At 35.5% G+C, this 576,716-nt stretch overlaps 38 protein-coding genes across 62 annotated transcripts; 21 read left to right on the plus strand and 17 right to left on the minus strand.

The window, feature by feature from the left end:
- The first annotated feature begins 820 nt into the window (after positions 1 to 820).
- On the plus strand, positions 821 to 3,060 carry LOC143920675 (cyclin-dependent kinase 20-like). The gene is made up of 5 exons (XM_077443607.1): positions 821 to 1,185; positions 1,262 to 1,450; positions 2,129 to 2,365; positions 2,438 to 2,665; positions 2,869 to 3,060. The coding sequence occupies exons 1-5, from the start codon at positions 988 to 990 to the stop codon at positions 3,004 to 3,006; spliced, it is 990 nt and encodes a 329-aa protein (XP_077299733.1). The 5' UTR covers positions 821 to 987; the 3' UTR covers positions 3,007 to 3,060.
- Ada2b (Transcriptional adapter 2B) lies at positions 3,050 to 10,385 on the minus strand. Of its 6 annotated transcripts, none has more exons than XM_077443606.1 (10): positions 9,550 to 10,385; positions 9,353 to 9,450; positions 7,718 to 7,777; positions 7,494 to 7,635; positions 7,136 to 7,423; positions 5,951 to 6,104; positions 5,665 to 5,875; positions 4,203 to 4,277; positions 3,968 to 4,124; positions 3,050 to 3,872 (listed from the first exon to the last, which is right to left on the minus strand). In XM_077443606.1, exons 1-9 carry the CDS (start codon positions 9,554 to 9,556, stop codon positions 3,978 to 3,980), a joined length of 1,182 nt encoding a protein of 393 aa, XP_077299732.1. In that variant the 5' UTR covers positions 9,557 to 10,385; the 3' UTR covers positions 3,050 to 3,872; positions 3,968 to 3,977. The 6 variants fall into 6 exon arrangements, with proteins under 6 accessions (XP_077299732.1, XP_077299728.1, XP_077299731.1 ...); XM_077443602.1 differs by having other exon boundaries at positions 4,203 to 4,282; positions 9,550 to 9,760; XM_077443605.1 differs by having other exon boundaries at positions 5,626 to 5,875; positions 9,550 to 9,760.
- A 1,484-nt stretch (positions 10,386 to 11,869) lies between these two features.
- Positions 11,870 to 16,201, plus strand: tw (Protein O-mannosyl-transferase 2). The gene is made up of 14 exons (XM_077444409.1): positions 11,870 to 12,031; positions 12,236 to 12,319; positions 12,397 to 12,481; positions 12,554 to 12,658; positions 12,736 to 12,844; positions 12,921 to 13,009; positions 13,090 to 13,385; positions 14,013 to 14,205; positions 14,275 to 14,475; positions 14,548 to 14,788; positions 14,865 to 15,013; positions 15,087 to 15,243; positions 15,313 to 15,453; positions 15,532 to 16,201. The coding sequence occupies exons 1-14, from the start codon at positions 11,979 to 11,981 to the stop codon at positions 15,747 to 15,749; spliced, it is 2,121 nt and encodes a 706-aa protein (XP_077300535.1). The 5' UTR covers positions 11,870 to 11,978; the 3' UTR covers positions 15,750 to 16,201.
- A 143-nt stretch (positions 16,202 to 16,344) lies between these two features.
- On the plus strand, positions 16,345 to 25,417 carry LOC143920676 (post-GPI attachment to proteins factor 6). 4 transcript variants are annotated; one of them, XM_077443610.1, is made up of 5 exons: positions 16,345 to 16,576; positions 19,676 to 19,985; positions 20,061 to 20,312; positions 21,340 to 22,521; positions 23,825 to 25,417. In XM_077443610.1, the coding sequence occupies exons 2-5, from the start codon at positions 19,718 to 19,720 to the stop codon at positions 24,481 to 24,483; spliced, it is 2,361 nt and encodes a 786-aa protein (XP_077299736.1). In that variant the 5' UTR covers positions 16,345 to 16,576; positions 19,676 to 19,717; the 3' UTR covers positions 24,484 to 25,417. The 4 variants fall into 4 exon arrangements, with proteins under 4 accessions (XP_077299736.1, XP_077299734.1, XP_077299737.1 ...); XM_077443608.1 differs by lacking the exon at positions 16,345 to 16,576 and adding an exon at positions 18,493 to 18,592; XM_077443611.1 differs by lacking the exon at positions 16,345 to 16,576 and adding an exon at positions 19,381 to 19,552.
- A 6-nt stretch (positions 25,418 to 25,423) lies between these two features.
- On the minus strand, positions 25,424 to 26,299 carry Saysd1 (SAYSVFN motif domain containing 1). Its single transcript, XM_077443612.1, has 2 exons — positions 26,040 to 26,299; positions 25,424 to 25,961 (listed from the first exon to the last, which is right to left on the minus strand). Exons 1-2 carry the CDS (start codon positions 26,169 to 26,171, stop codon positions 25,608 to 25,610), a joined length of 486 nt encoding a protein of 161 aa, XP_077299738.1. The 5' UTR covers positions 26,172 to 26,299; the 3' UTR covers positions 25,424 to 25,607.
- Positions 26,300 to 36,628: 10,329 nt separating this feature from the next.
- On the plus strand, positions 36,629 to 39,884 carry Syx17 (syntaxin 17). Its single transcript, XM_077443613.1, has 3 exons — positions 36,629 to 37,974; positions 38,239 to 38,434; positions 38,602 to 39,884. Exons 1-3 carry the CDS (start codon positions 37,855 to 37,857, stop codon positions 39,180 to 39,182), a joined length of 897 nt encoding a protein of 298 aa, XP_077299739.1. The 5' UTR covers positions 36,629 to 37,854; the 3' UTR covers positions 39,183 to 39,884.
- A 586-nt stretch (positions 39,885 to 40,470) lies between these two features.
- Positions 40,471 to 45,258, plus strand: icln (chloride nucleotide-sensitive channel icln). Of its 3 annotated transcripts, XR_013261365.1 has the most exons (7): positions 40,471 to 41,542; positions 43,314 to 43,447; positions 43,526 to 43,726; positions 43,809 to 43,885; positions 43,952 to 44,018; positions 44,095 to 44,371; positions 44,479 to 45,258. XR_013261365.1 is itself a non-coding variant. In XM_077443730.1 (6 exons), exons 1-6 carry the CDS (start codon positions 41,400 to 41,402, stop codon positions 44,133 to 44,135), a joined length of 663 nt encoding a protein of 220 aa, XP_077299856.1. In that variant the 5' UTR covers positions 40,471 to 41,399; the 3' UTR covers positions 44,136 to 44,454. The 3 variants fall into 3 exon arrangements, 2 of the variants coding, with proteins under 2 accessions (XP_077299856.1, XP_077299857.1); XM_077443730.1 differs by lacking the exon at positions 44,479 to 45,258 and having other exon boundaries at positions 44,095 to 44,454; XM_077443731.1 differs by lacking the exon at positions 44,479 to 45,258 and having other exon boundaries at positions 43,529 to 43,726; positions 44,095 to 44,427.
- LOC143920777 (uncharacterized) lies at positions 44,930 to 49,381 on the minus strand. The gene is made up of 2 exons (XM_077443729.1): positions 49,231 to 49,381; positions 44,930 to 48,904 (listed from the first exon to the last, which is right to left on the minus strand). Exon 2 carries the CDS (start codon positions 48,898 to 48,900, stop codon positions 45,349 to 45,351), a length of 3,552 nt encoding a protein of 1,183 aa, XP_077299855.1. The 5' UTR covers positions 48,901 to 48,904; positions 49,231 to 49,381; the 3' UTR covers positions 44,930 to 45,348.
- A 3,183-nt stretch (positions 49,382 to 52,564) lies between these two features.
- On the minus strand, positions 52,565 to 57,314 carry LOC143920681 (uncharacterized). The gene is made up of 2 exons (XM_077443615.1): positions 57,208 to 57,314; positions 52,565 to 56,575 (listed from the first exon to the last, which is right to left on the minus strand). The coding sequence occupies exon 2, from the start codon at positions 56,569 to 56,571 to the stop codon at positions 53,011 to 53,013; it is 3,561 nt and encodes a 1,186-aa protein (XP_077299741.1). The 5' UTR covers positions 56,572 to 56,575; positions 57,208 to 57,314; the 3' UTR covers positions 52,565 to 53,010.
- Positions 57,315 to 60,977: 3,663 nt separating this feature from the next.
- Positions 60,978 to 169,547, minus strand: lobo (coiled-coil domain-containing protein lost boys). Of its 3 annotated transcripts, XM_077443617.1 has the most exons (16): positions 168,515 to 169,525; positions 167,746 to 168,129; positions 167,551 to 167,676; positions 66,118 to 66,309; positions 64,723 to 64,881; positions 64,441 to 64,659; positions 62,992 to 63,172; positions 62,776 to 62,923; positions 62,587 to 62,696; positions 62,360 to 62,507; positions 62,235 to 62,286; positions 61,955 to 62,167; positions 61,663 to 61,884; positions 61,404 to 61,586; positions 61,241 to 61,332; positions 60,978 to 61,161 (listed from the first exon to the last, which is right to left on the minus strand). In XM_077443617.1, exons 2-16 carry the CDS (start codon positions 168,076 to 168,078, stop codon positions 61,050 to 61,052), a joined length of 2,490 nt encoding a protein of 829 aa, XP_077299743.1. In that variant the 5' UTR covers positions 168,079 to 168,129; positions 168,515 to 169,525; the 3' UTR covers positions 60,978 to 61,049. The 3 variants fall into 3 exon arrangements, with proteins under 3 accessions (XP_077299743.1, XP_077299744.1, XP_077299745.1); XM_077443618.1 differs by having other exon boundaries at positions 167,746 to 169,547; XM_077443619.1 differs by lacking the exon at positions 66,118 to 66,309 and having other exon boundaries at positions 167,746 to 168,623.
- LOC143920687 (protein distal antenna-like) lies at positions 145,285 to 167,456 on the plus strand. Of its 2 annotated transcripts, XM_077443626.1 has the most exons (4): positions 145,285 to 145,754; positions 146,111 to 146,262; positions 154,979 to 155,073; positions 163,755 to 167,455. In XM_077443626.1, coding segments are annotated over exons 3-4 (1,719 nt in total). In that variant the 5' UTR covers positions 145,285 to 145,754; positions 146,111 to 146,262; positions 154,979 to 155,071; the 3' UTR covers positions 165,472 to 167,455. The 2 variants fall into 2 exon arrangements, with proteins under 2 accessions (XP_077299752.1, XP_077299751.1); XM_077443625.1 differs by lacking the exon at positions 154,979 to 155,073 and having other exon boundaries at positions 145,364 to 145,754; positions 163,755 to 167,456.
- Positions 169,548 to 170,588: 1,041 nt separating the features above from the next.
- Positions 170,589 to 172,503, plus strand: elm (calcineurin like EF-hand protein 1 elm). Its single transcript, XM_077443633.1, has 4 exons — positions 170,589 to 170,743; positions 171,107 to 171,370; positions 171,450 to 171,543; positions 171,621 to 172,503. The coding sequence occupies exons 1-4, from the start codon at positions 170,677 to 170,679 to the stop codon at positions 171,763 to 171,765; spliced, it is 570 nt and encodes a 189-aa protein (XP_077299759.1). The 5' UTR covers positions 170,589 to 170,676; the 3' UTR covers positions 171,766 to 172,503.
- On the minus strand, positions 172,169 to 178,091 carry Sec23 (transport protein Sec23). Of its 4 annotated transcripts, none has more exons than XM_077443621.1 (11): positions 177,614 to 178,091; positions 177,213 to 177,468; positions 176,544 to 177,135; positions 176,330 to 176,472; positions 175,169 to 175,581; positions 174,692 to 174,843; positions 174,438 to 174,612; positions 174,206 to 174,361; positions 174,066 to 174,131; positions 173,782 to 173,802; positions 172,169 to 172,933 (listed from the first exon to the last, which is right to left on the minus strand). In XM_077443621.1, exons 1-11 carry the CDS (start codon positions 177,890 to 177,892, stop codon positions 172,844 to 172,846), a joined length of 2,343 nt encoding a protein of 780 aa, XP_077299747.1. In that variant the 5' UTR covers positions 177,893 to 178,091; the 3' UTR covers positions 172,169 to 172,843. The 4 variants fall into 4 exon arrangements, with proteins under 4 accessions (XP_077299747.1, XP_077299748.1, XP_077299746.1 ...); XM_077443623.1 differs by lacking the exons at positions 172,169 to 172,933; positions 173,782 to 173,802 and adding exons at positions 173,028 to 173,031; positions 173,152 to 173,159 and having other exon boundaries at positions 177,614 to 178,085; XM_077443622.1 differs by lacking the exon at positions 173,782 to 173,802 and having other exon boundaries at positions 177,614 to 178,085.
- Positions 178,092 to 180,186: 2,095 nt separating this feature from the next.
- MTA1-like (metastasis associated 1-like) lies at positions 180,187 to 234,822 on the plus strand. 2 transcript variants are annotated; one of them, XR_013261364.1, is made up of 18 exons: positions 180,200 to 180,386; positions 204,718 to 204,879; positions 219,319 to 219,426; positions 229,022 to 229,236; positions 229,322 to 229,439; positions 229,516 to 229,718; positions 229,792 to 229,980; positions 230,061 to 230,194; positions 230,324 to 230,436; positions 230,514 to 230,614; positions 230,694 to 230,873; positions 231,522 to 231,747; positions 231,821 to 232,042; positions 232,119 to 232,250; positions 232,594 to 232,820; positions 233,968 to 234,083; positions 234,163 to 234,362; positions 234,574 to 234,822. XR_013261364.1 is itself a non-coding variant. In XM_077443616.1 (17 exons), exons 1-17 carry the CDS (start codon positions 180,359 to 180,361, stop codon positions 234,296 to 234,298), a joined length of 2,610 nt encoding a protein of 869 aa, XP_077299742.1. In that variant the 5' UTR covers positions 180,187 to 180,358; the 3' UTR covers positions 234,299 to 234,822. The 2 variants fall into 2 exon arrangements, 1 of the variants encoding a protein (XP_077299742.1); XM_077443616.1 differs by having other exon boundaries at positions 180,187 to 180,386; positions 234,163 to 234,822.
- Positions 234,823 to 239,403: 4,581 nt separating this feature from the next.
- Positions 239,404 to 243,773, minus strand: H (transcriptional corepressor hairless). Its single transcript, XM_077445056.1, has 5 exons — positions 243,756 to 243,773; positions 243,343 to 243,605; positions 243,079 to 243,249; positions 239,661 to 240,944; positions 239,404 to 239,574 (listed from the first exon to the last, which is right to left on the minus strand). The coding sequence occupies exons 2-5, from the start codon at positions 243,479 to 243,481 to the stop codon at positions 239,546 to 239,548; spliced, it is 1,623 nt and encodes a 540-aa protein (XP_077301182.1). The 5' UTR covers positions 243,482 to 243,605; positions 243,756 to 243,773; the 3' UTR covers positions 239,404 to 239,545.
- Positions 243,774 to 251,339: 7,566 nt separating this feature from the next.
- On the plus strand, positions 251,340 to 257,640 carry LOC143921709 (eukaryotic initiation factor 4A-III-like). The gene is made up of 4 exons (XM_077445059.1): positions 251,340 to 251,944; positions 256,434 to 256,656; positions 256,727 to 256,981; positions 257,057 to 257,640. The coding sequence occupies exons 1-4, from the start codon at positions 251,449 to 251,451 to the stop codon at positions 257,307 to 257,309; spliced, it is 1,227 nt and encodes a 408-aa protein (XP_077301185.1). The 5' UTR covers positions 251,340 to 251,448; the 3' UTR covers positions 257,310 to 257,640.
- Sf3b2 (splicing factor 3b subunit 2) lies at positions 257,574 to 264,850 on the minus strand. Its single transcript, XM_077445057.1, has 14 exons — positions 264,640 to 264,850; positions 262,983 to 263,844; positions 262,782 to 262,912; positions 262,408 to 262,580; positions 262,133 to 262,328; positions 261,848 to 262,057; positions 261,533 to 261,735; positions 260,792 to 260,942; positions 260,511 to 260,714; positions 260,341 to 260,419; positions 260,090 to 260,261; positions 259,863 to 259,987; positions 257,916 to 258,118; positions 257,574 to 257,841 (listed from the first exon to the last, which is right to left on the minus strand). Exons 1-14 carry the CDS (start codon positions 264,658 to 264,660, stop codon positions 257,773 to 257,775), a joined length of 2,799 nt encoding a protein of 932 aa, XP_077301183.1. The 5' UTR covers positions 264,661 to 264,850; the 3' UTR covers positions 257,574 to 257,772.
- A 3,566-nt stretch (positions 264,851 to 268,416) lies between these two features.
- Positions 268,417 to 275,423, plus strand: LOC143920689 (uncharacterized). 2 transcript variants are annotated; one of them, XM_077443627.1, is made up of 3 exons: positions 268,417 to 268,528; positions 268,679 to 269,996; positions 275,158 to 275,423. In XM_077443627.1, exons 1-2 carry the CDS (start codon positions 268,503 to 268,505, stop codon positions 269,988 to 269,990), a joined length of 1,338 nt encoding a protein of 445 aa, XP_077299753.1. In that variant the 5' UTR covers positions 268,417 to 268,502; the 3' UTR covers positions 269,991 to 269,996; positions 275,158 to 275,423. The 2 variants fall into 2 exon arrangements, with proteins under 2 accessions (XP_077299753.1, XP_077299754.1); XM_077443628.1 differs by having other exon boundaries at positions 268,440 to 268,528; positions 268,682 to 269,996.
- A 3,363-nt stretch (positions 275,424 to 278,786) lies between these two features.
- On the plus strand, positions 278,787 to 283,346 carry LOC143920691 (uncharacterized). The gene is made up of 2 exons (XM_077443630.1): positions 278,787 to 278,866; positions 281,388 to 283,346. Exons 1-2 carry the CDS (start codon positions 278,832 to 278,834, stop codon positions 282,652 to 282,654), a joined length of 1,302 nt encoding a protein of 433 aa, XP_077299756.1. The 5' UTR covers positions 278,787 to 278,831; the 3' UTR covers positions 282,655 to 283,346.
- Positions 283,347 to 285,151: 1,805 nt separating this feature from the next.
- On the plus strand, positions 285,152 to 286,508 carry LOC143920693 (protein mono-ADP-ribosyltransferase PARP14-like). The gene is made up of 2 exons (XM_077443632.1): positions 285,152 to 285,235; positions 285,366 to 286,508. The coding sequence occupies exons 1-2, from the start codon at positions 285,207 to 285,209 to the stop codon at positions 286,027 to 286,029; spliced, it is 693 nt and encodes a 230-aa protein (XP_077299758.1). The 5' UTR covers positions 285,152 to 285,206; the 3' UTR covers positions 286,030 to 286,508.
- Positions 286,509 to 298,433: 11,925 nt separating this feature from the next.
- LOC143920718 (protein mono-ADP-ribosyltransferase PARP12-like) lies at positions 298,434 to 304,039 on the plus strand. Its single transcript, XM_077443661.1, has 2 exons — positions 298,434 to 298,562; positions 301,492 to 304,039. The coding sequence occupies exons 1-2, from the start codon at positions 298,540 to 298,542 to the stop codon at positions 302,459 to 302,461; spliced, it is 993 nt and encodes a 330-aa protein (XP_077299787.1). The 5' UTR covers positions 298,434 to 298,539; the 3' UTR covers positions 302,462 to 304,039.
- A 14,799-nt stretch (positions 304,040 to 318,838) lies between these two features.
- LOC143920692 (uncharacterized) lies at positions 318,839 to 323,144 on the plus strand. Its single transcript, XM_077443631.1, has 2 exons — positions 318,839 to 318,966; positions 320,353 to 323,144. Exons 1-2 carry the CDS (start codon positions 318,950 to 318,952, stop codon positions 321,578 to 321,580), a joined length of 1,245 nt encoding a protein of 414 aa, XP_077299757.1. The 5' UTR covers positions 318,839 to 318,949; the 3' UTR covers positions 321,581 to 323,144.
- Positions 323,145 to 324,390: 1,246 nt separating this feature from the next.
- On the minus strand, positions 324,391 to 328,109 carry PolI (DNA polymerase iota). The gene has a single exon (XM_077443624.1). It carries the CDS (start codon positions 326,311 to 326,313, stop codon positions 324,391 to 324,393), a length of 1,923 nt encoding a protein of 640 aa, XP_077299750.1. The 5' UTR covers positions 326,314 to 328,109.
- Positions 326,028 to 344,825, plus strand: Atg2 (Autophagy-related 2). Its single transcript, XM_077443614.1, has 38 exons — positions 326,028 to 328,115; positions 330,442 to 330,610; positions 330,846 to 330,989; positions 331,064 to 331,166; positions 331,240 to 331,447; positions 331,520 to 331,821; positions 331,937 to 332,091; positions 332,165 to 332,353; positions 332,577 to 332,665; positions 332,751 to 332,938; positions 333,015 to 333,190; positions 333,306 to 333,462; positions 334,206 to 334,406; positions 334,488 to 334,671; positions 334,754 to 334,851; positions 334,924 to 335,207; positions 335,291 to 335,414; positions 335,523 to 335,716; positions 335,793 to 335,992; positions 336,118 to 336,268; positions 336,347 to 336,537; positions 336,683 to 336,870; positions 336,960 to 337,182; positions 337,259 to 337,493; positions 337,575 to 337,679; positions 337,750 to 338,072; positions 338,143 to 338,351; positions 338,434 to 338,616; positions 338,693 to 338,921; positions 339,054 to 339,221; positions 339,303 to 339,465; positions 339,686 to 339,937; positions 340,012 to 340,210; positions 340,286 to 340,432; positions 340,825 to 340,952; positions 341,041 to 341,195; positions 342,983 to 343,129; positions 343,291 to 344,825. The coding sequence occupies exons 1-38, from the start codon at positions 327,948 to 327,950 to the stop codon at positions 343,570 to 343,572; spliced, it is 7,011 nt and encodes a 2,336-aa protein (XP_077299740.1). The 5' UTR covers positions 326,028 to 327,947; the 3' UTR covers positions 343,573 to 344,825.
- On the minus strand, positions 344,621 to 346,836 carry mRpS5 (mitochondrial ribosomal protein S5). The gene is made up of 7 exons (XM_077443629.1): positions 346,589 to 346,836; positions 346,297 to 346,516; positions 346,086 to 346,219; positions 345,894 to 345,988; positions 345,685 to 345,820; positions 345,402 to 345,601; positions 344,621 to 345,321 (listed from the first exon to the last, which is right to left on the minus strand). The coding sequence occupies exons 1-7, from the start codon at positions 346,758 to 346,760 to the stop codon at positions 344,974 to 344,976; spliced, it is 1,305 nt and encodes a 434-aa protein (XP_077299755.1). The 5' UTR covers positions 346,761 to 346,836; the 3' UTR covers positions 344,621 to 344,973.
- A 3,510-nt stretch (positions 346,837 to 350,346) lies between these two features.
- On the plus strand, positions 350,347 to 356,623 carry LOC143920696 (zinc finger protein-like 1). The gene is made up of 6 exons (XM_077443634.1): positions 350,347 to 350,820; positions 352,845 to 352,956; positions 353,042 to 353,235; positions 353,318 to 353,618; positions 353,966 to 354,092; positions 355,778 to 356,623. The coding sequence occupies exons 1-6, from the start codon at positions 350,719 to 350,721 to the stop codon at positions 355,962 to 355,964; spliced, it is 1,023 nt and encodes a 340-aa protein (XP_077299760.1). The 5' UTR covers positions 350,347 to 350,718; the 3' UTR covers positions 355,965 to 356,623.
- Positions 356,624 to 360,677: 4,054 nt separating this feature from the next.
- On the minus strand, positions 360,678 to 367,167 carry LOC143920697 (CLIP domain-containing serine protease B8-like). 2 transcript variants are annotated; one of them, XM_077443635.1, is made up of 8 exons: positions 366,908 to 367,167; positions 366,546 to 366,793; positions 364,812 to 365,654; positions 363,268 to 363,376; positions 363,008 to 363,189; positions 362,815 to 362,919; positions 361,659 to 361,811; positions 360,678 to 361,467 (listed from the first exon to the last, which is right to left on the minus strand). In XM_077443635.1, exons 2-8 carry the CDS (start codon positions 366,634 to 366,636, stop codon positions 361,301 to 361,303), a joined length of 1,650 nt encoding a protein of 549 aa, XP_077299761.1. In that variant the 5' UTR covers positions 366,637 to 366,793; positions 366,908 to 367,167; the 3' UTR covers positions 360,678 to 361,300. The 2 variants fall into 2 exon arrangements, with proteins under 2 accessions (XP_077299761.1, XP_077299762.1); XM_077443636.1 differs by having other exon boundaries at positions 366,918 to 367,090.
- An 8,161-nt stretch (positions 367,168 to 375,328) lies between these two features.
- LOC143920698 (uncharacterized) lies at positions 375,329 to 378,760 on the minus strand. The gene is made up of 3 exons (XM_077443637.1): positions 378,699 to 378,760; positions 377,545 to 377,776; positions 375,329 to 377,468 (listed from the first exon to the last, which is right to left on the minus strand). The coding sequence occupies exons 1-3, from the start codon at positions 378,758 to 378,760 to the stop codon at positions 377,148 to 377,150; spliced, it is 615 nt and encodes a 204-aa protein (XP_077299763.1). The 3' UTR covers positions 375,329 to 377,147.
- Positions 378,761 to 380,938: 2,178 nt separating this feature from the next.
- On the plus strand, positions 380,939 to 384,350 carry LOC143920876 (protein mono-ADP-ribosyltransferase TIPARP-like). Its single transcript, XM_077443881.1, has 3 exons — positions 380,939 to 381,377; positions 381,481 to 381,618; positions 382,476 to 384,350. The coding sequence occupies exons 2-3, from the start codon at positions 381,593 to 381,595 to the stop codon at positions 383,731 to 383,733; spliced, it is 1,284 nt and encodes a 427-aa protein (XP_077300007.1). The 5' UTR covers positions 380,939 to 381,377; positions 381,481 to 381,592; the 3' UTR covers positions 383,734 to 384,350.
- Positions 384,351 to 410,498: 26,148 nt separating this feature from the next.
- Positions 410,499 to 455,602, plus strand: LOC143920699 (zinc transporter ZIP1-like). Of its 2 annotated transcripts, none has more exons than XM_077443638.1 (4): positions 410,499 to 410,794; positions 416,551 to 416,919; positions 453,528 to 454,328; positions 454,658 to 455,602. In XM_077443638.1, exons 2-4 carry the CDS (start codon positions 416,616 to 416,618, stop codon positions 454,720 to 454,722), a joined length of 1,170 nt encoding a protein of 389 aa, XP_077299764.1. In that variant the 5' UTR covers positions 410,499 to 410,794; positions 416,551 to 416,615; the 3' UTR covers positions 454,723 to 455,602. The 2 variants fall into 2 exon arrangements, with proteins under 2 accessions (XP_077299764.1, XP_077299765.1); XM_077443639.1 differs by having other exon boundaries at positions 410,524 to 410,794; positions 416,548 to 416,919; positions 454,658 to 455,426.
- A 5,396-nt stretch (positions 455,603 to 460,998) lies between these two features.
- Positions 460,999 to 495,011, minus strand: Snap25 (Synaptosomal-associated protein 25kDa). 3 transcript variants are annotated; one of them, XM_077443651.1, is made up of 8 exons: positions 494,861 to 495,011; positions 476,328 to 476,430; positions 476,149 to 476,190; positions 467,969 to 468,017; positions 465,291 to 465,408; positions 465,039 to 465,167; positions 464,817 to 464,961; positions 460,999 to 461,697 (listed from the first exon to the last, which is right to left on the minus strand). In XM_077443651.1, the coding sequence occupies exons 2-8, from the start codon at positions 476,427 to 476,429 to the stop codon at positions 461,635 to 461,637; spliced, it is 648 nt and encodes a 215-aa protein (XP_077299777.1). In that variant the 5' UTR covers position 476,430; positions 494,861 to 495,011; the 3' UTR covers positions 460,999 to 461,634. The 3 variants fall into 3 exon arrangements, with proteins under 3 accessions (XP_077299777.1, XP_077299778.1, XP_077299779.1); XM_077443652.1 differs by lacking the exon at positions 467,969 to 468,017 and adding an exon at positions 470,886 to 470,934 and having other exon boundaries at positions 461,426 to 461,697; XM_077443653.1 differs by lacking the exon at positions 467,969 to 468,017 and adding an exon at positions 469,564 to 469,612 and having other exon boundaries at positions 461,528 to 461,697.
- Positions 494,727 to 497,029, plus strand: LOC143920711 (uncharacterized). Its single transcript, XM_077443654.1, has 2 exons — positions 494,727 to 495,668; positions 496,616 to 497,029. Exons 1-2 carry the CDS (start codon positions 495,183 to 495,185, stop codon positions 496,712 to 496,714), a joined length of 585 nt encoding a protein of 194 aa, XP_077299780.1. The 5' UTR covers positions 494,727 to 495,182; the 3' UTR covers positions 496,715 to 497,029.
- Positions 497,030 to 499,321: 2,292 nt separating this feature from the next.
- Positions 499,322 to 500,352, minus strand: LOC143921285 (putative alpha-ketoglutarate-dependent hypophosphite dioxygenase). Its single transcript, XM_077444523.1, has 4 exons — positions 500,318 to 500,352; positions 500,047 to 500,250; positions 499,708 to 499,881; positions 499,322 to 499,629 (listed from the first exon to the last, which is right to left on the minus strand). The coding sequence occupies exons 2-4, from the start codon at positions 500,245 to 500,247 to the stop codon at positions 499,477 to 499,479; spliced, it is 528 nt and encodes a 175-aa protein (XP_077300649.1). The 5' UTR covers positions 500,248 to 500,250; positions 500,318 to 500,352; the 3' UTR covers positions 499,322 to 499,476.
- Positions 500,353 to 502,106: 1,754 nt separating this feature from the next.
- On the minus strand, positions 502,107 to 503,847 carry LOC143920700 (uncharacterized). The gene is made up of 3 exons (XM_077443640.1): positions 503,358 to 503,847; positions 503,095 to 503,270; positions 502,107 to 503,007 (listed from the first exon to the last, which is right to left on the minus strand). The coding sequence occupies exons 1-3, from the start codon at positions 503,643 to 503,645 to the stop codon at positions 502,590 to 502,592; spliced, it is 882 nt and encodes a 293-aa protein (XP_077299766.1). The 5' UTR covers positions 503,646 to 503,847; the 3' UTR covers positions 502,107 to 502,589.
- A 3,093-nt stretch (positions 503,848 to 506,940) lies between these two features.
- On the minus strand, positions 506,941 to 511,878 carry Wdr37 (WD repeat domain 37). 2 transcript variants are annotated; one of them, XM_077443977.1, is made up of 10 exons: positions 511,590 to 511,871; positions 511,218 to 511,432; positions 511,016 to 511,132; positions 510,737 to 510,925; positions 510,473 to 510,645; positions 510,154 to 510,397; positions 509,932 to 510,070; positions 509,759 to 509,828; positions 509,465 to 509,641; positions 506,941 to 509,363 (listed from the first exon to the last, which is right to left on the minus strand). In XM_077443977.1, the coding sequence occupies exons 2-10, from the start codon at positions 511,396 to 511,398 to the stop codon at positions 509,238 to 509,240; spliced, it is 1,416 nt and encodes a 471-aa protein (XP_077300103.1). In that variant the 5' UTR covers positions 511,399 to 511,432; positions 511,590 to 511,871; the 3' UTR covers positions 506,941 to 509,237. The 2 variants fall into 2 exon arrangements, with proteins under 2 accessions (XP_077300103.1, XP_077300102.1); XM_077443976.1 differs by having other exon boundaries at positions 511,218 to 511,878.
- Positions 511,879 to 513,412: 1,534 nt separating this feature from the next.
- On the plus strand, positions 513,413 to 516,156 carry LOC143920701 (CCA tRNA nucleotidyltransferase 1, mitochondrial). The gene is made up of 7 exons (XM_077443641.1): positions 513,413 to 513,682; positions 513,820 to 514,007; positions 514,085 to 514,368; positions 514,453 to 514,579; positions 515,143 to 515,336; positions 515,422 to 515,638; positions 515,710 to 516,156. The coding sequence occupies exons 1-7, from the start codon at positions 513,557 to 513,559 to the stop codon at positions 516,059 to 516,061; spliced, it is 1,488 nt and encodes a 495-aa protein (XP_077299767.1). The 5' UTR covers positions 513,413 to 513,556; the 3' UTR covers positions 516,062 to 516,156.
- LOC143920703 (abscission/NoCut checkpoint regulator) lies at positions 516,055 to 518,375 on the minus strand. 2 transcript variants are annotated; one of them, XM_077443643.1, is made up of 7 exons: positions 518,285 to 518,374; positions 518,063 to 518,164; positions 517,794 to 517,880; positions 517,624 to 517,709; positions 517,181 to 517,409; positions 516,395 to 516,622; positions 516,060 to 516,329 (listed from the first exon to the last, which is right to left on the minus strand). In XM_077443643.1, the coding sequence occupies exons 2-7, from the start codon at positions 518,108 to 518,110 to the stop codon at positions 516,237 to 516,239; spliced, it is 771 nt and encodes a 256-aa protein (XP_077299769.1). In that variant the 5' UTR covers positions 518,111 to 518,164; positions 518,285 to 518,374; the 3' UTR covers positions 516,060 to 516,236. The 2 variants fall into 2 exon arrangements, with proteins under 2 accessions (XP_077299768.1, XP_077299769.1); XM_077443642.1 differs by lacking the exon at positions 518,063 to 518,164 and having other exon boundaries at positions 516,055 to 516,329; positions 518,285 to 518,375.
- Positions 518,376 to 521,657: 3,282 nt separating this feature from the next.
- Positions 521,658 to 526,518, plus strand: Psn (presenilin). The gene is made up of 9 exons (XM_077443644.1): positions 521,658 to 522,143; positions 523,985 to 524,229; positions 524,310 to 524,519; positions 524,613 to 524,833; positions 524,918 to 525,016; positions 525,095 to 525,145; positions 525,280 to 525,468; positions 525,558 to 525,670; positions 525,835 to 526,518. Exons 1-9 carry the CDS (start codon positions 521,904 to 521,906, stop codon positions 525,988 to 525,990), a joined length of 1,524 nt encoding a protein of 507 aa, XP_077299770.1. The 5' UTR covers positions 521,658 to 521,903; the 3' UTR covers positions 525,991 to 526,518.
- Positions 526,519 to 576,716: the final 50,198 nt, after the last annotated feature.

Below are 576,716 nucleotides of genomic sequence, written 5' to 3' on the forward strand. Positions count from 1 at the left end.
TAGGAAGGTCGATTGACATTTTTCGAAAATGCCAACGTGTTTAGTGAAATTGTGTTACAATTACTCAAGAAAACATAAAAAGGCGGATGGCATCACATAGCATATGTAAGAAATAATATATAATGTCTTCAATTATAGTAGTATTTTAACATATAATAAAATATCGGCGCGATGTAGTGTTATATGCACTGATGGAACAGCGGTCGACAACCTCTGCCACTGTTGGCACTGAAGGAAATTCAGAAATTGACTTTAAGTTTAAAACTACAAACAATGAACTAAATATTAAAGTGTCAGCTTTAAAATTGATCCTTGTGGAAGTTACTAATGTTTAAATATTGTAATAGTTAATGATGGTTTTATTATAGTAACATACATTTGTAGTTTAATATAGTGTGTATAGCTAAATATTTTTTTCTTAATATGGCTTTATTAGTTTGGTTTACTGTCACGAGGAGTGTCCAATAAAATAAAGTTATAAATAAAATAAAACTTCAGTGCATGTACATATGTACATAAACTGGTTGCTGACCACTGCGTTTTTTGCGTTCCTTCCTTTTTTTTACCACTTCCCCGCTAGTTAAACCCCCCACACCCCTCAGATAGTGACGACAAGATCTCCAACGAAATTTGTATGTAATAGCATATCTAGGTTATCTACATCTATGAAGAGGATTCAAGAAAATGAATTTATTTTTTAATAAATGTGCGTCTATGATTATTTAATCTTCGTTTTAAATAATTGAAGTATTTATAAATATGTTTTTGGAAAAAAATGTCCTGGTTTTGAATTTGGAAAAAATGATTACTTTACTTATAGCAATTCATCATTGAATTTAAACGACAGAATCATTTACAGAAAGTTTCATTATGAACTGTACAAGTAGCATTGTAACTGTTACTATGGCTACGCCAAAAAGCCAAGCACAACACTGACAAGTTCAAGACCACCAAACGAGCTTCTGATGAAGCTCACAATCCTCAAACATGGACAAGGACATAGACCGGTATTCAATTACAGGCAGGATCGGCGAAGGTGCCCACGGGCTGGTGCTCAAAGCCATCCACCTGCCCACCGGAAGAAAGGTCGCACTGAAAAAGCTGCTGTTGAAATCTTTGGACGACGGTATCCCATTGAACGTCATGCGTGAAATTAAAACCCTTCAACACATCAATTGTAAATATGTCAGTCAATAATAAATTCACGTTACTTTCAAAATCAACATGTCAGTGCTCACTTTGTAACGTTTCCATTATTCAGGTGATACAGCTCTACGATGTGTTCCCACGCGGTATGAGTTTCATACTAGTCATGGAGTACATGTGCTCCGGGCTGTGGGAAATGATACGGGATACTGAAAACTGTCTGTCAGAAGCACAAATCAAATCGTACACACAAATGCTGCTGAAAGGAGTGCACTATTTACACGCACACAATATCATGCACCGAGTAAATATATTTTCCAATCTATGTAATACATTTCAGCATACAATAAGAGTCCATTAGCTGACTTACTTCGTATAATTTTTCATTATATGTATATTGACTGATTCAGATACAATACTTACAGTTTAGTTCGCAGCAATATGGAGTATGCTTCAGTCATATGGTCTCCTTATTACCAAACTCATATATATAGATCGTTTAGAGACAATTTAGAATCGTTTTCTGCGCCATTTATCCCATATGACTGGTCTTGTGAGATTATTACCAACTTATAATGACACTCTTATTTCAAGATCGTAAGTTTTTCTCATCACAAAAAGGCTTCTGATTTATTACTTTTAATATATTTTTGTAATTTTTCTTTTTTGTCTTCTTCATATTACCATGTGGTGCTCACTGTATACTTGGAATATAATATTTTCATTCAAATTTGTATCATTTTTGTCTCACTGTACTGCTTTGTTTTATATTTCATTCTGCATATGTGCCAATTTAAATAAAAAATAAAATAAAATCCATTTCTTCAAACAGTGAATGGATTTTTCATTCCAATTATAATAATTTCATATAACAAAGCAATTTAGGTACATATGTATGTACTAAGAGCGGGCCTCCCTTACCTGTCAACTTTCAACATCTTTGAAACATTTCGTTTAAACACCCACATTTATTCCAAACCAGGATATCAAACCGGCCAACTTACTGATTAACTCCAAAGGCATACTGAAAATTGCCGATCTTGGCCTGGCCAGATTGTTCTGGAACGAAGGTGGAAGACCGTACTCGCATCAGGTCGCCACAAGATGGTACAGAGCACCGGAGCTACTATACGGAGCCCGTTACTACGACCAATCGGTCGACCTTTGGGCAGTAGGATGTGTCGTGGCCGAGCTGATAAACACTAAACCACTATTCCAAGTACGCACCCACAAATTATAAGCAGCATTGTATTTGATCATTATTACTATTTATATATATATTTAATTTCAGGGTGAATCGGATATTGAACAGCTGGCTATAGTTTTATGCACGCTCGGCACACCGACTAAAGAGAGCTGGCCGGACTTGACAACATTGCCTGATTACAATAAGATAACTTTCCCCGAATCAGTGGCAATACCTTGGAAAGAGTTGCTCCCTATATCCAACGACGAAGCTGTTGACTTCGTTAGAAGCTTCCTATTTTACGATTCGTCAAAACGGATATTGCCGGCAGATGTGAGTGCTTTTATACGTCGATTATAAGAGTCAATATTGTAAAGGCCAAGCCTTGATCAGTAAAGAATGATTTATTTGCAACTACGTATGTACATTATGTTTGGACTCAAGTCATTTGGTCTATCCGACAAAATCCAAGCCAAATTTTCGTGAATTAATTAGCAAATATACAAGAATATTAGTGATTTAATGTGAAATTTCAGGCCCTATCTCATGTGTGGTTCCGTGTTCAACCACTTCCAGCTCTGTTAGCTGACATGCCGAAGCCGTCCGAGACACATCGCACTCTGATGAAGCAACAGTCGAATTCCAGCAATCAAATGCGAACAATATTATCATAAATATGTCAAATTTGATTGTTAATGTGTCAAAAAAAAAACAAAGTTTGGAATTTCTACATTGTATATGTATATTTTGATCTCACAATATAAACAAGGTACATGTATTTGTTTAACCGATTAACATCTATAAACGTTATCGGTGTTTTAAAATAGACGGTTTTATTAAAAGCATTGTACAATTTCAGGAATAATTTTGTACAATTACAGGCCTATACGGAAACAGTGCAAATTCAATTCAATATAAAAACAAATATAAAAAAATTATGCGACTTATACTACTACAGCTTAATAATAATAAATATGTCCACCCAGCTAGAACACTTGAGCTTGCGATACAACACCAAAATATTATCAGATCAAACCATCGAAAATAAAAAGAAACTAACGTCCGATATATATATATACTATGCAAACCGGTTCAAAACATTCTAACACTACATATTATGTTTAAGTTTAACATCAATAGTCACATCAAACCACCCTGTACTGTGTCAAATAATAAAAAAAAAAAATGCATATCTTCAGGCAAGTCAGGTATCGCTAGAATCTAAGAGATTTGAGCAAAGCTTTTTCATTTATAGATCTTCGGCGGGTAAATATTGCAACAGGTCAAAGCAACTGTCTTCGTCCAAGATCGACGTGACCTCCTCTTGTCAGCTGCTATTGATCCAGCCGTTTGCCTGTAAATATTTAGTGATGACGGCTTCGATGGTGGTCGACGAGTTGCACTCGATCGCTTCGCTCTTGAGATACATGGAATCGGGCGTCGATGATTGCGAATGAGCTTTGGAGCCATTGTTGCCTCGCAACAGAACTGTTTTCATCGTGATATACTGAAGAGGCGGCAGGTTCAGCGAGTTACAAAGCTGAAGAGAGAACAAAACAACACGTTAATGATACACATCAACACTTCCAACCATATAATATAAATATATATGCTATTAAAATGAATTGGGCATACTTCGACTTCGTTAGAAGTGAGCAGGTGAGCATTGGCGTTGCATGAGCTGTTGGTGTTGTTGCTGTTGCAGCATGAGCGCCTTCTGCAGCATCCACATACGGTACTTGCGTCCCGTGTGGACCTTGGGCTTGTGGAACTTGAGGCGCCTTCGCTTTCTCTACAGTCAAAATAAAAACACATGAAATAATACCAACAACTTACGAACACACAAGACACTTTTCACAAAATATAATACCTTTTTCTTTGACTTGGCTGATGAGTTGGACTGAGATCTCGTTGACTGGGCGTCTGTTGGGGTGTGCATCCACTGCTACCCTACCACAATTGTCAAACGTTACCATAAAATTCGAAAGAATACATTTTCATCAATTAAAAATTCAATATCACCACTAAACAAATCAAAAAAAAAAACCTTAAAACCCAATTAAAGCGACCAGCTGAAGCTTCAAAGCGACCACCACACAAAATGAGGTGAAAATATGAATGAAACCTAACGTGAGATGTTTTACGAGAACCGACACAAAAAAAAAACATGCCACTATTCATGCATATGATTTACATTGAAAATAACCAATATAAAAAATTTTGAAATAACTATGTATACAAGAAGAATTTAGAATATAGAGAGAATAAGAATGTTAACGAATTTTTAAAACAATTTCGAAACCGTAACATGAATCATGTTTGGTACTGAACCTGATCGTGGATACGAACCAATTGTTTAGATCTTCACAGGTGGAGCCGATTAGGTACCGATTGTAGAAATCACTACCTACTATTTGTAGATATTTATGTATAATGTGGTCAGATCATAATTATATAGATCGGCAAATGTTGCCCAACGAAACATCATAAATTTTCAAAGAATCATCAGCGAGCATCTCATCTCAAAAATAACAGTTTTCGTATTTAATATTTTGAAAAACCTACTTACTACTTGGGTAGTTTGTCATTACGAGCGATAAATTGTCCAACTAATTGCTCTATCTTTATGAGCTCCATTGAGTCGTTAAAAGTCATCGATAAAATGGCACAAAACTGAAAATCTTTTCCGAGCATCTTTGACTTAACATATGAATTACATATTATACTATACAAGCCAACATTGCTCAGCAAAATCAAACAATTCCGGATTTCGTCTGGCGTGTGGAGAGTCGATAAACTGAGAGCCGTGAGTCAGTTTATTTAATACGAGTCATATTGCATACTGAGACAAACACTCTCCTGGTGTCGTTCGAAGATTTTATACAGCAACCCTTCAACTCAGGGCTCCGAACCAATCCGAAACCTGGTATGATTCTAAGTTAGAGTATCTTGTGAGATGATATACCGAATCGAGTGCAACATACAGATAGATAAATATAATTGATAGTCCCTACATTTGTCTACAGTTTAATCATACCTTATTTCAAGTCTAACTATCAAACATATATTTGTACGGCTTAAAAATTCAATGAAAAAATAAAACGAGGTGATTATGAATTTTATAATTAACAATCATGAAATGAATTGCATTCATCGGAATTGCCTTTTGTTCTAATATGAATATTCTAAACAAAAAAAAATGAGGCCTCTCATCATCGATCATTTGGCCAAGTCCGACGAATGCGGATGCATGAAAAGTGAGGGGGTGAAAAGAAGCGTGCAAGCGCGTATACCGCCATGCGAGCGAGGACAGCAGCAGCGCGAGCGTTCACCGGATGAGAGTTCGTCGCTCCGGCGTTGGCTGCGGCGTGCCTCTCAAAATGGGAGCACTCCTCGGAAGAGGTGATGCCGTTGCGTCGATACCGCACCAGCTCGGACAGGCGGAGTCGGAGTTCGCGTTCGCGCCACAGCGAAGACGCCACCGCCGTGTGCTCGGCCTGCGACGAGAAGCGGGTGAGCGGCCGCAACTTGTCCAGGAAATCTCTGCAAAACGAAAACGTGATAAGGCCCACAAGAAATAGACGCGAGGCGATCGAATGTGAGGCACAACACACTCACTTTTTCTCCTTGGCCATTTTGGTCAGAGGTTTTCCTCGATTCTTAACATTATTGTAGAATACTGATACTAATTGGTAATCACGCACGAGACGTTTTCTCCTCGTCCGCTCGCGTAAGCGTCTCGTGTATATATCTACTTGCGACAACTTCAGGGCTGAAAGTTCAATGAAAACAATTGTTAATAAAAATTATCACAATTTCGAGTGAATATTTGTCGAAAATCAAACATACAAGACGGGACATATACTCTTCATACATGCGCCTTACTTAGGGTTGCCAACGGGTCTCTTTTTAAGAGAACACGTTCTCTTTATTTAACACAATTCTTTTTTTGTTCTATCTTTTTTATATTACACCCAATATGTACTCTTTTTCAATTTTGACAATAATTTCACGCAGTCCGTGCTATATTTTCTCTCACAAGATATGACGGAGTGGAGAGGCTTTTGCAATACCTGGCCAAAATGCCAACGTAGAAAGAATATTTTCCATGATCAGCGAACAGTGGACTAAAGAAAGAAATAAGTTGAAAATTTCAACTGTCCAGGGTATTTTAAGTGTAGTATCATGTTTAGAATTTTATAAAGAAATAAAAGAAAATAAGAAACTTTTACATCAAATTAGCAGGGTATAGATAAATATAGCAACAGAGGTGATAAAATTGAGATTGAGAATAAAAATGATTAAATTCAACAATTCATTTATAAGCGCGCTTTTCAACTTCCTAACTACGTATGTATATTCCGGTTATTATGAAAATGAAATAAGTCATATAATATTTCCTTTGAGATAATCGGACTTTTGTGTAAATTTGTTTTAAAAATTATTCTGATACTAAATAAAACTATATTTACATATACATTATGATTATTAGCCTTATATGTAGATATAATCTTTCCTGTACTGGTGAAATTATACAATTACCTTGTAAAATAATGGTATTTTTGGTACCTTAAATGACTTCAATAATAACCCACACAGTTATAAAGAAAATTGTTAGATAAACATTTTTTTGTTAAACGTTCTCTTTTTTTACACACCTCTTTTTGTCCAATGACACTTGGCAACCCTAGCCTTACTCTAAATCCAGTACATTATAAACTACAATATATCGACGGAGCTATTGTGTTCTATAGAGCTATGTATATGGGGCGTCGCCCAAATTGATTGAAAATTTTTCCGTACCAATATCGAGATCGTCGTCATCGGGGTTTAGAGCTAGTGATGAAATAATTTGTTCAGCCTCGTGGTCGTGCTCCCTTTCGAAGTCGTCCCGTTTCGGCATGTATCCTAACTGGGCGGCTTCTTCGGTAGTCGTCGCCAAAGGCGGTAGCCTCGCCACAGCTTCCGGACCGAGGGGTCCTTCATCTCGAGCGGGACAAACGGCCGGCTTGATCGGAGGCTCCACGCCGCCCCAAGTCGCCCGACCGATACTGCCCTCCAAGAATCGAGATATATATTCATCTTTGGCTTCTGTAATACCAAAAAATTAAATAAAAATCACCGTACAAACAAAAATCGATTAAAAAGAATAACAACACACCTTCAGGAGTCCGCGTTTCGATGTGTTTGGATATGTCTTCCCAGTTTCCGAACCCGAATTGTTCTATTGCGTCCAACAGGCGGACTTCTTCTTTGGCCGTCCAGCTTCCGCGCCCTTGAAATATGCCCACGGCACCGGAATCCTAGAATTTAAGAACGGCCGTCAGATACTTGTAAAAGTAAACGAGAGGTAATTCTCTCTTGTCGATATATTTTCTCACGTACCATTATGTAGTATGGATGATCATTCCGGTGGGGGCCGATCTCCGCGCCGGCCGAAAAACACTAAAATAAAAAACAACGTTTATAATAATTGTAAGATTTAATACGAAAAACAAAAAAAGCTCACAGTGGAAACAAAAATCGGGTTAATTTCGCAACACAACAAGTATTAATAATTCATGTTAATTATTTTAGCGATTCATTTCGGTTAGAGTTGTTATCAAAACATTACTGTTATACAACAATGTTATTTCTTTTTTTTTTTAGGATTCATCATAGTGGGTTAGAAGGTTGAGTTAGCTTATTAGGATGGAATGGATCTGAAAAATTTTTAAACTGTGGCCGAATTGAATCTGTGACATAAACCCTTAACCCCTTGAATGCTGAACAACGCCTATCGGCGTTTTGCCGACAAGTTCATGTGCCGATATGCGTTGTACATTGAGCATGTATAAAATAAACAAGAATACTACCTGCTAAGCCTTTCCAGGTAGCATTGAAAAAAAATCCATTGAACACGAGTCGTGTAATCCGCGTCATTCATTTGTCAACGCTTATAAAGTCTCGTTTACACTGGAATTTCTGAATTTATAACCATAGCAGAATTACCCGATGGATATCCCTAACTGCCGAGTTGCTATTGGAGCATCAGGTTCATTCGTCTCATTAATAATATTTATTTGTGCGTTCATTTAAGCTTTGAAGGACGGAACGTCGAGATCGAACGAGTGTCCCGAACTGGGGTAGATTAAGACCCTAGTATTTTTTAATCAAAATGTAGCTTTTTAATCATTTTATACATCAACATAAAAAAGTTTTTGTGCTATAGCATGTTTTTGACTATTTTTGTATTAAAAAATAACGACAAGCATCGACATGCAAACGCACATAAGCAAGGCCAACAGGCGACCGCATGACTCAATAGCCACGCGCCAAAAACGACGAAAATAATAGCTTACGAAAATATAGCCGTCTCTTTCTCTCGCATTGATTCATCGATCAACAAGAATACGCAAGCGAACAGTCAAAAATATGACGCTACCGCCTTTAAATCATACTTTGGAAGGTAAAAATGTATTTTTTACAATGTACCCCTATTCTAAATCATACAAAATCTATTAAAATAAATGTCTTGTAGTTCATTCCAGGAATACAAGAAACATAGGGTGTATATAGCTTTGAAAACCATATAGTTATTACGAAAAACCATAAAAATTGGGACACTTGCATACCCCACTTCGGTGAGGGAGGGTTAATGTTAGAATTTTACCATGTTCTGATTTGTTTCGTTCCAAATACAAATATTTACTTGCATTTTGTTTTCAATAAAATTGCGATTCGTACAATTCAGGTTCCGATAGAACGATCAAATAGCTGTCAAACAAAACAGCCGAATAGCGTACGCGAATACGCATCGTAGAGTGGGTGGGGGGTCGGTGTCAAGCGAAAACGAACTTTACGGCCGAGGTGCGTAAGGCGCATATTGGCGAAGCAGGGTGGGCACATGTCGAGATCGATTTTGACAGGTGTGACCTTGGCCCCGGTTTGTTTACGCGCGCAAGATGGCGGCCACAGCTGATGGGTGGGAGGGGTGGGGTGGAGTGGGGTGAGGTGGGGAGAGGGGAGGGTAGACGGTACCGGAAGACAGACGTCCATGTCGGGGCAGTCGGCGCAGCGCACGCGCAGCCCGGCCACCTCCTCCTGGCAGTAGGCGCACCACTGCCGCCCGTACACCTCTGAAACAACAACACACCCGTCAGCTGCTACTCGCCGTTCAGCGTCAGCATTTCAGGAGACACGTGTGTTCGAGCCGCGAGTCGCCCTTCGAGCCCTACCTGTCATTGCGGTCGCCGTCGTGTCTTCGTCGCGGGAAGCCCGTCTGCCAACAGCCGACAGCCGACAGCCAATGGCGGCCGCTAATTGCCGCTCGTCACTCGGCACTCGCCGCTCCTCGCTCGTCGACCGAAGCTTCCCCCACTCCGGCCACTACTGCCGACCGCTGTGAACTCCGGCTACACCCACACGCCTGTACGCCTGGACGCGTTCGCTTCAATTCGCATTGCTGCCACACCACGCTTCGCAAAAGCTAGACTTACTCCCCGCGCCTACCATACGTACAAATGTGTGCAACGCACACGGCAATTCGATTATTAGCAATGGTATAGTCGGGCCAGGTCGCCGCCCTGGCACTTTGATTGATATAAATAGTGTTTATCGAGTACAATTAAAAAATATTTCAACTAAAATTTTGTATTCCAAATATTTTGGGCAGACTCCATAGATGTATAATACATAGATCCGCCCTCACGGTTTATACTGATCTCCTTTTTGGCGCATGCACACTTTTCTCTCAGTAGGTTAGTAGCTTCTAAGTAGGAAAGGTCGATTGCGGAGATCTTGTCGATAGATATGCGGAGATCTTGTAGGAATCTCGTCATCGAAACATTCGAACATATTCCACAACAACAAAACACATTCCTCGCAGAACTCGCATACGTAAACAACACGTGCACTTCTTGGAATCAATCGCCAAACGTTCTAGTAAGTTCCACCCCTACAAGTCGAGTGGAACAAAACCGGTCGAAGAACACCTGCAGCCATTAAACTACATCGAGCGGAACGGTGCCAATCGTTGTAGCAAATTCCACCCCAATTGACAAAAACACATTCCTCGCACACGCATAAACACCAGCTGCAACGAGTCACGTGATGCCCAAAAACAATATAAAAGGAGGTCCACTCACAACAACAACCACAAAACAACCACAGTCGACCCAAAGCAGCAAGCGTCGACACACAGCAGCAGACCAGTCGACACACAGCAGCAGACCAGAGACCTTCTGAACATAGCCGAACGCCGAGCCAGCAACACACTGCCGCATCCAGAGACCTTCTGAACATAGCCGAACGCCGAGCCAGCAACACTCTACCGCATCCAGAGACCTTCTGAACATAGCCGAATGCCGAGCCAGCAACACACTGCCATATCCAGAGACATCTGAACATAGCCGGATCCAGAGCAACGACACATTGCAGATCCAGCGGCCCGCACGACACCAAGTCAATAGCCAATAGCCGCTTCAAGAAAACTTCCCCAAATATTCTAATACACTTGTACAATATTTAGGCAAACAATAAAACAACTTAAAACAAGCACAACAGTGTTTCGTTAGGCTGGGATACGGTCAACACTACCTACCCCGCCTACAATCTCTTCATTTTTTCGTCACTAACTGAGGAGTGCGGGTGGTTTAACTAGCGGGGGGAAGTGAAAAAAACGCCGACCGCTGCGTCGTAGAGAAAAAACTTTTTTCCCAAAAACCCAACTTCCCCCCGCTAGTTAAACCCCCCGCACCCCTCAATTAGTGGCGACAAGATCTCCAATGAAATTTGTATGTAATGCCATATCTAGTCTATTCTAGATCTATGGCAGACTCTCGTTCTAACACTCGATGGCCACAATCGAATAGTAATCTGAGCATATTCAAAACTTAAAGGACGTTTAATGAATTTTTTGCCTGTTTTTATGTGGATCAAATTACAATGTAACGTCAATACTGCGTATACTTCAGTTTTAGTCATCTAATTTGTTTTTACCGAAGTACAATTAAGTAACTTCTGTATTTCAACGATTACTCCATAATACGTATTTTCCACCTCTGCAAAATGAGTTATAGATCGTTGCAAGAGAAGTTTAGTTTTGGGTGTGCGCTTTCGTAATTTTATAAACTTTTGAAAAATCCTATACTATAATTCTCATTCAAACAACGTACATTCCTGACGCGAACCCATATTAATTATAACATTGCAAGGATAATTTATAAAAAAAATAATTCCATTTAATACAATTACTGACAATTAAATGTAAGAGAAATATCGAAATCAATTATAGAGTTCACCATTACAACCCTCAAGTTTTTGGGCCCCAACGACTACCTAGACTACACGCATCGACTATTTCTAATGAGATTTGTTCTCACTAAACATTGATTTTATCTTTACCTATATTACATAGGTTTTAAAAGTTCATTCCTTTCTCTCATTTCTGAAGCGGTTTAATAACAATATATAAATAAATATTCCCCTCTATTCTAGTCTAATTTGAATTTTATTTGTTTGATAGAAAAGTGTGGCAGGCAGTATTGAAACGTCACTGAACTTTGTTGAGGTTAGGGTACCGTTATGTTGTGACGTTTGCCCGTGCAGAATTCCTCGTCTTAAATTGTTAGAAATCATCAATAAAAACTCGTAATAAAATCACAAAATGACACAGACTAAACATAAAAAGCCTTCAGAACCCCCAAAGGATTCCGATACGTGAGTTAAACTAATCCAATATCTTAAAATTTCTATTTTGAAAGTTCATCATTCATACGAAATACAAGTTTTGTTCTAGATTTAAATTGACTAAATTATATATGTATGCTCTTTGTCAATCCTTCAAATAGAAGACATATTTTTATTGAAGTGTAATAAATTCTTTTTAAATGCGTCCATCAAACTTTCTCTTTTTGATTTCAGAATATGGTGGGTAGTATTTGCCGGTGTTTTATTGGCAACAACTGCTACTCGATTTTACAATGTCACTTTACCTGATCATGTTTGGTATATACATATTTAAATATTCAATTAAAGTATACTATTTAATTTAAATATTTAATAATTGATTATTTTGTTCATAGTTGGGATGAAACTCATTTCGGCAAAATGGCAAGTTGGTACATCAACAGAACTTTTTTTTTTGACGTGCATCCGCCACTCGGAAAAGTACGTTAAACAAAACATTAACTATCAATTTCTAAATAAACTGGATTATGAATTTTTGGTTTGTTTTTACAGATGCTAATTGCTCTATCGGGAAAACTTACCGGCTATAATGGAACATTTCCTTTCGATAAACCGGGTGATAAATTCGAAGGTGCAAAGTACGAAGGAATGCGAATAGTAAATTTTTCTCATTCTCATTTTAATAATATAGTTTTAATATATAAATATTATATTACATTTGTTGTAATTTTCAGTTTTGCACTGCATTGGGTGCTCTAATTGTACCATTCACATTTTTAACTTCATGGGAATTGACGAAATCATTGATTTCGTCTACCCTTGGAACTCTCTTCATATTGTGTGGTAATTGTATACATAATTTTTATCTAATTTTTATTTCTCTAGATATATCAAATATTTTAATACGATTTCTTTTTAGATGTTGGATTTTTAACACTGAACAGATACATATTATTAGATCCGATTTTACTATTTTTCATGTCTGGCTCTATGCTTGGAATGGTTAAGGTATATTACATTCAATTCTTTAATATATGTACATTTTCAATTTGCTTAGAAACTTTTTCTTTTATGTTATATAAAAAAAGGTGACATCATATACGGAACGTAGAGAAAATCCATTTTCGCCCAAATTCATATTTTGGCAAATGTTCCTCGGCTCAATGCTATCATGTACAATGTCTGTTAAATTTGTTGGACTCTTCATGGTACTCTTAGCTGGCTTGCGAACTATAGTCGACTTATGGGACATTTTAGGAGATTTGAAAAAACCTGTAACCGAAACTATAAAACATCTTTTGATCAGATGCATGACGTTAATTATATGGCCTATATTACTTTACATTGCATTTTTTTGGATACATTTAACAGTCTTGAATAGAAGGTAATTCTTTCGGTGCTACTTTAGTATGCGGTCTACCTTTGAATCGCAGTCGACTATTTTTTTTATTTGTATCGTAGCAACAACGTAGTGTTTATTACAATTTTTGTTTTTTTTTCTGCCGCCCCATAATGTTGTTGAAGCATTTCTATCAAAATATCGTCAGCAGATAAATATCTCTTAACCAAATCTTAAATGAATAGGGCCAATCTTAACTTAACCTATCCTAACCCTTAAATAAATAGGTGTTGGCTGCTAAGATATGTTTTTTTTTTTGTGAAAATATTGATGAAACCAACACCTATTTATTTAAGGGTCAGAATAGGTTAGGTTAGGTTAGTTAAGTTAAGGTTGGCCCTATTAATTTAAGATTAGGTTGTTAGGGTCGGTGTATTATTCAGTCTCAGTGTCACACGCGAGAACTGAGACAGTGACACCGTATATTAAAGTAAAAACGTGAAGGTAGATCGCATACTAAAGTAGATATGTGAAGGTAGACCGCATACTAAAGTAGCACCAATATTTCATTAGTATTTTAATCTGTATACTTGCATCAATAGATACAGTTTTTTTTTTTATGAATTCACTATATAAATATTTATTTATCCGCATATACATAATAATGTTCAGTGGAAACGGTGATGGATTTTACTCATCGGGCTTTCAATCTCAACTGATCGGAAACTCTCTGCATAATGCATCACTACCAAGACACGTAGCATACGGGGCTGTCATTACACTGAAGAATCACAAAACTGGCGGTGGATATCTTCACTCTCATCATCATTTATATCCGGAAAATGTCGGCGCAAGACAGCAACAGGTATCATTTGAAACAGATTCATAAATAACCATACGAGAATACAGAATACTAAATACTTTCATTGAATAGATTACGACGTACACTCACAAAGATGAAAATAATAAATGGATAGTTAAACCTTATAATAAAGAAAAGGTTGACGGAATCGTCTTATTGAGACACGGAGATCTTGTAAGATTAGAACACAAACCAACCGGCCGTAATTTACATTCTCATCGGGAGCCGGCACCACTTACAAAAAAGCATCTGCAAGTTACTGGATACGGAGAAGTATAGTTTTCTTTTATTATTCATAAGGTATATCTCTTGTAAGAAGCTTTATATTTTTATTTCAATTTGTAGAAAGGCATTGGCGATGCTAATGACGTATGGCGTGTTCAAATCATTGGCGGACAAGACGGTGATGAGGTATTAACAGTTACGAGTAGATTCCGATTCGTACATTATCTTCAAGCTTGCACTCTGACGTCTGCTGGTCGACAGTTGCCTCGATGGGCTTACGAACAGCAAGAAGTATCTTGCAATCCCAATTTGAGAGACAAAAATGCGCTGTGGAACGTCGAGGACAATGAATTTGACGGATGTTAGTCTATACACGTACTATTATTATTGGTATTAGTGAAATGATTTGTAAAATGTACGTGTGAATTTTTATTTAGTACCCAAGGTGAACTTTGAAGTGTATGCGCCGTCTTTCTTAGAAAGATTTTTGGAATCGCATGCGGTTATGTTCCAAGGAAACGCTGGGCTCAAACCCAAAGAAGGAGAAGTCACATCGCAGCCGTGGCAATGGCCTTTAAATTACAAAGTGTGTGTAATGTATTCGTCTGTTATATTCAATTATTTACTTGATATGTTAACGCGTTTGTTATTTTCAACAGGGACAATTCTTCTCTGGAAGTACTCATAGAATATATTTACTCGGTAATCCGATCATATGGTGGATGAATTTAGCTTTCCTCGGTTTGTTTTTTATCATTTTCGTCGTGAATGCAATCCGAACTCAGAGAGGATACTTGGATGATGTAGATATAAAAAGTATGATAGTTTTTTTTAATATTTCGAATATAATAAAAACAGTGTTTTATATATAAAATGTATCTTTAGGCAAGCAGATTGTATTGCTGAATGCAGCTATTTGGCTCAGCGTAGGATGGATGTTACATTACGTTCCATTTTGGGCTATGGGAAGGGTTTTGTACTTTCATCACTATTTTCCAGCTCTCGTATTCAGTTCAATGCTGACAGGTTTGCTTTTAATATAATTACATATGTTGATATGAACAATTTTCATTGGTTTATAATGCATTTTTTTATTTTTTTTAGGTGTATTGATTGATTATCTTTTGTGCAGTTTGCACAACTATCTAAACGATGAATTAAGGAAGACGCTATATCAATTCGTACTCGGTGTTATAACCTCGACTATAATCTACAGTTTTTATATATTCGCACCTCTTGCCTACGGAATGGACGGTCCAATGGGCAGCGAGACCAATTCGACGATGCACACATTAAAATGGCTCGATTCTTGGGAGTTTTAACGATTTGCGATTCGTTAAGTTATATGCTATTTATTTGGATTCGGATTGCAATTTTTAGCCGTCAAAAATCAATTTAATTATAGGTATTTACGTAAATGCAAATCTTTATGTACATATTTGTCCACATTTTACATGATCTTTGATACGTATTACATATCATATCATTAAGATAGATGTTATGTCTGAATGCTTACAATTACGATGAGAATTATTTATGTATTTATACTCGTATGTTAAATTTGATAAATATTTGTTGTCAATAATTATTTATAATTGACCTTTATATATATGACTTATGAATGTGCCTATATTAAAATAGTAATATATTTAAATATTATGTTGTTAAATTATTAATGATTTTTATATGTGTACTTATTAATTTTAAGATATTGATTCCGTCCACATAAAGACTGTAATTTTGTATATCTTTTTTAATATAAAATATTGAATTTAATCGTATCTTTATTTATGTGCATGTAAAAACCTGTGGCTTGCATTCGTCACAGACATTCTTTGTTTATTTCACTGCTTATCCCACTCGTATGCATGGGTAATTTTCCAATTTATCCACCATCCCACCGGACAATGGAGATCTGACATAATTGAACGAGTTCAGCGTACCGGTTCATTTGTGCGCAACGCATTCTATTTTTTGGCGTTAAAGTGTTAACAGTGGCTAGTTAACATTATCTCGCTTTACACTACGTTGCTGACCATGAGGGTCAAATTGCAAATTTTTTCTATTGTCCATATCGTATTCCGTTTTTCCATTATTGATTCGACACTGTGTGCGTTGATACATAATTGAAATTCTACATATAATATTAGTAAGTTATTATTATTTTTTATTATATTTATGTTTACATGCTTCATTAAAAATATGTAAACCCACAATTTTGTTTTTGGAAATGCTATGAGTATGTAAATTCATTTTACAGTAATCAATGACTTGTTAACCTATTGATAAACCTGATTCACTATCTTTGTTTTGAACTATTATATGCAAATAACTTCAAAATACATACACTTCACAAAATCATTTGTTTTAATTATAGTTTTATCATCAAAGTTGAGGCCACTCAAATTTTTCTAACTGAGAAATAATTTCTTTTCTATATTTGCAACTTATATTTTTAATTTTTTCTGAAAATTCCATAGTATTATTAATGCTACCAATTACATATATGTACAGGGCCGCCGAGAGGAATCCCGGACCCGCGAAAAATAATTCCATACCCTATGACAAACCAAAAAAAATCTCAGATATATTTTTAATATGCGTAGTAAAAATCTATATGTTAAAATGGTATTTTTTTAAATAATCGAATAAGAAAGTATGATATAGCAAGTACGATTTCACATGGACACAAAGAATGCGCGGATTAAAAAATAATAAACATTTAGCATTAAATAAGTATTTGTATTTTTATATAGAATAATATAAAATATCAATATCGATCAGTCGAACGTCCCAACACGGGGCCCTTTAAGTAGTCCGGGTCCTGGAACTTTAACCCCAACTTCCCCCCCTCTCGGCCGCCCTGTATATGTACATATTATTTGTTTTAACAATGGAATGCAAACAATGAACACAGCCAACAATAGAGGTGGTCATGTGTAGGTATACATACATATCTACGTTTGTATGTATCAATCAATACAGTCTCTTATAAAATTTAAAGAAGAAGAGTAGGCGATAAATTGATGAAAAGCACTATTAAATAGATTAATTTCTATATTCACAAGAAAATTTCAATGATAAATCAAAAAGGTGAATGAACGAGAAGTACAGATAAATCTCAAAGCGCATATTTATCTACATATTTATGTATATAAAAACGAATGCAAGTCAGTGGGTCCACAGTTTTTAGCGAATGATCACCAAATTTGGTATACTAACTTAAGGTAAACGATTTTTAAAAAGATTCGGAGCCCTTTATAAAGGGTTCTAAATTGTGTTTAGACTAAGGTGACCATTTTTTTCCAAATTCAAAACCAGGACATTTTTTCTAAAAACGTATTTCTAAATACTTCAGTTATTTAAAACGAAGATTAAATAATTATGGATGCACATTTATGAAAAAATGAATTAATTTTCCTGAATGCTCTTATAAAATGATTATAAAGTGATTAGCAAACATTTTAAGGTTTCAACATTCAATTTCGTTTTATCAGTGGACTATACATATATTGTTCGGTAAACGGACTACTAGTCAAATGTGAACCGGTCGCTCTAGATCGGTCACACGTGATCACCCGTCACACTAAAACTGGTCACACCCTAAAATCGGTCAACCAGTTTTCTCGTGACCGATTTTAGGGTGTGACCAGTTTTAGTATGACGGGTGATCATGTGTGACCGATCTAGAGCGACCGGTTGTCCTGTGTCCGATTTACATATGACTAGTAGTCCATTTACCTTATAAAGTTTGTTTATTTTTTAACTTTCATTCGCCTTTACGAAGTCGGCTAACGCTGGCAAACTACATATTTATGTAAGAATAATAAATTATAAAACGTACAAATGTTGTTATATTATTTTTATAATACAATACAAAATTATTAAATTTATAAAAAATGAATGGGGGGGGGTCAATTTTGATCAAAAAAACTAAAATGCTCGCAGTTCGAATTTGCACAAACCAGTCTGAAAACAATTATGAATTAAACTAGTAAATTATTTATTTAGTTTAGTTTAATGTTGAAAATATTGATATAAAATAATAATGGCCGTATTAGAAATGTAGGCCAAACCAGCAATCGTTTAACTGTCAAATTTGACAGAATGGTCCAGTCCGTGGCCTGGATCGCTCGTTCGCAGCGATCTTCGCATCCACAGTCAGGTACTTCGTCTGTTATCTTATCAAACGATTAATATTGGTATTAATTTATCACCATTTGCTATTTTTCGATAACACAATCATCCATTTGTGTAATTTTGCACGCCCTTTTGTGTTAATGATTTTTTTTTAAATTATAACAATATCTTCGCTCGTGGCATTGTTTGTTGTTTTTTTTCAATCTGAGATTAATATTTGCCTTTGTTAATGTTCGTGTTTCAATACTATTGTCCAATTGGTGACGATTTTCCAAATCGACTCCAATTTAGGGAATTATTGATTTATTGCTTATCTACAAGCAATTTTGTACGTTGTACATTTTCTATGTAAAGCAATTTCGTGAGTGTATTTTAATTCAATTAACCCACATATGTATGTATGTATACGGTATTTTTTTAATGTACTCAAAAACACATTAAGATGTTTTTTTTTCATTATTTATGTAAAACACACATTAATGCCACTCAGATGAGCTATTGACCATCACCATTTTCTTTAACTTCCACTTTGACGATATCCATCAATTCCTGGATGTATCACAGTCAACACAACTTACAATTTTTCTTTCAAATTAACTCCAGAGTCAATAACGTATTTTTTTTTCTTTTTTTCATACATGTACATATATGGATTATGCTGAAGAATTTAATGAGCATAAAATGAATAAATAGCAATACGTATTATGCAGTTTGCTTTTATGTGGCTAGCAAACGTTAAGTATTCATTTCCAAATTATAATTGTCTAATCGTTTTCGCCTCACCCTATATGAGTGATAAAATTTCAACACATCATTACGGAGCGGAAGTGTGTTTTTTTAATCTCATATTTAATTTTTTCAGTGAAATCATTCACAACATAATAACACCATACATATATAATTTTTTACATCAATGTATCTTTTGTGATAAACTTGTAGTTTATTCACACACATTGCAAACATCACAGTATTATAATTAAGTTCAGTAAATAATATACCGCGTCACCATAGCTAAATATTAATTAGTTCCATATACGTTAGCTAATTAGTTCCATATATACGGCTTGCTCGTATGTTAAATCATATACATATATATATATCGTTTCAGATCTGTCCTAAATGATGTAACTTTAGCGAACCACTCGTTAAAATGATCAATTTGCTCAAATTAGCAACTGTGCTAATCGCCGCGGTGCAAGTTTCGCACTCCAAGTTCATCGAACGGGACGACAGTTGGATACCAAGACTGACGAAGAGCGATCTTCAAGACTATCAGCTCGTTTCGCGCATCCCTCTCACTAGTTTATTCAAATTCACTTTCTACCGCGACGTTTCCATTCTGTACTACAATGTGCCCGAAGACGTCGAGGAAGCTCAATTCACGTTCAAAGCTCACGAAGATAAAATAAGCGTTTTAGGTATTAGCATGAATCACTAAGAATCATTAAGTTTGTACTGTCGGCTTCAAAATAATCTTTTTATGTATATTTCAGGTGGTACATGTGAACCGAACGATATCGATATACACCTCAAAGCTGGCGGCTTTCCCGTCGTCAGTCCTCAGAATATTTCGTTTCCTGAAGACTTTGTTGATAATAGTCGAAGGAATAAAATACTTTCGCTCAAAATTGAATCGGACAGTAGCAATAACAGTATCGTTATATCCAATCCAGCTCCCGGAGAATGGTTTGCGTTGGCGTTTGTCAGCTGGACTGATCCTAAATCTGATAAAATCGAACAGCAAGGTTTGTATATTCAAATTTAGGGCTCTCAAATTAAACAGACAAGTAATAGGATTACATATATACAGAAGCAGGCCCGGCCCGAGGGTATATGGCGCCCCTAGGCAGATTGATTTCAGCCCCCGCCCCCCTCCCTTAAAATTTTTAAACAAATAATTTCATGAAAGTTCTTGAAATTTTATGTTGAAGAAAAATATATCAAGACAAAAACAAAAAATTTAATTTAAAATTTTTATTCAAAATAGGTTTTATGTATAAAATACGAATAACTATGGTAATGAAGACATTAATTTGTATTCAACAATGAATTGAAGAATTTTATAGCGTGACATTCTTCTTTCGAAGATGATTTGTTAAGATATTTAATTTCGTGGAGCAAATCCATCCCTGATATATATGTATATATACATACATATGTTTCAGCGGTATTTTATATAAAATACAATTCCAAATTATCATTTCTACCGATGAAAATTATGCTGTTTTACAAGTTTTATTCGTGAGTCGTTGATATTTTACAGTCAACTTCCTGCGTTCCCCGTAAATTATAATATTTTACAATCAGTATTGTTACTTCGAGTAGAAAAATTAAGTTTAATATAGAATTTTTTATAAGTTCAAAGAAAGCCAAATTATTATTTTTTTTATTTTGTCAATTTAATAATCAAAATAAGAAAAATGGGGGCGCCCTAGGCACGTGCCTAGTCTCCTGTACCTTTGAGCCGGCCCTGTACAGAAGAGTTCAAATAGGTTTCGAATGTAAAGGTCAAATGTTAATAAAAATACTTGTTACGTATGTACATTCCAATAAGTGAAATAAATTTAAGTTCTTGTGAGGGGAGCCGACTTCTTCCATGTCAGCTCGGTTCTATATATACTCTCGATCGAATAAATGTCTCCTTGTAGGATTTTAATGTTGCCAAATTCTTATTTGTGGAAATATTGTAAACATTGAATAAGTAGGGGAAATGTATACTTTATATGTTTGTACAAAATTTCCAAATACGATTTATATATGTCTATTTTATAGGTATTGCTATAGTTTGTGACACCGTACTCTACACGGATTTAAGAGTTAAAAAGGCAAATGTGACAATTATCACTTCTGACGAAGAAGTAGAGATACCTTTGAAGAACGTCACCACCACAATTAGCGATGTGTACAAATTCTTCATAGATTACGAAGTCAGCAAGTATTCGCTGAATTTGACTGTGATACCGCAATGTGATTCATGCAATTGGGCAACCGTCTCAATCCAAGCAAAGTCGTTGCCTCAAATCGACAACAGCTTAAGATCGTGTAAAATAGCTTTGAACGAATCGTCCGCTGACATCCGGTTCGCTTTGAAGTTCGACTCGTATCCAAAAGAATGGCATTACATCCGAGTGACGTACGGTCCCGAGGAAATGCCCCCCAATGTATCAAATCTGCAACACTGCGAGCTAATCAATAAGAAATTCGAAGCCATATATCCATTAGCACTGTCGGATAACGTATACGAGCTGGTGAGGGACTCAAAGTCTGAATACTTCACATTTGAATACAATTTGCCCCCGTACGCCGACGACTACTCACCGGCTCTGGTGAATATATCATCCGAAGAGGTGACTAGTTTGAAGTTTAAGGTGTTTCCCGTTCAGGATATTGGGGGTACGCTCAGTGTCGGAGTTACGTTGAAACTCGACTGGAAGTACTACATCGGGTACCAACGGGAGAAGTTGAACAACGGCACCGAATATCTGTTCTCGGAAAAGGATCAGTTCTTCGATGTCGTGGTGTGCTTGAGTCAACACCGTAAACGCACTCCACTCGTCAACGGAACGTGCGAATTGAATGGAAAAGTCACACCAGCTGCTATCATAGTCAACAGTACGGATTCGTCGTCTGTTTCGAATATAATCCACATTCCTTATCCGGAGATCGGAACTTGGTATATGACGTTAGCTTTGTTTTGCGATTCGCATCGTGTCTGCCCATGTGCCATTCAAAATAAGAATAAAACTAATTATATAGTGCGGTCTGATGGAGAGGTCAATATTCCGGCTGGAACGGAATTGAGGCAGGGCTCAAAACGTTGTAATGCTAGCGTGGTCTTTTCCGTTTCGTCATCGCCGTGCATGGGAGGAAAGTGTGGCCGTAATGGAAATTGCAACTATTACATGTCTGGAGGTTTTATATATTCGACGTGCAGCTGTAGAAAAGGATATGCAGGTTTGAATTTTTTTCTTGAAATTTATAAATTTGGATTTGTTAAAATTTGGAATGTGATCAATTAAAAATTACATCAGAAAACAGTAGAAAAAATTCGCATGTGGTCAACCCATGACTTTATCTATGTATTTGAGGAATATACGAAGGATAAAATACAAAATTCGATAATCAAACATTCATACACGATCACACATACCAGCTATGACAACATTTTCGATACAAATTGAGCGCATATGTAGGGAAATTTACACAAGACAAAAGTTCTACTACCGGTTGTCGGCTTTTGTTAAAAAAAATTTTATTACTTAAAATCACTATAAATATCAAGAAGATAAAAATAATTTAAAAGATCGAAATAAAATAATGAAATACGAATTTACGAAGGTTTACGAATTCTGACCAATATCCCTATCAACTCTAAGTTAGTACATAAAGAATACAAATATAAATTCTCAGCTCAATTCGTTCAGGGGTGTGGAAAGAATCGTGGTCACAACATTTTTGACTTTTCTAAGACGAAAAAATCCCACTTCCGGTTTATTAAATTTAGTGATTTTTTTTTCATTTTCATCACATTAATACAATAATAATGCATGAATTTTTTCGTGAAGGGCTCACATGTGTAAGGGGTCGAAAAAATTAGTGGAAGAAAAATCGAACAAGAGTTAACTGCCACTTCCGGTTGACGGATGCTTACCAAATTTTATACATCACTTTTTTATTAAGCTTAAACTTCTAGATATTAAATTTCAGTTCAATAAACCAAAATGTTTCTGAGGAAAAAATAAAAAACCTCGATTCTTTAGAGTAAAAGTACTAATTCCGGTTCAGGTAAAAATATTAGGGTATAAAATTTATAATTTCTATTAAATGTATAAAAAATTCAGTCCGATTGATTTAGCGGTTTGGGAGATAATTGAATGCAGAAACTTAAAAAAAAGAAGACACCTATAAGTACCATTTCCGGTCAACTTAAAAATTTACGTCGTATCGATAAGAATTTTAGTAACCGATATGAAGGTTCAGTTCGATAGGACTAACAGTGTGCAAAATCTCCCCAAAATACACACACACACTTTTTCTAGATCATAAAAATGTGATCAGTGATCGATTCTGAGTTCGAATCGATTTATGATCACAAAACTTCATCTATTGTTACTGCATACATAGATAAAGTAAAAATACTGCATACATATGTATGTACTCACCGTGTGTATAAATTACTCCAAAATATTATAATTATATTTTAAAATCAGAAACCTCCATGTGTATTAAATTATAATACAATCTGTGCTAATTTCAGGTTGGGATTGTTCAGATGCGTCGAATGTATCATCTCCGGGCGAAGTTCTGATGTCTACATTATTCCTGACGCTGAGCAACCTGCTATTCATACCGTCCATTTACTTCGCCATTCGCCGACAGTATTACACAGAAGCTTCCGTTTACTTTTTCACCATGTTCTTCTCGACGTTCTACCATGCCTGCGATGTTTCCGACATCAACTACAGCATGTGCATAGTCCGGCTGGGAGTGCTGCAGTACTGCGACTTCTTCTGCGGCTTGCTATCGTTCTGGGTGACGCTCGTGGCGATGGCCGCCCTCGGCGACAGGACTATTTCCATGTTGCACATGGTCGGAGCCATCATAATAGCCTTCGGCACCGAACTCAACAAACAAGCTCTGTTAGTTTTCCTGATTCCGGTTGTGATCGGAGTAGTCATTGTAGTGACAGCTTGGGGTATCCGTTGCAGGCGCACTAAGAAGTTATTCCCGGCGAGGGCTTATCTCGTGATGTACGCACCGATGGGTTTACTGATGGCCGCTATCGGCTTAATATGCTTCGCTTTCTTGCAGACCAACGCTAATTACCACATTGTACATTCCATTTGGCATATGGTGATCGCTTTGAGCATCTTGTGCTTCTTGCCGAACAGGGCTATCTTTTTCCCTAAGAGCTAGTATTCAGTTGTCAGTACTAACTAAACGAAATTTAGTCAAATTCGAGCACAGAATAAATTATATACCTATACATTTATTAAAAGAAAAAAAAACATTCCACTTCTACATACATACACGAGATAAATGCAAAATTTACTATATATTCTTCTAGATGTTTTGTAACTAAACTACATGTTTTTTGGATTGAATGTTTCATTAAAAATAAAATGTGTGTTTAGTCGATGTTAAATGTTCTATTTAACCGTTTTTGCCTTCTCTGACGATTGTTTGTGATTTCGTAAACAAAAAAAAAACAAAAAAATTATATAATCAGTATATAATATTGTATTTTGAAAATATGCTTGTGATTTGCTCGCTTCGAAATGATAAAACGTGTCATCGGTTGGTGATGACTGAAAAATAATAAATAATTTACATCGGTGTACATAAACGTGCGGACGAGCATACCTAGTGCTTTTATTAATGTTATTAATATTAAATAAATAAGATAATTATACACACATTAGGATTTTTTTACAACTGTGATGAATAAATTTAGGATGTAGTATTAACTATTAATAATTTTTTTATAGCCATTAATAATAATTTGTAACGCAATTCATATTATTTTTATGGTTTAGTTGTTAAGATCGATAATATCGACATGACATGAATAAGACACGTGTTTTGAAACAATAATTAGGTGCCATAATTGATGTATAATATGTCGGTTGGGCCTAGACTGCTGATAGTATTCAAAGCTAGAACTGTCCGTCCTAGTGTCCTGTTCGTCGTGTTCCCTTTCAACGAGCTTTACACGACTCGTTCTATTATGATTGTATTTCTATATGTAATCTTCTGAATGTACTTGTAAATAATACATATACTATATTTTAATGTTAAGTCCATGTATACTTCACAGCACATCCAAAGAATATTAAAAAAAAAAGATATTTCTTTTAAAATTTGTTTTATTTAAAATAGTATAAGATTTTTTATGTATATATTACATTTTAAATTAATTTAATACATAATAACAAATTAACATACGTATACATGTATTTTATACAATGTAATCAAATCGACGATAAATTTTACGGCATTAGTTTGATTACTGGAAAGTAATAGCAAATATTGCATCACATCTACGTGACACTTCCTGGACCGAATCTCAACTCTTTTTCGAACTGCTCAGCCGTAAGTTGTCCGTCGATGGTTTTACAATCTTTATTGAAAACACTATAGGCCGAAACCTCGCCGTACCGTCTGGTGCGGGTTCTCGTATTGGCATATATGAACACCAGAGCCGACAAAACGAAAAACACAGCACCCCATTGAAAGTGTACGAATACCATAAAGACGACCACCCAAAATGTGAAACACATGATGATGAATTTATTGTCGTTCAAAATGTCTTTGAAGGAGATGTCTTCAGTGTCGAAGTCGGCGGGCTGATTGCTATCGCCTTCGGTTATGATTAATTGCGCGTCGGGCATTAACTGTAAAGATACATGAGGTTAGTCACACGATGATGGTGGATGTTGGTTGTTAGTGATTGGCGGTGGACTAGGACTAACCGGCTCCGTGTCGGCCTGGTTGATGTTGAGGCTGACCATGCTGATGATTTTGCGTTTGGTGGCGTTTATCAAGGCTTCTCGTCGTCTCCTGGCGCGATATTCGGCCAACTGCGCTTCCATGCTCATCGACATGACTGCATTGAAGGTGAGGCAGCCGAAGCAGCAACCACCTCGCAAACGACGGATCACCTTCGCCTACTGTCACTTGCCGACTGACAGCTGACACGTATTGCAGTGTTTACATCGTAAGCAAAACATCTAAGTGTGATCATAGACAAAAATTAAATAAATGCACAATTTGGTTCCACGCTCAATTGATACATTTAAATGCATACACGTGAGATTATTATAAAATTAAGACTTATTTGATACGATATAATTGAAAATAATGACCGTTATGTCAAATAACGAGTGCTACCAATAAACGAATCCAAAAGTTACATTTCGTTACAATAAAATTCATTGAAATAATTCAAAATCTTCTGCACACCTACGCTGAAAGATGCTTATGGTGAGGTTGGAAGTTGACTGCGCTGTGGGCTGCTGTGAAGGCTGCGTAGTTCAGATCACGTCGGGGTCACCAATGTAGGCGGGGTAGGTAGTGTTGACCGTATCCCAGCCTAACGAAACACTGTTGTGCTTGTTTTAAGATGTTTTATTGTTTGCCTAAATATTTTACAAGTGTATTAGAATATTTGAGGAAGTTTTCTCGAAGCGGCTATTGGCTGTTGACTTGATGTCGTGATGGCCGCTGGATCTGCAATGTGTCGTTGCTCTGGATCCGGCTATGTTCAGATGTCTCTGGATATGGCAGTGTGTTGCTGGCTCGGCATTCGGCTATGTTCAGAAGGTCTCTGGATATGGCAGTGTGTTGCTGGCTCGGCATTCGGCTATGTTCAGATGTCTCTGGATATGGCAGTGTGTTGCTGGCTCGGCATTCGGCTGAGTTGCAAGCGTTCTTCCATTGTAGGGTAGTGTAGTGGTAGCTGTTCAGATGCTGGATGTCGACTGGACCGCTGCTGTGTGTCGACTCTTGTTGCTGTGGGTCGACTGAAGTTGTTTGGGGTGGACCTCTTTTTATATTGTTTTTGGGGATCCACGTGACCTGTGTTTGGCGATTGATTCCGAGAAGTGCACGTGGTGTTTACGTGTGCAAGTTATGCGAGGAATGTGATTTGTTGTTTAGGGTGGACGTGTAGGAATCTCGTCGTCGTCATCGTCATCGAAACATTCGAGAATATTCCGCAACAACAAACTACATTCCCGAAAACCAGACGTCGTACACCTGCAGTCATTATATTAAACTCAAGCGGAACGCCCCTACCAGTCGAGTGGAACCAAAACGGTCGAAACACGCCGCCACCATTAAACCACATCGAGCGGAACGGCGCCAATCATTCCAGAAAATTCTACGCCTCGACAAAAGTGCATTCCTCGTTCACGCATCAACAACCACATGCGCTTACGCATCAACAACCACTTCCATCAATCGTTCCAGAAAATTCTACGCCTCGACAAAAGTGCATTCCTTTCTTACGCATCAACAAACCACCACCATCGGTCAGGCGATTCCAGAAACACTATAAAAGGAGGTACAACCCAAACAACGCCAGTCGACCCACAGCAGCAAGCGTCGACATACAGCTCCTGACCAGCCACCACTACACTACGCGGACTTGGAAGATCAACCAGCCGGACGAGCCAGCAACACACTGCCGTATCCAGAGACTTGCTGAACATAGCCGAATGCCGAGCCAGCAACACTCTACCATATCCAGCGACTTGCGGAACATAGCCGAACAACGAGCCAGCAACACACTGCCGTATCCAGAGACTTGCTGAACATAGCTGAATGCCGAGCCAGCGACACTCTACCATATCCAGAGACCGCTGAACGACATACTTTTGCCCACAAATACCATACCTTTGTACAACCATAGGCAAACAATAAAACTTTATAAAACTAGCACAACAGTGTTTCGTTAGGCCGGGATACGGTCAACACATCGCTACCCCGCCTACAGACGTTTCTCGAATGTTTGGCGTCGTTCCACTCGATTTAGCTTAATGGATGCAGGTGTTCTTCGACTTGAGATGACGTCAATGGTTGAGCGTGAGAAATGTATTCTCCGTCGCAATAGATTTCGATAGTTTCGATTTGCTTTGACGAGACTCCTACATGCTTATTGTCATTCGAAAGCCTAAAGATGAAATTGTCATTTCAAATATTACCAAAACATTAAATTGTAAATACATTTTTGGCTTTGTTCACGGTCACCACCAGTTATTTAACGTTTACGTTGACTATTTGGTTTGTCTATATGTATATGTATAGACAGGGCTATTTTTGGAAAAGAAGGTGCCGGAACTTACTTCTTGTCAAGCTTTTTATTGGAAAAGATTATATTCAAATTATATTATATAGAATATTCGTTTGAAACATAAAAAAATACTGAGACAAAAAGGTGCATGAACGCCGTTCCACCGCGTTACAAGAAAAAAAAAAGCCTGTATATGTAATTGAATATTGTGGTTCAGTGATTATTTCACACATGTTACTACAATCTCGCTCGTGGAACATCTGGCACCTATCGAAAATTATCCAGGCGAACTATCATATTAACTAGAATTCGAGTGCCAGATATTCTGTGGGTCTACCTCACGGGACCGAAAGTGAAATGGTCGAAAAAGCAAATATCGGAAGGCAAAGATCAAAAATCGAAAGATCTTAAGTTGAAAGATCAAAAAAAGGGTGCATGGTAAACGGTACTATGTATATATAATATGGTTCCCGGAAAGGTTGCTCGAAAGCGGTACCCGCACGGGAAAATTTGGCTATTGTCGAAACCCACTATGGACAATTCGCCACTACGATCCGCCCAGAAACCGGTTTGAATTCTCGCCCGTCCCCACAAATTCTCGTACGCGCAAGTAGAAAATTTGAGTGAAATACTATTGTCCCAAACGCCCATCCCCACCTATGGCCATATACACACCATTGAAAGTTCAACTGAAATACTTTTCGCACTCGCCGAAATTTTTCCCTAAGGCATACATATATGAACACGTGAATTTTTGTTTGTTTTCTCGTCACTAGTTTGTGTGGTTTATTTTTATGGTAGGATACTATAATATTAACATATGTACTTACTACTTTTTTATATTTTTTATTCGATTTTACATTTTAGTTGATTTTCAATTTTGTATTTTAAACAACAATTAGCGGTGAAATTAATATCAGCCAAATATCATCGTATCCTGTCCAGTGGCTCGGCATTTGGGGTGTCTGGAAGTAACCAGACTGATTAAAATATATTACATTGGAATTCGATTATTTTTGTTAATATATTACATATATTTGAATAAAAATGGTCAATAACTGCAGTGTTCCCCCACCTCGCATTTAAAAGCTGTATTTTTTTTGTGCAACTAAACACCGTACCTGGCAATACTGAACCGACTCTCTACTCGTGCGGGTAATCCCTGAAACTCATAACTCCATTAGTCATCGCCTCGTCGGATCCAATTTCGATACTGGATATCGATCGGTTATTGATCGTGCATTCGTTATAAAATTCCAACATACATATGCATTTGTTTACAATTCAACAAGAATATTTCAACGCCACAGCATGTAGATATTTTAAATACTGGACGTGAAATATATTTACTCGAATGTTTTAAAATAAACAATTAGAACAAGGATTTTATTTCATTCATTAATAATACTAGTGATAGTTACGGCAGCGGTTTCCAAACTTTATGCTAATACGCCTCCCTAAAAAAAATTTTTTCCGCGCCTCCCTACCTTTTTTTTTAATAGATATAATAATATAGACACGTTTTAGATAATAAACCTTTATTAAAAAAAATACTAAACACTACAATAGCCAATAATAAAAAGGTTTTGCTATAACAAATTTATACGAAAACGTTGATATGTAGTGAATACCTTACAACTTATGTACAGGTGTATTAGCTACAGAAGGCGCGTGCACAGTACTCATACAAATGCATTTTTCATATACAGGCTGTTATTTATATATTTTATTTCAACCGATCGTGTAATATTTTTAAGATCTATGATATAATTTGGGTGGCATATTTATTTAATATTTTAATACGTACCACGAATAAAATGATAAATAGCATTTTTTTAAATTATAAGTAAAACAAACGTACGTATGCAAAAATTAATACGAATTAAAAAATGAGAAAAAAATATAGGATATAAATTATATTAAACAGGAAATAAGTGATTTTAAAAGTGTTCGAATTTTGATAATAATGCAGTCCTTTTCATTATTATGTATAGACATTCTTCTTTGTCGGCTAGTATTAAGGCCCGACCGTTACAAATATAATAAAATAAATTCGCAAAGAAAGCGCTACACTTTGTTGTTTATTTGCTCACTTCAAATTTGTTTACTGTTGGGTGCCTAGACCATCAAAATATTTTTTCATTATTTTGCATAGAATTGTTTGTCGGCTTCAGAATTTTGTAGCTAAGTCAGAACTTGTCATAAATAATAATAAAATAAACTTACAAAAAAAATATTGCGGCGATCTTTGGATAATGCCGCAGTACATTTACACCCAGAAAGTCTACCCGAACCGGAAGTGTTTCTAATCTAAATAAATACATTGTTCATTTTATAATCTTATTTTTGAAACACACAAGTAAGCCTGAACGTCGGCGGACGAAAATACTAAAAATAATGGAAACATTGGAACAATCATTGTTATGGTTTTTGATAGACTTTGGACATTTTGATAGATTTTGAACCAAATTTTGCTTCGAAAATTTGCAAATAATAAAATGTATACAAATTTATAATTTTAAAAGCATCACCCGAGTTTATTATCATTTGCCAATAGCCCTTAAATATACTATGTACTTCAACTTTGGTTATTTCACACTATGGTAGTGTGAAAAAGCACATTCATATTTCAATTAAAATAAAGTTTGTGTTTGCATCCTTCTGTCTGTTCTGTGTCTTGTCAAAGATCTGTGTCGTGTCAAAGATCAAAGTGTCGTGTCAAAGATCAAAGTGTCGTGTCAAAGATCAAAGTGTCGTGTCAAAGATCAAAGTGTCGTGTCAAAGATCTGTCTTGAGATAAGCTTTTGCAAACAAAAAAAAATGGGCCACCGTACGATGAACGATTATCGGTCATAGCAGGTATAAAAAAAATGCACCACTGAGAAATCAACAAGAAAAAACAAAAATAATCGAATTCCAATGTAATATATTTTAATCAGTCTGGTTACTTCCAGACACCCCAAATGCCGAGCCACTGGACAGGATACGATGATATTTGGCTGATATTAATTTCACCGCTAATTGTTGTTTAAAATACAAAATTGAAAATCAACTAGAATGTAAAATCGAATAAAAATATAAAAAAGTAGTAAGTACATATGTTAATATTATAGTATCCTACCATAAAAATAAACCACACAAACTAGTGACGAGAAAACAAACAAAAATTCACGCGTTCATATATGTATGCCTTAGGGAAAAATTTCGGCGAGTGCGAAAAGTATTTCAGTTGAACTTTCAATGGTGTTGTAGGCGGGGTACGATGTGTTGACCGTATCCCGGCCTAACGAAACACTGTTGTGTGGTTCAAAGATGGGGTCACCAATGTAGGCGGGGTAGCGATGTGTTGACAGCGCTGTTGGATGATCAGAAGGTTGCGTAGATCACGTCGGATTAGTACCAATGTAGGCGGGTTACATGTGTGTTGACCGTATCCCGGCCTAACGAAACACTGTTGTGCTAGTTTTATAAAGTTTTATTGTTTGCCTATGGTTGTACAAAGGTATGGTATTTGTGGGCAAAAGTATGTCGTTCAGCGGTCTCTGGATATGGTGTCTGATATGAGTGTCGCTGGCTCAGCATTCAGCTATGTACGGAAGGTCTCTGGATACGGCAGTGTGTTGCTGGCTCGTCCGGCTGGTTGATCTTCCAAGTCCGCGTAGTGTAGTGGTGGCTGGTCAGGAGCTGTATGTTGACTGGTCTGCTGCTGTGTGTCGACGCTTGCTGCTGTGGGTCGACTGGTCTGGTGCTGTGTGTCGACGCTTGCTGTTGTGGGTCGACTGGCGTTGTTTGCGTTGTACCTCCTTTTATAGTGTTTCTGGAATGCTTGGTGGAAGTGGTTATTGACGCGTACGAAAGGAATTTTGTTTTCGTCGAGGCGTCGAATTTTCTGGAATGCTTGATGGAAGTGGTTATTGACGCGTACGAGAGGAATTTTGTTTTCGTCGAGGCGTCGAATTTTCTGGAATGACTGGCGCCGTTCCGCTCGATGTGGTTTAATGGTGGCGGCGTGTTTCGACCGTTTTGGTTCCACTCGACTGGTAGGGGCGTTCCGCTTGAGTTTAATATAATGACTGCAGGTGTACGACGTCTGGTTTTCGGGAATGTAGTTTGTTGTTGCGGAATATTCTCGAAGGTTTCGATGACGATGACGACGACGAGATTCCTACATGGCTTTCCGGTGAGTGTTAACGATGTGTGTGATTTTGTGGGAATCTTGATGTGTTGGAGTCTATTGACTCGATGGCGTCGTTGTTCGTCCGGTTGTGCTGGAGAAAGTTGTCTCAACAGCGGGTCTTGTGTTGCATGCCGGTCCAAGTCTTGTTCTCTACCAGGTTGCTTATTTTGGGCGAGCTGCGTTGGTAGTGAAGGTTTGTGATGGCTTGGATGGTGCTGTTGTGCAGGCTGCTGTGTTCTGCGTGGAGTCATTCGCGTGACTGTTTTGCTGGTTGTGCTGGAGTTAGTTGTCTCGGCAGCGGGTCTTGCGTGAAGAACGTTGGTTGACGAAGTGCGTTGAGTGCTAGTCTTCGTTGGTTGTGCTGGAGTTAGTTGTCTCGACAGCGGATCTTGCGTGAAGAACGTTGGTTGACGAAGTGCGTTGAGTGCTGGTCTTCGTTGGTTGTGCTGGAGTTAGTTGTCTCGGCAGCGGGTCTTGCGTGAAGAACGTTGGTTGACGAAGTGCGTTGAGTGCTGGTCTTCGTTGGTTGTGCTGGAGTTAGTTGTCTCGACAGCGGATCTTGCGTGAAGAACGTTGGTTGACGAAGTGCGTTGAGTGCTGGTCTTCGTTGGTTGTGCTGGAGTTAGTTGTCTCGACAGCGGATCTTGCGTGAAGAACGTTGGTTGACGAAGTGCGTTGAGTGCTGGTCTTCGTTGGTTGTGCTGGAGTTAGTTGTCTCGGCAGCGGGTCTTGCGTGAAGAACGTTGGTTTACGAAGTGCGTTGAGTGCTGGTCTTCGTTGGTTGTGCTGGAGTTAGTTGTCTCGACAGCGGATCTTGCGTGAAGAACGTTGGTTGACGAAGTGCGTTGAGTGCTGGTCTTCGTTGGTTGTGCTGGAGTTAGTTGTCTCGACAGCGGATCTTGCGTGAAGAACGTTGGTTGACGAAGTGCGTTGAGTGCTGGTCTTCGTTGGTTGTGCTGGAGTTAGTTGTCTCGACAGCGGATCTTGCGTGAAGAACGTTGGTTGACGAAGTGCGTTGAGTGCTGGTCTTCGTTGGTTGTGCTGGAGTTAGTTGTCTCGGCAGCGGGTCTTGCGTGAAGAACGTTGGTTTACGAAGTGCGTTGAGTGCTGGTCTTCGTTGGTTGTGCTGGAGTTAGTTGTCTCGACAGCGGATCTTATGTGGAGACTGTTGGTTAGCGAAGTGCGTTGAGTGCTGGTCTTCGTTGGTTGTGCTGGAGTCGGTTGTCTCGACAGCGGGTCTCGTTTTGCGTACCAGTCCGAGTTGTTCTTTTCTACCATGTTGCTTATTCTGTCTAGGCTACGTTGATAGTGAAGGTTGGTGGTCTGGACGATGTTGTTGTGCAGGCGTTGTGCTGATTGTGCTGGAGTTAGTTGTCTCGACAGCGGCTGTGTTGTGTTGGAGCTAGTTGGCTCAGTGGCGATTTGTTTCGCCGGTTGTGCTGGAGTGTGTTGACTCAACAGCGGGTTGTGTTGGTAGCTGGTCCATATGTACTTTCACACCATGTTACTGTTGCTTTGTAGGCTGCGCTGTGGGCTGCTATGTAGGCTGCGATGTGGGCTGCTATGTAGGCTGCGATGTGGGCTGCTATGTAGGCTGCGATGTGGGCTGCTATGTAGGCTGCGCTGTTGACTGCTGTCGTGGCGGCTGTTGGTTGTTGTGGAGGCTGCACTGTGGGCTGCCGTGTTGACTGCGCTGTTGACAGCTATGAAGGCTGCGATGTAGGCTGCTATGTAGGCTGCGCTGTGGGCTGCGATGTTGACTGCGCTGTTGACTGCTATGAAGGCTGCGTAGTTCAAAGATGGGGTCACCAATGTAGGCGGGGTAATATGTATGCCTTAGGGAAAAATTTCGGCGAGTGCGAAAAGTATTTCAGTTGAACTTTCAATGGTGTTGTAGGCGGGGTACGATGTGTTGACCGTATCCCGGCCTAACGAAACACTGTTGTGTGGTTCAAAGATGGGGTCACCAATGTAGGCGGGGTAGCGATGTGTTGACAGCGCTGTTGGATGATCAGAAGGTTGCGTAGATCACGTCGGATTAGTACCAATGTAGGCGGGTTACATGTGTGTTGACCGTATCCCGGCCTAACGAAACACTGTTGTGCTAGTTTTATAAAGTTTTATTGTTTGCCTATGGTTGTACAAAGGTATGGTATTTGTGGGCAAAAGTATGTCGTTCAGCGGTCTCTGGATATGGTGTCTGATATGAGTGTCGCTGGCTCAGCATTCAGCTATGTACGGAAGGTCTCTGGATACGGCAGTGTGTTGCTGGCTCGTCCGGCTGGTTGATCTTCCAAGTCCGCGTAGTGTAGTGGTGGCTGGTCAGGAGCTGTATGTTGACTGGTCTGCTGCTGTGTGTCGACGCTTGCTGCTGTGGGTCGACTGGTCTGGTGCTGTGTGTCGATGCTTGCTGTTGTGGGTCGACTGGCGTTGTTTGCGTTGTACCTCCTTTTATAGTGTTTCTGGAATGCTTGGTGGAAGTGGTTATTGACGCGTACGAAAGGAATTTTGTTTTCGTCGAGGCGTCGAATTTTCTGGAATGCTTGATGGAAGTGGTTATTGACGCGTACGAGAGGAATTTTGTTTTCGTCGAGGCGTCGAATTTTCTGGAATGACTGGCGCCGTTCCGCTCGATGTGGTTTAATGGTGGCGGCGTGTTTCGACCGTTTTGGTTCCACTCGACTGGTAGGGGCGTTCCGCTTGAGTTTAATATAATGACTGCAGGTGTACGACGTCTGGTTTTCGGGAATGTAGTTTGTTGTTGCGGAATATTCTCGAAGGTTTCGATGACGATGACGACGACGAGATTCCTACAGTGTGTATATGGCGATAGGTGGGGATGGGCGTTTGGGACAATAGTATTTCACTCAAATTTTCTACTTGCGCGTACGAGAATTTGTGGGGACGGGCGAGAATTCAAACCGGTTTCTGGGCGGATCGTAGTGGCGAATTGTCCATAGTGGGTTTCGACAATAGCCAAATTTTCCCGTGCGGGTACCGCTTTCGAGCAACCTTTCCGGTCACCATATAATATATATCAGTGGCATGCGGTGAAATTATCTCTCTTTTTGTCACACAGCCTTGTTTACTGTGCGCGTGCAGGATACGGGAGGAAAAGCCTGTTCGTCTTGTTCCTGTTGTATCCTGCTCGCGCAAATTAAGTGAAGATGTATGACGGGGGGGAGAAAGAGTTTTACCGCACGCCACTGATATATATATATATATATATATATATATATATATATATATATATATATATATATATATATATATATATATATATATATATATTTTATTTTATTTTATTTTACATATATACCAGGAAGGCCTTACAGGAAAATCCCAATGCGCCTTCCTGGCCAATTACAAATACAAATGCAGCATTTTTTATTATAATTCGTTGAATTGCGAGACACTGAAAAAACTCGCAAATTAACGAGACATCTATGAATTGTACATAAATTCTTATTGTACATCCATCAAATTTCAAATAGTGGTGACATAGTAGGTAGGAAGGATTTTTAGCCAATTTTTTTTTCCGGGAACCGTTTCAACAATGAAATCAGAGAAAATTGGCAAACTCTGATAGGAAACGATCAACCTGGAGTCACAAATCCAGGTCTGACCAACAGCATACTCTGAAAAATTCATTTTCATTCAGGGATAGAACCCGGCACCTTCTTGACGTTAAGCAGAAGCTTAACGTCCGAGCTATGCTGCTGGCTATATATATATATATATATATATATATATATATATATATATATATATATATATATATATATATATATATATATATATATATATATATATATATATATATATATATATATATATATATATACTAACCGTTTTCCATATGTATGCATGATAAACGAATATTTTCGACTTTTTCACGGTCACCCCAATCTTCAACGTGTTGGTCTGTAATTTTAACTTTTCTACTCAATACCAATAATTGATGGCAATATATGAATTTTATACCAGTTATCTTAAATTCATTGTGGCGGCTCGCTTATACGACATGGTCGAGTTTGGTTGCCTTCCTGCGAGTGGGGACCAACCCGGCTGGGTTCGGAGAGCTACTACTCACTCTGTCTTCAGCTGTCATATAATAAACACGTGCATTAACATGCCAGTCGTCTCATTCGTTCATCCTCCATACTGGTGACCCCCGACATCGAGCCACGCAGCCTCGATCAATTTCAACATGCCGCTCATCCCTGCCTCGCCGAGCCAGGCGGGAAGCTACCCACCGCGCCCCCATCGCCATCAACACGCGTCGCGGCCCGCGGGTGACAATAAACGAGCAGACACGGCTACCTACCTACCTACCTACCTACCGACGTCCAGCCACAACGTCGACGACAGGTGCTCTTAAAAAATGGGGGAGCTAATGAGACGACGATCTTGACAGCTGGATGTGGAGTCATGCGCGATCCACTACACATAGAACGGTCATCCAGCACCACAAGACATACACCACCTCAGCACCATCATCATCATCATCATCATCATCATCATCATCATCATCATCAAGGCCCCGTCTGTCCCCACGAGCGTCGTCACGCCGAGACGGGCGGTAGCGCTACAACACCTCCACGAGCCACAACGACTCACAGTCCAGCTCGGAGTATCATCAACCACATCGATGCCCCTGCCGCCCCCGCCGCCCCACCAACCGACATCAGCCTCGGAAGAGCGGCGCCGCCGCAGCATCGCATCGCATCGGCGCGACCATCGGACCAGCCACCGTCCTGCTCGCGACGTCACCGCCCTCGAATCTACTGACCATTCAGGGCGGTACACCTATGTACACAGCGGATGACCCACGTCAACATTTTTTTTTTTCTCCCCACGTAATAATTTTTTCTCTTTGTGTAACAATATTTTTTTTTCTTTTGTAAAATTTGTTTCTTTGTAATTTTGGTATCGCTGATGCTGGGGGGGGGGAGTGATGTGGCGGCTCGCTTATACGACATGGTCGAGTTTGGTTGCCTTCCTGCGAGTGGGGACCAACCCGGCTGGGTTCGGAGAGCTACTACTCACTCTGTCTTCAGCTGTCATATAATAAACACGTGCATTAACATGCCAGTCGTCTCATTCGTTCATCCTCCATATCATTATGATTATAAATCTAAGTATCAAACGACAGTATTGTTTTCCCCTATAGCGTTTTCCGTTACTCAAAGTTTGACTATGTTTGGTAGACATGGCCGACGAAGTTTTATGCTACGGCAACTGTCAGCTGTCAGTTGTGAAATGAATGCCGTCGTAGTAGGTGGGAGGCCTTGCTAGTTATTTAGAATATTATAAGATGGCCCTTTCACGGCGATTGTCGTTGCGACGCGCCGACATATCATTGAATAACTTCAATTGCGTAGCCGTTCCTCATCTGGTGGGCGTTCTTCACACACACAGAGACAACATTCGCAGGGTCAGTCCACAATCCATTTTCACTTGTTCAGAACCATTGCCAACTATTTTTTTGTTCGACTGTGACGTCACTGCTCGTAAAATAACTTTGTTGCGTAGAGCACCCGCTCGTGTCAATACACTCACTAATAAACGTTTCTCTATTTTTTTTTTTTTCAGCAATTCACTACTATTTTTTTTTGTTCCTCAAAAATTATGTACCTTAAAAAATATTTTCATATTTTCGAAGCTTCATAAAAAGTTTAACTTATTTTTAAATAAACAGTTTCAGGCAACTGGTGAATTTGATAGAATTAAAAATGAACAGATCAACGCCACTAGAACAGTCATACAATTGAAACATTTGCTCGAAGAAATGGACTTGCTGAGACAGCAAATAATAGAAGGAGATCTTAACAGGTTCGATCAGATGACTGAAAAATCAAGAAACCTCACCAATCAAGCTATCAAGGAATATATGTGTAACGTATATTGAGTTCATTTTTATATTTATTCATTAAAATTGTCACTCGTATAAATTTGCATGTGAAAACAACACGTCATATACATACAATGCATTTATTTATTCAGGTGTTTTTCTCTTGTAATGTCAACAACAACAGTAATAATAATATATCGTATTTTTCAGCAATTACGCATTGTAACGACAATACTATATCGTCTAGTCTATCGAGTGGATATTCCTCAAATTCCCCGACAACGTTCAACGAAGCCAACGATCCCAATCAAACTTATTCACAAAACGTTAACGAGGACATAAATTTACAAATAGATGAAATGCAGCTAACGCAAGAACAAATCCAACAACAAGAAGACTGTTTAAAAAGTTGGGAAGTATTGCAAGGGGAAGTGCAAGAGTTGCATGAACTTTTTGTTAAATTCGAAGAAGTCATTCACGTCCAGGCTGAACCAGTGAACATTGTCGAAGAAAATGTCGAAACAGCCTCTTTGAACGTCAAAAGCGGTGTGTCTCTCTTGGAAAGGGCAGAACGATTCAAGACTGCTTGGTATCCAATTGCTGGAGCGGTTATCGGTGGTTGTGTTGCAGGTCCCATTGGGCTAGTTACTGGTCTCAAAATTGGAGGTCTCGCTCTGATTAGCGGCACAGCCTTAGGCTTTACCAGTGGGAAATTTCTTAAAAAGAAAAAGGAATCGAATTCTGCTCTCTCTACCAATGTAACGGAATTGTCTGATAAAAAAAATATATGATTGTGCTATAATATTAAAGGCTTTTTGTATTAACTGCTATTAAACTCTTTTAAATGTTATTCATGAGAGAAATGGTTTTGTCATGTTTATATTTTGTACATAAATACATATATAGATCTCAAAAATTCGTTCAATATGATTGAATTATTTTCTGAATAAATAATATTACTACTTATAGGGCGTGATAAGTTGAAGTGACACTGGATCTTAGACTTAAACTTTAAAAATCATATCAAATTTTTCAAGAAACATATCATTGTGTGCCAATCGAGATTTTAAGTATAATGTAATACAATTAGTACGATTTTGTACAATATATGTATGTATAGATGAAAGCTTTGTAAATTTATGATAATGTATCGGCTGCCTTATTACACAATATCGATTTCTTTAGTCAATAACAACCCTTCATACACGTTTGAAGGGTTTAATTTTACAATATATGGAGTAATAATACTGAATAATATTATAATTGATTACAATTTCATTAAAATTATATGTAAATTTTGCAGAAATGAAGGTGCTGTGAAATTGTGATAATTTATTTGTATATATTTGAATGTGCGAAAAAATCGTATATATTTTTATTTATTGAATTTTTATACCCAAAGCAATCACTAAGTGAAGTATTGTATGTCTGTTTTTAAGTTCCATTTTATGTAAACATTGTAAGAAAACTAATTTAATAAACTAATCTTAAAAAGCTAATAGATATTTTTATTTGACAATTTTTAATGTTTACCTAAAATACTAGTCAATGTAGACTTTGAAGCATGAAAATTAATCATCGTTTAAAAGAAGCTCAAAAATGTTTTGGATAAAATTAATCGAACAGACGAAATTTTTAAAGAGACGCTATTTACAGTTTTTATGATTTGTGTATTTAATTACTAACTTAATACTATCATATGAATACGCTTCGGCGTGACAGTGATATTTTCTAGGAAATAAGGTTTGGCTATTGTCAATCTACAAAACTAGAGAGCAAAAAAAAGTTTAACAATAGAAAGTGAAAATAGTGAATTCATTTTGCACGCTGAGCGACAATCTCTTCATACGAACAAATTAATTTATTTATTTTACATACATATATACCAGAAAGGCCTAAAAGGTCAAAGTCGCTGAATTACGAGATACTGAAAACCTCGAAATTAACGAGACATCTATGAATTTTAAACTTGTACATGAATCATATTTCAATTAGTGGTGACATGGTAGATAAGATGGTGTAAGACAGGGAAGGTATGTTGACCGTATCCCGGTCTAACGAAACACGTGTTGTGTAGTTTGAAAGAGGATCGTTTATTTGCGTTCAATTGGGTACAATGGTTATTGTATGTACGAAGAGGTTTCTTCGGAGATGTGATCTAGTTGAACTCTAGAGGCTCACTCTGCCGGTGGAGGTTGCTGCGTTGCTTTATAAACGTTTTGGGTTGAAGTGTGTCGTGTGCACATCTTTTGTTCTTGGTACTCGCGCTGCCCTAGTTATGCTGCGAGCGTGGTTTTATGGGTTCATACGCCTGGACGTAGTTCGTGGTTTTTATGGGTTCAGTGTGTTCTTCCTTTGTTTCCCAGATACGTGTATAGAAACACGTGTCGACCTTTTGACGAGGCGAGCGTGTGCCATGCGTTAATGACTTTCCTGGATATGTGTCGCAGTGACCTGATGAGATCATTTCAGTTGTACTATATGCCTACAATGGCTTTTAATTTATTTAATGGAGGAACCGTTTCAACAATAAAATCAGAATAATCGTAAGTGAACCATAAAGGAGGTTTGTAAAAATTGGCTGATAGGAAACGATCGAATTGGACTCACAAATATCCAAGTCTGATCAGCAATATTACAGATAATATATTCAGAATAAATATTGTACAATTGGTGGTGCGTAGTCATCGGCGATAAAATCGATACGTTACAAAAGTTCATAGGATTTTAGTGGCCAACAGCTGCAGAAGTTCCTCCATGCACGAATCTGGGATATTGATATGAAATGTACACATTCTATTTGCAACTGAGCCCGAGTAAATTGAGTACAATTCAATACGCGCAATTGCACAATTATTCGGTAATTGACTCGAGTTGAAATAAAGGAAAGAGGGTGTCGATAATGGCTAAATAAAACGTTGTTAGGTGTGAATCTCAGTGAGGGAAAAGAAGAAGAAGAAGAAGAAGAGTGGTCTCACGTCGAGTCGGCAAGTGGTGTTGATTTGACAATGGTGTCGGCTGCAGGAGTGATAGTGGGGGGCGACGGCGGGGGCGGATTGCCGACGGCGGGGGTCCTTCTGGAGCAACCGCTCACCACGGCTTACCTCAACCAGACCTCGCTGGGCCAGGGCACTCTCTACATCACCGACAAGTCAGTCGCACAGACAGACACACCCCACCCACCCACCTACCCACTCGCCACTCGCCACTAAAACACTCCAAATTCAACTCAAACGCATCCAAATACCCGTCGAAGCCTGTTCGGATACTATGCTAGCGTTTCTGACACGACTCGTTCCAATCTCGACACGCATTTCGACGACAGAGCTTTTCCTATAATCGAGTTAAACTAACCTCAAAACCTCGTAGACATTTATTGCGTACAAAATTGAAAAATTCATAACGACTGTAGATTGGATATTGTTAGCTAGCCCTTTTTCAAGGATCAGGTCAGACATATATCGAATCATTTCAACCACATTTTGTTCTCATATAAGTAAACGATATTAAATAATTGCCCCTACGTATATTCCTTAATTGGTAAACGGACTACTAGTCATATGTGAACCGATCGCTCTAGATCGGTCACACGTGATCACCCGTCACACCTGAAAATTGGTCACGAAAAAACTGGTCACACCCAAATATTCGACCAATTTTTAATTTTTGGGTGTGACCAATTTTCGGATGTGACCAGTTATAGTGTGACCGATCTAGAGCGACGGGTTGTCCTGTGACCAGTTCACATTTGACTAGTAATCACCGAACCCCTTAATTATTCTACTACTTTTTCTATATGGAGAAAAATTCTCCACTTTAAAGATATATGTGAATAAAAAACATTCGATCTTCAATGAAAATTTTAAATGAAAAAAGTTTAATTTGAACTGAAAAAGGTTTCATTTGAAATAATAATGGCGGAGGATCCATTTACTTATATTGATGACCAAAATGAGCAATATAGCAAAGTATGAAAACGATCGGATTTTTTCGGAAACTTTTTACTGAATTGTAATCGTAAGTGAAACGTAAAGGAGGTTTGTAAAAAAGGGTTAACTTGTAATGAATAATGGTCAATTTGAAATGAATAAGGGTAAACATGTAATGAAAATGGGGCAATTTGGAATGAAGAACCTATATATAAGAGCTACTCTTATCTGATAAGGAATACATGTCCAACTTTGTAATAAACATTATATCCTGTAAATATATGTATATGAATAAATAAATAAAAAAAAATATATATATATATAAGAAAAAAAGGCAAAAATTTAGCTCATAACACACTGACCCATGTATGATTATTATCATACTAGTAGTATGATTATTGTTACTATTAATGATACTGTAGGACATGGGAAGGTGTGTTGACCATATCTCGGCCTATAGAAACACTATTGTGTTTGTAAGAGGATCGTTTCATTTATGTTCAGTTTATACAAGATTATTGTATGCACGAAGGAGCTAGTTGCTCAGCTTCGTAGAAGTGAGCTGGCTGAACTCCGGGGGTTCACTCTCGCGTCTGGAGCTGGTGCGTCAGTTTATGTATTGTAGTTCGATGCGTGCCATGTGCAGATGTCTTTGTCTTCATGTCACGTGTTGCCGCTGTATGATGACACATAATTCAAGTACACGTGCATGGTACTTGAATTAGTCGCAGTATTTCAGATACATCTAAATGTCGTTAATTTTGTATCCGAGTGATGACATCAGCGTCTGGACGTCGTTCGTTAACCGAGAGATAAAATCTTTCTTTTGGAATAGTCCAATGGGTCGTTGCCCTCGAGTAGCGAAGATAATTCCAGGCGAGATTAGTTCTGAATGTTTGTACACGAATGATAGCATCACTGGCTTTGATTCGGAATAGCATAAACTGTACTACATTCCTACAATACTAATAATGAAATATTGTACATTTTCAGAGTATTGACATGGTACGAGGATACCAAAAAACTAGGTTTTTCTTTGGAATACCCGAACATCTCACTGCATGCGATCCGACGTGAACCCATTCCGTCACTTTACATGATGATAGATTGTAAATTAGAATTACCTGGTGAGTTCATATTATTCACATTCATTCAAACCCTATATTAAATCTACATACATAACTATTGTATATATATATTTGTAGAAGGATTAGCACCACCTGAACAATCGCCCGCTGAGAGAGACGACTCTGGCGAGGAATCTGATGAAAACCCAGATGAAGACCAACCACTCACGGAACTCATGTTCGCCCCCACCGATCAAGACATGCTCTCCAACATGTTCTCAGCTATGAACGAGTGTCAAGCGTTGCATCCAGATCCCAACGATAGTTTTTCCGATGACGGTATTTAATATATATATATTTATTTCTTTATTGTAAAACACAATTATGTACTTTCGAAATGTAATAATATTCCTTTTTATAGATGACGATATATATGAAGATGCTTCAGGAGTGGTGGACGATGAAGATATAGTACCTAATTTACAACAACCAATGGAGGTATATTCATAATCGACAGCATCATAATTTTATTATGTATTTTTGCATTAAAATAATCTTTTATAGGCTGAAGGTCCCGTAGAAGATATGGAGACTGTCAATATAGATAATAATGGTCATCCTGCAAACAATGGTAATTTTACTATTTATCTTATATGCATATGTATGTACATAAATATAATTGTCATTATTTGATGTTTGCTTTCCAGGTAATATGGAATATGACGCGGAGCAGTTTGCCGACGATTGAGGAGAGACCAGCTCGGATCGACTTCTCATTAACGCCAAAGTGTCGGCAAATTTTACTTTAGTGTTAATTTTATTTCTCTCCACCGAAAAATCTCATTCAGATCTATTTTTCCACTGTTTAACTTGCTGCATCTTCTTTTGAATGAATGTTGTTGTTGAACAACTTCCTTTTCTTTCATTCGACACCCCTAATATTAAGGTCTACGCAGTGCGTACGTTTTACGCTCAAATAGTCATGTAATTATTTTTTTATAACTAGTATTTTTCTTATTATATTTTATATTAACATTCCTAATAAACGGTAGTTTGATTTATTCCTCATCCATACGTGTGATACTTTTCAGTGATGCTTCTTCAGACATCCATAGAGTGGGAAGTCGAAAAGGATCCCTCCGACAGTATTTGCTGTAATAATTGAATGCGCTCGCAAATGGACTCCAGCTTTATAATAACTGTAATAATTTAATCAAAATGTTGAACCTTCAACCGTTTCCCCGCGGCCGTCTTCTATGGAAACTTTGGGCGACAAGTCTTTAGCGTGGCTGTCTTCCAAAGAAATTTTGAACTTTGCACGGGATTTTGAGGCTTATATGCGCCTATTTCAACTGTTTTAAGCTTCAAAATTGGTTGAATATATTACTGAGAGTTGAATACCATCTATTCAATTTGCTTAAAATGAATATATACCAGTCAAAATTAGTTTTCTGTGGAACCATACTGAAACCTCGTTTATGGGACGTCACGTCTCAATTGTATGAAGAATGATTATTTAACAATTAAGCCAAAACTACGAAATATATTATGTATTTTATTGTTTAAAATAATACTTTGTGTTAATTAACATATCTGGTTACTAGAGTAAATATTAAAATTTGTATTTAAGGTCGAAAACTCTATTGCCAAATTCGCGAAAAAGGTGCCGCGTACAGGGCTTGTTCGCTATATTTATTGCCGCGGGCAAAAGGTTAATCAAATACTGAATGAATTGAATTGAAGAAGACTGATATTAATATTAAAATAAAAAGCAATACTTTTTTTAGTAACAAATATTACATATGTATTTAAAAATATCATCTGATGAAACTTAATAATAGGTTAAAAAATAATATATCACAAGCGTATGTAAAAAAAAAATAATTTCACTTGAACAAAAAGCAGAATATGTAAGTAGTAGTAATATAAATGCTATTATTAATATTAAAAATTAAATCAATTCAATCCCTGAAGAAGGATGATGGCATTTCGTGGCTTTGACCATAAATCATCTTCACTGTCGTATTATCATAAGCTGAAATTTCTTTCAACAAACGACAGCGCATAGCTACGGTCTCCGTATGATCACGATCGACATACATCGGTATCAGACCCAAAACCAAAATCATAAACGGCCTGGTCTTATTCTCGTTCAGCAGCAGTTGTTTAATGAAATGGAGTCTACAGTTTTGATGCTGGTTGAGAATTTCAGACAACACGTCCGAAAAAAGCGCCAACACCTCGCTGCCGTACGTATCGATGAAAAATTCAAACAGTCGCACAACACTCCCTGCAAACTTCTGTAAGAATGCAATCATCTCCGGACTGTCAACAATCTGCTGGTCGTCTAGTGGCTTTTCCAAAAACTCCATGAAAGACATGACAAGCAAATAGTGCAACATTAGATCAGGAATGGCTCCGAACGGAAGCACCGACTTTATCATCTCATACAAGCTTTTCAAAAGAACCAACGGATTGACCGTAAATTTACACCGCAACGCCTCCGTACAGAAAGCCTTCAGGAAATTCTTAATACTCGCTCTGTATTTATAGTTAGTTTCATGGAGAGTGTCCCAGTGCTGGTTAATGTACGATGCGGTGATGGTGCAAAATTCCGTCACGTGTTTACTTTGAGTCTCCGGCGACTTTGCCAGTAGCAAATAGGATACGCAGAAATTCGACAGGGCACCGACGACTGATTTACTGGTCTGGTCTATCAAATTCAAATACTCCTTGATGAGGATCTCGCAGAATTCTTCGCTCATATGTTCCATGTTTCTTGATATGGCGTATACTAGATTTGCTTGAAAGTTGTCAACGTCAAGCTTTAGCTTCTCGAGTACTTTTAGGACGTTCCAAGACATTTGACAATAATCCGACAAGAATTGATGTTTAATGGAGTCGATTTCGTACAAATAATGAAACAGATTCTTGTCGCATTCTTTAAAGCTTTCGTAAAAGTTTTTCAGCATATTAAATGCGATCGAACACATTTCTAAATCCATTTCTTTTGTGAATATCTTGTATGTACGTTGACATAATACGTCCCGAATTGAGCTGTTCTTTTCAATTTTCCACATTTCATCAAAAATAGACAAAACTTCACGTTTTGGCAGCAAAAAATGAGATAGTCTAATCGAATGCTTCTTGATTGAAACGGGCTTCTTAGCTAATTCTTTGACAAAAGCACACGTTTCAGCTCCGGACTTTCTGTAGCATAACGACAACATGGAAGGTAGCCCAAATTTTAAATAATCTTCTTTGATAAATAATGAAACAGTTTCAAAAGATATTGGTGGATTAACATATTTGAATTTCTGTATAAGCTCTTGCGTTCGCTTATATTCAACCTGACCTTCCTGTGACATCACTATCTTCGTCATAGATGGCACGTAATCCTTCAAAAATTCATCGTAATTATCAAGTAACAGCGACAGGTTTATAATCAAGCCTGCGAATTTATCAGACCGTTCAGTCTCATAATTGGCAATATCCCTCTCCAAACGTTCTTTGATAGTGCGTCCTAAAGAGTCGTTCATGTACGCTCGAATTCGACGATAATCCCTGATATAACTGTGAATCCCGTATGTAGTAGAGGTGTGTTCCATCACTGTATCAATATTGTCAAAAATTACTTTGGAGTTGTGAGTTAGGGCATTTCTGAAAATGTGCTCGTTGAAAACGTGTTTGAATATGTCTTCAATAAACATCGCTTTGGTTTCGGCGTGATTGGATAAGATTCTCAAAATGCGATGGTAGCGTTTTTCGTCTGATGTTTTGGACCACAATTTAACCACCTCCAAAAGCCAAGGATGATCGTTTATAGATCTGACGGTGATACCTTTATCGTTCGTCTTTAGATACGAGTTGAGGACCAGTTCAATTTTTGTCACAAGCTCATCAGTCATCGGTTGATTCAATATTAACAACTTGTACCTTTCCATGAATACATTCAGTATTTTGGTTTCCAACTCGGGATGTTTGGTGAGTAAGTTTAATTTATTCAAATTGTATTCCATCATCAAATCAATCACGGATTCATATTCGATATTATTGATTATTCTGTAATGAATCGATTCTTCCAATATGGTTGCGAGGAAATATTGACGGTGATACTTTTTGATTTCACCGTTGAACATTATGACTTTCATCATTTCGTCAATGACCTCCCAATGCTCTGCCGATAGTGTATGTAAAGGGAACGTCGTCTGAAGATGTTCGACGAACCGGTATCGTAAGTGTTCTTGATCGTTCCTGTGCCGTTTAGCGACATACTTCAAAACATTAAGCAAGGCAACAGTATCGTTGTGTGCTTTGCAGCAATCAATCATCGAGGTTAATAATTTAATCCTCTTGTCGATGTTCGGAGTACTGTTATTAAGTTCTATAAGACGTTTAATTGCAAAATCTATGTTCATATACTTCAAATACCTCTCCTCTTGTTCTCCCTTACGCGACATCATCTTTTTCGCCCATTCTTCTCTCTGGCCTGCCGGTAAATATATAATAAAATTCTCGGGAAAATAATGAGTATCGAGTATGTTTTCATTTTTGTATACTTTCTTATATAATTTAATCAAATAATTACATGCATACTCGGGTTTGAAATGCTTGAATATATACTCTAGCGAGTATCTGTAGTTAAAGTTTTTGCTATCGGGGGGGAACGTATTTATTATGAACTGATCACGCTCTTCGCCTTTGAGCACTTTCATCAATGCTTCACGATTCAACGATCGGCTAATTTTGTCTGCATTTTCGATTACCAACTGCTTATCGCATTCTAATAAGATTAAAGTTAATCTGTATCCGAAATTGATACGCGTCGGAAAATTTCCTTTCAATTTGAAAATTTCAACGAGTTCGCCGATGTAATCTCTAGCAATGAGTTCGCAAACTGAGCTGTATTCAATAGAAAGATATTTATTGCAGTCGACTTGAAAAAAATTTTTTACATATTCCACTATCAATTTTGGATATTTGTTGTAAAGTTTTTTCATCTGACACTCTGGTATTTTCAAATTATCCGCGTTTAGTTGACCTTTAATGAACGCTTCAGAACAGACAGACAACAGCTTTACTGCTATCGTATTATTGTATTCTTCAGAAATTTTTACATAAAACTTTTCAGCCAATTCCGTATCTTTCAAGTGAATTCCCAAATTTGTGATTAGTTTGCATCTTGTTACATACGATACATGTGGAATGAGTTCAGAAAAGAAGTAATCAGGATTTACTATGTCCTTGTTGATGGTTCCTTCGAAGAACCACTTACATCTAAGTGCCTTTCTGATAACAATTTCATCTTCCGATTTGAGGAGGTTGCATACTATAGATGAGTTTTTGAAACGATCTGCCAGTGCTGCCAAAAATATCTGATCCAATTGAGATTTTGTCGATAGAGAAGCGATATAGTCGGGTGTGAACTCTTCAGCGGTGACCTTCGCTACGAGTTGATTGAGGTTTCTATGCCGCTCCTTCATACAATCACCTTTCAACGATTTTTCAATCATTCTTCTGAAACACAATTGTTATCAGCGATTATAATAAAATAGATTACATATAAAAAAAATCATATTATCTTGGATAACAAGATTCGATGCTGATAGTACGTGACATGTACAATATATATTTTTCATTAAATGTTCTTTCGAAAGTATCTCAAAATGTATCTAAAGCAGTAAAGTATATAAAAACATCAGTTAGAAAATATGGAATGCTTTTATTCAAACATAATCTAGGACCAAAATCTGACTTCTCATAAACATAACTAGTGATGAGTCATACTTGTGCAATATAATTAAATATGGTAATAGAACTGGGAAAATAACACACATACATACCTATGTTTACGAAAAAGTATCCTAAAAGTATGAAGTTACTGAATTCACAGAAAAAAGCCTTGTAATAAAAAAAATAGAGATGTTCCAAGAGAACTAACGCTTTGCCGGTCTGCGCAGACTAACTTTGACAAATGATGTCATGAACAGGTGTACCACTAATTGCATGCCGGGAAAAAACTGAAATTGAAATCAGATTATTATCACTTGATTTCGAGAATAGATATTTATTGCTGCTATGAAATGTAAAAAAATAATAGCTTGTCATTTTTAATCTTTTCAAACAAGTAGAACACAATAGTGTAAATATGCAGTCGTTTTCTTATAGACACTTATTTTCGTTGGTTTTGACAATGTTTTAATAATAAAATTATGAGATTTTTATGTGCTTTGATCTTTTTCTTAAATTTTTTAAACTAAAAATTGTGTTTAGACCAGGACATTTTTTCTATAAACGTATTTCTAAATACCTCAGTTATTTAAAACGAAGATTAATGAATCATGGACGCGCATTTATGAAAAAATGAAATCATTTCATGTGTTTCAACATTCAATTTCGTTATTTCGAAGTAAAAAATCATTCGATTGGTGTATTTGTTCCTGATAAATGGAAAAAACTTTTGTAGGAGATATCATGTTCGCCGAAGCCTTTGTATATTTATCCATCTATTAGATAAAAAAAAGTGTACTGATTTTAGGACAGGACAGATACTCAAAAAACCAGTACTGTCCTGGTAAAATCAGTACGAATGGTCATCTTAGTTTAGAGTTTAGATCCAAAAAATGTAACGTGGACCAAGTTCATTGGAATTGTTTAACGTAAATCAAATAAATGCACTTGTATTCATTTTTGAGAAATGAAAAGTAAACTTTGGATTAGGTTCTATTATTTTTATTTAATTTCAAATCTGTACATAATTTTTGAAATGTAAACTTCTACTTATAAATAAAGATAGGCGTTTGATGAATGCATTCGAAACATTTACCAACGTAGTTTACACCGATTTGCCACAGCACACTTACCAACTGTACCTTTTCCTTTAGTATTTATAAAGCCCATTAATTTCAACAAACGTGTGATTTTGGTGGATGCAATATTTACTTTAGTATTGTTAGTTGGATATACTTTTCAGAGGATGGTTCTGAGAATTTTATTTATCTTAGTTTCAAAATATCTTTAGATCAGCACACAATATTTTATAGCGTACTGGATTATTATAAGGGCCTTGTGCTACCTTTTTAAATATAAAAATCTTCAAAATATTACAGATAGAATAATCTAAATGAAATTATACCGATTCAATTTGTGTTGGTGAAACTGTGCCCTCTGGGCAACTGCACGAACGTGGATGGACATTTGGTAATGTCAATTTTGACAGATCGAATTCGTTGTCTCATGATTGGGGACGAGTTTTTCAGACCACTGATGTTAATGCATTTTATGATTCACATTGTATATTATGTTTTCTGAAAAAACTTTCATCTGATAATACAAGATCTTCTCCAAAATGGTTTAATACAAATGTCATAAACATAATTGATCGGAAACATTATTTTCTTAAGCTATGGAAGAGGTATCGAAACTTTGTTGATTTTGGTATTTTTTGCAACCTGCGCACAACTTGATAAGATGGCGTCAAGTTTCTGACAGCATCCCGTCACTGTTGTATTTTTATATTGACAATTGTGAAAAAAAGATGTATATAAATAAAAAAATATATGTAAAACCGAAAGAAGTATTCTATTGTTTTACCCGTTGGGTTTAAATGACTGGTCCAAGAAAGCAGAAACAAGTAAAATTACAGTAAATACATTCTTTCATATCAGACTATCGATGAATTTTTCTCCAAACACCTTTGTAACTGAATGTCAAAAAGAATTCTTTCCACAGAACCTAATAGAAAAAAAATACACGAGTTCAATCTGCAAAATTTCAAATCCTTCGTAGTAACTGGAAACAGGTTTTCAAGAGCTCCAGCTCAGTTGAGAAACAATTGAAGGATCTGAAAGATTTTTCTAGTAATATCTTTATTAAAATATGTAATCACACATGTGGAATTTTACATTAAATATAAATTTCGTTTCAAATTATTAAACTCTGCCTTAATTATAAATATTACATATAAACTTGTTTGAAACTATATACTTATTATTGCTCCAAATTCAAAAAAATTGTAGACGCAAAGGCAAGTTAAGTTGGATTAGGTTATAAGTTAATATATAAATTTGTTCTAACATTTTGTAAAACCATATTTTGGCACCATCCGGTGAAACTTATCAATATTTGAGTAAATAAATAATGTATAATGTAATATGTAAAAATGTACATAAATCACAAACATATGCAGAAATGTGAATTCAACTTCAATAAAAAGCAAAAAAACATAAAGAAATGCCATTATAATGGTGTAAAAAAATTCAATTTCTGCCAAAGGACAATACTGTATCATAGTTTTGACGGTACATCATCTTCACTGTTATATCATCATGGGATGAAATTTCCTTTAATAAAATATCAAACATAGCCGCAGTTTCAGCATCGTCACGATAAACGTAAGTCGGCATTAAATTCAAAACTAAAATCATAAATGGTCTAGTTTTATTCTCGGTCAGCATCATTTGCTTGATGAAATAAAGATTGAGTTCAATATTTCTTCCGTGGTGGTCGAGAACTTCGGCCAGTATGGTCGAAAAGAGCCCCAACACCTCACTGCCATACGTACTAATGAAAAATTCAAACAGTCGCACCACACCACCTGCAAACTTCTGCAAGAATTCTATGGTCTCGGGACAGTTTACGACAAGTTTATCTTCGAACGGCTTCTCCAAAGACTCCACGTAAGACATAACGAGCAAATAATGCAACATGATATCAGGAATTGCTTCAAACGGAAGCACAGATTTTATCATTTCATACAAGCTTTTCAAAAGAACCAACGGATTCACTGTAAATTTGCATCGCACTGCCTCCTTACAAAAAGCTTTCAAGGAATTCTTAATACTCGCTCGGTATTTAAACTGAGTTTCGTGGTCGGTATTCCAGTGTTGCTTTATGATGTGGTGATGGTGCAAAATTCCGCCACATGCTTACTTTGAGCCTCCAGCGACTTTGCCTGTAGCAAATAGGATACATAAAAAATCTAAAGAGGACCTATGACCAATCTATTAGTCTGGTCCATTAAAAATAACTCTTCATGCGACACCTGATGGAAAAAATCACACGAGTGCAATCTGCAAAATTTCAAATCCTTGTATGTAGTAACAAGTCATCAAGCTCAATTGAGAGACGATTGAAGGATAAGGAGAATATTATAAAATAAACAACGATTTTTCTAGTAACATATGTTTATTAAAAATATGTGATCACACAAATGAAATTGTGCATTAATTATAAATTTCTTTTCAAATGATTTAACTATAAATAGGTATATATAAAATTTCTTGTTTGAAACCATTATTTTTTTTATTGCTCCAAATTCAAAAAAATTGTAGACGCTAAAGCAAGGCAAATTTAATAAGGTTAATACAGAATGCTACAGCAAAATCTAGCACTTGTTTTTTTAACTCTTCTAATACCTATATTTTTAATATAATCGAATTATAATATCCACCGTAATCCAATTTAAGGCACCATCCGTGAAACTTAACAATGTACATAAAAAATATATATTTTGTAAGCTTAAGCAAAAATGTGAATTCAACTTCGATAAAAAGCAGAAAATACCTAAAATACATTATAAAAAATAAATGCCATTATAATTAATTATAATACTGTAAAATCATTCAATTTATGAAAAAAGACAATGCTGTTTCATAGTTCTGACCGTACACCATCTTCACCGTCATATCATCATGGGACGAAATTTCCTTTAACAGAATATCATAAATAGCTGCAGTTTCTGCATCGTTACGATCGATTTGAGTTGGCATCAGACCCAAAACCAAAATCATAAATGATCTAGTTTTATTCTCGGTCAGCATCATTTGCTTGATGAAATAAAGATTAAGCTTAATATTCCTTCCGTGATGGTCAAGAACTTCGGCCAGTATAGTCGAAAAGAGCCCCAACACCTCGCTGCCATATGTACTAATGAAAAATTCAAACAGTCTCACCACCCCACCTGCAAACTTCTGCAGGAATTCAATGGTCTCCGGACAGTTTACGACAAGCTTATCTTCGAACGGCTTCTCCAAAGACTCCACGAAAGACATAACGAGCAAATAATGCAACATTATATCAGGAATGACTTCAAACGGCAGCACCGATTTAATCATCTCATGCAAACTTTTCAAAAGAGCCAACGGATTCACCGTAAATTTACATCTCACTGCCACCGTACAGAAAGCCTTCAAGAAATTCCTAATACTCGTTCTGTATTTAAACTGAGTTTCGTGGACGGTATTCCAGTGTTGCTTTATGTACGATGCGGTGATGGTGCAAAATTCCGCCACATGCTTACTTTGAGCCTCCAGCGATTTTGCCTGTAGCAAATAGAATACGCAAAAAGTCGAAAGAGCACCGACGACAGATTTATCAGTCTGGTCCATCAAATTCAAATATTCCTTGGTGAGAATCTCGCACAATTCTTCGCTCATATGTTCTATGTTTCTAGATATGCCATATACTAAATTACTTTGCATGAAATCAACGTCAAGTATTCGCTTCTCCAGTGACTTCAAAGTATTCCAAGAGACTTGGCAGTAATCCGACAAAAACTGAGGTTTTACGGAATCAACTGCATGCAAGTAATGGAAGAGATTTTTATCGCATTCTTGAAAGCTTTCGTAAAAGATTTTCAGCATGTCAAATGCGACAGAACACATCTCTAGATTCGTCTCTTTTGTGAAAATCTTGAATGTACGTTGACATAATACATCCCTAATTGAGCTGTTCTTTTCAATTTTCCACATTTCTTCAAATATAGACAAAACTTCACGCTTTGGGAGCAAAAAATGCGATAATCGAATTGAATGCTTCTTGACTGAAACGGGCTTCCTAGCTAATTCTTTCACAAAAGCACACGTTTCAATTCCAGACTTTCTATAGCACAACGACAACAGGGAAGGTAGCCCAAATTTGAAATAGTCTTCCTTGACAAATATTAAAACAGTTTCAAAAGATATGGGTGGATTAACATATTTAAATGTCTCTATCAGCTCTTGCGTTCTCTTATATTCAACCTGACCCTCGTCTGACAGTACTATCTTCGCCATTGATGGTACATAATCCTTTAAATATTCGTCGTAATTATCAAGTAGCAGCGACAGGTTTATAATCAAGCCTGCGAATTTATCTGACCGTTCCGTCTCATAATTGGCAATATCCCTCTCCAAACGTTCTTTGATAGTGCGTCCTAAAGTATCGTTCATGTATGCTCGAATTCGACGATATTCCCTGATATAATTTTGAATCCCATGTGTAATAGGGGTGTATTCCATCACTGTATCAATATTGTCAAAAATCACTTTGGAGTTGTGAGTTAAAGCATTTCTGAAAATGTGCTGGTCGAAAGCGTATTTGAATATATCTTCTATAAACATTGCTTTCGTTTCGGCGTGACTGGATAAAATTCTCAAAATGTAATGGAAACGTTTATTCTTCGACGTTTCCGACCATAATTTAACTACCTCCAAAAGCCAAGGATGATCGTTTATAGATCTGACGGTGTTACTTTTATCATTCTTCTTTAGATAAGATTCGAGGACTAGTTCAATTTTTAACACAACATCATCAGTCATTGGTTGATTCAATATTAAGAACTTATACTTTTCCATGAATACATTCAGTATTCTAGTTTCCAACTCGGGATTGTCGGTGAGTAAGTTCAATTTATTTAAATTATATTCCATCATCACATCGATCACAGATTCAAATTCGATATTGTTGATTATTCTGTAATGAATCGATTGTTCCAAAATGGTTGCGAGGAAATATTGACGGTGATACTTTTTGATTTCATCGTTGAACATTATGACTTTCATCATTTCGTCAATGACTTCCCAATGCTCTGTCGATAGTGTATGTAAAGGGAATGTCGTCTGAAGATGATCGACGAACCGGTATCGTAAGTTTTCTTGATCATTCCTGTGCCGTTTAGCGACATACTTCAAAACATTAAGCAGAGCAACAGTATCGTTGTGTGCTTTGCAGCAATCAATCATCGAGGTTAATAGTGTAATCCTCTTGTCGATGTTCGGAGTACTGTTATTAAGTTCTATGAAACGTTTAATAGCAAAATCTGTATTCATATACTTCAAATATCTCTCCTCTTGTTCTTTTTTGCGAGATATCATCTTCTTCGCCCATTCTTCTTTTAAGTCTACCGGTAAATGTATGACAAATTTCTCCGGGAAATCTTCAGTATCAAGAATGCTTTCATTTTTGTATGCTTTCTTGTATAATTTAATCAAATAACTGCACGCATACTCTGGTTTGAAATGCTTGAAAATATACTCTAATCCATATTTGTACTGTAATGTATCTCTCTTGGAAGGGAAAACATTTATTATGAATTGATCGCGCTCTTCGCCTTTCAGGACTTTAAGTAACGCTTCGATATTCAACGATCGGCTAATTTTCTCTGCATTTTCGATTACCAATTTCTTATCGCATTCCAATAAAATCAATGTCAATCTATATCCAAAGTTGAAGCTTGTCGGAAAATATCCCCTGGATTTGAAGATTTCGACAATTTCGGCAATGTAATCTCTAGCGATGAGTTCAAAAACTGAACCATAATCGACGGGAAGAAAACTCTGGGAATCAGCCCGGAAAATTGTTTTTACATATTCTACAATCAATTTTGGGTATTTGCGGTAAAGTTGCTTCAATTGATTCTCTGGGATATCTAAATTATTCACGCATAGTTGAGTTTTAATGAACTCTTCAGAACAAACGGACAACAGCTTAACTGCTATCGTATTGCTGTATTCTTCAGAAATCCTGACATAAAACCTCTCGGCCAATTCCGTATCTTTCAAATGAATTCCCAAATTTGTGATTATTTTACATCTTGTAGCATACGTTACATATGGAATAAGTTCAGTGAAGAAGTAATCAGGATTTACTATGTCCTTGTTGATGGTTCCTTCGAAGAACCACTTACATCTAAGAATCTTACTGACAACAATTTCATCTTCCGATTTGAGGAGGTTGCATACTATAGATGAATTTTTGAAACGATCTGCCAGTGCTGCCAAAAATATCTGATCCAATTGAGATTTCGTCGATAGAGAAGCGATATAGTCGGGTGTGAACTCTTCAGCGGTGACCTTCGCTATGAGTTGATTGAGGTTTCTATGCCGCTCCTTCATACAATCACCTTTCAACAATTTTTCAATCATAGTTCTGAAACACAATTATTATACAATAAATTATATAATTAAACATCAGGTTTTGAAATTATCTTTAATTTTATACAACTATCAACTGATAGTCGGAATGTATATATTTTATATATGTATATATTTTATATTCAAAATTCAGATTACCTAAACACAACCTGCTTTAGATCGTCGACTTTAGAGAGTCTTTAATTAATATTAGGTATTAGATGTATTATGAGCATTTGTAAGAATTGTAAATAGGTTTTTGAGCTCTATTTCCTATTATGCTTACATTAACATTAGAATAATATAATACTATGATTACTAACAAAATTAAATTAAAATTGTAAAATAGAAAATGATCAGTAGATCAGTAACTATTAAAATAGATATAAGATGTATTGTCAACATAATTTAGTCACAATAAAAAACATTTAAAAATCAATTTTTTTTCAAAAGTAGCGAAAAATCTGAGCATTACTACAAAATGCTAACATGATTAATTTATGAACTGTCAAATCAAGTTTACAATATATATTTGACCTGTCATTATTTTTTGACGATGAGTCATACCTGTGCAATAATTGAATATATGTAGCAGACAAAACTTGGATAAGAACAAAGTGTAAAAAAGTGTTAGAGTATTGTATTTACAGAATAATAGAGATTTTCCAGAGTATAGATGATTTCACCGGCCGGCACAAACTAAAACAGCTTGACTTTGACAAATGACTGCTGTCATGCAGGGCTGCCACAACAAACGTGTCAACCACTAAAGGGTAACAATTGTTTGGAGAAATACTGTGTACAGTCGTTTAAAATTACAAAATAAACCCTGCTACCTTCTTAAGTACAAAGTATGCCCTCAATGACACTCTTCTTTATTCATATTTAACAAAAATATATTAATCACCTTAAATATATACATTACCTCATATTAAGCATTTCATTAGATGATAAACCAGTAGAAGTAATAAATAATTATTTATATTTCTTCTTCTTGTTAATACTATAGGGCGGGTTAAAGGTTTGGACCGTTCCCCGGCCTATGAAAATTCAGTTGTATTTTGAAGAGGATCTTTATTACTCGATTAATACAGGTGTATTTGTATGTACAGCGAAGTAGGTAGGGGATTCGCTGGAACGAGCCAGGTCGAGTTCCTGAAGCTCACTGGCATCTGAGGACGATGCGCTGGTTTATAAAGTTGTTGCTTGAGTAACGTGTAGCTGGGCTGGTGAGATCGCGTTCTGGAAGATTCTGTGGCGGCTCGCTATACGACATGGTCGAGTTTGGTCACCTTCCTGCGAGTGGGAATCAACTCGGCTGGGTTCGGAGAGCGGCTACTCACTCTGCCTTCAGCTGTCATAAATAAAACACGTGCAATAACATGCCAGTTGTCTCATTCGGTCATCCCCCATAACTGGTGACCCCCGACATCGAGCCACGCAGCCTCGATTAATTCAGCATGCCGCTGCTCATCCCTGCCTCGCCGAGCCAGGCGGGAAAGCTACCCGCCGCGCTGCCATCGCCATCGACACAGCACGTCGCGGCCCGCGGGTGACAATAAACGAGCAGACACGGCTACCTACCTACCTACCGACTGGAGTCCAGCCACAACGTCGATGACAGGTGCTTAAAAAATGGGGGAGCGAATGAGACGACGATCTTGACAGCTGGATGTGGAGTCATGCGCGATCCAGTACACATAGAACGGTCATCCAGCACCACCAAGACATACACCACCTCAGCACCATCATCATCATCAAGGCCCCGTCCGTCCCCACGAGCGTCGTCACGCCGAGACGGGCGGCAGCGCTACAACACCTCCACGAGCCACAACGACTCACGGTCCAGCTCGGAGTATCATCAACCACATCGATGCCCCTGCCGCCCCCGCCGCCCCACCAACCGATATCAGCCTCGGAAGAGCGGCGCCGGCGCAGCATCGCATCGGCGCGACTATCGGACGAGCCACCGTCCTGCTCGCGACGTCACCGCCCTCGAATGTACCGACCATTCAGGGCGGTACACCTACACAGCGGATGTCCCACGTCAACAATTTTTTTTCTCCTCACTCAACATTTTTTTTCTCTTTCTTTGTGTAACAATAATTGTTTTCCTTTTGTAAAATTTGTTTCTTTTGTAATTTTTGTATCGCTGATGCTGGGGGGGGGAGTGATGTGGCGGCTCGCTATACGACATGGTCGAGTTTGGTCACTTTCCTGCGAGTGGGAACCAACTCGGCTGGGTTCGGAGAGCGGCTACTCACTCTGCCTTCAGCTGCCATAAATAAAACACGTGCATTAACATGCCAGTCGTCTCATTCGGTCATCCCCCATAATTCCAACGGGGTCGAGGTCTTCCTTTGTGTTCTATGTTTGATGCTTAGTTGCGTAGCTTCTTGGGTTTCCCCATGTACTAGTGATTGCATATCTGGAGCGAGTCGAATCGCCTTTATGAGTAAGTTGGACGAAGTATTTCGGCCACTGCTGACTTTCGTGTACGAGAACAGGACGCGATGGTGTCATTTGTACAGATTAAGTTCAATGAGGGAAATATCATCGACTTAGTTTCGTATGGTACAAGTCGTGCTATATCCCTACTATCGGACGTTGGCGACCACCTCGTCGATTATTTGAAGATATCCGCATCGGTCTTCAGCGGCTCGGAACACCTCTTCGGTATATCGGTCCACATGCGCATGTTTCGAAGCCAAGATAACTTTTTCCTGCCAATCCATTTTTTTCCTTCTATTTTCCCCCATGGTTATCAAACGGTGAAATTCGTATTTTGGACCCCGTATCATGTGTCCGAGGTACTCCATCTTTCTCCGCTTGATGACAGAAACAAGTTCCCTGCCTCTCCCCATCATGCCGAGGACAGCTTCGTTTGATATCTTTTTGGTCCACGGAATCTTCAGCATACGCCTATAGACCCACATCTCAAAAGCTTCGATGCGGCTGATCATCTTGGTCTATAGAGTCCACGTCTCACATCCGTGTAGTAATACTGTCCAGACGTAGCTCTTTGCGAATCTCAACCGCGTATGAAGATAGAGATGCTTGTTTGTAAGCGCCGCCTTCATTTTTATGAATGTTGTTCTAGCCATCTCGATGCGGATTCTTAGATCTGCATCTGGGTCCATCTCTTCATTCAGCCAGGTACCCAGATATTTGAATCTTTTTACTCTTTCTATCACCTCTCCATACAACGTTAGATCACCGGTGTCTGTTTGCATTCTATCTACTATCATAAATTTTGTCTTCTTTAGATTTATGCGCAGACCTCTTCGATTGCTTTCTTAATGTTTATATTTATATTTAGGCCAAATAATTGACATGTCCGGTAGAAAAGATGAAGAGATAAAGAGACGTGTGAAATTGGGATGGAGTGCATTTGGGCGAGTGAATGTTGTTTTTAAATCAAAAATGCGACTCTGCCTGAAGAAAAAGATCTTCGATCAATGCGTTTTGCCAATGATGACGTATGGATGTGAAACTTGGACATTGAACGCCAAGATGGTACACAAAGTCCAATGCGCTCCGCTACAAATCTTTGCAAATGATGCGGCTGCATGCTCATTTCGCTACATGTGACTGCATGCTCATTTCATACTTTTGCCTTTTTAAATTTGCCAGAAAGATCCATCTCAATTTTAATAATTGCCAATCATTAATGCACATCGAAATGTCATCTGCGCAACCCAATGAATATCTCGTCTTTCGTACATGCTTAAATTCAAGCAGTCGAGAATTTCAGTCGAGTGATTTGTAGCAAACCCAGTCCAATGCACTCAAAGAAGTATGGAGTGCTGTATGCTCCGCATAACGAGGAAAGACAGGAAGCAGAACACGTGGGTGAGAAGTATGACAAGGGTAGTGGACATAGTGGATAGAGTAAAGAGACTAATATGGAAATGAGCGGGCCACGTGACTAGAAGAATGGACGAAAGGTGGAAAAAAGAAGTGCTTGAATGGTACCCGAGAGAATGCAAAAGGGTAAAAAGAAGACCGCGGGAAAGATGGGTAGACGAAATTAGGGAAATGTGTGGGGCGAGATGTATGAGAGTTGCGCAAAACAGAGACGATTGAAAGCGTATATATTGTTGGAGAGGCCTGAATAATATATTATCCAAAAATCAGTAGATTTCTATAAAGCTAGAGAGCAAATTAAAAAGGTTGACTATATAAATTAACAATGTTGAACCCATTTTTTTGTCCAAAAAGAAACCGACCGCCTATCCTTGTAATGACTAAAGCCCGGACCCTGGGGGGGCCGTTTATTGTTCAAATGTTGTAAATGCATTGTTAAAGGTTTGGCGAACCTTTTTTACAAAGCATTTACAACAATTGAACAATAAACGGCACGCTTCCGGTCCTACCTCTAGTAATGACATTTGACAAATGTATATTAAAACCATTTTGGACGACCAATTTTTCTTTATTTACTGTTTCTATTAATTTATAGTATGTACATATACATATATGAACGATGTTTAATCTTTATTTTCCAACAATGCCATCAAATTTTCATAACGACTCGCAGAAAGATTTTGTTGTCTTCCCAATTGACTTTCAATTGCTTCAATTTTGAACAAAAGCTCATTGCTGAAACATTAAATTTAATCAGTCATCAATTTCACCTAAAACATAAATATGTATGTACACACCGCACAGTTTGAAATACCTGTTTTCAAAATACTTCGTTTCCATTTCTGGTGTAAGAAAATACTTATTACTCAAATACCATATTTTCTCTTCTTTTAATTGTGAGACATACTAAAATTAAAAATTTTATATAATAAAAATTTGAAATAATAACAAAAATAAGCTTCTTCCTGTAAATTTACCATTTGATACGTTTCTTGTAATCTATTTTGCCTTGCAATCTGCATCTTTTTAAAATCTTCAATACATGATAACTTTGCAGACTCATTCAAAGTATCAATACCATCTTGTACTAAATAAGGTGTTCCAGGCCACATTCCAGATTCACTCATTTCTCTCTCAAACATTTGTTTCTCTTGTGTTTCCTTTTATTTTATTAATATTAAAATTAATAATATTTTACTGACTATTATAAAAATGCATTATATTAATTATTGTAACCTTTTTATTTAAGCTATCTTTAGCTTTTTCATTCCTTTCCGTGTTGAACAAAGGGACCGAAAGTGAAGGACTATCCAATTCTTCGAGACGATTAGCTAAATATGATTTCAATTTGTTTTCGAATTTCACCACGTGTGTTTCAGTCTTTAGCATATCATCTCTACATTTGCAAAGCAATTCGTACAACTCTAATTCGTTAAGAGTCTTCGCATCCGAGTTTACCTGATAATGTTTTATTCGTTTACTATTAAGCTAACAACATTGAACATTTACACATTTAATAATTTGTAACCTCATAAATTTGAATTGAATCAGGATTATACTTTAAAAACTCTCCCATATCAGTCACATATGGTATATTAAAGGTCTTGGTGGATTTTAAAAACGAATTATCTCCATAATGATAAACCAATTTAACTTTACTCTCATTTATAATGAAATGCTTCTCACACACGTCTTCCAATGCAGAAATATTAGTGTTTCGTTCGAATGTTTCAAGCACAGACTAAAAATAAATTAAAAAACATTTGGAATAATTATATAAGTATTTACTTAATAAAACTGTTACTTACTTGCAATCCACCACCAGAATTTACGTCATATTTTATTTCTCGCAAACATAACCTTAAAATTTAGTTTAATTATGAATCGTTAATATTTTCATTATAATACGAAACTATATCATTATTAATATAACCTGTCCGATCTATCATTATAATATTCGGTAATTGAAGAAGGAGATGTTACAACTTTTAGCAAATTATCAGGATGAGACTCTTGGAAGAATTCTATAATTCTATTCGTTTTTAAAGTATCCGTGTTGTCATTTATTTCATACTGATGTACTGTAATTAATTACAAAATAATATATTATATCATATTGTATCATAAACGATCAGCTAAAGATAAATAATCAAATCAAACATTTCAGATAATCTTCTCTTCCCCTTTTGAATACTTCAGTTACGAAATTTGTAGTTTGATCGAATAATCTCTTCATTAAATAATCAGAACGGTGTTCATACCATTCATACCTGTCATAAAAAAAAATTAAACAATTTCATCATGTATGTATATAATATAATAGAAACATTATACAAATTAGTTGAGCACCAATTTAGCGGAATGGTATAATCGTAATCTTCATATTCGACTAATTTTTTGATCAAACCATCACTTCTCGAATACGGTGCATGTTTTTCTAAAATGGCCTTTTTGTACTGAATAGTTTTTTTTCCGCTTGGATATCTTTGTTCAAAATCTACTTCAACAAAAAAACATTTGTATGTACGTATTTTATAAACTAAATAGATTTTCACAGTTACCCACCTGATATTGATATATCTAACTTTTCTACCCAACTCGAGGGCATGTCGAGATGTTTTTCTGCTACATAATTTTCTGCTGCTTCTTCTGATAGTTCTATCGGCTCTTCGCAAAGTAGACGCTCCCAATAATCAGGATTGGTTAAAACAAAATTTGTAGGACTTTTCAAATTTGCCAAATTTACCTATAATTTATTTTATATTAAAAACGAATTTTAAAAGCGCCTTTTTGAGATATAAACACTATATTTACAAACTATTGCGTATGGCTAGAAGGGTGTTTCCATCGATTATTTTATCTTTCCAGACATTAAAGATACGATTTGATATATTCATACAGTACGATAACCTTTACTAGCTTCCTAGAGATTGCAAAACCATATGGATATAAAAATCACTGAGCTTTAGTTGATCAATATTTCAATATTTTCATACAAACATTAAGTAGTGAAATGCAATTCGAGATCATATCGAAACAACCTAAACTGCGTTTGGTAAAAGATCAACCAAAGTTATGATCAACCAAAGAACTAAGATCAACCAAAGAACAAAGTTATGATCAAAGTTATGAACAAAGTTATGGAAAAAGTTATGAACAAAGTTATGAATAAAGTTATGAACAAAGTTATGATCAACCAAAGAACAATGTTATGATCAACCAAAGTTTGTTATAATCAACCAAAGAACTGTTGCAAAAGTTTTTTTTTTGTAATAAAGCTATGACATTTGGTAAAGAATTTCTACGAGCAATAAATCGTCACGATAAGTTGTACCAGTTGGGAGATGAAGCACATTGTCTGTGGGCCGTATAAATAAGTGGCAAGCAAGCATACTTACATTGCATTACATATTATATATGTATGTACATATGTTCCTATACATAAAAATCTCTATGAGGCCCTTTTCAAAGAAAAGCTGAAGCTTCCGCGAACGAGTTCTATAATTTTAATTTTAATTATGAATAGATTTTCAACAAACTTCATCGAAATTTTATAAATTTCTTATACAAACTCACATATATTAAAATATTCATCAAGTAACGAAAACCCTAAGGGACTAAGCTCAACTATGTTCTGGGGAAATAAAATATAGAGTGGAAAAAGAAAAAGTTATAGGCGTTTGAACAATTAAAATCTGACATAGCGAGATGGTGGCGAAAAGGGTTATAAAGTAAGAATACGCTAAAACGAACAAACTGGACGAACAGTCTGAACGATCAATTCAGACGATAGACGTCAGGAAGAAATACGAGGGAGTATTTCCAAACTTGTCTATTACGATTTTTTTCACCATCATAATTGCGGACGTCATTTCCAATTACATTGATGACCAAACCGAGAAAAATGGCAAAGTATGAAAACGATCGGATAAGAGCCAAAATTTTTTTTGACTAGTGATCGTAAGTGAAAGTACGAAGAGGTTACTAATTAGTAAAAATGGCATGGATACTCACGTAATAATTTTCATGATTGTACACACTTTCCACATTTAAGTATTCCGAATGTGCGATATCATATTTAAAACCACTCGATGGTTCTATGTAAAATGGATATTTTTCGACTTCGTTAAGATCAACATCGTTTCTATTGGAAAATCTAGATTTGGCGAGCACCAACACCCACGAATGCACTCTCCAACCGTGAAGATTGTCCGAGGGTGGTTTCTCCAATTCCTGCTAATAAAGATCAATCAATAATCTAATGATTTAATAAATAATCATTATAACAGACACGACCTCTATCAACTTCATAGCTTCTGCTTGTACGCGACTTTGTTCTTCCGTCAACCGTTTCTTACGCATTTCTTCTCTTTGGAGAAGATGCTTGCTGCTGAAGTCACACGCTGGTTTCACTTTATATTTTGTTTCTCTCAGCTCCTCTTCTGTTTTAATCAACTGTCACAATGTAATAAGAAAAATATTACCAAACAGTAAACGAAACAATCAAAAACTCTCATATGGAGTTTATTAAAAGGTATAATTAATCGTGTCCGGACATTTCATAGCATGATCATTTCATCGCGGTGACTTTTTGACTACTCACAGACAGATTTCATGCAAATATTTATTATCCACATTAATAATCTTTAATTTTTGTGTTGACTGTACTTTTTGAAATGTACATTTATTGATTTATTGTCATCGAACATGTACATTCGTCTTTACAGATCGCTCCACAGCGATTAATGTACTAATACAGATACAATACAATAGATACAAGCATTTTTATACAATGCGAATTCATACAAACACCTACAGTGACATCTATAGCATTTTTATAATCAAATTGGCGACCCTAACGACGCTGAACAACTTGAGATTAGCAAGAAAGATAAGAAGGGAGATGCCAATTTACAGGAAACAGGAAATTTATACAATGTGAATTCATACAAATATCCACAGTGACACATATAGAGAAATTTTATAATCAAATCACAAAACCTCAAGACACTGAATAACTTGAGATTGTCAAGAGATATAGGAAAGGAGATGCTAATTTTATAGGAACCGTTTCAATGAAAATCAGAAAAATTGGCAAACTCTGATAAGAAACGACCGAGCTGGAGTCACAAACCAAGGTCTAGCCAGCAGCGGGACTCTAGTGGGACTCAAACCCATGACCAATCTGGTCAAAAGCATAATAATAAGTTAATTGACCTATTTTCATTTCAAATTGACCATTTTTCATTTCAAATTGATCCTTTTTTATTTAAAATTAAACCTTTTTCATTTCAAATTAAACCTTTTTCATTTCAAATTGACATTGAAAAGGGGTCAATTTTAATTGAATAAGAGTCAATTTTAAATGAAAAACGATCAATTTGGAATGAAAAACCTATATCTTAACCACTAGTCCACGCCGCTGGTTGAAATATTGAAACCGTTATTCAAATATTTGGAGCAATGATTTTTTGAATCACACATACATACATTACTCTTTTTTAAAAATAATAATTGAAAACTTTCTAGCTGTCTTCTATCAAAAAAAAAAAAAATTATATATTCTGTTCGAAAATTGTTATTGCCGTATAGGATGTATAATTAAAAAATAGTTGCATGAAATCTGTCGACGAGTTGTCCCGGCGATGAAATGTCCTAGATGCATAATTAATATGTATGTAGATAGCTCACTTGAATTTCTTCTTGAGAAGGACAAACTGTTCTGATTTGTAAGCCAAGAGTGAGATCCCTTGTGGCTCGTCCTACGACGACATAAGCGTCGTATCCTACTCCAATGAGGAGAGACACCAGCAATGTGGAAAATTCAAAGCAGTTTCCTTTGCGTCGTTTCAGCACCGTGTGTGGAGATAGGATTCTTTCTGGCTGAAAATTTTTTTAAATTATTTTAAGCTTCAAAGATTGTCAAAGATCTGGAGTGAACTATTAATACTAAATGGTTGAGCCATGAAATTTTATCATTTCTTAGTCACGTTCGGTATATCTAAGCACGTACATGTACTTATGAAACCACCTGTACATAATACTCCCGAGCTATGATTCATAACTTATGAACTTCTTCGTATATATGTACATACATATATCATAATCGTATAAAATTTCACCGTCTAGAAAATTTGATTCTATTTGTCCTCAACTTATGAGTTTGTATACGGCTCTTGTATATGAGGTCCATACATTCCTTTGTTACAAGTTTTGTTTTATTTGAAGTACTAGCTGAACCCGGCATGCGTTGGAATGCCACAATAACCCATGCAATTCCCGTTCCCGTTCCCGTTCCCAACGCAGGCAGCAAACACATTTGAACACATTATTGCGTTGCAATGACACTCATTCTAGTTTTTCCCGTTTCCGTTCCCGTTTTTGGGCGATTTTTTTTCACAGTAATCTTCCCGGACATGCATACAACAAATCCTGAAAGTTCCATCGTAATCGGTTCAGTGGTTTAGCATTTTACTCAGTATCTGTGTGTCTACTATTTTGGAGATGATTCGAATGGTTCGGTGATTATTCCGCACAAAGCTATCTCGCACACGTCACTAAAATCTCCATCATGGAACATCTGACACCTGAACATTCCATCCAACTATCATACTAACGAGATCTACAGTGTCAGATATTCCGTATTCGTGATTTTTTGGCAAAGATTGTCGTGTGCGTGATCGCAATGTGCGAAATAATCCATTTACCAGTTCGGACATCGCTAATTTTAATCAGACTGAAATTTTATTTCAACTTAATGAAATTCTATTAGGTTCACATTACATTTTGAAAATGGTACCTCTCTGTCCTTTTATATATCGTATCTTTATAATTTTTCTTTGGATTTTTTAATCTCCTACGCCACTCAAGGATCAATTAATTTGGATTATACTGAACGGGTAGATGATAAAACACTCAATTTGAACTATTTAAGTGTTCTTTACCTTGAAATTTCTTAATCCTTTAATCAAACCGAGCATTTGCCCGGGAACATATCACATATTAACCACTCGGGGAGGTTGGGTATCGATAATAAAATGTGTGAAAGACAATTTTCTCTCAACTTTCGCTCGACTTGAGTCCATCCCCAAAGAACCCTAAATGCGGTTGCCGTCCACAATTAATAAAGGTTAGCCAAAAATATCGCAGGGGCACCCTTGGGGTCCGATGTAAACTGATAATCTCTCCCTTATCGGCAGATTAAGTCCTCCAAAAAGGTCATCATAAACCAGCGCTTTCCAAACGGTCTTGCAAAATCGTTCACCTTCTCCATTAAGTAGATATAACGGGTTAAGAGGGTTAAAAATAAGACCCGAGTTTTTTTTAGCCATCTATATGAGTATTACGCTTAAAAAATCTAGTATATAAAAATAGCTCGTTTTAGTACATAATTAGTATGATCCAAAATCAAAAATACCTACATACCTAAACTTTATTATTAGCAAGTACCTATTTATCTCACTCTTTTAGAATATTTTATCATGTGAATTTATGGAACTATCTACATATCGTTGTATAATTTGATCATGTTTAAATATTTTGGTCATTTCGAATTCTTCGCCTCTTCAAAATTTTATTTAATCTTGACTTATAAGCTTTCTGTATGCATACATAATAATATAAACTCCTGAAAATTTTCCCAGATAGTTAAAAAGTAATTCCTATAACAAAATATTGGAATTCTTTAACCTGTAGTTTGCACCACTGATTTTTATTTTTATTTTATTTCATAGAACATGAAAACTCGCCTTTACAGATCGCTCCAAAGCGACGAGTGCACTTAAACATATTATGTAAATGCAGTCAATCAATCAATACAATATATGTACATATAAGCATTTTATACAGACATCCACAGTGACATTTATGGAGAAGTTTTTGCAGAATTTTATAATCAAATTGGCGAGCCTCAAGACGCTGAATAATTTGAGATTAGCAAGAGAGATAGAAAAGGAGATGCCAATTTTACAGGAACCGTTTCAACGAAAGTCAGAAAAATTTGCAAACTCTTATAAGAAACGATCGATCTGGAGTCACAAACCAAGGTCTGGCCAGCAATGGGACTCTAGTGGGAATCGAACTTATTAATGAATTTATTTACGGTTTCACCACTCCAGTATAAAGATTAAGAGACAATTATTTGTTTCCTTTTGTACTAGCCTCCATACTGGTGAATTATAGAGGAAATACAAGCAGGAGACAATTAATAGGATAGAGGTACAATACAACAACTGCTACCAGGCTCTCTTCGGGCTACCAAGCTATTTGTAGAGGGCACGTGCCTCAGTTTGAGGCCATTCTCAGAATGAGAGCGGCCTCCCTACGTCGTCGTGTGTTTGTATCGTCAAACTGTTTTCATTTCCGCTTATCTCTGTATATTCGGTGGAAGGAGCTACTAAGAGAAGGAACTACTTCACCAACCACCATAAATTGACTTTCAATTGAGTAAATAATTAATAAATATTATTATTTATTTAATATTACTATTATATGTACATATATTACTATTCTTATTATATTATATTTATTTATTTTATCATTCATCATATACATATTAAATTAGATATATTTTAAAGATATTTGAAAAAACACATTATTTTTAGTCGCTGAACCCGGCATGCGTTGCAATGCCAGAATAAGGCATGCAATTTCCGTTCCCGTTCCCGTTTTAAGTGATGGTTGGAGCTCAACTAACGTCTCTTAAACGCCGTGTCGTCATAACCCAACTGGTAACGTGGTAACCGACGAACACATTTCCTTGACTACACAATGGCGCTTCAAACTTTCGCGTCGTTAAAATCGTAATTACGAATATTATTATCAAGAGGTTTTTTCCCGTTTTTTTTTCACAGTAAGCTTCTCGGACATGCATACAACAAATCTTGAAAGTTCCATCGTAATCAGTTGAGTGCTTTAGGAGCCTATACGAGACAGACAGACATTCAATTTTATATACCTACATATATATAAATATGCCATCACCCATGCAATGATATGTCATCGGGGGGTCTACGTGACGAGACAGAATGTTAAATGACAGAAAACGCAAATATCGGAAGGCAAAGATCGAAAATCGAAAGATCTTGTCGAAAGATCAAAAAAAAATGGTGCATGGTAAACGGTACATACTCACTTAATTTGCGCGAGCAGGATACAACAGGAACAAGAGGAACATGCTTTTCCTCCCGTATTCTGCGCACGCACGTTAGTACGGGAGGAAAAGCCTGTTCCTCTTGTTCCTGTTGTATCCTGCTCGCGCAAATTAAGTGAGTATGTGCGTGAGTATGTACCGTTTACCATGCACCATTTTTTTTTTTTTGATCTTTCGACTTAAGATCTTTCGATTTTCGATCTTTGCCTTCCGATATTTGCGTTTTCTGTCATTTAACATTCTGTCTCGTCACGGAGACCGGTCATATGGTACAACAATAGTTCACAGTATAAAATGCGAGCGACAAACTAGTTAACAGCTCTATTGATAAAATAATTCTTCGTTTGATAAAAGATTATTATCGGAAAAGAAGTCGAAAGATTTGTAAGATCTTGTATCTAGTGTCGAGACATGGTCGCGTTAAGATGTTAAAACCGTCATCTTTTAACGTCTTACTATATACATAAGTACATGTCCTTTTGTCTTTCACTTCAGTTCAGACCATTCTTTTCCATTTAGAATCGGTCCTCTTCTGCATACCTCCCCCCATTCTTCGTATTTGGTCTATAGCTATACCCACCCTCGATTTGAACCCTTTCGCTCGTTCTTTTTTTTTTGTTCCTCCCCTGGCTGTCCGTTAGGGTGGATCGATGTGGGCGTATTCCCAGGTGCGGCAGGATCCGCAATTAGGCGAAGGCTTGCAGCTTCGGAGGTGTGCTGGATTTGGGCTATTTGTCAACGGCGGGTCAACGATGGCAGCACACCGCCTCAGGCAGGGATCGATCGCCCCTCCCTGGTTCGGCCCTCCACGTGGCCCTCTTGGGACCAACCCTTGGTCGCGTTCTTTGATCGCGTCCGGCGGTTTTCACTGGGGTGACGTCACACCCACCCACCACCCATCTCGTCCGCGGCATCTTACCCTCTGCTATAGGTACGTACTCGTATATACCCACACGGCACACACAGGGTGCCTATACCATGTCTCCTAAACTAAACAATTGATTTTTCGAAAACTACCTAAAGGGCTGTGATTTCTATCAAAATATACATATAAAAAGTCTTTAAAAAGTGAATATTATTCAGTGGCGGATATAGGAATTTTGTTAGGTGGGGACCATTTCTAACCATTTCACAATATTTTTTTCCAAAATATGACGTATATTCAGTTATTTGTTTATTTACATATATACTACAAAGGCCTTACAGGTAAATCTCAATGCGCCTTCCTGGCCAATTACGAATACAAATGCAGCATTTTTATTACAAGTCGTTGAATTGCGAGACACTGAAAAACTCGCAAATTAACGAGACATCTATGAATTGTACATAAATTTTATTGTACATCAATCAAACTTCAAATAGTGGTGACATAGTAGGTAGGAAAGATTTTTAGCCAATTTTTTTTCCGGGAACCGTTTCAACAATGAAATCAGAGAAAATTGGCAAACTCTGATAGGAAACGATCAACCTGGAGTCACAAATCCAGGTCTGACCAACAGCATACTCTGAAAAATTCATTTTCATTCAGGGATTGAACCCGGCACCTTCTTGACGCTAAGCAGAAGCTTAACGACCGAGCTATGCTGCTGGCTTATATTATTAATTATATTATTAATTGCTACTACTCCACTTAATTGCACGAGCATTTGAGTTTTTTTATATAATCTGTCAATGTGTGTGTGTGTGCTTGTGTAGTGCCGGTTTTTTTGGGGGGGGGCTGGGTTGGGCGGCGCCCGAGGGCGCCAAATAAGTTAGAGCGCCGCATGATGCGCCAAAGGCGCTTTAAAATTAAAAATTAGAGCGCCAAAAGCAATACAAAATTTTAGATTATAGCGCCAAAGGCGAAAGTTTTTTCTAAAGGTTGTTTAAAAAAAATTGCCCGAGGGCATCATTGGGTGTAAGGCCGGCACTGTGCTTATGTACACATATATGTACATATGTAAATGTATGTTTACTTGAGGTGTGCGTGCATTAGCACGGCACATATCTGGTATTAATTCTTAAAGCATGTACGCTTTATGTGTTCATGCGCTGTTGTTTATTTTGTACTTGGTTATGTACAGTGTGGTATTTTTTTATATAGAGCAGTGATGTGCGGATTTTCTTGTGCGATATTGCTGAAGAACCGTCTCGTTCTCCGACGAAAGAGTCTCTTAGACTGTATTCGTTGGGGGGGTGGTGGCCTCATGTTGAGGGATTTAAGGGTCAATTCCTTGACCTTTAAAGTGAGCTTTAATATATTATTAATTTATTATCATAGAAGCTTATTATATAATTTCAACTAAATTATAAAAATACAAATACATAAAATATTTTCAACTTTAATTACTCGGAAATAATTGTGATTGTGAATTTTATTATATTATTATTTTATTGTTTTTATTATTTTCATTATATTATTATTTTTGTGTTTTTTCTAATTATCTTACTTAATTTGTTACTTATTTGCTTAATTTGAATATATTTATTAATATTAGTTTATTGTTGTTACAATTATAATGTAGGTTATTATTTTTATTATTATTAATACTATTATCTTATCACTATCACTGGTACTATTTTCTTGCTATTTTTTTAATTTTAATGTTTAAATATTTCTTTTTCTCTCACCTATGAATATGCGAAAATTTTTAAAACGGTTTATCTTATAATAATTATTTTTTGTTATCAATTTTGTAATTAATAAACCTGTAAATTTTCCTAACAAAATAAATAAATAAATCGACATTATACAGTAAAAGCGGAAATTCCCAGTGTAGTTGAAGGATTGTGGATCAGCTGCAGTGATTATTCACATGTAAATATTTTATACCTGAAGGGCAGAGTGGTCTGCTCACACCCCCGATTCAATAATGTTACTTTTTGGACAAACAAGGCGCGTTTGAATTGCGTTTTTAAACGCCGAATGCGAATTTTAATTATTATGAATATGTATAATATTATGTAGTCCTCTAGGGTGGTGGCGATTGACCTCGTGCCACCACCGTGAATCCGCTAGTGATATTATTCCTATTGTATGTACTGCCTGGTTTATTTTATTAACAAAATATACTGTCGATTATCCGTGCATGGATTCAATATTTTATTAATTAAAAAACATTTTTTAAATAACATGAAAGCATGTGGAAATGAAGGACTGGCCTTATTAAAAATATTTTTATCACATTTAATGTGAATCGAGGAGCTATTTCATCAATGAAACAACGTTATCGTACTGATCTTTTTAACCCCTGCCAACGGAAATAGCGACGATTACGGTTCCTGAACTTCGCTTAACCGAATGAACGCAGTGCCAGCCTTACATCCAATGGCGCCCTTGGGCAATTTTTTCTAAACACCCTTATAATTAAATTATAAAAAACTGAACTACCATGCTCATTTTTCCCGGTCTTGTGACCTTGCTACGTTTCAGGCAGTGTCAGCAAAAGCATAGAAACCCAAATGTTTGGATATAATTCTTGTAAATTGCGCTGTTTTATACAATTTAATACAATGAGTGGATTAATTTTACCTTGAACTTTATTTGAAAGAAAGGCTTTTAAATCAATAAGTTCCCTGCTAATAATATCAGATTTTGAATTCGCGGTGATCTTAATTTGAAGATCGGCTTTTTCCAGTAGACTGTTTGAATAGAATTTGCCGAGTACAAATATAAGACCTTTGGTGCTCTAATTTTAATTTTAAAGCCTTTCGAGCGGCGCCCTAACTTATTTGGCGCCCTCGGGCACTGCCCAACCCAGTCCCCCCCTAAAACTGGCACTGAATGAATGATATCAATATGGACAAGGATTTGAATTTATTATGATTGAATTGTTGACTCGTAATCATATCTATATAATTTTGTCCACTGCTCATCCCGCACTACACAGTTTGAGTAAAAATGAGAGATACAGATTAAACGAAATGCCCACCCACCTACATAAATGGGTATGTAGTAAATAAGAGCAAAAGTCACCGCCGAGTCTCATCCGACCATACATGTGTATGTACATAGCGTGTGCACACACATTGGAGCCGGTGTGTGTCCGCATCGCCAATTAAGCGCAGTGGCGTATCGTCGCTCCAAGAAATTAATTAATCGCGACGGCAGTGCAGCCCTGGCGGAGCGAGAGGGGAGGTGAGGCGGCGAAGGGGGTCAGCGCAGAGGGGGGGCGTGAGGGGGTGTGCGGGGGTAGCGGGGGGTAGGGAGGGGGAGTCGCGCGAAAAGGCGGCGGTGGGTGAATAATTATCGGAGGGGGTGGCGCAGATGGGCGCACACAGCTTCAGCCCCAGCCACACACGAGACTCGAAGCGCACACAGAGACCCGACCCGACACGAAACGCACACAGGCGCACGACCTAACGTGGCGTGCCATCTCGACGGAAACCGGACACACGCACACACCCGCGCGCCGAACCTACACACTATATCTATTATGTATACGCTCATCTTCCTATGTACTCCTATGTACTCCTACCGAGTGGGGATTCTTCGATGTACGTAAGCGCAAACTACGACGAAGGCGCTTCGAGAAAGACCTCGTATGTAAATGTGCGGGAATTATGCCTAATCAATTCGTTTAACGCTGTCATGATGCAGCTTCACCTTTTGATTAACGTTTTGTAAATTTGTTTCTAAATTAAGCGCGCTCATTTTAGAATAACTAAGACAGAAAAATTGATTTTGTATTCGATATCGATCAATGGTTACATTTTCGTGGTTTAAAATAATGTGTGTGTGATGTTACTATACAATTTTTCCAAACTACTGACCGTATCGAGCTGAAAATTTATATTTATATACTTCATGTACATATTTCCTCAGAATTTTTATAATAAGGTATAGTTAGAATATGTAAATCGAAAGAAATAGCTTTCTTTAAAACAATATTTTTTATTTTATTTCGATCTTCATACTTATGTAGGTATTATCTTTATAGCGATAATAAATTAATGGCGTAGTCAGTGGCGGATCAAAGGGGGGTGCCATGGGTGCCCCCCTTGGGACGAATTTAATTTTATATATATTGTAAATTTTTCATATTTAAATATTTATTTATTTAATAGTTTTGGACCATTGTGGCATTACAGGAAGAACCTAATGCGCCACAATGGCCTACAATTGAAAAATATATAAAAACAAGTAAACTGTAAATAAAGGAAAAAAGCAAAAGCAGAAAACATGGTAAAATAAAATAATAAAAAAAAAGTAACAAAAGGAAATAATACATCATTCAGAGAGGAAAAAAAAAATAACAAAAGTGTAAAAATCAAAAATAAAATCTATAAATCCCATTCTTTGTTTACACTGAACAAAATTAAAATAGTATATAAAAATGTACAATATATATTATTTATAACGGATTTATATTTTTATACTTTTTACTTACTCTAATCTTATTTTTACGTAATTATAATATAATGTGTATGTTTTCTCAATCATAAGATATATACATTTTTTCATTCTCTTCACGTAAACATTAATAACTGTGTTTTATATTATGTGTACATGTTTTCCTAATTATTGTGTGATATTTGTATGTATATTTGACCACAGTAGCATATTGGAGGAATTTGTAAGACTATAGTTTGATAAAATATAAATATAATATACAAGAAATAGTTGATAGAATATGTTGAGTTTTTGTCTGTATATAATTAAATTAAAATAAAACCGAGACATGATAATACATTTCTTTCACATTCTTTTCATTTATTAACACCTTTTTCCTGAATGGGGTTATACGCCATAATATTTTTCTTCACCTTAACCCTAAAAGTACTGATAGAGTTGGAAAATAAATCAGGGCAATCATCTGTACAATCGTCAAGACAGCATATCCATCCAATCTAATATATAATTTCAAAAGAGACTTTGTATGTATATATGTATGTTTCTTTGGTTTGGCGTAAAATAATTATATTAACATTTATCAATAGAATGAGTTAGGTTAGGACATGAATCCCAATGAAAGTATGAATGAAATCACAGGGTATAAATGAAACACATTCCAAAAGCATTATAAAATATATATGCAAACAATTATTTAAAAGAGACGAAGCCCTAAACACCCATTTATAATCCGTTTAATAAACACTTGTCGAACTGTGAGTCAAACTGGAAAACAACCGTTTGCGAACCGCTGAGCGGTAACAGAATCCCTTTACGAACCATAACTTTTATTGAGATACTTAACTGTTCATACATATAAATTAGACTGAACTGCCACGATAACACCTCCACTGCGAATTATAACGATATTATTTATCAATCTGCTTATTTCAATTCATAATTAAATTTACAATTAACATCACATTTGATTATTACTAGTTAATATATAATCAGGACCTTTTAAATAACGCAAATTAAAAACATTGAAACTAGCAGATATCAATTACTACATACATTTATCAATTTCGGGAATGATATATGTACATACAAAGCATTTCATAAGTGAATATGGATATATAATATATCAATGAGACGATGCTAAATAATAAGTTCGTAATTCCGACCCTTATGTAACCATTAGCATAACGATTTGTCTTGCAACATTAAATCGACCGAATTTTCCAACAAATTTTCTATCCGTAAACTTTTTCTAGCATTGCTTATCTGTCAACTGATTGAGACTTCGTTCAAAAAATATAATAGTATACATATTTTAAATATTTTCATAGAGAATATCATTGAATAATGGACCAAATGATTTAACTCAAAGACAATGTTGTCAATGTGATAAAATCAATTTTGTTCGGCAAAAGATTCTGTCGGCTGTAGCATCGCTGGCTACGAAAAATTTCGTAACGAGCAAATTATTGGCTAATAAACCACTATGTGAAATGATGCGCTTTAAATTTCGTTGTTTTACAGTATTTTGAATACAGAAAAGTCTAAATAAAAATTTTCAGAGATGGAAAATGAAAAAATTCCGGGGGGCTCATAATTACGGATAAAGATATACACATACATAGCTTCATAGCACATGTAAACATACAAGATGAATATAAAAAGTGATAAATACTAATCTATCTTACAATAATTATTGCAATTTATCTAGCAATTAATTATTTCATTACAATTTACATATCTAGCATTGCTTAAACTCACAATTTATTAATTACGCACATCAATGCTGCACAGTTATCTTATTAGCAATTCATCAAAACTATCGAAAAATGTAAATATGAATTTCCTTTTTTTTATCAAACCTCCAACTATCTGCGTAAATAGACTAAAGTGAAAAAAATGCATATTAGCGTAAATTCTTGTAAATGATAATTTGATATCATCGACGACCCGATATGAACTTGACACCAGTGCCTCGTCATATCATATATATAATAGTTTAATATAAACATCATGCAAAATACGATAGAATCGAAGTCCATTAACAGAAAGGCAGAATTTGCTGTATCACTTTATTTTTTTTCGTATGACACTCGTGGAATGATAAAAATGCAACGAGCATACGCCAAAGGTCTTCCCACATTGCGTGTTTGAAATTCTAATACTCAAATATTCGTATATAAAAACAGCCCAAAGCCGAAAGATTCAATTTGTGAGGACTAAAAATCAATGACGCTCTCGCTTTGTATTACAGATCGTTTAGCAACAAATTGACTCATCATTATTATTGATTCAGAATGAAAATGTCTCATATAAAAATATATGTACATGTGTTAATTGAGTGAGAATGAAGTATTTGATAAAATATGATTAAATATCGTTTTATCTCAAGAAGGCGTATTTTAAAAATCCACACACTGAGAAAAGTTTTAATCAACTAAATCATGGCTCGGTCTTTAATTATTCAACTCTGACTTTGTCAAATATATTTTTTTAATAATTTAAAAAAAAATTGAAAATACATAGGCAGACAGACAGACGGGTGGACGGGTGATGAAATTGAAAAGTTTCATCTGAAGATGTATTAAATAATTTAGCGATCTGGTACATTTGCCGAGCGTCAGATGGCTCGACTCGGTGTCGTATGCATAATTCTGGGGCAGTACGGGTGCGGGGACTCCGGGGCCCCCGTGGGGGCCCTGGGGGTTCTCGCCTCGCCTCGGTGCATCCAATGTGAACCGGTGGTGCATTCGCTGGTAAATGGCGCCGTCACTCCTGGACTCAACCGGCAGAACAGGAAAACTATAATATTCCCGTTTGTTATAAAAAGCTTACATACACACGACCGCTTAAGTACAAATTTTAAGAAAATAAAGAACAAAGCAATGACAGTGGTAATAATGACAAAGCGTATAAAGAAGTCATGCTGGAGAACCCTGGTATATGTTCTATCTTTCGTCGTAAGAAAGTTTTACTTCTCGTTTGAATCGCTCTCGTTGAATCTTAGCAAAATGTCCCTTTGCCGTGACCTTGTATAGGTTATTAAAACTACTTACAATAATATTTTATGGCCCGTTACTGAATCTCAAAGCAACCGCTAAGTGCTGTCCCTTTTTTTGTTTAAAGAAATATATGCCTATTCCCTATATGCTCATTGTTTTCGTTCTTACATAGAAATTTTAAAATCATAACTAGAGACCGGAATCTGAAGGGGCTGTTTATTGTACAAAGATTGTAAATGCATTGTTAAAGGTTTGCTGAACCTTTTTTACAAAGGATTTACAACAATGGAACAATAGGCGGCACGTTTCCGGCCCCTTCAGATTCCGACCTCTAATCATAACCAGAGATCACGATCATCACTATTGTCCTACAAAGCAAGAGGGCAAAAAACCTAATATATAAGGGAAGGCGGCCAGGTTGTTAGACGGCTAAAAAATGGTTCAATGTTGTCAATTTCTATTGTCAACCATTTATTTTTTTGCTCTCCTACTTTCTCGGACAATGGAGAGGTCTATTGTTATTTTATGGCAGAAACCTGACCGCCACTCTTTACCTTAATAAACCTTGTAAAAAAGTTTGACAATCGTGAAAAAATTTTTGTGCGAAAAGCAGCTTTGTCCGCCTATATCTGTTCATAATTGATAGCTTTGAGAAAAAAAAATTTAACAACCTAATTTTTAAACCTAATTTTTTTTAAATTCCTGTTTTCGGTTTTTAGAAAATGGTCAAAAAGCCGGTTTTTCGGTTTCAGTTTTACCCGACTTGGAAGCCCTGGTATGTACCTTATCTGTTGAAATGGAGTAGGCCTTCGTATTTATGTACATACATACATATATGGAAACGGTACCTAAACATTTTCAAATATGTACCCTCTTTTCCCATTTTAGTATCTAATTTGATAAACATATGCAATTCCTATATACATATGTATATTTTGAGTATATTTAATTTGAAGTTATAAAGATTGTATTTAGCCCGCAAATCGCAAATTGAATACTGCTGGTCTTTAAAACTAACGAAGTGTATTTCGAATTATCAATAAAAAGAGACACTAAAGTTTCAGACGCGTCTCTTAAAGACACTAAAAGTTCATCCACCCATTCATAAAGTTACATAAATATAAATAACAGTTTGGTAAATTATGAATACTTGGTTCTGATTAACATATGTATTTTCTGTTATAATAATTCTGCACACATGTGCATGTGTAAAAAGTTTGAGAAGCTCATAGCGTGGTTTTATGAATGAAGCGAATATGACCTACGAGTTTCGTACAAATACACAACCCTTTATGTACATATGTACAACAATCGTGTGAAGATAAATACACACTCGGGAAACTATCGGTTAGTTATGAATGACGATTGTAACCCAATTATGGATTCCCAACACGTTAACTGCTCCATAAAATTTACGTTGTGAAATGAATCGATCGTTCACGTAAATTTCATTCAACGCTTGAATTCACACGAACAAACTTTCGAAGCACTCTGACGATTCCATTTTAAACTAAATGCTGTCGTTGTTTCATTAGCATGTTGTCAATATTAACTACATACATATGTTTGTAAGTGCACGCACTCGTTCACTCGATAAAAAGTGAACACCAATTAAAAAATGCACATTGTTGTTGTGACGTCTGTAAGAACAATCATCAATGTGAAGTGTAAATAAATAAGCTTTTAGTATATTATTGATAGAAATGTACATAGTACATATGTATATGTATATCAGTGTTAAAAAATTCGAATGAAAAAAATTATTGCAAATTTTGCGGCCAGACTGCGGCACCATTCGATGTTTCGGTGTAACTTTTGATAGTTAGAAGAAAAACAAAATACATGTATTAAATCTTCAGGTATTTTTGTTTGAACGGATCTATGTATTTAGAAGAATTGTAATTGATTTTAGTCCGATTCAATATATGTATGTAAAAACAAATATGTATCGATAAAAAAGAGGACACCTATGTATAAGGGGAGTTTCCAGTCAACTTAAAAATTTGAAAAAAAATGTACGTAGCATCGATAAAAATTTCAGTAACCGATACTAAGTTTCGCTTCAATAGGACGAACGGTTTTAAAAAATCTCCAAAATACACTGACATACAGACACACACACATTTTTTCTAGATCATGAAAACGTGATCAGTGATCGATTCTGAATTTGAATCAGTCAGCCAAAATCTCGCGTTCTAATTTTCGCATGATTACAAAACTTCATCTAATGTTACAAGCAAAATCAATGAATAGACATGGTGAAGAAAAATCATGATAATGTACAGCCATTCACCATCCACTACTAGATGAAAGCCTCTCCAACACGCTTCCACTCGTCTCAGTTTTGCGCAACCCTTAACCATCTCACCCCACACATTTTCCCAATGTCATCTACCCATCTGCCTTGCAGTCTTTCTTTTACCCTTTTAAATTATCTCGGGTACTATTCTAGCACTTATTTTGTCCATTCTTCTGGCCCTTGTCATACTTCTCATCCACGTATTCCGCTTGCTGTCATTCCTCGTTACGCTAAGCATACGGCGTTCCATACTTATTTGAGTGCATTAGACTTGTCTAGCATCTTGGTGTTGTCCAATGTCCAAGCTTCACATAAAAACGTCAACAATGTTTTCGAAAAACATATTAAGCGAAATGCTTTTTCTTCGGGCGAAGTGGCATTTTTGATTTAAAATCGGAATTCATTCATCAAAATGCATTCCATCTTAATTTCATACGTCTTTTTAGTTCTTCGCCTTTATGTACTACCGGACATGTTTATTATTATGTACATATAGTGATATTAATTTACAAAATTATTCAAATTAAAGACATAGGTAAGAGGAGGGGAGGACTGCGCAGAAGAGTACCTTCTTAGAAAATTATCGTATTTCAATTTTGGCCCTCGGCCAAGAAGGGTGAACTGAGCATTTAGTAGGTATGTAACACCTTTTCATAGTTGAATTTTAGATTTTTAAGGCCAAAGTCGACCTTATCAAAAGAATTATCTTACTTACATTATCACTTTCATATAATATTATATATCTTTCGAATCATTCTGCACATGGTACCTGTGTATGTATATATTGGGTCGAAGGATACACATCTACCCACCTACATCATCAGCATGACGTAGGTAGGATCGTCTTCACAAAGACTGTTCGAATGCTAGCCGAAGCGCCGATAATGGGCGAACTGCCGTTCTAATTTGGCGGCACGCTAGGGGTTAATCATGCCCGTGATCGATATTGAGGGGCTGAGCGGCTCCGGCGCACATCCTCGGGGCAAATCCCGGCGTGCAGCGACGCCCCTTCCAGGATCTCGCATTAATCGGGATTAATAGGCGCGGAGGGGGGTCGCAGGGGGGCGGAGAGGGTGAGGATCGGAAGAGGAGGGTGGGTTCGGCGGCGCCGCCTGGTCACGTTCGGCGCCGCGGAGAGGCCTCCGCTCGGAGGGGCGCTGCTCAGTGGCGTGTGTCGCGGGGGGGTCCAGGGGCGAGGGGGGACAGGGGTGGAAAGAGGGGGGTCAGGCGGCGAAGGGGGCGCGAGCCATGGGGGCGCGACCGCCGCCGCCCCCCCGAAACCCACCCGCGACCCGCGAGCCGGCCGCTTCTCCGCGCCCCCCTAAACTGCACCCAACCGAGGACGAAACCTCTCCCATTGGCCGCCTCTATCCACTACCGAGAACATAGACAAAGCCAAACTATTCGCCCTGGTCATCGAAAACATCCCCCGTACTCCTCCAGGTCGTAAATATCAATTAGCAGTGGATTCAAAACCAAATCTCTACTCTCACTATATTTTTTAACACTTTTTGGAATGTATTGCATTTGAAATAAATTAAAACATCCATAGCAGTCGACGAAAACTTTTTAAATTAAAATTATATCATCACAAATAAAAATGAAAAAAATTAACGTCGTGTCGATAAGAATTTCAGTAACCGATACTAAGTTTCGGTTCGATAGGACTAACGGTGTTCAAAAAATCCCCAAAATACACGGACACACAGACACACACACAGACACACAAACACACATTTTTTCTAGATCATGAAAACGTGATCAGTAATCGATTCTGAGTTCGAATCAGTCAAAATCTCGAGTTGGAATTTTCGCATGATCACAAAACTTCATCTATTGTTACTACGTAAATAGATAAAGTAAGAAATGTTAAGAGATCACTTTCGTCATACAATACCCATTAAGTAAGTGTAGCGTCTTGTATCGGGGATTTGGTGACTATTTTGAAATTTTGATAATTATTCAAAAATAAATATTGTCATTTATGAACCTTTTTTGTTTCTTTGGAGGGGGATTGCTTATTAAGAATTTTAAAAATAAAAATAATTTTGAAATTTAAGGCATGCGCCGCACACAAAAAAAAAATTGGGCAGGTCAGGAGGATGCATGTTATTTGATAAAATGCCATGAATCTTAATCAAATCGATTATCCGTTAGTAAAAGTTTAGGCCAACTGAAACTGCAACAAACTTAAACATGTCAAACAGAAGCTTCGTCCAAAATGAAAAAAAGTTTTTATACATATAAAGCAACCACAAACTGGCCAACTTTTGCCCCCTCCCCCCCTTGAAAAAAGCTGAAATGATGTCCCTGATTATATATTCTTGCTATGATTTTCTTCAGAATCGTAGCCCTTCAAATAATACCGGAATTTGTCCCCTCTCACCTCCCCCCCCCCCCCCTCCTCCAATTCTTCAGCCCTGAACTTCGTTTAATATTTAGCAGGGCTGTGAAGTTGTTCAAAAAAAGGACCAGTTTCCATCATTTCCAGGTATTTTTTTTTATTCAATCAATCAAGCACACTCGTCTTAACAGATTTGTTCCATTGCAACAAGTGTGCTATACAGATTAAGAATTATTAATTATATATTTACATTTAACACGACATCTATAGTCAAACATTATACAGAAGTATTGTGAGTACTATATATGTACATACATATTTATGTAGGTAGAAAGGAAATAAAATACAAACGGTTATCTGCGGACAAATATTGACAAAGAATCTAAGGACAAATTTGCAGCATTTATACAAATCAGCGAAAATCAAAATGCTCAATAACTCCAATTTTTGTGAGAAAGTTAGGACAGGGATGCCACTTTGTTGGAACCGTTTCAATCAAATCAGATAAATTGGCGAACTCTAATAGGAAACGATTGACCTTGGAGTCACATATCCAAAGTCTGACCAGCAACACACTCCAGGGATAGAACCCGTGACCACAAATTGGAAGCATTACATGCTAATCATTGGTATATACTGCTGGTTAAATTTACATTAGCACATTTGTAATTTCACCAACCAATGCAATGAATGTGATAATTTTCGAATTTCTGGAGTAATATGTAGAGAGTGCTATGTATGTTTGTAAATCCTGAACTCATTATTTTTAATATATGAACCTATTGATATATGAAAATATTCGTATTTGACGTATCAATTTGTCAAATATCGGCCTTTTCAATTTGACGTATGTAAGCATGAGAAAAATACAAAGATTGAAACACTGTCTCTCAGACCTGAACACATATTGCTATTATTGAGTCACTCTTGTCGCAAATATGATCCCTGCACATTCGTTATGGATTAAATATTCAAATATATTATTATTTAAATAGTACAAAATTAGAATTGGATTTAACGACCCCGCCTGTACAACCCTAATTTCCAGGTTTATACTGTTTTGATCTTACGTAGGCATATTTTAAAAATTATGATTAGCAAGTTTAAAATTTATAGAAAATAAACACGCGTACATTGGATTGGTAATCAAAAATTGTAAATATTTTATATAGTCAATCTATGGAAACTTTTTTTTGAGAGGAAAATATCGAACCTTGACAAAAATGCGCCTTCATAATATATGAATAAATACTTATGCATATAGACTTACGTAATTTCACGGTTAAGGCTAATTTTCGAATTTTGAAATCTGCAACATCCATTATTGACGGTATATTCTCACACATTCAATTTCTTATATCTACAATACGCACAAACATTGAATCGTTAAAAAGTTATTAAAATACTATTTAAAAAGATTTTTACTACTAAAATTGTATTCTACCTCTAAATTAAAAAATTAGACTATGCGACTTTTACCGTGAGACTTACATATAGATACATACATATGTATGTACATATGTATATATTTATTGTCAGGCGTGAAGGTCAACTCTCATGTGTAAAAACCAGCAGACACGTAACAAAATAATAATATTACATCAACGTCACCAGCGTATTTTCGGCATACGACTAGCTCACCACAGAAGGGGTGGTGGGGAGTACCTCAAGTAGCTAGCGGGGTCCTGAAGACCCGCATTTATCATTTACGGCAAATATTCAACGAGGGCAGGCAGGTCCTCGCGGTCCGCGCGTACAAAGGCGTCAGGCCGCCGAGCGTCCCCTTAACCGACGGTGGAAAGAGGAGACTAGGGGGAGGTGGGAGACCAGATGAGGATGAGGGAGGACGGATACCACCCTCGCGCGGGCCTCCTCCCCCTCCCGACGTCCCCTTCACTACCCCCCAACCGCGCTTCCCCCCTCGGTCGCCTGAACAGTCCCTCCAACCCCCCTGCCCCCTACCCCGCACACCCCCGCAGCCCCCGAGGCCGCGAGGGACACCCATTGTCTTCGGCGGTCCGCCGTTCTCAACCTTCGACCCTCGGTCTTGCTGCCATCGACAGCCTGATCTAAGTGCGCCCCCATATCGCTTGGCTATATTATTACGCGGCGTTTAGCCGCACATGCTGCTCTCTCTCTCTCCATACTATACAGTATACATGTATACACATATCTACGTGTATGTATACCGTCACTCCATTATCCGTAAGCGATCCGGTTGAGGTCCGTTCCTACGTAAGTTGGACAGGCGAACGGACGTGCTCAAACGCCAAGATCCCAAGTCTCCCAATATTGGTCTCCCTCAGAGAAAACCCCCCACCCCGCCCCCCTCTCTCACACTCTCGTTGGTAGTTAAATTTCAGCGAAATGAAGAATGTGACTTAATTAAATTGTAGCTATGGTTCAATTTCATTTATAAAGTCTTAAATAGCTACCTACAGGTCAATTTTCGTGCTTCAATTGTCTTATAACGTTCATTTATAAAGAAGGTATTAGTATTAAATTGGATAATATAATTAAGCTATTTTAAATATCACGTCTTTACAAAGCGAGGCTGAATATAAAATCATAGACCAGCAGCATAAACTAGTGGTTAGCATGTAATGCTTTCGAACAAAGTAGTCACGGGTTTGATCCCACTGGTTGCTGCTGGCCAGACTTTAATATGTGACTCCAGATAGATCGTTTCCTATCAGAGTTTGCCAATTTATCCGATTTAATTGAAACGGTTCCAACAAATTGGCATCCCTGTCCTGTCTCTCTCGCAAAAATTCGAGTTATTGATCATCTTGATTTTCGCTGATTTGTATAAATGCTGCAAATTAGTTCATAGATGCTTTGTGGATGTTAATCGTTTGTATTTGCCTTGTATAGTACTTATAATATTTCTGCACAATGACCATATATGTATGTCGTGCTTAATATAAATATATAATTAATAATTCTTAATCTGCATAGCACGCTCGTTACATATTTTAAGATGATTTAATAAAAAAAATACCTGGAAATTATGGAAACTGGTCCTTTTTGAACAACTTCACAGCCCTGCTATTTTTACTAAACATTACACGATGTTCAGGGCTGACGAAATGGAGGAGGGGGGGGGGAAGAGGGGAAAAATTCCGGTATTATTTAAAGGCCTACTTCTAGATTCTGAAGAAAATCATAGCAAGAATAAAAAGTTGACAAAAGTTGGCCAGTTTGTGGTTCCTACAAATTGGCATTCTCTGTCCTATTTCAGGTATTCAGCTATACATATGTATATATTCTATTTGGATTTGCCTTGTATAATGCTTACAATGCTTCTGTACAATGTTTGACTATAGATGTCGTGTTTAATGTAAAATATATAATGATTATGTATTCATAATCTATATCATATATTTCTGGTATAGGATGTGACTTAATTTTGAAAAGCTATCAGAGAACAATGAAACCACATCGTGGATTTATGTTTTCTTCTAAAAATTTATATTTATCATGGTGCCATTAAAGGTTGCTCCAAAGCTACACCTAAAGCCAAATATGTACATATGTACTATGTATACATATATACATACTAATAATATATTATTTATTTGTATGTGGTAAATTTGATGAGGAACCGTTTCAACAATGAAATTAAATAATTTGGCAAACTCTGATAGGACACGAGGGATCGACTTAAGAGTCACAAACAACCAAGTCTGAAATATTATACTTAATTACTAAACGATTTAACTTACATACATACGTATCAATATTTCGAATTTGAATGATATGTATTAAATTCGTATCGTTTTAAATTTAGCATTGTAAAACTTCACACGAAAGTTTGAATATAATATATTCAAAGCATCTTGCAGAGTGGACATCTTGAAACGTACATATATATATTACAAACATATATATGTATGTATAATATTAGATAAGACTTTTACTCGAACAGTTTCTTTCGTAACACTTTCGAACGGGGAGGAAACTTCTGTCGAAGAAACTTTTCTAAATGAACTCGTCATATGTACATATGTATGTATACACGTTGCATAGATACATAAAACGATTTATGTATACACGTACATATAAACGTAAAATTTATGTCTTTCGGCGAGACGCAACCTGGTGAATGAAAGTGTAAAACTTTTCAACTGAAAGAATGCGATAGATTACCTTACTTATTGTTCGTGAGAAATTACTCAATGGCTCAATTCATTTGAATGAGTCATAACAAATTGAATGCTGAAACTTTTATCAGCAAATTTATATATACATAAGTCTACTAGGCTACTGGGATTAATGAAGCAAGTCGTATTCTCTACTAGTATTGGAACCAAATCAAATCCGAATGAAGGATTTATTTTTGATTGTAGATGATTTTTTTTTTGTTTTTGAAAAAGAACTGACGATGAAAATCATCAGACCGACCATTGTTAGATCCAGCCGCAGCACTCGTCGCCGGTCAAGCGTGCATCTGGACGGCCGGCGTTCAAGATGTATTGACGCGGGGTGCGAGGGGAAAGGGGTGGATTTGTGGGGCGAAATGGCCGGGGGGTCGCGGGGGCGCAGGGGCGGCTGTCACCATTAGTTACGGGGGCGGAGGCGGCGGTCGCCAGGTAGCGGCCCCGCCCCTCCCCCCCGGGGGCGCTCACATACCACACATAAAGAACTAATCGGCACCCGAGGCCTCCGGATCGAGCTACGGTTTTAGCCGGATCGCCTCCTCAGGGACCCTGGAAGGCCGGCCCTCTAATACCTTCCCGAATATTCCAAAGACACGACCCTCCACTGGATATAGCCGGACGAGCGCCAATTATTTTCCATAGCGCGTCCAATGGCGGGCGAACGCCAATTAAAACTTTTAAGAATCGTGACATATATACATACATACATGTAAGCATATTCAATTTGGATCTACTCCGAAACATCTACACAACTGTACATACATATGTGATACTGCAAGTATGGACTTAAAGGGCCCACCCCCCCTCCACGGAAGAGATGCGCACGCTAGGAATATGTACTGATCGTTGCTTTCGCGCAACTTTTCCGAAGAGTGGGGGTGGGCCTTTATAAATGGAACGACCTCTAAATACCCATGTATTATATCTAAAGAGCGGACCCAGAGCGCGCCGTTCATTGTTCAATTCTTGTAAATGCATTGTTAAAGATTCGCCGAAGCTTTTGTTTTTTGGACTCTAGCTTTGTAAATGGAGCCAAACCACCCGGACTCGTGGAAAAAGGAAAAAAAATTATATCTAAAGAGCGGACCAACTTTGCGCCGTTATTTGTTCATTATATTGTTTTTGATTCAGGTTCCGATTCTGATGAAGATTTCGATTCCGACTTAAGTTAGCTAGCTTTAGTTAGTTAGTTAGCTTTGTAGTACAAACCTAGAGAGCAAAACAAAAGGTTCACCATAAAAATTAACAATGCACGGCGAACAACGATAACTATTGGTAGGACCGGAAGCGTGCCGTTCTTTATTTATTGTTCGACGTGGAGTGTTAATTTTTATGATGAACTTTTTTTTGCACTCTAGCTTTGTAGTTTGCTCTATTTCCTGAAAAATAGACCCAAAATGCCCTGTTTCCTGGAAAAATCACGCTTCCGGTCCTACCTCTAATGATAACAATCAACGGCGCAAAGTAAATTTATATCAGGGCTGTGGATTCAGATCAAATTTTTTTTAAATCGAGATCAAAAATTTGCCTATTGCCAAGCTATATGAACTGAAGTGTAACAGGCATATATGTATGTACACTTTATTGCACATCTGTTAGCAATATAAAAAAGAACACGCGATTCCTATTGTTCAGTTAAGACGTTATAATTATAACTAATAGGAATCAAGATTTAGAGTTCAACTATGTAATGCCAAGAAGACTGAAATATAATTACGTGCGTACCATGAAGGGTTACAATTAGGGATCCCATATATTTGAATATATTCGAATATCGAATATCGAATAGTAGCTTTAAATTATTTATTTTAAGTTTTAAAAATTCGAGATATTATTAAAAGTTTAAGAGAATCATTATCCGGAACATCGAATAGAACTAAATGTGCTATAGATTGAAACTAAAAAAATATGTTCGTATAAAAAGTATTCGAATATTCGGGTTTGGGATCCCTAGTTATGTATTAAGTTTAAAAACATATATAGTGCACACAATTGGTTCAATTTTCCTCGATACGTACAATGTACATGCACATGTATCTTACAAAAATAAAAATAAGACTGCAAGAATGCGTGATAAGCACTAAACTGTCCAATAACCGTGTTCGAACGAATGGAGTGGTAAAACGGCAGTAGGTAGAAATGCGCAATCGGTGGCTTTCGAAATGGCACAATAAAGTTATAGTAAGTCATAAATTATGAGATGTGTCTATTATACGAACGACGTGCAATATCTTTGTGATCAAAAATCACCGTGATCATTACCAGCTTGAAATAATCTATGACACAATACGTACATAAATAGACATAAATATCATTACCATAATTTATTCGAATAAAAAATGTCGTATAGTAAATACATATAGTAAATATACATATGTAACATATAGTAAATATAAATATACACATAAAACATATAGTAAATACCTCTACATATATAAGACTATTTCGATGAAAAATTAACATTAAATAATTTGGTTTTAACCAAAAGAGTAAACTTAAAAGAGAAAATATCTACTTAAATCAATGTTTTCTTCCGTATATTAAAATGTATTTGTATGCCGTGGACTGTCTTCTGTCTGAATTTGCCGCTTTATCTTACTTACATAATTGAAGCGTGCAGCCGAATAAAGATATATGCATGTTATAATTTTTATCATGTTATGTACAAGACAGCCAAATAACAAAATTACAAATGCAATCTGTGATGAACGATAAAAGAATAACATATATTTTTGTTCCAATTGCAATATATAATAATATTAATTACTGACGACACATATCTTGATTCCACTGAGAAATTCATCCCAAATCTCGAAGCATTTTGAACTCATTTCACTTACTTATATTTGAGACAAACTGTAAAAGCAGATCGGTAGAGGATGATACGTGTATTTTTAATCAATATAAAAAACACTCCGAAAAATTGTAACATACATACATAAATACATATTCAGCGGGAAAAAATGTTTTTTTTTTCAAAACCAAAAGTAGACGTAAGAAACGATGTTTCAGGAACATTGATTATGATCTGGAGACTGAAAAAACTGGCGTTTAAAATACGCGTCACAAAGTTTTAGATTTTTTTTCTTCCTTTAGTAATTTAATAAAACATTCGAGGTATTTTAATGTAAATTTTTTCCATTTATATGATGAGGTGAATAAAAAAAATAAACTACTAGGTCGATCCGACGTAGCGTGAGACTTACGAGAACTGAGCATGCTGTCGCATTCGTGTGATGTGTTCTAACATTGTAAGGACGTAAAATTATTCCTTTATTTTTTAATTATTTCTTATTTAACATAACGTATTTAACTATATAATATTATTATATAATTCAATGTAAGGTATTTAATAATATTACTTGTAAGCTGTCCATAACATGACGTTGACAATTACTTTTATCGTCTATAAAATATAAACTTCCATTAATATAAAATATATACGTATTCCATAAATAAATTAATAATATCGACAACGTATTTTATATTAAAATTTTATTAATGTAAATATTTCAAAATACGAAACACGAACTCAAAACAAACAAAAATAAAAGTCAAATTCTACCGCACGAACACGAACACGTTAACACGCACGAACAATGTTGTATTCCTTGACCAAAATGCAATGCGAAATTGAAACGAAATGTAACTGGCCATCGCTTGTCGAGTGGCGGGGGGGGAGGGGGTGAATGCGACAGCATCTACACTTTACGTCTTATGTTAATTCAGTTTGACTATACAACTGAGTTGAAATTTTAAAAAACCTTCAAATATTTTTTTTAGAATTTTTAAATTATATATTTTTTATTAATTTTTATATACCTATACATATATGTAGGGGTTACCATATTCCGAAATTTGCTGTTTTCGATGTACCCTATTTATTATACATATGTACATTCATTCCGCCAATTATACATACATACATAAAAAGACTATAGACTTTTATGAAATTTAAATGTCTATAATGCTGTTACGAAAGTGGAAACAAAAAATGGATGTTTGTGAAAGTCCGCAAACTCTATTTTATTTTATTTTATTTCATTTTACATATATTAATTAAATTATTTATTTCATAACAGGAAGGGCTGATAGGTAGGCCTCCTAGATAATTAATTACAAACATTGCAACATTTTTATGTTGCGATGTTTGTGAGGCTGAAGAACAAGAAATTAACAATTAATTAATCCATTGAGACATCTCTGGATTTCGACTTGTACATACATTTTTACATATTTTACATAAATATAATTTCTAATTTGACCGTTTCAACAATTAAATCAAATAAATTGGCAAACTCTGATAGGAAACGATCGACTTGGAGCACAGATATCCAAGTCTGACCAGCAGCATGAAAAATAAGCACGGGATCGAACCCAGAAACTCCCGGTGCCAAACGATTCGATTTCTTTATAATGTGTGGAAGTCTATTTGGCATAAATACATATGAACATACGAGCTTATCACCCAACACTGCCTCTGGTTTTCTTATTTCATTCAATCGCCGTAGGGCTTCGGTTCGGCGATTATTGGTCACAAAGCGCTCGCCCAAAAGTCACTAAAATCTCTATAACCTATCTATCTCTATATATTAAAGCGTGGTCTAGTGGTGAGTGTTGAATTCTTTCGTGCATTATGTCATGGGTTCGATTCCCACTAGAGTCGTTGTTGGCCAGACCTTGGCTTGTCGAGGTCGATGATTTCTTATCAGAATTTGCCAATTTTTCTGATTTTCATTGAAACGGTTCCTGTAAAATTGGCTTTTCCTTTACATGTGAATGTAATTGGCCAGAAAGGCGCATTGGGATTTACCTGTCAGACCTTCCTGGTATAATATAAATAAAAAAATAACGGAATATCTGGCAGCCGATAGCTAACTAACGATAACTATCATACTAACCATAACTCGAGTGCTAATATTCCGTATTCGCGATTTTCATGGCAAAAATTGTCTCTTGGGCGATCGCAATATGACAGATAGTTATTAGTCACCTTTCGATCGCCTATTTTATCGAGGTAAGCCAGTTATCAATAGAATTTTTGTTATTAATCCACAAGAATAGTCGAAATATGATTTTTCTTGAAAGTGGAATTTTATTTAATTCTCATATAAAGACAACTTAATATATTATCCCTATTAATTCAATTCAGATTCGTGTAAATACGAGTAAATACTAGTACGAGCTTTTAGCTCGCAATTTTCCTGATTTAAAATTCAACACACTTCCAATAAAACCTTTTAAAAGAAAACAAAAAATAGTGTGGCCAGAGCACTATCCCAATAAACATGTTTTAATAGAAAATACTCTATATAAAATAGTATTAACAGTAGTAAAAAATCCCAAATGAAAATACGTACTTTTGACTTTTAATTTGAACTGGACAACTACTTAGAGATATTTGAAAGCTGAAAAGTACTACAAATGAAAGATAAAATACCCGACTATAAATTCCAATATTCATTTTGAACAGGAAATTGACAGATTTTGAGACATCGACCGAACAACACCAAGATATAGAAAAATCGCGCGATTTAAAAAACACATACATATCTCCGAATCTCGAGCCAATCGACATTTTTTTATTACCAGATTCGTGTTTACTGGGAATAGATCTATAAGAAAAGTCATATCTAGTCTCTGAACCAAAAAAAAAATCATTCGTCATTTGTCGAACAGTGTAATCCAATCAGCAGTTTCACTTATAGCGTGTGTCAACCGATTAAGTCGAGAATTTATTTAGAGTGGGTCTTCTTTATGCAATACATACATACATATGTCCAACGGCGACCTTCAATAAATCGAAACTCCACCTCTCAGCGACCCAGGAGTGAGAGGGCTCAAACAAAGAAAGTTGGAGAGCGATCGAGTCGAAGATCACTATCCATCTCGTGCCATTCGGCGGACTTGTTCATTTAATATAGATATATAAGTAGGTATAGTAAATATATAATTTGGCGTTCTTGTGGACACGCCGCCCCCAGGCGACGTCTGACTTGCCAGCACGCCAACGACGTCCCTGTTGCGGGGGAGCCTTTTCGGGAGGAAACAGGGTTGGGAGGGGGGTAAGGCTGTTAGGGGAGGGTCGGTAGGGGTTGTCGTCACGTGTAAGGCGGCGCGGCTTTCGGCGCTCATCAGCCGCGGGGTCGCGCAAAATAAGATGGCCTGATCCGCCGCCCACACGTGCCCACCCGCCCCCACCCACTCGGGATTCCTTTGTTTCGGCTGCTCCCGACCACCCCCGGCCCACCCCCACCCGGCCGGCCGCGGGATAAATTATGTACGCGTCTGCAACAAATTAGGGCCGCTGGACGGACGGACGACGCCCGCCTGCACCCTCCCCCTTTAACACCCCGTTTCCACCCCCGACGACCCTCCGCTCCCCACGATCCTCGCTCCCCTCGCAAGACGACACTCCCGGCTCTGGACCTGACCCTTCGATGCGGGGAAGAAGGGGGCGCGACGAGCGAAAAAACGCGACCGAAATCGCGTGACTGCCGCCCACCCCCTCCCACTCAACCCCCCCCCCCCTCCTCATTCCCGACTGCCTCCCCCTCACCAGCCCGCCCCATCCTTTCCGATCGAAGCGATCCAGGGTCGTATCGGTAGGATTTTCTAGTTTGAAAAGTTCCTCGCTTGTGCATGCTTAATTAAATACCGCACAATGGAATTAATAATGTGCGCTGAAGATTGCGCAAATTCACATCATATTTTAAGGTGTACCATTCGCCGCCGGTGTAAGTTTCGGAAAAAACGTATTTGTTCTCAACTTTTATCATTTATATTATATGAAATATTAGCCCACTTTAGAGGGCAATGAAGTCAACCAATAAAGCCCTCTACACAAGGCCACCCCAATGAATACAGTTGTCGAATACAGTACAGATCTTTTCGTCGAAGAAAGAGACGATTGTTCAACAATATAGCACTAGTCAACCGCACATCATTGTTCTATTAAAACAGACCGCAATTTACCTACCAGTATAAACATACATAACAAATAAATGAAAATTTAAAAGAAAAAAAGGAAAAGAAAAAAATATATGAGCATATCAAATATCAAAGATTTTAGCTGCTGGAGTTTATTTATTACCTAATTACTAGTCTTTGGCGTTGGTTGGATGCTTGCGAAATAACAATAGACCGCTCCATTAGCTTACAAGAGAGCAAAAAAGCATGGTTGATAATGGTAATTGACAACAGTGAACCATTTTTATTAATATTTTATTTTATTTCAGTCGATCTTGAATATGTACATACTTGCCTTTACAGATCGCTCCAAAGTGATTGGACCTCAAGACGCTGAATAAATTGAGATTTGCAAGACAGATTGATTGATTGTAAAGGAAATACCAATTTACAGGAATCGTTTTCAATGAAAGGATAAAAGGAAAGTTTGGCCAACAGCTACTAGCGGGAATCGAACCGTGAACACTCCACTCGAAAGCATAATATGCTAACCACTAGTCCACGCTGCTGATTTTGTGCAAAAAGCATCGTCCCAACGACAATCTTTGCTAATTACATTACAATAGTAATGAAAGTAATCGGCATTGAAGTTGCAAAAATGGTAATTCCGTCAAAATTGATCGACGAATACAAGACAAGTTACGTGTCTTGATTTCAACAAACCGTTAAAATTGTTCGCTAAATGATGGTTAAATAATTAAATGATTAAATGGTTGCTTTATTGCTAACTACCGAGAGGTCCTGGTTTCGATCCCTGGTTTGACTTCGATTGAGAAAATATATATTCTACATATATTTCTGCAGTACTTCTGGTCGGATTTGGATATTTTTCACTCCAAATCGATCGTTTCCTATCAGAGTTTGCCAATAAATCTGATTTCAATGTTGAAACGGTTCCTCGATAAATTGGCAATCAATCTACCTACTATTTGACACTACTATGTTTTTGAATATAATTTCAAATTTAAAATAAATTGATTTCAATATATTTTTAGATGAATTTCAGAATAAAAAAAATTAACATTCAATACTACTTCGAAAATAAATTCAAAAATTTTATTCAATATATTCCTATAATAGAGAAGATTATTAATTATGAATTCCGTTTTCGTCACATTTCTTATGTACATACATATATTTTATTGGCGGCGCATTTTTATAATTTTTGATACTGAATTTATTATAAATATATGTAATACAGATTTTGTTTAATTAGAGGCGAAAATAGATATCTTTAGTGTAAATATTTAAATATGCTTTATTGGAATGTCAATATACGCATTCGTGATTTTGTCGACGTTTGAGTATACGGCGGCAAGTTGTGTGTCAACACAATGTCGATAAGACTACAAAGGGTTAACACACACATACATACATATTAATGATGATTGCCTTTCAGATAAATAAAATTTAAATTATATCTTAAGGTGACCACACAACTGAACAGAAAATTGGTGACCAGAAAAAAAAACATGAGTATTTTAAAAAAATTTGCGGGTTATGGTTTTATAAGTTCTCGTGTCACTATGTGAACTTTTCGCTGAGTTCAACAGTCATGTGTTCAGTTGTCGTGCCTTCAATAGTCATGTGTTCTTTTGTCATGCGTTAAGTTATCATGAAACCTTAACAAGTGGGCTTAACACACTCGGGAGCAAAATATTTCAGCTTGAAATTTTTAATTTAATAATCATAACTAATAGTCAAACTATTAGTTTTAACTAATAGTCAAATTGCGTATTCTATGACCATGTTATAATACAAATTCATTCCACACGTATTTTTTCCGAAATCTGGATGCAGTACATATGTATAGGTACAAACAATGAACTATTATTAAATAAACTGGAAAATAATTAAATTATTTGGTAAAAACTGTTTTAAAAGAGCTTTTTGTCCATCACCTTTTCAATTTCATTTATCAATGCTAAATATTAATTAAATCAGTTAATATATCAGTTTGGGCGGTAAATACTTCAATTGGATTCATCAAAATGTCCACCCTATAAAATTATAAAAGCACTCACTTTTCTTTCGGGTTTAGAAAATTATTATGCACAAAATTTCATATTCACTTGTATTTATATTTTATTTTTTATAATTATGTATAATTTTTGTAACATTTGGCCATTGAAGTAACATATGTATACTGTAACATATAATGCCTAATTAAAAATTGTCAAATTACAACTGTTTATCGTTTATGTATCATCATCACTTACAAACCGATCGTTTATGTATCATCATCAATTCATCACTTACAATCTTTCACCATTCATTTGCTGGATGAAGGCCTCTCCAACAGACTTTCATTCGTTTCAGTTTTGCGCGCCTCTCATCTATCTCACCTCACAGATTTTTCTAATTTCATCTACCTTGGGGTCTTCCTTTTACCCTTTTACATTCTCTCAGGTATCATTCCAGCACTTCCCTTGTCCACCTTCCATCAATTTTCTAGCCACATGATCCACCCACTGCCATTTCAATCTCTGCACTCTCTCCACTATGTCAAATCCAAATGTACTGACTTTCTTTTATATTTATTGACCATTTATGTTAAGTAACTGCTTAATACATAAATTCACCCCATCCAAAAGTTTGATTTAATAAAAATAGAATATATAAAAACTTCGAATATATATGTATATATACATATATATGACTGAATTGCTAGCACCAATATCAACTCGTCTATTATATATAGATCTAGCAATATGTGTACCCTTGACTTTACATTTATGTAATTATCTCAAAATCAATAATGTCGAGCCCTATTCATTAATATTCTGAGCTACCGGTAATTTATTAACCTATATACGTACAAAATACAAATATTCTATATACATACATACATACATAGGTACATATATATAATATAATATCATGCGAAATTCGAGCCCGTCATCTATCAACCCCTGCCTTTCAACATGGCCAGATTGAAACGTGCGAGCTTTCAATGTCAACTATCGTCTGTAAACGGGTGAATTGTTTCATATGTTTGTGACCTCTCGACGATTTCATTCATGTTCAGTTGAAACGACACGTGCATATCGTACGGTGACCATCCGTTCAGGTGACATTTCCGGAACAGGCCTTGTCGGATGTTTAACTTGTCGTGTCCATGCATATATGTACATACATATGTTTGTATGTATGTATATGTTTATGTTAATTATGCAATACTCGTTGCTATGCAGTTTTTACGGCCTCGTAAGAGAACATATAATTTCATCGCGAGCGGTTTTATTAACGAATTTTATTAGTGGTCAAGATCTCGCACTAGCAAGTCAGTAATAAACACGTACCCACACATATAATGAAAGACCGCAAAAGAAAAGGAAAAATAACGCATTCCAACGATTGTCAAATAAGATCTGCAAATTTTTTTAAAAGACGCGAAATATGTATGTAATTAAATTCGCCTCATACCCATTATAATTAATTGAATTCTTGATTTGTATGAAATTTATACAAATACACTATGAATCTATTTTATTTATACCTATTTAATCAACAATTATTAAAAAAATTGGGTTACATGAAAATTTAATTTAATTCCTTTAATTTTTTGAATATCACTATTATTTTCAGTACTAATAATTTTGTATGTTAGCAATAAAAGTCGATCTTACTACAATCATTCAGGTTGGAGTCGTAGTCGGAGTCGAATCATAACAAGAAGGCGGAGACTTCACAAAATCACAACCCTGATTTTAGCATAAATTTGGCGAATATAATATTCAGTTTTAGCATATGTTTCTTTTAAACATCATTTTAAAAATAAAGCTTAATATTTTGTAACAAAATTTGTGTAAATCTATATTATATGAAAATTACATCAGACAAATTAAAATATTTATCATCTACATATCTTTAATAATAGATTATTTATTTCTTAAAAACAGAAACATAGAATATTTTTACAGAACATCAAAAAAGTTTCTACATATTTACATATTCCGTATTTATCTATTACCAGTGGTTTTACTGGGCTTCGCTCGGTATTTGTAATATAAACCGCTTAAACATGGCCAATCTAATAGAAAACATTTTATTAAATTTATGTGAATCATTTTATTTTATTTGAACATTTATTTGTTTTTTTTAGTAAATTTAACGTCACGGATTCTATGAACCAAAACTTACATACATACATATAAAGTCTCTTTCGAAATTATATATTAGCTATGTATGTGTATTAACCCCGACCATATGTGCCACTACAGGTTGACCGAGGTGACATATATGAACAAATTTTTATACATAAGTACCAAATACCGTCATTACACATAATGATTATACATATGAGTTGAAAGCTCTGTGCGACAACCCTTGCCACTAAACTCTTACACTGCGGAAGTCGCTATAGCAACTCCGTCATATGTAGAAGTTCCTCTTCCTAATTGAGCCTCAATATTGCTGCTGCTTCACTCAATTGATCCAAAAAGTCGAATGACCAGACATTAAATCGTCATCATCATCGCAAATATTCCATCAATGACAGCCAAAATGCAAAAATGTTGAGATTATTGATGCGAATTAACAATTATTGCCAAACACTTAAAAGATTGTAAGCAAGCTATTGAACAAACCTTTCACTACCTAATACGATACTATTCAAAACTCACTGCATATAAACATTAGAAATATATTTTTTAAACCGAAACACGTGCTCATAAAGTTCTCCACCACTGAACTATGCCTCATATCACTTCACTTTATATGCAACAGAAAATTATTTTAGAATACGCAAACGTGTTCTGTTTTCGCCAATTATAGCGAAAGCTAACATTCTTTTAAATACTCCTACATGCACATCCATAGGCCTTTTGAAACCATTTAGCTGATCAGACGGACATTGACACATTTAGTGTTACTTTTGGTCGGTTGATAGGATCCATTCAGAATATTGTGTTTCCTTAATCTTTTCTTTATTCTTTTATTGTTAATTTTATATTATAAGATTTCATTATATGTTTTTATTATGTAATTTACTTAAATGTGTTTTTACCTGAATAAATAAAAAAATAAATATCACCAAACCGACATCCACCCTTTCTATACAATACAGAAGCCTTTTAAAAAGTCAGAAAAACTCACATTTTCAGTCGGAAATTTTCACAGGCGTGGAAAATTTTCTTTCGAATACTTTCGTGTATGTACATACATATGTATGAATATACAATAGATCGCGAGAAAATTAAACGAGCATATGCACCCCCTACCGTTCATAATGCACACGTACTCGTTTATCAGATATGCACGTGTTCGTCCACGTGTAATCAATCGGTACCGGAAGTGGGTGGGTGGGTGGGGAGGGGGTGAGTCGCGCGCACGTACGCAATATTTCATTCATGCGACCACACGCACATTGTGTATAGAAATGATATTATCTCATCTGGCCGCACTCGTTTCACCCTGACCTACATCATGAGCGAAACTTTTAATCGGGCGAGGGGGGAGGGGCGCAGGGGCGCAGCCGCCGAGGGGGCGCTCCGCCCCCGCCTGTGCCGACTGCCGGTTACTATTCGGTGTAACGTAAAAACTCCCCCTGCCCGCTCCCACCCCCATCGCCCCCTGCTTTCATTCATAACTTTTAAAAGTTATGCCGTTTTACAGACGGCGCGTCGAGTTGCCTCTGTGTATGTGCTTTTGTGTGTGTGTATGCGCGCGCAAATTTGATGTGTTTGTGTGATTATATCAGTGTATGATCAGTCGATTATCCCTGTTGTGTGTTTGACATCTTTGGTGACATGTTTAGCATGGAAAGGTTGTTTGAAATGAGATGTTTTAATCCAACATTCGATTGATTTTGATTTTTAAATGCTTTTTATTATTACTAAATTATGTTCACAATACATCTTATATATATATATATATATATATATATATATATATATATATATATATATATATATATATATATATATATATATATATATATATATATATATATATATATATATATATATATTTTAATAGCTACTGATCTACTGATCATTTTCTATACCCTTCAGGTATAAACACAGATTACCTAAACACAATCTGACTTTAGAGAGTCTTTAATTAATATTATGTATTATATGTATTATGAACATTTAAAAGAATCGTAAATAGGCTTTTGAGCTCTTTTTCCTATTATGCTGTACATTAAGAGGGGTGTACACCCGAAACCTTAATTTTGTTACCGTTCCTTTCTTCAATATATATATTGAGTGTATGTATGTATATATTGAGTGAATGCGACAGTTGCGCTTCGACCAGATAAAACGTATTTCAAATTGACAAAATCGAGGTTTCGTATTCTCCTATTTTCTCCTCCAAAACTGGACCAATTTTTAAAAAAATTTCATCATCGGTATGAGAAAGATACTTTCTGTGCATCTATCGGCGTATTTTTTTTTTAATCGACCGTTAAATAAGCACGCTAGACTCGTTTCGTGGGTGTAAAAAAGAGGCGATTTTATAGATGTTTGGTGGCTCCTAGCTCCTATAAAAAATAATTAATCAAAAAAATAAAACGATAGATGCACCTCAATGGTGGATATCCATAGTATATTAAAAAATAATTTCTCTAGTGCCATAATTGAGGAAGGGATAAGTATAGTACGTTTGTATGGACAAGGCGCTGCTGTCCGGCCCTCTTAACATTAGAATAATAAAATACAGTACTGAGATCATTTAGATTGCTTTCAATGGAGATATTTTGCCAAAATATGTGCCAAAAATCCACAAGACAACATTCGATCTGCTATTAATCTATTTATACCAGCCACTCACCATCAAGTCTATTGTCAAGTTTGCATGATACGATATATGGTAATTGGATTATTAGTCACATCACGATCGCCCAAAAGACAATTTTTGCCATGAAAATAGCGAATACGGAATATATGGCACTCGAGTTCTCTTTAGTATGATAATAATGGTATGAAGTATATAGTATGATGAACTTTTCGGCTGCTAGATGATCCGTTACAGAGATTTTAGTGACTTTTTGACGAGCGATTATCACTGAACCACGATATATTGGATCAATTATCCTTGAAGGTGTGTGGTGTGTAGCCGGTATTATGTATGTACATATAATGCAAAATTAAATAGAAATAATTCACTAACCACCTATTAGAATATCTAAGCAGTCATTTTCAAAAAAAATATGGAGTCCAAGGAACTTATGATCATAGTCGAGACGATCTACTTATAGTAGACCCAGTAGACTCTAGAGAGGTTTGTTCTATGGAAAGTGTCACTATCTCTACTGTACGTAAGGTACATACATTTTGAAAACAAAAATTTGCTAACGCGTGTGACACACTCCATTTATCATTCAGACCTGAGTGACGAGATGTCACGTGGCTTCGCGTTTTCGAGGAACTAGTGTGGTGTGTCCTTAAGCAGATACTATTCATAATTTGTCATTTTGATTAATATTAATATACATAAGAATTCCACAAAAATGCCAAAAAATAAACGACTAAATCAGAAATAAATATTAAAGAGCATTCATTCATCCCAACATCAATAAAGCACAACATTTACTACTAGGCATGTACATACATATATTTGATGAGTTGAAATGACTCAATCAATTGGAACTAAGCAAATGCAATAAGTAGAAGAGAACAAAGAAAATCCTAATTCAGATAACTCTTTATCATACGATTTTGCTAAAGATAGTGTTATCGTTAGAGCCCGGATAACCGTTTATTGTTCAAATGTTGTAAATGCATTGTTAAAGGTTTGTCGAACCTTTTTTTACAAAGCATTTACAACAATTGAACAATGAACGGCACCTTGGCTATCCGTACTCTAGTTATCGTTTTATGTACATACATACACACCAATGGCATGCCGTTCATGGATGCTGTGGATGCGGCGCATCCCTTAAAATTTACTTTATTTTCATACCGTATATTTGCTGAATTTTTTTTATAATTGTTTTATTTATCTTTAATTTATTTTTGATTACGTGATTATGATATATACGATCTTATGTCTGGTCCAAAATTGACGTAAACGAGCATCCCCGTTGAAAGGCCGTAGCCGTCTGCGCGATTGGTGCTTGTTTCCCATCAAGCTCGTATCGCTATGGATGCTGAAGTTCTCGACAAATCTTTTGCGCATGCGCACAAGTGAGCTGTCACTCTTGCTTATGCGCATGAGTGAGAAAACTGCAGTCGTCTCGCTAGCGCGGCAATTGCTCTGGAAGCAAAATCTCTTTTTGCGTATGTATGGACTTAATTTGCTTTTTATATATGGACATTTCGCTTGATTCGTTGATTGATATTACGTACGTTACTTTCTAAGTTATTTACTTTTATTATTTTAATGTAATTTATTAAGTCCTAAATAATTATTTATCATGGCCCTAAATATGGATAGCCAAAGTCACGATGCAAGTTGATTTATCGCCGTTGTTAATAATAATTGCAATTGTTTAATTAAAAAAAGGACATTTGCTTCTCTGGCATATAATGAAAAAAATATTATTGTTTTGAGTCCAAAACCCACACCAATATTGAATATTCACTCAAAAACGAAAACATATCAAAGACACTTATAATAATAAATATATAGATGACAAAGTTTCGAAGAATAAAATAAAATTTAAAAAAATAAATTGATCGGTTTTTGGATAGCATTCCCTGGTTGAAAAGTCACCGCATAAATTACGCGTACAAACTAATTGTATAATAAAAATTATACAATTAATTTGCACTAACATATAGCAGCATTCTATCTGCATATTATGCAATGCAAACCTTCAATCGGTTGTTGTTTTTATAATATAATACGTTTGTATGTATATGAAAATATGAAAATGAGCACGATTTTATAAAACAACCTGTTGACTGTCAGCTGATTCTCATATTGTGCAAACGTGTCTGGGTGTCTGTCTGTGGCCGAGTTTGCTTTATGTGAACCTCCCCCACCCCACCCTACTTATACCTATAACTTTTTTATTGCTCTTACTACCGTAACAAATATTACAGGAACCATGTTCACCATTTTATTCGCCAACAAGGCCGATAAACAATACGTTTAACCCTCCTTTGTTTTACATTCGCTGTTTACTGCCCGTGAAAATTTTCCTATATATCACATAAATATTATACATCGCATTTTTTTTCTTTTATTATAATTTATTTTTGAAAATTTATATAAAAATTACTCAACGATAAGAAATATAAACGTCGAAAAAACGTTCTCAGCAGAGAAAAACTTCGAAAACCTCTACGATGCGGTAGCTCTTTGATAAAAGCCTCATAGTCCCCGGAGGCTGCGTTTCCTAATTTATGAACCACTGGTATTATATAATATTATATAACGACTCTCTTTGCCATCCACAAACTGAGACTTTTGCACAATATTCAATTTTACATCGAAAAACTAGAACACCTTATTAATTTTAAATACTTTCTCGTGGAAAAACTTTGATTATTAATAATGTATTTATTAAAAACGTAATTTTTTAATAAAATTTACATATTTATTATATTACTAGTGGTGTACCAGATAATATATCATCGCCACACACTTGGAATAAAAAAATTAATATTTTACAGCGCAATATTTTATATATAATTTTTTTTCCATACTTTTCCTTTTGTCATTCATTTTGACAACTGACTTTATATTGTTACATTTATTTATACATACATACATATGTATGTTTATTTTAAAAAAATATAAATTTATGTATTTTGGACATACACTACCGTCCATATGTTTAAGACCAAACCTATAACTCGATTTCTAATGTCCATTAAAATAATTTAGCGTAAAATAGTTCAAAGAAATGGGTATCATTTGTTTCCCTACACCCTTGGATTTAATTTGAGCAAAAAAAAGCAGGGATTATCCCATTGGTTTGTTGTTTTTTTTATATAAGGGTTCAAAATGGGCTCAAAGACACCGCGTGACGAATCGACACATGTTGCAATTCGACAACTCTACTATACGCAGTTTATGTTGCGAACTTTTTTTGTTATTTTATCCTGCTGATATGACATCGAAACAGTTCAAAATAATAAACCCTAAATGAATTTGGTTCAGTTTAATCTGACCAGTCAGACTTTGAAGTCGTATTAGCGAAAAATTTATAATACATAAAGAGGACAAAAATTTTTGAAGAAATATGGGAAAAAATAAAAATCTCACCATGGAAACTCGAGGAGCCATTATTGCTCTTTACAAACAGCAAAAAACCCAACGATATATCGCCGAAAATCTGAATATTTCGAAGACTGCAGTACAACAGACGATAAAAAAATTCCAAAATTCTAACAACATTATGGATTTATCAAAATCAGGACGTCCCAGAATCACAACACAAGCATTGGATCAACAAATTATATTATTGAGCAAGCGAAATAGAAGGATAACGGCACCAAAAATCGCCTCTGACATAGAAAAGACAGCCTTCAAAAAAGTATCGGTCACCACGGTTAAACGTCGGCTGATGGAAGTGAAGCTGGGAGGGCGCATAGCAGTAAGAAAACCATTATTAAGAAGAAATAATAAAGCGAAAAGACTAGCTTGGGCTCTTCAGCATCGTAATTGGTCAATTGAAGATTGGTCAAAAGTGATTTGGTCCGATGAATCGAAGTTTGAATTGTTCGGTTCGAAAAGACGAGTTTACGTCCGGCGCACTCCCCAAGAAAAAATGATGCCAGACTGTGTGCTGCCAACAATCAAGCATGGTGGTGGATCCATAATGATATGGGGATGTTTCTCAAGAGCTGGAGTTGGGAATTTAATCAAAATTGATGGAATTTAAAAAAAACAAGGGTATTTGAAAATTTTAAAAGAACAAGTTTTGCCGTGCGGCCGGAACTTATGTGGGCATGATTTTATATTCCAACAAGATAATGACCCAAAACATAAATCAAAGCTATGCATGGACTTCTTACAACAAGAAGAAGAAAAAAATAATTTAAAAATCATGAACTGGCCTCCTCAATCCCCCGATTTAAACCCAATAGAACTTTTGTGGGACGAATTGGACAGACGAACCAGAATCCATCGCTCAACATCCATAAATAAGTTTTGGAATCATCTACAGGAAAGTTGGAAGTCCATACCTCACATCACACTTCAAAATTTAATAAATAGAATGCCGAGACTATGTGCAGCAGTGATTAAAAGTAAGGGTGGGTTTTTTGACGAAAGTTCAGTTTGACGTTTTTATTTTTTTATAATTTTATGTTTATTAATTGTTGTAATATCTTTATTTATTTTAATAAATGCGTATTTTTTGAACATAACTCAGTTTATATTTTTTAAATTGGTCCAAAATTGTGTAAAATATGCTCCAAAAACACTTTGGTCTTAAACATATGGACGGTAGTGTATAAAAACTGTTGTAAGTTTTATTATGAAAATAAAACAAAAAAATTATTTAATGGAGAGGTTGGAAAGGATAGTTACTAGAAACATATTGCTTTTGGAAAAATGGCGCGACTCTTGGAAAATTTTCACATTTCAATATTGGTCCTTAGCCAAAAATGGCACTTTTTAAACTTGTTTAGTACAACTGATATACATACAATTGCAATATTATATGTATATATTTGTACTGAAACGATTACAATATTATATATTTTTATCCATTTCGTAAATGGACAAAAACAAGGACACAACACCGCCCCAACTCTAAAGGTACATAAGTAGATATAACTTACCTATGTAAATGATAAAATTCGATTAAAAAAGTCTCGTCCGTAGAAACAAACACGTAATTCGTTTGCAATCTGCGAATTGAATATAGCGGAGCGAAAAAGTTGCCTCGAAACGGGGTTAAAAGAGATTAATGAACCCGGGAGCGAGAGATAACTTTGGGAAGTTAACGAAATTACTTGTTAATTATACCTTTTTGCGACACGAATAGGCCTAACGTGTTTTAAAACAAAGTCAACGCTTTAGCGCGGCTTAAAAGTTTGACATATCAAGATCCGTTTACAATTCCATTTAAGGTGCTCTCGCTATCGAACCGATGGATGATAAAAGTATACACTCCGGCCCTAATTTAATTTAGAACTTCAACATATGAAATGTAACCAGTGCTGACATCCAGAGAGTTTCCCGAAACCTTTTATTCGGTCTATAAAATGTCCTTTAATCATTTATATATACCGTATATACATACATACATACATAAATTTGAGATAAATTAAACCCAATGAGCATCATCTGTAAAACAAAATCAGATTTCCATGGATATTTTGATACTACATAGTGTAAAATGGGAACATGGTAAAAAGTATCCACTGTTTAAATGCATTATTGGGTGAAAATTAGAGACCCGGATTAGGCTAAAGTGCCTGAACAAATGATACGCTGGGTTTATTACAGAACGGGGTAAGTGCGGGTAGACCTACGTCCCTAGACAATACATACACCAACAGATCGGGGATGCACGGTAGATCAATTATTCTGGAGTGAACGGTGGATCCGTGTGGACCTCCTGAATCGTTGAATAAATGCTGTGAAGCGACTTGAACCCACCCCTATGCAACACTAGTGTGATAATGTGAGAGTTTTTTGTCGGATACCCATTGTTACAGAAAACGGATGACACCTCTGCTCCAATTGAAAAAAAAAATGAGAGCACACCTACGAGTATACATATACATATAATATATGTACATATGTACGTTCGCGAGTATTATATCAGAGAAGTATATACAATTGTAGCCGACGGCAACAATATGAAATAATAGATTCGCCGAAAGGATAATGCGAGTCTGCACGCAAAGTTCACATAAAATTTGCTGGTTGTTTTGTATCTGGTTCAAGGTCACCAGTGCATTTGTTTCTGTTGAACCCGGTCAAAAAGTTTCCACCCGACCGACTTCGCATACTTTTAACATCTCCACTTGACGACCGGGGAGGGGTTGGAACGGGGCTCTTTTCAAACGACTGAAAGGAATCTTCTATTTATCTTTCGTATTCAACGAGATGAGTATCAAAATACTTGGCGATTGTCAACTTTTACTCGGGCAAAAGATCAACCGTCAAATTAGGGTTTTCAGGTTCCATGCAAGTCAAACCAGGACAAACCCCCCCCCCCTCCTCCAAAAAAAATCAGATCTTTGACTTTTCTATAGATGTATGTATTTTTAATCGAAGTGATAATATTTAGATTTTATAATTGATTTCTATAATTGATTTTTTTAATTCGCACTCTAAGCTTCAAATAGCTTTAGAGTGCGTTCTATTGCATGTAGTAGGATCTATGAGAGTAGATTTTTATATTCAATATTAGCAAAATCACAGAACTGTCTTTCTGTTCCGACGGTGTAAATTGCAAAATAACTAAATATTTTAAAAATTATTTGATCAATGTCACACGATAATTGGTCAGCTGCGGTTTGTAATGTATTATGTAAAATGTGAGCGGGGCATCTAATTCCTCCAATGACTGCTCCAATTTTTATTTTCAATTTATTGTACACATTATTACTTCCATTTCTTTTTCGCCCACCAAAATTAGCATTAGCATTGTCACCCCCAAATCCAATGCCATTTTTTTAAATGTATTTTCATATCCTTTGTCGTTTGTATACAAAAATTGACGACCATATCTGAATTTTCCCTCGTTTAACTCCCCAATTTTAACAATTTTGCATTATAAAATATTGAATTACAAGCGGAAATATTTTTTGATTTCTATGGTTACTATGTATATGTAGAATCTATGCTAATACTATAAAATGAGCAACTTTGAAGTTCATTACGAATGAGATCAACTGAATGAGGTGCGAAAGCTTGATTAATCAAAGAAGTTGTTTTTGTTTTGGCCGAACTATATTGTGTGGCAATTTTAAAATCGTTAAACAATTTTGGTATTAATTTGTTAAGGCAGTCTGTAATCTAAAGTCTACAGTTCATTGTTGAATATTGCTGCAGTGTGTACCAGACTGTCTGGTTCAGATATAGACTTTTTGTTTATAGTTTATGTTACATATTTTTTAATTCTGAGTTAAAAACTTCTGTAGGAATTTAAAAAGTAGTAAACCGGGACATTTGGGCATCCCGAGATGTCTTTTTCGGGAGCCCGGGACGAGACTTAAAACTGGTGACAATCCTGATTAATCGGGACGCCTGACAACCCTGTTTACGAGGGATCAATTTTGTTCTAATTAATTTCATTTTTTTACTCTGCAAGAATGCCGTCAATACCTGGTAATGATTTTTTTTTTAGTTTAAGTTTGGACCACTGTGGCATTATAGGAGTCCCTTAAGTGCCACAATGGTCGAAAAAATACAGAGAGATGAGGAACATAAAAATATATACATATGTAAATACACAGACGAAAAATACATTTATACATAATCATAAAAAACATTATAATAATAGCATATTAAGTAAAAATATCAAATAATAAAATAAAGAGTAGGGAATGTCTCGCATTGTTTTGTTTATGATTAAATACAATGAAGAGATGTAGTTTCAGGTGACGAGGAAAATTTTTGACGATTGAATGACTGATTTTTGACAGCTTCAATTTTCCACTCTGCAATCAAAAACTGAAGGCCTTGAAATTAAATTTGAAAATTCTAATTTCAAGTCCTTAAATAGTCTAGTCCTTATTAAAGGCGGCTGAAAGGTTAAGGCTGAAAATGGCAGCAACTCAAATTAATACTAATATTTTCCAAATACAATAAAATCTCGTGTATTGAATTTCTAAAAACCTACAGTAAAATTCCACAATAACAAATGCCAAAATTTTCATTATAACAAACTATTTTTACGATCGCGAAAAAAATCACGTCAACATCAACTGCTAGGGTACCTATTCATTTTCCAAACTATGTACATATGTACATATGTATGTCATTTTGGTCGTGAAAATAATTAGTTTTATTGGAAATTTCGCTAAATAGTCAAATTTGAATGTACTAAATTTGAATAAATGAAGTATATCTATACAGCTATACATCATTTATTGTAATTAGTAACAAAGCCAACCGATATCTATGTAAGATTGTTTAATTAAAAATAAATGCATTAAGTCCTTTATTACTAACGAATCAATCTAGTATAAAATATGTATATACATATAATATTTATGTATTTAAATGTAATGTTAATTTTTTTTCTCGATACTTATGTATACAAACGATTTTGCCGAAATATTTTATGTCCACTATTTTAAGCCTAAAAATTCCAATAAAATGAATCTCGAAGAAAACTCATCTACGGTGTGAAATTATCCAATTTAACCACCATATAAACTAGCACACTGTCACGTAAGTAACAAACGTCGGGAAACTCAACAGATACTAAATACTAACCTAACATATCATATGTAAAATTCGAACAAATTCGATTAGGAGGCATTATTCAATTTAATGAATCTAGTACCTACATATGTATATAATTGAACCGTTATCTATTCGTAAAAAAATTGAATCTGTTCAGAAAATTATATATGACTCTTGCCACTGTTCAAAAAACTATCAATGTAAGTTACAACAGTACAGTAAATTTAGAGGTCGTAAATTGAACACTGTAATTTGCAAAAGATAACAAAGGAGTGCTGAATTTTGATAAAAGGAAAGATCAAATAAGCGTCGAAACAAGAACACTGATAGCAACAACACACTACTAAACAAAGCTCGGAAGCGATGTCGGAAAAGTTTCCGACGATAATTATCGGACAGCCGGTTTTCCGCAATTCATTATCATAATAAAAAAGTTATCGTTTCAATTGGTCTGTTTAAAAGTTTACGCGGTGTCGGTTATGTGGCACGCCGCTACAGACCACTCCACCTAAACACTTTATTGTATTTTAATAGACCATTTCTTATGAATGAATGAAATGTTGCAACCACCATCCCCCCCCCCTTCTCCCCCACCCTACCACCACCATTCACTCAGCTCTGTTGAACCTTTTTCCATACATGTACATAATTTTTATATCAATATGCCATTCCTATCGTCTACCTCTATATTCTATGTACATACAAACATGCATATATAAATTGGATGCACGCACAATATATAACACAAAGGGAGTAACATTTCCAAGGAGTAAAAATTCCACACTAAATAAACCGTACATCTATAGTTTTAGACTTTGAAATTGTATTGAATATTGTTATTATGTATTTGAATATTATTAAAGTTTAATTCAATAAAATGTAATTTTGGATTTGCGAGGTTTACAAGTTAGTGTAATTTGCGGTTCTCGAAACTAAATATTATCCTAAATATAAGATTTCAAAACAACCTCGTTAACATTTTACATTTTAGGTCAATGTCTTAATTTCTATTGTGAAATATGGTTGATGTAATACGAAGCAATTTTTATATTTCTGAATGAACAATGAGGACAATCTTATATACAAAACCGAAACGGCGTCTGTAAATCGTTTCTGATTGGCTATCATCAAGGTCGTTTCTGATTGGCTGGATTGGTAAAAAAATGTTTGTGATTGGTCGGTCGTTAAATAATAATATAATTTTTTTTCGATTCAAATAAATTTAATAAATCTTTTCATGGTTCGATGGTATTCTCAGTAGGTACTAGACTGCATTTCCATTTACCGAATGAAGCTGGTCAGCACCACTAGTTACTATAATATATAAAATCAAATAGAGCAAAAGATTTGCTGATTTTATCTGGATAATTGGGACCGTTCCATACAAAATCGTTTACCCTTCCCATTATTTTCAATGTCAATGTGAATGTTATACATTTTTATTTTCAAATTAGGTCGTATTGACTTATGTAGTATTGGAATCGCATCTACAATATACATATGTACGTAGACCATTCTATTTGATGCAATAATGAAAGTTTGCGAAACAAAGCCTAGTTTTTGACCGGCCGCGTGCTTCGGCTCTGACAAAGGAATAGTTTTCGCGGGCGCCTTCCAGTCGCGAGGGGGTAGTCTTGATGGATTCTGGGGTAAGTCTAAAGGCGAGGGAAGTGGGGGGGGTGGGTTTTATGGGAGGGTCAATCGCGTTATTAAATAGTATTGTGGGAGGAAGTAAAGGTGTCGGAGGCCGGGTATGTAGATGATGTCCGGAGATATGTAGATGGCCTCACCTAAGGGAGTGTCCTGGGCGCGCGGGTCGTTCTAGGGGGTGGTGGGTGGTCGATGGTGGTGGAGGGGGTTGGCTATCGATGGCTCGCGCGGCGCACTATCGATCCCACCCCCTCCCCGCGGCCAGCAGACGCCTACTCCTACCACACAAAGCCTTAGATAGACGGATAGACGGAGTTATAATACGGGCGACCCTAAGCAAATAAGGGGGTGGCGGGCGGGGCCGCGGCCGGCGGTCCCGCGCCCCCCTCCCCCCTCCCCCCCCCGCCGCTCCACCCCGCCCTCCCCCGCGCCGGCGCCCCGCGGCCGGCCTAACTGCTTTAATTGCCGCCCTTATCTGGCCGGTCCGGCCGCGGGGCCGCGCCCGCCCTCACCCTCCCGCCCACCCCTGCGCGCCCCACTGTCTTATCTTCCCCCGCGCGCGCACACGCACGCACGCACACACACAGCCGCGACACACACCCAAATAAATAACATTGTAATTGAACGCCGGGCGGAGGCCGCGGACGGCGGCGTCACGCGCTAGAGATGCTCTTGGACCCGAGGGGGGCGAGGGGGCCGGGAGAGAGGGGGGGGCAGGTCGGCGGAAATAGGAGTTTGGGGGGGTTGGAAACCTACCCCTCCCTCCCGGCCGCCGAGCCTCCCACCAGGTGGCGTCCGAAACACTCCCCTTAAACACCCACTGCAAAAAAAGCAGACAAATTTTCTTTCCAATTTCCATCGTTAGACGCTCTCGACGCGATCGCTTCGAAAACTCTTTTCAAATAGCCGTTGAAAACGCTTTTCTGATAACGCACGCACAATGAAACTCGCTAGGCTTTCAATTATTCTAACCTTATTTAAACTGAATAGAGCCTTTGTTAAAACTTTAAAATTCTAATCAACCATCATATACATATACATACATATGTATGTACATCTAAGCCCGCATAGTAACACCGGGTCACCTCAATACGTCACCATACATACATAGTTGCATAAGCCAAAATTTATATATAATATTAAAGCCGTGTAAAGCAATAATTATAAAATAGAATTTGTACATATGTACATATATTAGTCTATTCACACGGTGTTTTTTAGAAGATTTATCAAAACAGAAGAGTTTTACACTAATTTCGCTTGTAAACCAAAAAAAAAATTAAGATCATACTAATGTCACATTTTTAGCGCCTACAAAATTCCTTTATTTAAAAGTCAGACCCAAAAACAAAACATATAATTTTATTAAAAATATATATATTTACAATAAAATAATACGAAAAAGGTTTCACATCCCTGACCATTGATAACTCGAGCCACTTAATACAGGTGATTGTACGGTTCCGAGTGATGTTTATATCATAAAAAGCGATACCCGGACTTTTTACTCGTATCGTTTACAAGCCGGAAAAAAATTTTCGAGATCATCACTCATTTTTCACCTAACGAATTGTCATTAATTAGTATCGCCTAGTTATAATTATTTTAATGGATATCGTTTTAAATTTTATGCTCGGAAATGGAGGCTCAGAGTCAGAGCCTCCTCTTTATCCCCGTTTAATAATCATACCGAATTTGTGTTGAATTTATTAACTGAACTCGTCCCGAGCACGCACCCCCTTCCCGACACGTTTGGGTTTGTCTGATTCTTCATTATTATTCATTTTCGTACAAGATGTCGCCATTTCATCCGTCCGTGCCCGATTCAATTAACTCAATTTCAATCTATGACGCGTTTTTCTTCTGCAACCTTATTAATTATAATCTGCGCCACTTAAAGTTTGCACAGCGTAACCAAGATACTCTCATTAACATAATGCAACAACTTTTCGCCGTTTTAAATTGAATTCTTATTCATTTGCTCCTCACAATACTCGAACTTGTGGAATACATATACATAAATATGATCCTTTATGCTGCATACATATGTATGTACATATATGAATTTGAATACATATAGTAAAATCCTGAAATATCACTTTTCTTGAATACGAACAGGCAAAAAACAGACAAAATTCACACAGAATTAAAATATACAGATATTTCAGACGAGATCTGGGTCTACAGATAGTACGATTATCGATCGTAAAGATCCCTATCATAGCTAGCGATTTTGCTACGCTAAATCGAAACATAAATCACTCAACTGGTTCGGCAATTTGTTGCGGATAATCTTTGCCACACAAAATATTCCGAGATTATATTGAAAAAGAAAGTAAAATACAGTCTTCAGTTAGCAGATGTTTACAAAAATCCACAAAAATGTTTTTACAATTATTTTAAAGAACTATATATTAGTTTGTCACTTGATTGTTTAGTGTGTAGACAAAGCCTACGGTAGATTAATCGTTTCAATGATCTCTACTTCATATTGCTTCTTCTGTGAGCAAATTGGGCACAATAATCCAATCATACATATATATGTACATATATAGGTAATACATAAAAGATTTATTAGATGTTTAGACATAAACATGCATATGGTTAGACCAATTGACTCTATTTAATATATAATAATCTATTAATGAATTAAAAAATAAATAGAAAAAAGTAAAAAAAGCTTCGAATATTAATCTTATGTGAGATGAGATTGAATGGGAGTGAAAAAAGTAGCTTTACCACTGTTTTAATGAGTTGCAAAGGGGTGGTAGAAAGAGGCGTATTGGTAGCTAGCTCTCATCGCTCCGATCTGACACAAAATTCTGATGTAAATTAAAATAAGTTCGTTAATGATTAAACTCCTCTAGCTTCATGTCGGATTCATTAACTTACTTTAATATTAGCTAACCCCTGTATGTCGGTAAGATATCAAAGCAACCTGAAGAGTGGTTCAAAATCAGATCACAATTTTTTGGCGAGCAGAAATTTCACTGAACTAACAGAGTGAAGCTAATAATAAAAAGCCCGATTAGTATGTGAAAGGCTACGTATGATAGACAAATTAACTGTTAAGTTGTTAATTTATAATAAAAATAGAGACTATATTTAACATTTTTTTATATTAAATTAGTAGTCGAAACTCAACAAACTGTTTTTATCCTGTGACAATCCTCTTGACACGAGTTCCAAATGCGTATCGAAACGTCAAAGGCCAAGCTAATTTTGTCGAACTTTTTAAAACTAGGCAGAAGCGTTACAGAAAAGTTACAACTCAAATTACCTTTATTAGATTAAATGGTTGAATATTTTTAGTCTATCACCCATGTATGTACATATGTAATTGATCACAAACGAAGTCTACGATTGATCGGCTTCGATGATTAGTTTCATCGTCTATGATCTATCGAAGATAACACGAGTTGAAATAAATATTGAGACCTCATAGGAGACAAAGGATCTCGTTTCCACACACCCAGTAGTACATAGAGTAGCACTGGCCAACGCTCTTGAACACTTTATCCTTGTTGATCGTTTATTACTTTGGTCCTTCGTTTGGGCACAAGGTGTCGCCGGAGACTCCTCGTCCCCTATCCTTCCCCCCCGATCAATAATCGAGCCTTCGAGGAAAATCAAGATCACCAACGAAAACAAAGAGGCTCTCCTGATAGTCGGCCGACTCCTGCTGATCGCCGCTTACCCTCGACCCAGTACCTACCCTACCCATGGTATGTCGTGCTAGAACACACACACACACACACACACAAGCCTATGTATGTGTGTTATTAGTTATTCCGTGGGCGTCGGGGGGGTGAAGGGGGTTCGGTTCGAGGAGGAGGATGAGGGGGTGGTGGGCATCCGCGGCTTACGGTGGCGCAAGAGAAGGCTCATTACCCAAATGCCCATCGGGCGAGGGGGTGGCAGGGGGTGGAGAGGGGGGGGGCGGCAGCCCATCTGGACACGTGAGGGAGAAACCCGAAGCCCCGCGGGGGGTGCGGTCGGCGGGGCTCTTTACATTAACCACGCGGCGGGGGCGCCGCCCCTGCCGCCCCCCGCGGCCGCCTTCCTTCACGACACGCGGCGCCGCCGAGCCTCGTCCGACGCCACTATTATTACACCCTCTCGACCTAAACTACCCCCGTCCGTGCTCGCGTGTTTCGCACTTTTTCGCGATCCCCCGCAAAACTGCACACGAGGCTAGAAATTGATTGAATTTCGCACACAAAGAGCGCCTCCTTTTTCACATTCGATATTACATATCCATATATGTGAGACCTTGAACCCATCTGATAATAAGTTCAAGTTTTCGCTTGCTCTCTTTCGATGGCAAAAGTCGATAGAACAAAGACAAAAGCCACAACATTGAAAGCTAATATTGGCTACGTACATATTTACCACTTTTTCTATTAATAAATGGGCTACTCGAAAGTTTTTTGTATCAAAAGCATCATATGTTGAAGATTCTTTGTTAAATATATGTATGTAATTGTAAAATCTAACCTATCAAGCAATGTAGCTAAACTTATGTATATTAAATTGTTTATGTACATATATAATATAACAGGCGTACAAATTCAATTGTTGATTCTTGAAATTTGAAAGTGGAGGAAGTTCAATTTTCAATTCCAAAAACACAAATTCTTATCATTTAGCAGAATAAATGTATTACAGGCCACCAATAGTTTTAAATATTATTAAAGGCAAATCATTATATTTAATGTTTGCGCGATATTTTCCAAAATTAAGAAAAGTGAACTTATGTCACTTCCAAATATAACGGCCCATTTAGTTTTTCAAAGAGTTTTCACATAGCACAGTACGCCTCCTGATAAAATTGGCACAAGAATGAGTCGCGAATAAAAGTCATGTGTATTGTTATTGCTATCAATCTATGCCATTTTATCGAAACATTGAGTTTACAATGAAAATAAATACAATAAATAAATAAAGGTATTTATTTATTTATTCTATTATACAAAATCGTTTATCGATTGTATAGTAATACATCTAAGCATTATAAACTTAGTAAGAGTCCGAATTGATTGTTCGACATCAATCGAAAAGCCTCATCTCATTTTGTATAATATAAATATTCAATAAAATATAACAATTAGTCAACACTTTTGGGGACAAACAAATCTGGAATCGATTCTGACTGACAAACCAGCCAAAATCTCAAGGTCTTTTATCAGCATATGATCCACAAACTTACCGTACCGTCTAGTATTGTATTATATTACACAGCGATTCAGGGTTAAGTCGTCAAATGCACCCCTAAATAAAACCATACATACATACGATATGTATGTCAGTCGAGCAACTTTTATTGTTTGTTCGACCGCACTAAATCTGTTAACCTTTCAGTTACCACGAACGTCTATAAACGTTCAGATTGGAGCACCTGGCAACGCTTGAAAATCTTTTGTTTATCCACTTGATAAACGAGCGTAGCTAGCGATGCTCAAACTGTGGGACGTACATACGACCCACGACCGTACAACCCCTTCACGCACACACACACACACACACACACACACACCCTATAATATATTACAATACAGGCGAGCCTTTTTCCAATTACGGCCTGAAACCTCTTATCCAGCGAACCCCGAGTGTAAGGTTGAACGGTTTACGAAACTTTACGATGTTTGAAAGCTTCTTGCCTTTTGAGACACTCAAAAAAATATTGAATGTACTTCCTAATATCATTTTTATCGTGTATTCCTATCGAGGAACATACACAAACGGCACTTGGGAGAATATTCTAAATTATAACCATGTGAAATAAGCAACACACAGCTCCCATAAAACAACCCTCTGATAAAATAACCTAAGACAAATCAGAATTTGCCATTTCGACCAGTATGAATATATATATATATATATGTATGTAATAGAATTGCACCAATTAAAAAAGCTCATAATACCATTATGAATATTATGATTAAACGTTTGCATGTTATTTAAACAAATCTGTTATTATGATACAAAAAAAAAAGTACTTCATGATTCTTAGCATCAAATTGATGATAAGGAAATCAATCAATTCAATTTAGTACCACCAGATTTGGTATAATATTTCATGGTAATCTAAATTAGGCCAAAGACGGATTTTGGAAGGGGCCCAAGTTATTTAAAAAACTTTTCAACTTTCAACTGTCCGATCAATGCCGGACATCATTGGTAATATATATATAAAAAATTGAATGTCTTTTTATTATTTGTCTATCTGTCTCGTATAGGCTCCTAAATCACTCAACCGATGGAACTTTCAGAATTTGTTGTATGCATATCCGGGAAGCTTACTGTGTAAAAAAACCTCTTAATAATTATATTCGTAATTACGATTTTACCGACGCAAAAGTTTGAAGCGCCATTGTGTAGTCAAAGAAATGTTTTCATTGGTAACCACGTTACCAGTTTGGTTCATGATGACACGGCTTTGAAGAAACGTTATTTGAGCCCTCAACCATCACTTAAAATGGGAACGGGAACGGGAATTGCACGCCTTATTGTGGCATAGCAACGCATGCCGGTTTCAGATAGTCATTAATAAATATTCATAGCAAAGTTATCATTTTATCGACCACAATAAAAGTAAAAGACTATTTTTTAAGAATTAAATTATGTACAGACTGTAGAAACTAAAATGATTTACAAGCTGTATGTAGCTTATTTAAATGTATGAATGTAGATGTAAAGCCTAACAACACAGCTACATCAACTATATATGTATGTATGTATGTAATCTTCCTTCTTCTGACATTCGTCCTCTTTGCGGTTGAGCATGGAGTCTATGAAAATCCTTGTAAATAGTCTTTAAGTAATATGAAGGCTCCGAAGTTAGCAAATGTATCTTACAATATATATGTTTAATATTTACAACATGTCTAGAATTAGACAATAAAGACATACCCACGCGTGGTATTTACCATATAGCAGGGTTCAAGTTCGTCGGTAGACCGCATACGACAAAAATATCTGAATGTAATGATTACGGGCCATTAGGAGAAAGTCCCTTCGTTATTTCGGGCCTGCGATACAGTTGAAATATGTGTATTGAAAACGTCGTCATTTCTACGTTAATTTCCGTCCTTATCTTGCGGCCGACTAGGGCGAAATCACTATAAACGTAAATTTAAAAACATTAAAGTGTTCCTATATCAAACGGGGGAGGAAAACTCGGCCAAAAAGCGCAATAACCTTTCATTCAAATCTTATGGAGTATTCATGAGATTTTCCTTTCATTCAGTTATTTCCAGTTTTCTTTCGAACTTTCTCCCCTCACACACACACATATATTACATTTACATATATTCGTATACGTACGCGCATAAAATGCCCTCCTCTCGAGCTTTTAACTTCGTTACGAACCAATTCGTAATAAAAGTGTTGAAACAAAACTTATCTACTTATCCTAACCATAAAACGGTTTGCAAATTAAATTGGCACGCGTTTTTAACGAGCGGTTATACACTGAAAAACTGGTCTACTTATTATATTATAATTCACTGAAGGATGAAAGCTCCACCAACACTAACACTCGTCCATCTACAGAACTCATTTTCCTCACATCGTCCACCCATCTCACTTGGGAGTTTTTACATCCTCTTGGGTACCATTCGCTTCTTCACCTTTCTGTCATTCTTCTAACAAATTTCATTACAGACTCTTCTATACATAGCCCCACTATATCAGTTACTCTAATCTTTAATCATACCCCACGTCCATGTGTTTTGCATACTGTATTTGCTCGTTATATCAAGCATACAACGTTATATATGTATTTCTCTGAGTGCATTGAACTTTAAACAACATTTTCTAAGTTGCTGGGTATTTTTTATTTTTATTACAAGGCTCTTTATTGGCTTAACTTCGCAATCGATTCGGTATCTTTTCCTACAGTCTTCCGATCGTTTTGAAAGTTTACCATTTTGCGCGGTTTAGTCATTTAAATCGTTTCTGATAGTTCGATGGTGAAAAATGATCGTAATAAACATTTATGATTTTGCGTTATTTTTGGACATGGTGACGTTTGATAGCTAGTGGGCTTATACGTTTGGCTTTAAGCCACCCACTCGTCTTGTCAGATTTTAAACGCCTATAACTTTATCGTTTTCACACTATATCTTATAAAATTTGCATTATAGGCTCTATATATTGTTATCACTCATATATATTTTTACTTCACTAATAGGTTATATAATGAATGTTAAAATGTTTATTTTATAATTCTGATATACATATGTACATCAGAAATGACGTGTTGCGGCCAAATTTTAAACGCTCATTTTGACAGTTCGGACTGATCTAGTCTTCCTGGCTTGATTTTATACATTTTACTGCGATATTTTACAAACCTTTTATCATACTAGATTTTATAGGCCATTTTAATGGGGTTTGCTACGAATCACTGCAAACGACGAGGCTGCATTTCGGTATTTGACGTCTCGACGAAATTCGTAACTGTTTTAACTTAACCATGTACGAAAGACGAGATATTCATAGGGTTACGCAGATGACATTTCGATGTGCAATTATTAATTTCGATAGGCAATTATTAAAATTGAGTTGGATCTTTCTGGCAAGTTGAAAAAGACAAAAATCGAGAAAAAATTATGAAATGAGCATGCAGCCGCGTAGTTTGCAGCGATTTTAAAGTCATCCCGTTTCGTTTTTGTAATCTCACATGTCGAAGATTATTTATGGTTACAAGTATGTTAAATATAAAAAGGTGCAAATTAAACGACAAAGATGCGCGTAAAAATTGAGATCTGATATCGCAGGTAGTTCGGTATTGACCATTAAAAGCTTTTAGACAGTTTTTATGTTGTAACTTAAACCAAAAAAAAAAACTGTATCCACCGAAAAGGAAAGCATTGCAAAATATTATATGCAAGTGAATACCCACTTTTGTTTTCGTACTAGAAGAACAACTAACTTCGAGAAAGTTTAGAGCAAAACAAAAGCCAGGTAGGTATACGCCGCAATATGCAAAGTCGAAAAGCTATCAAATCAAACAATTGGAAAACTGTATTTATAATCATACATGTGCGTTATTACATCTGAAAATATGATAATTAGAAATAATAATTCAAACATATTATTTAACTGGCCGCGTAATTGGTCAAATCGGCGAGCGAGAGCTTTAGCGAGAGCGAGCGAGACGGCGCCATACAGAGTCGATGCGCGAAGAGTGCGAGTGCGAGCGAGACGCGCGATTCGTCACGCGAAAACAAAAGAAGCGTTATGATTTTATGAAATTCAAACGTTTCAAACTGTCGCGCGAGCGAAGCGTTCTCAAAACTCGAACGCATCGGAACCCCCCCGCGCGACGGAAAAAAGTCAAACGCACCCAAACTTTGCGAACGCCGTTTCTAATAAATTGGCGGAATTAGCGGGATGCTGGTCGCGATGAGTCACCAGCGACGACCCCTCTCGCGAGAAGAGAGTCACTTCGCGGCGAGTTGTAGGCGGGGAGGAGGGAGTATTGATTGGTGAGTTTGGCGCATTCCCAGCGGTGGTGGCTGCAGTCGAGGCCTCAGCACCGACGCACCGCCGACCATACCCTGGCCACTTCGCCGCGCGCGCTTACGTAATCGCGATTTTCCCACCGAAAATCCGACACGAACGACCCTCACCCCCTCGCCCCCTCATCCGCCACACACCCCCCCTTCTGCCACCCCTCCCCTCCCGCGCCGCCTAACCCCTAGTCCGACGTTGCTGCCCCTCGCGACCCTCGTCGTGGAAATTCGCGAGGAAAAACAGGAAAATTCGGTCGGCTTCAAAATGTACGAGCAGTATCTAGACATACCCCCATGCCACGTACTAGGAGAAAATATTCAACGGCGACACAAAGAATAAAAATTTCCACTAAACTCCAAATTCCGATTGCATAAAATCAACGAATTACGTTTGAATAAATATGCAAACATATTGGGCGATATCCAGAATCCAATTGGAATTTCTTCATCGCTAATCAGAATCCGAATACATATACATACATACATTAGTGTTCATAATTTAGCATACTTATCGAATTGAGACGAATCTTCATGCCCGTCTGGCCACAATTTCAGTCGATTCGTTGTGGCTTGTGACAAGTTCATTTCTTATTGGAAATTCGATAAATCTACCACATATCGTTGAGATCAATGATGAACTTTTTCAAGGTAATTTCTCGATAGTTTAATTTCAATGGAACGCAAATATTTGCCACTTTGCCTAAAGAAGATTTTCGATCAGCATGTTTGCCAATGATGATGTATGGATGCTATAAGCTTAAACACAAAGTCCAATGCACTCAAATAATTATGGAACACTGCATTCTCAGCCTAACGAGGAGAAACAGGAAATGGAATACGTGGGTGAAAAATATGACAAGGGTAGTCGTAAGATATTGAAATGTCAATAGTCAGGTAATATTTATGGTATATGCATTAACTTAATAGAACAATGGACGAAAGGTGGACAAAACGAGTACTCGAATTGTACCCGAGGTAATGTAAAAACATACAAGGAAGGTCAACGGGAAATGGGTGGATGAAATACAAAAAGATGAGCGGCTCAAAACAGAAGCGTGATAATGATGATTGGTTACCAGAAAAAATATTTTCATTTTTAATTTGTCATCGTGAAGTACATAAGTAATATATAACGTATCAGACAACATTTCATTTGAATTGAAACAGTTCGAAATTTACACTTTAAAAATTTATCAAGTTCCATAAATCTATCAAGTAGACATTTCACAATACCGTCTATTCAATAATAGCTTTATGGATAGCTTTGGTTTTCCCCAGACCCCCTTTACAAATTGTGATTTACAACAGTATTGTCGTAAATACATCGGCTTATGAAGTTATGAATTTAATATTCATTTTAATGCTTAGAAAGTTTCTTCCAACAAAAAGACATAAAATACATGAAAATAGTTAAAAATTTGGAAACTGTGATTGTACACATTCACCGCGGGCGGTGGAAACGCGTGACCGTGAAAGTCTTTGCCTAGGGAAGATCGTGCGATTATGCTACAAAAACATTAGCGCGGGCATGCTCAATTCCGGGAAGGACTTGCTTGGACCACGCACGCAAAAAAAGTCAAAAAAAAAAAGCAGACACCCCCTCAACGGCGCTCGTCATAATATATGGACACCATAAACGCCACAAACCGTTTCTATACATAGTTCACGGCTCAATCATAAACGACCGCGTCGAAGTCTCCCAAGTCCCAATCGACTGATCGGGTCACTAATTTGATTACTTAGTAAATACTTAATTAATAAGTACAAATCGTCAATCTTCATTATTTTAAATGGAAACTTCATGCCGTGCTTTTGTTACAATGAAAACAGTTTTACATTCGTCGATATTAGGGCTGCCAGGCGTTCCGGTATTCCGGGTTTGTCCCGGTTTCAAGCCTACCGTCCCGGCGTCCCGAAGGGGCCTTTCGTGACAGCCAAATGTCCCGGTTTTCGATAGCTGCTTATTGACCTTTCATTGTTCAGAAATACCAACCTCCCGCAGTTATGAAAATGTAAAAAAATGCACGAATCTCAATCTCAACGTAGATCCACATCCATGGTTAAAAAAAAGCAAGAAAAGCGAGATTGAGAAAATCATTTTTTTTTCAATCTTCTTTGGCAATATGTAATTAATTTCATTTAATATTAAAAACACTAAATAAACAATAATAAAACACTAAAGAATAGGAAATGTCCCGGTTTGGATATCAATAAATCTGGCAGCCCTAGCCGATGTTCAAGTTCGTTCGTAAATAAAAAAAAGGATAACTTGCGGCTTTTTACCACTTCCTTGCAATACGCACTCAATTGCAGTGAAGTATGACCTGTTTTGTTCCCGATTTCAGTTTCTTTTGTAATGCACACCAGTCAGAGAAAGCTTCGCAAAAATTGAGATCCAGAACTTCTCAACGTATGATATTTCATTTCTAAATCGATTACCAATGAAGTAATATACAAGCGCACCATCTTGTGGCATATTGAATCAATTTCAGAATACATTTTTAATCAACTGTCAGGATTTTAACACTGAATGCCAAAATGTACCATGAATAGGGAATGGAAATTGAGAAGAGACACGAAAAGAAATCACATTTTTTATATATAAAGTATGACCATAATTGAAAGACTGGAGCGAGTGGTCAAATTAAAATGGCAATATAGCTAAAGAATAAACTAAAAATTGACTAGAAATGTGTTCCAAGAGAGATAACACGTGAGATAGTGGACGAAATAAAGCTACATGGATGACAAAAGAAAAATGGTGAAGCCTTCATCCAGTATTAAATAGTGAATTACTGCAATCGATGATAATGATTCAGTTATTAATTAAAATTAATTAAAAGCTTTATGTCTAACGTTCAAAATCCCATGTAGTATGTATTATACTTTTCACATAACTAATCTTTTACTGAATACATTGAATCTAATCAACATAAATTGCCATTTCCGGTTGACGGATACTTACCAAATTTTATACATAGCTTTGTATTAAGCTTAATATTCTATATATGATACCAAATATAGATATGATACCGAATAATATATATGAAATGATATAAGGGCTTCTGAGAAAAACAAAAAAAACCTCGATTCTCTAGAGTAAAAGTACTACTTCCGGTTTAGGAAAAAATATTTTTAAAATATTGGGGTATAAAATTTATAATTTATATTAAATGTAAAAAAAAATCAGTCCGATTCAGTTACCCATTTGGGAGATAATTGAATTCAAAAGAAGACACCTAGGTATAAGGCGAGGTAACATTTCTGGTCAACTTAAAAACGCTGAAAAAAAAATTACGCCGTATCGATAAGAATTTTAGTAACTGATACTAAGTTTCAATTCGATAGGACAAACGTTCCAAAAAATCCCCAAATACAATGACACACACACACATTTTTTCTAGATCATGAAAACGTGATCACTGAACAGTGATCGATTCTGACTTCGAATCAGTCAAAATCTGGAGTTCGAATTTTCGCATGATCACAAAACTTCATCTTTTGTTACTACGTACATAGACAAAGTAAAAAAGCTATTAGAATTTAATTGATGTCCTGTTTAAATTGTTTCATTCTATTCAGTACATATAGTACGCATATGCCCCAGATTACATAAGTATCCTCATTGGGAATCGGTTATACTCAAAATCGAGCATGCATTACTAAAAATGCACCGTAAAAATTCGAGTGCATCTTTCATAACTACATATGTATAACATAATTACATAACATTCACTGAACCGACAAAGCGACGAAATTCAAACCACATTGTGAAAGTTCCAAAGTCAAGTTGGTATTTCGACATAATATAAGACAATAAATATAACACGGGATTCAATGAAGTGCTGAAAGAGTCCTAGCGAGGATTTTTGTAAAAGCGCACTTATTATATATATATACATATACATGCATTTATGCATACATATATTGTTTCGAGGTATGTGTATGAATGGACCGGGCAATTTCTGGACAACAATTACCATTGTCTCGTGCGCGACCCTTTTTTTTTGTGCTCGCAGATGAACAAAACGGTCGCGCCTAAATTTACCAAAGTCTTAAAACTGCTTTGGAAATTCACAGAAAAGTAAATTGGCCACGGTCAATATAGACTTTTACAGTTCGAAAGCCGATCGGGGATGTACGTTATTTACTTTTATACAATACAACAATAGGTGGGTCGCGAAGATGTACTACGGTTCTTATAAAAACGAACACAAAAATTACTACATACATAGTTACATACTTCCAAACAAACAACTTGGAGTGTAAAAATCTAAAGTTGACAAAACATTTTCTATATTCGCATTTCTCGGTGCCCGGTTCTTCCGTCGCCGAAATTTTCGACTCGATTTTTTCATGTCCGTTTTTATCCGATCACCTCCGGTTTAATAAGTTATTATCAAAATGGCATACTATAATATAGTTTTTATGCGATTCTATTTCTAGCCAAATGCAATAAATACGTAAATCGATCGTTGATCTAGTGTTTATTTTACTGATCGTTCGGTGAAAATTTTAACGATTTTCTGAACAGTTTATAGTACTGCATTCTCTGCAGTACTTACATATATTTATTTATTTATATAAGTTTAGCTATTAGCTAATTTAAATATATATACATTTTTACTCTAATATACATATGTATGTATATACAAATATTATAGTAAATATGTATATATATTTAAATTAGCTATATAGTCTATAAGATAATTGCATTAACAAACTATATGATTTGTGGTCCTTATTTGTATTAGAATGTCCCAAATGCCAAAGAGAAATCCTAATTCTCGCATTTCATATAATACATTCATGATGATAAATCAGAGCCTTCCATTCCATTCCTACAATCTTCCATATCTTCCGTCCATTATTCCATTTGTTACTCTTTTTTTAATTCTCTTGTTTATCATTTTATAAATCATTTAAATCATTACTGTTAATGTTCCCTTTCTGGGCATTTCGTGATCTTAGAAAGAAATTTTTCTGTAATCAAATTGTGAATTATCAATCGGTTATCTACAAACTCGAAAAGTAAATTTACCTGTAAATCCATAAAGCTCGAAATACTTCAAATATATGTATTAAGGATATGTATCTACATACTTAAAAAACTGCAAAGCTACATATAACAATTTTTATTAGAAATGCTAAAGCGTTCTTATTAAAGTTATTATGTATCGGAAAAATAGTTTTAAAATCGGGGTCGTATTTTTTAACGACTCCACAGTTTTATTTAGCACTTTCTTTACTGTGCTAAATCTAATCCGTTATCCATTGTACTGGACTCCAAGCGTCCAGCTAAAAATGTGTATTTAAAGTTAAAATAATGCAAAATCGGCACGGTTTATTATTTTAATTAGTTATAAAAATTAATTTTATCGTGTATTGAACGTCAAATAATATAAATTAAGTGCAAGAAATGAAATAATAAAGGCTGGAGCATAGCCATCATTCCAAGGTGGATATTATTCTGACCCCTATCTCGCACGTGTAAAAGGAGCTGCCCGCGAAAATAATTATTTCTGTTGATATTCTGTCATTTTTTTATATAATAATGACATAATTCGAATCATAGCAGTTTTGATGAAGAATACCCAAAATACGAAGAGCCGGAATTCAGTACATTTGGAGAAATAAAATGAAATATAAATCCTGGTCACTCGCTATCCATCACAGTGTGGCAAGTGTTAAAATCAAATGGGTACTCAGAAAACAAAAGTTCTATAGTGCCTAGTCTGCTGCACCTTTGAGCCGGCCCTGGTTTTCAGGATGACTTCATAAAAAAGTATCATTATCATTTCCTCTGCCTGAATTCCAGAAGACAATGAAAGTCTATTGGAAGAATGCGTACAAAGAGTTCATCAAATCATCACATTGTAGCAACTTCGCTCACAATTTTACACCCAATCCGTCAATAGCGTGTTTTTTAGGGCAGGAAAGAATCGATATCGTTTATTTTTTTTGGTACTGACTCCAAAAACCCAACACACCTACACAGAGAGCACGCAGATAAACCGCGCCGCGCCATTTTAATTATACAGCGCACATTGCAATGGGCGAAACGAAACGGCCGCGAGTCACAAACGCATTATCGAAAAGGTAGACCCGAGTTGGAAATAAAAAAAGTCCCTCAAGCCGATCGAATGAAGTCCGGTGACGAAGAGACGTATGCGACTCGCGGTCCGGCGCCAGATAACACTGCCCCTGTCCCCCGCACATAGTGCCACACAACGTATATATTATACATGAATACACACCTACAATATATATATACCTGGCATACCTGGCGCGAGCTCGCAACTAATTTACGCGGACCCGTCAAACGCGACGGACGATTCTCGGAAGCGGACCGACAGGTAAAGAAGACCCGCGAACAACACCACTTCGGCCACCGAGGCCATTTTTCGCGAGCCGGAGGTCGAACAAGGAGGACGTCACTGTGAGTAACGATTTAACACTTTACACACCGGTACAATGTGCTCTTCTAGCTTCCCCACCAACTTATAAGTTCTGAGCCTACATATGTAATCCGCTTAATCTTTACTTCGACACAAATATAATGACTAATGTCTTGTTCATTGGGGTCTCTTTAAAAATACATATGTACATATACCGTATATAATAGTCCATCTATTTGTTTGTTTACTTTTGATAACGTTATTAAATACATACAATACCATGTAAAAACATTTTCGCCCTAGGGCTTAGGTGGGTCTCGAACCTGTGAACCTCTTACTGATAACTCGCACGCTTTACAGATGAGTTAATCAGTAAAGCGTGACAAGCTAAACAATTTCAAATAAATTTTTTTGTTCACATGAATATAAATGTTGACATTTCATTCTAATAATGCACCCGATGGTATTTCATTCGACTTTTACGAAATTTACCAAAATCGAGGTATTGAAAATAGTTGAAGCCATCAAATCGACGTGTACCTTTTGGACACTGAGTTACTTTTGTCGACTCTATTACTTTAGCACATAAGATCGGATTGGCTTCTGAAATACTGTAAAATTTTTAAGAAACTAGAAATAATACATTTTGTTGAATATGATTCACTTTGTTACCATACGTCAATGTTTATAAAAGTATAAACAAGCATGTGAAAAGTGAATACACAAGTGACGTCACGCAGATTGGACTTGGTACTGTCGCTTTTTGAAAACCGGATTAGTATAGAATGCATGTGACTAAAAAGCAATTTTCTCATAATAAAACCACAAAAAAAAATCTTTATTCTAAATAAACATCAATCTAAAAATACTTGAATTTATCTCTCTTTTAATACTTAATTACGCTTTCTAAGCAAACAGTAAACTTGACTTTCAGTAAGTAATATTATAACTAATCGGTAAATTAGTATGTGGATAGCAATCACTAGTGATTAGTAATCAGTAATCACTAGAGGTAGGATAGTCACAGTGCTATCCATTGTTCGGCAAACCTTTAACAATGCATTTACAACCTTTGAACAATACACGGCCCCATCAGGCTCCGGTGATTACTAATCACTGATTGCAATATACGTCATTTTTCGCCTTAAAACAATAGACAAAATTTGAATTGACGCGCGTTATAAAGGCATGTTGTTTTCGCGCGACTTGTATGCGCACAAAAAATCGACCTTACGATGTAGTATAGAGAAATCGCTTAAAAAAAATAAAACATCACCCAAGTCTACTTACAATAATACAATACGACGTTTAAAGAAAAAAAAAAGCATTGAACACATTTTTGTTATTATCACTAGTCACCGGAGCCTGAGGGGGCCGTGTATTGTTCAAAGGTTGTAAATGCATTGTTAAAGGTTTTTATCACTGAACGAAATAACATACAGAAAATTATCATCGATAGTTTTACCGGCACTATTTGCATTAAGACTCAATAAAGAAAACAAGATCTGTTTCAATTGTTCATTGGAAATTACTATTGAACACAAACTGAATATACAAATAACAGACCATCATATGTATGTATGTAAATAAGTGAATTCAGATTTATTTAGTAGATGCATACTTTTATTTACATAAAATAATATTTTGCAATTATATAACTGGAGCATTTAAATTTACAATAAACAAAGTTTAAATATCATTCATAAAATACAACACAGTCCTAAAGACTGCTCAACCTGTTGATCAAAACGTGATTTTAAATTGCTCGGCGTTTACTTCGATAGTGTATTCTTAATTTTTATTTTATAACCGTTTATCTTTCATCATATCCTTCTTTGTACCGGGATGTACTATTGTCAATTTATATTAATAGAAATTAAGAGACAATAGCGAAGCATTCAGCGCACTGAGACGCCGATATCTGCTAATAAGGAGACTTTTCCGTCAATCTTTTTTTATTGCTCTCTTTGTTTGTAGGACAATAGTAAACTAATTGACAATTGTGAACCACTTTTTGTGGGTTAAAGCACCCTGGCCGCCGAAGTCTGGCCCCAACGCCGATCTTTGAAAATAAGATCATACCAATTAACAATGAAGATACACCCATGACAGCTGGGAACCACGTGTGCATCCCGTGCCACACTTTAGAAGAGTGCCACCCTTTGTGTAAGGGCGAAATCACACAGCGGCGAATGTGGCACGTGGCTTTTTTTAGATAGCTTTAAACATTTAGAAAAACTGTGACATTCATGGCACGCATGCACGGCACACGTCCTTTCAAAACGACACTTTCGACCTATGTCGTTGAAATTGTATGGTAGTATTTATCCTTGCTTGACAGTGATCTATACCAAAACCACCCTTTGGACAATTTTCGGTAAAATTGTATCCTAGTATAACGAGTATGGGATACACCGGTTGAAAGTGTCGTTTTGAAAGGACGTGTGTCATGCCATACATGCGTGCCATGAACGTCACATTTTTTCTATATTTTTTTTATTTTTACATTTTATACCAGGAAGGCCTTACAGGTAGGTAAACCCCAATGCGCCTTCCTGGCCAATTAAAAACAATACAGCATTTTTATTTATTATACAAGTCGCTAAATTACGAGACACTGACTTAAACTCGCAGTTTAACGAGACATCGAGGAACCGTTTCAAAAATGAAATCAGAGAAAATCGGCTAACTCTGATAGGAAACGATCGACCAGGGTCACAAATATCCAGGTCTGACCAGTAGCACTACAGATATACTCAGAAAAATTATTTTTAATCGAGGTCAGCTCATGGGATCGAACCCGGCGCCTCTCGATGCTAAGCAGAAGTTTAACGACCGAGCTATGCTGCTGGCTAATATATATATATGTTTAAAACTATCTAAAAAAAACCCACGTGCCACATGCACCGCTGGGTGATTTCGCCCTTATACTTTTTATCAGCTTGCAGTCTAAGCTAATCTAAAACAATAGGAAACGGCAATTGACATAATGCAAACTCGATGCTGTACATACAATTGGCGCATCCCCATACGACACGTGTCATTTTGAGCGCATTACAACCGGAAACGGTCCGTTTTGACGGCAATTAAGTAGTGTTGTGTGTGGCCATAGTCGAATTGGGCGTGTGCGTCTGCAACAGCAGATGCTGGCTCCTTCGTCCAACGTTGACCTCCACCGCCGACCATCTGTCCTCGCGAAGTGGTGCGTGGCGTGCGGTGAGGTCTCCCCCGTTTGGTTTTTTCGGTTTTTGTGTAATATTATGCATGTGTGTGTGTGTTTGGGTATTAGTATTGAACCGACCTTCGCGAATTCGAACGGTTCGGTTCGCGTGTCGTTTTGGGTTCGCGGCTCGCGGTTTGCCCGCGGCCGCTTTCACCGACGCGACGCGACGATGAATCGCCCAAGGGCCGACCGACTGGCGGCAATACTCGCGATAAACGGACCAAACACCCTCAAACTGTCCGTCTGCTCTCTCTACTTATGACCAATCATCTAACGACTAATCCAAGCCTTCGTGTATTTATTATACGTAATTATCCGGTAGATTCCAACGTGGGGCGGAAACAATTGGTATCATCAACACGCATATTAGTATCTCGGGAATTAGCTTTCGTAGTGTGGAAATTGGAAGATCAGTGCCCGTGGACCAGTGGGTTTCCAGCACCGGTCTCCGTGACGAGCCAGAATGTTAAATTACAGAAAACGCAAATATCGGAAGGCAAAGATCGAAGATCGTAAGTCGAAAGATCAAAAAAAAAAAATGGTGCATGGTAAACGGTACATACTCACTTAATTTGCGCGAGCAGGATACAACAGGAACAAGAGGAACAGGCTTTTCCTCCCGTATTAATGTGCGCGCGCAGAATACGGGAGGAAAAGCCTGTCCCTCTTGTTCCTGTTGTACCCTGCTCGCGCAAATTAAGTGAGTATGTACCGTTTACCATGCACCCTTTTTTTTGATCTTTCGATTTTCGATCTTTGCCTTCCGATATTTGCGTTTTCTGTAATATAACATTCTGACTCGTCACGTAGACCCGTCCAGCACTCATCGTCCAAACAGCCCTATAAGAATCGTCCCCAATCGTCCATCGTCCAATCAAGTTATAAGAAATTGAGACGAAGGAAACGGAAAAGTAATTAAATTAAATGGCTCTAAGACTTTTGCGGTAATTTTGTCACAATTTCTCTACGATGAAAAATTGAAAACGACTCATTATATACTTTATTTCAACTCAAAAAGCTTACAGAAAGACCGTCATTTAAGTATTTATGTAATTAGCATACAAATTTTGAACAAAATTATTATTTATATACTACGTAGTTGTTTTACCAGGCTTCGCTCGGTAATACTTAAATATATATATATATATAAACAGCTTAAACATGGCGAGTCTAATAGTAAATATTCATTTGTATTTTTTATTAAATTTATTTGAACCGAAAAAAATATAATCTTCAACCAATTGAATTGTCGTCATAGAAAATTTGTTTTGTTTACGAAGTTCCCAACCAATTATGCCTTATGTATATATGTATATGTATATGTATGTATGTACTGATGTACGTATATAAACGAGGCAAGACTATCTCCCCTAAACTCTTTAATATATGTAGTACTTTGGGACGTGCTTAGAAATTCAAAATATGTAGAACAATCTAAGGATAAAATTCAACTGTCACTCTTGAGTCATCTCTGGTTCGCGGAAGATGCAAAATAATCCAAAAGGTTATCGCGGAATGCTTTCATTTCTAAAAATATTCTAATTATTATGCACACTAGGTCGGTGTATGATGGGGCGGATTGCAGTTCACTTCCTCGACGTGACCTTGGCCTTAGATAATAATTAGAAATAATGTAGTATCTAAACACAAATTCAGCTGCGTAACTAGCGCCGACAAAGATTAACATTTATTTACATAATAATACGCATCGTCTACCTACTACTGACATTTCTTATCTGTCACTGAATAATAATATGTACATATATCAATATATAACGTGTATCGATTTTATTTGAAATAATCACGGCTGATAAAAGTAACTGGAGTGCATTTTGAACTTCTTTAAACTCGATTAAACTAAAATGTAATCTTTTCTCATTCATTCTTTAGACACTAATAAAATAATTTCAAAAAATGATTCACAATAATTTAAATGCATACATTACTTGTATAAAATGCTTTCCTCGCTGTAAATAGAGCAAACTCTATCGATGTAAATGCAATCACAGTGTCGTTCAAACAGATCATAACTCAAAATTGATATTAAAAGCCACGGTCAATTCCTTTATAACGCGGTGGGTCGATTTTGTAAGAAAATACATTTACTTGCTTTTAATTTTTTTCTTTCATTCTTTTATTGAACTGATTAAGTTTTAATAAGGCGATTTACTCAAATATTTTCTTCAGACATTCAGTATACATATCTAGTATTTTTCACCACGAAATTTTCAAAACAGCAAGTTTTAGAAAATCGAATCAATTCTACAAATATGAAATAAGGAAAAAATTGCAAGCAGTACAACATCGAATAAAGTGCATCTAGCTTGTTTCCCAATTGCAATTACAGACGCACTCAATAAACTACAAATAACGACTCTAGAAGAGTGCTTCTGACCGTCGAAAATTTGAGAAGCGGTGGTATGGTCGGGACAGTTGGCAAGCCGTGTCGAAATAACGGCTAGCGTCGCGTCCAATGCGTTCCTGAAAAATGCAACCGCGCATTGCATTCGACGCGATAATAACCACCGACACACACACACACACACACACACACCTCAAATGCACCGCTCTCTTGCTGCTGCTGCATAATGACACTATCTCAACGACGGATGCACTCACATCTCTTTGTTTCCCGTTTCGACCATTTGTCGATACCAATGTCACAAATGCACCCAACACCAAATTCGATAAGGATCAAATCTCACACATTTGATATTCTACATGCATACACATGAGAAAGTGCTAATTTCATGAGATCGTCAAAAAAGTGCTCAGTTCGTGAGCAATGCAAGCCTAGTGCTTTCTTCAAAAATTGCCCAGTGTATAGTATTATTATAAAAAAAACATTGACTGTCAATTTGTATTTTAATTAACCATTTTTTCTTTCAATATTTTGCTACGCATTTTTCAAATATCAGATCTGTATTATTGACTCACTGTTATTAGTTCAATATTCATGCATAATTAGCCAGCAGTATGGCTCGGTGGTTGCGTTTATGTTTAGCACCGAGAGGTTGCCGGGTTCGATCCCGTGCTAATATTTAATACTGCTGATCAGACTTGGATTTGTGACTCGATCGTTTCTTATCGGAGTTTGCCAATTTATTTGATTTCATTGTTGAAATGGTTCCTCCATGAAATTGGCAAAAATCATCATACCCGCTATGTCACAAATCGGTCTCCGTGACTTGACAGAATTTTAAATGACAGAAAACGCAAATATCGGAAGGCAAAGATCGAAAATCGAAAGATCTTAAGTCGAAAGATCAAAAAAAAAGGTGCATGGTAAACGGTACATACTCACTTAATTTGCGCGAGCAGGATACAACAGGAACAAGAGGAACAGGCTTTTCCTCCCGTATTAATGTGCGCGCGCAGATCTTTGCCTTCCGATATTTGCGTTTTCTGTCATTTAACATTCTGTCAAGTCACGATAGGAGGGCGCGCAGGTTTGTCGATTTCGTGAAATCGGCAAACATTTTGACAATTTCATAAAAACGAATTGGGTGTAAAATATACCTACATCCGCGATATGCATTTGCATCAAGTCGCAGCGTGCATATAAAGAAGAGGCAGCGAAATCGTCAAGTCACTGTTCTAATGTGCGTCGTTAAAAGCGACACATTATTTATCGGGTTTTATGGTGTGCCAATTAGCGAACCGGTTCGCGAGAATGATCCACTCCTCTCTGTCTCCCCTTCGTTTCGTATCTACCTTCTTGTTTTGAGGTTCAATTGCTCATAAAATAATTTTTGACTGTGCCCGCCCTTCCTTGGCTTGGCGGCTTTGAATGTCGCCGAAACTAGAGCCTCCTCGGAACAAAGGAAATTCGGTCGCGAAAATACATATCATAGGAGGCGTAATTACATACTTACTGGGCAAAAATTAAGCGAAGTAGAGTGCGAGAATAGGAAAGAATGCTATATGTATACGTAGTTTCAAGACCTTGCATGAATCACTTTACAAGTGATTGTCATATAAGAAGTATCAATATAATGGGTCATCATTTTCAAATAATTTTCCTTTTTATTAGACAATTGCAACTACATATGTATGTATATTAGTCGACAATTTCCCGGCAGATAATCGACAATGCGCGATGAGAGTTAGTCAGCGTCTGTCACATTATGCGACCGAACGGTTAATTTGTGGATTCAAGTGTGTCGGTTTGACCTCCGAGATGTGCATAGCAATTGCGTGGAGGCTCGCGACGCATCCCAACCTGATTACTTAATGCACCAGATAATCAGGATGCACCAGACATCGCTTTCCAGCGGACCCATCGTCAATTTCGACCAGGTCTGCGAACCTCCAATTGAAACAATACTCGTGTCACTACATCTCCCTACACAATAACAAAATCGAGCTATCGAAAAACAAAGTAAATGGAAACAATTTAAACGTCCACTTTATAAAGTAAATGTGCATTTAAAAGAGCAATTTAAAAAAACATTGTAAAAGTTTCTGTACAAAATGTGTGTGCATTTCTAAATGACGGATACAGATTGCATTAGAAACTTAGCTGTGATATTTATTACTTAAAAATAAATATTTGCTACTTAAAAAGCGGATGATTGCTACTCAAATGTGTATTACAATGACCAAAATTCGAACCGACAATTATCTCTACTGGATTCCTTCTTTTTTACTCTTCGGCTTGCGACCTTCGACACCTACGACCTTGGCTTCGACTTTACGACCTGACATCGTCATTCAGTTGACCTGACAGTTGGCAGTTGTCAATAGCGGAAGACTGCAACGTTGCCACTTTTTATAGTATCTACTCAAATGCTAAAATCTGCTTTTTAGAATGATAGTTTCATATTTTTTAATGGTCACTTTATAATGCCAAAATATTTTATTCGATCCACAATACGAAATTGTTTAATGCACCGAAAATAATGCAAAATTTTAATGCACAAACATTTTTTTTTAAGATACAAAGCATTTTTCTCAATGTACAGTAGTAAATAGAGTGGGCTTGAAGACGCGCACGGTCGAGGTGAAACCTATCAGTTGAATCTAGTGTAATTTTCGTAAAGTTTTTGCTGCGAATCACGCCCATTCGAGATAAAATAAATGCGAAATAAAATCAACGTTAAAAGCAATTATCGCATTATTTAATTCGCGATGCGGGTTTGGCGTTATTTACGGCCAGCTTTTAAATGAACGTTTCACTTTATTCGATTCAAAGGGAGAGTTGAACACTGACCCGGCGCAAGCTTGTCCTTATTTGAGAAGGGATTCATTCATTTTATTTGCCGCGAGTCCTTCGGGAGCTGCGATACATAAAATATATACGACCACTTAATAAAAGTGGATTTATTGTCGACGAAGAAAGGGAGTCGTCAAAAGAATAATAATTCGGCGCGTTAAAGGTTAAACGTAATGAAAACATCGTCGACCCGGCACTTTGTGGCGACAGGTGGATCATGAACTGTGAATTGCGGATAAACTAGCAATTTTTATTTTTATATTCAGGTCATAATAACAGCAAAAGCGTTCGCGCTATATTAATCGACGAAATGCCCGGCTTAGTCCGAGCTCCAAAATTTTTTAATTAATTCTCATCATTTCATCAATACCATCATATGACCAAATTCCGAGAGAGAGTACTACAAATCAAACATTTTGTAAAATTTTCATTAATTTTTCAATGAAATTTAAATTCTAGGGCCGGCCAAAACAATATGAAACTGTCAAAAATGATTTTCATATTTCATAATAAAAAAAAAACAACTTCAGCGCATTTTATATATGCACTTCATCATCTACAGCCAATCACCGTCCACTGCTGGATGAAGACCTCTCCAACACGCTCCCACTTATTTCTGTTTTGAGCAACTCTCATCCATCTCACCCCACACATTTTCCTAATTTCGTCTAGCCATCTTCCTTGCTGTCTTCCTTTTACCCTTTTGCATTCTCGGGTACCATTCTAACACTTCAATTGTCCACCTTTCGTCCATTCTTCTAGCCACGTAGCTCGCCCACTGCTATTTCAATATCTTTATTGTATCCACTATGTCCACTACCCTTGTCATACTTCTCACCCACGTATTCCGCTTCCTGTATTTCCTCGCTATGCCGAGCATACATCGTTCCATACTTATTTGAGTGCATTGGACTTTGTGTAGCGTCTTGGCTTTCAACGTCCAAGTTTCACATCCATACGTCATCACTGGCAAAACACATTGATCGAAGATCTTATTCTCCAGGCAAACTGGCATTTTTTATTTAAAAACAATATTCATTCGTTCAAAGGCTCTCCATCCTAATTTCACACATATCTTTATTTCTTCTACTATATGAATCTAGCAACCCTTAAATAGCTCCAAAATAATAGATTCACCCTTTTGAATTCCATTAATTAAATATACCCTTCGGTTTGAACATGTGCAATTTTTCGATAAACTTTATTTTACCCACATACATACATATATCACTACATTTACCTTACATGGTAATTGGATTATTAGTCACATTGCGATCGCCTAAAAGACAATTTTTGCCATGAAAATCGCGAATACGGAATATTTCGCACTCGAGTTCTCGCTAGTATGATAGTTATCGTTAGTATGATGGATATTTTAGTTACTTTTGGGTGAGCGCTTTGTAACTAATAATCACCCAACCACCTTACATATGTACTTTCATTTAAAATAATGGCGGACGTCATTTCCACTTATATTGATGACCAAACCGAGCAAAATGGCAAAGTTTGAAAACGATCGAATTAGAACCCAAACTTCGTCAGACGACGAAATCGATTGTGAACTAAGAAGAGGTTAATAAAAATCATCTTCAGCGTACATCTAATATATAATTTCAAAAGAGACTTTGTATGTATTATATGTAAGGTTTGGGTGTAAGAATCCGTGACGTTAAATTTAATAAATAAAAAAATTTAAATAAAATAAAACTATTCAAATAAATTTAATAAAATGTTTACTTAATAAGTTATTAGATTAGCCGTGTTTAAGCGGTTTATATGCCGAGCGAAGCCGGTAAAACCACCAGTATATCATAAACATATTTCCCGAGTGGCTCCAAAATTTACAAAACATCAGTCAAACAACGCACACACTCGAATTCAAATAATTAAATAGCCCCCTCAATTTGATGACGATGACGCTCGCGTGCAATTCTCGTCCCACAGTTTGCGAATCAGGCACACCCAAAATTGCCGTCACGTTGACCGATGCGCACCAGACCACGTCAATTGTGCTATCGGATCTCCATTACGAACTTTTTCTTTATTTTCCCTCAATTTTTTGTGTTCAATTCCATTTCAGTTTTATAATAAAGGTACATATGTATATACACACATATATGCCCAAACATAACGAATGTCCAGAATGCAAACGACACAAACTCGACAATTTAACGTGTGAGTCACGCGAGCGTTAATCTGATTACAAGAAGTTTTCGAGTGTCGAGTGGGACCAACCGACAGACTGACGGTTGCAATGTAAATGCAGTGTCGATCGGTTTTCGACTTTGTTGTGATCAAAGTCAAAAAACACCGCGCAAAATTTTTTAATGTAAGTTATTTGACTGCATATTCGTTTTAATCGCGCTAATTAAACAAAACGTGCGATAAATCCATTTAGTTTTTTATCGAATATCTTTACAGTTCAATCTTTGTTATGTTCTAACTAAAACGAAATGTATCGACGCAACGCGACGATCTCATTATTGCAGTACTGTAATAAAATTACACTATCAATTTGTAACAATTTTATTACAAATATTCTGCATAGCGCCGTATTATACTCGAATAGAATACTGTTTTAAAACTTTTTTATTTAAAATTAAAATATGAATTTTTCCTATGTATTATCTACTGATTTCGTATTCATTATATATTTTAATTTTGGTCATTTTAACCTGCGCGAAGCACTTTTTTGCCTTAAAAAAATACTCACTTTTAAAAAATAAATATTTAAACGTAAAAAATTCAAGTGAAACGATGCTTTAAATGTTCTGACGGCAAAGTATATTGAATAAAGGACATTTATTTACGACTTTTATTATCCTAAAAATGTCTATTATATAATATTCTGTATAATGTTTTAAAAATTATTTAATGCGTAAGTCTCCCTCAGTGACGTCCCTAGACTACATTCGTTATGTACATATGTATATAGCGCTTTCAGCCTAAGTCCTAAAAGCCGCCTATTCTAAAATATGGTTTCAAAGAACTTTTTTTATTTTTATTAATATCTAATTTTTCCATATACATACATATATGAGAAAATTTTATATGTTAATGCTTTACCTTTAACACAAAATATATTCAATGCATTGCTTGCTATTTAAACTGTAAAATTTTCCAAAAATAAATAAATAAACTAGGATGCACCCATATACATATGTAGAGATCGCAGAAATATAAAAACAGAATAAAATAATTTTAATCGATTTTTATATATTTTCTTCTTTGGTTGGCCGACCCTCAAAATATGCCGCCCTTAGGCGCTGCCTTATTCGCCTATGCCCATGGGACGTCCCTGGTTTCATTCCCCGTTTAAAAAAAAAATGCTAATCCAGAGGTGCTCAAAAGTTTTGCGGTTAAACAGTTACTTTAACGAAAAATAATATAATAGATCAAAATCTAAAAGCATGCGGCTCTACGTTGAAATAAGCACAGCTCCCATTGAAAATTAAAAATTGATTTTCCATGAAAATTGAAAATTGAATTTTTTTATTAATTTGTTTTTTTTTTTATTAAACTGAACGTCTCGAATTCTACGAACATATGCACATACATACAAAGTCTCTTTAGAAGTTATACATATATTAGATGAAAAACCTGAATGTGTCTCATTGACCTCACGCGTGCCTACCCCTGGCACATGCGAATGTAGCGAAAACACACGCAAACATATTTTATTTATTTTTTATTTTATTTATTGAAAAATCAATAGACAACAAGATGTAGAAATGCATAAAAATAAAGAGTAAATATATAATAATATATATATAACATCCGAGTCCAATTACAGATTTTTACAAAGATAAACAAATGAAAAAGATAAATACAAGATAAACAAATTAAAAAGAAAAGAATAAAGGCTATAACATGACTATATAGCACATTGCATAACTAAACTAAAGTGTTAAAATATTGGAAAAAGGTTATAAAATAGAATAGAATAAGAAATGGATCAATAGGTCAAGATTCTCTTGATGTCAGTCCTGAATTGATGTAAGGAAATACCGAACAGATCAACCTCATTCAGCTCCCCGTTAAATATACGATAAACACGCTGCCGATAAGGATATTTTTGGGAATTGATATTGAAAGGAGTGCAACGTGTCTAGAATACCTAACTGGGATCCTGAAATCAACCTTACTCAGTAAATCAGAACAATAAAGGAAACCATTTACATATGTACTCATTGTTTTTCAATTAAAGTATCATCCGTAGGTAAAATCGGTTTAATTAAAAGGGTCGCGTCGTATTCGACATAAATCGTTGAAACTACATATGTATGTAGTGCGCTGCGTATGCAATCGAGCGAGGATTCAAATTCAAAACAACAAGAAAGCGTCCGTCTTTTGTTTTTAGGGTTCGGTGATTACTGGTCACAAAGTCACTAAAATCTATATAACGGAACATTTGGCAGCCGAAAAGTACTAACGAGAAATTGAGTGCCAAATATAGTGTATTCGCGATTTTCATAGCAAAAATTGTCTTTGTGACCACCGCAATGTGACGAATAGTCCAATTACCTGTTTTTAGGCCGTTTGAATGTCTTTAGCATTATGTAGGCCGGCCGTAGCATTTTGTCTATACATTAGATATGTAATATCTACAGATATAATAGCTTATAGGTCTAGCCGAGGCGGGCCGTGCGTTTTTGCCAAGGCATAGCGGCAGAGCAGTGAGCAAGCAGTGAGCAGTGAGCGGCGTGCAAAAACGCCAAAGGGGAAACATTTTTTTTTTGCGTCGTTTTCACCCACACAGAGAGCGGCCGCTCGGCGGACCGCGCTAATTGCGCTCCGAAAAGTTGGAGAAGTTGCAACGGCGCTCGCGACCGACACCCCCACCCACCCCACTCCACCCACACCCCTCCACGACCACCCCCCCCCGCTTCACCCCCGCCGACACCCGCGCTGCCCGCGCTGCCCGCGACACCCTCGCGCCCCCACCGCGTGGCGACCCTCGCGATCGCGCCCCCATCCACCACCACCACCACCCCCCTGTCCCTCCCACTAACCTAGCGAGCGCACGGTTTTAACGGATTTATTTAAAAGTGTCAGCCGCGATAGTTTGTGCGTGGCCTGGCGTAGCTTGGCGTGGCATGGCTCCGGCCATAAATCAATTTGGCGGTGTTGGTGGCGATCTCTCGCGCCCCCCCTGAGGGCCGCCGCGTCGCTCGTAAACAGGAAGTCCGGCTGTCGCGCGGCGCCCCCTCGCACCCCTCCGCCCCCGTTTTCCCGACACCCCCTCCCCCCGCCCCCCGCCCCCGCCCCCCGTCCGTTCCCTCTTGGAGTGGCGCGCGATTAGAAAGGCGGGGGGACGGGGTGGTGGGGGAGGGGGTCGGCGTCTCCCCGCTCGGCTCCCCCCCCCCCGCGCTCTCCGCACCCCCGCCGTTGCCGCCCGTAACCAAAATTGAAGCGCAGATCTCTCGCGGACACAAGAACGCGACCAGGGGAGTAGTCGCGACACTTTGCAACTATAACAATTCTCGTACACGAGCATTCAAATACGATATAATATAGTATGTACATACATACGTAATTTTGAGCTCATTCCAACTCTGTCATCGGTACTGCGAAACAATTTTACTATGATGAAATATTACATCACGTTAGCTACATAATATGGACCTATTCCATCCTGATAACGATGATATTGAGATATCGCAGTTGAGAAATACATGGTCATAAATAATTCTTAGCCCTTTGCCCGAGGCAACTTTCGCTGTACATTTTTGGCGGATTTTTAAATCGGCTTAAATATACCTACATTGTCAGGTTTAGTCAATTGACACACATATATTAATTGACACCTGAAGTATTTTTCTAAATAGGGAAACACGCCTAAAGTATATTGTTTACTCCAGCGAGTCTCGCCACTCTCGCTACTGGAATTTTACGCATTAAAAACCAAAAACAAAACGCGGCCAGATGTTGGTTTGCCAAACTCCAGGTCGATCGTTTCCTTTCAAAGTTTGCCAATTTATCTGATTTTCAAATTTTATCTGATTTTTTTTTAATTTGTATCTGTGTCGCTTTGGAACGATCTGTAAAGGCAAATTTACATGTTCGATTTAAATAAAAATAAAATACAAAACGCAGCTATCCACCGCTTTATTTAAATCTATAATAATAGAAAATTTCGTCGGGCCGTTTCTTTCAATCGAGATAATTTTCAAAAAATTCCATCTTTTCTATCATCAAATTTCAAACTAAATCACACACATCGCTACCGAAGAGCCGTTTAGCCCTTTGAGTGCTGACGACTTTTCTGTTGAAACATTTCGAACTAGAATTGTTTAGAAATCCAATAGACATAGATCATCATCACTAGTCACCGAAACCTGAGGGGGCCGTGTATTGTTCAAAGGTTGTAAATGCATTGTTAAAGGTTTGCCGAACAATGGATAGCACTGTGACTATCCTACCTCTAATCATCACCCTAGGCAGCTACCGCCGAGGATTTCGAGTTTTGTAAGGGTGTGTTTACATAGCTCTCTAATAGTCTAATACATCTTGCAACAATATAAAATAAACAAAATAATTCTATCAATTTATGTATTTTTTCAAAACTAGTTCCATCTTCTTCATTGTTGTTAAAATGTAAAATGCTCACAATCTAAATTGCCAAGCCACAATCTAAAATACTCAGCAGCTAGGGATATTTCCATCGGGAAATTCTGCTACGGTTATAAACCAGTCTTTATCAACATTGACACGGATTACACGACCTATGTTCAACGCATTTTTTTCCTATGCTACCTGGAAAGGCTTAGCGGATAGTATTCTTGTTAACTTTATACATGCTCAAAAAACAACGCCTATCGGCGTATTTAAGACCCATGCACTTGTTGGCAAACCGCCGATCGGCATCGGTCAGCATTCAAAGACTCCTATTCGAACCAAGACACCGCGAAGAAGAGCGTCAAGCGTCTACGACCGTTGTAAAAGTTTTGACCGACGAGCGAAAGAGTTTAAATTTGTTTCCGCAACTTAGTTTTGGGGGGCGCAAAGCGCACGCGTCACACCCCCATTCGTCGCACGGTCACACACAAACACACACCCCATTCATAAAACGCAACGGACGAATCTCACCGTCGAACTTCCACCCCTCCACCTCCTCACCACCCCCCTTCCCCGTGATAATGAGAATCGGCGAAATGGAAATCCGCGACTACACCCGTGCAACCCTTAGGCTTGGCGCGGCGCGGCGGCCGGCGCCCCTTCGGCCCGCGCCCCCTCGCGGACCTGTTAGTTTCTCGGTATTGATCGTAGTGGACAAAGGACGGCCGCCGGACACCGCTCTCCCCTCCCCTCCCCTCCCCTCCCCTTTCCTCCCCTGGGCTCACCTCACCCCGCGCCCGCTCACCCCCGCCCCCACACCCCCGAGCCACCCCACCCCTATCCCCGAACAACTTTTCCAACGGTCTCCGCGAAACTTTTGCCGGTTTTGAAAAAGCGCGCCAACCTGTGCGCGCAAGCTCGACCGCCTTTTTCCGCGAAAGGGACTGCGCGCGCAATCGCAAAAACTTTATTGCAATATATTCGCGCGTTTACGACGCGGACGTCGATTCCAAATAAACACTCTCGGTGTGTGTGACGACCTTTGTTGTTGTTTTTGTTTTATTTCGCTTTTATGGAGCGTGCTGGAGACTTGGAGGTGCGGAATGACTCTCGTCTCGCTAAGGTTTAATATCCGATGGTAAAGTCGTCGACGCAATTAAACAAATTGTGAAATTTTCGCACGCCTTTATTCCCCACTTTAGTGTCCTAGAGATATTGCCGAAAAACTTTAGGTCCGAATGGAAATATAGACGAGCTCGTAAAACATCAGAGCGAGAACAAAGACGAAGATAAAACACTGCTCGGAAGCCTACATATGTACAGTACCGTGCTTGGAAATCGCATCACTTTCAATTGTTCGATGTTTTCGTTTTTTTTTTAATCACATGTAGCTATACACGAGTTTTTGTTTGGTTTTTTTTTATTTTATTTCAACTATTTAACATGTTTTGCGATTAAAAAAGATTATTTATATTCTTAAATTAAGACGAGATAAGAATTAAAAAAAAAATGTACAATAGGGTATTTTTTTCAAATGTCTCTAACTAAAATAATATTTATATAATATGTATATATTTTTCTATGAATTAAAATACAAAGTCAATCGACATAAGACATTAATAAATAATAATCCAATATTTAATAGACCCTAATTTTGCTTTCATGAAGATCTCAACACATGCCGGCATGGACATTACATGACATATTTTTTTTAGCTTTTCTCCCAAAATTTCTTTAAACCATACATTTTCAATAGTTTTTTAACTCATAATGTACGTATATAATTCGTACGCAAAAAACAAAAGTTTACGAATGTAAATATGAATAGGCAAAGTCAATTGTAAAACTTAATAATAACAAGCGAAAATTCAGTGGGTGAAGGAAAAATAAATGACACGTGATACGAGGCTTTAAAAACTTGACCCTAAAATGCTCACGTTCGACACTACATATATACATGTGTATGCAGAAAGAATAAGTGCACGCGTTTGACGTTTGCTTCGGTACGTATACACAAGTATGATAAGTGCAGATTGATTCGACTCGTGTTTATGGGTGAGTAACTTAGGCAGGCAACACACCTTACTTATGGCTATAACATATGGCTATACATCGTACCACCTTTTCACATCGTTCGGATGGCAATTACTCGGATAATTATCTAATCGAATTAGAAAATACATAATTTGTAGTGCGTAAGAATGATAAAACATAAAAAGTAATTTGGTATCAATACTAAATACACATACAACCAAAATCTTACAATAAAAATTTTTCACGAAAACAATACCTTATCTTTAATATATAAATACAACAAATGTACATGTGACATTTCATCTGTTGTTACTCGTATGATTAAAATGTTAATAAGTACATAATTAGAATCATTGTGTTTGATAATTTGCAAACATCAGATAAAACACTAGATTTTGACGTGTTAACCTATTTTTGAATTATTGACAGTATCCAATCAACACCTAGCAGTACGTATACATGCCTATGTAATTTCACAAGTTTGTGAAATTTGTATTGCAGGTATTTTAATGTTTTGTGTCCAAAACCGATTGTTTCCTCCGTCTCATATGTATATTTTTATTATTATTTTTTACATTGATTTATTTGTTTATGAAATGCATACACATACACTATGGATGAACTTAATTTTTATTTATACCTATACCTACACACATTTCACTACCAATAGTTCAATAAATTGGGTTACATGTCAATTTTTAATATCTGTAAATTTTTTTATGTTTTGAAAATCGCTTATATTTTTATTGGCCTCTTCTTATTACTAACAATTTTATTCGTTGGCAATTAGTGATTCAGAGTTTAGAAAATAAAACTATCCCTTTTTTCGTCACGTTAAATAATTATAAAAGAGAAAACATGGACCTGAATGCAACTTATATTATATTATAAAGACTACCATCGGCAACATTTTTAGAAGGAAGCTAAATTCATTGTAAAAAAGCCCTTCTAACTTTATAAATTTCAGTGTCAGCCCTATTTATTTCCCACCGCCTTTTTACCAAGTATGCTAGACTCACTCTCTTCAAGAAGAATTATTGCCGTTTTCAAATATTTCTTTACAGTTTTAAAGGGAAGTATTGACAATCCTTCGATTTTATTGGAACTAAAGTTTTGGGCGCCTGAATGCGGTAGAGCTTTACGCCATCGTTTACTTTTCCAACCTATTCCTGCGGAAACGTCTGCTTTCAGTAACTCGTCTCTTGTAATCAATCTAGACTATCCGGTTCCTTAATGTGATAGATGAACATTTGGACCTGTTTAATTGTCATGTTGATGAACCGGTCAGTTTCATGAGATTCAACACGAGTCTATTTGATTGAGATGAATGATTGGCAATTTTTATTGTTCTTTTCTTTTTTTTTTGTAAGACTTGTGTGACGCATTGGGGCAACCTGTCAGGTCACATTGGTCATAAATAATATTGTTATTATTATCATAAAAAATAATAAACAAATATGTAGATTTATTATTTGCGGTCGGATTTTAGTTCACATTGGGGCCGTTCAACAGCACGGGCCCCAAGAATCCCCCCTTATCGTCAGCCCTGCTTGTCACACATCAAAGCTTCTGATTCAATCGAGTGTCGAGTAGGTACAGTATAGTATTTAAAAGTTTGTTGTCGAAATGATGGTGCAATTATAATTATAAGATAGGTAGGGAGTAGCCGAGTAGGGCTTTCCGTGAAAGACGTCGGAGAGCGTGTTGAGGCGTGTGGGTGCAGAGTGGCAGTGGTGTGGTAGTGGTGTGGTGTATCTCTGCGGTAAACATTGCCTCGTGGCGGCACAACAATAGCCGGCCGATGGACATTTTTCAGTGGCTGTCGGGTCGCGGCAGCGGGCGCTCGTCTGCTCGTTTCGGGTCAGCTTGTGCGCTTCGTCCTGCGCGCAGCCTGTTGCTGTTGCTGTCCGCGCGAACTCCACGTTCCAACGTCGAACGCCAAACGCCAAACGCCAAACGCCACAATTCGCGAGTCGCGAGTTCGCCGCGCTACCAACCGGCCGTCTGCACTCCACACTCTACCCACTACCCACTACCAACTACCAACTACCAACTACCAACTACCAACTACCCTTCCCTCAATCGCAATCGCAATCGCAATCGCAATCGCCTCGCGATCATTTTCAAAAGTGCACGTGCTACCCGCCGTCTCGGACCTGCCAACCTCCCACAAAAACGCCAACTCCGCACTATGTTATATCACTGGTAAATATATTCACGTTCAAATTAAGTGATTAAGTGCGTTTTACATACATACATTTTGTTTTACAATTCCGCAAGACCGTGTTTGTTCTCTGCAAGGTTATAACGATCGCCGTTAAAATCAGTGCGATAAAACTTATCGCGCCCCGAGACCCATGCGTCAAAGAAAGCATACGTAATTATTCAATTTTACTGGCTTCGAAAAATTATTATTGGTTTAAAAGTGACGGTTGTTTTGAAAAGTTGCCAGTGTGTGTTTCGCTAGGTTTTGTTCGAATTTGTTTCGAAAATCTACATGTTTTATATATATATACATATGTATGTACATATTAATGATTTCGTTTATGATTTGTCGACAGTTTTTGACACATCCGGACGAGAGAGTACGTACGTACGTACGTAGTTGCGGAAGTGTGCACGCATAAAAGTGAAGTGCGCAAAACTTTTCGTCTTCGCGAGAGAGAAACATATCTACGACAGTTATGAGTCGACGTCACTTTTCAAAGTTGCGGTGAGTACACAATATATTATTTATTATATATATATATATTTCGATAATGTACGTATCGTATCGTATCCGATAGTGAAACCGATAATGGCGTTGACACGCATCCATAATGCATGTGGTCTCGGCATCTCGGGTGGCGTAATGTAAATGTATGATTTTATTGTCGCCTTGACCCTGCCCTTCGCAAATTAACATTGAAAAGTTTGCGGAACGTGTTGCATTCCGAATACTACATTCGTACATATTGTTCCTCGAGGGAAATCCGCCCGCCGATTTTACTCAATGAAATTCATTTCCATTCTACGACTCGTATTTACGAGAACAACCCTTTCTAATTATTACCCTTATGATCGCCGGCAATTTTAGAAATTAAATTTACAATCGGTCTTTTTCAATGTTCATGTCATATTATGTATGTACATATATCTAATTGAATTTTTTTCAAACTGAAATATAAACATTATATTTTAAATCTACGACTAAATTCACTTCTTTTGTTTTCGATTGATAATAATTTGAATTTCAATACATTTATTTCTTTTGTTTTCGATTATTGATAATAATTTGAATTTCAATCAGTTTACTTCTTTTGTTTTCGATTTTTGTTAATAATTTAAATATTGCACTAATTACGAAATTTACATTTTTACATACCTCCTTTACGTTTCACTCATTTCAAAATTTATTTGCCGACATAATATATAATTATTAAAATAAGTTTGTAATTTTTTTCTTCTAGTAAATATTAAAAAGAATAAATCATTTTTATTTAGAACTAGGGATTGCAATTTTCCGTTGAATTTCATAAGTCGATAAACGTTAAATGATTTTAACTACTACTGCTATTTACCTATAAATGGAATTTTTTTACATGGATTAGATAACTGTATTCGGTTACTTTTACTGAAAACGTTAACCTAGATTGGAACATAAATAATTAAAAATAAATCTCAGGTGAATAATGTAATGTAATTCGTAATAATAAATACATTTTATTCTTTATTTTTAAGTAATCGTATTTATTTATTTAAAGTTTGGACCATTTAAAAGTTTCAATCATAATTGAAACAACCGTATAATCACATTTATTACAATTTGCTTGGGTCTGTTTTAGCCGGTAAATATATCAATTTTAAATAGCCAAATTTGATACTGAAAATTGACATAATCCATAATACGACATTTGCATCGATTTTAAATGTAATATTACGCAATTATTTGTATGTATATGTACTCGCGATAAAATAGTTTCCGATAATTACCGGTATATTTTAAAATTTACCTATGGCGAAATTTTAGCGATTTACCGGTATTGCATTCCCTGTTCTGAACGAATTTCATTAAAAGCAGGTGTTTAATAATTAAGATATTGCTGACCTTTTTTATATTTTTAAGAGGGCAATTTTAAGCTTCACATTATTAGAACAATCTTCATTATGAACTCCGTATTTGATTTTTAAATGCTTTTTATTATTACGAAATTATGTTCACAATACATCTTATACCTATTTTAATAGCTACTGATCTACTGATCAGTTTCTATTTTACAATTTTAATTCAATTTTATTAGTAATCATAGTATTATATTATTCTAATGTTAATGTAAAGCATAATAGGAAAAGAGCTCAAAAGCCTATTATGAACTCCGTATACATACATACGTATGTATGTACATATTTCTCAAAACAAAAACAAAATATTAGCAAATCGTGGAATTTATACAATAATTTTAAATAATATCAGTATACATTCAATTTTAAATATTGATGTCCGTATATATGCTTAAATTTAAACGATTTGCTATAGGGTTTTGAGCTCTTTTTCCTATTTTGCTGTAGATTAACAATAGAATAATATAATACTATGATTACTAACCAAATTAAATTAAATTGTAAAATAGAAAATGATCAGTAGATCAGTAGCTATTAAAATACATATAAGACGTATTGTGAACATAATTTCGTAATAATAAAAAGCATTTAAAAAAACAAAAAACGATTTACTAAACAATTGACGAAATATTGAAGTTTAAATATATATAAGAAAATATCTTGTTTTTCATATTTATAATGCTATCCTTTGTCATGCAATTATAATATTAGTAAAGAAATTCCCTTAATGAAGAATTATGTCTTAAACTTTTCACTTCTTCAATCGCATTCTAAAAAATGTATCGCGTGAAAGAAGTAATTTGACACACATTTAATTTTATCATTAATGACTTATTAACAAGACCATTACGCTAATCCAACTAAAACAGCCAAACTAAAGCGCATTTTACTCCTAACTGACTACGCGATTGAAATGATTGAGAGTTTTTAACCATTTCGAATGAACCCAAACGATTACGAGTCTTTCGCATTCCGAAACCACCTGATTTCAATTAACAGAATCAGATTACAAAAGCCGCGTATTCTCGATTCGAACAGATACGTTTCCCAGAAATGCCCAACGTTATTCACACCACGTCGACTAAACCATACCATACCATACCACCCACATCATCAAACACATATCATTATCAACACTTTTCGCAAACGAACCTTCTTTCAACCAATTCGAATAATCGCGATCGCCGGGGACGAACAAACAAATACACCGTTTAATTGACGATTTCGTATTGTATTTTCGTAGCCAGAACATCATAACAGATTATTGCGAGAGAGTTGGACAGGGGGTGGGTGGGATGAGGTGGGTCGCCGTCCATACAATAAAACGGGAGAATAACCACCCTTGATCCTGACCTGCCCTCGCCGCAAATGAACATTGAAAAAGTTTAGCCATTCGTGTGCACACACACACAAAAATACACGTGGGGATGTGCGCACGTGCGATCAGCTGTTGTTCCCCTCGTATGGGGAAATGAGCGTTAACCCGTAAACGACCGACCGGTCTCCCCCACCCGCCCCCTTCTCCCCCAATATTATTTCTGCAAACGTATGTGCATATTGTGTGTAATAATATAATAATAACATAATACGAATGTGTTGTAACACGATTATGTCACGAGACTCGCAAGTGTGTATGTAAGTTCGTGCATAAATATATTTGTTTTGAAATGTTGCGGAAGTTAGTTGCAAAGCGTCCTAACTTTCTCGACGCGAAGGGCCATAATTAACCCAGTGTCACAATTATTTCGCGAAATGAAATCGTTCGCTTCGGTGCAAAACTTTCCTTTGTCAAGGTCTAGGTGAGGGATTCCGACCGGCTATCATGACGCGGCTCGAAAATTAAACGATTTCGCTCATCTCTTCCGCGAACATTGAATCTACATGCATAATATTTGGAAAAGTTAATCAGTCACCTATAATGAGATTTGTATAGTTTGTGATAACGCCAGATAATTTTGCATAGCTAATTTCCGTTTATTGGTGATCCGATCTTTTTATTACCAATTTCCGGTAACTTGCCGGATTTTTCAATCGCAAAAATAAACTACTCATTCTGTAGTTAATATATTCAAACAAACGCTAATAAACATTATTTATTACACATAATAAGACAAAAAAAAAATCCAAAAGAAAGATACGACTGGTAATGAATTCTTCATATGTATATAATCTTATATATAAAACCGAAACGGTGTCTGTAAATCGTTTCTGATTGGCTGTCGTCAAAGTTGTTTTTTGATTGGTCGGTCGTTAAAATTTTTTTTTCAGTTCAAAATACAAAATAAATTTAATCAAAAAACAAATGAAGATTTTTTTCATGGTTTTCATTTTATTTTCATTTACCGAGCGAAGCTGGGTAGCACCACTAGTATTTTATATAGGACTATTTTTTTATTCGTAGATAGCAGCAAAGGAAACATAATTTGATAAATATAAAATAAAACTGAAACTGATAGATTTACTACATCTTCCTTGTAAATCCGTTCTATAACTTCTATTATTTTCATTATTATACATTTTTTTCTTCTGGATAAAGCACTCGGTCTGACTAATTTTGCCAGAAGATAAAATAAATATGAAGAATATGATAAAACGCAGCCTAAGTTCTGTTGATTTACTGGTAAAATTAATAAATTACTGAGCTATTTTCCAGACTAGTTACCGGTTTACTTCGGTAATGGCCTCCCTTTTACATAAATAGTATATATGATTATCGTAGTATATCATATTCTATTTATCTAAATCTACATATATTATAATATTTGGAAGAAAATGAAAAAAATCTTCAAATCCACCAGTGTACCCAAACCCAGATTTGATGACGAACAGTCGATCATAAGTATAAACAATATTTGCCATCGTTTTTATGTACTTGTGCACTCTAACCGACTCGACACGGTCGACCCCCTTCATCAAGTTCACACCAAGGATTCATCGATGCTATTAATATATTCAGATTTATCTAAACATATGTATGTCCCTTTAGTGATTTATGCAGCTTTAACGTACACGTACATATACATACATAAATAAATACGCATCACATTTTCCAAGGCTATATTCAAAATGATTACCTACGACACTTCAAACGCTTTAAAATGTCTCCTGAAAAGAACAAATTCAGAACACGTGCTTCCATCCAATTACACCCACGTATTTCTATAAATATTATGTACGTTGTAGTGTTATTACTAAAGCTCTGTATGTACATATTTGCAAAATTTACTAATATTGTAGAATAATTTAAACGCAAACTATTAATAACATCAACTCTTAAATTGAACTATAAAGTGTCCAGAGGTCAAATTATGAACTTTTACTCAATCCCCGTGCCATCTAGCGGGGTCGATCATCTCCCACCTGATTTTACTAACCGTCCAGCTAAAATTTAATTGTTTGCAGAATAATTTGTTTTCTTGGGCATTATCTACGCGTATGCTATCGCAGAGGTTCACAACAAATGTCTTCGACGAATGGAAACCAAGATTTAGCGTTTGCCAAGTTTCACGAGACCCAAAAATATCACTTTCGTAATTGATATCATATAAACTTTGTAAGCTGATTTTTCGCATTAAATAGTTACCTATCCAGTGGTGGCTCGTTTCTTCAAACAAAAACCGTTTTGGCTAAGGTGTACTGCAGTACCCTAGTCCCTATTCAAGGGCCGCGCACATACCTATATATGATATAAATCAGCTCCATTTTTATTTAAGTTATATATTAGTTTCACGTTCGTTAGTAAAACACCCCTTCCTAAATTATTCCGATCGCTTTGAAACTTTGCCAACGTGTGAGGTTTGGCCCCCGATAGAAAAAGTCGTTGGAAAAATTTAATTGTCATAAACATGTTCAAAAATCCAGAATTTTTCGAGACGGTGATCGTGTGATTGCCGACATTTTTCGAGACAGTGATTGTGATTTAAACGCCTATAACTTGAACTGTTTTACACCATTTATAAAATTTGCATTGTCGGTTCTCATATATATCTTTACGTCACTAATAGATCATAAAATGAATGATTAAAAAGTTTATATTATAATGTTTATATGCATGTTATGGCCAACAGCCGCATGTATTCCGCCACTTTAAACGCCTTTCTGCTCGGTCTCGTGACCAACGCCGATCGGCGTTTTGCCAACGAGTCCATCAGCCAGCCGGAAATACTAAAAAATGTTTTTAGAGTATGTAAAAAATAAACAAGAATACTACCCGCTAAGCCTTTCCAGGTAACATTAAAAAAAAATGCATTGAATATGGGTCGTGTAATCCGTGTCAATGTTTATAAAGACTGGTTGACACCGGAATTTCTGAATTTATAACCCTAGCAGAATTTCTCGATGGAAATCCGTAACTGCTGAGTATTTTGGATTGTGGCTTGGCATCTAGATTGTGAGCATTACATTTTAACAACAATGAAGAAAATGGAACTAGCTTTGGAAAAATACATACATACATTCATTAAGAGGGCTGTACACCCGAAACCTTAATTTTTTTTCCTTTCTTCGATATATATATTGAGTGAATGCGACAGTTGCGCTCCGACCAGATAAAACGTATTTTAAATCGACAAAATCGAGGTTTCGTATTCTCCTATTTTTTCCTCCGAAACTGGACCAATTTTAAAAAAAATTTCATCATCGGTATGAGAAAGATATTTTCTGTGCAACTATGCGCGTATTTTTTTTAAATCGACCGTTAAATAAGCACGCTGGACTCTTTTCGTGGGTGTAAAAAAGAGGCGATTTTATTGATGTTTGGCGGCTCCTAGCTCCTATAAAAAATAACTAATCAAAAAATAAAACGATAGATGCAACCCAGTGGTGGATATCCATAGCAAAAATAATTTCTCTAGTGCCATAATTGAGGAAGGGAGAAGTCTAATACGTTTGTATGGACAAGGTGCTGGTGTTTATATTGTTGCAAGATATCTTAGACAGTCTAAACACACCTTTACAAAACTCGGAAATCCTCGGCGGTAGTTATCTAGGATTTGTTTGGATTAGCTACAATTTTTACACCTGCTTTCTGTTGGATTTCTAAATAATTCTAGTTGGAAATGTTGGCAAAATTTTCAGCGTGGCGGGCTGGCTTTCAACAGAAAAGACGTCAGCACTCACAGGGTTAATCTTTGTTTTCAACTGTCTGATTTCGACTTTCTAGCTTGATTTTGGACTGAGAGCGTCTAATCCTAAATGCGATATTCTTCGAACTTTATATTATACTTACTAGTCAAGTCATTTTTTAGAAGCTTTTTATTAGCTTCACTCTCTTATTATGTCAAATAGGTCAGGATATCCACAGACTTCTAAAATATTCATTGAAATTGTATGCCTGTATATATACAAGTCAAAATTGTAATTGTCAAATATGAGCAAAATCAACCTTAATTTGACATCGGGGACACTCTACTCTCAGACTCTCTCCCGTCGGGTAGGGGGACAAATAGTTTTTTCCCGAGGTTGCGGGGGTAGACTGCGAACTCCATTCCCCGGAGTCTAGAACTCCCTACTCCCCCCTTAATTAAAATTCACGTGGCGCTAGCGCATTTAATTTCATCGTCCGCGGACCTCCCCCTCTTGTTCGAGACTTGCCTGGAAGGTCATCAAAAGTTTATTCGATTTCGGCGAACTTTGCGCATTAGCGGGGGGCTCCGGGGGTCTACCCAGGACGCCCGTTGCGAATATTCGGCAGACGTGAATCTTTTTATAAAATCTTCCGTCGCTGAAATAATACCCATACCCCCCATTCAAACGGATAAACCGACAGAAACCCTCCCACCCCCACCCCCCCCTCCACTTATCAAATCGCAAAATTTCCTGTAGAAATGGATTTACGATTTGTTTTCCTCTTGTTGAAACGGCTTTGTTACATATGTACATACATATATTAATAATAACAATAACGCAGGATATTTTAAATACGTAATTATATTTCATTGCGAGATAAAATATTGTTACGCTAAATCGTCTCAGTGTACGAATGCATCTGTTCAAGCATATCTGGAAATATTCAAGTCATAAAATAATAAACCCAACCGTACTTAGGTTGAAATTCATAAATATTATTATTCAACAATTGAAGCCAAATTTAGTATTATTTTATTTCGAGATAAAACATTGCTATAAAAATTGTATAAAGATTGTATTTTATATTGCTATAAAGATTGTATGAAAATTTTGGCGAACATTTTTCGCCTATAGTCAATGAATACACGTTCGGTGGTGATTTTGAAAATAATACTGATCCTCATGGCCGTAGCCGAGATTTTTTAGGGGGTAGGGGCTAAAACAAAAGTTTAAGTACCCCCCCCCCTTCACACACACAAGCGAATAATAAAAAAAAATTATATTACCTTTTTTTTCGTTCGAAAATTTTTTGAAAAAATGTGTAGTGTATACATATGTATATTAGACTAGCTGTATTACCCGGCTTCGCTCGCCATTTGTAATATAAACCGCTTGAACATGACTAATCTAATTTTAATAAATTTATTTGAATAGTTTTATTTTATATAAATTTATTTGAATACTCATTTGATTTTTTTATTAAATTGACTTCCGAACAAACAAACATATATAGTAAGTCTCTTATAAAAAAATATATGTATACCAGAATCCGGCGCATGCGCCCCCTAGGGCTTCGCCCCCGGTGCAAAGACGGCTCCTTTTGAATCGAATCATTTGTTCGATGACGTCACAGATTTATGAACCAACAATTTAGATTATGTAAATATTATAAATAAATAATATTATGTAAATATTGTTAATATTAGATTATGTAAATATTAGAGACATACTCTTCGAGAAAATAAATATATCCGGGGAATTCATTCCATTAGAATATGAAGATGAATTCATTATATTTGTGACTTTTTCGGAGAAAATTATCAAATTAATTTTTCAATTTTTTCTTCTTGTTTTTTCAATAAAATAAGCAAAAATACGTAAGGTGCAAAGAATTCACTCACGATCATGGGACATATCTTTAGGGGGTTGGACTGGCGCCCCCATAGCCCCCCCCCCCCCCCCACCACTCCGGCTACGGCCGTGCTTATACTGATAATGAATGCATACGAAAAAGGAATAACTGTCGTAATATCGACTTGAAATACAATACGTACATATGTATACAATGGAAAAAAATATTTTTGATAGCCGAAAACGAACCTCTTGAATTGAAATTCACGCGTGCCCGACCAAAGCAAAGCGTCTATACATAGTTTGTAACAAAATAATGTTTTTAAGTTTGAATTCAAACCTTATACCAGTGTTTTGTTAACAATGTGACATTTCTTGAGAACTAATTCAATTTAATTTAATTGTTATAGGAGATACATATAACGCACCAATCATCCAGTCAGCGCTACGAGCGACTTAACTTGCATCCGTTACAAATCACTATGTAAAAAATAACACATGAGATGTAAGTAAAGCGTGTACATATTTACATTATATATAATTTGATTATGTTTAAATTGCTAGAAACAAACACAAAATGCTGCTTATTTTTCCCGCTTTATGATTTTATTTAAAAAAATATAATTTAATAATCACACCTTGCACTGTTACATTTCCAAGTATGCATATTATATAATACGTACACACACACACACACACACACACACACACAGTGGCAGCAAGAATGGGGAGGTGCTCAATTTTTTTTTATATTATTATTGTGCAGACGACGCATTCGCATGTGGGTCACGACGGTTTTATTACAATTTCACGGTCGCACACATTTGTATACATGTACATACATACATACGTGTATTAACCCTAAAAGTGCGAGGGTGGGGTCTGCACGCACGCCTTTTAAAGCCCAAAAATGAGCAAACAACTATTCGGTCAAATCGGACTCGGGTGTTAATCACCGACCGAAAAAAGGTCAAAAAAATAAAAAAGTGCGAGGGAGGGTAGGGGGGTGCGGGCCTAAAGGCGTGTGGGGGTGGTGTGGGCGTCCGTCCGTCCGTTTGTGTTTTTCGCCCGATCGAATATTTCGCGTCGGCCATGTTCGTTGCACATTTTTTGCACGTCTCGCTGCACCACGCATCGAGGGGCGCGAAACCGAACCCACCCCCGCTAACAAACCCCATTCGGTCCCCTTCTGGCTCGGTTCGATCTTTTAATTTCGACGCTCGAACGACGCCTATCGATTCTGAACCATCGCCGTGTACGGTCAAGCACAAAGAACTTACATAATGTTAAAAGCGTTACGGAAACGGTGTAACGAAACGTGCGCGAATAAAGAATTGCAGACGAGTTCAGTACTAGAGCTGATTACGGACTAACTTAAATTCTAACAGTAATGAGTTTACATACTCTTCTTTAAAACAATGAAGTGTTGACGACACGTGTCGTACAATTTTGGTTAGTCAGTGCTTAAGGTGTGCTACAAATCAATGGTGCTATTTATTAAATTATGTGTGCCACAAATCAATGGTGCTACTTATTCAATTAGGTGTGCCACAAATCAACGGTGTGTCTTATCCCTACTGGTTAGTCGTTTTAATCGTTATGATTGATTACACATCATGTGTCAATGAAAGATTCATACATAATGGTGTCATACTAGTGACGAATTAGTGATATATTAATAATAAGGGTAGAGGGTTGTCCTCGGCCCTTAACTCGCGCATTGTTTGCAACGTCCGCTTATTGAAGTTGAACGAAGTCTATCGGTGATAATTATCATCATCGTAACGACATCATAAGATGTAATTTATATTCACCTAGTAAAAATATTGTTTTCTAAATTTATAACTTTCACTTCTACCGTGTTTCATGCACCCGTTTTTTTATTACTATTGTTCTGATAAGTAAGCTATCTTAAAAAATAAAAATTGCAAATCGCATCGTAAAATTTATCGGTCGGAACGAAAGGGCGTTCGAATTTATCAAACGGAAAATTGCGAGTGTCTGAAGATCAAACGTCTGGAAAAATTTCAGCACTAACCTGAAAATATTACGAGACGTAAAAAAACGTCAATCTACATACGAGCCGTTATATTTGAAAGTGGCATAAGTCCACTTCATTTCGAGAAATATTTTTCAAACCATTAGATATAATAATTTGCGTTTAAAAATATTTGTAACATAACACGTTTATTTTGCTTTTCCGAGATTCCGGACATTTCGAATTAAACGAAGTAATATCAATTTGTGGATTAATAAGTCAAACAGAAATAATGTTTTTGGAACTGAAAATTGGACTTCCGCCAGTTGTTAGTCGATGCAAAATTTGAAAAATTTTCTTTCAAAATAAGGACTCCCAGAAAATTAAAAATGCTATTACAGTTTTGATAATAATATTGTTGAGGAGGAAAGTAAATATAAAAATTAATTCCTACTGCAATTCCAGACTTCTTCACAATGATCGTTTTGTTTCCTTGAAATCTAGTAGAAAATTTATGATTATTGTTTTTTGTTTAACCTTTTGAATTATATAATTAACAGTCCTTATTTATAAGTAAGATCCTTTTCCAATTTCCAATCCGACACCTCCGTAATTCTTCATTATTTCACATTAATTCATGTTGTTCATTTTCTTGCTTCTAATGTAGTTTTCTATTGTAATTTATATTGTATATACATATGTAGTATGTACATACGATGTAATGCTGTTGTTTTCTTTTTTTAATATAAATAAATACAAAAATTGCTTAAATTTTAAAAAGTAGCTTCCATCATTTTATTTGACCCTCTTCAGACAATAAGAATGGTATTGATTAATTCATCTTTCATAATAACAAAGAAAAATATAAAAAAATGATTTAAACAACTCAAATGAAACCGAAATGAGTAAAAATTTTGAAACTAACACTACATAATTAAACTCATTTCAATTGAATTCCGTTAGCGTACATATATAAATAAACAAGTACTCAATATTTCATTTCGGTGGTCCGCAGGTTCGGTGATTATTCTATATATATAATAATAACAATATTATAACCAATGTGACCTAACAGGTTGCCCCAATACGTCACACCAGTCTTACAATAAAAAAGAAAAGAATAATAAAAATTACCAATATCATTCATCTCATTCATATAGACTCGCGTTGAATCTCATGATACTGACCAGTTCATCAACATGACAATTAAACAGGTCCAAATGTTCATGTATCACATTAAGGAATCGGATAGCCGTTTACAGGAGACGAGTTATTGAAAGCAGACGTTTTCGCAGGAATAGGTTGGAAAAGTAAACGATGACGCAAAGCTCTACCGCATTCAGGCGCCCAAAATTTCAATTCCAATAAAATCGAAGGGTTGTCAATACTTCCCTTTAAAACTGCAAAGAAATATTTGGAAATGGCAATAATTCTTCTTGAAGATAGTGAGTCAAAGCCTAGCATTCCTTGTAAAAAGGCAGTGGGAAATAAATAGGGCTCACGCTGAAATTTATATATGTAGTTAAAAGGGCTTTTTTACAAAGAATTTAACTTCTTTTTAAAAATGTTGCCGATGGTAGTCTTCATAATATGCCTTTTGGATATTATAAGTAGACACCGGATAGTCACAGTGCTATCCATTGCTCCATTGTTGTAAATCCTTTGTAAAAAAGGTTCGGCAAACCTTTAACAATGCATTTACAACCTTTGAACAATACGCGGCACCTTCTGGGTCCGGTGACTAATTTATAAGTCGTAAATTTTAGTTGCAATTCCATTCAGGTCCATGTTTTCTCGTTTATAATTATTTAACGTGCCGAAAAAAGGGATAGTTTTATTTTCTGAACTCTGAATCACTAATTGCCAACGAATAAAATAATTGTTAGTAATAAGAAGAGGTCAATAAAAATAATAGCGATTTTCAAAACATAAAAAAATGATGGTAGTCTTTATAATATACCTTTTGGATATTATAAGTCGTAAATTTTAGTTGCATTCAATTTATATGCAACTATGAGTCAAACCTAATTAATATAATCGCTCAAAAGGAAAAATCATCGACCGGTTCAAATTACATATTTAGTTAAGAAAGTTGGCGGAAAAAAAATCCAACTTATAAAAAAGTAATTAGACTATCGAAATCGTATAAAATTTTAAATTACACATCAAATTTTGGGTTCAAGTAAATTAAATTTATTCAAGTAAAGTTTTTTATTCGTCTCGCTATTTAAATAAATATTTATAATATGTATTTAAAATAAAGTAAAAAACGAACTGCGTAGGCTTCGGGTTAGAAGTCTTCAGATAAGGGCCCGGCGCGTGATTGACTTTTGCGCCGATTGCAATAAAACGCGAATCGAATTCCAGCGGTGAAACTTCTGAATTGATTTTTGATAAAAGTCATCCAAGTCATCGAGTCTTTCGATACGGTTGTAATTTATCCGAGTACATATTCGACTACCTGTTGCGCGCGCCCTCATATACAATACATATATGTAGTAAGTACATACATACATATTCTCTGTGATTTTTCCAGCGCTCGTCAACCTTTCCTATTAATACAATCGAACAGGGACCGGATGGGGGCGGTGTTCGAATTCCGGAGACTTCCCTCGCCTTTTTCTCGCGAATTCCTCGCAAATTAGTCAGCGGTGACCCCCGTCGACTCCCACCCACAGCTTCTCAACGTGTCCCGCGAAATGCGCATCCAAAATTATAATACAACTCGGCTTTGTACCAATTTTAATTTGCATACAGATCAGTATCGCGGAAGCAGATATCAACGTGTCTCATATAAGTATTTAAGAAAACGTATGCATTTACAAAATATTGTCTACATATGTTAAATACTCGATTATATGCACAGCATGTATGAATGTCGGATCGTATTTTCGCCTGTGTCTGTAAACATACACAAATTTCTAATTCAGATGCGATATTAAACACGGTTTTGGACTAAAGCGATGTTTCATGATTGGTTTTAATGTGTAATGTTTTTAATTTTGCGGTCACGGGTTCAATCCCTGGCTGTGCTGCTGGCCAGACCTCGTATTTGTGACTCTAGTTCGATCGTTTCCTATCAGACTTATTTTTAGCCAATTTATTTGATTTCATTGAAACAATTCTAACAAATTGGCAACCCCATCGCATTTCTCGCAAAATTCGAGCTCACCGCGTCTCGAATTCGCCGATTTATAAAATGCTTTAAATTTGTCCATTGATGTGAAGTGTAAAATCGATACAGATCTCGTCGTGTATGAGGGCTTGACTACGGTTTCTGATTTCCCTGAACACGGGAAAGAGCTCGGGATCGTTCCCAGAATTCCGGGACACATAAATTGAAAAAACAAAGCTCACATCATGTCACATGATGTGAGCTTTGTTTTTTCAATTTAATTTATTTCTTATGAGAAAAAATAAGCAAACAAAATATTTATTTCTTGGAAAAAATATTTGAATAAGGATCTAAAAGCGTATTTCTAGATTTGACATAAATATTTCCAGCATTGGAAAAAACAATTTCAATTTCGGTCGATGCTGGTTTCAAGGGACGAAAACATTTTTTTTTCAAAGTTGCATATATATTTTTTCTCTATGTATGTATGTTTTCGTTTATTTTTTTAAAGTCAAGGCTATTTTTACTAGCCTCTTCTTACTTCACTTTTTTTATTTACGTTATTTTGTAGATTTGCCTTTTAAAAATCTTTATTTAACTCTTCATTCATCGCCAAACATACAATTGCCCCATCTCACTAAATCTAAAATAATTTCTTACATTGCGAAATCGTCAATACAATAAAGATACACTCGTTTAATAATAGTTTCATCGTAAGTTAAATTATACATTCGCTACCCGGCTTCGCTCGGTAAATGGAAATACAGTTTAAAGAACGTTTAATTCGAGATAAGAATTCCCGGGATGCAGGACATCAAAAATTCCGTGAATTCCCGGGTAAACCCTAGTCTTGGCGTCATCAGAAAATACCATCGATTAGTCTTAACAATAATAATACTACTTAATTAACGTTTTGATATAGTCGTATGATACGATTAGTAGTCTATATATAATATATATGTACATATGTATAAAAATCTCTATTTGTCTGTCTTGTCACGTATGCGTTCCTATGCCATTCAACCGATTGCGATGAAACTTACAGGAGTTATTGTTTGCATGTCCGCGAAGGTTTCTGTAAAAAAAATCGCCCGGAAACGGGAAATACGGGAATGAGTGGCATTGCAACGCAATAATTTCAAATGTTTTCGCGTCGCCACCTGCGCTGTTAGGGTAAAATAAACATACAATTGATTAATTTCAAATGTGTTCGCCGCCTGCGTTTTTCCAACAAATGGAAAAGGAAATGGGACCGGGAAAAAAATCGCCCAAAAACAGGAATGGAAACGGGAATTGCATGCGTTATTGTGGCATTGCAACGCATACCGGGTTCATTTAGTAACTAATACAAATAAGATTAGCAACTAATACAAATTTCCGACACACATGTCTGAAACCTGTACCGATACAGATCTCAATGCATGTGGGGGCTCTTCAAGTCCACAACTATATGACATTTGGGTGAAAGGTGAAGTTGAGTGGACGAAAGATGTGCTCGAATGATACCCAAGGGAGTGTAAGGAAAATCCCTAATGAGGTAGGTAGATGGACGATATAAGAAAAGTCTGGGATGAGTTCAGACGTTGTTCAGAACTTAATAGCGATATGGTGGGGGGGGGGCTACCTCATTTAACCATAATACAGAGTGGTATTTGGTCTGAAAACCTGGTCAAAAATATTTTTTACGCTCTCTACCAGAAAATGGCTTTCTGTGCATTATTGACGATTGTAAACCATTTTTAATTTGTCGAAATTCCTCAAGTTTCGCAGGAGGGCACTTTGTAATAATTACTAGTTTTCGCTTTGAAAAGTACGCTTAATTATCGATTATTTTATTAAAGCGCAAATTAGTGCAAACTTTGTTTTGCTAGAAAAAAGATAGACATCTTAAACTTTCATATCACATAAATTTGATGCGGCTAAAATGAGCACAATACGTTTAAAAACATCAATTTGTACAAAAATGTAAAGAAAACCTAAGTGAAAACAGTAGGTCGAAACATATAAAATAAAATTTTAAAAGGAATGAAACTTAGTTTAATCTAGCGTATGTATATATCTTGTTCTTCATCGTCTACATATACTAAGTTTTTCCACCAAAAACACTTAGCATAAAAATAATCACAAGGAAAGACAGGATTCGATTGCGACTACATTTGGCTAGTAAGGGCGGTTTCAGACTAGCGTTTTTTTTCTGCGCGTATACGGTCGTTTCGGCATACGCGCTTACACGCGCGCTACTTTTCGCGCTTCAAAAAACCGAACGCGCGTACACGGGCTTATTCCGGCGTTTTCGCTCGAACCGCTAGTGGTGATTTAGTATCAACATGGATAATACGAGCTTATAAGCGCGTCTACGCTCGTACGAGTTGCGCGTATGGAAAACGAAGCGCCTATACGCGCCTACATGCACTTCAAAAAACGAGATTATACGCGCGTATAAAACGCTAGTCTGAAACCGCCTTAAGAGTGTAACCCAGCTGAGACTCCACAGTATAACTTCATATTTATCTACCTGCTTTGGGACCCCAACATAAACTCAATTTGTGACGATTTGATTTTTGGCCAGCTTTTGAGACAAAATACCAGTGTGTGTGCATTGGTGAAAAAGAGAAGAGACTGTCATCTGACGGGGAGACCCTTCCTTGTTCTTCCACGTGGCGATTTGAACTGTCGGATGTCAAAAGGGCGTCGCGTGTCCGCGATGACGCGTCTCGTCGCTAAAATCGGTCCGACGCGGTTTGATGCTATTTAAAGAGCCGCCATTGCGCGTTTATAAACGACGCGCGGCATTTAAACCGCACCGCGCTCGACGACAATCGCTCCCGAGAAGGGATGCCGATGATGATGATGATGATGATGACTGCGATCGGACCCACCCACCCACGCGGCCAGCCGTCTGCAATCTTCTTTTTATTCAACGATAAAATGTATCCGAGCTCGTCCCTCCGCTTATTTATTATGCATCGGCGTGTGTGTCACCCTCCCGTCGATGATCGACCGATGTGACATATAAAATCAAACATAAACAAACAAAAAATTGAGGTAAACTACTCGTGTGTACCTAAACGAGTACAAATAATCGTTCTAAAATGAGCAATGCTATGAAGGATAATTGACCGACTGGCTAGTCATTGAGACTGCGATCGAGGCGTATTGATTGGTGCAATTACCGAATACGTATTCGAAATAATCTTGAATGAGTGATTACTATAGGGCGGATGGTGATTAGGGAACGAATGACAGAATGGCCAAATGTAATGAGATCGGAGTGAAAGACGCAGCAGTATGGTAGAGGTAGTTTATTGTTCACGATCCGTCGGTCTGCTAGCTCCCAATGAAGCAAGGAACAAAACCAAAATATTTACACCTCAGCGTGTACACTCAATAATAAAACGAGATCATTGGTCGATGGGCCGCGATACCTTATTGGCTGTTATATACAAACTTGTGTGTGTGTGTGTGTCTTCATGTATGTATGTACGCTTCCACGCATGCTTAGGCGCATTTGACCCGTCGCTCAATATCAGGAGCACATACCAGATTCTCCACACCCCTTCACTTCCGTCACATATCCACAAACATACACACATCGCGTCCGTTTTTATATATATTAGTATCAAATCAACGGACATCTAATTAGCGTTGAATATTTCTATGAACCACAAGGACAAAATTTCTCCATCTGATTCTCCAAGGATATGTTTAGGTTGATCGTGGAAGAAGTATTTCCATTAACTTTGATACCAATACGGCCCATTGGCAAATAGTCTCGCCCCAAAAAGATACTGCCTGGTCAAAATCCAAGGTCTATTTATGACATGAGTTGCTCGAATGATTGACAATGTGAGCAAAAATATTTGCCATCAGCTCAAACACTCTTGGGATTCAATGTACTAATATAACTAAAAAAAACTAGACGGAAAATTAACATTTTTGCATTTATGCTTAAAGTAAATAGAAAATAAAACTTCTGGCTTCTCGTTTCGCACATCCTTATTATAATTTTGATGCTTCGAAGCTTTTAAGTTTTATACCACATTTAATTGTTTCGCTTCAAATATTTCAATGCGGTTTATTTTTTTGATTACAGGGAAGGTATTTGCATGGCCGGTACACCCCCGAGTAAAGGCAAGCGTCCCCTTCGTGCTTTGAGCGCCAGCGACAAGATAGAAGCCATCCAGCGGGTCAACGATGGAGAGTCGAAGGCTTCCGTGGCAAGGCAAATTGGAGTGCCAGAGTCGACGCTGCGAGGCTGGTGCAAGAACGAGGACAAGCTGCGCTACATGTCCTCCAGACACTCCACCCCAGACACGGACAAGTCCTCAGACGGCATGATGGATACCGGCATACCGGAAAAGAGAACCAAGTACGATCTGAACTCCGTGCCGGTCAACTACTCCCAGAGCAACGTGACCCAGTACAACGGCACCATCGACATGTCTGACGGGCAAGCGATGGACCGCGTCGGCTTGGATCTATCACGTCTCAAAGACTCCACCGATAGGGAGACCAAATCGGGAGACGGACTGGTGACAGACTTCTCCCAGTTTTCCAAGAGTTCACTAGAGCTTGGAAAGAGCATATCGGATTTGAGCAAGGTCAACGGAGACGTCACTTCGGGTGCACCGAAAGAAAGCAAACTCAAGAACGACTCCGGAGCGAAGATATCCATGAGTGCCATAAGTCCGTTGTCGAACTTGAACCATTTGTCCGGTCTCTCCGGACTCAGTCAGAACCACTTAGGTATGAGCTTCAACGAGATTGCGACTAATCTTAGTTTAATTGCTCAGTTGAATCCCAGTCTCAATTCATTAGCTAACAGCATAAATTCCAGTGCCAAAATGTTGAGGTCCATACGGTCACCCAAGCCCGGACACAGCTCGGGCAGCAGTTCTGGTCTCAATTCAACAGATAAACATAAGTCGGATAGAAAATCTCACAACCATTTAGAAACATATAGCGATAAAGTTAGAACTAGATCTAGCCACAGTTCTTATAAAGAACAACCAGTCGACGATGCCCTGTGGTATTGGTTCAAGAAACAGCAGGCAATGCTAAACTTAGCCAATACGTCTACTTCTCAATTACCGTTTTCGCATTCAATATCTTCCAGTAGAAGTAATAAAGATCCGTTGACTCGGACGTCATCATCAATGTCCAACATTTCACCAGTGATTCCACCTTTGGATAAAAACTCATGGTTTTGGCAATACTACAAACAATTCACCGGCAATTTAAATCTGCAAGACGACAAGAACAAAATTCCTCTAAAGACCGACAGCTACGACAACATACTCTATTCCCATTTAACTAAGGAGAAAATGGATGACATTCAATCCCAAGAACAAGAACGAGAGCAAGAGCAGGAGTTGAACGTCGAAGACACCAGGGTGGACGAAAACGTAGAAAACAAATCCGAAGAAGTGGAGGAGACGGCGTTTAAAGAGCGAAGTTCACCCGGTGTGACTGAAAAGTCCGAGAAAGATTCCAGCAAGAATCAAGTTAGGGTACGCGCTGTATTAGATAATCTCTTGTTACTAAACAACAATAACGTTTCGATAAAGGAGCCGCCTATCTTGGAAGAGAACGAGAAGGACTCGAACACCGAGAACGAATTCAGTTGTGAAGTAAGCGAAGCATTGGAGCACGGGGAGAAGTTCCTTAAATGGCTGGAAGCATGTCAGGAGCCCAGCGTCACCAGAATGCAGGTTCATCAGCTCAAAGGTCTGTTGAACAACATAAAAGCTAATGCAACACGCCGAAACCACGACACTAACAATAAGGATAGAATTAGTAGGCGTAAGTAGGACAAATCGATGCTGTGAAAATAAATGTTACCAAATTTCAAATAATATGAAAAAATTTAAAATAAATTACAAAGACATCGCTACAGGGAAAGTCAATTTTTGACTATATGTTTTTAGATAGATAGGATAAATTAAAATGATGTGTAGATATATCTCTCTCTTTAAGACCCACTTTGCTCAAAGCTCTAATCTCCTTTACGTTTGTAAATTGTGCGCTTTTGTCATTTTTCATAATATACAGATTGTATTATATTATAATTTACCGAAGCGAATACCCATTTGTAGCAAAACTGCATATCTTATCTGATGATTATTTTTATATTGTAAGTGTGTATTTAATCCCCCCTTGTATAAAACAAAAACAACAAATTGTAATTAAATTATTCTGAGATATATTATGAATTGTTTACAAGTGAGTCGCTATTTTTCTAAAATGTATCATTTTTGGTCTTTTGTAAATTAATGTATTTATTCATAAATGTTGATCAAACAAAAAAAAAAACAATTCTACAAATCCTTTTCCTCGATTATATGTATGCATGTATGTATGTATTACGATTTTGACGATTGTAATATAATTTTTTTTGTAAATAATATCATTTTTTTTTGCTCCGATGTATGTCTGATTTCTCCAAATGGAAAACATTTTGAATGTTTTAAAATATACATAAATATGATAGCTTCATTCTCATATAAAAAAAAACCACATTAGAGCAATAGCAATAGTTGATTAAATAAAGTTACTTCATTAAATACCAATATAACAGGCAAATTTGTGTATTAGTGTGCTTTTTACCTACGGGTAATTTTTAAATTTATTTGTAATCTAATTGTTAGTCGTACACACACACACACACACTCGTAAATACTTAATATTTATTTCATACTTTTAATGAATTAAGTTAACTTCAACTACAGTATTATTATTATTGTATTGCAACTGTTGATGATCAGTTCGAAGACATTCACATTAATATGAGAGATTAGCTAAATTAATGTAATATCATTGTCATCGTTTCAGAGAAAAATAGCCATTTGAGCGATACATATCTCTTTAGGTTCATACAAAGCCAAATCATATATGTATTATATTATAAATAAACACGCAGCTTCCAAAAGTATCTACGTACTATATTATTTTTTACTTTTTTTATATAAAGTTATTGATAATTTTCCATTAAGATCGAAAGACTGTTTAATTTCAAGAAATTATACTTATAAAATGATCTCCAGGGTTATATTTAGTTATACAGTTCGCGATGAATACTCTCGAAAAAAGAATTTTTCTAAATACTAATTTCGATTTTAATTTTTGATTTACTGCACGTTTAATTATGTAATTTTATCAAGTTGATAAATATGCCTAGAAGACTTTTATTATTACGTTAATTTTTTTTAACATTACGTACGTATGTAGATATAAATTTTTAGAATTTTAGTAATAATGTTACCCGATTATCTCTTCTATACATTTAAATCAGCTATGTCAAATTGAAAAAAGTCCCCAATAAATCTAGTATGATTTGAATCGAAGGAATTTGAATCTTTTTATCTTTTCGTTTCGATCTTTTGATGTTTAGACAATTTAGTACAACTAAATCGTGTATCCGAGTTTGACATGCCTGGCTTAGATCCTTCCAAAGATGAGATTTCATTTTAAAGAATATAGGTGTAAATTTTATTATGTTAAGATCTTATCTCATGACAAATTAGATGTTATTTCTACGGAGCAAAGGAGGATTGGGCGAGACCAACACTGCGTCAAGTTACAAAAAGAATTATATTAATATTTGTTGGTCTGCTTGTCGCACTCCTTAAAGTTTATTAAAAAAAAGATGCCAAATTTATGTGGATATTATTACCATTGTAAGATTTTATAGAATTGTGATCTCTTTTAAGAAAAGATAAAGCTTATGTATCTAAAATGACTCAAAATCTATTGTACCTTAATATTTTTCTAATAAAACAAGTATTACATCATCTTATCTCATTCTATCACTTTTACCCTTCCTATACAATTCCTATAACTAAATTTAAGAAAATCAACAGCAATAAATGTGTGGTGCAAAATTTACTCACTGCGAGTATCGGCTTGGCGAGTGGTTCATAGATCAAATAATCTGCCACGAGAGCTGCACATCCTCGCCACTCCAGGAGTTCCGGATAAGGTATACGGGTTGGTCTGATCGTAGTACAAACCATTTTCTAGTTAAAAACAGTAAAATTAATACCACTACTTATAATAAATTTGATATGAGCTTCAATTTTCGTTACCTGAAGTCCGCATTCATTGCGTGCTTGCAACAAAAGAGGTTTCCTATCCAGATATTTCAAATCAAATTGTTGTCTAAAATTTTCAGCGTATGTCAGCAGCAATTTCTCTTTGTTACTGTTTTTGTAATAAGACTCTGGAAAACAGGTCCGTCCTTCGAATTCAGGTTCCGATACGTTCGGCCATGATAGAGGTATTATGCCCAATTCTTGAACGACCTCACATAGAGTTTCCACGTTTATTTCAGCTGAAATATCTCGTTTCCCGAGTATTTTCGTATTCGTATCATCGTTTACAGCAGTTTCTGAATAATAATTGCACTCTGAATTTGACATATTTCAATATTTTGATGTGCTTTCACCATCAATCTGATTTGTTGTTTGTTACTAGGATAAACAATTGAAAATTTCAAACATGGTAGCAAGGTAAGAAACTTGATCATATTCAACTACAGAAATTGGAATATTTTCATATAAAAACACATTGTTTACAAATATGAATGGAGTGCTCAAAATAGTACATTACTCATCATATAACATGCTTATTTTTCCTCATTTATTTATAAGCTACAATTAAAAAAATTACAACAATCGTTCCCTGTACGGCATAGTTAAATTTAAATAAAAATTAGCTTATCAATTATAAAACTTATTATGAAAAACGTTATCAATAAGTAGTGAACCATAAGTAGTGAACACCATTGAAGGCACAAAAGGTTGTAAGTGGCTAATTTATTTTTGTTCTGGCCGATATCTATGGAACTTCTCTTACTCAAACCTTTCTTCTTTCCGGTCACTTTCCTCGTGTCTCAGGGTTGTGACTGTCCCATCTGACTTCCATAATGTTCCTCCAGCCCTCTCGACACCCTACAGCCCACAATGACTCGACTACAGTTTTCACTACTTTCTCTCTTTACACTTTTCTTTCTCGACCGCTTACTCAAACATTATACATTCAAATACAAATTTAAAACTCTCCTAAATACAAATTATTTACTATCAAAAATGACGTATTGAACATATCCTGATTGGTTTTCTCCTGTGGCTCGCACTAATATGTTGGCAACGTCTCCAATATCTAGAGCGATATATCTGCTCAACCGGGTTGCTGGTAAAATGACCTGTTTAATGTAAGCTGCACTGAACTGGTTGAGTGGTTGTGGAGCCGAGTGAGTACTTCGTAAACACTCATCAAGCTCCGTATCTTTCTACGATATACGATTCCAAGGGGAGAAAGAGAGACGGAGCGTGTTAGCGCATTAGACAATTATTTTATACAAAATGTACGGTAACCCCACAAATATTTAACATAAGTCTAATATTGATTTGAGTCAGATTTGAAATTGTTATAATACTGACTGACAACATTGTCCGAGCCAAAAACCCACATGGCCGTTTTTTGGGCTCTTACGGGCGCGCACTCATGTTTACGAGGCGCGCTCATCTGTCAAACTGACGCCCGCCATCCGCTGGCCGAGACGGTACTGGCGTGGCTGGTGGCTGGTCTACCTTGCCTGACCAGTGACCAGTGACCAGTGACCAGCTGCAGCCAGCCAGCCAGTACTCATCCACAGCCCCCGCCATAAAGGGGCACAGGCGAGAGGCGCCGGCAAACTCCCCGGCTCGCCATCTATTCCTTAATAAACGAGGATAAACCCGAGCTGACGTTTCTAATTCCCCACCCCGCCCTGTTCCAGCACGTGCTCCAGAGCGAGCTGAACACACACAGAGACGACGACACACATACACAGCCACTGGTCACCCAGCATTTACACACACACATACAGCTCCTGAAGCTATCGTACAAACATTATGAGAAGGTTTGTAAATATATAAAAAAAAAATCAGTTAGTTTTATGGATAAACGGGTTACATCCAGTGAAGGCTCATCTATATGGGCTGCGGGGCTACAGCCCTCCCAATATAGTACAAATGCATGCTATTTTTGTCGTCCATATGGGCTGCAGGCTGCAGACCTCCCAGTAGTGCCGGTTTTAGGGGGGGGGCTGGGTCAGGCGGCGCCCGAGGGCACCAAATAAGTTAGAGCGCCGCACGAGGGGCCAAAGTCGCTTTAAAATTTAAAATTAGAGCGCCAAAAGCCATACAAAATTGTAGATTAGAGCGCCAAAGGCGAAAGTTTTTTCTAAGGGTGTTGAGAAAAAATTGCCCGAGGGCGTCATTGGGTGTAAAGCCGGCACTGCCTCCCAGTATAGTAGATATGCATGCTATTTTTGTCTGCATTTGATCACCGGTATGCTCAACGAGCTATTACATCCCAATTAATCTCTGCAGCCCCCCCTCTATGAATTCTCACGAGCCGCCACTGGTTACATCCCAAATGTGAATCGCTACCAGGATAACCGACATAGGATTTCGTACCAGTGGTGGCTCGTCCATATGGGCTGCGAGGCTGCAGACCATGTGGATCCAGTACAGTACAAATTCACGCTATTTTTTCGTCGGCATAGGCTCCGGGCTGCAGCCTCCCAGTATAGTACATATGCATGCTATTTTTGTTTTCTTTTAATCGCCGGTATGGTCAACGAGATACTACAGCCCGATCAATCTCTGCAGACCCCCACCATGAATTCTCACGAGCCATTACTCACGTACTATGCAAAGTTCATGTCTAGTCGATAATAATAAAAATCTCGTGAAAAAAGGATTTGCTGAGCAATATTTGGGCAGTTTTCTGTACGGCAATTATTCTGTGCCACGAATTTTCGTGCGATAGGAAATCCACGCGAGTGGTTTACGTAGCAGCGGTTATCCTGGCAGTGATACACATTTGGGATGTAGTCACCGAACCAGTTTTATGGCCAACAAGTAAGTGCTTATGTGAAATATTTAGTGTGGCAACACTAAGCTACATTGACAGTTCTCGAGTGGCGAGTGGCAGCAGTGTTTGTCTCGTGACGTCTCAGCTAAGTAGTCATGGGTAACAAATCGTCATTGCTCCTTCGGGAAGAAGAAATCGCCCAGATCCAGGAAGAAACAGGCTGTAAGATTACTTCATTGGCAATAACACTGCCAAAAATAATACTAAAAATCTAATTCAACGAGCGTATAACCAAATGTGGTAGTTGACCTCGCTTATAATGCTCGTACTAGAGGACATTTGTTCGGGTCAAACGCGAACAGGTTTCACGTAATGTATGTGAAGCGAATGTTTAATGTTTAAAACAACTATATGTATAAAAATCATATTTTTGTCCACTGTAGCATATTTTAATGTGTTTATCAAACAGGTTTCAAAGTTCAATATTTTCATTCGATATATAAATCCAGGCTTAACACCGTATATAGACAATTGCATGCACCAAATTTGATGTACTCTAATTTGAATATTGAATTTAATTTGCAGTTACGCCGAACCAAATAGAGCGTTTGTATTCCCGGTTCACGTCGTTGGATAGAGGCGACTGCGGCACTCTCTCCAGAGAAGATTTCTTGAGGATACCAGAATTGGCGATCAATCCGCTCGGCGACAGGATAGTGCATGCGTTTTTCGACGGCAGTCACGACGACAGAGTCAACTTTTTACAATTCATGCAAGTGCTCGCTCACTTCAGGCCGATCAAAACAAACAAAGATAACAAACTGAACAGCCGCGAGGAGAAGCTGAAATGTGGGTCACAATCTGATATACAATGTGTTGTTTTTCATTGTGAAATTTGCCTTATCGTGTAATTACATATTAATTTCAGTCGCTTTTAAAATGTACGATCTCGACAACGACGATATGATTTCGCGCGATGAACTCTTGGCTATTTTGCATATGATGGTCGGCGCTAATATAAGGTAGTCATACATCATATGGAACAGATTATCGTTCATGCATAAACATTTGTATGGTAATGTTTAATTTCGTATTGCAGTGAAGAGCAACTGAGCAGTATTGCCGAGCGGACTATATTGGAAGCCGATACAAACAACGATCAGATGATATCTTTTGAGGAGTTTTGCAGGGCGCTCGAAAGGACAGACGTCGAGCAGAAAATGTCCATACGATTCTTGAATTGAAATTGATGGTTTTCTAACACTAAAAATAAGCACTACTTACTAACACCATTAATTGATGAGTTAGTTTATAATTGTTTTGTCAAATTGAATTTACGGCACGTAAATTTCTTGCCAAATGTTAATAATGAGTTATTTATACATATATATATTTTTTCATTCCATTTATTGCAAAAGATTAAATTGTATATATTTTTTAACGTCAGATTTGAAATGTGCTTTCTTGTAACATACATATTTTTAATTATATGTAGAATGCATCGCCAATGATGAATATGATATGAATATTTGAGAGTCAACTTCCGTTACACGGTTATTACGACATTATACATTCCAAATGTAGACGTATTAACGTGTTTCAAGATTTGCATAAGTATTTGAGCGGACGGAATAAAATCGATTAAATGAATATCAAGTGTGAAGATTGTCAAAAATTTATTTTTCGTTTTTGATTTTACCAATTTATTATATACAATTGTATTGCAGTTACCAATATTTATGCATAATTTTTATTCATTCAGATCTAGTTTTGTTATCTTGAGTAATTTTTCAAAGTGTTTTCGGATTCGTAACGATGTGATGTGGCCGTTATAGACTGATTACATATTTTAAACTGCACTTTGAACACTAACTCTAGAAAACACATTTAGATCTAAATATTTTTATTATAGTGTGTTTAATTTTACAGTTAGAGTGGAGGTCTACAAGTCTTTGAAATAAATATATAAATATTGGGATGTTACATGTGATTTTATTACATTTCAAAACTGCCCTTTGATGTTCGGATTGTATCAAAATTCAATTTTTATTTAATTTATTAGGAAATAATCAACAATATTTTAGAATTAAAAATCATCATCGAATTAAATAAGAAATGCCAAAGTAAAAATAATAAAATTCAAAGTAATACAATATAATCTCCAAAAAAAAAATTAAATATTGCCACTCTCGCCTTCCACATTTACACTTAAAAAAAAATGAAACATTTCACACATTCTATATAATTTAAAATAAAATATAAAAATAATTTTTTCCTAATATTTTGGAATAGATTATATATTTATCTATATATATTCGCATCTTAGGCAGTAGACGAAACTGCCAACTTCTTCAAATGCTCCATGAAAACTTGTAAAGATACATCATCTGTCAAAACGGGAGCACCACCATCCTAAAAACCGAATTATACAATAATGAGTAATTTTTTTAAATAAAACATTTAAATGCCCAAAACGTTAGTTGGTGTTAGAAGGCACGGTTATTTGTCAGCTCGACACTTCGTTAACAATACATATGTACAAAACTAGGCAAAGTCCAAATTAAAACCTGATTTAAAATGGGATAGACTTAACTTGCATATGTATATCCAACAAATGATCTAATGGTTACATTGGAAGCTTTTCTTAAATAAAACATCATTGATAAGTGAACATTGGAAATCTTCAGGCTGAATAGTTTGTAAAGAGTCATACGAACGATTTAATTATCATATACAAAAAAGATTCACTCGTAAATATTTGTTTTGTTTGATAAATTTCCAAAGTAACTGTTGGATCCGCCTTTAGTTAATATATAAGATTAATACGATTCCATTACACATTATAAAGGTCGAGCTTTATATAGTATTATGATGAATGATTGTTAATGTATTATTCATGAGATTAAAGTGTGGCTTCAAAGAAGACATTCGGTGCATACCTAAAAATTGTTATTTTTCAAAAATGAATATTTATTAGTATGAATACTGCATAACATCGATAGAAAGTTAATTGAATAATAAGATAATACACTGACGGATGAATTGAAATTCATATGAACACATTAAAATCTACATCACCAGTGTTGTATATTCCCAAAATGGAAAGAATAACAGCTCCACAAGTGCCTCAAATGAAAACAGAAATACCCACAAAAAAAAAAAAAAATATAACCTCCACATAATGAGAACGCCCGAAAATTTAATATAAATAAATAAAAAGCATATTTATAAAAAATAAATAATAATATAAAAAACTCTACCCCACTCGGAACCGGCATCATCTGGACGAAACACAGCATCATAAAAAAAAATACAAAATATATGAATTTAATGCGAAAAATGTTTAAAAATACATTGCAAATCGATAAAATGAAGTGTTATACACATCGGCAGATTCAAGCGATGCTATTAATATAAAAATTAAACACACATGATTTAAAAAATGAAAATTAATTCGGACAAAATTCATGCGTGAACATTGTACACAATTTCAAGTTTTGACGATATTATTATTAAGATTACAGAGCAAAAATGCGAATCTTACCCCTCCATACGCGTACATATTATTGTGCGTCTGCGACGGATTCACTTTAGATAGAAGGAAACGAGCCTACAAAAGAGTAAAAAGAACATTTAAATAAACAAACATTATATAATAAATCAAACCCGAGTAAAGAAACACACCTGCGACCCGCCCTGTTCGGTGTCTATATATCGAGGCATCGGGAAACGGGTCTGGAGGATCTCTTGAGCGTCGTCGACGGGCGCTTGCAACAACTGCTTGAAGCTCTCGTACTCGGGCATGTCCTGATAGCGAAGAGCTCGCCACTGAGCGATAGTCTAATAACAGAAAAACGAACCGAACTAAGCAAACGAAAAATCCGGCGATTATGTAATTAAAACCCGTCAAGGTCACCTCTCCGTGGAATATCAAAATCTGGAAGAACGTGTCCATCAGCAGGATACGATCCGGTTGAATGGAGCTCGTGTCCAAGAGTACGGGTTCGGGTGGCCCGTTGAAACTGTACGCGTACAGTATCGGCTGAATCATGATGAGTGATTGCGTCAGGTCTTCCCTCATCAGCATGTGTCTGTGTGCATGAAATTTCTCCGTGAAGTAAATTTATATCAATATTAACATCTTAGATTTGTATGACGAACCGAATTTACCTGTAAAAACTAGTTTCGTCCGGGGAATTATTGAATACTTGTAGGAATTGCGATCGGCGAAGATGATACATAAATTGGGGATAGAGACTGAAGTTTTCCGACAGTCGGAAACTGTTTGGATCGTCCTTGGCATATTCGCCAAACTTCTGGCACTGTAAGAATAAATTAGATTAACACTTTCACCTTTTAAAAGTTTTTAAGGCTAGACTGACACTTTAGAATTTTCTCCCGTCTAAAAAAACAACATTCGGTAGAATTCTATTTAAATAATAATGTTAAAGCAAAAGATTTGAGGTTATTTCGATTCATTTCCATTCGTAAAGAAGCATCCTAAGGACAATTTCAAGACCAGATCGTGTTTTTTAAGCGACTCATGACAAACAAATCAGCAACGTAGAGTAACTCCAATTTCCAACCCCACAGACAGGAGAACACAATATAACGCATCAGCCAATTCTGCACCACACATATCATTACCAATCGAATGAGCATTCTATCGACCCAACGCAAAACATCAGGTCCGTCCTCCTGCTCAGCTCGATAGACGACCAAACGGGCCATCACTACGGCGGCGGCCTCTTGATCGAAGCCGGCACTGATGTGATGAAGATTCACGGTAGCATCACCCCAGTTCCGTGCTATCGTTGTGACGCGAATGCGTTTCTGCCCGCTAGAATGCTGATACTGTGTGATGAATTGTATACAGCCCCTGCCTCCTTGAGGCACGGGAGTCGACTGCTGATTCACTACGTCGAAGAACAACGCGATGGTGGAGTTGGGCGTGAAGGTGCATATTTTCCACTGACAAGTGTTGCCCATTCCCATCTCTTGGTCGGAAACGCACGGACCTTTTACGTTGAGCGATACGCACGAGCCGATGCCTCCTGACACTAAAATCATAATAAAAATACACAATAAGTATTTTCATGGGTGTGACCAAGTTACTAGCAGCTTAATATTAAACAAATGGAAGTAGAACTTTCGTCTTACTGATTCATTATGTATCGCTTTCTACATTGGGGCTCAATTCCTCACATTATTATAAAGCGAATTCTGTTTTTTGATGCTACTTACACTTATCTTTTAGCACATGTAAGTAGAGAATGTTAATAATAGAATAGTGATGGTTAAAATATTTAGAGTATTTTTTGGTGAAAAATAGAAGAGACTGCATAGCATAAACTAAAAAATAAACTATCATGATATAGTCTGCAATGGAAAAATTAAAATAAGACACAATAGAAAGATAACAAGAGCTATAAAGATGAGAGTATTAAATGTATTAATTTTCTGAATCTTTCTACACAGCATCAAAACGTCAATGAAAGAGAAGAATATGTTTTAAAAATAAGGTATCAACGACAAATGTGTGGGTTTATGGACGACCTGAAGAACATGTCTGATTGAACAGTTCGTCACATAACTAAGAGTACTACAGAGAGATTTTATAAATGTATAAACAGCGTAGACACAAATGAAACCAAGTAAAACCTTGTAAAAAAGGCTTCTTACAAAATCAATATACCTGATATAAGCTACGATTCAATTTTGGCCTTTATCTAAGATACTAACATTCGAGGGGCTTTTTCCTCCATACATCGATGAAGGAAATGTCTCGAAATGATTATATTTACACACCTTTCAACTCTCGCGAACACTTGACTTCTAACACTCCGTTGAACGCCATTTTATAATCTCCCTTTTCGTCCTTGGCGAACACTCGTTGGAACGTCTGTTTAAACAGCGACGAATTGAAAGAGTCGCCCATTACCATGTGCCCTCTGAAAACAACAAAAATGACTACAAATAAAAACATTTAAGCACGCATAAACAGTACAGAACGATTCCTAACCCGGTCGAATTGCAGCACTGCTTCATTTCCAACAGACCGGTCTGATCGAGAGCGCACGAGTAAATATCGACAGCGTGGCCGTTGGTGGCCGATCTGAGGGCTAGAGCGTCATAATGCTTGACGGCCTTCTTCATATACTTGGCGTTGTCCTTGTGGATGTCGTGATGCGATCTGATGGGCTGCTTCAGTTCGTCGTTGACGACTTGACCGGGCCCTTGAGAGCACGGTCCGCCGAGGAACATCATGATGCGAGCGCCCGTATTCGGATACGTGACTTCCAACAAGCCCACGGCGAGGCTCAGAGCGACGCCGCTGCACCTGAGCGGTCGTTTACCGACACCGACGGGCCAGGGATCTCGTCCCAATTCGCCGATCATGTCCGTGAGTGCCATGTCGCACTGTCGGACCGGTTGCAAGAAGCGATGGGCCGGTTGTTGCGGAACGGGGGCTCCTTGTGGACCCCTAGCCGGCTGCTGCGGTTGTTGATTAGTGCCCTGGTTGACTCGCCCGATTCCCAGTTGCTCTTGGATCTGTTTAGCCGTCAAGTCTTTCGTACCTTTGAAGACGAAACTCTTAGATATGCCTTCCATGCCTAAAAGCGAATACAACAATGTCAAATATCGTACGGAATTCGAACAGTTTTCATATGCAAGTCGTTGTAATACTAGCCTAATTCGTGGACTTGGACCATTCGGCCGAAAGTTATCAGCCCGATTAAGGCGTTCGGCGGCATGAGACTGAGAGACATCTGTAACGAGTCTTTCAGTGCGCCCAATTCTTCTTCGTCTAAGCACGTGTCGACTACTAGGAGAAATATCGGTGGCATGATTTGCGTTCTAGGAAGAATGTATTCAATAGTGGAGAAATTAGGAATGAGCTCGGCGGGTTGGTGCTGTTCCGATATGGCTCCATATTGAGGTGGAAACTAAAATAGCAAAAATACATATTTAGCAGTTATTTTCCATTAGTAGTGTAATGTAAAACGATAATCTGTAATCGTGTTTGTCGATAGTGTTGAAATTGAATGAGACTGAGGGTAAGAGGGTAGACGTAAGTAAAAGTAAGGTTACCGGGTTCCTCTGGAAGCAGAAGTTGCAGACCCAGAGCTTGGCCCTGTAGTCGACCTGGGCGTGCGGCGAGAGGGCGGCGCGGCAGTTGGGGCGGGCGCAGAGAACAGGCGCGTACTGCAGGGGCGGCAAGTCGGGGCGGGAGCGGCCGGGCGCGTACAGCACGGACAGCGGCACCACCAGGCGGGCCGCGTCGCCCCGCGCCATCGCCCACACGTTCCAGGTGCAGCGCACGCCATCGCGCTCCTCCTGCTGCTGGATGAACTCCTCGTACGTGGACATGACTCCACTCCACTCCACTCCACACTCCTCACACGGCGAGCGGTGCTGGCAGCGGCCCGACGCCACTCCGAGCTGCCGAACCTCGCGCCGACTCCGACACCGACTCCGACTCCGACTTCCACTCGTCGTTCACGTCGACACGTCGCTCACCTGTCAAACGACAAGACGCCAACCTGAGTCGCGGCTACGTGGCCGCACTGCAGCCAACGACCCTTAACGACGTTCAACCGTCTTCAAATTGCCATTCGTCATCGTCCTTCAACTTAATTCGCTCAAAAACTGTCTTTCGTTTTATCAAAACAACTTATTTATCATTCATTTGACGTTTGAAATGAATCCTTTTTACTTAATTTTTATTATTAATTTTTCGAGCGGAAATTTCCCCGAATAAAATAAGATACTTTTTTATAAGGCATAATTTCGCATTTGTTATGGTATGTATTTATTTCGGACGATAATTGAAAATCGCGAATACGAAATATTTGGCATTCGAATTCTTGATATAGATAGTTCAGGTGAATAATTCGATGGATGACATTTTCAGGTGCCAAATGTTTCGTATTTGAGATTTTCAATTATCGTCCGAAATAAATACATACCATAACAAATGCGAAATTATGCCTTATAAAAAAGTATATCAATCGCTGTGAAAAATCTTATTTTATTCGGGGAAATATCCGCTCGAAAAATTTCGTGTTCGTGATTTTAGTGACGAGATCGCTTTGTGCCGAATAATCACCAAACTATTTATTTCGTAAATGCAAAAAATACAGAATAAAGCTATGAGAGGTATTTTGAATGTGAGTAGATTTAAGAGTATGTTAGATGAATTAGGATGGATGAGTATTAGAATTAGTCTAAATATTAGTACATTGTTTTTTGTTTATAAGTTAGATCATAAGTTATTGCTTAAGTACTTTGATGATTATATAATTAGGAATAGAAATAAACATAGTTTTTATATAAGAAATAAGGACAAACTAGTTGTAAGTAGATTAAGAAAAAAAAAGACAGCTGGGGGTGTTTTTCACAGGGGTGTACTCATGTATAATTTTTTTTTTTTTTTTTACCTCCTTGAGTGCATCAGGTCTGCTATCAGACCATGAATGTATTCTTGTGAGGTGCGAAGAGACACTTCTGTGAGGGACAGTACATATAAGTTAATTATAAATTTTAGAATTAAGTAATTAAGATGTATTTTTAAATTAGCTTGATAGCTAAGATAATATATAAATAAATAAAGCGAAAAATAACAAAGTTGATATTTTTCAACAAAATTTAATTACATAATGATGTTGCAATTAAAATAACTGGAATTATAAATATTTGGAGGTGTGTACAATTTGGACGATATTTATTGAATTTCATAAAAACAAATAAGATGAATGTGAAATGAGTATTGAATTCATTAGAATAATAATTTTTTATCGACGTTCACAGTTGAATGAAAATTGATCGGAACGTTTTCATTCTTTTCTGTCGTAAAACAGATAATATTCGTCAATTAAACGTGGACGTTCTTGTTAATTGGGGCCGTCGACACTAACAATATTACTCACAATATTTTTTGGGTAATTGGACTATTCTTCACATTGCGGTGGTCACAAAGACAATTTTTGCCATGAAAATCGCGAATACACAATATTTGGCATTCAAGTTCTCGTTAGTGTGAAAGTTATCGTTAGTATGATGGACTTTCCGGCTGCCAGATGTTCCGTTATAGAGATTTTAGTGACTTTGTGACGAGTATTTTGTGACCAGTAATCACCGAACCAATTTTTCGTATCCAGTTCCCAAATAATAACCACCTCAGGTGGCTATATGGGAATTGGATATGGATTGATGTAGATGAAGCGAGTAATTTAAATCTTGACCCCATAGACGAAGAGAGAAATTTAAAGTTTTTTGTAACAAATGGCGTAAAAGGAAGGCATAATTTTGAACTTGAAAAATAATTAAAATACGAGGTATTATGATATAAATTTCGTTATTTCATGATCTTCAGACGATTCGAGTGTGGAAGGTGAAAATTTTAAACCGACATCGAGTCTATCGCACGAACGCATTGCATTTAAGTGGATATAAATTTATCCGAAAAATGAGATTTAAAAGTGGGTGAAAGTAGAGTAGATTGAGCAATTTTTAGTAATAAAAACAAACGTCGAAAACGTTTTCTCGTTCGCGGTTCAAAGGCAAAGACGCGGTTCGTTGGAAAAGCGTGTACGGCGAGCGTGCGAATTGTGCGGCGGCCTCCGTTTAGCGGCCGGCATCGGCGTCGGGCGATGGCCGCGTTGCGAGCGCGTCTCGGCCAGCACAGCCGCCGGCACAAGATGGCGGCCGGCGGCAGCGGCAGCGGCAGGCGTCCGCGCGCCGCCTGAGCCCCCCGCGCCCCACACCCCGCCGCTGCGCCCCCGGCGACTCCGCCCTCCACCCTCGGCCCGTGCGCCCGCCTCGCCTTCCGAGGACATGGCAGCCAACATGTATCGCGTCGGAGGTGAGCCCCCTCTCTCCCCCCTCGTCTAGCCCCCGACCCCGCCCCGCCCCACCCCCCACGGCGTCCCGCGGCACGCGAAGCCCCGCGCCCCCCCTCGCCCCCCCTCGCCCGCCACGCCGCCTTCGCCCCCCCGACTCTCATAACCTCAACGACGACGCCCACCCCCGGAGACCGCCGCTCGGAGCCCCCCCCGCCCCGCCGATTTCACCCCCTCCCCCTCGCAACGCACGGCGACCGACCACGAGCGTCATCGTCGTCATCTTCGAGGAGTGCGATGACAGGAGACGCGCCGAGTCTCCGAGGGACGCCTCCCCCGTCCCCCCGTCCCCCCGTCCCCGCTCTACCCCTCCCCTTGAGCAAACACGACAGTACGCGCGTCTCTCTGTCAAACTCCTCCATTCATTGTATTGCATTGTATAGTATTTGTATCGCGTCCATACATCGTGTATACACAAATCCACGTTCGCCGGCTCGGCATCGACATCGACATCGTCATCGTCATCGTCTCGTCCTCCCACTTTTGACTGCGTAAACAAACCGGCGTCTCCCAGTTTTCCCAAATTTAAACCGAATATGTAATCGGAACGATTCGAGCGAAACGCGTTCGCATGTTTGTGTGTGCCCATCGGCTTGGTCTTCTTCGCGAACGTCAGCTCGCACTTCGAGGACATCTCTCTCTCTCTCTCTCTCGTTTATATTCAGTGTGTTTTTGTTTATCTTATTTATGTATGGAAGCGTCGAATGTGTGTGTTTGTAGCAAGTTTGTGTTCGTTCAAATATTTTATGTTTGGCCTACGTTTTGAGTGTGAGTTTTTAAATGAGAGCAAATCGTCATAAGACAGTGTGTCTCTATTGAGATATAAATACGATGATAAAATCCTATCGTGTCATTTTTTTTTTTAGTAAATTGTTTCGTTTTCGTCACACTATACGTTGATTTTGATTTTTTTTTAAATGCTTTTTATTATTATTAAATTATGTTCACAATACATTTTATATATCTATAGATTTTATTTTAATAATAGCTACTGATCTACTGATCGTTTTCTGTTTTACAATTTTAATTTAATTTTGTTAGTAATCATAGTATTATATTAATTTAATACAGCATAATAGGAAAAAAATAGATCAAAACCCTATTCAAGTATACGTTGAAAATTCATCGACTGTTTTGATTTGAGTGTTTCGAGTTCCATTCTCAGTGTTGAAATGTTGATTTAATATTATACATTGTATGAACGAGTTTAGATATGTCGTCAATATACATCGAAAATCCATTGTTTTGAATAAATTATGTATAGAAATACTTTATATATATTAATTTATATATATAGATACTTTATATATATATATTAATTTATTAATATTAGTTTATATATAAAACTGAAATTAGTCTGTCTTTAATTCGTTTGTGATTGGCTGTCGTCAATGTCGTTTCTGATTGGCTGGATTAGTCAAAGACGTTTGTGATTGGTCGGTCGTTAAATAATGCTAATTTTTTTCGATTCAAATAATTTTAATATAATAAAAAAAAAACAGTCTTTTTCATTTACCAAGCAAAGCCGGATAGCACCATTAGTATTTTATATTTAAAACTGCTTAATTTTTAATTTTTTTTTAAATGAATAGTAGATTTCGTTGCTCATTATTTTTAAATATAATTTCATTAGAAAAATGTGTATTTAAAATTGAATGTCTGTCTGTCTCGTATAGGCTTCTAAACCGCTCAACCGATTACGATGAAACTTTCAGGATTTATTGTATTGTTGTGAAAATAAAAACGGGAATAAACCTCTTATAATAATATTCGTAATTACGATTTTACCGAGGCGAAAGTTTGAAGCGCCACTGAGTAGTCAAGAAAATGTGTTCGTTGGTAACCACGTTACCAGTTGGTTTATGACGACACGGCGTTGAAGAGACGTTATTAGTTGAGCTTTAAACGGAAATGGGAATTGCATGCCTTATTGCAACCCATGCCGGGTTCAGCTAGTCATATATAATAATATTTATTATGATTTCAATAGAATTTTCGTCGTATTCGAACTATTTTGTAAATTTATTATTAGTTTTAAAAAAAAAATTATTATACCATGTCGATGGCTTGGTGCACAGATATTGTATGTCCGTTTTTAAATATATATCGAATAAATTTGCAGATGTTGTAATAATTCTTCCTTTCAAGGTAATTTATGTGATGTACATAAATTACATTGAAAATAAAAAAAAACTGAATCATTTCAGCATCTACAAACTTAAAATTCAATACAAACTTAAAATTTGATAAAAATTCCAAAATGGACATATACTATCTGTGCACCAAGCCATCAAGCCACCAACTTTTTTTTGTGGTTTAAAGCATCCTGGCCACCTTAGTCTAGTAATCACTAGACTCTTAGAAGCGTCCAATATTGATTACATTGCAAGAGTGGAACTGGATAGTTTTCTATATTTTTCACAAAATTATAAAAATATTACGCAATTCCACAAAACAACCCGATTCATATAAATTATACTGATGCGAATACAATACAAATAACAATAATTCTTTGTAAAAGAGTATGGTGTCTTCGAGGACTCATAATATAAAACAATATTCAACCATTCAATTTAAAAAAAAAATTATTTTTGACTCCTACGTTTTTACGTTTTCCGTTATCGTTCGGCATGATTAAAAAAAATTGCAATGATTTTGATTGTTAACCGGAAACTTTCCACCTAAAAATAAAAAGCTATAATATTATTTTACAATGCAATTATTTTAAGAGCCCAGTTCGGTTTTTCTAGATACCATTTTTTGTGATCCTTTTCGATAGTGCTTCAACACCTATCCGATGTCTAGTGATTTGCTCAGTCTTAGGCGGTCAATGGATGCTTTACGCGAAAAATGATTCACTATTGTCAATTTCTTAAAAAAACCACGTTTTTTCTAAGAAATTGGCAATAGCAAAATTTCAAAGCGATCTGAGCAGTTTAGGAAGTTTGTTCATACTGACAGACGAAGTGAAGTAAACGTTGTAAAAACCATGCTTTTTTGCTCTCTTGCTTTGAACAATAATGGAGCGGTTTATTGCTGTTTGAAAAGCATACTTCCATCGCCGATATTTGCTGATTAGTAATCACTAGACATCGGATAGGAACTATTAGCCATATAATTATTACGATTTTCAATGAAAATTCGAATACATCTAATGACCTACAGACAATAGACTCTCGAGCGGTAGAAACTAAACTAAACTAAACATTTCAATGAATTTTCAAACATCCATCATGCAAACATATGTATAATAGAACTTATAAAGCATCGCACATTTTGTACGACACGATAATACATATGTATATAGAATTTATTTTTTTTGGTCGTAATCGACGACATTCTAAATACATACATACATACACACGCCACATTTAACGGTAAAGTCTACAATGGCCGCGCGTTTACTCGCTCCGTACGATTCGAAAATATTTCTGTATTGCACACTACATACATTTGTAATAATTATAGTATATTATGTATATATTAAAAACGTAATTTTTAGCGGTACACATCCACGTTGCCATTGTGGACGAGCACGCGTGGTATTTATTTGTAGAATAACCGCGTAGACAAAAATACACATGTACATACGGGGAGGAGTAAGTAAGTGACCAACTATCTACATGTACGTACATGTACGCCTATATACATATTTAGAATTTGGACTCTTTAAAATCGCCACACGGACGTGTAACATATCATAATATATACATGTGTATATCTCACGCCCACGCGTTGTCGATTTAAATTAAAACAAGAAAAAACTGTATGTATCGAATGTACATATATGCACTTTGGTCGGGTTGAGATCGCGTATTGACGAAAGTGAAACGAAGAGTTGTCGTGTAAAGTAACTATGTACGTGTACGTACAAAGTGTAAACAACGAAACGGTAGACTGCATACGTATGTAATGTACGTGCGAGACGAGACGAGACGCTCTTGGGAAATTGCACGCTCGCGATTTCGTTTTGGTTTTGTTGGGACTTCGAGAAAGTAATGAAATATGTATGGGGAGGTTGGAAGTTCTTTGAGATCCTATTGAAGAGGGGGGGGGGGGGGGGGGGGCACTCAATTGGGCGATTTTTTGCCCGTAGAATCGAATATATGTTTGCCTATAAATAAATTTTCAATGCAAATTTCAGGCTTAGGACGAAATCACTCAGGGAAGAACGGCACGTCGTGTGCATGGCTCCCCGTTGTGGGTGGTCTCCTATATTTCTTCAGATATGGGATACACCGTTATCGATCACTGGTAAATACAAGGATACAATTTTACCAAAAACGCTCCAGAGGGTCCTTTTGGGGCGGGGCGTGCTGGGCGTTACACGCTGGACTCTTTTCGTGGGTGTAAAAAAGAGGCGATTTTATAGATGTTTAAAAAAATAAAGGGATAGATGCATCCCAATGGTGGATATCCATAGCATATTAAAAAATAATTTCCCTAGTGCCATAATTGAGGAAGGGAGAAGTGTAATACGTTTGTATGGACAAGGCGCTGGTGTCCAGCCCTCTTAACGAACTCGTCAAAAATTACGTTCGGAATCTTGTGTCAGATCGATGACAGCTAGCTATCCAAAACGCAGCTTTCTACCGCCCCTTCACAACTCACTCTCATTTTTGTAATTTATTTCAACACGTGCTTGGGATAGACTTCATCAATACATAGTACCGTAATTGGTAATGAAGTGTTTCTAAGAAATCATAAAGCGAATAGTCCCATGTAGCATTTAGTAAAAGGGATGGCATTGTATAATGTTTTGAATTCTGCGAATCTTAGAATGTTGATATATTATTAAGGATTGCAATACCGGTATACAGGTTTACCGATAAATCGACAAAATTTCGCCATCGGTAATTACGAAAGCTATTTTATCGCGAATTTAGTACATATACAGGCATAATATTACATTGAAAATCGATGCAAATGGCGTATTGTGAATTAGGTAGTCTGGAAATTATTTGTTTTCAGTATTAAATGAGGTAATTTCAAATTGAAAAAAAATTTCGCTGGCAACCCATACCAACCAAATCGTAATCCTAATCGTGCGATCAGTCGGTTGTTTCAATTATGATCCAAACTTTCAAATAGTCCAAATTTTCAAATGTTCCACACTATTAATAAACAAATATGATTAGTTAAAAAAAAAAAAAATTTATTGTTATGAATTTACTTAAATGCATTTATATCACACGAGAATGATTTTTAATTATTTATGATTCAATCAAGGTTAACCTTTTTTTTTTAGGAAAAGTAACCAAATCAAGATATCCATGATTTTTTTTCTTTTACCGCTATATACCGATAGTAGGAAAAATCATTTACCGTTTACCGGTTTATGAAATTTGACGGTTAATTGTAATCCCTATGTATCTTTTTTTGTCACGTTAGGTTTGAAATCTAACTGTGATACATGAAATATGATAAAAAAGATAAGAAAAACCAATACGAAAAACGTTTACTTTTAATAACTTAACTTTCTGTTTTAAGGTGTGCAAGTTGTTTTATTTTTTGTAAGTTATAGCTACCAATCGCGAGAAGCTTCACAGTGCCTTCGTAAATGGAATCGACTTTCTTCTAGTCTTTTGTTCTTTGGTTCTCGTTGTAAAAATGTACAAATGTTGGTATTTTCTGCTCTGATCAACGTACAAAGTCGAATCGAAACCGTTATGGATTTAATGGACTAATGTTTCAAATCGCATGGAATCCGACCGATATATGGAAATGCGATTTTTTTCTTCTAAATTTTATGTCTTGCACCGCAGCGATATTGAAATTATCTCGTTTTGTCGTCAATGGAATTTCTTTACGGTCGGTGTGTCGTTTGTTTTTATTTTTTATTATAAATTTATCTGTCTCGTTGTGTTGTCGTGTCGAAGACTGCATGGATTTGTTCGACGTTTAGCACCAATTCTGCTGCAATTCGATTCGAAATCCTCGCGGAAACGCTTTTGGCTCGTATTCAAGCTTAATTTCTATCTTTGAATGTCTTTTTATATCGTATATATATTGTATATTGTGATGTTAATTTCGACGCGCGTACACGTGCACGTTTACGATTATTATTAATACGCGTGTGTATGCATGTGCTAATTAACGATCGTTTAAGCTTGCTGTTTTTTTTTATCAAATTATTCCAGTTCAATTGTGTCGTACTCTAGTCGCTAGTGGATGTGATCATGATGATGAATCAGCGTTGTGATAAAAAACGGCGGAAGAAGTTTTCCAATTATTATTTTTTAAAACGACTGTATCGTTGATTTTATCTCGGAAATGTTGCTCTGCTTTAATTAATTGAATATTTTTGATTTTGAATTTTTTTTAATCAATTGTTCGAACTTGTAGAGGGGTTTCCGAGATCGGAGTGAAAGACGCAGCACTAATGGTAAAGGTATTATTATCGGTCTGCCAGCTCCGAATGTTTATTCTACATTTCTAAAAATATGCGAATTACCGTTATCGATCACTGTAAATACAATGATAAAATATCACAGTTTTGCCCTGGCTCCTGACAGTATAGATTAGGCGTTGTAGCTTTTTTTTTACTTTTGCAAAACAATAAAAAAAAAATGCTTCATATCATTATTCGTGTCTGCATCTTTTAACACGTTACAAAAAGTGGTAACTACAAATGAGTGCTGTTTCACTCTAAGCATATGAATGGCTTGTTTTGTACTCCTAGTCAGCTTTTACAACACATCTGCTTTTATTTGTACAATGCGTAGCTTCAAAATGCTCGAATTAAACACTAGGGATAGTTAAATTATTCTTTGTTCTGAATTTCTAGAAATGTTTATGTTTATAATCGAATCAGTCAGTATGTTTGCTTAGATTAATCGGATCTAAACTCTGTCGACTGCTTTACAGTCGCCCGGGTGAAGCCGAGTATCCACTCGAATCCGGTCTTTGGATGAAATCATAATTTTTTTCGCATCGACGTGAATTAATCAATCAGCTCGTGACGGATCGGCGACGCGTCCTCCCAAAAGTTCTCAACTTGTGTGCACTTTAAAATAAAAAGTTCACACGAAACGTGTGCACTTTTCCCGCATGCGTCATTACACCTTCAAATAGCGCACAAAACAAACATCCTCAATGATCGACGCGTGTGATATACGAAATATTTCGCAAAGTCCAGTACACACACACACACATACCGTCGCTGAGTTTTTTTTTTATTGTTTGTTAATTTAATCGTAGATGGTACTTTGGTGCGTTCGGTGATTTTATTTATCTGCACGGTACGTGTTCCGATCGCGACATTTGACCTTTATTAAATATGTAATGGAAAGAAAAACGAGCGTGTGTGTGTGTGTATGCATGTATGTATGTGTCTAAATGCGGTTAGTTACATCGTGAGCTAGAACGCGTCACCGATAGATAAGTATTTTTACTTTATCCATATGCTATACAAAGTTGATAAAATTTCGTTGTTTCATTTTTTTTGATTTTTTTTATCTACACAGCCAGTCGCCTTTTCTCCGCTTCACTCTGGACCGATTTTATTTTTATAAAGGTTGCTGTTGGGTAAGCGTTTACGAAGGCCCACCCCCTCTCTACGGAAATGATGCTTATGCTAAGATCGCTCACAGGCACGCACTCTTTCCGATGAGTGAGGGTGGGCCTTCATAAATTGATCGACCTCTACTTATTTACATCTTGCCACTGAAAAGCTTTTTTGTGTCATCTTACAAGTCCAGATTGATGCTGAAGTCTTCGCGAGTAAAATCGGACTTGATTGCGAATTGCGACTTATTCTTGTGGTTCTTTCACATTGCCAATTATACTGTAAATTATGTCCGTGTTTGCCAGACGATTGCCATCTACGAATGAAATTGTGAATCGGAACGGTCTGGAAACCTCAATTGTTACATCGATGGTTTTGGGGGTGGTTTGGTGGTACATATAGGAATGAAATGTATTGCTCAAGTGATTTTGGCTAAAATTGTTGGTTTCGTCGGGGTGATGGTTCACGCAGAGTAAACGGCTAATTTGAATCTGGATATCTTCGTCTCTGTTTGTTAAAAAATCGATATAACGTGTGATGCAGAGGTTCTCATTTCGACCTTGGCTCTACCTTGGCGGGTCGCGACTATTTGCGTATAAGCCGAGGACTCGGACGCCCTAGGGCGAAACATCACATTTTTACCTCTATAATCTGCCATATTCTACTGTCTTATTGTTTCGATATACCTCACTGTGTGTATGTTTGTAATGTAGTCTAGTTCGCCCCCCCCCCCCCCCCTTTGCCCGGTGAATATATTCGTAATTTGGTATGCAAAATGACGAGCCGTGCTATGAAGACAATATTAAGATGGTTATAAGCGCAGACACACTGAATCGTACGGCACGCCATGCTTAGGTAGACTCCAGCTGTGATGGGCGTATCCTCATGCTATCGATCACTGCCAAATCTATTAAGCCAGCAATATGGCTCAGTGGTAGCGTTTATGTCTAGCACCAAGTGATAATTGGGTTCGAGTCCGCTGTACTGCTGGTCAGACTTGGGTGTTTTTGAGTCCAAGTCTATCGAGAGTTTGTCAATTTTATCTGATCATTGTTGAAACGATTCCTTAAAATTGGCAAAAAAATATCATCCTACCTATTATGTATAATGGATTTACAATTTGAAAATAATTATGTACAAGTCTAAAATCCATAGATGTCTCAATGGATTAATTTTTTTAATTAATTAATTATTTGTTAATTTAGTGTTCTTCAGTTCCTCGAAATACGGTGATTTGTGTAATAAAAATGCTGCATTATTTGTAATTAATTGTCCAGGAAGGCATATTGGGTCTTCCTGTCAAGCCTTCCTGGTATATATCTATGTTAAATAAAAAAAATTTCAATACAAGGATGAAATATCACTGAAAACACTCCAAGAGGGAGTTTTGGCCTAGATGGTCATAGCATAGGTCAGCCGTGCTAGCATTTTTTACATGTACAAAACTATCTAAAAAACAGAATGGTATCATACTGTGTGTTTGCGCCCTTATACGGAGGATTGTGCTATTTTGAACAGACTAGACATTAACATTATTGCCTTGATAAAACTTTGAGCTGATGATAACGGTTTGTGAATTAAGTCAAACAGAAATAGTGTTTTTAGAACTGAAAATTCTAAATATAAGAGCTAAATTGTCGGAATCGGGAATCGAAATCATCGTCATAGAAAATTAGATTTTTTCGATTACGTCACGGATTTACGAACGAACGAAAATGTTAAAACACTTTAAATTAGATTTGGTTGAAAACCCATTTTTACAGAAATTAGATGACACCGTTGAATGTAAAACCACTAGCGCAATGACACACTACTTTGTATGCACGCACGTACACAACAAACCGTTTTTCGAGCATTTCGGGTTGGTTCTTTCTGGCGGATCCTCGTGTAAGTTTCGTAAATTCAAAACAACATTGTAAATGTAAATCCTATTAATTTTAATTAAAGGTGTGCTCTGCGATGTCGTGTTTAAATTCGTGTACTTTTCTGCGGGAGTGTTCCATAAAAAAGGCCACCTGTTTCCGGTTTCGGTACGACGAAATAGGACAATTCTTTACGTCTGTATTTTAACGCCGTTAGCTTTATTTTTTACGCCTCTTCTCTCCTCTCGGCTGGATTGATTCAATTATCCTGGGATTATTTTTAGTGCCTACCTTTAAAAAAAAAAAAGCGCCTAGATAGTAAAATCACCGCGACGCGTTTCATCGATCGTTCTCTACCCGACCTAAAATATCATTTATGTATTTTTTTTAGATCGATTATACACAAGGGGGGTCGAAAGTTAGCTGAAGATGGGGGAGAAGGCGGCGAACCGTTTACTGTGGAAATTAGCAGGGGCGTTCGTGTCTATTGTGTATTAGGCGTGTGTGTAAAAATCTCACGATTGCTGGCATACCTGCCCTTTTTTGTTGTGGATTTGAGTACTATTTTATACACTGTCTTTTTATTTTAACTTGCTCTCACGTCACACTTTTAGTAGTCGAGTAATGAAGTTTGTATGGATGTAAGATTTGGATTCTTTTGGGTGCAAGTGTAGCGCAAGATGCACACATCACTGGTACGGTACGTCAAGATGCTCAACAAGTATCGTGTACATGTTCCCTTGTCACTTTCATCTGCAGTATCAAGTCTATGTACTTGCGACCAAGTGTAGCGTCTAAATTGATTGGTTTTAATGGTTCGATCATACCAACTTTCATTTTTTATATTTAGGGCTGCTACATTTATATTTAGGGCTGCTACATCTACATTTATATTTGATGTTCGTGCAAAATGGTTGTCTCATAGAAGATGGAAACGTAGCCAATCATTTCGTGACTATGAGAAATTTCGGATTCTTAGGAAGATCGTGAAACGTGGTGTGAGTGAGCGTTATACCCTCTATCTCAAAGAGATGGAGAGTGCTATCGCTAGTAATCCTCACCACTTTTTCAGATTTATTAAGAGTAAGCATATTTCACATGGCCTTGAGCATTCGTTCTCATTTAATAATAAAAGTTGTGTCGGTCCTGAGATCGCTAAAGCTTTTGCTAGTTTTTTTAGCTCTGTATTTGATCAGAGATCACCATCCCTTGATGCTAATTTGGCTTCCCAAATTGGTACTGAAGGTGTTATTATAGACATTCCGCGGGTCTCGCTTGGAGATGTTAGGATAGCAATTTTGAAGCTGAAAGGGTCTGTTGGGCCTGACGGTGTGCCCCCTGACGTATTAAAGGCATGCTGTAATTCGCTCTTAGAGCCTCTTCAGTTTATTTTTAACCTTATTCTGGATTCTGGTAATTATCCTGATAAATGGAAATTATCTAGAGTCATTCCCATTCATAAAAGTGGCTCTAAAAATGAGGTTGAAAATTACAGACCTATTGCTATCATCTCGGCTATTCCCAAAATTTTCGATAATATCCTTCACCGTTTGATTCTTTTGCAGTTCAAAAGATTGTTGTGTGATGAGCAGCATGGTTTTTCACCATGTCGTTCCACTACCACTAATCTTGCCTGCTTTTCATATTATACCATGTCTAAAGTTGACCGTGGACAACAAGTTGATGTAGCCTACTTTGACTTTCGAAAAGCATTTGATCTTGTCAACAATGACGCTCTTATGATCAGATTAGCTGAAGTGGGCTTTTCTCCACGTCTTCTTAAACTCTTTGCTTCTTATCTTAGTGATAGGAAGCAATTTGTTAGATATGGTATTTATGAATCTCCTTCATTTTTTACGCGATCTGGTGTAACTCAGGGGTCCACCTTAGGCCCTTTACTATTTACAATAGTCATTAATAACCTCCCAAAAGTACTACGCAATGCTTCATGTCTCTTGTTTGCTGACGACGTTAAACTATTCTTTGCTGTTAAGGATGAGAGGCAAGCCTCTCTCCTTCAAGCTGATATTAACGCTGTTTTAGAGTTCAGTTCCAGTTTAGGGCTTGAACTGAATACTAGTAAATGTGCTATTATGAGTTATGGACGTGCGAATTCGCTCTATTGTCACGGATATTCCATTGGATCCGTATTGTTGAAGCGCGTGGAATCAATGGTCGACTTGGGTATCACTTTTGATCCTCAATTCACCTTTCACAACCACATCAAGACAATCGCTGACGTTTCCTTTCGTCGACTTGGATTTGTCTTGAGATATGCTAGATTATTCTCCAACCCCTTGTCTTCTCGCTTGCTTTTCAACTCGCTTGTTAGAAGTAAGCTAGAGTATAATGCAATTGTGTGGAATCCGCACGAAGCAAACTACTCTCTTATTATAGAAAAAGTGCAAAAAGCATTTCTTCGTTTTCTTTATAAGAAAGAGTATGGGTACTACCCATATCTCTATCCTACTCCTTTCCTTTTGGGCATGCTTGGGTATAATTCCCTTGAACTTCGGAGAAACTTCTCGTTAATTCGTTTCGTTCTCCAGCTATTGCGTGGTAATACGTCATGCCCGTTGTTGCTGGAACAGTTGGGACTTTATGTCCCTAATAATTATGTGCGTGGTAGACATCATCATTTAATGGTTGTACCTGCTGCTCGCACAGTTCTTTTTCGAATGGCTCCTATTCCAAGAGCTATTCGACTTCTCAATGAAATCGTTGCTGCTGTCCCTGAATGTGATATTTTCCACCTTGGGGAGCGTAGATTGTCGGATATTATCTTAACATATTTATCTGGTAACCTGCGCTCATCATTACTTTCTTAATTTGAATGTGATGAATGAGTGGAATCTTAATCTACTCTCTTCCATTTGGGCCTCGCTGTGATTTTATTTTTTATTCATATTTTGTTTTATTTTATTTTATTTTTTCTTTCTCTTTTGTACATTTTTATATACTATTTTAATTTTGATCAGTGTAAACAAAGAATGGGATTTATGGATTTTATTTTTAATTTTTACACTTTTGTTATTTTTTTTTTTCTCTCTGAATGATGTATTATTTTCCTTTTGTTACTTTTTTTGTAATTTTATTTTACCATGTTTTCTGCTTTTGCTTTTTTCCTTTATTTACAGTTTACTTGTTTTTATATCATGTTTTTATATATTTTTCAAATGTAGGCCATTGTGGCGCATTAGGTTCTTCCTGTAATGCCACAATGGTCCAAAACTATTAAATAAATAAATAAATAAAATAAATAAATAAATATTTAGTGTTTGTGTATGAAACCATGTCGTACTAAAAGTCTTTATTTGTTCTGTTAATGGTAGAAGATTTATGGTTTGACCAAGGAAACGCATCCTAAATGTGTAGTATCTGTTGTTGGGTGTAGAATATAGGTGCCGTCGGTTAGACCGCGACTGATGTCACGTTTTGTCGAACGCTATTCAGAAAGGAAGTTCAAATTGCTTTATTATTCCATCAAGTAGACTGACAAATAACGGTTTTGGCACGTGGACGCCTCGCATTACGTCGTCTCAATAATCGACGGATATCGGAGACGGACTGCACTAACAGCACAACGTGTCACATTGCTTCCTCATTCCAAACACCAAATCATCTAACTCGAAACATTCGTACTTAGGTATTGTCGGCGTACTTTCATTATACATACTTTGGGTGTAGGAGAGGGGGGCTATGTATGTGTTGCATCATCATCATTCACAGCCATTCGCCATCCACTGCTGGATGAAAGACTATCCAATATGATTCAATTCGTTTCTATTTTGAGAAACCAATCTTATCTCATTCCACACATTTTTCTGATTTTATTTACTCATCTCCCATGCGGTCTTCCTTGCACTCGTTTACATTCTATCGTTTGTTCTTTTAGATGCGTTACCCGCCCATTTGCCATTTCAATCTCTCTACCCTCGCCATTGATCGACCACCTTTGTCTTACTTCTAATATACGTATTCCGTTTTTTACCTATCCCCGTTATGCCAAGTACACAGCGTTCCATACTTATATGCAGGCCCGGCTCGAGGGTAAATGGCGCCTCGAGGCAGATTGCTTTTAGCGCCCTCCCCCTTTTAAATTTTTAAACTATAAATTTCATGAAAGTTCTTAAAAAATTTTGATGAAGAAATATATATTAAGACAAAAACAAACAAAGGAACGTTTAAACTAAATAAAATACGCATAATTATGAATAAATTCGGTAATGAAGACATTGATTTACATTCAACAACGAATTGAAGAATTTTAGTGACATTTCGTCTTTCGAATATTATTGGTTAATATATTTAATATCGTGACGCACACCCATCTCTGATATATATGTATGTATATATACATACATATGTTTCAGTGGTATCTTTTTATAAAATACAATTCCAAATTAGCATTTGTACCGACGACAGTTTGCTGTTTTACAAGTTTTATTCGAGAGTCGTTGATATTTCCTGCGTTCTTCTTAAATTATAATATTTTACAATCGGTGTCGTTACTTCGTGTAGAAAAATTAAGTTGAATATAGAATGTTTTATAAGTTAAAAGAAAGTCAAATTATTATTATTTTTATTTTTTCAATTTTAATAATCAAAAAAAAAAAATGGCAGCGCTTTGCAGCGCCCCTTGTCTATGGCGCCCTAGGCATATGCCTAGTCTGCTGCACCCTTGAGCCGGCTCTGCTTATATGTATGTTATATAGTGTGATATATTCCATGTAATTCTGAAAAAAAAATCAACCTTAACAAGCTTTGCCCGCGCGTGTATGACCCCTGCTGTACACAATTCTCATTTCGGCTTTTTGCACAAGATCTCCCATTGAACTAGCATATACACGTATGATTATCATAGGCGGTACCGACTCTCGAGTACATGTCTGGAAGCAGAAAAGGTGAAACCTCGTGGGGTGGATGGAGGTGATGGTGGTGGTGGTGTTGCTGTTGCTGTCTGGAAGCAAATGAGATCGGATGTCGGAGTCTAAATTGTGATACATGTGTGTAGTGTCGAGAGCAGACAATGACCGGTTTAATTGATCCGGTTGTTGCGCGAGGATTTGACGACATTCCGCGGCCGCGAGACCTGGGCCGATGCAGACCGACCCACCTCCCTCTCGCTCTCCCACCCTCCTCTCCCCGCACTCGAGCCCACCCCTCGTCCACCCCCACCCCCAACCCGCACAGCCCTCCTCACTTTCGGGGCGCTATCGTCCCTCCCCCTTTCGCCTCCCGTCGCTAGTGGGTGGCGGGTGGGAGACTCGAATCCGTAGTGTTGCGAAGAACGACGCTCGCTGCTACCGAATACAATGATTCGAATTAACTGCTCTGTCGATGGGTCCGACGTGCGAATGCAATAAGGGTTTATGGGTCTCGTATGAAAGGTACTAAGATCACCGTGTCGATGGTCGCATTTTTGCCTTTGTTATTTTACGTTGCGTCTTTTTTTTTATTTCGTTCATGTCTGTACTGGGGAGAGCTTGTACGATTTCATGCGTATTGTAAAATGTGGCCTGTGATTTTGCTTGTTTTTGTTGTTCCTGGTGAGTGTGTACATGTATGTTCTTGGATGAAACCTCGATCGATCGTTTCCGATACTGGGTGCCGTTTTTGTATGCATCTCTGTCTGATGAAATTCGTCTTTTTGTTTCTTTTGTTCGTTTTTGATTTCAATATACACACACATTGCTGTGGCGTCATTTTTTTTCAATCTGAACATAGAGTTTATTCAAAATAAATGTTTTTTTTACTTGTCTACCTATACGAAGTATTGTAATCGTGAGTAAGATCGTCCTCGGGATTTCGACTTTAATCGAAATTTAATGGTTTTTGGTTACAGTAAGATAGTTAGGGCCGGCCCGCACCGCTCAACTCGCGAACAACTTGGTTGAGGGCGACCAGACCAATGCATTCAGGTAGATAGGACATGCCACACCCGTCAACTTGTTTTTCGTACACATTTCCATACATTTTTTCGTGTCGCGCGACTAGTCGGTCGACAAAGTTGCACGATGCGGCCCGGCCCTTAGAGGGACATTGGCCCTATGTTGAGGGCTAGATTGACTTTAAAACGAGCTTAAAAAATCCTTCTATCAATTTGAATTTCGAAAATTACACTAATAAGGGCAAAATCACACAGCGATGCACATGGCACGTGGTTTTTTTTAGATACTTTTTAACAAGCGAAAAAAATGGGCCGTGCCTTGCTCATATTCATGGAACGCCCAGTACGCTCCGCCCCAAAATGACCCTCTGTAGTTTTCGGTAAATTTTTTTTCCTTGTATTTTTTTTGCTTGCTTGACAATGATCGATAACGGTGTATCCCGTATTTGAAGAAATGTAGGAAACCACCCACAGCGGCGAGCCATGCACCCGACGTGCCGTTCTTCCTTGTGTGCTTTCGCCCTAAATGTGTCAAATAATTGGGGTGTTTAGAAATTGTAGTAAAGAATTCTTGTATTTTGAATGATGAAACTTTATTCTTATAAATAGTTTCAAATATAGACAGTTTTCTATTTGGCAAACAAATTTTTCAATATTTGGCAACCAAATTCAATAATTAAAAATTTTATGCTATTTGTTTAAATCCTGGAAAGTTTGAAAAATGGTATCAGTCATATTTTAATCACAAATTCTTAAGGTAGAATTTGAAATAGAATATGTATCTATTTGTTTGTATAATTATAATCGTTCTAATACCACCGTGATTCGGCATTGGAACGACATAATATTCAGAGAAAAAAAAATACCTAGGCGGCAATAACTTGCCTTGGGGTCATGATTTCCCAGATACCAAATTTCTAGAAAGTGCTTCCTCTAATGCATTGTAAAATCAATTATAGAGTCACATTAGTTCGAAATGTTGAATAACGATTGCATTATATTATCTTATTGGTTAGATGTATTAGCGGTTTTAAGACACAATTGAGGCTATTGCGAAGCAACGTTTAAGTCCCTCCGCAGCATCACGTTGACCTTTCCTTTAGGAGTCGGCCCTTTGAGCCCCTGGCAGTGAGTTGTAGTGTATTATTTCGGTTTTTACTATCGAATTCTGCGTGTTTGGCTTCAATTTAGCATCGGCGTCGATTTTGCACTTGCACTTTGTGCGACCTTGACATAGTCTCTCCGAACGGGGTTGGAAAAAGTGGAGGCATCTGTTAGCGCGGTTAAAACTGCTTCGGAAAGTCAGTGTGTACGTATCAGATTACGATCAGGTTGCATTCTGCGGTCTAAACTGGAATTTTTTTGTGCGTGTGTGTATATTTGTTATCGCGCGTCTTTTCATGGAATTGATTTTTTGGCGTTATCTGTATTTTCTACAGTTGCCTATTTGTATATATCCGTTTTTAAGATAAGAATACCCATGTAGCTTTGCGCAGCTTAACGAAAAGTTGTCCTGTCCTGTCTGCGTTGCGTCAATTTATACCAACACATAAAGGTGTGTTTCCGTAGGCTGCGACGTCGTTCTATAAATCTTGTATTTACCCGATTGTCTTGAAATGCTGAAAGGTTTATTGATCAATGTCGCTATTAATGCTTCTTAATGTAAAAAAAAAACTTTTTTATATTGCATTCGCTTTCGGCTAACTTTCTATTTTTATCGAGTGTAAGTTATTAAATCGAATAACATTGAACTTGAAAAATCCGCACATGGGAAAAGCCAACATATATTTATTTATTTAATTTAATTTATTATTTTATAATAATCGGTTATCTAATGGCTAGTTTTACAAATAAAACACAACTTCAAAGTTGATTGTAATTGGGACAAATTCATTGCCGGTGAAACGATTCTAGGCTGCGTCTAAACAGGGGGTTCCAAATGTTTGAATATCGAACGGTAGCTTTAAATTATTTATTTGTAGTTTTAAGGTCACGATATTATTAAAATTTTAAGAGAATCATAATTTGGAACATCAAATAGAACTAAATGTGCTGTAGATTGATTGAAAATAAATTCGTATAAAAAGTATTCGGCTTGGAACCCGTAATCTAAACACATGTTCTTATTTTTATGTTATTTCATTTAGAAGATTTGTTAAAATTGAAAAATACAGGAAAAGATTGTAGTTTGTATGTGCCCACGTGCGTAATTTTCTGTTACCGGTTTTATCGTACATGACGTATTAGGTTAGTTTTTCATTTGCCGCTGTGTAACATTACTCAATGATGCGACCCAGAACTTTTCGCTCGTCATCTGAAATTTTTCATATTTCATATTATTTGATTGTTTTCTTCGGCGACATTTGTCGGTTGACTTGACTTGTATCCACAACGAGGAAAAAAATGGCGTTTCCAAGAGTTTTGACAAATCACTGTTAAATTTTCGTTCACTGGACCGGTTTCGCGTCGTCGATTGTACGCGTGTACGCTAATTGTCATCGCTCTCATTGAATCCGTTCGGAGCAAAGCGCACAAAATCGAAATACTGTCCAGAAGGTGGATAGGTGGATAGATGATGATGATGATGATGCACGTTCGTTCCATGTTTTGGCGGTGGGTCGCGAGACGTCGTACCAGCTGAGCCGCGGCAGTGGCACTGACGCTGATGCTGACGCCGCAACATCAGTGACGCCAATGCCAACACCAACACCGACGACGGCAACGTCAGCGGCCCCTCGTCCAGGCCGTTGACCTGCCTGGCCCACTGACAGACAGACAGACAGACATCGCATTCGGGAACGTCGAATGCCGTGTGATCTCCGACAGAGAGACGAGACACCGCCTCTCATCCTCGCCACCGACTGACTCCTCGTGGATGGTAGCCCCTCGCAAAGTTCAAGGTCAAAATCTAGAGCGAACGTCCAAAGATGCTGCATTGAAAGCGATCCAACATCCGGATGTGTCCGGCTGCTGCTGCGTAACCCAGGACTTTTTCTTTGGACGTCTGTAACGATCGCTTTACCTGTTGTGTAAACATGGCTTCCGATCTGTTGAGATTGTGTATTTCACGAGAATGAGGAACACTTTAGTTTATTCGTTTACTAGTGTTGTGCCCGTTGATTTCAACTGGTGCCTTCGGAAAGGAATTGATACACGAATTAAAATAGAATTATGACTAATAATAACAACAAAGTGCAAAAGTCAATTTTTCTTCGTTTTGAGAAATATTTCGCGAGACATTAAATATATTGTTATGGGTATGGTATTTTTAAACAATATTTAAAAATACTGTTGGCCTGTAATACGTTTATTTTGCTCTTCCGGGATTCTGGACATATCGGATTAAAATAAGTGATAACATTTTATGAATTGAGTCAAACAGAAAGTGGTTTTTGGGACTGAAAATTGGACTTCCAAATATAACGGCTAAATTTTCGGAATCGTGTATCGAAATCTTCGTCATAAAATATTAGATTTTTTCGATTACGTAATGGATTTACGAACGAACGAACGAAAACGCCAAAACACTTTATATTCCCGCTCCCGCGCTTTTATAGTACGGCGAGCGTTATCTCAGACAAACATACACACAGAATAGCGAAATTATATACATAATACACTGTTTTTTTTTAAGTAACAACCAAAACCAAAGACTTCTTTCTCATGTATGACCAACTCAAACAATAAAATATGAAAAATCAATACAAAAAATAACATTTTGAAGTTATTTCTGAATTAGTCCTGTCGGATGTCAAACCAAACGCTTTAGTCTATTAGTTGTTTTGGAAAGTTTGGCAACTTAACCAGCAACATTAATCAGTGGTTAGCATGTAATGCTTTCGATTGGGTGGTCACAGGTTCTATCCCTGGCTTTGTTTTACTGGCCAGGTCTTGTATATTATTTATGTATTTATTACAATTTTACCATAGTGACATTATAGAGTAGTTCCAAGTCGTCACTATGAAGAAAAAAAATATATATATAATATATATGCAGTAAGATGAAAATCAAATAAAATACGAAATAAGCATAAATATAAAACAAATATAAAAATAGAACATTCTACGATCCCAAATTAAACAATCCCTTAACCGGATCAGTATATTTTAGATTAAACTAATCCAAACTAATAGAAAGCCGGTTGAGGAGCTGGACTTGAGCTTGTGTATTGACTCCATGGTCGATTGTTTTCTTTCAGAGTTTTCCATTTTATCTGATTTATCTATCTCTCACAATATTCTAGTTTACAGCATCTCATAATTTGTTTATATATAAAAGTTCTGCAAAAATTTGTCCATAATGTCTCTGTGATGACTAATGTTTAATGATTGATGTTTGTAATTGGCCTTTAAATAATGTGTTAGTAAAAAGGGTGTATACCTGTATAAATGTCGCTTTATATTGATATTGAGCTTTATATCATTGATATTACATTGAGATATAATGTTATATTGAGATATAATGCTATTTTTTTATTTATTTTATTTTATTTAAATAGGCACACATACAGAATAAAATATAAAAAGAAAGTTGTATAATGGCACAAAAAATAATAATAAACATAAATAAAAATATTATATTCCATTTACAGTGAGCACCACATGGTGATATAAAAAAGTAAAATTACAAAAAAATCAAGATTTAAAAAAAAAGAAAAGAAACAAAGTAAAAAAAAAGAAAAAGGAAAAGAAAGACTGAGATATAATGTTATATTGAGATATAATGTTATATTGAGCCATGTCACTGTTTTAATTTTAACGAATTTTTTAATGCAGTCGAGGCTAATACAAAAAAAATCAATAAGCACAAGGATTGAAAGGGTTGTAGGTTGACATAAATGAAAATATTTATTATTTTGATTAATTTTAATTAGAAATGAGGTCGCGTCACCCACACTGAAACATCATTTAGTAATCGATCGGATCTGTTGTTGAAGTGTTTGTTTGTTTGTTGTTTTTTTCATCCCACGCTCACGTATTGTTCTGCTTTGGCTCCCTTGACATTCGTAGGAAAACCTTCGCGGCACGTTTGCGAGTCAGGGTCGACGTTTTGTTCGTCGCATGCGTTCTGAAAATCTATCGTTCTGCAAATCTATTTTCGCATGCAGGTGCTTAGAATATAAAAAGTTACGCTATAAATGTCATGTGAATTATTATTCAAATGAATCGGCAGGTGTTACTCCCGTAATTTGAATGTTACCTCACACACGCTAATTGTAAGCGGCCATTAGAACGTTGCAAACCGCGTTTAACTGATCTGTATATGTATTGCTTTCGAATCAAAAATTTTCGAAACTTGTACTTTCTACAATTCATTATAGTGTAGCACCTCGATTATCCGGATCACACATGCTGATTTTGCAATGTTTTGCATAACACGTGGTGAATAGTAAAAGTATCGCGTCCTTATAGCGCAAAAGCGGTAACTCGAAACAAAATTGTTCAGAGCAGCGTTTTAAATAGCCATGTGTTTTTCGTTAATGGCACAGACACACTGAGGTACGCGGTAGGTGTTTTTTTAATATATAGTTTGCACATGTAAAAAACGCGAGCATGGCTGGTCTACGCTATGACACCCTTGCCAAAAATCCTTATATTTGATAGTGATCGATAACGGTCATATTTGAAAGAATTTAGGAAAAACTTGAAAAAACCCCGGCCGTGTGAGATATGCATATCTTCACCACATGAGGCCAAAAACGCGCCCGAGCCGTATGATTCAGTGTGTTTGCGCCTTACTGTTTCGAAGACTAGACCTTTATTTGGCCATCTAAAATAATAAAAATGCGATAATATTTTTGCCAGGGCTGTAAAATAAATTACACGACAAATGTCAAATCGACATTCAATGTCAAATTAACATCAGCGTTCGCCCGGCAAATCAAACGTCAAACAGGTTGCCAGTAACAAAAATAAAATTTGACGTTTCAGTGAAATCATTACATTTTCACTGGGTAATCGTAATATCTTAGCAGCCGACACTTATTTATTTAAGGGTTAAGTTAGGGTTGGCCTTATTATTCATTTTAGACTTTATTATTTTATTTTTGTTACTGGTAACCCATTTGACGTTTGATTTGCCCGGCGAAAAACGTATATGTCCTGCGAGCGGACATACCTAGAGAGGGGCATCATTTTTATTTTTCAGGCCGATAAATGTTACCCATAAAAATCTCGGTGGCCGTTACTGCATCGAAAATGACGTGAGCGAAAGTCGAAAGATAGAAGTTTTTCGCGATTTTTCTGACAATATGTGAAATAGTCCGTTTACCATACATACACGGGTGTATACACATATGTACATACATATATGTATATAGTACCGTTTACCATGCGTACATTCTTTTCGATCTTTCGACTTCCGATGCAGTGACCCAGACCCAAAAAATCTCTCCTCCCGCCTTTTTTTAATTTATTTTTTCTCTTTTCTGGATTTTCTTTTATTATTTTTCTATATTTAAAAAATTCTTACAGAAAAAAAATCATAATATTTGTTAAAGAGTGGTAGGCGAATGGACTCACTCATATAAGGAGTTTTATAGGTCTACATTGTTGACATAAATAAAAAAAATTACTAGTTTTTTGCCTGTAATTTTAACGTGTGGTTTTGTTAATCGATTAAGGGATTTGAAATTAACTTTTTATTTCCAAAATAATGGAACGTTGTATTTGAAATTTTTTCAATGTGCTCTCATAGAATATGAAAACTGGAATAAAATTGCAAATGAGTGTTTTCACGTAGCTGATTAAAAAAGGCCAAAGCGTATACTATGCGCTACCAAAGTAACACTTACGCACAATCCACTACAGGTAATAAAAACCTTGTAAAAAGTTCGGATTGTGGAGGGATTCATAAAGAGGAAGTCCCACTTGGTGCAATGTTTCCTGACGCCGATGTAACCATCAAAACAATATACTTTACCGTCCGTAAAGAAGTTTTACTTCGATGATCTGAACTAATATTTGGTGGTCTATTATGAGAAAGCGCGATCGACTCTCGGCCGGTTTTTTTTTTTAATAACCGGATCATTTCAATACGGATAATCGATCTTGTACTGTATTATAAAAGCGTCCATCGTCGTAAGTTACACGCTGCATTGGTGACCGACCGTTATGAGATCTTCTCGCATAGCCAATGAGTGTTCTATGTAGTGTAGCACGTAGAATATATATATAATTTTCGTTTTTTAATGGTTACGCAAAGGCATTTGAGAGCGAGCGGGTCATTAGACTCCTCAAGGTTCATCGCCGATTTTCGTATACCACTGAGTATGTATAACGAATGCATCAAATCTAATTAACCAATTGTTGATACCGCCATTTTTGTTTGGAGTGTTGCGCAATTCATATATACATATGTATCTACATCCATATTTCTTCGAAAAGGCTCTTGTGTGTGTGTGTGTGTGTGTGTATGAGCTCTTTGCTCCAATAGTTTCGATCCCTTTCGTGTATGCGTCTCCGTTATCTTTTGGTAGTATTGATTCAATCTTACCTCCTCCCGATTTGCGTCTTTCGCTTGCATTTTTCTTTTCTTTTCGTTGTACTTGTGTAATTGTCGTGCGTGTGACGAAATTCGCATGAAGTGTTCGATCGTTGCGATAAAGCGCACGCACGCAAGCAAGTGCCAAAAACACGTATGCGTTATATGTAGGATTTGAATGTAAGTACGTATTTACTTTCAGTTTGGAGCAGGCTATATCGGTTGTGTTGCTTTGGATTGTTATTAGAATTTTTCAAAAGTGGAATTTTCGGTGTTATTATCTTTTTGTCTACTTTTGGAACAAGCGATGAAATTGTCAAATATAACTTCTTTCCAATTCGATTAATTTTGTGTATTGTGATGGTATTTTGAACTTAGAAACCATATTAAATATATTAATATGAAGATTAAATCCGATTCCGTGACACAAAAAGATGAATTAAAATAACACATACCAAAAATCACATCAATTGTACTTGTATTATTGATAACTTTCGACAATGCCTAGAACAAATTGGTCGAAATTAATGCATACATTAAGCACATGTTCGAAATGATCATATGCTTTACCATTTTCTTTTTTTGCTAGTAAGTTGACTCCTTTTACATCCACAGCTTGTTAGTTTTGAGTGCATATATTAAGTATGTAGAAAAATGCTTCATTTAGATTCGTGCGAAAAATGCTTAATTTAAGTTTGCGATTAATCGCGTTTGAATACACGTATTTATTCGATGATTAATGACTCCATATTTACTCCTATGTATTATAAAACTTTTTGTTTCGTAAGTTAAATGTGAGTTATCTCTGGTTATACGTTGTTCGATATATTTTGGTTTAGTTCTCTTCCTTTACTCATGTAAGCTACTTCAGGAGTTCAGCTCATCAGTCGTCTGTGGGTTTTTTTTTCTTCATAATTCTCAATTTTGTTAAGATTTATTGCTGCACCAGATGGCAATGTCTGTCAAAAGTGAAGAGGCAACATTTGAAATCATGAACTCGTACAACATGTAGCGCCGATTGCTACACCTCAACACGGTACACGTATGTGGAAGAATGCGGTCACGACAGCGTGTCGAACAAAGTGCACAGTTTTTATTTAATTTTTTTTTTAATTATGGAAATTTTTTTTCGAGTCGACAGAACGCATCTCGCGTTATCTCGCGCCCAGTCAGAGCGAAGAAAGCACCGAATGTGGCCATAACAAACAGGGTTGTTCAACGACAGTATTGATTACCAAGGTTGGCGCCCCGCGGGTGGTACCCTCCCCCCTCTGAGGGGGTATGGGAGGGTTGGAAGGGTGTTCCTAGGGGGTGGCGTGGGCTAACTGTGGATACCCCTACTTTAATTTACGTCTTTTCCTTTGTGGTACACCTTTTTGTAGCCATTTGCTAATTAATACCGTGCGCGACCGCCCAATGAAATTTATTCGCGCCATGTGTGAGTGTTTGTAGGTATGTATATATGTATATATGTGCCATTGGTTTTCGCTTTCTTTCTCCGCGTGTTTTTTTTTTTACTTGGATTTTGATGGTTGTGCGTTTGGTTTTGCAGATTGTGTGTATTTCGAGACCTCCTCGACGTCGCCGTACCAAATCCGGCGGATAGAGGAGCTGAACAAGACAGCGTCCGGCAACGTGGAGGCTAAGGTCATGTGCTTCTACCGGCGGAGGGACTTACCCAGTCCCCTTATACAGCTAGCTGATAAGCACCAAAGTGAGTATTCTGTTGTGCTTTGTGTCGATGGGGTGGTTCTGTCGGTTGAACACAAGGGTGTCGATGTTCGCGTGCTGAACTTGGCGGCTGATACTTTTTTCTGTGTAAAATGTTTGTACCATTTTGGATTAGGGCACAATGCGCGCGTGGAGACATGGGGGTGAAATCACACAGGGAAGAATGGCACGTCGTGTGCATGGCTCCCCGCTGTGGGTGATCTCTAACATTTCTTAAATTATGGGATACACCGTTATTTATCACTGTCAAGATACACCGTTATTGATAAAAACAAGAATATAATTTTACCGAAAACGCTCCAGGGGGTCATTTTGTCCGTGCTGGGCGTTCCATGAATATGTGCAAGGCACGGCCCATTTTTTTTCGCACGTTTAAAACTATGTAAAAAAAAACCCTGTGTCACGTTCATCGCTGTGTTTTCGCCCTTAAGGTGCGTCGTGTTTCGACAACTAGATTAGCGGATACAGGCCACAAGCCGTGCACCAGGAATAATGTAGGATATTTCGAATTGTACAAGTATATAATATTCGAATTAAGAAAATGGAAATTTACTTAAAACAGGGAAGAGGAATTAGTAAGAAATAGATCAGTCAGTCAATTTTTGATACCCTACTTATATTCTGTCTTTGTAAAATTTTATGTATATATATTCTATGTTTTGATACGCACCCACATATGCCACAAGGCGTTCAACATTTTGAGCAGGTTTAGTAAGTTCTCAGGAAAATAAAATGCATTTTTCCAATTTTTTTTTGTCGTTTGGTATTAAATTTGCTTCAAATTAGGCTATTGAATTGTAGAGCAATTTTCGTAAGTTCAAAACGGGTGATAAAGCAACAGAAATTGATCTTAAACTGAGAATACTTTTGCTTGCCGTGCAATGTTTTATTTTTTAAATTCTGTCCTGAGAATGAGTAGACAGTCGTGGGCGTCTTTCTTCACCAGGTTTGATAACGACTAAAGTTACTTGAATCATAATTACGTGCAACAATCCGAGGGCTTGCACAAAAGTTAGACATCAGTAATCCAACAATTTTGGATGAATTAAAACAGCTAGGAAGTGAATTTGATACGATATAGTTGTTTAAGGAAAGATTTTTATCTCGAATGGTTTCTCATTTGCCTTCAGGGAAGGAAAGTACTATAATATGACTGGTGGTTAGTTTGCTTTCTAGTTGCTACCAATATTTTGAATAGGAAATCTGCTCCATTTGAAATGTTTTCTTCAGGAAGTGAGAACCACTCTGCATCTTACTGCAGTAAAAATGCGTGCAATGATGCATTTGAAAAAATTTCGAGTTCGAATTTTCGCATGATCACAAAACTTAATTGTTACTACGTACATGGATAAAGTAAAAATTCGGACGAGACGAACCCATGACTATCTATGTATTTGAGGAATATAAGAAGGTCAAAACAAAATTCGATAATTAAACATACATACACGTTCACACATACCGGTTATGAGAGCATTTTCAATACAAATTGATCGCAAATTTAGGGAAACTTACACGAGACAAAAATTCTACTTCTGGTTGTCGGATTTTGTTCAATTTTATTTCTTAAAATCACTTTCATTATTATAAACATTAAATATCAAGAAAATAAAATAATGGAATATTGTTTATACAAAAAATACTACTTCCGGTTTACGAATTTTGACCAAAAACTTTTCAGCTATACGTTAGTACATAAAGAAAAGAACTATAAATTTTCAGCTTGGTACCATTTCCGGTCAACTTAAAAATTTACGTCGTATCGATAAGAATTTCAGTAACCAATAATAAGTTTCGGTTCGATAGGACTAACGGTGTTCAAAAAATCCCCAAAATAAACAGACACACGCAGACATTTTTTCTATATCATGAAAACGTGATCAGTGATCGATTATGTGTTCGAATCAGTCAAAATCTCGAGTTCAAATTTTCGCATTATCACAAAACTTCATATATTGTTACTACGTACATAGATAAAAAAAAAGTAAAAATTTAACATTTTTCAACGAACGACCGTACGAGAACGAATTTTTGCACCGTTAGATATTTGGTTGCATAATACGTGTATAAATCACACTTCTGAATTTGCGTTATCAAAACTAGTGTATACCGACTGTAAAAGTACCAAAAAACGTATTAAATAGCATAACGAGAATATGTATGTAATGCAAAGTAAAATTTGCTTGAACACGTGACGCCAAACGTATATACGTACGTGCACGTCCGACCGTTGAATCACGTGTTGTGCAACTTCCTATACTTTCGATGTTAAATAATATAATGTAAACCTTACTCAAATAGCGATTTTTTTCTTCATATTAAAATTCCAGCTCGTAAACGTCTACTTGAAAATGAATAATATTACGTCTCGTGTGTTCAGACAATGTGAATATGTGCATAGTTTTGATGGTAGATGTCTACTGTGACAACTTTGACCCATTCGATTTATCTTCAGTACAATTCAGCACAGAGACATCGTTTTGGTATGCTTTGGTTTCAAATATTCTATTTTATATAAGTAAAACCTAGATCGATCGCCTCCTGTCAAGTTGGCCGATTTTCATCTGACAATAGTTGATCGATTTCGTACAAGATCGGCTACATCAAAAATTCAATCTACCCACCCAAATCCACTAAATCCTTATCCCACTTTTCACTCATTCCAGAGAAGTCAGTGGGAAATGATTAGAGATCAAAATCTTTACTAATACATGACAAATATAATTTTTTTAAGCGCACACAGCGGTGCACGTGGCACATGGTTTCTTTTAGATACTTTTAAACATGCGAAAAAAATGGGCCGTGCCTTGCATGTTCCATATTCATGGAAAGCCCAGCACGCCCCGCCCCAAAATGACCCTCTGGGGTGTTTTCGGTAAAATTGTATCCTTGTGATCGATAACGGTGTATCCCATATTTGAAGAAATGTATGAGACCACCCACAGCGGGGAGCCATGCACACGATGTTCCGTACATCGCCCTAAGGTTTTTTTTTTAATTTCTTGTTTTGTACTTATCAATGATCACTATAATGCTAGTATAGTATATAAGACAGCGTACGTAAGTTTGAATCTCTCTCTATTCATGTCATACCATTGTTGAAAACCATTCTGTATCATTTATCTTGTTCGCGGCAACTGGAGCATTTTTCAGTAGGGGTGGTATATATATGTATATGCAGTCCATTTATGAATCAGTCATGGTTGAGTGACCGTTTGGATATATGCGTACACACAGCGTACAACCTCTATTTAAAAAAAAAATCATCGAATGTTTTTAGTACCTAAGTAGTCAAAATTAATTTTGGTGGGTGGGGGGGGGGGGGGTTTCTTCTTATTAGAAAGCTCCCGATTAATTGCAACAAATTAAGCATCATTTCGGTATTAAATATATAATCTCGTTGGTCTTTGCGAGGTTTACTTCGACGTCGTCGCGAGCTCATCTGCTTCTGAAGACCCGGTCTTCGTACGCTCGTCACCGGTGGCTGCGGATAGTTGGTGGCTGGGTGGATTGAAAAGGGGGTGGGGTGTAGAGTGGTACTTCCTCCCAGTACACCCCCCCCCCCCTTCCCACTGGCTCCTCACCTCCCTTTCCCCCCTTGATGTGCATTATCGATTGCGCGGGGGCGCGCCGCGCAAACCGCCCGGAAAAACCGCGAGAATGGTCGGGACTCGATGAGGACGCGCTGGAGATCTCCGAATTTTCAGATGGACCACCCCTCCTTCCCCTTCACCTCCCCCCCATCGCCATACAAAGTTGCTGCACTTTTGGGCATTTCTCCTGTGGGTCGTTAGATTAGATAGTCCATTAAATGTTTGAACTTCGAGCTGGGTGATATTTTAATTAGTGGTTTTTGCTCGTCGCTCAGAATGATTTTTTATTCGTGTTTTGGCTTTCTCATTCTACTGTACTAAGTTTGACTGGAAATGTGAATGCCAATAATGTTGTATTTTCATTTCTTTGAAATCACATATTATGTATAGTTGCGTTTTGACTGAAATTTCAGAAATACATTCTTTGTTATTATACCAGTATGCATTTAGACGCTTTGTTTAGTTTTAAACTCCAAGGGAACAGAAATAGTACATATAATCCCTTTCTACTAATCCATACATGCTAAGGGGAACGGCAGGAAACTGGAAGATGGCGATTCATCTGTGTAACACGCTCGCGAATTTGTGCCAAAAAATACTCAATTTAATGTTTTTTTTTTGCTTTAAAGAGTTTTAATCCTCTGGTCGAATTGGTACATATTTTATACGTATGTGCTTACTAGCGTGTTCCAAGTAAATCGTCGGCTTTGTATATGTAGCTCGCGTGTCCAAATCAGAATGAAATGCCGTAATAGAATATTTAGTTTTTCATCTCATTTTAATGATTAATTGTGAATTTCTGATAATTGAAAAAGAAAGTCTTTCAATTTGATTTCAATACTCATTAGAATAGTGTTTTTATGACATTGGTTTTTATGACATAATCGGTTCAATTTTATGACAAAAAGTTTCGTTCTCATTGGGTGGGTTTAAATGTATAGAAATGTTGGGAAAGCTGGTATACGATCACGATACGAGTGGACTAAAAGCTGTGGAGCCTCGTAGTTGTTTGGCCGAGTCGGAGTATTGGATAAATCGAGCTATTCCGATTTCGCATTTAAATACATTATTTCCGTCTGATTGCGTTTACCTGATTTGACCGTCTTCAAGTCATTTCTGAGGGGCTTCTCAATTTCTGGGGTCGGGCTCGAAATGGACGGGAGAGCAGCTACCTTTCGTGAAATCTAGAAACGTAGCGCTCCCTCGTGAGAAAACCAATATTTAATAAAAATCGTTCAGTCTTACATGTCCCTTTGATGATAAAAATGGACTTTATCAAATAAATCAGTAATAACTAATTTGAGAAACCCTGACTCATCACACAAAAATATGTCAATTTATTATGAATACATATAATATATGTTATATACATAGGTACAAATTAAAACTTTTGAAGATACTCTTCTTCGAACAGAAGCCCATTAAGCGTGTATTTTACACCAGGCTTTCTTAAATATTCAAAAAAAAAAAAATTCGAATGACGCATGATTTTTTAAATTGAATATATAATAGGTTAATAATATTTTATTTCCGATTAAGAAATACTTAATCGGAAATAAAAAAAAAAAATTATGTATATAGGGGTGCAAATTTTTTCTTATACCTCAGGTGATATAATGTCTAGTACCCTCTCTGATATGTATGCATATAATATATTATAATAGGTACAATAAAAAATCAAAATCGAGCCCTACCGTTCGTGAAATTTTGTGCCCTGGTATGGGGTTAATATGGGTAAAAGCCAACAAACATCCAGCAGCTGGTGCGTTGAAGGCTGTCTAAGAAAAGTGATACGATTGAGCCTTCGGAAATCGGAATGAGACCTATTCGTCCCACTGATTACTGTATTTATTAAATGAGTCTGATTGTGGTACAGTATCGGAGTTAGGAGTCTTAAACATGCGTAGGTACTACAAAGATGTGTGTGTGTGTGTGTGTGTGTTTGTAAACGTGCAAAATTTATATGTGAGCACAACTCGTTTCGTCAAAAATGTCTTCATCATTCCCCATACACATAATATATGTATACCTTTACGCTTAACGTGGTTTTGTTTTAGCAATAATTTTTGCAAATTGTGCAAGTCGCTCAACCACCAACCACTATTCATGTACATACATATGTTGTACCCGACTTGCTGCACGGCTGCGCATTCTTTCCTCCAAGCAAGCAAGCACCTTGGCAAACGTGCGCCCTCGGGTTACGACCTGTACTCTCCCGGTACTCTCGCTTTGGGTTTTTACGACCCTCTCGCATTGTCGCCCTTCGATGGCCCTCGTTCAGCTCGACGACCGCGGCGAGGTCCGGCCCTTCGGCACCTGGTGCTGTGGCGGCGTGTGCACGCGCGAAAGAGAATAGTCATATCCTATCGATTTGTTAAGATGTGCCGCCACCCACTCACACCCCACCCCCGACCCACCCACTCATTCCGCCCCGCACTGAGATGTGCCGCCGCCACCCCTCGCCAACCCAACGCCAACAAATAGCGGTTCACTCTTCTCATCCCTTGGTTACCCCCACCCACCCACAACCCTGCCGCCACCCCCCGCCCCCGACTCCTGGCTTGCCCTCGCCGCCAGCCTCCTTTTCATTTATTCGTATACAAAAACACGCGGGGGCGGCGGCGAGGTGCGTAAGGTCGCACCCCCTCCTTCCTCCTCCCCCGTATTCCTTCTCATCCATGGCTGGTCTCCCCCTTCCTCTCGTTGAGTCCCACCCTCCATCGTGGTTGACGATCCTCGAATGCTTCTGGTCAAGGGTTTGGTCTTGGAGTCGTGTATGCTCTCGTTGTTTTAATTCAGAACGCTTGGCTGTCCTTAAAATGATAACTCGCAGAATGCAACAGACAGGGCTGTGGAGTCGTTTGAAAAATACGATTCCGATTTTTTTTTTCTTTCTATTTGCGTAACACTCGTTACCAAACATGTGTGACGATTGGTTAATTTTGGAATTTCGAGATATCGAAATGTAACATTCGATATTGATTTATTCTCGCCCAAAATTTGCGAAACGTACGTTATTTATACAATGTGCAAATATACTATTGAATGATTATAAGGTTAATATAAAAAAATGTTTAATATCCGTACAATTTCTATGATTCTGATTCCGTCGAAATAATATCCTTCAGGTATAAACACTATCTGCTTTAGATCGTCGATTTTTAGAGATTCTATAGTTAATATTATGTATAAAACGTCTATTGAGCATTTAGAAGAATTGTAAATAGGTTTTTGAGCTATTTTTCCTATTATGCTGTACACTAACATTAAAATAATATAGTAAGTAGATATAAGATGTATTGTAAACATTGGTTCGGTGATTATTACGCAAAAAGCGATCTCGCGCACGTCACTACAATCTCGATCAAGGAACACCGGGCACCCAAACTCCATCAAAATGAAATTTCACTATGATTTGCAATATAATTGTACCATGTATGTAAAAAGTATTATTACGCTGATTTTTTTTTCTATTGGTGTTTGGAAATCATAGAAAGTAATAAAACGATTTAGAAAGGAATCATCGCATCAACAACATAAGTCAGATAGTTCGGATCCAAATCGGGTTTATGTATGGTGGAGATGAAAAAGCTCCCCATCTTCATAGATTGATTTGCATTTTATAGAAATTCAATAGAAGTAATATTTCTTCTTGAATTTGAATTCTGCAGGTACTCTTTAAACATATTCACTGCCGGATAAGCTGCTGAGGCTGTCGATTATTGTCCTAATTCCACTATTTTAACATCTATCGATGGGTCAGAAAGCAAAAAGAGTGTTGCCTTTTTAGACCCAAACGACATGTAATCACACTTCATACAAACATCACATCCGACCGATCGATAAGTTTTGAACGAATGCGAACAATTTCCAAAATACGTTCACATTCAAGCAACAATGTGATAGCGAAACCTCAGTTTGCGGTTTTCCAAATAAAACAAATTTTAAATACGTACACCCATCTAAGGATGATTTTTATCGCATTTTGACATATCCACTTTTGTGTAAATCGCAGTGCACCAAGTGACCACATCGACTTCGACAAAACGCTCGCATTTACCTTTTCAAGACACGCCATTTGCAACACACGCCATTTCTTCACTGTATGTAATATTATATTTACTTACACAATCAAAAATAGAACCGAATGTCTTAAAATCGCTCCTTTGTCCACGAGCAATATACATGCATACATACGTACAGCGATCGATCGTTCGTTCGCTCATTTGAATCGGTCATTGTTTTACTAAACACCACTTTTGAGATGTATTGGTAGTAGTGATGGTAGACGTCTATCTATAGGCACTATCTTTCTATTTCACCGGTCCGTATATATATATAAATATATATGTATGTATAACTGTAAAATTTATTGCAATTGTAGAGTTCAACGTAGCAAATGCCACAAACACAATGCGGGGTTAATGACCAAGCGGTCTCAAAATTTTTTTTCACTCCACACTCTGTATAGTAAAGTACACCTCTGCGAGTATGTATTCGTATTCGTTTTCGCTTTGCCATCGATTCGTAAATAAATAACTTAACCGAAACGGGCAAAAACACACGCCCGTTGCGATACGCGTTTTGCTCTCGCAGCTTCCCCGTTTTGCGGTGTGTGTGTGTGTGTGTGTGTATTTCGAAGGAAAGGTTAATCCTGGTGGCTCTCTCTCTCTCCCCCAGGATGTCTCTCACTCCTCATCCTTACACTCCCCCATCCCCTCCCAGAGGCTCTGGCTAGTTCTCTCTCTCTGAGTATTTGTTGCCAGCTGGTAATCCGTTCGCCAATTTTAGCGACAGACGTAAACGTAATGTACCTATGAATGTGTGTGTGTGTGTGTGTAGGGCTGTGTACTACCTACGCGTGTGTGTCCGTAATTTGGATGACCGATCGATATAAATTTACGCGTTCAAGTACCTGCTCTCTGTCGGCTTGGCAGACGGTAGTTTTGGCCCTTTGGAATCTAGCTACTTTTTCATTTTCGTCCGAGTGTCTGTCTCTACGTCTGGGATGATAGATTTCTGTTTACTTTTCGGGAATAGGGTTTTAAGGTTTCGTCTCTTGTTTTAACGTTTCTTTGTCCGTATATACATCTAGATATGAGTAAGTATTGTGTGTATCCAGATTCGGATTGTATTCAGATAAATATATACCAACGTCTGAAATGTTTCTTTTTTGTGTCGTAAATCTCATGGCTAGACTAAGGGCGAAAACACACGGCACGGCACGTGGAACGTCGACGAGTTCTCCTAAATTTCTTCAAATATGGGATACACCGTTTTCAATCAAGCAAGGATAAAATTTTACCAAAAACAGTCCAGGCGGTCATTTTGAAGCGGGGCGTGCTGTGCATTCCATGAATATGTGCAAGGCACATTTTTTTTCGCATGTTAAAAAGTATCTAAAAATAACCACGTGCATCGCTGTGTGTTTTTGCCCTAAGGCGTTGACTTGGTGCTCTTCAAATAACAATAAACCCCTACATTAGTTAACAAAGAGAAAAAAACATGGCTTTTTGCTCTCTTGCGCGAAAAGCATCGTCCCAACGCCGATCTTCGCTCGTGGTTAGTTTTTGGCGGTGGATGGATCATTTTCGCATAAAAATTGGTTAAAATATTGTTAATTTCTTAGAAAAACTATGCTATTTTACTCTTTTTTTTTTGCAAAAGCATCCGCGACTCGCCGACAGTTACTCATGATTAGAGGTAGGATAGTTACAGTGCTATCCATTGTTCCATTGTTGGAAATCCTTTGTAAAAAAGGTTCGGCAAACCTTTAACAATGCATTTACAACCTTTGAACAATACGCGGCACCTTCTGGGTCCGGTGACTACTCATGATAGACTACTAAATTTGGATTGAAGATGTATGATTTGTCGGTACATTTTTCTCTTGTAAGTTTGCAGATCTCACAATAACCGAATCTTCTGAATTTGTTTTTGAAGACTGTTTGTTTTGCTTACATAAAAAAATCGCTATAAAATATGTAATAAAAAATATTTTGCTGTCAACAAAATCTTATCTATTGGCATTAAGTCTGCCTACAAATTGCTAATCTATGAAAAAACACTATGGTCGACAAATTTGTAATGTCTGCCAAAAATTTTCTTACATAAATTTAAGTCGTAGTCCATGTTATTAATTAAACGGTTTTAATTTGGGGGGCTTAAAATGTTGAAATAATCTGAATCCTGTACACGAAATTTGAATTAATTTTATACCGGTTGAACAAATTTTTCGTCTCAAGTGGACCACTCAAAATTTCTAGATATTAAATTTTCATAAATTAAACTGTAAATATTAAATATTTTCATACACATTTTACGCTATGTATTTGAGCTATTTATTACATGTGTGTACAAACTGATTCTTAGCGATTTTAAACAAAACCACATAGCAGCAAGTCTGTAGTCGAAGTCGTTAAATAATCAACGACTCCAATTTTGGGCTTAAATCCCATTTATTTCTTTACTTAATAATGTATAATATAATTTAACTACTAACGAAAAGTGACTACCTACATACAATATGTATAGAAGACTGAGACACGTTGTTTATATTTGTCTTTTTCTCGTTATTACATAAAATTGAGGAGAGGCCTGATATTTGACAAATTCGTACTCTCTATTAGTTTCATGTAAGAAATAAAAAAAAAATATTGCATCAGCTCACTATATACAGCAGCAGTCACATAAAACGGAACGCTTAAGCGAAACATGTTTTTGCGTGAAATTTCGGTAATCTTATATAAAACCAAAACTGAAAGTCATTTAAATGATAGGTTGTATCATAGTGCATTCGTGTAACACCAAACGTGAAAATAAAAGGTGATAAAGATGAGTTGGGGAGAAATTTAATGGAGGGCAGATTTTACGACCGTGCGTTGACTTCACGGTTAAATGAAATTTGAAATGAAAATAGCACTATACATATACATTTTTAATTTTATTACAGTCACATATTATTATTTACAACTTATAAAAAAGAAATTAATATTTTGTAGCGGCTCCTTTCGATTTTATAACTTATTTTATTCGGTTTGGCATAGAATCTACTAAAGTTTTTAAATTTTCGATTGGGAGGTCTTCGTACCATATCTTTTCTATTATTTCTTTCAACGATTTAAGAGTAGAAACATTGTTCTTCCTTATCCTGTACTTGATACACATCCATAAATTTTCGATTGGATTTAAATCGGGACTATTGCCAGGTCATGGTAGTGTCTTTACACCCATTTCTTGTAAATAGTCCCGAACTTAAAAAAAAGTAAAAAAAAAAATTCAGTTTTTTGATTGAAATTTTATAATTTATATTCAATGCTATCAAATAAAATGAATACTCACCAATTTAGCTCGATGACAAGGGGCAGAGTCATCTTGAAAAATTATATCATCGGAATATGAAAGGTGGTTTTCCATCGATGGGACAAAGCTTTCTTCTAAAATTTTTTTATATTTTTTTCCATCGATGGCACCTTGTAGAAACTCCAATTGTCCAATGTTATGGTACGAAAAGCATCCCCAGACCATTTGACTTGGAAGATCCTTAACAGTTTTAAGGGTACAATTTTCATTATACCTTTCGCCAACTTTCCTTCGGACATACGGAAAACCATCAGGACTATAGAGGTTAAACTTTGATTCGTCGGAAAGTATCACTCGTTGGCAATCTGATGGACTCCAATTTTCATGTGCTTTCGCCCATTCCAATCGATTGTTTTTCATTCTCTTGGTTAGTAATGGGTTTTTTGCAGCTTTCCGACCGTACAGTCCAGCTTCTCTGAGTCGCCTTCTTACTGTTGAGTCGCTGATTTCCATGGAAAATTGTGAAGATGCATCTGTTCTTAATTCTACAGCAGTTTTGAATCGCTGCTGTAAAGATAATCTGGTTATTACACGGTCTTGCCTCTCCGATGTGCATCTTTTCAGTCCGGTCCCCTTCTTACGATCAAAACTTCCAGATTATCTTTTTTTTTTCCAGTAATCTCGAAACAGTCGATATAGAACATCCCATTTTCTTGGAAATTGACCGAAAGGAAAATCCTGAACTCGCCAATGTCGCGATTTTTACACTCTTCTGCAATGATAACTGAGCTCGTTTTTTCATGTTGACGTGTTAAAATTCGAATTTGATGCTTTCTCCTTGAAAACCCACACTAAACTGAACTCAAATCTTAGAAAACAATCATATTTAGAATATTTGGTCGTTAAAAACCCTACACATAAAGGGATAATCCTTTAATGGCCTCGAAGTCGTAAAATTCACAAGCGTTCCGTTTTATGTGACTGCCGGTGTACATATGTATTAGTACTGCAGAGATATTCGAAAATTAACCCAATGAAAAGATTTTTTTTTTAAATCGAATCCGAGTAGTAGACAGGCCTGATAACACCTAGCATCGGTCACACTCGGTTTATTGGCAAAAAAAAAATGCTCTTTAATTTTTACAATTCTCAATTAATTTATGCACGTTTTAACACATTACATGTATGCATATACCAAACGGTGGTAACCGACGCGGGAACACATACACATCCCCTCATACAACTACGTACTACAATATATGTATAGATGTATGATATAATTGTTCCTACGTACAAAGCGGAATTCGTCGCGTTATCTTTACAACCTCTTTATTTATATGTTTGTATGTAATAATATAATATAATGCTGCTGGTCCTGGAGTCTGGGCTCATTGTTTCCTGTAAGCGGGGAACGAGCTTTGTGAAATGGGGGAATTAAGTTTTTATTGTTTGTCTCCGACGTGTCCTCTCTATCGAGTGTTGTTTGTATTTACGGAATATCCTATCGAATCGTTAATAATCAATATGAACGGTTAGTTCGTCGTATTTGCCAAATTGGACTTGCTCGACAGTGTAAAAACGCCGATTCGTGATTTTTTCATGGTAAAATTTACTGTTGCACTCAAAAAATTACTACGAGATAGAATATTTAAAATCTTAAAATATTTATATGCGTACGTATTTCAATATCATATTAATGATCAGTGATTCTGGATTTTGTCTAGACGCCTTTTTATTATTCGATTTTATTCGTGGTTTTTGTGTTCAAATATTTCGTAAAATCTAATTTAAAATCGATTTTTTTTTCGTAAAAATAATGTATGCATGTTATGTGTAGAGTATTGGAGTTAGTGATTTTTATTCAAGATCGAGCTTTGGTAAATCGTCGCTAAATCCTGGTTAGGATTGAATGTAGAGTCGCTTAGTCGTCTAACTCTGAATTCGACTCCAAATCCAATTACGACCCCCGACTTCGCCTTCGACTTCTATTCCAAACTTTGCGCCCACTTTGTATAGTAGTTCTGATGTTTATGACGACTCCAATAAAAACAATAGTTCCGACTTTTAAATAAGCATTTTTTTTCCAATGTTGACATAGAGCCACTTTGTTGGCGATGATGTCGCATTATTAGACAAGATCATCACCAGAGAGTTGCAGACAAATTTCTTTTGCCCACAAAAAATGGTTCACTATTGTCAATTACTATGGTCCTACAAAGCAAGATAGCAAAAAAAAGGTTGACAATAATGAACCATTTTTTGTGGGCAAAAGAAAATTGTCCGCTGATCTCTGATTATGATCAATAAGTTAATATGTTAACTCAAAGCTGCGATTCATTTTTTTTAAATGCATACTCGATTTCGTTTTTTTATCGTATTTGAACTGTTTTTGAAATTTTTAATCTCCTTTAGTAATTTAATTTCAATCTCCAATAGTTTTCCTGTGCCTTCAGGAATGAAAAGAATTGACAATGATTTTGATATACAGAATATACCATACGACAGCAATTCCCAACCAGGGGTAGTATAGCTCGGTTTGGTGATTATTGGTCATAAAACGCTCGCCCAAAAGTCACTAAAATCTCTATAACGGAACATCTGACAGCCGAAAAGTCTAACTATATCATACTAAATAATATCATACTAACGAGAAATCTATTGCCAAACATTCCGTATTTGCGATTTTCATGGCAAAAATTGTCTTGGGCGATCGCAATGTGACTTACCACTGAGAAGTCCCGAGTTCCAGGGAGTCCGGGCTTGACCTCGATTGAAAAGAGTTTATTCAGAGTAATTCTGCAGTGCTGTTGATCAGACTTGGATATTTGTGACTCCAAGTCAATCGTTTTCTATCGAGAGTTTTTTCAATTTAACTGATTTCATTGTTGAAACGGTTCGTCACTAAATTGACAAACCAACCAAAATTTATAAATGTTTAAAACCACACGTGTCTCTTTGGGGAAACCTTTTAATAGCAAAATAATGATGTCGGGAAAAAAAATATTATTATGGTCGTCTCTTTTACCCGACTTCCTGTATCTATTTTTGTTGTAGAATGTAATAAATGAAAACAACAAGTTTTACTTTTGTAAATTTCTGTCAAATTTGAGAACCACCCCGTTCGACTTTGATCATAAATCATAAGTGCAACATCTAATCTGAACGATTTCTCACAATGCAGTACAAACAATCCGCTAACGGTTCAAAAATCATTCTTATAACCACACATGTGTACGAACATTGTACATTTGAAGGATCTCGCCTCGGCCCCCCTCACGATTATAATACATAGTTGTCTAATTATGCCCGCCACGCTTCCAATAACACGAGTTTAGGTACACACACACGTACAAACACGTGTGTTTGTGTGTGCGGACAGCTTTTGGACAATGGCCGCGTTTCAACCACCTCCAATACCCGTTTTCTCATGGCGTTTTAATTACCCGTCATCCGCTATCCTATCGCTTTGTATGTGTCTATTAACAAATACTCTTTGTATCTAATTTTTTTTTTTTTTTTTTTTTTTTCAGTGGCACAATCCGAGGACTCGCCAATCGCCATGAAGTTGAAGAAGATGTGGCTGAAGACTCCCGTCGGTGAAGAGCAGGCCGCTCAAGCAGTTCTGGACCCCGCCATCGGTGAGCCGTCTTAATGATTCGTTCTGTTCATGAGTACCCCTTTAGTTTCCGGTGCCATTTTACGGGTTTGAATCTGTCTTCGGAATGGATTCCGGTCTAGTGTTTTCCGTTCTTGTCACCTACGGTAGAATTTCTCGAACCTTTTTTTCTACTGTAGTGTTTCGCCTCGAGACAAACATCTTGCACTTATGCAACGTACTATATGTAGAAAAAAGACACCAGTAACATTGATGACTAGCACCGGATAGGGATTGTAGTAGTATTGAAAAGGTACGAGTACTGGACTGAAAAAATATTTTTTTTCAATTGATACTTAAGCCCGTTTTATGTTTTACATACATTTTGTGGAAAATATCGTAGCGACGACGTATATAAGGGTTTCCGAGACCGGAATGAAAGATGCATTAGTAGTGGTAGGGTAGTTTATTGTTGTTCCGTCGACGATCCAACTCTGAATGAAGCATGGAACAGATCCGCCGAATATTTATACACAGCGTGTACTTTCAGCGCGTAGAAATCATTGGTCGATGGATCGCGACACCTTATTGGTTGTTGTTTACAGTTTGTTCATGCGTCGAGGACTTTTTGGCGCGAATGTGAAATCAGGGATCAGGGAAAGTTCGATCAGTCTTTAAGGTGTGTATCGGATCCACCAAAAGGCGATTTATAATAGTTGTTTTCAAAGCTGGTCCCGCTATTATTTGAATTATGAATATAAAACCGGTGTAAATTTAGAAAAGTCAAATGAAGGAGATGATGATTATGTCTTTCGGTCAATTAGTTTAAGTCTAAACAGAAATCGTATTTTTGTATAATTAATGACTTTTTTCGATCTTTTATCAGTTTGCAATAAGATAAATTTTGTAAGTGAAAGCATATGATGGGCTTCCTGAGAAGATAATACATTATCTCGCCGTTCTTTGGATGATATGCATTTTTGGCATGTGTGACTTTGAACTACTGTTGCATTTTTTTTTTAATTCATGGACATATTCTTCAATTCACTCAAAAGCAAAAGGTCGTCGTTCTTCGAAGTACGTCGAAACTTAATAATTTATTTCTTAATTAGATTTTTTCACAATTTACACCTTGTATGTACTGCTTAGGGGCAATTTATTTAACTCGACTCGTTCCAATTAATCATACGTTGATTGATATGAAACGTAGAAACGCTTTCGAAGCTTTGTTGGGAGTTTCAGAAGAGGGTGTTCGGATTTTTTTTTTTTGCAAATTTGCGTCGAGCATCGTCTGCTTCAGCAGCCACACCTTAGTGGCGACACCGGCGCTATCCCGCCTCGTGTATCCATTTCCTATGTTTTCATCTGGCACTATGGCGCATGTGGGGCTTTTTGAATGAGCGGGCGGAGGGGGTGGGTCGCGGCCCCCTGGGAGGAGGGTGGGCTGGGAGATGGAGGGGGGGGGGGGGTGGACAGGGACACCCAAGGGGGAGGGGGCAATATGGGAGCGCGTGGTACGGGCGTCACGGCGGACAGATTTATTTGGACGTGGTATCCCCCGCCAACTCGTGCCCTACCCCCACCCCTCACACCCCCCGCTGGGCCCGCGCCACCCTCCCGCCCACCCACCGTCAGAATACCCCTCCCGCCCGACCCACCCCACTCTCTCCCCCCCTCCCCCCTCACATTTGACTGGATCAATAAGCAGGCAAAGGATGCCCGAGTAGAAAAACCATACCCACCCCGTGTGGGCCACACGGGTCCCGCACCTAGCCCGCACTGGGCGGAGGGAGGGGTGGGGTAGGGCCGTGTCGCAGTCGACGGTAATTAGATGCGCGCCCCCCGGTCAACCGGCGCCCCCGGAGGCTGTCGAGGCGCCCCGCCGTCTGCTGCTTCTGCTGTGACCCCCCATTCCTCTGCATCTTCTGGGGCTAGACTCCGAGAACGTGGTTGACTCCTCGTGTGTCGGCTTAGCCTAATCCTAAACACTGCTTCGTCGATCTAGTGTTAGCTCGTATATTGAAAAGTTCACCATGCGAATCCTTCTTTCTGTATGTATGGTGACACTCTCCTAGTTGGTCGATTTAAATTGGAGACAAATACATTTGTTAGCAGTACCTAGTCGTGATATGAAAAATTGTCGCTTTTTAATTCGCCTTAAGTCCAAGGCTATCTACATATGTAGAGCAAGAGTGAAGATTTTAATTGGCAGACGAGTCTGCCGATAAATCCCTGCCTAAGGGCGAAATCACACAGGGAAGAACGGCACGTCGTGTGCATGGCTCCCCGCCTTGGGTGGTATCCTACATTTATTCAAATATGGGATACACTGTTATCGATCACTGTCAAGCGAGGATAAATTTTTACCGAAAACACTCAAGAGGGTCATTTTTGGTCCAATGGGTCCCATGAATATACAAGGCTCATTTTTTTCGCATGTTCAAAAGTATCAAAAAAAAAAAAACCATGTGCATCGCTGTGTTTTTTCCCTAAGAAATTTGCCGTAGCGCAGGGTTTCCCAAACTTAAAGATATAATCTAGAACAGGGTTTCCCCAACTATGTTCCGCGGAACACTGGTTTTCCACGGAACCTGGATAGGTGTTCCTCCAAAATTGTTATGATTTTATAGGCTGCAACACATTTAAACAACTTCAAATTGAAATACTACCTCAAATTGAAAGGCGAGTGATGAAAAATCTCCACTGATGTTTATAAAGTCAAGAATCTAAGCATATACAGGCGGAGAGTTCGAATAGAAATTGGATATGGAAATACAAAGTATTACAATATAAGGTGAAAGTAATACAAGGGATAAAATTCAATTTTGGATTTTATCAGTTGATTCTAATAATTTTGATTGTTTTCCTGCTTTACATAGATGAATGACTTAAATTTTAAAGCCATAAAATGATTTCTGAGCGAGTTTGTATGAAGACTTCCCACCCCAATATGGCAAAACAAACTATTTTTTTTTTATCAAACTTCCGTTTTCTACATCCTATTTATGCGAAGCAGAATTTTTTTATTATGCTGCAACGGTCAAAGTGCGGGAACAAACTCAGACGCTACCCCACATATAAAAATTGAACCCCCCTTTAGTGCCTGATATCAAGAAGATTTGCGATTCAGGGACTATAAAATCATTAGTCGTTTTGTTTACTATATTTTAAAATATTTATGAAATAGATAATAAGTGTTTTAATAAGATATTTTATTTTATATTTACCCATCTTTAAAAATAAGCGTTCCATTGTATAAAAAGTTTGGGAATCCCTGCCGTAGAGTGACGCATTACGAAAGCTCTTAACTTCGTTTTTGAGAATACTTTGTCAAATAGACCGACCCGTAGTAAAGCTAGAACGTTATATTAATTGTTTACCATTATACTATTTTGTGAATATTTCATTTCATACACGACAAATTAATTGTATCGGTCTTGCGGAAAAAAAAGCAAAAATACAAGTTGCTCCGCCACTGAGAAACAACTATGAAAATCGGTTCGAGTGATAGTTAGGTAATCTTTCGTAGTGATTTATCATTAGAATTATGTATCGACATATCTTAAATCATTTGGCTACTGCCTGTCAGTTTGCAATATTTTGTCAAGAGTTATAGGAAAGGTCCCGTTAATGGCGTATATTATGATAATGCACGAAACTATTTGTTTATTCCATAGTTTACATAGCAATACAAAACAATGAAAATAAAATAATCAGCAACTATGCTATTTTCATTTCTGCAAAAAAAATCCTGAACTGTGGCGTGCGTAGTTTTTACACCTGATAATTTTTCTGTCTTATCTTAAAAAGCAGCACAAATTCGTTTTGGACTCATTTGATATTTTTTTTAATATGTTTGGCTTTCATACTGAAAGTTCAATTTTTTTTTTCATATTAATTGATTTTGAATTGAATTTTTTGATATTGAAGTCCAGGCATTTTGAACGCTTCCAAACGCTTAATGTTCTTCCGAAGACTATAAAAAATTGTGTATATTCTTCCCCTAAAATTTGATGTAGTTTCGAGTAGTGCAGTTGACGTCTCGAATGGGAACCCTTATGTGGTGCTGAGTTGGCAAAAATTTAACGATCATATGGTTTTCCGTATTTTTGTCTTGAAAACAGTTCGACGTGTTTTGAATATAATTAGTGTGCAGCTCGTTGACTTTTGAGACTTATTACCGTTTATAAACTGGGACAAAATGTGATACGTTGTTTTTCATTTTATCACGTTTCTAGAGAAGAAAACTCATAAAGGTCGAAAGCTAGCTCTTACATACGCATCTATAATAATTAAGAGGGCTGGACACCAGCGCCTTGTCCATACAAACGTATTAGACTTCTCCCTTCCTCAATTATGGCACTAGAGAAATTATTTTTTAATATGCTATGGATATCCACCATTGGGATGCATCTATCGTTTTATTTTTTGATTAGTTATTTTTTATATGAGCTAGGAGCCGCCAAAGATCTATAAAATCGCCTCTTTTTTACACCCACGAAAAGAGTCCAGCGTGCTTATTTAACGGTCGATTAAAAAAAAAATACGCGCATAGTTGCACAGACAATATCTTTCTCATACCGATGATGATTTTTTTTTTAAAAATTGGTCCAGTTTTGGAGGAGAAAATAGGAGAATACGAAACCTCAATTTTGTCGATTTAAAATACGTATTATCTGGTCGAAGCGAAACTGTCACATTCACTCAATATATATATTGATATATATTGTCGCATTCACTCAATATATATATCGAAGAAAGGAACGGCAACATAATTAAGGTTTCGGGTATACAGCCCTCTTAAGGCTTCCAATCCCGGGATCCCGATGTTTTCTGGTACCGTGAATCCCGGTGCTGAAACTAGTCTGAATACCGGGATTATGGTGTTGGCAGAAATTTCTTTAAAAATATTATTTTTACAAAAATAATATCGAAAAAAAAACATAAAACATCCATTTGTTTGCCACCCGTTTCGACGCCGGCTTGCCGTTTCCACGAAATGATATGAACCTGTATTGTGTCGCAGATATTGTGCTCAACCGCAATGATATTTGAAGCATATTTTAACTGATTCGAACTCAGAATCGACCACTGATCACGTTTTCGTGATCTAAAAAAAAAGTGTGTTTCTGTGTGAGTGTCTGTTTGTTTATCGTGTGTCATTGTTTGGAGATATTTCGAACACTTCGAACTGAAACTTAGTATTGATTACTGAAATTTTTATCGATACACCGTAATTTTTTTTCAAATTTTTAGGTTGACCGGAAATGGTACCTCCCCTTATATGTGGGTGTCCTCTTTCTTTTTAAGTTTTTGAATTAAATGATCTCCCAAACCACTCATCAAATCGGACTGAAATTTCTTACTTGTAATAGAAATTATTAATATTATACCCCAATATTTTTTCCTAAACCGAAAGTAGTACTTTTTTTTATGTTTTTCTAAGAAATCCTTTATTTATTGAATTGAAATTTTACCAAGTTATGTATAAAAGGTAAGCATCCGTCAACCAGAAGTGGCAGTATACTCTTGTTCAATTTTTTCTTCCACTATTTTTTTCGACCCCTTTGACATGTGTGCTCTTCACGTAAAAATTCAAGTATAATTGTATAAATGGGATGAAAATAAAAAAAAATCATTTAATATAATAAACCGGAATCGGGATTTTTTTCCTCTTAGAAGTCAAAAATGTTGTGACAACGATTCTTTCCACGCCCTGAACATATTTAGCCGAACATTTATATTTGTATTCTTTTTGTACTAACGTAGAGTTGATAAGGTTTTGGGCGAAATTCGTAAGTAGAACTTTAGTCTTGTGTAAGTTTTCCTACATTTGTGTTCAATTTGTATTGAAAATGCTCTTAGCCGGTACGTGTGAACGTGTATGTGCATACATACATATGTTCAATTATCGAATTTTTTTTATCCTTATATTCCTCAAATACATACATAGATAAAGTCGTAGGGTGGTGACATCCGAATTTTTTACATAAAGTAAATGTAATTGGAGTTTCTTTTTATATTAGGTGGATTGTTTCGATGAATAATTACTAGATGGTAAAAACTATTTGTAAAAAACGAATCAATGAATCAAAGCGATGATTTTTACTTTATTTAATTACATTTTCGGTTGTGTTTTATTTAATATTAGAAATTTATGGATACGAACCGAAAATTTGAAGAATGTAGCCAAACTCTCAAAATTAGTACGCCAAAATGGGAGTATTTTTTGCGTGAAACATCGGAAGAGTTTGAAAAACGCAATTGAACGTTTTTTTTAAATATGAAAACAAGCAATTGAACTTTTTTTCTTATACATTTGAAATCCCGGTGCTAGCACCGGGATCCCGGGATCGGAAATTCCCAGCACCGTAATCCCGGTGCTTAAGTAACCTTCCGGGATTGGAAGCACTAATAATAATATACATGTGCCTTTTTCTCATTTTTTTGTCAATATTTTCGTATCCATTTTAAACACGTGTTTTTCCGTGGCGTCTTACGAGTCGTTGTTACGTAATACGTAAAATACATTGATATGTATAAATGTTAATGATTTTACATTCGGATTGTGTCGACTGGTTTCCGCCTGACTCTTGTTTTAAGATATTAAAAAAAACGAGTACATGATTAAAATTTTAGATTTAGGCTTTTGTAGCTAGGAGGGGCTAGGTTAAGTTATATTTAGTTACAGAGACGTCTGGATTAATTTTTAATGGCGGGTGGGTTTTAGGTTTCTTATCTACGTCACTCTTTGCAGCAGAGGTGGAATGTGGGAGGGGGTGACATTATTACATAATGTTACGAAAAAATGTCTAAAATTTTAGATTATTGACAAAAATTTTAACACGGGACTGTTTTTATAAAACGCACGAGTATACAGCAGTGGTTCTCCAATGCGGCCATGATTTTGTCGAGTATCAGAGTGGGGATTGACTATACCTCTAGATCAGGGTTTGCCAAACTTTCTCTGCAATGGAAAACTTTACAAACCCGGAAATTTTAACGGAACACAGCTTATTTTTTAAGTTGGGTCAATATAAAATAAAATATTATTAAAACACGTATTATCTATTTCATAAATATTTTTAAATATAGTATACAAAAAGCTTCTAACGATTTTGATGATTTTGAGTCCTTGAAACTCAAATCTTCTTGATATTCGGCATAATAAAGGTGAGTTCAATTCTTATATGTGGGGATACGTAGAGTCTGTTCCTGCACTTTGACCATTGCATCATAATAAAAAAATTCTGCTTCGCATAAATAGGATGTAGAAAACGGAAGTAAGACAAAAATAGCTTGTTTTGGCATATTGGGGTATTCTTCTGACAAACTCGCTCAGAAATCATTTAATGGATGTAAAATCTATCTACTTTAAAACTACTGGCTTTTCATCTACTTTAAAATTTAAATCATTCATCTACATATGTAGGGCAGGAAAACAATCAAAATTATTAAAAGTGAATTTCATCTCTTGTATTAAAAATTGTATTACTTTCACGTTATATTGTAATACTTTTTCCACAATTTTTATTTCCGTATCCAATTTCTATTCAAACACTCCGCTTGTATGTACTTAGATTCTTGACTTCATAAACATCAGTGGCGATTGACCATCACTCGCATATCAATTTGACGTAGAACTTGTTTAAATGTGTCGCAGCCTATAGAACCAAAGCATTTTCGCGGAAAATAGTTTGGAAAACCCTGTTCTAGATGATATCTTTAAGAAAGCTATGAAAAATAGGTTTAGTTTTATACGTACATACTTCGAAATGTAATTAAAATGTATTGCATTAAAATTTGTACCATTTTAGAAAAACTTTATTTAAAAAATATTTTTTTTAGAAAAATTTCGTCTTCGGCGCATTTAAGGAGTCGCTGTTGTTTTTGTTTTAAATGTATGTATATTAATGGTATTCATTTTTTTTCATGCTTTTTATCACAATTAACATATCAAATGAGGGGATTTTTTGGTTATTTAAATTCCATAATGCCCCTTCCCCCCCTCTCAAAAAGTAATTAAAGATAGGTTTTCTTTTGAAAAAAGAAAAATTCGATGAGGCCAAGGGGACATTTCTATAGAACCGCTGATGAACCAATTATGTATCACTGGTGGTATAAAGCTATAAGCAGTTTGTTAATTGTCGCTTTTCGATCGAATTTTTTTTTATATCATACTTATCGATTGACATTTGACGTTTTGTACAACGTGACAGATCAAGTTGTGGAAAATTGCAGGTGAAATTGGAAATTTTGTCGTATTGATCATTATTAAATATGAACCGTTTTATGCAAAATGAAATTAGCCATTTTTGCTTTACCACGCTCGTTTCGAAACATTAGAAAACGTTCACATCGAAATTTTATGTAAATTGTTCCGTACTTATTCTACTTTGGTGCCTTGTTATTAAGTGTATTAAGAATCCGTTGTTGTATTTCCTGCTGATGCGAGGTGGATTAAAGAAAAAAAAAACGTTTTGGTTTGTTTTGATTTTGGAAATGGAAACATCACGTGTTCGTATCGTGTTGTGTTGCCTGTTGATTGCGGCTCTTGGGGTATGGAGAGAGGCAAACGCTGGTTTTTGCACGCGCGTTCCACTAGAACCCTCGAATGTTGTTGAACGCCCAACACGAGGGCATTGAAAAGGGGGGAGAGTGGGATCGTTTCCCTGAGCCACTTCCCTAGGGGGAGGAGGGGTTGCGATGCTAGATTTCCTCTTGGGGAATTCAAATCTTTCGCGTGTTTATAACGAAAATGGAAAAATTTCATTAACATTTTTTCATAGCCCAGCTAGCTGAGTGTGGGTTGCTCAGATTTGAGGGAGGCTTTTGATATACATATTCTAATCAATTGTACTTCTTGGTGGTTAACATAAACGCAATGACCATAATGCTAACCACATAACTAACAGGTTGCCGGGTTGATCTCGATTGAAAAGAATTTATACCGAGTATTATCTGTAGTGCTGCTGGTCAGGCTTGTATATTTGTGATTCCAATTCGATCAGTTTGCCAATTTATTCGATTTCAGTGTTGAAACGGTTCCTCATCCAATTGGCAAAAATCATCCTACCCACTATGTCACCACTATTTGAATGTGATTTCATAATTTATATCTGTAACCCGATGATGGTATTATGGGAAAATATAAAATTGATCCATCCACTATGCCGTCTTTCCAAAAGCATAAATCAATATAAATTTAATATTAAAAACTGTAGATTTAGATAGCGGGCAAACAAACTTTTTAATTTATATATGTGCATGGTACATGTTCAATTTAATATGTATTCGTTATCAGTACATTTAATATTTTTGGATTTTGGTTGAGTACATATAAAAAGTATATATATATATATATATATATATATATATATATATATATATATAAAAAAAAAAAGTTAAAATCTCGTTCTATAATTTAAAACGTGATAGTGAACTGCCTTGATGCTATTTTTTTTTCTTTCAATTAATTTTTAGAATAAAATATAACAGTACTAGAAGTCGTTGACAAAAATTGCGATGTAATTTCCCAAATAAAAAATATCTTATTATATTCAAATATTATACAATTAGCTACGCGAACTTAATGCTTTAATTTTTAATTAATTTCGATTTTTTCTGTATTATTTCAGCTGCAATGGAAGAAGAACCGGAGGCTCTCAATAGCGTAATGGGCACCCAAGCAGGCTCGGATAGCCCTGCGTCACGCCAACGTCACCAGATGAAACACCGTGAATTGTTTTTATCCCGCCACGTAGAAACTCTCCCCGCCACGCACATTCGTGGCAAATGTTCTGTCACTTTGCTCAACGAGACAGAATCTTTACTTAGTTATTTAAATAAAGATGTAAGTACAATATTATCTTATGACATTTCTTATTAATATATGCATATATTGTATCGCAAACATAACATTAAATTTATATTTTCAGGATACATTTTTCTATTGCCTCGTGTTTGATCCAACCCAAAAGACTTTATTAGCTGATAAGGGTGAAATTCGTGTAGGCAGTAGATATCAGACTGAAATGACAAATTTGTTAAAAGAAGGTAAATCTTTGATTGTATTCTTTTGTGTTGGTTCTTTTATATAATGATACTGAACGCATCGTTGACGTGTTTACAGGCGAAGAAGATCCTAGGCGATTAGAAGATTTGGAAACGTTAGTTTGGACGCCAGAACACGGATTAACGGATCGGCAAATCGATCAATTTTTAGTGGTATCACGATCTGTAGGAACGTTTGCGCGAGCGTTGGATTGTAGTAGCAGTGTTAAACAACCGTCATTGCATATGTCGGCGGCGGCCGCTAGTAGAGATATTACCCTGGTGAGGATATTTTTATATTTTATATGTCAATTTTGAGTGTTCTTTTATTATTTATGCTCCTGTTTGGTTTCAGTTTCATGCAATGGATACCTTACATCGACATCAATATTGTATGGAGGGTGCGCTGTCTTCGTTAGTGCCGCCGTCAGGTCCGGTGCTTTGTAGGGATGAAATGGAAGAATGGAGTGCTTCGGAGGCGAATCTGTTTGAAGAAGCTCTCGATAAATATGGCAAAGATTTTAATGATATAAGACAGGATTTTGTATGTTTATCAGTGTTTGTTATTTTTTTAATTCTATTTCAAAGAATGTTAATGAACAAGTTGCATATTTTTCGTTTTAGTTACCATGGAAAACGTTAAAAAATATAGTAGAATATTATTATATGTGGAAAACAACAGATAGATATGTACAACAAAAGAGAGTTAAAGCCGTTGAGGCAGAGTCTAAGTTAAAGCAGGTGTACATTCCCAACTAGTGAGTGTTTGTAATCGTTTCATATTTCTCATAAATTATTTAGTAATTTTTTTATTTTTATTTATTATGCTGTTTATTTTTATTGGAGTTTTGTCTTAATGTTTTTTTTTTTTTTTAATTTCATTGTAGTAATAAACCCAACCCTGCAGTAATCACTCCTAAATCGAATAATGTCATGAACGGTGGAACCAACGGGTCGGCAGTTAATTTGACTGCTGGAGATATATGCGCATCGTGTCAAGGTTTGTTTTTATATATTCTAGAATCGTATTGAATATTTTATTGATTTGTATTATTGTTTTTATTTATTTTTTTATAGTTACGGTGTCACCACAGTGGTACGCTTGGGGACCCTCTCATATGCAATGCAGAATATGTTCGTCCTGTTGGCAGTATTGGAAAAAATATGGTGGCCTTAAGGTTGTCAGTGTTTTTATTTATGAATTTTTGCTCATTTTTTACATTTGTCATGAACGAAAATATCATTTGAAATCTTCAGAATGCTGGAGGGTTGTGTGAAACTGAGCAAGAGAACAATATCCCAGGACCGGGGGCGGGACGTGGACGCGGTTCGTTATCTGGTGGACGTAGTAGCGACGGTGAGGAATCCGGACCACCCGGTCATCATAACGCCCTCTCACATCGACCGCATCGATGTTCCATTCTCAATTGTGGCAAGGTACAATATATTTTCAATATTTGGTATAAAATATCACGTAAAATAAATGACAATTTTCACAAACTGTCCCAAATTAGTGAGAAGTGTGTCCTCTACAATGATTCACAAATAGAATAAAAACTAGTCCCTTTTTATTCTACTCCTCGACCACTGTACTAGCTTATATCGAATGAATACATTATCATAAATATATTGAATGTATGAAAGTAAATCGGTGACACATTTTTCTATTGAGCATGTATGGCAAAAAATTTAGCATGTAAATTTTAGAGAGAGTGTATTGTTTAAGAACTTATATTGAATTCCAAAAAAAATCTAACATGGTACAATTATTGGGAGTAGACAGCTAGAGATACGCAAGTGAAAAAAGTCTGAGAACCGCTGCTTTAGAGATCTAATACATTCATCATGAATTATGTATTAGAACTTGACTGTTCCACAAAGCAAAGATCACCCAGTAAAATGTTTTGAGAGCTAAATTTAGAAGTTTTGTAACGTCCATTGAATTCACTCCCAATAATACAATAATTTTTATATTAGTTGAATGTATCAGCATTGCTCAGTTTTTGGTTTAAAATTGTCATTTATCTGATTAATGTGTTTACGTTGGGTGTGCAGATATTTTATTTTTATATTTATTTTTTGCAGGAGTTTAAACTTAAGGCTCAATTGGCCCGTCACTATGCGGCTGCTCACGGAGTCGCCGTCCGCGCCGGATCTCCTAGACCTGTGATGAAAACGCGTGCAGCCTTTTATTTACGCACGTCGCCGCTCACTCGTCTCGCCCGTCGCTTATCACGTGCCCTCAGGAGACCACGGCGGGTGGCCCGCTCTCCGTTTACACCCGTGAACATACACCAAGTCAAACACGACTGTACGTACTCTCCACCCGAAAATGCTCTATATGAGATATATCAATTAGCTATGATCTGATCTGATTTTTGCAGGTACCGTCGGTATGAGTGGTTTGAATAGAATAGAATTGGCGACGCTTGCGGCCGGTCGCGGAGGGCGTCTTCGAGGATCCGTGACTCGCGTCGCCGAGAGATTGGCCGGCAATGCCGCTCCGTCTCCCGGATCTCCGGCTCACGCGTGGTTGCGCCTCACTCCGAAAGACAGAATGCCTCAACCGCCGAAAGTAGCTTTTCCCAAACCTCCTAAAGCTCCCGGTAATTTTGACTTTGACGGAATGTTCGATTCGTGTTTTAAAAGTTTTTGGTTTTGATTTGTCGATTGTCGTTGCAGATGGAAGTTTAATGTACGAAAGGATCCCGAACAAAGTCGACGTTGAAGGAATTCGAACAACGACCGGAAGTAGCCCGTCTCCGTCGCCCGCTCTTAAACGTCGTGCTTACGATGATCTCAACGGCGTCGATAGTGAGTTTTTAACCGTACCTAATACAAGTCTCACTAAATTGAAAGCATAAACTTGTTCAAAGTGTAGTTTCAAAGACGACGAAGAATCATTCAATATTATATGTATATTTTACGTTTTGATATTTTGTAGAAAAAGAATTTGATATTTAATGCAAATAAATAAAATAAATCTGATTTAGTATTGTATATTAAATGTTGTATTTTGTTTGTTGGCTTCTATTCCGACTTGGATTGGGATGATGGTAAGCAATACTACTACATTCATACTCACATTGTCTTTTTATTCGATCGAGAGGTCAACTTTTGTTAAACGTCTGTTCTTATGATTGATTTTTATCATTAGGGGGCCCCGGGGACGGAGTCAGCGGAGTTCCCTTGACGTCGTCAGGCATGACGGGCGCCGCCGCCTCTGCAGTTAACTCGGCGGACAACCGTTGTGCACCACCTCCGGCGAAACGTCCGAACAAACATCCACAGCCTATGCAGAGATCCACGCGCGAACAGTACGCAGCCATGTGCGCTCGAGCTCAAGCCGCCGGACAACCGCTACCCAAACACATATTCGCACACGTAATTCAAATCGACTAATGTTTAATCTATGGCCATGACTGCCTGACGACGATGTATCGTTGTTTGAAGTTTAGTCCAAGACCGCCGAACGCGTCATGCATACGAAAAGGATGAGAAATTTTTTAACAAGTCCTTTTTTTTTTAATTTATCCTAGTTTGTAAACGCTGATATCGAACATCAGATGCTGTTTTAAAGCTCGACTATATCAGTAGCGTAAGAAAGCATCGAATCAAGTTAGGCTAAGACAATTCCATTGTAAATAGTATTTGTTTTAACGAAAATAAAAATTAAATCAAAAACTGAATGTTGTTGACTGCTGTACGTACTTAATTGTTAATGGATTTAAAGGGCTACGATTTATCTGTACATTGAGAAAGATACTTTGTATTTTAAAAAAAAATTATATTGTGCATCGAATAAAATATTTTGGCATTATAAAGTGACGATTAATAAAAAATATGAAACGATCATTCGAAAAAATAGATTTAATAAGCTTTAGAATAGATACAAAAAGTGGCAATTATCAACTGCCAAGTGTTTACTTTTGTTTTTCATGAGTGAAATGTAATCTTAAATAAATAAAACCAACCCTGACCAAACGATATAAATAAAACCTAACCAAACGTTGGTTCGTATTTTCGTAACCGCGACGTTGCCGATACAGTTCATCTGTCATTTTAATGCACATTTCAAGTAGCAAATATATTTTTTTCAATGATCAAAGCAAACTTTCTAATGCAATCTGTATCCGTCATTTAAAAATGCACACAATTTTTTTGTAATGTACAAGAAATTTTTTAAATGCACATTTATTTTATAAAATGGACGTTTAAATTGTTCCCGATTTAAAGTATATGTAAAAAAAAAAAAGAAAATATACCATGTTTGAAGAAGGTCTTTTCTCTCCGAGTACAAAGTTTTCTTGTGTTAGAAAAAGCTCGGCAACTCGTCATTTGTTCACAGTAATACAATCAGTTGGCTGATTGGGATGAAATATTCACGAAAGAGTTTAGAGGAATGCACGAAATTGTAAAAAGAATCTCTCCATGTGTGGACCCCGTGCGTACGACGAATGTTGGGCAATCTTGGACAAGAACTTGCAGAGGGATTAATGTGCATCACATTGATGGATTGTTTTGTCGTTAGGTAAACGGCAAGCCTGGCGGGGCAGCGGGCGGAGGAGGGTCTCGTGGCCGACGACATGTCATCAGTTGGATGGACGCCCCCGACGATTTGTATTTCCGTGCCACAGAACAAACAAAGTAAATATTTGATGTGCGATATGATGTACGATACAAGTGTCGGTGTTGTGTGTTTTTAATGTGCGGTTTTGCTTTTTAGGGTCAGACGGCGTATGCTGACGTCGGTGGAGTTGAGGCGAGCAGCTAGGAAACCGTGGCGATCATTAGGCGGCGGGAAGATGGGAGCGACTGTAACACCCGCACCGACACCACTGCAAGTCGTCATCTTGGACTGACCCGCACCTCCGCCGCCCCCTTCACACCCTCACCCTCGTCCCTACACCATGGAGGCTCTGCTCGGTTAGCTTGAATTCATGACGAGCACCGCTTCATCGTGTACAATGGAAAATTGTTCATATCTAGAGTTATATATATACATATATAATAAAAAATGAATTTATTATTCAGTGGTGATATCGAAAACAATATTTCTCCGAGTGGAGGAATGTATCCGTATCCAATGAATAATAGACGACATGTAGATAATGAAGTGGATTCTGATTTTTTTCAGAAACAATGTTCGATTGGTGATGTGTCGATTATGACTATTTATTGTGAATGAAGTGTCAAGTGGACTGTAGTGAAGATATTTATATTTACAAAAAAAAAAAATCGAAGGCAGAGAGAGGCCGAAAAACAAAAAAAAAATAACAACAAACTGTGCTAAAACATACCATTAAACCTTAATGGCTAATTTTAAAACATATTTTGTATCTCATAACAATGCTGCAAAATACGTGTTTTTCCTTTGATCCGTAAATAAATATTTCAAGAAAAGAAAAAAAAAAAAAGAAACTATAAATAATGAAGGTTGTTTTCAATAAATGTGATTTTTCTAACTCTAATTGAATAAATAAAAAAAAGCATGATCATTTTTATATTTAAAACTTTTTGTGATTTGTTCTATGAATTTGGATATACTGCAATTTCACAGACTCTGTTGGTTAGAGATTATAAAGATTTGTTAAGCGGAGTATGTTTTAAGTTATTCAAACGTTTTCGAAATGGAAAATATTTTATTGTTCATAATTTTTATACTTGCAATTTGTAAAATATACACAGTCAGGTAGCCGCCGAGTGCGCGCGTCACAATTGTCACTGTGAAGATCTGGTCTTCGACGCGTCGGCGACTAGACTACTACAGCAGTCGACTTGCTACTCAAAAAAAAATGAAATGACGTTTTTTGTATACACGTTTTCCCTTTTCGTTTCATTGTACATATATAATAATACGTCGCATGCACGAGCGCACATTCACATCCAAGACGTGTGCGCATCTGCATCCGCATATTTGTGTTTTATATGGAGAAAATAAAAAAATCAAACAATTCAATATTCAAAACTAAATATGTCAATTACATTAATTGAATCAAATTTTTTTACATTATTTTACTATACATATATATATATATATATTATACTATACTTTGTACATTTTTTTTATTTTCATTATTTTCCATGACTTTTGAACGTCATGCGTATCTGTCTCAATTACGACGACCACCGTTTTATAATCGTTATTATACAAATTCAACCATATTTTTGGACGTGTACAGAGTGTTGATTTTTCTGATGCATCGCAATGTGTGGAGAGAGTGCGTCAGCGGAAGCGATCGCTTCCAAGATTATGTCCCAAATTTTTGCATACACGTACGTGCCGTACGCTATTTTTGACTATTGATAATGTTTCTTACGACGCGGTCACTCTCGCTGACGAAACCTTCATCCATATATATACATATGTAATTTTAAAAATACATTTTCAGAAAGTCGGCGTAGGATATTTTTCGTTTTCTTTTTCGTAAATAAAGCACAAATCCCAGACTTACGTGTTGTTTTAATACAGTGAACTGAACATTCATCATCATCATTTCTTCAACAGACTACTTACTCACCTTCATATCTGTAAAATTGCTCATTTTATAAAAATATATTGCTTTTTCATGAATTTATTAAGTAGCCGCCATTTTTTCATGAAATATTATTTCTTTTGTTTTAAATCAAAATTGACATTCACTTGTTTTTAAAGAATACTGTACACAATCGACATATTTTTGATATTTTCATGAAATGAGCAACACCATAAAAATACATTCGCCAGTTGAATTAGGCATTGCAGGTGAGATTTGAAGGCTTCAAAGTCACACCTGTCAACTTGTAAACTGGTTTTTCGATTGGATAAGGAAACATGTGGAAGAATTAGAAATTAACACTTAGTAAAAAAAGAATCATTTATTCGAGTAAATATCTATACCTTAATTACCAATAAATCTTTATCATAGATCATTATTTTCGTAGATAGACGAGTTTTTTTCCATTTTATTTCAATTTCAAGGAAGACAATTGCAAGAAACGCTTTGTCATGAGAAATTTTGAGGTTAAAAAAATAATATATATATATATGCGTATATATGAATTAATGCGGCAATTCCAGTTATATCACAATAAATAAGAAAATTATGTAAATATCAGTCTTCGTAGAAACATTCTCGGTCACACAAGACGAATTACAACCTTGCACACGCTTTGCAATTAAATTCGTACATTTTACATCGACATGTATGTATATTTTTATCAAAAATTTATCAGGTTTGTATTGTATAATATAATATATAAAACTTTTTTTTCTTTTTCTTCAAACGAAAGCCTGAACTTTCGGCATTTATAAGAGCGAATCGAAAATGGCACTAAATGTGTGACCTGTAAGCGAGACATCTACAAAATCAGTTCTATGATTAATTAAACAATTTTTTTTTGCATACAATACATATATGGTTCATACGAAATATAATATTTTTACAATTATGCATGATATGAAAGAGTCAGTCCTACGACGATCAAGATTACTTAGCATTGACTAATTATGGAGCAATGCATCAAAAAATATATATATATAAGTATATCTACACTTTAATCTCAAGAATTTTAGGGGGGGGGGGGGCACTTTCCAAACGCAATGATCATTAATTAGGAATATTCCTTTTGCGTTTAAGGCATCGTTTAAAACGTATCAAAAATAAAGAACCGAATCAATATATATATTTGTTAATCATTTCATATCTGTAGATAGAATAAAAAAAAGAGAGAGAGCATTCGTGAGACGAGCCTTTTGTGATTGTAACGTGGACACCTTAAACAGTACAAAAGATACAAAAATACTGTACAAAACTTTATATATTTTTAAACACTAATCGACGATTGCAAACCGTCGCTGAAATAAAAATAATATATATATATAAAGTATAGAATTTCAGGTGTGCGTGTTGTTGTTTTTTTTTTAAACCTTATCTAACAACTATTGTGTTTACATATTATATATGACTATATGTACAGAAACCACACGGTAAACTCTCGGTACAGTGTTACGATTCTGACCCTGCTTTCAATACACACGCAGACCGTTGACGTCCTAACAAAGCTGAGGCTACATCGTATCGATCGTATTCAATCGTGACAAATAATAATAAATAAATAAAAAATAATCTGCCGTATTGTTTTGGTCCCTCTCGGTCATACGATACGACCAGAATACAAAAGCAGTACATTCTTGAGCTGCTTCTCGATATTGCACAATTAGTTCATTAAGAATATTTTATTAAATCCGTGCTATAGCACCAAGTTAATTACAAAAATATATATGTGTATATATAATAATATATAGAGTATACATTTCATTTAAAAAAAAAATAATTTGCCGGAATATAGTCTTTTCACCACCGGAGTGTGTGTACACGAAATTTGGAACATTTAAATTATTGACATTTATATTTCGAGTGCAAACATCGCATGGAATGTCGATATAAATTATAAATAAACTTTTCAGTTTGTGGAATTTTTTTTTTGTAGCGTACATAATATTGCCTACGAAGCAGTCTTTAAAAAGTTAATTTTGTATAACGGAATTGCAATATATATATTTATTGAATGTAAAATTCAAACGAGAAAATAGGGCGAATATGTCGATGTTTTGCAAACGTTTTATGCGAAAATAATACACACATGAGATCATCGATATATTTTGTGACGACCTTTCATTGAAAGCGTTCCATATTTCCAAATCAAAAGTTTACATTTACATTTCAACCCTCACCAGTCTCGACTCTGTAAGGTCTTTAGATCTAATTTAACACTTGACAAAACTATTCTTCATTTTATGGAGGAGGATTTTATGGTATAGAAAATATACGTTTAATCAAATATTAAATAGAATTTTTGTTTTTCTCACATTACATTTCTAATTTTTGTAAATTTGCAGTCATTAGCAGCTTACTAAAAAAAAAAAAACTATTTAAGAAAATGGAGACTTATCCATTTCATTAACTTTTCCCCTCATAGAATCACATTCAATATAAATGAATAGATAGAAAACCGTCTAGTGCAATGTTTGACAAAAGAAAAACAATCAATTATAGCAATATATTATCCCTGAACGAGCTCTCGCGTAACCCCAGTTGGGAAACGCTACATCGGTATGTAGTCAAATGACACATTTTATACTGCAAAGGTAAGCTAATAAGGCATATTTAACCAGTGAGGGTTTATATTGCATCGGTGTCTCATCAATTCGGAAACATAATACATTCTTCTCGATACTCGTTGAGAAACATCACATTTGAGGAGCACCCAACGACTCATACAATTGCCTCGGTATCGTCACGTCACCGCTCCAACAAAATTTGAGCGAGATTTCAATTTCGAAATACACATAATAATATGCAGCTTTTCGTACACAACATTGTCAATGCAAACATTATTTTCACACACACAAATCTGTCCATTATTGAAAGTGAATTCAAACAAAGCGTAATGTCAATCGATAGTACATATGTATGACTAGATATTATAGAGTAAGCATTACGATAATACGCAAAAAATTAATTAATCCCAGGCTCCCAACTAGACATAGTGTGAGACATTACAGAATTCGGACCGATTGTTTGAAGATTCCAATTCAACGACAGAGTATAATAGGGTGCGCACGACGATAATGCTAAAATATCAAAATTACAAACACAGAGACACAGAGTACAAATATCAAAAATTTTCACAATGTATAATATTCAATTACACAAAATATTACCGATTACATTCCCTATATATATAATTTAATCATTAAATATAATAGCTGTACAATATATTCATAATAAAATAGATATACATATACATATATGTATGTATATATATATTTATTTATATATATATATATATATATTCCATAAAAAAACTATATATTTCCTTTCAAAAAGGCACTGCTCACAAAAATGGTCTCGGTCACAACACTCTGTCGATCGATACAAATAAAACATGTCGGGGCACAATAAACGAGCAATTCATCGCTACGTAGCAAACACTACGACATTACCGTTAAATTATCAATAAGTAAAGACGTCTTTGTTCATTTAATCATATCAGTCTAATTCTCCAATATTTTTTAACACTGAAAAAATAATTTCGTCCAAAATGTATCATACAAATGCTCTCGGTCAGTGTTTAGACAAATTTAACGGTACATCTGAAATCAAAGCAAAAGAAAATGAAATTAAAATAAAATGTTAAACGAGTGCAATATTGTATTGTAACGTCGATTCGAATGTAGACCTGATGATGTATCCTCTCTGGGCATGTGGTCTGTGAGCAACGGATGAGGTAACGGCGCCCAAATTCCGGGAGGCATCACGGGATAGTGGGGCCACAGCGGTGCCGGAGTACGAGGACTGTACGGTGGATACATGGGAGTCAGATACGCCGTCGACGGTAAGTATGGAGGGGGGATGCAAACTTGATAAGGTATCTGCGAGGGATCTTCGGGGTTCGTGTAAGATTCCTGGTAGAACTTGTCCATGGGTCGGGGGCTCGCCGAGGCGTAGCCCGCGTGGCTCGGCGGCGTGAACGAGTGGGGCATGTAGGCGGTCAACGGTCGCACGCTCCGTTGCCGCTCCATGACGTCGGGGCTCGAGCTGAGATCGGGCGAGTGGATGCTGACGGGCGATTCAGTCTTGATGAAGCCGTGCATTTGGGAGGACTTTTTCGGGTGGTACACTTCGGGCGACCTCCGCGGCGGGCTCTCCTCCGACATGCTCAGCAGCGAGTTGATGCTGTAGCTGCTGCCCGGTTTGGACGTGGACGGTTCGCGCCTCGGAGTGTGGTGGTGCTGCTGCGTGCCGTTCTGGTGTGTCGGCGGCGGGATGGAGACCACCGCCGTGCAGTTTTCGAGCGTCGACGGGCCCGCCTTCGGTAAGACGGTGGTGTTGCGCGACCTCGGCCGCTTGTTGGCCTTGTCCTCGAGACTGACGCGCTCGAACTCCCTCAGGATGCGCTTCCTCGGCGAGACCATCATGTGCGCGGCGTCCTGCTTGCAGTTGAACGCCGACGACAACTTCGCCGTCACGGACACCGGCTGAGCGGCCAGCTTGTCGTTGAGCGTGTCGACAATTTTACACAATTCCTTACGTTTTTTAAACTTTTTGGATTTTTTATACACTCTATACGTAACGCGTCCCCTGACCGGTTCACTCGAATGTTTGAAGAACTTGAATTTGCCTACGTGTTTTTCTAACGGCGCACTTTTATGATCGTCCAACGCGGGGCTGTTTACTTTGCGACCGTTGTCGACTTCGTCACTGCAATTCTCGGGAGAGTGGCTCCCGGTGCCGTTCGATGTGTGAACGGGCAGTCCGTTGGGAAGAGTGACGAGGGTCACGTCGAAAGGTCTTCGACGTTTCCGACGAGCGGAAGGCATCATCAGCAAGGCGGGAGGCAGCTCGACGGGACGCAAATAGAGTCCCGTCAGCTCCTTTGAGAGTCCTCGTTGCGGAGTCGACTGCTTCCAACAGTGATCTCGCTGCCATGGCGAGGACTGTATCGAGCTATTGTCATCAGAAACTGAAACAGTCGTAATCATTCATTGAATTTATATTCTAAAAAACAAAACGAAACTATTTTCACAATTCCGAGTACTTTGGAGACATTCAAATTGAAATAATACTTTTTCATAATATACTGGGAACGGTCGAGTGACGTTAATGCAAACTATGTACTCAATAAATCATATACTGTCAACACAAACACATTTGAATATTATGATTCATTGCAGATACATATATTGATACGGTGACTGAATGTTATTAATTTAAATTAAAACAATATAATCGTGTGTTCATTCGTTTGAAAAGACCTGTTTTTAACCGGTCAGTGAGATATTAGTGAGTAATTAATTGGCCTTATTGTTTTCTTTATTTATATACTAGTGGCCTGTGTGTGTACATAATTGTGCACTCAGTAAAATATCATAATTTGGATCAACGGAATTAATAATTTAAAATCTATTTAAAAAAAATTCTTGTTTTTGTCGGCGGATCATGTGAATGAAGTGATATCTCTCCACGATATAAGATTCCAAGGGGAGAAAGAGAAACGTAGCATGTTGACTATATTCATACACACTCAACACGCATGTAACATAAATTTCTGAGTTCTTGTATTGTATAAAAAATTACTGTTTTGACAATTTACATATATTATTCTAAATTTATTTAAAAATATTAAAATTAAAATGGTCAATCGTTATCACAGTCTATTTTACGATATATACAAATAAAAATCATTTTGTAAAGATTTCGTTTGAATTGTGCACAAATATTGTTGTCTACTGATTTTAAAATTGTAACGAAATGGCCAATTTAATTCTTTGAATGCTGACCAAGTTCGTATTTTGATAGGCGTTGTATTTTGAGTATGTAAAAAATAAACGAGAATACTACCCGCTAAGCCTTTCCAAGTAGCATTGAACACTGGTCGTGTATTCCTTGTCAATGTTTATAAAGACTGATTTATACCGGAATTTCTGAATTTACAACCATAGCAGAATTACCCGATGAAAATCCCTAACTGCCGAGTATTTTAGATTGTGAGCATTACATTTTAACAACAATGAAGAAGAGATGGAATTAGTTTTAGAAAAATACATTCATCAATAGACTTGTTTTGTTTATTTTATATTGTTGCAAGATATATTAGACAGTCGAAACACACCTTTAATCCTCGGTGGTGGTTATCTTTGAATTAGCTACAATTTTTATACTTGCTTTCTATTGGATTTCTAAATAATTCTAGTTGGAAATTTTGGCGAAGTTTTCAACAGAAAAGAAGTTGGCACTCGAAGGTTTAATGTATAAATTAAACACGAATTTCGACTAGTTAATTCACAATATATAAATATGATACAAAATGAAAAACAAGATGGCTGTGAACAATGTTGAAACTTTGACAGTTGAGATGATGAATGAAAGCTTTTTTATTTTAAAAGCAACTAGTGTTTTTACACAGCTTTGCTCGGTATTTGTAATATAAACTGCTTAAAAAAAGGCTAATCTATTATTAGTAAACATTTTATTAAATTTATTTGAATATATTCATTTGTTTTTATTTTATTATTAAATTTAACGCCACGGATTCTACCACTCAAATAACTAACATGCAAAGTCTTTTCCGAAATTATATATTAATGTTTTTACCCGGCTTCGCCCAGTATTTTGTAATATAAACCACTTAAACCTAATAGTTAACATTTTATAAAACGTATTTGAATAGATTTATTTTATTTACATTTATTTGTTTTTTTATTAATTTGAACTTCAATATATATACATACAAAGTCTCTTCCGAAATTATATATTAGTGTTTTTACCCGGCTTCGCCTGGTATTTGTAATATAAACCGCTTAAACTTAATAGTAAACATTTAATAAAATGTATTTGAATAGATTTATTTTATTTACATTCATTTGTTTTTTTATTAATTTGAACTTGACAGATTTTACGAACCAAACCAATATACATACATACATACAAAGTGTCTTTCGAAATGATATATTAGAAGATGATCGGATTCAAATATTTGAATGCACGTCACATTGCGATCATGTTTAGGATGTGAAGTACGGCGAGCACTCGGATTAAATATAATACATGATTGGAATGAGGATGGATCGTGTTGAGTGTTGAGTGATGAGACTGACCGCTGAGTGAGGGCGCGCGCTCGTGGTTCTGAGGCGCGGCAGCGGGGGGCGTAGACGTGGGGGGCGGCGGCGCGGGGGCGGCCGAATGCGGGGTCGGCGGCCAGAAGGTCCTCCTGGGCACGGACACCCACGCGTCGTGCGCTCGCGCCAGCTCCAGGATGAACTTGCCATCTGAAACAGTGAGTGGTGAGTGAGTGGTGAGACAGAGTGGTGGTGGTGGTGGTGGTGGTGGTGGGGATGGGGGTGAGTGTGTGCGTGCGTTACCCTTGAAGAACTTGAGTCGGCCGCCGTGAGTCGCGGGGGTGTGCGGGGGCGGCGGTGGCGGGGCGTTGGGAGGGGGCGGAGCGGCTCGGGGCGGCTTCGGAGAGCGCGCGTCGCCGTTGAGGGCGGCCGCCTCTGTCATGTTCGCCGTTCACGAGTCTCCGCACACGCATGTCGGCCTCCTCACCTCTCCTCACCTCCTCACCCCACTTCCTCTCTAGCACTCGCACTCGCAATCGTCGCACTCGCGTTCCAGCACACGCCCACTGCCACTGGCACTGGCGCTGACACCGACACCGACACCGACACCGACACTACCACTACCACCTCCGGCACCGACTCCAGCACCCCTCATTGGCGCCCCTCGCCCCGCGCTCTCCCCTCCCCATTTTTCGTGCGGGGTGCTGCACTCGCACTGCCACTGCCACTGACACAGGCACTCGCACTCGCACTCGACCGAGGATCTCGTCGCCACTCGCCACTCGCCAGCGCCACTACCTCACCCACACACTCGCGGACACACGCACACGCTCACGCACATCACACTTCCTCGCAGCCGTTGCGCCGACGAAGACACCCACCACCCTGCAAGCCACCGACCGTCCGCTCTCTCAATCTCTTTTCCATTTCACTATATCGCTATCGAAACATTCATAACCAGTCTTCGGCGGTCCAGCGTGCTTCTTCCACGAAAGAGGCCATTTTAGGGCTATTTTCCAAGAAACGTTAAATAAAATAAATAAATAAACATTGTTTTGTGGCGGCTCGCTTATACGACATGGTCGAGTTTGGTTGCCTTCCTGCGAGTGGGGACCAACCCGGCTGGGTTCGGAGTGCTGCTACTCACTCTGTCTTCAGCTGTCATATAATAAACACGTGCATTAACATGCCAGTCGTCTCATTCGTTCATCCTCCATAGTTTATTTAAATAAATAAATAAATAAACAATGACTACGTTTACAATACCAATTTCTACACCCGATACCAGTGGCGTAGCCAAGGGGGGGTCCAGAGGGTCTGGACCCTCCCCCTTGGCGGTGTGCAGTCGGGGGCAAAATATCCCAATCCTGTCGTAATTGATCATTTGTAATAGATGGGCACCTCACATTGAGGCAGCGAAATGCAAAGCGATGCGGGGTATATCCTCAATATATCCAATATTTAATCGCCATAGTTCTTTATCAATGGTAAATAAACGGCACATCTCAGGTTTTGTTTCCTACCGCATGCGCGCTTTATGTGTTCATGCGTTGTTGTTAATTTTGTACTTGGTTATGTACAGTGTAGTTTTTTTATTAGAACAGTGATGTGCGGTTGTTCTTGTGCGATATTCATGAACAACCGTCTCGTTCTCCGACGAAAGGGTCTCTTGGACTGTATTCGTCGGGGGGGTGGTGGCCTCATGTTGAGGGCTTTAAGGGTCAAATTCCGTGACCTTTAAAGCGGGCTTAGTAACGGTAAATAAAATAAAATTATATCGCGCGCTCATATTACCATTATTAACCTATACTTCACCTGTATGGAATAACGCCTCGAATACTAACCTTTCCAAGCTCCAAGTAATACAAAATAAATCCCTAAAAATAACTTATAATACACCCATATATACTAACCTGAAAAAACTGCATACCATATATAAAATTCCGTTTGTTACAGACATTACTAACAAACTAACCAGTAGATTCTATGACAGAATCACTAATAACCATACTAACACACTTGTGAAGAGTCTCGGTGATTACAACAAAATATCCCTTCAGGTATAAACACAGATTACCTAAACACAATCTGCTTTAGATCATCGACTTAAGAGAGTCTTTAATTAATATTATGTATTAGATGTATTATGAACATTTATAAGGATTGTAAATAGGTTTTTGAGCTCTTTTTCCTATTATGCTTTAGATTAACATTAGAATAATATAATACTGTAATTACTAACCAAATTAAATTAAATTGTAAAATAGAAAATGATCAGTAGATCAGTAGCTATTAAAATAGATATAAGATGTATTGTGAACATAATTTCGAAATAATGAAAAGCATTTAAAAATCAAAAAATCAATCATTTGTACCATTTTTGGATAGTTTTCTATCCCAAATCCATGACAGATTTTTAGGACGTAAACCATTGAAGTATAATGGGTAGAAGCGCTCTCAGCTTCCAAAAATGTTGCTACTAAAGCTCCGTGCAGACGGAGATTTCGACTGTTTTTCTCAGTTGCAGTAGGATCTCTTTGAAATAGGCTCTACTAATGAAATTGTGTGGTATTATTAGTTCGACAAAGTCTGTATGTGCACGTGCTAGATGTTCGGACCAGCCTCACTCATTGAAAAACAGTTATTATTACTTTATCTAAATTGAAGTAGTATGCATAGAATTGCTCTCAGCCCCTAAAAATGTTGCCACAAAAAATCCGTGTGCCCGGAGATGTCAGCTGTTTTGTCCAGTTGTTGTAAAGGACGATCACTTCCACGATTTTTTTTCCTCACTCTTTAGACTTTACGTCTCTCTCTTCGATGGCTCGCTTTTAAGCGATACTTTTGTTAGGAATAACTATTCTGTCCGAGCCAAAAACCCTCATGGCCGTTGGTTGTCCTCTTACGGCTTCGGCTTTTGTTTTCCCTCTTTTACACCGACCATCCGTCAGTCGCTCTAGATTCTCCCGTGGGTCCGGCGCCCGGTGATCCCGGCGCGGACCGCCAGATGTAGCGTCCCTCGTAAACCCGGCCTCGAACTAAGGCAGGCTGGCCCCGTAATCCGCCCGAGTCTGATCACGGCGAGCGCTCATTGGCATAATAGAAGCCCTCCGAGGAGTATGGCTTCTTCCATAGTCGTGCCTCACCGACTATGCTCGAACACGGCGAGCTCTCAGACGCCCGCTAGCCGCCGACCGAGAAGGTCTTGGCGTGGCTGGTCTACCCTGCCTGACCAGCCAGCCTACTCAATCCACAGCCCCCGCCATAAAGGGGCAGAGGCGTCGAGCAACTCCCCGGCTCGGCCATCAACTTATCAATAAAAACGAGATCGTAACCGTTACTCTTTTGTATAATTCCCCCACCCCGCACCGTTCTAGAGCAAGCTGATCGAGACGACGACACACACACAGCCACTGGTCATCCACACATACACACGCATATATACAGCCCCTGCAGCTATCGTTCATTTACAATACCAATTTCTACACCCGATACCAGTGGCGTAGCAAAGGGGGGGGGGGTCCAGGGAGTCTGGACCCCCCCCTTGGCGGAGTGCAGCCGGGGGCAAAATATCCCACTCCTGACGTAATTGATCATTTGTACCATTTTTGGATAGTTTTCTATCCCAAATCCATTACAGATTTTTAGGACGTAAACCTATACTTGAAAATTTCCAATGTTTGCTTCCTGATGGAAATAGCTCTCAACCATCAAGTATTTTAAAAAATAAGACAAAGACTTCGGGGAAAATTTACAACCAAGATATATTTTGTGGGCCTTTCATTCTAACTGGAGAGTTGGAAATGTGGTGGCAATATTTAAGTACTATTGAAAATCGACCAAAAAACGCACTAGCTGCAATTACAATTTGCAATCCTTCAATATTTACATACTTCTAAACATTCTAGCAACACTTCCGGTGACAACAGCCACAAGTGAACGGAGCTTCTCCACACTACGATGACTAAAAACATATTTAAGAAATACGATGTCGGAAAATCGACTAAATGGACTTGCTTTATTAGATATTCATAGGGATATAAATTTTAGTGCAGAAAAAAATATTAGATAAATACGAGAAGACTGGATCTGTGAATTTCGTACTTTTTTAAAGTATTCATTATTTTTATTTTATTTGAATTTTGTTCATACCATATGTTTATTACGTATTTACTTTATAATTATATATTGTGATTTTATATTAATTAAATATAAATTATCCTGCCTTTTTTCCTGTCAAAACCCCCCCCATGACAAAATCCTGGCTACGCCACTGCCCGATACGCCCGATATTTAGGAATTTTTCCATAACCAGTTCCTACATAGCAACCACAGGTTGCAATATGGGAACTGGATATGGAAAAATTCCTAAATATCGGGTGTATAAATCGGTAGTGTCATGGTCTAGTTTGATCACCTTCCTGCGAGTGAGGACCAACTCGATTGTGTTCGGGTTTAGCTACCTCACTCTGCCTTCAGCTGTCATAAATAAAACACGTGCATTAACATGCCAATCGTCTCATTCGTTCATCCCCCATAGTGTAAACGTAGCCAATGGTGCTGCGCAGAGTCGCGCCGCACTATATTCATAACGGATCTACCTCACGGCACCGAAAGTCAAAAGATCGAAAAAGCAAATATCGGAGGGCGAAGATCGAAAATCGAAAGATCTTAAGTCGAAAAATCAAAAAAAAAGGCACATGGTAAATGGTACTATGTATATATAATATATATCAGTGACATGCGGTGAAATTATCTCTTTTTTTTGTCATACAGCCTTGTTTAATGAGCACGCGCAGGATACGGAAGCCTGTTCCTCTTGTATCCTGCTCGTGCAAATCAAGTCAGGATGTACGACGGGAGAAGAGAGAGTTTTACCGCACGCCACTGATATATACATATATATACCAACCGTTTTTCATATATATGCATGGTAAACGAGCATTTTCGATTTTTTGACTGTCGGTGCGATGACGGAGTGATAGTCGTTCAAAAAAATCCAGCTCCGATCCAAACGTTTCTAAATTTTATTTCCCCCCTGTACGATACTAAAGCGGCTCTACGACATGGTCGGGTTTCGGTCACCCATCTGCGAGCTGGAACCGACTCGGCCATGTTGGTTCGCCACTGCTTTACTTCCTTACCAACCGTCATATTAAAAAGTCGTGTAGGAAAATAGCACAGCTTGTGCTATTCCGAATCAAAACCAATGATCTCATATATTTCACGGTAATTGGATTATTAGACATCATCGTCGCTCCTATACAAACGTACAGAACTAATCCCGCCGGGAATTATCTTCGCTACTCGAGGGCAACGTCCCATTTGACTATTCCAGAAGAAAGAGTTCATCGCTTGATCGTAAAACGAACGAAATCCAATGCTGATGTCACCATACAGATGCAACACGTGTTTTGAAGACAAAGACATCTGGACACGGCACGCAACGAACTTCAATGTATATAAAACGACACACCAGCTCCAGACGCCAGGTGAACCTCTGGATTTCAACCTCTCACTTCTCCGAAGCTGAGCAATTATATTTGAATTTTTTCGTGAAGAACACACATGGTTAAGGGGTCGAAAAAAAAATCGAACAAGAGTAAACTGCCACGTCCGGTTGACGGATGCTTACCAAATTTTATATTTAACTTCGTATTAAAATTAAACTTGCAGATATGAAATTTAAGTTTAATGAACTAAAAGGTTTCTGAGAAAAACATATAACTAGAGGTAGGCTAGTCACAGTGCTATCCATTGTTCGGCAAACCTTTAACAATGCATTTACAACCTTTGAACAATACACGGCCCCCTCAGGCTCCGGTGACTACATATAACACATATTACTCTGCTCTAGAGTAAAAGTACTACTTCCGGTTCAGGTAAAAATTTTTGGCTATAAAAATTATAATTTCTATTATACGTAAAAAAATTTCAATCCAATTCAGTTAGTGGTTTAGGAGATAATTGAATTTAAAAACTAAGAAAATAATAATAATAATAATATTTATACAAAAATAATAATAATAATATTTATATAAAAATAATAATATTTATATAAAAATAATAATATTTATATAAAAATAATAATAATAATATTTTAAAATCAAAGTGCCCGAGAGCGCCAAATAAGTTAGGGCGCCGCTCGATGCGCCAAAAGCGCTTTAAAATTAAAATTAGAGCGCCAAAGGTCCTACATTTGTACTCGGCAAATTCTTGTTAAACAATCTACTGGAAGAAGCCGAATTCAAAATCTGATATTATTAGTAATGAACTTATCAATTTCTTCCTTTCTTTCAAATAAAATTCAAGGTAAAATTAATCCACTCATTGTATTAAATTTTATAAAACGGCACAATTTACAAGAATTATATCCAAACATTTAAGTTTCTATGCTTTTGCTGACATTGTCTGAAACCGTAGAAATGTCTCAAGGCCGGGAAAAAGGAAGATGGTAATCTAGTTTTTTTTTCTAAGGGTGTTTAGAAAAAACTGCTCGAGGGCACCATTGGGTGTAAGGCCGGCTGACTATGACTGACTATGATTACTAACAAAATTAATTTAAAATTGTAAAATAGAAAATGATCAGTAGATCAGTAGCTATTAAAATAGATATAAGATATATTGTGAACATAATTTAGTAATAATAAAAAGCATTTAAAAATCAAAAAAAAAAAAAAATCAATTATCAAAAATACGGTTCGGTGAATACTGGTCACAAAGTCCCTAACATCTCTAAAACGGAACATCTGGCAGCCGAAAAGTCCATCATACTAACGAGAACTTGAATGTCAAATATTGTGTTTTCGCGATTTTCATTGCAAAAATTTTCTTTGAGACCCAAAAATACATATGAAGAATTTAAAAGCTTCTGAATTGTCTCTAATTGCGAAGCGCTTTAAGAATCCCCATACTTTGATTATGCTCTATTACAGTTTGGTTCGTAGTAATATGGAGTATGCTTCAATCATATGGTCTCCTTATTACCAAACTCACATTGAGCATTTAGAGACCATTCAGAAACGTCTTTTGCGCCATTTATCCTATAAGACTGGTCTTAAAAAACTGTTACCATCTTATAATGACAGACTTTCTTTTTTCCATATTGCAAGTTTGTCTCAGCGCAGAAGAGTTTCTGATTTGTTAATTTTATACAAGATTAACTTTAACGTTAATGTCCGATTCACCAGATGCTCAAATTTTTTTTATCCACCAATTTGTCAAAGCAACACTTCTTTCAATAGTGCAATCGTTCGTATATGCCGTATTTACGATAGCTTAGATGATTGTCCCGACCCCTTTAGTGACTCTTTTAGTATTTTTAAAACAAAGGCGAAGAAAATAATCTGTGGTTGATTTGCTTCTTCACCTTCATTGTCTTTCTTTTTCTTTTTTACTTTATCTGTTTCTTTTTTTTAATCTTGATGTTTTTGTAATTTTACTTTTTTATATAACCATGTGGTGCTCACTGTAAATGAAATATTTTATTTTTATTTGTGTTTATTATTATTTTTTGTCTCACTATACAACTTTCTTTTTATATTTTATTCTGTGTGTGTGCCTATTTAAATAAATAAAAAAAAGGAAATAAAAAAAGTAATTAGTAATTGATCGACTGTCCTCAATTATTGAGCAGACTATCATTGCGTGTGCCAAATAGAATGACTAGATGTAATGAGCTCCTTTACATACCTAATACTTTTTCTAATTATGGAAGAAGCTCATTAATCTGGCGTGCAAGCTCCACCGTCAACACACTAATTTTAACAATTTCTATGTTTGACTTATTTAATATTAATGCTATACAAGCTAGAGTGATTATTGCAAATTTGTTTTTCGATGATTAATTTTATTGAAAATTTACGATTGTGATTATGAATTTTTATTTTGATGTATTTATTTTGTCTTTTTGTTTTTTGTTATATATTATATTATTTTTATTATTTCATAATTTTTATCATATTATTATTCTTATTATTTTGATATTTTTATTATACTGTTATTTCTATTTTTTTTCTTTTTTTGTTTTCTTTAACTATCTTACTCTATTATCATTTTTGTTTCTTATTTTAAATGTTTGAGCTTTTCTTTTTTTTACCTATATGTGAAAATTATTAATGGTTTACTTAACATAATTATGTTTTTTTACTATCAATCTATGTAACTTAATAAACTGTAAATTTTCCAAATAAATAAATTAAAATTAAAATTAAAATTTCGCAAATATGAAAGGCGGCCGTAGCTATAGGCGAAGTTGCGCGCGACGTTGTGTGAAATTGGAAACGAAAATCAGTAGTTGCAGTAGGCGAGGGTATGGGCGTGAAAGCGAGCGTGTCGGCCTCGCGAGCGTAGAACGTGGCGCGGAAGGCGGCAAGCGCAAAGTAGTCGAGTGCTGAGTGCAGAGTGAGGATGGCTGGTGTTGTGATGGAGCGCGTGGAGTTCGAGAGCAGCCCCGAGGAGGATGTGGCGGTGGTGCGTGCGTTCGGCGAGATGGGGCTGTGCGAGGGCGTGCAGCGCGGCCTCTTCGCCTACGGCTGGGAGAAACCCTCGGCCGTGCAGCAGCGCTTCGTGGCCGCGGCGCTGAAGGGGCGCGACCTCATCGCGCAGGCGCAGTCCGGCACCGGCAAGAGCTCGGCGCTGGCCCTGGCCGCGGTCTCGAGGGCCTGTCGCTGTCTTACTACTACCGCTGCCATCACTGCCACTAGTACTAGTAGGGACCCCACCGTGCTGGCGCTCTGCCCCACGCGAGAGCTGGCCGCGCAGCTGCACAGGGCGTGCCTGGCGCTGAGCGAGCACACGGAAGTGCGCTGCCTCTGCGCCACGGGGGGCTCCCCGCTCATGGACGACGTGCGCAAACTCGACTACGGCCACCAGGTCGTCGTCGGCACTCCCGGCAGAGTCATCGGTACACCACACACCCACTCGTCTCAACTTTCACTCTACTCTTTCCATGCGATTATAACATACTTATCTATGCACATTTTTCAAATCTACACTATGTCGTCAGAGAAATGTTATTTATTTATTTTGCTAGGAAAATTTACAGTTTTATTCAATTACAAAATTACTACCGCCATCTATGTATAAAACTAAAGACTACATACACGTCACCCAGATTTCAAACTTCAAACGCGTCTTAACACATTCAGCCCGGCGCATGATTTCATACATTTGCCCGTGCGGCACACAATTAAGGTCTGTTCATACCTAGTCAGCACGTACCGACTTCAGCAGGTATCCGGCCGTACGAAAGTATTCTTTGGTACATTTTGTATGGGTATATTCATACCAAGCGTCATGTTTACGCCACGGCAGGCTTTCAGCAGTACCCGACATTTCCTGTTCATACCTTACGGCAACATTCGTCAACGTATCGTATCCGTTTTTTTGGCCATCGTGGAAATATACACGCGAATTATGTGCCATGAGTCTGCCGCTTTGCTGTTTTGGACCAATTATCCATAGTGACAGTTGACAGCTATTCAATCTTTCGACATGGTTTTGGTGCAAATATTTAAAAAATATTTAAAAAAAATTTTTAATCATCCACAAGCTCCTTATATGTACAGTGTCGAAAACTCTCCTTCGGTTTTTCTATTTTTTTAACATGGGATGCACATCAAAACGCCTCCGTGCTTTTTTATTGCCTTCTTGAGCTTCTTCTTCCAACAACAACGCGATTATACATAATTTTTCGTTCGATAAACGCCGAAACATTTTTGCTGACTTGTATTCTGACGCGTAGCTACGAATGCACATGTATGCATTCATATTGTTAGTACTCGACAATACGACGTAAGCAATATTGCGCCGTGTCGTCATGGCCTGTAATATATAAGTAAGTCGATTTTGCCTTGCACTCGGCCAAAGTGCTGTGAACGTGACGTGACCGCGACGTGTAGGTAGATATGAATAGAAATGTAATAAAATGACATATTTGAAACGGAGTCGTGCAGTGCTGTTAAATCACCTTAAATAATGAGTTGTTCCTAAATCTTTAGAGCTTTATACGAATTTTAGTGTTGGGGTGCTCAATAAAGTGGAACCGTAAAATTATAGTCTGCTATAGAACTATCCGCGTGGCCACCGGTGGTACACGCCGGGTTGAACGTGTTAAAGGATATTTTATCTCTATCGTAATGGCGAAGGATCCATTTACTTATATTGATGACCAAAACGAGCAATATGGCAAAGTATGAAAACGATCGAATAAGAGGCAAATTTTTTCCTGAATTGTAATCGTAAATGAAACGTAAAGGAGGTTTGTAATAAAAAGAATTATTAAAAGAAAAACCATTTTAAAATTTTCGCATATAGGTGAAAGAAAAAAGAAAATTTAAACATTAAAATATAAAAAATAAAAATAACAATATTATAAAAACAATAAAATAATGATAAAAATTCACAATCACAATTACTAATTTACAACAATATCAAGTATCAAAAAACAAATTCGCAACAATCACTCTAGCTTGGTTTGCATTAATATTAAATAAGTCAAAATCACAGTTGGTAGAAATGAGTGTATTGATAGTGGAGTTTGCACGCCAGATGAATGAGCTTCTTCCATAATTAGAAAATATATTAGGCACGTAAAGGAGCTCATTACATCTGGTCATTCTAATAGGCACACGCAATGATAGTCTGCTCAATAATTGGAGCCATTGAGGATGTTCAAAGTTGTTAAGATGTCAGCTATCTCACAAATTACTCGTCACAAAGTCACTAAAATCTCTATAACGGAACATCTGGCAGCCGAAAAGTCCATCATACTAACGATAACTATCATAGTAACGAGAACTTGAGTGCTAAATATTGTGTATTCGCGATTTTCATGGCAAAAATTGTCTATGTGACCACCCCAATGTGACGAATAGTCCAATTACCCTCCCTTTGGACAAGTGGAAGTAAATGCTAACACCTACAAGCATCTTCATAGGATGCATAGGATAATCAAAAAGGGCTGCCGATGTACCTCAAGAATCTTTTCTGGATACGCTCCAAACTGTCTCTTGCACCAGAGAAATCTGGGTTCCAGACTTGGGATATAATAATAGAAGGGCCCTAAAGAATAAATAAATTGTATCAATATGAAGCGGTACGTCTCCATAACTACGCTACAACCCACAAAATACAATCAGATCAATCCACTTATAACAAAATGTATGCCATGTTGTTTATTGGGTAAAAGTCGGGTTTATAGACGAGGCGAACCCGCTCCGTCCTGTGATTAGCTGCTTTTTGCGAGTATTTCCGTGACTTTTACCTGATGGAATACTCCGAATTCGGAATATTTCCGTACGCTGCCCAACCGTCCGAAATTATATGCGAACCAGGCAGTATATGTTGGGAGTATTGCATCAGGTAAAAGTCGAGCACGGCAATACTTGATTACTCGTAAAAAGCAGCCAATCACATGAAGGAACGGGTCGAACGAACCTTTTAGGTCCGACTTTTACCGTTTATTGTGTTTTTGAATGCATTGTACAATTTTTAAAGATGCTTACCCATCTTGCGGGTAATATAAATAAACAGAGAAGTTTTTATCGGACATACGTCGAGCATCAAATACAACTGATGCTAAAATTATTTAGGAATGTCTGTGGACAATCGTCACTTGATAACAATATAACGCTTAAAGCCACTTTTATTATAACATTTCTCTGTATATAATAATGATATATAATTTTCATTAACGAAGATTCCATTTTCAGTTCCGGATTTGGATTCCATTTTCAGTTCCAGATCCGAATTCCTGTTTCAGTTCCGGATCCCGATTACTTTTTCAGTTCATGTTTAATCGGTTTATATTACAAATATTGAGCGAAGCTGAGTAAAACCACTAGTATCCAAGAAAAATGCAGTCCATTCTTATCGTCCCTCCAACTCCCGCATATTTCCTTCCCTTCGTGCATCCGTTTCACTTCTGTCTTAACTCTCCATATTAAATCCTTCCAATGAAAAACTGCAGAAAACGAGAATTATCGCCAAATTTTGATGTCTACCCAGTACTGTCACCCAGCGGATTTCCATTGGCAAAAACTTCAAGTTTCCAAATATAAAACTTCCGTAATTTTTTTTTAAAAATGCATTAGTTGCAGCTTCGAAATGATTACTTGAAGAATATACAAAAATTCCGCCTATTGCACTTATATTGTTACAAAAAAAAAAACAATTAAAAACCAATGAATTTATAACTTGAATGCAGTCTGCCTTGAACAGCACTTTTCGATAATAATAAACGAAAAATTCTCAAACACCACTTTTTCATATGGAATAACACTAATATTGTTATAATTTGGGGATAAAATCCCCCTGCAGTGTTTATAATTATATTCCATAACAAATAAACGGTCCAATTGTTCTATTTTGACTAGGATATCCATATTCTTCGGTATTTCTTATTAATTTCGTAAATTCTATGCATATTGGCATGTTTTGATGACAAAATTCGTCCGTCGCTGTTTTTAAAATATATATTTTAGTCCTCCACAAATATATTATACACATATATAGGTAATAAATTCCGCAAATAAATATTACAAAAATAAAAACTACTCTGCAATAAAAAGTGATTTATCAGCAAATCAACAAAACATTCACCGCGTTTTATCACATTCCCCTACTTTATTTTATTTTCTGAAATCACCGTTCAACATAACACTTATATATTATCTTATATTTTATCATAGAGAAAAATGTACAATAATGAAAATAATAATACAGACAGTAGAACATTTGTACAGCTGAGAGGCGATGAGCAGATTTATTGTAAACAATATATGTACATATGTAAAGGAGACCAGATAAACAACATATATTATATATATATATACGTATGTAGAGCAGATTTATAAGGAAGATGTAGAAAATACATCAGTTTCAAATTCCAATGATGATATTGCAGTAATTCCATTTACGACTGTGTGTTATCAATTGAAGAACAGCTTCAGTAAGCTATTAAAAATAAAATAGACATTATAATGAAATGAAATTGAACTAAAAAAATTAAATCCAAACTTCAATAATGGAAATATATTATATGTAATAAAAAAAAAATATATATATTTTTTTTGGAAAATATTTCTTAGTATATAATAAATAATGTTTATTGGCGTTTCGTTAAATATGTTTATTTAACACAAAACAGTCATTTATTTTTGTAATTGAAAAACCCAGTAATTTACCGATAAATAGTAAAAAAAATTAATCCAATTACTGGTAAACGGAAATTGAACTTGTTTCAAACTTTGTAGTACGTTTTAATTTATTCATACCCACATTTGAATATCGTCAATAACAGAGACACGTTGATCGAAAACTTTCTTCATCTTTTCAATACGTATCGATTTCCAAAATATTCAAGATAAAAAATCAAGTTTCACGAATTTCAGATTTGATCCGACGCAACGCCTTTCGCACTCGTTCCGTCACGACCTTCATGCTGGACGAAGCCGACGAGATGCTGAATCAGGGATTCAAAGAGCAAATATACGACGTGTACCGCTACTTGCCGCCGGCGACCCAAGTCATCATCATGTCGGCGACTTTGCCACACGACATCCTCGAAATGACCGGCAAATTCATGACAGACCCCCTGAGGATTCTGGTCAAACGGTAATTAAAGGTAAAACAATTACTCAAATTTAAACGCATCGTAACTTTACATGTTTGTTTTTTTTTCCAGTGATGAATTGACACTCGAAGATTTGAAGCAATTCTTCGTTGCCGTCGAACGCGAAGAGTGGAAGTTCGACACTCTGTGCGACCTTTACGACACGTTGACCATAACTCAGGCCGTCATTTTTTGCAACACGAAGCGCAAGGTGGACTGGCTGACGGAGAAAATGAGGGAAGCCAACTTCACAGTCAACTCGATGCACGGCGATATGCCTCAGAAAGAAAGAGACACCATCATGAGAGAGTTTCGGTCCGGCCAAAGGTACGTTCCCAATACCGTACAATATAAGACATAGACGTACGATCCGAGGAATTGTTAATGCGTTTTTTCCGACAGCCGAGTCCTCATCACGACCGATCTGTGGGCGAGAGGCATCGACGTTCAACAAGTGTCGCTCGTCATCAACTACGACTTGCCGAACAATCGCGAGCTGTACATCCATCGTATCGGCCGTTCCGGTAGATTCGGAAGAAAGGGCGTCGCCATCAATTTTGTCAAGTCTGACGATATAAGGATTTTGAGGGATATCGAGCAGTATTATTCGACGCAGATAGATGAGATGCCTATGAACGTTGCAGATCTCGTTTAGTCTATCCATGTAGTTATGCTTTCGCAACCAAAAAGTTATTTTCCTTGAAGTGATATTATTTTTATATACATATAAAATTAGTTGCAATTTGAATTGGCGCCGTTCAGATCCTTTTTAAGACTTGTTAACATTTTATTCCTAAGATGCGCATTACAAAAAAATATAAACTTTAATCAAAGACTACGTAATGAGACTGATTTTGACATACAAATATTATATTATAAGAGAGTATTGTTGTAATTCTTGGCAGGAAAAAAAAAACGATATCAAAATATTATATTTTGTATTAAGTTTCATAGAATGTAAGTTAAATTGTATTTTCTAACGTTTCAATAAAAACTAAAAAATTTTACAAGAATCGTTTCACTATCTATGTATAACTTTTATTTGACAATTTTCATAATAAAGTAAATATTATTCTTATATATAGAATGAGGTGACATTCCTTACACTCGTAACGGTATTAAAACTTGAATTCTTTGTATTTCTTTGCTTGTTTAGAATCTGTCGTCTGTTGACGTTTTCGTTTACTCTAAAACAAAAAAGAAAAGCATAAATAAAAAAAAAATTTAGATGTAAAGTTAAATGTTTAAATAAAAAGATTACCTTCTGTCGGGCGACATGATCCGCCAACATGTCTGAAAGATCTTCCCGAGTGGGTTGATTCTGTTGTGCTCTGAGTTGTTGTTCATAGCGTGCTGCCATCGCATCGGCGTCTAGCTCCAACTCGGATGGATCCAACGCCAACTCCACAGCACCTCCTCTACTCTCGGTCGTAGGGTTCGCAGGTGCTCCTCCACGTTTTCCCGCTAAAAGAAAAAAAAACGGAAAACATTGCAAAAATCCTCATATTTTCATAATACCTACACCCAGCGCAAAGCGAAGCTTATCAGTTGCATCACATGCAAATAACGATATATTTTAAAAGACTAGGAAAGGAATTTAAAATAACAGTTTTCGTATTACTTTCTACAACTCCTCTTCATCAATATACAGCAAAAAAAAGCGATTTCGTCAATAGATAACATTATGAGGGGAATCATTGTAAATTTGGAGTAAAAATGAACATTTTTTTTATACTTGGATTATATTTCATAAATCAAAAAATCGATAAAAACGGATTTTTTTTCTTTTTCAAGCTTTTCAACATATCAAAGGGACTTCAAATAATAATAGGGCATACAAATAAAAATGTTTTTTTATTTTAATATTTAATGGGACCCCGTTTGTTTTTAATAAATAGTTTTATTCGTTTAAGTAGTGATTCATATTATTTTTTTAATAATTCATCACTAATTTCATTGTAGCATACATCATAAATAATGTATTTTAATTATTTTATGGTTTTTGGTTTCTTATCTCTAATTTTTTTGCCTATTTTGCTTCACATATTTTCAATTATATTTAGATCCGAGCTGTTTCCTGGCCATTCAATGGAGTTTATACCTAAACTATCTTTATCTTGATCGATATTTAAAAAAAAACCAAATGGTGATATACCAATGCATTAAAAATAATTAAAATTAATTGTGAAAACGATTTGAATACTCTCAAATTTTGAACGATGCGCCGGTGCTGAATCATCGTGAAAGACAAGATCCTTAACCATTTCCGGTAAGCCTTCTAATGTAGGAATAACGCTTTTGTCGATGATTTTTTTATACTCCTGTGAGTTGACTATCACATCTAGTTTAATGATTGACCCAACACCATACCGTGTGATGGCCTCCAATACCATACCATGGCGAATGTTAAACAGTCAGCGCTAAGCACGATTCTTTATAGCGTTCGCCCGATTTTCGTCGTACTAGCGCCATCTCATCTGATCCAATCAGGTTGAATTTGGATTCATCTGAAAAAGTAATCGTCTCCCAATCTTGAACTGTCCAATTTTTCTTCTCTTTGGCCCACCAAAGACGAGTATCCTTCATTTTCTTCGTGAGGAGGGTTTTTTTTTTGCACGGCGCCATTAAAATAGACCAAGTTCATTTAGTTTATATTGAACTGTTCTAAGGCTTACTGTTTTTTCCAACTTCAATGAACTCAGACCTAATTTCTGACGCAGTTTTGAAAGTGTTTTGAAGTAAAATTCTCTTTAAAATCCTTTCGTCTCGAGAAGTCAGTTTTTTTGCCATTTTTCCTCTTTCAGCAGGTGTTATGTCTATTGTTTTTTTATACTTCTTAAAAAATATAGTTATTGTAAGTAGAATGTATCCCCACTCGTCGATAAATTTCCGTAAAAGAATAATTTTCCTCCCAGAAAGTGACAATTTTTGATTTCTCGGCGATGGACAAAAATTCATATTTTACGCTCAACGCTCACAACACTAAAAAAAAACACGCACTACTTGAAAGTCTGGGGGAAACAGACTGTAAAACTTTTTGGCAATAATACGTTGAGGTAAGCTGAAAACAACTGTAAAAGTATAAAAACAAAATTGCCAGAAAGTGAGACCCAATAGGGCGAAAAATGGGCCATTCCGGTAAAATTTGTGACTGATAAGCTTCGCTTTGCGCTGGGTATATACATATATCGGGAATTAAAATAATCACCTAAAGCGGCAGGCGGTTGATTTCCACCAGCTCCAGTCATATCGTAAACGTGAGTGGAGGCCATCATTCCTGCAGTCACTCCTCGGCGCTCAGCAAGCACTTGATAAAGTACTGGAGTTTCACCACTGAAAATATTTCAATAAAATAACGGAGTAGTAAATTCAATAATCAGTCAAATGGGTAAATGAAAAGTTTCGTTTAATGATGTACGTATATTGTCTACTAACCCTTCAATGTCGTTTTCAATCTTCTTTTTACGCAGTTCAATAGTTTCCGGAGTCTCCAGACCTAGAGGAACCGATGAAGACATTCCAGATGGAGTAGCCAAACCTTCTCCAGGCGTTATCAAACCACTCTGATCTGCCTCACCAGGGGTTTGCATCTCTTCACCTTCAGATTCTACAAACGTAAACAATCATATTGGTAAATGAATGTACTTTTATCGTAAAACTACAACCACAATTTCATAATACAATACCTTCTTCTGAAGATTCTCCTTCAGACTCAGATTCTAACTCTCCCCACATTGTGCGATCCACTTCTACTTCTTCAACATCCTATAATAATAATAAATAATACAATTAAATAATAGGTAATGATAAGATCACTTTTCGTTGACAATCTTTCTTATAACCGATTCATACTTACGTCTTGAGCATTTTGGGCGTGTCCAAATACATCTCCGTAGAGAGGTTTACCGTGCTCGTCTACCGGTGGTTTACCCCAACCTCCTGCGTGATAACCGAAAGCACAACTTTCGGGAATTGGTGCGTTTAGACCAGGTATTTTTAGATTTGGATACGACGGCGGAGGTCCATATCTTTGTTGAGCGATGAGCCACGGAGGCGGAACCTGAAAAACGAATATTTATAACAATCGTCGCGAAAACATTGTTAACTACATAGATTAATAAAAAAAATAAAATGAACCTTGTGGCAGTTGGGACCGACTGGCATACCGAGAGCGGTTCTCAACTCTTCGCTTAAATCCCCGGGTTTTTTCTCTCGCAGCCTCGTTTCGAACTCTTTACCTTCGTAATAAAGATCACCGTGAATCGTCATGCGGGGTTTAGTCTGCCATCTTAAAATTAACAAAATTATGTAATGTGATTAAAAAAAAATGCATTTTAAAATTTAAAGTGGAAACAATCGGATGATTATTTTAATATAATAAAGACACTATTCTGAATGTGTGTGTCGGATAACGCTAGCTGAGCATAATAAATCGATAAAAAGCCTAAACTTTGAATAAATTCATTAGTTGAGACGAACCCGCAAAACCACAAATATCCTCTTATAGGTATATCTGAGTTCAACGAGTCTCAACCACTAAGCCAATGTCGATTCTTCGTTTGGACTTTTTTTGTCAATATTAATCAAAATTGCTTACGCCATGCAATATAAAAAAATACGTACTACGGTAATTTTGTTTGGCTAGGTTTTGAACCATTTCTTTTTGATATCCGAATCCCGATTCTGATTTTTATTATTTTTTTTTACTGCATAATTTAATATGGCATAACCTATGCGATGATATTTCATCGGGTTTATCACTAGTTAGTATATACATATATTGGGAATGAATTTAAATTTAAATGTTCGTTTTCAAGATATTATTATATGTAGTAATATTGTTTCCACTTCATTCTATATTAATCAAAATATAAATACTTGAAGAAGGCGTCGTGAAGTTTCTGATAATCAATGTCAATTTTTCCGAGCTTGGGACGCGCCCTCTCTCGCATCTTGGCCTTTAAGGTTTTCGTCTCTTCTTTGTCTTGCAACGAGGCACGCATCTCCATGATACCAGTTTTTTTGATAAAATCTGGCAGATCAAACGCAGGTTTTTCTATACCTCGCTTACCTTGAAGATACTGAGGACAAATATGTTAGATTAAAAAAAAATAACTATAATAACCTGCTAATGAAGTGGAGTAGAAATTGGTCAGTTCAGACTTTTAAAACTTTAAAAATTGTATACCGTACCTTGCGTTTATAACACCAGTGACGGGGCACTTGTACAGTGTTACGGTGAGCCTTGAGCTGAACGAGAAGTTTGGGATCCCGAGCAGTCACGTCATACATTTCAACCACATCGGGACGAGATACTAGTTGCTTAAGTTCAGCCACGGACAACCGTGAAAGTTTCTTCAGTTTCCTTTTTGATAAACGTTCTTTTTCATCGTTAGCTTTTTTCTAAAAAAAAAAAAAACCAAGGATTAATATTTAAAATAGTAATTTTAAACCGTGATAAAATGCACATGTACCAACTTCTTCAGTTTCCTCGTCCACTTCGAACTGATCGCGGACTTTTTCCGGTTTCCGGGGTATAGGAGCTAATTTAGCCTGTAACGCCGGATCGTCCGGCTCCAATTTAGAGTCGCTAATTTTGAACACTTCAAAGATGCGATGAAATTGCCTGTACATTGGTTCCAATTCGTGAAATTGTATATTCTCTTGAATGTATCTAAAATGTGAAATCGTATTTAGTACAAATTTGCGCAAGCTTTTAAATCAAACGTACATATTTACATAAATATACTTACTCTATTTCGGCATCCAACGTGATAGCTTCCTTCCCTTTAGGCTTCGGAACTTTTTCAACTTCTATCTGTTGAGTTTTCTTTGCCTGCTCTTCCTTTTTAGTTTCTAGTCTGTTAGCTTTCGCAAGCTTCTTGCGTTTCTTTTTGCGGCGATTTTTATTCGCTTTGCCGGCACCCTGATAAGTTTATAACAATACATTAAAACGTAATAATTTTGATTTTTCAAAACCGAGTATTCAGTTTTTTTTATATGATCTTTTTCGACATACCCAATTATATATATTTATATATTTTAAAGCTTATTATTTGATACCCAATAATTGTATAAAGACGATAACATATTTGGAAAATTAATTTGAAAGTAAATATATTTATACCTCTTGTTTGGACGGTTCTTTGGTAATCCCTGGAGGAACTTCATTTTCTTCATCAGAATCACCCTCATCGTCTTCCGCATCGTATTCTGAGCTGATTACTGCAGCCGGTACTGGAGCAGGTGTCGGTTTTTCTACAATAAAACAAATAAACGAATAAAACATGACATAAATATTATGTAATTTACAATGAGTATTAATTACCAATTTCCGAGGAATCATCGAGCGTTCCGAGTGCGGCAGCGCGTTGGTCTTTAAACGCGAGCGCTTCTTCCAAAGCTTTCGGAAGAACAACATCGGGAACTTTCTTTTTAAGCTCTTCCGGTTTCTCAACTTTAAGAGACAACAGTGATGGCAAATTGCTAGTGTTTTGGTGCCTTTGAGGTTTAGACGGCCCGTCGTCGGGACTCCGCTGATCGGGCGAAGAACCGCTCCACGATAGAGGGGGTGGACCCATTCCGGGAGGCGCAATATTTCCGCGATTCGGAGGACCCATTAATTGGGATCCCATGCCGGGAGGACCGGTCTGTTGATTTGGTGGTGGACCGATGAGACCGGAATTTGCAGGCATTTGATTCGACGGGGGAATCGGCAGTGGATTCGACGGCATGGTGCCGGGTGGCCCCACTTGATGTGGTGTTGGCGGAGGAATTAAGCACATTTGAATTGCTGGGGGAACGGTGACTTGTCCTATTCCCGGTGGTCCTGGCAGTTGATTTGAGCCGACAGGTACCCTCATCATTTGATCGCCTTGTTGTGATCCGTTGTTGAAGCCTCCCGGTGGCATCATCGGTCGAATGTTTTGCATGCCTACGCCGGATGGAGGCGGACCCATCAGTTGGCTTCCAGGCGGTGCAATGTTATTGCCAAAGTTTGATGCGGGGAAGGTCGGCTGAGGCGGCCCTGGCATTACAGACATCATTTGACGCTGCATTTCCATTTCGTGTTCGCTCATCGATTCTTGAGCTATCTCTTGCATCGCCGAGTGCTGCCTTCGCAATAGGTCCTCTTGGCGCTGTTGTTCTATCATTGCATGTTGCTGGTAAATACGCTCCACCATTTCATCCTGAAATGAGAAAGTTCAATTATATATTTACAATACTGTAAAAAGTTGGTCTATCAAGTGAACAAAAGGCCGAAACCTTTTGCAGGACGTAAAGATACGATGAATTTATTCCTTTTCATTCTCAACCCACTTAATGTAACGTGTATTTTTATATAAAAAAAAACTGAAAAGTTTTAAGTAAGGTAAATAAATCTGCATATTATTATGAACCAATCGACTTGAAGAAATTTTTGGTTTATTATACTTAATTTTATTTACAAATGCTCTACGAAAGTGTTCAAGCTATTGGTCAATGTTTTAAAGTTGCTTGTGTGTATTTTTATTTTAAGATAATCATTCAAAAATAGCATCTTCGTATAATTATACTCAGAAATATGACATTGTACAATAATAGCATTATGGTTAACGGTAGCGTTTCCCAGATTGTTTTGGCCTCTCGAATTCCACACTGACCTCTAATTCAGCTCTCCACTGTTATCAGGTATTTATAATCGGTTTAAATACTCCTCGCAGCATATTATTACATTATATATATCACCCGTATAGGATTTAAAATATCAGATATATTTTCGTAATCAAAAATTGACCTAACCTACAGAGTTTTAGGTTATGAATACGTTTGTGTTTGGAAACAGGCGAAGAGCCGACGTATACGATGCTGAGTGTTCTGATAGTAACTTTTAAAGGAATTTCAGGTTGTATATAATGGAAACCGGCATTCGAATGGAGGTTCGATCAGTTCTGTCATCCGATCCAAGTTCTAGTAGTGTAGTGAATTGAAGTTTCAATGATTACCTCCTCGCCTCGATCCGCCATGTTTGTTTGAGGTACAGAACAGTAGGCGCGATGTTCGTCCAGCAGACGAAGCAATTAAAGCCCTGAAGGGGGCTCAAGTTAGGGCGGAGCACCCACTTTTAGCGGCTGCCGGTTGACAGCAGACGCAGTTCGGTCAAATCGCAACCAAACCACATCAAATGCACGCCATGGTCTTGACACCTTTATTAACGGCCTTCCATTATTTACGATTTTCATTTTAACTAAATATTATTTATTCACCACTGGTTGGTCGTGTTTAGACTTTAAGAGTGATGATGAAATTCTAAAAAAATAATCGAGTATATGCTTACCAATTTTGGTTTTTGTAGAGATACTTGCAACTTGACATTAGTTTTCGGGCCGTAATTTTGAAGCATCTGTTCTAATTTATAAAATTTAAATATTTACTGTTGTGGTTTTTATAAAAATGTGTCGACACACTAATCATTTGTGATCATATACTTATATATGTAGTTGAGTTGTATATATGAATTCAATGGGTAACAGTCACCGCAACGAATGTTAAAAAATTGAAAATGTTCGTTTACCATGAATATGTACATATGAAAAACGATTAGTATATATATCAGTGGCGTGTGGTAAAACTCTCTCTCCCCCCGTCGTACATCCTCACTTAATTTGCGCGAGCAGGATACAAGAGAAACAGGCTTTTCCTCCCGTATCCTGTGCGCACACATTAAACAAGGCTGTATGACAAAAAAAGAGAGATAATTTCACCGCATGCTACTGATATATATTATATATACATAGTACCGTTTACCATGCACCCTTTTTTATCTCTCGATTTTCGATCTTTGCCTTCCGATGTTTGCTTTTTCGATCTTTTGACTTTCGGTGCCGTGAGGTAGACACGAATTCAATATAATACAGAGCCGGCTCCAAGCTAAATAGCGCCCTTGGAAAAAAACAAGTTTGTCTCCCCCCCCCCCCCCTTAATGATTACACTGGGCAACAAAAACAATTACCAGAGCGGAGACTAATCAATCTTTGCTAAGTTTGACCGAATGAATTCGAATATGACAATGATTTTTGTTGCTTCGCTCTTGCTTACAAGATATGAGCGTTTAAAAAAATGCGCAATTTTTACAGTTTTTTGGCTTTTGCGGTCTTTAATTCAAAATCTAGTATCGCCGTGCTCAAACTGAGTATTGGAATCAATAGTCGGATGTTTTTCTATTGATTGTGATTGTTTATTGTTTTAAAATACTTATAATTAATTGTCTAGCAAATTTTAAAAGTCAAAAATATATATATTTTTTACGGATTTTTTCTCCGTGCTATTTTGCTTTTATTTGGCCAGTTTTTTATTTAACCACGTTTATAAGGAATGGTTTTCTATCTCAATATATTTTTTAAATCTAAACGTACTAGCTCGAGTGGTAATTGCGATAGAAAGACTTTTGTTGGTGGCCATGTTTATGACGCAGATAGCATTGGTGCAAGTGAGATGGCATGTAGTCCACCTCACTGAATACAGCGGTCGGACATCTGACTATTGGTTCCGATACTCACTTTGAGCACAGCAATACTAGATTTTGAGTTAAAGACCGCAAAAGCCAAAAAAACTGTAAAAATTGCGCATTCTTTTAAACCCTCATATCTCCTAAAAGAGAGCGAACCAACAAAAATCATTATCATATTCGAATTCAATGGGTCAAACTTAGTAAAGATTGATTAGTCTCCGCTCTGGTAACTAAAACACGTGATTTTTTGTTGCTCAGTGTTATCAGCCCATTATATAAAACATTCAGATGTTACTAAAAGTGTACATTTTTTTCAAATAATACAATAAAAAACAACAACTGCATGTCGATCAAATAATTGAATCATATGGAATGACGTGTGCAACTACATCACGTTTCTTTCTGCTCAGACTTTTTGAAAGCTTTCCACTTTTTTTCGTCTGACGAAATTTGTTATTATTATTTTTTTTTACTAGCCTCTTCTTACTACACTTACTACGACATTTGGGTTCTTATCTGATCGTTTTCAAACTTTGTCATTTTGCTCGGTGTGGTCATCAATATATGTGGAAATGAAGTCCACCATTACGATGGTGAAAAATAATCGTAATAGACACGTTTGAAAATACTCCATAATCTTTATTGTCCACATTGGCGCATTTGTCCACACTGTTCCGATCGTTTTTTCTGTCCCTTGCTATGTCAGATTTTAATTGTTTAAATGCCTATAACTTTTTTCATTCTATATTTTATAGAATTTACTTTATAGGTTCTCATTATCACTCATATATATTTTTAGTTCACGCATAGTGTTAATAATGAATGTTAAAATGTTGATCGATATAGTTGTTATGTTTGTCTCGTCGTAGGGCTTCCAAGCCGGCTTAAACCGAAACCAAAAAACCGGCTTTTTGACCATTTTTCAAAAAACTTTTTAAGGTTTTCTTTAATTAATGTTTTTTTTCCTCAAAACTAACAATTGTGAATTTCAAATTTCTACGAAAGATCAAAAAAAAAAAATTCGGGTGTGACCAACCCATGACTTTATCTATGTATTTGAGGAATATAAGAAGGTTACAAAACAAAATTCGATATTGAACTGATGACTATGATAGCGATACAAATTGAGCGCAAATGTATGGAAACTTGCACAAAACAAAAGTTCTACTTCCGGTTGTCTGATTGTGTTCAAATTTTTTTTATTACTAAAAATCACTATCAGTATCATACTCATTAAATATCAAGAAAATAAAAATAATTTTAAAGATCAAAATAAAATATTGAAATATTGTTTAAAAAAAAAAATACTACTTCCGGTTTACGAATTCTGACCAAAACCCTACCAGCTCTAAGTTAGTACATAAAGGATAGAAATATAAATTTTCAGCTTAATACGTTCAGGGGTGCGGACAGAGTAGTGGGCACAACATTTTTGACCTTTCTACGAGGAAAAAAATCCCACTTCCGATTTAGTTAGTGGTTTGGGAGATAATTGAATTCAAAAACATAAAAAAAAGGGAACACCTATAAGGCGAGGTACCATTTCCGGTCAACTTAAAAATTTGAAAAAAATTTACGTCGTGTCGATAAGAATTTCAGTAACCGATACTAAGTTTCAGTTCGATAGGACTAACGGTGTTAAAAATATCCCCAAAATACACACCCACACAGACACACACACCCACACAGACACACACACAGACACACACACACACACACACACACACATTTTTTCTAGATCATGAAAACGTGATCAGTGATCGATTCTGAGTTCGAATCAGTCAAAATCTCGAGTTCGAATTTTCGCATGATCACAAAACTTCATCTATTGTTACTACGTACATAGATAAAGTAAAAATGAAAGAAAAAAAAAATCAACCAATAAAATCGTCGTCATAGAAACTTTGACTTGTTTTTGACGTTCCCAACCAAAAATACTTACATACATACAAACTTACATACAAAGTCTCTTTTGAAATTACATATATATTAGATTTTCTAGACTTTTTTTCTCCACTTAAAAATCTTTAGCACGTCTGACGCTCAGTATATAAATATTTAGAAATTTTGACATAAAACATAAAAAAGTTCGCCACCCGACATTTATGATATCTTATTTTACGATGGTAAAAAAATATCTAGTTTTGTTTTTGTTATTATAAATAGGATTTTATATTGTTGAATTTATCATGCATGTTTTCATTCATAACGGAATTATTCGTATCTCTATGTACGAAACTATGGCAATTGATAAAATGATATCAATTGATTCGAGATAGGTGATAGCGAATGTGCAAATGGAAATTCTCATCATTCAGTAGATACTTGTAATAAACGGATGGTGCTTTGTGAATCAAAATGGAAATATTCTGTTGCTGTTTTCGGTGAGTTAGCGTTTCTATTACTATTATAATTTTTAATGAATCATTTTTTGATGCGATTATTTACTAAAAAAAATCATTGTTTTAAAACTGATAAAAAAAATGATACATAATTGCAGATATTTTTCAGTATAAATGAATTTAATTTTTTAGCAGGTCAGAAAACGAATATTTATATAATGAATTTCCGGTGGGCGCAGAACGGGAAGATCATAGAATTCCCCAACCGGATCGAATATCTCAACCGTCAACACAATGGAGAAATAGCCTAACAGATTCGGCATGGAGTTCTTCGTCACAAGATGATAACTACGAAGGGTATGACACGGGAGGACAAAATAACAAACGATTACAAGGTGACAGAACTAGCAGTCATAATGAAACAATCGAAAATGGTGTCGTGATAAGCAATATATTACATGATACCAATAATTCGATGACATGGTACGACATGGCAGATAATTTAATCGATTTCAGAGACACTCCTCAAACGTCAAATGGTTTACCAACAACCAATGCTCTAACATCGAATACGAATATTTGGACGACGGGCAACAATATCGAGCCATCGAAAAGAGATGAGCAGAATGATTTAATTCACAAATTGAAAACACTTGGAAAGTGGAATCAAACAGGGGAAAGCACTTCAACTAGTGTTAATTCTCGAACGCCTGTACCTGAAGATAAAAGCAGACCCCAGAAAAAGGCTTGTAAAAATAGCATTCCACAAGAAAGTAAACCACAATCGAATCAAATCAACGAGTTCGTGGACGTGGAGGTTAGAAAAGCAAGCATTCGATATAAGGAACCCGAAGTACTCGCTGGATCTTTGTTTTCCAACATCCTATCTGGTGAAGATTTCGACGAATACTTGGATGGGGTTTATTTGGCTAAATGTGAAAATGAAATGAACGAGTTCAAAATGATCGAGAAAGAATTCATGAAAACGACCCAGAAACACTTCAAAGTTTTGGCGATGGAGAAGATCTTCAATCCGTATATGAGGGCTTCGTATCTGCTCAGGAAGAAAGAGTACGAGCTGCTCTATGGAAGCGTAAATGTCAAGGAGAAGCTCATGTTTCACGGCACCAGTTTTCATAACGTTATAGACATCGTCACTTGGAACTTTAACTGGAGATTGACGGGCAAGTCGAAGGGACACATCTTCGGACAAGGGATCTCTTTTACGCCAATCTCCAACTATGCGAGCAATTACAGCGATAAGAAAACTGAAAAGAAGTATATGCTCGTAGTGAGTATGCTCGAGTGCTTTCGATGCGAAGGAAGTAACAATATGCTGATTCCACCAGTCTGCGAAAGAGCAAGAGTGATGGGTGCGCGATATGACACCAGTGGCAAGCCCGATGGCCATGTCTTGGTTAAGTATAGAGACGATGAGTTTTATCCCAGCTATATGATCACCTACACTGGAACAACTATAAGGAGTAATATAAATCGAGCATAGAAATTTGTAAGTCATCTTGATGATTAAATTTATATGAATATTTAAACATTTGTTAGTTCCAACTCGGTCTGTGTTTAACTTAGACGGTGGACTTTCAAATTTTATAAATAGGTTCTGTTTTTAACGTTTTTCCCAACTTTCACTTTCCCCGAGCAAAACCGGGCAATTTTATAGTGGTAATCTAATATATACATAATTTCGAAAGAGACTTTGTATATATTTATGTAACCTTCGTTCGTTGGTTCGTAGACGACACGTTCGATTTATTTTTTTTTCGATTCAAAGGATTCGATGTTCCCGGGGACGAAGCCCTAGGGGGCGCAGGCGCCGGATTCTGGTATACATATAATTTCGAAAGAGACAGTATATATGTTTGTTTGTTCGTGAAAGTCAATTTAATAAAAAAAACAAATGAGTATTCAAATTTTATATAAAATAAAACTATTCAAATAAATTTATATAAAATGTTTACTATTAGATTAGGCATGTTAACGTGGTTTATATTACAAATACCGAGCGAAGCCGGGTAAAACCACTAGTTACATATAAAGAGTTCATATTTTGTTTTATTATTTCTTTCTCCTTTGTACATTTTTATATACTATTTAAATTTTGTTCAGTGTAAACAAAGAATGGGATTTATGGATTTTATTTTTGATTTTTACACTTTTGTTATTTTTCTCTCTGAATGATGTATTATTTTCCTTTTGTTACTTTTTTTTTATTATTTTATTTTATCATGTTTTCTGCTTTTGCTTTTTTCTTTTATTTACAGTTTACTTGTTTTTATATCATGTTTTTATATCTTTTTCAAATGTGGGCCATTGTGGCGCATTAGGTTCTTCCTGTAATGCCACAATGGTCCAAAACTATTAAATAAATAAATAAAAAATAAAATTCGGCTAATATCGTTATAGACTAATATCATTATAAGGATATATAAAATATTATAATATGTATCTATATTTGGTACTGGTTGTTTTACCCAGCTTCGCTCAGTATTCGTAATATAAACACCTTAAAAATGGCGAATCTAATAGTAAATATTCATTTGTTTTTTTATTAAATTTATTTGAATCGAAAAAAAAATATTCAACCGAATTTATTCAACAGTTTTCGATTTCCAACCAACTATAGTTACAAACTTACAAAGTCTCTTTCCAAATTGTATATTATATATTAGATGTATGTAGAATTGATTTTTAAACGAGCCGAGATAGAGTGTGTGTGGTATGCCTGGGAAAGACCGGATGCGTGTTGTTATGGTCACTTGTTGGAGAGCAAGCCCGAAGATGTGTTAATAAATACATAGTTCTGACTTAATCTGCGTTTCACTTGGAATCCTTCACATCCGGATCCTATATGTATTATATATATACCAGAATCCCCGGCGCCCCCCGTCCCCCGTCCCTATGTCGTCACGGAAATTTTGACTTGTTTTCGAAGCTCGCAACCATTTTCCAACCAACAATAATTACTTACATACAAAGTCTCTTTCGAAATTATATATTAGATATGTATGTACATCAGTGGCGTATATTGGGTGTGTGCTAGGTGTGCGGCGCACACCCGTGAAAACCAAAGACCACATAAAGTAGTATTTTAATACAAAATAATGTGTTGTTGTATAAACAGGCATTGATGTGTATGGTGTATTTACCGCGTGCGCTTGGTCGTGTATGGTGTGGTGTGCAGTCTGCAGCGTGTTGTGTGTATGTAGTTTGTGCGCCGCGACGAGAGAATACCTATGCCGTGCAGCAAATTGGTGGGTTTGGTTGGAGTGTGCAGGCGGATATTCGCTTGTATAGGTTTGTTCGCGATATTAAGACGTACGGTGTGCTACGACTTCAGAGCACCACGCACCGCACCGCACCACTCGGCAATTGACCGAATGCGATGCGACACGTGGTCTCGTACTTTTTCGCACATTCGTATTTTTATGGTCATATCTCAGTCATACCTCTAATAACTAATAATGGCTAACAGTGTTCAAGACATTTTAACTATTCCGTTTTCAAATAGAAGTTTTGAGATAAAATTAAAAATAATTAAAGATGGGAAACCGTGTCCGTCTCTTCCAAATTTATCCAGTTTGCATAAAGAAAAAACAAAAGTTTACACTAGACATTTTTGCGTTTCAAATTATAAAAAATTCGAATGGATTACAGGCTGTGAAATTCGATCCAAACTTTTCTGCTGGCCATGTTTATTGTTCTCCAAAGATATTAATGTGTGGAACAAAGAAGGATTTGCTGATCTCAACCATTTGACAGCAGCACTGAAGAAACACGAAGGATCGCAGGCACACGTTCAATCATTTCTTTCCATACAAATGTTTGGCAAACAACGAATCGACGTATTAATTGACAGTCAACGTAAAGCCGAAATAAGTCGACATAATGAACAAGTAAATAAAAATAGAGATGTTTTAAAACGAATTATTAACGCAATAATCTATCTAGGAAAACAAGAACTGTCCCTGCGAGGTCACGACGAGTCATGTAATTCCGTAAACAAAGGCAATTACATTGAATATCTAAATGCTCTTCGAGAATATGATTCTGTTTTAGATACTCATTTAAATACTGCTACTACCTTTCGTGGTACTTCTCCAAGTATACAAAATGACATAATCGAAGCAATCGCTCATGTTATTAAAGTTCATATAAAAAATGAAGTAGAGTCAGCAAGTTTTGTTGCTATTATTCTCGATGAAACTTCAGATATAATGACAAAATCACAGCTCTCAACAGTTTTACGTTTTGTATGTAAAGGCAATGTACATGAACGGTTTATTAGTTTTACAGACGTTAGTGCTGATAAAACATCTAATGGTCTATTCCGTCACGTGGTGAACATAGTTGAAGAATTTAAAATTCAAGACAAATTGGTTGGACAGACTTATGATGGAGCAAGTGTAATGAGTGGACACGTAAATGGTTTGCAATCCAAAGTCCTCAATGCTTATCCTTTTGCTCTTTTTACACACTGTTATGCTCATGTATTGAATTTAGTATTGCAGCAAGGTCTTTCTGATATTAAAGAAAGTAAATCATTTTTTCAAACTTTAAATGGATTGTCTACATACTTTTCAAAATCTTCCAAAAGAGTATTCACCCACAAGGTGGAATTTTACATCTCGTTTAAGTAGCACAGTACAACAATACAGAAGTCAATTTACAGATTTTTTTCGACATGTTATAGAAAATTGTGAATTATGGGACACAGATACTGTTATAAAAGCACGAGGGTTTTTAGGCTTTTTAGAGGATTTTCAAACAATTAAACTTCTTCAATTTTTTTCAAAACTGTTTGGAATAACTGATGTTTTGTATAACATTCTTCAATCTAAATCTTCGGACGTTTTATATTGTTGTAAAAAAATTAATGATGTTTTGCAGCAACTGAAATACGAAAGGGATAATAATTTTGAAATGTTATGGAATAATTATTTAAATGAAAAAAATGATGATCATGATCGTAGGCCACAAAGATTAAAAAATTATTCAGAAGTAGAAGATAAAACTTCATTTCGTCAATTATATTTCAAAATAGTTGATAGCATAATCGCACAAGTCGAATGTAGATATTCTTCACTTTCCAAATTAGAATATTTTCACCTTCTTTGTAATGATAAATATGACGAATATAAAGAAAATTTTCCAAATGTTTTAATTAATAAATTAAAAGATTTTTATGGATCACTGTTTGATTATATTCGATTGAAAAACGAACTCATTGTGCTATATTCCAGCTCTGAATTTTCAGAGAAACCTGTTCATGAATTAATACAATTCATGACAAAAAATAACCTCGAATCTGGTTTTAAAGAGGTGTTTAAGCTGGGAGAATTAATATTAACGATACCAAGCAGTACAGCTTCAGCAGAACGTTCTTTTTCGGCGCTGAAAAGAATAAAAACTTGCTATAGAGGTACGCAAGGTCAAGATAGATTATGTGGCCTTAGCTTAATTTCAATAGAAAAAAAGTTATTGGTGGAATTAAAACAGAAAGACACATTCTATGCAGACGTGATTGAAAAGTTTATGTCTCAGAAACGTCGCATTGAACTTATGTATAAATAACTAATAAATTAAACATTTTTGTAATGCAAAACGAGTATTTTTTTTTAATTTCTAATTTTATACCCTATGCCCTACGGCATACACAGCACACCCGGTATTAACACCCACCGTCCGCCACTGATGTACATATGTATGCTTGTTAAAATTGAAGTATATCTTCCAGTTGTAATTTATTTAACTAATTGAAATATATTCCGTCTAGCCCCCCGTAAGTTGATTCATATGGCGAACTACATTCCAACTGGTCAAAATATATTACAACTGAATAGGGCTTCCAATTCCGGGATCCCGGTGTTTTCTGGTACCGTGAATCCCAGTGCTGAAACTAGTCTGAATACCGGGATTACGGTGCTGGCAGAAATTTCTATAAAAATATTATTTTTACAAAAATAATAATAAAAAAATATATAGCAACATTATAATATAATAACAATAATATAATGAAAAATGATAATCATAGTCCATTTGTTTGCTCTGACCCGTTTCTACGCCGGATTGTCGTTTCCACGAAATGGTATGAAAGGCCTGAATTTTGTCGCTGGTTTTGTGCTCAACTGCAATGATATTTGAAGCACATACATATGTATTGAAATGAGACCTTTTTATGAGACCTGTGTTATTCAGGTTCGAACATGATTCATTGTTTCTCAGTGGTACTGTGGATTTTCAAGTGCTCAGAGTAAATTTTATTAGTATGTATGTCCAGATTTTTTTACGAATAAACTAGTACATTAGTTCATGAACGAATGAAATGCATACTCGGGCTGTAATATATATGTTACACTGAAAGCACATTTCAAGTGAAAATATATTTTCACCAATTCAAACAATGAATTTATAATGTTTAACTCTATAAATTTAACCCGTACAACCCAATCTCAAATGAATAGGGCCAACCCTTACTTAACCTAACCTATCCTAACCCTTAAAAAATACAAACACTAACAATCTAATCTTAAATGAATAAAACCAACACTGAAAATGTAACTGGTTATGATTTCAGTGAAAATATATTTTCACTTGAAATATAATTTCACTGTGACATATACATAAAATACATACTTGAACATTTGTTTTTTCAGATTTTTGACAGCAGGGAATATTTGACTGCATTGAAATTTCTTTGAATGACTTTTGGACACTGAAATTGAGCATGGGATTTATAAATATCATGTATTTACATATAAACATATGTATGCGTATTATTATTTATATTTATATAAGTCATTTCAATCGATTTAAAGCGATGATGATAATTTTTGGCCAATTTTATTTCTAATTCGTCACTACGCCCCGAAAATTACATAATAATACAATGTACATATGTACATATTATATGTATGCATATGTACCTACATATGTATGTATCATATACATATATATATATATATATATATATATATATATATATATATATATATATATATATATATATATATATATATATATATATATATATATATATATATAAGTGGAATAATGAATATTTTGGCTTAAACGGTTTACAGCAAAGAAATATTTTACATTTATTTGATTTATATGTTTAAATAGTCTCGATTCAAAATGTACCTATGTACATACATTATGTGCATATGTAAATAAGAGAGTGAACTTTAGTTGGATTCGAGTCTTGTGATAGAAATAATCGGGTATTGAATGTTTTATTTACTGTTGTTTCGATTATATTTCAACTGACAAATGCGCAGTGTAAAATTTTTGAATTACTCATTGATGTCAGAATTCAAGGCAAGAATCGATTGAATGGCTCATTTCTCAAAAAATTATAATACGTAAATTTTTGCATATGTATGTACAAAATGACAATAATGTATGTATATGTATAATACTTGTATCTATTGATAAATTAAAATAAAATGTGCAAGTAACCAAATCTGTTTTACATGCATACATACATAGCGAGATTCACGTAGATAGACATTGTATTATATATAGCCAGGGCTAGCCTGAGGATTTTTACCATTCAGGGTAAGATTTGAGCCGCCCATTTTTAATTTGATTAAAAACCAATACAAATTAAAAATAAACACAAATTAATATAGCGTTTAAATTAATTTCAACATCAATTTATTATTCGACTATCGGATATTATAAGATACTAGTGTTGTACCTGATGATATATCATCGCATGGGTGTTGGCATACTAAGTTATTAAATAAAAAAAATAAAAGAAATGTGTCGTCGGTCATGGGTTCGATCGCAAATTACGATTTTTTTTCAAATACCCTTTTAAATATATTTATATTTAATTGTTCAATACGAAAAAAATTTAAAAACTACCTATGTATTTACCTACATGTAAACAATATTAAACACCAATTAATTAAATAATTTCAATAGATGGCGGTAAATTTTCAGCCAAGCGGAAAGATTGGCATCGATTAGTATATAAAGTTTTTTTCTTTTGTTATTATATCTTCGTATACGTTTTAGCAGTGATTTACACAGTGCCGGCCTTACACCCGATGGCGCCCACGGGCATTTCTTTCTAAACACCCTTAGAAAAAATTATTACCATCTTCCTTTTTCCGGGCTTCGGACCCTTTGTTACAAAATATTTCGGAGCGTCGTATAGCACAGTATTTAAATTGTGGCTGCCACAGAGAAACGTTAATTATGATACAGAAGAGAATGCGCTTTCACTCAATTAATAGAATTTTCCGAGTTTAGAAAGTAAAGGCGACTTTGGCGCGCTAATCTAAAATTTTGTAGGGCCTTGGCGCTATAATTTTAAATTTTAAAGCGCTTTTGGTTAATCGAGCGGCGTCCTAACTTATTTGGCACCCTCGGGCGCCGCTCGACCCACCCCCCCCCCTAAAACCGGCACTGAACGTACATATGTATGTCGAATCGAAACGACTATTATAGTACGGCGAGCGTTATCTCAGACAGACAAACACACATACAGAATAGCGTTATTATATAAATGATGATAATGTTTTAGAATATGATATGTGAACAGGGTAATATCGGAATTCCGGCACAGCAACCTAGCAGAATCGCAATAATCACAATTCCACCAGAAGACCTGAGAAGAAAATGTCAACCGATTCGAGCAAGTAACACGCCAGTAACACGAATTAATTTGTTGTAATTAGAGAAATAATAAGTTTGCGCTTACTACCGACATTTATTATGATTTATACATTTGAACGCCTAAATCTAGCGCCCCGGGCGACCACCCGTCTCTCGGGCCGACCCTGATATACGCTACGTATGTATTAATTACAAGTATGTATTGTTATACATATATGTATGTATGTATAATATTATATTATACAAACAGCATGATTAAAAGAAATTATGAATTTATGTTAGATATTATAAGTATGTAATTCTAATTTTAACTCGAGTTAGTAATTTTGGTATATTGATGTCAAAAATTAAAAAAAAAACAACTGATAAACATCCTTATTAAAACTAGCATACTGTCGATTTGAATTATATAATGAAACATTTACTAATATATGTTAGAATATTCAAGGCTCGAAATGGATGGGAGCGCATCCAAATCCAAATGTGCTCCAAAATCTCGTGAAAATACAACATTTCCCAACCCTTTTGTAAGTTTTGAAAAAAAATAAATTCAATAATTATTGTCAAAAATAATATGCCAAAATTGCAATATTGAATCACAATTCTCGACTGCAAGTAAAATTCTTAGATGAAAAACTGTATGACTTTTTAAGATACTCTTCTTCGAACAGTGACCCATTGTACACCAGGCTTTCTCAAAAAAATTTCGTCTGCGTCTGAAAATTATCGAGCGCTCCCATTCGTGAAAATTCCATTTCGAGCCCTGAGTATATTACACCTATGTATGTACATGCGGGTCTACGTGACGAGCCAGAATGTTAAATTACAGAAAACACAAATATCGGAAGGCAAAGATCGAAAATCGAAAGATCTTAAGTCGAAAGATAAAAAAAAAGGGGGCATGGTAAATGGTACATACTCACTTAATTTGCGCGAGCAGGGTACAACAGGAACAAGAGGAACAGGCTTCTCCTCCCGTATTCTGCGCGCGCACATTAATACGGGAGGAAAAGCCTTTTCCTCTTGTTCCTGTTGTATCCTGCTCGCGCAAATTAAGAGAGTATGTACCGTTTACCATGCACCCTTTTTTTTTGATCTTTCACCCTTGTTTTCTGTAATTTAACATTCTGGCTCGTCACGGAGACTGAAATGCAAGTAATTCCATAATGCGAGCGATAATATCTATCACACAATTCCAAATAAACGTATATTGGTCAAAGCACACCACTTATCATTATTTATTAGTTATTGCTGGTTATTATATATGTATATCGTTATAGCTACATATTTACTCTAGACAAAGTAATAACACCAACGAAAATTCCACACAGGATAAGAATTATATTGCAGTTTCAAATCGGAAGTGGTCCAAGATGGGTGCTACGGTTAGTGCACCGTGAGTAGTCAAATTGGTATACATATAATACAATTTACTTACATTCACATATACATATGTACACTATACCATAAACTCAATAATTATTTGGAACATATTACATACATAGGAGCTAAAATGCTAATTGAAATTGAAAAAAAGTAGTGTTTTTACAATATTGAGACTATCAAATATTAACCCTACCCACAGTATCTATTAATTTATATACATATTGCAAATAAATAATTGAAAATATTATTAAATCTATATTATATATATGTGCATGTTTATTTTAGTTGTGAATTGTTTGATTCGTTTGTAACATTAATGAAGTGCCAGTGCGGAAATGGAGATACACCTAAGTAAGTTGACAATCTTACGATATTCAAAATACATAATATCAACGGTTCAATGCCAAATCAACAACGTGCAAAATCGCCCAATTTTTCCTATATTCATACATACACGTGTATGTACATATATTTTCATAATTAATGAATAAAATACAAATAAATCACATATATTATAGCGCTATTTTGTGTATCTGTGTGCGATAATGCTCGCTGTACTATAATAGTTGTTTTGATTCGAAATATGTACCTCACAGCTAAAACACTGCCTACAAACCGTACGAATATAATACGAACATAATAACAGATCAAGAAAAAACTTCTATATATATGTACATACATACATACATATATATACTGTTTGCTACCAATGTTTCCTCTATGGCAAGAAGTATCTGGGCATTTATTAGATTAATTTGTCTATTCGTGTTTTATATTGTTTATATATAGGTGGGTAGGTAGTTTTTACCATTTTTTTCATATTAAGCAATTAAATATAAATATTAAATGAAATATATTTAAAAGGTATTTGAAATTATTATTTTGAATAAAAATACCAATAATTTTATTTGACTACCGCCATCTATGTATAAAACTAAAGACTACATAGACGTCACCCAGATTTCAAATTTGCAAACTTCAAACGCGTCTTAAACGATATGTTATCTCTATCGTAATGGCGAATAATCCATTTACTTAGACTGATGACCAAAATGAGCAATATGGCAAAGTATGAAAACGATCGGATAAGAGGCAAATTTTTTCCTGAATTGTAATCGTAAGTGAAACGTAAAGGAGGTTTGTAAAAATACGACCGCGTGCGGATCGAACGCAGGACCGACACATTTATTTTAATTTTTTTTAATTAATAGCTTAAGATCAGTGAAATGTAATAATAATAGAAGGGCCCTTACGAATAAATAATTGTTGTCAATATTACGCGGTACGTCTCTATAAATACGCTACAACGTACGGAATACAATCGGATCAATTTACTTATAAAAATGTATCCCATGTTGTTTATTGTGTGTGTTTTTAATGCATTGTGCAATTTTTACCGATGCTTGCCCATCTTGCGAGTAATATAAACAAACAAAGAAGTTTTTATCGGACATGTGTACGTCGAGCACCAAGCATCAAATACGACTGATGCTAAAATTATTTAGGATTGTCTGTGGACAATCGTCACTTGACAACAATATGACACCTAAAGCCACTTCTATTAATATAATATTTCTCTGCTTAATATGCCATGCGATGATATTTCATCGGGCACAACACTAGTCTTATATAACAATAGAAAAAAAAGTTCCTCATTCATCTCGTTTTTGTTATCGTTTGCAAACTGTTTATTTAAGCAATAAAACAATTCAGAAATTGAACAGTTAATTTTTCGGTTTGGTTAGTTAATACCTATATACATACATATATTGATGTCATAATAAATAATTTGTAATAGTATAATAGATCTTTATATGCCAACTTTCAATACAAATGTCATAATAAATTGACCGTAATATACTGATCAATTGATATATACATATAACTGACCATGTATTAAAAAGCATTTAAACTTACACAAATACAAACATATTGTACAGTACATACTGTACATATATATTTACATACATAGAATACAAATATATATATACGTATATGATAACGGCTGATTTTGCATATTCATCGTTTTGACATTGGACTGACAATATATAAACAGAATGAATATCCAATGTATGTATTTACATATGTACATATATTTCTAGTACTCATATATTACAAAAAAATAATTATCTATTCGGACTTTTCTTTATCAAGTTCTCTAAAGTAAATTTATCATGTTTAAAATTAAATATATATGTACGTATCAGTGGCCTGCCATGAAAATCTCCCCGTTTTTATCGCACGGCTTTACCAACGTATGCGCGGAAACTAGGTGACGACATACCGAGTCACATTGTATCCTGCTTGCGCACACGAAAGTGAAGCCATGCGATAATAAAAACAGGGAGATTTCCCTGGTACGCCACTGGTATATATGTGCGCAGTTTGGTTGTTTGAATAATAGGTCTAATAAGTATTTATATAATGGTAAATTGAATTATGTAACCACCTTTGAAGCAAAGTATGTACTTATGTACATACATACATATTTATAGTATTTACACTAAGCAATTTTACTAAAAATGTTAAATAAGATATTTTTAATATTTAAAGTCATCATCAACCATATAACAGGATATTCATTTTCAAATGTAATGCATCAATATTTATTACATGAAAGAGCCTGTTTTATGCACACCACAACTGGAACAGGTATATTTTTGTAGTCTGAGAGTGGCATCATAATTTTTAAACGATAATTTTTCATTATATTATACATATAAATAAATTGAAAGTTAAGTTTACCATTCGCTCGGCTCGCAGACTATAGAAATACACCTTAATAATTAATTAATTTTCAGCAAATTGCTGTTTTTGAATAATTTGTCCTCGAGTTTAATTTTAATTGGGTTTAATTTGTTTTAAAACGCAGTGAACGGACATGGCTTCGCGTAAATTATGGTCGCGTAAGAAATAGTTCCAGGTTGGAAGAGGAATATCAAAGGTATCAAATGGACAAACAGGAATATGAATCCTGCCTTTCGTCAGCCGAAGAAGTAAAGAGATTTATCTTTAAACAACCACGAGAAAACGAAGCCTCCCTTTCAACAGTCAATGAAGTAAAAGTATATGTCCTTAAAAAATCACAAGAAATGAGAGAGGTGGTTGCGGCAGAGGCCAGGCAGATTTCACGGAAGTCACCAGTGTCTATGGCGACGAGAAATAATCACTATTTCTATAGAATGAGACGAATCAAAAGGATCGAGAAGAAATTGATGGCCAAAAACGTAATGACAAAAAAAAAATCGCCGGAATTGCTACAGGCGGTCCTGAAAATGACAAGTCCTCAGCAAACCGATGTTCGTTTGGTCAGTTGCGACATTGAAAACGAGGACGATAAAGCAGTAAGGAAGAGATTCGAAGAAACTGCCGACATCGACATGAAATTGAAATCCATGATGAGAATAGACAATCCATACACGAAAGCCAGTTATCTTTTGAAGATGAAAGAGTTGAGGATAAAGAGTAAAAAAGATCCTTCGGAGAAAATCGTGTTCCATGGAACGAACAAGTCCAACATAAGCAGCATTTGCATGTACAATGTGAACTGGCGATTTGCCGGCAAACTAAATGGTACCGAGAAAGGTTTCGGAACTGCCTTTAGTTCACATTCACATCTCGCTGCTAACTATTGTGACGTAGCAACGGATAAGTGCATGATCGTCGGAAGAATCATCACCAGCCCATCCTGCAGTAACAGCAAGAGCTTCATATATCCTGACATCAACGAGGACATGAAAAGTCCAAAATTTGTCACAGGGATAGACACGCTAAATATCACCACCGTCAAATTGCACGACGACGAATTCCTTCCAACGCACATCATACACTTTCAACAACAGGATAAAACAAAAATACACATACATAAAGTCAACAGGGCTGATATTGTAAATGGCAGGAATAATTGCAGTGCTGAAAAAGCGGTAGAGGCACGAGAAGTTGAGACACGTATTTATAAAGACCCACCAAGATCCACAAAAAAGATGCGCACACCAGAAACCAGTACTGACTCTCGCTTCTGCACACTTTTCAAGAAGAGTGGGGGTAAGCCTTCGATAAAGGAACACCATTTCGTTCTCACTTCCTCTCCCCATTCCGTCATCGGATACTATCAAAATATGGCTGTGAAATTATTTTAGATTATACCAAATTTTGCCAAATTAGCTACAAAGTTATTTACTTACTGGGGTAGCAAGTGGTTAATCCAAAACCATTTGTTGCTGATCAAATTGTATTATTTATAGGTACAATCACTTGATTTTTCAAGTAAAAAATCTTTCAATTTTTATCCTTTGTTATGTCTTTTATTATAACGAATTATTAATTGCTAAAATATTACTTTATTTTCAATGTATAATTGTGTGGGTATTTTAAATCGACCTTCGTATGTGATACGATAATATATTGATTAAATAATTATTTATTTTATATTCTGTGTAAGGAAGTGAATTTTTATTTTATAGTACTTATTCCTTTTTCTTATGAAAGCTATAAGTATTCATATATACATTTATTAATGAAGGAAAAAATTCATTCAACGTTGTCTCAGGCTAATTTTCTTTTTGAAACCTAATGAACGAGAAGATAACGTATGGTTCAGTTAAACCTACATACGTATTTTTATTATGAATTATTTTGTAATAACCATTATGTGATATTTTTTATGAAAACTTAAACGATATAATTTATTATTGATTTTATATAACGATGTGATAACATGTATGTGATTATTTTATTGAAATATGTGTACAAATAATGTTATAAGTGTTGTAAATAGACAATGACTATTTTACACATCGCATAATTGTAGTAAGTTGTATGTATTATATAAATGGACAAAAAATATGATTTCTCGGCATTTTATTTACTGATTTAAGTCCCTTAAACTACTTATCAAATTCACATGTGATGTACGTATGTATATCGTCCGCAAGGGCGTCATTTCAGCTTTTCCCAGGGGGGGGGGCAAATTTTTTGACCAGTAATAAATTACTTTCTAGGAGGGGGTGTATTACATATATTCAAAAAATGAGTGTATATGATTTTTAACTATTTCTTTTAATCATTTTTTTTATTTATATATTTTTATCAATAAAATTAATAGTAAAATAATTTTAAAAAATCTTTTAAGAGATTTGGGTGTAAACGCATATTTATATAATCTCCTGAAAATACATTGAACGTTTTTTTTAAATTAAAAAATATAAAAATAGCATTAAATAAATATTGAAAACTATAATTTTATAATTATAATATTATTTTATTTACAATACCTATTATATATTATAACACACTAGTTGTTTTACCCGGCTTCGCCCAGTGTTTGTAATATAAACAGCTTAAACATGGCGAATCTAATAGTAAATATTCATTTGTTTTTTATTAAATTTATTTGAATCTAAAAAAAAATATCGAATCGTCATAGAAACTGTTTTGTTTACGAAGTTTCTCTCCGGCGAATGCCCCCGGCGCCCCCAGGCCTTCACCCCCGTCCCCCGTCCCCCGTCCCCATGTCGTCATGGAAATTTTGACTTGTTTTCTAAGTTCCAACCATTATCCAACCAACAATATTTACTAACATACAAAGTCTCTTTCTAAATTATATATTAGATTACAATAATTGATACCGTCTAGATTTTATTGACGCTTATAAATTAATAACTTTGTCGATGTCGATTTGTTTTATTCTTCCTGTTGGCATCCTACTATTACTAGCAAATAGCATTTGAATTCAAATTCATGATAATACATTAAACAACGTGGATAGCCCTATTCAAATCTAAGGGGGGGGGGGGGGGCGGTTGCCCACCACAGCCCCCCCCCAAATGACGCCCCTGATCGTCAATTCAGAAGAAAATCATCACAAGTAAAAAAAAACAATTTTGATTTACCGAGCAAAATGGCAAAGTTTGAAAACGATCGGAAGAGTGTGGATATCAAACCCAAATTTTGTCAGATGAAAAAGCAAAGGCAAGCTGATATGAGGCTTGTATAAATGTCATTTGTCTAGTTCAAGTTAGGGTTGACACAGGGCAATAGTTTCGTTTTTCACTTGCAGGGAAGTGTTCACCAACTTCAAACTTGAATCGTTTCCACCCGAAAAAATACTCTTTTTGACTTGTGACGTTTTTCTTCCGACCTGACGATATGTACATATGTGCATTTCATAAATTGAATGTGGTCTCATTAGCTTTGAAATATTTTAAAATTATGTGGGCCATTTTCTTGGGCCTATGCGACTAAACTCGCCACCGTGAACAAAATATTACCAACCTGATGGGAATTAATTGTTGAAAATTAATGATTTTATCAAACAACTTGAAAAATTTGTTATTTAGATATATGAAAAAAATATCAAATACATGAAAAAATCTAATGAAGTCCGTACTACCCGATCTGTTAGTGGCCACAGAATTTCGGGTTGGAAGTAATTTAATTGTTTTAAATTTTTATGCACGCTCAACCCCCCAAATACCACATCATCGTTTATCAAGCCAAGCTCGGTTTGTTGGATATTTGATATTGGTTTAACGCAAAGGAAACCAGATTGAGCAGTGAATCAAATGATGCGATAAAACTGAAATTCTGAAATTATAGATATGACTTTTATAAAAACATGTATATATTTGCAAGTTGGAATCACAAATGGTGTTAGTCGCCGATTGAACATCATTCCTCGAGCTCCTCCAAAATGGGTGTAGGCAACAGTTCCATTCATGGGTACATACATATTCAGGGCCCCATGTCCTAATATTTTTTATTTATTTAATATCAATTTATATGTATTGTATATTTATATACACTTAAATTTTATATATTTTTTAAAATTATTTTTATTGTTGTTTTTTAGGAAAATAACCAAAAAAACGTGGAAAAATGTTGAAGAATATCCAAAATCAGAACTTATCGAAATGCTTCTAGGGGAGGAAGAGCTCTTCAAATACACTGACAATATTATTGTCGAAAAAAACGAAACATTAGGCGAAGACAGAAACTCCGTGGAAATGGAATTCAAAAAAACGGCTCGACCTCAACGGATCAAAATAACTAAAGTGAAGAGATTGCAAAACCCCTACCTTAGAGCTTGCTATCTGCTGAGAAAAAAGGAGTACGAAATTCGGTACGAGAAAGTTCTTCAGACATTTGTGTTTCACGGGACAAAGAAATGTAACGTACCTAATATTCGGTTTTATAATCTGAATTGGAGAAGTATCAAAGTCCATAAATTCGGAAAGGGAATTTCTTTTTCCACGTCCTCTTCTTATGCCAGTTGTTATGGAGATCATGGTGAATTAGGTGAAGACTATATGTTCGGTGTACACGTACTCGAATCCAGCAGGTGTGAAGGAAACGACAATATGAGTTTTCCTCCTGAATTTGAAAAAGATGCTATTAAATATCGATACGATACAAGCGAGAACCCAGACGGTAAAGTCATAGTCAAATACAGAGATGACGAGTTCTATCCTGCTTATATAATAAAATACAAAAAGAGACGTCATAGTAAAAAATAATAATTCGCCAATTCTTTCATTAAATGATAGATATAAATTTATTAAGTAATATCCAAATGTACATTCATTTGTATGAATACAGTAAAGCAGCTAGATTAACTTTCAGCTGCCTATTGGACATTACCTATACATATGTATCTTTGCTAGTAATCCCTATATTGTACATACTTATTACTATCGCGTATTTTATATATTTTCAACTCTTCCTACTACATACAGTGCCGGCCTTACACCCAATGGCGCCCTCGGGTAATGTTTTCTAAGCACCCTTAGAAAAAAATTTCGCCTTTGGCGCTCTAATCTAAAATTGTGTATGGCTTTTGGCGCTTTAATTTTAAAATTTAAAGCGCTTTTGACGTATCGAGCGGTGCCCTAACTTATTTGGCGCCCTTGGGCGCCGCTTGACCCAGCCCCCTCCTAAAACCGGCACCGACTACATATAATCATATAATCCGTTTAAAATACATTTATTACCTCTTAAACTTTTGTATTATTTAACAACAATTAATTATATTATAAAAAAAAGTTTAAATTATTATTTTGAATAAAAATACCAATAATTTTACTATCGCCATCTATGTTTAAAACTAAAAACTGGATAAACGTCAGGCACTTTTCAGAAATTAAAATTTCAAACTCGTCTTACACGATATTTTTGCACCATCGTAATGGCGGAAGATCCATTTACTTATATTGATGACCAAAATGAGCAATATGGCAAAGTATGAAAACGATCGGATAAGAGGCAAATTTTTTCCTGAATTGTAATCGTAAGTGAAGTATAAAAAAAAAGAGGTGTGTAAGATTTTTTCAGCACCGGGATTGCGGTGTTGGAAATTAAAATTACAAGTATAAATAACAAAATATAAAGAAAAAAAAATACAATACACAGTATTTATGTATTTAGATTTTATTATATTTATTATATTATACATATGTATTATAATTAATATACTAATATACAGATTATAGCGTTTTCACCAAATCATGAATCAATTCAAATTCTTTGTCTCCACAATTCACATCAATCAATGATTTTAAAATACGGTTTTTAACTTCAAAAAATTGCTGCGACATGAAAAAAATGTTTTGACGTCAATTTTTAATTGAATTTCTTTTCCGTATTATTCAATACATATACATATTTGATCAGCACAAAATCATTCATAATATTTTTTATGAAAACGAAAAAAAAAAAAATTCGGGTGTGACCAACCCATGACTTTATCTATGTATTTGATGAATATAAGAAGGTTACAAAACAAAATTCGATATTGAACTGATGACTATGATAGCGATACAAATTGAGCGCAAATGTATGGAAACTTGCACAAAACAAAAGATCTACTTCCGGTTGTCAGATTTTGTTCAAATTTTTTTTATTACTAAAAATCACTATCAGTATTATACTCATTAAATATCAAGAAAATAAAAATAATTTTAAAGGTCAAAATAAAATAATGAAATATTGTTTTAAAAAAAAATACTACTTCCGGTTTACAAATTCTGACCAAAACCCTACCAGCTCTAAGTTAGTACACAAAGGATAGAAATATAAATTTTCAGCTTAATACGTTCAGGGGTGCGGACAGAGTAGTGGGCACAACATTTTTGACCTTTCCACGAGGAAAAAAATCCCACTTCCGGTTCATTAAATTAAGTAGTTTTTTTTTTATTTTTACTTAAAATCACTATTTTTATTATACACATTAAATATCAAGAAGCTTAAAACAATTTAAAAGGTCAAAATAAAATAATGAAAAAATAATGAAATATTGTTTTTAAAAAAAATACTACTTCCGGTTTACGAATTCTGACCAAAACCCTACCAGCTCTAAGTTAGTACATAAAGGATAGAAATATAAATTTTCAGCTTAATACGTTCAGGGGTGTGGACAGAGTAGTGGGCACAACATTTTCAACCTTTCTAAGTGAAAATAATCCCACTTCCGGTTTATAAAATTTAATAATTTTTTTTCATTTTCATCAAATTGCTACAAGAATTATACTTGAATTTTTTTGTGACGAACCCACATGTTTAAGGGGTCGAAAAAAATAGTGGAAGAAAAATCGAACAAGAGTAAACTGCTACTTCCGGTTGACGGATGCTAACAAAATTTTATAATTAACTTGGTATTAAACTTAAACTTCTAGATATGAAATTTCAGTTCAATAAATCAAAAGGTTTCTGAAAAAAACATAAAAAACTTCGATTCTCTAGAGTAAAAGTACTGCTTCTGGTTCAGATAGAAATATTTAAAAAATATGAGGTTTTAAAAATTATTATTTGTATTATATTTAAAAAAAATTCAGTCCGATTCAATTAGTGGTTTGGGAGATAATTGAATTCAAAAACTTAAAAAAAGAGGACACCTATAAGGCGAGGTACCATTTCCGGTCAACTTAAAAATTTGAAAAAAATTTACGTCGTGTCGATAAGAATTTCAGTAACCGATACTAAGTTTCAGTTCGATAGGACAAACGGTGTTAAAAATATCCCCAAAATACACACCCACACAGACACACACACAGACACACAGACACACACACACACACACATTTTTTCTAGATCATGAAAACATGATCAGTGATCGATTCTGAGTTCGAATCAGTCAAAATCTCGAGTTCAAATTTTCGCATGATCACAAAACTTCATCTATTGTTACTACGTACATAGATAAAGTAAAAAAGTGACGATGAAGAGTGCATGCGTCCAGAACACGTGTTCAGACCAATGGTTGAAACACAACTGATTCTCAAAAATCCGTTTAAAAAACAACATTTTAGAGCGGATGACCTAATATAACGTTGTTTTATGTTTTATAAATAATATTTTTGTAAAAATAAAATTTTTGAATAAATTTCTGTCAGCACCGTAATCTCGATATTGAGACTAATTTCAGCACCGGGATTTACTGTACCAACAAACGCCGGGATCCCGGGATTGGATTTCCTAATATATACATATGTATGTACTTATGTAGAAAATAAATCCATTTTCACAACTTTCTTTAAGATTTCATCCAGAAGTGTAGTCAATTCCCACTCATATACATACTTCTCATGGATTGGCAGTCTCAGTGAAAATGTACATACATATGTATAATGAATGCACCTTAAACCGCTGATCCATATATAATATATACATATGCCGTATTTTAATTAGATAGTTAATACTGTATTAATAACAATAAAATTTTTAAAAATGATTTTTTTTTAAATATTTGTTAAACTTCACCATTGGGCATTTTCTAGCTTTTCATGTAAATACACACATACATATGTATATGTATACATAGATACAGCCAGGATTATTTGTTTTAGAACCAAGCCAACATATATTATTATTTATACCGAAGCGAATATACAACTGATTTGCAACATTCGCAACTGCAAATTTGGCTAGCCGCAAAAATACATTTATTGCAGATTAAAATTGAAATAATTAAATTAAATTAATATTTTGTTTTTAAAATAAAAACAAAGTTCTGAGATTATTTAATCATTATTTTATTGTTCGAGAAATAAAAAATAAAAAAGAAGGTCTCAAGAAATCCTCCTGAAGAAACATAAATTAATGAATACAATATATTAAAAAAAATCAACACCCTTAAAAAAATTGTCATTAATTCGAAACTAAAAACTCAACTCAATTTTTATTTCACTTTCCATTTTGTCGTCTGACGAAATTTGGGTTCTTTTCCACACTCTTCCGATCGTTTTCAAACTTTGCCATTTTGCTCGGTTTGGTCATCAATATATGTATATGGAAATCAAGTCGGTCATTACGATGGTGAAAAATAATCGTAATAGACACATTTGAAAATACTCCATAATTTTTCTCGGTGACGTTTATTGTCCATATAGCCGCATTTGTCCGCACTGCTCCGATCGTTTTTTTCTTTTTTCGCCACCCTCTCGATATATCAGATTTTAATTGTTTAAACGCCTATAACTTTTTTCACTCCTATATTTTTAACCTTTCATCTACATATCTACATATGTACACATGTGTCTATATCATCATCATCATCATCATCATCTACAGTCGTTCAACCATTTACTGCTAGGTGAATGTCGCGGCTAAGCAAAGGATCATATTCATAAAATAAAAGGACTTTGCATAAATCACCAGCCCCCAAAAGTAAGATATAATATACATAGATACATATGTACATATGTATATACGATATAATATAAAGCAAATATTTAAATCAACTAGTAGTGTACATATTTACATACGACTAGTAGTGCATACATGAGCATTAGATTTTCGTTGTTATTAATTATAAGAAAAAGAACACGAAGTTGAGAAGCCAGCCCCAAATGACGATAAAACAGAACTCGATACATATGTACAGTTCTATTTTGCGATAAAACAGAACTCCTAAAGGCGTTAGTCAGTACTTTTCAGTCATCGGTTGATTGCCGTTCTTCAACTTTCTGCAATATTGGTGGACTTTTCAGTTCCGAGTGAGTGATTACTTTATTTATACGTCCATTGGTTTACCAAATGATATGAAAATAATCGAATTTGATTGATCTCATGTTCAGATTATCTGAGGCTTGGTAATAGGTATTTAAAAACATTGTACGTACATGTCTTCGACTTCGTCGAATCAAACTGAGAATCGAGCAATTTTCGAAATAATATGTGTTGGTTCCAAAGGATAGTTGAAAATAAAATTGAGATAGTACAGGACCAGTTATACATATGTATGTATGTATGTACATATATAAATAATGTAGGTATACAAAATATATGTAGGTATACAAAATATATTTAGGTATACGAAACGTAAAATAAATTATTATTTATTCAGATACAGACATATGTATGTACAGTGGTGCAACAAAGGGGAGTGTGGGGTGGAAATGGGGGCATCAGTTTTGAGGGCGCCCGCTTTCTATGTTTGCCACAAAATTCCAAAATGCCATATTTTGTAGTAATTTATGTTCACTTCAAAAAGTACAATGTCAGAGGGTAACGAATTCTTTGAAAAAAATTGGCAAAAATCCGCCCGACCATGAAAGTAGAAGCTGCATTTGCAAAGACATATTGTACAAAAGCGTAAATACTTTAACTACAAACTATAGGTACAAAACTACATACTTATATTGGTCCTGTATTGTTTGCCTTATAGACTTTTTCTATTCTTCATAAATTATTTAAAGCATGCAATATATTCATTCACTGCTTTTGATACTTTCGCAAATTATTCAGGATCAAGTATCCAGGTTCAGTCATCACGTATCCAGGTTCAGTCATTTCGACTTGTACTATCCCCGAACAATTGAGAAGTGAAATTATTCCATTTTTTACTCATGCTAGATATTGAAATTTCACTTCAGGCGTAACCAATAATTTTAACAGCATTATAAATGTCATATTTTTCAAAATTACAATAACGATTTATTCTGTGTAAATACATGCGCAGTTAATTAAATATTGTAGGATATTAATATAAAATGATTATAATTATGTATAATGATGTGGCTCATGCCGAACAGTTGGTATTATGCACTGTATGTATTAATGTTAAGGTTGGTACTACCGAACCTTGTGCGGTAGCGACAGTAGTAGGCGTCGCGCCTTGACGCGCCGGTTGCGTACGCGCATCGATTACCTATTGTTCTAAATAAACATATAAGATTGAATTGAGATCGCTTTTACTTGTCTCTCTCTCCTGCAATCCTCCCTACTACCCAGCGGACTTCCTATAATATATTTATATATATTTTTTAATCGCATTAATAGGACTCGAACTCGCGTAATGGTGCGTCCTGACTAAGCCAACGAAGGCAAACGGTGTGAATTGACGCTCGTTGGGAACATTGGCGTACAAAATATCGAAATAAAATTAAATATCGAAAATTAAATTGAATATCAAAATTAAAATTATAATTATTGTTAAATTATTAAATATCGAAAGTTATAATAGAACATACACAATGTAAATAAATTTTTCAAAATTGAGCTAAAACTAGATCATCAACAATCATATACAGACTTACGACGTTTCGACTTATGTACATACATATGTACATAAATTTGGAACATGCATATGTACATGTTTTATGTTTACATACACAATTGCAGCTCAATACATCACCAAATTCTTGTCTATTTAACACATCAAAGTGTGTTAAGTAGACAAGAATTTGTATTATAAATATTGTAAAATATAAAAAATATCCCAGGATTTATATTTTTAAATCAGAATTGAAGCTCTTTTTTTTGTAAAATCTGGTTTATAAAAAAAATCTTCTTTTTTTCAATTGCTCAATGTTTATCGATTTTTATCAAGGTTACATACGCTAGAGTTTAACTCAATTCACTCAACGATTCTTCTTATGAAATGGAACCAAACCAAGAATCTATGTAGCTCGGCCCTATTTCAGGACAATGGAAATTATTCTATCTTTTTGGAGTGTTTATTTTTGTCTTTGAGTGTTGAAATAATTTTGATTCATATTAGTAGGAAAATAATATTTGAGAAAAAGATTAAAATAGAGTAAACTGGTTATTTTATGATATACATATTGGGCTTATTAATCTTTTCAGATATTTTTGTTATTGTATTTTTAGGGTTAGTGAGAGGAGGAAAAGAATCGACGCGGAGCGGCAAAAAAAACAGGAAAACAGATTTCATATACAGCAAAGGGAGATTAAACAGAGATGCAATCCTTTCGAATTCAATCAGGTGGTTCAAAAAAGATCCAATCCAGTCCAACAAAATATAGTGGTACAACAAAGTCAGAACAGAATAGAAACGGAGTCGCGAAGAAAACAGGGAGACGGATTTCGCACCGAACACAAGGAGATTCAACATATGTATATCCAATCTTGTCGAATACAATCGGGTGATAGCAAATAAGACCCAAAACAATCCAGTGATACAAAAAAGTTCCAAACCAATCCAACACTATCAAGTGGCTCAGCGAGGATCCAATTTAATCCAGCACAATACATCGATACAAAGAAGGCAAAACATCAATGAAAGCATACAAGCGATAGAATCAAAATTAGCCAAATTGAACATGGGTAAATGTAATGATGGACTTCTCAAAAAGATTCTACAAGAAGAAATATTACAAGAATTTTTCATACACACTGACATAACTGCTACAGAAAAGTGCGAGGTAAACACAGAAGACAGAAACTTCGTAGAACTTCAATTTAAGAATACAACATTTCAAAGTGAAGAAAGTAGAGAGAGTGCAAAATCCTTACCTGAGAGCTTGTTTTCTGCTACGGAAAAAGGAGTACGAAATTCGTTATGGAAAGAACAAAGTTCAAGTGGACTTCCTATTTCACGGAACAGGACAACACAATGTACGTTCAATCCGGGAGGAAAATTTCGACTGGAGACGTCATGGGAAAGCCAAAGGCAACATATTCGGGAAGGGGGTGTCTTTAACCCCAATCTATGCCAGTAACTATAGCGGTAAACACGATAAGTGCATGTTCGGTGTAGATGTGCTCGTATCAGTGATGTATGAAGGAAACAAACACATGATTTTTCCACCCGTGTATGACTTTAAAAACGGATCTCGTTATGACACAAGTGCAAAGCCAAACGGTCAAGTCATAGTCAAGTACAGAGATGATGAGTTCTATCCCACTTATATAATTACCTTTACGGGAACCACAATAAGAAATTATACTACAAAAAAACATCAAACTCGTTGACCGATGCAGCTTAAAGCAAACACCATGGATTGTATTAAAAAAAAAGGGGAGAGACGGGGGAAGGGGATATTTAAAAAGTAAGGGTTATTTTATGGAAACGAATTATTCCTATTATTAATACATATATAGGTACAGATGCATGCTTAACAACAAATATGTGAAGTTGTTTTCAAATTTTCTTAAATACATACATACATAAGTATGCATATATACCAAAATATGATATTTATAATAATATTGTAATATATGAATTTTTATTAATAATTAGAACATACATACATATGTATGTATTTACAATTTCTAATAATAATTTTAGCATACGTATTATACATCTAATAATTGATTCTACTGGCGAAATTTTTTTTAATTATTACGAATATTATTATTAACAGTTTTTTTTCCTTTTTTTTAATAGTAAACTTCCCGGACATGCATTCAACAAATCCTGAAAGTTCCATCGTAATCGGTTGAGTGGCTTAGTAGCCTATACGAGACAGACAGACAAACAGACATTCATTTTTATATATATAGATATTTAATAATTATTATTATTTGTATACATAATATGTATTTTATTGATATAATACTTTAAATTTGATAATTACTGATGCAATAATAAAAATTTATTAATTTAATAAAAAAAATGAAAAAAAGACAAAAATTTGTTTGTAAATGTTAATACATGAATATATGAATGTATGAATTATGATTTTTTCAAAATCCAGGGTTGTAATATTATACTGGTTGTACTGGTTGATAGGGTTTTCTAAAATCACCGGGCCCTTTGTTGACTTTCTCGAATCGAAAAAAAGTTTTTAATTTGAAATTGATATTAATGAGCTCATTGATTTTAACGATCAAAAAACATTCAGAGGGCTGGTATTACATTCAAGGGTAAATAAAAAATAGCAAGCACGATCGCAGTTAGTAATTCGGAAGTCGAAAGAAGTTTCAATTAAATAAATTTAATGTATGTACATATGTATGTAGTTGTAAAAAATAATAAGAAGTAGTCTTACTGTAGACTTTGCTGTGGTTGAACTTATATTTTTGTCAAATATATAATCACATGAAAGATAAGTGTTAAAATAAATAATATTTGTATCTTGAATGCATACATGCAGTTATATACGTGTATTTGAACTTTGAATAAATTTTATTCACTTGTTTGTTTTTAATCAAGCAAATATTAAACGTTAAATTCACTATCAAAAATATGAGTCCATACAATGATATCGTTCGCAAATGAAGCCCAAATTTTTAATTTTTTATCTGCTGTCGTCAAATTTTCATTTTTCAAATGTGTCATGTGTTGAATTTTTCCTTCACGTGTGATAAATAAATTCGTTTGTTTTTTGAATGAAGTCACTGTTAATTTTTAAATTAATTTAAAAATGTAATTCTAAATTACATTTAAAAATAAATATCAGTGTTTGTTAAATATGTATAATGACACCTGAGTACTAATTTATTTTTATGATACTATTTTTAATATTTTGGGTTTCATTGAATGTAAAAGATTTAATTAAACTTGCGGATATAAATCACCAAAGTACAGGCCCCAAACGCACTTGCGATTTTCTGTCGCACGATCGGTTTTTCGCGCGACAGCAACTGTCGCACAAAAATATTACGAACAGTCGCAACGACTAAACCAGTCGCAACTTTTTCAGTTTCAAAATGGATTCTACAGTTGTGTTGCGGCTTTGTTGTTGCGCTTAAAAGCGTAAACAACAATATTGGGTATATCCCCTTATTATTCAGAGGATTCTAAAAGGAGTTTTTTTTGTCTGTCTGAGATAACGCACGCCGTACTATAATAGTCGTTTCGATTCGACATACAATGTACGTCACAGCTAAACCACTGCCAAAACGTATAGAAGATATAATAACAAAAGAAAATAAACTTCTTTATATACTGTTCGATACCAATGTTTCCTCTAGGCAAATAGACGGCGCCAAATCTCGAGAATTTACCACCATCTATTGAAAATGTATTTAATTAAATCATTTATATTGTTTATATGTATAATTAGGTAAGTTGTTTTTACTATTTATTTTTTAATATTAATCAATTAAATATAAATATAAAATTAAATACATTTAATTTTATATTAAATACATTTAATTTGAAAAAAATTCGACCGTGTGCGGATCTAGCACATGACCGACGACACATTGCTTTTACACATTTGTTTAATTAATTAATTAATTAATTTTTCTATCGGTGTTTTATATTGTTTATTTGTATGTAGCTAGGTAGGTAGTTTATAATTTTTTTTCCATATTGAGCAGTTAATTATAAATATTAAATTAAACATATTTAAAAGGTATTTAAAAAATAATTCTATCGCGTGGGGATCGAACACATGACCGACGACACATTTCTTTTAAATTTTTTTTATTTAATAACTCAATATGCCCACACCCATGCGATTATATGTCATCGGGTTCAACACTAGTTATTATTATATTTATAAAGATGCTATTATGTGGGTGTGTCCTAACGCTAGCCGAACATAATGAATCGATAAAAACCCTAAACTGTGTATAAATTCATTCGATGGGACTTTTTCGCGGTATCGAACCCGTGACCACAAATATCCTCTTATGGGTGTACCTGAGTTCAACGGTCTTAACCACTAAACCATCGTCGAATCTTCAATTGGCTTAATTTAATAGGCATAACATAATTTAATAGGCATAACCCTGCGGTGATATTTCATCGGGCTTACCACTTAGGTATATTTGTTAAAAACGGACGTGACGTACATACGTATATATGTATGTACATATGTATTATTAATTATTATTATATATCCATTTCGAATGCGATATGAATGCGATTTCGAAAGCGATTTTGAATGCGTTTTCGAATGCGATTTCGATTCATTTTTCACTTCCGGGTCCGGATTCATTTTATATATATTATTTTATATTCAAAAATGTAACAGAAAAGAAACAAAATAATAACTATAGATATTAGAAATGACAAAAATAAAAAATATATACACAGACATTTAATACAACCATAAAAAACAATAAAGCATTAAAATTGTAGCGGATAATAAAAAAATATATATTTCATCGGGCACAATACTAGTGAGTCATAATGATCATGAATCACGATTGTTGACTGAAAATAAAATCCTTTAAATTTCCAAAGGCTTTCATCTATAGCCAAAAATCTATTATTGTGTTTTAAACAAGCTGGGTGTACTAATGTTACTTAATTAATGTTACTCTTCTTCGAGTATCCTCAAAAGTCTTCTTGCTGCTGGCCAGACCTTGGTTTGTGACTCCAGGTCAATCGTTTTCTATCAGAGTTTGCCAATTTATCTGATTTTCATTGAAACGGTTCCAAAAAATTGGCAACCCTTACCGTCTCTCGAATTTCACCGATTCTTTTAAAAATGCTGCAAATTTGTACATAAACTGTCTCCGAAATCCCGAGTTTTTCATCTTGAAATTTGAAGATTTATATTACATAAATAAATTTACAATTTATGTATGTATGTCTATAAATAAAGCTTCGATTTATGATTTATGTACATATACATACATATGTATAAATAAAGCTCCGATTTATGATTTATGATTTATGTACATATATAAATAAAGCTCTGATTTATGATTTATGTATATAAATAGAGCTCTGATTTATGATTTATAAATAAAGTTTACCAAAAATTTATCCATAAATGTCTCAAATTATGCTTTGTTAAAATTATAATAAAAATATTTTATATCGATGTTCGTATTTAATTGGCCAGGAAGGCGCATTGAGGTTTATCTGTTAGGCCTTCCTGGTATATAAATATGTCTGTAAAAATAAAGTAAAATACAATATTCTACACTAGGCTTCCTCAAGCATCTGAAAAAAATTTCGGATGGTCGAGGCGCATATGTATATTTTTTTGATTGAACATATTGAATAAGAACAATGTTTTATTTATGACATTCTTATCTTAAAAAATATATTGACTCATATTTTACATATTATATGAATTATATAATGTTTTTAAAGTTAAAGTCATCATAAAATTTAGTTAAAGTTTCATTTTTAAATAATGATTTCAAACCTCCATTCCCTTGAATATGGATGACTTCCAATTGAAAATATACTTCAGTATACATATTTAGTTGATTTCAATATCAACTATACCATTTTTCAAAGAAAGTGATTATTTGAACAAAACAAATGAAATATAAATTTAAATAAAATAAAATAATTGAAATAAATTTAATAAAATGTTTACTATTACATTGGCCATGTTTAAGCAGTTTATATTACAAACACCGAGCGAAGCCGGGTAAAAACACTAGTGTACATATTATAATACAATAAAGCATATTTTGAAAATGTGTATATACATTTGTAAATAAAGTGAAAATTTTCGTTTTATCCCAATTTTCCCATTAGAGTCCATATTTGAAATCAATGTAAAATGTCCTAGTGAACGAGCCGCGCCTCTTCTCAGCGAAAATTACCGGTTTTCCCCGGCATCTCTCAGCACAATACACAATACACACAACGCACGAGAAATATCTCTAGCATTAAAAGGTATTCCCCGTGTTCAAATTGAAATACATTCATACATATGCACGTGTGTACGTACAGATATGTATAATATTTATCTCGTTATAAAATTTTCATTGTTATGAGTCATATGACAGTGTGATACAAAAGGAAACAAGATTGAGAAGGCCTGAATCATATGTTATGTACGTTGCGATAAAAACAGTCTAAAAATGCATTAGTCAGCATCAGCACACGGCAGCAGACGATTCACCAGCGTTCCTCGAGCTCCACCAACATGGGTGGACTCTTCAGTTCCGGGTGAGTAATTGCTTTATTAATATTATGTACATATATACGTACAGTATCATACATATTGATTTATCAAGTGATATGGTCTCACAAGTATGCACGTACATACATACATGCATTCAATTTCCTCATTTAACACTACATACATCTATGCATATTATATTGTGTATACGTTGTATGAACTTGTGGTCAGTGAACACGTACGCTGGCTATTAATATCACAATTGCAACTCAATGTCCAACCAAAAGAGTAGAGTGGCTACTAGTGTTAGGCCGGAGCGAAAATGCATATTTTGGATCTTCCACAATGGATCGAAATACATATGAATACCGGAATCTAAATGGGATCCAAGTGCCAAAAAATCCAAAGCTCTCAACAACTCTTATATAAATAAAAATTATTTTTTCAGTCCCACTTAGTGGATATGTCACTGTGAAAGTACATATCACAGCAGTGAAAATGTATTTTCACTGACATTTCAGTGAAATTGTAACCAGTTACATTTTCAGGGTTGGTTTTATTCATTTAAGATTAGGTTTTTAGAAGTAGTGTAGTGCTAAATAAAAAAAGAACCAGGTCGGTGTTTAATTTTTACGACCCCCCCCCACCCCGCTTTTTTACTTATTAAAAAAAAGTTGTATCCTAATATTAGTATTTCAAATATTTATAAAAAAAATCAAATAATAATTAACAAATATTCTTACTTGTTGAAATTATGATGTATTTTTTATATTTTATAAAAACGCATCCTCTTCAACATCTTCAAAATAATGCATCCTCTTCAACATCTTTGATTTTGAAAAACCCGTGTTTGTGTGTCAAGAGAAACATTTGCTTTTAGCAATGCTAAAACCATGTACATATGTACATATGTCAAAAAACTATCAAATTTTAACATGTGAATTTCGAGATGACTATTCATTTAAGCTGAGTTCCCTCATTGTATCAATAGTTAAAAAAATATTTTGTGTTGGGTGGTTTTAGATAAAAAAGCCAATAAATTTCATTAAACGTCTTTTAATTTTTGAATGTGCTCAGATAACTATTCAATTGTGGTCATCGAGTGTTAGAACGAGAGTCTGCTCACAATAATTGGAATACAAAATTTTATATGAAATTTTAGTCAAAATATTTTTTAATTGTACTCGAAATGCAATTTTGATATCAATTTAAGTGCCAGTTTGGTGACCTGAATTAAAAAGAAGTACCATGGTGGTGACCTGGTCCGACTACACCACTGGTTGTTAGGGTTGGTATTATTTAAGGGTTAGGATAGGTTAGGGTTGGCCCTATTAATTTAATATTGGGTTGTTAGGGTTGTAAATTCGTTGTTGTTCGTTGTAAATTCATTGTTAGATACACTTTCACTGCTTGAATTGGTGAAAATATATTTTTACTTGAAATGTGCTATCGCTGTAACAGATAAACAAACATATGTACATACATGTTTGTTTCTATCTCAAATATTGATTTTCATACAAAATCGTGATTTTATTTCGGCCCCTATTGATAGATTATCCCATACATAATTTGAAAATATTTCAAAAAAAGTTGATCTATGTATGTATAATCACGGCTGTAGAGAGAAAATCTGGGCCCCTGTGCAAATTTTAAATCCGCCCCCCCCCCTTGACACATTTAAGTAAAAAAAAAAAAAAAAAAAAATATATATATATATATATATATATATATATATATATATATATATATATATATATATATATATATATATATTAAAAATAGTGATGTGGGTATTTCAATTAAAATCTTGTATGTTCATTCATAAAAATATATTTCATATTAATTTATATACATAAATACAATACAGTGAAACAAATGAAATTAATTAAATACAACTATAAACTATAATAACACATCAAATGAAAAATTAAACAATTAAACAATTAAAACATATGTATACACACGTTAAAAATAGTTTCATTTTAAAAAAATATTGCTGTCACACATGAAATAAAAATTAAACATATAAAATTATATAACAAAAAAAACCCGTAAAAAATCAACTTATATTATTTATGGGAAAGCAGGTACATAGTAGGTAATAATATATTTAATTTGGGATGATTTTTTTCTGTGAGAGCTTTTTAAAATGTCTCTATATACAAATACATACTTCAGATTGGTACATGTTCATTATGGCTTAAAATAATATAGAAAACAGTTGAATAATAAAAAAGAATTCGTAAACGACAAATATTATTCATTTTAAAACTAACTTTGATTTGAAATATTCTAAATCCAGTCTACCTTTCGCAATTATTTAACGTGTTTGAATAACGTATTTTCCTAAAGTCGAAAGACTAATGGATACTTAATAAACGATTAAAATCAATCATTTATTACTATATTTCTGTTGAATTATTCTAGGAATAGCATTTGCAATTTTAAATTAAAAATTTCATAGCAAATTTGCAAATAGGTAAATGTGAAAGATTTTATCTTTATTATCGATGTAAAAATGCACTAATCTCGTACTTTTAACTGTCCGCTTGTTACCTGCTTGAATCGGCCAAGGGTTTAAAAGTAGTAAATTCAGCGTTCTGGTACTTTTTTTAGCACTACATCCCTGATTCCTATCCATATTCATCGTGTTATCATATTAGCATTATAATTTTTTTATATACATATGTATGTATGTATATTTATAAATATTGATACACATTCTAATTTTTTTTAGATTTTGTTTAATGTTGTTTTTATGCAAGTACATAATTAAAGTTGAAAATATTAAAAAATATGTTTTTTTATGTATTTGTATTTTTATAATTTAGTTGAAGCTTACATGACAAAAAATTAATAATATACGTCTTATTTTTGAAAAAAAATTAGAAATTACATAACAAAGAATCGTTTTACGAATAAGTACATGCATTACAATACACATTTATTAATTGAGCTTCTTATTTATTTTTTCAGAGCTGCCGAGAGGCAAAAAATGGAGGAAGCTGAGAGGCAGAGAAAAATAGAGAGGGAGTGGCAGTTACCAAAAATAAATGAATTGCGAAGTTTGGAATACTGGGAGAGAATCAGATTGGACCAGATAAAAACAGAAGCACAGCGATTAACAAATAATACCCAAAACAATACAGTAATTCAACAAAGTTCTAAGCCAATCCAATACAATCAAGCGGCTCAGCGAGGATCCAATATAATCCAGCACAATACATTGATACAACAAAGGCAAAACACCATTGAAAACATACAATCGATAGAATCAAAATTAGCCAAATTGAACATGGGTAAATATAGGGATGGGCTTGTCGAAAAGATACTACAACAAGAAATATTACAAGAGATTTTCATACACACCGACAGAATTGTTATAGAAAAATGCGAGATAAATACAGAAGACAGAAACTTCGTAGAACTTCAATTTAAGAATACAACTCAGAAACATTTCAAAGTGAAGAAAGTAGAGAGAGTGCAAAATCCTTACCTCAGAGCGTGTTATCTGCTGCGGAAAAAGGAGTACGAGATTCGTTATGGGAAAAACAGTGTTCAAGAGGAATTCATGTTTCACGGAACAGGACAACACAATGTGCATTCCATCCAGGTGAACAATTTCGACTGGAGACGTCATGGGAAAGCCAAAGGCAACATATTCGGGAAGGGGGTGTCTTTTACCCCAATCTCCAACTATGCCAGTAACTATAGCGATAAATATGGTGGCGATAAGTGCATGTTCGGTGTAGATGTGCTCGTATCCATGATGTATGAAGGAAACAAAAATATGATTTTTCCACCCGTGTATGACTTGAAAAACGGATCTCGTTATGATACAAGTGCAAAGCCAAACGGTCAAGTCATAGTCAAGTACAGAGATGATGAGTTCTATCCCAGTTATATCATTACCTTTACGGGAACCACAATAAAAAAATCTGTCTGATTTTTTCATTCATTTATACATTAGAATGTCACTAACAAAATATTCCCTTTGTTTAATATTATACATACATAGATATGTTTAACAACGAAAATGTGATTTTTACTTTTTTTTAATATCTTTAAATACAAATTCATTTACATAAGATGCTATTAATTTATGTGTTAAAAAGTAGAACTTCAATATAAAATTTGAATTTAAAATTTTTAATTGAAATAAAAAAGAAACGTTATGTATGTACATACATACATACATAATTCAATGAAATATTTAATTTGACTTTTATTTTTGTATGTAATTTTTATATATTGTATATTAGATGTAGGTACATATGTATCTAGTCTAATATATAATTTCGAAAGAGACTTTGTATTTATGTGTTTTTGTTTATTTGGGTCGTAGATTCCGTGACGTTCAATTTAATAAAAAAACAAATGAACATTCAAGTTAATTTAAATATAATAAAACTATTCAAATAAATTTAATAAAATGTTTACAATTAGATAGGCCATGTTTAAGCGGTTTATATTACAAATACTGAGCGAAGTCGGGTAAAAACACTAGTATAATATAAATTGAACATATGTATACTATAAAAAAAATTCGGGTGTGACCAACCCATGACTTTATCTATGTATTTGATGAATATAAGAAGGTTACAAAACAAAATTCGATATTGAACTGATGACTATGATAGCGATACAAATTGAGCGCAAATGTATGGAAACTTGCACAAAACAAAAGATCTACTTCCGGTTGTCAGATTTTGTTCAAATTTTTTTTATTACTAAAAATCACTATCAGTATTATACTCATTAAATATCAAGAAAATAAAAATAATTTTAAAGGTCAAAATAAAATAATGAAATATTGTTTTTAAAAAAAATACTACTTCCGGTTTACAAATTCTGACCAAAACCCTACCAGCTCTAAGTTAGTACACAAAGGATAGAAATATAAATTTTCAGCTTAATACGTTCAGGGGTGCGGACAGAGTAGTGGGCACAACATTTTTACCTTTCCACGAGGAAAAAAATCCCACTTCCTGTTCATTAAATTAAGTAATTTTTTTTTTATTTTTACTTAAAATCACTATTTTTATTATACACATTAAATATCAAGAAGCTTAAAACAATTTAAAAGGTCAAAATAAAATAATGAAATATTGTTTTTAAAAAAAATACTACTTCCGGCTTACGAATTCTGACCAAAACCCTACCAGCTCTAAGTTAGTACACAAAGGATAGAAATATAAATTTTCAGCTTAATACGTTCAGGGGTGTGGACAGAGTAGTGGGCACAACATTTTCAACCTTTCTAAGTGAAAAAAATCCCACTTCCGGTTTATAAAATTTAATAATTTTTTTTTTATTTTCATCAAATTGCTACAAGAATTATACTTGAATTTTTTTGTGACGAACACACATGTTTAAAGGGTCGAAGAAAATAGTGGAAGAAAAATCGAACAAGAGTAAACTGCTACTTCCGGTTGACGGATGCTAACTAAATTTTATAATTAACTTGGCATTGAACTTAAACTTCTAGATATGAAATTGCAGTTCAATAAACTAAAAGGTTTCTGAAAAAAACATAAAAAACTTCGATTCTCTAGAGTAAAAGTACTACTTCCGGTTCAGATAGAAATATTTAAAAAATATGAGGTTATTAAAATTATTATTTATATCATATTTAAAAAAAATTCAGTCCGATTCAGTTAGTGGTTTGGGAGATAATTGAATTCAAAAACTTAAAAAAAGTAGAAAACCTATAAGGCGAGGTACCATTTCCGGTCAACTTAAAAATTTGAAAAAAATTTACCTCGTGTCGATAAGAATTTCAGTGACCGATACTAAGTTTCAGTTCGATAGGACTAACGGTGTTAAAAATATCCCCAAAATACACACCCACACAGACACACACACAGACACACACACAGACACACACACACACACACACACACACACACACACACACACACATATTTTCTAGATCATGAAAACGTGATCAGTGATCGATTCTGAGTTCGAATCAGTCAAAATCTCGAGTTCGAATTTTCGCATGATCACAAAACTTCATCTATTGTTACTACGTACATAGATAAAGTAAAAATATATAATATATAAAAATATAAAATAGAGAGATTTTCGCGACACGCCACTGTTATGTCTGTATGTATGTACATATGTATATGAATTTTGTCTGTAAATATATAATATATATTTGAATCTTGATTGTTTGACAGCGTATTGCTGTTTAGCATGGATTGAAATTGATTTTATCATTTAAATTATATCAAAAAAATATAAGGGGTTCGAGTTAGTTTTTCCCAGAATTATTCACTGCACGTACCTCTTTATTTTTATGTAATTTTTAGTACGATTTTTATGACTGAGACATATAAAAAATCGGGTGATTATTTCTCTAGCACGCAGTTAGATAACCATTTCAGAAGATGTTAGAGTCTATGGTCTATGTATTTAAATGTTTTAAATTGAAAAACAATGGGAAAATTTCATTCATGTGGTCTAAAAAATATTTGATGTGAAAATCTAATTTTTGCAATATTCTATATACATATACAATGTACACTTGTATTACATATATGTACATACATACATACATATTTTGAAAAAGACATTTTTATTTTATTTATTATTAAATAGCAAAATGCTAATGAATTATTTAACAATTAACAATTTTAAACTAAAACTAACAACTATAATATAACATACATAGTTAACAAAATTAAACATAACTATAATTAGTAACCGTAAAATAATTTAATATAATTACAAACATAGCATTTTTGCGACATATCCAACACAAAATATTCATATAAAAATATTAATATAACAAAATAAATATTCATATAATAAAATATATCTACATATGTATATATTTTTGTATTGAGTGTTTTTCGAAAATTATATTTCCATCAAATCGATTTTATATAAAGTGTGTTTGAAAAAAACTTTTAATATAAAGTTTTAATTAATGCTACCTTAGATTGATTTCCGAATGTGTCATCGTTTAGTCGTGCAAATGGTAAACTACATACATATATATGTACATATGAAAGTGTGAAGTGATTTCAACGATCTTCGTTACAAATTGTTATTGCACCCGAGAAAATCACATTAATTTTTACGTCAATCTCCATTTTATTACTTACGACATGAGCAATCCGAAGATTTTATCTACATTTATTTAATCTACAAATCGCCGGGCCAAAGATGACTGCTCGTCCCCCACTTTGAGCGGCTATGGAGTCATGTACTCAGCAACAGGTAGTTCGATATGACCCAATTATATAATAGCCCTCGATTCCGGTTACAATGTAATATCGGAACAAATAGGAAAGCTTTGCATCCAAACCAAAAAAAAGTATACGCTGCGAATAGACTAGTGGTTAGCATATAATGCTTTGAACAAAGAGGTCACGGGTTCAAATACCACAGGTTTCTGCTGGCCAGACCTTGGATTTGTGACTCCAGATCGATCGTTTCCTGTCGGAGTTTGCCAATTTTCATTAAAACGGTTTCAACAAATTGGCAACCTTACCCATTTTCTCGCAAATCTCGAGTTTTCAGCAATCTCGGATTTCGCTGAATTGTATAAAATGCTGCAAATTTACATATTTGACCATATATGTCTCTATGGATGTTAATTTATATATATATATATATATATATATATATATATATATATATATATATATATATATATATATATATGTAGGAATGATTTTTAAACGAGCCGAGCCGTATGTGTGGTTGGTCAAACTGCTAGGGATAAAGTGTGTGTGTGGTATGCATGGGAGAGACCGGATGCGTGTTGTTATGGTCACTTGTTGGAGAACAAGCCCGACGACATGTTATAATAAATAGTTCTGACTTAATCTGCGCGTTTCATTTGGAATCCTTCACATCCGGATCCTATATATATATATATATATATATATATATATATATATATATATATATATATATATATATATATATATATATATATATATATATATATATATATATATATATATATATATATATATATATATATATACATATATATATATATATATATATATATATATATATATATACATATATATATATATATATATATATATATATATATATATATTTATTTATTTATTTATTTATTTATTTAATAGTTTTGGACCATTGTGGCATTACAGGAAGAACCTAATGCGCCACAATGGCCTACATTTGAAAAAGATATAAAAACATGATATAAAAACAAGTATACTGTAAATAAAGGAAAAAAGCAAAAGCAGAAAACATGGTAAAATAAAATAATAAAAAAAAAGTAACAAAAGGAAAATAATACCTCATTCAGAGAGAAAAAAAATAACAAAAGTGTAAAAATTAAAAATAAAATCCATAAATCCCATTCTTTGTTTACACTGAGCAAAATTAAAATAGTATATAAAAATGTACAAAAGAGAAAGAATATATATATATATATATATATATATATATATATATATATTTATATATATATATATATATATATATATATATATATATATATATATATATATATATATATATATATATATATATATATATATATATATATTTTACATTTTATACCAGGAAGGCCTTACAGGTAAACCACAATGCGCCTTCCTTTTTGATTTATTGCACTGAAATTTTATATCTATAAGTTACGTTTAAAATTTGATGAGCACCCGTCAAGTGGAAGTTTACTCTTGTTCGATTTTTCTTACACTATTTTTTTCGACCCCTTAAACATGTGTCACGAGAAAATTAATCAATGTATCAATGTACTGAAAATAAAAAAAAAATCATTAAATTTAACGAACCTAAAGTGGGATTTTTTCCTCTTTGAAAAGTCAAAAATGTTGTGACCACACTATTTTTTCCACACCCCTGAACGTATGAAGCTGAAAATGTAAATTTGTATTCTTTATGTACTAAAAAAATTTTGAACAAAATCCGACAACCGGAATTCGAACTTTTTTGTAAGATTCCTTACATTTGCGCTCAATTTGTATGCTCTCATATCCTATATGTTGATTGTAAATAGGTTTTTGAGCTCTTTTTCCTATTATGCTTTAGATTAACATTAGAATAATATAATACTGTGATTTAATAACCAAATTAAATTAAATTGTAAAATAGAAAATGATCAGTAGATCAGTAGCTATTAAAATAGATATAAGATGTATTGTGAACATAATTTCGTAATAATAAAAAGCATTTAAAAATCACAAAATATCCTATATGCGTGAACTATCCTATATGTATCCTATATGTATGTTTCATTATCGAATTTTGGTTTTTTAAATTTTTTATATTTAAATTTTCTTATATTTCTCGAATAGATACATAGATAAAGTCATGGGTTGGTCTCATCCGAATTTTTATTATAAAATATATCGTACTGCCATTATTTGAAGTTGTTATTTATGTATGTACTCGTGTATTAACACTTCGCGGTGAAAAAGTAATTGAAGATGATCTCATATGTACGTGTAAAAAATATAAAACATGTGTATTTTACATCACTGATCGGCAGCCCACAGCAATATTTTCACAACAAATATTTTATTATTTGGAATATTATTACAAAAAATGTTTTATATTATGTGATTGTCCGTATGTATTTGTATGATTGTTTTCTACATCTCATAAAACTGCACAATTGTAGTTACATACCTATGTATGTTATACTGGTTATACTTCAGCTTATACTGGTAAAGATAAAAGCAGTGCCGGTTTTAGGGGGGGGGGGCTAGGTTGGGCGGCGCCCGAGGGCGCCAAATAAGTTAGGGCGCCGCTCGATGCGTCAATGGCGCTTTAAATTTTAAAATTAGAGCGCCAAAAGCCATACAAAATTTTAGATTAGAGCGCCAAAGGTGAAATTTTTTTCTAAGGGTGTTTAAAAAAAATTCCCCGAGGGCGCCATTGGGTGTAAGGCCGGTACTGGATAAAAGTAAAATAATTCTGTTATTAAAACTGACTATACAAATAATGGTATTAAATCTAAATTTATGTTTTTGAATTAAAATATTAAAAATTGTTTTAATAAAATAAAATAGTTATTGTGATTATTAATTAAAATATTATCTATATATATACGAGTATATAAAATTGAATGTCTGTCTGTGTGTCTCGTATAGGCTCCTAAACCAGTGAACCGATTACGACGGAACTTTCAGGATTTGCTTTATGCATGTCCGGGAAGATTACTGTGAAAAAAAATCGCCCAAAAACGGGAACGGAAACGGGAAAAACGGGAATGAATGTCATTGCAACGCAATAATTTCAAATGTTTTCATGTCGCGACCTGCGTTGTTAGGTAAGATAAACAAACAATTGAATTATTTTAAATGTGTTCGCTGCCTGCGTTTTTCCGACAAATGGGAACGAGAACGGGAACGGGAACGAGAACGGGAACGGGAACGGGAATTGCATGCGTTATTGTGGCATTGCAACGCATGCCGGATTCAGCTAGTTGTAGATAAAATTATACATAATTTTATCAATTTTCTAAAAAAAGTACAATAAGAGTATTATTATAAAAAAAGAGAGTTGCCAAATAAATACAGTCACTCAACAAAAATGTTGGTAGCCACCGTGTAATGTACACGAATCTAAAAATAAAACCAACGTATGTACGTACAATTTAATTTGTGTTTTACTTAAAATTGTAATCTCTTTAAAAATTGCGATCTGCTAAAAGTATGATCTCTTATCATTAAAAAATAAATTCTATACATATTTATGATAGTGCGCTGTAATAGACTGAAATTTGAACTACATCTTATCGCTTACACATTGTTAGTAATTATTGGGGGACTACCCTGATGAATTACTCAAACATAAAAAATGGAATGGGGAGGGGGGGGGGGGATCACAGCTAGACCCAACAATATTAAAAGTATTGGAGAAGTTTCTACGACGTTCAAGGGAATAATACTTGAGCATGCCCAAAAGGAAAGGAATAGGGTAGAGACATGATTAATACCCATACTCCTACATATGTATATAGAAAACGACCATATTTCCTATATAGAAAACGATGAAAAGCTTAAAATTAATATGTACCTACATTTACATACATACATACATATACATATGTACATATAATATTTACAAATTCGAAAATAAAAAGTTGGATATCAATAAAACATTTAAAATTAACTAAAAATATTACATTTTTTATTTAACACTTTTTAAATACAAGTGCATTAACATGTATGTATGTACATATGTATATGTACATAATATATATATATATATATATATATATATATATATATATATATATATATATATATATATATATATATATATATATATATATATATATATATATATATATATATATATATATATATATATATATATATATATATATATATATATTTTACATTTTATACCAGGAAGGCCTTACAGGTAAACCACAATGCGCCTTCCTGGCCAATTACAAACAATACAGCATTTTTATTTTATTATACAAGTCGCTGAATTACGAGACACTGACTTAAACTCGCAAATTAACGAGACATCTATGAATTGTACATACATTTTATTGTACATTAATCAATCTGAAATAGTGGTGACATAGTATGTAGGTAGGAAGGATATTTAGCCAATTTTACCGGGAACCGTTTCAACAATGAAATCAGATAAATTGGCAAACTCTGATAGGAAACGATCGACCATGAGTCACAAATATCTAGGTCTGACCAGCAGCATTATACATATACTCAGAAAATTTATTTTCAATCGAGGCCAGCTCATGGGATCGAACCCTGCGCCTCACGGTGTTAAGCAGAAGCTTAACGACCGAGCTATGCTGCTGGCTTATTTATGAATTTACATTGTATAATATTATCTACATATGTATGTATCAAATGTATATTGTTTGTGGCCAGGGAGGCGCTTTGGGGTTACCTGTTAGGCCGTCTTGGTATAAATAAAATAAATAAACAAATATTCAAATAAAATATATTTTAAATTATTTATTACGTGTTATTTATATCATTTTTTAAATTGTGGACACCATATTATTACGTAATAGTGTTTTTTCCCGGCTTCGCTCGGTGTTTGTATTATAAACCGTTTAAACATCCAATAGTAAACATTTTATTAAATTTATTTAAACAATTTTATTTTATTTAAATTTATTTTTGAATATTCATTTGTTTTTTTATTAAATTGAACGTCACGGATTTTACAATACAAACAAACAAACATACAAACATATTTCTCTCTTTCTCTTTCGAAATTATATATTAGATTTATATATTATAAAATAAATATTTCATATTTGATGAAAATTAATCTTTATGTTTCGTTCTATGTATTGATTCCACATATTTTCTTTTTTGGACCAGTCTACGACGTTTGGGATTTATTTAATTTAGCAAAAATAATCACCTTTTTCGAAAAACGGCATAGTTGATATTGATATCAACTACATACATACATATATTGAAGTACATATATTTTCAATTGGAAGTGATCGATATTCAAGGGAATAACGGTTTGAAATCATTATTTAATAATGAAACTTTTATTAAATTTTGTGCTATATCGGAGAAGTCAGATCATCCATAAATAAAAGCATTTGCTAGAAAAATTAAATTAATTATTGGTAGCATATATGTATGTACATATGTACATATGCCAAGGGAAGTTTTCCAAGATTAAATTTATTTAAAACTAGCTGTATTACCCGGCTTCGCTCAGTGTTTATAATATAAACCGCTTAAACATGACTAAGCTAATTTAATTAAAAAAAAAAAAAAATATTTTAAAATTTAAAAAAATAAATTTAAAAAAAAAATAAAAAAAAAATAAAAAAAAATAAAAAAAAAAAATCAAAAAAAAAAAACAAATTTTTTTTTTTAAGAAATCAAAAAAAAAATCAAAATTTTTTTTTTGCCTTCTAGGGCTTCGCCCTCGGCACCCCCCTGAGCCTTTGCCTTCTAGGGCTTCGCCCCTCCACGCCCCATGAGCAATTGCCGTTTAGGGCTTCGCCCCCATGATCAGTTGCCTTTTAGGGCTTCGCCCCTCCGCGCCCCCATGATTCAAAGCCGTCTAGGGCTTCGCCCCCCTTAGTTAATGCCTTTTAGGGCTTCGCCCCCCGCGCCCCCAAGATTAATTGCCGTTTCGGGCTTCGCCCCCCTTAGTTAATGCCTTTTAGGGCTTCGCCCCTCCGCACCCCCATGATTAAATGCCGTCTAGGGCTTCGCCCCCCCTAGTTAATGCCTTTTAGGGCTTCGCCCCCCGCGCCCCCAAGATTAATTGCCGTTTAGGGCTTCGCCCCCCTTAGTTAATGCCTTTTAGGGCTTCGCCCCTCCGCGCCCCCACGATTAAATGCCGTCTAAGGCTTCGCCCCCATGATCAGTTGCCTTTTAGGGCTTCGCCCCTCCGCGCCCCCATGATTAATTGCCGTCTAGGGCTTCGCCCCCCTTAGTTAATGCCTATTAGGGCTTGCGCCCCATGAGGCTGGGCCCCCCGGGCCCCCTTCGGGGCCCCACGGGGCTGCGCCCCTTGTGGCGCCCCCTTTTGAGCCCCATGGGGCTGCGCCCCATGAGGCTGGGCCCCCCGGGGCCCCACGGGGCTGCGCCCCTCGTGGCGCCCCCTTTTGAGCCCCATGGGGCTGAGCCCCATGAGGCTGGGCCCCCCCGGGGCCCCACGGGGCTGCGCCCCTCGTGGCGCCCCCTTTTGAGCCCCATGGGGCTGCGCCCCATGAGGCTGGGCCTACGGGGCTGCGCCCCTTGTGGCGCCCCCTTTTGAGCCCCATGGGGCTGCGCCCCATGAGGCTGGGGCCCCACGGGGCTGCTCCCCTTGTGGCGCCCCTGGCGGGGCCCCATGAAGCTACTCGCCTTGCGCCCCCGCGGGGGTGAATCCATTGAAACGAAAAAAACAAATCGGCGCCCATGGATCGAAAAAAAAAAAATCGAATCACGTGTTCGATGACGTCACCGATCTACGGACGACGAAGAAGACGAAGAAGACGACGACGACCAAGGATACATACAAAGTCTCTTTCCAAATTATAGATTAGACTAGCTGTATTACCCGGCTTCGCTCAGTGTTTATAATATAAACCGCTTAAACATAACTAAGCTAATTTAATTAAAAAAAAAAAAAAAATTTAAAATTTAAAAAAAAAAATTTAAAAAAAAATTAATTTCTAGGGCTTCGCCCTCGGCACCCCCCTGAGCCTTTGCCTTCTAGGGCTTCACCCCTCCACGCCCCATGAGCAATTGCCGTTTAGGGCTTCGCCCCCATGATCAGTTCCTTTTAGGGCTTCGCCCCCCGCGCCCCCAAGATTAATTGCCGTTTAGGGCTTCGCCCCCCTTAGTTAATGCCTTTTAGGGCTTCGCCCCTCCGCACCTGACTAAAACATGACTAAACATGACTAAGCTAATTTAATTAAAAAAAAAAAAAAATTAAAAAAAAATTAAAAAATTAAAAAAAAAAATAAAAAAAAAATAAAAAAAAAATCAAAAAAAAATTAAAAAAAAATAAAAAAAAAAAATAAAAAAAAAATCAAAAAATAAATTTAAAAAAATCAAAAAAAAAAAAAATCAAAATTTTTTTTGCCTTCTAGGGCTTCGCCCTCGGCACCCCCCTGAGCCTTTGCCTTCTAGGGCTTCGCCCCTCCACGCCCCATGAGCAATTGCCGTTTAGGGCTTCGCCCCCCTTAGTTAATGCCTTTTAGGGCTTCGCCCCTCCGCACCCCCATGATTAAATGCCGTCTAGGGCTTCGCCCCCCTTAGTTAATGCCTTTTAGGGCTTCGCCCCCCGCGCCCCCAAGATTAATTGCCGTTTAGGGCTTCGCCCCCCTTAGTTAATGCCTTTTAGGGCTTCGCCCCTCCGCGCCCCCATGATTAAATGCCGTCTAAGGCTTCGCCCCCATGATCAGTTGCCTTTTAGGGCTTCGCCCCCCACGCCCCCAAGATTAATTGCCGTTTAGGGCTTCGCCCCCCTTAGTTAATGCCTTTTAGGGCTTCGCCCCTCCGCGCCCCCATGATTAAATGCCGTCTAAGGCTTCGCCCCCATGATCAGTTGCCTTTTAGGGCTTCGCCCCCCGCGCCCCCATGATTAATTGCCGTCTAGGGCTTCGCCCCCCTTAGTTAATGCCTTTTAGGGCTTCGCCCCTCCGCGCCCCCATGATTAAATGCCGTCTAAGGCTTCGCCCCCATGATCAGTTGCCTTTTAGGGCTTCGCCCCCCGCGCCCCCAAGATTAATTGCCGTTTAGGGCTTCGCCCCCCTTAGTTAATGCCTTTTAGGGCTTCGCCCCTCCGCGCCCCCATGATTAAATGCCGTCTAAGGCTTCGCCCCCATGATCAGTTGCCTTTTAGGGCTTCGCCCCTCCGCGCCCCCATGATTAATTGCCGTCTAGGGCTTCGCCCCCCTTAGTTAATGCCTATTAGGGCTTGCGCCCCATGAGGCTGGGCCCCCCGGGCCCCCTTCGGGGCCCCACGGGGCTGCGCCCCTTGTGGCGCCCCCTTTTGAGCCCCATGGGGCTGCGCCCCATGAGGCTGGGCCCCCCGCGCCCCCTTCGGGGCTTCACGGGGCTGCGCCCCTTGTGGCACCCCCTTTTGAGCCCCATGGGGCTGCGCCCCATGAGGCTGGGCCCCCCGGGCCCCCACGGGGCTGCGCCCCTTGTGGCGCCCCCTTTTGAGCCCCATGGGGCTGCGCCCCATGAGGCTGGGCCCCCCGGGCCCCCTTCGGGGCCCCACGGGGCTGCGCCCCTTGTGGCGCCCCCTTTTGAGCCCCATGGGGCTGCGCCCCATGAGGCTGGGCCCCCCGGGCCCCCTTCGGGGCCCCACGGGGCTGCGCCCCTTGTGGCGCCCCCTTTTGAGCCTCATGGGGCTGCGCCCCATGAGGCTGGGCCCCCCGGGCCCCCTTCGGGGCCCCACGGGGCTGCGCCCCTTGTGGCGCCCCCCATGAGGCTGGGCCCCCCGGGCCCCCTTCGGGGCCCCACGGGGCTGCGCCCCTTGTGGCGCCCCCTTTTGAGCCCCATGGGGCTGCGCCCCATGAGGCTGGGCCCCCCGGGCCCCCTTCGGGGCCCCACGGGGCTGCGCCCCTTGTGGCGCCCCCTTTTGAGCCTCATGGGGCTGCGCCCCATGAGGCTGGGCCCCACGGGGCTGCGCCCCTTGTGGCGCCCCCCATGAGGCTGGGCCCCCCGGGCCCCCTTCGGGGCCCCACGGGGCTGCGCCCCTTGTGGCGCCCCCTTTTGAGCCCCATGGGGCTGCGCCCCATGAGGCTGGGCCCCCCGGGCCCCCTTCGGGGCCCCACTGGGCTGCGCCCCTTGTGGCGCCCCCTTTTGAGCCCCACGGGGCTGCGCCCCTTGTGGCTACTCGCTTTGCGCCCCCGCGGGGGTGAATCCATTGAAACGAAAAAAACAAATCGGCGCCCATGGATCGAAAAAAAAAAATCGAATCACGTGTTCGATGACGTCACCGATCTACGGACGACGAAGACGACGACGACCAAGGATATTTATATACATACAAAGTCTCTTTCCAAATTATAGATGAGACTAGAAGACTAGAAGACTAGAAGATGATACATCGATCACGCTTAACTAATCTAAGCATCTACAATTTTTTTTCATATCGGAAATTCAAACCAGATAATAAAAAATTAGTACTTCACAACAAGCGCAAGTATTGCACTAAATTAAATCTGCGTATATGTATGTGTGTATGCATATGTACATATACATATGTATATGTACATACATGTTAATGCACTTGTATTTAAAAAGTGTTAAATAAAAAATGTAATATTTTTAGTTAATTTTAAATGTTTTATTGATATCCAACTTTTTATTTTCGAATTTGTAAATATTATATGTACATATGTATATGTATGTATGTATGTAAATGTAGGTACATATTAATTTTAAGCTTTTCATCGTTTTCTATATAGGAAATATGGTCGTTTTCTATATACATATGTAGGAGTATGGGTATTAATCATGTCTCTACCCTATTCCTTTCCTTTTGGGCATGCTCAAGTATTATTCCCTTGAACGTCGTAGAAACTTCTCCAATACTTTTAATATTGTTGGGTCTAGCTGTGATCCCCCCCCCCCCTCCCCATTCCATTTTTTATGTTTGAGTAATTCATCAGGGTAGTCCCCCAATAATTACTAACAATGTGTAAGCGATAAGATGTAGTTCAAATTTCAGTCTATTACAGCGCACTATCATAAATATGTATAGAATTTATTTTTTAATGATAAGAGATCATACTTTTAGCAGATCGCAATTTTTAAAGAGATTACAATTTTAAGTAAAACACAAATTAAATTGTACGTACATACGTTGGTTTTATTTTTAGATTCGTGTACATTACACGGTGGCTACCAACATTTTTGTTGAGTGACTGTATTTATTTGGCAACTCTCTTTTTTTATAATAATACTCTTATTGTACTTTTTTTAGAAAATTGATAAAATTATGTATAATTTTATCTACAACTAGCTGAATCCGGCATGCGTTGCAATGCCACAATAACGCATGCAATTCCCGTTCCCGTTCCCGTTCTCGTTCCCGTTCCCGTTCTCGTTCCCATTTGTCGGAAAAACGCAGGCAGCGAACACATTTAAAATAATTCAATTGTTTGTTTATCTTACCTAACAACGCAGGTCGCGACATGAAAACATTTGAAATTATTGCGTTGCAATGACATTCATTCCCGTTTTTCCCGTTTCCGTTCCCGTTTTTGGGCGATTTTTTTTCACAGTAATCTTCCCGGACATGCATAAAGCAAATCCTGAAAGTTCCGTCGTAATCGGTTCACTGGTTTAGGAGCCTATACGAGACACACAGACAGACATTCAATTTTATATACTCGTATATATATAGATAATATTTTAATTAATAATCACAATAACTATTTTATTTTATTAAAACAATTTTTAATATTTTAATTCAAAAACATAAATTTAGATTTAATACCATTATTTGTATAGTCAGTTTTAATAACAGAATTATTTTACTTTTATCCAGTACCGGCCTTACACCCAATGGCGCCCTCGGGGAATTTTTTTTAAACACCCTTAGAAAAAAATTTCACCTTTGGCGCTCTAATCTAAAATTTTGTATGGCTTTTGGCGCTCTAATTTTAAAATTTAAAGCGCCATTGACGCATCGAGCGGCGCCCTAACTTATTTGGCGCCCTCGGGCGCCGCCCAACCTAGCCCCCCCCCCCTAAAACCGGCACTGCTTTTATCTTTACCAGTATAAGCTGAAGTATAACCAGTATAACATACATAGGTATGTAACTACAATTGTGCAGTTTTATGAGATGTAGAAAACAATCATACAAATACATACGGACAATCACATAATATAAAACATTTTTTGTAATAATATTCCAAATAATAAAATATTTGTTGTGAAAATATTGCTGTGGGCTGCCGATCAGTGATGTAAAATACACATGTTTTATATTTTTTACACGTACATATGAGATCATCTTCAATTACTTTTTCACCGCGAAGTGTTAATACACGAGTACATACATAAATAACAACTTCAAATAATGGCAGTACGATATATTTTATAATAAAAATTCGGATGAGACCAACCCATGACTTTATCTATGTATCTATTCGAGAAATATAAGAAAATTTAAATATAAAAAATTTAAAAAACCAAAATTCGATAATGAAACATACATATAGGATACATATAGGATAGTTCACGCATATAGGATATTTTGTGATTTTTAAATGCTTTTTATTATTACGAAATTATGTTCACAATACATCTTATATCTATTTTAATAGCTACTGATCTACTGATCATTTTCTATTTTACAATTTAATTTAATTTGGTTATTAAATCACAGTATTATATTATTCTAATGTTAATCTAAAGCATAATAGGAAAAAGAGCTCAAAAACCTATTTACAATCAACATATAGGATATGAGAGCATACAAATTGAGCGCAAATGTAAGGAATCTTACAAAAAAGTTCGAATTCCGGTTGTCGGATTTTGTTCAAAATTTTTTTAGTACATAAAGAATACAAATTTACATTTTCAGCTTCATACGTTCAGGGGTGTGGAAAAAATAGTGTGGTCACAACATTTTTGACTTTTCAAAGAGGAAAAAATCCCACTTTAGGTTCGTTAAATTTAATGATTTTTTTTTTATTTTCAGTACATTGATACATTGATTAATTTTCTCGTGACACATGTTTAAGGGGTCGAAAAAAATAGTGTAAGAAAAATCGAACAAGAGTAAACTTCCACTTGACGGGTGCTCATCAAATTTTAAACGTAACTTATAGATATAAAATTTCAGTGCAATAAATCAAAAAGTTTCTGAGAAAAACATAAAAATTTTCGATTCTTTCGAGTAAAAGTACTACTTGCGGTTGAGGTAAAAATATTTAAAACATATTAAGGTATAGAATTTATAATTTCTATTACATGTAAAAAAAAATCGGGTGTAACCAACCCATGACTTTATCTATGTATTTGAGGAATATAAGAAGGTTACAAAACAAAATTTGATATTGAACCTTACAGACAGATTTAAAATACTAACAACTACATATGATAGCGATACAAATTGAGCGCAAATGTATGGAAACTTGCACAAGACAAAAGTTCTACTTCCGGTTGTCGGATTTTGTTCAAATTTTTTTCAAAAAATAACCAAAATGCACGTCAGTAATCGATTCTGAGTTCGAATCAGTCAAAATCTCGAGTTCGAATTTTCCCATGATCACAAAACTTCATCTCTATTCTATTGTTACTACGTACATAGATAAAATAATAAGTGTATAACGAAAGCGTCGAATTGATGCTGAAGTTCCATGAAAGATTTAAAAACAAAACTAAAATATTTTCCTTATCCTATTAGAATTATTGTAATTTGAAAGTTTCAAGCAAATATGAAGTCGGATATTCACCAAGAAAACGCCTAGGCGAGCGCAGTAGGCGAACAATGCCACTGAACATTTTGGGCGATTAACGCCAGGCACTATTTCGTGGGAGAAGTTTCAAACGCGTCTAACGCGATATTTTTGCACCATTGTAATGGCGGAGGATCCATTTACTTATATTGACGACCAAACTGAGCAATATGGCAAAGTATGAAAACGATCGGATAAGAGGCAAATTTTTTTCAGAATTGTAATCGTAAGTGAAGCTAAAAGGAGGTTTGTAAAAAAAATAGGTAGGCCCCTTCGTATCCGGCGCTCTTGGCAACTGCCTCGTTGTCAATGCGTTGCTACGGCACTATATAAATTTTATAAGGTGAAAATCACTTGTCAATTTATAAGGTGAAAATGCATCGATTGTAAATTTATTATTTGAAAGCAATTCAATGAATACGCTTAGTATATATGTAGATTGATCGACATGTTCATGTATTGTACACAAGCATATTTTTGCAAACAAATTTATCATTATCGAAGTGTCAGTCGTCGGGTTTGTGTGTCTCGTCAACATGGGCTCTTCAGAGAGGTAAAATTATCAAATAACATTTCTTTCATTCGTTCTACACTCATTTTTAGCTCATCTAAGCAATAAAATTAAAATTCTTTAATGTAATTTTAAAACTCTTGCTAATTATACAGTTTCGAGATGAACTGAACTGGAGTTTCAGAAATAATGATTACGTACTTATGTATATATTTATGTATGTCTTATCAACTCTAACCCACGGTCTTCAACTCTAAGCTACTGAATATTTGAACGTGTTGAGACTGATTTTTATTTTATTATTCATTATTTTCAATTCAAATAAATATTCGCTATCAACAAAACTACATGTTATAACTACATACATACATACATATGAGTAATCAGGCATATCTGCACATATCAGACATACTGTTGATTATGTCAATTGCAATGTTTCTATTGTTATTTATGACATATACTATATGTATGTATGTGTACAGCGGCGATTTATCATACATACATTGAAAATAAGCGGGCGAAAATCTTGGGGTCCCCAAAATGGGCCTTTGCTACCAAAATTTACAACTTACAATTTATTATCTTTGTCCTTTAATTTGTCCAAGGATAAATTAAATTAACGCCTATATTACATATTATTTAAAAATAATACGTATTTTATTCCAAAAACTATTAGTTTTTCAAGTTCATATAGTAAATAAATATAAAAAAAATATGGTTTTGTAAAATCTTAATGAGAAACCATATACTAAAAATGCATGGTAAAAAACGATGAAAGCATTTTTTTTTTTACTAAAGTGGGGGCTTCGAATTTCAAATGCGCCTGGGGCCCCCCTTTTATTTGATCCGCCACTGTACATACATATGTATGTATATCATGCAATATGTGGTAAATGGGTTACATACCAAATGTGAATCGCTTCCAGGATAGCCGCCGCTACGAAAATCGCTCGCGCGGTGTCCTGTCGCACGAAAATTCGTCGCACATGAAAATCGCCGTACAGAAAACTGTCCAGATGCAGTTTTGAGCAATATTTAGGCAGTTTTCTTTTCACAAATTTTCGTGGAACAGGAAATGGGATGTAATCACCGCACCGCAATATGTATGTATGTTTGTACGAATTCAGGCGGATGAAAGTTGAAAAAAGCCTTTCAAAATCCGTCTGCATATGTATGTATGTACATACGTATGTCAGCAGAGAAAATAGTAATGCAATCTAGATTGGAAACTGTGTATTTGTATAAGTAGGTAAATTATTTTAGCCGAGTTTGAGGAAAATTTAATAATATCAATACTAAATTTATAGTAACTGGATCCATACATATGTACATATGTGCTATGCATACATACATATGTATATCAAGTATAATATATTTTCACATTGTTGTTTTAGTTTTCAAACTAATAGTGTTTATTATATATTTTAGCAAAGGAGAAGATAGACCAAAGGCTGAACAGAAACAAACAAATGAGCCTCCAACTACAAGCCCTACGGAACCATCGGAAAAATTAGAAGAAGTCCGAATTGAATACTATCGTTTGAAGTTGCGCATTATTGACCTTCAAAACGGCATATCAGACGAGGTGTCTCACGAAAAAAGACTAAAAATTGATTTTGAAAATACCAAAAAAGAGCGCAGTAAGGAATTGGCGCAAATACAGAATAAGATAAAAACAGCTTACGCGGATTTCGAACGACAGAACGCGACGCTCTCTTCCGAAATAGCTATGAAGCTCAAAGATAGAGAAGAACTGAACAAAGCGCATCAAAGCCTTAAGGCAATTTTCTACGCGGAAGAAACCCAAGCCCAAAAAAGATTCGAAGAATGGCGTTTAATACAATTGACAAATGAAAACAATCGAAAACAGGCCGAAGAGACGATGAAAAACCTGAACCAGCAAATAGCACTGGCGGAATTCTATCTGGAGAAGCGAAAATTTGAAATGAATCGATTGCCATCTAAGAGTGCGGCTACGGCCAGTAATTTCAATAAAATTTCCCCAGAGCAAAAAATACTGCAGGGGCAGAAACCAAGGAGCCTCGTGCAGAATCTCGTGAAAGAGGACGTGGATTGTAAAGGAAAGGTGCCGGAATTGCATCTACTGATATGCGACAAATTATCAAAGGAGTTCGCGACCGTCAGGAATAGATTCATGATGACGACGCAAAAACACTTTGAAGTGCTAGTGGTGAAAAAGATAGTAAATCACCATACAAGAGCCAATTACCTGTTGAGAAAGAAAGAATGTATGATTATGCACGGTAAGGACAATGTCGAAGAGGAGATGTTGTTTCGTGGAGTGCGAGCTGACGAGATCGAGCGCATCTGTAAGCATAACTTCCACTGGGAGAATAACTTCAACTATGTAGAGAAGAACTTCTCTAAAGGTTTATCTTTCACGCCTGTCTCCAATCAGGCCAACAGAAATTGCGATCAACAAGACCACAAAGTGATCGTCTTGGCCACTATCCTCAAGTGCAAGATCAGCGCCGAAGATACCAATTCTTGTACTTTGTTCTGCTCTCACGAGCTGAAGCTGGACCGTGTCAAGAAGCAGCGTCCGAAGCGTCTCTGCATCAAGTACAGGAGCGACGAATTCTATCCCAACTATCTGATTTATTTCCGAGGAACGACCATTGTACAGAAAACTTGATGAAATTCGATCAGATAAAAATCTTTCCCACGTACTTCATATCGTATCGCACAGATCATATTACGTCGCCAACATTAACATTCCATCATATCAATGGTTTTTTTTTATTTGTTTTGTATTTTAGTACGATACCAACTAATCGGAAAATTTTTGTTTATGTCAAAATGTTTGTTCTAAGCTAACACATGTAATGCCTAAGTTAGAATATTCTAAAATATATACATATACATACATATGACTCATTTCCAGTCACAAATATTTTAATCTCTTCACTCTCTCCATCATGTGTAGGGTTGCCAAGTGTCATGGACAAAAAAAGAGAACATTCAACAAAAAAATGTTCATTTTTTACTAACCTCTTCTTACTTTCACTTACGATCTCTAGTCAGAAGAAATTTGGGTTCTTGTCCGATCGTTTTCAAACTTTGTCATTTTTATTAACCTCTTCTTACTGTTTACAATTTTCTTTATGATTGTGCGGGTTATTATTAAAGTGAAATAAGTCATTTAAGGTACCAAAATACTATTATTTTACAAGGTAATCGTAAAATTCCACCAGTACAGGAAAGATCATAATGAATATGTTACAGTGAAAATATATTTTCACTAATTCAAGCAGTGAAAATGTATCAAACAATGAATTTACAACGTTTAACTCTATAAATTTAACCCTAACAACCCAATCTTAAATGAATAGGGCCAACCCTTACTTGACCTAACCTATACTAACCCTTAAATAATACCAACCTTAATCCCAACCCAATAATCTTAAATGAATAAAACCGACCCTGAAAATGTAACTGAGTATGAGTTCACTGAAACGTCAGTGAAAATATATTTCTCATCATCCTTTTTTATTTTATAAATTAATCATCCTTTTTTATTTTATAAATTAATCATCCTTTTTTATTTTAAAATTTTCTTATTTTCTTTTATTTCTTTATAAAATTCTGAACGTGATATATTTTTGTAATTATATACTACGCTTAAAATACCCCGGACAGTGGAAATTTTCAACTTACGTATTTCTTTCTTTAGTCTACTGTCCGCTGATCATGGAAAATATTCTTTCTACATTGGCATTTTAGGCAGGTATTGCAAAGCCTCTCCATTCCACTATATGGTCAAAATTGAAAAAGAGGACATTATGGGTAGAATATAAAAAAGATAGAGAACATGTTCCCTTAAAGAGACCAGTTGGCAACCCTAATCGTGTATAAAACCAGGGCTATTTTTTGAAAAAAAAAGGTGCCGGAACTAACTTCTTGTCAAGTTTTTTTATTAGAAAAGAATATATTCAAATTATATTATATAGAATATTCGTTTGAAACGTACAAAATGCTGAAGAAAAAGGTGCCGGAACGCCGTTCCTCGGCCTCGGCTCCTTTTATTTATTGCAGTGTTGACGCAAGTATTTATAAATATAATTATGTCTAAATGCAATTATAATACTAAATGAATTATTATGTCTAAATGAATTATTTTGTACGATCGTTCTGAAACACATTCTCATATATGTATGTATGTACATATATAATTAAAATTGATATTAAAGATGTATAATTAAATCTTTTATTTTTTTTATTTATTTCAATTAATAAACATATACCACAGTGTCTTCACAGGTACCCCAATATGATACTGTGGCCATATAAATTGTATGTACATATAGGATTTTTATAATAAATATACTAATTTTATTAAAATTGATAACATCTAAAATATGAAATTTGATCACCCGAGACAAAGAATGTTATCTGAAATATTCGAATTGCAAAATATTGCAAACGTTCCAATCATTCAGATAAGCAAAAAAGATAAAGCAGCGTTTATCGCATTGCTCTCTAGATACCTTTATTCGTCATAGTTTATTCTGGAAAAGTGATTTGTACGCAAAATGCAGAGATGGGTCAAGCACTGTGCAGACTGTAAGATACCATTTGAATGGTGAGAATATCACTTATGTACACACATTCCGTTAAAATTTACAACATTTTGCGAAATTACAGGTGCAATAGCTCATCCGGTCGCTTAGAACTAGCTACGGGCAAACACGAAAACAGGTATATAATTCAAAACATATATATTTTTATAATGTTGCGAGTGATTTTGAAAAATTTAATATTACTTCTAGCATTCAAGATGAAGGACACTATTTTCACAACGGCAATTTGGAAATAACGACTAATCAGAAAGGAAACCAACGGTATTAGCGCAAAAGTTTGTAGGATAGCAGAGTTATTATCAAATGAAAACAGAGAAAGTTTTTCAAAAATTATATTGTGAAGAGAAATAATTGTTTGATTATTACAAAACTAGCACCTCTTATAAAAAAAGCATTTTATTTCCCACTTCAATACATATAAACCATAATTAATTGACATTTATGCTATTATATTAGAATAATAGTAAATGGTATACGAATTTACAAGGCAAGTGTATATATATAAAAAAAGAAAAGGTTAACATTAAAAACTAAATGAACAATACTTATTATATAAAAAAAATTCAAATGATATAAAACAAATGAAGAAAAAATTAATCAAAAAATATACAAACAAAATGTGAATGCATTGAATATGTTTTTAGTTGTTTTGTTTATTTTATATGCTCTGCTTAAATTAAGTCATTTGCCGATAAATTAATCCGTTTTTTTTTAACAACAACAAAAAAGTATTGATTTTTATGTATTAAATTTGGAAAATGCATACAATTATACTTATAGTGTGTATAAAAATATAAACGTTTATTTATTACTATTAGCATCTTCATATCTTAGTGGACAAAAAACAAAAACAAAAAAAAAAACTTCATTTGTTTTGAATGAAATATCGTGCTATGCTATTGTGCGGTTCTTTAAGAGTCGGTTGACGGCAGGAGCTGGTCTGCGTGATGCTACAATTCCACGACAGGCGCAGCTCCTCCTGCATATTGGTCGGCAGGGCAGAGAACACTTCCTTATCAATGTCGGGCGGCAGTTCCCAATCGTTACCACTACAACTACCACTACTATCTATCACAGTATTCACATTCTCCGCGATCATCGGAGTCGGCTTGAACTGTTCCTTTTCGGTAGTGTTCAAATTCAATTCGGCCACGCGCAACTTGTTCGGCGACGAGTACAGCAGCCGCTTCAATTTCTTTGGCGAAGGTTCAGCCTCACTCTCTAACCCGTCCAACGGAATGTTCGGCAACGACGACGACGACGACGACGACGGTATCTCAATATCGGTCTCGTTTTGCAGATTGATCATCGACTGGACGGACACGTCGTTTATCAGATAGTTGGCTATAGAGCTCTTGCCGCTCTTGTGCTCTTGGAACTTGGTGAAGGCCAGACCGAGCAGCGTCAGCTGAAACGGCTTCGACAGATTCACCGACTTGTGGAACAGCCTCATTATGATAGTCATCAGCTTGTCGTGGGCGCCGTCGACCAGGCGAAGATTGCCGTCTCGATTAGAGAACAGCGAATGCGGCAAATGACACTGTCTCGTCTCGCGATGCGGCGTCGTACGAGAGCCTGAAATTTGGCGCAACGTGACTTTAATACCGCCCGGTCGTCGTCCGTCTTCTTCCATGAGCAGAACGAGGCGGATCAAAAGCGCATTGAATTTATCCTGAACCTCGTTGATGACACTTATAACTTTAAAGCTATCTTCAATGCCGATACTGAGTGGCCGTCCACTCGGCTTCACATCGCTGCTGTCGATACCCAAGCTCAACTTCTTCAACTTGGACGCGATATCAACACCGAAAGTCTTTTCCAACACATTAGACTGACATTCTTGTAGGCTGAGAACGCTTTCAATTCCGAGCGACGATAGGGTATGGGCCATTTTCGATCCGATTCCGGGTATGGATTTGACCGACTCCAAATTGGACATGAAGGAGGTCGAACTGCACGGGAATATGGTGGTCTGTTGGTCCGGTTTGTGAACGGAGCCGACTAGCTTGGCCATCAGTTTGTTGTGAGCGACTCCGGCGCAGCAGGTGAGGCCGAGTTCGGACTTGATCTTGGAGCGCATCTCGTCGGCGAGATGCGAAGCGGCGGCCAAACGCTCGTGAGTGCCTTCCGGGCAGTCGCAAGACTCGACCGCCATGGGTACGGAGTGGCCCGAGATTTGGTTGAGATCGGGCTCGGGTCTAGACTGGACTATGTCGGTCACGTCCAGGTAGTTCTCGTCGAGGCCCAACTTCTCGACGGGGGCTCCGTACGAGCGCAGCAGAGTGGTCACCTGGTCGGAAGCCCTTCGGTAGGGGTGCAGGTCTTCGCCCGGCACCACCACCAGCTCGGGGCAGAGGCGCACGCCCTCCCTTCCGCTGATGCACTTTCGCAGGCCCTTCTCCCTGGCCGCGTAGTTGCACGTCACCAACAGACCCTTCTGCCTGACGGCGAGCGGGATGCGAGGGTCCAGCTGACGTTTGACGATCTCCACTTGCGCGTAGAAGCAGTCCATGTCCAGGTGGACGATGGCTCGGCTCATGGTCTCATATGCGTCTGCGTGCGATCGGTGCGATTGTTGCGATTGTTGCGGGTGTTGCGGGCATAGCGCGGGGCTGAGACCAAGAGTCGAAGAGTCGAAGGTCACTCCACCGAAGACGATTCCCCGTTCGCCGTTCTCCTTTCTGCGCTCACCGCTCGCTGACAGCCGCCATGTCGGTGGCGCTAGCACGACGTCAACACGCTTGGCCCAAATATTTCGTCCGAATGCGACCATCGCCGAAGCGCACATATGCTTTCTATTTTGACTTTTAGCCGATGTAAAATTGCGAAAGGCTCGCACTCGAGGCTCGTTGGTATTTTTTTACTGAGCCTTTCATCGCATTCGATGCGCACACGACATAAAAAACTATTTTAACTTCTGAAAAATATCATCGGTGTCTTTTCATATATGGAGACTAAATTTGCATTAACACCAGTCAACTATATTCGTCGACTGTGTGAATCGACATTCGATGACCTCTTTTTGAATTTAAATACTTACACGAGTCGAACATCAAAAGCGTGCACAGCTATTGGATATTTTCAAAGATTTTCGATAGAATTACAATAGCTTTCGAATCTTTCAGCTCGACAAGATCGAGCTGAAAGATTCGATTTGATTCCAAGTTAATCAATTTTGTAATCGTCTCCTCGATAGGCAACAGAACATTACTTTCAAAATAAGATAATTGGATTATTAGTCACAATGCGATCGCCCAAGACAATATTTGCCATGAAAATCGCGAATACAGAATATTTGGCACTCGAGTTCTCGTTAGTAAGATAGTCATCGTTAGTATGATAGACTTTTCGGCTGCCAGATGTTCCGTTTTAGAGATTTTAGTGACTTTAGGGCGAGCGCTTTGTGGCCAATAATCACCGAACCCAAAATACTTACTTTTATAGTCAGCAGCATGGCTGGGTGGTTGGGTTTTTACCTAGCAGCGAAAGGCGCCGGGTTCGATCCCGTGAGTCGACCTCAATTGAAAAGAATTTATTTTGAGTGTATCTGTAATACTGCTGGTCAGACTTGAATATCTGCGACTCCAGGTCGATCGTTTCCTATCAGATTTTAAACGTTAAAACGGTTCCTCGATTAAATTGACCAAAAACTTTCCCACCTACTATTTGAGTATGATTAATGTACAAGTTAAAATTCATAGACGTCTCGTTGATTTCGAGTTTTCAGTATCTCGTAATTCAGCGACTTGTGTAATAAAAATGCTGCATTGTTTTTAATTGGCCAGGACGGCACATAGGGGTTTACCTGTAAGGCTTTCCTGATACATGTGCATATGTATATAATAAAATTTAAATTATTGGAACAAGTTACTCAATAGTATATAATGAAATTGTTCATACATGTTTGTATACATAATATATGTATTACAGGTCATTCTGCCGTCTCCTCTGATTGCCCTTCTCGGCAAAAGTAATTTTCCAGGTGGAATACTTGGCTCGTGGAATGTTAGCTCACCCGAAAACAACGATGAAAGTCGAATGGATATCTGCAGGCAGGTATTTATTTCAGCAAGACATACATAATATTTGTATTTGAGTGTGACTGTTCAAATACCATACGGTGCATATTAAGTACGTAAATACGGAAGAGTAAGGTGCGATAGAGTTTAGTGCGCAGTGGGCATTGGATAGTGCGCGTTGCGATTGTATTGTAGCGATCGTACGAGTGTTCGTATGCACGTTGCGATCGCACGTGCTCGCTCGCCCGCTGTCATCGCTCAGCTGCTCGACTGTTCGACTGCTCCATTGTCAGCGCTCAGCTGGTCGTGTTTACATTTGGAGTGCGGGGTGCGGGGCGCGGGGAGCTGAACGGCTGAAGGGCTGAAGGGCTGAAGGGCTGAAGGAGCGCGAAGGGCTTCCGAGATGCCGTGGTACGCGCCCTGGTCCGAGAACATCAAGAAGCGCGCGTGTCGCTACCTGCTGCAGCGATATCTCGGCCAGTTCCTCGAGGAGAAGTTGACCCTCGATCAGCTGACGGTCGATCTGTTCAGCGGGACCGGAGCCGTCACCAGTTTGGCCCTCGACACTCTCGTCAGTTCGATTCCTTTGTTTTGATTTCATTATTATAATATACACACACACACACACACACACACTATAAACAAATGCCAATCACTAATCGCTAATATTGGGGTTGCCAGTTTGCAAAAGTATTTTCAAATTTTTTTTATATTTTTTGTTGTTTGTTATTGTGCGTGATTCGTAGATTTGACAAAAACAAATGAGCGTCCATTTTGAAAAACGGATTTTAGTTAGACCTTAAAATGGTACCCGACGAAAATTAATCGCCTTGAACTTTTCGACTTGCCTTGATAATTGTTATTCTTCTATTCCAGCCATTTTCAAACGACTTTAATTCACATGCTAATAAATTTCGACAAAACTGAGTCACATGTATTTTTTTTGTTAAATTTTCTTTTTTCTTTTGTACCCTCTATTGAAGGTTAGATTATGCATAGTTCTAGCGTCACTAACATTTGCCGAAACTGGAATCCTTGTCTTAAAAAATAATATTTCATACTAGTGGTTTTACCCGGCTTCGCTCGGTATTTGTAAAATAAACCGCTTAAACATGTCTAACCTAATAGTAAACATTCATTTGTTTTTTTATTAAATTTATTTCAATCGAAAAAAATAATATTTAACGACAGCCAATCAGAAACGAATGATTTTTTTTTTATATATATAAGGGAATCGTAATTGGAATTGAAACAGGAATCCAGAACTGAAAAAGTAATCTGGATCCAGAACTAAAACAGGGATCCGGAACTGAAAAAGGAATTTTTTTTCGATAATGTCACGGATTCTACAAACCAAAACTTACATATATACATATTTATTTATTTAATATACAGAGAGAAACTTACAGCTAAAATAAAGATAATAAAATAAATAGTTGAACATAAGCCAATTAAAAGTTTCTTCAGATAGCATGGAAAATGAAAAATGGAATTTGCTATGAAGGATTAGCCAATCAAAAAAAGAAATAAATATAAACATACATACAAAGTCTCTTTCGAAATTATATATTACAAAATGAATATTTGTCTTTTTTTTTTCGATGTTTAAAAACGCTTCTCACAAATATAAGACAAGTTTTTTAAAAGCTATTTTACCTTTAGAAAACAATAAAAAAATTTACAGAGTATTTCGTTTCAACATGGTAAACACAGATTCTGCTCTTGATTTTTTAAAACCATAAATGAGAACACATTCATTCTATATTAAATATTAAAAGCGTTCATTTATGCAATAAAATATGTCTTTCGTTATATCTCATTTAATTTCATCATATAAGTTAGCTAAAATGTTTCGACTAGAGGTTGTGATCGAGAAATCTTGTCTCGAGAATTCTCGTTTCTCGAGGATATTTTATTGTGAAATTTCGAGATTCTCATTTCTCGAGAATATTTTATTATGAAAATTCGAAATTCTCGTATCTCGAGAAATCGTTTGTTAGAATCTCTAAAATATCGAGAAAATTTTAAATTTATCACTACATGTTTTTGTTCAATAAACTGACTGATTTGTATACTTGTTAACTCGTAAATAATTTTGTGAAGTATTGTAATATGTATAGCTAGTCAGTATTTTTATTATTTGTCCAGTAAGTAAGTATTCGGTTATGATACCACTAAAACGCTAGTGAAAATATATGTTCCCTGACAATATGACCCCACTGTAACACACATAAAACAAAGATTTTTGATTTATTATTTATTTATTCGTTTATTTGCTCCTTACATATTAATCAATTTATAGTCGGTATTTTAATATGCATAGATGGTCAGTATTTTTATTATTTGTCCGGTCACAAAAACACGGGTAAAGCCGGGTAGTGACACTGGGAATTTTATAAAATTCTTTGTTACATATTGTTATTTTTACTATTATAAATAACTTTTATATATTTTTATTTTCTTTTCATGCCTTCATTTATAATTTTTTTTTTTATATAATTTTACTATTTTTTTCTATTGAATGTTCTATTGTATATCTCAATATCTTTCTTTCATCATGTCTTTAATACATTTATAAACCCCTGATATAATATATATACATATGTAGTCTTTGTGTCCTTTTGATTTTTGTATGTTGTCGATTTTATATGCTAAAAAAATCAATTCTCGAGAATCTCGAGAAACAAAAAAAGAAAATCTCGAATTCTCGAGATTCAAATATTTCGAGAAAATAAGATTCTCAAATCTCGAGATTCAAATATTCCGAGAAAATGAGATTCTCGAATCTCGAGAATCAAAAAAAGTCGAGAAATCACAACCTCTAGTTTCGACTGATAAGAATTGATATGATATTGAAAACAAAATGTCTGAAATGAAATTTTATTTATTCGTTTCAGGCGTTAAACGAGCTAGGAGAAGCTCAAGGATGGCCATGGGAATTCGTCGATGGGTTTGTGCAGCAGATGAACGTCTCCATACCCTGGGGGACCATACTGAAAGACGACTCTTTTGTTCAAGTCAACGGTTTGTCGATAACCGTACAACCGAAACAGAGATCAGAGAATGGTACACAAATTTGATAAATTTATTTATTTAGAATATTCTACGAATTTTTTAGTAATTTTTATTATATTAGTATCTATGTACATATGTACATATAACTAAAAAAAAAGCTCAGATTCCATTTTCTGCTTGATTACCCGCAGCTATAGCTGCTCCGACCCAGTTTCAGCTTTAGTTCATTCATCAACGAAACGATCCAACTCCGAATATTGTCAAAATTTTTGATTTCATATTACAGTCACATCGATGTTCGAATCTATGTGGTCTTCTATGACCTCCTCAATGCAACTCGCTGCCGAATGCCTGAAGCAGGAAAATGAAAATATCGCAATGCCCCAACCGGTAGAGGGGATTGAGTTGTTCGCCCAGACTATTGACTCGAGTAAATTTTGCCATTTTTAATTCAAGTTTTTTTTTTATTCATTTCATTAAATTAATATATTTTTTAATTTTCAGTTTTGTGCCGAGTCAAGGTCAGGTTTTCCAATACGACCATTAGGTTGGAACACGTACCAGTTGATAGTAAAACAGGAGTAGCACTAGAGATTCACGTAAAAAAGTATTATTGTCTTTTCTTCTTTGTTGCTTTTATTATTACTCTTTTTTTTTAATGACATTTTATTCTCTTACAGTATAGAGTATCTGGATGAGGCTGGAAATGATCCTCCTACAGAAATTTCCGAATCAGAATTGAATAAAACCTATGTAGTATCAACATTCAGCACAAAGAAAATATGTTTTGAAGGTGTTACTTTTCACACAGATGAATTCCCGTCGAAGGCTAGAACGTTTGCACGTTCCATTATATTAGAATCTAATCAAAATTCAAGTATGGACAAGGTAAGCTGCACAAAAAAATTTTTGTAATTGAATGATTGAAATTTTTGGTGATTTTTTTAAACATATTTTTAGTCTGATTGTTATGACGATGACGCTAAGAAAAATAAATGTGAATCTGAATATCCAAACACACCTGAAAGTTTATCTGAAGATCCTTCGAATAGTAATACATTATCTGATCCCATTTTATTCGCCAAACTTGCCGGCCGGCAAGAGATGAGGGTGCAAATAAAGCAATCGGAAGAAGCCGTAGGTCCAAAAGTCGACTTTCAACTTACACTGGGATCATTAACCTTATTCCTCAGTCCTAGGCAGTTCCATGTACTGCTAGAATTGGCCAACGGCTTATCTTCACCACACCTCGAAGACAATAGGTGAATTTAATATTTTTCCTAATATGCTATGTGCCATCGTTTGATAAGTTTATACGGAAATAAATAAAAAAAAAATCACTTGTTTTATCATAATGACTTTTCGTTTACATTCTAGTAATGTCCCGTTACGAAACAATGCCTGTATGGAATCGAAACCCATGCAAAAGCATGATTACGATCGAGTCGAAGCCCAATTGACGGGAGAATTGATGGCTGAACGTGGATTGCCTTCCATGATTAAAAAGCATGGATGGAGTGCAGCTAACATAGGTTATTTTTATTATAGATTTTGTTTTTATTATATTTATGGATCTTTTCATATTTACGATTCTTTTTAATTTAGACGATAGTGATCAAGAGGATGAAAAGTTTCTTCCTCTAGCTTCAAGGCATGATAGTAGTGTGATGGCCGATAGCTTCGCATCCACCGGATCTCTGAGCAGCAGTGTAACGTCCAACACTAGCAGTTTAGGTTCAGTGATTCCTTCGAGTAACAAAGGAGGTAGTCCTTACAATACTCGAAGAAAAAAAGGTAATACTTTTATAAATATATTATACAGAAACGTTGATTTACGATTCAGTAATACATATGTACATGCATAAGTTTTAAACCTGTACCTATCTGACCCGTGATCCGAGACAGAATGTCAAAATAAATGAGTTGATGTAAAATTTTGTATACCCTCTTAACTAAGTGATGTTCGGTCTTCCATATGTTATATTTATAAATTGAATGTATGTGAAATTCATTTCAGGAATTCCTCACGTCGAAGGCGACCCTAGTGCAGAAGTCTCTCAGATTCATATTAGAATTGCATCCCTAGCTTGCGTACTCCTCCACGAAGTTAGTCTAATTGCTTTCATCATAGTTTTCTTTTATGTTTCATATATAATATGTACATATGTTTAAAACTGATTTATATTTTAAGGACATCCTAACTTTATCAGCGTCCCTAGGCGAGGATTGTCTTTCCACATTGAGCGTGAATCAAATGAAACTCGCCGCCGAAAATTTCTTTTCAGAATTAGGAATGATTGCTATGTCTGGCTACGGAACCAACGACTTGGATAACGCTAGCAAGACCTTCGATCGTGCCGTCACCCACAACCATTTAAGGTGATTCGATATTGTTTTGTGAATACTGTACTCGTTTAAATATAATATTAACAAGTGCTTTGTTTATCGTTTGCAGGTGTATCATTGCACCTTTGATTTTAGAAGGCAACGAGAAGACAAACTCTCAAGGAGTGAGCGTCACCGGTCATCTAACGATGGCTCGTGTCGACGTCAGAGAATGCTTGTATAGTCCGGATCCGTGTGATCCCGCGAAAATAAAAGTGGAGATTGTGAATCTGCTCAATTTTAAAAGTAAAACTTTCATTTAGACGATTTTTTTGTTCATTTAATTGCTTTTTGCAATTAAATTAACAAAAAAGTGCTTTATTCAAGATTTTAAAAATGGTTTTTTACAATTTTTTTTTAGATAACAAAAACGTTCAATCTGACTCGGATAAACATAGTTCCAACTTTGGAAACCAACTTCTGAAAACGCCAAATATTAAATTGACTTTTAGTAGAACGCAAAGATCTGTGCGAATATCTGGAGAGAAAAGCTATGCATATCCCAGAACAGAAATCAGGTCAATATTATCATTTTATACTAATATGTATGTACATACAGGGCTGACGAGAGGGGGGGGGGAGTTAGGGTAAAGTTCCAGGGCCCTGAATATTCGAGGGGCCCCGTGTCGGAAATCATACTTTCTTATTCAATTATTTAAAAAAAATAGCAACCAACATATAGGTATTTTTCTAATAATTCTGATAGATATTTTAATTTATACCAGAAAGGCCTAAAAGGTAACGCAAATGCGCCTTCCTGGCCAGAAAGTATTATACAAAGTACATAAATACATATCAATTAATATCCACAGAGACATCTATGGCTAAATTTGTAAATTTGCAGCATTTTAAACAATTCAGCGAAATTCGGGATTGTCGAAAACTCGAGATTTTGCAAGAAAATGGGTATGGTTGCCAATTTTGTGGAACCATTTCAATGAAAATCACCTAAATATCGACCTGGAGTCACAAATCCAAAGTCTGGCCAGCAAAAACCAGTAGGATTTGAACCCGTGAAAAATATTATAAAAATATTATTGAACGTATTAAAAATATATGTATCCAAAAGATCTATTTTTTAGTTATTTATAGGGCTCGGAATTATTTTTCCCAGGGTCCGGGATTCCTCTTGGCCTATGTATGTGTTATTATAGACAGAATGTATCTCTTATCGAACGTAGCTTGATCTTCCAAATGCATATTAGTAATTGAATTGTGTTTGTATTAATAATATTAAGACAATATTTTTATTTTGTTTTAGTACACATTTTGAACCTTGTACTGCCGAAGTCGACATCTCCATCGTAGATAGGATGTGTGCAATACTAAATTGCCAACCCGTGTGCCGCAGAAATAATAGTTCATCGCTGCATTCAAAACAAGTATTAGAAAAGAATATGTCATTGTCGGACTATTTTTCCGATATTAAATTCACATGCCCAATGTTGAGCATTAAATTGAGGTATGTCATATTGTATGTATAATCTTTGGTAAATTTTTCTCATATGTAACAAATCATTTTAACGATTTTATGTCATTTCAGATTTCCAGTGGTAGATCTCAGACCGGTGCATGATATGTCAAGACTCCCATGGTGGCAAAGAGCAGTCAGACAAGACTTTTTACTAGCGACACTTCAAGAAGCGATCATAACTAACGTTTCTTCTCATACGCAAGCTTCTACAGATATCAAAATACAATGCAAACAAATGGATGTATATTATTCGGTAAATTTTTTATTTTTATTTTTTTCATACTATCATATGTATGTATACATATCTTCAATAAAATAAGCAATTATCTCTATAGGAAGGCGAGGGTGATTCTGAAATACACATTGGAAGAGCTTGCGCCGAAGAAATGGCCCTAAATATAAATCCAAATTTACCCGACGTCAACTGGCCAACGTAATATTTGTCATTTATGATTACTAAGTATAATTTTATTTCAACATGAAGTTAAGCATGCTATGCGTTCAGGCTTTCAGTCAGCATACTGCCCTCGCACCAATCTAAGAGTGGTTTGTTGGATTCGTCAAGTGACGGAGAATCCAGTGAACCGTTTGGGCAATCGCTGGGCTCATCTTCGATGAGAGGTGAAGGAGCGCGTCGAAATACTCGCAAGTTTCCCATGGGACAGTCGTCGGCCATGTTAATGGATAAATTGAGTACAAAAAATTCCAATAACAGCGACAGGCCAGGACCGTTCAGCTCCAAAAAAATGGTACACGAAAGTGACACGCCTCATAGTAAAGAAAGCGAAGGTATTTTAAATTTTCCCATTTTGAATAATTTATTAGCATAATTTTATAATATTATATTATTTTTTTATATTGTCTGTTCTTAGAAGATCCTGAAGAATTAGTGATACCGGGAGACGCTGCCGAGTTGGCTGATTTTGCCAACTATTCCATGAAAAATTCTTACGTGCAAATAAAATGTGATCTTCCGATTGTTAGTCTTCAACTCAAGTATGATTATTTCATCAATTATTCGAATATTTAATACATATACGTATGTATGTATGTACATATGTATATACACATATACATATTTTTGAAGTAATTTTTTATTTTCAGTTCAAAACATTTGTATGAAGTACTTTATAACAGAATAAATTCAGATTTATTTCTTTGGGAACCATCAGCTCCTAAAATGCACTATCACCAAAAAACGGTTTCAGGATCTTTAGATTCGAATTTACTTGCCGGAGCAAACATGCAAGATTCCATCTATCCAGCATTTTCAATGTGCAAAAGCGGAATTAACTATAGTAAAAAAAATTGCACTTTTTGTCAAATGATCGTATTCATTCGGATTAATCGAATAATAGTGAATATTAATTTTAGATTCTGATACAGAGAGCTCGACATCCTCAACCGAAAGTAACGTATACTATTCCTTGTACGATCAGAAATCTAGGCATTCGAATAAAATGAAATCGTTGCAGAAGTCATCGAGTAGATCTGATAAAAATAGTGACATGAACAACATATGCTTTAGTTTAAAGATCGGCAAAGGGCAGTTGACGACGTACACACCTGTTAGAGTAAGTTTTCATCTAGAAATTTATACGATACTATATACATATACTGTGTACTTATTACGGTTGTTAATATATGTAAATAGTTGTTCATATAGGATGTAAATCACGCCATGTATTATTTATTTTAGGACACGGCGAATCATGTGTTACCCGTTCAGCAAGGTGAATTAGTCATTAAAGCAAAGGAGGTGTCGCTTTGTCACGTTGGGGGAGTTGGATGCAACTCTCGTAGTGCTCTGCTATCTCTCCAAGCTGCTGATGTGCAGTTACATCACTGTGGTAACTTCAAACTTACATCCTCAAATGAGAAATATTATGTGAAAGCGGATTTGTTTATTTTTTATTGTTTGATAACAGGTCTTATTCCTATACCTACGGAGAGGATGCCACTGCGAATGTACGGCTGTTCTCTTCCGTCTCACCTTAAGTGTGTAATTTATTCTTCGGATGAAGGATTGATCGTCAAACCTCATGGCCACAATGGTAGAAGGGATTTATTGAGTGTTGCCGTTAGCATCAAACCCAATAAAGATTATTTAGGGTACAAGGTTAGTACAATTTATGTTTCTATGGAATTAAATTTTATTTCTTAATTACTCGGTGTTACGTGCATTATTTCTGTAGATATCTGTGATAGCATTATTATAAGTACATATGCATATGTATTTTTGTTTTATCATATATTTTTTTCAGACTATAAAGGTCGCAGCAGGAATTTCAAACGCGACTCTCCATCATATAATTTCTGTATCACAACACAGCTGGTTGCATCAAATGATGGACATGTTTGATGTTTTGGATTATCCCATTCCGGGATACGAGCCTAGTACAGTTATAACAGAATTACACGTTCACCTTTGGGATTGTGCTATCGATTACAGGTGCGTGCTGTCGATTACAGATCGTACTTAACATGTCATTTATTGTCTTAGTTTATAATATAGTGTACAATATTGGATGTATGTTGCAGACCCATTCACTTGCCAATATCGACCGTTATTACGCTCGGCAGTTTCAGCATATCAAGCAATGTGGTAGCTAAAACGAATGCATCCAATCTTCGTTTCATTGCCGAAGAGTGTGCGTTGTTCCTCTCGGAGGATTTAAAGACGAATAGTATAGATTTGAAGAAAGATTTTGTTTGCGTCATTGACTTGGGATTATTCGAACTGTCACTGAGGCTCAATGAAAAGGTTCGTTTTCAGGTTGAATATTTGTTTATATGCAAAATGTTCGTTATTTGTGATATTTTATTTTACTTTTATTCAGAATATAACGACGGTGCCAAGGGTCGACTTGCGAGCTTCCAATAATGTCGTTCATATTAGGACGTGTTCGGATTCGTTCAAAGCTTTGTGCCGATTAATTAATTATGTGGCGAGCGATGGAGATTTTAATGATCCAGAGAATGTTGATTCTACTGGAAGTGAAAGCGGATCCGTATCTCACAGTCATCTCACCGATAGAGATAGCTCTAGTCCATCCAGAGAAAATGTTTTAATTGGTTTGTGTTCTATTCTGTATTATGTACTACGTTTATAATTTCTAAAAGACATTTCAAATAATATTTCGTGTTATTCTATAGGTGTTAATGAAAAGCAAGAAGACATTCGTGATCTTTCAAAAAGTCAAGTCCAGCAGGTTCATGACATGATGGCCGAAGCTATGAAAGAGAATATAGAGTTTGAAGGTATTAAAGCGATTCGTTTTTATTGAATTGTTTTATTTATCGATATTAATAATTGACAAATGACTTTCAGATGCCGAAAATGATGATGCCGATCGAAGTGTTGGTGAAGGTGTTGAAGTATTTTTTTTCCCCGACGAATCTAACATGCAAAAACCTCAGCCTGATGTATCGCCGGTACAGAGGAGTTCCAAAAATTCATCATCTACCGACCTTCCTAATATGATGCATCAAGAATGCCCCGTTGATATCAAAGACTTAAAATTAGACGAAGCTTTGATAAGTTGTCCAAAAGGAAACGAGGATAATTTGCCACCTACTTTTGTAGTGGCCAAAGAACTTGGAGACTTTAGTTGTCCTATTACTAATGTACCTAAAAATAATTCTTCCACAAAGGTAGATTGTCTTTGAATAAATCAATTACAATGTAGTACATTTTTCCTATATATATTGTTTGTAATTTAAGGGTTGTGGTAAAAATTCCGCCGACAATACCGACGATGAGTTTTGTATATTAGGTGAAGATTTCATAACCATGAAGCGAAATATAGTAGAACCAGAGATCAAATGGCTCATCGAAGATCCGGTACATGTGATAGATAATCACTTTTCAGTTCCCGTCGGAAAGACTGATCTCTTAAAACCACCCAAAAACTTTCCAGTGGCTGTTTTGAGGTTTATCCATTGTTATTTCTACATATAATAATAATAAAATTTTGCATTTTTTTTTTATTTACTTTGAATTTGTTTATATCAGGTATACTCTCTGTGAGATGACTCTCATTTGGCACATGTACGGTGGGAATGATTTCAAATTGTCCACGTCGTCCGACAGTAGTGCAAATCAATCGGACAGCCGAAGCAATTCCCTGGGTCCTGCTAAGAAGAACGTTACAATCAATGATGTTAATAATAGACAATCTCCGACGTTCGCTCATAGGTTTGTTGATTTCATTTTTTTGTGTTTATTATTACAGAATAGATAATAAAGATGATTTTTTTTTCAATATACATAGAGATCCTTATAATGTTTTACCAAAGTCACCACCTGGTTCACAATTGTACTATACAGCTCAACGAGGAGCTCATTACCAAAGTGGAATGATGTATAATAAAGGGAATGAGTCTGTATCTCAAGTTTATTCTAAAGATCGTATGCCCGGTAGTCCAAGAGAAGTACCGTGGAGACATCGCGGAGGACCCGGCAGACGTCATGATATCCTCATGGAACTGCAGCTAAATAAAGTAAGCACAAGTTAAAAATTGTAACAATAATAAATTTTATAATTAAAATACAAATAATACTAATAAGAAATATTTTTCAAAGGATTAGTTTCAGTTTTGATTATCATTGAATGTATCTTTTTACTTGCACAGGTTCAATTCCAGCACGAAACGTATCCAGTCGATGGAATAGAAGCTTCCCGTCAAGTGCTCATCATATCCTCCGTAGAATTTAGAGATAGACTCGCTTCTAGTCAGATCAACAAGTTTTTATATCTATATACATCTGAAAATAGACCAAAAAGAAAGAACGCCAATATGGTAAGTTGAAATCGGTTTACAACTATCATTCGTTTCTTCTTCTAAAAATAACAATAAAAACCGATTATTTAATATCATTAGGTGGTCATAAAAGCGGTTCATCTTCGCCCCGATCCCAAACTATCAGCTCAGGAATGCTGCTTAAAAGTTTCACTATTACCTTTGCGTTTCAATATAGATCAGGATGCGTTACTTTTCCTCATTGGATTCTTTGGTCAATTGGGCGAAAGCGATCAAATCAAAGGTATGAATATTAGTATCTGGTGAATGCAATATTATATATGTGATCACATACGCAGAGTATCACATGTACGTGCACACAACTTACATGCATTAAACGTATGTAATTGATTTCGAGTACATAATTCGTTTCCAAGCAATTTTCATCGCGAATATTCTCACTAGATTTTGAATTCATATTATTAAAACGTTTCGTTGAAATGTATTGACGCTTTTATCAACAGATAACGGTATAAGTTCTACCCATTCTGGCTCAAACCAATCGTTACACAGCATAGGAGGGTCATCTCGGCATTCGACTCCGACTCATCAGCCGCCCATCATGACTGTTAACACTACGGGTCAAAATGTTAACAAAGGCGCTAGTCACAGTCCCAGAAGGCCTTCAAACTCGAGCAAGGCTGGTGCAGAACCCGATAATATTATGATTAGTAGCGATTGCGTTAGTGAAGACTCCATGTCAACTAAGGATGAAGGTAATTCGTACATGAGCTTTTACATAAGTTGTAGTATGTACATAAATATTGACTTTGTTTAATTTAATTTATAGAAAACGATAATGGAAATCCACTTATGGATAGTTACGAAGCTGAAAGACTCGTATCTGAAAATTTAATTCTCCTCGAGGAAGATATTAAGTTGGACGCCAGACGTAGAAGTTCTAGTTCTGGAAAGAGTGAGACGACAAGTTTCAAAGGACGCATTACGGTTCCGTCTGAAACTGTCGATGACACACCCGTATACTTTCGGTATGCGCTATATTACATATACATATGTACATTTAATGCTACAAGTAATTTTCAACATTCGTATTCTGTTTGTAGGAGTATCGTTTTTAGTCCAGAAGTACCTATTCGCTTGGACTATCAGGGCAAACGAGTTGATATGACGCACGGACCGCTCGCCGGTTTGCTGATGGGTCTCGGACAACTCAACTGTTCCGAACTTCGTCTGAAACCTCTCTCTTATAGGTTTTATTTTAATACACTTATATTATATTGGGTTAGGAGTATCTCGAAATAGAACACTTTAAACTATGTATGTATGTACATAGGATAGCGTTATGCCATAAAATTATTTTTAAACTAAAACTTCTTTATGGACGGTATATGTAGTGGGTTGCTTTCATGTGAAACGAAAATTTAAAAATTACACCCCACAAACCTAACTTGTTGCCTAATCGACATGTATGTAGATTTTGCGTAAAAAAGTTTAAGAATGGCAATCGGATAAGTTCCATAAGCAAAAGTCAAAACGTTGTTAGATATAATCTGTCAATAATCATTTAATTTTCAAGATATACATATGTATGTAACTCGTATACGAGCATTGAATTAATTGTGTATTATTGACATTCAAACAGGCACGGATTATTAGGCGTGGAACGATTGATTAAATGGGCGCTACAAGAATGGCTCAGCGATATAAAACGTCGTCAGCTTCCTGGACTACTCGGAGGAGTTGGACCCATGTATTCTTTGGTGCAACTGTGTACGTATGAAAATTAAATATAAGTAAATTTCTATTTAATTTTACGTGCGGCTCATTCATTTTTATATCACCATATGTATATATTTAGTCCAAGGGATACGAGACTTGTTCTGGCTTCCTATTGAACAGTATCAGAGAGATGGCCGCTTCGTGAGAGGTTTGCAGCGAGGCGCTTCTTCGTTCACCACTTCCACAGCCATGGCTGCTTTAGATATTACGGCTAGGATCATACACCTTATACAGGTAAATCAATATTATGTATAACTGTGTTGTGTCCTATGAAATGTCATTGCATGGGTATATTAAGCCATATATTACATGTGGCATATTAAGTTATTAAATAAATAAAAAAATTAAAAGAAATGTGTCAATTCTGTGTTCGGTCCACATAAAATATAATTAATTTAATATTTATATTTAATTATTTAATATAAAAAAAATGGTAACATACCTGTAATATAGTGATAGACCCAGAGAAATGTTATAATAATAGAAGTGCCTTTACGAATAAATAAATTGTGTCAATAATACTCGGTACGTCTCCATAACTACACTACAACGCACGTATAATTAGAGTATAATTAGGGTCATCACATATTCACTACAGAAATTAAAGTTTTATTTACAATTTGAGTATATGGTGATGTTGGGCGTTGGTGGCCAGTCCGTTTCTTTTCTCAGTTGGCGGATTATTTTTATCCACTTTTTTGTATTTGTTTGTCCTTGGTAACTCTTAAATTAACGTGTAATGTATAGTTTCAACAAAACATATGTATAATATAAAATGAACAATGTTTATATTAATTAAACTTAAATAATTGGTTATTAATATAATTGAGTAAATTTTTTTACATTTATTTAAAAATAATTTTTACATTTCTCTGGTGCCACCCCTGAAATTTTATGTAGATTGCGGGCGATCGCCATGACACTTTTAAAAACTGTCAAACTAGGATGTTAATTGAATAATATGTACGTTACGTAAATGATCAATTTATTTATAAAAATGTATCCCATGTTGTTTATTGTGTGTTTTTGAATGCATCGTGTAATTTTTAACGATGCACTTGCCCATCTTGCGAATAATATAAACTAACAGAGAAGTTTTATCGGACCAAGCATCAAATACGACTGACCTCACTTGACAACAATATAACGCCTAAAGCCACTTCTATTATTATAACATTTCTCTGGATAGGTCCGATGAAAATGTTATCGCGTGTATTATAAGTAAAAACTACTTACCTACCACATACAATATAAAACACCAATAGAAAAATTAATTTTCAATAGATAGCGCTAAATATTTTCCTAAAGGAAACATTGGTAGCAAACAGTATACATATGTACGAGTATATAGAAGTTTTTTCTTGATCTGCTATTATATTCGTACATTTTGCTGGCAGTGTTTTAGCTATGACGTACATATGTATGTCGAATCGAAACGACTATTATAGTACGGCGAGCATTATTGCATACAGATACACATAGAATAGTGCTATTATATATATATATGATATGATGATACATACATTCTATGTATGTATGAAAATACATACATGTAATTATTGAAAAATATTGTTACGTAGGGGTGGGTGGAGGATCCAAGTAAAAGGCCAACAGTCGTTTCACAGCATTTATTGATGATTAAGGAGATACACGCACTGGCAGTGCTCAGTCCAGAATGACATGATATCGCCTACGTACCGCCTTTAAAGGGGTAGATCTCTCAGGACGTCTAATCTGTTTAACTACTGTATAGTCACGTATTCGGATATGTATTCCCACGGTATGAGAAGTGCAATCATTGTTTAGCTTACTTGCACTTAGCCTGTTGCTAATCCTTGAAACCACTTATACAGGTCGCACGGTATGCACTTAGTTAATCCGTTAACAGGTAATACTCACAGTCACTGGGATTCGGAACGGTCACACAGTCTCTGGGATTCTATTCGCTTAATCCGCGGCGTACGTAACAATATTAATAAACCATATAAATTTTTAATGTCATAAAAACAAATCGTATTTAGGCTACTGCTGAGACTGCGTACGACATGGTTTCCCCGAGTCCTGCATTGCGGGGTTCACGCGGAAGGGTTCGTCGTCGTCGTGAACGGGCTCGTCAACCTCAAGACATACGAGAAGGTGTCACGAATGCCTATCATCTTGTCAAAGAGGTAAAGTATTAGCAATACAATTTAGCACACTCGTCGCTTTGCAGCAATCTGTTAGACGAGTGTGCTTGATTAATTGATGTTTTATAAAATAAAATAAAATATGAATTTAACTTCATTGATAAAACGAAGAATGAAATTATTAAAAATTAAATAAATTATAGGGAATCGGAGAAACGGCACAGGCATTAGCTGATGTTGCTACGAGTGAGCATGCGGCTAGAGGATACAGCGGAGCGGTCGGAGGTTTGTTCAGAGAAATTCCGAGAACAGCCATCAGACCAGTGGTATTGGCCAGTGCTGCGGCTTCAAGAGTGCTCGGCGGCGTGAGGGCAACGTTGGCTCCGGCCGATCATCGCGACCATCGTGACAAGTGGCGGGCACCACTAGATCAGCTGGACGACAACGAGCGCTCCCTAGACGGTGATAATTATAGTGATGGTTGAATTGTATTTTTTTTAACTATGTATGTAGGTATTTTTACCATCCACAGGTATATATCATTTATGTTTTTAAGTTTTCGACTCACATCAGCCATGATAGTAAATGTTATGTTTTGTGTATCGTTCAATTTTTTTTTTTTTTTTTTGTGTATAATTATCCATTTATATTGTAAGTTTTCAGTGAATTAAAGTTTGCAGACGTCTTCTCGCGTGTGTGTATCTCTAATTTAATACTATTATATTAATAATGAAGACTGAAGCTTATAAAACGGCATGTAAACATGATATCTATGTATTTCTTTTTCAAAAATATTACGCTCAAATATCATTTATTTTTTATTTTTACTTATAGGCAAATGCATTTGCTAAGAGTCACAACATGCATTTTCATAATGTTTTATTTTAATTTCTATTCCTATTATTATACATATGTTTATTATTCTCTTTTATAGCATGTAGAATTGTGATATAATTTTGTTTGTAATTCTCTGATAATCTATAGAATACATTATGTACGTATTCATTTTCTTATTTAGTCTAATCTCATTTAATTTCTGTTTTAAAACTGAATGTGTAATTGCAATTAAATACTATACACTGATGTAAATCGAATAATTTTATCAAATTTGGTAGTATCGTTGAAATGCCGCTATAGGATTTAATAATTTTATTTTTAATGACAAGCTTAAAGAAAAGCTATTTTTCGTTACCATTTTGTATTTTTATTCTTAGTAAGTTGAATTTATTTTGTTATTGTGTGATGTTTTTCAAGACACGCATGATTTATAGTGAAATCTGGAATTTATATGTAATAATATACAATATTATAGTTTCAATCTTCAGGTGACGGTGCTTCAAAAGAATATTCTTGAATCGAAGTTTTTTATCTCAAAACGCAGCTAAAGAATGCTTGGTGCTATAAAATCCTTAAACTACATATTGACATAGGTATTGTTCCGTTTTATGTCAGTCATACTGCGAGTAGCCTATTTTAATACTAATACTATCGGCATATTAAGTCCGAAAATAATAATTTTTTTTATTTATATTTATAAATAATCACTCTTTTTAACCATGTATTAGTTCATGAAATTGAGCAAAATTAAGAGTGTTGTGATTGTACGGGCTCACAGAGTGGCTAACATAAAACGGAAGATTGCCATCATATGTAATGATTGAATTATTTTTAACTTTTATATAACAAATATGTAGTATGTGCAAAATTGCGGAATAAATTTTACTGCATTATAAAGTGATACCATTTACGATGGCTGGTTTTTTTTTCCATCATCCCCAGTGTAATAAGTTAAATTAATTTTAAGTCTGATAAATGAATGTATTTTAAAACTAATAAATATTTATTTTGCATACAAAAAACAACGTTACAAGATAATTATGTGTATTTTAATCTGCTACTTTTTCTACTTTGGGATATTTATCATTGAGAAAACTTTTCAACTCTCCGCGCTCAATCAGCAAGTCCATTCTGATTTTTTCATGGTTGCGTCTTTTCTCGAATTTCTTCAGACTTATTACCCAGTGAGGTAATTTTGTATAGAATGGAGGATATTTTTTCCGTTTTAATACCACCCTGTTGTCTAAAACGTATTGTGTGAAGTTGAGCACTTCGTTGGAATCGGTCTTCTCTCTGACGACACTGGGTGAACCGACTACTTTGGGGAAATATTCCTTCTCCTTCCGAAACTCTACAAGATGCAGCTTCTTTTCTTCGGCCAGTTGCTGATGTGTTTTCTACAAAGCGATATACACACATTGAAATACATAAATGCTCTTACGTTTATACTTAATATTCACATAAATATTATCTTCACCTGTTTCAAGAGACCGATGAAAAATGCTTTTGTCAAATGTTGCGTATTAGTCGACCCTTCCACTTTGCAATGAAGATCTTTAATACCCAAGACTTCACATATGGTTTTTATAACGCGATGGCATTTTAACCCATGCCCTTCGGGCTTTTTTGTGACGAATATTTTTGACTTGCCAAACTGCGTGAAGAAGTCATGATATACTGAATAAAAATCAGAATTGACATTTATTTATTAATTTATGCGGAAACATTGTGTAAGATTTGAAATATTATGCAATTCTGACCAGTGTGACCATTGAACAAGTTGAAATACATCAGTTTTTGTCCAGCACGATTTCGAGCCTTCCTAAGTGCTGCAACTCCGTCGCGGGATTTTCCGACGGAAAATCCAGCAAGTCCTTGGTTGTTTCCCGTCACGACCTATCAACATCCATTCCATTCCATTATTAAGATTTTAGATCATAGCAAAATGATGATGAATAAAGATTATTACCATTGCAGAAACTCGTCTAACACGACCTAACGGACCTCTCATTGTCAACAACGATTTAAATTCCAAGCATTTTGTTTCGAAGCCTTCAAATACATCTGGAAACAATTATATAACACGGAAAGATTTAAAAAAGACAACTCTTTTTTTTTGCATATCTACTACATACGATGTACATTTAGATAGACGACATACTTTCTCCGATTGGATCTGGTGGACCTAATTTGCGACCTGGCATCTTAGTTCCGCTCCATCCTCGTTCGAGAGAGGACAATTTTAAAAATCTGAACCCGATGACGGAGTCCCTCATTTTTAAAATGTTCGCATGTCTGTTTCGAATTGAATTTCATTAAACTGAATGTATGTATATGTTGTAACATGAGTCAATAAATGCAAGTTTGTTTACCTATCCGGATCTGGTGGTAGTTTTTGTTGTCTGACTAATTCGTTTCCTTGAATAACCGGAGCGGAGAGTCCTGGCCATACCATATTAGCTCTACCGAGGCCGATAACTTGCCCTTTGTTTAAATCTTTTACTTTTTTTCTGCCCGCTCCCCTCCCACGACCTTTTTTGGCGCCGGCGTTACTGACGGAAGTGACACCTTTCCATATGTGCTCGGCCGGTACTATAATTCAATAAATGGTTACATATCATGTTCGACAATAGTTACGTATCGACACATACGAGGTTTACTGACATTTGTTGAAGAAACTGACTGGTCTCACTAGATTGAGGTTGGGCTGTGAGAAGTGTTTGTCGTAGAGGGCGAGTGCGGGGGCGGCGGAGACGGGGGGCGTCAGAAGACGGCAGCAGGAGCCCCAGATGGGGGCCGCCGGCCGCACCAACCGCAATACGGCGCTCGCATACATCGCACCGCACCGCAAAAATACTGCGCTTATAGGTTATCTGTCAAATCAACATTGGCCTAAATATCAACTCAAACATGACCAGCCGCTATATTTTGTATCATTTATATTATATTGTACATTATTTTCTGTTTCCGTATCAATTAAAACTGACATATTAGAAACTCTTTCATTCGTAAACGATTGATTTTGTTAAGCCTCTGCTCAGTCGTTCTTGAAATTCTGGCTTCATTTTTCTTTATTCTGAATATAGTCACTTCATAAATCTTTAGCAAGTTTCAGCGATTTAACCTTGCTATTTTCCAAACTCCATTTACTCATTTTATAATTAGTGAAAGTATGCGTATTTTAGAAAAGATTTTATGCCACAAAATACGGATAAAGATAAGAAAAGTCGTTTAAAATATGGTACCGGAGACGAATATTGAGAAATCTCTAAATGGCAAAGAGGATCAACAAGGGTATTGTGGCAGAATTTATGTAAGGACATCAATATTCCAGTCGCAAGAAGGAAGAAGATTGGTAAAGTTTCGGTGTTTTTATTTTTATGATTTACAATAATTAATTTTTATTTTCATTTTTCAATTAATCATGCATGTTCGGACGGTTCGGTGATTACTAGTCAAATGTGAACCGGTCACAGGACAACCGGTCGCTCTAGATCGGTCACACGTGATCACCCGTCACACTAAAACTGGTCACGAGAAAACTGGTTAACCGATTTTAGGGTGTGACCAGTTTTCTCGTGACCAGTTTTAGTGTGACAGGTGATCACGTGTGACCAATCTAGAGCGACCGGTTGTCCTGTGACTGGTTCACATATGACTAGTAGTCCGTTTACCTTTCAGACGCCAGGCGTTCTCAGTGTGATGTAGGGAGAATGAAAATGGCGGGAGATTATACACAATGAAACAGGTTGTAACTCTGTAAGCAACTGTATTTTAGATTAATGATACAGAAAGGGGATGAAAGAAGGGGAGGGGGGGGGGGTTTGTGGGAGTTTGTGTATCAACAAACTTGTGGCGTGATTCTATTTCTAAGTCACGATATAAAGAAGGAGAATATTGTCGCAAGGCAGCCCCCATTCAACGACACTTGCGTCACGTCGCGAAAGACACCTTGCGTCAAAATTGGTCGAAAAGTCAACTTTGACTAAAGGTGTCGTTGAACGTCATGCGACTGTCGCACAGTACGTTATTTCATACAAACAATATTTAATCGCGTACTGTTGTAAAGAGTCACATCGTTCTGTTGTCACATAGTGCGGTCAGACCTTTAGGCAGATCAAATCAGTCGGCTACATGTCGTTATCTAGCAATATTTGCGAAATTTATATCGCAAGAGGACTGATAATTATGAGATATATAACGACCGGTAATTGGACTATTCGTCACATTGGGGTGGTCACAAAGACAATTTTTGCCATGAAAATCGCGAATACACAATATTTGGCACTCGAGTTATCGTTAGTATTTTTGCGTAGGGGTGGGTGGAGGATTCAAGTAAAAGGCCAACAGTCGTTTCACAGCATTTATTGATGATTAAGGAGATACACGCACTGTCACTGCTCAGTCCAGAATGACATGATATCGCCTACGTACCGCCTTATAAAGGGTAGATCTCTCAGGACGCCTAATCTGTTTACCTGTTGTATAGTCACGTATTCGGATATGTATTTCCCCGACATTGGGTCTCCCCGTACCGATTCTGAGAAATAACTTATAGAACAGGTGGTCGAGTGAAAGGTTTCGACCGTTTCCCGGCCTATGGAAATTCAGTTGAGTTTGAAAGAGGATCGTTTATTTTTGTTCAATTTGGTACAATGGTTATTGTATTGTGGCGGGTCGCTTATACGACATGGTCGAGTTTGGTTGCCTTCCTGCGAGTGGGAACCAACTCGGCTGGGTTCGGAGAGCCACTTCTCACTCTGCCTTTAGCTGTCATATAATAAACACGTGCATTAACATGCCAGTCGTCTCATTCGTTCATCCTCCATAGTATGTACGAAGAGGTTTCTTCGGAGATGTGATCTAGTTGAACTCTAGAGGCTCACTCTGCCGGCGAAAGTTGCTGCGTTGCTTTATAAACGTTTTGGGTTGAAGTGTGTTGTGTGCACATCTTTTGTTCTTGGTACTCGCGCTGCCCTAGTTATGCTGCAAGCGTGGTTTTATGGGTTCATACGCCTGGACGTAGTTCGTGGTTTTTATGGGTTCAGTGTGTTCTTCCTTTGTTTCCCAGACACGTGTCGACCTTTTGACGAGGCGAGCGTGTGCCATGCGTTAATGACTTTCCTGGATATGTGTCGCAGTGACCTGATGAGATCATTTCAGTTGTACTATATGCCTACAAACTATGGAGAGATGAACGAATGAGACGACTGGCATGTTAATGCACGTGTTTATTATATGACAGCTGAAGACAGAGTGAGTAGTAGCTCTCCGAACCCAGCCGGGTTGGTCCCCACTCGCAGGAAGGCAACCAAACTCGACCATGTCGTATAAGCGAGCCGCCACATCACTCCCCCCCCCAGCATCAGCGATACCAAAATTACAAAGAAACAAATTTTACAAAAGAAAAAAAAATATTGTTACACAAAGAGAAAAAATTATTACGTGGGGAGAAAAAAAATGTTGACGTGGGTCATCCGCTGTGTACATAGGTGTACCGCCCTGAATGGTCGGTAGATTCGAGGGCGGTGACGTCGCGAGCAGGACGGTGGGTGGTCCGATGGTCGCGCGATGCGATGCTGCGGCGGCGCCGCTCTTCCGAGGCTGATGTCGGTTGGTGGGGCGGCAGGGGCATCGATGTGGTTGATGATACTCCGAGCTGGACTGTGAGTCGTTGTGGCTCGTGGAGGTGTTGTAGCGCTACCGCCCGTCTCGGCGTGACGACGCTCGTGGGGACGGACGGGGCCTTGATGATGATGATGATGATGATGGTGCTGAGGTGGTGTATGTCTTGTGGTGCTGGATGACCGTTCTATGTGTAGTGGATCGCGCATGACTCCACATCCAGCTGTCAAGATCGTCGTCTCATTCGCTCCCCCATTTTTTAAAAGCACCTGTTGTCGACGTTGTGGCTGGACGTCGGTAGGTAGGTAGGTAGGTAGGTAGCCGTGTCTGCTCGTTTATTGTCACCCGCGGGCCGCGACGCGTGTTGATGGCGATGGGGGCGCGGCGGGTAGCTTCTCCCGCCTGACTCGGCGAGGCAGGGATGAGCGGCATGGGATGAGCGGCATGTTGAAATTGATCGAGGCTGCGTGGCTCGATGTCGGGGGTCACCAGTATGGAGAGATGAACGAATGAGACGACTGGCATGTTAATGCACGTGTTTATTATATGACAGCTGAAGACAGAGTGAGTAGTAGCTCTCCGAACCCAGCCGGGTTGGTCCCCACTCGCAGGAAGGCAACCAAACTCGACCATGTCGTATAAGCGAGCCGCCACAAAACTAATAACGGTCATTGTTTAGCCTAAATGCACTTAGAGTCCAGATATAATCCTTGGAAGTAAGTGCATGCACTTAGTTTATCCGATAACAGATATCCGTTGGTCTAAGTGCAATTCGCTCAATCCGCGGCGTACGTAACAGTATGATGGACTTTTCGGCTGCCAGATGTTCCGTTATAGAGATTTTAGTGACTTTGTGACGAGTAATTTGTGACCAGTAATCACCGAACCATAACGACCCGCATTGAATATTTTAACCCAAACTATAATCAAGTTGACAGCATTGCAATTGGCTGTCAGTGAGCCGAGCGGCAGTTGGCAGCAGTGTGTCGACGTGCCGGCCGTCTACTGTCTGCTCTCTACACACTCTCTAGTGTAGTCTGCTATCTGCTATTTGCTATCTGGTGTTTGGCGTTTGGCGTTTTCGTTTGAGGTTGAACGCACGTCCACAACACACGATTCGCGACAGCATTTGAGAGCAACGAACTCCGCGAGACGGTTCGCAGTTCGCGATGGGTCTTTGCAAATGTCCGAAGAGGCGTGTCACCAACCAGTTCTGCTTCGAGCACCGAGTCAACGTCTGCGAGCATTGCATCGTCACCAACCACGCCAAGGTTCAAAACACGCACCCCTCCCTCACTCCCGCACTCCCGCACTCCCTGTCTTTCTCTTTCTCTTTTCCGCACATGCATGTGTGTACTCTTCGCTCGATGACGTGGCTGTCAAAGTCATACATTTGACATGTATGCCACTTTTTATAAAAACAACAAACAATTCTTTTTGCACCAAACTCTCTTATCAATTTTCGATATCTTAAATAGTGAGTCATACTCGATGTGAACAGTGATTGTTGTTTATACATGTGTGAATTTTTTACTATTTATTCAACACAGTTGTCTTTTGATACATAAAGCTCGCTACTACGAAACATGCAGCTTATGATTACAGATAGACTGGTTTGAGCTGGAATTTTTTTTCTTACATTTTAGTAATAACCTGCCAAATTTTGTTTGTATACATTTGACTTTCCATAAATATAATTATTTATATTTAGGTCAAATAATTGACATGTCTGGTAGTAAAAATGAAGAGATAAAGAGACGTATGAAATTAGGATGGAGTGCATTTGGACGGATGAATGCTGTTTTTAAATCAAAAATGCCACTCTGCCTGAAGAAAAGGATCTTTGATCAATGCGTTTTGCCAGTGATGACGTATGGATGTGAAACTTGGACATTGAACGCCAAGATGCTAAATAAAATCCAATGCACTCAAAGATGTATGGAACGCTGTATGCTTGGCATAACGAGGAAAGACAGAAAGCGGAACACGTGGGTGAGAAATATGACAAGGGTAGTGGACATAATGGATTGAAATGGCAATGGGTGGGTCACGTAGCTAGGAGGATGGACGAAAGGTGGACAAAAGAAGTGCTTGAATGGTACCCGAGAGAAGGCAAAAGAGTAAAAGGTAGACCGCAAGGAAGATGGGTGAACGAAATTAGGAAAATGTGCGGAATGAGATGGATGAGTGTTGCGCAAAACAGAGACGAGTGGAAGCGTGTTGGGGAGGCCTTCATCCAGCAGTGGATGGCGAATGGCTGTAAATGATGATGATGATGATGATGAAATCAATGTTAAAAATAATTTTCTACAATATATGTATGTATAAAACGAGAAATACGTGCTGATACAATTAATAGTATGCTATATAACTTTTAAATTTCAATTTGTTTAATAATTTATGCAATAATGTACAAATTGTAATTCAAACATTACTAAGTATCCGCTTATACTAACACGATTATAGTGTGATTATGAAACCAAAAAAATATTACTTTGTATTTTAAATAAAATTGTCCGGACAAGTCAGTATTTTCAGTACAAAAAAAAAACGCTTAACCCTTTGAATGCTGACTTACGCCGATCGGCGTTTTGTTGACAAGTCCATAGACTTGCAAAACGATTGTATATTGAGCACTTATAAAGTAAACAAGAATACTACCTGCTAAGCCTTTAGAGTTAGCATTGAACATGGATAGTATAATCGTGTCATTCATTTTTCAACGTTTATAAAGGCTTGTTTACACTGGAATTTCTCAATTTATAACCATAGCAGAATTACCCGATGGAAATCCCTAACTGCTGAGTATTTTACATTGTGGCTTGGAATTTAAATTGTGAGCATTATATTTTAACAACAATGAAGAAGATTGAACTAGTTTTGGAAAAATACAGTCATTAATAGACTTGTTTTGTTTATTTTATATTGTTGCAAGATATATTAGAGAGTGTAATCACACCTTTACAAAACTCGAAATCCTCTGCGGTAATTATCTAGGGTTTGTTTGGATTAGCTACAATTTTTATACCTACTTTCTAAATAATTCTTGTTGAAAATGCTGGCGAAATTTTCAATATGGCGGGCATTCAACAGAAAAGACGTCAGCACTCAAAGGGTTAAATTTGTAAAGAGAATAATAATTTTTTATTATTGAGTAATTCTCTCTGATTGCCGTCAGAAATAATCCAAACTCATTATTAGAGTTGCGAAACGAATTCCTTAATACAAATAAGTTTTATATAGCATTTCACATACATATTTACATATATTCATACTTTCTTTAATGATTTTTCAGTGCATAGTACAGTCATATCTACAATGGTTACAAGATAGCGACTACAATCCAATATGTGAAATCTGCACAAAAACGCTTGGAGATGAGGAATGCATCAGACTCACATGCTATCGTAAGGTTTTTCAAAACATTACGATACAAAATCATATGAAAAATGGAAAAAGATTAATATAACATTTGGTCCTTGCAACTTTCAGATGTATATCATTGGTCATGTTTGGAGTCGACGTTCCGATCGTTGCCGAGAACGACCGCACCGGCCGGCTATCAGTGTCCGTCGTGTCGCACTTCACTTTTCCCCCCTTCGAATTTAGTTTCACCAGTGGCTGATGTGCTTCGCGAAAAACTTGCCGGGGTTAATTGGGCACGAGCCGGCTTAGGTTTACCTCTCGTATGTATACCTATAATATGTATATATTGTGTACATGTTTACTTTTCCGATGTACACTTCATGAAGAGTGTGTTCGTTCCAGCTAGGTGAAGACATCGACGCAAAGTCGAGTACAATATCCCGTAGCAGTTTCTCCGGTCTAGACAACTCTGGAAATCAGTACGGATCTAACGGCTATTCTCTCAGTAGTAATTCGAGCATCGGTGGCTATTCGAATCATGGAGATTCAATGGGGATGTCGACACCGCATAGGGCGACTCCCGTCGGAGCCAGTGACGATGAAAGCAATCCGAGAATAGCGAACGGTCCCCCGTATTCCGTAGTCCAGGTGCAAGATGACAGCTCCATGTCTATGTTTGGAAATAGGGCCGAAAATTATCAAGGTATTATTTGTGATAGAATGCGTGGTTATATTTATGTATTGTATTTTATTTTTACAAACCTCCTTTACGTTTCACTTACGATTACAATTCAGAGGACAATTTACCTCTTATCCGATCGTTTTCATACTTTGCCATATTGCTAAATAAATGGATCTTCTGCCATTACGATAGAGATAAAATATCGTTTAAGACGCGTTTGAAGTTCGAAGATTTTAAATCTGGGTAACGTTTATGTAGTCTTTAATTTTATACATAGATGGCGGTAGTAAAATAAAATTATTGGTATTTTTATTCAAAATAATAATTTATATATCTTAATATTATTCAATGTTACATTTGTTATGTAGGTGGTCAAGTGTCTAGGAAAGTGTTCGAGTCGCTGAATCAAAATCGTCACACTAGTTCGAGGTTCGATTACGACGAAGATAAATATAAAAGAAAATCAGCACTCGAGAGAATCGTCAGGTGGTGGAAGTGAGTACAACTTTTCAGGCGAATAACACATCGGTAGAATCACTAAAACTACTGTCGTCTTGGATGTTATTCCTCTTAACTGAGTTGTAAATCGCTTAAACCAGCGGTTCTTAACCTTTCCACCGCGTACGACTATACATGTCCTAGCGAACATGCCCTCAGCGCGCGAGACACGCATAGATGTCTTGGAAGTTCCAACCTGTATAAGAGCCGTCTATAGTGTTAAAATTTTATAACTTGGTTGAAAATATTACTAAATGTATACTTTACCAAATTCAATAGATGGCAGTAGTCCAAAAAAATAAATATAGGTTGTAAAATTAAAAAAAAAAATTACAACCTATATTTATAGTCGAAAACGCGATAGCAAAATCCGCAAAAAAGCAGCCGCGTACAGGGCATGTTCGCTAAATTTGGTGACGCGGGCAAAGGGCTAAACTTATGTATGAACCCCTCTTGAACAACGGTTTTTTGCAGACCCATTACCAGGCTCAGCTCGGCAGATTGGATTTAGCGCCCCCCCCCCCCTTAAATTTTTAAACAATAAATTTTATGTTGAAGAAAAATATATTAAGACAAAAACAAAAAAAATTATTAAAAATTTTATTCCACATAGGCACGTTTTATATATAAAAATGAATAAAACAAAATTAAATACCTATAACTATGAATAAATTCGGTAATGAAGACATTAATTTATATTCAACAATGAATTGAATAATTTTATCTCCGATATATTGTATGTTTCATATATACATATGTTTCAGCGGTATTTTGTGTAAAATATAATTACAAATTACCATTTGTACTGACGACAGTTGCTGTTTTACAAGTTTTATTCGTGATTCGTTGATATTTGACGGTCAGCTTCCTGCGTTCCTCGTAAATTATAATATTTTACAATCAGTATTGTTACTTTGAGTAGAAAAATTAAGTTGAATATAGAATGTTTTATAAGTTCAAATAAAATCAAATTATTATTGTATCAATTTAATAATCAAAAAAAGAAAAATGGGGGTGCCTCACAGCGCCCCTTGTTTATGGCGCCCTAGGCACGTGCCTACACCTGCTACACCTTTGAGCCGGCCCTGCCCATCACCTCAACCCTTACCATTTCACCTCGTTCTTGAGACTTAATTTGTGGCTAAATAATCTCACTTCGTTTTATTAAATACTAGTAAAAATGTATCGTTGGTTATTTAAATAAATAGTCTTGTATGGACCCAGTTTAAAAAATGCTCGCTTATACAATATCGAGCCGGAATCTTTCATGAAAAACCACCCCAAAGGGTTGTTTTTCACACAAAAGTCGTGTCTTAAAGTTTTTTCGTATATGACTTATTGAACTAAATTACAAAAAAAAAATTCTACATCAGGCGACATTAGTGCTAGTGATTATCTAGATAAATAGAATATACCTATCGATGAACTGTCTTTTAATGCAATAAATGTACAATGGGTAGTCAAAATATAGAATATCAATATTTCGAATGTAAAAAAAATCAGCGTTTACTTGTATTGTTCGAATATGTAGCAAGAGGTGGATCACTCATTGGCTAGAATGATGTTTTCGGTACTTTAATTAAAATTGAATATTTTGCGTTTGTACAATTCGAAATATTGATACACCCAAATGTACCTACATATATTTATTTTGTAATAATATTCGATTTTTTTATTCATAGGAATACTTTGTCACCCGTTATGAAGAGAAGATCTATGGGAAGGAGGAATACGATGGCCATCATACTCGTTCTATTCGTTGTGGTTACGATATTAGTTATAATGGCAAAAATCGGCAGAGCTTCCATAGAAAATGACCCCGCTCTAGATCCCAAAAACAACCTCAATATTATCGTGCACGACGGATGATTTAGATTTCTCGTAAGCCATGCATTATATGTAGCGATCTCTGGGTAGTTAGTATAATATATATATATATTCGTTTCTATTATTTAAATATTATACATACACATATACGTTGCGCACATGTGATCAACTCTTCGTACATTCCAGCACCGGTTTAAATCAACGCAGTTGTGAATTAAAATCGAAACTATTTTGTATTTGTGTCTGTATACTTTGTACCCAGAGATGTAAATTGTTAATAAAATATCTGTTTTGATCAATCAATTAAACACTAGGGTGTAAATATGTGACCAATAATTTTATACTAGGTTTTTTTTTTTCCTATTAAACTTGACCGTTTAATTGAATGCGTTTTTCATTCCACATAACATCCTGTAATGCTGTAATGTTGGCAAATATTTGAATAATTACAATACGCATCTAAAATGCATTTATTTATATAGTATTAGGTTATAAATTGTTATATATTCAATATAATATTTTATTTGCAATTTATATACATACTTATAATGTTTGAAGCTTATTTTTAAAGATTATTTATTTGTCATTGAATGTTTTTATATATATATACACACACATACATGCGTATAAAGTATAATAAAATAACGATGTATACTCAAAAAAAAAAATAAAAACAAACACTTTATTTTCATTAAACTTATAACATTCTATGTTTACGGCTGAATTCTGTCGAGGATCCACTTCAGGTAGTGATCGACTTTTGTATATATTGCAGGTGCGTTTCCTCCGCACATCGTTGTACCAAACGAAACTATTCCGTACAGGTAATACTTTGGAATGCCGCTCTCAGCATCAACCTTGAATGACATTCGAAATTGTACGTTTTATTTGCCAACTTTTTGTATTCATCACATGTGTACGTACTTTCATGAGAGGTCCTCCGGAGTCTCCGCCACACGAGTCTTCGCCGAAGATTCCTCCGGCGCACGATTGACGCTGGCTGAGTTCTGCGCTTTTGTAAAATGCGGCACAAACGCTCAACGGGACCAGAGGGATCTTGAGTGTCTGCAGTACCGGGGCCAGCGCCTGTGTTGACATGTTTGTTATGCCCCATCCGGCCACCTCCATGATTTCTTTGTCAGTGGTGTTGAAAAGACCATGCGGGAGACATATCGGAGACACCCAACCTTGACGGTGGAAAGTGTGAATTAATTGAATATGTTCAACAAGTAAACGAATTAAATTCAACAAAATTACCATTGTAATTAGGTGCATGCTCGAGACGGAGGAGAGAAATGTCGTGTGATAGCTTAGGTTGGTTGTACTCTTCGTGTACGATCATTTTTATTATTTTTATGTCTTGGACTTCTTCTGCACACACTCCGTTGACGCAGTCGATTAATTTGGATTGATCGTACTCTCCGAGTCTGACGATTTTTCTGGAATATTTTATTTTTTATTTTAATTTATACCAACAGGTACTCCCAATGCGCCATCCTGGCCAGAAACATTGTACATTTGATACAAATATTATTAGTATTATATACATACATATCAATTAATATCCAAAGAGACATCTATGGTCGAATTTGTAAATTTGCAGCATTTTATACAATTCGAGATTGCTGAAAACTCGAGATTTTGCGAGAAAATGGGTATGGTTGCCAATTTGTTGGAACCGTTTCAATGAAAATCAGATAAATTGGCAAACTCTGATAGGAAACGATCGACCTGGAGTCACAAATCTGAGGTCTGGCCAGCAGAAGCCAGTGGGATTTGAACCAGTGACCACTCCGTTCACAGCATTACATACTAACCACTGGTCTATTCTGCTAGTTTGTAAAATATTTATGTTTATATATGTTACAGTGAAAGCATATTTCAAGTGAAAATATACATATTTTCACCAATTCCTATCCTAACCCTTAAATAATACCAACCCTAACAATCTAATCTTAAATGAATAAAACCAACCCTGAAAATGTTACCTAACCTAACCACTGGTCCATTCTGCTAGTTTGTAAAATATTTATGTTTATATATGTGGTAGAGAATCCTGACAGGTGACGCTGTTCAGGACCACGGTTAGGATGAGGCGGTTGAGGTGAAGACCAAACACATGCGTTTTCAGGTTGTTTATTAAGATGATACGTGCAGAGGTTTAGCGACCAACCGCGCGGAGCACAGGTCCAACTGCGACTAACCATTACATCCCTGCCTCTTCTCACAATCAGTCGTAACATACCCTTTCTCAGCCTTAGCCCATACATCAGCCTTCGTTAATTCCCTACATATACATATGTTACAGTGAAAGCATGTTTCAAGTGAAAATATATTTCCACCAATTCCTATCCTAACCCTTAAATAATACTGTGGCGGCTCGCTTATACGACATGGTCGAGTTTGGTTGCCTTCCTGCGAGTGGGAACCAACTCGGCTGGGTTCGGAGAGCCACTACTCACTCTGCCTTTAGCTGTCATATAATAAACACGTGCATTAACATGCCAGTCGTCTCATTCGTTCATCCCCCATAACTGGTGACCCCGACCCCGAAGCGAGCCGCCACAATACCAACCCTAACAATCTAATCTTAAATGAATAAAACCATCCCTGAAAGTGTAACTGGTTATGATTTCACTGAAACGTCAGTGAAAATATATTTTCACTTGAAATATAATTTCACGGTGACATATACACATGTATGTATTCAAAGCGTCATCGACATGTCTACAAATAAATAAAAGAAGATCAAGAAATTGAGATGGAGTGCACTATTCCAAAAAACCTCTTCTATAATTTGTATATAAAATTATTATTTTGAAGAATAATTTTATTTTACTACCGCCATCTATGTTTAAAACTAAAAACTGGATAAACGTCAGGCACTTTTCAGAAATTCAAATTTCAAACGCGTCTAAAACGATATTTTTTCTCCATCGTAATGGCGGAGGATACTTAAGCTTATATTGATGACCAAAATGAGCAATATGGCAAAGTATGAAAACGATTGGATACGAGGCAAATTTTGAAGCTAAAAGGAGGTATGTAATATGTAAAAAGGAATACACAGATCACTGTGCGAAGAAGATAATTTGGGATTAATATGTCATTATGGATGTATAATGAGGAGAGACAGAAAGTGAAATGACTATAATAATGGACATGGGATGTGTTTGGCACCCATGAGAGTGTAAAACGTTACAATTCAGGTAAATTTGGTAAACTTACAAACTTGTTTCTTGCTCTTTGACGCAATGTGCTGCAGTCAATACGTATAGTTTACTGATGAGAGATCCTCCACATTGAAAATTGAAATCATCATCATCGGCTGTAATTTGATATGTGTATTATTTGACTGCAAGTTATTTACAAGCAATATGTGATTATGTATAAATTAGAGTTTCCAATTCGAATATATTCAGCCTATTTTGAACTATTCGTTATTTGAGCAATTATTCGTGAAATTCTAATTAAATATTTTACAAATATAGAATTTTTTTAACATAATACAATTTTATTTTTAAATCGAAATGTTACTTTTTCTCTTTAATATATGTGGACTCCACTCATTTTAATTATTTTGAATTAATATTTCACACTGTTTTCTATTGTTTAAAATTAATTGAATATATTCGAATAGTTGGAAACTCTTGTTTAAATAGGCATTGAAATCTTAAAATAAATATAAGCATTCCCTTTTTTATGGAAAGAAATAATTTTAAGAATTTTGCATCCTGGAAACTTATTTATTTTAAAACGACGCTCACCATAACCGAGCAAAGCTATCCAAGGATACTGGCCGAGGGCTGCGTTTTTGCCCCCAATAATTCTGTCAGCCGTGCTCTCTCCGCATCCTTCCTCCGGGTCTTCAATGAGTTGCCAAGCCGGATGGTTGGCGATATTGGGATTCGTATATTCCAGACTATCATCGTCTTGGGCGTTTTTGCTTTCAATGGTTTTGTTTTTTTTGTTTTCAACCGTCTCGGGTAGGCCAGTTTTATCTACAGTAGTTTTGTTTTTATGGATCGTGTTAGTATCATTAGTAATCGTTATAGTGACTTGGATTTGATCGATTTTCTCTTTTGAATTTATAAACGATCGTGATAATTTTTTAATACTGATCGTCTCTTCCTCGTGATGTGCATCATTTGTTCCCTCGTAACCCTCCGTGTACGTCGGCAGCTTTGCGTGATAATCCCAATACATTTTGGCTTCTTGGGGAGTCATGGGTTTTAGGTCGTCGACTGGTATGGTTTCATTGTTATTGCTGTACATTTCTTCATTCAAAATATCTATTTATAAGTAATGAAGCATAAGGATTACTAATTTTAACGCGATTGATACACACACACATATGTGTAATATAAAAATATGCTATTTACCAATATAATTGCTCGCATTGAAACCTATGCACGTAGCGACTAATATAATTAGTGATATTTTGTTCATTTTGTTTCCAACTACTCTCCAGAAACCACTCAGTTTCACTTCTGAAGAAAATAATTTAATGTTAACTCTGCAGATTTGATTTTGAATTACCAATTGCTTTATATGTATATATACAGTGAGTTTTTTTTATATTCCATTTAATTTTTATCACGTGAAAGATACAGATTATATATTTGTTCGTTTATATAGAGACGCAATATTTGTATTTTAGATATTAACAAAAGTTACTTCAGTATAATTGTTTATAAGTGACTTTGAAGTTGGAACATTCTTTGATTTATTATGTCGAAATTAAAAATCAGTACAGCCTGTGTAAGTCTAATTTTTAATCCATGAAACGACCCATAAAATTATTTTCATTCGCTATAAATTTTGCAATTTCTTGATTTGTTATGGGTAAGGTTTTACATCTGATCTACATACACTCTTAAATACTAAAACTCTTTCATAATATTTATATTTCAGTATATAAAATATTAATCGAATTGCCCAGTGTTTATGATATGAATGAAAAAATTCATAACAAATTTGATGGTTCAAAATTAGACAACCAACCATTAATTTTTATATACATACATGTTTGTAGAAAGTAAAAGAGAAAAATAGTCAAAATAAATACGTACATACATATATAATTCGCACACACATTTATTATAAAAAAACTTATATAAAATCATAAAAATTGAGCAAATTCAATGCGATAATTACACTATCACATTTATACACTTAATAAGTTATATTATATATTACACAAATTCGTATTCTATTTAATGAAAAGTTCACCACACAGTGGCACTTTGGTCTTCACTTAACATCACCTTAAGCATTACAATATACATATCTACGGTCAAGTCGACCGTTCCGCACCGAAGATCAGGTCTTTTAATCCTTGTTGATATAAAAACTCGGCATTCAAACACCGATCATTATTATAACTGTATCGTATCCAGTATCCAGTCTAGGAAAGATTCCACTCTGGTGTAGACTCCTGGCAGTGCTGCCGTACCGCAGCGCCGAGGACCAAAAGATACTATTCCAATTAACGAGGCTCTACGACCAGTCTCGGCTTCAAAGAACAGAGGTCCGCCGCTATCACCTAAAAGCAATGAAAAATATATTTGAAGCATATTATTAACGGCGTTACCGATCAATTATATTATGATTCGATCGGCTACAATGCAATTCCGAGAGGCGATAATTTGCAAAGTCATGCCGAATACGGTGTGAAGCTCGTGACTGAATTTTTTTGTGAGCTGTGCATGGAGGATTAAATTTAGATTATAATACCTTCGCAAGCGTCCATGTTTTCGATACCTCCAGTGCAAACTTGACTCGTTGAAACTGTTATGTTGAATCTTGTTCTATAAGTTTGTATGCATTGTGTTGTGGAGATGATGGAGAGCCTCACCCATTTTAGTGTTGCAGATCCGGCCATTATACCTTAATGTAAAGGGGGAAATACTTTTAGCAACAAAAATAAGTATAGTGAGGACAAAAAACACTGTATAATAATTTTTCAATGATGCTCTTAACACATTGTATGCGGGAAACGGAGATTACAGTCTTTAGCGTTTTGTTGCTTGACAGCGAGAGACTGTAATCTCCGTTTTTTTACCCATGCTCTCCGACTGTAATTTCCGTTGAAAGAAATAGACAACTAAACTAACCTTTATTCTATACAACAAAATTTTTGAAGTGAGAAAAATATTTCCACCGTCTTAATTCTAAAAATTATAGCACAATTTAAACCAAAATAAAATTTTTACTAGGGTTACCAATCTTTTTTATACAAAAAAATTTTGAAGTGGAAAAAAAATTCCATCATTTTTAGGCTATAAATGATAAATGATATAAATCAGCCTTCTTATACAACAATTTTTAAAATGTAATATTTTAAATTTTGCAATTATTTATATCAATGGTGATGGGAATTTTTTTAGATTTTTTTTGTATAAAAATGGTTGGTTTCCCCTTTTTAAAATACTAATCGATTAATTAGAAGGCTTTAAAGCCTTGTTTAAACAGTCATTAGAACTTCCATTTTAATTTTATTTGATTCAGTCGATAGTTTTGTTCAATTTACAAACATTTATAAAAGATTTCATAATTTTTTGAAATTTTCCATTTTTTGAAAATTTTTATGATTTGTGCCCGCTACACGGCAAGGGACAGTTACGATTTCGCCCGCAAGCAAAGTGTTAAATTATTAAAAAAGCAATTCTTGTAATGTTTGTGAATATTGGCTTGAAAAATATGCTAAATATTTTGATGAAATTAAAAGGTTGATATAAAATTTGAGTAAACAACATAAATTACTATGAGTTTTAAAATAAATAAATTATTTTAAGATATTAACATAAAAAATTTTTCTAACTCAGTCATTGTTAGTCATTGTTAGATCCAAAAATATGTCATCAATCGAACTTACTGCCTGCAAATTTACCTGTATTAGTTGAACCCCATCCCGCAACGATAACTTGTCTGCCTGTCAAATTTTGTACTCTTTCAAGAGTGTCTGCAAAAGGTAAACACAGTGGACTCACAAACCCTAAAACAAAATACATATGAAATTTGTTGTTCATTTATCCAAACTCTATTCTATTTTTTTCTATTCTTATATATAAAATATTACTCACTGGTCACGGTGACCGGAGTTGTGAGTCTCACTAGAGCAATATCGTTGCTCAATCTGGGATTGTTGTAAGTGGGATGAACGAGCACCTGTTCAGGTGAGAAATCTTGCGGTGGGTCACCACAATCAGTCCCGCTACAATCCGTATCGTTCCTGTCATCTAACTCTCCTAATCTGACGGTGGTTCTGAAAATATATTGTACAATGGTTAGACATATTGATACAGTTATGCCAAGACGGCTGAAATTTCAATGAACTACTTACAATTCTAAACTCGTGGGTAAATTGGACACGCAATGGGCCGCTGTGAGAACATATCTGCGGCTTATCAACGTGCCTCCACATCTGTACAACGGGTTTGGGCTGCCGCTCCCTGAAACGAAACGATGCTAATTGAAAATTTGCAACAGTTGGTCGATGAATGACAGATGGTCGATGGGGTTTTCTTTCCTTTTGATTTCGTGTGTGTCGAATTTGGGTTTTAGCCTCAGTTCTCATTTTCAAAATGATTTCGTACAATTATATGATTTCATGAATATTCTTCCAATTTAACGAAATTGAATGAAATCAATGAAAAGTTTTTGTTCATTAACTGTATTTTTTAAGCTATAAATACACGCATAAATATATGCTATCCACACACAAACATGCTTTAAAAAGTTTTGCAAAATAGTGCATCTGAAGCGTTTATTTCAGAAAACCATTTAAAAATAAATGCTTTTAATTGGTACAATTATTTCAAAAAACCTTCTATTAGGAAAAAGCATTGTTCTAAATTATAAAATTACGAAAAATTATTGAATATTGAAAACGGAAGTTAGGAGATGATTCGTAATTTTCTTGGCATGTGGAGATTTTTTGTGCATATATTAAATAAAATCATCTTTTGTGTATTTGGGCTCAATAAGGTTCACCACTGCTGGTCTACATAATACAGATAGAAGTATGGAATCGTTTTAATGACACATTTAGAAAGTTGCAGATATCAAAAAAGTACTCATGATGGTTAGGTCCATCATGAGTACATGAGAGAATTTCGAAATATTAATTTAAAAAAATTTAAAATATCATTAAAAATCAACTGAAAAACAGTTATTAAACATGAAACAGATTTCAAAAAATTCTGACTTGGCGAATTTGCAATATTAACATGGAGAAGTTCATAAAATGTCTTTAAAAGACCTGATTGCAAAATTTTCAAAATAAAATATAGGCTAAGAAGGACATTTAAAATTCGCAAGCTTATTAATTAATTGAAAAAAAAATCTTTTTACATTAAATAAATTTAATTGAAAAAAAAGGGGTAACTTTTGCATGGGGCCAAATTTTTCTAGTTACGCCACTGAATTGTATAGGTATATAAATATATTGTGTAGTAGTAGAAAATATGTAACTGGAAGTAGACATATTTTCACACAAAAACTTGCTTCAATTTTTTTTCACATTTCTAATTTCCTTGAAACAAAAACTGTTAAAACTCGTTCACTGACCGACTGCCGCTCTAAAATTTACTAAAAATTTAATAACTAATTAGATGCAACGTTTTGGCGAATATAAAAACAGTTCACGCTAGCGTAAAAAAAACTATAATTCAACTGGTTTTTGAGTGAGGGGTGAATAAAATCACTTTATATACATATGTAAGTATCATTACAAAAAACAAGTTTCGATCGTACGGTGAGTATTCTAATATACATATAGGTACCCAAAACATATTTTAACTGACCTTGAAATGGATACAAATGATTCTCACATTCTTTTCGCAAAAAGGATTGCATTTAAATCGCAATGACTGCAAGTGAACTTACTTCTGTAGCCGAGTCTGGCCATCCAGGGATAGTCTCCAAGCTTGGCATCCTCGCCTCCGACTATTCTATTAACCACGGTGGTGCCACAAGTTTGAGTGTTCAGAGCAGTCCTCTTCGTGTCTCTGTTTTCGTTCGGGTTCGGAATGACTACTTCGGGTTCAACTACTGGCGCTGGGATAGCCTCTGTAGTGGTTGTGGTTGTGGTTGTGGCTGGAACTGTCGTCGTTTCTGGCACCGGAGGAGGAGTTTCCAGAGGAACAGTTGTTTCGACAGGTGGTGGTTGCGATGGAGGTCTATAAGTTGAACGTCTTGGGTAAGTGGGATAGTTGGGATAGTGATTGTAGACGCTCGGTTCACAATCATGGCCATTGTTCCAGGTGGTCGGAGCTTCGGTAGGCGCGTGACTCCAGTGTGGAAAGCCATCACTATCCCAATAGAAGTGGTGCTTAGAAGTAGCACGTTCGTCTATATTGTAGGTTGGTTTCCTGTTACCGTATGCTCTCTTTTGCTTGTGTTTTTTGAACACCAGATAGTCGGTGAAGAGTTTGCAGCAGACGTACGGGGTGAATCCGCTAAAGCCGCACGTGAACTTTCTCACTAGGTTCACATCTTGTCTGGAGTAAGGTTGTTTCTTGAAAATAGAATAGGTCGCAGGACAGTAATGGTAGCCAACACAGTCACATTGCCCATAGCTTGATGACCTATAGTAAGTATTGAACAAGCGTAAAAGTGTATTGTCGTCTGCAGACCGAACGTCGACCGAAGTTTCCTCTGAATTTTGGTCTGGAGGTGGTGTGCTATAAGTCTCCTCGGAATGTGGCAGTTCGTAGCTTTCGTACCAAGCTGAAAATTTAATTGGTTTTGATAAAATAACTAATAAAAGGATTTATTGGTGGTAAACGAGAGCATGATTAATCGAAAATAAAGCTCCCACGACTAACATATGTATTATGTACGTATTTAGCAGAATTTTGAAAATATACCTATAAAGCATTAACTGGAATAGTTTGAATGAATTTAAGAACTTCTGGATGCAATGGCTTTAATTAATTTTGCCTAAGGGGAAATTTGGGTGAACGTGGTCCAGGTAGACAGATATCCAAGAACCGGCATTTTTATTACCTGCACGTTTGCAATCTACATATGCATATGTATAATAAGACGAATTTGGAGAAGAAGACTATGCTAAATTCCTAATGATAATCACCGAGTCTGTAAAGCTTGTCTATAATAAGCTATTAAATGCCGGCTTTAACAATATTGTAGAATCAACATACAATGTAGATGTATACATGAACTTATTGTTCAATGGAAAAACAAGCTTAAGTTGTTATGTAGCAGATAATTGCATGATTAATAAAGTTTTGGACAATACCTAAAATCATTCATTACATAAACCAGGATTTCAAAATTAACTTTTAAGAAACAATTTACAGAAAATTTTTTCGATTATTTTATACCCGGGGTTTTTTTTGGCTCGTCAAACAGAAAATTAGCCTTCGTGTTTATTTTATCTACTTATATTTTCGATAGTGTCAAAAATGGTTAAGGGTCATCTCGATTCGACTGGATGATTTTGTAATCCAATCTAACATTGAACTGGTCAGACTTTTGAACCTTTTATCTTTTTTTTTTTTAATATATGTAAACGATTGCGTTTTTATAATAGGTACATTGGGTTTTAGTGTTTTTCATGTAAGATATTATTATACTATACGTATGTTGTTTACTTACAAGGATCAGCTGAACTGGACAGGACGTGCACAATTAGAAGAAGCACTATAATCGAAGCTTGGCGCTGAGCAAAGTCCTTTCTAAAGCCCATTTTTAGCACTAGTTTTTTCTTTTTTTTTTTGTTAATTTCCGAAAAACTTAATTCACATGGTTTAATCAATTGCACTTTCACTTTAATCGATTCTAAATTTTCACTTATAACAACACAAATTTCATAATTCCTCAGGACGGAAACCACTTCAAGTCACCTGAAATAAACAATAAATTTTAGTAAAATGTTTGAACACTAAAGAGTTAAACAATGTGTTAAGCCAAGTAAGATTTCACGACTAAATTAGTTAATTTTTAAGTGCTACTTTTACATGTCATTACTGGAATAGTGTTGCGAATATTGGTCACGTCCGATTTTCGCGGTTTCCGAGCGTTGAATGTTGCTCGGTTCGAGGTCTGGCCCCGACAAGTTCGGTCAACGGGGGATTCCACCGTTTTGCGTAAGAAAAGGCGCGTATTTCGCTGCCGCCATTGTGAAATATGGCCGCCATGTCTCGAAAGGACGTCCGGTAAATCTTGAAATTCGTACGTCAGGGTGAGTCAACCCGCTACACCGAATTTCAGTACGAATGATATAAAATCTTTTCAATATTAGAACTTTGGGCCCAATATGCATTCATATGTATTGTACATACATACTTATACATATATGGGCGAAAACACACAGCAAGGTACGTGGCACGTGGTTTTTTTTAGATACTTTTAAACATGGGGAAAAAATGTGGCATGCCCAGCACAAATTCATGGCACACCCGTCCCAAAATCATCCCCTGGAGTGTTTTCGGTAAAATTGTATCCTTGTATATATCGTTGCTTGACAGTGATCGATAACGGTATATCCCATATTTGAAGAAATGTAGAAGAACACCCACAGCCAAGCACACGACGTGCCGTTCTTACCTGTGTGATTTCGCTCTAAATGTATGTAGCTTTCAGTAAAATAAAATAAAATCTACATAGTTATGAGTGTATAATTTAATTTTCCTAACTAAAATACTTCCATTATCAATGAAAAAGCTATATAAACTTATATCTTCAACTAACTGTTTTTGACATTTAACAATACAAAGAAAGATTAAAAAAAACATACGAAAAACTCTGTAAAACAATAAATCTATTTTTGACAATAAAATTTTATAATTTGAGAACGGTTTTAGAAGTTCGTCATATTGGGGATTATTATAGAAAGGTTTTTAACTTTTAATAAAGTTAATGCCTAGTTATTAAGCAGCAAACAAATCAAAAGTAAAACTCGTCAATGTTTAATGTGAATGTATATGCAAAATTTATTATTCAATGGAAATGATTAGCTTTTCCATAGTATAAAAAAAATGTTAAATAATTTAATTAATAAATTTCGAAAATAGTTATCACGGTATTCATTTGTTTGCAACGATCTATTTTAGGTTATAATACATTTTGTTTTGACATTTAATAATTCATAGACAATTTGCACTCAAATTTCTACCATAGACATTACAATTATAGAGGATTTATTTTATTTTATTTTATTTTATTTATTTAATATACTTGGAGAGGCGGCAAAGCCGATAGGCCCAAGGGGTTTGAACAAACATATTTTTACAGATTATCATGTATGAAATAAAAATGAGAAAAATTAAAATACATAAAATAAAAATAAGAGAGAGAAAAAACAATATAAACAAAAAGAAAAGAAAAACAGAAATGCGATTATGGGAAATAAGAATTACAAAAATCCTTTAGTTTTAAAAAAAGTATCAAGTTTGTTCTTAACAATATTAATGTTATCAGAGGTTACTACATCATTGGGAAGACTATTCCAAACTGAAACCACTCTGTTTGAAAAGAATGAATCTCTGATCAATTTATTAAATTTTTCTTTTTGGAGTCAAGCGAGTGTCCTCTAAGGTGAGTGTTTACGTTGAATGTAATAAGATTAGACATATGACAATTATAATGATTATTAAGTATTTTATAGACTTCGATTAAGTCACGTCTAGTTCTTCTCGTCTCCAATGTAGTGAGATTCATTCTTTTCAATCTTTCATTATTGATTTGTAAAATAATCGAAACCGGAAAAGTAAATTTATTAGGACAAATACGTAATAGGGGTCATTGTCAATAAGATTTCGTATCTCCTCTGAAGGTCGGAAATTCAAAGTCGCTGAACGCCAGTGAAAACCCATCGTTCAGTTCGTCACCGGATTAACGAGTTTTTTCAAAGACCGGAGATTGTCTACGTCACGGCTCTAAGTTACGCGCAACTTCAAGTCAGGAAAAACCGGGTATCTCCAATTTCGAACCTGCTTTGTAGTCGTCGAATTAATTAGACTCGATTGACACAGATTCGAAAAAAAAGATATTGAATCATATTCATACGTATGGAAGTGCCGTTTGAATCAAAGCGCTTACGATATCTGATTGTTGTGTGATGATGAAGTGAAGTAATCGCTCGAGGGTTTGCGTTCGAAGAAAAGTGGCTGAAGAATCCGGAGCCGAATGCGTAATGTTTTATATAGAATCTTGGCGTTGTAAATTTATGAGTGAAGTTTTCTCGTTATGTTTTTAATATAAACTATTGCATGTGACTATATATATTTTTTTTACCTTTATTCAGTCTTTCTGGACATGCCGTTTCAAGCTGGGTGTACTTCTCAACGTGTTCCACTTTCTAATGCGTCCAAATTTAATTCGAGACTACTTTTAACATTTTCGTCGTCCTATTCGAGAATTTCCTCAGTGTTGCGGTTGGCGTGGTATTAATCATTAAAACGATCGCTTCTCGAAATTTTTCATTCTTGGAAATGCATATTGGAAAAAGTTTCGGCATCGTTAATGTCCCGATGAGTATTTTTTGGTTGAATGCAAGAAGCAGAAGCTAAGATGATTAAGTTGTAATCCTTGAAGGCGAGAGAAAGGATCAATTGATGAAATATGTATGTATGTATGCAGTGGCGGACTGGCCATACAAGCGAACATGCCCGATGGCATGTGGGCCCCACTATCTGTTAGAAAATATGGGCCCTCAGTAAAATTAAATAACTTTTTAACTATTTCACGTGTGTAAAAATGTATAGGATATTGCAACTTTAGGACCTAAAGTTTGGGTATTTCAACAAAACAAATTTCTTACGATATACACAAATAACTAATACCTGCTTTAACAGCCCAAGGATCGGTTAACTTTTTTTATTAGGCTTGAAATGTAAGTTTCAACATTTGCTTGGGACCTTTTGCCGGGCCTATTCCAACCTCAAGATTATGTATATACCAATACCTATGTAACAACTAACTACTGAAATAAAAATGGGAATAAACAAATTTTCGTGAATAATATAAACTGAATTGCTTAAAACAATTTTGATAGGATGATTTAAATTTACTTCATACTTTCAAAATAACATTTGATTATACTTCGATGATATAGTAAGATTTAAATACACAATTTTAAACAGTTTCCGTATATAAAATCTATTCCTAATCTAGACACATCCATGTAAATAGAAATATAGGATAGGGGCCCCCTCCCCAAAATCCCGATTTTCGATTAACATTAATTGAAAATATTATGCATTTTTTTCAGGGACGTAATTTGGGGGGGCCATAGGGGGGCACTCGCCTAAATTAAGGAATAGTGTGAATTTAGAAAATATTATGAACTTAATGATTAATGAGATACTATGGATCTATGAATGCTACGTGTATTTCTTATGTATGTTACTTTTGGGTAACTAATAAAATAATCACTGCTATGTGCTTTGAAAAAAAACAAAACAAAACTTTATCTAATGTTATTACGTACATATGTACATAGATAAAGTGACAAGACAGTCGGTAGAAATTAAGTTAATTGATAGTTTTTTGGAGAATCAGTTTGATGGTCGATTAATGTTGACTATGTAAAGATTTGTGGAAAAAAATTTTCGCCTGCGGCGCTTTTTTCTCTTTTTACATAATATTTTTTTATAATTACTTTTTCAAAAATAACCTTATTTTTTTCATATTTTATAACTCAATAAGGTAAATAATATTTTCCATTTTTATTCCGATATAAAAAAGATTTTTTGAAAAAAAATTCAATTTGACCAATCTTTGCCTGCCCTGCCCCCCCCAAAGAAAAAGCTGAAATGACGTCCCTGATTGTTTTCTACCGAAAGTAAAAGCCGATTTTATGCCGCATTCTTTTATGATGCATTATATTTACCTAGGACAAGGATTAAAACGAAATATACAATATAATCTATGGATCTATTTTGCTTTTGCCATTTTTCTTGTACCTAAATTTGTTTATTCCCAATTTTGAAAAAAAAAATTTCCCTTGATTTTTAACGTGATGGAAAGAAGAAAATCTTGTTATATGGGGGGGGGGGGACAAATTATTTTAACCCTGGGTGGGGCCCCCTTTGACTCCTGGCATGCACTGATTTCAGTCCCAGTCCGCCACTGTATGTATGTATGTACGTACACACATAGGTATTTTTGTAAACAGTTTCATTTTGTGTGATACATTAAGTATTATACATACATATGCATATAGGTATGTATCTACATACATAAATACATATATTTAATGATTCGAATTGCCCGGCGTTGCTCGAATGAGTAAAAGTTGAAACCCAAAGCTAAAAATATACTTAGTAGTTAACTGTCTTGGTTAAAGTACCAAGATGTTTTTTTTTATGGTGAAATAGCAACAGTAGATTTCCATATAAAAAGTATTGAGATGATGTGGTAGCGGAATGAAAAGGATTTCACCTTCGAAAATTTTAGCTATTATATGTGTGTATATCTGACATTGACCGAATTGAGGTAGCCCAACTTGAGAATCTTATAGAGCCAGTTCAAAGTCGAGGTCTGTTATTGTGCAACGATGATGCATCAGGGCGTCCCGGAAGTGCTTGCTCGGGGATCCCGGAACTTCCACGACGTTATTCATCGTGGAAGAAAACCGCATATGATTCATACTTCGGTCTATCCCGAACAAAAATATGTATGTATATATTTCTCGAGTTCCGTAGTATTTTTACTTAATTTTTATTGTTTTATCTCAACTTATTCGTTTTCGCGAAGTGTAGTTAGTGGAAACGAACTCTGGAGGTCGAAAACTAGTCTGTTGACGTTCGAGGGCAATACATAAGAATGGTTCGGTTACCTTTTGCGGTTTATTTTTAATTACAGGTACATAAGCAGGTGCCTATACATAGTGTAATTTTTTCAATTGCTACAGCGTGTATTCGATATTTTTTCTGTTACTGCCTTAAAAAAAGTAACGAAAACATATTATTTTATAAATTGTTTCCCGGTGTTCCTCTTAATTGTCGTGAGTTATGATTATCTTTGTGAGTTCTAACACAAATTCAAAATTTTGCTCTTATTTTATTTTATTTTTTACATATGTATATATACCAGGAAGGCCTAACAGGTAAACTCCAATGCGCCTTACTAGCCAGTCACAAATATCGATATACAATTTTTAGAATAATTAATAACAAATAATAATAACAAAGCATCATAGAGACATTTATTGATAATCATCAAATTTTGAGATGCTGAAATTTCCGAGACATTTGTGAATAAATTTGCAGTATTTTTATACGAATCAGCAAAATTTGACAAGCTGAAAACTCGAAAATTGCGAGAAATAGGTAAAGGTTGCCAATTTGTTAGAACCGTTTTAATGAAATTTAGATAAATTGGTAAACTCTGATGGGAAACGATCGGCCTGGAGTCACAAACCAAGGTCTGGCCAGCAGCAATCAGTGGAACTCAAACGCGTGACCACTATGTTCGAAAGCATATATGCTGGATAATTATGCACTTTTACTGAAAATTATCCAAACAAATGATATCATAACGACATCAAGACTCGACTGATTTGGTTGGTTAATTACGTATATGTACATACATATTTTAAGGATATAATATCTCCCATTTGCGACAACTGAAACACAGCTTAAAATTTGTAGACAATTTTGGCAGTGCTTTGATTTGATAGATTTTGAGATTCGAAAATATGATCATGTAGTGGATATTGGACATTTTCAGATAACAACATAAATTGCACAACACAGACCCCTAGTATTCACTAATTGGGTCTACACTCTACAGTAATGACAATGATACCTATATTTAAATATGAAATATGATATTTTTTGTATTGGCTATTGACCTTTCAATTTCAATGTACATATAGTAGTGTTCAATGTACATAAAGTGATTATTTGCGGTTAAATAATATTTTGACGTTTTGTTGTAAAAAAAAGTGAATGTTTCATATCAATAAACAATGACGATTGTGTTAGTAGCAATAATGAACAACAAAGAATATGTACATAGGTATATAAATACATATTATATATGTATATGTAAGAATGTAGTAACATTCGATGAATCCTGTTCTTGTACATACATGTATAATAAATACATTATCCGATACAGAATTTTATTAATAATAATTTAATCTCTAGTGAAATCAGCAGCTACAATGTTTAACAATTACCAGTTAGAAATGTAAACATTCAAATTATGATCGATATTACATAGCATATATGTATGTATGCGTTATTGTATAACTTATTCGTATGCTAAAGTAAAATTCAACATGATAACGAAACAGTTTAGGTTTTTTGAATATGACCTCTATGATTGTAAATGTTTTGTTTTTTTGTGATTCAACGCGTAAAAAATCTAATTGAAATGCCAAGGATACTAAATTAAAACGAAACATGCTCATAAAACATCATTCCATCGTCGTACTAAAAACTAATGCATTCAATAATAGGTACATCGTACATTGTATGTACCTACTACCTACATATGTATATGCTTAAAAAAATTATCGTATAAGTTAAAAAAAATACAATTAAATTTTTAACGTGACCTTCTGCAAATATAACAAACTGAATAAAAGCTTTTAAAAAATGAATATATCTATAAGAACAATATAACCAATTTTTAGTACTACATAATTCACTGTCAAATACTGCTGATTCCTTTTTAGATGTTTAATTTTTAATAAAACCATTTAATAAAAATATTTCAGCGAAAACTGTGTAGTTTTTTTACTTCCAATATTCCAACACATGTATGTAAATCATTATTTTGATTTGAAAAGAATGCAGGTACTCAATAATTACAAATCCGTTTCGTTTCTGTTCGATGAATTGATAAAATATGCGTATTTGATATGATAAATTATTCTGAAATTAATCGAATTTAGTTGCAAATAAAAATGATTTTAATCAAAATGCAATACATAACCTCAAATATCATCAGTAACGGTTAGGTTAGGTTAGGCTAGGATTTACTTTTGCTCTTATATCATCGATTTTTTTGTCAGAATTAATTCTACGCGCATGCACAACATCCTTCTCCTTGATTTTTTACAAGTCCAACATTCAAATTTGTACAATGCCCGCTCCAACATTTTCAATTGTTATTCTTTGAGTTGTACGCTTGGTGAATATTCTGCGGACCGTGAAAAACAAACGATGAAGATACCATCAATTACTTATTATTCATTTTGTATGTATTATTTGGATGACTAATAAAATTATATTCACTTTGAAGTAAACCTATTCAGAAATTATTGTTTCTTTTATTTCATACAACATCAAATTACATATATTCATCCACTGCAAAATACTAAGCTGAAAAAAATCTGACGGCGAACTTCTTGAGAATCTAAGAGATTATTTGTCATTTTGATTCTCTGGGCTATTTCCCTTAACCCTTTGAATGCTGACCAACGCCAATCGAGGTTTTGCCAACAAGTTCATGGGCCTGCAAAACGCCCATAGGCATTGTATATTGAGCACTTATAAAGCAAACAAGAATACTACCCGCCAAGCTTTTAGAGTGAGCATTGAAAAAAAATACATTGAACATGGATCGTATAATTTTTCAACGTTTATAAAGATTCGTTTACACTGCAATTTCTGAATTTGTAACCATAGCAGAATAAAATCCCTAACTGCTGAGTATTTTACGTTGTGGCTTGGAATTTAGATTGTGAGCATTATATTTTAACAACAATGAAGAAGATGGACTAGTTTTGGAAAAATACATTCATTAATAGATTTGTTTTGTTCATTTTATATTGTTGCAAGATATATAAGAGAGTCTAAACACACCTTTACAAATCTCGAAATCCTCGGCGGTAGATATTTAGGGTTTGTTTTGATAAGCTACAATTTTTATACCTGCTATGTATTGGATATCTAAATAATTCTAGTTGGAAATGTTGGCGAAATTTTCAGCGTGGCGGGCTTTCAACAGAAAAAGAAAAGGGTTAACTTACATATAAATACATACAAAATTAGCAATCCCTGCTCACCTTTATGTTTTGCATCCCCATAAAATTACAGTATGAATTTTTTGATCTGTTTATAATGATTCAAGAATTATTCGTAAGGTATTGTAACTTTTCGAAAATTACACAAAGTTAATTCATTTAAATACTTACAATAATGTTCTACCAATGTACATACATATGTATACCTTAATAGAAAATTTATATTAAGTGCTCTCTTCATATAATTAAAAATGTATTTTGATGCAGAGGTGACAGATTACTTGGCTATAAAATCTAAGATATTCAATTGGAAAATTTGAATTTTATAATATACATAGATCCAAATCTTGTTAGCATTTATAAAATAATTAATATGTAAATAATAAACTTTTGATTTTAATTAGGTATTTTTCCATTTGAATATTATCCACGGTTAAATGAAAAAAAAAAACGTTTATCAGTAATATTTTATTTGAAATAATATGTAATTGAGTATACAAAAATATACTAATAATAATCATTATCATATACATACATACATACATACACGTATGCATGTATGTACATATATGCATATAATAAATTCACTTTTTACACATACCAATCAGTCCAAAATTCGAACGCCACTTAACAAGCTACCGGAAAGCGAAAAGCGAAACTTTGATAGAGTCAGAGCGAGTGTAAAGTTCAGAGCGAATGATTACATTGTGTATAATCTATTTGGCACATCCAGTATTCTAAGAAACAGGTTCCAATTTCCACAAACAAGTATGAAAAACACCGAAAGACAAGCAGAAGAGAAACCCAGTCAGCGTGTCCGACAAATTCAAATCGAAACGACTGGAATATAAACTACAAGACTATGTATAAATAAAAATAATAAAAAAACTACACATATGTATGCATGTATTTTTATAAATATATACATATACAAATATTATAATATGTGAGGGAGATAATATTTGTATATGTATATATTTATAAAAATACATGATAGATATGTGTACGTTATTTTATTCACTTTCTTACTTTCTACATAGTACTTGTAGTCTATATTCAGTCGTTTCGATTTGAATATGTCGGACACGATGACTGGGTTTCTCTTCTGCTTGTACTTTCGGCTGTATTTATACTTGTTTGTCGGAATTGGAACCTGTTTCTTAGAATACTGGATGTGCCAAATAGATTATACACAATGTAATCATTCGCTATGAACTATAACATTCGCTCTGACTCTATACAAGCTTACGCTTTTTCGCTTTCGGTTAGCTTGTTAAGTGAGCGTTCGAATTCTTGGCTGATTGGTATGCTGTACAAGTGAGATTTATTATTATAAACATGTAAGATGCATTGTTTGCCATAGTAAACAAAACATTATATTGTGCGCAAAACGTATTAATAAATGTATGAGATTCATTTTTAAGTTAGAATTATTTCGTCACAGATTGACCGTGTGACTCAAAATATATATATCAAAATACATAATTCCCTGTTAAGAACTCTGCAGCCTGTTTCTTGAACCAGTGAAACAGTGAGGGGCAGTTTGGTGAGCGTCGTTATTGGTTTGCAGGTGTTTTACGCTCAAAATCCTTTCATTCTAGGAAGAGAAAGTCAGATCCCGGCTGTATTGAGAATGATCCAATACATGCCAACGACTTTTTTCGAGCAGAAAATCAATTGACGGTATTGATGATGGACATGGTGAATGAAATGCTATTGAAAATCAACACATGAAGCGCGTTTCCAACTAGGTTTAATTGCAAAACATCAACTTGCATTGTTAAATATGTACATTTATGTAAATGATTCTAACTTAAAAAATACCCTCTTATGTATACGTACATATCTTATTCGACATTTTCAATCTATAATGGTACAATATTAATATTTAATAAATGCTTTAAATTTATTGGAATGTAATATATAATATAATATAATAAGTATATTAAAAAAAGTTGTCAACCACAATTAAATTGTAGGAACCGTACGAGTTACATAGATAGACTTCTGCTTATTATAATATTAGTGATTATACATAATAAAATATAATATTAAGTATAGAGATAGGATGCAAAAACTCTTAGTAGAAGACTGAAAAAAAAGAGATTCAAAAAATTATTCAATTAATAATACGTAACTACTAAAATATAATATGTATATAGCGTTGCTGCCCGTCTTAATATCAATGCAACATAAATAAATATCTTTTTGGAATGTAAAAAATTTGTATCAATTCGACATAGGAAACAATGAAATTGCTTTTTTTATTGCAATTATTATTCAGCTATTTGGATAGGAATGTTATTATCAGTTAAGATTATTTGCGGAGAGTCGTCTTGATCGTCGATGACTTCCCTATTTTCGACTTCGACATCTTGTCCGTTGTGAGAGTTCTCCTCGACAGATATTACGTTTCCGGGTCTCGCAGTCACCAGTCCTTGTTCTTCAAATTGATCGGCGTCGATAACCTGCTTATTTCCAGACAGTTCTTCGTTTAACTTGACACCAAACGTTTCGTCTATTTCGGATAGCCTCTTGACCAGATTGTTCCGATCTTCGCCAGTCCAATTCATAAACCAATCATTGAATAATTTAACCTGACGAGAAAGAACTCCATCAACTATTATCGAACTCAATAACAATACAATACAAAATTATGAAACAATCACTTACTCTACATTGGAAAAGATTCATAGGTTTATCTTGACAGTTGACGGAATTCAAAGCGTCGACAAGACCATTGACGTATGCACCATTGGAGGACATTTTTTCAGCTAAAATCGGAATAAAGTCTTGCCTTTGGAAGTCACTCCACTCTTCAAACCACTGCACCATATATTGAAATTGTGCACTATTCGTCAACATCGGAGCAGCCATATTTCTAAATGTTTTCTTGTATAAATATCTGAAAAACCAAAAATAAAATGATAATAAACAATACTTAAAGAAATATGACCGATTTAGATGAGAATGTGAGTAAAATATTTACACCACTTAGCACGTTGGCGTAAACTTTCAAGCTAATGCATTTTAAATGTGTCTTTAGAAAAGCAAGGTTAACAACTATTTCACAGAACGTGTATATCTCTATTTGGACAGTACATACTACCAGATAACAAAGTTTACTTTACTACAAAGAAAGGATATTATAATTCAAAATAAGAGCCAAATTTATGAAAATAGTTAATTGCAATAACATAATGTTTTAATAGCATGTGAAAATATTTAAAAACAATTAATTTGTTTTAGGCTACAAAAATACAAATCTGACTTAATCTAGTATGAATATTCCGTCTCCGATAAAAAATTTTTTCAAATATAAATAACGTTAGTCATTAGTTAGTACATATTGTTATAGCAAATAACCAAGTTTTTGTTGTACGATTGTTTTTCTCAACTATTGTTCAAAAGATTTTAGTATGTACCAAAGTAGACTAAAACAACTTAATATTAACCTCTATTAAATGTTAACTTTTGACAAAAGACTCTTTCCGTTATATTGCAACTCGAATTGAATAAATTAATGACAGTTAATTGCAAAACACGTACACTTTAAAAATACGAAAATGCATGGAAAAATATTCAACAGTCAAAGCTGATTCAGAAAAATACATAATAAGTGCATTATTAGAGCGCGGTAAAAGATACGTCACAGTATAGTGACGTACCGTTAAGTAAATGACGTTTACGCGGTAAATGTCACATAAAGATAAAAGACATTTGCGAATCAACGAAAAGTGTGATTTGTCGGCGAGTTTGTCTCAAAAATTGACGAAAAAATAAAAGTTAAAGCGTACAGTGGAATCAAACGAAAGTCAATCACAAACCTGGCAGATGCACCGATGACAGGAGCAATTAGTGTGGCAACACGACAAAATTTATTCCACATACTGACATTTTAATATAAGCACCGTCAAATATGGCCATTTAATTTATTGCTTCAAATGTTTATGTATTAAGTTTATTTACAAAAAATACTTTACAACGCCAAAATTTACTGTGGAGCAGTATTTTGAAATATTTCGCATTTTTTTTACATCAAAATCAAATATAAACAAAACAAATGATATTATTGGTTCAAAATAATTGGGGGACAAAATAATACATCAAATATAACATTGTTATCTTTATTAAAATTACCACTATTTAAACTTACGATTCAAATATTAAATGCGGTTTGGTGATTACATCCCAAATGTGAATCACTACCAGGATAACCGCCGCTACGAAAAAACGCAATTGCAAGTCTCAGTTCTTAAAACGATGTTGTTAATTAAAATCAATTTTAAAAAATCCTGCCAAGAATTTCATTCTTATTTAAAAGCAAACCCAGTAATACTTAAGAAAATTTGTTCATCAGAAAAATATAAAACAACATAAATTTTTTATATTTATATTATTCATTCCTGTTCTTTTCTTTTCTCCATCAACATTCCTGTTCTTTTTATTAATAAATAAAAACACACATAAAATACACATACTATTATAAAAAAATTGGTAGATGTACCGTTTATGTTTGCCTAATGTGACCATTTATTTTTGTCCTCAAAACGGGACATCTACCAATTTTTACGTAATAGTATGTGTAATCAAGAAAACGCGTATTTTTTCATAGTTTTTATTTATTAATAAAAAGAACAGGAATGCTGATGGAGAAAAGAAAAGAACAGGTGAATATTTATTAAATACTTCTGTATCTCGGTTACAATTAATAAATCCCTTTTAAATAAATATATCCATTACACCTTGAATTTCTTCCCACGTAGGTAATTTGGTTAAATCCGCCCATTCAAATATTACTAATTCTTCTATAGGCGGGGTACATGTGTGTTGGCAGCGCTGTTGCATGATCAGAAGGTTGCGTAGATCACGTCGGGGGTCACCAATGTAGGCGGGGTAGGTATGTTGGCAGCGCTGTGGGCTGCTGTGAAGGCTGCGTAGTTCAAATCACGTCGGGGTCACCAATGTAGGCGGGGTACATGTGTGTTGGCAGCGCTGTTGAATGATCAGAAGGTTGCGTAGATCACGTCGGGGGTCACCAATGTAGGCGGGGTAGGTATGTTGGCAGCGCTGTGGGCTGCTGTGAAGGCTGCGTAGTTCAAATCACGTCGGGGTCACCAATGTAGGCGGGGTACATGTGTGTTGACCGTATCCCAGCCTAACGAAACACTGTTGTGCTTGTTTTATAAAGTTTTATTGTTTGCCTATGGTTGTACAAAGGTATTATATTTGGGCAAAAGTATGTCGTTCAGCGGTCTCTGGATATGGTAGAGTGTCGCTGGCTCGGCATTCGTTTATGTTCAGAAGGTCTCTGGATGCGGCAGTGTGTTGTTGGCTCGTCGTTCGGCTATGTTCAGAAGGTCTCTGGATGCGGCAGTGTGTTGCTGGCTCGTTGTTCGGCTATGTTCGGAAGGTCTCTGGATACGGCAGTGTGTTGCTGGCTCGTTCGGCTGGTTGATCTTCCAAGTCCGCGTGGTGTAGTGGTGGCAGGTCAGGAGCTGGATGTTGACTGGTCTGCTGCTGTGTGTCGACGCTTGCTGCTGTGGGTCGACTGGCGTTGTTTGGGTTGTACCTCCTTTTATAGTGTTTCTGGAATCACCTGACCCATGGTGGTGGTTGTTGATGCGTAAGCGAGGAATTTGCTTTTGTCGATGGGGTGGACTTTTCTGGAACGATTGGCGCCGTTCCGCTCGATGTAGTTTAATGGCGGCGGCGTGTTTCGACCGTTTTGGTTCCGCTCGACTGGTAGGGGCGTTCCGCTTGAGTTTAATATAATGGCTGCAGGTGTGTTTCGTCTGGTTTTGTTCCGCTCGAGTGTGAGGGGTGGAACATTGAAGGAACTGGCGATTGATTCCAAGAAGTGCACGTGTTGTTTACGTGTGGTGAGTTCTGCGAGGAATGTGGTTTGTTGTTGTGGAATATTCTCGAATGTTTCGATGACGATGACGATGACGAGATTCCTACACTTCAAAGAACAAAGTTCACTGCTCCAAATATTTTTTGCTTATCTTATAAAACTCAGTAGCTGTAGATTTTATTTGTTCTTGTGCCATATGCACCGATACACACTGTATGCAGATACACACTGTATCAAGGGTAAACGGACTACTAGTCATAAGTGAATCAGTCACAGGACAACCGGTCGCTCTAGATCGGTCACACGTGATCACCCGTCACACTAAAACTCGTCACGAGAAATCTGGTTAACCGATTTTAGGGTGTGACCAGTTTTCTCGTGACCAGTTTCAGGGTGTGACCAGTTTTAGTGTGACGGGTGATCATGTGTGACCAATATAGAGTGACCGGTTCACATTTGACTAGTAATCACCGAACCGTATCAAGCCGTAGTCGATTTTTTGAACTTTTAATTTTAAATTGTTACCGTGTGTTGCTCTCTTTTTGAAAACGGGACATTTCGACGTCCCGAAGCTGGGCTTGGGGACAACGGGACAGGCTACCTAAAAACGGGACGGTCCCATTCAAAACGGGACGTATGGTCACTTTAGGTATGCCACTCTTTTAAAATACTTTTCCCTACACTAGTAATAATATTGTACGTATAACAACACACTCGATCTTTGATTTCATGTCTCGCTCTTACATATGTAGGTGTCTCGCTCGTCACGCTGCGCTAACTATGCATTTTGAACACTTGAGCTAAAATTACAGTCATAACATGGCGGGACTTCTCAACTATTGTTAACATCGCCTGCACTTCATCATGGGGAACTGTTGCAGTGTCGAACAGTAATTATTTCTAATTCATATTACCATCCATCCATATACATATTATACTTTATACGTACATCTGTACTTTCGTATGCAATGTCACATTCAATTTGACATGTATCACATTATGTACAAAAGTTTACAATGAAATTAGATCCAATGAAGCATAACACATATACACACTCCTCAATTTTTTTTTATCAATATTATTTATACTCATGTACATGTAGTTGCTTACCAATTTTAAACTTTTCCAATGTTTTCCAGTATTTTATGTGAGTCATTTCATAAGTCGCCGGCTATAATATGTTCAGGGTGGACTAAATGTCAAAGTAGGATTTGAGGAGGCACTAACTTGCTTTGTTAATGAATCAATTTTGATGATATTGCATACAATAAATATTCAATAAAGCCTCAATCATATCCCAATATCTCAAACCAGCAACTGTACATAACATTATTTCAAATAATGGACATGTCACTTAATAATAAATACTATTTGAACTCGATTCTGCTACATGAAATGTATATACTAAGGCTCAATTATATACATAGGTAATATACAGTTGGCCCACCGACAACACTGTCCCTAATAACACATACCCAATGTATCGAGCATGTGCCGTTTCGAATACATATGTACATATGTAAACATATCAGTAATTGGAAGATTGGATCATCGATAAAATATTTATTGACTATACTAAACCCCTACTCTGACATTTGGCGCATTCTATAGTTGATATCGTATCTTTTTAAGTTTATAAAACAAGTAAACATATCGCAAAAATGCGATAATAAATTGCATCTGAGTGATTTCACCAGTTTTTTTTTGTAACCTTTTGTTAATTAACAATTTTATTTGTTTTCCGTAGGGAAGATGATCCAAATATTCTGCCATACATCGTGCACACTGGTACTGTTGCCAATCATCATCAACAACGAAATATTGAAAATCGTCGACCGCTTACGACTATTAATCAACAACCGAGGCCTGTATTTGTCCAACGTCTAAGTCGTATTGATGGCAACGATGTTAATAATAGAAAGAAAAATGTCATTTCTATACAAAAACAAAATAATTACAACCGTCAACCATTGACTGTTAATCATCAACAACCGAGAGTTGAATCAAATCAACGAAAAAATCGTACCGATGTCGAAAATCAACAAAATATTGGCGTATGTCGGGGAAATGGTGCTATTCCAAAAGGGCGATCAAATATAGCTGCCTCGAGAAGACCAAATTCTACTGATAATCAACTAAAAACAACCACTAATCAAAATATACTAAACAGACCAGCAGCTATAGTGAACCAGATTCCACCGACTGTTAATCATCAACAACCGAGAGTTGAATCAAATCAACGAAAAAATCTTCGCAGTGTCGAAAATCAACAAAATATAGGCGCACGTCGTGGAAAGGGTGCTACTCCAAAAGAGTTAACAACCACTAATCAAAATATACTCAACAGACCAGCAGTTATAATGAACCAGATTCCACTGACTTTTAAAATTCTCGAGAATTTTATAAACTTTAGAAGTAATATTCCAGCAAATTACATTAAAAGTTGCAAGCAAAAATTGTTGGAAATTAGGCAAATCAAAGACTCATTCATGAGGACAACTCAGAAACATTTTAATGTCATTAATGTACAACAAGTTTTAAATCCTTATTTAACAGCTGCATTCATGCTTCGAAAGAAGGAGTATCAAATTCGTCATTTAAATTGTGAGGTGGAAGAAAGATTATTATTCCACGGCACTAAAAAGTGCTTTGTAAATCTTATAGCGAAAAATAATTTTAATTGGAGGTTGCACGGGAAATCCAGGGGGAACATATTTGGTCAAGGTGTGTCTTTCTCGCCAATTTCCAATTATTCAAGCAATTATTGCGATGAAAATGTTACCCGAAGATATATGTTTGTTTCATCTGTTCTCATTTGTTTGGAGTGTATCGGTAACATAAATATGAATTTCCCTCCAGCTGTCGATAAGGTGAGTCGTATCTTTTATGATACAAGTGTGAATGCAAAGAAAACTGTAGTAGTTAAATATAGAGACGACGATTTTTGTCCAAATTACATCATACATTTTGAGGGATATGCTGCGAAGAAAGATTCACAACAATGAAACAAGTTTTATGCGAGGAAATCAAATCTTCTATATTGAATACACTAGTAAATTAATTTTGTATGCATACATACCTATTTATATACTACATTGTGTATCTAAAGTAACAGCTGAACATAAATAAAAAGTACATCTTCCCAAAACTATCTTGATATTCCCAAATGATATCCACTGGTAATGAATATGTTCATTTGTAATATTGAATTTTGTATGCATGTACATACCTATTTACATACATTGTGTAAGTTAAAAAATAGAAAAATATTCTTCCAACTGTCATAAATATGTAATATTATACAAAATTTTATAATTAATTGCCAAATTTAGCTGAAAACCAAAAAATATGTAATTGGACTTACGCCACTTTAATTTGTAATTAAACTTTAAAAACATATGTAAATATAAATTTATATTTTAAGTTAAATGTAATTTTATAATGCGACAAATAAAAATTGAAAATAAAACTTGTGTATAGGGCCGCCAAGAGGGGGGGGGGGGAAGCTGGGGTTAAAGTTCCAGGGCCTGGACTACTTGAGGGGCCCCGTGTTGGGACTTTCGACTGATCGATATTGATATTTTATATATGTTTACATAAAAATACATATTTTTTATTAAATACTAAATGTTTATTATTTTTCCGATCTATGCATTCTTTGTGTCCATGTAAAATCGTACCTGTTATATTATACTTTCTTATTCGATTATTTAAAAAAAGCACCATTTAACATATAGGTGTTTTTCTTATAATTCCAGGGCCCGGGATTCCTCTCGGCCGCCCCGCTTGTGTATAAATCTTTTTCTTATTGATACTTATTTTTAAGATAGTAAATAGTCTAAACCTTTTTATATTTAAACGATTAATACTAGCTATAATATATTATTTAATCTTCATGTCTCGTGGGCATAGGCAAGTAAGGCAGAGCTTAGGGGCGGCAAACCAAAGAAGGAAAAATATAATTGTAAATGTGAATTGAAATGATTTTTTTTCGTTTGTATCACATTTTTAGAAGACATAGATTTTTGAAGTTCGCTTAAGTTGCGGCACATAGTCCATGGACGTCAAACAATATTAATTTACACTGTTTGTATTTATATATGTATGTCCAACCAGTATAAACTGTGTTTACATATACCGTTTTATTTGAGGGTCATGTGCCGAGCTCAAACATGCCACCGTTCAGATCTTCGAATATTCCAATTTTATCGTCTTGCTCAAACATGTAAAGACAATCTCTTTAGGGGATCACGATTTGGCCTCACATTACAATTCAATACCATTTCTATTGTCATTGAAAGCCCATATATGATTTGTTTTGTTTTTGGTGCATAATTTAAGCTGCGACTTAAGATATAAATATGTATAAACGTGATAAACCAATACTTAATACCTACATTTGTATTAGAGTAATTCTGTTGGAATTTTATCATATTTTTACTCGATAGTGATATTTGCGATTGCAGGACTCTCCCTCGTTTCTTTAGTATCTTCCAATCTTTGACGTGAGTTGTACTTCATTCACTTGTACAGGTGATTGTTAAGAGTAGTTATTTCATTTAGAGTATTTAACGTTTAACATTTACTGACGCATTTTCAATTTCACACACATATTTAAGTTAATGAACGTTCTTCATGTTATGTCGAATTTTGTTTACTTGACTTTTATTTATCTTCAGTTTTCGTTTTTATAAGAAATTATCTCTTTCATAGTGAGCAAGTGGTTGTGATCAAATTGAAAATGGTGGTATATGTTTGGAAACTAAAACAATCTACTGTAATTAAAAAATAATTAAAAAAATTGGCATTTCATAAAAGTTTTATATTGTTGTTTCTGGCTTTCGTTAATTTTTATTTTATTATTTATTTTTAGAAATACTATCAAACCAAAAGGATTTTTATTTAAACATACATATGTGTATGTCTAATTCGGATTAAATCCATTTCTAGTAAAGAATTAAGAGTTGAATCCAAATAAACAACAAAATTTTGACAATCGTTCAAGATTGTCAGTCAACAGAAGATAGACATCTATAATATATTATAGAAAAAATATGGTTTTTAAAGGCTTTTATTATAAATGGATAGTTAATTACATGTCGTAGAAAAAAGTCTGCCGACAAGAAGCGAGGAAGAGTAATGGAAAATCAAAATAGAGCACATTTGTTAAACAGACCACTGATAACAGGTCAGATTCCACTAACTTCTAAAATTCTCGAGAATTTTAGAAGATTTAAAGGTAATGTTCCAGATAATTACATTAAAAAATGCAAAGAAAAGTTGTGGGATTTTAGGAAAATCAAAAAATTATTCATGAACACAACTCAAAAGCATTTTAAAGTGATAAATATAAAAAAGGTCGTAAATCCTTACTTACAAGCTGCATTTATGCTTCGAAAAGAAGAGTATCTAATACGTCATTTTGGTTGTAATGTGCAAGAAAGATTGCTATTTCATGGCACCAAAGAATGTTTCGCGGAACTCATAGTTAAAAATAATTTCAATTCAAAGTGGGGTGGATTGTCCAAGAGGAAAAATCGCGGAAACGGCATATGTTTCTCAAGGATTTCCAATATTTCCAGCCATCACTGCGATAATAATGTAACTCAAAGATGCATGTTTGTTTCATCCGTTCTGATATGTTGGAATTGTTATGGTGATAAGAAAATGGCTTTTCATCCAGCTGTTGACGCAACGAAACAAATCTTTCATGATACCAAAGTGAATCCAAAGAAAAACCTTTTTTTCAAATACAGAGATGATGAATTTTGTCCAAAGTATATTATATATTTCAAAGGATATGCTATAAATAAGGAAAAAAAATTGAGGTACACAACAAAAGTTATAATAAATGAAAATGTAAAAAAAAGGAGTGTTAAACATGACATTGATATTAATTATGTAGATGATATTGATTATAAATGTGATATTTATGACATGCATTATAACCACAAAAGATATAAAAATTATATTTATAACCGTAAAAATTATAATGTCGATAATTATGATCATAAAACGTTTAGAGATCGTAAACAGAAACATCTTAAAAAATATGATTTTTACAATCAAAACTGTGAAGCTATGACGATAATTAGAATTATTATGATCACAATTAAAAAGCTGTTTATGCATATTACATAAAACAACTATGATTTAATAATCATTATTATGATAAAAAATATATAAGCTATTTCCGATTTATGCACACATATATGTACACATATACGTATAAAATACATAATACATACATATGTACATATGTATGTATGTATAATACAATGGCATATAAATCCCACTTTCATGCCATTTTAGAATAATATATATACACTAGTATAAATATTTTAAATTTATAATACATATGTATTTTAAATAAAAATAGGATTTGTTATTTTTATATTATTATATATGAATAAATGTACACAATTATCAATTTGTTTTTTTTTTATATTACATAATCCATAGTTAATTTCATTGCCCCTCATTAACTGTATGTAATGAAATTTTGAAAGTTGGTTTCAAAGCGGATTTTATAGAAACATGTTGTGTTGTCAACTGTAATGGTCAAAAAAAGATAACATTTAACAAAAAATTGTTCTTTATACTAACCTCTTATACGTTTCACATGGTTTTCGTGTAAGTGGTCATTTTTTATTAACAATTTTATTTATAATTGTGCCGGTTATTATTAAAGTGGAAGAAGTCATTTAATGTATCCAAAATACAATTATTTTACAAGGTAATCGTAAACTTCCACCATTACAGGAAAGATTATATTTATAAGGCTTATGTAATCATAATGTACAGTGTTTAAATTTTTTTACATAAAACTCTAATGTATTTTTATGTAGTATCGAAAAAATTTTAAGACAAGTTTACACAAAAGCCCAATTTTCACCTTATCTAATTTCATCCAAATAAAACTATTAAAATTTGATAGTTGATTAGTCCATAAATTCAATTATTTCTTCGATTTTTATAGCAATTCATACAATTAAAATTGAATTTATCTATTTCACCTTGCAATAAATTTCCTTTATATTCAGTTCAGATTTTATTTTGATGATTCTTCATATCTATGACTTAATATATTCGCTAATGTATATAAATTAGTATTAGTATTTGATGAATTACTACATATAATTGGATCAGAACATATAAGACACGAAATGGAGGAAGTTCATCTGTAACACTGAGATATTTCTTGTTTACATAAGAATATTTATTATTATGAATTGTTCATTAAATCATCATAAATATCAATATCAAGAACATTAATATATATATATATATATATATATATATATATATATATATATATATATATATATATATATATATATATATATATATATATATATATATATATATATATATATATATATATATATATATATATATATATATATATATATATATATATATATATATGAACATAAAAATGAGAAGAATATTTATATACAATCAAATCTTTTGTCACGTAAATTTAATCATCACTAAAACTTTCTCATACATATGTATATTTGATAAACCAAAAAGACCATCGCTACTTTGATTTGAAGATGATAATCTAATAAAAGTATATATTAGAGTTTTAGGAGATAAAAGCTCATTTGAAAAATTTTAGTATTAGTTTTTGGCACCAACAAGTTGTCGTGGTTATTGGGGTTATATATAGAAATGTTATAATTAATGATTTATTTTATAATTAATTTATATATTTATATTTTATATTATTTTATAATTAATTTATATATTTATATTTTATATTATTTTATAATTAATTTATATATTTATATTTTATATTATTTTATAATTAATTTGTATATTTATATTTTATATTATTTTATAATTAATTTATAAAAATATATTTATTTTATAATTAATTATTTATTTATTTTTGAAATGTTATAATTATTGCTAGAGGTCGGACCGGAAGCGTGCCGTTCATTGTTAATTGTTCGCTGTGCTTTGTCCAAGGACATATAATTTTTTTTTTAATTATATCTCCTAACAAAATAAATTTAATGATATTCAATGAATTCTTCGATACGTCGCCTATGATTAATTATGATAATGTTTATTAATTAAATAAAAAATATTTCTATTTATGATTGTAAATCATTAATTTATGCATGTCCGCCATTACTGATTTTTACTTTATCTATGTACGTAGTAACAATAGATGAAGTTTTGTGATCATGCGAAAATTCCAACTCGAGATTTTGACTGATTCGAACTCAGAATCGATTACTGATCACGTTTTCGTGATCTAGAAAAAATGTGTGTGTGTGTGTCTGTGTATTTTGGGGATTTTTTATATACCGTTAGTAAGTTTCAGTTCAATAGAACTGAAACTTAGTATCGGTTACTGAAATTCTTATCGATACGACGTAATTTTTTTTCAAATTTTGAAGTAGACCGGAAATGGTACCTCCCCTTATAAGTGTCCTTTTTTTTTAAAGTTTTTGAATTCAATTATCTCCCAAACCCCTAATTAAATCGGACTAAATTTTTTTTTACATGTAATAGAAATAATAATCTTTTTAACTTTATATTTTTAAAATATTTTTATCTAGTATATATATTCATATCTAGAAGTTTAAGCGTAATACCAAGTTATGTATAAAATTTGGTAAGCATCCCTCAACCGGAAGTGGTAGTTTACTCTTGTTCGATTTTTCTTCCACTATTTTTTTCGACCCCTTATACATGTGTGATCTTCACGAAATAAATCAAGTATAATTATTCTATCAATGTGATGATAATAAAAAAAAAGTCACAAAATTTAATAAACCGGAAGTGGGATTATTATCTCTTAGAAAGGTCAAAAATGTTGTCGCCTGGATTCTGTCCACCCCCCTGAACATATTAAGCTGAAAATTTATTTTTGTATTCTTTATGTACTAACTTAGAATTGCTAACGTTTTGGTCAATTCGTAAACCGGAAGTAGTATTTTTTTTTAAAACAATATTTCATTATTTTATTTTAACCTTTTAAATTGATTTAATTTTCTTGATATTTAATGAGTATAATATAGTGATTTGATAACCTGATAGTGATTTTAAGTAATAAAAAAAATTTGAACAAAATCTGACAACCGGAAGTAGAACTTTTGTCTTGTGCAAGTTTCCATACATTTGCGCTCAATTTGTATCGAAAATGCTGTCATAGTTATATGTAACCTTCTTATATTCCTCAAATACATAGATTAAGTCATGGGTTGGTCACACCCGAATTTTTTTTCGCGTACCACCGCTGATATACAGGTAGGTAAAAGAAAATATTTTTTAACAACTCAAGTTCATACTTAAAAATTTTATATGTTATACATAATTATTACTATCAGAAACTTTGTTTTAACACTAGTGGTTTTACCCGGCTTTTTTACCAATTTATTTGAATAGTTTTGTTTTATTAAACTTAACGTCACGGATTCTACGAACCAACGATAGTTACATACATACAAAGTGTCTTTCGAAATTATATATTATGTAGATTATACTGGAATCCGGCGGCCCCCCCGGGCCTTCGCCCCCGACGCCCCAAGGGCGAGGGCCGGTCCCTCGTCTGCATGTCGTCATGGAAACTTTGACTTGTTTACAAAGTTCCCAACAAATGTTACATACATACAAAATCTCTTTCGAAATTATATATTAGATTTTAATGAGGCACAACACTATGCTTGTTTTAGTATGTTTTAGAAAACAATTATAATACATGTATGCGGTCTGTATATTATTTTATAGACGCATTTAAAATGAAATTATCATTTGAAACTTGTTATTAAATTTGATTTTATATGTAAAAATCAATATTTTCACTTTTATCAATCCAATCACTTATTAAGCGGTTTATAATACAAATGCCGAGCGAAGCCGGGTAAAACCACTAGTTTTATTATACATAAAACAAATCGTAAATACTTCTGTAATCATTATAAAATATTTAAAAGTCGGCTAAATCAAAAAAGAGAACATTTTGAGCATATTTTACAAGAGAGAGAGAGAGAGAGAGAAAGTAAAATAAAATGAGACATATTCTGTCGAAAAGGGGGCTGTTGGAAACCCTACGATATGGCCGATTGAATAGTGAAGAGTGAGCTAAAATGAGTGTGGCGGTTTAGGGATTTTCCCGTCGAAGGCTTCCCAACCGTTACTTTTGGGTGATTGACGCGAGTCGCACTTTGCAATGGGGAATTTTTGCAGTTTATTCAAAGAAGAGTAAGTATTCACATTCGCATTGATATTAATATAGTATACAATCCCACAACGAGTCCAGCTTTTACGCGTAAGACGATTTAAATGGTTGTGTATCACATTACAACGAGCTTGGACTGAAATTGTCCGTGTCAATGTTCAAGGCTTTTTGAATGTCATATTTTATTTTTATAAATTGTTAACAGTTTAAGCATAGATACATTCATGCATTGCAAAGATATTTTATATTTAAAATAGATTCAATTTCAATTGCTAGCGTTTACTTTTGAAATCGTTATTATTAACGTTATAAAAATAAATTCCATGTACTATTCGACGAAGAATTCGCGTGAACGGTTTTATTAAGTTTTTAAGCTATGCCTAATTTATAATATTATTGGGTTACAGCAGTGAAGATGACCAAGATACTTATAGAGGATACGCTGATACTGTTTCCAATCAACGTCGACGGCATACACCCAATCAACGAAAAAGTCGTAGCAATGAATATCGTCAAAACGTTGGCGTATATTATGAAAATGGTGCTAGAACAAGTCGGAATCCATTGACTTTAAAAATTCTCAAAGTCGTGAAATTTAGGGACATTCCAACAGCTAATTATATGAAAAATTGCTCGAATGCGTTGGAAATTAACAAAATCAAAGAATTATTCATGAACACAGCTCAGAAGCATTTCAGAGTTATCAATGTACAACAGGTATTAAATCCTTATTTAACAGCAGCATTTATGCTTCGAAAGAAAGAGTATCAAATGCGTCATGGTAATTGTGACGTGGAAGAAAGATTATTATTCCACGGCATTAAAAAGTATCAGGTGAATGCCATAGCAAAAAATAATTGTAATTGGAGGCTTGGCAAGATTGTGTGTTTCTCAACCACATCAGAACACTCTAGCAATTATTGTGATGAAAATGTAACTCAAAGATGCATGCTTGTTTCATCTGTTCTTATACACTTGGAGTGTGATGGTAATAAATATATGGATTTTCCTCCGCTTGTTGCTACAAAGGAAAATATTCACTATGACACAAGTGTGAGTCAAAATAACAATGTTAAAGTTAAATTTAGAGATGATGAATTTTGTCCAAAGTATATTGTACATTTTGAAGGGTAGCTATTAGTGCATTGTCCATATCTAATATTTTATTATTTGTTTATTGATTAAAATTACCAAGGATTATGATGATCAAATATTTTTACTGTTGTCGAGTATGTATGCGTACATTGTGATATCTTATTTTTATCACTCAAATTGTTAATTTAAAATGAGATAAAATAACTATGTATATCGGGACTGTCCCGTCAGTATTTTCCAAAGATTTCGGTGATCCGCATTGAGAACTGTTACAACTTACTGGAATAATTATTTAATTTAGTATTTTTATTAATTAGTACTTCTAATCCCGGATTGTTTTTTCGGAGTCAAGATCACGGTTCTGGAAATTTTTAATCTCGGTATCCGGTTGCCAGCACCGAAAATCTGAATATACAAAACAAAACAAGAAATAACACTTCAAATCAGGACTGTGGAGTCAATTGATTTTTTACGACTCCGACTCTGAATCCACAGCCCTGATTTGAAGTGTTATTTGCTGATTTGGTTTTGTACATTCAGATATTCGGTGCTGGCAACCGGACGGTGTCGGAGTTTTAAAAATCGCCCGACTCCGACTCCTTTTTATTATTTTCTTTATTACGGTATGTGTCAACTAGAGTCTGCAATTTTATTGAAATAAATCCACTAAATCCATAAATTGAAATTTAATATTTTTTTTATTATAAAAATCACGAATTTAAATTACATTATAAATAAAATCGTTGAATTGCGCGTATTTTGAGTATTTTGAGTGTTGTGGCCAAAACCGATTGTTTTCTCAGTCAAACTTTTATTTTATTCTCATTTTTTTTTATTAAATTGATTTGTTTATGTATGAAATTCGGTAATTGGATTATTAGTCACATTGCGATCGACCAAAAGACAATTTTTGCCATTGTAATCGCGAATATTTGGCACTGGAGTTCTCGTTAGTATGATATGCCAGATGTCCTGTTATAGAAATTGTAGTGACTTTTGGGCCAGCGCTTTGTGACCTATAATCACCGAACCATGTCAATTTTTAGTGTTTTTTTTTTTATTCTTTTATATTTTGAATATTATATTCGCTATTAATAATCATTACTCAAATTATTATTTGGCTGTGGCGCTAGGTATTTGTCTAGTCCGCTGCCCCCAGCCACAGCCGTAGCCAGGGTTTTTAAAAGTGGGGTAGGGTTGAAACACCTCCCAAGCGTTTTATATTAAAAAAAATTGTCAAACTTTTTAAAAGCTTTTTTCCTTTTGGAATTTGAAAAAGGCGTTGAATTAAAATAAAAAAAAATTATTTAATTTCGTTTTTTTCTTAATATGTAATTCAACATGTACCTTTTATAAAATACAGCAGACAGCAGAAAGAAAACTGAGGTTTATATGAACAATGAAATTTAACGAATATACATACAACCAGAGAAATGTTTTATTATTATAACATTTCTTTGCATACAACTTTCTTTATTATTGCATACTCATTTTAGACCGACAAGTACCAGAATAATCTAATGGTAATTGTATTATTACGCACTTTGCGATCGCCCAAAAGACAGTTTTTGCCATGAAAATCGCGCATACGGAATATTTGGCACTCGAATTCTCGCTATTATGATGGACTTTTCGGCTACCAGATGTTCCGTTATAGGGATTGTAATGACTTGAGCGAGCGCTTTGTGGGCTCATTCGATAGTCATCGAACCCAATCTAATATATAAATTCGAAAGAGACTTGTTTGTTTGTTTGTGTGGTTCGTAAAATCTGTGACGTTCAATTTAATACAAAAACAATTAATACTCAAATCCATTTAAATAAAACAAAACAATTCAAATAAATTAAATCAAATAAATTTAATCAAATCAGATTAGCCATGTTTAAGCGGTTTATATTACAAATTCCGGGCGAAGCCGGGTAAAACCACATGTAATGTAATAAAAGAAACTAATAAAACACATATGTACGTATCTACATATATCAATACCTGTATGTATGTTATTTATCTTTTGTTTTTGTAATTGTCTTCAGCTCCACCACATTGGGCGATAACGCTCAGGGTGAGTGCTCTTTTCATTTAATGCATTTTAAAAATTCATTTTTTATCAACGGCACAAATGTGTGCTCCAATGTTTCTAGTTTTATAATATTTCGTATATAATAATTGTGTAATGCATGCGTGTGTACGAAATACTCGCTGTTAACACCATACAAGCCGGGTAAAGCAACTAGTTGTTTACAAATTATCTTCACAAGAAATCTTATATCTATTTTAAATGTTACTGATCTATTTTGATAATTTTCTATTGTGCAATTTTATTTTATTTTTTAATCATAATATGTTATTTTAATGAAGTGTACAGCATAATAGGAAACGAATTACATATATGTATGTATGTAATATTTAAACTAAAGACTCTTTTAAGTTATGGATGAGCTAAAATCACTGTTGTAAGTCGCAGTTCTTATTAAATGGTTTAGTTATTTTTTATCAAAATTCTAAATCTTTCAATTCCGGAATATTGACAGTTTTAAGAAATCGGGTTGGGGATGAAATAATATTAATTTCTAATACATATTTTAATATATAATTTTAAGCAATGCTAATTATCAAAGTAAATTTTAAGAAATCCTGCCAAGAATTTCATTCTTATTTGAAATCAATTTTGTACATATAGTATCGACGAATTAGGGAATACAATATTTTTTTGAATGATTGCAATACATTCCGTTTTTTTTTCTACATCACATGGTGCCGATGATATAATTTTTTTTTATATATTTAAAAAGTTTCTTACTTGACTTTAAATTTAAATTTATAATCTTATAATTTATTAATCTTAAATGCTAATTCTTATAATCTTCTTATTTAATATGTACTGTATGTAAAAATAGCCGATAATTTGTCGATACTGTATATACAAATAGCCAATAATTCGTCGATACTGTATGTACAAATAGTCACATCCTTTTAGTATAATTTTATTCATAATGTTGTTTCATGCTTTCAGTTATTTACATCATTGATTATTTTCAGAAGTGAAGATCACCAAAATATAATAGACGTACATACTCAATATGTTTACTAGAAAGAAATCCGAAATTGTGGCACAACCGGTTGAGATTTTTGATTTTAGAGACAACAATGCTGATAGTAGACGAGCTGTTTCCAATCAACAAAAGGGTTTTGGCAATCACCAAACGTTCACTATTCGTAATCGAGGATCAAGAGTTGAATTTGACCAACAGCAAAACCGTAGCAATGCCAATATCCAACGAAATATTATCACCTATCGGGGAGATGTCACCATTCCAAATGGACAATCAAATAGAGCTACACGTAGACGCCATAGGGAAAATTTCACAGAAAATAATCGACATAAAGCAACGATTGATCAAAGTATAGCACACACATTGCAACTAAATAGATCAAAAGTGAATGTAGGTCAAATTCCATTGACTTTTAAAATTCTCGAGAATTTTATAAACTTTAGAAGTAATATTCCAACTAATTACATTAAAAGTTCCAACAATCAGAAATTGTTGGAAATTAAGCAAATGAAAGAATTATTCATGAATACAACTCAGAAGCATTTTAAAGTTATTAATGTACAACAGGTTTTAAATCCTTTTTTAACAGCTGCATTTATGCTCCGAAAGAAGGAGTATAAAATTCGTCATTTAAATTGTGACGTGGAAGAAAGATTATTATTCCACGGCACTAAAAAGTGCTATGTGAATCTTATAGCGAAAACTAATTTTAATTGGAGGTTGCACGGGAAATCCAAGGGGAACAAATTTGGTCAAGGTGTGTCTTTCTCGCCAATTTCCAATTATTCAAGCAATTATTGTGATGAAAATGTTTCCCAAAGATATATGTTTGTTTCATCTGTTCTCATATGTTTGGAGTGTAACGGCAACATAAATATGAATTTCCCTCCAGCTGTCGATACGATGGGGCGTATCTTTTATGATACAAGTGTAAATGCAAAGAAAACTGTAGTAGTTAAATATAGAGACGACGATTTTTGTCCAAAGTACATCATACATTTTGAAGGACATGCTATAAAAAAAAATTCAATCATAAAAATAAACAAAAATAAAAATTATGGGTATGCTAATTATGACGATAGTAATAATTTTGAAGAGAATACCTATGACGATGAATATGAAAGTGAAAATGTATATGCAGAAGAATACGAAGAGGAGAGCTATGAAGATAAAGAGGATGCGTATGAAGACGAAGAGGAGAGCTGTGAAGATGAAGAGGAGAGCTGTGAAGATGAAGAAGATGATTATGAAGAAGAAGAGGATAGTTATGAAGATGAAGGAGAGAGCTTTGAAGATGAAAAAGAGAGCTGTGAAGATGAAGAAGAGAGCTGTGAAGATGGAGAGGAGAGCTGTGAAGATGAAGAGGAGAGCTGTGAAGATGATTATGAAGACGAAGAGGATAGCTATGAAGATGAATATGGAAAAGAGAAGACTTATGAAGATGAAGGAGAGAGCTGTGAAGATGAAGAGGAGAGCTGTGAGGATGAAGAGGAGAGGTGTGAGGATGAAGAGAAGAGCTGTGAAGATGAAGAGGAGAGCTGTGAGGATGAAGAAGAGGAGAGTTATTATTATTATTATTAGAGTCCGGGCTTTAGTTATGAAGATGAAGAAGACAGCTCAAATGCAATGAAAATTACGAGGACATATTTATAACCATGTTCAAACATATAATCGGGGCTTTTTTCCCATTTAACGCGGTGGAACGGCGTTCCGGAACCTTTCTGTCTCTGCATTTTCAAACAAATATTCCTTGTATATAATACAGTTTGAATATAATCTTTTCTAATAAAAAACTTAACAAGTGAGTTCCGGCACATTTTTTTTTTCAAAAAAAAAAAGCCCTGCATATAATTATAATAATAATAACGTGGTAATGATAGTTGAATATGAAACATTTTCAAATTCAACAAAAAAATAGTGAAATGTTTGGATACCAACCATTTCATCGTGTGAATGGCTGACTACCCGATTACAATATAAGAAAAAGAAGATAGTAATAATTGTGGTTAATTATGTTAAATATTAATATATGAGCCGTTATATTTACATTTACACTTTTGTTATTTATTTTTTTTTCCTCTCTGAATGATGTATTATTTTCCTTTTGTTACTTTTTTTTTATTATTTTATTTTACCATGTTTTCTGCTTTTGCTTTTTTCCTTTATTTACAGTTTACTTGTGGCGCATTCGGTTCTTCCTGTAATGCCACAATGGTCCAAAACTATTAAATAAATAAATAAATATTTGAAAGTGGTGGAAGTCCAATTTTCAGTTCCAAAAACACTATTTCTGTTTGACTTAATTCAAAAATTGTTAACACTTCTTTTAATTCGATATGTTCAGAAACACGGAAAAGCAGAACAAACGTATTTTTTTATTTTTATTTAATGTTATGCGAGATATTTCTCGAAATGAAGAAAATTGTACTTGTGCCACTTTCAATTATAACGGCTCATATAATATGTACCTATGGTACACAATATTATTTTTTTTGCCTGTGGCTCCTTTTTTTCCTTTAATTATACAAATAATAATTAAATTCAAAAAAAAAAAACTTTATATATTCTAATATTTTTTTTTATTAAAACCATTATTAAAACCATTTATCGCTAATAAGCTTTATGTCAGAAAGCTGTTCATATTCTTCACTAATACCTAGCCAAAAATTAATAAACTTATTTATTTCGAATTCAGTTTTAAAATGCTATAATTTGAAAGTTCAATCAAGTTCTCCTTTTCCTTGGTAGCTGTCAGAAAATGTTCATTGTCAAAGCGGTTTGAAATCCAATTGTTTGCTTCTTAAGGTTTGGGGAAGCACTGCGTAAAAGACGATTTCATCCGTATTAAATGTTCAATTATTTTTCCACTTATATCCTGAGACATACTTTTCTTGTTTTCAGATAAGAAACTATGTCAAGTTTCAAATACTTCAGTTTGATCATTTTCGATACATACATAGATTCCGAAATCTAATTTTCTAATTATACTTTCAATTTTACCTGCAACATTAAAGATCACTATCGAGTTGTTCTCAAGTGTCAAATTCAAGTTATTTACTTATTGGAGCGCTAACGCGGTAAATTTAAAATGCACTCCAAGATTCATGCCGGATCTGTGGAAAACGTATTGATTGCCAGATTTTCGATCATCAACTGTACATATTGACGTCGACGATGACTAATTAAGATAATGTTAATTAATTATATAAAAAATATTTCTATTTTTATAATTGTAAATCATTCATTCCTGCATGTCCGCCATTACTGATTTTTTTTCGCGTACCACCAACCATCAAATGCTCAACTCCCAGCCTGTGATGCAACCATCACAGGCTGGGAACCGCTGATCTAGGACATTGTGGTGCATTAGGTTCTTCCTGTAATGCCACAATAGTCCAAAACTTTTAAATAAATAAATGTGTGTGTGCGATGGAATAGTAGAAGAACGATTCGTCAAATAATATTATATATTAAAATAATATATGCAAGTACTTTAATAGGATTGTACTTTTTGTAGATAAGATGCCTTATAAGGCTGTCACATAATTGCAGTTGTGACTCTCTAATTTGGGAGGTTCTTGCTGACCCACAAACGGGTTATGTCACAAAGACCAGAGGCGGTGTTTCACAATTGGCCAGGTTAATGTCCTGCCGAGTGCAGAATGCACTCATTGCATATGCAAGACGCATGCACACAACATCCTGAAACGATGCAAATGCATCGAACGAAAACAGTGACTCAGACGCGCGTTTCAAAGCTTGTTGAACCCACCAATGCAATACAATTCATTCAGTGTTGGCTTTTTGCTACAATTATGTACATACATATGTATAAATACAGTGATTTAACACTGCTGTGAAATAATGTGGCCAGCAGTATGGCTCGGTGGTTGCGTTTATTTTCAGCACCGAGAGGTTACCGGATTCGATCCCGTGCTAATATTTCATGCTGCTGGTCAGACGTGGATATTTGTGACTCCAAGTCGATCGTTTCCTATTAGAGTTTGCCAATTTATCATTGTTGAAACGGTTCCTCCAAACCTTCCTACACACTATGTCACCAATATCTGAAATTGATTTATGTACAATATGTAAAAATTTATGTACAAGTTTAAATCCATAGATGTTTCTATGGATCGATTCATTAATTAATTAATAGTTAAATTCGTGCTCTTCAACATCTTTAAATTCGCCGATTTATGTAATAAAAAATGTTGCAATGTTTGCTACTGGCTAGGAAGGCGCATTGGGGTTTACCTGTTAGGACTTTCTGGTATATATCTACATATGTAAAAATAAATGTAATGTTGTATGCACATCTAATATATAATTTCGAAAGAGACTTTGTATGTATTGTTGGTTCGTAAATCCGTGACGTCATCAAACAAATAAATCTAATATATAATTTCGAAAGATGCGCCGGGGGCAAAGCCTCGGGGGATGTTGGCGCTGGGGGGGGGGGGGGGCACCGGATTCTGGTATGCATATAATTTCGAAAGACACTTATTATATACATATGTTTGTTTGTTTGTGACAGTCAATTTAATAAAAAAAACAAATGAATATTCAAATAAATGTATATAAAATAAAGCTATTCAAATAAATTTAATAAAATGTTTACTATAAGATTAGTCATGTTTAAGCGGTTTATATTACAAATACCGAGCGAAGCCGGGTAATACAGCTAGTCTAATATATGTATACACTACACATTTTTTCAAAAATTTTTCGAATGAAAAAGGTAAGATAATTTTTTTTTATTATTCGCTTGTGTGTGTGGGGGGGGGGGTACTTAAACTTGTGTTTTAGCCCCTACTCCCCAAAAAATCTCGGCTACGGCACTGAGGATCAGTATTATTTTCAAAATCACCACCGAACGTGTATTCATTGACTATAGGCGAAAAATGTTCGCCAAAATTTTCATACAATCTTTATACAATTTTTATAGCAATGTTTTATCTCGAAATAAAATAATACTAAATTTGGCTTCAATTGTTGAATAATAATATTTATGAATTTCAACCTAAGTACGGTTGGGTTTATTATTTTATGACTTGAATATTTCCAGATATGCTTGAACAGATGCATTCGTACACTGAGACGATTTAGCGTAACAATATTTTATCTCGTAATAAAATATAATTACGTTATCCTGCGTTATTGTTATTATTAATATATGTATTATTATGTTATTATTAATATATGTAAGCCGGGTAAAACCACTAATGTACAATATTATTAATGTACATATTTAAGTGTGCTGGAGATATGTATATGTACCTTAGCTTTGTATTATTATTATAATAGAGTGCTATTTCAGTTAAATGTTGAAGGTCTTCGTACTTCAAACGAGTATTCCCCTTTAGTTGGAACTTCTCAGAATCACGAATAGATTATTGATTATCGATTGTATTCACAATAAGAGAACTTGCAATGATTTGCATATGTAGGGATTTAACGAAAGGTTTTCCTCAATACGCCGACATTTTAGCTGACTTGTTCACATATTTTTATGAAAATAATTTATTTAATCAACAATAAACTCACATAATTTATTTCAAGAGCATTTAATTCAAATTTCAAGTAAAGTTGTGAAATTTAGTAAAAATTACGTGTTTATACTAACCTCTTCTTATTAGTGTTTCTCAAATAAGTTTAATATATACATATGTACATAAATATTTTTCTCCCACCAAAGAGTTGATCTCTGCGATTGGAGTGTTTCTTCAAAACTCTTTCGTTCGTTGGATCGTTCAAGGTATTTTGGCAGTTTTACCAGTTTTTTGTAGAGCTTCAAGAACAGCAGACAAGATTTTCCAAGAACTCGTACAAAAGAAATTGGCAAATTGCTCCGTCGACATGAAATTGTATTGAACGCCAACTTTCGAGACATAATCATGTTTGAATAAAACCTTGGCGATGGAATTCCTGGAGCAGAGTTTAAATTCTTTATACCAGTGGTTCTTACGTAAAATTTTACTGTGGCCGCATAATTGACATTGTCAGTTTTATGGAAACGTCTGGTGGCCGCATCAAATTTCGCTTTTGTTGTAAAAAAAAAAATAATATACATATGTAGGTAAGATCATTAAATAAAAGACATTTGAAAATTTTAGTACATATCTATTTGTTTAAAATAATGCAAATGGAACTTCCTCAATACTCTTTTCTTCCAATGCGACCTGCACGGCTGCTTCTAAGTTTACATTTATCAAGATATTTATTTTTTATGAAGTGCATTACACTGAATGATCTTTCGCAGTATACAGTTGTAGGATACATCGACAATATTAATAAAGCAATTGTTGCCAATTCTTTGAACTGACTTGATTCTTGGTCAGCGTATAATACATTGACCAAAACTTTTCAACAGTGATATTATTAAAATGGTCTTGGTCATCACTCATTAACAATAACGCATATTTAACACTAGCCCAGTTAATTTAGTTGAATACTGAAAATTATGTTAATCGCGTTTGTAGTCCTATGAAATTTTCATATATCATCTGAAAGGGGGGAGTTTTAAAAACTTTTTATCACGTTCCAGGTTGTAGAGATTGAAGATACTCTATTGTTTGAAGCTTTAATTTTAATTTAGAAGCTGTGTCCGTAATTTTATCTATGAAATCGCTAAAAGAAGGTAAAATAGAAAAATTGACATTTTCATCTTTTCACTGTGTTTTTTAATATGTCTATGATGGATAAAGTTTCTATTATTGTTAGGTTTTTTGTAGTTGTTTATTTATCGAACTAATACGCCGTGAAAAATGCTTTAGGAATAAAATTGACCTTTTATATAATCAATTATATAATCCACAAAGTCGTTGAACACTACTATCGAAGCTTAGCCATCTAATGTGGTTCAAAGTGATTTGAGCAATATATTATGTTTTTCATTGTTGATTTCACATATACATATGTAGACTTAAACAAGTTGGACAACTTACTAATGTTAATTCACTTCTTGATGCACAGTAATTCACTTCTTTGTTAAACAAATTTAAAACCTCCTAAAGTAAATCCTCTTTAATATTATAAATATTAATTGCATTCGGATGGTCTTTTAATGAAGTCTGGCACATTCGTACTTTTGACTTTTTATTTGAACTGGACGACTACTTAGAGAGATTTGAAAGCTGAAAAGTACTACAAATGAAAAATAAAATACCTGAATATAGAATTCAATATTCATTTTAAACAGAAAATTGACAGATTTTGAGACATCGACCGAACAACACCAAGATATAGAAAAATCGCGCGATTTAAAAAACACATATTATGTATCTCCGAATCTCGAGCCGATCAACATTTTTTATTACCAGATTCGTGTTCATTGGGCATACATCTATGTATGTCCAGTATGCCCACATAAGAAAAGTCATATCTCGTCTCTGAACCATGTCAATTTTCTGTTCAAAATGAATATTGGAATCTATAGTCGGGTATTTTATCTTTAATTTGTAGTACTTTTCAGCTTTCAAATCTTTCAAAGTAGTCGTCCAGTTCAAATCAAAAGTTAAAAGTACGTATTTTCACGTGTGATTTTTTCCCACTGTTAATACTGTTTTATATCGAGTATTTTCTATTGAAACTTGTTTATTGGGATAGTGCTCTGGCCACACTGATTTTTTTTGTTTAAAAAGGTTAATTGGAAGTTTGCTGAATTTTAAATTGGTAAAATTACGAGCTAAAAACTAATATTAGTATTTACTCGTATTTACACGAATCTGAATTGAATTAATAGGGATAATATATTAAATTGTCTTTATATGAGAATTAAATAAAATTCCACTCAGAAAAATCATATTTCGACTATTATTTCGACTATTTTATCGAGGTAAGCCAGTTATCAATTGTTTATTACTTGAAATTAACATCTTTAAATTGCATGTAAAAATTCTTCAAAATTGCGTATTATTTGAAATTAAAGTCTAATAAAAATAAATGCTAAATTAGATACTAAAAATAAATGTCTCTAGTCATGACTCATGACTCGTAATAAAAGCACCAAAATATGGAAGATGGGTGAGCTTAGTTAAAATATTCTAGGACAATATACATATATTGAAATATTTTGAATGACGAATTTGGTTTATGTATAGTATGACATTGAAAAATATGATGATGATGATGATTGTCGCGAGTTAGTAAATTTTGACCGTTACGTTTAAAATTTCACGATTTGAATTTTATTTATTTAAACTTACAGCTAAAACAAAAATAATAAAATAAATAGTTAAACATAAGCCAATTAAAAGTTTCTTCAAATAGCATAAAAATGAAAAATGGAACTTGCTATGAAGGCCAATAAAAAAGAAAAAAAAATAACAATACAAAAAGAAAATAATGACAAATTTGTAAATAATAGTAGAAATTAAGCAAAAAGGATTAAGTTAAAAAAAAACAAAACAAAAAAGAAAGAACGGGTTAAAAAAAAAACATCTTGCAAATAAGTTCCTAATAGTAATTGAACTTATCATGAAATAGGTCAATATTCTCATCTAAGCCATTGTAAAAATTGCACACTCTGACGATATAAGAATTTCGACGATAATTAGTGGAGGCAATGGAAGCACGCAAAAGGGGCCATTTGCGTAGGGACCGATTTGGTACATATTTAATAAAACTTACTTAGGATAGCAGAGCAGTCGATGTCACCTCGTAGTATCCGTGAAAGTAATTTACATACATATATCAGCTACGTTGCGTCGATAATACAAGGGAAGGATATGAAGCCTACGACATCGGGATTCGTAATTCATTTCTTTTATATTAATAATATTGTATTATAAAAGAATAATTGTATTATATTACCTAAACATATTTTATTTTTATTTTTATTGTTACAAATCAATATACACTCGTCATTACAGATTTGCTCCAATGCGACGGGTGCACGTTAACGAAATACAGAATACATAAACAATCAGAAATACAGTAATACATATACAATCAGAATATATAGCATATAACAATTAATCAGAAATAATAATCATAGAGACATCTATGGATTATTTTTAGATTTTTTTTTGTGTACAATTTTTATACATATAATAAATACGAAACTATAGAGATGTCTATAGAGATATCTATAGATTTGAGATTGCTGTGCATAATTATTACAAATTATACACAGGCAGATTTTGTGACAACAGGAATAGATCTAATACCAATTTTCAGGAACCGTTTCAGCAATGATCAGATAAAATTGGCAAACTCTGATAGAGAAACGATCGATTTGGAGTCACAAAACCCCCAAATCTAACCAGCAGATGGCGAGGACTCGAACCTTTGACCTCAGTGGTGCTAAATATATACGCTACCACTAAGCCAAACTTCTGGCTATATGTATGTTTGTACATACATACATATATGTATATGCAGATGGAATCCGTTACTGGAACATTACACAACGGTACTTTTCAGTGTAATGATATGGAATTTTCCTTTAACGTTCAACGAACGATATTCTCAAAAGCTTGAAAAGGAGAAGTAAAACTTTAAAGAACACTCAAAAGAGCTCAAGAATAAAAGGAAGAAATAAGAATAAGAAGAAGAACGCACAACATGCACGTCAGAAAAAAAGCATACGTATAGGGAATATTATACATAATATGTACATATGTATATGTACATAAGTATTATAATATAATTTCACTTAGTTATAGATAGTATACACTTGGTACATGGAACTTAAATTTGCACTAACTTTTGGATAATTTGCTAATATTTTGGATAATTAGATCTGGACAATTTCCACTAAACAGTTTGCATTGAGATTTGGAACATTAGCACAAATATCTGGACAATTTCCACTAAATAATTTAATTTCAGTTCAGTGAAATCATATCCAATTACATTTTCACTGGCCCTTATCAGTGAAATTATAATTTTTGACACTGCTGTCCATTCCCACTCTCCTCATGGTCCACGCATCGTAATATCCACCCAAACACATCGTGATATATTAGCAGCCAATACTTATTTATTTAAGGGTTAGGTTAGGTTGGGTTAAGTTAGGGTTGGCCCTATTAATTTAAGATTAGGTTGTTAGGGTCAGTATTTATTACCCATTTGAAGTTTGATTTGGCGGGCGGGCGAACACCGAATCTTAAATGAAATTAATTACGTCCCTATAATGTATAGGTATATTTGTACGTATGCGTATGCACGTCAGTCGTCATCGTTAAAGTCAAATTAGCGGATTGTAACGTCTTTTTGACGTAATACACATTTACATGTTATATGTACATATGTATGTATGTACGTATAATAATTAGCTTTAGGGAAGTACAAAAGTAATTTAATTAAATAACAATTTTACATGGCGATATTTGCATTTCAGGTTTTCCCCACGAATTAAGCTTACTATAAAATTTAATTACATGTCTTATTATAAATGGTTCGGTGACTATTTCGCACACGTCACTAAAATATCGATCAGGGCATATCTGACACTCGAAATTCCATTCACCGAGAGTCACGCACGCGAACTATCACACCAACGAGAATTCGTGTGCGAGATCGCCATGTGCAAAATTTACCACCACATGCACACATATACATACATACATATATATGTATATGCATAATACTTGCATCTAAATATGTACATACATATGCATGTACTTTTAACTGGTTCATTTTCAGTCGCAACCAATAACCATGTATTTATTGGCGCTTACATATTAAAAAGACATGACTTTAACGCCTTAAAGAGAGATCGTTATGTATTTGATCGATAAATTTCTATCACAAGGTTTCACATTTATCTGATGTAGACGTATATTTTCGGAAGGTTTTATCTTATTGATTGAACATGGCATTGTTTGAAAACACAAATCGTTAAAGATAAAATGCGGAATTTGAATCAAGCATATGTACGAAACACCTGAAAATTCGGCTTTGTCTTTAGCCGTTATTTGGAGATAAGAGCGTTAATTCGTTAATGTGGACATTTTTTTAACGCACGTATTGTTACAGAATTTCGATAAGTCGACGATAAACACCTTATCAAACTTCAATAAATAGGCTTTGAGTAGTCTGAGACTTCAGTCGAAAGCCTTCAGTTTCATATCAACTGCCTGAAAATCCACATCGGAAAATACGTAAGAAACTCTTCATATACTATTAGTTTTGAATAAAAATTGGATTGGCAACAAAAGCTCAAAAATATTTGCAAAGGCTTATACTTTGTAAATTCTTATAAATTTCGCTACGAAATGTAGAAGTATTAAAGTTTAAAGTATTACCTACGCTCAAAATATAATATCAACTTGAAAAATTCGGATGTGAACAACCCGTGACTTTATCTATGTATTTAAAGAATAACTAACTCTAGGCAAAAGTTCTGCTTCCGGTCGTCCGATTTTGTTCATATTTTTTTTATTACCATAAATATTACAAGCAAAAAATATCAAGAACATTGAAATAATTTAGTAGGTCAAAATAAAGTAATTGAATATTGTTTTAATAAAAATTGCTACTTCCGGCTAATGAATTCTAAATATTTTCAACTTTAAGCTAGTAAATAAAAAATCCAAATAAAGATTTTCAGCTTGATTGGTTCAGTAGTGTGGAAAAAATCATGTGGTCTTTTTTAACAAAACTTACTCATTTTTGTATGTTATAAAGCGGGTATTCAATTTTCTAAATTTAACTATTTTATCAAAAATATATTAAACTTTCATCAGACCAAGACTTGAATACGCTTTTAACATATGGAATCCTCACTTTAAAAAGGATATTACATGTATTGAAAGGGTTCAAAGGAGAATTACAAAGATTCCTTCTGAACTCAAATCACTTTCTTATAATGAAAGATTGAAAAGAATGAATCTCACTACATTGGAGACGAGAAGAACTAGAGGTGACTTAATCGAAGTCTATAAAATTCTTAATAATCACTATTAACTGTCATATGTCGAATCTTATTTCATTCAACATTAACACTCACCTCGGAGGTCACTCGCTTTGACTCCAAAAAGATAAATCTAATAAATTGATCAGAGATTAATTCTTTTCTAACAGAGTGGTTTCAGTTTGGAATAGTCTTCCCAACGATTTAGTAACCTCTAATCTAATCTATAATTTGGAAAGAGACTTTGTATGTATGTATCCTTCGTCATCGTCGTCCGTAGATCGGTGACGTCATCGAACACGTGATTCGATTTTTTTTTTCGATCCATAGGCGCCGATTTGTTTTTTTCGATTCAATGGATTCACCCCCGCGGGGGCGCAAGGCGAGTAGTTTCATGGGGCCCCGAAGGGGCCGCAGCCTTACGGGGCCCCCAAAGGGGGCGCAGCCCCAAGGGGCCCCAAAGGGGGCGCAGCTTTATGGGGCGCAGCCTTATCGGGCGCAGCCTTATGGGGCGCAGTCTTAGGGGGCGCAGCTTTATGGGGCGCAGCCTTATGGGGCGCAGCCTTATGGGGCGCAGCCTTATGGGGCGCAGTCTTATGGGGCGCAGTCTTATGGAGCTCAGCCGCATGGGGTACCGAAGGGGGCGCAGCCCCATGGGGCCCCAAAGGGGGCGCAGCTTTATGGGGCGCAGCCTTATCGGGCGCAGCCTTATGGGGCGCAGTCTTATGGGGCGCGGCCTTATGGGGCGCTGCCTTATGGGGCGCAGCCTTATGGGGCGCCGCCTTATGGAGCTCAGCCGCATGGGGCCCCGAAGGGGGCGCAGGGGGGCGCAGCCCCATGGGGCCCCGAAGGTGGCGCAGGGGTGCGCAGCCTCTTGGGGCGAAGCCCCATGGGGCGCAGCCTTTTGAGGCGAAGCCCTAAACGGCAACTGATCATGGGGGCGAAGCCCTAGACGGCATATAATCATGGGGGCGCGGAGGGTGAAGCCCTAAAAGGCATTAACTAAGGGGGGCGAAGCCCTAGACGGCATTCAATCATGGGGGCGCGGAGGGGCGAAGCCCTAATAGGCATTAACTAAGGGGGGCGAAGCCCTAGACGGCAATTAATCGTGGGGACGCGGAGGGGCGAAGCCCTAATAGGCATTAACTAAGGGGGGGCGAAGCCCTAGACGGCATTAAATCATGGGGGTGCGGAGGGGCGAAGCCCTAAAAGGCAACTGATCATGGGGGCGAAGCCCTAGACGGCATTGAATCTTTGGGGCGCGGAGGGGCGAAGCCATAAAAGGCATTAACTAAGGGGGGCGAAGCCCTAGATGGCATTCAATCATGGGGGCGCGGAGGGGCGAAGCTCTAAAAGGCATTAACTAAGGGGGGCGAAGCCCTAGACGGCATTCAATCATGGGTGCGCGGAGAGGCGAAGCCCTAATAGGCATTAACTAAGGGGGGCGAAGCCCTTGACGGCATTAAATCATGGGGGTGCGGAGGGGCGAAGCCCTAAAAGGCAACTGATCATGGGGGCGAAGCTTTAAACGGCAATTGCTCATGGGGGTGTGGAGGGGCGAAGCCCTAGAAGGCAAAGGCTCAGAGGGGCGCCGAGGGCGAAGCCCTAGAAGGCAAAAAAATTTTTATTTTTTATTTATTTCTATTTTTTTTTTGATTTTTTTTAAATTTTTTTTATTTTTATTAAATGTTTACTATTAGCTTAGTCATGTTTAAGTGGTTTATATTATAAATACTGAGCGAAGCCGGGTAATACAGCTAGTAATATTAATATTTTTAAGAATAAACTTGATACTTTTTTTAAAACCAAAGGATTTTTTTTAATCCTTTTTCCCATAATCATATTTCTGTATTTTTATCTTTTTTGTTTATATATTTTATATTTTTTTTCTTGTCTTATTTTATTTTAATATTGTTTTTTTAATGTATTTTAATTTTTCTAATTTTTTTATTGCATATATGTATAATTTGTGAAATATGTTTGTTCAAACCCATTGGGCCTATCGGCTTTGCCGCCTCCAACAAGTATATTAAATAAATAAATATGTAAAAAAGTTTCTATCCGGTCTGGTGAGTGGTTTAGGAGATAATTAAATCCAAAAACTTAAAGAAAAGAAAACACTTACCACTTCCGGTCCGGACACATAAAATACTTTTTTTTTCAATTTGATATATTTTTTATCAATAAAAAAATATTTATTTATTTACACAACAATACATAATATATCTATTAACTTGAAAAAATGTAATTATAAAAGTGAAATTATTTAAAGTAGCTTCTTACGAATACTAAAATATTTAAATGAGAATCCGAAAATCTAATTCTTGATTTGGTACAAAAATTACCAGAAATGGAAAACACTCTTTCAGTTTTGGTCGAAGTTGGTTTTATTATTAAAAGGGACGAAAACAATTTTTTTATGTTATCGGTTTTTTCTCCTGTCAGCATGTATATTTTAATTTCTTTTTTAGAGTCGAGGCTATTTTTATTTACGTTGTTTTGTATATTTTGTCTTTGCAGTCGTGAAAATGTTGTATGTTTTCAAGATTTTTTTAAATCCAATTCCCGGGATTCGAGATAAAAATTCCCGGGACACGGGACAACAAAAATTCCGTGAATTCCCGGGAATGTCTGTCCCGGGTCGACCCGGGTCAGAAACCCTACTACGTACATACATATGTATGTATGTAGGCAAAGTAAAAAAAAAATACCGGAGATTGATTGCACAATTATTTTGAAATTGCACACATCGAAAATTCTGCACAACGAAAAACCTCAAATGCGCCCATTTTTTTTCAATATCAATAAATGTAGTGAGTAATCATCATACATTGAGACAAATATTTGATTTCGATTTTGATTTTTAAATGCTTTTTATTATTACGAAATTATGTTCACAATACATCTTATATCTATTTTAATAGCTACTGATCTACTGATCATTTTCTATTTTACAATTTTAATTTAATTTGGTTAGTAATCACAGTATTATATTATTCTAATGTTAATCTAAAGCATAATAGGAAAAAGAGCTCAAAAACCTATTTACAATCGAGACAAATATTAATGTTGGTCAATAGTTCTGAATAAAATCTAAACAGTCATGTACGGAAACATCATAATTATTACTGCATACAGCGAAATTTTCTATGTGTACATTGTAGTGTTCCAATTTTCCTGTGTGATTTCACATGTACATATGTACATACATACATACATGCGAATGTACCTCCGAAATGTTGACTTTGTCGAATTTAAGTTTTTACCGACCATTTTATCATTTGCAGTAAGTAGTTCTCTGATGCGAGGTGGAGAAAATTGAGTGATTTCTCGAGAGTAAACTTTTCTGGGAAAAACCATTGTACTTGGAAGTAAATTGACTGAATAATGTTATTTTTTGTTTCGATGCTCGTATTTAAGAATAAATTATAAACCTTTTTGGTCAATTTGAGGGTTAAAAAGCGTAGTTTAACATGGTAGGTAGGTGGGTGGGTGGGGAGGGGAGTTTGGAGAGAGGCGAAATCCCCACGACTCTCGCAATATCATTATTTGTTGGAAATGGTATGGTATGGTATGGTATGGTATGGTATGTAGTCGCAGTCACAGTCGCAGTCAGTAGCGGACAGGTGTGCTGCTCGGTTGGACGTTTTCTTACATCGTTCACATTTCACATTCAAAGTTCACATTTCATATCACGCCGGGGTTTCACTTAAAAAAGCTGTTTATCGTCAATGAAAATGTAGTTGACTATCTGAAAAGTCAACCCGATTCAAGTGTCGCCAGTGAAATAATTGATTTTCACAGTGAAATTAGCAACGCAACATTTGCAGTGATTTTCATATTCTTACTTGTAAACACAGTGAGTTCATCATTTAAATACAAATCATTCATATGTATAATATAATATATTCAATTATTCAAACATTTAAACAAGAAAATAAAATAAACAAAGGAATTTATACAATATTATAATAATAATCTTCCGCATACTAAACATTTTCATGTGATATGTGACAGCAGTGCAACAAATCTTTTTTTTTTTAATTTTGAGGTATGCAATAAGTTTGTCATTTCACAATATCAACTTATAATTTGAATAATTTGAAAATAAAATCAGGAATAACACAATTACACATATGTTTATATACATATGTACTATGTACGTAGATATACATAATAGCTTTGACTTTCCCAAAAAAGTTTATAAAATCGTATTTTTCCAACTCAGTTGTGATAATGCTATAAGCAATATGTTCAATCAATAAATTTACACGAACGAAAAACTATACAAAAAATAATTCGTAACAATATATTCAACTCGTCAAAGCATTAAAATGGCCATTAAATACTAATAATTCTTGACATGTGAAGTGTAAAGTGAATTTAAAAATGCGAAGTTATTTATTCAGAGCACGTTTTGTGCCTATTAATGGCAAAAGCACGTTCAACGAATGCAGTGATATATGGTATTTGCGAATCTATTTGAATTGTTCAGTTCGTATCGTTAAACGTCAGTCGATTTCCCATTTTTCGATTTTGAAATGAAAAAATTGTAGGAAGAAAAATGATACATGGGACGATATAGTGAAGATACAAATCTGTATTATGTGTCTGCTGTATTATGATCACTATCAGCATGATTATATCTTTACATTTTCATTGTCATGATTTTTTTTTATTTGAATATCTTTAAAAATCGCATAGTCGTGACATATGTATCTACCTATTTATTATTTATTATAATTAAAATTGAACGAAACGAATAACTATTTTTTATCGAAATTTATGTCAATAAACGAATGATTTTCCAAAAACTCGTCCCATCAAGTCAATAAACGAATGATTTTCCAAAAACTCGTCCCATCAAGTCAATTAACGTATTCTAGACAGGGTTCGAAATGGACATTTTTACGAATGGGAGCACTTGATAATTTTCAAAACATGGTTTTATTTTTTTTAATGAATTATAATACATATATATATATATATATATATATATATATATATATATATATATATATATATATATATATATATTCATATCAGAGCCTAGACATTTTGTAATCTAAGGCAAACGGAAAAATTTGCGCCCCCATGTCATTTCATTTATTTTCTTTTTCGATGAGTATTTCTTAAGAAAAAATAAGATACTACACATATAATACTCAAGGGAGGGCTTAATATTAATTAAATTGGGGGTGTTATATGACTTGTACTTTAAAAACATTACATAATATATAAAATAAAATAATAGCCTTATTCAATATGTTCAATCAAAAAAGGAATTTTTTTTCGGATGTTTTAGAAAGCCTGATTGTAGCTACTGTTCGAAGAAGAGTATCTCGAAAAGTCTTTATATTATGTATTCATAATATATTGATATTTTTGCTTGTTATGATTCAGGGTTTCTCAAATTAATCATTGCTGATTTTCTCATCAGAGGGACTTATATGACTGAACAATTTTTTAAATTTTGGTTTCTTAGTAATGTAGTTCAAATAAGAAAGCCGACAATTTAATAGAAAATAATCGAATTCGCTGATAGGCTTGTTGTAAGTTCATAGAAATACTGATTGTCGGTCTCAAAACTGAGACTTTTCCGTTATTTTTAAGTAAAATTGGTGCACCCAGCTTTTTAAATACATAATAATAGTTTAAAAAGGTTCTCGGCTAGAAATATGTATGTACATAGATGTCTTTGTTAGAATTGAAATGTATAGCATTTAATTTAAAATTATCATAAGTCAATAATATTTTTAATGCTATTATCAATTATATAATAATAAATAATACTTATTTCATATTATTACCGATGCGTTTGTAAAAGTTTTCATTTATTCAGTACAATAATGATAACAATTATAATTTGAATATTCATATTGTTGAATGAAAAAATAGTGATAACCGCTTACCGCTTAAAAAAAAATAAACAAATCAAAGTTCAAAAGAGAAAGGTAGCCTAATGAAAAAAATATCGTATGTTTGATATGTAGACGTGATTAAGACACCTTTTTGTTTTGTAAGATACATACATATGTGTGTATGTATGTATTCTCGTATGTACATTTAATATTTTCAAGAGAATTTTCCTGTGGATTGTTTGGGTTAATAAATGTATCGATATATCATATTAAATGCTGAATTGATTTATCGATTGTTCAGTTATGGAGTCTTTCCTGCTATTTCAAATTTGGTCACGACTAATACGTTTGTAATGAATTATGTACATACATACGATGCATAAGAATTGTAATGAATACATACATATAATATGTACATAATAGATGCCTACATTGTAATTAACACAAATTAATTTTGTTTGATTACATTGAAACGATTAAGAAAATATTACATTGTATCACGAGTTTCAATTGTATATACAAATGTACATAAATATGTACATGCATATTTTGTTTTATTTTAATTATACAGATGGAAAAGCACATTTTCTATTCATGCAGCTATCAGTGTTAGACCTAAAGATCCTCAAATCATATACATATGTATGTACATATTGCCTGTATATGTATATATACATATATATGTATGCATGTACATAGATGGATTAACATTAAAAGGGCCGATAAATATCTACATACAGTTTTTACACTTCAAATTCGTCATATTACAAATTAAATTTTTCGTTTTACAAATCAAATTCGTCATTAATTTATTAATTAATACCATTATTAATTTCATACTTTTATTAAGTATGAAATTATATTATTATAATAAATAATGTATTATTTATTATATATTATTATAATAAATAATATAATTTCATAATGAAGTATTAAATTAATAATTGTATTGTAATTAAAGTATAAAGGTCCGATTAAAAAGGGAATTCTCATTTTTTATATATGTAAAGTTCATTCAATTCTTAATTTGATTTGCAACATGACGAATTTGATTTGTAAAATGACGAATTTGAAGTGTTAAAACTGTATTAAAAGTTTCGACAGCGAAAAATGAATCGATAAAATAAAGCAAATAGCACCTACTCGATAACCAGTTGCAGAAAAAACCACAATTGAATTGATGCTATTTAAGCAGTGATTGTAAATTATTTTACTGGCGTACATATGTATTTTGTTAGATACATACATACATATATAAAAAATATATAAAACTCCATTGTCTTAAATGATTTTCTATGAGTTGTCGATGATTTGACGGAAACTCGTGAATCTCAGCAACAAAAGCAACGAAACTCATGCAGTCGAAGTTGTTTCTATACAAACAAAAAAAACTACTATATGTAGGTAGATAGCGTGAAAATTGGATAGAAGGTATTTTTTGCATATCGTCGATGCAAAAACGATGCAAAAATTGCAGTACGTTGCGGTCTTGCGGAAACGTCGTCGATGTTACAAAAACGTTGTTTTTCCGTTTTCTTAATTTCCCGTTGTGTGTATGAGCAAAAAAAGGTGTGAAAATTTCCGATTTAGCAATGCGTATCGGGTCATGAATCGCGACGATCAAACCGTTAAATCATTTTAGAACAATATTATTATACAATACAGAGTTAAACGCAAAACTAACACGAAGTTAGATTAGGTATTACCTACATATGTACATATGTATATGTAATTTGTATCGGAAAACTTTGAAGGTTTCTCTCTCTATGTCTAATTGCGGCTTTCGTTTATGCATGAAAATTATTCAATGGGGTTAGTTTGAATTATATGTATTGTACTAATGGTGCTACCCGGCTTCGCTCGGTTCCACTTTTGACGATCTCTTCCCTTTTAGCACGGTATAATAAAAATAACTTGAAATGGAAATGCAGTCTAGTAGTGAGAATACCGTCTTCATTTGTTTTTTTATTAAATTTATTTGAATCGAAATAAAATTATATCATTTAACAAACGACTATGATTAATCCAGCCAATCAGAAATGACTTTGTCGACAGCCAATCGGAAACGAATCATAGACGTCGTTTCGGTTTTTATATATTATATAATATACATAGTGCAATACGATACATATGTGCAATACGATATTCATGGAATATTATAGTTTCGCCTCAATTATCGTCAATTTGAATTCGCATAAAATCGTTTGCGTTGTACCTAAATGTATTATGTACATATGTACATATATTAATCAAAATTGATATTGGAGTTAAACTGTCATTTAATTGAAGGCTGAGAATATAATATTGCAAGTATGTAAGTTAGTAAGTGAGTAGCAAATTCATGATTAATATTTTGTAATTTGTCTGTTTCGACTGTTTGAACAGAAGAAACAAATTGAATGCAATGACAACCGTAACGTTGAGGTGAAAACGTTAGAAATTTCAATTGTGTACACCTCTTGCTGAAATCTGACTGAATTTTGACGATATAATGAAACGAAATTAGCGGGCCTTGTCCTTGTAGTGAATTGACAGGGTTCAAAGAACCCATACAAAATTACTTACTTATGGAATAATATACGACGTTCATGTAAAGGTAAACCGTTCCATATTAATCTTCTTCATATTACATACATCGACTCCGAAAAACTTTTTAATGCCAAATTAATTTTGCTCCTATACAAGTATGTATGTGTACGAACATTTCCAGGAACCGTCGAATTACCGACCGTCCATTAATTTGATCTAAACGTGAGATAAAAAGATTCTCCGTCTACATACCAGTGGCGTGACGTGGAAATCGAGAGCAGGATACAAGGGTGACGTCATACCGAGTCCTCTTGTATCCTGCTCGCACACACATAAGTAAACCTGTGCAATAGAAACAGAGAGATTTTCATGGCACGCCACTAATATACATACATACTTAGGGTATTGATCAATTACTCTCATTGCAAATAGTTCGGCATGTTCATAAGTGATTTAATATTCACATATACATACATCCATTATTAAGTAATAAATATATAAATAAATGTGAAATCGGGTCGGCATTACTTAATTTTTAACGACTTCGATTCAACAATCCTTCTTTATATACATACATGTACATATGTTATAATATATAAATAGTATATGGTGCTTTTAATGTCGTTTTATTAGCAGAAGATTTTGTACAAAAATGAATCACCAAGCGTAATTAAATAAAATTGTACCAAAAAAAAATTAAAAAAAAAAAAACGAACTGAGGTCGCAATGTTATTAATATTAATTTTTTATTCATGTCATTTTTTTACGATATCGATATGTGTATCTTTTAGATTTGAGATTCTCAATACCGGCTGTGATTTTAGCTGTGATCGGTTTTGATGTCGCAGTTGCATAAACCGTCACGACAAAGGTCCAAATCACACAAGAAGGAACGGCACATGGTTTTTTACTTTATTTTTAGATACTTTTAAATATGCGAAAAAAATGTGGAATGCCTTGCACATATTCATGGCACGCCCAGCACACACCGTCCCAAAATCACCCCCTGGAGTGCTTTCGGTAAAATTTTATTCTTGCTTGAGGCTGTCCTACATATTTGAAGAAATGTAGGACAGCCTCCACTGCGGGGAGCCAAGCATACGACGTGCCGTTCTTCTCTGTGTGGTTTCGCCCTAAAACTCTTCGTTTCGACAATGATAGAAATACACATGTGACTTGACGATTATGATTGTAATTTGATAATAGCCCGCTGTTTGTTCAGCAGGCGGAGACGACGCGAATGTGGACCAGTTGATGCTGAATCCCTCCACTTGAGTAAAAACGGTAAACATGGCCACCGTCATTGACGAGATAATGCTGCGCCACGGTGACGATGACGGAGACAAGGCCGAGGTCGTTCTGGCCAAAGCAGTGGCAATGGTTGTCCTGTTCCTGGCCTCCTTGGTCTTCGGCCTGCTGCCCATGCTGCTCGCCAAGAAGTTTAACATGATCAGTGATGACGAGAGTGCGTCCGAAATCAAAAACTCCAACAAGGTAGTGGTTGCTCTGTTGTCCTTCGGCGGCGGTGTTCTTCTATGCACCACCTTCCAACATTTGCTGCCGGAAGTTGGCGCCAATATCATGGAATTGCAGGGTGAGTGTCCTCTCTATGAAATTTCATTTTTAATCTCTTAAATATAGGTATATTACAGACTACAAATAGACTATCCTTTCAACGGGTTATAATATTGATGCACATCGTCAAGTTTTTATTTGGGCACACAAAAATTTATGAATAGATGTATTTACTGAATTTACTGAAAAGACAAAGTCAGGTACAGGTTTCGTTATACAACTTATTTTTGTTTTACTCGTATAAACCGAGATTTTTCGAATTTAATGATATATGTATGTAGTTAATTTTTGTCGCTACCGTAGGTAATATTTATTTGTTTTCCAATGTTGGTTACCTAGGTAACCGACTGGTGATTTTTGATTGAAAAATATGATTTTTTTCGAACATGTGTAGACATTGAGTAAAAACAACATGATATAATATGTTCTCAGAAATATTATATGTACATACATACATACATTGTACATTTTACTTGACTCGTCCACTTGTGGAGAGTACCTACGCATGTTCTTTTAAGAACTTTGGGTAGGTGGTGGACGATGGTAGACTCAATCTAAAAGGTCAAGGTTTGCTGACAATACATATGTACATGCGAAAATGTAATTCAATACTGTGCTGTTTATTACAGTGGATTTTTTCTATACATACATATGTATGTACATACAATTCGAGCAAGTTGTATATTCATATATATATATATATATATATATATATATATATATATATATTATATATATATATATATATATATATATATATATATATATACATATATATATATATATATATATATATATATATATATATATATATATATATATATATATATATATATATATATATATATATATATATATATTCGTATGTATAATATAACAAATTTTAAATGTGAGAAAAGAGCCAAGTTGAGGAAAATGAAAAGTTCACTTGCTGCCAACTCTGCATATTTGCACTTCTCCGCAGTGCATCTTGCAATTTTGATTTTGATTTTTAAATTCTTTTTATTATTACTAAATTATGTTCACAATGCATCTTATATCTATTTAATTTTCTATTTTACAATTTTATTTTATTTTTGTTAGTAATGATAGTATTATGTATATTATTCAAATGTTCATGTACAGCATAATAAGAAAAATAGCTCAAAAACCTATTTACAATTCTTATAAATGCTCATTATACATAATATCCATATTTATGTATATGTATACACAATATTTTAATTAAATTTCTAAATATTGTAATTTTATTTTAAATTAAATTGACTCTTACAATTTTAATTTTATTATAAATAAAAAAAATTTTATAATTTCAATAATTATTTTTTTTTAATTTTTATTTTATATAAATATACGTTGAGGAATAATTCTATTTATTATTTCCAAATTTTTTTTTTTTTTCATTTTTTTGTTCATTTTTTCATTAACTTTTTTTCATTAATTTTTTGATCATTTTTTGAACATTAACTAAATATCTAAACGATAAAGTTGAAGATATAAAACAGATTGTGTTTAGGTAATCTGTGTTTATATCTGAATGGTATAGGCATTTTATTGTAATCACCGAGACTCTTTACAGTCGGTACGTGACGATTGGGCGCCCAGGACGATTGGGCGATCAGTGTTACTCGCCACTGCGACAATTGGACGACGAGACTGGCGGACACTGCGTCAATTGGGCCCTGCGTCAATTGGGCGCCCATCGCACTGGGCGATCATCGAGTGGCCGACGGCGACCGGGCGACCAGGGCGCATGGGCGACCACCGACACGGCCCGCTGGTGAAGTGGTCGCCAAGCTTACGTAAACTCTGCGTTTTGCAAGGAACGACCGCGAACGGAGCGTTATAGGAATTTCCGATGCACTGACAAATATTCTACCTACATACATATGCTTTATACCGCTTTATTTTTCGTTTCAGTTTTACCAATTTTTCGTAACAACACGAATCATACTATTAATTTTTTTCGCTATATTATATTACATTTGCTGGAATTTTATATTAAACGTACTTTTATAAATACATGTGTAGCACCTTTTCACAAAAAATAATTGTAAGATGACAAATCATATGTACCTACATATTCTCCAAAATAATATAAAAGAAAAATGATCGATTGAATCTTTCGCGCAGTGCTTTTAGTTTGTTTTCAAATGGACACACTTATTTTTCTTTTAAATGTTATATTTCAGTTTTATCAATTGGATAAATTCACACTCTATTCTCAATTTTCTCAACACTGTATTAGTTATACATAATAACAAAATATTTTCTAATAGCGATTCTCAAAGTTTTCAAGATTATATTTTTTTTCAATGATGAAATACGTTTACGAAAAAAAAGCGCATACTTAAATTCGTTCGCGGAGCTCGAATAATTTTTTTCGGCTTTTCCCATAATTAAATTATTACATCGTTTACGATTCGCAGAGGCAATTCTCGAAAAAAATAGCTTTTTAAAGTAATTTTAAACATCTCCCGTTCTATGGTTATTGTTGAAAATTACATTGAGCCACAAAAAATCACGTTTTTTAGTTACCAGAGCGGAGACTAACCAATCTTTACTAACTTTGACCCACTGAATTCGAATATGATATTGATTTTTGCTGGTTGGTGATCGTTTACGTGATATGAGCGTTTAAAAAAATGCGCGATTTTTACAGTTTTTTGGCTTTTGCGGTCTTTAACTCAAAACCTAGTATTGCTGTGCTCAAAGTGAGTATTGGAATCAATAGTCAGATGTTTTTCCTATTGATTGTGATATTGCATTGCTTTAAAATACTTATAAATAATTGTCTAGCGAATTTTAAAAGTCAAAAAAATATTTTTTTTACGGATTTTTTCTCCGTGCTATTTTGCATTTATTTGGCAATTTTTTTATTTCACCTCGTTTATAAGGATTGGTTTTCTATTTCAATATTTTTTATTTTTATCTAAACGTACTAACTCGAGCGGTAATTGCAATTTAAATGCTTTCGTTTTTGTTGCTCAGTGTTATTATAGTCACATTAAAATCTATATGATAGTTTATAGTAATTAAGGCTCATTTCGTTTATCAATAATTTAATAAGGTTTATTTTTACTAATTAATATCTTTCGCTTTTGTAAATTCGAAACATACATACATATGTATAACGAATTATGTTTACATCTATAACTGTCATCCAGCGCTCATCTGTTCATCTAATGTATAATTTCTTTAATAATATTTTATGCGTATAAAATATTACAAAGACCTTACAAGAAATTATATATTTTCAAATATTTGGACCGAATGAACGAACTCATTCAAAACGTTTTTTTTTACTATGAGTTCGTTTTGATAAAAGAGTTCTCAAAACGACTTTTGACAACTGTTTCTCGAACTACTTTTTTTCTTGATTGTTTTACATGACATGTTATACATACATATGTAAGGTTTTTCAACGGGTTTTTGCGGTATCATAAATTCATGGCCCTCAAATTTGGTTTAAAATAATGCAATGACGTAAATGATTTTATACCCTTTATCCTTTTATTAAATTCAAATTATTCTGAATTATATGATTTGATGAATATACTAAATACTGGCGATTCTAGAATTGATTTAATGTTGAGAGTTACAAATTTTACAAGTTTTTGATTTTCGTAAGATTAAAAATAAGCACCAATCACACGGTTGATCCCATATTTTTTAAGATCATCGAAAGCCGATGCAATTCGCGCTATTATATAAGTATTTATATTTTTATTTTTGAACATTTAATTTGTACGAATATTTTGTACGTAAATTTGTACGAATATCGACACAAATTAAAAATCATGCGATATTTCTTCTATTTGAATTTCATCATTGAATATCAAAGAAAAATACTACTTATAGATATATATACAAAACGTGTTATTGTCTAGCATTCAGGAGTTTTTTATAACTTTCTATTGTAGGAGATATTTCGAGTCTTAAATGGTCAGTCTATTGTTCCGAAAACCGAGCGAGAATGAATCTGACCCAGGTACCTACCCTTTTTCATCCTACATCCAAAAATTATTTTAATTTGTTTGATATTTCTTCTATTTGTATTTCATCATTGAATGGGAATGACATGAATAATATTATATCCTCTATTTTTGAAAAATCTTTAAATCTATCAAACACATTTCGTAACTTATTAGCATATTGATCATATTCATGTGAGCTTCTATCGTAGATATGGCAGCCATATTTTCGAATTTGCATATTTGAGCTGGGCTCGTAAAAACTGACTTTTTGACTGTATAAAATCATTTACGTCATTGCATTATTTTAAACCAAATTTGAGTGCCATGAATTTATGATACCGCAAAAACCCGTTGAAAAACCTTACATATGTATGTATAACATGTCATGTAAAACAATCAAGAAAAAAAGTAGTTCGAGAAACAGTTGTCAAAAGTCGTTTTGAGAACTCTTTTATCAAAACGAACTCATAGTAAAAAAAAACGTTTTGAATGAGTTCGTTCATTCGGTCCAAATATTTGAAAATATATAATTTCTTGTAAGGTCTTTGTAATATTTTATACGCATAAAATATTATTAAAGAAATTATACATTAGATGAACAGATGAGCGCTGGATGACAGTTATAGATGTAAACATAATTCGTTATACATATGTATGTATGTTTCGAATTTACAAAAGCGAAAGATATTAATTAGTAAAAATAAACCTTATTAAATTATTGATAAACGAAATGAGCCTTAATTACTATAAACTATCATATAGATTTTAATGTGACTATAATAACACTGAGCAACAAAAACGAAAGCATTTAAATTGCAATTACCGCTCGAGTTAGTACGTTTAGATAAAAATAAAAAATATTGAAATAGAAAACCAATCCTTATAAACGAGGTGAAATAAAAAAATTGCCAAATAAATGCAAAATAGCACGGAGAAAAAATCCGTAAAAAAAATATTTTTTTGACTTTTAAAATTCGCTAGACAATTATTTATAAGTATTTTAAAGCAATGCAATATCACAATCAATAGGAAAAACATCTGACTATTGATTCCAATACTCACTTTGAGCACAGCAATACTAGGTTTTGAGTTAAAGACCGCAAAAGCCAAAAAACTGTAAAAATCGCGCATTTTTTTAAACGCTCATATCACGTAAACGATCACCAACCAGCAAAAATCAATATCATATTCGAATTCAGTGGGTCAAAGTTAGTAAAGATTGGTTAGTCTCCGCTCTGGTAACTAAAAAACGTGATTTTTTGTGGCTCAATGTAATTTTCAACAATAACCATAGAACGGGAGATGTTTAAAATTACTTTAAAAAGCTATTTTTTTCGAGAATTGCCTCTGCGAATCGTAAACGATGTAATAATTTAATTATGGGAAAAGCCGAAAAAAATTATTCGAGCTCCGCGAACGAATTTAAGTATGCGCTTTTTTTTCGTAAACGTATTTCATCATTGAAAAAAAATATAATCTTGAAAACTTTGAGAATCGCTATTAGAAAATATTTTGTTATTATGTATAACTAATACAGTGTTGAGAAAATTGAGAATAGAGTGTGAATTTATCCAATTGATAAAACTGAAATATAACATTTAAAAGAAAAATAAGTGTGTCCATTTGAAAACAAACTAAAAGCACTGCGCGAAAGATTCAATCGATCATTTTTCTTTTATATTATTTTGGAGAATATGTAGGTACATATGATTTGTCATCTTACAATTATTTTTTGTGAAAAGGTGCTACACATGTATTTATAAAAGTACGTTTAATATAAAATTCCAGCAAATGTAATATAATATAGCGAAAAAAATTAATAGTATGATTCGTGTTGTTACGAAAAATTGGTAAAACTGAAACGAAAAATAAAGCGGTATAAAGCATATGTATGTAGGTAGAATATTTGTCAGTGCATCGGAAATTCCTATAACGCTCCGTTCGCGGTCGTTCCTTGCAAAACGCAGAGTTTACGTAAGCTTGGCGACCACTTCACCAGCGGGCCGTGTCGGTGGTCGCCCATGCGCCCTGGTCGCCCGGTCGCCGTCGGCCACTCGATGATCGCCCAGTGCGATGGGCGCCCAATTGACGCAGGGCCCAATTGACGCAGTGTCCGCCAGTCTCGTCGTCCAATTGTCGCAGTGGCGAGTAACACTGATCGCCCAATCGTCCTGGGCGCCCAATCGACCGTGTCCCCTTTACAGTGTGTTAGTATGGTTATAAGTGATTCTGTCATAGAATTTACTGGTTAGTTTGTTAGTAATGTCTGTTTTTTAGGTTAGTATATGTACATGGGTGTGTTATAATTTATTTTGTATTATTTGGAGCATGAATAGGTTAGTATTTGAGCCGTTATATCATACAGGTGCAGCATAGGTTAATAATGGTTATATGAGCGCGCGATATTATTTTATTTTATTTTGTATTGATAAAGAACTATGGCGATTAAATATTGGGTATATTGAAGATATACACGCATCGCCTTGCATTTCGCTGCCTCAATGTCAAAGTACCCATCTCATTCTCTTATCGAACGTTACTCCTAAAGATTTTATTACTGATTGCCATTTCAGACTTTCTCCAGAGGGGATTTTGAGGTCTGACTTTGGCTTATGACATCTTGCAATTTGTAATTACACTCTATGATAGTAAAAATATTTATAAACGAGTGCATTGTACATATGTACAGAATCATTAACATTGACGTTGTAATCGATATAACGTATGCGCTGATTTGTTATTCAATCATAAGGATGTAAGCGTGATCTCATCTAGAAGAAGATTGTCTATGAAAGTGAAAGTGAGAGTAGTAAAGTACACGGTGAAGAAAAAAGTTGCATCTAAGGTAGGCAAGGCAGGCAAGACTAACGAGTATGTTTTGTAGCACTTACGTTTCAGTCAGATACACCTGGTTGTTTTGAAATGAACAGGTATGCTGTTGGACGATGCCGCTTTTGAGACATGTCCTTCAAACATTTCTGCTAGCTCGTTTGTCGGCTACAACTGTAAACCAGTTTTGCCATGACTGTGTCACGACACTGTAAAGATCTCTGTGTGTGTGTGTTTTTTTTAAACCCTCTAGTATGGATATGCCAATATTAAATAACATACATACATATCAATCGTAACAATACTTGCTTTTTCATCGAATCCATCCCATTCCCAAATCAAACCTGTCAAAACGATCGCGAGGAATTAATCAGATCAAAACTAATATGTAGGGTCCTTCTACATACAATGTATGTATGTATATTATAATATGGTTTCGCTTTTGAAATGACCAAATTCATTTCTTCACTTTTGGTAGAGTGACTGTGAAACAATACAATTTTGCTTATTAAAATCATATCAAAGAAAAGAGATTGTTTAGTTTTTGCACTGAAAAGGTCATAAAATATCTCGGGCACTTAGCTTTGAACGAAGTTAATTGCATTGTTATTGTGAAATACAATCAAGATGACTTAAAGTCATCTTCAATCTCAATCTTCAATCTCGAAAGTCATTGACTTTCGAGATTTTACACAACGTTTTCTCGCCTGGAAGATTGATCGTTGTTGATTTTTTATTAAATTTGAGATTAGGATCGAAATCTTGCTCTTAAATAAATGTTTCATTGTTTATTTCAATTATCGATATACATATTATCGACGGTTTTTTTAAAGGATTGAATTCCAAGTGTCCACACCTGAATTGGTTAAATCCGGATTCGGTTTCGTAAATGATCTCTAGCAGAGAGGAATGCGGACCGCGTGCTATCTGCATAATGCAACTGAGATTCTTAAACTATCATATTATGGCAAACTGACCCAAATTTAATACAAATACACACAAGATTTAATTCTCGATTAAAAAGAGTGACTATATTAAGATGAATTGAATTTGAATTTTGAATTTTATACTTAAAAAAGTAGCTGTAAAATAGCCGTGCGAGCTACAGTTTGAAAAGCGAAGATTGAAGCCGCATTGACGAAACAACCTGATGACTGCTCCACATGCATGAATCCGCATCGTTATCCACTGCACATTTATCAAAGCGGTCGCATTTGCTATAATGCATACATATACATATGTATGTATGTAATGTGCAGTTGTTTTTAACCACTTAATCGCCACGCGTTTGTAGAAACCGATTCGATTATTTTATTATGTGTGTTTAGTGCCAACCCTTGACACTATCTTTTTGTATACATATATAGCAAACTAACGAAAAATATTGACTTTTTTTAATTTAATTAGATCACAGGAAATTTTTAGATGTTATTGTAAAGAAACCAAAATTAATTTCGAGTCATAGCCTTAAATACGAAGGGGCGCGCACCGTTGCGCTTGTGGCGATGAAGTGGTTCAAAAATAACCGAACTTAAAAATATCGAGATCGTATTATCTAATTTAAACTCGTTCGTCCGACCTAAGGTCAATCTTAATGTGGTAATTGCATTTCTAGCGAAGAAGTAAGTAGGGGTTGAGTCGAGTTTAATTCGACTTTATATATGTACATATGTATGTATATTACATATGTACGTATGTAGGTCAAAGCTGGGTCAGTTTACAATTGCTATTACGTAAAGCGTCGTATCTACTTGCTTGACTGATGAGCTTTTTATTGTTGACCTCTTCGGTTAATCGACTCGATTGTTTTATTCACTTTAGACAGATATGTTATTATTATATGATTTTGTTCTGCTTCTACTAATACATATGTATGTATTATGAAGAAGAAAAAAATAGAAAAACCTAATTTAACTTTCATGGTTTTGTAAAGTTTCATTTTCATCCCTCAACTATTGAAAAAATTCACTATTATAATTTAAGAGGAAATCCATATTTATTTATTTCATTTTTAACAAACTATAGTGACAAAAAAAAATGAAAGCATGTACAGAAATACACATGTAAAAGGAAAATAGAAGAATTAACTTTTCAATACAAAATTGAAAGAAAAATTGATTAGAAGAACAGAAATGTCATACTCGTTTGATAAATAAATAAAAAAAACAATTATTTAAAGTGGTATTTACAAACAATTGACTATGTTTGTCATTTAGATAGGTGCATATTTCGAACTCCTTAACCCTTTGACTGCTACAACAACGATAAATCGTTGTTTTGAAATCGGCGAAGATTGCTACGACGATCGTTGTTTTCGTCATTAATTGTCGTATTTCAATACTTTCTTTGAGCCACCAGCGCATCAGTGGCACGAAACATTTTTTTTGTATACGTATTTATATTTATTTTACAATCAAGCTTTATAAACATTTATCAATTTTTTAAATAAAAGCTCTTCAATTTCGGGTTCATCATCAAAGTAAATTTCGGGTTCGTTGTCAATGTCATATAAGGAGTTATTACTTGGGAATTGATTATTGTCGATAAATTCATTTTTAGAATCAGTAGAGCTGCTGATTGGTCGAGTTCCTCGGCGAGGAGCTATTATTTCGCTTTCATCACTTTCACTGTCCGATATCATTTTGCAGAGTTAAAATAAATGGCAAAAAACAATAGAAATCCGCTTTCAATTATATAGGTCACGAGACGTCACGAATTCATGCAATCAATCGAATGCAACTGAAATGCATACAAAATGTTTATGATACATGTTGAAAAAATATTTGATTATTAGAAACTTCACATCCTTGTGTGTCTCGCTCACACGTACACAATTAAAACCAAGAAAGAAATAGAGAAAGACCGCTACCTGTTTCGAATATATCGCATGTTGTAAGGATACATCGATATCTAAAAATAGATTATTGAAAAGAATAAAGCGTCGGAAAATAATCGTCAAAACTTATTTAGTGTATATATGTAGGTATCTCTTTCGCACGCACGCATGTAAAAGCAAGACAGAAAGAGAGAGCACGAGTCCATAACTGCTTCTAAAAATGTATATAAAGTATTATAAAAATTACAAGCGTTCGGCGAAGTAAGTATGTAAAAAAAAATATTATATTTATTTTTTTTCAAAATAATTACAAATGTTAGCATTTTTCGCTTGGACATTGAAAAACCTCGTAGCAGCCAAAGGGTTAAATGTATCAGTGACAAGAGTGATTTGCATTTAAATCGAAAGTTGAAGCAACAGATAATACACACTTGCATCTGCAAACGCTTAAGAATCAGATCCGGATTTAAAAACAATCTAATATTTGTTTGTGTCACTCGTCTTATGGTCCGTACGCACCAAACCAACGACGATTTTGGGCCAACTTTTAAAACCAGTAGCGTACAAAATATCAAAATAAAAATTAAATAAAAAAAAAAAAATTAAATATCAAAATTAAGCTAACGAGCGAGATTGAGCTAAAATTAGATCATCGTTGATGTTTTGAATTACAACAATGTTTTGAATTACGACGATACGCATTACAACCAGAGAAATATTATAATTTCTCTGATTACGAGCGAAAAAAACCTTGTTGTTATTTCTTATAAGTCGTCACGATATACTACTGTGTTTCCCCCTTCGGAAATATTTAACCAACGACGATCTTGGGCCAACTTTTAAAACCAGTAGCGTACAAAATATCGAAATAAAAAAATTGAAATTAAATATCAAAATTAAGCTAACAAGCGAGATTGAGCTAATATTAGATTATCGTTGATGTTTTCAATTACAACAATGTTTTGAAATACGACGATACGCATTACAACCAGAGAAATATTATAATTTCTCTGATTACGAGCGAAAAAAACCTTGTTGTTATTTCTTATAAGTCGTCACGATATACTACTGTGTTTCCCCCTTCGGAAATATTTAACCAACGACGATCTTGGGCCAACTTTTAAAACCAGTAGCGTACAAAATATCGAAATAAAAAAATTGAAATTAAATATCAAAATTAAGCTAACAAGCGAGATTGAGCTAATATTAGATTATCGTTGATGTTTTCAATTACAACAATGTTTTGAAATACGACGATACGCATTACAACCAGAGAAATATTATAATTTCTCTGATTACGAGCGAAAAAAACCTTGTTGTTATTTCTTATTAAAAGTCGTCACGATATACTACTGTTTCCGCCGCCAATGAGACATTAAACAAAAAAACTGTAAGTGATTTGTCAAAGGGTTTTTTTTTCTTTCGTCGAAATAAAATTAATAATCACACATTATCCGATAAATTTTACCTCTGAGATGGATTTAATTATTTGATTTATTTCGACGAGAGAAACAATTGAAGACATTATCCGATAAAATTTACCTCTGAAATGATTTAATTAATTGGTTTATTTCGACGAGAGAAACAATTGAAGACTAAAAAAATTTCATTTGATAAACCGACAACGTGTCGGGTTGGGACCATCGCTCGGTCACCCATACTAACACATGATATATTCTCAGTAACTGCGCATTACGGGGAAGTAAAAATAATAATTTTTTGATTTTTTTTTTCGATCTTAGTGCGTATCTTTGTAAGTCAAAACATCCTCGACAAACAAAAGTCGAGGATTACCTGTATGTGATTGTTGATGATCTAATTTTAGGTCAATCTCGAAAATTTATTTAAATTGGGCATGTTCTGTTTTAACTTTCAATATTTTATTTTAATTTTAATATATTGATTATAATTTTATTTTGATATTTGAATTTAATTTTAATATAATAATAATAGTTTTAATTTTGATATTTAATTTCAATTTTTAAATTTAATTTCTATTTTGATATTTTGTACGCTACTGGTTTTATCCTGCTGGTTAAAACGTTGGACCAAAATCGTCGTTGGTTTGGTCCGTACGCAGCATTAGGCGAAAATATTTGAACAGCGAAATTCTTATGTATGTACGTACGTATTATTTATTAAAACAAATGTAGTGATAGAGATATGATGATGTCGTAGGAAAAATAGTCACAACACAAACGTGTACTGAATTTGTGAAGGGACATAGTGGTGTGTAATTATTGTATTGTACATATGTACTATGTATGATACATTCCATCACAGTGATTTATTCCAGTTAATGATTTGTCTGCTTTGTTTTATTGATGTAACGATCACTTAACAATTATGTATGTATAACTGTCTATTTTGAAACAAGGAACTGATCAATACATATGTATAATGTCTAGTTATGTAGTACATATATGCACTTGCATACAATTAGCACACTGAGTATTCAATTCAGTATTCGTTATCTGCAATCAATATGTATGCATAATTGACAATTTTCAATACATACAAACATAATACTCAATAAATTAGGCTCGTTCATTAATTTAAAAATTAAAATAACATGTTTTTACTCGGTCAAGTGTCATATTAATTTATAAAAATCGTATTATGCATATATGTACGTATGTACATGCATATGTATGCATGCGCCTATTTGGTGTGTAATATCATAATATGTAAATACTACATATAATATACGTCTATGCATAATACATAATCATTGAATTATTATTAAAATTAAATGGAGTTGTAAGCGATTGCAAAAATTATTCAACACGAATTTTAATGATAACTTCCTAGTGGTCATTGAAAATTTAGCATTGAAAAAAGGTGATAAGTATTTAGGATTTTGTATACATATGTAGGTTACAAAGTATGTATGGTATGTAGCTTTTGTAATTTTATCCATTCTATCTAATATTCAAGCAATAACAATACATACATATGTACAATCTGTGTAATATTTCAATTCTAATTCATACCATTTTTATATCCTGTTTTCGATGATGGGTCAGGTATGAATAACGAGCATCATTACAATAATGTTCAATTAATACATAATAGGTTTATGAATACTGCATAAATCGAAACAATTTGTTGTGGAATTGTACGAAAGTTCAATTTATTGGTTTATTGTTTTGTTCGTTGCCTACGATACGATGGTAATGGAATTGGCCGTTTTATATTTTATTTTCTTTACCTAATTTGGTCCAAATCATTACAAACATAATACGATACACAAACAAGATTGAGACTTTGCAACATCATGAAACTAAATTTAATAGGAAATCAATACATAAAAAAATTATATTTAATTTCCATCCGTTTGTTTGTTGATTTGTTATATTAAATATTATATGTACATATGCACATACATATTATATGTACATATGCACATACACATACATTCATATATATGTATGTATGTAGTACGGCCAACTTGTAAGCTATTGCAATACCAAAAGTAGTTCTATGAAAATAATGAACCGGAAGTGGAAGTGTACCCAATTAATTTTTATCCTATTTTATCGCTCTCGCAAGTTTGTTCAGTGAAGTAAATATACATTTTATCAATATGTACATATGTACTTATAATTGCAAAATATAGTTTGCAAAAATTCTTGTTAATGAATACGAGTACATTTGAATCATTACTTTATTCGTTTGAAATGCCCAATTTAATTTAGGCAGCTGTTTTCACATATATTATACGTACATATGTATATCTGTCGCCACTATTTGAATACAATTTCAAAATGTATGTAGGATTTTAAGCATAGGTGTCGTTTAGGGGCAACCTGTAATGCTGTAATGGCCCCCATGGTAAAAATATCAATTGAAAATATGTAATAAAAAGTATACATATGTATGTATTCTAAAGATTGTTGATTCTTGTGGAAGTGTCGTCTTTGTCTCGTTTTGACAGTTATCGCGAACATTTTCGATTTTGATCGGTGGTTTCGAAGTTTTTGTCGTTCTGAGAATGATTAGGTATGTTTTCGTACGATGACTAATTTGTTCTACTTTCACATCGCTCATCCGCATTGCAAGTCCATATTGGCTTGCTATTTACCGGTGATGTAAATCCTATTGTCAATTTGCATATGAATTCAACTACATATGTACGTCCATATGCACATATGTACATATCTATGCGATTTGATCGTACACTAGTTATGTACATAGCTTAAAAATGCGACACATATACCAATTTTTCCTTTTTTCATTCCGTAGTTTCACTTAAAATTTGGGTTCATATTTTTTTTTCATTTTTTCCCTGTATTTTCACAGAAAACATTGTTCCGAATTAAGAATGGTGTTTTTACTAACTCTATTTGGCAGGTTTCAAATGTATGGAAAGCAAATGCGTTTACATTGAAACTGTGTTGGTGATCAATAATTGCAAAAAAAATACCAGAAATATTATTTGATAGGGCCAGTGCCAGTCTTACACCCGATGGCGCTCTCGGGCAATTTTTTCTATACACCCTTAGAAAGAACTTTCGCCTTTGGCGCTCTAATTTTAAACTTTAAAGCGCCTTTGGCGCATCGCTCGGCGCCCTAACTTATTTGGCGCCCTCCCAGCCCCCCTTAAAACCGGCACTGGATAGGGCAATATGGTATGTAACAGTGGCGTGCCTTGAAAATGTCTCTGTTTTTATCGCACAGCTTAAGTTCCGTGTGCGCGAGTAGGATACAAGGGAATACGATAATATGACATCATCCCTTAGATCTTGCTCTCGCACACGTAAGTAAAGCACATGTAGATGACATTTTGATATCATTTCATATTTTTTCATGGATTCTTCGTTAGATGATATCACTTTGTGCACAACCGGATCCGCACATCATTCAATGGATTTTCCCGGTTCACAATTGATGTACATATTTTAAATATGTATAATAATGAGGAAAGCCATGCGTGGGTGATATTAAAGAATGGTTTTTCTCAGAAGTGACAAACAACTATCTAATCGCATTATTCAGGTATAAAAATATTCTCAGGTATCTGTACGATTAGTCACAAGCACGATTCCGTCATGTCTTCTATATACATATATATATATATATATACATATGTACATACATAGGTACAGTGTATATGTTTCAGTTGAAGTATATTTTCAGTTGTAATATACATATATGTACATATGTACATATTCCAACTGGCGTTTTAGATCATTCATATTCGAATACAATTAAACTAGGAAATTATATCTCTACAAGCGCAAATATACTTTCAACAATGTGCGCCAGTTGTAATATAACAGTTTTTACAAATGCTTCAGAATTAATTAATGCGTTAATATTTGCTAGGTAAGACTTTGTATGTAAGTACGTATATATGTAAGTATATTTGGTTGGGAACTTCGTAAACAAAACAAAGTTTCTATGACGACAATTCAATTAAATTTAATAAAAAAACAAATGAATATTTACTATTAGATTTGCCATGTTTAAGCTGTTTATATTACAAATACTGAGCGAAGCCGTGTAAAACAACTAGTTTTGATTAAAGTTAATGAGTACTGTATTACGATAGCTTTAAGAATCTGTTCAAAACAAAAATGTTTCCAAATCATTTTGCTAGTCAAATGTCGTTTTCACCAAAACATTTAACCTGGTACCAACTTATAGGTGAAGTGTATTTTCAGTTGTAATATATTTTGACTAGTTCAAATGTACATATGTAGTTTGCCATATGAATCAACTTACAAGGGTTAAACGGAATATATTCCAACTTGTCAAAAAATATATTATGTACCTATACAACTGAAACTACACTTTAACTATAACGGTACCAGTTTAGATGGAATATAGTCAAATGTGTATATTACAACTGGAAGATATAGTAAGTAATACATAATAAAGATAAGTAATATATACAAATATGTACATATGCATAATTGGTGTGAGGTAAAATACTCGGTTTAACTGGTTCGGTGATAATTCCGCACAAAGCGATCTTGCGCACGTCACAAAAATCTCGACCACGGAACATCTGGCATCCAAAAACTCAATCAACTAGAACTCGATATTCCGTATTTGCGGCAACGATTTTCGTGCACGCGATCGCAATTTGGGCAATAATTCGTTTACCAGTTTAAATATGGTATACCTAGAAGATTTTTCCATTAGAATTACATTACATCAAAATTTGTATTAGTGAAGTTACTCGCTCGCTCACACGCACTGTTGGGTTTTTTCGTAAATGTGAAATTGTGTGTCAAGGTTGTATTCGATTTCATGTTACATAATACGTCCACGGTTTTTATCGCACTGACAATTTGAATTGTGACCGTTAATTAACAGACGTTCGCACTTGAAAGGGATATATGTACATATGTATGAATGTATTTGCGCAAGACCTTGTCAAATGTGATTCATCTTATTTATGTACAAGCTTTTTTTTTCATGTGAAGAATAACTCAAATATTTATGTATGAATGCATATACATACTATGTACATATGTACATACAAACATACATATGTGTAGAGTAGTGTCCTATTTTGGAATAAAATGATTGGTTTCTTTGAATTCTACACGCGAGCTCAGATTCCTCAATTGGATAAATGGTTTACTTTTCGGGTTAATAATTCGGAAAAATAAACAGGAAGTGTCGCTTTTCGTCAATACTCAAGAATCATCAGTGTGCGCAATTTCAAAATTTATTTAAGTATTCAAAGCTAAAGCAATAATTGTGGTGACGATTGTCATCGATCTTTGTACATATGTACATCATACATATTATATTGCTATTCTGTGTGTCTGTCTGCGATAACGCTCACCGTACTATAATAATCGTTTCGATTCGACATACATATGTATGTACGTCACAAATGCCAACAAAACTTACGAATACAATACCAATATAGTAACAAAAAAAAACTTCTATATATACTCTTTGCTACCAATGTTTACTCTAGGTTAATTGAAGGCGCAAAGTCTGTGATTATTTACCGCCATCTATTGAAAATTTATTCAATTAATTCATTATTAGGTAGGTACATAAGTAGTTTTTACAATGTTTTTCATATTAAACAATTAAATATATTTAAAAGGTATTTGAAAAAAATACTACCGGGTGTGGATCGAACACAGCAACGACACATTTCTATTAATTTTTTTTATTTAATAACTTAATATGCCATAACCCATGCGATGCTATTTCATCGGGCACAACACTAATATTATAATAATTCATAGTTATACTCAATTTTTTTATTTTAAATAATGGACCAATGAGCAGATCAAGTGTCCAAAGAAATTTGGAAAAGCCTTCTATAATGCTATCTATGTATATGCATATGTACATTTGTGTGTGGTATTGATTATGTGATTATACTTTGTTATCTTTGAACTGTTTAAAAAGCCATGTGAAAGGTAAATGAGGTAAGTAAAAATACATATATGTATGTAGAAGAGGCTTGTAAAAATCACATCTTCAAAAATAGAATTTTGCTATTCAACATATATCGTTAGAGTGCAGTCAGTTGCACAATCAATTTTATATATATACATACATACAGTGGTGTCACCCCAATTTTGGAACAACGGGCTACCAATGTTTTTCTGAAAAAAAATATTTTGAAAATATGTACATTTTTTTTCGTCAAAGGCACTATTACATGAAAGTTCATTAAATTTTCAAGAGTTGTATAATTTTTGACAAAAATTAGATTAAATAATGGGTTTCCGGAAACCCATGGAAACTATTAGGCTGACACCACTGCATGCATATGGTATCTATTATCAATATGTATGTATGTATCTAATCTACGCCATTAAAATGTCAAAACTATTTTCTTCAGAACTATATATGTACATTAGGGTTTCTGATTTCCCGGAATTTTCCAATTCCCGGGACACGGGACGTAGCCCGGGATCGTTCCCGGGATTCCGGGATCCCGGGACACATATAAAATACTTTTTTTTTTCAATTTGATATATTTTTTATTAATAAAAAAATATTTATTTATTTACACAACAATACATAATATATCTATTAACTTGAAAAAATGTAATTATAAAAGTGAAATTATTTAAAGTAGCTTCTTACGAATACTAAAATATTTAAATGAGAATCCGAAAATCTAATTCTAGATTTGGTACAAAAATTTCCAGCAATGGAAAAATCTCTTTTATTTTTGGTCGAAGTTGGTTTTATTGTTGAAAGGGACGAAAACAATTTTTACTAACCTCTTCTTATTTTAATTTATCGGTTTTTTCTTCTGTCAGCATGTATATTTTAATTTATTTTTTAAAGTCGAGGCTATTTTTATTTACGTTGTTTTGTATATTTTGTCTTTGATAAATCCTTATTTGATTCTTCATTCATCGTCAAACACAATTGTTTCATCTTCATCCGAATCTAAAAGAGTTTCTTTCATTGTGGAATCGTCAATACAAGAAGGATATACTCGCTTCATAATAGTTTCACCGTAGGATATATGTACATTCGCTTTTATTGCAACATTTAAAGAATGTTTTGTTTGGTATAAAATCAGAATTATTTAAAATTTGTGTTAAAAAAATCATTTTTAGGCTTCTTCTTTCTTCGATTTTAATTTTTGAGTATTTGATTTATTGTTTCCCTTCGTGCAGTCGTGAAAATGTTGTATGTTTTCAAGATTTTTTTAAATACAATTCCCGGGATTAAAGATAAGAATTCCCGGGACACGGGACAACAAAAATTCCGTGAATTCCCGGGTCGACCCGGGTCAGAAACCCTAATGTACATACATATGTAATTGAGAACTAGCAAAAATAATTTCAATTTATTATAAATATAATTATGACACTTGGGAAAAACGTAAAACGTACAAATATTCGAGTTGGGGTGTAAGGGACAGCATGTGCGTTCGTTTTATTGTGTTTTCAGTGTCTTCCTACAGCGAATGGACTATAATAATATTTATGATATTGTTACATAATGCAGGAACTTCTTGGACCGTTGCAGGTGCGAGAGTGAGAACAGATTTCACTATCTGAATCACCGATTGGCAGAGAATACGAACATATAATAATATTATATGCACATACATGTAATAAGTATTCTTATGTGTAATTTTAATTCATCTCCGAAACTATGTTTCAGTATGTAAATTTTAACTCATATTCAATACATATGTATGTTATGTAGATATAAAGGCAGCTACACACGTACGAACAGTCGTATGTCGGTCATTTGCGTCACAAAACCTGCCTGGACTTGTAAGTGAGTGCAACACGATTATCCTCATTGCACCCGTCAAGGACACTGTCTAAAGTTAACTATTGTGGTCGATTTTCGGGTCATATTTAATACCTGTTGTGAGATGCGGAGTTGAGTCATCGCAGTCATCAGTCATTCGTTAATCGGGTATGCAGATATGTAGTACATACATATACATACATGTGGGTCGCAATTGCTTCAAATGGGTTTAATCAACATCCCAGTATCAAGGATCATGGGCTACATAGCGTAGGTGGATGACTAATCGCACTTGATTGTTATCTTTGAAGAAGACAAAGTTTTAAATCAAACACTTACACGTGTACTTGCTTTATATGTAATACGTTCATTTACACTGTCTTTACACACCCAACCAAACTTCCGATGAAAAGAAAACTGTCAATTTGCTTTTCAATGAAGGTGTTGTAGTATGCAGAGGTATACATACACATATTTACGTATATGCATACAACAATAGTTCACTTCATGTCTCGTTATTTAGATGAGACACCAACGTAATATATGCATGTACATATGTATACGTATACAATATGCTAATGAAATTCCTATACTTTTTTATACCTTTGGGTTTGCAGAGAAAAAACTCACTCTTGCACTGAAGTGATTGAGTATTAAGAGGGCTGTACACCCGAAACCTTAATTTTGTTACTGTTCCTTTCTTCGATATATGAATTGAGTGAATGCGACAATATATATCAATATATATATTGAGTGAATGCGACAGTTGCGCTTCGACCAGATAAAACGTATTTTAAATTGACAAAATCGAGGTTTCATATTCTACTATTTTCACCTCCAAAACTGGACCAATTTAAAAAAAAAACTCATCATCGGTATGAGAAAGATAGTTTCTGTGCATCTATCGGCGTATTTTTTTTTAAATCGACCGTTAAATAAGCACGCTGGACCCGTTTCGTGGGTGTAAAAAAGAGGCGATTTTATAGATGTTTGGCGGCTCCTATGTCCTATAAAAAATAATTAATCAAAAAAATAAAACGATAGATGCACCCCAATGGTGGATATCCATAGCATATTAAAAACTAATTTCTCTAGTGCCATAATTGAGGAAGGGAGAAGTATAGTACGTTTGTATGGACAAGGTGCTGCTGTCGAGCCCTCTTAAGGAAAAATATTAGTTTAAAAGTACACTACTATTGTTTATCACTATACATGTATATTATTATGTTTGGCATTGTTTCGTTCATCTGAACAATGTGTTTGAATTTCAAAACAAAAGCCTCTTCTACTATGTACATACATAAGTGTGAACATTGATTGCTGTTCATTCACTTCTCAAGTATTATAAGTAAGTCATTTAGTGAAGCGATGGTCGAAGTAGCAATTTTCTTTTTCAAATCTAATAATATCTTTGAGTATCATTCACATGTATAATGTTGGCAATAATATGACGCCGCTGTTTCATTTATGTATGTACTTATTTAATATTTGATGTCATGGTGAAGCTTGGTAGAGATTTTCCGCTTTCCTTGAACTTGAAGAATCACTGGTCGTTTAACACTCGTTATATTACGGCAGTCTCTTTCTCTCTGTCTCTCTCTGAATCTCGAAAGTCGAATGCACAACCGAGGGAAAGTACATACTATAACAATATATGTACATACAATAATTGCGCGCACATAAAACGAGTCTAACTTATCGGTCGGTGACTTCTCAGTCGGGTCCTTGACATCTATACCGGTTTCAATATAATTTGATCGTTTGCCCTTTACTTTTATATTATAAGCTTATCTTTATCTTATGCTTATGTTTTCTCCACTATTCTGTGCAATCCATCGTGATTACAATGGCCGTGTCCGAATCATGATATGTATGAGAAAAAGATCAAAGAGCAGAATCGTTACACTGGATATTTAATTTATGTACATACATATGTATGTATGTCTGTTACAATATGAGTAATGTACGAGTATGTACAGTCGGAGATATCACCGCTTTTTAAAAGTTCTCGACAGATGAACAAACGCCAGACCAGTTCTGTCTCGTACCATATTCGTATGAAATAAATGCATACATGTATGTATGATTACGGTGACCGGTAGGTTTATCTTTTAATTAATCCGTCGATTTTTTTTATATCTCGTAAGATACGATCGAATTTTTTTAAACAACATTGCAGCATTTGGGATGTGACGCTTCAGTGTTCTGTCTATTGCTATACTTAATACTACATACATATCATATATATAAAGACGGTAATCTGTGTGTGTGTGTGTCCTAACTCTCGCCCAACATAATGAATGAATCGATAAAAATCGATAAATTTCATTTTTCGACGAGACGACTTTGTCGCGACTCGAACCGATCACCCCAATAGCCTGAATATAGGTCTAAATTGAGCTAATGGTCACGGACATCACGCCAAATCCAATTCTTCATTTCGCCTTTGTTTTTTAAACATTAATTGAAATATTCCTTCTCGCCATATAAAAATACGTAATTTTAATCATTTCATTTGGCGAGGTTTTGAACTTAAAATTATAATTTAAATTATTTATATTTTGACGATATTCGAGAAAAAAATTGATTTCATTCACCGTGGGCGCCGGGAATCGAACCTCGGACCCTCCGATCCAAACGCAATGTCCTCACGAACCCGCGCCGCACGCCATATCCTCGTGTAGTAATAATATTCAACGTTACGAGGTCAATGACCGTTTGTGTATAATCGGAAAATATTACATTTTGTTAACGTTAACTTTAAGAATTGAAAATTATTACAAATAAAGAATTGAAAACTATCTATGAGAGTCTACGAAAATAACAGTTCCGGTTCCGGATTTTTTTTTTAGTTTTATACGGGTATATAATGATTTTATACCCATGCGATGATATTTCATCGGGCTATTCACTAGTGTACGTATATAATAATCGTCTGTTGCCTGCGTGCGAAGTGCGTGTGAATGTGCGTTTGCCAACAAGTCCATATAGCAATAGCAAATTCAGAATCAGAATTTCCCGATGGATATCCCTAATTGCTGCGTCTTTTAGATTGCGGCTTGGTATTAAGATTGTGAGTATAACATTTTAACAACAATGAAGCAGATGGGACACTTTTGGAAAAATACATTAATTAATAGAACTCTTTTGTTTATTTTATATTGTTGCAAGATTCATATATTAGACAGTCTAAACGCACCTTTACAAAACTCGAAATCCTCGGCGGTAGTTATCTAGGGTTTGTTTGGATTAGCTACAATTTTTATAACTGCTTTCTATTGTTAAATAATTCTAGTTGGAAATGATGGCGAAATTTTCAGCGTGGCATCTGTCAACAGAAAGGACGTCAGCACTCAAAGGGCACTTTCGTAATTATGGGCATGTTTATGAACTTGGATCGATATTATTGAAATTTCAATAATATACTACATATTTGAAGATATGGAAATAATTTCCTCGAATACGAACGATTGACAGTGAAGTAAGTGCGAGTGAAGTAATGCGACGAAGTGGACAGTTGACAATGATATTTTTCCGGATTGTATCAGTGACCAACACGAAAGTTTTGCTATACGGCATGGCATTGCGATTTACGAGTACGTCCAATTGTGAAAGTCCTATCCGGGATTTTAGCCTTCACTGTACACTGCACACGACAATGTCCGCATTGTCCGTTTCAAAAGTGGCGATTCGTCGCGGATCCAACTTTCCGCACAACTTTTATTCCGCACAATTATATTTCAAGGTTGATTCGAAATTTGTTGCAAATTTTTGTCAATCGATCGATTTTCTTTTGTGTGTAATGCAACTAACTGTCAATTTTTTTTTCATACTATGTATTTCGAGCATTGTTTTATTATACATATGAACATATGTGCCTCTGTATCTATGTATGTACTTGGAAAATACATATTCCGAAATATTTACTTTCTAGGATATTTTATCAATCGTATTTGCATTTCGTGTGCGAATGCAATAAATCATCGATAAAACTACGCGTCTGTTTACACGTTCTTCTAAAAGTCACGTTTATTCTTATTTTATAAGTTTTTTTTTACTACCGAATAAATTATGAGACGGCACCATAAACAATGTGTACATATGTATGCATAACTTTATACATTTTTTCACTTTGATTACTTTTTGCGTTATGTCAATGTTGGCGTATAAATTCACCACGGTCACTGTATTTTTGTGGTTTCGTTCAAAAAATTGAACGCGGAAATTGACAATCTTCCGCGTGTAAGTATGCAGGTATCAGTGGCGTGGCGTGTCGTCGTTGGACTAGGAGACTAGGCTACATAGTTCAATTCAAATCGTTGTCCATATTGATATTGTTCACTCGGATTGGCGAAGTTCCGGAACCGCAATCGACCCTAACTGAGGTAGTGGTAGTGAATTGTTATGGTATGGTTCATCGCGTCGTTCGCTTGCACGGACTCGTCGCGTCGCGGTCGTCTCAATTCTGTTACCCCTTCGTTGTAGACAAAAACTTTTTTTTACACATACCTACTCATAAACATTTTACTTATTTTATTTTATTTTTTTTATCTTTTCACTTGATCCTTTCAATACTAATTCCCAAAAACATTCTTATCTGCAGCGCGTTTATCGTATGTTTAACGGAGAGCTGAATGAGGTTGATCTATTTGGTATTTCCCTACATCAATTCAGGTCTAACATCAAGAGAATCTTGACCGATTGATTCATTTCTTCTCCTATTCTATTTTTCCAATATTTCCAATATTTTTATACTTTAGTTTAGTTATGTAATGTGCTATTTAATCATATTATGGCTTGCATTCTTTTCCTTTTCATTTGTTTATTTTGTATTTACCTTTTTCATTTGTTTTATATTTGTAAATTTCAATTTCTTCTTATATTCTATTTTATAACCTTTTCCAAATATTTTAATACTATAGTTTAATTATGCAATGTTCTACATATTTTGTCATGCCTTTATTCTTTACTTTTTAATTTGTTTTCCTTATATTTATCTTTTTCATTTTTGTAAAAATCTATTATTGGACTCGGATGTTACATATATTATTTATTTACTATTTGTTTTTTTTATACATATCTATGTACATCCTGTCTGTTGATTTTTCAATAAATAAAATAAAATAAAAAAAAATATAATAAAAACAACGAATAAATGAAAAAAAAATGTAAGTATAGTAAATACACAAGTAATAAAAACTGCATAATTTTTATCTGTCATCATTCAGAACTATTTTTTTTGTTAAAATTACACATCAGCCAGCAGCATTGCTCGGTGGTTGCGTTTATGTTAAGCACCGAGAGGTCGTCGGGTTTGATCCCTTGAGCTGACCTCGATTGAAAAGAATTTATTATGAGTATAATCTTAAATGCTGCTGGTCAAACTTGGATATTTGTGACCAATTTTTGTGGCCAATTTTTTCTAAACACCCTTAGAAAGAACTTTCGCCTTTGGCGCTCTAATCTAAAATTTTGAATGGCTTTTTGGCGCTCTAATTTTAAATTTTAAAGCGTCTTTGGCACATCGTTCGGCGCCCTAACTCATTTGGCGCCCTCAGGCGCCGCCCGACCCAACCTCCCCCTACAACCAGCACTGTTTTTGACTCCAAGCCGATTTATCTGATTTCATTGTTGAAACGGTTCCTCCATCAAATTGGTAAAAACCGACTACCATGTCACCGAATGTCACCACTATTATTAATTAATGGTTAGTTCCGAATTTTTCAGCATCTTGAAATTCAGCGATTTATGTACTAAAAACAATGCTGCAATGTTTGTAATTGGCCAGGAAGGTGCATTAGGGCTTACCTGTTAGGTCTAGGGCCTTAATGTATGTAAAATAAAATAAAATAAATTTTTTACACACAACTTTTTGAGTACAAATGTGGCAAGTACTCAGTGACTCGCGGAACGATTTCGCGGAAACAAATAACGAGGCCTCGGCATCTTGTCTTCTCGATTGATTGTTCGACGAATCATTCAGAAGATTAAGTTTGGAAGACAAATAAGATGTTACTTAGAAAGGTAGACTACTACAAAATATCCTAATATATGAAAAATTATAATCATCACTTCAAGACAGATTATTAAAATTAAAAAATATATTTTTTTATTTTTTATATATAATAATAATAATATATTTTAATAAAAATATATTTTTTTCCTTAAAAAAAAAATATATATATTTTTATATGTAGTTATGTATATATTTTGTTTATACTCAGAATTGGTGTCCCCCTCTCCGTCCCTTCACATTTTGTTCATGTATCCTTGGTCAAATTATTTTACGGTACTCTCCAGTTCCGTAGCAACTACATAAATGGGAATTTACTATCCCAAAATGTACAATAACGCAAAATAAATTGCGTTTTACAATAATATTAAACTTATGTATGTACCTAAGTATTGTATTTCACTTATCACACTATTCTTTCGTTGTTGTTGGTTGCACCATTATTACAGAGAAAATGTTTTCTAAACAACAAAAAAAAAAGAAAACGAAACATTACGAAAAATAATGGACGTAATATGCATTGTCTTACAATCATATTTTGCATTTTGGTGTGTAAACATTAAATTACTATTATGTATTATGGAAAAGACAAACGAAATTTAATGACAGTTTATGCCAAAAATAAACAATGGACACAATTCATTACACTTTGGCCAAATGTTAAGTTTTGACATTTAAAACATCACCTTATCCAAAATATGTAGAATAGCATAATCGTGTATTGGTGATTTAAAAATTACATTTTATTTGCAATTTATGATAAATAATTTAAATATAAAAATACAATTCTGGATTACTTGCATTTCGTAATATGTTAATTAGTATGCTGAGTGTTCTGACATTTAAAACATCACCTTATCCAAAATAGAATAGCGTAATCGTATTGGTGATTTAAAAATTATATTTTATTTGCAATTTATTCCAAATACTTTAAATATACAAATTTTAAATTTGTAAATATGCAAAATCACAGTCAGTATATATGTATGTATATATTTTTTAATATAAATTGTGCGAGAATGAATAGTGGGCATCGCATCATCGACGATTAAATTAAACGCATACATATTAAAATTTGATCGTTCGTTACAACGATATCAGTCGCCAAATGGCGAATTTTTGACAATAAAGTTTCATCCTTGTTATGTGCCTTCTGGGCAAGTTCGGCGTACTGAAACCAGGTCAACCCACCCTTTTACGAGTAAGTGCAACTCGTTAACGTTTTATTCACGCTTACGCGATTTTGCCTCTGCGCAAAAAACCGTGGCCTTTCGATCAAAGTGGACAAAATCAAAATACTTATAATAATAAATTGTTCTGAAAGTACTTTCGAGTCGATGCGAGAAAAATATTTGGACGATCGGGGATTGCGCAATAAAAGGGGCTGAGGTCATACAACATATTAAAATTATTAATTATTCATACAATTCATATGAGTACCTAATTTTTTTCAAAATTCATATTAATTTATTTATTATTAATACAAGAAAAACTTAAGTGTTTTATATAGTAAATCAAAGCTACATATGTATATTACACCATTAATTTATTTTCAACCTTGTATTGTATTTTCGACAAGGGTAGTGGACATAGTGGATAGAGTGAAGAGATTGAAATGGCAATGGGCGGGTCACGTAGCTAGGAGGATGGACGAAAGGTGGACAAAAGAAGTGCTTGAATGGTACCCGAGAGAAGGCAAAAGAGTAAAAGGAAGACCGCAAGGAAGATGGGTGAACGAAATTAGGAAAATGTGCGGAATGAGATGGATGAGTGTTGCGCAAAACAGAGACGAGTGGAAGCGTGTTGGAGAGGCCTTCATCCAGCAGTGGATGGCGAATGGCTGTAAATAATGATGATTGTATTTTCATACACAAGTACTTATTTGATACCTACTCACAGAGAAATGTTATAATAACATTTCTCTGCCTACATACATATGTATATATTGGGTCTACCCCACGGGATCGAATTAGAAATGCACGAAAAACCAAATATCGGAAGGCAAAGATCGAAAATCGAAAGATCTTAAGTCGAAAGATAAAAAAAAAGGGTGCATGGTAAACGGTATATACTCACGTACATCCTCACTTAATTTGCACGAGCAGGATACAACAGGAACAAGAGGATCAGGCTATTCCTCCCGTATTAATGTGCGCGCGCAGAATTATTCATAATTGCGCTTCTTCTTATTTAAATCATTTAATTATTTGTGCATATGCAGTATCTGTCATTTTACGGCTGTGATATTTGTAATGATAATATATGTATGTGTAATAATTATCTTATGAAAGTTCATACTGTTTATATTTTGTTTTTTCATATAAAATTTAAAACTTTTAAAAATTGAAGGCTTTTTATTTGTAAAAAACACGAAAACCAGTTTTTTAGAGCCCCTAGATTAAACCATCTGTTCCTTCCAGCGTTCCGGTGCATTGTTCCTGGCCATATGGTCAAAGTATGAAAGAATCCTGTGGTGTCGGACAGCCACACACGGTCAAGGTTATCGGTATTGAAAGTGCACCCAGGCCATGGGTTGCGTGTCAAATGGATCGGAAAACGTTGAAAGTCACGCGAATAGCTTTTCCATTTTCGCAATATTGTAATAATTCCGCCCCAACTGGTGTTTCGTCTCGTACCATTCACCCGCTTAGTACCGCCAACCTACCTTATTACATATGTTTGTTTACTCACTTTGTGTCTGATTGACGTTTAGGTACACACAAAGGAAAAAAATTCGGGTGTGACCAACCCATGACTTTATCTATGTATTTGATGAATATAAGAAGGTTACAAAACAAAATTCGATATTGAACTGATGACTATGATAGCGATACAAATTGAGCGCAAATGTATGGAAACTTGCACAAAACAAAAGATCTACTTCCGGTTATCAGATTTTGTTCAAATTTTTTTTATTACTAAAAATCACTATCAGTATTATACTCATTAAATATCAAGAAAATAAAAATAATTTTAAAGGTCAAAATAAAATAATGAAATATTGTTTTAAAAAAAAATACTACTTCCGGTTTACAAATTCTGACCAAAACCCTACCAGCTCTAAGTTAGTACATAAAGGATAGAAATATAAACTTTCAGCTTAATACGTTCAGGGGTGCGGACAGAGTAGTGGGCACAACATTTTTGACCTTTCTACGAGGAAAAAAATCCCACTTCCGGTTCATTAAATTAAGTAATTTTTTTTTATTTTTACATAAAATCACTATTTTTACTATACACATTAAATATCAAGAAGCTTAAAACAATTTAAAAGGTCAAAATAAAATAATGAAATATTGTTTTTAAAAAAAATACTACTTCCGGCTTACGAATTCTGACCAAAACCCTACCAGCTCTAAGTTAGTACATAAAGGATAGAAATATAAATTTTCAGCTTAATACGTTCAGGGGTGTGGACAGAGTAGTGGGCACAACATTTTTGACCTTTCTACGAGGAAAAAATCCCACTTCCGGTTCAATTAATTAAGTGATTTTTTTTATTTTTACTTAAAATTACTATTTTTATTATACACAATAAATATCAAGAAGCTTAAAACAATTTAAAAGGTCAAAATAAAATAATGAAATATTGTTTTAAAAAAAAATACTACTTCCGGTTTACGAATTCTGACCAAAACCCTACCAGCTCTAAGTTTGTACATAAAGGATAGAAATATAAATTTTCAGCTTAATACGTTCAGGGGTGCGGACAGAGTAGTGGGCACAACATTTTTGACCTTTCTACGAGGAAAAAAATCCCACTTCCGGTTCATTAAATTAAGTAATTTTTTTTTTATTTTTACTTTAAACCACTATTTTTATTATACACAATAAATATCAAGAAGCTTAAAACAATATAAAAGGTCAAAATAAAATAATGAAAAAATAATGAAATATTGTTTTTAAAAAAAATACTACTTCCGGTTTACGAATTCTGACCAAAACCCTACCAGCTCTAAGTTAGTACATAAAGAATAGAAATATAAATTTTCAGCTTAATACGTTCAGGGGTGTGGACAGAGTAGTGGGCACAACATTTTCGACCTTTCTAAGAGAAAAAAATCCCACTTCCGGTTTATAAAATATAATAATTTTTTTTTATTTTCATCAAATTGATACAAGAATTATACTTGAATTTTTTTGTGACGAACACACATGTTTAAGGGGTCGAAAAAAATAGTGGAAGAAAAATTGAACAAGAGTAAACTGCTACTTCCGGTTGACGGATGCTAACTAAATTTATTAATTAACTTGGTATTAAACTTAAACTTCTAGATATGAATTTTTCAGTTCAATAAACCAAAAGGTTTCTGAAAAAAACATAAAAAGCTTCGATTCTCTAGAGTAAAAGTACTACTTCCGGTTCAGATAGAAATATTTAAAAAATATGAGGTTATAAAAATTATTATTTGTATCATATTTGAAAAAAATTCAGTCCGATTCAGTTAGTGGTTTGGGAGATAATTGAATTCAAAAACTTAAAAAAAGAGGACACCTATAAGTCGAGGTACCATTTCCGGTCAACTTAAAAATTTGAAAAAAATTTACGTCGTGTCGATAAGAATTTCAGTAACTGATACTAAGTTTCAGTTCGATAGGACTAACGGTGTTAAAAATATCCCCAAAATACACACCCACACAGACACACACACAGACACACACACACACACACACACATTTTTTTCTAGATCATGAAAACGTGATCAGTGATCGATTCTGAGTTCGAATCAGTCAAAATCTCGAGTTCGAATTTTCGCATGATCACAAAACTTCATCTATTGTTACTACGTACATAGATAAAGTAACTAGGGGATGAAATGGATCGCTGTGGCTTTGTAAATATTATATACATCTAGGGAATATGTATCCATATATGTATATGTATATGTATGTACATACATACATGTTGACACGTGTATGCGCTTATCTAAATATTATATATCCAATTTATCCGACGAATTGATCTAAAATTGTATTTTATTTTTTAAAGATTGATCGTGTGAAAAATTGAATCATTTTAATTAATCTTGATAAGAATAATAGCAATAGATAATCTCCGTGTTTGTTAATTGTGATTTGAGAACCATATTGTTTTATTAAAAAATGTTGTACGTATTTAAGACATTATTCCTCAAATATTCTTCAATACCAAGTACATATATGTACTACATACATACATACGTATATGTATATCGATAGCGTGAATTGGGTAATTTAATTAATTTATTTGTCATGTTATCATTACTAAATCACGAACCTAAAATAATCACTAAATAGTTGCATCGCTATCAATCATAATTATTATCTTTTCTTAATAATATCTGATTGTTATATGTTTGTATTAGTATACATATGTATATAGAGATTGCGAAAGTATGTATGCGGAATCACTATGTTGGTATGTACATACATATAATAATTACTATTGATAACAATTATTTTTCGATTATCATCCGTTAAGTAATGAGCTGTAGCTCATTATTCAACGGATTAAGTATGCATGAATGTACATACATATACCAAAACTATTTACAAATAAGTATTTTCTATTTAAATTTTGGCGCACAAGACAAAAGATCAGAGTGAACATCTAAGCCAGTGGTTCTTAACCTTTTCGAAGTCACGGTGCACTTTTGGTCATGAGAAAAATTGGCGGTGCACCAGAATTAAACGGTTAAAAAATAAATATACGGACATAATTTTTATTGCAAATGAAACAAATTACATAACACTTAAAGAAAATAATTCGGGTGTGACCAACCCATGACTTTATCTATGTATTTGATGAATATAAGAAGGTTACAAAACAAAATTCAATATTGAACTGATGACTATGATAGCGATACAAATTGAGCGCAAATGTATGGAAACTTGCACAAAACAAAAGATCTACTTCCGGTTGTCAGATTTTGTTCAAATTTTTTTCATTACTAAAAATCACTATCAGTATTATACTCATTAAATATCAAGAAAATAAAAATAATTTTAAAGGTCAAAATAAAATAATGAAATATTGTTTTTAAAAAAAATACTACTTCCGGTTTACAAATTCTGACCAAAACCCTACCAGCTCTAAGTTAGTACATAAAGGATAGAAATATAAATTTTCAGCTTAATACGTTCAGGGGTGCGGACGGAGTAGTGGGCACAACATTTTTGACCTTTCCACGAGGAAAAAATCCCACTTCCGGTTCATTAAATTAAGTAATTTTTTTTTTAGTTTTACTTAAAATCACTATTTTAATTATACACATTAAATATCAAGAAGCTTAAAACAATTTAAAAGGTCAAAATAAAATAATGAAAAAATAATGAAATATTGTTTTTAAAAAAAATACTACTTCCGGCTTACGAATTCTGACCAAAACCCTACCAGCTCTAAGTTAGGACACAAAGGATAGAAATATAAATTTTCAGCTTAATACGTTCAGGGGTGCGGACAGAGTAGTGGGCACAACATTTTTGACCTTTCCACGAGGAAAAAAATCCCACTTCCGGTTCATTAAATTAAGTATTTTTTTTTTTATTTTAACTTAAAATCACTATTTTAATTATACACATTAAATATCAAGAAGCTTAAAACAATTTAAAAGGTCAAAATAAAATAATGAAAAAATAATGAAATATTGTTTTTAAAAAAAATACTACTTCCGGTTTACGAATTCTGACCAAAACCCTACCAGATCTAAGTTAGTACATAAAGGATAGAAATATAAATTTTCAGCTTAATACGTTCAGGGGTGTGGACAGAGTAGTGGGCACAACATTTTCAACCTTTCTAAGTGAAAAAAATCCCACTTCCGGTTTATAAAATTTAATAATTTTTTTTCAGTTTCATCAAATTGCAACAAGAATTATACTTGAATTTTTTTGTGACGAACACACATGTTTAAGGGGTCGAAACAAATAGTGGAAGAAAAATCGAACAAGAGTAAACTGCTACTTCCGGTTGACGGATGCTAACTAAATTTTATAATTAACTTGGTATTAAACTTAAACTTCTAGATATGAAATTTCAGTTCAATAAACCAAAAGGTTTCTGAAAAAAACATAAAAAACTTCGATTCTCTAGAGTAAAAGTACTGCTTCCGGTTCAGATAGAAATATTTAAAAAATATGAGGTTATAAAAATTATTATTTGTATTATATTTAAAAAAAATTCAGTCCGATTCAATTAGTGGTTTGGGAGATAATTGAATTCAAAAACTTAAAAAAAGAGGACACCTATAAGGCGAGGTACCATTTCCGGTCAACTTAAAAATTTGAAAAAAATTTACGTCGTGTCGATAAGAATTTCAGTAACCGATACTAAGTTTCAGTTCGATAGGACTAACGGTGTTAAAAATATCCCCAAAATACACACCCACACAGACACACACACACACACATTTTTTCTAGATCATGAAAACGTGATCAGTGATCGATTCTGAGTTCGAATCAGTCAAAATCTCGAGTTCGAATTTTCGCATGATCACAAAACTTCATCTATTGTTACTACGTACATAGATAAAGTAATAATTATAGAAAAGATATATATATACATGTACATATACGGAAAAACTGTAAATAAAATTACCCTTAACGAAATGAAATTTATTTGATGTAAAAATCAATTAATGTGACTTCAGAAATATTAGGTCGAATATTTGATATACATTGTATGTATGTAGCTACCCTCAATTATTTGTCTAAATTCGTAAGTCTTTCTCGTTTGTTAGTTTTCGTATAAGTTATTGTTGAGAAACCGAGCTCATACAAATACGATGTTGAAAATTTTCAGTGCCCTCATGTAGGGAACTGGACATAAATCCAAAATTCATCCAGTCATTTCGGAAAAGTACGATCTGTCCACAAGGAGATTAATTTTTACTTTTTCAATGTATCAATCGTAGCGAACGGCAATGTTTTCGTTAAGTGAAGGAAACCTATCTACTTTTTTTATTTCTCTTTTATTCGATTTTTCCAAAATCCTCTCAATTTGTCAGTGGATGTCAAAGAAAATTCGATTTTTCCTTGAACGCTTTTCTTAATTAAAGGTCTCGGTTTGATGAAATTTATCATATATACAACTTGGTCTAACACAGGGCTTAGTGCTAAATGTCAGGTAAATATGTATGTATTTTCGAAACTAGAGATTCTCTATGTAAAAAACAATTATAAGGGTTTCTTGTCTTTGCAATGGTAACAAATCCTTTAATGGTAACAAAGCCTTGAGCCTAACATTGACGGAGCACCATCCCTACAAATTCTTACACATGATAAGATTGTAAATTGTTCTAAATATGAAGAAATATAATCAAAAACATTTTGTACTGTCGTACGCTTGGTAAGTTCTTTGCAGCATAGATATTGATTAACTATTTTGTTCGCAGATTTTTCTGTTTTTACCATATTTTTCGCGGTGCAATGGTTAAGAACAACTGATCTAAGCACATCAAAAACCGAAGAGAGGGGGGAAAGTTCCAGGGCTCGGACTACTTGAAGGGCCCCGTATCGGGACAATTGACCGATATTGATATTTTATATTATTCTACATAAAAATAAATGTATTCATTTAATGCTAAATCTTTATTAGTTTTTGATCCACGTATTCTTCGTAACTTCGTGAAATCGTACCTGTTATATCATACTTATTCAATTATTTTAAAAAATAGCAACCAAAACATACATACATAGGTGTTTTTCTAATAGTAAAAATATATAAGGTCTTTTTTTTTAGTTTGCCATATGACCCGGAATTATTTTTTCCCATTGCCCGAAATTCTTCTCGACGGCCCTGCATATGTACATATGTACCCAAAGAAAATAATCGTGAGATAAAATTTTGGAATTTCTAAAGATCATTCGGTAACCAATAGTTTTTCTGCACACTTAATGGGTACAGAAAACAGATGCTAATGAACGCTTAGTATGCAATTCGTAGACATCTTAGATATCCTTATGTGACCATTGATTGATAGGTGAAATTAAATTTAAAATTTCCACATGTACAATCTGTTGTGAAACGATAATTTTAACTTTTTGGTAGTCTTCTCTCTACATACATATGTATGTAAATAGCACGTGAACAGAAATATGTGCGTTTTGTGACAGCTTCTCTAAATGTAGTTTAAAATATTATACTTGTGAATGGCGGCATGAATAGAATTGTTTGATTGTTCTTTCGGTAAAAATATCGTTTTGCATCGATTTTGGCCCGAAATAAAAGCACACAATCGACCATTTGGCGAACGAACGTTTGACGTAGTCGATTTAATTCGATTATATTATGTAATACATACGTATGTATAATATATATATATAATATTATACATTTGGCCTTTTACCCGTTCGCTTACAAATACATAATAGATATTTATATACTCGTTTGATTTACATACATATTCCGAGCTTTTACATATATTCGATAGCAATAAAGCGGGGCTACTTATAATATTATATGTAGCTATGTACCACATGTTATACACACATATGTATATGTGATAAAGTATGGACATGTTCTCACACGTGTACCCCAAATTCCGCTTTTATTATTCACTTGTATTTGGTACATAATTCCCAATTGAACTAATTCTCAATTATTCATCCGCACTTCTAAATTTGGCAGCTGGGACAAAAAAGTACATCGTACCATAGGTAACCACCAATTACGCTCACCGTAATTGTCATTGTGCAATACGTACATGCATGTGTGCTTAAAAAATACATATGTATATATGTATGAATGGTATGGCGATTGACAGGTTACGTGTCAACGTTAACGTCTAGTGCTATTTGTATTCTTCCCTCATTATATGTACATACATATGTATATATAATACATCATCAAAACAGAATCCTTCATCTAAAATCTGTGCACATGACTTTAAAACTGTCGATAAGATTTCAAAGCGTGTTGCGAATGTACCTATGTATGTATAATATGTACATATGTAGACAAAATTAGCGTTTTATTGCCTTGTTTATGGTCTTCGGAAATAAAAAGGTGATAGGAAAGTTCTGGGAAAGTTTTTGCATAAAGAAGGTCGCTCTTCTTTCCATCTGCTCCAAGAGTGAATCGCGAATGCAATGAGATTTGTTTCTTTCTTTATTTCTTCTTGCATAGAAAGTACGAGTAAAAAAAAAAGCACTTGACTTAATAGACATTCGAAAAACGCTTTTTTATTTTTGTCATACCCTATATTAGCCATGCCCATACATATGTATATACATACGTTTTCTCAGCACTTGTTAAATTTGACTTATTTCAAACAGTATCGCAATAACTAAATTAAAAGTCGACGTTGGGAAAAAATGGTTGACTGTTGTCAACCATGCTTTTTGCTCTCTTGCTTTGTTAACTATTGTTATTTAAAAAGCACTAAACCAACGCCAAAGTCTAGTTATTAATGAAGAGCTGAATTGATTTTTAAATTAATGGGAAGGTGTTAAATATTATTGATAATTCAAGAGGGGAAAATAATTCTTAAATAATATACTAATATAATAATTAATATAATTAAGAATTATATATAATTCTTATATAATAATTCTTAAATAATTTCCTACCTATACCCATTCTACTGTTTCCGACATTTTAAAAATCCTTTCTTTTAACAATCTTTCTGTCAGGCGACGACATACTGATGCTATATTATTTTTTAAGCTCATAAATGGTTTCCTTGATTGTTCTGATTTACTGAATAAGGTTAATTTTAGAATCCCAGTTCGGTACTCTAGACGCGTTGCACTCTTTTCACTTGATCCTTTCAATACTAATTCCCAAAAATATTCTTATCTGCAGCGCGTTTATCGTATGTTTAACGGAGAGCTGAATGAGGTTGATCTATTTGGTATTTCCCTACATCAATTCAGGTCTAACATCAAGAGAATCTTTACTGATTGATTCATTTCTTCTCCTATTCTATTTTTCCAATATTTCCAATATTTTTATACTTTAGTTTAGTTATGTAATGTGCTATTTAATCATATTATAGCTTGCATTCTTTTCCTTTTCATTTGTTTATTTTGTATTTACCTTTTTCATTTGTTTTATATTTGTAAATTTCAATTTCTTTTTATATTCTATTTTTTAACCTTTTCCAAATATTTTAATAATATAGTTTAATTATGCAATGTTCTACATATTTTGTCATGCCTTTATTCTTTACTTTTTAATTTGTTTTCCTTATATTTATCTTTTTCATTTTTGTAAAAATCTATTATTGGACTCGGATGTTACATATATTATTTATTTACTATTTGTTTTTTTATTCATATCTATGTACATCCTGTCTGTTGATTTTTCAATTAATAAAATAAAAAATAAATAAAATAAAAAATACTTATGTATTATATGTGTGTAGATGTTTATTCTTAAATTGAATACATTTATGAAAAACGGATTGATTAATTTACGTACATCGGTATGTACGAAATAAGAGTCGTGAAAATGGTTAATAAATTGAGTCAAATGTCACGGTCAAAGGTTCGTCGATCGCTAGTACATAGAAGGGAAGAAGTTTGCATGATGGATACATATGACCTATGGATGAAGGTCGCTTCGGAGACATCGCCGACTAGATCCTACTATGTATGTAGTAGTTAGTGCCTACGTCACACCACTTTAGGTGTACCTACCCTGTGACGACACGTAGGGTTATAGGGTATCTACGTACATACTACATACCTTACATATGTACTCCTCTCTAAGTTGATTCAATACACATATGTATGTACGTTTACGTGAACAGATGTTTGACGATTTTTTTTTCATTTCTTTACAGAGGATGGAGATTTGCCAGAGCTCGCGTTTCATTTGGAATCCTTACTCATGTGCCTCGGATTCTTCACGATGTACTTCGCCGAAGAATTGGTGCAGTTATACTTGAGGAAAAGAAGTGGACGCAGTGCGAAGAAACACTCGGACGCCATGCTGGTGAGGACGTTGAGCATCCGTCACAGCATCATCAACAATAATCGTCTGCCCACCATATCTACTTCTGACCTAATCGCCAAGGATCCTGAAAAGTCGTTAGATACCGTGTCGACGATAATGTCTCAGAATGGGAGCGAGCATCAGCATAAAGGGCACGGCCACAGCCACAACCACTGCCATGTACCGGTGGCCGACACCGACGAGGATCCCGTCATAGCTTCTCTGAGAGGATTGCTCATAGTCCTCGCTTTATCCATACACGAACTGTTTGAAGGGTTGGCGGTCGGCTTGGAGTCTTCTGCTAGCAATGTCTGGTACATGTTCGCGGCTGTGTCAGCTCACAAGTTGGTGATAGCCTTCTGCGTGGGCGTGGAGTTGGTATCGGCCAGGACGAGGCCTTTCTTGTCCTTCATCTACACGTTGACTTTCGCCGCAGTCTCCCCCATAGGCATTGGAATAGGACTGGCCCTAGTCGGAGGCAGTGGAGCATCGGCCAGTGGATTGACGTCTGTGATACTTCAGGGTTTGGCAAGCGGTACTTTACTCTACGTGGTCTTCTTTGAAATTCTACAGCGAGATAGAGCTGGTTTCCTCCAACTGGGCATGGCCATTGTTGGATTTGCGCTCATGTTTGGTCTCCAATTCGTAGGTGAGAATTTTATCGCTGTACTTTTGTAACTTTCTCTTTGCTTGTATGAGTTACTTACATACACATCACAACAATTCTCTATTAAGAATAGAGTGCGTCTTCAAATCAATATTTACTATTACTATCTGTTCTACAATAATATATGTATGTACTATAATATTTCTGCAGTGCTGCTCAATTAATTAATTAAAAATGTTCAAGTCGATTAGAGTTTGCCAATATATCTGATTTAATTGTTGAAAGCTACCCCTTATTTGTTACCACTAGCTGGTTGAATATAGATTTAAATTTATAAATGGTATAATAATATTTATGCGTTTCCTTTTCAGCTCCTCACGATCATAGTCATGGACACGGACACGAGCACGACCATGACGATCACGATCACCTGTAGTCGGATGGATTGACGTGAAAAAGTTAACTTAGTTTTAATTTAAGGGAACTCCAAATTGTGATATAATGATGGACATCGATTCTAATTTTATACAATAATTCGCAAGTGTATGTAAACGAGAATAAGTATATGTACTTCGTGTTGAATGAATAGTTTTAGTTCAAATATAATGGTATGGTATGTATGAATGTACATAAACGCTGCGACGTATTAATATGGTGTAAATAGGATGACAATAAATTCAATACTCAGTTGATTGATCTATTTGTTAGATTAGCACAAAAATTTACACAATGTGTAACATCGAATTTCCACAGCTAGTGCTTCGGAAAATTCAATTTTCTTAGTAAAATGCAAAATATACATAATATGTGAATATTGTGATGGGTGAAAGTATATAATAAGTGATTTTTATGTACACATTAATACATACATAGTTTATATTCCAACAATAATACTAATCATGTGTGTTGGAATGAACTAGTCGCAAACATTTTTACTTTATTTTTTATAAATGTATGTATTGTACATATGTATGTATGTATGTAGGCTGTCTTTGAAATTGGTTAATCCAATGCTACAATAAGGTAATTTAATAAGCATTTATTTTACAATAATTACTTTAACAGTTTAAATGTCTGAGATTCCACAATATTCAAATATTGTATGAATAAAAAATAAATCTTAAAACATATCACTCATTTGAAGTTTTTTTTTTACACAATTATATGTATGTGTACATTTATGTAAATACCTACCCATTGAGACTGATTCAGGAGAAGAGTAGAAGAGGGGAAATAAAAGTCGACATATGTATTTGTAAATATTTTATCTATCTGGGATAAATTATCCCGGTGACATGTAATATATATGTACACATAAAATAGGGAAAATTTTTAAAACACCGTTTCGATAGCAATACAATATAAAGAATGTCAAAATAATAATGTAATGCAATATATAATATTTACAATATATGTAGTACATAAATATCTGGTAAAAATATAATACCAATCAAACGTTGAAAATTTTTCAAAGTAAATATTTATATTACACATTTTTATATTGATATGTAATAATTTTATATAATTTGAGCCAATAATATTTATACATACATATGTATGTATGTATGAATAAGCAATCTTAATACAAATGAAATGACATACATATGTAGGTTATTCAAAATATATGTATGTATAATATAACATTCGTTTAAAGGTGGGTAGAGGAGGTGTTTTTGGAAGTCTACGACTATTCATCTTTCCGTAGAGAATTTCAGACTAAAAGTCAAATAAATAAATAAATATTATTCAGTTCGTTTTGTCTTTTTATTGTTTGCTGCACCATTTTGAAAAAAATTTCCATCACCCATACGCGACTGTCTGTATTAAGAAAATATTACAAACGTAACATTTCACGGCTCTATACCTATGTAAATAGACTAAATATGTACGCATGCATAACAATAACAATGTTTTGAAACGTTAACGTTAATTATAATAATAAAAATCCTGTGTAACTTTAATAACACTGTAACGCGACAGTCGGAAACAGAACCATCACAAAGCGGACAGAAATCGCAATATAAATTAGGCTCACAAAATTCAGAGCTCCTTGGCGAGAAAACATTAAAATGCCAAGCCGGCTTTGATTTTGGAATTAACTTTTTATACCTATGTATGTATGTGTAATCTACATTATATAAAATTGATTTTGTAATTTATATATATTTTATAATAACACATACATACATATTTTATATATGTAATATATAAAATATGTACATATGTATTTTAAAAAGACAATTTCTCACGTTTAGCGTATGAGTCTGTCCATATCTATTTCGGATTAATGCAAGTGTGAGAGGTAATGAAAAAATGTTATTCTCGAATATGCACGAAATCATCTCTGTTGCAAATGTAAACATGGAGTGAAGTCAAAAGCACTACTATAATAATATGTATACCTATATGAAAATATTCACGTTTCCTTTACATTTGAATAGATTTTATATAGTTGATTTGGTCACTCTGAACGAATATTTGTACAAACATTGTTTGATAATGATCTCTAAGTTACACACACACACACACACACACGCACACATCCGTACATAATAAACGATTCTCTACAATTGTGTACAACCATTAGTAAATATAATAGTACGGCCATTGAATTCATTAGCCTAATCCGCGATCAAAGCTGTTGAGAATCATTGCCACTTGAATCGTTTAATCTACATTTTATTCCCTTTTTAGGCACAATCGACAACCGCACTCCGATACTTACCATATTTAATCAACAGTGACGAGATGCATACATATCATATTATATATATGTATGTATACCTATATTGTATGTCGTTAAAATACATACTTATGTATGTATCTCTTAAACTACTGCATCATATCTACATACATATGTATGTATGTATATGTAATATGTACAGTAAAATATATATTTTATAGTACTTACATAGATACGAGTATTTTGTGACATTCGATTAGAAATGGGGCACGGAACAAATGTCAAATGCAAATTAAAAATACATCACTTTTTAATATAGTAAAATATTAATTTGAAATTTATAATAAAATACATGGGTGATAAATATTCACAGCACTGATAGAAATAGGAGTTTACATACACACATGTTTTATTATTGTTGTTTTTAAGATACAATGAAAAAACAAATATGTATGTATGTATATACCTACATTTGATTCAGAATTCATATTTGTTTTATTCATCGGAATTATTTTTTGCTATTTTTATTTGTCAAACTTTATTAATCCAATAAATTTTTTTTAAGGCTATTCAAAAATTTATATTAATTACTAGGTAATATTTAGACACTTTACAGTGAAATGTTTTACTATATATGTAGTATAAAAAGGCAACAAAGTTTGTTACTGACATTACAAATCAAAAGTGTAACAAAACCAATAGTTAAATATTAAATTATTTGGAAGAAAAAAAGGCGGGGGATCTTAGAGGTCAACTTTTAAAATTATTGATCACATATTTTAATCTTCCTATACATATGCATAATAATTGTGACAAGAAACAATGCGAGATCATATATTAATATTGTATGTGTTACAATGATCCTATGAGGTTTAGCCATGATACTCTGGAATTGTGTATTTTGCTTACAGTGTTATAGTGTTGCTCCATTACAGAACGGTTGAATAAAATAGGTTTTATAGCAAATGCCATATCAAAATCGGTAACTAACTTTATTGCCTTCAAGTGTACATATACATATGTAGGTATTAAGCAAACAACGAATGAAATTTAATCCAAATGGCTATCAATTTCCTAATATTATAAAATATGAGGATAAATACTATATAGATAGGCAGCAATCAAACGATAAGTAGCAATTTTATTAATTTGGCACGAAAAAATATTAAAGAAACACTCAACACAAGTCAACATGCGCAAGCATTCCACTTCCACTTCCAAAGACTAAATAAAGTTTCCTTCGGCGCTTCATAACGCTATCACGGGTAAGATCAATTGAAACGCACTGTTAAATGGACTCGGCTGTGAATCTACGGATGATTTTATCGAAATTCGTTTAAAATACACATACATATAATATAAAATGTAAGCATACACATATGCATGTACATATGTAATGTATTATGTATCATCAAATGGGCCAAACATTTGAATTACGCTGACTATGCATATGATAACCTATGATTCATCAAAATTAATAGCGATATACATATTATGTATGTATTGATTTATTTAATTAAGATGCTTTTTTTAAATATTTGACTAGCATTTAAAATTGGTGCTAAAATTTGATGAATCTAGAAAATTTTAAGATCAACGAACGTACATATATAAATATCATATATAATATATGTAAATATCTAACTAATAATAATATACGAATAATTTGTAGAACTTTTCCCAATAATGGCAACACTCTTGTAATAAAGAAGCATATATGTATGTACATATGTTTGTAGCATTAAGCGGTTTATTTTATTAATATTGAAATTGAAATTGGATCGTTTACATATGCAAGTATATACAGAGTTGGCTTAAGTTATTATTTCTAGTATGTGCTAGTTTGGTGTTAAAGCCGATGCTGCATATATGTACATATGTAGTGTGTGGCTGTGTCTGTGTTTTGAGCAATAGAACATTCAATATTGGAGACATTAAATGGTATTGTTATTATCATAATACATAATAAATTTTACGACGTTTTAAGTCTCATAGGTGAAACTCTGCTCTAATTTAATCTGTCAGAAAACATCTTAGGACTTTAGCAGTTTATTGGCTCGCTGGTTTGCAACGGCGATACGCGTTTCGTTACTCTCGCCCTGAAAAGTCAATTAAAACAATATTACAAACAATTTTAATAACACTGATATTGCAAAATTGTGTAATGTACATAGTATGTGGTTAAAAACCACATACTATGTTGCCTTATTCACTTATTCAGGATATTCAATATTCGATATGGAAGAAGATTTTGTGACACACTTTGTGTTTATTAAGCATAAGTTGAGTTAAAATTAAATGTAAAAATTATTATTCATATATTGTAAGAAATGAAACAATGTATTCCTTTTTGTATTGAAGAATCGATGACGTCAAATTTTTTTGACATCTTATTCATACACAAAAATAATTTAAAAATATAAAAACGAACTCTTTGTCAATACAGTAGATCAAATTTGAAAAATGAAATCCTGTCAAACACACACTCACAAATATGTATGTACATACATACATATATGTAAATAGAATAAAACAATAAAATTTTTCAAATGTTTGAACATATCGTCAAAAAACGCATACTAATCAAAATAAGATAAATAGATATGTAAATACACATTAAATATACATATGTATATCATATTTAAATTGGTGTGCATAATCACAAGAGTTGCACTAGAGATATAGCGGTGCATTTTACTAATTTGCATTAAAAATAATTAGTATATTCATGTAAAAATTAAAATAATAAAACACAGAAACGTTCGAAAAGATGTATATATTAATATGTATGTATGTATGTATGTATAATAATATAATACTTACGATATCGAAAATCCTGTCGTTGGTGTTTGTTTGCTGGATGTGTTGTGTGATTTTTGTATGATGTTGTGTAATTATTCAAATAAATATGTATGTATGTATGTATGTATGTATGTATGTATGTAGTATGTAGATAGAAACTAGAAAACTATAGATTGGCATTGTATCATATTCAATATTTGCGAAAGAATTAAGTACAATTTGTAGACTGATATGTATGTGTGTACATTGTTGTATAATTTATTATATATATATATATATATATATATATATATATATATATATATATATATATATATATATATATATATATATATATATATATATATATATATATATATATATATATATGTATATGTATATAAATGCTAGGAAAAAAAAACATTTACTTATTTTGTGTGACTTGATAAAAAAATTAAAATACGCAAAGAAAAACACACTTTGTGAAAAATATTTTTTTTAATAAAATACGAACATAAATATGTATGTATGTATGTATATATATATAGGTATATTATACATATATATATATTTTTTTTTTCAGAATAAATATAATATAAATATAATACAAAAAAGATAAAAAAATAAATCGAATTAGTAGTAGTGCCTAATAAATAATTTCGTGACAAATGGGCGGGAACTTATGTTTTGCATTGCATTTCAAAACTAAGGATTTGGTATAAATAATATTGATCCAAGGGTTAATAACAAGTGCTGTAAAGAGTTTCAAGAGACTTAATCAAGGATCCGTTGCTACCATTATTGTCGTTTTGCTGTTTGAACAATCAATACATATCGGCCACGATTTGCTATTATTACAGCATTGTTACGATTTCATTATTGCAATTTTTGTGGAAATAAACACAACGTCCATGAGAGTACAGTATATGTATAATATATGTATGTATGTATATGTATGTAGAATGTATGTATGTATGTATTACGTATAAAGATGCTAACACATATGTAGACTCCATTTTGCTATGGCTTTTTTTTAACAAAGAAAGTACCTTAAATTTCGTAGAAATAATAATGTAAAGCAGCACCAAAAATTATCTTAAGTGGTTTAATTAATTATTAAATACCATATCACTGATGCCATTCACATACGTATGTATATATGTATGTATGTACGAATAAATAGTTAAAACGTAACTCTTATATCTAACAAAATATGAAGGAAGTACCTTTTTTTTTTTAATTTTTGTTATAAATTTATATCTATGGCTATTTGTCAGAATTGATTTTTCTTTTAAATATAATATAATATATCATATACATATATGTATGTATGTATTTGTATGCATATTGAGTTACTAAAAATTTGACTGTAATTATCGAATACAATAATTAACAATTAATAATAGCACAATTTCTTCCGAAATTCATTACATTTCAAAGCTTACATACAAAAATATCACTTGTTTCGACTGACTAACACCGAAAAAGTTACAACAGAACACACACGTAAAAGCGAAACGAAACGAAACATACAGTCACTTTATTGCTTTTTAAAGAACGATGATTCTCAACAAAAATACACGTATGTATGTATGTATACGAGACAAATACATACCTACAATGATTATTTAAGTACTAGCTATGCGATCGAGAGATATATGTATATACACACACACAGAGAGAGAGATTACATAATATGTAAATATATTTCCGAATCAAATTTAACAACAAATGTGAACTTTGTAAATGTATGTAGTATTATTATGTATGTGGAGAGAGTAGAGTAATAAACATTCTTTAGTATATATATATATATATTTTTTTCGTGATGTTGCAGTTAAAATGTGTTAGGCAGCCGTCGTCGGCGCTCGCAGCCATGATGAGTTACTTGAGCAGGTCGTGTGCCCGCTGGTTGGCCACGGCTATCCTCGTTTCATTCGATTCACCCTATTGAGACACAACGGTTTGCTTTTCAATCATGTACATATGTATATCAACATCACTATACGACTATTATATACACAAATGAATGGAGGCAAGTGACAAGTGAATGTGATTATGAATTGGCGTGGTGGAATTACATACATCTATGTCGATTTATACATTCACGCTGCACATACCTATGTACACAATGTTTATTCAACGGAAAAATAAACGCTATTGTAAATCATGAAAGAATTTCAGTCCAGTATTTTAGTATTGAAATATTTGTATGTATTCATATCAAATCAAAATAAAGTAAAAATTAATATATTTATATATGTAAGTATGTATATATTATATATACCATATAAAAACGTGAAAAAAGCTTTACGGTCACTACTGTTATAAAGCATTTCGATAAAATAAATTTAATGCGAAAGAAAAATTGGAAACCATCCACGTGCTTTTTTTTCTAATTTAAAATAAGATGTGAATAAAATGCATTAAAAAATTATGTATGTAGTACACATTTCCATTCCGATATATTACATTTTATACAATAGAATGAGAATAAACATTGCGTAGACATTCATTTTTATTTTATTAATCAGATAAATTAATTAATAAGTGTATGTAGAATATATATATATAGAATATATTGCCGCATTCAAATACACTCGAATTGATATCGATATGAAATTTCATTGTTGCGATTATGAAAAGTTTGTATAACCACAACAAAATGTATATGAAATTTTGAAAAGGACATGCATATATATTATATAATATTTACATACAGTAAAACCAGCAAATATGTATGTCCTTCATTTCGTGTATATTACTTTTTATCAGTACATATTAGCTGTTTTTTGATTAGCCTTATACATATATACAAATATGGTGGTTGCAGGTACATATGTATGTAGGGGATATTGAATTGAATCATTTTATTTTTCCAATATTAAATATGAACATACATACGTAAGAAACAATCATATTCTCAGGCAATAATGAATGTAGAGTTGAAAGTGGCTAAGGATATTAATTAGAATCGCATATGTAAATCAAATCAAAGCAATATGAAATTCCAATTCTTTTTGTAGACCACGATAGCATGACACGAATAAAAAAAAAATTAAATTTCTATGATTGCATTATTTTATGGCTGGTTAGTGGCGGCTAGTGAATGAATTAAAATACATATATAAAATAGACATTACTCCAATTTATAAACTTAAGCTATGCATGTAAGAACATCACGATAAGCAGGCCTGTTCGTACACATGTACATACAATATTGTCAGATGAACATTTTATTTACACACACACACACACATATTGCTGATCGAGTCTACCTCGTTCCACCAACTCGAAATTTCTCGAGACTCGTTTGCCTAACTTTTTCGTTGTATTACGTCGTCGAGTTTGTATTATGTAAAGCGAAAAGAAATTACGTTTTTGATAATATACTGACAAAATATTTATTTTCAAAAAAATTACATTATATTTATTGAGATAAGTAATTTCCATTATTATTAATAATATCTTTCCACAATTTGGTCATCTTTTCGATGATTTAAAAAAGGCATTTAAGTGTTTTCAAACATCGTTTTCAGACGTAGAATTTGTTCTATACTTCGAAACAAAGGATAATCCGATGGTGCAAAGGATCTATTTCTCATCATCTCAATATATATATACATTAACTATTGAAAAAATATAGAAATAATTGGTTTTAAAATTGTATTAATAGCTTAAAAATCAATGAATGATCACAATATACATATCTCGTATATTAAAGATATTATATACACGTATACAAATAAACATTTTTGTACACAATATACAAACTCCTGTTGAAGCAGACGAAAAGTTGAGAAAACTAGTCTCGATAAATTGCAAGTCGGTTGAAAGGACCGCACCGTTGTTGATCATATGCTAATAAATAAAATCGTTCAAAGTCACCACATTTTTGATGGAAACTTGCTTGCCATCTATGATTGGGTCTGATAAATGTATTAGATACATACATATGTATTGTATGTACGTATGCATATGAGATATCGCAATGTCCTCGCACAAACACAATTTAAGGATTTCGGAAACAAAAACATGTCTAATTATATACCAGTTCTACATAGTTATTAGTATTGCAATAATTATGAGACGTCGCAATCAAAGAAATGAACGTTCAGCAAATAATTACGTAACACAAAGCTGTTGTTAAAACTACAGTGTGATAAGAATATCATCACAAAATCATGTACAACTGAAAATCGGTGATGACAAAAAGTATGGCTGCGATTACAGTTATTGAAGCGATCGATCAGAATGATGAAAAGTAAATCTAAAATGTGCAAATGACTGAATACATATGTATAATATATAATGAAATCCAACATTCCAATGACGTACACACTAGGGTTTCTGACCCGGGACAGACATTCCCGGGAATTCACGGAATTTTTGTTGTCCCGTGTCTCGGGAATTCTTATCTGGAATCCCGGGAATAGGATTTAAAAAAAATTGAAAATATACAAACAACATTTTCACGACTGCACGAAGGGAAATAATAAATCAAATACACAAAGAATCGTAAAATATTCTCAAAGTTTTGTTGTTTAGCAGTAAGTACAGTGTATAACGGTTCTGTGCGTTTGGCCAAAATCATTTCTTGTAATTCTATTTTAAATCTCAAATTTTAACAATAAAACCAACTTCGACCGAAACTGAAAGAGTTTTTTCCAATGCTGGAAATTTTTGTACCAAATCTAGAAATAGGTTTCCGGATTCTCATTTAAATATTTTAGTATTCTTAAGAAGCTACTTCAAATAAGTTTACTTTTATAATTACATTTTTTCTAGTTAATACATATATTATGTATTGTTTCCTTTTTTTTATATTTTGTAAATTTTTTGTAAATAAAAGTTTTTTACATATGCCCCGGGCTCCGTCCCGCATCCCGGGAATTGAAAAAGTCCGGGAAATCAGAAACCCTATTACACACCATATGTAAGTGCATTTAAAAGAGATAAATTTTATTTGGAATGTTGGAACGTGAATGAAATTACATAAAAACCACAAAAAACACAAAATCAGAAGCACGATATTCCCATTTGCTGAAAAATGCAGCGACACATACCTTACGATTGATACGGTCAATCTGCCTATTTTGATTCTCTAACTCGGAGCCCATGTCGATGGCCATGTTGCGAAGATTACCGATCATGGTGTTCACCTGGCCCATATTGTCTTCCATTTCGTCCTCTCGAGCGTCATTCGTTATTCTAAATTAAACGAAGTAAAGCACGGTTAAAAACATCACATTCCGACGCCGAGCTTGGTACGTTCATAAAAATACAACCTTCCGATGTATCCAGCTTGAGGTCCCATTCCGTTGCGATCGTCCATAACTCTTTGAGGCTGATTATTGACAACTTTACCGTCATCGTTCCCTTTCCATGTGCCGTCGTCTTCTTTAAATGACGCACTTCTGCAATTCAAACGGGAATTTTGTGTCAGTTCACATTTCAAATGAATTGAATTGAATTTCAAATTTACGCATGCACTTTAAATGTTACAAATAGTAAAGTAAAAAAATAAACATCGTAAATACTTGTTACACGGCAGGACGCAGATACCACAACATTTTTCCATTCCTGAAAGATTTTTCTCGGCTTCTTTCATGTCGGCGTTGATTTGATCCATACCCTCCTCGATGCGGTCCAGTTGTTCTGTATTAATCATTGCACAAAGAGGCAAATATAAAACGATTAGTATAATTGTAACCAAGTGTAAGCAGCAATATTGTATAGTGTGTGTCGAATTTAATTCATTTTAATCATTATGATCAAAAATTTCAATTCAAAAACGTAAATAAATATTATATTACAGAGAAGAATCTTTACGATTGCTAGATAAACCACTATACATACATACTCGTACTATGTACATACATATGTATATGGCATATTCAAGGAAAAATGGATTTGAAAAGTGACAGATTTCTATTCAGCAATATGATTAACATATAAAAGTTTGAAAATAGTAAACATTGAGTCTAAAAAGTATACTTGATATTATTAATAAAATCGGAAAAAATTCAGACTCTTCAATAAAAAAAAAAATAATTTTATTTGTAATAACGTAACAAACAACAAAGTCATGAAGAATAGTGCAATCGTATTAAAATAAAAACAGAGTGAAATACATACATACATACATATGTAGTATCAAAATTAGCCTAATAATGACTGTAAATAATTGTAGATTGTATGTACTTACTTATGCACAATGTTACTGAGATGGTCTACTCTACTTACATATGGATGTACATATGTACATATAATAGATTAAGTCTTAAGTGGACTTAAATTGAATTAAAAATCGATAATATTTTAAAACGAAGGCACTAATCTTCATAAAATATCATTCATAATATAATATATAAAATCTAACATTTTATGGAGTTAAACATTAAGCGGCAAACCTTAGTGTAAATATTTCCAGCGCATTCACCACACATTATTGAAGAACAAAGCAAAAGTAGCGCTATGTTATTGCGCATCTAACACATTTCAGATAGATTTATCATGTCACATTGAATCGGTTAAGGTGAAAATGTTAGTTGTGGCAACCGAGTCAAATTGAATTAGATATATTAATTATGTGAGGATATTGTCAAATTGTATATGGGTTCTATTGTATTGGTTCTAAGTACGTCGCCATATTGAGAATTGATTGACACAAACAAATGAAAGATGAATCGGAAATGTGTGGAAATAAACTGAATCGTGGAAGATACATATGTATGTATGTAATTTGGACACAGTACTGATTATGTGTAGACTTTGCGAGACAAAAACTGTGCAACGAAACCATTTCCCATATAAACATTATACTACATACATAACGTATGTATGTCTTACATATGTATGTATGTACCTATACATACATAGTTTGCTGGATGATCAATTTAAACGGAAAGAAACTGGAATGTCATTTGAGCACATTACATATGTATTTGAAGACATTGAAGTCGACAATAGAAATTTCAATTGCAAAGATGTGTTGGAATGAGTGTAGAGGTTTGAATTTGATGGCGAACTGTATAACTGGTATTATGTAGTATATATATGTACTGTGCTGTGTGACACTTGACGATCAGTGCTTACCTGTGAACCGACCCGTGATACATTTTCAGTCGCTCCACTAATGTATGTACATATGTCCATTATGTAGGTACATTGTACGTCTTCACTTCAGTTAAAACTATGTAAAATACTAATCAAGTCGAACTTGAAAATATATCACCAATTTATCGATAGTGTACTTTGATTTGATTGGATCCAAGTGTGTGTTTTTGTTCGCCGTCACTGATTTATTTCATATACATAAGTATTATATGTATATATTGTGCACTAAACGTGTGGTTTTAAGTTATATAAATATATTTTTAAGTATATTCGTACCTGTAATTTTTCGTCGTGTAAATAATCAAATGTAAAAAATAATGATAATATTTGAATGCGGCTCTATAGAAAAAATTAAAAAATAATAATATATGAATATATGTTTATATGTAAGTAAATAAATAAATAAAAAATCGTATGTGATCTGAGAATTGACGTAATATTTTGAAAATATTGTTTAGTAAGTACTGAAAGTGGAAGGTTGAGAGAAGAGTATCTCAAAATAACAACAAGTCGTTTATTTATCATGAGAAAATTACTTATAAGCAACCATCGACTACGTTTGTGCTTTAAAAATAAAATTTATACAAAAACAAAGCGTTTTTATCATAGATATTTATTACGATTTTTGCAAAATGAATGTGTACATATAATCGAGAGATTGACAGAGAACACCGTGTGAGCAGCGGCGAGTCATCTCGATAAAAAAGCTTTGTTAAAATAAAATAAATTATGATTTTAAAACAAAATAATATATTACACCTAAACCGATAACAAAATGATATATATATATATAGATATATATATATATATATATATATAATATAATCTTAAACAATAAGCAAGGTGCGTAAATAAATCATAAGTTTGGAATAATTCATATTTTAATTTTGAAAAAACGTTAACAATTCAAAGTGGAAGTGGACAATTACAGCTTACATACATACTCGTATGTATGTATGCAGTATTAAAAAAAAAAGATTTGATCAATGTTTAAAAATTCGAAATGCCAAATAGGAATTACACCAAAGCTTGAAAAATGACCAAAAATAAAAGAAACTAATTGTAATCGTTTTTATGCTACAAAGGTCAGGATGCTTACCCCCTTGCTCATCCAGCATGACGAGGGTTTTCATGCCCACCTCGTGGCTCTACAACACACCAACAGTGTCACTAGATCTGGCCCAGACAAATTACGCAGGACACGTGGGGATTTTCAAAGGATCGTGACTTTCCCCGTACGAAAGCTTTTACAATACGGCTCATCGCCTCGCATTGGTTCAAATAAATACTTACATATGTACATCGAGCAAAAATCATATTAAACCAAAGCGCAATTTGCAAAAACTTTCGCGAGCGAGGAACGTACGTTATTTAATGGGCCAAAAAAATAATAATAAAAAAAGGTGAACTTGAAACCAAATAAGGTACAAATTAAGCTAGTTCTTTTTGATTTGAATCAAACTAAATATGATTTTTTTTTTCAAAAATTTGGATGGAACTCGGTATTCTTGTGAATGGTGAGGAAAACGTGATTTGTCAGGGTATGGGTAAGATCAAAAAATTATTAACTGAAAAAACAAAAAGCTGATTAAATCAAAGTAAAGCCATTCCTATTAATAAAAAAATAAAAACACAAACTGCATCAACGTGATTCAATTAAAAATAATTACTATTTTATACACAAATAAATACATAAAACAGGTACAAAATAAATACACGCTATTTCAAAAGTCTTCAATGGACAAATTAAATTAGAACATTAGAATTCAATAGCATGTGAATTCTTGAAGGTAAAGGAAAAGAGCCTTTGAAATAGCGTAGTAAGTGGAAGGAATGGAGAAAGATGACATATCCATACTTCAACAAACGCATCAGTGGATATTAGAGCTTTTAAATAATAAGAACGATAAATCTTCTTTCACTAAACAGTAATAATTAAAATATAACCTGATGAAAATTATCAAAAATTAAAATAATAACATCGGCCCTAGACAGAAATGCTTATTTTTAAATAGTATAATAAAACAAAGAGTTTTACAATCAGATTGCAACAACTGAGAAAGATATGTGTATATATATGTATATACATGTATGCATATGTACATATATTGAAGATATATTTATATTGTACGTACATACATACATATATACATACTATACATATATTAAAGATAAATAAATTCGTATCATACAATAGCTTTGCAACAAACAATCATGGCCACTGGGCTGCTCTATATATTTATAAATATATAATATATAAATAAAAATGAATACGAAATAATAGCCGACAATAAATATCACCCCAAAATAAAAACACAAAGTAACATTTAACATATCCCATTTACATATACATATATACATACATATATAAATATATATATATATATATATATATATATATATATATATATATATATATATATATATATTATATATGTATATATGTAGAATAATAATAATAATAATAATAATAATAAAAATAATATATATATATATATATATAGAAAGTAAATAATAATATCAATCAAGAAACAAGAGATCATATCAAAACACTCAAGTTAAACAGTTAGTAAGGTCGGTAGAGCTGAGAAAATTGGCAAACTGCAAGACACATAAAACAGAAACGATTGATAGTATTGTTTTTTTTTTGTTGTTGTTGTATCGACTACCAGCGTGCGCTTCTGTTATTCTTACCGCCCTGATGAGTCAACATTGTGTTGGTCTGCGTCCCGGCCTCCTCGCTCTATACACAGAACATACATGAGAGTATATCAGTTGGATATCGGTCACGGTTACGGTGCTGAGGCAGAACGGTGTACATACAGCAACAGCACACTACAGTACAGTACACTCGCCTACAAACCCTCACATAATACGTATTCAAACCAAAACACCACTATATACTTAATTACATATATATATCATATGTATGCAGATTAATTATTATAAATAGGTACTATGTAGAAAAAAAATTATTACTTAAATTTACTTTACATCTCTTATATTATATTAATTATATAAATATATATACATATATAGTATATGTTTAAACAAAACACATCAAAATATAAACAAAACATCCAAAAATAAAACAAACGAATGATAAATGTGTTAAAAAAAGGTTTACATTGAAACAAACAAACGAAAAAAACCAAACTACAGGCACAATATACATTATTTCGATATACAGATCAATGGCGAATCGCGAAGAAGGAAAAAAGACATAAGTCAACCACAAGAAGCGAGCTAGACTAGGTATGCGCAAGACGTTCCCGTGTGGAGCAAAAACAAGCCCAAGCATGTACCGAAGTGAGCGGACTTCAAAAGTCCCAAATTTTCAGTCTTGCAGAACATCCGTTAAACGCGACACATCACACTGATCGAACGTTTTCATCGCTCCTTTATGTCATCTGTCATATACATATATCAAATAGCAAATAACAAAATTATGTTATGATTATCATGCATTATGTGCCACACACAGCCGGTGCCGATTAGCGGATGTTCCGCAGTAGGTACTTAAAAACAAAAACTAATAAAGCGATATATAAATATGTATATAGATATATATATATATATTATATACCCGCATTTCATTCATGATCAGGTTGAAGATGGCACATCACAAGAAACTAAGAATATTAATTAACCAGTGACAGCGACACACATGCAGCTACCTTGGTAGTATCGTCCTTGTATTGTATTGTTCTGCTTGGTTTTATCCGTGAATCAGAATTATATTGTGTGTCTTGCGGGCATTTATTTTTGAGAGTGAACCATTCAGTGAGATTTGTGTCAATACGTACGATAAGGGTTAGGGGGGCAGGTGTCGGGGGTCGGGGGTCGGGGGTCGGGGAGGAGTAATGTGTTTAAATGGCACTTCGTCTGGCGCTTCGTGTGGCCGATTGCTATTATTCATTATTATGGTGATTTTGACGGCACAAGGGTTACAGGCAGCATAAAATTATTTATAAGTTGTCAAGTGTTGTAAATGTATGATATGTTGAATCACTCACCTCCCTGGTCGTCTAGAGCGACCAGAGTGCGTATTCCGGCCTCCTTGCTCTATGGCCAGCCGCAAAAAAAAACAAAAATTGACATATTTATGTTAGTATCAGATGGTGGGTGGTATAGTGGACAGAATAAGTGGGTCTCAGATTTATATCGATCAATTTCGTTTACACACGTTTCAAGTCAAGTGTTTAGTGAAGAAATTCGTCAGTGTGTCGCATCCGGAACCGACTCCCCTGTCCACCAATGTGTATTTACAAGTAATAGTGGGGGGGGGGGGAAAGTGAGTAAATATTATGCAGAATGAAGAGATAAATTGTTCATGTGATCAATATTCCCTATATTAAACCATGGTCTTTCGTTTTCATATCTGATTGATTTTTTTTTTTTTTTTAACTATTTTACCATGTTGAAAAACTGCTGCATCTCCCGTAAGTCACCCTGTGGAAAATCTGCGGATAATTATTTGTGATCATTCTAAAGACAGCGACCAGTTGAGCATAGGTGTGTGCAGGACTGCTTCGCAGTTTGTTCAGTTTGTCGGAGGAGGAAGATTCGGTTGATTCGATTCGATTCACCGGCATCGGTCGAAAAAAAGTTGTAAATTGTCTAAATATTCTAATATTATATCTATATGTAATATAAGGTAGAATATGGTGAAATGGAATGAAGATTTGTTGACGAATAATGGAGGTGTTCAAAAAATGTAATGACAGCGATTTATCATGCATAATAATATAATGAAAATTTTAAAGTAAATATTATATGTACATACGTACATATAACATGTATTTAAAAGTATTATATTACAATATACATATGTATGTATGTGTAAATATTGTATATATTGCGGAATTTTAATAAAAGTGCGTTTATATTAATACACATATTGTAAAGATTTTGACATATTATGTAAAAGTATTAAAAAAAAATCGAGAAAATCGTAATCTAAGATAGAGCCATATGAATAAAACTTTATTTTAAACTCAAAATGTTTTCAATGAATCTGTATTAGTATTTCATATGTTATACAAATGTAAGTATGCACAAGTGAAACCTTATCTATTTGATCCTAAATATGAATGTTTTCAATATAAAAGGTATAGCTACCCGGATATTAAGTCAGATTTTCTTTAAAATATACATACATATGTATGTATGTATCTAAAATAAATAAAAATAAACGATCAATACATCGCTAATTGTTTTAAGTATTTTTCGACAAATGAAATACAATATAAAAAAACAAACTTTACTGACCGAATAAATATATATTTTTTCTAATAAGAATTGTAATCTTATAGATTAAGAATGTAAACAGTTGACAAATTATTTATTTTTAAATGCGTAACTGATTTTTGAGAACAAACGTTTTATTGGGTTAGTTTAGTTAGTCTTGGGAAGTATCCCGTTGCCTTCTAAGTAGTAGGCGATGAAATCAAAACGTATGTACATATATGTACATGAGTCGATTTGGAGCTAAATTTCACCTCCACCATGTCATGAAACGAAAATAATTAGCAATTGTAAGGTACATAAATTAGTACCTACCATAATGATAACATGTGAAATGTGTGCACAAGTATTGATCAAAATAAAATGAAAAATAATAATTTCTTAGAAAAGTAAAAAGTAATAGAGTGTGTGAAATGATATGAGGATATAAGGTATAACTAAATAAATAGATGTTATTTTTCAATATACGGATGAATCGTGAATGAGTATATAATGAAGAGTTAGCGCCCGCTCTGTGGCCCGCGTGCTTGCTCCTCGGTGGGTCAAATTTTGGTCAAAGTGGACAGGTAGTTGTTCATCACGAGAGAGATTAGAGAATAGAGTATTATAGAGATAGATGGTCAAGTGTGTACATGCTAAAATACACATACATCTTCGTTTAATTACATATACATACATATAATATACCAAATCAACGCATGCAACTTGTACGTATAATATAATATACGTATGTACATACACATACATTTACATACACACATACAAATAGACATTATCCACGAAAAAGTTGATAATCGTTAAATTCAGTTCTCTGTTAACAATTCAATAAATATGCGTTGACATGATATTTATATTGTTTTTCAAATACATACATACATACATATTGTATTTAATCACAAATGTGTTGTGATTGCCATGTACATACATCTATGTACATATGTCAGTACACGAACAAGTACACATTTACGAACAATATTAAGGAAGGAGTACAATTCTATACACAGTTGTAGGTAAATACATACATATAGTGAGGAATATACATATATATAGATACATACATAGATGAAGAGACAACAAAGAGCAGCCACTAGATAGATAGATAGAGCGAAAGAGAGACATAGAGAGAGAGAGAGAGAGAGAGAGAGACAGAGAGGTAGTACATATGTAGAAGGTAGTGCCTTTATTTTAAGAGGGCATACTCGCGTATGGATACACACTGCATTTTTATTAAAACTCTACGACGTACTTTCATTTTCTCTTTTTTCTAAGAGTGGATGCTGCAAATTTTAAATCTCGTTACGATTATTAGCAGTATGACCTTTTATTTCAATTTAAAACGACAACTTACATACATATATGTACATACATATTTATTATGCCAACGTGTGATCGCTAATTACCAAATATACATATGTATACATTGTCCATACATACATATGTATGTATGTACGTACAATAAAAGATATAAGTTGACATTTTAGATTAGTGAGTTTCAATAAGAACTTCTTAGGTACGAAATAATTAATACAAAAAAAAATTTTTTTTAAACAAGTTTCAATTTAAAATTCTTGTAACTCAAAAATAAAATATTAAAGTAATATACAGAGCCCTCTATAATATGTATTCAGTTTTATTTCATCTAACGTATTGTACACTCCATAAAAGTGTATATGATGATTATTTATCCAAATAACTGCATATCGCAGGAAAGAAATTGTAAATATATATGTATGTACTATATGTATTTGTAGAGCGAAATAGTAGAGAAAGAGACGAATTGATACCATGTATATGTATTTCCGACGATTCCAGAAAGCAGACGTACCATAGCACGGTAATCAATATAAATATTATGTATACATACATATATGAATATCTGGAAAGGTTATAAAAATCAAAAGCACATTGAACAACACATTCACCATATTAAAACGTAAAAACTAAAATCGTTAGAAAAATGCACGGTTTCAAATACAATATGTTTAGGGAAAGCCATGCATTAGTCTAAAAGTAAAATAAGTAACATATGGATGTGTAATAATATAAAGATAGTTAATTTTTGTGTACTGAAGACTTCACTTTCACTGGCTACTAAGGGGTCAACTGTAAAATGTACATAAGGACATGTCAAATACAAATAGATAGAGAATACTGGGGTAAATACTGCGGGCGGGCAAAGGGGGGGGGGGGGATTAAGCTTTACGAGTCCATCGTTTGTAGTTATTTTTTTGGCGATAGAGTGCTGATAGAAAGAAGAAGACAAGCAGTAATTGTTTATAATTCGCCAATTTCTCTTCACATTATGGACAACATTCGCAATCATATTCAAGAGAGGCAGGCACACGAAATAAAACAAATAATACGATAAACAAAAAAAAAATACACATTCATTCCCGCACTCGCATACAAATCATCGAATCATTTGAATTAGTACATCAGTGATAATCTGTTGATAAAAATAATAAAATATTATTTACCAACTATCGATGCATTAACATCCCTAATATTTACTAATGATTGATTTGTGATGTCAGATCTCGTCATAAACATCAAAGGCAGAAAATCAATGATTTACTTTTAGAAGTCGTACCAACTTTCATAAAAACAACAAAGACAAAAGAAAATACCACACATACAGTTTATTTACAAACGGCGTTCTAAAGTATAAAACCATTTAAACTATATTGATTGTGTTTGCTTTTGATGTACAAAAAAAATCAACACAAATGAAAACAAATTAAATACAAAAAATTCATTAGTAAAAAAAAAAAACTCTTAGATGGTCCAACATAAATATATACACCAAAATCATTATAGAGATAAATATATACATACACATGTACATAAATACATACATTTATATATATAATGTATAATATATATATGTGTGTGTTTGTATAATATGAATAAGGAGGAATACAACAATTCAGCGATACATCAATAGTTAATACACACACACACAACAATGTTCCAAAATTCGGTTAGTAAAGTTTGAACGAATTAGAGTCATAAGAATTTGAAGGGTTTGAGTAATTGGTGAATTTTGGGACATTGTTGGGTGTTGGGTGTCATGCAGCGGACATGGCAGCCATAGGCACACCGATGCATACACAAACAGACGGACACACAAACAAACAAACACACACACACACACAGACACACAGCCTGCTTATAAGGGCGCGTCAAACCTGAACTGAGGAGAACAGGACTCCTCTACATATATCATTTTTTATGAATTGATGGATATACATATAATAAATTATTTTCAAACAAAATAAAACATAATCCACGGCAACGGTGCAAAAATTCTAATCACTATGTTATTATACATACGTACATATGTACATAGAAATCGTTAAAAATGTTCATATTATTAAAAATAAAAAAAGGGGAATATGCGAATACCTACGTGTTAAAAATTTTTGCACCCATCGCTCATATTATACTTTCATTGGAGAAAGTAATACACAAATTCACAAAAGAAATGTTGATAATTAATGACTCAAACTAAAATTCAATTAGTTGTTGGAAAAATTGTTACATAATACATTTCTTGTATGAAGTTGTATTTATCAATTATTTTAAACAAATATGCTTATATGTAAGTCAATTTTGACTTAAATATATATATATATGTATTTAAATGTAACCGCATGAACCTCGCCCAAGTAATACAACATTTAATTATAAAAAACATATTAAATTAATGAAATAAAGAAAAAAAAAACTAAAAACGAAAATAGATAAAAGTTAAATAAAATGTATTACTTTATAAAGGTGAAAGTTCGCACGGTCTTTAAAGCCTCAAAACGTTATAAAAGTTCCATAGTATTTATTGAAAAAACATTGAAAAAGTTCAAACGAACTTTCATTCAAATTATAATATTTACAATGATCTAATTGAAAAGGGTGTTTCGGAGGCTTTCAATGTTTTTTTAATTTATAATTTTGTTTTGCAAATTCCTTTATATTCCAATAAAAACTTAAACTTTAGTAAAAGTAGTAAGTACATAGAATAATTTGAAAACTCACCTCCTCGCATAGTGATAACATACGCCGGGTACTGTCCAATGACTAAAACAAAAATAGCAGAGTAAAATAGTTTAATGGTATCAAGCGAGTATACGTACATATATGTACATACATATATGTATTATAATAATTCCATGATATTTTGAGCGAGTGCATGTAAGTCGGTATGTAGTACTTACATCATCTGTGACCTGACCGGCTTTCATTTGTAACTCCTGTAACTCGGTCTTGGGGACTCCGCCATTCTCCGCAGGCGGAGGCACCGCAGCTCCTGAAGGCATTCTGAAATACATTTTTAACACTATTAATTAAGTTCACATAAGTTTATTGTTTCTCAAATATTGAAATTGTAATTTCATTGGTCGTTGGTCATTTGGGTCATTTATGTTTTTTGGATCTTTTTCAAAATTTAAAGCGGTTTGTTCAGTGCCGGTTTTAGGGGGGGGTGGGGGGAGGGTTTCGACGACACATTTCTTTTAATTTTTTATTATTTAATAACTTGGGTGTTGGCATCAACAGTCATGGGATGATATTTCATCGGGTACAACACTAGTACAAGCTAATCTAAAAATAAATACTACATACTTGAATGAAGGCACTAAAAATATTATTTTTAGTATCTACTATTTGTCCTAAAATATGATAAAAAGTTGAATCTACCTAATCGATGGAGTAAGTATAATATTATAGAATTTGAATGTGTAAATTGGCGTTGTTACGATATGTTGAAGTACATATAAATAAATATAATATTATGTATGTACAGTACAGTAGTACAAAGTAGAATACATCATGTAGTAGTTTGGTTGGTGAAGAATGAGTTGTGTTTCACGATCAAGATAAGCGTCACGCAACTTCCCGGTTATTACGTCACGTTTTGACTACATATTACATACATACATTACATATGTATATGTACATACATGCATGCATAGGTGCAATACATACATATTTACGAAAAACAATTTGGCTTTACATATGTACGTGGCCTTCCGTAATTTTATTTTAAACTAAGTATGCATATATGTAAGTTAAAAATGGGGACTTTAAATGTCACGCAAAGATAATCCGAAGATTTACGATGTGAACCGGTAATAGTACATATATATGTATGTATGTATGAATGTCGTTTTACGAATGCACTTAAATGTGAGTTGAGGCTAACAGAGGATTTTTCTGACAGGCGACTACAGTGGCGGTATGACGTCACCTAGTCCCCTTGTATCCTGCTCGCGCACACGTAAGTAAGCCTGTGCGATAAAAACGGGGAGATTTATCGCACAGCCTGAAGTCTGGAGCTGCATTCAATCTATTTCTATATTTGTATTTTATTAATATATATGAAGAGAAAGCTCTCTCAACCAGTTCAGTGCTAGTAAACGGCGACAGAAATTTAAGCGCAATGCCAGAAAGCTGTTCATATTTTCACTAATACCTAGCCAAAAATTAATAACCTAATTTATTTTGAATTCAGTTTTTAAATTCTATAATTTGAAAGTTTAATAAAGTTCTCCTTTTCCTTGATTGATATAATTAGGTAGCTGTCCGTTCTATGTACCGAAAGTCATTTTCGATACATACATACATATGTACATAGATTCCAAACATCTAATTTTCTAATCGTACTTTCAATTTTATCTGCAACAGTAAAGATCATTATCGAGCTGTTCTAGTGTCAAATTCAAGTTATTTATTTATTGGAGCGAAATTTAAAAATGCCCTCCAAAATCCATGCCGGATCAGAGGAAAACGTATCGACCATCGACTATCATTAATTAAGATAATGTTTATTAATTTTATAAAAAATATTTCTATTTTTATTCCTGCATGTCCACCATCACTGAATTTTTTTCGCGTTTCACCGCTAAATATCAGGTACCACCAAGTGGTACGCGTACCACAGGTTGGGAAACGCTGATGCAGATGTTTATTTTTTTTTCAATTAAAATATGTATGTATATATGTATTTATATACATACATACATATGTATATAGATTCGACTTACGACCGAGGTTCAGGAACGTGTCTCCGTCGTAAGTCGAGGAATACCTGTAATACGTAGTCCATGTTCGGTCAAAACGATGGTTTGTGCATAGATAAATATGTATGTGGAATTTCGCAGAAGGTTCGAAATGCAAGTCACAATTAACCTAACCTAAATTATCAGGTTTGAGATTTTTATTAGATGTGCGCGCGGTCGAAAATGACGTCATTCAATTAGATCACAGGTGAGGTCATAAATATCCACCTGCTGAGAGAGACGTACAATTTATTTATTGTACCTACATACATACATGCACATATATATGTAAATGTGTGTGGACATACCTAATATTTTAAAAATGGAAAACAAAGTCAAATCATAATATGAACACAATCAGTAGCGTAACTAGAAAAATTTGGCCCGCATGCAAATGTTACCAAATGGCCCCCCATTTTTAAAAGCCTCTTATTAGTTCACTTTCGCAAAAGATTGATCTAATTTTTCAATTAAATGAATAAAATTGCAAATTTTAAATGTCCTCCTTAGCATATACATACATACATATGTATGTTATTTTGAAAATTTTGCATTCAAGTCTATTTAAGACATTTTATCAACTTCTTCATGTCAATATTGGTAAGTTCGCCAAGTCAGAATGTTTTTTATCATAATTTTGATTGTTTTCAGTTAGTGCTAATTGATATTTTTATTTTGTGGCTATTTGTACATACAGTATCGACGAATTATTGGCTATTTGTACAAACAGTATCGAAAAATTATTGGCTATTTGTACATACAGTACATAGTACATAAGAAGATTTAGGATTTAAGATTAATAAATTATAAGATTAGAAATTTAAAGTCGATTAGGAAACTTTTCCTTCGGCCGTTGTACATTACCTAAAAGCGCAACATTTGACAGCGAAAGTGTCGTTTGGTATGAACTTTTTAAAAGTCAACAAAACCGTTCAAAAACCGTATTCAAGACTAAGATTCTGCTGCCATAATATTACAGTGATATTTTGGACGAATTATTGACTATTTATAGGTACGGTACATATGAAACTTTTTCTTGAGTTTATATGCTTAGGAGTAAATTTAGAAATCAAATATTACAATAATAAATCAAGTTTATTTGTTTCATAAAAGACAGTTTACAAAAATCAAAAACAAATAAAAAACAATAAAAAAGTTGTTAATTTATTGTTAAAACGAACACACGATTTTCATCTGAAAAAAAATTCTTATGTATTAAGTTCTTGTGTATTTTCCATTACCGTGTCTCGATCGATTTCTATCTGTGATTGATTTTGTACGCTGGTTTTTAAGCTATTTTGAGTTTAGTTGAAGAGTGATAAGCCATTTCGGACATTATTCTCATCATCATTTTAAACTCTTCCATATAATTTATGAATGGTTGCGTACCGTGATGTGAAATAAGGTCGGCTAAATTTTTTATATCATTGAATGCCATATCAAATTTTTCATTGTCCTTTAAAGGTTTCTGATTTTCACTATCACTACTGAGAAATTTTTCATCTGAATTGGAATCAATTCGTGATTCGACTTCAATATCTTGATTTTTGTATCTTTGAGGAAAACATTCCTTTGGAAATGCCTTGATTTTTCGTTCCTCCCGCACAAATAAAGTATGGCGATATGGAACAATGTATGATTTCCAAAAATTGCATGTGCAGTTTTCTGGAGATGTATAATAGTTTTTACTGCTACCATCTTTGAAATTTTCCCAGATTTCACCATTTTCCTTTATCGACATGTTTGCTTCATAAATAAAAAGTAGTTTTAAAGATCTGTGATATAATTGCATACCTCTTGCTGTTAATTTCTGTGAAGCAACATCTAGTAATTGCCTTGTTTCAGGAACTGGATCCATTATTCGATAAACTTTTTGTGCCATCATTGTATTTGGATTTTTAATTCTTAGTGTGATGTAGTTAAGAAATTAAATAATACAAATTCCAATAGACGGAACGGAACGAAGCTTGGTTTTAAATATGGCCTTTGAGCGTCCAAAAGGACTTTTCAATTATTTTTGTTGTATATGTAGAATCACCCATAATTTTAATGTACACACATTTTTCTGCACGAATCCCAATTTTTACTTTCTTCATATGTACTATGTATGTACAAATAGCCAATAATTCGTCGGTTTTAAATAATATTTTGAAATTCTCCCAAGGCTCTATAGCAGTGATTCTTAACCGGGGTACAATCACAAAGTTATGTGGCGCAACAATTCAAAAGCCCTTGTTCTTAGAAGTGTCCTATCAAGTGGCATATCTGTGTGCTAAGAAAAAAAAGCTTGCAATAAATTTATTTTTCTAAATTTAAGATTCCAAAACTCATATTTCAAGGGGTTGCGGGAACATCTTTTTAGATTCAATGGGGTGCGTCTCACTGAAAACGTTAAGAACCACTGCTCTATAGTCTATCGATCCTTAAGGGCTCGCATGCACCGCATACCCCTACGTCGTAGTAGTTACGCTACTGAACACAATAAACTTACTTACGTATATATGTATGTACGTACGTACATGTACTTTCAAGCTCGTAGGCTCGAATAAAACACCAAAATGTGTACATTACATAAATTATAAGTGTACATATATTTTTTACCCTTTCCGTGACCGCGCAGCGCATTCTCTAGCAGCCTTTTATCTACATATGTACATATATTCCTTTTCAGGGTGAAAAGGCAGATAAAGAATGTCTCTTTGTTTATCCCAAGTAAATCATTTTTGTCCGAGGAAATTTCACCCGAGCCGCCTAGTTAATTATTAAGATTATGAAATATTTTATTTCACATATGTACCTATACATATGTATGATACATATGTACATATACCCTAGATGGATGTGTGTATGTAGCCGTACTTATACATGTAATACATATCATGTAGTTAGAATATCCCAAAACGATTTGCGAACTACTATACATATGTATGTACCTACATATATACATAAGTATGCATGTATTTATATATATATGTAGTACAAAATAATCGATGCAAATGTATTATAGAACAATCAAATTCGTGTAGAGTTTGAAATATATCTATGGTGTATGTATATTTTTGGCGACCATTAACCTATTTTGACAGAAATGGAATGAGGTTTGGCAAAGTGTGGTGTAGGACTCCCATTCGAAGTTTCCGAGTAAAATTATGGTTCAAAATGTTATTCAAAATACCTAATTATAATTAAGAAAAAAAATTATTATATCACATATTTCTCGTATCGGGACGTCACTGCGTATTTAATTCAGTTCGCAAGTCGAATGCCATGAATTTGTTACAGCGACATACAACTTACGAGAAATTATTCTCTCTAATTATTCTCGAAAATATCTCATATTTACCATATTGTAAAAAAAGGTGAGGCTCTCTCTCACAATGCACACAGTAAAAGAGTGAGATGCAACGCTATTTTCCGCCAATCATCCCCCTTCTTTGGTTCACACACTCCATACGAGTACTCACTCACATTCGAACAGTTTTGTTTGGACGCTGGGTGCTTCCCACATGTACATATGTTACTTTGAAAATATTTGAAAACTTCGTCATTTACTATTCGATATACGAATAGTTGTACTCGACGAATATTTGGAAGCCCTATAGTGCGGTGTAATTTTGAAAGTTGACGCCCCCCCCCATCTCGTTTACAATTTGTCGTGACGGGTGGAAACAGAGAGCATACATATGTATGTACATTCCTTTGAGGGTGAAGGTTAATGAGCTGGGGGTTTCCGTGTCAATGGCGAATATGTAGAATACGTGGTGCTAAACCACCAAAACACCAATTTAAACGCATCTTTGGTCATTCTGGGGGACAAGGACTTGGCTATCGACACGGCAATCAATGGTTAATCTGAATGCAATTAGTTTATTTGGAAAGATGTGTTACGAAAAACTGAGAGAAATGAACGACTTTTTCTTTTTCGGCGCTTATATTTGATTTTGATTTTTAAATGCTTTTTATTATTACGAAATTATGTTCACAAAACATCTTATATCTATTTTAATAGCTACTGGTCTACTGATCATTTTCTATTATACAATTTAATTTAATTTGGTTAGTAATCATAGTATTATATTATTCTAATGTTAGTCTACAGCATAATAGGAAAAAGAGCTCAAAAACCTATTAAATCGGCGCTCACTTTGCATATGCTTTGGTTCAATTTCACAAGGTTCATTTGTACTCCAAATTTACAATGATATCCCTCATAATGTTATCTATTGACGAACTCGTTTTTTTTGCTGCATATTGCTGAAGAGGAATTGTAGAATGTAATGCAAAAATTGTTATTTTAAATTCCTTTCTCGTCTTTTAAACTAGATCGTTATTTGCGTGAGATCCTACCCATAAGCTTCGCTTTGCGCGGAGTGTACATACATACATACATACATACATACATACATATGTATGTATATTCTGCTCGTCTGAGTTTCATCAACGAAGTTTGTTGTAACGAGCTGAAAACTCGAATTATCTCACGTAACAATGGAAAACAATAACGCGATAAAGCCAAGTGGAGAATAATGGAACGTGCGGATGAAATTTGGGAAATTCAATATTGAAAAGGTTTACCGAAGTAAATCATGAAAATTATTATACATAATTACTTTATAGAGCGTATTAAATATTTGTGTATTAAACACACTGTCGACGCCTGAAAATTAAATATAAAATTGAAGAGGATTACTCACATACGTACATATGTAAGTATTTATACAATTTACTAATTGATTATTAATAAAATATAACATCAAAGAAACGCCAGGTGTAAAATAAAGCGTAGTCAAAATGGATGACTGAACATTTTACTGCATTGGATCAATATCACGAAAAAGTCCGCAACTTAACGAATTACATGTAGTACATGATAAATCATATAATATATGTACATATGTATATAATTACACTATGCAAAGAACCTAATATTTGCATGGATATTAAAAATCGAAATTATATACGCACATACCTACATATGAATGTATATTGCGGTCAAAGCTTTGCGAAAACCGCCACTTTGTAAACCGCGCACCTCTTTCGACTTTCACACTGTTTCATAATATCTACTGGAAAAAACTCTTTCAGTTTCGGTCGAAGTCGAGATTATTTTACGATTTATTATTTCCCTTCGTGCAGTCTTGAAAATGTTATATGTTTTCAATATTTTTTTTAATCCAATTTCCGTTATACGAGATAAGAATTCCCGGGATACGGGACAACAAAAATTCCGCAAATTCCCGGGACGACCCGGGTCAGAAACCCTAGTGCACATAATCCACTGGTGTACATATACGATAAAAGTAAAACAAGTAAGTAATAAATTGAAACGTGTGATCGGTTCAATGTTGGCACCTCACCCACACACATATGTATGTACATACATATGTTCATATGTAGGAACATATATATATACATACATATTGTATAATATATGTATGTATGTATGTACATACGTATTGTGCTTGCGTGTCGCTGAAAAATCATGTCTCAGATTGGACAAGGAAGAAAGCAAAAAACAAATAAAATAATTTAGTCAAATGACGGGTAGAGTATATATGTACATATACTCATTTAAATTGCGCATTTAAATTTAACGAAAACGTATAGCGTTTACCGCGAATTACTTCATGCGAGTTATTCTATTCTACATACATATGTATGTAGCGTTGCTTTCTTTTATTTATTTCTTCTTTTATTTATTTATACTTCTTTTATTTATTTAACTTTCTTCTATTTATTTATATCTTCAATTTATTTCGTTTGATGCCGCATCAAAACAATTTTTCGAAAGAATAGGGTTGCCACCATCTCGGCATTATTTTTTTTCACATTCTGAAAAGCCTGTGTCATCCTACTTAACCTTTTGAATGCTGACCAACGTCAATCGGCGTTTTGCCAACAAGTTTATGAGCCTGAAATACGCTAATAGGCGTTGTTTTTTGAGTATGTAAAAAATAAACAAGAATACTACCCGCTAAGCCTTTCCAGTTAGTATTGTAAAGTAAAAATGCATTGAACATGGGTCGTGTCAACGTTTATAAAGACTGGTTTACACCAGAATTTCTTAATTTATAACCGTAGCAGAATTTCTCGATGGAAATCCCTAGCTGCTGAGTATTTTAGATTTTGAGCATTACGTTTTAACAACAATGAAGAAGATGGAACTAGTTTTGGAAAAATACATTCATTAATAGAATTGTTTTGTTTATTTTATTTTTATATTGTTGCAATATATATTAGAGAGTCTAAACACACTTTTCCAAAACTCGAAATCCTCGGCGGTAGTTATCTAGGATTTGTTTGTATTAGCCACAATTTTAATACCCGCTTTCTATTGGATATCTAAATAATTCTAGTTGGAAATGTTGGCAAAATTTTCAACGTGGTGGGCTTTCAAGAGAAAAGACGTCAGCGCTCAGAGGGTTAAACGGCGACCCCCGAGATGTGCATTCAATCGTGTGGTTTATCTTCATTCAGATTGATTTATGAAAATCTGAAAGACATACATCAAGATAATAGATGACCTTCAAGGTGGAGTTTTCTCACAAATATCTAACAAAGAAAATGACGCACTAAATAAATTGGACAAAGCATGTTATCGTAAATAAAAAGGTTCGGATTCGTTTTTAAATTCGTTAGATACATATGTATGTATGTAGGGTGGTAGGTAGCCCTGGAGTGGTGTGGTGTGGTGAAAAATTCAAACGGCTATGGGTGGCGGCGGTGAGCGAAAACAAAACTGTGACGTAGAGAGGGGTCGGGGGTGAGAGGGGTGAGGGGATGGGGGGGGCGCTCAGGGGCGGAGGCGCCTCGCTTGAAGCACGCGGAAGCGACAGGACGCGAGCCCGGAAAATCAATACGAGCCGACGGAGGCGCGGCGGGGGGCGGGGGAGGGAAGGCACGGGGGCGTAGGCGGTGTAGGCGGTGTAGGGGGTGTAAGGGGTGTAAGGGGTGTAGGCGGCCCCCGGCCAATTGTCGCGGCCAAAAGCGCAAGAGCCGCCCCGCCCCGCCTTCTGTCCACAGCCACCAACATTACCAACCTACCCTATCTACCCTACCCTACCCTACCCTACCCTAGCCATGGCTAACTTTACGAAAATTGTATTAGATGCGACGCGACTGTTACAACGAATCTACATACATAAAGGAAACACTCCAAATATGTCATTGATACTCTACTAAGTAGTCTAGGAATATCACAACTAGAGGCCGGAGCCACTTTGCGCCGTTCATTGTTAATTTTTATGGTGAACCCTTTTTTTGCTCTCTAGCTTTGTACTACAAAGCTAGAGAGCAAATGAACAATGAACGGAGCAAAGTGGCTCCGGTCTCTAATCACTAGAGGTAGGACTGGAAGCGCGCTTTTCCAGGAAACAGGGCAAGCTACAAAGCTAGAGAGCATAAAAAAAGGTTCATCATAAAAATGAACAATGAACTGCGCAAAGTTGGTCTGCTCTTTACTAATCAAAACAATCTACATACACTAGTATAGGGATGGCGAACCCAGGGCACGCGTACCCGAGGTGGCACGTTCGAGAATTTGGATGGCACGCGAACGATTTCCAAGTTCGAAATTTTTTTTTTAATTTTTAAGTTATAATCCGTGAATTATTAATTTGTAACATCATTAGCAACAATAACAAAAGGAATAAATAATTGCAATGCAGTTGTAAAAGCACTCACTGGAAGAGAAATAGATCTTTTCAAAATGGTATCAGTAATGACTAGAGGTAGGATAGTCACAGTGCTATCCATTGTTCGGCAAACCTTTAACAATGCATTAACAACCATTGAACAATACACGGCCCCCTCAGGCTCCGGTGACTAGTAATGACAGATGGTGCTCGCAGTATGACTGGAGAGGAAAATGGATTTATCAATTTATTTACTGAACGTGTTGGACATGGACGTTCCGTTTTGGGCTTTCATTGCATTATACAAGTTTTTTTCTTTTGTTATTGTCTATTTGGCAATGGTTTAGCTGTGACATATGTACATATGTATGTCGAATCGAAACGAGTATTATAGTACGGCGAGCGTTATCTCAGACAGACAGACAGAATAACGATAGATTGAAACTTTTTTACTGGAAACCGATACCGAACTGTAGTTTTAGCCTTTTTGGATCGGAAGTACATACCCATAATATGTAGTTAATTACCTATGTATTTAGGTGTTCATTACTAATATTTCGGGAAGTGGGTGATTGTAGATAAAATCTGTTTCAGGTAAACACTAATCTAAAAATAAAGAATTAACGAAAGCCTTTAAAATTGACGCGGTTTCGATACGTAACAGGAAGCGATTAAATCTGATACGAATTTTCAACACTCAGTTGAGGCAGACATAGAGAGAGAGAGAGAGAGAAGGGGGGGGGGGATTCATTTTCAGTCGACCCTGGAAAATTGTATGGCCGAGCTTTTGCCGACTTGTCAGTGCCAACTTTGGATTAGACTTCTCCCTCCCTCAATTATGGTACTAGAGAAATTATTTTTTAATATGCTATGGATATCCACCATTAGGTTGCATCTATCGTTTTATTTTTTTGATTAGTTATTTTTTATAGGAGCTAGGAGCCGCCAAACATCAATAAAATCGCCTCTTTTTTTACACCCAGCGTGGTTATTTAACGGTCGATTTAAAAAAAAATACGCACATAGTTGCACAGAAAATACCTTTCTCATACCGATGATGATTTTTTTTTTTTAAATTGGACTAGTTTCGGAGAAAATAGGATAATACGAAACCTCGATTTTGTCAATTTAAAATACGTTTTATCTGGTCGAAACGCAACTGTCGCATTCACTCAATATGTATCATTCACTCAATATATATATCGAAGAAAGGAACGGCAACAAAATTAAGTTTTCGGGTGTACAGCCCTCTTAATAGTGACGAGCTTCTACCGTTTGCCGTGCGATATGACAATACGTATGTATAATACATATATGTACATATGTATGTATATGCAGGCGCGGCTCGTGCATAGGAACTGCGGCGCTGCAGCACCCCCAGAAAAATTACAAAAAAATCGCATTTACAACTTGTATTTAGATATATTTGACATACTCATTAATAATGATTATGTCAAATATCTAATCATTCTTATTTAAATTATATTCACAAGTTGTAAATGTATACAAATGTGATTTTTTTGTATTTTTTCTGGGGGTGCTGCAGCGCCGCAGTTCCTATGCACGAGCCGCGCCTGTAGTATATGTAACATGAAGCTGTGAAAAAATGATAACAATAAGTATCCTCGGTGCAACGAAATTCGTGTGCATTCAATTAGATTCTTAATGCACACGAATTGCACTTTTTAAGTTCTGGATCCGGATTCCTGTTTCAGTTTCAGAATAAAAAAAAAACAAATGCATGTTTACTATTTGATTAGCCATGTTTAAGCGGTTTATATTAAAAAATACCGAGCGAAGCCGGGTAAAAACCACTTGTATTATATGTAGTCACCGGAGCCTGAGGGGGCCGTGTATTGTTCAAAGGTTGTAATTGCATTGTTAAAGGTTTGCCGAACCTTTTTTACAAAGGATTTACAACAATGGAACAATGGATAGCACTGTGACTATCCTACCTCTAATTATATGTATGTATGTACATATGTAAGTTTGAGGTGGGTCATGTCCGTGAGCGTGTGAGTTTGCCTCAATACATGTGATACATATACATATCAAGATTATCTGAAATCGTAATAAGTGGTTAAAATTAATTAAAAGTATTTTGGCAAGATAATCAATGCCAACAGGTACAAAAAATGAAAGTATTATAGATAGAACGCTAAAAACTTTTATATGTGCGCGTGCATATTAGTGTAGCGAAAGGATCACTTTCACCTGTCAGTTGTCACCCTTGGCTAGGTGACACTGCACCTAACGAGAACCTTCATTTAAACCAGAGGTTCCCAAAGTGGTTCGTAGGGACCCCCGGGGGTCCGTGAGGACTGCCAGGGGGTCCCTGACAGGAAGAAAAAAAATGGGGGTCCACGAGATGTAAATGGGGGTCCACGGACCGGAATCAATGGAATCAAATTTAATCAAAATAATGCGGGTTTAAATAAACAGTACAAGAAGAATTGATTGGACTAAGCACAAACAGTTTAGAAAGGGTTACCAGCAGTTCTGGCTGCAGAAAGATATCCCTGTTGCTTATCCTGTATTGTGGGCTATCGCAAGAAAGTTTTTGATAGCATTTCCTTCTTCGTATGTACCTCGTGGAAAGAGGTTTTAGTGCAGTTACCAATTTTCTTACGAAAAAAAGAAATCGGTTGCAAATCACTGAACGTGGAGATTTATGTACAACTGTACCTTAAGAATTTGAACCCAAATATTGACCAATTGATATCGGAGCATCAGGTTCATCCCTCTCATTAACAGAATTTATTATTTTATGTAAGAATTCTATTGTGTTTTGATTTGTTCATTATCATTAAAAAAAAATTCAATAAAGATAAGAATAAAAAATATACATATTTTTTTTACAATTGTCCACTATACAAAAAAAACCTATCACAGTGTGTTCATATTTGTATTTAAAAATATTATAAAATTTCACTATTAGGCATCCTGGGGGAGGGGGTCTACGAAGGATAAAATACTGGGCTAGGGGTCCACGGGGAAAATAATTTTGGGAACCTATGTTTTAAACCATAATAGCGATTACTAGTCACCGGAGCCTGAGGGGGCCGTGTATTTTTCAAAGGTTGTAAATGCATTGTTAAAGGTTTGCCGAACAATGGATAGCACTGTGACTTTCCTACCTCTAGCGATTATTTATTACTATAAATAATACATAATACATAAATAATATATATATATATATATATATATATATATATATATATATATATATATATATATATATATATATATATATATATATATATATATATATATATATATATATATGTAATATATAAGCGGAAGTGGTACCTACGTACACGTGTACATTTGTGTGTATTTATATACATACAACCCGGGTAGAATATTCGATATCCTGAAAAGCGAGTGTGTACGCGTACTGTAGGCGTTCGCGTGCACAAATAAAAACACGTGCATGTACTTATGTACGTAAAATACGGGTCACGGATTCAGGTTACATTTTTTTAAGCAATTCCAGCAACAGTTATCCATGCACCTACATAATATGTCTAATACTGTACATATGTACATACATATGTATGGTAGTTGGCAACTGCTGGAAAAGTTCCCAACGCACTTTCAATTGTCTAGTGTCCGCGCGGGTCGGTCAATTCGTTGAAAACAAAAATATACATACATACATACATATGTACATGTATGTAGGAGGCTAATTTAGAATCGCTTTTAATGCAACATATCGTGCCTTTATATAATACATATGTACATATAATCAGTGCCAGCCTTAAACCCAATGGCGCCCTCGGGCATTTTTTTCTAAACATGCATTACCATCCTCCTTTTTTCGGGCTTGGGACCTTGCTACACTTTCAGCCAGTGTTTCAGCCAGCAAAACCATAGCAACCCAAATGTTTGGATATAATTCTTGTAATTTATGCTGTTTTATAAAATCTAATACCATAAGTGGATTCATTTTACCTTGAACTTTATTTGAAAAAAGGCTTTTAAATTGATAAGTTTATTGCTAACTAGCTGTATAACCCGGCTTCGCTCGGTATTTGTAATATAAACCGCTTAAACATGACTAATCTAATAGTAAACATTTTATTAAAAAAATATATTAAAAGAAAATGTTTTTTGTTTATTTTTCCTTTTAGGGCTTCGCCCTCGGCACCCCCTGTGCCTTTTTCCGTCTAGGGAATCGCCCTCGGTGCCGTCCTGAGCCTTTACCTTCTAGGGCTTTGCCCTCGGCGCCGTCCTGAGCCTTTGCCTTCTAGGGCTTCGCCCTCGGCGCTCCCTGAGTCTTTGTCTTCTAGGGCTTCGCCCTCGGCGCTCCCTGAGCCTTTACCCTTTCAAAAAATTAATCGAATCGGCGCCTATGAATCGAAAAAAAAAAAAATCGAATCATTTGTTCGATGACGGCTGCGCCCTCTTCGGGCCCCATGGGGCTGTGCCCCCTGTGGTTTGCAATGTTACAGAAGATTTTACAGCGTCGTATAGCACAAGAATTCAAGGGGCAGATATTCCGTATTCGAGATTTATGTGGCAAAAATTGTCGTGTGCGAAATGGTCTATATGTACATATTGCTTTCAAACGCCTATGAATATATACAAACTATTATTGTATACGATATATAATATAATAAGTAGCTGCACACTCATTTCAGATAAAATATAAATTATATTTCCTCGGTTTCGCTAATTCGATATTGATTTTCGCTTGCCGTTCGAATAAATTGGACCGTCAAATATTGCCAGATATCGAATATTGTTTTATAGATATTATATGTATGTACATACCTAACCTAAATATTATACATATCTATGTATGATTCGAGTTAAATATGAATGACGCCGTTCAATTTCTTGCCTTTACTGAAAATTTTTTTTAATTTTTACTTACCCGCATGTTGTATTTGTCTACTAATGTATATGTATGCATAAATACATTCATATGTATGTACATCAGTACATATTAGGGCACAGATTCGTACTGTCCCTCACAGAGGTGTCTCTTTGCTCCTCGTTGATTGTACATATATGTACGTATGTATACAATCCTTGTACGAATCCAGTCGTATTCAATTTTAATTCATTGGAAGTAAAAAAAATCAAAATGTAAGTCGGCGAGGATGCTGAACCGATAATTTTAATTCGTCTGCTTCGTTTGCGTTTTTCCACGATACAACATCAGATTTTAAATTGAACATATCAGATTTCCGGTTGAATAAAATTTTACGGTTACAAATGTACATATGTATTAGTGCTACCAATCCCGGAAGGTTACTTCAGCACCGGGATTGCGGTGCTGGGAATTTCCGATCCCGGGATTTCAAATGTATAAGAAAAAAAGTTCAATTGCATGTTTTCATATTTCAAAAACGAAGTTTCACGCAAAAAATACTCCCATATTGGCGTACTAATTTTGAGAGTTTGGCTACATTCTTTAATTTTTCGGTTCGCATCTATAAATTTCTAAAATTAAAAAAAACGTCTATTTATTAAATCTCTATTTTTTAATAGAAAAAAAATTTTTTAATATAAATTTAATTTACTTATATAGTTTATATCTTATCCAATCATTCATTCTAGTTTTTAATTAAAAAACTATTTATTACATCCGGAAATGTAATTAAACAAAGTAAAAAACATCGCTTAAATTCATTGATTCGTTTTTTACAAATAGTTTGTACCGTCTAATAAATAATTATTCATCGAAACAATCCACCTAATATAAAAAAAAAACTCCAATTACATTTACTTTATGTAAAAAATTCGGATGTGACCAATCTACGACTTTATATATGTATTTGAGGAATATAAAAAGGATAAAAAACAAAATTCGATAATCGAACATATGTATGTATGTTCGAGTATACACGTTCACACATACCGGCTATGAGCATTTTCAATACAAATTGAACACAGATGTAGGAAAACTTACACAAGACTAAAGTTCTACTTCCGGCTTACGAATTCCGTCCAAAACCTTATCAACTCTATATACATAACTTGGTAAAATTTCAGTTCAATAAATTAAAGCATTTATTAGAAAAACATAAAAAACCTTGATTCTCTAAATTAAAAGTACTACTTTCGGTTTAGGAAAAAATATTGGGGTATAATATTAATTATTTCTATTACAAGTAAGAAATTTCAGTCCGATTTGATGAGTGGTTTAAGAGATAATTTAATTCAAAAACTTAAAAAGAAAGAGGACACCTATAAGGGGAGGTTACATTTCCGGTCAACTTAAAATTTGAAAAAAAATTACGGTATATCGATAAAAATTTCAGTAACCTATACTAAGTTTCAGTTGGATAGGACGAACAGTGTTCAAAAAATTCCCAAAATACACTGACACACAATAAACATACAGACACTCACATAGAAACACAACACAAAACACAGTTCGATGAGATGAACGGTATTCGAAAAATCCCCAAAATTCATAGACACACACACACATTTTTTTCTAGATCACGAAAACGCGATCAGTGGTCGATTCTGAGTTCGAATCAGTTAAAATATGCTTCAAATATCATTGCGGTTGAGCACAATATTTGCGACACAATACAGGCCGTTCATACCATTTCGTGGAAACGGCAAGCCGGCGTCGAAACGGGTGGAAGAAACGGATGGCAAACAAATGGACTATGACTGTCATTGCTCATCCCACTATTGTTCATTATATAATGTTGTTTTATGTTTTTTTCCATATTATTTTTGTAAAAATAATATTTTTAAATAAATTTCTGTCAGCACCGTAATCCCGGTATTCAGATTAGTTTCAGCACCGGGATTCACGGTACCAGAAAACACCGGGATTCCGGGATTGGAATCCTTAGTATGTATATTATATTAAATATGTACAAAGATACAAGTTCTTCTCACCGAAATGCAAACTGCGAGAAGCGTTCGGAAAATTCGATTTTTTACAAGGCTCTTTTTAATCATGAAAATGAATATTGCTATATAGTTTTTTAGGACAAATGTAACACGCCATCACTCGTAAGAAATTTTCCCTCACTGTGTGAATAACTATTATACCTACCCATACATTATCTGCACACTCCCACGCATACGCCCAAGGCTGGCGCACTTCGCTTGTCTCGGAGGCTTTTTCGTGTCAAAATATACGGGCCAGGGTTTTTTTTAACCATCTCTAGCACAATTGTTCCGATTAAAAGGTTTTAGCATTGATAGATGACAAAATTGAAATCCTCCTTTTTCCGGGCTTGGGAACTTGCTACAGTTTCATGCAGTATCAGCAAAACCATAGCAACCCAAATGTTTAGATATATGTACATATGTATGTATGGAATTCTAGTAAATCATGCTGTTTTATAAAATTTAATACAAGGAGTGGATTTATTTTACCTTGAACTTTATTTGAAAGAAAGGCTTTTAAATTGATAAGTTCATTGCTAATCATTTCAGATTTTTAATTGACGGTGAGCTAAATTTGAAGATAGGCTCTTTCCAGTAGATTGTTTACAAAATACAAAAAACCTTACATCTTTGAATATTCAAACAACTGTTCGAATTTAAAGTGATTTTTTTAGGAATATAATTGCACGTAATCAGTTAGAAAATAGTGTAAACAATCTTTAGAGAATATCGAAAAAAGGTTGCGATGTTACAGAAGACTTATTAGCGCAAGATTTAAATTCTGCCTGCCACAGGGAAACGTTAATTATAATACAAAAGGGAATGCGCCTTCGCTCAATGAATAGAGTACAAATGTTTGAGTTTAGAAAGTAGAGGCGCCGTTGGCGCTCTAATCTAAAATTTTGTAAGACCTTTGGCGCTCTAATTTTAAATTTTATAGCGCCTTTGGCGCATTGAGCGGAGCCTTTGGGACCCGCCCGACCCAGACCCCCCCCCCCCCCTAAAACCGGCACTGCTCCCGCGTTATATATTATATTTTACGATACATACAATTTACACACCTAGTAAAAAATTACTACAGACTTTATCGTAGGTATTCGAAACCGCAAAGTGCTGAAGACATCAAAGGATCATCCTCGAGAAATTCAAGGAAACGACCGAGAAGAAGTACGATCTACATATGTATGTATGCACATATATTATAGAAGAACTTTCGTCTTTCCGTCGTTTAAGTTCACCTTTGGTCACATTAAGCGAAAGAAAGTAGGCGGGAAACGTAAAAGGAACACTAAAAAAGCAAAGGTCTTCACCTGTAGGATTATTGGTAAAATTGAGTTAGAGTGGAAGTGGTACAAAAAAAAATCAGATCACAAATTTTTGACGGGCAAGAATGTCACATAACTATAACAGAGTGAAGTTTGTAATAACCTATGAGTGAGGTAAAAATATATATGAGAGATAATGAGAACCTACAAAGCAAATTTTATAAGATATACAGTTTGAAAACGATATAAGTAATAGGCGTTTAAACAATTAAAATCCGACAAGACGAGTGGGTGGTGGAAAGTCAAACAAATAAAGCAACTACGTCACCGTATCCAAAAATATCGCAAAGTTAGACGTGATTATTGGAAATTGCCATCGTTGACCAAACCGCGCATAATGGAAAAGTTTCCAAACGATCGGAAGACTGTATAAATTTTAGCGCAATCGTTTGCGAAGTCAAACATAAAATAAATGAATCGAATGCGGAAAATGTTTTTGGGGGACCGTAGTTTCTTCAAACGAAAAACGAGCCGTGCTCGGCTATAAGCCATTTATTATGTATGTATATTTACATTGTACGCACATACATATGTACTATAATATAGGCTTAACATCCCATATAATTAAAACAAAAAAAAGTTGATTTACGCATGAAACATCGAGCAGTTCGAAACGAACAGATATGTATTCGAATCGGTAAAAAAAAATAGCAACGCATTGATCTAATATATTAGCAGTGCGGAGTGAGGCGTGAGGCGAGGGGAATGTTATGGTCGTGTCGGAGCGCGTTACGGTCGCGAGGTGGCCATCCGCTATCCGCCATCCGTCATCCGTCATCCGTCATCTGTCAAGTGTCATCTGTCATATGCGGCCAGAGAGTTCTGCCGCACAGACGGGGTGTGGGGTGGGGTGGAGAAGGCTTACCTGTGTGTGTTTCGGCTACTGTCGTCTCAAAATGTAATGGGAGAGTTGGGGGTTGCGTTGCGTTGCGTTGCGTCGCCGACTCGCTCAACTCGATCGACTCTCTCTCTGTCGCAACCGACCGACCAACCCACTCGCCGGCTGTCGCTCGACTGACGCGCGCATGTTCGCCACGGTATCCACAACCATTTCCTTTCCTCCGTTCGAAACGTTCCCATTGGAATATGCTGGCTGCCCAATTCACAATTCACAATTCACGATGTCACACTATTTTTAAATCAAAAAACCTCTGAAGGTATGTCTACGCAACGCTAACCAAAGTGTTATGGATAAATACTTCAAACAATTTTGGAATACTACAAATGCTATTTTAGTAGTAAAGAATAGTATCCCGGTACATGTTAACGATATTTACAACCATCGGAGTGTAGCCAATATGTTTAGCAAGCATTTTAACGAGTCTGGTTCTGATTTGATAGATGTGGCTGTAGTGGTTCTGTCTAATTCGGAGGATTCGTCCTGCGTCATAACTGGTGATGAGATTGAAACTGCGTTGAGAACAATGTATGGAGGGAAAGCTACCGGTTGGGACAGCATCAGCACTGATCATGTTCTGCATGGTGGCAAGAATTTCTTCGTCATATTAGCAAGGCTCTTCAATTTGATGATAATTCATGAACATGTACCTGAAGAGTTTTCAAGGACGACTATTGTTCCTGTTCTCAAGTCATCGAAGCTTGATGCTTTGGCCATCGACAACTATCGTCCCATTGCTATATCCACCATTTTATCTAGAACTTTAGAAAATATTGTAGGCGGGGTAGGTAGTGTTGACCGTATCCCAGCCTAACGAAACACTGTTGTGCTTGTTTTAAGTTGTTTTATTGTTTGCCTAAATATTGTACAAGTGTATTAGAATATTTGAGGAAGTTTTCTCGAAGCGGCTATTGGCTGTTGACTTGGTGTCGTGATGGCCGCTGGATCTGCAATGTGTCGTTGCTCTGGATCTGGTCTCTGGATATGGTAGAGTGTTGCTGGCTCGGCATTCAGCTATGTTCAGAAGGTCTCTGGATAAGGTAGAGTGTTGCTGGCTCGGCATTCGGCTATGTTCAGCAGGTCTCTGGATACGGCAGTGTGTTGCTGGCTCGTTCGTTGGTTGATCCTCCAGGTCAGCGTAGTGTAGTGGTGGCTGGTCAGAAGCTGGATGTCGACTGGTGTCGTGGTGGCTGCTGCCTGTTGACCGGTCTGCTGCTGTGTGTCGACTCTTGTTGCTGTGGGTCGACTCTTGTTGCTGTGGGTCGACTGAAGTTGTTTGGGGTGGACCTCCTTTTATATTGTTTTTGGGGATCCACGTGACTTGTCGCAGGTGGTGTTTACGTGTGCGAGTTATGCGAGGAATGTGGTTTGTTGTTTAGGGTGGACGTTTCTCGAATGTTTGGCGTCGTTCCACTCGATTTAGTTTAATGGCTGCAGGTGTTCTTCGTGTCCTTCTGCTTGGTTTGTTGGGGTGGAATATGCTCGAATGTTTGGCGTCGTTCCACTCGATTTAGTTTAATGGATGCAGGTGTTCTTCGACTTGATGTCGTTCTGCTTGGTTTGTTGGGGTGGAATACGCTCGAATGTTTGGCGTCGTTCCACTAGATTTAGCTTAATGGATGCAGGTGTTCTTCGACTTGAGATGACGTCAATGGTTGAGCGTGAGAAATGTATTCTCCGTCGCACTAGATGTTTCGATGGCGATGACGAGATTCCTACAAGATATTCAGCGGCAGATTAAGTGGCTACCCTTTGTCAGCTGATGAACAGTATGGATTCACAAGAGGCAGTCTTCGATGGATATGGCCATCTACACCCTAAAACAGATAGTGGATTTTTATACATCGTGTTGCATTGTATTTATTATCTATATACTATTTATATTCACGATGGGGATTGCACTATTCTGCCTATCGTCTCGAATATTATTATTTTTATTATTATATAAAAGTTATTAATAAAAAGTTATTATTATTATTCCTCTACGTAAATTGAGAAAACTAATCGACAGAGCAGATTTAAATCAAACAGATGAGCACACGGGGAGCGTCAGTAGTGGGAGCATTTCTGTTAGTGAATTATTTATATGAGATAACACCACTGGATTATAAAAATAAAAAGATCAACTTATTTGTTTTTTTTTCATTGTTGACTAGATCTTTCAAAATGTCAACACATTTCGCTGAATTTATTTGTATTCTGAGTCGGCTCACTATAAGATCTACTTACGCGCTCTTCTTATATATATTTTCAAATGTCACTCTACTACTTTTTAAAAGAGCTCGAAATAATTTCCATCAAATATGATCTACAGCTTTGTGCAAATTTACAGGATGAACGATCTCACGAACATAATAACAACACATGGCAATAAATACAAATAGTGATTTAAAGAATAAAAGACGACCCTACATACATTGTATGTACATATGAGCTAACGAGATAAATCTATGGTTGCGGTTCCCTGGTGGATGCGCAGTACGCGTGTGCGATGTATGAAATTCAATGTGCGCATGCGCGTCGTGCGGCGGAAAATTCGAATGGAATTATTGATTTTGCAATAAATTTCAATGGCACAGCGCCACAGCCTTCAGCACCCTCTTCTTTGTTTGAGACCCGCACACACAATCAAACAACCGTCAAATGTCGTGACTCGTCTTCGAGTCAAAGAAAACGAAACTTTCTATGACGCGTAGGACGTCATTCGCGGCCGTCGCCTTTTATATTCAAAATTGGAAAACTCCCAAAATACTTCAACCAAATCAATTTCTTATTCAATACTGCGTTTGGCGGAAAAATTAACAAATTTCATCTCTATATACTTCTTAGTGAAGGCGAACTTCTTGAAAGAGTGACCTTGAATGCCTCGATGAAAACTGTTCAAGGTCATTATTTTAGCAAGGCTTTCCTTCTTTCGAAAATAATATTATACTATACATATGTGCATAGTATGTTACTTTTTATGTAACGTATAAGAATTACGATCTGCTTCGGTAATTCAATTTCATAGTAATTTATATGTATACAGTATACATATGTACATACATACATATACATATATACATTTATTAGTTATGTAATGGAGTCAATTGTTTTAAATTTTTAAAGATGTCAAATCGTTAAAACCAAATCAGACGCTAAGGAAGTGAAGAAGGTGAAGGACGTGATAACCATGACACATTCAACCTACATAAAAAAGTGAGGGAATTAGCGGGTACACGACAATATAAAACATGCTAACTCGGTTATTTATGCCCCAGCAGCATAAATAACCGAGCAACTCGATAACTGATATCAACGTTAAGTTAGATACATGAAGACAACACATATGTAGAAAAACTATTTCAAGATCGGTGACATACGGCCCACGATGTGAAGACTGCTACGACTGGACCACCCAACATGACATCAGAAGTTGAAAATGCCATTCATAAGGCAAAAAACCCAAAAGCAACTGGGTTTGATGAAATACCAACTGAAATACTGAAACTACTGTAAGAAATGGTATCCAAGCCTTGGTAGAATTATTTATGTAATGCCATCTACGATCAGGGGAGTCATAGGTACCATCAGATTGAAATTAAAATCCATATGTATAGCTACATATACCGAAAATAAAATAGGAATATACGCCTAATGAGCCACATTCTAAAGAATAATACATCAACGCATTTACAACAAAATTGAACAACATATGAGCGAAACTAAATTCGGTTTCGCAATAGATAATTACCGGAGAAGCACTTTTCAGTATCCAAGTCCTTGTACAAAGTTGCAGAGATATAAATGCGGATGTTTATTCATGTTTTATAGACTTCAAAAAAACCTTTGGCATAAACAAATGATACAGATACATACTACAATCTGTGGATATATAATAGATGATAGAGTTCTCCAAATCATCGCGAACCTACATATACTGGCAACAAAAGACAGACACTGTCAGAGTGGATGAGAAAATGACAGAATACATCGACATACAAAGGGGAGTAAGAAACGGTTACATTCTATCCCCAATTATAATTGTCCGAAAAAATAATTGAAGAAGCATTGGCAGGAGTCAAAGGGGGGATTTAAGTATTATGCAGATGACACTGTATTCATGGCGGACAGTGGAGGTCGAGATGGATTGCAGATACTCATTAACAGAGTGACTGAGTCATGTAATAAATGCAAAGTCGAAGCAGTGCCTCTGGAGAGAGTCAGAAAACCGTATATCTGGGTTGTACATACTCAAGATGACAAATGGGATCACACAACTGAAATCAAATGCCGAACAGAGAAAGCCAGGACGACTTTTATTCTGCCTAAAAAAGTCTAACAAAATCATCATTCATTAGATTTCCAACGACTTATAAGACATTAGAAGAAAATGTATGTATATGTAAATATGTACATCGTTTCATAAATAAATAAAAAAAAATAGTTGTGTACGATATTTTTATTCGATTTGATGGATTTGCATTAAAATTCAATATCAAGTTTCAAATCTTTTCGCCATAACTGCTTCCCTTTTCTTGTTTCTACCTCTAAGTGCCCACCCTTGTCCTGGTGATTGATGAACCTTACTGATCGGTTCATCTTCAGCTGACATCAGCTGCACTAGAATCAACCTGGGGTCCTAGCTTATGAGACCCGGGATAAACAGCTAACCCTCCGTTTTCTGGTGTAGTGTCATCCAAGTGTATAAACACGGCAACCATAGAGTGGTCTCTGAATGGAAAATAGTGGTAGTCCTATAAATTATTAAACTTATTAATGAAAGTCTTAATCTTAGTACGGATCGAGAGTGTTAATATATGTATGTAACATACCTGGTGCATAAGATATGGTGCACCATTTTCAGGTGGTTTAAAATGCGCTTTTGTATGATGTAAAAGAATGTTTTTAGTGTTCATGACGTCTTCTAAAGCGTTCAAAAGTTTCTCGTTCATGAGACTTTTGGAAAATACACTGCTGTGGAATTGTAAATTGTGAATTGATTTCACCTAAAAGTTAAATTGAAATTGTCTATAATATTAAAACGAAAACAAAATTTAAATTGTCTTCAATTTAGGTACATTACATATGTAGGTACTTTATACATAAAACAATCTGCTATGTTCCTAATCTATTCCAAATCAGCTACAAATGCATGTATGAAAAATACTTACCGAGTAATTAATGAAATTAGCTTGTTTTTTCATCTCATCCCCTGCCCAAGAAGATTCCATTCCCTCGTTGTTTTTAGTTTCAAATATGAAATTGTATTCTTTGCACATTTCGTCCATTTCGGCCTCACTAAATATGTTATTGAGTTTGATGAATCCATTGTCTTTATAAAATTTAATTTCTTCCGGTTTCAGATACGGCATTGTCTAAATTTTAACCAATTTATTTCATAAATGTAATAAAAAAAACTATATCAAGTTTATATTTATTTACCAGATTGTTTGATGATTGCTCAGCAATGACGATATCAAATGAGCTCATTTAATAATTGCAGTCTTTAAATACTGTTGCTCACGTTGCATGCTAAATAAAGCACCCGATATACATATGTATTATACTTACATAGATATTTATTAATAAACATGAATAAAATTCAATGTGAAGGTATTATCTACATACATATGTATTTATCGAAATCGAGTTAAACATATAAATAATTCATAATGTTTATTGTAATTTGAACTCGAAATTTTGACTGATTCGAACTCAAAATGTGTGTGTGTGTGTGTCTATGAATTTTGGGGATTTTTCGAATACCGTTCATCCCATCGAACTGAAACTTATATAGTATCGATTACTGAAATTCTTATCGATACGTTAATTTTTTTTCAAATTTTTAAGTTGACTGATATGGTACCTCCCCTTATAGATATCCTCTTATTTTTAAGATTTTGAATTCAATTATCTGCCAAAATGCTAACCGAATCGGCCTGAAATTATAAATTTTATACCTTAGTATTTTTTAAATATTTTTACCTCAGCCGAAAGTAGTACTTACATATATGCAGGCGCGGCTCGTGCATAGGAACTGCGGCGCTGCAGCACCCCCAGAAAAATTACAAAAAAATCGCATTTACAACTTGTATTTAGATATATTTGACATACTCATTGATAATGATTATGTCAAATATCTAATCATTCTTATTTAAATTATATTCACAAGTTGTAAATGTATACAGATGTGATTTTTTTGTATTTTTTCTGGGGGTGCTGTGCTGCAGCGCCGCAGTTCCTATGCACGAGCCGCGACTGCTTATATGTACATATGTATGTACTCTAAGAGAATCGAGGATTTTTAAGTTTTTCTCAGAATCCTTTTGGTTTATTGAACTGAAATTTCATATCTAGAAGTTTAAGCTTAATACCAAGTAATATGTATATAAAATTTGGTGAGCATTCGTTAACCGAAAGTGGCAGTTTACTCTTGTTCGATTTTTCTTCCACATTAGTTTTATCGACACCTTAAGGCTTAAGCCATGTATGCTTTGTTTCAGCAGGTGAATGTACACGTGTTGTTCAATTGTGCACATAGTAAATAGTTAAATGTAGGCTAACCATACGTCCCAGTTTGACCGGGATTGTCCCGGTGTCGAAAAGTGCTGAATATATACGCAGTACAAAAAGTTCCACTTCGGAAAATGACTGACAGAATATTTGAAAATTTTGGGGGGACTGAAATCATATTTTATTACACGAGCACACAGTTTAGTGATGACAAAACGGTTCTTTGATAATGATTGTGGAGATATATATTTGTGGTTTGTGCAAGGGCAACTCAAACAACTAACACAAATGTTAATTAGGGCAAGTTCAACTTCAACAAAACCAGTTCAACTGATATCAAACTAGTGGTGAACATTTTTAACTTTTAATTAATAAATTATGTTCAGTCAAAAATATGTCATTGAAAATTAGTAATTTTTAATTTTCAATCATAAGTACTTAACTTAGAAGACATTACTTTCTATTTTGAGCAAACCCTCAAAATTGTCCCGGTTCGAGAAAATAACATTATAGTATGCAGTTTTATATCGAATGTAATGTGGCTACTTAAAACTTAATCAGAGATTATTTTTAGTTCAATTTATTGATGAAGGTTGTGTAAACTATTTTATCACATTTGATAAACTTTGGGTGAATAACATACCTACATATGTACATATGTACATACATAATTATTGCACGTTTGGCATCGGGTGAAATAAATGTTAAAAAAATATATGCATAAAGTAGTTGAAAAACAATTTTATTTCATATATTGCTAATAAAAAATGTATAACATTGAATGGCATTGTTTTATACCAATAGATAAATAATTATGTACATTTAAAATAATGCACAAATTGATAGTACCTATACATAATTGACCTAATAAAATATTAAAAATTGAGCAAATTCATATTATAATTACTTAAAAAAATAAATTGCATTAAGTACGATAAAGCTGATGCACTGTGCAAAAATTCACAAGTACGTAGTTTAATGATACACCTATGTAACTAAAATAAATTGATTGAGATATTAAATTCTTGGATTAATTAGCTAAAAATATGTATAAAATATTGACCATCATAATTGTGTATAAAATTATTTTATCTATACATGAATTTTGTTTAAAATATTATATATGTATGTATGTGTGTACTGTCATTAATTATGACAATACAAAATTCTTAAAAATAAAAATAGTTTTTACATTACAAATTTATCTAGTCCATAAATCGGAAACGGATTCTCCATTTACGAAACAAGCTTTAAATCCTTTTACACATACATTCGCTTGAAACCAATCCTTATCGTCAAAGTTACTATCATTTAATATTGTAGCGCTATTCATTTGTTTATTCATTTCGTTGTCCGTCGGAGGTGATTTAGATATGGAATCATTAAATATTTTTAATAGCCGACAGCAATTAATCGATGACGTGGTTGAACTGTATTCTAGATTTATTACAGCTTCAGGGGTTTTCGGAGATATGCCCAGAGAATTAATAGGTAAAAAGAATTCCGATGTGAGGAAATCGCAAGTCATGTCAAATTTTCTTTTAATAAGTATATGCATGTTAGTCGGTAACAACGGTCGATATATGAAATTTTGCAAATCTTCAGAACATACCAAGTGCCTGAAATATACAAATATGTATACATACATAAATAAATAATACATACGAGTAAGTGATTAACTGTTGCTGAATTCTGCAATTACATACCTCAACACGGTGCGAATTAAATTTTGAGAATCTTTCGTATGATTCTCATGGAAATGATCATTCATTGAATGTGGAATGACGATTCTGTACAGTTCCTTGGCACACAATGTGTTTGATCCTAGAATGATGCAGACTTCGTTTGGAACTACTTCTTTCTCGAATTCGCAGTGTATATTCTGTTTTATTTATTTTTATAAAACATTGAAATTAAAATGAATATTTGTAATTCAAAATGAAAAAAAATAATTGAGTAGGAACTTTACCTTAATTAAAGTTTCCAACGCATCGAGGGCTGCAGAAGTAGTGCGAAAATAATGTTGAGATTGCCAGGATTCATTCACATCAGTGAAATCTTTATTCTTGGCCCTTTTCTTTTCAACGACGTACTTGAGATGTTCGAAATTATACGGTATTTGAAATTTTTGAAACGCTATGAATTTGATTACTTCTACTACTATGGCGGCGCATGTTTTAGCCGTCAATACTGAACTTATGTCAACATTTACGCTTAATTTATTTACACCATTACGATTATCGGTGTTCGACATCATTTCAATACAAATCAAAAATAAATAAACATGTACTCCGTACTCCGAGCGATGAGCGAAACGTCACTTTATAGGTTATGCGACATTTGAAGTATGTCGGGTAATTTCAGTGTTGCCACTAATTGAATGGCTTGGTGATTACTACCGTCAAATGTGAACCGGTCGCTCTAGATCGGTCACACGTGATCACCCGTCACACAGAAAACTGGTCACACCACTTTTCTGAAACGTTCAATTAAATTAAAAATTTGTCGAATTTTTGGGTGTGACCAGTTTTTTCGTGACTAATTTTCGGGTGTGACCAGTTTTAGTGTGACGGCTGATTACGTGTGACCGATCTATAGCGACCGGTTGTCCTGTGACTGGTTCACATGTGACCAGTAGCCCGTTTACCAATTGAATACCTTTTGCAATTATTTAAAAGCTAGTGTTGTGCCCGTTGATTTCAACGGGTGGTTTCGAAAAGGAATTGAAACACGATTATGTAGAGATATAGCACGACTTGTGATATCACCTATTTCCCCCATCGAACTTAATCTGTACAAATGACATCATCGTGTCCTCTTCTCGTACACGAAAGTTAGCCGTGGCCGAAATACTTCGTCCAGCTTACCCATAAAGGCGATTCGACTCGCTCCAGATACGCAATCACGAGTACACGGGATATCCCAAGGAGCTACGCAACTACGCATCAAACATCGAACACAAAGGAAGACCTCGACCCCGTCGGAATCTTCCAGAACGTGATCTCACCAGCCCAGCTACGCGTTGCTCAAGCAACACCTTTATAAACCAGTGCATCGTCCCCAGATGCCAGTGAGCTTCAGGAACTCGACCTAGCTCGTTCCAGTGAATCCTTTACCTACTTCGCTGTACATACAAATACACCTGTATTAATCGAGTAATAAAGATCCTCTTCAAAATTCAACTGAATTTCCATAGGCTGGGAAACGGTCCAAAACCTTCAACCCCCCTATAAATATAAATTAGGTTAAAGAAATTGGAACGACTGGTTTCGGAAAGAAATTGATGCACGAATTACGTTTTGTGCATCGCCGACGCACCGACACTTTCGCCCCCAGCACCCCCGGCGCCTTCGGCCCTAGCGCCGCCGAAGCCTCCGACGCCCCGGGGTCGCTCTTTAAAACTCGAATTTCAGTCAAACAATCATTCAAAAGAAATTCTCTCAATTGATTTATAACAACTTGTTCTAATAATTTTTAAACAGGTAATATGTTAATAGGTCTCATTTCATTGGCCCTAAAGGTACCTGGTACCTTTCGTACTGGCACCACTGTGGCCACTTTCTATGCGTCTGGCACAATACCCGTCTCTGATGATAAATGAATTATTTTTAATAAACAAGAACCTACATATGTATGTTAGTCCAAGCTAGTTTTAAAACCTCCACAGTTAAATCATCCATGCTACTTACTGATTTCATGCCATTCAAAATATCACTCAGCTCCTTATTGTTTATCAGTTTATGTTTATTAAATTTATTTATCCGTGTAGATAAAGTATCCATACTTTGATAACGATACGCAACCTGTATTGAATCTACAATATCTCTAATACTGCATATCGATGGCTTGGTGTACAGATATTGCATGTCCATTTTTGAATTTGTATCGAATTTTAAGTTTGTAGATGCTGGAATGATCCAGGTTTTTCCTTTCAAGGTTATTTATGCGGCATACATAAATTACCTTGAAAGGAATAACCTGAATTATTCCAGCATCTAAAAACTTAAAATTTCGATACAAATACAAAAATAGACATACAATATCTGTGCACCAAGCCATCTACATGTGCCCATAATTATGAAAGTGGTCTAAGTCAAGATTGTATATTTTTTTAAATCAATTACATATTACAATATAAGCGATATTAAACGATAAAATCGACTTAAATTTTTTTTTTCTTGACTTTCATAATTATAGGCACATATGATGGGCTGAAAACCAGACTGGTACAAGTAACATTTAAAAAAAAAATTATGGTTTAAGTGCTAAAATAATAGCATATATGAAATGCTATTATTTTAGCACTTAAACCAGCTTTTTTAAAAATGGCACTTGTACCAGTCTGGTTTTCAGCCCGTCATATGTATGTACATATGTATATGGTATACGGATTATTCCACAAAAAGCGAACTCCCGCAAGTCACTAAATTCTCGATCACGGAACATCTGGCACTCGAGTTCTCTTTAGTACAATATACAATATTTCAATAATCACCGAACCCATCTACATATTTACATATATAATAAAAAAAAGACTCATTATCAATTATAACAGACCTGTTTCGCATCGTTATTTATTAATAGTATTCTGTTTAGTTCTGATTTAATGAAAGAGTATTACAGTAGAAGAAAGGTACGTACAACATTTTCGAACATCAGGTTATCAGATGCATAATCTCGGAGGTTATCAGAATCATAATACTGTTTCCGTATAATCAGTTTATTGTGAGTTTATGTAAATATATTTAAAAAATCAAAACAAACACATATTATTGTACATAACAATGTTTAAAACAATACTTATGCATAAGTTTTTCTAATAATTATACAATTTACACATGGAGATATTGTAAAAATAATAATACAAAAATCAACAACATTAGGAGTTATGACGTAAAAAATATAAGTTAGGTTACAAGATATAGTTAACAAATTTAAAACAATTATCATTCAATAAAAACATTTGATATGTTAGTGTTTCATTTTGGTACATGATTGAATTTCTGATTGGACTATGCAAAATTAGGCAATTAATTGAATATATGTACATATATGAAAAATATTGCGCGTCAATAATATGCTATTAACAAAATATCAAGAATATTTTTGGGTTATCTCTTAAGTGAATACATATATATATATATATATATATATATATATATATATATATATATATATATATATATATATATATATATATATATATATGTATATATTTTTTTTTATTGGGTATAGATAAATTTGTTTTAACAATACCTAGTCGACAAAATTTTAATTTAACTTGGAGAGGTAGAGGTAGTAATCATCTAAAAATACAATTTTATATTTATTATACAAATGTATAATATACATACATTGTATACGTACGTATATTAGGGCAGTGCTACCCAAATGTCGATCCGCGGTCAAAGAAGTAAACGCATGTACACACATATGTATTTTAAATATTGATATAAACATTTTCCCCCGCTCTCTGCAACCTGTACTGTTTTCCTCACTTTTCAGTCAGTGTTCGTCACTGAGTAGGATTGGCTCACTACACACATTTTTTTAAGAGGAAACATCGCAATACTGTTTCTTGATTCTTCAGACTCTGACAGTCAACCAACTCGTAAATTTGATCCTTCACACATTCGGTTGGGATTTATTGCTATGGAAGATGGCAATGTCTGTGTGAGTTGGCAGAGAAAGTCGAACGTGTTCCATTATCTTATGACACTACAGCTCGAGGAATTCATGATCTTGCTAACGTTTTATGAAACAACAGTTCATAGTAGAAATAAAATTGGCAAAGCAATATTATTTGTAGCTAGATGAATCCACAGATCTAACTAGCATTGCAATTATATTGGTATATTTCTTTTCAGCATCACTGCCAACGAAAATCGCTCAATGCTATGTTAAAAAGTCGAAATTGTTCGTTTACCATGCATACATATGAAAAACGGTTAGTAAATATGTATATCAGTGGCGTGCGGTAAAAGTATCTCTCCCCCCGTCGTACATCTCACTTAATTTTCGCGAGCAGGATACAACAGGAACAAGAGGAACAGGCTTTCCTCCCGTATTCAGCGCGCGCACATTAAACAAGGCTGTATGACAAAAAGAGAGATAATTTCACCGCATGCCACTCATATGTATATATTATATATACATAGTACCGTTTACCATGTACCAATTTTTTTTTGATCTTTCGACTTAACATCTTTCGATTTTCGACCTTTGCCTTCCGATATTTGCGTTTTCGGACTTTTTAATTTTTTTTTAAATTGAACATAGTTAAAAAAAAACAAAACCTGTTCATTATAGTAAATTATTAGGTAGTGTAAAAATGTGGGGGGAGGGGAGATTTCCATTTCATAAAAATGAAGTTGGTGCGTGAGTAATACCAAACGGTACTCTGCAACACGAAAAAGTTTGAGTAGCACTGCCCCAACATACACATGTATTGAAAATAACATGTGATGCATTAAATAATATACAAATATCATTTGAGTTATGTTATATTATGGTCACAGCCACACTTTTAACAAACCAACTGTATTAACTTTTAAGATTTTTTAAATACTTAATATTTTGAATTACATACATACAATGTATACACAACAAAAATGGGTACGAATAACACAAGTTACATATTGATGATACATTACAAAAGTTGTGTACACATTAAAAATTTAACTAATGACTAATAAAATAAGCATTACTATCACCAAATGTACATAGAATAAATGTAGTGGCGTGTTATGGCAAAATTTAAATAATCATTTTTAAAACAAACGTTGATGTTACATGTCGTTATTTTTCCAAGAAGAAACGTGCCGTTTCAGTGCACTACGTGAAAATAGCCATACGTAGATATCAAATTTAAAATATTCACATGGAAGAATTTTGTTACTATAATAATACTTACAACAATAAATATGTATCAACAAATTTCTAATTTATACTTCCATACATACATATATTGTGTGAACAGTTACATATATAATTCATTTTTAATATAATTTAAAAATACATAAAAACAATTTGACTCCCTTAAATAAAATTAAGTACAACATACATACATATGTATGTATTGTATGTATGTAGGAGATTCGAAAAGCAACAATGAAAATTTTAATTTCATCGACAAAATCGAGTACTCCGATTAGCTGACCAAGGCGTTGCATTTGCACTTTTACAAACAGACTCAAACAAAAACAAAAACCATATCGATACGGAAGAAACAGAAATAAAATGAAAATGTAAAAAAAAGCAATCTGAAGCGTAAACAGTAAAATCAGAACATTCTAAACTTGTAAGAATACATAAATGTTTCGTTGCAACCAGTTCATCTTTCTTTTATTAAATGTATACATACATACAAATGTATTTCCATCATAACGTACAAGTATTTTGCAGATCCTGTTTCTTCACTATCGATATATAATACAAATATACATACATACATACATATATTAAAATTGATTAAAAGATAAATTTTTATAAATGTTATAAACGATAACGATATAGCATTAGAAAATTTTCAATATCCTGGAATGCAAGAAATCTATCTTAACATTAAAATATATGAATACAAAGGAACTGGAAACATGGTAACTATGTAGATATATTGGTGTAAGTCTGCGGATTGTTTACCTTTTAATTCTAACAAAAAATTGCACGTATGAACGCATCGTGGACAAATATACATAGAGAGATGGTGCAGAGATACATACATACAAACATACATATACAGAAAAGAAATACATATGTACAAGAATACATATACATATGTGTGTGTGTGTGTGTGTGTGTATTGAACAAGTACAGGTTTTTATCTACAAGCAGATGAGATGGTATAGTTCTAGGTTTCTTTTGCCGGTTGAATTGACCAGCCTAGAATGCGCCGATCGAAACCGCAAGAGAAGAAATTGACGTTGGCTGACATATCGTCCGACCATGCCACAGAAGTAACCATCCGTCTGTGACCCTAAAATCAGAATAAAATTTAACATGAATTCAAAGGTCAACATGAATTCCGCAGTAGTACATAAATACATATGTACACACATTACACTTTAATAAAATTACCATTCGACTCGTTCTCGGCAATCTGGCCATTCTTTGTCCTTGAAGATCGAATAACCGCACTTGTCGATTGTCGTGAGGAATCGCTATGACTCCACCAGAGCTTACAGCTATACGATTAACGCTAGAGTCCGAACGTATTGTAGACAGTGATGAGCGCATATTCCTCAAATCCCAAACCTAAACAACGCACAATTACATATTTAAATTTAATGAACAGCCCTCCCCTCGTAAGTAATATGTATGTATGTATTAATTTTTTGGTCAATATGAAGAATATGATAAATATGTATTTACTTTGACTGAACGGTCATCAGATCCCGACACGACCTTATCTTCTCTAGTAAAAACTGCAGATGTTACACTCCTATAATAATGAGAAAATGTATTAATTCATTCGTTCAAGCAAATGTGTAATGACGATACAACACTTTTTCGTTATTGTAATTCTTGAAAATGAATCAACTTACTCCGTATGCCCTTGAAATACAGATACAGAGTGAATTTGTTCGCGAAAGTCCCAAAGACGGAAAGTAGTATCTCTAGATGCAGTCACGACCAACCGTTGAGTGTTGTGTGCAGACGCATGAGTTAATTCGTGATCGTGTCCTAAAAACATACGACAAAACTCATTTTTGACTACATACATACGTATTAGTACACACGTAACGTGTGTGAAACGCAACAGTTACCAGTGAGACACTGAACTAAATCGCCGGTTTCCACATCGTACAAATTAGCAGATCGGTCCCAAGACGCCGTGATAACTTGATCACCACCTGCCAACCAATCAGCTGACACAACAACACCAGTATGGCCTCCGAGTTCTGCTAACGGCGTTCTGAGACTTTCGGGTCGATCTGATCCTTCACCTCCACCACCCAAACCGTCATCCAGACCAGTTTCAAGTTCTTCTTCTGAAGACTGGCCTCTCAACTGATGTGAAATTTATACAAGTACATAAATCACAGCTCGTGCAAATAGAATAATACTAATTTTAAATGAACAAACCGGTAAGTCCCAATTGACTGCAGCTTGCCATACGTGAGCGGTGTTGTCGCCGCTACTCGTCAGAGCAATGTCTCTCGACGGATGGAATCTGATGGAATTGACAGAGCCGGTGTGCCCGAGGTATTGCAACAGGCATTTTCCCCATTCAACGCTCCATATGTATGCCGAATGGTCTATAAATAGAACGAAAAAAAAAGGTATTTTGAAATTGAATGAATATCATCATCAAGTATGGATAAAATTTTGAATGAATAAAGCTAATACCAGCTGACGCCGTGCCAATAAGAGGTTGACCAGGCCTAGCCGTAGAAACCTCCCATACGCCGTCTTTGTGACCGGTGAATTCTCTAACTAATTGACAACTATAAGTCGGGGTTTTAAAGCTAGACACTATTTTACTCGTTTGGACTTTTAATTTGTGACTAGCTTTGACCTTTTGCGAACTTTGCGATACTAAAACAAAAATAACGTATATAAATACGTGAAATTTTTTTATGCAAACACAATTACATATCATATGTTCATATTATGGCGATTGCTTACATTTTTGTTTAGCAGCTTTTTCTTTGACATCAAAGTCGACAGTGTCAGTGTTTGGTTTTTCGCCAATGCAAGATTCTCTTTCGAGGCGTTCACTTAGTAATTCAATTTTTTCTTGAACTGCAATTGAATAATAATGAAAAATAATACAAATGTACATATGTATGAACGTTAATAGAAACTGTTTCAACATGTTAGGGCTTACGATTTATATTTTCAGTGTAGAGAATATCAAATTCTTTTTCGATCTGAGAGAAGAGTTCGTGTAATCGTGTTCGAAACAATGGCGGGATAGAACATTCAGATTCCTGATCTAATTTGAAAATGTTTGGAATTATGTCACTTCCTTCGGCGAGGCTTTGTAGTCTTCGCTTGCTGGACTTCATCTTCGTCTACACTGCGATTCGTCTTTATACGATTCTGAAGCGTATAAGAAGCATACGTACAAATAAAATTGTAAAATTCGAAACTAAGTCCAAAGATCAAACGAAACGAAACGAAACGAATGCACGATCGATTTGGAATCGAAAATTAACCGTGGGCTGGATACCGTCCGAGGTAAAGAACGATGCAATACCTGTGACCAATTACTGACATTTGCAACAGTCGGGTCGGGTCAACTTATGAATATGTGATGAGCTCAAGGCCAACCAACACATGCGGAGTGGGTGGGAGACGAGGGGACGACGGGACGAACACTAGGAATAGGAATCGACCGGAATTGGATCATCAAACCGGAAGAAGAAGAAGCAGAGGCCGAGGAGAAGCGAATCGAACCGACGCGACGCAACTGACGCTCACGGCAGCACGGTGACAGCGCACTGACAGCTGATCCTACCCGTACCGTACCACTGCCATCAAAAAACAATCTTTCTATGTGGCCGAAATACGACATTATACAAACATATATTTAATTGTTCGGTTCGGTGATTACATCCCAAAACCAGCCACAAACTACAGGAGATCCGCGCGAGCGATTTTTGTAGCGGCTGTTATCCTGGTAGCGGATTCACATTTTGGATGTTTATCCTTTTCAATACGAAGCCACAATACAATCGTCCTCAAAATTTTAATCAAATTCAAATTGAAGGAGCAACTTGTGACTGGCAACCGAAGTAACCAGTCTGGTTAATCCAAGCAAGATACATGTACTTATGTACATACGAAATTAACCGGTCTCCGTGACGACACAGAATGTTAAATTACAGAAAACGCAAATATCGGAAGGCAAAGATCGAAAATCGAAAGATCTTAAGTCGAAAGATCAAAAAAAAAAAAAATTTGGTGCATGGTAAACGGTACATACTCATATAGGGGGGTTGAAGGTTTTGGACCATTTCCAAGCCTATGGAAATTCAGTTGAATTTTGAAGAGGATCTTTATTACTCAATTAATACAGGTGTATTTGTATGTACAGCGAAGTAGGTAAAGGATTCACTGGAACGAGCTGGGTCGAGTTCCTGGAGCTCACTGGCATCTGGGGACGATGCACTGGTTTATAAAGGTGTTGCTTGAGCAACGCGTAGCTGGGCTGGTGAGATCACGTTCTGGAAGATTCCGACGGGGTCGAGGTCTTCCTTTGTGTTCTATGTTTGATGCGGTTCGGTGATTACTGGTCACAAATTACTCGTCACAAAGTCACTAAAATCTCTATAACGGAACATCTGGCAGCCGAAAAGTCCACCATAATAACGATAACTAACATAGTAACGAGAACTTGAGTGCCAAATATTGTGTATTCGCGATTTTCATGGCAAAAATTGTCTTTGTGACGAATAGTCCAATTACCGTTTGATGCGTAGGTGCGTAGCTCCTTGGGATTTCCCGTGTACTCGTGATTGCGTATCTGGAGCGAGTCGAATCGCCTGTATGGGTAAGCTGGACGAAGTATTTCGGCCACGGCTAACTTTCGTGTATGAGAAGAGGACGCGATGATGTCATTTGTACAGATTAAGTTCGATGAGGGAAATAGGTGATATCACAAGTCGTGCTATATCTCTACACTCACTTAATTTGCGCGAGCAGGATACAACAGGAACAAGAGGAACAGGCTTTTCCTCCCGTATTAATGTGCGCGCGCAGAATACGGGAGGAAAAGCATGTTCCTCTTGTTCCTGTTGTACCCTGCTCGCGCAAATTAAGTGAGTATGTACCGTTTACCATGCACCATTATTTTTTTTGATCTTTCGATTTTCGATCTTTGCCTTCTGATATTTCTGTTTTCTTTAATTTAACATTCTGTCTCGTCACGTATACCCATAGATATTTATAACTGTTATAGTAATGCTTGGATGGGGGTAGGTAGGTAGGTAGGTAGGTAGACTGTTTTCCATATTCTCAATATCTTTCTACAAATTGTGTTAATTTTGTATATGTATATTTTTTGTATCCGTTGGGTGCATATCGAGTTGGCCTCGTAGAGTAGACTGTAGAGAGTAGACAACGAGAAGATTCCAAGCCAAGAGTAGCGAAGCTGTATTAGTAAGTAGGCAGTGGCCGAAGAAACAGTGGTGTTACGACGGACGGACGGACGAACATTATACAATGACATTGACAGATGCTTACATAGGCTGGCATGCTGTGTCGGTGCGATCCTTGATTATGACTGTGGTTCTATTGTTGGCCAATTTTGGGAAAAAAATATTGCCGTTTGTCGACCATAATCAAATTGTATGTAACTCTCGCTGTACTGTTTCACTTTTCCTCCACAAAGTATTTAACGGAATTCATAAACATGCATATTTTTATTATTTCACAATATAAGATGCAAACATCTACAGCAATTTCACATTTTATTTTTTATGCAGAGATGGTGTTCATTTGCACGGAAGCGCATCAATAAAATGGAATGCACGGTGAAATCTCGGGACGACCCTGTTATATTGAAACTGGATTCTAAACAATTCAAATCTATCTTTAATGACGAAGTGTGCACATTGAAAGCTTTATTCGAAAAATATGGTTACGAGATACGCTTGGCCGGAGGGCCTGTGAGGTTTGTTGACATTTAAATCTTCAGTATTGACACGTTCCGTAATTGGTTTACGAGACATTCGTGCACTGTCCATACAGGGATCTGTTGATGGGAATTCAACCTTCAGATTTAGATTTCGCCACGGTAGCTACACCGCAGCAAATGAAAGATATGTTTACCAATGAAAATGTACGATTGGTAAATTCAAACGGAGAAAAACATGGAACCATAACACCGAGAATCAATGATAAGGAAAATTTTGAAGTGACAACTCTTCGGATAGATGTTTCTACTGATGGGAGACATGCAGATGTGATGTTCACAAAAGATTGGAAATTAGATGCTAATAGAAGAGATCTTACTATCAATTCTATGTTTCTCGGTATTTAAAATGCACATACATATGTACTGTGAAATGTTATTTTTATTTCATCGATTTTTTACGCGGAAATAATTTTCGTTGTAGGGTTTGATGGCTCGGTGTACGATTACTTTTACGGTTACGAAGATTTAATGGCAAGAAAGATAGTTTTTGTGGGTGATGCTGATCTTAGAATAAAAGAAGATTATTTAAGAATTCTAAGATACTTTAGGTAATGGTTCATTAGTTTTATTTTATTTCATACATATATACAGTCGGCCCCATGAGACCATGGATTCCGATAACACCTGCGACTTCCCCCTGAGAGCACGGTCACCGATAACACATCTCCAATGTATTGAACGTGTACGTCAATATATCGAATATGTCAGGGCAGCCCAACCTTTTGTAGTTGCAATCTATATCTTTCCATAAAAATCTGTTTATATTTACAAACATAGAATGTTTATTTAACATTTCAGTAAAAAATAGAACCATTTAAAATACAACCACACAAAAAACGAGCTCAAATTTTCGCATAATCACATAACATTTGTGCTCTCGTCATATAAACATTGTGACTGGGGCTGCCAAACTTATATACACGAACCAACGAATGTTCGTATACAATTTTTTTTCTCGAAAAAACTTATTCCCCAATTTTCCATAAATTTCAAACCCCCGATAACACGGTCCCAAAAATCGTGTTCTCAGGGGGCCCACTGTATACATACATATGTATACAGTGGTATACAGTCTGTATGTACCAATTTCTGATTCTATTTTTTCATCAAGATTTTATGGTCGAATTGCTGAACATCAGAATGGTCACGATGAAGAAACTCTGAAGTGCATTGCCAGCAACGCTGCAGGTTTGCAGAGAATATCCGGTGAGAGAATCTGGGTTGAATTTAAGAAAATTCTGTCTGGAAAATTTGCAGGCGACTTATTAAAAATGATGATGGATTTGCAGATTGGAAAATATATAGGTGACTAAAGATGACGTTAAAAAAGTCGATTTATTACCTCATTATAATTAAGTTTACGATAATAAATGTTACCTTAATTTCATAGGTCTCCCGGAGAACCAAAATGTGGATGAATTAGACAGGGTATGGAAACATGTTCAAAAAATGAATTATCAGCCGATGACCCTTTTAGCGAGCGTTCTCAATAACATAGAAGACGTTACAAATTTGAATGATAGGTTAAAATTTTCAACTTTCGATAGAGATCTTGCATATTATGTCGTCGAACATAGGAAAGATAAGATATCCGTAGATCGTTTATTGTAAGTGTTTTTCGACTTCGTTAATATTCTCATATACGTACATTTCAATAATTTAATATATTTATTTTTAGACCATATCAAAAACTCTTCATGAATGCTAAAACGAGACCACAAGTCATTCGGCTATATATAGCGGAAATACTGAAATATAGAAATGATATAGAGCTGCTGGAAGCATTTAATAAATGGGAAATGCCGAGGTTTCCGCCCGTAACCACCGCAGTACTCAATAAAAATGGAGTCATCATTCCGAAAATGTACGGAGTCGTTTTGAACGCTCTTAAAGATTATTGGGCTAACAATAAATTTGATGTGAGACTCGAAGAGTTAGAAAAGCAAATTCCAATTATAATGAGCAATATGAATGTAGCTGATTTTCAATATGAAAAATTTACTAAATCAAAAAAAAAAAAAATAAATTAAATCACTCGAATTTTTTTTAATAAGGTACATTTTTTTATTGTATGTGCATATGTACATAAGACCTTAAGTAAATTTGTATAAGAGTATATGTAAAAATACTACATATGTATAATATTATAGGGTGTGCATAATTTTGATTTGATATAATTTTGGTAAAGTGAAGAAATCAAGTCTTTTATAAATCTTCATCAGACATGTCATCATCCGAAGATAATATCTCAGACGATTTGTCATCGGAGAGCTCATCGTCGCTCACAGCCATCATAGCCTGAAATTGTACAATGAACAGGATTTGTATTTTGAAAAATGAATAATTGAGTTTTTTTTACCCACCTCTTGGATGACACGCATGACCATCTCTTTATCGGATACATTTTTAACTTGAGCGTTTTCAGATCCTTTTTCAACAGAGTTTGAGTCTTTGAGTTTGTCCAGTCTTTGTCTAATATCGCAATCGACGTTGGCCCTTTTATTTTCGATTTCACACTCGGCCATGTACTGGTTTAATAGGTCGTCAGACTTTTGTTGATCACTCCTCGTGTCGGGCCTAGGCAAATTCGACTGAAAATAGTACAAGATAAAATGTAAGCATACACCATATAATGCTATGTACATATGTGAAGTTAGTGAATTTCATCCCAAATATAACATTTTTGCTTCGGTATGTACACAAACAAATATGAATAGAAATACAAAATAAAAGACCTTTTTTAAATACTGAATAATAAAATTTATTGTACATGTATTACAATAATATATATGTGTATATAAATAAATGCGGAAATTGAAGCTATAAAATGCGAAATAGACGGTTGTGCAGTCCTTTTATTTGAAGTAAATGTGAACATGCATACATACATACATATAATATGTATGTACATATTGTATAATTTTAAAGCAAATGTAAACCGCGAATGTAATAAATTAGTACTTATCATAATTTATAAATATTTCAAATTTTACATATGTTATATGTTCTATATGTATATTATATGTTATAATAGAAGGCAGATTTTTAATCGAGTTCAAGTTCTCTGTAAATTTAAATAAATAGCGTAAAATGTAATTATATAAAATAAATATCATTTGATGTCATTACATTGGTCACTCTTTTTCTACCTTGGGAGCGCTGGTCGCAGTCGGCTCATCGCGAAGTTTTGCAAGCCTGTCTCTAATCTCAACATCGGATGGTGTTGGACCCTTCTTCCTATCTTCTCTTAGCTTTTCGAGGCGATCGGCGATCTCTTGATCGGCTTCTGACAATCCTCTTTTCAGTTGTTGCATTCTACTACTCGATTGGTAAAGTGTTATAGGAGGTTTCGAAGGATTATCTAAGCTTTCTATTCGTCTAAAATTTAATACGAAATGTATGTTACAGCCAGCTGGGATGAATAAAACAGAGCATACATACATACATAAGTCAGTGGCGTGCCGTGGAAATCTGCCCATCCCCTTGTATGTACATTTGTGAGTGAGGCTGTTCGATGAAAAAGGGAGATTCCCACGTCTCGCCACTGACATACATTGTACATATGTATGCATGTAATTGTGTAGGAGAAGACCTTAAATATGCTTTTGGTGGTTCAAATGTGTTTGGGTCAGGGTTGTTTTTGTCAGAATTTTCAGACATTTTACAATTTGAGCACGCCTGAAAATAAACAATAATGGTTATTTGGTCACACGCTGACATGTACATGTTGATTTTAATATACATATGTAGTAATTTAGGCACCTTTTTCTTTTTGTCAAATTTCTCCACGTATACTTTGTCAGTTAAACACCTTTTACAATATGCAAATCCACAACCAGGGCATCCATGCTAAAAAAATTATATCTTTGACAAATAATGTACAAAATCCAGTTACGATTAATTACAGAAAACAAAAGCGAAAATAAAATCATTTTTTCTTGCGACAGGTTTTTGTGATTTGTCATAATATAAATGCAAACATTCGCATAATTTCCATGCAAAGTCGGTGCAGAAAGTCTAAATATATTCACCTCGCTCCTAAGTAGCGTGAATTTTTTTCCACATCCGTTACAAAACATTTAATTATTGTGTAATTATTTAATTCGTATAATATAAAAGGGTCGATTGAATGTCTATAACAATAATAATTTTCAGAGACGAATAAAAGGTAAGCAAAAAACAAAATTATATAAACGTTTCTCAGTAAGAGGTGCAGAATGAAGCATTCAAATAGGTGAGGTAAATGTAAATACCAAAAAATTCTGATAACTAGCGAAAATCGATACGAAACGAAGATGACAGATAACACCCATCTGTCAATGACATCAGTATGATTTGGTCTAAAAAATTGAGGTTCTCTCCATGTCCTTAGTGTTTTCTTTGGACTCGGGTACTTATGATGTCGAAATATATTAATTACATACATAGCTTTCTTGTTCAAGCGAATGTCTATTGTTTAAAAGAAATATGTTATGTATCATAGCAATGAACTATCGGCGATAGTCGAGTTTAACGAATATACATATTTTTTGTTTTCGTCGAACTATTTTCCGTGGACTTTGTTTGATGATGTTCAAAGACAAAATGTTGTGGTCGTTCTGTGGAAGCACCTCTCTGAGGGCTGGTACAATCATTACTCGGCATCTTGTCAGCAATATTTAGCCTCATCTTAATGCTGACAGCTTATGTAAAGTACAAAACTATCATTTTAGACTGGCTAACGCAACGATTAGGTATGAAAAACACTGTAACTAATGCTTTATTCGACTAAAACTATTGTGATACAATTAATAATCCCAAGTATGAACAATCTATTACATATTCATATGTTCATACTTGTTTTTAGTGAAAGTGATTATAGGAATCAATTTAGCAATGACAGTTGTTTTCATCTCCATTTCACTCATCATAGGTGCAATAAGAGTACGCGTTTTTATAAACCTAAGACAATTCATCACAAATGTTATAAATTTTATTATATTATAATAATTTTTATTTTTTCTTCAGTACAATATGTTCCTAATGGTTCGGTGATTACTAGTCAAATGAGAACCGGTCACAGGACAACCGGTTGCTCTAGATCGGTCACACGTGATCACCCGGCACACTAAAACTGGTCACACCCTAAAATCGGTCAACCAGTTTTCTCGTGACCGTTTTTAGGGTGTGACCAGATTTCTCGTGACCAGTTTTAGTGTGACGGGTGATCATGTGTGACCAATCTAGAGCGACCGGTTGTCCTGTGACTAGTTCACATATGACTAGTAATCCGTTTACCGTTCCTAATGATGCCTTGGGTAATATTTGGTATAATGCTAGTTGTGGGATTACATACGGTGAGTTTCTCTTGCGATGGAAAGCATCGGAGTGGAGTTCCAGCACCTATTTACTTGGTTAAGGAAATCGATTGCTCAAAAAATGATGTTTCATTAATAATTAATTGACGGTTCGTATTTATTTTATTTTATTTTATTTAAATAGGCACACATACAGAATAAAATATAAAAAGAAAGTTGTATAATGAGACAAAAAATAATAATAAACATAAATAAAAATATAATATTCCATTTACAGTGAGCACCACATGGTGATATAAAAAAGTAAAATTACAAAAACGATGTGGCGGCTCGCTTATACGACATGGTCGAGTTTGGTTGCCTTCCTGCGAGTGGGGACCAACCCGGCTGGGTTCGGAGTGCTGCTACTCACTCTGTCTTCAGCTGTCATATAATAAACACGTGCATTAACATGCCAGTCGTCTCATTCGTTCATCCGCCATACTGGTGACCCCCGACATCGAGCCACGCAGCCTCGATCAATTTCAACATGCCGCTCATCCCTGCCTCGCCGAGCCAGGCGGGAGAAGCTACCCGCCGCGCCCCCATCGCCATCAACACGCGTCGCGGCCCGCGGGTGACAATAAACGAGCAGACACGGCTACCTACCTACCTAAAGACGTCCAGCCACAACGTCGACGACAGGTGCTTTAAAAAAATGGGGGAGCGAATGAGACGACGATAGCTGGATGTGGAGTCATGCGCGATCCACTACACATAGAACGGTCATCCAGCACCACAAGACATACACCACCTCAGCACCATCATCATCATCATCATCATCATCAAGGCCCCGTCCGTCCCCACGAGCGTCGTCACGCCGAGACGGGCGGTAGCGCTACAACACCTCCACGAGCCACAACGACTCACAGTCCAGCTCGGAGTATCATCAACCACATCGATGCCCCTGCCGCCCCCGCCGCCCCACCAACCGACATCAGCCTCGGAAGAGCGGCGCCGCCGCAGCATCGCATCGCGCGACCATCGGACCAGCCACCGTCCTGCTCGCGACGTCACCGCCCTCGAATCTACCGACCATTCAGGGCGGTACACCTATGTACACAGCGGATGACCCACGTCAACAATTTTTTCTCCCCACGTAATAATTTTTTCTCTTTGTGTAACAATAATTTTTTTCTTTTGTAAAATTTGTTTCTTTGTAATTTTGGTATCGCTGATGCTGGGGGGGGAGTGATGTGGCGGCTCGCTTATACGACATGGTCGAGTTTGGTTGCCTTCCTGCGAGTGGGGACCAACCCGGCTGGGTTCGGAGTGCTGCTACTCACTCTGTCTTCAGCTGTCATATAATAAACACGTGCATTAACATGCCAGTCGTCTCATTCGTTCATCCTCCATAACATCAAGATTTAAAAAAAAGAAAAGAAACAGATAAAGAAAAAGATACAGATAAAGTAAAAAAGAAAAAGAAAGACTATAAGGGTGAAGAAGCAAATCAACCACATATTATTTTCTTCACCTTTGTCCTAAAAATACTAAAAGAGTCACTAAAGAGGTCAGGACAATCATCTAAGCTATCGTAAATACGGCATATACGAACGATTGCACTATTGAAAGAGGTGTTGCTTTAACAAATTGGTGGATAAAAAATTTGGTGAATCGGGCTTTGAATGCTTTGAAAGATTTGGTGAATCGGGCATTAACGTTAAAATTAATCTCGCTTAAAACAGATGTGTCAAGAATACCATTAGCAATCTTATATAAAATTAACAAATCAGAAACCCTTCTACGCTGAGACAAACTTGCAATATGGAAAAAAGAAAGTCTGTCATTATAAGATGGTAACAGTTTTTTAAGACCAGTCTTATAGGATAAATGGCGCAAAAAACGCTTCTGGATTGTTTCTAAATGCTCAATGTGAGTTTGGTAATAGGGAGACCATATGATTGAGGCATACTCCATATTACTACGAACTAAACTGTAATAGAGTAGAATCAGAGTATGGGGATTCTTAAAGGGCTTCGCAACTCGGCAAATAAATCCCAAGAGTTTATAAGATTTAGTAACAATATGATTAATATGTTCATTAAATGATAGTTTGGAATCTATAAGTATACCTAAGTCTCTGGCACAATTTTTTGCTGTAAGATCTACGTTATTAATATTGTAAGTAAAGTCAATTAGGTTACGATTTCTGGAAAGTGTCAATGAGAAGCATTTAGAAATATTGAGATGCATAAGGTTTACATTACACCATTCAGATATTATATCAATGTCGGATTGTAATTTTAAGCAATCCGACTCACTAATTTAACTGGTAAGTATTTTAGTCAGTATTTAATCGCGTGGGGTTCGATGATTATTCCGCACAAAGCAATCTCGCACACGTCGAGAGTTAAAACGCGAACTTTCATACTAATAACGAGAACTCGAGTGTCAAATGTCGTGTAGGCTTGTCGTGTGCGCGAACGCATGGTTTTTGCGACTATGAGTGGGAGTGGTGCGAATGGCTGTCATACATGTATGTAGTTGGGGCCGTCGCTGTCAGTTGCTGCGCCGTCAGTCGTGTTGACTGTTGATGAAGAGCAAACGAGCCGGCCAAGGTGAAGGTGAAGGTGAAGGTGAAGGTGAAGGCGAAGGCGGAGGCGAGGAGTCGGTCGTCGAGAGTCAGAGCTCGTCCGAGAGCCAAAGCTGCTCCAGCGTAGCTTCCGAGCGAACGGCCCTCATGGACGCTCACGTCGACGAGCACTCGCTCAACCGGAGTCGCAACCGGTCGAGCTCGGCTCACCCCTCTCACAAGTCGACCCCTTCCTATGGGGTAAGTTTTCTCCTTCTCTCTGTGGATCCTTAACCTTTCACGTCAAAGTCACGGTGCACTTTTGATCATGACAAACACATACATTGCAGACACTGCACCCGAATTAAACGGTCTCAAAAATATATATATATATATCAATATACGGGGACATACAAGAAAAATATAATTAAAGAAATCATATAAATATATACGGTAAAACTGTAACTAAAATTACCCCTAGCTTGTCGAATTTGGTAACAAATAAAAATGAGCCTACCATTGACGGAGCACCATGATTTTTTAAATTGTTCTAAATATTAAGAAATATAATCAAAAACATCTTGTCCTGTCGTATGCTCGCCAAGTTCTTTGCAGCATAGATATTGATTAATTATTTTGAACGAATCCCATTTTCCTAATTCGCGGATTTGTTTTAACCATATTTTTCGCGGTGCACCGGTTAAGAACCACCGGTGTAGACAGTGGCGGACTGGCCATACAAGCGAACATGCCCGATGGCATGTGGGCCCCACTATGTGTTAGAAAATATGGGCCCTCAGTAAAATTAAATTACTTTTTAACTATTTCACGTGTGTAAAAATTTATAGGATATTGCACTTTGGGACCTAAAGTTTGGGTATTTCAACAAAACAAATTTCTTACTATATACACAAACAACTAATACATGCTTTAACAGCCCAAGGATCGGTTAACTTTTTTTATTAGGCTCGAAATGTAAGTTTCAACATTTGCGTGGGCCCTTTTGCTGGGCCCATTTCTAACCTCAATATCATGTATATACCAATACCTATGTAACAACTACCTACTGAAATAAAAATGAGAATAAACAAATTTCCGTGAATAATATAAACTGAATTGCTTAAAACAATTTTGATAGGACGATTCATCATCAACCGGCGATTTAAATTTACTTCATACTTTCAAAATAACATTTGATTATACTTCGACGATATAGTAAGATTTAAATACACAATTTTAAACAGTTTCCGAAGATAAAATCTATTCGTAATCTAGACACATCCATGTATATGGAAATATAGGATAGGGGCCCCCTTCCCAAAATCCCGATTTTCGCATGATCACAAAACTTTATCTATTGTTATTACGTACATATGTATGTATGTATATACATAGATAAAGTGAAAATACAGTCGGTAGAAATTAAATTAATTGATAGTTTTTTAGTGACTCAGTTTGATGGTCGATTTTTGCTGACCATGTGAAGATTTTTGGAAAAAAAATTTCGCCTGCGGCGCTTTTTTCCCTTTTTATATAATATTTTTTTATAATTAGTTTATCAAAAATAAGCTTACTTTTTTCATATTTTATTACTCAATAAGGTGTATGCAAAGAATATTTTCCATTTTTATTCCGATATAGAAAAGATTTTTTGAAAAAAAATTCAATTTGACCAATCTTTGCCTGCCCCCCCCCCCGAAGAAAAAGCTGAAATGACGTCCCTGATTGTTTTCTACCGAAAGTAAAAGCCCGCTTTTATGCCGCATTCTTTTATGATGCATTCTATTTACCTAGGACAAGGGTTAAAAAGAAATATACAATGTAATTTATGGATCTATTTTGCTTTTGCCATTTTTCTTGTACTTAAATTTGTTTATTCCCATTTTTGAAAATTTTATATTTTTTTACCCTTGATTTTTAGCGTGGTGGAAAGCAGAAAATGTTGTTGTATGGGGGGGGGGGACAAATTTTTTTAACCTGGGTGGGCCCCCTTTGACTCCTGGCATGCACTAATTTCAGTCCCAGTCCGCCACTGGGTGTAGACATATGTAGTGTAGTCACTTTTTCATACTTGTAATGCTTTACTTTCATGTTCTGAGAAGACCGACGACATTGCAGTGCCCAATGTGTCGGTGGTGCGACCGCGACCCAGCGCCGAAAGAAGATCCACTTCGGGAAACCAGGACAGGGCTTCGGCAGCGACTGCGGCTCACGAAGAGCAAGAGGAAGAACTAAAATATGGGGCTAAACATGTTATCAAATTGTTTGTACCCGTGTCTCTGTGCATGCTCGTCGTCGTGGCCACCATACGTTCCGTCACGTTTTACACAACCAAAGATGTTTATTTGTAAGTTTTGCTAATATCGACACATGTTTCAAATGTTGGTGACTTATCCGTCGACTGCATAGTACGTATTTATTTCGCAGATTGTATACGCCGTTCCACGAAGAGAGTCCAAATACCGGCACAAAAGCGTGGAACGCCTTGGCGAATTCGATGATTCTTATGGCCGTTATTATTGTGATGACCGTTATACTAATTTTACTGTACAAATATAGTTGCTATAAGATTGTGCACGGTTGGTTGATAATGTCTTCGTTGATGTTGCTCTTCATATTCGCATATCTTTACTTAGAGTGAGTGATTTACTTTCATCTGTTGCATGCACTGCACGTGTGTACGTAAATGAAACATAATAAATTATGTACAATTTAATTACTTTTATGTAGGGTGGTACTGAAGGCGTACAATGTTCCCATGGATTATATCACTTTGTGCTTGGCGATGTGGAACTTTGGCGTGATGGGCATGATCTGCATACATTGGAAGGGTCCTTTGCGTCTCCAGCAAGCCTATCTCATATTTGTAGCTGCTCTCATGGCTTTGGTGTTTATAAAATACTTGCCAGAATGGACCACGTGGGTCGTGCTCGCCGTTATATCTATTTGGGGTTGACGATAATATTTCCCATTTCGTTACATAACTATGAAAAATTTCTAAAAATTATTTTTATTTTATTTTATTTTATTTATAGATTTGGTGGCAGTTTTGACTCCCAAAGGTCCACTAAGAATACTAGTGGAAACGGCACAGTCTAGAAACGAACCCATATTTCCTGCCTTAATTTATTCTTGTGAGTTAATTCTGTTTGTATCTATGTACATGTACATTTTGAATGTGTACTAATTCACGTGCTAATTACTTTTTCCAGCTACTTTCATATACACTTATATGATAGCGGCCACTTCTCCACAATCTGAAGGTATTTATTACAATATACATATGCTTTATATTGTACATAGTATGTAATTCTTCTTTACCATTTCTGTACATAAGTACAGGTCAAATCTTCCGTCCTCTTTTAGAGGCTTTAATTTGTTTATTTTCTGCATTTAGGTAGTTCGGCAGAGACTGATGCAGGCTTTGATAGTGGTTGGGAAGAGCGTGCTGATGACAGAGCTGAACGTAGACGACAAGATATGAGAGTTGAACAAGATTCATCCGGTGCGGCCAGAACTACAGCCGTGAGACGTGTCAATCAGCAACCTAATCCTCAACAGCAAGTTGTCCTTCAAGAAGAAGAACGTAAGCCAACTACATATGTGTATATTTGTATGTATTTTATTCTTAAACATTATTTCATTTCGTTCATTAAAAAGGATTATTATTTTCAGGTGGTGTTAAGTTGGGCTTGGGAGATTTTATATTTTACAGCGTTCTCGTTGGAAAAGCTTCTTCGTATGGCGATTGGAATACGACGCTCGCTTGCTTTGTGGCGATTCTGATAGTATGTTATGTTTTTTTTAATTTATACTACACTGTACATATATAACACATTACGTTTTGCCATACTTACATACATGCACATGTACCGTGTAGTGATAATCCTTTTTTCCTCAATTTTAATCATATGTTTTCAACACACATTCTTAAAGTTTTTATTTGTTTCAGGGATTATGTATAACTTTGCTACTTTTAGCAATTTTGAAAAAGGCACTTCCGGCATTGCCCATCTCGATAACATTTGGTTTGATATTTTATTTTGGTACTAGAGAAATTGTCGCTCCGTTTTCAGACGCATTAGCCAGTGAACAAGTATTTATATGATGATTTTGTCACATTAGCGCTTTTATCACTGCAATACTTATACATATATGGCTCGATTATGCTATACATACATACATGCCAATCTACATACATACATATTTATCAACTTCTTTTTATCTAACAAATTTATTTAAAAAAATGTATTTATAGTAAGTACATATTTTTGTAACATTAAGTAGTTAAGGTAATATAAAATTAAAACAAAAATTTAAAAGCAACGGCGAGACATTTATTTGTTGCGATAACAATTTAAGTTGAAGGGTAATTCGATAACATTCAAGATCTCTGCATTCTGAAGCATTCCTGTCTTATGTTTGCTGTAAAACTGTATGTACAATGATTGTGTTCTATACATGTGGATACGTACAATATATATAGATACATATGTTTAGAATATTCTCATAGATCATAGAACAATACGTATTATGCATTATGTACATATATACATACATACATATGTAGGTATACATAATAACATCATTGACATTATTTTTTTATTTGTAAAATAAAGTATAATTTACAAGTTTTATGCGTTTTATTTATTACGTAAATTGCTGGATGTATGTATATATTTATATTTGGTTCTTTATTTAACGAGCAAATTATGTAAAATTTCAGTCATGTGTGACAGTAGCTGAGTGGATACAGTAACACATGGTCGATGAGTACGCAATATCCTTATTAACATAAGCCGACGCACATTCAGGGACTCAAACCGATAACCGAAATAGCCGGAACGAAAACCGAAATCGAACCGATATTTTTTACGGTTCGGTAAAATTGATATACGTATGTATACATATATGTACTTTGGGAATGAAAGAATTAATGGACAAACATACAGGAATGTATGTATATGTTGAAACGTTTAGAAATATACATATAATATCGATATCAAACAAATCTACTCTGTTACAAGTAAATATAACAGATGATGGAGCTAATATGATAGCTCAATTATATCTGTTATTGAACATATGTACATAAATGTGGGTGGAGTTCCTGAACAGTTGACGCTGTTCAAGACCACGGTGGGAATATGGCGGTGGAGATGAAGATCAAACACGTGCGTTTTCAGTCATGTTGTTTATTAAAACGACACCACGCGGTGGTTTAGCGACCAACCGCCCCCAGTGGAAGGTTAACTTCTACTAACTGTAAAATAGCGGTCGCTTTCGCGCCCTCTGCCACTTTCCATCCCCTCCCTACAATCGGTCGTAACATACCCATTCTCAGCCATAGCCCATACATCAGCCTTTCGTTCAATCCCAACACTACATAAATGTATCGAAATTAACGTCATCGTTAAATTATCGAGACAATACGGCTATTAAAAGAATCCACGATGAAAATCCACGCAAATTTGGATTCAATCAAAATTGAAACTACAAAACTTAAAAATAGATACACCCATAGAATAAAACAAATTACTAGCTTGTTGTCGCACTTTTGTTCCTAAATGCAGGGCCCGATGAAAAGTTGGTAAGCCTAGAGAGTCAATTAATTAAGAATAAAAAAAATGTATGTAGGAATGATTTTTAAACGAGCCGAGCCGTTTGTGTGGTTGGTCAAACTGCTAGGGATAAAGTATGTGTGTGGTATGCATGGGAGAGACCGGATGCGTGTTGTTATGGTCACTTGTTGGAGAACAGGCCGGAAGACATGTTATAATAAATAGTTCTGACTTAATCTGCGCGTTTCGCTTGGAATCCTTCACATCCGGATCCTATATTCAGGGGCTCGTCCGGGATGCCCGAAGACATTCCAGTGACAGGCAGGAGCGGTCAGACGACGACGCGGAATTGTGACAGTTGAGGTTAAGGACGCAATGACAGCGAGAACGCGTACGAGCATGAATACGAAGCCCATGACGTGGGTGACGTCACGACAGCGAACACGCCACACCACGATGATGATATCCAAGACGACAACGCCATTGGCAGCGTCAGTTGTACGTCGGCTAACTGTCGTGGAGATGCAGAGGTTCGCGGACTTAGACGAAGATGATGACGACGAGAATGAAGAGGAAGAAGAAGACGAAGTGCCATATTTTGACAGAGACAAATTCGAGACTTACGCGCCACGGTTTAAGGGGATCGGCGGTGTGCCAATCAGCCAGTGGATTGAGCACATGGAAGAATTTGAAGTTCTTCCACTGGACGCCCCTGCAGCAAATGGTCTACGGGAGAGTATATTGCGTAGGAACAGCGAGAATGTTCCTGGATTCAGAAGGGATAATTAGATCATGGACTATCCTTAAGCAGAAGCTGATAGAAGAGTTCCAGTGGGATGACGAAGAGCTCGTCTTTGAAGAACGAGAAATGCTTGCTCAAGCAGAGCCCATTGACTCCGATTCAAGTGGGGCCGGTGAAACACCAAATATGTCAAATGGTACACAGCCTGCAGCATCGCCGTCTCAAACTACTTTAGACGCTTCTTCGGTGCGACTAGACACGGGTGAAACAGATATGACTAAATCACAAGAAGAAATAAGAGAACCAGTCAGTATTCCAATACAAGAAGAAATAAGAAAATAAGTCAGTATCCCGGGTGCCGCCCTGTTGGGTAGCCCCATAACAGAATCCGTTGTGAAATTTGTTAATAAACCGTGTGTTTTGATGGAGGAACTTAGAACGGAGTCTGCCGAGGAGAAAAAAAGAGCAAGAGATGAGGGATCGTAAGAAAGTGTGGCAACAGGCATGTAAAAGACAATTTAAATGTCACAAAAGACCTTTGCAGCAACGGGCTTCACGAGAGATGTCTGCTCAAAGAGAACTCATTGTTTCCAATAATGAACAGGACGATGCGAACATGGCTGATGGAGGTGTGAACCTGGCTGATGGAAGTATGGACGGTGATGGTTTGCAAAGAGGAAGACTTTGGGACTACGGAGACATACCGTCTTCAAATACAGATGAACCACCCGATGATCAATTTGGAAAAGGATCTAAGGATTATAGTCATTTGAAGAATTCTGAAGATGAGAATAAAGAAAAGGAGGAACATAAGGACAAAGAGAAAGATATGGCTAAATCACAAGAAGGATTAAGAGACCCAGTCAAAATTTCAACACCGAAGGACACTATATTCACTTTCAAGTTCGGTCGTAGTCGGATTGATGTTAATTCAATGGAAAAGAAAATAGGACCATGGATTGAGAAAAGACTTACTGGATGTATCAGTGAGCCAGAACCAATATGTGTTGACTTCATTTATGGTAAATTACTAGCAGAAAATCTGTGGGGTGACGGCAGATTCATCGGATGGTCACGGAGAATCGCCGCTGGCATTGGATAGTATTTAAGTTGTACCGATGGAAGTGAAGTGTGCGTTTGTGAATTAGAGAATAAGTGAAATATCTGGAGGGTTTTTAGTTAAGCCTTACTTGTAATTTGATGATTGAAAAGTGTAATGTTTTATTGCTTATTCTAGTATTTTTTGGGAAGTGCTTTGTACATTGAATCATGTTTTAATTTGGTTACATGCTTAGAATAATATAAGATAACTGTATTGAAATGTAATTCTAGTAATGTTTTAAAATGTGATTGTTTCCGATGTAAAGATTTAACTTCTGTCATTGTAAAGGTATTGATTTAAATGTTTTATTGCTAATTCTAGTAATGTTTTAAAATGTGATTGTTTCCGAGGTAAAGATTTAACTTGTCATTGTAAAGGTATTGATTTTAATGTTTTGTATTGCTTGTAATAATTTTAAATTGTAATTGTGATGTGTAACTTTATTGAAGATTGAATTGTGTTGAAATGTAAAAATTGATTTTTAGTGAAATGTGTAACGATTAATTTGTTATAATTGTAATTGTTATGTAAATTGTAAAATGATTGAAGTATAAGTGTATTGAAATGTAATTGTGATGATGATTGTAATTGTGATGATGATTGTAATTGTGATGTAAATTGTAATTGTGACAATTGAAAGCATGTTTAGAAGAATATAAGATGATTTTATGGAATGGAAGATGAAACATTGTTGAGGATGATAGAGGAAATGTTTTAAAATAATGTGAGATGAAACATTGTTGAGGATGATAGAGGAAATGTTTTAAAAGAATGTAAGATGATACATTGTATAGAGTGGAAGATGAAATGTAAAAGAATATGAGATGAAATGCTGTAAAAATATAAAAGACAAAGAATGTCATCCGAGGGCGAATGACAGTCAGGAATGACCGAAATGTAGGAATGATTTTTAAACGAGCCGTAGGTATGGTTGGTCAAGCTGGGATAAAGTGTGTGTGGTATGCATGGGAGAGACCGGATGCGTGCTGTTATGGTCACTTGTTAGAGAACAGGCCCGAAGATAACATGTACAATAAATACATAGTTCTGACTTAATCTGCGTTTCACTTGGAATCCTTCACATCCGGATCCTATATATATCCTATATATATCCTATATATATATATATATATATATATATATATATATATATATATATATATATATATATAAATAAAAAATAGCATACATATATAAATAAAGATAAAACCAGCATACATACACATTATGGTAAATAATAAAAAAACAAAATGAAAACAACATGTGTAAATATGTATGAAGCTAGAAGTCATTTAAAATATGCTGCCTGACAGAACTGTATAATGAAGTAAAAACATCAAGGCTCCCAGAAAGCAGGTTAAATAGTCGAATGGCTCTTGAAAGGGGTGAGTCATCAAGCACATTAGTTCTGGCCCTAATAGGCATGAAAAGAGTTCTGGGGCGAGATTCTCTCAGTTTCTCAGGTACTCTAAGTTTAAGAATACACAGAACTTCAGGAAGATAACATTCACCCCTTAGAATTTTTAGAAAAAGCTTACCAAGATGATTATTTCTACGTGAAGCTAAGGAGTCAAAGCCCAAGGAGCCCATGACAAACTTACTGGGAAATAAGTAGGGATGGCGCCCAAACTCTCTCATGTAGAGATAGCGAAGAAATTTTCTTTGCACCCTCTCTAACATTAGCGTGTACCTTAATTGATTAGGACTCCATATGGCCGAACCAGATTCAAGCAAACTGCGCACCAATGTAGTATACAGTAAACGCGTCACTCTGGTGCTATTAAAGGCGCGTGAGTTTCTAATGACGAAGCCTAAAGTTTTTATAGCCCTATTGCACATATCTTGGATATGAGAATTAAAATTCCAGATATTTGAAAAAGTAATTCCCAAATCCTTGATATATGTGTGACGGGCAAGAATAGAGCCATCAATATTGTAACCAAATTCAATTGATGATCGAGATCTGGAAAAAGAGACAACGTGACACTTGTCAACGCTTATCGAAAGACAATATGAGTGTGACCAAATAACGAGTGAATCTAAATCGCTCTGTAGCAGTAGAGCATCGGAAGAAGATTCAACGCACCTAAAAAGTTTTAGATCATCTGCATATAATAAGAAGTTGCAGTTGTGGAATATTTCCCTAATATCATTAACAAATAAAATGAATAGTAAGGGGCCGAGATTAGAACCCTGTGAAACACCAAAGCAGGTTAGGTATTCAACAGAAGAATAAATTCCATATTTTACAAACTAACGTCGATTCTTGAAATAATTTGGAATAACTGAGAGAGACCATATGAGAAACCATAACCAATTAGTTTATTGATAAGGATGGAGTGATTTACTTTGTCGAAAACCTTTGCGAAATCCGTGTAAACAGTATCTGTTTGAATATTAGCATCCAAGGAACTTGTTACAAAACCAGAAAATGACAAATTTGTGGTCATTGAACGTTGTGGAAGAAATCCATGTTGCTGATCAATAATCATACTCTGGCAATGATTGAAAATATACCTATGAAGTATAATTTCAAAAAGTTTTGCAGAAGAGGATATTATAGCAACCAGGCGATAGTTTCTAAATACAAAAACATACAAAACATATAAAAACCTTACGTGCTAACCCAACCTAACCCAACCTAACCTAACCCTCACCGGTGCAAAGTATTCACCGATGAAAGATATACACCTTAAGCGCTAACTTAACCTAACCTAATCGTCACCGGAGCAAAGTATTCAACAATGCAAGATATACAAACACCTTACGTGCTAAACCAACCTAACCCAACGTAACCTAGCCATGACCGGTGCAAAGTATTCACCGATGAAAGATATACACCTAAAGCGCTAACCCAACCTAACCCAATCGTCACCGGAGCAAAGTATTCAACAATGCGAGATAAAAACACCTTACGTGCTAACCCAACCTAACCCAACCTGACCTAACCCTCACCAGTGCAAAGCATTCACCGATGAAAGATATACACCTTACGCGCTAACCCAACCTAGCCCAATCGTCACCGGAGCAAATTATTCAACAATGCGAGATATACAAACACCTAACGTGCTATCCCAACCTTACCCAACCTAACCTAGCCATCACCGGTGCAAAGTATTCACCGATGAAAGATATACATCTTACGCGCTAACTCAACGTAACCCAATCGTCACCGGAGCGAAGAGTTCAACAATGCGTGATATACAAACACCTAACGTGCTAACCCAACCTAACCCAACGTAACCTAACCCATCCTAACCTAGCAATCACCGGTGCAAAGTATTCACCGATGAAAGATATACATCTTACGCGCTAACTCAACCTAACCCAACCTAACCTAACCCTCACCGGTGCAAAGTAATCACCGATGAAAGATATACACCTTACGCGCTAACTCAACCTAACCCAATCGTCACCGGAGCAAAAAATTCAACAATGCGTGATATACAAACACCTTACGTGCTAACCCAACCTAAAACAACCTAACCTTAACCTCACGGGTGCAAAGTATTCAAAGATGAAAGATATACACCTTACGCGCTAACTCAACCTAACCAAATCGTCACCGGAGCAAAGAACTCAACAATGCGAGATATACAAACACCTAACGTGCTAACCCAACCTAACCCTACCTAACCTAGACATCTCCGGTGTAAAATATTCACCGATGAAAGATATACACCTTACGCGCTAACCCAACCTAACTTAATCGTCACCGGAGAAAAGTATTTAACAATGCTAGATATACAAAAACCAAACGTGCTAACCCAGCCTAACCCAACCCAACCTAACCCTCATCGGAGCAAAGTATTCACCGATGAAAGATATACACCTTACGCGCTTACCAAACCGAACCTTATCGTCACCGGAGCAAAGTATTAGCCGATGAAAGATTTACACCCAACCGAACCCAACCTTACCTCGCCATCACCGGTGCAAAATATTCACCGATGAAAGATATACACCTTACGCGCTAACCCAACCTAACCCAAACGTCACCGGAGCAAATAATTCAACAATGCGAGATAAACAAACACCTTACGTGCTAACCCAACCTAACGCTACCTAACTTAGCCATCACCGTTGTAAAATATTCACCGATGAAAGATATACACTTTACGCGCTCACTCAACCTAACCCAATCGTCACCGGAGCAAAGAATTCAACAATACAAGATATACAAACACCTTACGTGCTAACCCAACCTAACTTAATCGTGACCAGAGTAAAGTATTTTACAATTCTAGATATACAAACACCTTACTAGTTTTTTTTATATTTTTGCAATGTCGAATTCTTTGATTTTGGTAAAAGTAAGCTAGGTTGGGATAGGTTTGGTTAGGAAAGCAAGTTTTGTGTTTATGTCGAATTCTTTGATTTCGGTGAAAGTTAGGCTAGGTTGGATTAGGTTTGGTGAGGTTAGAGAGTTTTGTGTATATTTTTGCATTGTCGATTTCTTTGATTTCGGTGATAGTAAGGCTAGGTTGGGTTAGGTTTGGTGAGGTTAGCGAGTTTTGTGTATATTTTTAAAAAGTCGATATCTTTGATTTCGGTTAGAGTAAAGCTAGGTTGGGTTAGGTTTTGTGAGGTTAGGAATTTTTGTGAAAATCTTACAATCTCGAATTCTTTGATTTCGGTGACGGTACGGTTGGGTTGGGTTAGGTTTGGTGAGGTTAGCAAGTTTTGTGTATATTTTTCCAATGTCGAATTCTTTGATTTCGGTGATGGTTAGGTAAGGTTGGGTTAGGTTTGGTGAGGTTAGCGAGATTTGTGTATATTTTTGCATTGTCGAATTCTTTAATTTCGGTGACGGTTAGGTTGGGTTGGGTTAGGTTTGGTGAGGTTAGCGAGATTTGTGTAAATCTTTAAACTCAAGTTCTTTGATTTCGGTGATGGTTAGGTTTGGTTGGGTTAGGTTTGGTGAGTTTAGCGAGTTTCGTGTATATTTTTGCAATGTCGAATTCTTTAATTTCGGTGACGGTTAGGTTAGGTTGGGTTAGGTTTGGTGAGGTTAGCGAGTTTTGTGTAAATCTTACAATCTCGAATTCTTTGATTTCGGTGAAGGTTAGGTTAGGTTGGATTAGGTTTGGTGAGGTTAGCGGGTTTTGTGTATATTTTTGCGATGTCGAATTCTTTGATTTCGGTGACAGTTAGGCAAGGTTGGGTTAGGTTTGGTGAGGTAAGCGAGTTTTGTGTATATTTTTGCATTGTCGAATTCTTTGATTTCGGTGTTGGTTAGGTTAGATTGGGTTAGGTTTGGTGAGGTTAGCGGGTTTTGTGTATATTTTTGTATTGTACAATTCTTTGATTTCGGTGATAGTTAGGCTAGGTTGGGTTAGGTTTGGTGAGGTAAGCGAGTTTTGTGTATATTTTTGCATTGTCGAACTCTTTGATTTCAGTGATAGTTAGGGTAGGTTGGGTTAGGTTTGGTGAGGTTAGCGAGTTTTGTGTATATTTTTGCATTGTCGATTTCTTTGATTTCGGTGATAGTGAGGCTAGGTTGGGTTAGGTTTGGTGAGGTTAACGAGTTTTGTGTACATCTTACAATCTCGAATTCTTTGATTTCGGTGATGGTAAGGTTAGGTTGGATAAGGTTTGGTGAGGTTAGCGAGTTTCGTGTATATTTTAAAATCTTAAATTCTTTGACTTCGGTGATGGTTACGTTAGGTTGGGTTAGTTTTGGTGAGGTAAGCGAGTTTTGTTTAAATTTAAAAATCTCGAATTCTTTGATTTCGGTGATGGTTAGGTTAGGTTGGGTTAGCTTTGGTGGGTTAGCGAATGTCGTGAAAATCTTACAATCTCGAATTCTTTGATTTCGGTCTTGGATAGGTTAGGTTGGGTTAGGTATGGTGAGGTAAGCGAGTATTGTGTATAATTTTGCAATGTCGAATTCTTTGATTTCGGTGACGGTTAGGTTGGGTTGGGTTAGGTTTGGTGAGGTTAGCGAGTTTTGTGTAAATCTTACAATCTCGAATTCTTTGATTTCGGTGAAGGTTAGGTTAGGTTGGATTAGGTTTGGTGAGGTTAGCGGGTTTTGTGTATATTTTTGCGATGTCGAATTCTTTGATTTCGGTGTTGGTTAGGTTAGGTTGGGTTAGGTTTGGTGAGGTTAGCGAGTTTTGTGTATATTTTTGCAATGTCGAATTCTTTGATTTCGGTGACGGTTAGGTTGGGTTGGGTTAGGTTTGGTGAGGTTAGCGAGTTTTGTGTAAATCTTACAATCTCGAATTCTTTGATTTCGGTGAAGGTTAGGTTAGGTTGGATTAGGTTTGGTGAGGTTAGCGGGTTTTGTGTATATTTTTGCAATGTCGAATTCTTTAATTTCGGTGACGGTTAGGTTAGGTTGGGTTAGGTTTGGTGAGGTTAGCGAGTTTTGTGTACATCTTACAATCTCGAATTCTTTAATTTCGGTGATGGTTAGGTTAGGTTGGATAAGGTTTGGTGAGGTTATCGAGTTTCGTGTATATTTTAAAATCTCGAATTCTTTGATTTCGGTGATGGTTAGGTTAGGTTGGGTTAATTTTGGTGAGGTAAGCGAGTTTTGTTTAAATTTATGAATCTCGAATTCTTTGATTTCGTTGATGGTTAGGTTAGGTTGGGTTAGCTTTGGTGGGTTAGCGAATGTCGTGAAAATCTTAGAATCTCGAATTCTTTGATTTTGGTGTTGGATAGGTTAGGTTGGGTTAGGTTTGTTGAGGTAAGCGAGTTTTGTGTATATTTTTGCAATGTCGAATTCTTTGATTTCGGTGACGGTTAGGTTGGGTTGGGTTAGGTTTGGTGAGGTTAGCGAGTTTTGTGTATATTTTTGCAATTTTGAATTCTTTGATTTCGGTGATGGTTAGGTTAGGTTGGGTTAGCTTTGGTGAGGTTAGCGAATTCCGTGGAAATCTTACAATCTCGAATTCTTTGATTTCGGTCTTGGATAGGTTAGGTTGGGTTAGGAATGGTGAGGTAAGCGAGTTTTGTGTATATTTTTGCATTGTCGAATTCTTTGATTTCGGTGATGGTTAGGTTAGGTTGGATAAGGTTTGGTGAGGTTAGCGAGTTTCGTTTATACTTTTGCAAAGTCGATTTCTTTGATTTCGGTAAAAGTTAGGCTAGGTTGGGTTAGGTTTGTTGAGGTTAACGAGTTTTGTGTACATCTGAGAATCTCGAATTCTTTGATTTCGGTGATGGTGAGGTTTCGTTGGATAAGGTTTGGTGAGGTTAGCGAGTTTCGTGTATATTTTAAAATCTCGAATTCTTTGATTTCGGTGATGGTTAGGTTAGGTTGGGTTAGTTTTGGTGAGGTAAGCGAGTTTTGTTTAAATTTAAAAATCTCGAATTCTTTAATTTCGGTGATGGTTAGGTTAGGTTAAGTTAGCTTTGGTGGGTTCGCGAATGTCGTGAAAATCTTAGAATCTCGAATTCTTTGATTTCGGTGTTAGATAGGTTAGGTTGGGTTAGGTATGGTGAGGTAAGCGAGTTTTGTGTATATTTTTGCATTGTCGATCTCTTTGATTTCGGTGATAGTTAGGCTAGGTTGGGTTAGGTTTGGTGAGGTTAGCGAGTTTTGTGTATATTTTTGCATTGTCGATTTCTTTGATTTCGGTGATAGTTAGGCTAGGTTGGGTTAGGTTTGGTGAGGTTAACGAGTTTTGTGTACATCTTACAATCTCGAATTCTTTGATTTCGGTGATGGTTAGGTTAGGTTGGATAAGGTTTGGTGAGGTTATCGAGTTTCGTGTATATTTTAAAATCTCGAATTTTTTGATTTCGGTGATGGTTAGGTTAGGTTGGGTTAATTTTGGTGAGGTAAGCGAGTTTTGTTTAAATTTATGAATCTCGAATTCTTTGATTTCGGTGATGGTTAGGTTAGGTTGGGTTAGCTTTGGTGGGTTAGCGAATGTCGTGAAAATCTTAGAATCTCGAATTCTTTGATTTTGGTGTTGGATAGGTTAGGTTGGGTTAGGTATGGTGAGGTAAGCGAGTTTTGTGTATATTTTTGCAATGTCGAATTCTTTGATTTCGGTGATGGTTAGGTAAGGTTGGGTTAGGTTTGGTGAGGTTAGCGAGATTTGTGAATATTTTTGCATTGTCGAATTCTTTGATTTCGGTGATAGTTAGGCTAGGTTGGGTTAGGTTTGGTGAGGTTAGCGAGTTTTGTGTATATTTTTGCATTGTCGATCTCTTTGATTTCGGTGATAGTTAGGCTAGGTTGGGTTAGGTTTGGTGAGGTTAACGAGTTTTGTGTATATTTTTGCATTGTCGATTTCTTTGATTTCGGTGATAGTTAGGCTAGGTTGGGTTAGGTTTGGTGAGGTTAACGAGTTTTGTGTACATCTTACAATCTCGAATTCTTTGATTTCGGTGACGGTTAGGTTGGGTTGGGTTAGCTTTGGTGGGTTAGCGAATGTCGTGAAAATCTTACAATCTCGAATTCTTTGATTTCGGTCTTGGATAGGTTAGGTTGGGTTAGGTATGGTGAGGTAAGCGAGTTTTGTGTATAATTTTGCAATGTCGAATTCTTTGATTTCGGTGACGGTTAGGTTGGGTTGGGTTAGGTTTGGTGAGGTTAGCGAGTTTTGTGTAAATCTTACAATCTCGAATTCTTTGATTTCGGTGAAGGTTAGGTTAGGTTGGATTAGGTTTGGTGAGGTTAGCGGGTTTTGTGTATATTTTTGCGATGTCGAATTCTTTGATTTCGGTGAAGGTTAGGTTAGGTTGGATTAGGTTTGGTGAGGTTAGCGGGTTTTGTGTATATTTTTGCAATGTCGCTTTCTTTGATTTCGGTGATGGTAAGGTTAGGTTGGGTTAGGTTTGTTGAGGTAAGCGAGTTTTGTGTATATTTTTGCAATGTCGAATTCTTTGATTTCGGTGACGGTTAGGTTGGGTTGGGTTAGGTTTGGTGAGGTTAGCGAGTTTTGTGTAAATCTTAAAAACTCGAGTTCTTTGATTTCGGTGATGGTTAAGTTAGGTTGGGTTAGGTTTGGTGAGTTAAGGGAGTTTCGTGTATATTTTTGCAATGTCGAATTCTTTGATTTCGGTGATGGTTAGGTTAGGTTGGGTTAGAATTGGTGAGGTTGGCGAATTTTTTGTATATTTTTGCAATGTCGAATTCTTTGATTTCGGTGAAAGTTAGGCTAAGTTGGGTTAGGTTTTGTGAGGTTAGCGAGTTATGTAAAAATCTAACAATATCGAATTCTTTGATTTCGGTGTCGGTTAAGTTGGGTTGAGTAAGGTTTGGTGAGGTGGGCGAGTTTCGTGTATATTTTTGAAATGTCGAATTCTTTGATTTCGGTGATAGTTAGGGTAGGTTGGGTTAGGTTTGGTGAGGTAAGCGGGTTTTTTGTATATTTTTGCGATGTCGAATTCTTTGATTTCGGTGATAGTTAGGCTAGGTTGGGTAAAGTTTGGTGAGGTTAGCGAGTTTTGTGTATATTTTTGCATTGTCGAATTCTTTGATTTCGGTGATAGTTAGGCTAGGTTGGTTTAGTTTTGGTGAGGTTAACGAGTTTTGTGTACATCTGACAATCTCGAATTTGTTGATTTCGGTGATGGTTAGGTTAGGTTGGATAAGGTTTGGTGAGGTTAGCGAGTTTCGTGTATATTTTAAAATCTCGAATTCTTTGATTTCGGTGATGGTTAGGTTAGGTTGGCTTAATTTTGGTGAGGTAAGCGAGTTTTGATTAAATTTATAAATCTCGAATTCTTTGATTTCGGTGATGGTTAGGTTAGGTTGGGTTAGCTTTGGTGTGTTAGCGAATGTCGTGAAAATCTAAGAATCTCGAATTCTTTGATTTCGGTGATGGATAGGTTAGGTTGGGTTAGGTATGGTGAGGTAAGCGAGTTTTGTGTATATTTTTGCAATGTCGAATCTTTTGACTTCGGTGACGGTTAGGTTGGGTTGGATTAGGTTTGGTGAGGTTAGCGAGATTTGTGTAAATCTTTAAAACTCGAGTTCTTTGATTTCGGTGATGGTTAGGTTAGGTTGGGTTAGGTTTGGTGAAATTAGCGAGTTTTGGGTATATTTTTGCAATGTCGAATTCTTTGATTTCGGTGACGGTTAGGTTGGGTTGGGTTAGGTTTGGTGAGGTAAGCGAGTTTTGTGTAAATCTTACAATCTCGAATTCTTTGATTTCGGTGATGGTTAGGTTAGGTTGGATTAGGTTTGGTGAGGTTAGCGAGTTTCGTGTATATTTTAAAATCTCGAATTCTCTGATTTCGGTGATGGTAAGGTTAGGTTGGGTTAGTTTTGGTGAGGTAAGGGAGTTTTGTTAAAATTTTAAAATCTCGAATTCTTTGAGTTCGGTAATGGTTAGGTAAGGTTGGGTTAGGTTCGGTGAGGTTAGCAAGTTTTGTGTATATTTTTGCATTGTCGAATTCTTTGATTTCGGTGATAGTTCGGCTAGGTTGGGTTAGGTTTGGTGAGGTTAACGAGTTTTGTGTACATCTGACAATCTCGAATTCTTTGATTTCGGTGATGGTTAGGTTTGGTTGGATAGGGTTTGGTGAGGTTAGCGAGTTTCGTGTATATTTTAAAATCTCGAATTCTTTGATTTCGGTGATGGTTAGGTTAGGTTGGGTTAGTTTTGGTGAGGTAAGCGAGTTTTGTTTAAAGTTAAAAATCTCGAATTCTTTGATTTCGGTGATGGTTAGGTTAGGTTAAGTTAGCTTTGGTGGGTTCGCGAATGTCGTGAAAATCTTAGAATCTCGAATTCTTTGATTTCGGTGTTGGATAGGTTAGGTTGGGTTAGGTATGGTGAGGTAAGCGAGTTTTGTGTATATTTTTGCAATGTCAAATCTTTTGACTTCGGTGACGGGTTGGTTGGGTTGGGTTAGGTTTGGTGAGGTAAGTGAGATTTGTGTAAATCTTTAAAACTCAAGTTCTTTGTTTTCGGTGATCGTTAGGTTAGGTTGGGTTAGGTTTGGTGAGGTTACCGAGTTTTGTGTATATTTTTGCAATGTCGATTTCTTTGATTTCAATGATGGTTAGGTTAGGTTGGGTTAGGTTTGGTGAGGTAAGCGAGTTTTGTGTATATTTTTGCATTGTCGAATTCTTTGATTTCGGTGAAAGTTAAGCTAGGTTGGGTCAGGTTTGGTGAGGTTAGCGAGTTTTGTGTATATTTTTGCATTGTCGATTTCTTTGATTTCGGTAATAGTTAGGCTAGGTTGGGTTAGGTTTGGTGAGGTTAACGAGTTTTGTGTACATCTGACAATCTCGAATTCTTTGATTTCGGTGATGGTTAGGTTTCGTTGGATAAGGTTTGTTAAGGTTAGCGAGTTTCGTGTATATTTTAAAATCTCGAATTCTTTGATTTCGGTGATGGTTAGGTTAGGTTGGGTTAGTTTTGGTGAGGTAAGCGAGTTTTGTTAAAATTTCAAAATCTCGAATTCTTTAATTTCGGTGATGGTTAGGTTAGGTTAAGTTAGCTTTGGTGGGTTCGCGAATGTCGTGAAAATCTTAGAATCTCGAATTCTTTGATTTCGGTGTTGGATAGGTTAGGTTGGGTTAGGTATGGTGAGGTAAGCGAGTTTTGTGTATATTTTTGCAATGTCGAATTCTTTGACTTCGGTGAAAGTTAAGCTAGGTTGGGTCAGGTTTGGTGAGGTTAGCGAGTTTTGTGTATATTTTTGCATTGTCGATTTCTTTGATTTCGGTAATAGTTAGGCTAGGTTGGGTTAGGTTTGGTGAGGTTAGCGAGTTTTGTGTATATTTTTGCATTGTCGATTTCTTTGATTTCGGTGATAGTTAGGCTAGGTTGGGTTAGGTTTGGTGAGGTTAACGAGTTTTGTGTACATCTTACAATCTCGAATTCTTTGATTTCGGTGATGGTTAGGTTAGGTTGGGTTAGGTTTGGTGAGTTTAGCGAGTTTCGGGTATATTTTTGCAATGTCGAATTCTTTGATTTCGGTGACGGTTAGGTTGGGTTGGGTTAGGTTTGGTGAGGTAAGCGAGTTTTGTGTAAATCTTACAATCTCGAATTCTTTGATTTTGGTGATGGTTAGGTTAGGTCGGATTAGGTTTGGTGAGGTTAGCGAGTTTCGTGTATACTTTTGCAAGGTCGATTTCTTTGATTTCGTTGATAGTTAGGCTAGGTTGGGTTAAGTTTGGTGAGGTTACCGAGTTTTGTGTATATTTTTGCAATGTCGATTTCTTTGATTTCGGTGATGGTTAGGTTAGGTTGGGTTAGGTTTGGTGAGGTTAGCGAGTTTTGTGTATAATTTTGCATTGTCAAATTCTTTGTGTTCGGTGAAAGTTAGGCTAGGTTGGGTTAGGTTTGGTGAGGTAAGCGAGTTTTGTGTATATTTTTGCATTGTCGAATTCTTTGATTTCGGTGATAGTTAGGCTAGGTTGGGTTAGGTTTGGTGAGGTTAACGAGTTTTGTGTACATCTTACAATCTCGAATTCTTTGATTTCGGTGATGGTTAGGTTAGGTTGGATAAGGTTTGGTGAGGTTATCGAGTTTCGTGTATATTTTAAAATCTCGAATTCTTTGATTTCGGTGATGGTTAGGTTAGGTTGGGTTAATTTTGGTGAGGTAAGCGAGTTTTGTTTAAATTTATGAATCTCGAATTCTTTGATTTCGGTGATGGTTAGGTTAGGTTGGGTTAGCTTTGGTGGGTTAGCGAATGTCGTGAAAATCTTAGAATCTCGAATTCTTTGATTTTGGTGTTGGATAGGTTAGGTTGGGTTAGGTATGGTGAGGTAAGCGAGTTTTTGTGTATATTTTTGCAATGTCGAATTCTTTGATTTCGGTGATGGTTAGATAAGGTTGGGTTAGGTTTGGTGAGGTAAGCGAGATTTGTGAATATTTTTGCATTGTCGAATTCTTTGATTTCGGTGATAGTAAGGCTAGGTTGGGTTAGGTTTGGTGAGGTTAGCGAGTTTTGTGTATATTTTTGCATTGTCGATCTCTTTGATTTCGGTGATAGTTAGGCTAGGTTGGGTTAGGTTTGGTGAGGTTAGCGAGTTTTGTGTATATTTTTGCATTGTCGATCTCTTTGATTTCGGTGATAGTTAGGCTAGGTTGGGTTAGGTTTGGTGAGGTTAACGAGTTTTGTGTATATTTTTGCATTGTCGATTTCTTTGATTTCGGTGATAGTTAGGCTAGGTTGGGTTAGGTTTGGTGAGGTTAACGAGTTTTGTGTACATCTTACAATTTCGAATTCTTTGATTTCGGTGATGGTTAGGTTAGGTTGGATAAGGTTTGGTGAGGTTAGCGAGTTTCGTGTATATTTTAAAATCTCGAATTCTTTGATTTCGGTGATGGTTTGGTTAGGTTGGCTTAGCTTTGGTGGGTTAGCGAATGTCGTGAAAATCTTAGGATCTCGAATTTTTTGATTTCGGTGTTGGATAGGTTAGGTTGGGTTAGGTATGGTGAGGTAAGCGAGTTTTGTGTATATTTTTGCATTGTCGATCTCTTTGATTTCGGTGATAGTTAGGCTAGGTTGGGTTAGGTTTGGTGAGGTTAGCGAGTTTTGTGTATATTTTTGCATTGTCGATTTCTTTGATTTCGGTGATAGTTAGGCTAGGTTGGGTTAGGTTTGGTGAGGTTAACGAGTTTTGTGTACATCTCACATCTAGGTTGGGTTAGGTATGGTGAGGTAAGCGAGTTTTGTGTATATTTTTGCAATGTCGAATCTTTTGACTTCGGTGACGGTTAGGTTGGGTTAGGTTAGGTTTGGTGAGGTTAGCGAGATTTGTGTAAATCTTTAAAACTCGAGTTCTTTGATTTCGGTGATGGTTAGGTTAGGTTGGGTTAGGTTTGGTGAGTTTAGCGAGTTTCGGGTATATTTTTGCAATGTCGAATTCTTTGATTTCGGTGACGGTTAGGTTGGGTTGGGTTAGGTTTGGTGAGGTAAGCGAGTTTTGTGTAAATCTTACAATCTCGAATTCTTTGATTTTGGTGATGGTTAGGTTAGGTCGGATTAGGTTTGGTGAGGTTAGCGAGTTTCGTGTATAATTTTGCAAGGTCGATTTCTTTGATTTCGTTGATAGTTAGGCTAGGTTGGGTTAAGTTTGGTGAGGTTACCGAGTTTTGTGTATATTTTTGCAATGTCGATTTCTTTGATTTCGGTGATGGTTAGGTTAGGTTGGGTTAGGTTTGGTGAGGTTAGCGAGTTTTGTGTATAATTTTGCATTGTCGAATTCTTTGATTTCGGTGAAAGTTAAGCTAGGTTGGGTCAGGTTTGGTGAGGTTAGCGAGTTTTGTGTATAATTTTGCATTGTTAAATTCTTTGATTTCGGTGATAGTTAGGCTAGGTTGGGTTAGGTTTGGTGAGGTAAGCGAGTTTTGTGTATATTTTTGCATTGTCGAATTCTTTGATTTCGGTGAAAGTTAAGCTAGGTTGGGTCAGGTTTGGTGAGGTAAGCGAGTTTTGTGTATATTTTTGCATTGTCGATTTCTTTGATTTCGGTGATAGTTAGGCTAGGTTGGGTTAGGTTTGGTGAGGTTAACGAGTTTTGTGTACATCTTACAATCTCGAATTCTTTGATTTCGGTGATGGTTAGGTTAGGTTGGATAAGGTTTGGTGAGGTTAGCGAGTTTCGTTTATACTTTTGCAAAGTCGATTTCTTTGATTTCGGTGATAGTTAGGCTAGGTTGGGTTAGGTTTGGTGAGGTTACCGAGTTTTGTGTATATTTTTGCAATGTCGAATTCTTTGACTTCGGTGACGGTTAGGTTGGGTTGGGTTAGGTTTGGTGAGGTTAGCGAGATTTGTGTAAATATTTAAAACTCGAGTTCTTTGATTTCGGTGTTGGTTAGGTTAGGTTGGGTTAGGTTTGGTGAGTTTAGCTAGTTTCGTGTATATTTTTGCAATGTCGAATTCTTTAATTTCGGTGACGGTTAGGTTGGGTTGGGTTAGGTTTGGTGAGGTTAGCGAGTTTTGTGTAAATCTTACAATCTCGAATTCTTTGATTTCGGTGATGGTTAGGTTAGGTTGGATTTGGTTTGGTGAGGTTAGCGAGTTTCGTGTATATTTTAAAATCTCGAATGCTCTGATTTCGGTGATGGTTAGGTTAGATTGGGTTAGTTTTATTGAGGTAAGCGAGTTTTGTTAAAATTTTAAAATCTCGAATTCTTTGAGTTCGGTGATGGTTAGGTTAGGTTGGGTTATTTTTGGTGAGGTTACCGAATTTCGTGAAAATCTTACGATCTCGAATTCTTTGATTTCGGTGTTGGATAGGTTAGGTTGGGTTAGGTATGGTGAGGTAAGCGAGTTATATGTATATTTTTGCAATGTCGAATCTTTTGACTTCGGTGACGGTTAGGTTGGGTTGGGTTAGGTTTGGTGAGGTTAGCGAGATTTGTGTAAATCTTTAAAACTCAAGTTCTTTGTTTTCGGTGATCGTTAGGTTAGGTTGGGTTAGGTTTGGTGAGGTGAGCGAGTTTTGTGTATTTTTTTGCATTGTCGAATTATTTGATTTCGGTGATAGTTAGGCTAGGTTGGGTTAGGTTTGGTGAGGTTACCGAGTTTTGTGTATATTTTTGCAATGTCGATTTCTTTGATTTCGGTGATGGTTATGTTAGGTTGGGTAAGGTTTGGTGAGGTAACCGAGTTTTGTGTATATTTTTGCAATGTCGATTTCTTTGATTTCGGTGATGGTGAGGTTTCGTTGGATAAGGTTTGGTGAGGTAAGCGAGTTTGGTGTATATTTTAAAATCTCGAATTCTTTGATTTCGGTGATGGTTAGGTTAGGTTGGGTTAGTTTTGGTGAGGTAAGCGAGTTTTGTTAAAATTTTAAAATCTCGAATTCTTTGAGTTCGGTGATGGTTAGGTTAGGTTGGGTTATTTTTGGTGAGGTTACCGAATTTCGTGAAAATCTTACGATTTTGTGTTAATCTTTAAAACTCAAGTTCTTTGATTTCAGTGATAGTTAGGCTAGGTTGGGTTAGGTTTGGTGGGGTTACCGAGTTTTGTGTATATTTTTGCAATGTCGATTTTTTTAATTTGGTGATGGTTAGGTTAGGTTGGGTAAGGTTTGGTGAGGTAACCGAGTTTTGTGAATATTTTTGCAATGTCGAATTCTCTGATTTCGGTGATGGTAAGGTTAGGTTGGGTTAGTTTTGGTGAGGTAAGGGAGTTTTGTTAAAATTTTAAAATCTCGAATTCTTTGAGTTCGGTGATGGTTAGGTTAGGTTGGGTTATTTTTGGTGAGGTTACCGAATTTCGTGAAAATCTTACAATCTCGAATTCTTTGATTTCGGTGTTGGATAGGTTAGGTTGGGTTAGGTATGGTGAGGTAAGCGAGTTATATGTATATTTTTGCAATGTCGAATCTTTTGACTTCGGTGACGGTTAGGTTGGGTTGGGTTAGGTTTGGTGAGGTTAGCGAGATTTGTGTAAATCTTTAAAACTCAAGTTCTTTGTTTTCGGTGATAGTTAGGTTAGGTTGGGTTAGGTTTGGTGAGGTGAGCGAGTTTTGTGTATTTTTTTGCATTGTCGAATTATTTGATTTCGGTGATAGTTAGGCTAGGTTGGGTTAGGTTTGGTGAGGTTACCGAGTTTTGTGTATATTTTTGCAATGTCGATTTCTTTGATTTCGGTGATGGTTATGTTAGGTTGGGTAAGGTTTGGTGAGGTAACCGAGTTTTGTGTATATTTTTGCAATGTCGATTTCTTTGATTTCGGTGATGGTGAGGTTTCGTTGGATAAGGTTTGGTGAGGTTAGCGAGTTTCGTGTATATTTTAAAATCTCGAATTCTTTGATTTCGGTGATGGTTAGGTTAGGTTGGGTTAGTTTTGGTGAGGTAAGCGAGTTTTGTTTAAATTTAAAAATCTCGAATTCTTTAATTTCGGTGATGGTTAGGTTAGGTTAAGTTAGCTTTGGTGGGTTCGCGAATGTCGTGAAAATCTTAGAATCTCGAATTCTTTGATTTCGGTGTTGGATAGGTTAGGTTGGGTTAGGTATGGTGAGGTAAGCGAGTTTTGTGTATATTTTTGCATTGTCGATCTCTTTGATTTCGGTGATAGTTAGGCTAGGTTGGGTTAGGTTTGGTGAGGTTAGCGAGTTTTGTGTATATTTTTGCATTGTCGATTTCTTTGATTTCGGTGATAGTTAGGCTAGGTTGGGTTAGGTTTGGTGAGGTTAACGAGTTTTGTGTACATCTTACAATCTCGAATTCTTTGATTTCGGTGATGGTTAGGTTAGGTTGGATAAGGTTTGGTGAGGTTATCGAGTTTCGTGTATATTTTAAAATCTCGAATTCTTTGATTTCGGTGATGGTTAGGTTAGGTTGGGTTAATTTTGGTGAGGTAAGCGAGTTTTGTTTAAATTTATGAATCTCGAATTCTTTGATTTCGGTGATGGTTAGGTTAGGTTGGGTTAGCTTTGGTGGGTTAGCGAATGTCGTGAAAATCTTAGAATCTCGAATTCTTTGATTTTGGTGTTGGATAGGTTAGGTTGGGTTAGGTATGGTGAGGTAAGCGAGTTTTGTGTATATTTTTGCAATGTCGAATTCTTTGATTTCGGTGATGGTTAGGTAAGGTTGGGTTAGGTTTGGTGAGGTTAGCGAGATTTGTGAATATTTTTGCATTGTCGAATTCTTTGATTTCGGTGATAGTTAGGCTAGGTTGGGTTTGGTTTGGTGAGGTTAGCGAGTTTTGTGTATATTTTTGCATTGTCGATCTCTTTGATTTCGGTGATAGTTAGGCTAGGTTGGGTTAGGTTTGGTGAGGTTAGCGAGTTTTGTGTATATTTTTGCATTGTCGATCTCTTTGATTTCGGTGATAGTTAGGCTAGGTTGGGTAAGGTTTGGTGAGGTAACCGAGTTTTGTGAATATTTTTGCATTGTCGATTTCTTTGATTTCGGTGATGGTAAGGTTAGGTTAGGTAAGGTTTGTTGAGGTTAGCGAGTTTTTTGTATATTTTTGCATTGTCGAATTCTTTGATTTCGGTGATAGTTAGGCTAGGTTGGGTTAGGTTTGGTGAGGTAAGCGAGATTTGTGTATATTTTTGCATTGTCGAATTCTTTGATTTCGGTGATAGTTAGGCTATGTTGGGTTAGGTTTGGTGAGGTTAACGAGTTTTGTGTACATCTTACATACTCGAATTCGTTGATTTCGATAATGGTTAGGTTAGGTTGGATAAGGTTTGGTGAGGTTAGCGAGTTTCGTGTATATTTTAAAATCTCGAATTCTTTGATTTCGGTGATGGTTAGGTTAGGTTGGGTTAATTTTGGTGAGGTAAGCGAGATTTGTTTAAATTTATAAATCTCGAATTCTTTGATTTCGGTGATGGTTAGGTTAGGTTGGGTTAGCTTTGGTGGGTTAGCGAATGTCGTGAAAATCTTAGAATCTCGAATTCTTTGATTTCGGTGTTGGATAGGTTAGGTTGGGTTAGGTATGGTGAGGTAAGCGAGTTTTGTGTATATTTTTGCAATGTCGAATCTTTTGACTTCGGTGACGGTTAGATTGGGTTGGGTTAGATTTGGTGAGGTTAGCGAGATTTGTGTAAATCTTTAAAACTCGAGTTCTTTGATTTCGGTGATGGTTAGGTTAGGTTGGGTTAGGTTTGGTGAGTTTAGCGAGTTTCGGGTATATTTTTGCAATGTCGAATTCTTTGATTTCGGTGACGGTTAGGTTGGGTTGGGTTAGGTTTGGTGAGGTAAGCGAGTTTTGTGTAAATCTTACAATCTCGAATTCTTTGATTTTGGTGATGGTTAGGTTAGGTCGGATTAGGTTTGGTGAGGTTAGCGAGTTTCGTGTATACTTTTGCAAGGTCGATTTCTTTGATTTCGGTGATAGTTAGGCTAGGTTGGGTTAGGTTTGGTGAGGTTACCGAGTTTTGTGTATATTTTTGCATTGTCGATTTCTTTGATTTCCGTGATAGTTAGGCTAGGTTAGGTTAGGTTTGGTGAGGTTAACGAGTTTTGTGTACATCTTACAATCTCGAATTCTTTAATTTCGGTGATGGTTAGGTTAGGTTGGATAAGGTTTGGTGAGGTTATCGAGTTTCGTGTATATTTTAAAATCTCGAATTCTTTGATTTCGGTGATGGTTAGGTTAGGTTGGGTTAATTTTGGTGAGGTAAGCGAGTTTTGTTTAAATTTATGAATCTCGAATTCTTTGATTTCGTTGATGGTTAGGTTAGGTTGGGTTAGCTTTGGTGGGTTAGCGAATGTCGTGAAAATCTTAGAATCTCGAATTCTTTGATTTTGGTGTTGGATAGGTTAGGTTGGGTTAGGTTTGGTGAGGTTAGCGAGATTTGTGAATATTTTTGAATTGTCGAATTCTTTGATTTCGGTGATAGTTAGGCTAGGTTGGGTTAGGTTTGGTGAGGTTAGCGAGTTTTGTGTATATTTTTGCATTGTCGAACTCTTTGATTTCGTTGATAGTTAGGCTAGGTTGGGTTAGGTTTGGTGAGGTTAGCGAGTTTTGTGTATATTTTTGCAATTTTGAATTATTTGATTTCGGTGATGGTTAGGTTAGGTTGGGTTAGCTTTGGTGAGGTTAGCGAATTCCGTGGAAATCTTACAATCTCGAATTCTTTGATTTCGGTCTTGGATAGGTTAGGTTGGGTTAGGAATGGTGAGGTAAGCGAGTTTTGTGTATATTTTTGCATTGTCGAATTCTTTGATTTCGGTGATGGTTAGGTTAGGTTGGATAAGGTTTGGTGAGGTTAGCGAGTTTCGTTTATACTTTTGCAAAGTCGATTTCTTTGATTTCGGTAAAAGTTAGGCTAGGTTGGGTTAGGTTTGTTGAGGTTAACGAGTTTTGTGTACATCTGACAATCTCGAATTCTTTGATTTCGGTGATGGTGAGGTTTCGTTGGATAAGGTTTGGTGAGGTTAGCGAGTTTCGTGTATATTTTAAAATCTCGAATTCTTTGATTTCGGTGATGGTTAGGTTAGGTTGGGTTAGTTTTGGTGAGGTAAGCGAGTTTTGTTTAAATTTAAAAATCTCGAATTCTTTAATTTCGGTGATGGTTAGGTTAGGTTAAGTTGGCTTTGGTGGGTTCGCGAATGTCGTGAAAATCTTAGAATCTCGAATTCTTTGATTTCGGTGTTGGATAGGTTAGGTTGGGTTAGGTATGGTGAGGTAAGCGAGTTTTGTGTATATTTTTGCATTGTCGATCTCTTTGATTTCGGTGATAGTTAGGCTAGGTTGGGTAAGGTTTGGTGAGGTTAGCGAGTTTTGTGTATATTTTTGCATTGTCGATTTCTTTGATTTCGGTGATAGTTAGGCTAGGTTGGGTTAGGTTTGGTGAGGTTAACGAGTTTTGTGTACATCTTACAATCTCGAATTCTTTGATTTCGGTGATGGTTAGGTTAGGTTGGATAAGGTTTGGTGAGGTTATCGAGTTTCGTGTATATTTTAAAATCTCGAATTCTTTGATTTCGGTGATGGTTAGGTTAGGTTGGGTTAATTTTGGTGAGGTAAGCGAGTTTTGTTTAAATTTATGAATCTCGAATTCTTTGATTTCGGTGATGGTTAGGTTAGGTTGGGTTAGCTTTGGTGGGTTAGCGAATGTCGTGAAAATCTTAGAATCTCGAATTCTTTGATTTTGGTGTTGGATAGGTTAGGTTGGGTTAGGTATGGTGAGGTAAGCGAGTTTTGTGTATATTTTTGCAATGTCGAATTCTTTGATTTCGGTGATGGTTAGGTAAGGTTGGGTTAGGTTTGGTGAGGTTAGCGAGATTTGTGAATATTTTTGCATTGTCGAATTCTTTGATTTCGGTGATAGTTAGGCTAGGTTGGGTTAGGTTTGGTGAGGTTAGCGAGTTTTGTGTATATTTTTGCATTGTCGATCTCTTTGATTTCGGTGATAGTTAGGCTAGGTTGGGTTAGGTTTGGTGAGGCTAACGAGTTTTGTGTATATTTTTGCATTGTCGATTTCTTTGATTTCGGTGATAGTTAGGCTAGGTTGGGTTAGGTTTGGTGAGGTTAACGAGTTTTGTGTACATCTTACAATCTCGAATTCTTTGATTTCGGTGATGGTTAGGTTAGGTTGGATAAGGTTTGGTGAGGTAAGCGAGTTTCGTGTATATTTTAAAATCTCGAATTCTTTGATTTCGGTGATGGTTAGGTTAGGTTGGGTTAATTTTGGTGAGGTAAGTGAGTTTTGTTTAAATTTATAAATCTCGAATTCTTTGATTTCGGTGATGGTTAGGTTAGGTTGGGTTAATTTTGGTGAGGTAAGCGAGTTTTGTTTAAATTTATGAATCTCGAATTCTTTGATTTCGGTGATGGTTAGGTTAGGTTGGGTTAGCTTTGGTGGGTTAGCGAATGTCGTGAAAATCTTAGAATCTCGAATTCTTTGATTTTGGTGTTGGATAGGTTAGGTTGGGTTAGGTTTGGTGAGGTTAGCGAGATTTGTGAATATTTTTGCATTGTCGAATTCTTTGATTTCGGTGATAGTTAGGCTAGGTTGGGTTAGGTTTGGTGAGGTAAGCGAGTTTTGTGTATATTTTTGCATTGTCGAACTCTTTGATTTCGTTGATAGTTAGGCTAGGTTGGGTTAGGTTTGGTGAGGTTAGCGAGTTTTGTGTATATTTTTGCAATTTTGAATTCTTTGATTTCGGTGATGGTTAGGTTAGGTTGGGTTAGCTTTGGTGAGGTTAGCGAATTCCGTGGAAATCTTACAATCTCGAATTCTTTGATTTCGGTCTTGGATAGGTTAGGTTGGGTTAGGAATGGTGAGGTAAGCGAGTTTTGTGTATATTTTTGCATTGTCGAATTCTTTGATTTCGGTGATGGTTAGGTTAGGTTGGATAAGGTTTGGTGAGGTTAGCGAGTTTCGTTTATACTTTTGCAAAGTCGATTTCTTTGATTTCGGTAAAAGTTAGGCTAGGTTGGGTTAGGTTTGTTGAGGTTAACGAGTTTTGTGTACATCTGACAATCTCGAATTCTTTGATTTCGGTGATGGTGAGGTTTCGTTGGATAAGGTTTGGTGAGGTTAGCGAGTTTCGTGTATATTTTAAAATCTCGAATTCTTTGATTTCGGTGATGGTTAGGTTAGGTTGGGTTAATTTTGGTGAGGTAAGCGAGTTTTGTTTAAATTTATGAATCTCGAATTCTTTGATTTCGGTGATGGTTAGGTTAGGTTGGGTTAGCTTTGGTGGGTTAGCGAATGTCGTGAAAATCTTAGAATCTCGAATTCTTTGATTTTGGTGTTGGATAGGTTAGGTTGGGTTAGGTATGGTGAGGTAAGCGAGTTTTGTGTATATTTTTGCAATGTCGAATTCTTTGATTTCGGTGATGGTTAGGTAAGGTTGGGTTAGGTTTGGTGAGGTTAGCGAGTTTTGTGTATATTTTTGCATTGTCGATTTCTTTGATTTCGGTAATAGTTAGGCTAGGTTGGGTTAGGTTTGGTGAGGTTAACGAGTTTTGCGTACATCTTACAATCTCGAATTCTTTGATTTCGGTGATGGTTAGGTTAGGTTGGATAAGGTTTGGTGAGGTTATCGAGTTTCGTGTATATTTTAAAATCTCGAATTCTTTGATTTCGGTGATGGTTAGGTTAGGTTGGGTTAATTTTGGTGAGGTAAGCGAGTTTTGTTTAAATTTATGAATCTCGAATTCTTTGATTTCGGTGATGGTTAGGTTAGGTTGGGTTAGCTTTGGTGGGTTAGCGAATGTCGTGAAACTCTTAGAATCTCGAATTCTTTGATTTCGGTGATGGTTAGGTAAGGTTGGGTTAGGTTTGGTGAGGTTAGCGAGATTTGTGAATATTTTTGCATTGTCGAATTCTTTGATTTCGGTGATAGTTAGGCTAGGTTGGGTTAGGTTTGGTGAGGTTAGCGAGTTTTGTGTATATTTTTGCATTGTCGATCTCTTTGATTTCGGTGATAGTTAGGCTAGGTTGGGTTAGGTTTGGTGAGGTTAACGAGTTTTGTGTATATTTTTGCATTGTCGATTTCTTTGATTTCGGTGATAGTTAGGCTAGGTTGGGTTAGGTTTGGTGAGGTTAACGAGTTTTGTGTACATCTTACAATCTCGAATTTTTTGATTTCGGTGATGGTTAGGTTAGGTTGGATAAGGTTTGGTGAGGTAAGCGAGTTTCGTGTATATTTTAAAATCTCGAATTCTTTGATTTCGGTGATGGTTAGGTTAGGTTGGGTTAATTTTGGTGAGGTAAGTGAGTTTTGTTTAAATTTATAAATCTCGAATTCTTTGATTTCGGTGATGGTTAGGTTAGGTTGGGTTAATTTTGGTGAGGTAAGCGAGTTTTGTTTAAATTTATGAATCTCGAATTCTTTGATTTCGGTGATGGTTAGGTTAGGTTGGGTTAGCTTTGGTGGGTTAGCGAATGTCGTGAAAATCTTAGAATCTCGAATTCTTTGATTTTGGTGTTGGATAGGTTAGGTTGGGTTAGGTATGGTGAGGTAAGCGAGTTTTGTGTATATTTTTGCAATGTCGAATTCTTTGATTTCGGTGATGGTTAGGTAAGGTTGGGTTAGGTTTGGTGAGGTTAGCGAGATTTGTGAATATTTTTGCATTGTCGAATTCTTTGATTTCGGTGATAGTTAGGCTAGGTTGGGTTAGGTTTGGTGAGGTTAGCGAGTTTTGTGTATATTTTTGCATTGTCGATCTCTTTGATTTCGGTGATAGTTAGGCTAGGTTGGGTTAGGTTTGGTGAGGTTAACGAGTTTTGTGTATATTTTTGCATTGTCGATTTCTTTGATTTCGGTGATAGTTAGGCTAGGTTGGGTTAGTTTTGGTGAGGTTAACGAGTTTTGTGTACATCTTACAATCTCGAATTCTTTGATTTCGGTGATGGTTAGGTTAGGTTGGATAAGGTTTGGTGAGGTAAGCGAGTTTCGTGTATATTTTAAAATCTCGAATTCTTTGATTTCGGTGATGGTTAGGTTAGGTTGGGTTAGCTTTGGTGGGTTAGCGAATGTCGTGAAAATCTTAGAATCTCGAATTCTTTGATTTTGGTGTTGGATAGGTTAGGTTGGGTTAGGTATGGTGAGGTAAGCGAGTTTTGTGTATATTTTTGCAATGTCGAATTCTTTGATTTCGGTGATGGTTAGGTAAGGTTGGGTTAGGTTTGGTGAGGTTAGCGAGATTTGTGAATATTTTTGCATTGTCGAATTCTTTGATTTCGGTGATAGTTAGGCTAGGTTGGGTTAGGTTTGGTGAGGTTAGCGAGTTTTGTGTATGTTTTTGCATTGTCGATCTCTTTGATTTCGGTGATAGTTAGGCTAAGTTGGGTTAGGTTTGGTGAGGTTAACGAGTTTTGTGTACATCTTACAATCTCGAATTCGTTGATTTCGATAATGGTTAGGTTAGGTTGGATAAGGTTTGGTGAGGTTAGCGAGTTTCGTGTATATTTTAAAATCTCGAATTCTTTGATTTCGGTGATGGTTAGGTTAGGTTGGGTTAGTTTTGGTGAGGTAAGCGAGTTTTGTTTAAATTTAAAAATCTCGAATTCTTTAATTTCGGTGATGGTTAGGTTAGGTTAAGTTAGCTTTGGTGGGTTCGCGAATGTCGTGAAAATCTTAGAATCTCGAATTCTTTGATTTCGGTGTCTGATAGGTTAGGTTGGGTTAGGTATGGTGAGGTAAGCGAGTTTTGTGTATATTTTTGCATTGTCGATCTCTTTGATTTCGGTGATAGTTAGGCTAGGTTGGGTTAGGTTTGGTGAGGTTAGCGAGTTTTGTGTATATTTTTGCATTGTCGATTTCTTTGATTTCGGTGATGGTTAGGTTAGGTTGGATAAGGTTTGGTGAGGTTATCGAGTTTCGTGTATATTTTAAAATCTCGAATTCTTTGATTTCGGTGATGGTTAGGTTAGGTTGGGTTAATTTTGGTGAGGTAAGCGAGTTTTGTTTAAATTTATGAATCTCGAATTCTTTGATTTCGGTGATGGTTAGGTTAGGTTGGGTTAGCTTTGGTGGGTTAGCGAATGTCGTGAAAATCTTAGAATCTCGAATTCTTTGATTTTGGTGTTGGATAGGTTAGGTTGGGTTAGGTTTGGTGAGGTAAGCGAGTTTTGTGTATATTTTTGCAATGTCGAATTCTTTGATTTCGGTGATGGTTAGGTAAGGTTGGGTTAGGTTTGGTGAGGTTTGCGAGATTTGTGAATATTTTTGCATTGTCGAATTTTTTGATTTCGGTGATAGTTAGGCTTGGTTGGGTTAGGTTTGGTGAGGTAAGCGAGTTTTGTGTATATTTTTGCATTGTCGATCTCTTTGATTTCGGTGATAGTTAGGCTAGGTTGGGTAAGGTTTGGTGAGGTAACCGAGTTTTGTGAATATTTTTGCAATGTCGATTTCTTTGATTTCGGTGATGGTAAGGTTAGGTTAGGTAAGGTTTGTTGAGGTTAGCGAGTTTTTTGTATATTTTTGCATTGTCGAATTCTTTGATTTCGGTGATAGTTAGGCTAGGTTGGGTTAGGTTTGGTGAGGTAAGCGAGATTTGTGTATATTTTTGCATTGTCGAATTCTTTGATTTCGGTGATAGTTAGGCTATGTTGGGTTAGGTTTGGTGAGGTTAACGAGTTTTGTGTACATCTTACATACTCGAATTCGTTGATTTCGATAATGGTTAGGTTAGGTTGGATAAGGTTTGGTGAGGTTAGCGAGTTTCGTGTATATTTTAAAATCTCGAATTCTTTGATTTCGGTGATGGTTAGGTTAGGTTGGGTTAATTTTGGTAAGGTAAGCGAGATTTGTTTAAATTTATAAATCTCGAATTCTTTGATTTCGGTGATGGTTAGGTTAGGTTGGGTTACCTTTGGTGGGTTAGCGAATGTCGTGAAAATCTTAGAATCTCGAATTCTTTGATTTCGGTGTTGGATAGGTTAGCTTGGGTTAGGTATGGTGAGGTAAGCGAGTTTTGTGTATATTTTTGCAATGTTGAATCTTTTGACATCGGTGACGGTTAGGTTGGGTTGGGTTAGGTTTGGTGAGGTTAGCGAGATTTGTGTAAATCTTTAAAACTCGAGTTCTTTGATTTCGGTGATGGTTAGGTTAGGTTGGGTTAGGTTTGGTGAGTTTGAGTAGCGCGCGGACAGTGGGAGCGAGTGGACGTGTCTGTGCGCGCTCTCTCGGCCGAGCACCGACGCCGGCTGTCTACACAGTCCAGAACCGCTACCGCTACTAGAAGCCAGGAGTCGCAACTAGGAGTCAGGAGGGGCCATTGGCACTTCACTGCGTCTGTGCCAGTAGTATCAGACGTATCTGAAGGAGGTAGGAGAGGCTGTGTGTTTGCATGTAAAAAAAAAAAAAAAAAAACCAGGCCGCCACGTTGTTATAACTACCACACAACCCATAACACACCGACAGTTGTCGAAACACCACGCACATAGCGATAATAATAATTGACACTTTGCAAATTGTCGTTATATCGCGTGTAACACAACATCGCTAATCATCTGACCACGCACGCCGGTTCCGATCGCTATACGAATACGACCAGCTGACTATCTGTCAAATCGCGCGACAACCATTGACATTTCTCGGGGGCGCGGGGAGCTGCCAGTCACTGTCAAAGGTGGCTACACTGTGAAAAAAGCCAGTGAAACGCCCGCAAATCGTCGTTATATCACGTGTAATACAATACAATACATCGCTTGAACAGCTGTACCACACCACGCCGGTTCCGATCGTGACACGAATACGATCAGCTGACTAGCTGTCAAATAGCGTGACAGCCAATTATATTTCACGCCTGCCTCAGGCAAAGGTGGCTACACTGTGAATAAAGCCAGTGAAACATCCGCAAATTGTTGTAATATTACGTGTAATACAATACAATACAATACATTCCTAGACCATCTGACTACACCACGCCGGTTTCGATCGCGACACGAACACGATCAGCTGACTAGCTGTCAAATCGTGGGGGCGCCGGCGAGCCGCTTGCCACAGACGATCGTTGCAAAGCACCCACTGTACAACACGGCATTCATACAAATAAATAAACAAATATAAATAATTATCTGCAAAACCAATTAAGATTAAAACTCTAATTAAATTATTTATTCACTAGCGACACCTATGGTCAATTTAGATTAAAACCGTAATTAAATTATTTACTCACTAGCGACACCTATGGTCAATTTAGATTAAAACCTTAATTAAATTATTTATACACTAGCGACATCTATGGTCAATTAAGATCAAAACCTTAAATTAAATTATTTATTCACTAGCGACATCTATGGTCACAATTAAAAATCTTTACCGCAAAAAATCGTAAGAAGTAAACGTCACCGGGAACGAACCGCCGACATACATAGTTCGCACTATGAACAGCTGACATACATGCGCGTGACTACCTGCCCCCATACGCGAGAGACGTAACATCATTACATGCACAGCTGATTCTTAGACCAGCTGACCACAACAAACGACACATCGTGGATTATCTGCTGATATGAATGTCCATTTACTTTATCTGTCATTATAAATGCTATTCTTCATGTTTATGTATGAATGTATTTATGTTTATGTTTAATTGGTATTTTGTTTTTTTCTTTTTTGTTTTTTTCTTTTTTGTGTTATATTTTTTTGACTAGTGTGGCACTTTAGGCTTTAGCGCTACAGGAAATCCTGTTAAGCCACAATGGTCTGTTAAAAATAAATAAATAAATAAATGAATGACAATGAGCAACGAAAAGCCACAGCAACAAATTATGGATCCAATAAACAGAATAAAAGTGGAAATGGACATGCTCGTGGAGTTTGTGTCAAACGTCAAAAACACGAAGGAAAACATTAAAACCCAAATTAGCCTAGTACGCAGATTAGTGACAAGCCTAGCCGAGGAAGAGCAGAAAAAGAATAAAATCAACAAAACTGCATCTAAAGCTTCCGACGCGAGCACGGCGACAGAGACGACAGAGAAAAACACTCAGACCGAGACCGAAGAGTGGAAGACCCAACGGAAACAGCAGCGGAAGCAAAAGTGGAAGCCCCAGAAGCCGCTACAGAAGCAACAGGAACAGGAGCAAGCGCAACAGGAAGAAAAACAGCAGCAGCGCCCACAGCCGTATCCATATCCACAGCCGCAGACGCAGCAGCAACGACAACAACAAAACAAGGTCCAGCAGAAAAAACCCAAACTGACTATACCGCGCCCAAAAACCGAAGCGATAACACTGAAGCGAAGCGAAAGTAATAACAACACGTACGCGGATATTCTCAAAAAAATAAGAACCACCGTAGACATCGCTGCAACTGGATGCCAGGTGGACCGCATCAGAAAAACCCGGAACGGTATGATCCTAATGGAACTGGAAAGGAACGGCGGCAACCCCACAACGCTAGCAGACGCCATTAAAACAGCACTAGGTGACGACACAACGGTCAGGAGATTAACGACGATGGTGAAGATAGAGGTGCGGGACCTGGATGAAGGAGAAGAGCGCCAAGATGTGATGGACGCCCTCAAACCAGTACTGGGAACGCTTACAGTCGAGGAGGCTGAAGTGGTCAGCCTATTCAACACTTACAACGGAACAAGAGTCGCAGTTGTAAAGATGGCAAGCGACAAAGCACGTACAATCCTAAAAAAAGGTAAGCTTCGCGTAGGATGGGTAAACTGCCGCGTACGACAGCACATAGAAGCGGTCCGCTGTTACAAGTGCCAGGAGTACGGACACTTGGCAGCCACCTGCAGCGGAAGTGACAGGTCCCAACTGTGTCGCCGATGTGGTAAAGGAGGCCACATAGCGGCCAAATGCGAGAACAGTCTGTGCTGCATTGTCTGCAAAGACCGCGGCACGGACACACAGCACATGGCAGGGACACCCAAGTGTCCTGCATACAAAACCGAACTGGAGAGACAGAGGAAGGGGAAGACACAAACATAATGGCTGCAAATGGAAAAATAAGAGTCCTCCAGGTAAACCTTAACCATTGCAGGGCTGCGCAGGACCTCCTCCTGCAGACCATCTATGAGAAAAAAATTGACATCACAATAATAAGCGAACAACATCGCCCATTAAATGGAGATTGGTTCGCCGACACAACCCAGCGCTCGGCGATCTACATCTCACGCGGAAGCGGGATAATCACAGAGGCAGGAACACCACAGGTAGGTGCAGTCTGGGTTCGGGTGCGGGGCGTGCGGTTCTACAGCTGTTACTGTTCGCCGAACGCCTCGGTCTCGGACTTCGTACTGTTTCTGCACGAATTGGAGGCGAGCGTCAGCAGGAGCACAGGACGAGTGGTCGTTGCCGGAGACTTCAATGCAAAGTCTACAGAGTGGGAATCACCTATCACCGATGAGCGCGGTCGCCTACTAGCTGACACAATGGCCAGACTAAACCTGCATGTCCTGAACACCGGAAGTGCAAATACCTTTGTCAGAGGAAGCACTGGCTCCATAGTCGACGTCGCTTTCGCGGACGAGGACACCATTGGCCGCATTACCAACTGGGAGGTGCTCAGCGACACAACACTAAGCGACCACCAATACATCTCATACGAGCTAAGAGACACAAGAACGACCGATTCGACCCCGCATAAGACCGAGCCGACAAGGTGGGCCGTCGGCAAGCTAGACACTAAAACGTGCGAAGAGACGCTCAAGTTCGAGTGTGGCCGTATTCAAGATACCACAACTGGAACAGAACTTTGCAAAGAGACAACGGCAGCGATCGCTCGGGCTTGCGAGGCCTCGATGCCGAAGAAGGGTGGAGTGGGACGGAAACCACAATATTGGTGGAACGACGAAATTGCAGAGCTGCGAAGAACCTGCACAAGAAAACGAAGAGAGCACTGTCGGACTGAACGAAGACACAGATCAGGCCACGAAGACGACCAAACGGCCATCGAAACCGCAAGCGAAGCCCACAAAGAAGCAAGAAGAGCAGTCACCTACGCAATCAGGAGGAGTAAAAAGTTGATGTGGGAACAACTCATAGCGACGGTGGACCTGGACCCATGGGGCCAAGCGTATCGTATGGTCCGTGGTAAGCTGTCCGGCCACCGCCAAATTCCCTTCTTAAACAGAGATGGAAATCTGGAAACGATAGTTTCACACCTTTTCCCTACACACAAAGAGACGACACCACAAGCGTGGATCATAGAGCCCGAAGACATCCCAGAGTTTACACTGGGTGAACTATACTCGGCAACAAAACGGCTGTCCACTGACAAATCACCTGGACCTGACGGAATACCGAATGAAATTCTCCGCATATCGGCTAAAGTCTGCCCGAAAACATTGCTGCGGACATTCAACAGCTGCCTCAAGAGCGGAGAATTCCCAAAAATATGGAAAAGGCAGAAACTCGTGCTCATACCCAAGGGCAACAAACCACCGGAGGAGCCGTCGTCATACCGGCCACTGTGCATGTTGGACGGATTGGGCAAACTCCTCGAGCGCCTCATATTACAGAGAGTAGCGAAGACGACGGAGACGGAAGGCGGGTTATGTTCGCAGCAATACGGGTTCAGACCCGGTCGGTCCACGGTAGACGCAATAGCCGAGGTCATAAAGACAATAAAAGACGCTCATAGTGGAACATTAAAAACGAGCAGTCACTGCATAATGGTGACACTGGACGTTAAAAATGCTTTTAATTCTGCCAGATGGGATAAAATAATGTCGGCTCTATCGGAGCTCGGTGGAATACCAGACTACCTTGTAAGAATAATAGGAAGTTACCTGTCGGAGAGGGTTCTGATCACAAGACTGGCAGAACGCAAGATCTCCTCTGGTGTTCCACAGGGCTCTGTCATGGGACCAACATTATGGAACATAATGTACGACTCACTTCTTAAATTAAGACTTCCAGGAGGAGCGAAGCTGGTGGGTTTTGCAGACGACGTAGCTATCATTGTTGTGGCTAGGAAAATAACGGACCTCGAGACCGCCACAAACGACACTCTCGACCTGGTGAACGACTGGATGACGGAAGCCGGACTACAGCTTGCACCACAAAAAACCGAGGCGGTTTTGTTCACCAGAAAAAGGAAAATCGAACCCCCGAAAATCACCATTTCGGGATACGACGTGAGACTAAAAAGGTATTTGACTTATCTTGGAATAATTCTAGATGACAAATTAACCTTTAAGAAACAAGCTGAGCATGCCGCGGAGAAAGCGGCAAGAGCTGTCAACAACATCGGACGACTAATGCCCAACATCGGAGGGCCCAAACCATGCCGAAGAAAACTACTCAACAGCGTAGTGCACTCGGTGATCCTATACGGTGCACCAATATGGGCGCCCAGCATGGCAGTGGAGAGAACCAGGAAATACCTCGCAAGAGTACAACGCAGGGGCGTACTGAGAATCGTATCGGCATATACAACAGTATCCGAGTGCGCAGTACTGGTTATTGCTGGAGTACCACCCATCGACCTACTGGCACATGAAAGAAAGAAGGTATACGAGGGAAGAAAGGAGGGAACGAAAAAAGTAAGAGCGACGGCACGGGCGGAGCTCATGACGGAATGGCAGGTCCGCTGGGACGGCGCAGACAAAGGTAGATGGACACATCGACTGATCCCATCAATCGCAGCCTGGACAAGGAGGAAAAGCGCAAAACCGGACTACCACACAACCCAGCTACTAACCAGCCATGGGTGTTTCGGAGCATTCCTCAACCGCATCGGAAAGGAAACGACAGCAGGATGTCACCACTGTGCATCAATCAGAGATGACGCAGAACATACACTCCTCGTATGCCCTGCATGGGAATCTGAAAGAGCGACACTCGAAGAAAGCACCCCGGTCAACACTGAAGACATAGCACAGAACATCACTAAAGACGTAGCCTCTTGGGAAGCATTCGCAGAGTTCGCAAGGAGCGTCATGAAGCAGAAGGAGGAGGCCGAACGGCTAAGGAAAGCGGAAAGACTTATAGAAGGAAATGAATAGATGTCAACCCATAGATATAGATATACTATTACCAGCCTATGATTAATACTGCAAATGAATGTTTTTCAGGAAACAGAAACCAAGCGGGTCAACTAGATGAACTGGAAAGGAGGGATCCGCACAAAAAGGAGAAGCCAACAAGGACGAAATCAGCCCCTGCGGAAGCAATCCACCAACGAGTGGGGTCCCCAAAGGGGTGAGGTGAGTCGGGGGAGTTTTTTAGTCAGTAAAAATCTGACACTTCCCTCTAGTGCGGACTAGAGGGAGTCTTATTGAAGATTTTCTCCTCCCACGCATAGGAAAAAAAAAAAAAAAAAAGGTTTGGTGAGTTTAGCGAGTTTCGGGTATATTGTTGCAATGTCGAATTCTTTGATTTCGGTGACGGTTAGGTTGGGTTGGGTTAGGTTTGGTGAGGTAAGCGAGTTTTGTGTAAATCTTACAATCTCGAATTCTTTGATTTTGGTGATGGTTAGGTTAGGTCGGATTAGGTTTGGTGAGGTTAGCGAGTTTCGTGTATACTTTTGCAAGGTCGATTTCTTTGATTTCGGTGATGGTTAGGTTAGGTTGGGTTAGGTTTGGTGAGGTTAGCGAGTTTTGTGTATAATTTTGCATTGTCGAATTCTTTGATTTCGGTGAAAGTTAAGCTAGGTTGGGTCAGGTTTGGTGAGGTTAGCGAGTTTTGTGTATATTTTTGCATTGTCGATTTCTTTGATTTCGGTGATAGTTAGGCTAGGTTGGGTTAGGTTTGGTGAGGTAAGCGAGTTTTGTGTATATTTTTGCATTGTCGAATTCTTTGATTTCGGTGAAAGTTAAGCTAGGTTGGGTCAGGTTTGGTGAGGTAAACGAGTTTTGTGTATATTTTTGCATTGTCGATTTCTTTGATTTCGGTGATAGTTAGGCTAGGTTGGGTTAGGTTTGGTGAGGTTAACGAGTTTTGTGTACATCTTACAATCTCGAATTCTTTGATTTCGGTGATGGTTAGGTTAGGTTGGATAAGGTTTGGTGAGGTTAGCGAGTTTCGTTTATACTTTTGCAAAGTCGATTTCTTTGATTTCGGTGATAGTTAGGCTAGGTTGGGTTAGGTTTGGTGAGGTAACCGAGTTTTGTGTATATTTTTGCAATGTCGAATTCTTTGACTTCGGTGACGGTTAGGTTGGGTTGGGTTAGGTTTGGTGAAGTTAGCGAGATTTGTGTAAATCTTACAATCTCGAATTTTTTTGATTTCGGTGATGGTAAGGTTAGGTTGGATTAGGTTTGGTGAGGTTAGCGAGTTTCGTGTATATTTTTGCAATGTCGAATTCTTTGATTTCGGTGAAAGTTAAGCTAGGTTGGGTCAGGTTTGGTGAGGTAAGCGAGTTTTGTGTATATTTTTGCATTGTCGATTTCTTTGATTTCGGTGATAGTTAGGCTAGGTTGGGTTAGGTTTGGTGAGGTTACCGAGTTTTGTGTATATTTTTGCATTGTCGATTTCTTTGATTTCCGTGATAGTTAGGCTAGGTTAGGTTAGGTTTGGTGAGGTTAACGAGTTTTGTGTACATCTTACAATCTCGAATTCTTTAATTTCGGTGATGGTTAGGTTAGGTTGGATAAGGTTTGGTGAGGTTATCGAGTTTCGTGTATATTTTAAAATCTCGAATTCTTTGATTTCGGTGATGGTTAGGTTAGGTTGGGTTAATTTTGGTGAGGTAAGCGAGTTTTGTTTAAATTTATGAATCTCGAATTCTTTGATTTCGTTGATGGTTAGGTTAGGTTGGGTTAGCTTTGGTGGGTTAGCGAATGTCGTGAAAATCTTAGAATCTCGAATTCTTTGATTTTGGTGTTGGATAGGTTAGGTTGGGTTAGGTTTGGTGAGGTTAGCGAGATTTGTGAATATTTTTGCATTGTCGAATTCTTTGATTTCGGTGATAGTTAGGCTAGGTTGGGTTAGGTTTGGTGAGGTTAGCGAGTTTTGTGTATATTTTTGCATTGTCGAACTCTTTGATTTCGTTGATAGTTAGGCTAGGTTGGGTTAGGTTTGGTGAGGTTAGCGAGTTTTGTGTATATTTTTGCAATTTTGAATTCTTTGATTTCGGTGATGGTTAGGTTAGGTTGGGTTAGCTTTGGTGAGGTTAGCGAATTCCGTGGAAATCTTACAATCTCGAATTCTTTGATTTCGGTCTTGGATAGGTTAGGTTGGGTTAGGAATGGTGAGGTAAGCGAGTTTTGTGTATATTTTTGCATTGTCGAATTCTTTGATTTCGGTGATGGTTAGGTTAGGTTGGATAAGGTTTGGTGAGGTTAGCGAGTTTCGTTTATACTTTTGCAAAGTCGATTTCTTTGATTTCGGTAAAAGTAAGGCTAGGTTGGGTTAGGTTTGTTGAGGTTAACGAGTTTTGTGTACATCTGACAATCTCGAATTCTTTGATTTCGGTGATGGTGAGGTTTCGTTGGATAAGGTTTGGTGAGGTTAGCGAGTTTCGTGTATATTTTAAAATCTCGAATTCTTTGATTTCGGTGATGGTTAGGTTAGGTTGGGTTAGTTTTGGTGAGGTAAGCGAGTTTTGTTTAAATTTAAAAATCTCGAATTCTTTAATTTCGGTGATGGTTAGGTTAGGTTAAGTTAGCTTTGGTGGGTTCGCGAATGTCGTGAAAATCTTAGAATCTCGAATTCTTTGATTTCGGTGTTGGATAGGTTAGGTTGGGTTAGGTATGGTGAGGTAAGCGAGTTTTGTGTATATTTTTGCATTGTCGATCTCTTTGATTTCGGTGATAGTTAGGCTAGGTTGGGTTAGGTTTGGTGAGGTTAGCGAGTTTTGTGTATATTTTTGCATTGTCGATTTCTTTGATTTCGGTGATAGTTAGGCTAGGTTGGGTTAGGTTTGGTGAGGTTAACGAGTTTTGTGTACATCTTACAATCTCGAATTCTTTGATTTCGGTGATGGTTAGGTTAGGTTGGATAAGGTTTGGTGAGGTTATCAAGTTTCGTGTATATTTTAAAATCTCGAATTCTTTGATTTCGGTGATGGTTAGGTTAGGTTGGGTTAATTTTGGTGAGGTAAGCGAGTTTTGTTTAAATTTATGAATCTCGAATTCTTTGATTTCGGTGATGGTTAGGTTAGGTTGGGTTAGCTTTGGTGGGTTAGCGAATGTCGTGAAAATCTTAGAATCTCGAATTCTTTGATTTTGGTGTTGGATAGGTTAGGTTGGGTTAGGTATGGTGAGGTAAGCGAGTTTTGTGTATATTTTTGCAATGTCGAATTCTTTGATTTCGGTGATGGTTAGGTAAGGTTGGGTTAGGTTTGGTGAGGTTAGCGAGATTTGTGAATATTTTTGCATTGTCGAATTCTTTGATTTCGGTGATAGTTAGGCTAGGTTGGGTAAGGTTTGGTGAGGTTAGCGAGTTTTGTGTATATTTTTGCATTGTCGATCTCTTTGATTTCGGTGATAGTTAGGCTAGGTTGGGTTAGGTTTGGTGAGGTTAACGAGTTTTGTGTATATTTTTGCATTGTCGATTTCTTTGATTTCGGTGATAGTTAGGCTAGGTTGGGTTAGGTTTGGCGAGGTTAACGAGTTTTGTGTACATCTTACAATCTCGAATTCTTTGATTTCGGTGATGGTTAGGTTAGGTTGGATAAGGTTTGGTGAGGTAAGCGAGTTTCGTGTATATTTTAAAATCTCGAATTCTTTGATTTCGGTGATGGTTAGGTTAGGTTGGGTTAATTTTGGTGAGGTAAGTGAGTTTTGTTTAAATTTATAAATCTCGAATTCTTTGATTTCGGTGATGGTTAGGTTAGGTTGGGTTAATTTTGGTGAGGTAAGCGAGTTTTGTTTAAATTTATGAATCTCGAATTCTTTGATTTCGGTGATGGTTAGGTTAGGTTGGGTTAGCTTTGGTGGGTTCGGAATGGCAGGTCCGCTGGGACGGCGCAGACAAAGGTAGATGGACACATCGACTGATCCCATCAATCGCAGCCTGGACAAGGAGGAAAAGCGCAAAACCGGACTACCACACAACCCAGCTACTAACCAGCCATGGGTGTTTCGGAGCATTCCTCAACCGCATCGGAAAGGAAACGACAGCAGGATGTCACCACTGTGCATCAATCAGAGATGACGCAGAACATACACTCCTCGTATGCCCTGCATGGGAATCTGAAAGAGCGACACTCGAAGAAAGCACCCCGGTCAACACTGAAGACATAGCACAGAACATCACTAAAGACGTAGCCTCTTGGGAAGCATTCGCAGAGTTCGCAAGGAGCGTCATGAAGCAGAAGGAGGAGGCCGAACGGCTAAGGAAAGCGGAAAGACTTATAGAAGGAAATGAATAGATGTCAACCCATAGATATAGATATACTATTACCAGCCTATGATTAATACTGCAAATGAATGTTTTTCAGGAAACAGAAACCAAGCGGGTCAACTAGATGAACTGGAAAGGAGGGATCCGCACAAAAAGGAGAAGCCAACAAGGACGAAATCAGCCCCTGCGGAAGCAATCCACCAACGAGTGGGGTCCCCAAAGGGGTGAGGTGAGTCGGGGGAGTTTTTTAGTCAGTAAAAATCTGACACTTCCCTCTAGTGCGGACTAGAGGGAGTCTTATTGAAGATTTTCTCCTCCCACGCATAGGAAAAAAAAAAAAAAAAAAAAAAAAAAAGCTTTGGTGGGTTAGCGAATGTCGTGAAAATCTTAGAATCTCGAATTCTTTGATTTTGGTGTTGGATAGGTTAGGTTGGGTTAGGTATGGTGAGGTAAGCGAGTTTTGTGTATATTTTTGCAATGTCGAATTCTTTGATTTCGGTGATGGTTAGGTAAGGTTGGGTTAGGTTTGGTGAGGTTAGCGAGTTTTGTGTATATTTTTGCATTGTCGATTTCTTTGATTTCGGTGATAGTTAGGCTAGGTTGGGTTAGGTTTGGTGAGGTTAACGAGTTTTGTGTACATCTTACAATCTCGAATTCTTTGATTTCGGTGATGGTTAGGTTAGGTTGGATAAGGTTTGGTGAGGTTATCGAGTTTCGTGTATATTTTAAAATCTCGAATTCTTTGATTTCGGTGATGGTTAGGTTAGGTTGGGTTAATTTTGGTGAGGTAAGCGAGTTTTGTTTAAATTTATGAATCTCGAATTCTTTGATTTCGGTGATGGTTAGGTTAGGTTGGGTTAGCTTTGGTGGGTTAGCGAATGTCGTGAAAATCTTAGAATCTCGAATTCTTTGATTTTGGTGTTGGATAGGTTAGGTTGGGTTAGGTATGGTGAGGTAAGCGAGTTTTGTGTATATTTTTGCAATGTCGAATTCTTTGATTTCGGTGATGGTTAGGTAAGGTTGGGTTAGGTTTGGTGAGGTTAGCGAGATTTGTGAATATTTTTGCATTGTCGAATTCTTTGATTTCGGTGATAGTTAGGCTAGGTTGGGTTAGGTTTGGTGAGGTTAGCGAGTTTTGTGTATATTTTTGCATTGTCGATCTCTTTGATTTCGGTGATAGTTAGGCTAGGTTGGGTTAGGTTTGGTGAGGTTAGCGAGTTTTGTGTATATTTTTGCATTGTCGATTTCTTTGATTTCGGTGATAGTTAGGCTAGGTTGGGTTAGGTTTGGTGAGGTTAACGAGTTTTGTGTACATCTTACAATCTCGAATTCTTTGATTTCGGTGATGGTTAGGTTAGGTTGGATAAGGTTTGGTGAGGTTATCGAGTTTCGTGTATATTTTAAAATCTCGAATTCTTTGATTTCGGTGATGGTTAGGTTAGGTTGGGTTAATTTTGGTGAGGTAAGCGAGTTTTGTTTAAATTTATGAATCTCGAATTCTTTGATTTCGGTGATGGTTAGGTTAGGTTGGGTTAGCTTTGGTGGGTTAGCGAATGTCGTGAAAATCTTAGAATCTCGAATTCTTTGATTTTGGTGTTGGATAGGTTAGGTTGGGTTAGGTATGTTGAGGTAAGCGAGTTTTGTGTATATTTTTGCAATGTCGAATTCTTTGATTTCGGTGATGGTTAGGTAAGGTTGGGTTAGGTTTGGTGAGGTTAGCGAGATTTGTGAATATTTTTGCATTGTCGAATTCTTTGATTTCGGTGATAGTTAGGCTAGGTTGGGTTAGGTTTGGTGAGGTTAGCGAGTTTTGTGTATATTTTTGCATTGTCGATCTCTTTGATTTCGGTGATGGTTAGGCTAGGTTGGGTTAGGTTTGGTGAGGTTAACGAGTTTTGTGTATATTTTTGCATTGTCGATTTCTTTGATTTCGGTGATAGTTAGGCTAGGTTGGGTTAGGTTTGGTGAGGTTAACGAGTTTTGTGTACATCTTACAATCTCGAATTCTTTGATTTCGGTGATGGTTAGGTTAGGTTGGATAAGGTTTGGTGAGGTTATCGAGTTTCGTGTATATTTTAAAATCTCGAATTCTTTGATTTCGGTGATGGTTAGGTTAGGTTGGGTTAATTTTGGTGAGGTAAGCGAGTTTTGTTTAAATTTATGAATCTCGAATTCTTTGATTTCGGTGATGGTTAGGTTAGGTTGGGTTAGCTTTGGTGGGTTAGCGAATGTCGTGAAAATCTTAGAATCTCGAATTCTTTGATTTTGGTGTTGGATAGGTTAGGTTGGGTTAGGTATGGTGAGGTAAGCGAGTTTTGTGTATATTTTTGCAATGTCGAATTCTTTGATTTCGGTGATGGTTAGGTAAGGTTGGGTTAGGTTTGGTGAGGTTAGCGAGATTTGTGAATATTTTTGCATTGTCGAATTCTTTGATTTCGGTGATAGTTAGGCTAGGTTGGGTTAGGTTTGGTGAGGTTAGCGAGTTTTGTGTATATTTTTGCATTGTCGATCTCTTTGATTTCGGTGATAGTTAGGCTAGGTTGGGTTAGGTTTGGTGAGGTTAGCGAGTTTTGTGTATGTTTTTGCATTGTCGATCTCTTTGATTTCGGTGATAGTTAGGCTAAGTTGGGTTAGGTTTGGTGAGGTTAACGAGTTTTGTGTACATCTTACAATCTCGAATTCGTTGATTTCGATAATGGTTAGGTTAGGTTGGATAAGGTTTGGTGAGGTTAGCGAGTTTCGTGTATATTTTAAAATCTCGAATTCTTTGATTTCGGTGATGGTTAGGTTAGGTTGGGTTAGTTTTGGTGAGGTAAGCGAGTTTTGTTTAAATTTAAAAATCTCGAATTCTTTAATTTCGGTGATGGTTAGGTTAGGTTAAGTTAGCTTTGGTGGGTTCGCGAATGTCGTGAAAATCTTAGAATCTCGAATTCTTTGATTTCGGTGTTGGATAGGTTAGGTTGGGTTAGGTATGGTGAGGTAAGCGAGTTTTGTGTATATTTTTGCATTGTCGATCTCTTTGATTTCGGTGATAGTTAGGCTAGGTTGGGTTAGGTTTGGTGAGGTTAGCGAGTTTTGTGTATATTTTTGCATTGTCGATTTCTTTGATTTCGGTGTTAGTTAGGCTAGGTTGGGTTAGGTTTGGTGAGGTTAACGAGTTTTGTGTACATCTTACAATCTCGAATTCTTTGATTTCGGTGATGGTTAGGTTAGGTTGGATAAGGTTTGGTGAGGTTATCGAGTTTCGTGTATATTTTAAAATCTCGAATTCTTTGATTTCGGTGATGGTTAGGTTAGGTTGGGTTAGCTTTGGTGGGTTAGCGAATGTCGTGAAAATCTTTGAATCTCGAATTCTTTGATTTTGGTGTTGGATAGGTTAGGTTGGGTTAGGTTTGGTGAGGTAAGCGAGTTTTGTGTATATTTTTGCAATGTCGAATTCTTTGATTTCGGTGATGGTTAGGTAAGGTTGGGTTAGGTTTGGTGAGGTTTGCGAGATTTGTGAATATTTTTGCATTGTCGAATTTTTTGATTTCGGTGATAGTTAGGCTTGGTTGGGTTAGGTTTGGTGAGGTAAGCGAGTTTTGTGTATATTTTTGCATTGTCGATCTCTTTGATTTCGGTGATAGTTAGGCTAGGTTGGGTAAGGTTTGGTGAGGTAACCGAGTTTTGTGAATATTTTTGCAATGTCGATTTCTTTGATTTCGGTGATGGTAAGGTTAGGTTAGGTAAGGTTTGTTGAGGTTAGCGAGTTTTTTGTATATTTTTGCATTGTCGAATTCTTTGATTTCGGTGATAGTTAGGCTAGGTTGGGTTAGGTTTGGTGAGGTAAGCGAGATTTGTGTATATTTTTGCATTGTCGAATTCTTTGATTTCGGTGATAGTTAGGCTATGTTGGGTTAGGTTTGGTGAGGTTAACGAGTTTTGTGTACATCTTACATACTCGAATTCGTTGATTTCGATAATGGTTAGGTTAGGTTGGATAAGGTTTGGTGAGGTTAGCGAGTTTCGTGTATATTTTAAAATCTCGAATTCTTTGATTTCGGTGATGGTTAGGTTAGGTTGGGTTAATTTTGGTAAGGTAAGCGAGATTTGTTTAAATTTATAAATCTCGAATTCTTTGATTTCGGTGATGGTTAGGTTAGGTTGGGTTAGGTTTGGTGAGGTTAGCGAGTTTTGTGTATAATTTTGCATTGTCGAATTCTTTGATTTCGGTGAAAGTTAAGCTAGGTTGGGTCAGGTTTGGTGAGGTTAGCGAGTTTTGTGTATATTTTTGCATTGTCGATTTCTTTGATTTCGGTGATAGTTAGGCTAGGTTGGGTTAGGTTTGGTGAGGTAAGCGAGTTTTGTGTATATTTTTGCATTGTCGAATTCTTTGATTTCGGTGAAAGTTAAGCTAGGTTGGGTCAGGTTTGGTGAGGTAAGCGAGTTTTGTGTATATTTTTGCATTGTCGATTTCTTTGATTTCGGTGATAGTTAGGCTAGGTTGGGTTAGGTTTGGTGAGGTTAACGAGTTTTGTGTACATCTTACAATCTCGAATTCTTTGATTTCGGTGATGGTTAGGTTAGGTTGGATAAGGTTTGGTGAGGTTAGCGAGTTTCGTTTATACTTTTGCAAAGTCGATTTCTTTGATTTCGGTGATAGTTAGGCTAGGTTGGGTTAGGTTTGGTGAGGTTACCGAGTTTTGTGTATATTTTTGCAATGTCGAATTCTTTAACTTCGGTGACGGTTAGGTTGGGTTGGGTTAGGTTTGGTGAAGTTAGCGAGATTTGTGTAAATCTTACAATCTCGAATTTTTTTGATTTCGGTGATGGTAAGGTTGGGTTGGATTAGGTTTGGTGAGGTTAGCGAGTTTCGTGTATATTTTTGCAATGTCGAATTCTTTGATTTCGGTGAAAGTTAAGCTAGGTTGGGTCAGGTTTGGTGAGGTAAGCGAGTTTTGTGTATATTTTTGCATTGTCGATTTCTTTGATTTCGGTGATAGTTAGGCTAGGTTGGGTTAGGTTTGGTGAGGTTAACGAGTTTTGTGTACATCTTACAATCTCGAATTCTTTGATTTCGGTGATGGTTAGGTTAGGTTGGATAAGGTTTGGTGAGGTTACCGAGTTTTGTGTATATTTTTGCAATGTCGAATTCTCTGACTTCGGTGACGGTAAGGTTGGGTTGGGTTAGGTTTGGTGAGGTTAGCGAGTTTTGTGTAAATCTTACAATCTCGAATTTTTTTGATTTCGGTGATGGTTAGGTTAGGTTGGATTTGGTTTGGTGAGGTTAGCGAGTTTCGTGTATATTTTAAAATCTCGAATTCTCTGATTTCGGTGATGGTAAGGTTAGGTTGGGTTAGTTTTGGTGAGGTAAGCGAGTTTTGTTAAAATTTTAAAATCTCGAATTCTTTGATTTCGGTGATGGTAAGGTTTGGTTGGATAAGGTTTGGTGAGGTTAGCGAGTTTCGTGTATATTTTAAAATCTCGAATTCTTTGATTTCGGTGATGGTTAGGTTAGGTTGGGTTAGTTTTGGTGAGGTAAGCGAGTTTTGTTTAAATTTAAAAATCTCGAATTCTTTGATTTCGGTGATGGTTAGGTTAGGTTAAGTTAGCTTTGGTGGGTTCGCAAATGTCGTGAAAATCTTAGAATCTCGAATTCTTTGATTTCGGTGTTGGATAGGTTAGGTTGGGTTAGGTATGGTGAGGTAAGCGAGTTTTGTGTATATTTTTGCAATGTCGAATTCTTTGACTTCGGTGACGGTTAGGTTGGGTTGGGTTAGGTTTGGTGAGGTTAGCGAGATTTGTGTAAATATTTAAAACTCGAGTTCTTTGATTTCGGTGTTGGTTAGGTTAGGTTGGGTTAGGTTTGGTGAGTTTAGCTAGTTTCGTGTATATTTTTGCAATGTCGAATTCTTTAATTTCGGTGACGGTTAGGTTGGGTTGGGTTAGGTTTGGTGAGGTTAGCGAGTTTTGTGTAAATCTTACAATCTCGAATTCTTTGATTTCGGTGATGGTTAGGTTAGGTTGGATTAGGTTTGGTGAGGTTAGCGAGTTTCGTGTATATTTTAAAATCTCGAATTCTCTGATTTCGGTGATGGTTAGGTTAGATTGGGTTAGTTTTATTGAGGTAAGCGAGTTTTGTTAAAATTTTAAAATCTCGAATTCTTTGATTTCGGTGATGGTAAGGTTTGGTTGGATAAGGTTTGGTGAGGTTAGCGAGTTTCGTGTATATTTTAAAATCTCGAATTCTTTGATTTCGGTGATGGTTAGGTTAGGTTGGGTTAGTTTTGGTGAGGTAAGCGAGTTTTGTTTAAATTTAAAAATCTCGAATTCTTTGATTTCGGTGATGGTTAGGTTAGGTTAAGTTAGCTTTGGTGGGTTCGCGAATGTCGTGAAAATCTTAGAATCTCGAATTCTTTGATTTCGGTGATGGTTAGGTTAGGTTGGGTTATTTTTGGTGAGGTTACCGAATTTCGTGAAAATCTTACAATCTCGAATTCTTTGATTTCGGTGTTGGATAGGTTAGGTTGGGTTAGGTATGGTGAGGTAAGCGAGTTTTGTGTATATTTTTGCATTGTCGATCTCTTTGATTTCGGTGATAGTTAGGCTAGGTTGGGTTAGGTTTGGTGAGGTTAGCGAGTTTTGTGTATATTTTTGCATTGTCGATTTCTTTGATTTCGGTGATAGTTAGGCTAGGTTGGGTTAGGTTTGGTGAGGTTAACGAGTTTTGTGTACATCTTACAATCTCGAATTCTTTGATTTCGGTGATGGTTAGGTTAGGTTGGATAAGGTTTGGTGAGGTTATCGAGTTTCGTGTATATTTTAAAATCTCGAATTCTTTGATTTCGGTGATGGTTAGGTTAGGTTGGGTTAATTTTGGTGAGGTAAGCGAGTTTTGTTTAAATTTATGAATCTCGAATTCTTTGATTTCGGTGATGGTTAGGTAAGGTTGGGTTAGGTTTGGTGAGGTTAGCGAGATTTGTGAATATTTTTGCATTGTCGAATTCTTTGATTTCGGTGATAGTTAGGCTAGGTTGGGTTAGGTTTGGTGAGGTTAGCGAGTTTTGTGTATATTTTTGCATTACCGATCTCTTTGATTTCGGTGATAGTTAGGCTAGGTTGGGTTAGGTTTGGTGAGGTTAACGAGTTTTGTGTATATTTTTGCATTGTCGATTTCTTTGATTTCGGTGATAGTTAGGCTAGGTTGGGTTAGGTTTGGTGAGGTTAACGAGTTTTGTGTACATCTTACAATTTCGAATTCTTTGATTTCGGTGATGGTTAGGTTAGGTTGGGTTAGCTTTGGTGGGTTAGCGAATGTCGTGAAAATCTTAGAATCTCGAATTCTTTGATTTTGGTGTTGGATAGGTTAGGTTGGGTTAGGTTTGGTGAGGTAAGCGAGTTTTGTGTATATTTTTGCAATGTCGAATTCTTTGATTTCGGTGATGGTTAGGTAAGGTTGGGTTAGGTTTGGTGAGGTTAGCGAGATTTGTGAATATTTTTGCATTGTCGAATTCTTTGATTTCGGTGATAGTTAGGCTAGGTTGGGTTAGGTTTGGTGAGGTTAGCGAGTTTTGTGTATATTTTTGCATTGTCGATCTCTTTGATTTCGGTGATAGTTAGGCTAGGTTGGGTTAGGTTTGGTGAGGTTAACGAGTTTTGTGTATATTTTTGCATTGTCGATTTCTTTGATTTCGGTGATAGTTAGGCTAGGTTGGGTTAGGTTTGGTGAGGTTAACGAGTTTTGTGTACATCTTACAATCTCGAATTCTTTGATTTCGGTGATGGTTAGGTTAGGTTGGATAAGGTTTGGTGAGGTAAGCGAGTTTCGTGTATATTTTAAAATCTCGAATTCTTTGATATCGGTGATGGTTAGGTTAGGTTGGGTTAATTTTGGTGAGGTAAATGAGTTTTGTTTAAATTTATAAATCTCGAATTCTTTGATTTCGGTGATGGTTAGGTTAGGTTGGGTTAGCTTTGGTGGGTTAGCGAATGTCGTGAAAATCTTAGAATCTCGAATTCTTTGATTTCGGTGTTGGATAGGTTAGGTTGGGTTAGGTTTGGTGAGGTAAGCGAGTTTTGTGTATATTTTTGCAATGTCGAATCTTTTGACTTCGGTGACGGTTAGGTTGGGTTGGGTTAGGTTTGGTGAGGTTAGCGAGATTTGTGTAAATCTTTAAAACTCGAGTTCTTTGATTTCTGTGATGGTTAGGTTAGGTTGGGTTAGGTTTGGTGAGTTTAGAGAGTTTCGGGTATATTTTTGCAATGTCGATTTCTTTGATTTCGGTGATGGTTAGGTTAGGTTGGGTTAGGTTTGGTGAGGTTAGCGAGTTTTGTGTATATTTTTGCATTGTCAAATTCTTTGATTTCGGTGATAGTTAGGCTAGGTTGGGTTAGGTTTGGTGAAGTAAGCGAGTTTTGTGTATATTTTTGCATTGTCGATCTCTTTGATTTCGGTGATAGTTAGGCTAGGTTGGGTTAGGTTTGGTGAGGTTAACGAGTTTTGTGTACATCTTACAATCTCGAATTCGTTGATTTCGGTGATGGTTAGGTTAGGTTGGATAAGGTTTGGTAAGGTTAGCGAGTTTCGTGTATATTTTAAAATCTCGAATTCTTTGATTTCGGTGATGGTAAGGTTAGGTTGGGTTAATTTTGGTGAGGTAAGCGTGTTTTGTTCAAATTTAAAAATCTCGAATTCTTTGATTTCGGTGATGGTTAGGTTAGGTTGGGTTAGCTTTGGTGGGTTAGCGAATGTCGTGAAAATCTTAGAATCTCGAATTTTTTGATTTCGGTGTTGGATAGGTTAGGTTGGGTTAGGTATGGTGAGGTAAGCGAGTTTTGTGTATATTTTTGCAATGTCGAATCTTTTGACTTCGGTGACGGTTAGGTTGGGTTGGGTTAGGTTTGGTGAGGTTAGCGAGATTCGTGTAAATCTTTAAAACTCAAGTTCTTTGTTTTCGGTGATGGTTAGGTTAGGTTGGGTTAGGTTTGGTGAGGTTAGCGAGTTTTTTGTATTTTTTTGCATTGTCGAATTCTTTGATTTCGGTGATAGTTAAGCTAGGTTGGGTTAGGTTTGGTGAGGTAAGCGAGTTTTGTGTATATTTTTGTATTGTCGATTTCTTTGACTCGGTGATAGATAGTTAAACCTAACCCAACCTAGTAGGCTAGGTTGGGTTAGGTTTGGTGAGGTTAACGAGTTTTGTGTACATCTTACAATTTCAAATTCTTTGATTTCGGTGATGGTTAGGTTAGGTTGGATAAGGTTTGGTGAGGTTAGCGAGTTTCGTGTATATTTTAAAATCTCGAATTCTTTGATTTCGGTGATGGTAAGGTTAGGTTGGGTTAGGTTTGGTGAGTTTAGCGAGTTTCGGGTATATTTTTGCAATGTCGAATTTTTTGATTTCGGTGACGGTTAGGTTGGGTTGGGTTAGGTTTGGTGAGGTAAGCGAGTTTTGTGTAAATCTTACAATCTCGAATTCTTTGATTTTGGTGATGGTTAGGTTAGGTTGGATTAGGTTTGGTGAGGTTGGCGAGATTTGTGTATACTTTTGCAAGGTCGATTTCTTTGATTTCGGTGATAGTAAGGCTAGGTTGGGTTAGGTTTGGTGAGGTTACCGAGTTTTGTGTATATTTTTGCAATGTCGATTTCTTTGATTTCGGTGATAGTTAGGCTAGGTTGGGTTAGGTTTAATGAGGTAAGCTACTTTTTTTTTTTTTGCATTGTCGATCTCTTTGATTTCGGTGATAGTTAGGCTAGGTTGGGTTAGGTTTGGTGAGGTTAACGAGTTTTGTGTACATCTTACAATCTCGAATTCTTTGATTTCGGTGATGGTTAGGTTAGGTTGGATTAGGTTTGGTGAGGTTAGCGAGTTTCGTGTATACTTTTGCAAGGTCGATTTCTTTGATTTCGGTGATAGTTAGGCTAGGTTGGGTTAGGTTTGGTGAGGTTAACGAGTTTTGTGTACATCTTACAATCTCGAATTCTTTGATTTCGGTGATGGTTTGGTTAAGTTGGATAAGGTTTGGTGAGGTTAGCGAGTTTCGTGTATATTTTAAAATCTCGAATTCTTTGATTTCGGTGATGGTTAGGTTAGGTTGGGTTAATTTTGGTGAGGTAAGCGAGTTTTGTTTAAATTTATAAATCTCGAATTCTTTGATTTCGGTGATGGTTAGGTTAGGTTGGGTTAGCATTGGTGGGTTAGCGAATGTCGTGAAAATCTTAGAATCTCGAATTCTTTGATTTTGGTGTTGGATAGGTTAGGTTGGGTTAGGTATGGTGAGGTAAGCGAGTTTTGTGTATATTTTTGCAATGTCGAATCTTTTGACTTCGGTGACGGTTAGGTTGGGTTGGGTTAGGTTTGGTGAGGTTAGCGAGATTTGTGTAAATCTTTAAAACTCGAGTTCTTTGATTTCGGTGATGGTTAGGTTAGGTTGGGTTAGGTTTGGTGAGTTTATCGAGTTTCGGGTAAATTTTTGCAATGTCGAATTCTTTGATTTTGGTGACGGTTAGGTTGGGTTGGGTTAGGTTTGGTGAGGTAAGCGAGTTTTGTGTAAATCTTACAATCTCGAATTCTTTGATTTCGGTGATGGTTAGGTTAGGTTGGCTTAGCTTTGGTGGGTTAGCGAATGTCGTGAAAATCTTAGGATCTCGAATTTTTTGATTTCGGTGTTGGATAGGTTAGGTTGGGTTAGGTATGGTGAGGTAAGCGAGTTTTGTGTATATTTTTGCAATGTCGAATCTTTTGACTTCGGTGACGGTTAGGTTGGGTTGGGTTAGGTTTGGTGAGGTTAGCGAGATTTGTGTAAATCTTTAAAACTCAAGTTCTTTGTTTTCGGTGATGGTTAGGTTAGGTTGGGTTAGGTTTGGTGAGGTTAGCGAGTTTTGTGTACATCTTACAATCTCGAATTCTTTGATTTCGGTGATGGTTAGGTTAGGTTGGGTTAGTTTTGGTGAGGTAAGCGAGTTTTGTTTAAATTTAAAAATCTCGAATTCTTTGATTTCGGTGATGGTTAGGTTAGGTTAAGTTAGCTTTGGTGGGTTCGCAAATGTCGTGAAAATCTTAGAATCTCGAATTCTTTGATTTCGGTGTTGGATAGGTTAGGTTGGGTTAGGTATGGTGAGGTAAGCGAGTTTTGTGTATATTTTTGCAATGTCGAATTCTTTGACTTCGGTGACGGTTAGGTTGGGTTGGGTTAGGTTTGGTGAGGTTAGCGAGATTTGTGTAAATATTTAAAACTCGAGTTCTTTGATTTCGGTGTTGGTTAGGTTAGGTTGGGTTAGGTTTGGTGAGTTTAGCTAGTTTCGTGTATATTTTTGCAATGTCGAATTCTTTAATTTCGGTGACGGTTAGGTTGGGTTGGGTTAGGTTTGGTGAGGTTAGCGAGTTTTGTGTAAATCTTACA

Source organism: Arctopsyche grandis, chromosome 13 (genome assembly GCF_051622035.1).
Source record: "Arctopsyche grandis isolate Sample6627 chromosome 13, ASM5162203v2, whole genome shotgun sequence".
NCBI lineage: Eukaryota > Metazoa > Arthropoda > Insecta > Trichoptera > Hydropsychidae > Arctopsyche > Arctopsyche grandis.

Bases quoted from the DNA above. Each gene is read 5' to 3' on its own strand.
- H (XM_077445056.1), bottom strand. From the start codon at position 243,481: ATGACAGAGGCGGCCGCCCTCAACGGCGACGCGCGCTCTCCGAAGCCG. The intron at 243,250-243,342 runs GTAACGCACGCA...TCACTGTTTCAG, and splicing joins CCGACTCAAGTTCTTCAAGG to ATGGCAAGTTCATCCTGGAG. The intron at 240,945-243,078 runs GTCAGTCTCATC...CGACTGTTTCAG, and splicing joins GCGCGCGCCCTCACTCAGCG to TTTCTGATGACAATAGCTCG.
- Snap25 (XM_077443651.1), bottom strand. From the start codon at position 476,429: ATGCCTTCAGGAGCTGCGGTGCCTCCGCCTGCGGAGAATGGCGGAGTC. The intron at 468,018-476,148 runs GTGAGTTTTCAA...GGTGTGTTGTAG, and splicing joins TGTTATCACTATGCGAGGAG to AGCCACGAGGTGGGCATGAA. The intron at 465,409-467,968 runs GTAAGCATCCTG...TGATTAATACAG, and splicing joins CATGCTGGATGAGCAAGGGG to AACAACTGGACCGCATCGAG.
- PolI (XM_077443624.1), bottom strand. From the start codon at position 326,313: ATGTGCGCTTCGGCGATGGTCGCATTCGGACGAAATATTTGGGCCAAG.
- Sf3b2 (XM_077445057.1), bottom strand. From the start codon at position 264,660: ATGGCGGATCGAGGCGAGGAG. The intron at 260,943-261,532 runs GTATTTATATTT...GTTAATTTTAAG, and splicing joins CTTCACGACGCCTTCTTCAA to ATGGCAGACTAAACCCCGCA. The intron at 257,842-257,915 runs GTAATCTTTTTA...TTTTTGTTTTAG, and splicing joins ATCATGTCGCCCGACAGAAG to AGTAAACGAAAACGTCAACA.
- LOC143920700 (XM_077443640.1), bottom strand. From the start codon at position 503,645: ATGATGTCGAACACCGATAATCGTAATGGTGTAAATAAATTAAGCGTA. The intron at 503,271-503,357 runs GTAAAGTTCCTA...TAAATAAAACAG, and splicing joins CGTTGGAAACTTTAATTAAG to AATATACACTGCGAATTCGA. The intron at 503,008-503,094 runs GTATGTAATTGC...TGTATATTTCAG, and splicing joins TTAATTCGCACCGTGTTGAG to GCACTTGGTATGTTCTGAAG.
- mRpS5 (XM_077443629.1), bottom strand. From the start codon at position 346,760: ATGTATGCGAGCGCCGTATTGCGGTTGGTGCGGCCGGCGGCCCCCATC. The intron at 346,517-346,588 runs GTCAGTAAACCT...ATTGAATTATAG, and splicing joins AGTCAGTTTCTTCAACAAAT to TACCGGCCGAGCACATATGG. The intron at 346,220-346,296 runs GTAAACAAACTT...AATTCGAAACAG, and splicing joins CTACCACCAGATCCGGATAG to ACATGCGAACATTTTAAAAA.
- lobo (XM_077443618.1), bottom strand. From the start codon at position 168,078: ATGTCAAATTCAGAGTGCAATTATTATTCAGAAACTGCTGTAAACGAT. The intron at 61,587-61,662 runs GTTACAATAATT...ATAAAATAAAAG, and splicing joins AAGATAGCTTAAATAAAAAG to GAAACACAAGAGAAACAAAT. The intron at 61,162-61,240 runs GTATTTCAAACT...TTAATGTTTCAG, and splicing joins ACGAAGTATTTTGAAAACAG to CAATGAGCTTTTGTTCAAAA.
- LOC143920718 (XM_077443661.1), top strand. From the start codon at position 298,540: ATGGGTGGACTCTTCAGTTCCGG. The intron at 298,563-301,491 runs GTGAGTAATTGC...TTATTTTTTCAG, and splicing joins GGTGGACTCTTCAGTTCCGG to AGCTGCCGAGAGGCAAAAAA.
- icln (XM_077443730.1), top strand. From the start codon at position 41,400: ATGGTGTCGGCTGCAGGAGTGATAGTGGGGGGCGACGGCGGGGGCGGA. The intron at 43,727-43,808 runs GTATTTAATATA...TCCTTTTTATAG, and splicing joins CGATAGTTTTTCCGATGACG to ATGACGATATATATGAAGAT. The intron at 44,019-44,094 runs GTAATTTTACTA...TTTGCTTTCCAG, and splicing joins TGGTCATCCTGCAAACAATG to GTAATATGGAATATGACGCG.
- elm (XM_077443633.1), top strand. From the start codon at position 170,677: ATGGGTAACAAATCGTCATTGCTCCTTCGGGAAGAAGAAATCGCCCAG. The intron at 171,371-171,449 runs GTGGGTCACAAT...TATTAATTTCAG, and splicing joins CCGCGAGGAGAAGCTGAAAT to TCGCTTTTAAAATGTACGAT. The intron at 171,544-171,620 runs GTAGTCATACAT...TTCGTATTGCAG, and splicing joins ATGGTCGGCGCTAATATAAG to TGAAGAGCAACTGAGCAGTA.
- LOC143920693 (XM_077443632.1), top strand. From the start codon at position 285,207: ATGGGTGTAGGCAACAGTTCCATTCATGG. The intron at 285,236-285,365 runs GTACATACATAT...GTTGTTTTTTAG, and splicing joins GGCAACAGTTCCATTCATGG to GAAAATAACCAAAAAAACGT.
- LOC143920687 (XM_077443625.1), top strand. From the start codon at position 146,234: ATGAGTCGACGTCACTTTTCAAAGTTGCG. The intron at 146,263-163,754 runs GTGAGTACACAA...TTTTGATTACAG, and splicing joins CGTCACTTTTCAAAGTTGCG to GGAAGGTATTTGCATGGCCG.
- LOC143920691 (XM_077443630.1), top strand. From the start codon at position 278,832: ATGAAGTGCCAGTGCGGAAATGGAGATACACCTAA. The intron at 278,867-281,387 runs GTAAGTTGACAA...TTTAAAACGCAG, and splicing joins GGAAATGGAGATACACCTAA to TGAACGGACATGGCTTCGCG.
- Saysd1 (XM_077443612.1), bottom strand. From the start codon at position 26,171: ATGTCGATGAGCATGGAAGCGCAGTTGGCCGAATATCGCGCCAGGAGA. The intron at 25,962-26,039 runs GTTAGTCCTAGT...GTATCTTTACAG, and splicing joins ACCAGGCCGACACGGAGCCG to TTAATGCCCGACGCGCAATT.
- Ada2b (XM_077443601.1), bottom strand. The intron at 6,105-7,135 runs GTACGGAAAAAT...TTGAACTTTCAG, and splicing joins TGACGACGATCTCGATATTG to CCCTGAAGTTGTCGCAAGTA. The intron at 3,873-3,967 runs GTATGCCCAATT...TTCTCTCTTCAG, and splicing joins TCACTTCTAACGAAGTCGAA to CTTTGTAACTCGCTGAACCT.
- LOC143920703 (XM_077443642.1), bottom strand. From the start codon at position 518,344: ATGGGTGTTATCTGTCATCTTCGTTTCGTATCGATTTTCGCTAGTTAT. The intron at 517,881-518,284 runs GTATTTACATTT...TAATTTTTTTAG, and splicing joins CTAGTTATCAGAATTTTTTG to CATGGATGCCCTGGTTGTGG. The intron at 516,330-516,394 runs GTGGGTAAAAAA...GTACAATTTCAG, and splicing joins TCATGCGTGTCATCCAAGAG to GCTATGATGGCTGTGAGCGA.
- LOC143921285 (XM_077444523.1), bottom strand. From the start codon at position 500,247: ATGCCGTATCTGAAACCGGAAGAAATTAAATTTTATAAAGACAATGGA. The intron at 499,882-500,046 runs GTAAGTATTTTT...TTTAACTTTTAG, and splicing joins CTAATTTCATTAATTACTCG to GTGAAATCAATTCACAATTT. The intron at 499,630-499,707 runs GTATGTTACATA...AATAATTTATAG, and splicing joins CACCATATCTTATGCACCAG to GACTACCACTATTTTCCATT.
- LOC143920689 (XM_077443627.1), top strand. From the start codon at position 268,503: ATGGAAATATTCTGTTGCTGTTTTCG. The intron at 268,529-268,678 runs GTGAGTTAGCGT...TTAATTTTTTAG, and splicing joins ATATTCTGTTGCTGTTTTCG to CAGGTCAGAAAACGAATATT.
- tw (XM_077444409.1), top strand. From the start codon at position 11,979: ATGACACAGACTAAACATAAAAAGCCTTCAGAACCCCCAAAGGATTCC. The intron at 13,386-14,012 runs GTAATTCTTTCG...AATAATGTTCAG, and splicing joins TTAACAGTCTTGAATAGAAG to TGGAAACGGTGATGGATTTT. The intron at 15,454-15,531 runs GTTTGCTTTTAA...TATTTTTTTTAG, and splicing joins ATTCAGTTCAATGCTGACAG to GTGTATTGATTGATTATCTT.
- Atg2 (XM_077443614.1), top strand. From the start codon at position 327,948: ATGCCGTGGTACGCGCCCTGGTCCGAGAACATCAAGAAGCGCGCGTGT. The intron at 333,191-333,305 runs GTAAAACTTTCA...ATTTTTTTTTAG, and splicing joins GAATCTGCTCAATTTTAAAA to ATAACAAAAACGTTCAATCT. The intron at 336,871-336,959 runs GTGCGTGCTGTC...TGTATGTTGCAG, and splicing joins GATTGTGCTATCGATTACAG to ACCCATTCACTTGCCAATAT.
- LOC143920698 (XM_077443637.1), bottom strand. From the start codon at position 378,760: ATGTGGAATAAATTTTGTCGTGTTGCCACACTAATTGCTCCTGTCATC. The intron at 377,777-378,698 runs GTTTGTGATTGA...TTGGTTTTTCAG, and splicing joins GTCATCGGTGCATCTGCCAG to ATATTTATACAAGAAAACAT. The intron at 377,469-377,544 runs GTAAGTGATTGT...CTTTCTCGTCAG, and splicing joins TGAATCTTTTCCAATGTAGA to GTTAAATTATTCAATGATTG.
- LOC143921709 (XM_077445059.1), top strand. From the start codon at position 251,449: ATGGCTGGTGTTGTGATGGAGCGCGTGGAGTTCGAGAGCAGCCCCGAG. The intron at 251,945-256,433 runs GTACACCACACA...CACGAATTTCAG, and splicing joins CACTCCCGGCAGAGTCATCG to ATTTGATCCGACGCAACGCC. The intron at 256,982-257,056 runs GTACGTTCCCAA...TTTTTCCGACAG, and splicing joins GAGTTTCGGTCCGGCCAAAG to CCGAGTCCTCATCACGACCG.
- LOC143920696 (XM_077443634.1), top strand. From the start codon at position 350,719: ATGGGTCTTTGCAAATGTCCGAAGAGGCGTGTCACCAACCAGTTCTGC. The intron at 350,821-352,844 runs GTTCAAAACACG...ATGATTTTTCAG, and splicing joins TCGTCACCAACCACGCCAAG to TGCATAGTACAGTCATATCT. The intron at 353,619-353,965 runs GTATTATTTGTG...TTTGTTATGTAG, and splicing joins TAGGGCCGAAAATTATCAAG to GTGGTCAAGTGTCTAGGAAA.
- Sec23 (XM_077443620.1), bottom strand. From the start codon at position 177,892: ATGTCCACGTACGAGGAGTTCATCCAGCAGCAGGAGGAGCGCGATGGC. The intron at 174,132-174,205 runs GTGTGTTTCTTT...ACTCTTTTGTAG, and splicing joins CCGAACAGGGCGGGTCGCAG to GCTCGTTTCCTTCTATCTAA. The intron at 172,934-174,023 runs GTCAAAACTTGA...TTCGGTTTTTAG, and splicing joins GTAATCTTAATAATAATATC to GATGGTGGTGCTCCCGTTTT.
- LOC143920697 (XM_077443635.1), bottom strand. From the start codon at position 366,636: ATGGGCTTTAGAAAGGACTTTGCTCAGCGCCAAGCTTCGATTATAGTG. The intron at 363,377-364,811 runs GTAAGTTCACTT...GTTTCGTTTCAG, and splicing joins GGCCAGACTCGGCTACAGAA to GGAGCGGCAGCCCAAACCCG. The intron at 363,190-363,267 runs GTAAGTAGTTCA...ATATATTTTCAG, and splicing joins TTACCCACGAGTTTAGAATT to AACCACCGTCAGATTAGGAG.
- Wdr37 (XM_077443976.1), bottom strand. From the start codon at position 511,398: ATGAAGTCCAGCAAGCGAAGACTACAAAGCCTCGCCGAAGGAAGTGAC. The intron at 510,926-511,015 runs GTAAGCAATCGC...TTTTTGTTTTAG, and splicing joins AAAAGCTGCTAAACAAAAAT to TATCGCAAAGTTCGCAAAAG. The intron at 509,642-509,758 runs GTAAATACATAT...TGCGTTGTTTAG, and splicing joins CTGATGACCGTTCAGTCAAA to GTTTGGGATTTGAGGAATAT.
- Syx17 (XM_077443613.1), top strand. From the start codon at position 37,855: ATGGCCCTTTCACGGCGATTGTCGTTGCGACGCGCCGACATATCATTG. The intron at 37,975-38,238 runs GTCAGTCCACAA...TTAAATAAACAG, and splicing joins ACAGAGACAACATTCGCAGG to TTTCAGGCAACTGGTGAATT. The intron at 38,435-38,601 runs GTAACGTATATT...CGTATTTTTCAG, and splicing joins AGCTATCAAGGAATATATGT to CAATTACGCATTGTAACGAC.
- LOC143920876 (XM_077443881.1), top strand. From the start codon at position 381,593: ATGGGGAACTGTTGCAGTGTCGAACA. The intron at 381,619-382,475 runs GTAATTATTTCT...TGTTTTCCGTAG, and splicing joins AACTGTTGCAGTGTCGAACA to GGAAGATGATCCAAATATTC.
- LOC143920699 (XM_077443638.1), top strand. From the start codon at position 416,616: ATGGCCACCGTCATTGACGAGATAATGCTGCGCCACGGTGACGATGAC. The intron at 416,920-453,527 runs GTGAGTGTCCTC...ATTTCTTTACAG, and splicing joins CAATATCATGGAATTGCAGG to AGGATGGAGATTTGCCAGAG. The intron at 454,329-454,657 runs GTGAGAATTTTA...TTTCCTTTTCAG, and splicing joins GTTTGGTCTCCAATTCGTAG to CTCCTCACGATCATAGTCAT.
- Psn (XM_077443644.1), top strand. From the start codon at position 521,904: ATGAAGAGCAAACGAGCCGGCCAAGGTGAAGGTGAAGGTGAAGGTGAA. The intron at 522,144-523,984 runs GTAAGTTTTCTC...TGTTCTGAGAAG, and splicing joins AGTCGACCCCTTCCTATGGG to ACCGACGACATTGCAGTGCC. The intron at 524,230-524,309 runs GTAAGTTTTGCT...TTTATTTCGCAG, and splicing joins ACAACCAAAGATGTTTATTT to ATTGTATACGCCGTTCCACG.
- LOC143920681 (XM_077443615.1), bottom strand. From the start codon at position 56,571: ATGATTGAAAAATTGTTGAAAGGTGATTGTATGAAGGAGCGGCATAGA.
- LOC143920701 (XM_077443641.1), top strand. From the start codon at position 513,557: ATGACATTGACAGATGCTTACATAGGCTGGCATGCTGTGTCGGTGCGA. The intron at 513,683-513,819 runs GTATGTAACTCT...TTTTTTATGCAG, and splicing joins TTGTCGACCATAATCAAATT to AGATGGTGTTCATTTGCACG. The intron at 514,369-514,452 runs GTATTTAAAATG...TTTTCGTTGTAG, and splicing joins TATCAATTCTATGTTTCTCG to GGTTTGATGGCTCGGTGTAC.
- LOC143920675 (XM_077443607.1), top strand. From the start codon at position 988: ATGGACAAGGACATAGACCGGTATTCAATTACAGGCAGGATCGGCGAA. The intron at 2,366-2,437 runs GTACGCACCCAC...ATTTAATTTCAG, and splicing joins ACACTAAACCACTATTCCAA to GGTGAATCGGATATTGAACA. The intron at 2,666-2,868 runs GTGAGTGCTTTT...GTGAAATTTCAG, and splicing joins AACGGATATTGCCGGCAGAT to GCCCTATCTCATGTGTGGTT.
- LOC143920777 (XM_077443729.1), bottom strand. From the start codon at position 48,900: ATGATTGAAAAATCGTTGAAAGGTGATTGTATGAAGGAGCGGCATAGA.
- LOC143920676 (XM_077443610.1), top strand. From the start codon at position 19,718: ATGATCAATTTGCTCAAATTAGCAACTGTGCTAATCGCCGCGGTGCAA. The intron at 19,986-20,060 runs GTATTAGCATGA...TGTATATTTCAG, and splicing joins AGATAAAATAAGCGTTTTAG to GTGGTACATGTGAACCGAAC. The intron at 22,522-23,824 runs GTTTGAATTTTT...TGCTAATTTCAG, and splicing joins CTGTAGAAAAGGATATGCAG to GTTGGGATTGTTCAGATGCG.
- MTA1-like (XM_077443616.1), top strand. From the start codon at position 180,359: ATGGCAGCCAACATGTATCGCGTCGGAG. The intron at 180,387-204,717 runs GTGAGCCCCCTC...TTGGTTTTGCAG, and splicing joins CAACATGTATCGCGTCGGAG to ATTGTGTGTATTTCGAGACC. The intron at 229,237-229,321 runs GTAAGTACAATA...TTATATTTTCAG, and splicing joins TTAGTTATTTAAATAAAGAT to GATACATTTTTCTATTGCCT.
- LOC143920711 (XM_077443654.1), top strand. From the start codon at position 495,183: ATGGATAAATACTTCAAACAATTTTGGAATACTACAAATGCTATTTTA. The intron at 495,669-496,615 runs GTAGGCGGGGTA...GATTCCTACAAG, and splicing joins CTAGAACTTTAGAAAATATT to ATATTCAGCGGCAGATTAAG.